This window comes from Choloepus didactylus, chromosome 7 (assembly GCF_015220235.1).
Source record: "Choloepus didactylus isolate mChoDid1 chromosome 7, mChoDid1.pri, whole genome shotgun sequence".
Taxonomy (NCBI): Eukaryota; Metazoa; Chordata; class Mammalia; order Pilosa; family Megalonychidae; genus Choloepus; species Choloepus didactylus.
This window is the reverse complement of record NC_051313.1, coordinates 11,202,262-11,778,977: the sequence shown is the minus strand read 5'-3', so window position 1 is coordinate 11,778,977 and position 576,716 is coordinate 11,202,262. Positions and strand designations below refer to the sequence as shown.

Sequence of the window (576,716 nt, the reverse complement as noted above, 5' to 3'; positions counted from 1 at the left end):
ATACACTGTCATGCAAGTTTGTCCTAAATTTCAGAGGCTTTAAAGGTCCTGTCACCCAGTGTTTCCTTGAATTAAGGACATCAAACTGCCCAGCCCATAATAGGGGCTCAAGAAAGGTTTTTGCTTATTTGCTTTTGGATACATAGATGGACAGGTAGATACGTGAGCAAAAGAAAAATAAAGTATATAAGATTTCGATTTGTCAGACTCAATGTGACTGTCAGGAATTTATGAGTTATCTTTAATAACATATTCTCCATTAAAGGCTTTGACCTCTCCACTCCTAGATTGACAGGTAGGGAAGAGGAGATGCAGAGACAGGGAGTGCTATTTGAGTCACTTCCTTTTTTCTTTTCCTAACATTTGTTGTCACAGAATGGGGAATCATTTAATCTCCATATTATTTTTGGTGGGGGTTCAGGAAAATAAAAAGGAATAAAAGCTAAAATAAAGTTTTAAAATGCTGCTGAGTTTTCAGTGACTGAGATCTCTATAATAACAACCTGATACATGAACTCTGTCGGCCATGTTTTTATAATGTAGCCAGTGAGTATCTTAGAACAAGACACTGTAGCAATGGCGTTATTCAATACTTAGCAAATAAATCCTTGTTAGTTGAATACAAAAAGATTTTCATTTATATGTTTAAGATGTATACATGCTATATTTGATTGTCTTTGGGACATTGGTTTCCTTTGATTTAATGAACACTTTTAATTGGAAGAAACTGGTAGGCTTCAACAATAGGTTGAAATGGCCAAAACAAGGTATTGACTGAACAAGGCAATGGCTAATATGTGCTTTACCTATAGCAGATACTCTACAATTTATTCAGAAAATGTTGATGGCCATGAACAGGCAGGAATGAACAGATTAACTGACGGTGTCAAAATCTGAGCTGCTCCTGGGAGGCTGAGACTCGCTGTCTGGGGAGGAAGAGAGAACAAGTAAAATGGAAGTCATTGTTAGCATAGGTTGTTTGGTCAGAAAGCAGGCTGAAAGGAAGGAGTGGGTAGTTGAAGATAATATTTAAGGACTCAGAGATAAACAGAAGCAAAGTGTTTTCCAGGGTGACACACTTGCCTTGGAGGAAGAAAAGGATGATAGCTGTTTAAGAAATCTGTGGGAAGTGTTATCTAATAGATCTGATGTTTCACTATCAGATGAGAAAATTAAGCAAACCCAAAGAACTGGCACAGGAAGAAGCAGCATAGAGCAAAGATAAAAGAATTATCTTTTAATCCGATAATTCAGGGCCTTTCACCATCTCTCTCTCCAATTTTCTTTACCTTGTCTTAAAGAGCACCCCGGTGACTAGGGATTTTGGAGTCCACAAGGCCATAAAGATTGTGTATGAAAACGGTAAGTGTAAAATTTTACACTTAGTTTAAGAAACTAATTACTTAAGTGGAAGATAGAGAAGGCAAATTAGTTCACTAGCACTTTGCATGAAAGGAAACTAAAACAAAGCATTGTGTGTTAAATTTTAGATGTAATCATGACTTGGCCATAAATTAACTGTGTGACTTTTGGCACAAAATCTGTTGGAATCTTAATTTCCTCATCTGGGAAATGAGGGTGTTAAGATTGTCTTTGAGATTCTTTCTGGCTCTAATTTTAGAGTTCTATGGCTAGAAGGTTTTTGTTAAGTACAAATTCAATAGGGAACTATGCTGCAACGTACGCTGCCAAAAATCTAATGGATCCTCAGATGTCTTTAAGAGAAATACAGAGACTAGATCAACCCACTATGATAGCACTTACCAGGTCATCTGGCTGGATCATCACATCCTAGCCACCATACATTATGAGGGATATTGGAATAAACAGTAGCACATGGGGTGGAAGGTGTAACTGAGGTAGTTATTATTTTGGAAACAATATCATTGAAGAAATAGTGGGAGGAAATATGGTTCTTCAGCGCAGGACAGAGAAGAAGGAGGTTCCCAGTAACTTTCTTCCAAAATTTCTTCTGGAAGTAGGATTGCATAGCTTTGGGCAAAAGTTATAGGAAGACTTTCCTATAAGCAACATAAAAATAAATAAAAAGAAGGACTTTTTAATGATGAAAGTAACAAACTGGATTGCTGTATTAGTCAGGGTTCTCCAGAGAAACAGAACCAATAGAATGTGTGTGTGTGTATTTTTTAAAAGAGGTTTTGTTTATGTTTTTTTGTTTTGTTTTGTTTTAAGGAATTGGCCCACATGATTGTGGGGACTGGCAAGTCTGAATTCTGTAGGGCAGGCCAACAGGATGGAAATTCCAGTAAGAGTGAAGATGCTGTCTTGATTCTGAAATCTGTAGGGTCAGCGTGGAGCCTGGGGATTCTGAGAGGGGTAAATGGTGTAGACTTGGGGCAGAATTTCTTCTCCTTCTGGAGACCATTGTTCTTGCTCTTGACTGTATGAGACCCAACCACATTATTGAGGGTAATCTCCTTTACTTAAAGTCAATTTATTATAGAGGCTAATTCCATTGACACACTCCCTCCACAGTGACATCTAGGTCAGTATTTGACCAAACACCTGGACACCATAGCCAAGCCAAGTTGACCCATGAAATTAACCATCCCACTTGCTTTGTGATAAAAGTATTGCCCTTAGAGGGTGATGGTGGGGAAAAGCTAAATGACCATCTCTGGGTGGGAAGCTGGATTTGGTGACCTTGAGGGTCCCAGGATCTCAAAGTGGCTTCCACCTGTGTCATTTCTCAGTGCTGTTAGTTTTGAAATTAAAATAAAAAAAAAATTCACATACTAATGTCATGGATGACTAAGTTTCATGGCAAACTACATAGCTATTTTTTTTATTAATAATAGCAATATGATTATGATAGTATTATAAAATATTAAAGTTCTTGAAAATCAAATGATTTCACTCATTTATAAGTAAGAGAAGCATAAGAGACCACAGAAAGGTCTGGGGACTCACTGCCTCCTCCACTCCTTTGCCCCTCATCCATCACAGGCATTTCCCTTGGAACGTCTCTTTCATGTCTAATCCTGTCTTGGTATCAGCTTCTTTGAGGATCTAAACCAGCACAATAATAAACATGTAATAAATATTAGCTATTGTATCTACTCTTTCCTTTATGGCTTCAGATTTGTTTGTTTTCTCTGTGAATAGTTTTTTTCTGTTGGAGGATATAGCATTCAAGTGAGTTATAATGTTACCTTTTTTTTCTAGTTGAAGAATCAAAATGTTCATACCATAACATACAAAATGACTTCTTATTTTAGGTGGCTAGTCATGATTTAGAACTGAAGAAACTTAAGAAGAAATGAATATATTAAGTGAAAAGAATGTCTTGTCTCTAAATGAACTGATAAAATTTCTACTGATTGGGTACATGATCACTATTCATGTGTAGACACAACTTAGAAGAGGAAAAGTTAAGTGAGAAATTTAGAAAGTCAAACACCTGAGCAGGCAGAAGTCATTCCACTGTCTGGATTTGGTGTCACCTCCCCCTCCATCTTCTCTGCTACCATTTCCAGCCAGTGTATTCCTGATTATCCCAAAGCTAGGCATTTCCTGCAAGGAAACCCCATGTGCTTCCTGGTTGGGGAGGTGACATGGCACTGCAAAGCAGCCAGCAAAAGCAAACACCCAAAGTGGGAAGGGATTCAGTGATCTCATCCACAGAGTTTTGCTTTTCAAGCAGAATGATACAAGCAGTTGTTAAATTTCGGTCTGGGCTCAGTAACTCCTGGACACGCAGTCCCTGCAAAAGCTTTGCTTTCAGGGGATCCAATTTAATAAGGGAGACAGGACAAGCAACAAGTCCTTATGGTGAAAAAACACAAAGATTCCCCCAGCTTTGGCAGTATGAGAGCAAAACAGTGCCCTCAGGGGTGATAAGCAGATGTGTTTTGCCGGAGTCAGGTAAAGCTCTCCAGGAAGCACTTCTTTGAGAAGAGCCTTGAGGAGAGTTGAGGAGAAAAGGCACCAAGGTGTGTTTTTGATTGAGAAAGGGGGGCAGTCATCCCAACTAACTACCCTTGGTGTCTCTCTGAGGCAGAGAAAATTATTTGAGGCTTTTAAACTGGTATAAAACTCCATATTTCAAGAAGTGATGTGCGCCTAGAGGGGAAAGGTATATATTTTAATCATTGAAAGTCAAGTCTCTCCCAGGGCAAGGGAAGAGGGCCACAACTACTGTGGCCTCCAGAGACTGCCTGCCACTTCTCCTGGTGCTAGCGGCTAAGGCTTTGAAAACAGGAAGGAGCTTTATCCCCAAGTGGGATATCGTCTCATACAGAGGTTAAAGGCTGGGCCGGGGAGGTTGGATTTGGATGCATTGTGGCTGTGAATCAGTTCCACCACAGGTCTAGCACATGGGAAAGTTACTTAATGATTCTGAGCGTTAGTGTCCTCATGTGTTAATGGAGTAAGTGAGAATACCTATCAGCAATATGGTTGAGAGGACTAAATGAGACGGGGCCAGTATGGGATTTAGCACAAGTACGCAGAATATTTTGTGGGAGTACAAAGTCAACTGGAAAGTTTACTGAAGCATCTCAGCCCAGTGCCTGTGTTTATGATTAAATTACTTGCAAAAATGGGCACATATAACTTTTTAATTTTTTTAATTAGTAATTTATGATGGCCTTAACAAAATGCATGACTGGTGTAATCCTCTTTTATCACATAATGATGTTTCTATTTTCAACAGGAAGGTCAAAAGGACAAGGAGATTTTCTGTAGTCTGGGCCTTTTATAATCTGCTAAAAAACTTTTATGATTAAGCAGCAGAGACAATGAAATATTTTTATTTGATGGGGTTCAGCAAATAATTTAAAAATGATTAAATTCATCCATTTATTAAAAACATATTTTAAATAGTGATAATCACTATAAAGAATATAAAATAGGGTGATGTGAGAGAGAGTAAGTGGGCTATGGGGACAGGGGGTCTGCAATTTAGATGGAGGTCTAGTCCTGAGGTCTAAATTCCTAAATTCCTTGAAAATTGCAACTTCTACTAAGTATGTCTAACTTAAAAATTGCCAGGTATTTAATAGTATTCAATTTTTTGTTGTTGTTGAATTTTATTTTGAAATAAATTCAAATTTACAGGAACAGTTGCAAAAACAATAAAAACCCCATACACAGAACTTCAGCATACCCCAACCCCAGATCCACCAATTTTAACATCCTGTTGCTCTACCATTTCTTTCTTTCCTTCCCTCCCTCTCTCCGTATCTCTCATCCATCATCTATTGCTCAGTCTTCTGAACATATGAGAGCAAGCTGCACACATCCTTGAACAAACAATATAATTCACATATACATTTCCCATGAACAAGAACATTCATTTATGCAATCACATTAAGCACAGCTAAGAAGTTCAAGAAATTCAACATTGATACAAAGCTTACATTCTATATTTCATTTTTTTTCTTATGTCCCAACTGTGTCCCTTTGAGCCTCCTCTCCTCCATCCTCAAATCCCATCCAGGATCATCCTTGGCATTTAATTGTCATTATCTATTTAGACTGTCTTTTTTTTTTTTTTTTTTCCAATTGTGGAAACATATATACAGCCTAAATCTTCCCATTCCAGCCCCTCCCAAGCATTCCACCAGTGGGATTAATCACAGTCACAATGCTGCAATGCCGTCACCTTCCCACCATCCATTAATAGTATTCAAATTTAATTTAACATTTCCTGATAGAAATTCAAATTTTATTTTAGGATTCATGGATTTTTTTCTGATGTTTTACTTTCCCTCCATTTGAAAATTAAATTGGGAAGAAACAAAGTTCTTTCAATAAATGAAGGTAAAACCTTACCTGTAGATTTTCCCCAATTTGTCTAATGTTTCATTGACCTCAACAATGCTGGCATTTCTAGAATTCCAGTGATTATTCTGGACTCTTTCCAGTTGATTATCAATTGAAGCTATCAGGAACTGTTAAGAAATCATTTGATCATTGTAGGTATATGTTTTTGTGTTGTACAATAGTTAATTTGCAATCATATGGTGTTTTGTTGGGTATGTGAAGTTGACTTGCTGTCAATGTATTTTTCTACAGTCCATTTCCAAGATAGAGTAGAATATATGCTTGAATTCTCAGGCTCATCCACTCATTTCATGAGCATTTATCAAATGCTTATCATGTGCCATGAGCTTGTGATATTAGGTTGAACCACATACCACTGCTGTTATTCCATGGTTTTTAGCCTGAGAAAACAGACATTTTATGTAGTTCAACCTATTCAAAAGCTCCCCATTAAAAGGCCTTCAATCTAGTACAATGTTTTAGGTACATAAACAAATGAATGCTTTTAAATGTTTTATTTATACTTAATATAGAAATTTCATGGCTAGAGAAATCTAAAATTCTACAGGTCAAAAATATTTCTGCATAATGAAGCTATTTCCTTGACACATAGTCTAATAGAAAGGAATTTGTTTTCTATATTAAGTATCCCAGAGCAATAAATGTTTTCATAACATTATACTGTACCATAGAGAATTACTTGCTTTTCTACTTTGTTGTGGTTTTTGAAGCTAATTTAGTATCAAAATTAAAGTGAGGAGTTGAACAGTCGCCCAGTTTTTGTACCAGTTTGAAAAAAGTAATTAATCTTTAACTTCTCATATCCCCAACTACCCTCTTTCACAATCAGGCTAATCTCCCTTATCAGAAACCTCCTAAATCCCAAAGCATTCACAACATATGCTGATATGATGCAGGAAATTCGAAGGTACTAGAATAGGGGTGGGAGCGAGTGACCTGTATGTGCTTGAATTCAGCGCTTTTTTCTCTCTCTCTTCTGACTTATTGCTTGATAAAAGCAGTGGTATATGTGTTCTGTTCTGATTCAAAGTCTGATTGCGGTTGTGATTCCTGGTACTATGTTCACCTTTACAGAGATCCATAAAGAGCTTTGAATTGTGGACCCTTCTTAAAAACCTTGGAAGACCTCCTTGTTCTTGGTGGCTTGTGGGCAGGGGGAACCATGGGGTAGAGCACTGGGAGGGGGTAAGGAGAGAAAGCAGGGAGAGAGACATGGAGATTATAAAATGCTATTATTTTAAACATGAAAGCTTTGGTTTAATTTACACTTGAGGTGGTGTAATATAATGGAGAAAGCATAGAATTAAAAAGACGGGGTTCCAGTCAGACTAAACCCAATGTTCCTTCCCCATTACAAGCCTATCTGCCTCTGCACCCTTGTTTCCTCCTTCTCCCATTGCAATAGAGGAGGTGACCTGCCTTGCCTCAGGGCTGGTCCCTTTACTTCTGCTTGGGATCGCATCCCCGTCTCACTCCTTTCTTCATTATCCTCTTTTCCTGTCTACTGGATCCTTCCCATTGGCATTTAAACATTTATAAGTCTTTTCATTTAAAAAGTAATCCACTTCCCCAATTATCTTCCTAAAGTTCTCTTTATTTGTGCACAGGAAATATCTCAGAAAGAAAATAGCTTTCTTTACTCAATGGCTCTATTTCCCTAGCTCTCATTCACTAATTAATCCTCCTCTGAAAGGACTAAACCAAAGTCATCAATCATCTCCTTGATGCTAGGTCCAATACACATTATTAAGATTTCATATCACTTGACCTCCATCAAAGTGCAACAAAATTAATCAGTCCATCCTATTTGAAACCTCTACTGCCTTGGTGTCCATTATACTAGATCCTCTTGGATTTTTTGTTAACTCTCCTGTTGCTCCTTCTCCTTCTTCTTTACTAGCCGGTCCTCTTCCATCTGATCTATAAACATTGGACTTCTTCAGCTTTAATCCTAAGCCCTCTTTTCTCTTCTCTAGATCAGCCTTTCTCAATAGTTTTTAGGTATTAGGGAATCCCTGCATAAAAATTATTTCTACAGTTCCCAATATGCTAGCATGATCAGTTAGTTGTAGATACAATAAACCAATAACAATGTTAATGCTCTTTTGAGGAGAGAACAATAGTTTACTGCAGATCTCTGTATTTTGGCCATCTTATCATTAGTCTACTAACATCAGCTCTGATGCAAGTTAGTAGCATGGGTATAGGAAACTTTAGTTTTTCCTTTTAAAAAGATTTCCTACTGATTTTTTTTTTCAGCTTAACTCATCAAATTAGATATGAAAGTCCTACCATAAATCTCTACTATACAAGATTCTGACAAGGGATGCAATGAGGTGTACAGTGTAAGGCAAGGGTGTTTTTTTTCTTTCTTATTTAAAACTGAGTTTTTAGCAAATGTCTCCTAAAAAAAGGTAATTAAGCTTAGCTTACCTTTTCAGAAATAAATTATTAATTTAATTTTCATAAATTTTAAAAATTCAAAAGACAAACATAAAAATTTTTTGTTAAATAACTGCCTTAAGTCAAAATGAGATTTACTTCCAAAAGGCAGACTAAATAGGCTTAATTTAAATAAAGTTTTTAAATTGATTTTACTCAATATTCTTTATAACATGAGACTTACTGTCAATGCTGAATAGTAAACCTACTAGAATCATAAGCCAAAGCCATGTAAATAAAAGTATATAGTACTTTGACAAAGTATTTGTGGTAGGTTGAATTATGTACCCCAAGTTAGATAAGTTCTTAGTCTTAATTTTTGTCCCTGTGGACAAAATAGGATCATTTTAAGATGTTATTTTTAGTTAAGGTGTGGTCAACTGAACCAGGATTGGTCCTAATCCAGACTAATGGAGGCCGTATAAAAAGAAGGTTATTGGGGAAGAGCCAGAGTTCAGAATGTGGAAGAGAAAGGGGAGGACATCACCTTGTGACAAGAAAATCAAGGAACCCAAGGATTGCCATTGAATCAGAATGCTATGGGCCCTGGGAGGAAGTGAGCCTTCTAGCTTCTGAAACCATGAGACAATAAATTTCCATTCTTTAAGCCAGCCTATTGTGTGCTATTTGTTATAGCGTCTGGCAAACTAAGCCAGTCTTTTCTTACTGAGTAACATGATTAGGCTCAAATGCATGCCTGGCAGTTACAAAATTATCATGCACATATATTTGCTTCTTTATTTCTTTTATAAGTCTTTACGTGGATGAAGTATTATTTAAATAAAAAACGAAATAAGAAAATACCTATTTCATGTAAAACCTATGCTTGCTTTTTTGCTGTAAAAATACTTATGTCTGACTCAAATATGAGGTTAGTATATGTTGGGGATTGAATCATCTATGCTATAAAAGACATGTTCCAATCTTAATATTTCTATGAGTATGAAACCATTTGTAAATAGGACCTTATGAAGATGTTACTACTGAAGTATGACAAAATTGAATCAGAGTGGGTCTTCATCCATAAGACTGGAATACTTGTAAAAAAAAGGAAATTCAGACACAGAAGTCAGTGGAAGCCAGAAAGGAGAGAGAAATCATCATGCGATGGAGGATCACCATCATCAGAATGCTACCAACCCCAGAAGAAAGCAAGGCCTTGCTAACATCTTGATTTTAGATGTCTAGCCTTCATAACTGTGCTTTTTGTTTAAACCAATCCAATGTGTGGTATTCGTCATTACACCTTTGACAAACTAAGATAGCATACATGTCTTCCATTTTCAAATGTAAGCAGATCATTTCTGTCCTTGTTCCTGACACTTCTGAACACAGGAAAACACCCTCTCATACATCAAAGAAACTGAGAACCACAGCAAAATGTCCACTGCTTCCCTGGAATTGGCACAATACTCTTCTTTCACAGAATTCTAGAAATTGCCTAGGAGCAGAGCACTAATTGCCATCTTTAGTATTTGCAGACTTCAGCTCACAAAGTTCTCTCAAAGTCAAGTTCTCATGCAGAGTGGAAGATTCAGAGAAGGCTCCCTCACCCAGTCACATGCTTGGATTGAAAGAAAAAGAATATACTCCTCAGTGTTGTTCTGAAGTTCCCCACATCATTTTCAATATGCGTTAAGACTTGCTTATATCCTCCCTCCCTCTCAAGCCCAAGCAGCAGTTGAAACATTGCAAAATTTCCTTTTGAAACATGTTTTTTTCTAAATATTTGATTTATTTTAAATCCAAGAATCTTGTCACTTGAAATAAAAGCATTTTCATGGGTCTTACAAAGATTTGTTCAAAACTGGATAATGTGTTGAATGTCTGCTAATTAGGCTAGTTTCTGCAACCATTCTTCATCTTCAAATCACTCAGTGAAATCTGGCTTACTAATTTCTTGAAAATGTTCCTATAATTCCCTTTCAGCTAAAATACCCTGTGGAGAACTCTCTGTTAAGCCACTGGATTTCTGTATGTAGAAGAAGGTGTATGTCCTTTCTTTCCAGATTTTTGTAATGTTTTGAAACTATCTTTGGTGAACTGGTATTTCTTTAGTAAAGCAAATCATCTTTGTAGCATCACCTAGAATTTTTTTCATTTCACATTGAAGACTTTTTGACACCAGCAGCTCTCTTAAAAAAAAATGAGTATGTTTTGACATGAGTGTGGATTTTCTTGGAGCACCATCAACACAGATACCAGTTTAGGTCCTCCAAGACAGATCTTCTGTTTCCAGATAGGAAGTTTGACATTAAATATATCTTGTCCTTTACTTGTTTGGGGCAGTGCTTGCAGTAGAACAAATTTTCTTGAATTTCACCATCATTGAAAAATCTTACAAATGCTAAAGAATTACATTCATTTAGTGTTGAAATTTGTTCCTTCATCAAGCTGGATAGAGAAGCTGTTGCTTTCCAGTTTATTACACAAATCTTGTCAGCATCAGACGACATGTTATCTGTCAAGGTTATAAGTGGAACCTTTCCCATTTCTCATATAGAATCTTGCTCTAGCATTTTACTTAGTATAATTTTACCTGCCATCATTGCTAGGTTCTCACCAACTGTGCAGCTTTTCTCTTTCTAGGCTATAAATTCTGCTCCTCAGAACTCTTAAATAACTTGCTTCCTGAGCCTTTTTACTGAATGTTACTTTTGTGTGTTTTTTTTTTTTACAAAAATCTTTATCCTGTTTCTTTTGAGATTCAAATAGCTGTTTAAAATAATCAGCATCTTTACTTTTCAAATGGCTGTGATTTGTAGTTAAGTGTCTTTTCAATTTTGCTAGTGTTATTGCTGCATTTTTAGTTGTTAGCTACAGACTTTGAACAATGGAATAGGACAACTGGGATATAAAACTGGTTAAGTAGGTTTAATTGTAAAGGTGAACTTCTTTTGTGTCCCTTGCTGCACTGGTGAAGTGAAATGACTCAGAAGACTGCAACTCCTCATCATGAACCTTATCGGAGCTATTCCTAGTCCTCAGCCTGGCATCCTTTTCTTTCTCCTACGCTTCTTCAGGAATCACTACACTGGCAGTCAGACATGTTTGTAAAATGCCAATGTTAATGAAATATAAAACAGAAAGCCATGATAAATGACTAATGAGAAAAATCTCAAGAAATACCCAAGGGGGAACTTTCAGCAGAGTAGGGAGCTCCAGGACTCACTCCTCCTCCAGAATGGCTAATGGACAGGCAGAAACTGTCTGCAGCAGCTGTTCTGGGGCTATGGAAGCCAGGGGAGCACTGTACAGCACCCAGGGATGAGTGGGAGGAAGAGGCTGAGAAACTGCAGTAAAGAGCTGTGAGTAGTTCACTCTGTGGCAGCTGCTGGCACCCATCCATCCTCTTGAAGGAGACCCCCTTGGGGTCTGGACTCTGGCTGGCTGCTGTGGACAGACAGGGAGGTGGAAGTCCTCTTTCCCAAGAATGAAGGGAGTTGGGGAGTGGACATGGTTGAGCACTAATCATGGATTTTGACTGGTGAATTTGGATTGCTGGGTCCCAGCTCTGAGCTGCCGTTTTAGCCCACCCAGGACAGGCATGACCATTGTTTCAACCTTGCTTCCAATAGTGGGGGAGGCAGTGGAGGTTTAAATACACAGTGCCTCCACAGGGCTGCGGAGAACAGTTTGATGAAGGGAGCCATATGCTGGGCAGGCCAGGAAAGTGCAGTTTCAGGGACACATCAAAGGCTTTTGTTGTCTTTCCTGATCCTTTCCCCAAGGTGCTTTGGAGTTGGTATGCCTCCCCACCCTGGCCCCCGCCCCACATGGGTCCCTGGCCATGTTTTGGCTAGGAAATACTGAATTGGGGAAGTCGTCTCTGGGGTGAACCTCCTTGCAGAATTTGCCCTCCAAGCAAAAGCAGTTAGAGGCAATCAAAGAAGTGTAAAAAAAATCTGTAAAGGCAAAACAAACACAAACAGAAAAGATCAAGATTCCTGGAGAAGGAACAGGGGAAAGGAAGCTTTCTTCTGGGGGTGAAACAATTGCAAAAACAGTGCAATCTTTAAAAATTTAATGCATATCCAGGGCAAGAATCAAATGGAGAAGAGATGAAAAATCTGATCAGTTAAACATGTGCAATTGAACCAAGTGTCAAAATAGTGTCGTAACACAAAGCCAATCAACAAGAAAACAAATCTCCTAAATCAATTCAAGGAGATGAAGGAACATACGACTAAAGAGATAAGCAATATTAAGAAGATGCTGTGTGAGCATAAAGAAGAATTTGAAGGTATAAAAAGAAACCTAACAGAAATTGTAGGAGTGAAAGGCAAATTATAAGAGGTTAAAAATACATTAGAGACATACAACAGCAGATTTGAACAGGAAGAAGAAAGAAATAGTGAACTAGAAGACAGGACAATCAAAATCGTACAGTCAGAGGAACAGATCAATAGAAGAATAGAAAAAAAAAAATGACCAGTGTCTCAGGGATTTGAATGACAGGTGAAGAGCACAAACATATGTCTCATTGGAATTTCAGAAGGAGAAGAGAAGGGACAAGGGACAAAAAGAATATTTGAGGAAGTGTTGGCCAAAAATTTCCCAACTCTTATGAAAGACATAAATATACATGTTCAGGAGGCGCAATGTGCCGGTTTGGATGTATCATGTCTCCCAAAATGCCATGTTCTTTGATGCAGTCTTGTGAGGCCAGTTGTATTAGTGTTGATTAGGTTGGAACCCTTGGATTAGGTTCTTCCCATGGAGATGTGACCCACTCAACTGTAGGTGATAACTCTGATTAGATAATTTCCATGGAGATGTGGCCCCCCCATTCAGTGTGGGCCTTGATTAGTTTACTAGACCCTATAAAAGCTCAGGCAGAAGGAGCTTGCTGCTGCAGCTTACAGAGACATTTTTGAGATAGCCTTTGAAAGCAGACTTTTGCTCCAGAGAAGCTAAGAGAGGACAAACGCCCCAAGAGCAACATTTTGAAGAATGCATGGGAGCAGAGAGGAGCTGGAACACAACCCAGGATCAGCAAACACCAGCCATGTGCCTTCCCAGCTAACTGAGGTTTTTCAGATGCCAATGGCCTTTCTCCAGTGAAGGCACCCTATCATTGATGCCTTACCTTTGACACTTTATGGCCTTAAGACTGTAACTTTGTAACCAAATAAACCCCCTTTATAAAAGCCAATCCATTTCTAGTGTTTTGCAAAATGGTAGCATTAGCAAACTGGAACATGCCTGTACTCCAAACAAAATAAATCCTAATAGACCTATTCAGAGAGGCATATTAACGAGAATACCAAATGCAAAAGATAAAGAGAGAATCCTGAAATCAACAAGAGAAAAGCAATTTGTCACATACAAGTGATTCTCAATAAGATTAAATTCCAATGTCTCATCAGAAACTGTGGAGGTGAGAAGGCAGTGGTATGTATATGTAAAATACTGAAAGAGAAAAACTGCCAGCCAAGTATTCTTTATCTGGAAAAACAGTCCTTCAAAAATGAGGGAAAGTTTGTAAGTATTTACATATAAGCAGAAACTGAGAGAGTTCTTCAACAAGAGACCTAGCCCTACAAGAAATACTAAAGTGAGTTCTGCACGCTGAAAGGAAAAGAGAGGAGAAAGAGAGGCTTGGAGTAGAATGTAAAGGTGAAGATTATGTGTGAGAGTAACTAAAAGGGAAAACAGAAAGGCAAAAATAAGATATGACATATAACAGTCAAAGGATAAAATGGTTGAAGGGAGTAGTGCCTTTACAATAATAACATTGACTGATCATGGATTAATCTCCCTAATCCAAAGACACAGATTGGCAGAATGTATGATCCAACTATATGCTGTCTACAAGAGACTCACTTTAGACCCAAAGACACAAATAGGTGGAAACTGAAATGTTGGAAGAAGATATTCCAGGTAAACAGTAACAAAAAAGAGCTTCAGCAGCTATACTAATGTTGGGAAAAAAATGACTTTATTTTTTAATTAAAAATTTTTTAATCAATTTTATTGTTGTTAAGACAGACATCAAGTGCAAAACTGTTATAAGAGACAAAGAAGAACACTACATATTAATAAAAGGGGCAATTCAGCAAGAAGAAATAACAATCATATATATTTATGTACCTAACCATGGTGCTCCAAAATTCATGTTGCAAACACTGGCAAAACTGAAGGGAGAAATAGACTTCTCTACAATAATACTTGGAGATCGCAATACAACACTCTCATCAATAGATAGAACATCTAGACAGAAGATCAGTAAGGAAACAGAGAACATGAATAATGTAATAAATGTACTAGACCTAAGACACATATTCAGAACACTGCACCCCAAAACATCAGGATATACATTCTTCTCAAGTGCTCATGGAACATTCTCCAGGATAGACCACATGTTGGATCACAAAACAAGTTTCAATAAATTTAAAAAGATTAAAATTATACAACGCACTACCTCTGACCAAAATGGAATGAAGTTGGAAATAACAGGTAGAAAACTGGAAAATTAAAAAATATTTGGAAGTTAAACAACACAGTCTTAAACAATCAGTGGGTCAAAGACAAAATTGCAAGTGAAATCAATAAATATCTGGAGATGAATGAAAATGAGAACACAACATATGAAAACTTGTGGGATGCAGCAAAGGAATTTCTGAGAGGGAAATTTATAGCCATGAAAGTTTACATTAAAAAAATCAAAGAACTATAATCAAACACCTAACTGCACACCTGGAGGAATTAGAAAAACAAACAAACAAAACAAAACAAAACAACAACAACAAAAAAAAGCAAACTAATACCAAAGCAAGTAGAAAGAAAGAAATAACTAAATTAGACCAGAATTAAATAAAATCAATAAAAACCCAATAGAGAGAATGAACAAATGAAAAGTTGGTTCTTTGGGAAGATCAATAAAATGGACAAAACTTTAGCTAGACTGACAAACAAAGAGAGAAGATACAAATAAATAAAATCAGAAATGAGAGGAGGGACTTTATTACCGACTCCACAAAATAAAAAGGATCAAAGAGGATACTATGAACACCTCTTTGCCATCAAATCAGAGAACTTAGAAGAAATGGACAAATTCCTAGAAACACATGAACAACCTACACTGACTCTAGAGGAAATAGAAGACCAATTAAAATAAAGAGATTGAATCAGTCATCAAAAACCACTGAACACAAGAAAAGCTCAGAAGCAGATGGCATCACAAAGGAATTCTACCAATCATTCCAAGAATTAATACCAATCCTACTCAAACTCTTTCAAAAAATTTAAGAGGATGGAACACTATTTAACTCATTCTGTGAGGCCAGCATCACTTTAATAGCTAAGCCAGATAAAGATATTACAAGGAAAGAAAATTATAGACCAATTTTTCTAATGAATAAAAACGCAAGAATCCTCAACAGCACATTAAAAGAATTATACACCACGATCAGGTGGGTTTTATCCCAGGTAAGCAAGGGTTTCAACATAAGAAAATCAATCAACATAATACACCACAATAACTAGTGAAGAGGAAAAAACAAATATTCATAGTGGTTGATGCAGAAAAGACATTTGATAAAATCCAGCATCCTTTCTTGATAAAAATACTTAGAAAGGTAGGAATAGAAGGAAACGTCTTCAACATGATAAAGGGCATATATGGAAAACCCACAACTAACATCATACTAAATGGTGAATGACTGAAAGCTTTCCCTCTAAGATCTGGAACAAGAGAAGGATGCCCACTGTCGCCACTCTTATTCAACATTGTGCTAGAAGTTCTAGGTAGAGCAGACAGGCAAGAGAAAGAAACAAAAGCCATCCAAATTGGAAAGGAAGAAGTGAAACTTTCACTATTTGCAGTTGGCAAGATCCTATAAAAAGTTCTGAAAAATCAACAACAAAGCTACCAGAGCTAATAAAAAAGTTCAGCAAATTGGCAGGATTCAAGATCAACATACATAAATCAGTAGTGTTTCTAGACACTGGTAATTAGCAATTTGAGGAGGAAATCAAGAAAAAAATTCCATTTACAATAGCAAATGAAAGAATCAAATACCTGGGAATAAATCTAACCAAAGATGTAAAGGACTTGTACACAGAAAACTGTAAAACATTGCTCCAAGAAATTAGAGAAGACCTAAATAATTGGGAGGATTATTCCATGTTCAATGGAAGACAAATGCCATTAAGATGTCTTCAGTTCTACCCAGATTGATTTAAATTTTCAATGCAATTTCAATCAACATCCGAACAGTCTACTTTGCAGAAGTGGAAAAGCCAATTACCAAATTTATTTGGAAGAGAAAGGGACCCCAAATAGCCAAAGACATCTTGAAAAAGAAGAAAGAAGTTGGAGAACTCACACTTCCTGACTTTAAAGCATATTATGAAGCTACAGTGGTCAAAATAGCATGGTACTGGCATAAAGATAGATATATTGACCAATGGAATCAAATTGAGAGTACAAAAATAGACCCTTACATCTATGGTCAATTGATTTTTGACAAGGCTGCCATGTCCACTCAACTGGGACAGAACCATCTCTTCAACAAATGGTGCTGGGAGAACTGGATATCCATATCCAAAAGAATGAAGAGGATCCCTATCTCATACCACATACAAAACTAATTCAAAATGGATCAAAGACCTAAATATAAGAGCCAGGACCGTAAAACTCGTAGAAGAAAATGTAGGATCTTCAAGATCTCATAGTAGGCAATGTTTCTTAGACTTTATACCCAAAGCACAAGCAATGAAAGAAAGAAAAGATAAGTGGTCCTTCCTCAAAATTAAATACTTTTGTGCTTCAAAGGACTTTGCCAAGAAAGTTTAAGGGCAGCCTACTCAATGGGAGAAAATATTGGAAACCACATATTCAATAGGGTTTAATATCCAGAATATATAAAGAAATTCTACAACTCAATGATAAAAAAACAAACAATGCAATTAAAAAGTGAACAAAAGACTTGAGTAGATATTTTTCAAAGAGGAAATGCAAATGGCTGAAAAGCACATGGAAACATGCTCAACATCACTGATACTAGGAAAATGCAAATCAAAACCACAATGAGATTTCATTTCACACCTACTAGAATGTCCACTATTAAAAAAACAGAAAACTACAAATGTTGGAGAGGTTGTGGAGAAACAGGAACACTCATTCACTGCTGATGGGAATGTAAAATGGTACAGCTGTTGTGGAAGACAGTTTGGGGGTTCCTCAGAAAGCTAAGTTTAGAATTACTGTATGACTTGATAATCCTTCTACTAGGTATATACCCAGAAGAACTGAAAACAGGGAGTTGAACAGATATTTGCACACCAATATTCATAACAGTGTTATCTGCAGTTTCCAAAAGATGGAAGCAAACCAAGTGTCCATTGACCAATGAATGGATAATCAAAATGTGGTATGTACATATGATGTAATATTATTTATCTCTAAAAAGGAATGAAGTCCTGAAGCATGCAACAACATGGATGAAACTTGAGAACATTATGCCGAGTGAAATAAGTCAGACACAAAAGGACAAATATTGTATGATCTCACTAATATGAACCAATTATAATATGCAAACTCATAGAGTTGGACTCTAGAGTATAGGTTACCGGGTGATAGAATGGGGTAGAGAATGGGGAGTTGATGCTTAAATTATACAGAATTTCTATTTGGGTTGATTGTAAAGGTTGGGAAATGGATGCTGGTGATGGTAGCACATTATTGTGAATGTGATTAATAGCATTGAATTATGTATGTGAATGTGGTTAAAAGGTGGAAGTTTGGGGTCATGTATGTTACTAGAATGAAAGTTAGAAGCTAAAACATGGGACTGTGTGATACAGTGAACCCAGCTGTGGCTGATGGACTGTTGTTAATAGTACAAATATAAGAATGTACTTTCATGAATTATAACAAATGTATGTCACTATTACAAGTTGTTAATAGGGTGGTATATGGCAAAAAAAATCCACTTAATGTAAGCTGTGGACTATAGTTAACAGTAATATTTTAATATTCTTTCTTCAATTGTAACAAAGGTACTACACTAATGCAAAGTGTCAGCAATAGAGGGGTGTATGGGAACGTATTTTTTACATGACTTTTCTCTAAACATACAACTTCTGTAATTTAAAAAATAATAATAATTTAAAAAATTATGCTATGTGAAAGAAACCAGACACAAATGACCACAAATGGAATTGCACCATTCTGTTTATATAAAATGTAAATATAAATAAATTTATAGAGATAGAATTAGACTAGTGGTTATGGAGCGCTGAGGAAGGGTAGAGGGATTGAGAGGTGACTGCTAAGGGATCTGGGGGTTTCCTTTTTAGAGTAATGAACATGTTCTAAAATTGATTGTGTTGATGAATGCACAATACCGTGAATGTACTAAAAGCCATTGATTGTACACTTTGTATGGATTGTCAATAAAACTGCTTAAAAAAAAAAAGAAATACCCAAACCTCACAATAAGTTTACCTTTAACCTGCATAGTCTTTCTTTTGCGGCATTTACTACAACAGCAAGCGTCAGGGGAGCAACTGGGCCTTGGCATGTAAGAGTTTCTGATTTGGAAGGAAAATTTCCCTCTGATTTTCTATTACGTAAGTAGAGCTTACTTGCTTCCTCAATTCAGTTGGCTGTGCATAAAGGGAGGTGGAGGAGGTAATTTGGGAGGGAGAAGTTGACATCGTTTGCATAGCTTTCTCATCTTTGTGCAACACAGCACTCATCAGTTATCAAAGGCCTTCCTTATCTGGCATCAAAATTTGAGAATGGACTCAAACAGATGCATATCACCCTGGTACATACTGCTGTTTGGGGCTGAAAATCCTCTCACTGTGAGTGCTAGCATCATGCAGCACCAAGGTTCAAAAACGGATGTTTAATAGTCTTGGTGATCTTCTTTCACACAGAAGCTGTGGAGACATCTCAAAGACCCCAGGATTCTGCAGAACTTTTGCCCTAAACAATCTCAGCCACTCTAATGAGTTAATTTATCCTCTTTTAGTTTATGTGTCCTCTTAGTTCCAGCCACATAAAATTCATTACTCATGATCTCCATCTGGATGTTTCATCAGGACGTCAAACTCAATGTGACAAAATCCAAATTGTTTATCGTATCTCCATTCCCTGCCCCATACTTAAAAAAGAAGATTGCAAGCCACTTCCAATGTTTCCCATCTCGCAAAGCATACTAGTATATACTAATAGAACAAACCAGAAACTTAGATGTCATTTTTTTACTCCACTTCCTTACCTTTCCGTATTTAATCTGTCTCTGATTCCTATTGATTCTGCTTCCTTAATATCAATAAATTGCATTTTTCTCTTACTCTTTATCCCAACCATTCCTAGTTAAACTACTTCCTTTCCAGAATGGCCTCCTAAGTCTCCTCATCTACTAATCTCTTCTCCTAAATCTGCTCTGCTAATCTACTCATCTCCTAAGTCTCCTCATCTGCTTTTAAGCTGTTCAATCATTTCTCTGCCTATTGCCAACTGGATGTTTTTAAAAATGCAAAATCTTATCATGTCCCCCTGCTTGAAGTTCTTCAATGACTATCAATGGATTGCTCTTAAGATGAAGACCGGAATCCCTAACAAGACATACAATGATGGGTGTGATTGGACCCTGCCTACCTCACAAGCCTCATCTCCAACATCTCCCTTCCTTTCGCTCATTCCTTCCATGCAGACCTGCAAATCCCCCGTTCTAAGACTTCTCCTCTCTGTCGCTCATGCAGTCTGCCTTCTTCCTGCAATTCCTCCCACACCTTGCGTCTTAGTATTACTCAGATCCTGCAGATCTGAGTTGAAATGTCATTTCCCCACACGAGGTGGAGGTTCCTTGGTCCTATGTATTTCTGCCTAATTTCACTTACAACAATTCTAATTACACAATCAATTGCACAATTAGTTGGTTACTGTCTGTCCCTGACGTTCTGCTGATTGCTCTTGGAGGGCAGGGAAGATACGTGTTGCACTAACTGCTTTATTTTTGACATTAGCACATGCTAAGAACAATTAGGGGAATAAATGATTAAATTAAGGAATGCTTAAATTTACTATTCTGCTTCTTTCCTGATACAGCTACAGATAGAGTGACTCATAATCATTCCAAAAAAGAAACATGATTTTCTATTTTAGCTTTTATTTAATGACTTGTTACTGTAAGCATATTGCTTAGCATTTGAAGCACCTTTTTTTTTTTTAAATGCTGCCTATCCCACCATCTCATGTGTGTTGCTTTACATGATAAAACACAATTGTGATGCATGGCAAAGTCAGAAAAATGTGAAATTATAAGTTCTAAAAATAATTAGCTGTGGCTTGGATTTATTGGAATGAAAAATGATCCATTTATTTGTAAGAGCAAATAAAAATATTGCTTTGAGATCAGCAATGCAGCTGTTGAGTATTTCAGTCCCTTGAACTACTGGAGGGTGTGGTTTTTAAAATGTATAAAGGACATTTTATAGTTTTTTCTTACTATTATTTAGAAAAAATGACATTTTGAACTCAGCATTTCTTATAAATAAAAATACTTAAATATAAAATTTTAATAAATTTATTTGCTAAAATTATTATTTTCTTTTTGGTTTGGACACAAACCAGCATACACAGGAATTTAGCTCTTTTCTCCTGGGATACAAAAACACGGCATTCAAATTCAACCAGAACCACCAGATGTAAATGAACTGTTCATCCAAAGTTCACTGGATGTTCATTTTGACATCAATCCTTCCAGACTGGATCCATATAAAAACTTCTTTTTTTAATTAGTGAGCTGTTCCGGTAAAATTAAAGACTATTTTATTTCAGCTTGAACACCTTATATTGACTAGTTATCTCAACACAAAAGTTGTTAACATTCAATCAATAATTATTCAAAGCATAAAGATTAAAAATTAAATTCTTGATGTGGTCTGTGACGTGTTTTTCCCCCACTGTATTTTAGGGGAAAAAAAAAACAGTCTAGGTATTTATCACAGAGGAATCCAAAATCGGAAGTGGAAGGGACACAGATTTTAAGGGCTTCACTACCCTTATTTCACATCCCCTTTCTTTCCACATGTCACAGCCCAGGCTGCCACTGAGGGCTGCTGAGGCTGCTTGCCTGCTGATTGCCTGGGCATGGCGGCTGCACTGTTGGATATTTTGAGACCTCCCAGCGTGGTCATCGTAACTGTAATGCTTAGCTCTCCCCTGCTCAAGGAATGAACACACGGCGAATAACCCAAGCAGACAAAATCCCAACAAGAATGTCAGGTATGCAAATTATTTATTTAAATTATTTGGCTGACCTCTGATTTTCACGATGGTCATACAAGATATCACATAGCTATTTAGGGTCTTATCTTTACCAAGACGGCAATTTGTTTTCCAGAAGCTGGCAAGCATCAAGATTTAAGGCAATTGTAGCCTGGGGTTCTTACAAGGTTGATTGAGCACAGGATTCTCTTCCCTCTAGTAGAAGCTAGTAGAATCTCTTACCTCTAGTTTTTATAAAGCCTGTGAACCAGAAAATCTTCTGCATTAGGTTCTTTTTAATACATCTGGACTTGTGCAATGTGTTTCCTAGAAGAATTCTAGCTACTTCTTATGCAAGAGTAACTGTGGAAAAATTGTTAGCTACTTATAATATACAACTTTTAGAGTAGTGTCAGTAAGAAGGCAGAGTAGGAGGCTCCTAGCAAACAGAATCCCACAGAAATGGAGAAAAACAAGCAAAACCTGTCAGAATCAAGTTTCTCAGGAATCTGGGAAACAGTCAAGAGTCAACAGCAACCAAGTGAATGCTGAATGAGGAAAAAGGAAACCTAAACACAGTAGGAAAGCTGAGGGATGTTTTCTCTCTCCTGCCTGGGTCCCATGTCTCCCTGGCAGGTTGGCAGTCTGTGGGAATGGCAGTGGCCCCTGTTCCTACTGGGCAGTTTGTGTCCCAGTGCAGTTTCCTGGTTCTGGTTTTTAGCATACTTCAGATGCAAATCTAGTGTGTTTGTGCATCTGCTCCAACCCGTTCCCTAAAAGAATAATTCAGGCGCTCACCTGCCTTGTCTAACCCAGAATTCACTTAGGGTGGAGGAATGGTATGGAAAATTGGCATGGATGCAAGCAAACTGCAGCTGCCTGGGGTGACATATTGTGGTTGAGACATAAAATACAGCACCTGGGGCTCAGGTGGAGAAGATGGGGAGTAAGTTTCCTCTCCTGAAGTCTAAACTAGAATACCTAGAAATGTTTGCACATATTGGGGACTTTTAGAAAGCTAACACACTTGCCCAGAGCAAGACACATACTCAGAAACACCCAAGAAGAACATAACTGTTAAACACAGTGTGACCTATAAGTACAGTATAAACTGGGCTAAGCATTGAAGGAAAGCCTCAACACGGCGAAAAGAAGAACAGTATTGGAGGACTTACCTTCCCTGATTTCAAAACTTACTACAAAGCCACAGAAATCAAAATAGTGTGGTACTGGAATAAAGATACTTATAGAACAATGAAGTAGAATTGAACGTTCAGAAATAGACCCAATATCTGTGGTCAATTGATTTTTCAACAAGGGTGCCAAGTACATGCATGAGGAAAGAACAGTTTCTTCAACAAATAGTGCTTGGAAAATTGGATATCCACAAGCAAAAGAATGAAGATGAACTTGTACCTCATACCACTTACAAAAATTAATTCAAAATGTATCAAAGACCTAAATGTAAGAGCTAAAACCACAGAACTCTTTGAAGATAAGGTAGGGACAAATCTTCATGACCTTGGATTTGGCAATGAATCCTTAGATTTAGTACCAAAATACAAGCAACAAAAGAAACAGTAGATCAATTCAGTTTTATCAAAATTAATAACATTTGTACATCAAAAAACATTATCAAGAAAGTGAAAAGAAGACAATCTACGAAATGGGAGAAAATATTTTCGGTTCATATATCTGATAAGGGCTTAATATCCAGAATATATAAAAGACTCTTACAACTCAACAACAAAAAGACAACCCAATTTAAAAATGGGTGAATGACTCGAACAGACATTTCTTCAAAGAAGGTACACAAATGGCCAATAAGCACATGAAAAATGCTCAACATCTTCAGACCATTAGGAAATGCTAATCAAAACCAAGGAGTTACCACTTCTCATTTATAAGAATGTCTGTTAAAAAAAATGGGAGTGACATCATCAACATGGTGCCATACACATCCCTTGAAAAAGCCTCCCCAGAGATTTAGAGAATAAAATTACAAATTCCACTTGCTTTGAACTCTGGAAGATGGTAGAGACTGGAGAACAACTCCACAAATGCTGAATCGAGGAAACAAAAATGTCAGTTAGGAGAAGGAGATTTGGTACCGACGATCGGCTCACGTTGCCCCTGCCCTCACTCAGTCCTGCGTGGCGTGGGAGCCACAGGAAGGCAGCAAGGCCTGGGTCCCTGTCACTGCACACGGAGACTGTAGACAGAGTCACGGCAGCGAGTTAGAGCTCAGTACAAATCCAGGCACAGGGACCTAAATCCGCAGAGACCCAGGGCGGAAGATGAGATGCTGAAAGCTGAGGAGGGCGCTGGAGGGGGTAAAGGCAGAGACTACCGTAGAAGGCTGGTAAGAACTGTTGTGACTAATCCAGTTTAAGTCAACTGGGCCACCTAATGGCAAACAAACTTTCTGGAGTGACCTGTCTCTCTAGACTGACACCACTGGCTCCCTGAAGCGGGATACCCTAACGGGGAAGAAACTGGAGGTAGGAAAGCCTCACAGAGAAAAAAAGGGGAGGGAAGTTAAACTGAACTGCTATAAGATAGGCTGGGTCCCAGAACTAGAAAAGAAAACGGGGCACTGAGTGAGGGAGAGAATTTAAGCAACCTATAGGAGCTTGGAGGAACATTTGCACAAAAACAAACAGAACAGATCAAGATTCCAAGAGAAGGAACAGAGGAAAGGAAGCTTTTTCCTGAAGGTGAAACAATTGCATGAAAAGTGCAATCTTAAAAATTGTATTTTATATCCAGGGCAAGAATCAGATGAATAAGAGATGAAAAAAATTCTGAAATCTTTGGGCTTCCTGGGCTTTCCTGTCACATGGCAACGCACATGGATATGTCTTCTCCTTTCTCCTCTGGGTTCTGTCGACTTCTGACTTCTGGCTGCTCCCTGTGGCTTCTTTCTCCATCTGACTCACTCGGCTTATAAAGGACTCTAGTAATCCAGATTAAAGCCCAGCCTGACTCAGCTGGACCTCACCTTAACTGAAGTAACATCTTGAAGATATCTTATTTACAAAGGGTCCACAGCCCCCAGAATTCTGAACAAAACTAGAACATGCCCAAACTGGGGTATACAATTCAATCCACCATAAATGCCTCATAAAATTTCTTCATTCATTCAAGTATTCAGAGCAAACATATCTGAATCTCACCCATATATGTTTCTTATGCACGAGTTTGACATTGGCTTTCACTTAAAAATAAGCTGAATCTATATGAGATTGTATGACCCAATATGTATTGAACAATATGGAAAAACCTTTTAGTGTATATTGAATTTTGTATTTTAAGGGTGAAAATACAGTCTTTTGACACCAAAAGTTTTTAAAATTTTTGATATGTATATAAAAATTATCAGCTATATCTAGGAAAGTGTCTATTTAAAACTGCAGGCATTATTTTATTTTATGAATAAGAATCAATAGTTGTAGTTCAACTAAGTTACAAATTAAACGAGGACTAGATTTACAGTGGCTTTGTTCTATGTAATGAATGCAGGTATAAAGCATGTCATCTGAATTGTCGAAGGAAGACAGAGATATTGGCACAAATTTAGTCTGTCTGGTTTTGACCCAGGTAGGAAATGTGAAAACCGTGTTGGCAATTAGTGGATGTATGTTGTTTCATAAGGAATGAGTATTCTCTGCTTGTTTCAGTGAATATATCAGCCAAAAAGCCAGTGCAACTATTATCAATCTGGGCATATGGTTGACGTTCAATATATATCTCTTGTTTCCTAAGACTCACTTAATGGTCAAAATGTTGGAAGTATTTGGTGAATAAAAGATTCTTGAATTCTCTGAGAGTTACCACGTAATAGAAGACCTTCCCTCAAAACAGAAATGATCTAGTGGTGGAGTCAGAGAAAAACCTGAAAACATACATGAAAAGATGCAGAATGAGAGCTCAGGTCAAGCAGGAATAATGGTCTAGAGCGTTAAATGTGGACTGTTCAGATCAGACCAGGAGAGCGTTGACCCTGCTTACAGAGGGGGGTCAGATGATAAGCACCAAATGATTCTGGAGCTGAGAAACAGAGAGGCAGTACCCAAAGAAGGTCGCTGGGAAAAGAAAGAAGCAAAACAATTGCATGCGTAGCTGAGGTTACAGCTAGAAGAAGTAGAATGTGTCCTAAGTCTAAGGAGGAGGGTTAAGGGGAGGATGTGGCAAGGGGAGGGGAAGAGGCAGGAAGCTAGGCCTGTTGTCAGGAAATGAAAAACAGAATGAGGGGAAAGGCACTGAAAAAGCTGGTGATTTAGGAAGTTAATTCTGTGAATAAAGAGAATGTACTGGGTCCCTTCCTTCATGCAGGAACAGGGAATCTCTCAGCCTCTACAAGGCACTGCTTTACCAGGCCAGACTCTGAGCTCAATGTAATTGAGCTGTTCTCTTTCTTTGTTTATTCTGTGTAGTGACTATTCCTCGAGAGCTCAGCTTGGTTCTATTCTTGAATTTGCAGTGTTGTTTTTTGTTTTGTTTTGTTTTCTCCGGCATCTTAGCATGTTGTCCCAGAATCTCTTGATGATTTTTAATATTTGGCTTGCAAACACAGTATCCTTCCTATCCTCCCTACCACTCACCAAAAATCAATATGCCAAGATTTAGCCTTCCCAAAGTCAAGGAAAGTAACAGTTGTCCCCCAATAAAATTAGGACAACAGTCCACAAATGACAACTCTCTTATTCAGACCACATATCTTATATTCTTGAGCTCATTCAACAAATATTTATCGAGTATCCTCATATGCTTTCTGTTTTATAGGCACATGTCTTGTTTAATATCTGTAAGTATTTCTCTGGTGTATGGCCCTATTCTATGATCTTTGAATTACCAATTCAGGCTAACTCCCCAAAGGATGTGCTGCAGGTGTAGGGTGATATAGTTTAATGTCCATTACCCACTTGTGACTTGTGATCCTCTAGTTTTCATTAATGGGAATATTTTCATTGAAGTATAGTATTCTTGAAATGATTTTTATGGCTCTACTATTGTTCAGACCCAACTGAGTTTGTGCAAAGCACGAGCTGGTGCTGCCGTGAGATGAAAAAACATACCAGGCACAGAAGTAGACATAAATTTATTAGGATTATGAACAGGAGACATTCTCTGGTGGCAGCAGTCTGGAGGGATAGTCCTCCGCAAAGAGGACAGGGACAGCAAGGGAAAATGTGTATATGATTTTAGAACAAAGACATTCCATATAGTATGAGGACATCAGGCCTCTAGTATAATCATTAAAGCAGCTTAAGACCTGATGTTTTACTAAGATTAATGTTTAAGGCTAAGATGCAGTCAGTGCCTTTTGATATCCGTGGTTACATTCTCCCCCCTCTGGGAAGATTGTGTATTTTCTTGACCTTTGTCTTTTGCTAAAGAAGAACTGCTATGTGCTGTTTAGGAGAGGGCCTGGGCCCTGGGCCACCACAACTATAAAGTTCTTTTTGCTTGATATCAGAAGTTGTGTTGTTTTTTTTTTTTGCAACTGACCTTGAAGTTCTTGCTTTACTCCCCTTTTGTCTCATGAATATGAACATGGGATCATTACTAGATGTTAAGCCAAGGTTACCTTATCTTCAGGATGAACAATGCCCCCCTACAGAGACTATTTTCTTCTTTGCTTAGTTATCCAAAGACATTTAGACTACATTTCACTATGGTAGAGAATTATTTCTTTAGAACAGCTGAACTGACTTTTCAATGTGCTGAGTATATGTATTCATGGAAATTAGCTCAAGAGCAGTACTTTAGGCTTGAATGTGCATGTGAATCATTTGTGAATTTGTGAATCTTGTGCAAATGCAGACTGTATTCAATAGGTCATTTAATTTCACTGGGTCTGTGCAATGCCAGAAGTCCCTTCTTGGACCCTGAACCCATGGACCATCAGCATTGGTTAGGAGTTCATTAGAAATGCAGAATCTTGGGTCCCACTTCAGATGTGCTGAATCAGTATCCACATTTTAATAGGATCCCAGGTAATCTGTTGTACATTAAAACTTGTGAGGCAGTGTCCTGAAAATCACACAGAATCAGTAATGTGATGGCAGAAGCAAAAGCCCAATTACTACGTCCTCTGTGATTGGATGTTTACTGTGTCCTTCTCTGATTATTCCCTGAGTTTGCAGCTGCATATGAGGCCATGCAGGTCCGGAGAAGCAGCCCGCCCAAACCACCGCCCCTTGGGTATTGAACGCTGAGAAACGATGTCATTCCTAGCACATGGAAATCTGTATACAAGTGGCCACAAACTGGAAGTTGAGGACTGCATATAGACTGAAGATAGGTTTGATTGGTCATTTTCTTTGTTCTGCACATGATTAGAAAACAATGCTTCTGGGTAGATGTAAGCATATTAATATCTATTTCCTTACACAAGTCTACATCATCCAGAGGTACCATACGTGGCACCTCTAGGCATTTGAGTTTGGGATCCTTATCGAGCAATAATTCTCAATGTAAATTCCGTGAAGCATTAGTTTGGAAAGTCTAAACTTGCATTATTTTTAAAAAATGTTTCTATGATCCATTAGGTTTGATAAACTTAGTGAAATAAACAAACAAAGAAACTTCTTTGTAGGCTATCTCAGAGGCTTTGAATGACAAGGTACAGTTCGAATCTCCACTGCAGTGATCCCCAAGCTTATTTGGTCATGGAAACCTTTGTCACAGAGGTTCTGAAAGGATTAGAGTTCTATAAGAACTAGTTTGAACCAGGGGTTGGCAAATTACAGTCTACAGACCAAATTCAACCCACCACCTCTGTTTGAACTGCTCATGAGGAAAGAATGGTTTTTACATATTTAAATGCTTAAAAACCTTGAGAAAGATAATATGTCATGACATGTGAAATTGATACGAAGTTCAAATTTCAGTGTTCATGAGTAACATTTTATTGGAGCACAGCCAGGCTCGTTTATTTAAGCATTGCCTATGACTGTTTTTGTGCTACAGTGGCAGAGCTGAGCAGTTGAGACAGAGCTCCTATGGTCAGAAAAGCCAAGGACATTTATTATCTAGCCCTCTACACAAAAAGTTTGCCAACATCTGCTTTCAATGATACTGCTAAAAAGGCCTTCCCTTTTTTTGATGCGTTCCTGGTGTGCTACAAAGAATAGCATTCTATAGCAAATCAATACTTTCTCTTTTAAACACTTTAAAAAATATAGATACTTTAAATATCCATTTTAATACATTATAATAGGAATTTCTTTCTGAGGATTACCACATTTTTCAGACTTAAAAAATATATAGTTTAGGTCTGCTGGCAAACTAGTACAATAACCAGTTATTATAATTTTTCCTGACCAAACTTTTGGTCTCAGGAGCCATTCATACTCTTAAAAATTACTGAGCACCTCAAAGAGCTTTTGTTTATGTGGATTATATCCTTCAATATTGATCAAATTAGGAATTAATAAATGAGATAGTTAAAATATATATTTATTACTCATTTAAAATAATAATAAACCCATTTCAAGTTAACACAAATAACACATATTTTTTAAAAAATACTATATTTTCCAAAGAATGGCTTTATTTGACTTTTTTTTGCAAGTCTTTTTAATGTCTAGCTTTATAGTAGACAACTAGATTCTTTTATCTGTTTCTGCATTCAAACCAATATGATATATCCATCCTGTAAAAAATCACTGATCAGGACGGTGAGAAGAAAAGTTCCTAAAGTCTTGGGGCACTCAGCAGGGGTTGCAATTTGTATTTGCAGGAGTTGGCTGTATATAAATTGGTTCCACATTTTTTCTGCATTTATGTACAACTCTATAATTGTACATCTATATGTGTGTAGTAGTAAATAGCTAATCAATATGCTATATATTTCTGCTTCTATGGTTATCAAAAATTCTCATGTTATTATGTGGCTAATTAGGAATTATGAGTAATTGTATGTTCAGAGACCCCAATATCATATTGGTATAAACTGTGTACTGAAGAATTAGAATGAAGGATTTTAATACGTAGGTACATATGGCTGAGTAGGAGTAAACTAAATTGCGAAGCTCACGAAATGAATTTCCATGTCAATGTCTAATCAAAGGTGTCCAGGGTATCCTGATACTTTGTTCTTCTTCCCCTCCCCACAACCACTGAGGCCTCCCTCCTCTTTAACTAGCCTTCCTCACCCCCAGCTAGGCATGCATCATGCTCTGGAAAACATGCTTGTTTTCTTTCTGACCCTCAACGTGGGGCTCACCATGCTGATTTTATTGACAGGAAAGCTGAGACTCTGAGGTTAAAGAAGGTGTCCGCCGTCTCAGTTAGAAAGTGGTAGAGCTGAGCCCTCTGCCATGGGAGACACCCCTCCATTAAATATCTTGGTAACTGAGCAAGTCTTTATTTATTAATTCTCCAAGTATATATTGACAGGCACTGTTCTGGACACCAAGGACAGTGAACAAAATGTCCCAGTGGAGGGGTTGGAAAACAAATAGGTACACTGTCACCTGGCAATGACACAGGGAAGGGAAATGCAGCAGGGGAAAGCGAGAAAGCTGGGACAAGGGCTCTTATAATGAGGGTGGTTGGGGACAGCACTTCTGAGGTTACACTTGAGCAGAGACAGTGATGGGGCCAGGAGGTATGCCGGGGTGGGGGCATACGGGAGGGAAGTGCCTCCCAGATGGAGAACACGAAGAGCAAAGACACAGAGGAGGCGGGAGTGGGATGTTCTTGACACGTTTGCAGGGAACCAATTTTGGGTGGGAGTGGTAGGGGATTAGGCCAGAGAGATGACCAAGGGACATTTTATCCAGAAAGATCAGCAAGATGGCAACTATTCAACTATGTGTTCTTGTTTCTGAAATTAAAAAAAAAAAATCACATTGATCATTTTAAGGTGTTTACCTTGAGAAGGGGAAATGTCATCATTTCTACCACCTATAAATGAGAATTCAAATTCACATGTTCGATCTCTTACTCATTCATCCTTTCAGTTAACATTTATTAGGACTGCACTGTACTATATGATGTTTATTAGGTCCCCTAGATCCTGGGCCACATGTGGAGCTGCAGAAAAGAAGTTATGGAGTTTCTTGTCCTCCAGGATCAGTTGTGAGTATGTCGTCTACACTGGGAGGATGAGCAGGTTGAAGGGAAAGGCATCTCACATTGCTATGCACAATTTCCCCTGCCAAAGGTGGCCTGCCGTTTGCTGGCATGTTGCTACAAATGTTTAAATTAAATGTCTTACTAGGAATGGAATTGGTGTGGTAATGGGTCTGTCTTACTCCTTGTGGTGGTTTGAAGCTGTATGTACCCCAGGAAAACATGCTCTTAAATTTAATCCACTCCTGTGGGTGTAAGCCCATTGTAAGTAGGACTTTTTCATGAGGCTACTTTAGTTAGGTGTCACCTCAGTCAGGATGGATGTTATTCCTATTATGGAGTCCTTTATGAATGGAATGAATTCAAACTGTGAACAAGAGAAAGCCACAGAAGCAAGAGGCTGCAGAAGAGAAAGGAGAGACCAGCAGATGCCACCTTGTGCCTTGCCCTGTGACAGAGGAGCTGAGGATCACTGGCAGCCAGTCTTCGGGAAGAAAACATCGCCCTGATAATAACTTATTTGGACATTTTCCTGACCTCAAAACCACGAGTGAATAAGTTCCCATTGTTTAATCAACCCATTTCACGGTATTTGCTTTGAGTAGCCTAGGAAACTAAAACACTACTGTTTCAGAAGGGTTTGAAAGCATTTAATTTCCAAATCACTTCTGTTTAAAAATGCATGATGACATGTGCTCTGGGGAGCAATCCGTTACATAATTTGCAGCAGACTAATAAAACATAACTCAAAAGGCAAATGAAGATGACCTGTAGCAGTATACACATGTCCATCATGAACCTTCCTGGGATTGTCCCGGAAAAGAGAGCTTAATGGAAACAAGTCCGAGAAAGAAGCCACTTTAGATTTTCCCCAGAAAGAGAGCAGTGGGAATCAGGATGAAATAAAGCTACCACGGTATGCAGAGTGTTGTTAGTATCGGTTTCTTCTTACTGGAATGAGGGAAACAGAGCAGAAGGAAGGCCAAGTGAGGGGGCTGCGGAATGAGCTGTGGGAAGAGAGAGGATGCAGATTGGTGGAGCAGCGTGGACACCACAGCCAGAACTGCTCGGCCAGCTGGCACCACCCTGTCCCAAGCTGCTTCATGCTTAGCCTTCAGAACCAGAAATGAAACCTGCTGAGATGCTCTCTGTCAAATATCTTTCCTTCCACCAAACTTGCTTACATGTGGTCTCCCATATCTCACATGGGTGATGAAAGTTGGTGATATATTATGGCTAAGAGTGCTATGCTACATGTTCAAGGATAGAAAAAGGCTGAACACTGATCTGCCAAATCAAATCCTTGCAAAATGGTGCAAGCTAGTGAGAAGGTTTGTAAATTACAGTTAAATGGGTGAGATGGGGCCTGCAAATGGAGTTACCAAGGGTCTCTGGCTTTTTCATTGTTATTTATTTTTTTGTGTGTGGTCATAGTTGAAGCATCTGGAAATGTAAGCATTTATATAGTAATGTGTTAAGAATTCCTCTGAATCTCGAGCTGAAACTAGGTTAGGTGTGATTTAAGCTAAGAGGCCCATGACAATGTTTTGTGCTCTGCATGCTCAATAAATAATCATTTAATGAATGAATGTATATCTACAAAGCAGAAGAATAAATTGCAGAAGTACAGACAACTTTGCCAATTTGAATCTAGCTCCTGCTTCCCATCCCCATCCTCAGAAAGGAATTCCATTAAATTTAGAATTTTCCACACATTCTGACCAATTAATAAAGCATATATTTTAATTTTAACTAGTCCTTACCCTGTGAGTGTCAGCTGACCCTTTGACTGATTAAAAGATATCAACTAATTTTAATTTCTAAATTGGTCTTTTCCCTCTTTCTGCAGTTCTGGAGATTTTGTTTAGTCTGTATTTGCTTCAAAGTCAAACTACCTACAGGATTTTTAATGTCATAGTTCTTTCACCTTTGGACTGTTTCAAACCCAAAGCCTTTAATTCCAGAGACTTTCCCATTTTGCAGTTGAAAGCAAGTGATTTAAGGATCCCTACAAAGGAACTCACAAGGAGAGCTCCATCAGAAAATTGAATCAGAGGGAGAACAGATTTCTTTGTTATAGCCCCATAATGGGTTGTTCGGAAATAAGGCAGTTAAAAATTAATCAATTTCTTATAATTTGCACAGTATATATTTTGTGCATATTCATTAGAAAGCATAAAATACTTTTGATGGATCAAAATTTGATGAAGTTAATTTATTTTACTAAACTAAATCATGTCTTTAGTAAAGACAGCCACAATGGCAAAGAGAACAGAAAGACAGTCAAGTTAAAATAAAGGAAATATTATTCCACATTACCAAACCAAAAATATTGTTATAAAAGTTGCAAATGTATTCATTTTAGATATAGGTAATTGCAACTGCTTGGGCTTTGCCCACATACCAGTAGCAAATTATAGTCAGATGTTAAAATAGGACTTTAACTTCATCTCTCTTTTCCTTCAGGTCCCTTTCTTCTATATAATTATGTAAAAAGAATAATCTAAATGTATGTGGAGTTAATCCTGTGGTATCTGCAAGAAGCATATTCCCTGTTTTCAATAAATTGAGTTAAGAAGAAAAGCAATCACCCTGTTCTGCTATTTTGTAAAATGCAGCTAGTAAAAGCTTTAGTGTTGGTTTGGGGCTTAATTCATTGTTTGGTGGGGCAGTTGCTTGGATGGTGTTCATTCCAATGCACTTTGTGTGCCTGAGAGTGAGTGGTCTTGGTTTTCTGCAGCTGCCTCAACAAATTGCCACAAACCAGGGGGCTTAAAACAACAGAAATGTATTCTCTCTCCGTTCTGGAGGCTAGAAGTCCCTCTTCAGTCTTGTGCCAGTTTGAATATATTGTGTCCCCCAAATGCCATTATCTTTGATGTCATCTTGTGTGGGCAGACATTATCAGTGTTGATTAGAATGTAATTCTTTGAGTGTTTCTGTGGAGATGTGCCCCACCCAACTGTGGGTGATGACTCCAACTGGATAATTTCCATGGAGTGTTGGCTTACCCATTGGGTGAGCCTTGATCAGTGGAGCCATATAAATGAGCTGACGGGCAGAGGGAACTCAGTGCAGCTGTGAGTGATGTTTTGAAGAGGAGCTACAGCCAAGAGGGACACTTTGAAGAAAGCACAGGAGCTGCACATGAGAGACACTTTGAAGACGGCCGTTGAAAGCAGACTCTTGCTCCGGAGAAGCTGAGAGAAGACAGATATCCCAAGTGCAACTAAGAGTGACATTTTTGAGGAACTTCAGCCTAGAGAGGAGCGTCCTGGGAGAAAGCCATTTTGAAACCAGAACTTTGGAGCAGACACCAACCACGTGCCTTCCCAGCTAACAGAGGTTTTCCAGACACCACTGGCCATCCTCCAGTGAAGGTACCCGAATGCTGATGTGTAACCTTGGACACTTTATGGCCTTAAGACTGTAACTGTGTAACCAAATAAACCCCCTTTTATAAAAGCCGATCCGTCTCTGGTGTTTTGCATTCCGGCAGCATTAGCAAACTAGAACAAGCCTCTAAGGGGGGACCCGTCCTTGTCTCCTGCAGCCCCTGGTAGCCCAAGGCATTCCCTGCTTTGTGGAGTCAACCTTCAATCTCTGCCTCCACTTCCCTCCGCCTCTCGGTCCCTGTGTGTCCTCATCTGACAAGGACACCGTTTGCTGGATCGGGCCACCCTCATCCAGCATGGCCTCGTCTGAACCTAATTATATCTGCAAAGACCCTCTTTCCAAATAATAGGTACCAGGGGTTAGGACTTCAACATATCTTTTTGGGGCAACAGAATTCAATCCACAACAGATGGAATAGGCCAAAAGACTAAGTAATGGGGAATGAATGGGACCAGAAAAAAAAGCAACAAAAGCTTTCTGCTTCTGTGCCGTGTGCCACGCAGCTCAGAACCGAATTTGTGGACTAGTGCATGGTGGGATTACCTCTGCCTCTTGCAGCCAGGAATGTCATCCACAGAGAAACTGCATAAAATGCCATCTCAGACGAGTCCTGATGAGGGACAGGAGCTTGCCAAGCAGGTGAAGGTTAAAGACATAGAGAATATTACATGCGGGGAGTGACCCTCTTCAAGACTCAGAAGTGGGTGAGTGGAATCACCCTGTGTGGTGCAGGAGGCTAGATTTGGAGAGCATGCAGGGAACAGGTTGAGGGCTGTTGCAAGATGAGGCAGGCTGCAGCTGACTGTTACATGATCTTTGTAGACCATGCCAGAGATGCTGGAATGTACGACGTAGGGGCCATGAGTGGTCACTGATGAGTTTTGTGAAGGACATGGGGGTGAGGTGTTTGTGACCCCCAAAGATCACTCCTGAGGTTGCCTGGAGGATAAAAAAGCAGGGCTGTCTTGGAGATGAGACCAACTGGTGAGTATTTTAGCCAGCACAAATTTTTGACCCTGGCTTAGCACAGCAAAAGGGCCTTTCTTATGCTTTCCATATGCCCTACACATGTCGCTGGGGGCTCTGCTCCATGATGCCACTCAAGGACTCAGGCTCCATCATCTTTTGGCTGCACCATCTAGAACACATGGCCTTTTTGGTAGCCATGGCAGGGAAAGAGACAACTACAGGGTTGTGCACTGGCTCTTTTTATCATTTGGGATGGAAGTGACATATGTCATTTCTTCCTGCAGTCAGAACCAGTTACATGACACTGCCTAGCCACAGAAGGTTGGGAGATGGAGGGAAGGAGCTGGACTATTTGATGAGAACCCACAGTTTCTGCACAGCAAGTCCAGGAAACCAGACAAAAGTCAGGATGGGGCTGGAGAGGAAGCAGTCAGCATACCTGGTCACAAGGTGGTGGAAGGACAGACCTGTGGACAGGGGTGATATGGGTGGAGGAGGGTGAGGGGAGAGTGGGAGTGGTACAGGATGACCATTCAGTAAGTGCTAAGTGAGTAACGCTGGAAGAGGGTTAGGTGTATGGGAGGGAAAGATGAGGTTCATTTTGGCCTGTGTAGCTGTCTGTGGAGTGTGCAAGTCAGGAGCTCAAACTTAGAGCTATACTATAAAGTAAGGGATAGCTATTGATATATGACTGAGCTTTGGCTCAGCGGTGGCCTCCTAGGGTCTGCAGTTGGATGTAAGGAAGCAAAGTCCATGGAAAATGTGTTCTAGCTATTTGTATTTGGACATGATTATGCAGTTATAGGTGGCAACTGAAAACTTGTGAATGGATGAGTCTTCCGAAAGAGAGGACATAGGATGAGCAGAGATGAATCTAAAAGAGAACTGTTCATGTGGTCAGTGTCATCACGTCCAGATTGATTCAGGACCTAGAGGGTCAGAATGCCAGCCCACATGCAACTGAGATTAGCTGGTGTTTGACGGATGGCTGCAGAGGCTAGAGATGCACAGAGGGATTTATCGAGTGCAATATTTATTTGACACCTAATGAAATCAACAAGCCTTCCTATTAACTCTTGCAGAGATTTACTTTAGACTATGAGATCCTAGAAGAGTTTATTAAGTAAACTCTTTGGGTGGAAACACTAAATCTACTTCTTAAATACGTCCCTGGTCTGGTGATTTTCAGAGGGGTTGTGGGAGCTGCAGAGCGGGACGAGGTTGGGCAGAACCTGCCCGGTTGAACCCTTCCCTCCCATCTCAGAGCAGCTCTGCCAACAACTGCCCAGAGTTAATGCAGATGCCACAGGTTCGGTGCACAGACCTCGCCAAGATCAGCTGGAAGCTTGGAGCTTCCCAAGGCCACCTTCCCTTCTGACCAAATAACTACAAATTTCAGGGCTTCTGCCACCTCTTCAGGTTCAACAGTTCACTAGAACAACAGGCACCAAAAGAAGAGACATGTGGCGAGGTCTGGGACGGTCCTTAAACTCAGAGCTTCTGATGTCTTCTGCCCACGGAGTCGGACTCATCACCCTCCTGCCACGTGGATGTTGTTACTGACCAGGGAATTGCACCTGAGCTTTGGTGTCCAGAGTTTTCGTGGAGTTCCATTTTGTAGTCATGATTGGTGGAGCAAATACCCACTGACTGAACTCCATCTCCAGCCCCCTCGCATCCTGAGAGTCAGGCTGGGTCCAAAGCCCCAACCCCCTGATCACATGATTGTTCTCCGCTGTGGTCAGTCCTCTCCCGGACCGAGTGTGGCTGCCCCACCTCGAGCATCTCCTTAGCATAAACTTTCAGATGTGGTCCAAGTCTTTAGTTGAGTCTCTCATCTATGAATAACAAAGACACTCTAGTCACTAGGGAAATTCCAGGCGTTTAGAGTTTACCCTCCCACCCCCAACCAAGCTAGACCTCTTGCATGTCTATTGAAAGTCTCTCACAATACACAGACATTAGAGCTTCTAACAAATCTTAACTTCTCTTTTCTATCCCCCATCTCTTTATCTCTCCACCATGCTGCAGAGATGTTCCCTTCTACTAATTCATCTGCAATTATGACTTGTCTTCAGTATAATCTACTTACTGAAATTATTTAAAAAATTAATGATTATACTTTTACTTGGCTTTTTTAGAGCTGTATATTCTTGTTTCAGAACTTCCTGTTTTTACTGATGCAAGTCCTTCCTTTATATATTTTAAGCACTCTAAACATACTTCTTGTACTATCCCTTTCACATTGATCTATTATTGCTAGTTCCTCATATCCTGTGAGCTGTCTTTCATGATGTGCCCTATTTTTAAATACAATTTTATTTTTTGTTGTGTTAACTCCAGAGGGTGTTATCTTTTCTGCAGATCGAGAAAATCACCGAGGATGGTTTCCACTGGTGTGTCTGTCAAGACCTTAGAAACTCACTGATTCTGAACTCAATTTTTGTGCCAGTTTTTCAGGCAGGGATTCTCAGAGTGCATTGGTTCTGAGAATTCAGGGCCCACTCCACAGGCAGCTCAGCCTTGCGGCTCCAGTCTTCCAACAGCTACCTTGGGTCTGTGGGCAGAGCAATTTCAGTGCTTCCTGCAGTTCTCCTGACTTCACAAGGGGACCCAGTTCTGTCCTGCTGTGAGCACTGTTCTCCTGGGGCCACATTCTGGTTTTGAATGGCCGCAACAACTCCAGTCTTTGAGACCTGTAATCTCTGCCAGTTCCTGAGTCATTATTATGTGTTGCCTCGAGGTTGACAGCATATGGAGATTTCCTTTCTTGCTTATGAGTTCTGCTATATATTTAATTCATAAGAGCACTTAAAAAATCCCTGCTTCTATATGTTTGGAAATGCTGGAGTGATTCTGCATGTGTTCAATTGCTTCTTATCTGGAAAACTGCTTACTGTTTCTTTTTTTTTTTTTTTCACTTTCATTCCTATGTATATTTTTTCCTACAATTTTATAGAGTTATATTCACATGCCATACATTTATCCACAGTGTACAGTCAGTCGTTCATGGTATCATCATAAAATTGTACATTTATCACCACAATCAGCACTTGAACATATTGATTACTACAAAAAAAATTGTTTTTTTTAAGTGAATAATAAAAAAGATGACAAAAAGAAAAATAACATCATACAATACAATATAATAGTAAGGACAGAAAACAACACCACTACCAAGAATCCCATATTCCTCCCCTCTATCCCCCTCTCATACACACTTAGCATTGGCATATTGCCTTTGTCACATTTAATGGAAGCATATTACTGTTACTGTGGACCATAGACTCCAGTTTGCTTTGATCATGTTTTTTCCCAAATACCATCCCTTTTTCAAATTTCTACATGGTTGACATTCATTTGCTCTCCCACATGCAAAAACATTTTTATATTTGTACATTTAGTAACAGTCATTGGCCGCTCCAGTTTTTGCCAAGTTATACAGTCCCAGTCTTTATCATCTATCTTTACCTCTGGTGTCATACATTCCCCTATCCCACCTCTTTCAGCTTTACTCACAGACATCATTGTTCCATGTACTTACAATATTGTGCTACCATCACACAGTATTATGCTATCTATTTTTGGATCTATACAATCAATCCTGCTAAACATTCTGTAGTCCTTCAGCATCAAATGCCCGATCTCTACCCTCTTTCTATCTCCTGGTAGCCTGTGTTGTCAGCTTTTAACTCCCAAAGTTTGTTCATTAATGTTTGTTCATATTAGTGAGACCATACAGAATCTGTCTTTTTGTTTCTGGCTAACTTCACTCAACATAATGTCATCAAGGTTCATCCACATTATTATATGATCCATGTTTTTGTTCTGTCTTACAGCTGCATAATATTCCATCACGTGTCTATACCACAGTTTGTTTATCCACTTGTCTATTGATGGAGATTTGGGCTGTTTCCATCTCTTGGCAATCGTGAATAATGCCTCAATAAACATCAGTTTACAAATGTCTGTTTGTGTCTTAAGTTTCAGTTCCTCTGAGTATATACCTAGCAAAGGAATAGCTGGATCATATGGCAAATCTACACTTAGCTTCCTGAGGAACCTCTACACTGTCTTCCAGAGTGGTTGCACCATTCCACATTTCCACCAGCAATAAATAAGTGTGCCTCTTTCTCCACATCCTCTCCAGCACTTGTCATTTTCTGTTTTTTTGGATAATGGCCATTCTGGTAGGTGTGAGATGTTATCCTATTGTGGTTTTGATTTGCATTTTGCTAAATAGCCAGTGAAGTTGAGCATTTTTTCATATGTTTTTTAGCCATTTGTATTTCCTCTTCAGAAAAGTGTCTGCCATGTCTTTTGCCTATTTTTTTAATTGGATTGTTTGTCTTTCTGTTATTGAGTTGTAGGAGTTATATATTTGGGATATTAAACCCTTATCTGATATGTGGTTTCCAAATATCATCTCCCATTGTGTAGGTTGCCTTTTTACTTTTCTGACAAAGTCTTTTGATGTACAAAAGTGTTTAATTTTGAGGAGATCCCATTTGTCTATTTGTTCTTTGGTTGTTCACGCCTTGAGTGTGAGGTCTAAGAAACCACCTCCTATCACAAGATCTTTAAGATATTGCCCTACATTTTTTTTCTGAGAGTCTTATGGTCTTGGTGCTAATGTTTAGGTCTTTCATCCATTTTGAGTTAATTTTTGCATAAGGTGTGAGATGGGTGTCCTCTTTAATTCTCTTGGAAATGGATATCCAGTTCTGCAAACACCATTTACTGAAGAGGCTGCTCTGTCCCAGTTGCTTTGGCTTGACTACCTTATCAAAAATCAATTGTCCACAGATGTGAAGGTCTACTTCTGAACACTCAATTCGATTCCATTGGTCAGTATATCTGTCCTTATGCCAGTACCATGCTGTTTTGAGCACTGTAGCTTTGTAATATGTTTCAAAGTCAGGTAGTGTGAGATCTCCCACTTTGTTCCTCTTTCTCAAGATATTTTTGGCTATTTGGGGCACCTTGCCTTCCAAATAAATTTGGTTATTGGCTTTTCTATTTCAGTAAAGTAAGTTGTTGGGATTTTAATTGGTATTGCATTGAATCTATAAATCAGTTTAGGTAAAATTGCCATCTTAACTATATTTAGTCTTCCAATCCATGAACATGGTATGTTCTTCAATTTTTTTATGTCCTGTCCAATATCTTTTAGCAGTTTCTTATAGTTTTCTGTGCAAAGATCTTTTGTGTCCTTGGTTAAGTTTATTCCTAAATACTTGATTCTTTTGGTTGCTATTGTAAATGGGATTTTTTTCTTGATTTCCTCCTCTTGTTGCACCTTACTTGTGTATAGGAACAGTATAGATTTTTGTGTTGATCTTGTAGCCGACCATTTTGCTGTATTCGTTGACCAGTTCCAGCAGCTTTGCTGTAGATTTTTCTGGATTTTCTACATATGGAATCATGTCATCTGCAAATAGTGAAAGTTTTACTTCTTCCTCTGCAATTTGGATGCCCTTTATTTCTTTTTCTTGCCTAATTGCTCTAGCTAGAACTTCCAGCACAATGTTGAATAACAATGGTGACAGTGGGCATCCCTGTCTTGTTTTTGATCTTAGAGGGAAAAATTTCAGTCTCTCCCCATTGAGTTTGATGTTAACTGTGGGTTTTTCATGTATCACCTTTATCATATTGAAAAAGTTCCCTTCTATTCCTATCCTTTGAAGTGTTTCATCAGGAAAGGATGTTGAATTTTGTCAAATGCCTTTTCTGCATCAATCAAGATGATCATGTGTTTCTTCTGCTTTGATTTATTGATGTGGTGTAGTACATTAATTGATTTTCTTGTGTTGAACCAGCCTTGCATACCCAGAATAAATCCCACCTGGTCGTGGTGTATAATTCTTTTAATGTGCTGCTGGATTCAATTTGCAAGTATTTTGTTAAGGATTTTTGCATCTATATTCATTAAAGTGATTGGTCTATAATTTTCTTTTTTTGTAGTATCTTTGTTGCTTACTGTTTCTTAACTGTCTAAATATGTAGTCCCTGGTTTTCCTTGTTCTCTCTGCTTTGAATAGTCTCTCAAATGATCTCTGCCTGTTGAAATGCTACTCATCTTTCAAGGAATCATTAAAAGTTGCTCCTTCATCCTTTTCTAACCTCCAGGAACCACATTAGCCCCTAATCAATTCCTTCTCTGAACTCCTTTGGCTTCCATTTGACACTTAGTCATATTCTGTTGTAGCTGCTTTGTGCTCATTGTTTGTCTCCTTGTGAGATTATAAGATCTTTGAAATTTGTGGCCATTCCTAAACTTCTTGGATTTATTCACAGTGATTTTTCAGAACTTAGCATGAAATAGATGCTCACTAAATGCTTCCTACACTAAAAATGACTGAAATAAAAGACCTACTCTAGAACAACAATAATTTTAGTGATTTACATTTAATTTAAAAGAACCCCAGCACCCAGAAAAACAAGATTTGATGCCCTTTGTATTTTGCTTAATCATTTTATTCTGGATTCATGAATTTATAAGGCCTGGGAAATTCATACCAGGTTCTAAATTACTGACAGAATTAAAAGGTTTTACTTCAAGTAGTCTAGAGTTACCATGAGAGATAATATTTTAAGGGATGTATTTGTGCCAACAAGAGTGGGGAAAATTAGCTATTTTTTGTAGATGTCCTCTTAGACTTTGTCCCAAGTAACTGAACAAACCAACAGCTGATTCTCAGAGCTCCTTTTGCAGAGCAAGGTTTCTGAGTTCCAGTTGGAAGGAGCTCAGGAAGGTAAGGCATGCATGGAAGGCAAACTGCATTCCAATGCTGAACCAGCCAATCACTCTTGGGCACTTTTGAGGTCTATGGCTTTGTCTGTGAACATGGGAACCCTCAAGGGCACCTTCAAATTAAAAATAACCACACTGTTCCCAAGAGTCCTGGATGTGTAATTTGGTAGAAATTTAAAGGATGTCTTTTTATAGTAACAGAGTCTACAAAGAAATTAAAATTCAGGTATGGTTAAGTCCTTTCCAGTCATAATGAATTCAAATGAACTTGAACTCTAAATTCAAATACTTAACCACTCTGTGGGTGAACCACATTGCACAATTTTTTAGCTCTAACTAGATTTTTTTTTTATTACATTCAGTTTTATTGAAGTACATTCACACACCATACAATCATCCATGATATACAATCCACTGTCCACAGTATGATAACATAGTTATGCATTCATCACCACAATCTATCTCTGAACATTTTCCTTACATCAGAAAGAACCAGAACAAGAATAAAAAATAAAAGTGAAAAAAGAACACCCAAATCATCCCCCCATCCCACCCCATTTGTCCTTTAGTTTTTATCCCTATTCCTCCATTCATCCATACACTAGATAAAGGGGGTGTGATCCACAAGGTCTTCACAATCACACTGTCACCCCTTGTAATCTACATTATTATATAATTGTCTTCAGGAGTCCAGACTGCTGGGTTGGAGTTTGGTAGTTTCAGGTATTTACTTCTAGCTATTCCAATACATTAAAACCTAAGAGGTGTTATCTATATAGTACATAAGAATGTCCACCAGAGTGACCTCCCGACTCCATTTGAAATCTCTCAGCCACTGAAACCATTTCGTCTCATTTTGCATCCCCCTTTTGGTCAAGAAGTCCCACGATGCTGGGTTCACATTCATCCCCGGGAGCCATATTCTGCATTGCCAGGGAGATTTACACCCCTGGGAGTCGGGTCCCATGTAGGGGGGAGAGCAGCGAGTTCACCTGTTGAGATGGCTCAGTTACAGAGAGCGAGGGCCACATCTGAGGAACAAAGAGGTACTCAGGGGGAGACTCTTAGGCACAATTACATGCAAGTTTAGACTCTCCTTTGCAGTAACGAGCTTCATAAGGGCAAGTCCGATGATCGAGGGCTCAGCACATCAAACCGCTAGTCCCAATGCTTGTGACAACATCAACACCAGTCCAGGTGAGGATGTCCAACATATCTGCACCTTCCTCCAGATCCTTGGGGCTGGGGAGGGGGAGGCTGTAAATATATTTTTTATTATCTGCCCAAATTACTCTGGGATGTGTCACTATTTCACTCCAGCCTATACCAACCTACCATATGTCACTTCCTATTCAAAGGCTCTAACTAGATTTTAAAACTCTGTTGGATGATCTTATTAATAAAAATAACAGCTCAGCATTTATCATATGATTGTTATGTGCCAAGCATGTTTTTGTACATTATGAATCTCTCCTTTACTACCCAAAAATAAACCCATGAGGGTGGTACAATTATTATCTCCCATTTGCAGATGGGGAAAACTGAGATACAGAGAGGCTAATTAACTTACCCAAGTCACACAGTAATTCTAAACTACTGTGAAATTCCTACTGGCCTTGCATTCATGTACCTACTTGAGACAATATATGCATTTATATGTCCAGGGTCCTCTTAGAGGACTTTTATTGCGATCAGAGGGAGAAACTGCAGTGTCAGTTAACTACATCACCTCATTTCAGTCGAAACTCAACCCCCTCCTATTGTGTCATCAGTTTCCTCTAAGCTTCTTTTTCTCGAAACTCCGTTATCACCACAAATCTTAGATTTAAAAGATGGGTGCCTGCTCCAATCTGAAAGTTGACACATCTGATATGGATTAAATGTAAACTTAAAACCCACCATTAGCTGACCCATCAAACCAGTATACTTTTATGCTCTCTGCACAATCGAACCCAACTCATCATCATGAAAGCATGGTGCCTCTTGTTGGGGATCTGGAGACATGTAACACATTATCATGTGAGCCTGGAACCCCCTTTTTGCAATGACTACTTTTTCTGTTTTCTTATAGTGTTGGATCTAGACTGCTAAAGGAATGAAGTTTGACACCACGACTTCCAAAATTGTTACTTTCATACTTAAAGCAGATTTGTTAAAGGAAAAGATGTAGTCTATGCTTTCTTCCCTGCTTTTAATAAAGGCCAAGATGTTGGGTTTGTATTTATTTAAAACAACATTTAAAACCCAGAGAATTTTGGATAAGAAAATAAAAAAAGAACAAGGTTAATATATGTAAACTTTTAACTACAGAATATATTACTGGGAAAGGTTTTGAAAACCTCTCTAGAGACCCTTAAAAATGGTGAAACTTCTCACCTGTAGTCCTGAAAATATGGGAGGTGGAGGGTGAAGTTATTGCCATTTTAAGATTCCTTCTAAATTTCTGTGGCTATTAATTTTTGAAGCTCTTCTAAATGGAAAGTGTAGGCCTTTCTAATGTGTATGTGAAAAATGGAGCAAATTTATGATCCCTATGAATAAAAATATTCTGTGTTGATGGAAAAATTAAGGTCATTGGCACCATGAGTGCTCTATTCAAATTTTTAGACAATGAAATAAATTGGGCACTAAATTATAACAAGATCTCTCAACCTTTGGTAAACTAGACTCATCTGTGTTGCTTATGAAACTACTCATTTCTGGTAACTCTCCCCCCTTTAGTCCCTCTCTCTACCCCAAGATTCTGAATTTAACTGGTTTGGGTGAGCCTGGCGCAATAATTTTTATTCACTATATAATATATATTGATTTCATATAGTATAATACAATATAATATAATATTAATATAATTGTAACAGATTATGATACAATATAATAAATATGACATAATATAAACATATTTATTTATTTATCTACTTACTTATTCAAACAGAGATTGAAGACAGCATTCTCAGAGGCCATTCATTTGGTCATTGCTTGGCAATAGGCAGGCAAACAAACGCACGAAAAAAAAATGGTTGGACAGGAGGGAAGGGAAAATGAGAACTGATTAGTGCCTTCATAAATTCCATCATTTTACAAAAATCATAAATCACTAAAGTTAAGTCATTTTGCTCAAATTTGCAATTGAGTTTAAGAAATCTTTTGTCTGAATTTCCTTTTTCTGAGTGAAACTGAATATGCAAACGGGCAATGGCCAGACCACACACGTGGAAAAGAGAACTCGGGCCCTCAGTTTCTGCAGCCACCAGCCTGGGAAGCTGAGCCAGGACCTCTGCAGCCATCAGCCCAGCACTGTCAGGCCTCAGTCGGTGACTGCCAGCTCCCCTCATTTTTGTCCCCACTTCCAACTCAGGACCAACCAGAGAAAGCCAAGTATACTCCCCAAACAAGCACATAGGATGCCTGCTTCTCATTGGCCCACCTTTAGCCTCCCCGTGCCAACACCTCCAGTCGGGGCACACCCAAAGCCTTCCTTTTTTTCCCACTAAAAAGCACCCCCACTCCTCGGCCTGCTGAGTCTCTGCCAAATGCAGGTGATGGTGGCCGATGCTCTTGCTATGGCAAACTCCCAATAAATGGTCTCTACTCGTACTCATCTGAGTGTTCTTTATTTCCATATAAGAAACAAAAATAGGGAAAAATCAATTATCCTTTCACACACATGGAAGATAATTTCTATCAATTTATATGATTTTAGAAAGTGAGAGAAACTAGATAGTCACTAAGGCCAGTGTTCTAAAGAACAGCCATCACAAGATGTTTCCTGAGCACTTTTTTTTCCTTAGCAAATCCATTTAAAGAGAGAGCGCTTGGAGGGCCTGGCACTGTCCTGGGAACGGGGGAGTCCCTGCTCTGGGCCCCGGCTTCTCCCCTGCACTTGCCTAAGGTCCCTTGAACCAGGAATCTGGAGTAGGAGCCTGGAGGCGGGAAGGGGAGGAGCCAGGGAGGAGCGGTGGGGACCTTTGCAAGGCTGTGTTTCTGAGAATCAGAGAGTTTCATCTGCAACAGTGAAGTTGAGAGGAGGGCCGTGGAGAATGTGCTAAACTTGATTCCAAGTGTGCATTCTTGGTATCACTCAAATAAGGTGACTTTCAATATTCACGATGCACTGACAAGGCACGGCCCGTCTCTACAACCATGGACCAGCTGTGCTGGTATTTCAGTCGTACGTAGAGAAAGGTTCTAAGGCAATTCTAAGACCATTATGGAGCACCTATTATGTGCAAATCACTGTGCTTGGAAACAAAGGAGAGAGAAGCAGAAACTCCTTTTTCTCTCCAGTTCTTCAAATGAGGGGGTTTCTATTATTAGGTAACAAGATCCACTGCTAACTGTGCCAATTCAGTGGTCATATGAATTTGCATTATGGTGTCATAAAAGGAGTCATGAAACTCTCCCAATTCTTAATTTACCTTTTCTCTGTAATTTTATATGCACTACATATGCAAATTAATTTCAAATAAATAACCTCTTCCTTTATAAAAATCATGCATGAGTGGCTACTTCTCCCAGGGGTGTAAATCTCCCTGGCAATGCAGGACATGACTCCCAGGGATGAGCCTGGACCCAGCATCGTGGGATTGAGAAAGCTTCTGGACCAAAAGGGGGAAGAGAAATGAAACAAAATAAAGTTTCAGTGGCTGAGTTCAAATGCAGTCGAGAGGTCATTCCGGAGGTTATTCTTATGCTTTATATAGGATCCCTTTTCAGTTTTTAGTGTATTGGAATAACTAGAAGGAAATACCTGAAACTGTTGGACTGCAACCGAGTAGCCTTGATTCTTGAAGACAATTGTGTAACTATATAGCTTACCTGATATGACCATGTGATTGTGAAAACCTTGTGGCTCCCACTCCCTTTATCCAGTGTATGGAAAGATGAGTGCAAAAATGGGGACAAAAATGAAATGAACAATAGGAGGGGATCGGGGATGGGATGTTTTGGGTGTTCTTGTTTACTTTTATTTTTATTCTTATTTTCATTTTTTTTGGAGTAATGAAAATGTTTACTGTGGTGATGAATGCGCAAGTATATGATGGTACTGTGAACAACTGATTTTACATTTTGGATGACTGTATGGTATGTGAATATAACTCAATAAAATTGGACAAAAATTATTTAAAAAAATTAAAAAAATATTTTTTAAAAAAGTTCTTTGTTTCTCAAATTCTAATATGCAAGCAAATCACCAGGGGTTGTTGTTAAAATGCAAAAATCTGATTTGGAAAGCCTGCAGTAAGGTGCTAGATTCTGGGTTTCTAAGAAACTCCCAAGTGATGCCCATAGTGTTTACAGGAACCACACTTTTTTTTTTTAATTGTGGTAACATCCATACAACTCAAAATTTCCCATTTTAACCAATGTTAAGTTGTCAACATGATGTCACTGAGAGCTGAGACGGGAAGAGATGTGCACATGGGCAGACAATTGTTTCTCCCAAGCAGGGACAAGCAGCTTCCAAACACACCTGGATCCACAAGGCTGCAAGTTGTGCCCTGTTTCAAGATTCCAAATAGCAAATGAGGCTGTTCCACGCTGTGAAGAAGTTTAGTAAGGCTAGGGAGACAAAGAGTGGTGTGGTAGATTAAATTATGTGCCCCAATTTAGACAGGTTCTTAATCTTAATCCACATCCCCGTGGTGTGAACCCTTTGTGAGTAGGACCTCATGGAGATGTTATTTTTGATTAAGGTGTGGCCTACTCAATGAGGGTGGGTCTCCATCCAGATTATTGGAGGCGTTATAAAGAGGACCTGGAAATCACAGGAGCAAAGAAAGGAGAGCACATTGTCATGTGACTCAAGGCCAAGATTCAAGCCAAGGGAGCCCAAGCACTGCCAGCAGCCAGCACCAGAATGTTACAGACTTTGGGGAGAAGGCATCACATTGAATTTGGACTTCTAGCCTCCAACTAGGAGAAGCCAATACACTCTGGTTGTTTAAGTCAACCCTTTGTGTGGTATGTGTCGTAGCAGCCTGGCAGACTAAGACTAAAGGAAAGGAAAAATGACTAGGGATTAGTTACAAAGCATTGGGTATAAGTGCAAAGTAATGTAGCTCCAAGGTTATAGACTCAGGAGAGGCTGTGGTTAGTTAAGGAGCTTTTGGGGAAGGTTGGAACCATGTGTAGGAGGTGATGGCTGCGAGTGAGTAGGAAAGCAGAACATTCACCCAAAGGAAGTGAAATAAGAACTAGCAAAAGCGTGGTGCACTCTCTTGGGTATTCATTTCCAAGATGACAAAGAAAAGAAGGAACCGCAGTTGTACCAGAAAGGGCCATGGCCACGTGCAGCCTAGTTGCTGCATGATCTGCACCCACTGTGTGCTAAGGATAAGACCATTAAGAGTTCATCATTCAAAACATAGCAGAGGCCGCAGCTGCCGGGGCATTTCTGAAGCAAGTGTCTTCCCCGCCTGGGTGCTCCCTAAGCTGTATGTGAGGCTCCATTACCACGTGCCCTGTGTCATGCACAGCACATTGGTCAGGGACTGTTTTTGTGAAGCCCAGAGGACTCAACATCCCCACCCCAATTTGGACCTGTCTGTACTGCCCCGTGACCTCTGCCAAAGTCCATGTGGGGAGCTGGGTCCTTAAAGATTGAAGAAACACCTGTCTCTGGAAAAAAAATAAAATGGAAATTAAATTAAAAAAAAAAAAAGTCTGGTGTCAAATAAGTATGTGTGTTGGGGGGGGGGTGGGAGGCCTGACCTCAGATTGGCCGAGCCATGGGTTGTAGGGCAGCTGGTCCAGAGACAGAATGCAGATTCCCTGGCATGATTGGAGAATAACATATCCAGATTAATCAAACACTCAAGTTAATAGAGAGTTGGCGCAGGTATCATAAAGAGATAGCAGTGTTTAAAGTCATTGAATACGTTGAAGTGTGCAGAGCCTAATTTCTTTATTCTTTGATGGAGAAGGTAGCTCTGCCCCTCTTCTGGTAGGTTTCCTGATGGAGCCTGCTTGGTTCTCTTCGTGGTGTACTGTTGGAAGATGAGCATGCTCTCAAGCCTTTCCCCAGGGCTGCACTGGGAGAGCATCCTAGGAGACCCCATTCCATGGAGAGAATTTCAAACAGGCAGAAACGCCTTCCCACACAATACGGTGAGTCCTTAAGCTCCTGAGCTCAGTTTCCTCCTGGGTCAGATGGAGTTAGCCACATCTATCTCATACGGGCTTTGCACAGATTACATGGAGCACAGTCAAATGCTAAGCTTGGTAAATATGGGTTTCCACCTTCCCAATACATTCTTGAGAGAATCTGTGATCAGCTACGAGTCAGGTTTGGATGCCCAGGGACCACCTGCTCCCATGGTGGAGGGCTTCCCCAGACCTTTGGGTGCCTCCTTTGATCAGCCAACCAGATGCAAGTTCCTTCTTACATTTCTGAGAGCTGAGTACAGGTTTCTTTTCCAAGAACTTATCTTTTTTATTCTTGTCTTTTGGAATAAATTGCTGTTTCATTTTCTTCATTTTATATTCATAAAATTTGTTTATCTTATTTATTTAATTTCCATTTTCTTAATTTTTCTTAATTTAGATGCTAAGAACCAGAAAAAGGAACTTAAGGTCAATCAGTCTCTTCAGGTTGAGCAACACAAAGCTATAAGTTTCAGAATCTTGTCTTTGTCCCTGATTCCAAATGGGCTTGTGGGGAAAGTGATATAAGCATGAGATCACGATGTTCTTTTAGATGATTTCCTGTCTCCTGTACACTTAAATACACAGGGAATAATCCTGCTATTAAAATGAGACCCTGCATGTGTGTATGGGCAGAAGTTCAATGAAAAAGGAAGAAAAATACGTTTGCTGAATAGCAGGTGTAGAATGCATCAGTGCAGTCAGAACGAGTGGGGGATAGCTTTATGGCTGACCTGCCAGAAACCAAGGGGTGAGATGTCAGATAGGCATGTGTCAGACAGATTTATTTAAATCGTCTGCTTCCTCAGCAAAATAGAAGTTTGAGAGAGTACTATTTCCTTCTGTGGCTGGAAATTACAGTTGTGGGCCTCAGAGGTCCTGTTTGATTGAGGGCTGTCAAGCAAAGGAGTTACACTGCCCGATTCTGGCTCTCGGCAGGCAGAACTTGCCCAGGCCCTTGGCCTGAGTCCCTAACCAGGTCCTGTTTGTACCTCTGGTGTCTTGTCTCAGAAGCTAAATGCAGCACAGCTGATCACTGCTCTGTGCCACCCCCTGCTTGTTCTAGTTAAAAACTTGGTTGCATCTGAACCTGAAGGTGCTTTCCTCTGGGACGGGGCTGCAGGTGGGGCTACCACAGATCAGGAGCAGTTAGCTCAGTGGGCTGGGAGACTCGAAACTCTTCCTTCCCTTCCTCATCTTTGCCCTGTCCATGATTCATCCAGTGTTTATGGACCTGGAGACAGTCAGGTCCTGTTAGAAACAAACAAACTTGATTTTAAGACTAGAAACCAGTGTGCTTAGTGATGGCACCCAGGCTAATTTGTCATGAGAGAGAAAACGGGAGGCCAGTTATTTCCAGGTATGACTTCCTGACAGGTAAGTCCTGCAGGAGACCCAGTGATGGCTTCATGGGTTGGTTTTTGAGTATTAACCTGTTCCTTTAAGTTATGGTAGCTCCATAAAGTGTTTTCTTCAGCATAGGTCTGTTAAAAAATATCCTGTTTAATATATTATTTCCATTTGGTCTCCACTCACTACAGGAAAAAGAAAAAATGGGCTTTGCAGTCAAACAGACCTGGGTCCAAATTATTCCAATCCCATAGCTTCCTGCTGAGTGAAATTCAGTGTGTTACCATGTTTCTATGCACCTCAGTTTCCCTGTCTTCTTGCTGAGAATGTAAATATAAAACGCCTTTATTTGGAACCTAGCATAGTGTCTAGCACTTTGGGAAACCACAACAAATTCTTACTCCTCACTTTTCATTCATTCATGGACCCATCCTTTCATTAAATGTCTACAAAGCACCTTGCATGCTCCAGCCCCTGTTTTGGTTTGAAGAGCTACAAACCAGAGCGAGGTGGGGGCTGCAACCTTAAGAAACTGTCTAACTGTCTCAGTGGGAGATGGGTGTGTATAAAATGGCACACTTGATGGAGACAATCCAAGTGTCCTTCAACAGATGAGTCGATAGGCAAAATGTGGTATAGACATATGATGGAATACTGTGCAGCAGTAAGAAGCAACAAGGTCCTGAATCATAAGGCAACATGGATGAACCTTGAAGATATAATGTTGAGTGAAATAAATCAGACACATAAGGAGAGATATTGTATGTTACCACTTCTATGAACTCCCTGAACAATGTAAAATCATTGTCTTACAATGTAGAATATTGGGAACCTAGTGATAGACAGAAGCTAGTAGGGGAATGATAATCTACTATGTTCAGAAATGTTAATGAGGGTGAATTCAAAGGTATGGGAATGGATAGGGATGATGTTTATTTATAGGTTTATAAGTATCAGAGCTGTATTGAAGGCGAATAGGATTCAAAGGGGTTGCTTAAAGGCATGTTTCCCACAGCACCACAAATATAGATAGGTGCTTGCATGATATACTTCTAAGTTATGACACTGGTACAGAGAGTTGACAACAGAATGATATATGGGAAAAATCTACCTATTGCATACTAGGGACCATAATTAATAGGAACACCTTACTAGTACCACACAAATGCTAGGGTCAAATAATTAAGGGCTGAAAAGAACTATAGGGTGTTTTGGGTCATAAGAATTGTATAAAATGGAGAGTGATGAGGATTGTACAACTGAGTGATGATAATGTGAGATATGGATGCATTATCATGGACAGAACATACGCTGTGTGAACTTATGAACCCTCTACTTTATAAGTCAAGCCCTTGATCTTGAGGCTTTCTCTTATGAAACTTATGGTTGTAAATGGGAAGCTAAGCCCACCTATAATTATGCCTGGGAGTCATCTCCAGAGAACCTCTTATGTTGCTCAAATGTGGACTTTATCTCTCTAAGCCCAACTCTGCAAATAAATTCAGTACCCTCCCCCTGATGTGGGACAGGACCCCCAGATGAATGAGCCTTCCTGGCAATGTGGGATATGGATTCCAGGAATGAGCCTGACCCTGGCATTGAGGGGTTAAGAATGTATTTTTGACCAAAAGGGAGAAAAGAAAGGTAACAAAATAAGGTTTCGGTGGCTAAGAGACTTCAAATAGAGTTGAGGTTACTCCTATGCAAGCTTCACCTAGATGTGCCAAATGGCCACAGTATGCTAAGCCCAAGCCAACAGTAGTCCCCCAAACCCTAAAGAATATCCAGATCCCCATCTGAGACTCTATAAAAGTTTCACTCACAAAATTTATTCTTTAGAAACTTAAATCCTCCAGAGAGCTCCTATGCCAGCTAAGTCCCCAAACCCAGAGGCAACAGCTTCTTCAAGAACATCAACCAGATGTGTCCCCTTTTTCCATAATATCAACATGCCTTTTCAACATGATCAAGTTAGGGTGGTCACTCTCTAGACATCCCTGAAGATTGGGAAAGTAATTAAACTAGAGGAAGGGGTAGCAACAGTCAGGATGGAATTTAACAAAGAATTATGAATACCGAATCTCTATATGATTTTCTTTTTCTTACTTGCTGGGGTATTGGAATAGCTAGAAGGAAAGAACTGAAATGGTGGAAATGTAACCCATAGCATTCTTTGAAATTTGCTCTATAGCTATTTGTTAAATTGTAATTTAAAAGTTATCACCTTTCTGTATATATGTTATGTCTCCCAATAAGGAAATAACTGAAACTATGGCACTGTAACTCATAACATTTTTGGAAATTTCCTGTATAACTACTTGTCAAATTGTACTTTGAAATTTATTACCTTTTTGTGTATATGTTATATTTCACAAAAAGGAAATAACTGAAACTTTGGAACTGCAACCCATAATATTCTTTGAAATTTGCTCTCTAACTACTTGTTAAATTTCACTTGGAAAGTTATCACTTCTATGTATATATATTGCACAATTAAAAAAAAGTTATTGTTTAAAAAAGGCACACTTGTGATAGGAAGGAAGGAGCTTCAACCCATTCTGGTTGGGATCGTCTTGGCCAAGGAAGTGACTCATGAGTGATTCAAGGAGTGAGAGTTCCTCAGCCAAATGAAGTGGTGGGTGGCAGGGGTGGTGATGGTGGTGAGGATGGGCATCCCAGAAAAAAATTCTAGAGCCCACAATGGCTGAGAGAGAGAAGTGTGTCATCTTTAACGAATTGTACGAAGTTCTGTGTGTAGGAGCACAGGGCCTGGGGGTCAGGTGTGTGGATGGTGAGAAAGAGGAGTGGAAGCAGTGGAGGCCTTGGGGGACACCCAGAGGCCAATGCTCCTTGGCTTGTGGGCAACGGCGAGCTGTGGAAGCTTTAGAAGTGGACCTGTGCTGATCGCCTTCCTTCTGATATGCCATTACTACCTCAGAAATGCTGATTAACTAGATATTTGTAATTTTTTTTGTTCCTCCTATTGATATTTGGAAACCTACTGAATCTGAGAAACATTGAATTAACCAATTCACATGCAGACATGCTTTGGCCCCTCCCTAACATTTTTTGGGGGGTGGTGGTGGGGGCTTACATTGTCCTAGGTGCTTATGTCACCATGCAGCAATTTTGTTTAAAGAGAATATGCACAATCCTTATTTTGTTTTATTCTCCTCTTCTTACTCAGTTTCCAAAACCTCTTTTTGCAGCAAAACTTCCTGAGAAGGGGTGCATATTTTCTTGCTGTGACGATAGGGAACACCGATGAAGTATTTGTGCCCCAGCCCTGCTTGGAAGGGTCACTAGAGTCAGTCTGGGTTTGGGAGAATCTGGACTTCATGGGAGTGGTCTGGGGTACAAAGAGTGCTAGACGCTCAGTCACATGAGCCACCGGAGATGGGGAGGAGGGGGGTAGAGAAACCCAGATTTGGGGGTTCCAAAGCTGGGAAACCTGGATTTCCAGCAGAGCCTGGGCCTCTGCTGGGTCACAGGGCAAAGCAGTATGTCCAAGGAGTGTCATGAGCATCAGTACTGGGAGCAGCTGGGCAGGATGGGGATGTTGAGGGAGAGAATGGCTGATACGCAACAACTGGTCCTTTGGGTTTATGGAGTCGGAGGCCCCCAACATGCCTGTATGGGCTCCAGGCAAGGGTGGTGGTCCTGGTTGTGAAATCGTGTGTCAGATCCAGAAATTGGGCCGGCGCCCATAGTAGGTGGATGACAGGGAGTGGCAGCTTGGCGGCCAGGTGTGTGCAGCCCACCTCTGGAACTCTGGACACGAGTTCTGTTGGCAGGAAGATGTGACGTCAAACTTCACTAGGTGCTAGGAATCAGACTGCTGTTTCCATCCTGCCCCAGGTACAATCCAAGTGGGCCAAGGGACTGGCTCTGGTGTGTGAGTCTCAGCAGAAACCTTGCCTGGCCTCTGTTATTTTTCTAGAGTAAGCAAAAGGGAACAATAGCATAGAAGCATGCATGTCACAGGGGAGGCTTTCAGAGTTCCACTCTGTCATCCATGGTTAAGAATGGTTTTCTAAGGTCCTTAGCAGTGTAAATGGATTCCTTTCAGTTTTGATCTTTTGGAACGACTTCTGTGAGCTTTCTAAAGTGTGCAGCTCCATTGAGAGATGCAAATGTGTTCATAAGCAATACTACCACATCATGGAGTGGGGTGGCGGGTATAGACGGGGAAGAGAGAGAGAGAGATTGTGAGGGAAAAAACAGGAAATATGCAGGCAATAAAATAGAAGGTAAGGTGTTGAATACTAGACCCTGTTGATTGTACATCCCAGAATGTGTGTGGTGAAACTTACCTGAACAAAATTTACATATTTATTGGAAGAATGCCAGTTAGGCCCACATCTTATTTCTTGTTGATGTTGCATAGTTATCTAAGTACTGTATCCTCCCATGCTTTTAGCTCTTATTGAAAATGGTGGCCAGAATCGGCAAAAAAACACAGCTGGATGTGGTTAACTCAACAGGTTCTGAGAAAGGGCATTGCTCCGGTTTGCTAGTGCTGCCCGTTATGCAAAATACCAGAAATGGATTAGCTTTTGTAAAGGGGGGTTATTTGGTTACAAAGTTACAGTCTTAAGGACATAAAAGTGTCTAAGCTAAGGCATCAAAAGTAAACCTTCACAGAAGGAAGGACAGTGGCATCCGGAAAACGTCTGTTAGCTGGGAAGGCTCATGGCTGGTTGTGTTCCAGCTCCTCTCTTAGCTCCAGTGCGTTCTCCAAAGTGTCCCTCTTGGCTGTAGCTTTTCTCCAAAATGTTACTCACAGCTGCTCTGTGTCTGGGCCTGTGTGGCTCTTTTTAAAGTACTCTAGTGATCCAATCAAGACCCATGCTGAATGGGCAGGGCCACACCTCCATGGAAATAGTCTAATCAAAGGCATTACCCATAGTTGGGTAGGTCACATCTCCATGGATACAACCTTATCCAAAGATTCCAACCTAATCAACACTAATCCGTCTGCCCACACAAGATTGCATCAAAGAACATGGCGTTTTGGGGGACATAATACATCCAAACCGGCACAGTTGTTAGCTAGTATTTTTGGAATTGTGCAGGAATGTTCTGACATGTTTCTCTCATTTTTCCTCCATCTTCTGCTGTCATCTGCAGGTTTGATGGGAGCTGGAGGTGCAGCTGCCAAGATAGCTCACTTTTGTGGCTTTTGGCGAGAGGTCTTGGCTTCTCGGACTATGGAACCAGCTTTCCCCAGAGTGAATTTCCCAGGAAAGAGAATCTGCAAAGTCTTGGAAGTGACCTATAGTCACTTCCCCCATATTCTATTCATTAGAAACAAGTCACTAAGACCAGTCCACACCCAAGGTGAGGGGAAGTAAGCGCCACCTCTTGAGAGAAAGGATAGCAAAGAATTTGTGGGGCTATGGAAAAGACTATGTATAGGGCAGCTGCACAAGGTGTGGAGGTGGGACAGGGACAGAGCTGTGGATCATACTTCATTCCTCAAACGGTAGTCTCAGGTCCAGAGAACATCAGCGCCAACTGAAAGAGGGCTTGTTGGTGGCGATTTACCAAGGATGTCACCTCACTTGTCCGTTTATTCTAGCACCCAGGACAACAGTCACAAATTACTTGTCCTACACAATTCAGGCATTTCTCCTCAATAACAACAGAACACATTTTATTAAATTTTTGGAATAGTTAATGATACACATGGTACAAAAGGTAAAAGGTACAAAAGTTTGTGTTTAAAAGGACTTCCTCCTTTTTCTGTTCTCCTGACTCCTGGAATTTACTAGTTTCTTGAGTGGCATTTGAAAGATATTCTGTATATTTACAAAATACATGTATTCACAACATACGTTACATTTTTTTCTCCCACAAGTAATAAAATGCTATATGTATTGTTCTTTAGTTTTCTTTTTTTAGTTATCAGTGTACCTTAGCGCATGTAGTCCTGCTCTATTTTGACGTGGCTATCTAGTATTACACAACATTTTTTAAGCCATCTCCTAATGTTAGACATTTTGTTTCCAGTCTTTTTTACTAGATGCAAAGCTGCAATGAACACCTGGGCATGTTCATCATCTCTCACCTAGGAGTAGAATTGTTGTGTATTTGTGCTATTGATAGATTTACCAATTTACTCCCACTAGAAAAATGTAAGAGTGCCTGCTTCTCCAATCCCTTGGCAACCGGATATGTTATTCCACTCTTGATATTTGCCGATTTTGTATGAAAAAATAGCCTACAGTTATAGTTTAATTTTTTTATTTCTCATTATTGATGAAGTTGAGTTTATTTTTATTTGTTTAAAAATCATTTGCATTTCCTTTATTTGATCTTAATCACTGTTCATGTTTATTTTGGGTTGGCCTTTTAATTATCATTATTATTATCATTATTATTGCTGTTGTTTAGTGGGAGTTCTTTAGAGATTAAAGGAATTAGTCCTTTGTCTGCAATGTGAGTAGCAAATGTTTTCTCCCAGTGTGTCATTTGTTTCTCTTTTTTTTGTCCTTCTACTCTGAGGTTATTATAAATTCTCCTATGGTTTCTTTTAATACTACCATAGTTTCATTTTTACATTTAAATTTTGATCCAATGGGTTCTTTTAATGCTTTATACTTTATTAAAGTTGAAATATTTCATGAAAAACTAAATTTGTCTCTGTTTCTGGTTTAGATTTTTCTACTTTATTCTCTATTTTCTCATTTGTGAAACAAGGGTAATAAGTACTTGTGCGTACCATCCACATCTTTTGGTGGGAAAAGACCATCTTCCAGAATGATAATGGAACCAGAATTTTCTTCCTCATTGCTTAGAAGCCTTCACTAGTGATTACATTCTGTGCCCCAGAGTGAATTTCCCAGGAAAGAAAATCTGCAAAGTCTTGGAAGTGACCTATAGTCACTTCCCCCATATTTTATTCTGGGGAATATTCTATTCCTGGGTGCTAGAATAAAAATTGAAGGACTGTGTGCTGCTTGTCCTAGCCAACCTGGAAAACTAAGACAGGAATCTAGCTTGGGGAGGCTTGGGGAGGGAGGTGGGAACTGAGACACACGAACAAGGCAAAAACCCGGTTATCAGGGCTGAAGTCTAAGGCTGCCTGGGAGCGAAGTGCTGCTTAGCCCCAAGCTGCTGGGTTGGAGGTAATTAAATGCCTAATGTCTGAGGTCAGGAAGAGTCTTGGAAACTGGGACAAAGCAGAGGTGGCAGGTGAGAAGGAAGCTGGCCTGCCCATGGGGCAAGGAGGGAACAGAGACGGGGAAGAAAGAAGTTGCCAGCCCCGAGCAGCTGAGTGTCTGTGAGTTGGGGAAAGTCCCGGCACCGCTGCATTTTGGGTCTAGTATAAGACAAATTTCTGCTCAGGATCATGTAATGATTTTGTTCATGAAGGGGAGAAAGGCATAGGCTCATTATATTTCTCAGTGACATTATGAATGTCATAAATGTTATGACAATTATGAAAGGTTGACTAATAGATTTGTAAATAGAATTCATGGTGAGCCAGATCTATTAGAAAACCAGCCAGTCTAAAAGAGAGCAACGTTCACTTCTGGCAAAAACCAACAAGGAGAGTTTGGAATAAAAGTCAAATTCTGTTCGACTTGACCTTTTGATTCATCGTGCACTCTAGCTACAGTTTTTGTTCCTCTTTTCCTCCGTTTTCCGGCTTTTTTACTGCTCGTTATCACCTCCACTAGAAAGCTGGCAGGGTGAGTAAATAAATATACAAATTGAACTTCAGTCAAGAACTTAATACTTTTAAGCATAAGGATGATATAAATATCTCAACTGTAAAAATTTATGATGCTGGTTAATATATGGTATTTTGAATATGTGCAAAATAAGGAGGATTGGAGTATATTTCATACAAAGAACAAAAAGAACAAGTTTGCAGAATATTTTCAGTGGAAAGGATCCTGTAGATAAACTGCAGGAGCATCTGTCCGCACAGGTAAGGACTGCAGAAAGTTTCATTTTAATAAAGTGAATTAGCAAGTACTATGACCTAATGAAGACTTAGCCACATTCCAGGAAGCAAATTGAAAAACTTGACCTAAATATGGAAAAGCTGAGCTCACTAGCTGGTGTCAGGGAAGGCATCTACAATGGAAAATTTTCTTTTTTAAAGAAAGTTATTTCAACAACCTTTTCATAAAGGAGCATGGAGATGGAAGTACATGAAACCAGATGTTTATAATTAGAAAATAATTTTAAAGAAGAATTTTATTGTTTCATTCCCATTTCCTCATCTGACCCCATCACCAGTGGGGTTTGTTCTGTGAGTTTTGTTAGTCACTCATTTCCCAGTGGGATGGAGACAGGGATCAAGATTAGAAATTTCCATTATGCAAGTGATTTTAATGATCAAGAGTATGAAGTTTAGCCCTAATATGGTCATGTGCACATGCTGATTAGATTTATCAGACAGCTTCCAAGTAAGAAGGACTTTTAAATTTAGACACTGTGTGAACCAACTTATAGGAAATTCAGTGACTCAAAAGATCATATTTTCTTAAAGATGTGACAAGATAACTGGACCCAATTAATTTACAGCTATAGGAAAAAAACAATAACCACCGCAAAATATTAATGACTTGTTCTAGAAATTGCCTATACTCAGTCTCAAATTGGATATATATATATATCATATGTATAACATGTATCAATATATACATCATGTAAGCATGTTAAGCAAAAGGTAATTGAAGATTACACTCATGTATTGGTGAATTGCTCTGAATTACAAGGAAATTAGAGATTTCAAAAAATTTCAGTTTCATCTGGTGCAAATGAAACCAATGTTCAGAGTAATTTCACAGATTCTTTTGTTAGGATAAATAATACATTTTTACACATATTTTTGTGGTACAGACCTAAAGAAGTGTCTGAATCATCTGCCTAAACATGTAACTTATTTCAAAATGAGTTGATTGACTCAAAAACACAAAATTTCTGAGGTTTTCAAGATTTGTTGTCTGAAACCAACCTGAAATTTCTGCCTGTAATGCTGAATCTTGGCAAATGTTGGTAACCCCCATGAAAATGCACAGTTGTTTATGAATATGCTAAACTTTATGCTGAGATCCAACATGATGAGTAATGCAGAAAAAAACTAAATTCAGAACTGTTTCCTCCATATACTCCAGAACTCATCAAAGTAGTCTATCTAATCTGTTAAATATAAAACTTCTCATTGAAATGCCCAAAAGGGATCAGTAGTTAGCATTAAAGCCATATATGTTGATTAAACAGCTCTTTTATTTGCTTTTATAACACTCTTAATAATATATCCATGTTCTTTTCTATTGGATTATATTCTACCATGTTTATCAACAAAAATCCATGTGTATTACACACATAGTGATTTCTGAAAATGAAGTTAATATAAGTGAAGTGATTTTTTTTGAGAATACAGATTCCAGATGTTCATAATCATATGCAACCAGTGGTCATTCTACCAAACCATGCTGCTTCTCTCCATTAACTACCAGAAGGATCTTTGAAGGAAATTGACAGGAGCTGAAAGTACTGCCATTTATATTCAAGAGAAGGTAAAAGTAAGACTTTTTCAAAAATAACTTTTACTTTATAAAGGATTGATTGCCAAAAGGTTAAAAGATAAGAATAAGTAGGTTTGTATGCCACTTTACAACTTATTAACTAAATATCATTGTCCAGATTGTCTACTTTTTGGGTTTTTTTAATTTGTAAAATGGGGATAGTAATTGTGCCTGTATCACAGGATTGTAGTGATGACTGATACAATAATGTAAAAGGCTTGGGACAGAGCTTAGCACATAGTAAGTGCTTAAGGAGTATTAGATATTATTACCATTATGTACCAAGTATTAGGCTGTGACATTAACGTACATGACATTACTGTAGGATAAGTATTATTATTATTTCTATATGGCAGATGAGAGAAGTTTGGTAAATGGACACATTTGCATGGCTAATGGATTAAGAGTCAAGATTCAAACCCAGGTCTGTGTAACTCTGTAACAGGGGTCTATGTTCCCTCCGCTTGAATCTGGGAAGTCTAGAACAGGGGTTAGAAAACTAAGAATGGCTTCCACATTTTTCAAAGGTTGCATTTTTCATTGGTTGCAGAGACCTTATGTGGACCACAAAGCCTAAAATATTTACTATCTGGTATTTCAGAGAACTTGTTTGCTGACCTCTGCTCTAAAGCAATTTTGCTTTCTATAATACTGGACTATACTTCCTCCCAAGAGACAGGTAGGGTTTAGACCATAAAGAGTTTAATTGATAGAGTCATTAAATTTTAATTTATTCAACTGAAATTTGTTGAGCACCTGGTATGCAAAGTACCTGTGTGCGTACCAGGGATAGAAAAATAAATGAGACAAGGACACCGTAAGAAATTTACAGACCTATAAGGAAGTTAAAGAGAAAATTGATATTTAGGGGACAGTGTGAAAGGTATTCTCGTCCAATATCACGTGGCTCTGTGGAAACACAAAGGTGGAATCCTGAATGAAGCATTCAGGGGTCAGACAGGCCTGGGGGTGGAGTTGGGGGCATCAAGACGTAGCAAAAAGGACTGGATTTACCTCCCACCCTAAACAACTATAAAAAATATATAAAAGCACCTATTTTCAAACACTGGACAACAGGCAGCACAGGGCTGTGAATCCTGAGAGAAGGGAAATAAATAAAGTGAGCCCTACAATTGCCTGGGATTTCTGGCTGGAGCCGCGTTCCTGATTGCCGAGGAAAGGAAAGGATTCCAAACAAAATACGGCAGTCTCACATAATTGAGGAGGCGGAGTTTGAAGGTTAGGAAGTCTGAAGTGTTTGTAAATGGTGGGGCAAAATTCTTCACAGGAGGAAACTACACAGAAAATAGTTCCAGAAATATACATAAGGGCCTCATGAGTTTTTGAAAAATATGAAGACATGCATGCATAGGGTGAAACGCTATAAGGTTGTGTGCACAAAGAACAACTAGGAACTCATAATGCAGTTTAAAAATAGTGGCCAGAAAATTCTTTGCTACTCCTCCCATTGAGAGGAGAGGTCTATGTTCCCTCCCCTTGAATCCGGGAAGTCTTGTGACTGCTTTGACCACAGAATAGAGTGGAATTCAGGTTAGATCATATAAAGCCATGTGGCCTCTGTCTTGTTTGTTGGGATACTTGCACGTGGAACCCTGAGCCCCAGCTACCTTGAGACCATCATGCCCTAACGAAGTCAAGCCATATGGAATGACCACATGTACACTCTTTGTTGGGCTGTCCTGCTCTTTGGCTTATCATAGCCCTAGTGGCAGATGTGAGAATGAATTTGCCTCCAGGTGAATCCAGTCCATAGCCGTTGAGTCATCACTAAGCTTTCAGTCTCTACAGCTGTATATTTGCCCTGTCTGAGTTCCTGATTCACAGAATCCATAAGCACATCAAAATGGTAATTGTTTGGGGTAATTTGCTATGCAGCACTGGTAACTGAAACACATTTCCCAGGGAGTAAGAGCTCTGCGCTTGGCTTAGAAAAATCAGTACCCACCCCCCTCCCCAAATGTACACTGGTTTCCATTATTGGAAAGGAGGAGTAGAAGGGTGGGATGGATGTTAAGGAGAAAATCACGATTTCCATTCTATCTTTGAAACACATAAACATGGTTTTCTGGTCTCTGTGGTTTCTTTACAAAGTTTCTGGCATTTTCCATTTTGATATATGTCACGAGCGAGGGTGAGCTCAGTGTTGGAGAATATGGGTGGGAGGGTTGACCAAGTTTTCACTGGAGACAGAAGGCAGGGAATGGGGATATGCCGAATCCATATGAATTTTTAATCTTTTCTTTCCTTTTCAAAATATGTAAAATATTTATATGGTTCAAATATTAGAAGTATATAAAAATATAATAAGAGAAGTCTTGTTTCCATCAGTATATCCCTATCCTCACCACAGTCTGCTCTGTACCCAGAATTAACCATTATTATCACTTCTGGGTTTATAATACACCTACATATTCTCATGATCCTTTCTTACACAAAAGGTACTATGTCATATACACTTGTTTGTTCCTTGTTTTTTTCACTTAACCATATATTTTGGAACTCACCCCATATTGCTCATGGAAATCTTCCTCACTTTTTTTTTTATACACAGCTGTATAACACTCTATTGTGTGGATGTACCATTTATTCAACTAGCTCTCTATTGATAGTCATTTGGATTGTTCCTAATATTTTTATATTAGAAATAATGCCATAGAGAATAATCTTATCAACCATAATTTTGTGAATGTTTAATTTCAGGATAAAGTCCTAGAAGTGGTATTTCTGGATCATTGGAATTTTATTACAACTGACAAATCCCCCCCGGGGGGATGGCTCCATTTTGTACTTCCATTGCTTTGTATGAAAGTGACCATTTCCCCACATCCTCATCAACAGAGGATGTTGTCAAACCTGAAATTTTGACAATCTGATATGTAAGACATGGTATCTCAATGTAGTTTTATTTTGTGTTTCTCTTAATATGAATGAGGGTGAGTGCAGGTTAGTTCATTACACTGAAGATCAGGAGTCGCGGGGGAAATTAGGAGCAAGTGCTGGACTCACACCAGGGGCTGGAGGGGTCTTGATTGGTTATGAAGTGAAACCTGTGGTGGGTAGACAGTTAACAAAATCCAGTAAGACATCAGCCACAAGTCAGTGATGACAGGTGACAGGTGACAGGCTCTGGCTAGGCAATAAATGATAAAGTGATTCAATCTTCATTCTAAAAGCAGTAATCAAACCCTCCCAGGAACATCTGAGAAGGCTTTATACTTAGCTGTATCTTGAAGCCTAAGGCAAAGGGACTAGGAAAAGAAATTCCCATCAGAGATTACAACACTTACAATGGAACAAGCAGGTGGGTGTGTGGTGTGTTCACGGATCAGTGATCTTTCAGAGAAGTTGAGCACAACAAGATGGCGGCAGAAGGTGAGCCTGGAGGGGAAGGTTGGAACCAATGTGTAATGGACGTTGGATACCATCCTAAGATTTAATCTTAGGAATTCCAGGGGAGACAAGAATGCTTTAAACCAAATAATTATATTAGACTTGTGCTTTAGAAAAGATCATTCTTGTGACAGTGGAAAATATACATGGAGTGTGGCAGGATATTGGAAGGTTACACCCAAGCCAGGATGGTATTTAACAAATCAGAGGAAACAGTGGTGAGGGCCTTCTCCTGAGCAGAGGCCGTGGGGGTGCAGCAGAGAGACAGGGCACCCTGGGCACAGAGTGAGTGCTCGATGAATATCTGTCATGTTTTGAGTAAGTGGAATATTTAGGAAGTGGAATGAATTGGGCTTAACGTCTGATTGGATATTATAGTACAAGGTCAGGGAACAGTCAAGAACTATCAAAGTTTTTAGCTTTGGTGCCTGATTACTGGCAGTGGGCCCAATTGTGTGCCATGGACTAGAGTAACAAAAAGAGGGGATTTGGTTTTCTGCATATGAAAACTAGCTCCTATTGTGAAGATAATTGTGCCAGTTTGAATGCATTGTGTCCCCCAAATGCCATTATCTTTGATGCAATCTTGTGTGGGCAGACGTTATCAGTGTTGATTAGATTGTAATTCTTTGACCATTTCTGTGGATATGCTCCCCACCCAGCTGTGGGTGATGACTCTGATTGGATAATTTCCATGGAGGTGTTGCTCCACCCATTCGGGGTGGGTCTAAGTTGAGTCACTGGAGCCATATAAATGAGCTGACAGACAGGGGAAACTCAGTGCAGCTGAGAGTGAACTTTTGAAGAGGAGCTACAGCCAAGAGGGACACTTTGAAGAAAGCACAGGAGCTGCAGATGAGAGACAGTTTGAAGATGGCCGTTGAAATCAGACTCTTGCTCCAGAGAAGCTGAGAGAGGACAAATATGCCAAGTGCAACTAAGAGTGACATTTTTGAGGAACTGCAGCCTAGAGAGGAACGTCCTGGGAGAAAGCCATTTTGAAACCAGAACTTTGGAGCAGACGCCAGCCATGTGCCTTCCCAGCTAACAGAGGTTTTCCGGACACCATTGGCCATCCTCCAGTGAAGATGCCCAATTGCTGATGTGTTACCTTGGACACTTTACGGCCTTAAGACTGTAACTGTGTAACCAAAAAAACCCCCTTTTATAAAAGCCGATCCATCTCTGGTGTTTTGCATTCCAGCAGCATTAGCAAACTAGAACAATAATCATGTAGACAATTGTTTTTTCTCTTAGCTCTTCCTTAATTAAGAAAAAAAGATGGTCTTCTGCTTCACTAAAGTCAGTATTGTTTTTCCTAGGGAAGAGTTTTGGAAAACAATCAAAATAACATTGTATTGTGTCTTCTTCAGTTAAATATGCTTATCTTTATCCAAAATTACTCTGAAGATTATCACCTATTATGACACTCCTAGGTTATATGTATTTATTATGTACCTACCATGTGTCAGTTACTTTGCTTGGCACCAGAATTCAAAGATAAATAAGACTGCTTCTCCTGAGAAATGCATTCAATCACCCATTCACTCAATTAAATCTTCTTTAGCACCTACTAAATGGCAGGTGTTTATCTTGGTGGTAGAAAGCCCACAGAGACTCAGAACTTTTGAAGGGTATGGTTGGGGATTGAATTATGCTCCCCACAAAGACATGTTCAATACATAATCCCAGGTGTTGTGAGCGTGAACCCATTTATAAGTAGGACCTTTGAATATCTTATTATTAGTCAAAGTGTGGGCTCATTTGTGAATGGCATCTTTAAAGATCCTATTTGGATGAGGCCAAGTTGAGTCATGGTGGGCCTTAATCCATGTGACTGGAGTCCTTACAGGCAGAGGAAATTGGACACATAACTAGAAGCCAGAAGTCAGTGGAAATTAGAGGAGCAGACACAAGGAGAGAGAGCTGGCGATGCGACGGAGGATGGCCAGATTCTACAGGCTCTGGGAGAAAGCCAGCCCTGCCAATGCTTGATATTGGACTCCCAGCCTCCAAAACCATGAGACAATAAATTCCTATTGTAGAAGCCAACTCATTGTGTGGTATTTGTCATAGTAGCCCTGGCAAACTGAGACAGTTACATTTAAGTGGAGGGAGAGAGGCAAGAAAACTATAAACTAGTCAAGAGGGAAGGCACATTTAGATGGTGCTTAATGGAGAAGAAAAAACAGAAATAACAGGTAGAGAGGATGGGAGAGTTTGGATGGCTAGGCAAGAACTCTTCAAGGGGGCATGACAGTAATGAGTTAAAATAATTATCATAAACCAAAACTATTTAACAGTTGAGCACAAAGGAAATTAAAGACATCCCCAAAACAGCCCAGTGGGGGAAAAGAACTATAAGCGCTTTAGAAATAAGCTAACTTGGAAGGAAACATTAGTCATTTTAGAGATTTAATACATTCCCATCTCTCACTTTATTCTCATCTTGAACTTGTGGTGAAATTTAAGATAGAAAAAAATATCAAGTTTCTTATATTATACAAGTGTTCACTTTGAGTAAACACTGTGATCACAAATTAACCTCAGAAATATTGGCAACAATTTCTACGTAAGCGTTTTGTGTCAGTAAACCACCAGTCAAACATCTCTTGTATGTTTAAAGTCAAAGCTGAGAGTTTAAATTTTTTAATTATTCAACAAGCACATAGTAATCAAAGGTGGTACTTAAAGTCATAGGATTTTGGAACTGGAGGGGCCATCTTGGTTTAAGCCACCCTTAGTTTGCAGATGGTATAGCGAAGGCCAAGAGAGAAATAACACAAAGTGAAAAAATAATTGGCAGAGTAAGAACAAAACTTTTGTATCATCAAGCCAGTGATTGGGGTCTTGCCAATTTTCTCATCAATTCAATAAATTAATGCTTTCTACATTCCAGGCAATGTATTAGGTTCTGAGTGCCAAGATGAGCAAAAAGTTCTCTTTTTGTAAGAAATCACCTGTTAAAGCCTAGACTTTGTAGACTTCTAAACAATGCCTCAATTAAGAAATTATGATCCATAAACTATCAAAATACAATGCACATTACAGGAAATGTCATCTTTACATATAAGAATACATTCTTGAACATGCTTGCTTTTTATCCTTTTGCATTGAGATGTTTTGAGGGCATTTTACTGCAGAAGGCTTTGGGAACCAAATATTTTGAACTTAAATCTAGATTCTGAGACTTACTAATTTATGGGAAAAGTTGCTGAACTTCAGTTTCTACTGGCAAATTGTGACAATTGTGACCAGCCCAATGCTGGAAACATATAGCAGCTGATCAGTGAATGTTTACTTTTTATTTTGCCTTGTAAGTTCAGTATTTATTAAAGAAGAGAATATGCTTGTAGAAGTGTTTGCAAGATGGAACTGTAGGATCTGATCTTTTGAGGTATGTAATGATTTTTACTGCATATTAAACTTAACCTGATGTTTTATATTTTGCAAACATTATGATTCGGTTATTTGAGTTAATATATCCTTCTATATTTGCAAACTGTGTGTGCTGGTTTATATATATTATGTCCCCCAGAAAAAGCCATATTCTTTAATGCATTCTTATAGGGGCAGACATATTAGTGTTGATTAAGTTGGAACCTTAAGATTAGGTTGTGTCCCTGGAGATGTGACCCACCCAACTGTAGGTGATAACTCTGGATAATTTCCATAGAGGCTTGGCCCCGCCCATTCAGCATGGGCCTTGTTTAGTTTACTGGAGCACTATATAAGCTCAGACAGAAGGAGCACATAGCCAGCTGTAGCTGAGACAGACATTTTGAAGACAGCTGTTAGAAGGTGATGCAGACATTTTGGAGAACACCATTTTGAAACACAACCCAGGAGCAAGCAGATGCCACCCCCATGCTTTCCCAGCTAAGAGAGGTTTTCCGGACGCCATTGGCCATACTTCAGTGAAGGCAGCATTAGCAAACTGGAACAGTGTGTTATTATGAGAATTTGTCTGAATCGCTAAGCCTTTTTAAGCTTTTCTGTACCAAACTCAGATCAATACTTATTACTTGTATTTCATCATTACTATGGTTATAAAGGTCAAATTAATGCAGATTGAAAATTAACTTCATTTATTTATTTCTTTTTCATTATTTTTCCTGTAGTTGAAGAACATAAAAATGTGTAGAACAAATTATCATCACCAACTATGAAACATCAGCCAGCCATCGCCATAGGAAGCAGTCTAAATGACTTTTTTTTTAAACTCAGTTTCATTGAGATATATTCACATGCCATACAATCATCTATGGTGTACACTCAACTGTTCAGCGTGCCATCATATAATTTTGCATTCATCACCCCAGTCTAGTTTTGAACATTTTCCTTATACCAGAAAGAATCAGAGTGAGAATAAAAAATAAAAAGAAAAAAGAACACCCAAATCATCCCCACCCCGTTCCACCCTGTTTTTCATTTAGTTTTTGTCTCCATTTTTCTACTCAGCCATTCATACACTGGGTAAAGGAAGTGCGATCCACAAGGTTTTCACAATCACACTGTCACCCCTTGTAATCTACATTGTTATACAATCATCTTCAAGAGTCAAGGCTACTGGGTTGGAGTTTGGAAGTTTCAGGTATTCACTTCTGGCTATTACAATTTACATTAAAACCTAAAAAGTGTTATCTATATAGTGCGTAAGAATGTCCACCAGAGTGACCTCTCGACTCCATTTTAAATCTCTCAGCCACTGAAGCTTTATTTCGTTTCATTTCACGTCCTCCTTTTGGTCAAGAAGATGTTCTCGATCCCACGATTCTGGGTCCATATTCATCCCTGGGAGTCATATCATGTGTTGCCAGGGAGATTTACACCCCTGCAAGTCAGGTCCCATGTAGAGGGGAGGGCAGTGAGATCACCTGCCAAAGTGGCTTAGTTAGAGAGAGAGAGGGCCTCATCTGAGCAACAAAGAGGCACTCAGGGGGAGACTCTTAGGCACAGTTAGAAGTAGGTTATCCTCTCCTTTGCAGTAACAAGCTTCATAGGGCAAGCTCCAAGACAGAGGGCTCAGTATGTCGTCAGTCCCCAAAGTTTGTGAGAACATCAGCAACAATCCTGGTGAGGAAGTCCAACACCTCCACATCCTCCCCCAACTCCTCAGGGGGAGCCCGAATATATATTTTTATTCTCCGCCCAAATTACTTTGGGATGTGTTGCTGTTTCACTCTAACCTCTACAGACCTACCGTATCTCACTACTATTCAAAGTTCTGTGTAATTGTGGTGTTTAAACAGACTGACTGTCCAAATGACGTTTAATCTCAACCCTTTCACTTACTAGCTGGATGGTTTTAGATAGAGTAGCTATATCTCTAAGCTTCAGTAGCCTGACCTAGAACATGCAGGTAATACTAACTACATAGTATTATTAGGAGGATTACATAAAACAATATTGGTTAAGTTCTTAATAACTGGAAGAGAAAATGTGTTCAATAAGTAGGGATTGTTTCTATCTCATTCAATATTCAGGAATTAACTGTTGCTTTGTGTTGATGTAGTTAACTTTGTGCTGACTAGTCTCACTTAAAATTCAGGCACTGCTCCTGGTCAATGTTCCTCACCTTTCTCCTTAATCTTACATTTCCTCCTCATCCTTACCCTCAGCTGATGGCCTTCCTTCTCTTGCCACTGTGATATCAATCATAAGAGAACTTTCATATTTACCCAATTAAAAAGAAACTCTCCCATTTCCCCTCTCCAGCTACCTTCTCATTATCTGTTCCTCTTTACAGGAAAATATCCTAAAATCAATGTTCTATACTCTTTCTTTCACCCATTCTTTCCTCTCATTCTCTTCAGAATCCTCTCCAAACAGACTTTGACCCTATGCTTATACTAAAATTGCTCTTGTAAAGGTCACCTATGACTCCCATGTTTCTAAATCTAATTATACACCCTCAGTTCTCATCTTACTTGACTTATTGGCAACATTTTAGAAGGTTGATCACTTCCTGCATTTTGTTTTTGTTTTTTGGTTTTTTTTGAAGCAATTTTATTGAGATAATATTCACACCCCATATAAACCATCCAAAATTTACAATCACTAGGTCACAGATGATATCATCACATAGTTGTACATGCATCCCCATGATCAATTTTAGAACATTTTCATTAATTCAGAAAAGAAATAAAATTAAAAAAGAAAACCCAATACCTCCCATAGCCCTTATACCCCCCTATTATTGACCCATAGTACTGGTGTAGTGCATTTGTTACTGTTGATGAAAGAATAGTAAAATACTATTGTTAACTAAAGGTAAATTTTTCCCATATGACCCTCTATTATTAACTCCTTGTAATAGTATTGTACATTTGTTCTAGTTCATGAAAAAACTTTTTTATATTTGTACAGTTAATCACAGACAATGTCCACCAGAAGATTCACTGTGTGGGAATATACTCCCAAGTTTTAACATCCAACTTTTCTTCTGGTGACATACATGACTCTAAGCTTCCCCTTGCCCCCACATTCACACACCATTCAGCACTGTTAGTTATTCTCACAATAATGTGCTACCATTACCTCTATCATTTCCAAATGTTTATGTTCAACCTAGTTAAGCATTCTGCACATAATAAACAGCTGCTCCCCATTCTTTAGCCTCATTCTATATCCCGGTAGCCTGTAACTACCTGCTTTTTAAAACACTTTCTTTGACTTGCCTTCCAGGACACCACTACTATTGGGTTTCTCCCATACTGCTGGCCACTTCTACTCAGCCTCCTTTGCTTGCTCCCCCTCACCTCCTAACCTCTGGATACTGTAATGTCCCAGTGCTCAGCCTTTATAGTGTTCTTTTATTTTTTCCTATCTATACTTACCCTTGTTGATCTTATCCAGCTTCTTGGTTTTTAAATGGCATCTATAAACTAATTCCCATATTCCAACCCAGACCTTACCTGGAACTCCCAACACATATATCCAGCTACCTACTTAACATCTCCACTCAACTGTCCGGTAGGCTTTTCAAAGCTGATTTCTTTCACCACACCTCATCCTCTTGTAGACTTTCCCAACTCACTAAGTGGCAACTCTATTTTTGCAGTTGCTTTGGTTAAAACTTAACCCTTGGTTTCTCTTTTTCTCATACCTGACATTCAATCTATCTTAAAGTCTTATTGTTCGTATCTTCAAAACACATTTTAATCTATTTTTACCACCTCCACTGCTACCACTGTTGTCCCAGCCACCATCATCTCATGCCCAGATGATGTCATAGTCCCTTAATCAGCCTCCCGAGTCTGTGCTCGCCCTCTTACTGTCTCACTCTAAAGGCGGCCAGAGCAATCATGGTGAAATGGAAGTTAGACCATGTGTTTCTTGTCTGCCCTAGCGACATTCACTAGGAGTGAATGTCAAAGCCCTTATACTTGGCTAAAATGTTTTATGGGGTGTGGCCCCTATTAACTCTCTGATTTTCTTATTCTCCTACTCTGTCTCCCTACCTCCACCACACTGGCCAAGTTGATATTTTTCAAACATACCAGGCAAGTTCTTGTCTCAGGGTTTTTATACTAGATGCTGTTTCTGCCCCAAATGGTTTTCCTTCAGAGAGCTGCCACACTCGCTTCATTCCCACTTCCAGAGTGAGGATTTCTCTGCTACCTATCTGAAATTGCAAAGTTCCCTCCAACTCCCAGCACTATCTAATTCTCCTTGCAAATTTATTATTCTACATGTCCTATCTGTGTATCTCTATCTATCTGTATATCATCATCATCAACATCATCATCATTATCTATATATCTATTATTTTTATTTCCTGACTAGAAAGAGAGCAGGTAATTTCTTTATTGATGTATCATCATTGCCTAGAACTAAGTCCCTGATACATACTAGACACTCTGTAAATATTTGTTTGGTGAAAAAATGTTGTTATCTATAGTAGTTATACAATATATTTTTCTTTCATTCTTTTATTTCTAAATTAAGATGTTATGTTCCTTTCTAAGTTTATTTCTCTTTAATCAATTTTAATTCTTTAGATAATAGGGAGTTTGGGGTTAGGAATGGAATGGAAAACTATATTAAAACTGCATGTTGCACTCTAAAAACAGAAAAATCATAGAAAATCACTTTTTCAAATGCTGAAAACAAACACTCCTGGTATCATAGAGAAGAAGGAAATTCCCAGAGGGTAGAGAAGAGAAAGAAAGAGTGAAGGTAAAGCTGCATGTCTGGTGGCAAGCCAGGACCACATAAGAACCAAAGGGGCAGTGGTCTCAGTGTCTGCTTGGTGGGGTAGCTCAGTGTGCTGGCCAAGTTTGGTGGACATTTAGTTTCATTGCAGTACTTGTCGGGGGGAAAAAAAGCAAATATGGGAGACAAATGTTATTAATTTTCAATTCTTGGTGTAAACATGGGTATTTGTCTATTATTCTATGTACTTTTTTTGTAATAAATTTGGTAATTATTTGAAATGGAATAATTGGAAAAGGAAGTGAAACTTTCCTAGTCCTTCTCTGATGTTTCTACAGGCTTAGGTCTATTTCCTACGTACTTCATTGGGTAACATCAAGAGTGGTTTTTAAAAAGGACTACATGTCAGTTATATCATTTGCTTATTTATTGTAAATTATTGTGCATATTAATCTGTTAAAAGGTAATATCTTGGGATAAAAGTAAAAAAAAAAAAAATCTAGTGGCATCATCAACATGGCAAAGTAAGAAATCCTTTGAGAAAGCTTCCCCAGAGATTTAGCAAAAAAAACAATAGGGATTAACAAAACCAGAAGTTGGTTTTTTGAAAAGTTTAATAAAATTGACAAAACTTTAGCTAGACTGACAAGTAAAAAAAGAGATAAGGCACAAATAAATGAAATCAGAAATGGGGAGGGTTACATTACTACTGACTCCACAAAAATAAATAGGATCATAAGAGAATACTGTAAACAACTGTATGACAACAAATTAGACTAACTAGATGAAATGGGAAAATTCCCAGAAAAAGATGAGCAAACTACACTGACTCTACAAGAAATAGAAGACCCCAACAAGCAAAGATATTTAATCAGTCATCAAAAACCTTCAACAAAGAAAAGCCCAGGACCAGATGGTTTACCAGGTGGATTCTACAACATATTCCAAGAAGAATTAATACTAATTCTGCTCAAACTCTTCCAGAAATTTGAAGAGGAAGGAACACTGCTTAACTCATTCTATGAGGCCAAAATCACCATAATATCAATGCCAGATAAAGATACAAGAGAAGAAAATTACAAATTTCTCTTATGAATATGCATGCAAAAATCTTAAAAAAATACTTTCAAATCAAATCCAACAGAACATCAAAAGAAGTATACCCCATGATCAAGTGGGTTTTATCCCAGGTGTGCAAGGCTGGATCAACATAAGAAAATCAATTAATGTCAGGCATCCCATCAACAAAACAAAGGGAAAAAATACATGATCATTGCAATTGATGCAAAAAAGGCATTAGGCAAAATTTAGATAAAAACAGTTAGAAAAAGAGGAATAGAAGGAAACTTCCTGAACATGATAAAGGGCATATATGAAAAACCCAAGCTAACATCCTACTCAATGGTGAAAAACTGAAAGCTTTCCCTCTAAGATCTGGAACAAGACAAGGATGCCCATTGTCACCAGTTATACAACATTGTACTGAAAGTTCTATCCAGAGAAGTTAGGCACAAAAGGAGATAAAAGCATCCAAATTGGAAAGGAAGAAGTAAAATTTTCACTATTTGTAGATGACATAATTCTATATATTGACAGTCCAGAAAAAGTCAATAAAAAAGCTACCACAGCAAATAAACAAATTCTGTGAAGTGGTGGGGTATGAGATCAACATGCAAAAGTCAGTAGTGTTTCTACACACTAGGAATTTGCAAGCTGAGGAGGAAATCAAGAAAAAAATACAATTTACAAATAGCAACTAAAACAATCAAATACCTAAGAATAAACTTAATGACAGATATGAAGGACTTGCGCACAGAAAACTACAAAATATTGCTAAAAGTATTCAAAGAAGACCTAAATCAATGGAAGGACATTCAGTGTTCATGGATTGGATGACTAAATATCCTCAGGATGTCAATTATACCTAAATTGATATACAGATTCAACAGAATACCAAACAGAATTCCAACAGCCTTCTTTGCAGAAATGGAAAAGCCAATTATCAAATTGATTTAGAAGGATGGGGCTCTGAATAGCCAAAAACATCTTGAAAAAGAAGAACCAAATCAGAGGACTCACACTTCCTGACTTTAAAGCTATTACAAAACTACAGTGGTCAAAACAGTATGGTACTGGCACAGGAGCAGATATATTGAATTGAGAGTTCAGAAACAGACCCTCACAATTATGGCCAATTGATTTTTAACAAGGCTGCCAAGTCCACTCAATTGGTAAAGAATAGTCCCTTCAACAAATGGTACTGGGAGAACTGGATAGCCGTATGCAAAGGAATGAAAGAGGACTCCTAACTCACACCATATACAAAAATTAACTCAAAGTGGATCAAAGACCTAAATGTAAGAGCCAGCACTATAAAATTCATAGAATAAAATGTAGGGATGCATCTTCAATATCTTGTGTTAGGCAATACTTTCTTAGACTATAAACCCAAAACACAAGCAACAAAAGAAAAATAGTTAAACAGGGCCTCCACAAAATTAAAAACCTTTGTGCATCAAGGCACATTTTCACGAAAGTGATGAGACAGCCTACTCAATGGTAGAAAATATTTGGAAACCACATATTCAGGAAGGGCTTAATATCCAGACTATATAAGGAAATCCTACAACTCAACAATAAAAAGAAAACAACCCAAATTAAAAATAGGCAAAAGACTTGAATAGACATTTCTCCAAAGAATATATGCAGATGGCTAAAAAAGCACAACATCACTAGCTAGTAGGGAAATGCAATCCAAACCACAATGAGAGATCATTTCACACCCACTGGAAGGGCCACTATAATAAAAACAGAAAACTACAATTGTTGGAGAGGAAGTTTACAAAAAGGAACACTCATCACTCATTGCTGGTGGGAATGTAAAACGGTGCAGCTGCTATGGAAAACAGTTTGGTGGTTCCTCAGGAAGCCAAATATAGAATTACCATTTTCTCTGGCAAGCCTGCTAGTAGGTATCGCCTGATCACCTACAGTATATCAGGCACTTTCATCATTGGTGAAAGCACACAGAAATCCCTGCCATCCCAGAGCTCAAAGGAGGGAAGCATAGAGAAAGAGAAGAAGGTCACTTGCAGAATAGGATGTTTCCAAAATGGGAGAATAAAGAGCCAGTCCAAGGAGAAGGAGAGTGTGATGAACAGCAAAACAAGGAGACTGAAATGCCACAGGGAGCAATGGCGGGTTCCAAGATGGAAGTCAGCATCAAGAACATCCAGTAATTTAGAGATACTAAGTAGTATAAAACCTGAGAAGAAATGATTGGATTTGGCAATTCAGGGACCATTAATGGCATTTCAGAGTAGTTTTCCTACAGTGATTGGAAAGGAAGCCAGTTTGCAAGGGGATAAAGTAGATAGTATGGAAATGGGGGGAATGGGATCGCTGTATTAGTCTTTTGAAGAAAAGAATAAGGATAGTTTAGGGACTTAGAGTAATAGGATGAGATCAAGAGAGAGGACCAGTGTTAAAGGAGGTTTTTTTCCCCCCAATTAAAACCTAAATACCTAGGACTATATTTAACAAAAAACTTAAAAACTATTAAGTCTTTTTGGAGTAAATTATACAATTTACAGATGGGCAAAAAAGACCTGAATAAATGGAGAGGTTACCATGGCATGGATGAGAAGACTCACACAGTCTCCTCCTAACTAATCCATGAATCAGTGAAATTTCAAACAAAAATTGCAACAAGATTTTTCATGGAACTTTACAAGGCTATACCAAAAGTCACACAGATAAATGTTTTTCAAGAAAAGGCAAGAATTTAAAAAAATGGGGGTACTTATTCCACCAGATATCAAAATATATAACAAAACTATAGTAACAGTGTAGTATTTGTGCAATTAGATAATTGGACAGTAAAACAGAATAGAACCATGCATATATGGGGTGTTGATACAGGAGAGAGGTAGTGTTTTAAATAAATACTAAAGTATGGATGATTTATATGGATAAAATTAAAATTAAAATCCTATTTTATATTATGCAGAAAAGTCAATGTCATAAACTTAAATAGAACACAAACACTATCAAAACCTTTAAAGTCATCAAAAGAGGATCTGGAATTATCAGTTCATGACCTCAGGGTAAGGAAGACCTTATTAAATAGGATACAAAAGCCAAAATTATGGTGTAAAGATATGGATAACCTTGTGTTCCAGTTTGCTAATGCTGCTATTATGCAAAATACTAGAAATGGATTGGCTTTTATAAAGGGGGCTTATTTGGTTACATAGTCACAGTCTTAAGGCCATAAAAGTGTCCAAGCTAAGGCATCAACAACAGGGTACCTTCGCAGAAGAATGGCCAATGGCATCTGGAACACCTCCATTGTCTGGGAAGGCACATGGCTGGTATCCCATTCCTTTCTTTCTAGGTTGTGTTTCAAAATGGCTTTCTCCCAGGATGTTTCTCTCTAGGTGTCTGGGGGTATTCTCTTAGTTTCTCGCAGGCAAACTCTGGAGTAGCAAAAGTCTACTTTCAACAGCCATCTTCAAAATGTCTCTCTTGGCTGCAGCAGTGAGCTCCTTGTGTCTGAGCACTTACAGGGCTCCAGTTATTTAATTAAGACCTGTGCTGAATGGGCAGGGCCACACCTCCATGGAAATAATCAATCAAAGAAATTACCTGCACTTGGGTGGGCCACATCTCCATGGAAACAACCTAATCCAAAGATTCTAACCTAATCAACACTAATACATCTGCCCCCATAAGATTTCATTAAAAAACACGGCGTTTGGGGGACATAATACATCCAAACTGGCATACCTTGATAATAATAAAATGAAAAATTTTCATATGAAAAATACACCAAAAATATAGTTGAAATACAATTTATAGACTGTAGGAAAATAATATTTGCATTACGTAATAACTGATAAAGAATTAGTATTCGGAATATTTAAAAATTCCTATCAATCACTGAAAAAAGACACTCAGAAAGAAATGACAACCATAGTCAATTCACACAAAAGAAGGGAAAATATCCAATAACCATGATAAACATATTCATACACAATAGTAATGATGGAAAAAATAATAGTATAACAATTGAAAAAGTGAGATATTTTATACTCAATAGGTTGCCCAAAATTTGAAAGACTGATAATACCAAGAATTAATGAGGTAGAATTTGAACTTAGGATTCTGATTCTAAAATCCCTATTCTTAACCACTTATCTCTTAATGGAACACAAATCCTGTTATTGAACAAGAATAATGGCTCCCAAAGTGTGATTTTTGGACCAGCAGCATCAGCATCACCTAGAACTTATTAGAGATGCAAATTCTCAGACCTACAAAATAGGAGACTGGGGTTCTGCCCCAGTTCTGTATTTCCATGAGTTTCTAATGTGTGCTAAAGTTTGAGAGACACTGACCTAGAGAGCAGGCTAGCCAATGGGTCAGGAGAAGTGAGGAAAATGAATGGAGCAGAAAAACCAGACTTGGGGGGAGGAAAAAAGGAAGAAATGCTAGAATGTGTAATAGTTGTGATAAGGAAATTTTGAAAGATGATGAGATTTGAGTCATGATCCTAACCAAAGTGGCTACATTAGAATGAAGATGGAAATTGTGGTTTTTGAAGAGGTCATAGGGGTAAGGCCAACAAAGGGGGAAGAATAACCAAGAACAGCCTCCTATTTTGTCAAGAAGGATGGAGAACAGGCGTGTGCTTTGGTACTGAAACTGCAGAGTGACAGTGGAGGGTCCCACGCTGGACATCAGCTGACTGTAACCGTGAAGGACAGGCACTGATTGTCTCATTAGACAGAATTGCCTAGTGGTAGGATGGGGCAAAGTATTAACAAAGAGCGTGAAAACCTCACCTCCCCAGGAGGGAGAGGAGGCTTTCACTGGAAAGGTTTTTGCAAGATGCCTGTTAACATTTTATTTTGAACATTATAATATCTTGTATTCATTGAACATCAATCAGTAGTTGTGAACTGTTATTTAATATACATTTAACAGACATGGTAAACTACACATATGATCTCCCATACATTCCTTATCATGCCCTGAGTCTTGGTATTTTCAATAGTTATTTAAAAGTCAAAAAGCTGAACAATTTCTCCTCTTAAGATGATACTGACAAACACTAACAAAATTACAAGAGGCATCTTGAAGACAACTTCTTCCTTATGTTGTCAGATCGTTGGTTTCTTTTTCTCTATTCCTGTGGCAGGGGCCTAATCAGAATTCTCTGATTATAATAAGGTGTATTAGTCAGGGTTCTCTATGGAAACAGAATCAACAGGAGTTATCTGTAAATATGAGGTTTTATAAAAGTGTCTCACACAACTATGGGGATGCACGAGTCCAAATTCTGTAGGGCAGGCTGCAAGGTGGCAACTCCGATGAAGATCTTTGATGAACTCCCCAGGAGATGCTGGCTGGCTGAAGGAGAAATGGAAGTTCTTTCCTCTCCCTTAAAAATCTTCAACTGCTTGGATTAAATCCAGCTGGTTGGATTCTCCCATTGCAGAAGACACTCCCTTAGTTGATTGTAGAGGTAATCAGCCACAGATGCAATCAACTGATGATTTAATAAACCAGCTTTCTGGTTTATTAACCAGCCACAAATGTCTTTGCAGTAATGGTTAGGCCAGTGCTTGCTTGACCAGATACCTGGGCACCATCACCTGGCCAAGTTGACACATGAATCCAACCATCACATAACATTAATGTTCCTCCTACACTTCCACTTCTTAGAAAGACACCACTGTAACAGTGTTCTTTACCCTCAAAGGCTGAAGAGTCATAGTGAAAATTTCAATCGTGGAATGGGCAGTCCTGCTCAATGGCCCAAAAGAAGGAATAGGTGAGTGTACCACAGCCAGGTAAAACCAGCCTCTCCTATCACTGGGTTAGCAAATGGGACATGGCAATGACCCACAAAATGTCACTGTTTGAGGGAAAATTCATCAAAATCCAAGAAACACCGTATGCCTTCTTTCCCCCCAAAGAATATGGAGGCAAGCTTCCAACGTTTACCATGATACAGTGTGTGTAAAGACTGCAAGGTCTACCCTGGAATTAAAAAGCAAATAAACCAAACATTTTATGGGGTCAAACTCAAAAGGGCTGTACTGTTCTCTGGATATAAATGAGGCTGCAGGCTGGTATTTCAAATAAGCCACAAATTCTGTACCTGTCCCAAGTGGGAAATAATAATTTTATTGAATAATAAATTAAAAATGAATCCACTTCTTTCTACTTATAACTTAGTAACTACTTATCATGTGGTCTTTGTAACTAGAGTGTAATTCTTTAGTTAATGAATGAAAGAAGCTTGTGTGAGCCTGTGTGCACTATTATCCAAAATGAAAGTGTGAGAACAAAATGAAAAACATGTTTCAAGAAACTTAATTTATGAATTAAAAACAAACCGATGTCCTTCAGGGTTGCAAATATGCTAGTGGTATTGGCACTGCCCCATAAGATTTTAGGCTCAGTGAACAGAGAAGCACAGGGTCATTTTTAGTTCCTTTTTAATCTTGTTGCAAGAGGAAAATATAAAGACATTTTTAAAGGTCGGTTTAAGATTTTATTGATTTTTTTAAAATTTTAAAACTTTTTATTTTGAAATAATTTCAAACTTACAGGAGAGTTACAAAAATAATACAAACCCCATACAGAGAAATCCAACATATCCTTGGCTCCCCAGATACCTCAATCTACCAATTTTAACATTTAGCCACCCTTGCCATATCATTCAGTCTACCTACCTACCTATCCATCCATCTGTCCATCCATCCATCCATCCATCCATCCATCCATCATCTATGTATGTATGTATCTATGTATCTATCTATCTATCTATATATCTAATCATCTTCTAAACATTTGAAAGCAGATTGAACACTGTGCTCGTTTGAAGCTATTATGTACACCAGAAAACACATGTTCTCCCCCACACCCCACCCCAGGAGGGCTTGATTTATTGAGTAGTGGGTTCCTAATTTCACTTAATATATATATTCTATCCTAAGATAAAGATCAGGATTTTATTGCTTTTGACCAAAGGCCATTTCAAGACAGTGTTGGACCAAAAAATGCTCCCCCCATCCCAAAATATATCCCTGTCAAATCCCTTGGAGCAAAGCATTATGCTATTTAACTGTAATGTGGAAATTTGAGTTCTTATTTTGAAGGACGTCAGAGTATATTATAGAATTTGATAATAAGATACATTCCTTATCAAATAATAGACAGCTTACATTTTCTACCGCTTAGAATGGATACTAATTTTATTTATTCCCATGAATATTTTGGCTATATTCCAAAAGAACATAAAAGACCAAATGTCCTGTGAATGGCTCACCAGCCCATATGCAGTGTCTTTGCAATGGGGAGTTGGGTAACACCTACTTTGTATCATCACCATAAGCAGGATTTAGATGCAGGTTGCTGGAAAGTAGTTTTCCTGAGGTCTTGGGCCCACAGACCACTTCAAAAATTTGGAGAAAGATATGAATCCTTTTCCATGAAAAATGTATATGCAAACACACACAGTATTGTACATAGCATTTCACAGGGTTCACAGGTTTTTTGACAACTGTTCATGGACCCTCTATGAACCCAAGTTCTCAGGTTAAGAATGCCTGATGGCTTATCTGAGTTTTAAAGTGTCAGATTGTCCAGGCAGGGCTGAAATAAATGCTCATTGCCATAAATTTGGGAAATAGTAAAAAGTGCAAATAAAATGAAATCAACATGATCCCATCACCCACAGACTAAGTCTTTTAACATGTGGGTGTATATTTTTCCAGTCTCTTTTCCAAGTATAAATGTATTTTTTCCACAAATGGTATCACATTGCAGACAGTGCTTTATAACAACTTTTTAAAAACATTTTTCTTTTTTTATGCAATTTTATTACAATATAGTCACACACCTTATAATCCATCCAAAGTATACAATCAATGGCTCACAGTGTCATCATATGGTTGTGTATTCATCACCACAATTTCAGAACATTTTCATTACTTCCAAAAAAAAAAGATAAAAATAAAAATAAAAAAGAACACCCAAAACTTCACATACCCCTTACCCCCCACCCTGTTATTTGTATATTTTTGTCTTTATTTTATTACTCATCTGCCCATACACTGGATAAAGAGAGTGTCAGTCACAATGTTTTCACAATCACATAGTCACACAATAAAAGCTATATAGTTACACAACCATCATCAAGAATCAGGGCTACTGCATTACAATTCAACAGTCTCAGGTACCTCCTTCTAGCTATTCTCATACACAAGACACTAAAAAGGAATATCTGTATATTGCATAAGAATAATCTCCAGAATGAACTCTTGACTCCATTTGAAATCTCTTAGCAATTAAAACTTCATTTTGTTACATTTCTTTTCCCCCTTTTGGTCAAGAAGTCATTCTCAATCCCATAATGCTGGGGAGACTTACACCCCTGGGAGTCATGTCCCATGTAGAGGGGAGGATAATGAGTTAATTTGCAGAGTTGGCTTAGAAATACAGGCCACATCTGAGCAACAAAAAGGTTTTTCTAGGGATGACTCAGGCATAGTCATAAGTAGGCTTAGTTTCACCATTGGAAAGATAAGTTACATAAAGGCAAGACTCCAGGGCAAGAACTTGGCCTACTAATTGGAGATCCCATTGCTTAAGAGAATAGCAGGAATTCCACAGGTGGGGAAGTTTAATAGTTCCACATTTTTCCCTTTTCCCTCAAGGGTATGTTGGAAATGCTTTTTTATCTTCTGCCCCAAATATTCTGGTGTATATTGGGATATTACATTAGCCTGTACAGAATAACAAGAACTCATTCTTTATTCTAGCTTCCATGAAATTAGGATGTTTAAATAAACTTACCAGACATGTTAAATTAGATAGTGCACTACAGAAAGTATAAATTTTGTACCAACTAAATTTTTTTCCTTTGGTCTCACACAGAAGTTGGAGTTTTTTGTTGTTGTTGTTGTTTTTGCTGTTTTATGCAATTTTATTGAGATATGTTCACATGTCATACAATCATCCAAAGTGTACAATCAGTTGTTCACAGTACCATCATATAGTTGTGCATTCATCATCTCAATCAATTTTTTGTACATTTTCATTGCTCCAAAAAATAAAAATAAAGATAAGAATAAAATTAAAAGTAAAAAGGAACACCCAAAACATCTCATAATCCTCCCCACCCCCATTATTTGTTTACTTCCACCCCCCTTTTTTCTACTCATCTGTCCATACACTGGATAGAGGGAGTGTGAAACACAATGTTTTCACAATCACACAGTCACATCATATAAGCTGTATAGTTATATGATCATAGAAGTTGGAGTTTTGAAATTCAGTCAATATTATCCTTTACCCAGTATTCTAATTTACCTTATTCTTAACCAAGTCTGTTGCATTCATATCTCTAATTGCAGTCTGATCTCTTTTTTAACTTCTTTAAGAGTTGCTGTATGGAGTAATGCTGACTTACAGAGCTGCTGAACTATAACTCTGAGTCTCAGGTGTCACACAGATACCCAAATTTCCAGGAAACTACCAGGTCACACACAAAGAGCAGAGCATCTCAGAATTAAGAGATAACAGTTATAACTCAGGAATAGATGTGACTGCTATAAGAGTTTATGGTTTAGGAACCTTTACATAAGCCTTATTGAACATTCTGTATTCCTTAATCATTGATTGCCCAACCTCTGCCCCCATTCTATCCCCGGATAATCTATGCTCTTGAATTAAATTCTCAGTGTTTGCTCATTATAGTTAGTTTATATTAATGAGGACTTACAAAATTTATCCCTTTGTTTTTGGCTTATTTCACTCAATATAATGTCCTCATGATTCATTCACCGAGTTGCATGTCTCACAACTTCAGTCGTTTTTGCAGCTGCTCAATATTCTGTTGTATGTCTATGTAAGAGTTCACCCCTATGTTCATCTGTCATTGTACCCTTACGCCACATCCATCCGTTGCAAATTGTGAATAGTGCTGCCATAAACATCACAAATGTCCATTTGTGTCCCTGCTTTCAGTTCTTCCAAGTATACACCCAGCCTCCTGTGGAACCACCACACTGTCCTCCAGAGGGGCTGCATCATTCTACTTCCCTACCAGCAGTGAATAGCTGTATCTCTCTCTCCACATCTTCTCCAGCACTTGTTTCTTTCTGTTTATTTTTTAAACAGTTTTATTCATATACCATACAATGCATCCTAGGTGAACCGTCAGTGTCTCCCAGTATAATTATGCATTCATCACCACAGACTATATGAGAACATTTCCATTTCTGATATTTATCTCTGTCTTCAATTTGGCATTTATAGGGATCTTCTCCAATCTATATTTTCCTCCAAAGTTCTGATCAATTCAGAATTGTCCTTTTAAATTCATTGATTTTCTGGGGAGAGATTTTTAGCAGCTATTTACGCCACCATGTTGATGACATCATCCCCCCATAACAACTTTTTAATTCAAATATTGGACTCATATTTCCATGCTAACAAACATTCAGTGACATCATTGTATTGGGTTGAAATGTAGTATTTTATTTAATCAAGATTTCATTATAAAACATTTCTATTCTTTCTAGTTTTTCACTTCTAATGTTCTTACTGTTGTAGAGATTAATTTTTGTAAGATCAATGCTTATTTTCTATTATCATTTTAAAATTATCTTGCATCTTCTAAAATCAGCTGTCCCTTGTCCTAAGCAGCCAGCTGATTGAACATTAGGTTTTAATTGAAATATTTGTTACATGCTCATGAAATATCATGTAAATGCGGGAAAGAAAGATAATTCAATTTGACCATAGTACTTTCAACCCAAGGCCTGACTAATCAAGAGTCAGATGTAGTATAAATTGGACAGGTAATTCTTATGGGATTTTGGTGGGGGTGGGGGTAGGATGTTTTGTTCGTTGGTTTGATTTGGTTTGATTTGGTTCTCAGTGGTGTGGTTTGGGTTTTAAATTCTGACATCGCTGGAGTCTAAACTCTATACAAATTCCAATACCCGTGATGCTGGGAAATAGATGCCGAAGGGTGTTTTTTTCCTTAGCACTTTGCAGGGTTTCCATATTTCCAGCCTGATTTATCTTCCCTGACCCCTACTTTCCTTCGTCGTCTCTTAAGGCAGCAAGAAGTAGCATTTAGGACAATAGACAGGGAGACAGAAGAGCTGGAGTGAGCCTCAGAGGAATTCTATGTGCCCTCTTGGCTGTAAAAATATTTTATTCTATATAAAAGGATGAACAGATATGAATATGCCAAAAGATCAACACTAGTTGGTTCTGGTTGGGGGTGAGCATGTATGATATTTTCTGCCATTTGACATTTTTACATTCTTTCTACATGGGCTTGTATTAAAATGATATTCAGTAAAATGTAAGAAAAATACTTAAAAGCATTCTACAATCCTGCTTTACCAATGCCAGTGTCTTCTTCATTATGTCTTTCCAACCTAATGTCCCCCAGTCATCTGCCACACTAAACAACTAAACAATAAAGTTATTCTCCAGAGAACCAATGTCTGAGACTCGTACAAATAAACAGAGATATCTACCCTCTGGCTTAAAAAATCTCCAAGAAGCTCTGCCCAAGCCACAGGTGTAGCAACTGAGAACCATTTAGTAAGAACCATGTTCAGCTCTGTCTTCATTCTGTGCACATTTTAGTTCTGAATGAAGACGTAGGAGATGTAAGTTACAAAACTGAAGCTCATGAACAAGAAATTAAAGATTTCATTTTATACAAGTGGCTGATTCTGGAGTTGATGATCCTGGGATTCAAAGCAGGCACATCACTATTTTAGTTCATTGATTCCTTTACTCGGCAAGCCTTTATTTGGGGCTGCTAAGTGCCAGCTCGTGTGCTAGATGCATGGTGCCAAGCAGGGGGCCTACTTGGCATGGTCCCTGCCATCATGGAGTTAAACTACTAAAAGAAAAAATGTGCCCATAAACATAAATTTATAAATTCTTCTTATAATAATGGCTTATAAATGATTTTGTGTGATATTTCCAACTCCCCTAAGAGGGAAAGCGGAGGCTTCAAGAGCCCAGTACTTTGCCCAAAGTCACAGAGCAAACAGCTGGTATGACATGGCTTGGGTGTTGGAGTTCAACTTCCAAACCAGTGCTGTGGAGGGAAAAACTAGGGTGCTGGAAAAGCGAAGGGGAAATAAAGAGGCTCTTCTGAAGAAACGGCATTCAGGTGAGGCCTGGGTACGAGCAGGAGTCCAGGAGATGGCTGAGCTATTCACTCATGCAGCAGTCAGAGAGTCCCAGACTTCAATTTCACAAAAATTAAATACTTATAAAGCACTGATATGCTTCATAATGCAGGTCTGAGATGTATTAACCAAACAAGTGAAGAGGTCTTAGCTTTGGCACATTCTTTGATTCACCTGTAGCTGTACTTTAAAATTAGCACACTCTACAGGGGTGTCTGCTTCCCCTTACCCTGAGCCCCCAACTCTCACCAACTTGGTCCTGGGGCACCGGGTCACCAGCCTTCCCTTGCTTTCACGAATAGTCCAATTCTGCCAGCCTAATGCTCCAGAGCAGGGCCAGCACATGCTTATCCCCATTATACAACCAGACCTAATAAATATCTGGGCTCAGGGAGGTGGGCGGGGATGAGATGGGATGAGGATGACAATGATCTGGAGGAAAATAAACAAATACCTTAAGTATTCATATGTGTTGAGTATTCTGATATTAAAGAATGTACTAATGTCTTCATAGTGTCTTATAAAAATAAATGAGTTGATGGATGGTTAGAGACATGGAACAAATATTGAATAGAAGAGAATCTGTAATCTTTCACATGCAACATCCCCAAATGAAAACTTCCTATAAATCATAGGCCATTGAGGTCCATCACAAGTGGCCAAATATCAAAGACTCAAATGTTACATTTTTAAATACTGAGGGTGTATACTCTATAATGCACATGTATTTTGCTCTTGTTTTCACTGAATGTCCCGGCTCGCGGGATGATCAACGGAGGCTCTGACTCCTGCGAGGGAAGAATGGTATGGGACAAGAGACACGAAGAACTACAGCAAGACAGGTTTCTGATCAAGCTGCAAAATTTTATTGAAGAGGCAGGGTATATATACTCTAAGGGTGGAGGGAGTGGCTAGAAAGGACGGGTGGCGATCTAGGATTGGCTGCTGCTGTTGCTAGGGTGGAAGGCAGATGTAGGGGGATTGGCGGTTGCTGTTGCTGGGGGTCTGGGATTGGTGGTAACTGTTGCTGGGGTGGATGGCCAATGGGCGGCTACTGTTTAGGCGCGAACTAGCTACTGCTTGGGCAGGAACTACTGTTACTTCCTAGAAGAAGGCTAATTATAGCTTAGGCTGTTCTTGCATCAGCCCTGGCGGCCATGTTGCATGTTACCGGTATCGCTGAAGGTGAATATTACATATGCTACCTTAATTGTCCCCAACAACTGAATACTATTTGTAAGTATTTTCCTGCATCGTTAAATATTAACATAAAAATTCCATCAGGTTTTTTCCTAATTTGCTTCTCCATTATTCTATTATTGAACACAATGATTTATTCCTAATTTTCATTTATGAATAAAATTAAAATAGGATCTTATGTACACTAGATTTTTTGTTTCTGTACACTAGATTCATAGTGGGTCAAAATGTATGACATTTTGCTTTCCAGAAGTGATGTATGAATTTCCATTTTTTGCAGCTTTGTAAGAGATAAACATATTACTTTACCCTTGCCTATATTAAGTGTTATCACATTTATAAATATTTCTTATATGATAGAAGAAAATAGTATTTTCTGTATATTTTTTTCTTAGGCTCTGTTTTTGTTTTTGTTTTTTTTTTAATTCTTTTTTCTTTCTGCTCCTCAGCCTGAATCTTTTCAATTGATTTGCTTTTTAGTTCACTGATTCTTTCTTCTTCCGGCTTGAATCTGCTGTTGAAACCCTCAAGGGAATTTTTCATTTCAGTTATTGTGGTCTTGAACTCTAGTATTTGTTTGGTTCCTTTTTAAAATTTCTGATTCTTTACTGAGATTCTCATATCATTCATTATTTTCCAGATATCCTTTAGTTCTTTCTCTGTGTTTTCCTTTATCTTCTTCAGCATATTGCAGATCTTTTCTTTAAGTCTTGGTCTGGTATGTCTAAAGTCTAGTCTACTTCATTGGTGGTTTCTGGATTTTTATTTGTTCCTTTGGATGGGCCATCATTTCCTGTTTCTTTGTTTGTCTTGTAATCTTTTGTTGCACACTATGCATTTTAATATTTTAATGTGTTAACTCTGGGATTTAATCCCTGAACTGTCTGTTTGTTACATTTGTATTAAGCTAGTGATATGACAGATTTTCGTGAGTGCCAGGAGCTAACAAAAACAAACAAATCAACACAAAAAACACCTTTCACAGTCTTTGCAAATTGTCTCTGCTTTAGAGGTTAGCCACTTATCAAGAAGATCAACCTGAGATGAATGCAAAGTGCAGGATCTTCTCCAACTTTTTGAGCTTTTGCTTTGTCCTGGCCTTGTGCTTGCTTGTGACCTTACGAATTCCCCCATTTACAGGAATTTGAATGCCCTCTCTACTACCTATGAAACAGATTTTGTCCCCATCCCAGATACTCTATTGTATGACTTAAAGCAGACAATCCTTTGCCCTAGGCCATTTTAAATTAATTGTTTCTTTCCTGCTTTAGCTGTCCACAAGCTGCTTCTCCCCACAGGACAGTTCCAAGAGGGAGAGCCCAACATCTGTTTCTTAGTTGAGTCTTTCATGCTGCCTGATATATGGCATAGGGGTTACTCTGATCCCACCAGAACAGGGCCAGGGACCCACAGTGGGAGCGTGGGCTGGCTCCACACCTATCTGTGCCAGGGAAGGGGCCAGGGAAAGGCCAGTAAGCATGCCCCAAGCTTCTCCTACTGATTTTAAGCTATGTCATCTTGATTTTGCACTTGCACAGTTACTGCAAACCTTCAACTGTTTTCTGGAGTTTTGTGGAAGATGGTTCTGCCAGTTTTTGCTAGTTGTTCAAAGATTCTGTGGGGAAACAGCACCCTAGACATCTATGCCACTATCTTGGTCAACCAGAAGCAAAACAACAACCAGGTTTTAGCACTGGAAATTCTACTGCTTCCCTCTGTATTTTAAGTTCTGCTTTCTATCTATTTTTTCCTTTGTCCTCTCTTCCCTTAACTTTTGCTTATTTTTTGTATTCCCTGAATAAAATTTTCAGTTCATCTATATTGATTCTTTATTGCTTAATAATAAAACAAAGCTGGTGAGTTTTTTAAAATTACAACTTGGATGTATTCTATGAATTTTTGTGTTCCCAAATAAATTATTTTCTGAAAAGCCAAAAAAAATAGTTTTTAGTTCATCTTTGAACAATATTTATTTAGAAGAGTGTTTTTTTAAAAAAATTCTTAAACTATTTTATTTAAACATTTGTGATTAATTTCTAGATTTATTGTGTTATGGTCAGAAAATATCTGTACAACTTTGACTTTTGAAATTTATTGATATTTCACTTGTGGAGTTAATGGTTTTAATACCCTGTATGTCTTGCCTATTATTATTATTTATTCTTTGTTCTTTTGAGACTGTCAAAGGCTGGGATCAATTTGTTAAAATGTCCTAAACAATTTTGTTTCTTTCAGTTTTCATTTGTTTGTGTAATAGTTTGATGCTATGTTACTGTTCATAATTTCCATCATTCTGAATCATAACAATACATTTTTATTGTGAAATTTGACATATACAGAACAGTGAAAACTTTTAAAGGATGATTCAAAAGGTTGCTGGAGAGAAAGTTGCAAAGAATATTATGGGTAACAGTTCCACAGTTTCAGTTATTTCTTTATTGTGTGAATGATAACTTTTGATACTATAAAATTATCCTTTTTGCCTCATTTTAGTGCTGTTCACTGTAAGTTTAATGTCTGAAATTATTATTGTTATTCCTGCTTCCTGTTCAAATTTTCCAGGTAATTCTCTTGCAAGCCTTCCAGTTTAGCCAAGCAGGGCATAAAGGGGAGAGCTGCAGCAGGGGCAGTCCCTGCGGGGCACAAAGCATTGTGACCATTTCCATGTTCTGGCTCTGCCACTTACCATCTGAGTGGCAGAGGGCACTTATTTAGCTTACATGCTCCTCAAATTTAAATTCTATTAAATGGATGGAAATGAGACTTTTTATGAAGAAAGCTCTTGGTAACTTAAAGAATAGAAGGGGACTCCTTAGCCTAGTAAAATCCAATAAGTGTACCTAAAATTGAAGTGTTAGCAAGAGTAACATGGGTGTTCTAGTTTGCTAATGCTGCCAGAATGCAAAACACCAGAAATGGACTGGCTTTTGTAAAGGGGGTTTATTTGGTTACACATTTACAGTCTTAAGGCCATAAAATGCCCAAGGTAATGCATCAACAATCAGGTACCTTCACTGGAAGATGGCCAATGGCGCCGGAAAACCTCTGTTAGCTGGGAAGGCATGTAGCTGGCATCTGCTCTGGAGTCCTGGCTTCAAAATGGCTTTCTCCCAGGATGTTCCTCTCTAGGTTTCAGCTTCTCTCCAAAATGTCACTCTCAGTTGCTCTTGGGGCATCTGTCCTCTCTTAGCTTCTCCAGAGCAAAAGTCTGCTTTCAAAGGCCGTCTCCAAAATGTCTCTGTAAGCTGAAGCTCCTCTCTCAGTTCTAGTGCGTTCTTCAAAGTGTCCCTCTTGGCTGTAGCTCCTCTTCAAAATGTCACTCACGGCTGCACTGAGTTCCTTCTGTTTGTCAGCCCATTTTTATGGCTCCAGTGATTTAACTTAGACCCACCCTCAATGGGTGGGGTAACACCTCCATGGAAATTATCCAATCAGAGTCATCACCCACAGTTGGGTAGGGCACATTTCCATGCAAACAACCTAATCCAAACATTCCAACTTAATCCCCACTAATACGTCTGCCCCACAATATTGCATCAAAGAATATTGCTTTTTCTGGGGGACACAATATATACAAACCAGTAAAATGGGGATTTCCTCTATCACTGCTTAAACATTTAGCTGGAAGTACCAGGCAACCCAGTAGGAATAAAATAAAAAGTAAAGTGTATAAGATTGTAAAGAAACAACTGTTTCTGAAGACGATATATTTATTCTGTAGAAAACCCAAGAGAATCTACAAAAGAATTATTAGATTATTATTATTAGAGAGTTCAGTAAGGTGGCTGGATATAAATCAGTATAGAAATCCATTGCATCAGTAGAAATTGAATACAACAATAATGACATATTAAATTTTATAGACAATATCATTTACCCTAACTAGGTATAAGGTACTTAGGAGTAAATCTAACAAAAATGAACATGATATTTATGTAAATTATAAAACTTTATTGAAAGTCATTAAGAAGACTGAGATAAATGGATGTCATTGTGAGAATTAAATAAAACACTACTGTTAGAAAGTTTAGCGAGATTCAGGCCTGTGGAGGCACTCTATGTGGTAGCTATTATCTTTATTACAAGATGATGGTTCTAATTTTTATTAAATAGTTAAAGGCCTTTTGTTTTAGGTGCACTCCTTGTAAGCAGCAAATGGTTATCACTTTGTTTTTTGGTTTTCCTAAATATGTGAATTACCTTTGCAGCTGTATCTACTATTTCATAATGAAACTTTCAATTCAAAAGGGATTGGCTAGGTAGAGGGTGGGGCAAGATGGCAGAGTGGTGAGATGTGGGTTTTAGTTACTCCTCTGGGGCAGTTGGTAGAAAGCCAGGAACTGCATGGACTGGACCCTGCAGAGCAATTTGACTTTGGATATACTTCATACAACACTCACTAACACATGGAACAGCTGAGATCAGTGAAATCTCTGAGTTCTTATGGGCAGGGGGCCCACACCCCTCACTGCCAGGCACAGTTCCAAGGGAGGAGGGGATGTCAGTACTGGAAACCAGGAGGGAGAACTACAGTTGCAGCTCTGATTGAAAAGCTCAGACTCTTGAACAAAAACTCCAACCATAGATAGACTTCCCTCCCTAGGGAGCTGCAGGCTGGCAAGCAACACCTGCTGGACAGCATAGGAGAAGCACAGAGTCTAAAGGCCTCACAGGATGGCCTCATTTTCAAGGAAACTCCATACACCCCTCCTGAGACCTGGGCCTCTCTGGACTGGGAAAACCTGACTGGGGTTGACCATATCTGAGGAGACCATCACACAAAAAAGCTACATAGAGGCAGGCAAGAAACAGAAAAATAAGAGGTAAAAAACTCTGATCAACTAAACAGAATCTAAGTTAAAGGTCTAGAATAAGCTGAAATGAACACCAAAGTTTAGAGAACAAAGCCAACCACAAGAAAACCCTAATCAAGAAAGTCAGATGCCTAGACAGCTTAAGATAATGAGCCATACTGAGAAGCATGAAAGTATGGACCAGCCAAAAGAACAAACTGATAGTTCAACTGAGATACAAGAGTTGAAGCAATAATTGCTAAATCAATTCAATGAACTGAAGGAAGAGCCAATTTGGGGACGTTCAAATAAAGCTAAATCAATTAAAAAATCAAGTCAATGAACTGAGGGACGACATAGCAAAAGAGATGAAGGATATATGGAGGACACTGGATGATCATAAGAAAGAATTCATAAATTTGAAAAAACAAATGGCAGAACTTATGGGAATGAAGGGCATAATGAAGGAGATGAAAAAGACAATGAAGTGATACAATAGTAGATTTGAACAGGCAGAAGAAAGGATCAGTGAATTGGAAGACCAGACACCTGAAATCACACACACAAAAGAAGAAATGGTGAAAAGAATAGGAAAATGTGAGCAGGGTCTTAGGGACCTGAGTGACAACATGAAATGCACAAATATACATGTTATAAGTGTCCAGAGGGAGAAGAGGGAGGAAAGGGGGCAGAAAGAATAATAGAAGAAATAATCACTGAAAATTTCCCAACTCATATGAAAAAGACAGAAAATTAGAGATTCAAGAAGTACAGTGCACCCCAAACAGAATAGACCCCAATAGACCTACTCCAAGACACTTACTGATCAGATTTTCCAATGTCAAAGACAAAGAGAGAATTCTGAAAGCAGCAAGAGAAAAGCAATCCATCACATACAAGGGAAGCTCGATAAGACTATGTACAGATTTCTCCACAGAAACCATGGAGTCAAGAAGACAGTGGTATGATATATTTAAGATACTGAAAGAGAAGAACTGCCAACCCTGAATTCTATACCTGGCAAAACAGTCCTTCAAAAATGAGGAAGAGATTAAAATATTTTCAGACAAACAGACACAGAGAGTTTGTGACTAAGAGACAGATGCTACAAGAAATACTAAAGGGAGTGCTACAGGCTGATAGGAAAAGACAGGAGAAAGAGGTTTGGAGAAGAGTGTAAAAATGAAGATTATCAGGAAGGGTAAAAAGAGAGAGAGTCAAAAATAATACATGACATATAAAATCCAGAAGACAAAATGACAGAAGGAAGTACTGCCCTTACAGTAATAACACTAAATGTTAATGGATTAAACTCCCCAATAAAGACACAGACTGGCAGAATGGATTTAAAAAAAAAGAAACAGGACCTATCTATATGCTGTCTACAAGAAACTCACTTTAGTCAAAAGGACAAAAATAGGCTGAAAGTGAAAGGTTGGAAAAAGATATTTCATGCAAACAGCAACCAGAAAAAAAGCACAAGTAGCTATATTAATATCAGACAAAGTAGACTTCAAAAGTAAAACAATTAAGAGACAAAGAAGGACATTATATATTAATAAAAGGGTCAATTCATCAAGAAAATATAACAATCATAAATATTTATGCACCAAGCCAGAGGGCCTCAAAATTCATGAGGCAAACACTGAGACCACTGAAAGGAGAAGTAGGTAGTTCTACAGTAATAGCTAGAGACTTAAATACACTGCTCTCACCAATGGATAGAACATCTAGACAGAGGATCAACAAGGAAATGGAGATATTGACTTGTATGATAAATGAACTATACTTGACAGACATTTATAGAACACTACACCCCACAACAACAGAATACACATTTTTCTCAAGTGTTCATGGAACATTCTCTAGGATAGACCACATACTGGGTCACAAAGCAAGTCTCAATAAATTAAAAAATGTTGATATTATAAAAGCACTATCTCGGATCATAACAGAATGAAATTGGAAATAAATAACAGGCAGAAGATGGTAAAATTCACAAATATAAATTCAATTTGCAAAATACTCGCAAATTGAATCCAGCAGCACATTAAAAGAATTATACATGATGACCAAGTGGGGCTTATTCCAGGTATGCAAGGCTGGTTCAACACAAGAAAATCAATTAATGTAATACGCCACATCAATAAATCAAAGCAAAAGAACCACATGATCATCTCAATCGATGCAGAAAAGCTGTTTGACAAAATTAAACAACACACTCCTAGAAAACCAGGGGTAAAAGAAGAAAATACAAGAGAAATTAGTAAATACCTCAAGGCAAATGACAATGAAAACACAACATATCAAAACTTACAGGATGAAGCAAAGATGGTGCTGAGAGGGAAATTTATTGCCCTAAATGCCAACATTAAAAGAGAAGAGAGAGCAAAAATTGAGGAATTAACTGTTCACCTGGAGGAATTAGAGAAAGAACAGCAAACTAACCCCAAAGCAAACAGAAGGAAAGAAATACCAAAGATTAGAGCAGAAATAAATGAAACTGAGAACAGGAAAACAATAGGGAGAATCAACAAAACCAGAAGCTGGTTCTTCGAGAAAATCAACAAAATTGATGGACTGCTGGCTAGGCTAACAAAAAAAAAGAGAGAGCAGATGCAAATAAATGCAATCAGAAATGGGAAAGAAAACATAACTACTGACCCTGCAGAAATAAAGGAAATAATGAGAAGATACTGTGAGCAACTATATGCTAATAAAATGGACAACTTACACGAAATGGACAACTTCTTAGAAAAGCATAAACAACCAACATTGACCAGAGAAGAAACAGAAGACCTCAACAAACCAATCACAAGCAAAGAGATTGAGTCAGTCATCAAAAAGCTCCCCCAAAAGAAAAGCCCAGGACCAGATGGCTTCACAAGTGAATTCTACCAAGCGTTCAAGAAAGAATTAATACCAATGCTGCTCAAACTCTTCAAAAAAATTGAAGAGGAAGGAAAGCTACCCAACTCATTCTATAAAGGCAACATCACCCTATTACCAAAATCAGACAAAGGTACTACAAAAATGAAAATTATAGTCCAATCTCTTTAATGAATATAGATGCAAAAATCCTCAACAAAATACTCGCAAATTGAATCCAGCAGCACATTAAAAGAATTATACATGATGACCAAGTGGGGTTTATTCCAGGTATTCAAGGCTGGTTCAACACAAGAAAATCAATTAATGTGATACACCACATCAATAAATCAAAGCAAAAGAACCACACGATCATCTCAATCAATCCAGAAAAGGTGTTTTACAAAATTCAACATCCTTTTCTGATGAAAACACTTCAAAGGATAGGAATAGAAGGGAATTTTCTCAATATGATAAAGGCAATATATGAAAAACCCACAGCTAGCATTGTACTCAATGGGGAGAGACTGAAAGCTTTCCCTCTAAGATCAGGAACAAGACAGGGATGCCCACTGTCACCATTGTTATTCAACATTGTGCTGGAAGTTCTAGCTAGAGCAATTAGGCAAGAAAAAGAAATAGAAGGCATCCAAACTGGAGAGGAAGAAGTAAAACTTTCACTGTTTGCAGATGACATGATTCTATATGTAGAAAATCCAGAAAAATCTACAGCAAAGCTATTAGTGCTAATCAATGAACATAGCAAAGTGGCAGGCTACAAGATCAACACACAAAAATCTGTAGTGTTCTTATACACAAGTAATGTGCAACAAGAGGAAGAAACAAACTAACAAAGAAATCCGTTTACAGTAGCAACCAAAAGAATCAAGTATTTAGGAATAAACTTAACAAAGGACACAAAAGAATGATTGAAAGAAAACTATAAGAAACTGCTAAAAGAAATCGGACAGGACCTAAAAAAAAAAAATGGAAGAACATATTATGTTCATGGATTGGAAGACGAAATTTAATTAAGATGTCAACTCTACCTAAACTGATTTATAGATTCAATGCAATACCAATTAAAGTCCTAACAACATACTTTGCAGAAATAGAAAAGCTAATAATCAAATTTATTTGGAAGGGCAAGGTGCCCTGAATAGCCAAAAATATCTTGAGAAAGAGGAATGAAGTGGGAGGTCTCACACTACTTGACTTTGGAGCATATTACAAAGCTACAGTGCTCAAAACAGCATAGTACTGGCATAAGGACAGGGATACCGACCAACAGAATAGAATTGAGTGTTCACAAACAGACGCTTGCATCTACGGACAACTGATTTTTGATAAGGCAGTCAGTCAAGCCAAATCAATAGGGACAGAGCAGCCTCTTCAGTAAATGGTGTTTGGAGAACTGGATATCCATTTCCAAAAGAGTGAAAGAGGACTCTGACCTTACACCTTATACAAAAATTAACTCCAAGTGCATCAAAGACCTAAACATAAGGGCTAAGACCATAAGACTCTCAGAAGAAAATGTAGGGCAGTATCTTAAAGATCTTGTGGTAGGAGGTGGTTTCCAAGACCTTACACCCAAAGTGTGAGCAACCACAGAACAAATAGACAAATGGGATCTCCTTAAAATCAAACACTTTTGTACATCAAAGGACTTTGTTAGAAAAGTAAAAAGGTAGCCTACAGAATGGGAGACAAAATTTGGAAACCACATATCAGATAAGTGTTTAATATCCCAAATATATAAAGCAATCCTACAACTCAACAACAGAAAGACAAACAACCCAATTAAAATATGGTCAAAAGACATGGACAGATACTTTTCTGAAGAGGAAATACAAATGGCTCAAAAACATGAAAAAATGCTCAACTTCACTGGCTATTAGGGAAATGCAAACCAAAACCACACCTACCAGAATGGGCAATATCCAAAAAACAGGAAATTACAAGTGCTGGAGAGGATGTGGAGAAAGAGGCACACTTATTCATTGCTGGTGGGAATGTAGAATGGTGCAACCACTCTGGAAGACAGTGTGGAGGCTCCTCAGGAAGCTAAGTATAGATGTGCCATATGACCCAGCTATTCCATTGCTAGGTATATACTCAAAGGAATTGAAGGTTAAGACACAAACGGACATTTGTAAACTGATGTTTATTTTGGCATTATTCACGATTGCCAAGAGATGGAAACAGCCCAAATGTCCATCAACAGACAAGTGGATAAACGAACTGTGGTATATACACATGATGGAATATTATGCAGCTGTAAGACAGACAAAAACATGGAACATATAATAAGGTGGATGAACCTTGAGGACATTATGTTGAGTGAAGTTAGCCAGAAACAAAAGGACAAATACTCTATGGTGTCACTAATATGAACTAACATTAAGGATCAAACTTTGAGAGTTAAAAGTTGATAACACAGGCTACCAGGAGATAGAAAGAGGGTAAAGATTGGGCATTTTATGCTGAAGGACTACAGAATGTTCAGCAGGATTGATTGTCTAGATTCAGAAATAGATAGCATAATATTGTGTGAAGGTAGGAAATATTGTAAGTACACTGAACAGAGATGTCTGTGATTAAAGCTGAAAGGGGTGGAATGGGGGAATGTATGACACCAGAGGTAAAGATAGATGATGAAGACTGGGACTGTATAACTTGGCAAAAATTGGAGTGGTCAATGACTGTTGCTAAAGTACAAACATAAAAATGTTTTTACATGTGGGAGAACAAATGAATGTCAACCATGCAGAGTGTTGAAAAAGGGATGGTATTTGGGAAAAAACATAACCAAAGCAAACTGGAGTCTATGGTCAACAGTAACATTGCAATATGCTTCCATTAAATGTAACAAAGGCAGTATACCAAAGTTAAGTGTGTATGAGAGGGTGATATAAGGGAAGGATATGGGATTCTTGGTAGTGGTGTTGTTTTCTGTCCTTACTATTATATAGTGTTATATGACATTTTATTTTTCTTTTTATTATCTTTTCATTATCTTTTTCATTATTTGCCAAAAAAAACTTTTTCATAGTAATCAATATGTTCAAGTGCTGACTGTAGTGATAAATGTACAACTATATGATGATACCATGAACAACTGACTGTACACTGTGGATAATTGTATGGTATGTGAATATATCTCTATAAAATTGTAGGAAAAAATATAATAATGGGTAAAAGTGCTAGAGAAAAGATGGAGAGAGGGATGTACCCATTTACTGTTGATGAGGGGGAAGAAAGGTATAGCCTTTCTGGAGGTCACTGTGGTGGTTCCACAAGAAGCTAAGTATGTGGCGGCCTTAAGGTCCTGCAACCTCATTATGGAGTATGTACTTGGAAGATCTGAGAGCAGAGATATGAATGGACATTTGCACACTGGTGTTTAAGGAGGCAGTATGCGTGATTTGTAATGGGTGGAAGTGGCCTAAGGGTACACCAGCTGAGGAACAGAATGGTGAGCTGTGGTGTATGCATACAATGGAATACTGAGCGACTATGGGGAGTGAAGCTGTGAGATAGGCCACGAGGTGAATGGATCCTATAGACAGTATTTTGAGTGAAGTACGCCAGAAACCAAGGTAAACATTATAATGCCTCTCCAACACGGACTAACTGCAATGTGGAAACTCAAAGTTGAATCTTAGAGCACAGCCTGACAGGGAAATGCTTATAATTGTGCCTAACAATCTCCCCCTGAGTGTCTCTCTGTTGCTCAGATGTGGCCCTCTCTCTCTAGCTAAGCCACCTAGGTGGGTGATCTTGCTGCCCTCCCCCCTACGTGGGACCTGACTCCCAGGAGTGTAAATCTCCCTGGCAATGCGGGATATAACCCGCAGGGGTGAATCTGGACCCGGTATCATGGGATTGAGAACATCTTCTTGACCAAAAGGGGGATGTGAAATGAAATGAAATAAAGCTTCAGTGGCTGAGAGATTTCAATTGGAGTTGAGAGGTCACTCTGGTGGATACTCTTACGCACTATATAGATAACCATTTTTAGGTTCTAATGTATTGAAATAGCTAGAAGTAAATATCCAAAATTGTCAAACTCCAACCCAGTAGCCTTGACTCTTGAAGACAATTGTATAACAGTGTAGCTTACAAGCGGTGACAGTGTGATTGTGAAAACCTTGTGGATTGTACTCCCTTTATCCTGTGTATGGATGGATGAGTAGAAGAATGGGGACAAAGACTGAATGGAAAATAGGGTGGGATGGGGGGATGATTTGGATGTTCTTTTTTTACTTTTATTTCTTATTCTTATTCTGATTCCTTCTGATGTAAGGAAAGGGGTCAAAAGTAGATTGAGGTGTTGAAGGCATAACTATATGATGGTACTGTGAGCAGTTAACTATACACCATAGACGATTGTATGGTATGTGAATATATCTCAATAAAATTGAATTTACTTTAAAAAATTAAATGGAGATACGTTAAAAGATCACAGAATTGTGTCTTATAGTTTAGTTGGACTTCTATTTAAAAAGAAAATTAAAAGCAATTATACCCCCCCCAAAAAAAGGGATTGGCTATATCCCACAAAATTTATATAAAATTCTAAAACATGCCAATATTTTCTATTGCCTAAGAATACAATATAGACATGTAGTAAAAGTGGAAATAAATTCAGGTGAGAGTCTGAGGAGGCAATTAAGAAAAAAATTCCATTTACAATAGCAACTAAAAGAATTAAGTATCTAGGAATAAACTTAACTAAGGTATAAAGGACTTGTACACAGACAACTACAACACATTGCTAAAAGAAATCAAAGAAGACAATTTAATGGAAGGACATGTGTGTTCATGGATTGGAGGGCTAAATATCATTAAGATGTCAGTTCTACCCAAACTGATCTACAGATTCAATGCAATACCAACCAAAATTCCAACAGCCTACTTTACAGAACTGGAAAAGCTAATTATCAAATTTATTTGAAGGGGCAAAGGGGCTCGAATAGCCAAAAACATCTTGAAAAAAAAGAATGAAGTGGGAGCACTCATGTTTCCTGATTTTCAAGCATATTATAAAGCCGCAGTGGTGAAAATAGCAGAGCTGTGGCATAAAGATAGATATATTGATCAATGGAATCAAATTGAGAGTCCAGAAAGACACCCTCAGATCTATGATCAATTGATTTTTTGACAAGGCTCCCAAATCTGCCTAACTGGGACAGAATAGTCTCTTCAATAAATGGTGCTGGGAGAACTGGATACGCTTATGCAAAAGAATGAGAGAGGACCCCTATCTCACACCCTATACAAAAATTAATTCAAAATGGATCAAAGACCTGAATATAAGAGCCAGTACCATAAAACTTCCAGAAAGTATACATTTCATTATCTTTTTTGCTGTTTTGTATATCAATATATTTCACAATATGTTAATTGGAAAGAGACCAGATAAAGAATTCAAGGTATTTTAAAAAGACTGAGAATTTCTTTGAACTATAAGCTCATTATGAGTCATCAGTGGTTTATAATTTTACAAAACTAGGGCAATTTTAGGCAGCAAAAAGAAAAAGACAGTCTTATTCCAGGATGATACTAGGGTCTCTATGTTTTTTAAAGAGAATCATCTATCTCCTCCCTCCTAGAATATACACTCATCAGGGCAGAAACTTTTCCTATTTGTTCTCTGATGCATCTCAAGTTGTTATATTGGTGCTTGGCACATACTAGGTATTCAAAAATGTTAAAATATTTAGGTGTTGAATGAATGACTGTATAATACAACTGTATTTTTGTTGGATTCAATTTGCTAATATTTTTTAGGATTTCTCCATCTACTTCATAAATCATATTTTTCCTTCCTCATACTGCTTTCATCCTGTGTTGCTACTGAGGTTATTTTAGCCTCCCAAAATATGTTGGGGGGAATGCTTCTCTTTTTCTATTCTCTGGAAGAATTTGTGCAAGATTAGAATTATGCACCTCTTGAATGTTTGATAGAAATTGTCAGTGTAATTATCTGGGATGCATGTGTTGGGCTATAGGGAGGTTTTTAATAACAACTGTTACAAATAATCACCAAATTTTAATGGCATGCCACACAGAAGGTTTGTTTTTTTTCCTCATTCGTCACTCATGTAGCAGTAGGAAATTTATCAGCACCTTTTCTGGATGGCTCTCTTCCAGCTTTTTCTATTGTTTGGCTTCACTGTCTAAGATTTCTTGACCGTAAGCTGCAAGTGAAAGCAAGCCAAGTATCCAAAGATAGATGTGTGTGTCTGGGGAGAGGGGGGGCAGACTTGTAAGCAGTGTACTCATTCCTGCCCTCACTTCCGTGGCTAGCACCAGAGTTGTGTCTTCAGCCTAACTGCCAGGCAGGAGTACTTCCCAGAAAAGAAATGGCAGCTAATTTCAGCCATAACGACTGATTCTGTTTCCAAATTACTTAAAATTTTGTTTAGGTTTTCTATTTCTTTGTGTCTATTTTGTGAGCTGTATCTTTCCGGGAATTTTTTTTCCTAATATATTTCTGTAAAGTTGTTTTTAGCATTACATTATAAAAGAGTAAACCTTTGTTGTTTCTATAGTTATGTCTCACTTTTTATTTTAAATATTCTCTGTGTATTATTTTCTTTTTTTCCTTTCCTTAAGTTTATTCTAGAATCTGTTTATTACTCTTCTCAATAAAACAGCTTTGACTTTGTTTTTCTCTCCTTTGTTGCATATTGAATTAATTTCTTTCTCACCTTTATTAATTTCTTCAATATCTCTTGGGTTTATTTGGTTATTCATTTTAAAATTTCTTAGTTTGGATACTGATCTTATTAATATTCAGCCTTTCCTCTTTTTTAATGCAAGCATTTAAAGCTCTAGCCCTAACAAATTTCAATATTGAATATATTTAACAATGTACAGTTTTAAGTGTTTCTTCAGATCCATTGTGATTTCTTCTTTTGACTCATAAATTGCATAGGAAATATTAATTTCCAAACGAATAGGTTTGTTATCTTTTTGTTACTAATTTTATTATAAATTAATTTAAATAAAAATGTATTTGGATTCAACAGGTAATCACATCTGTATAAAGAAATTTTATATTCATTAAGAATTACATATTAATATAAATGCTAACATTTTATAAACATCTCATGTGTTGTTGAAAATAATATACCTTCTCTTAGTTTGACTTACTATCTTTTCTATTTGTCCATTTGTCATGTAAAAAATACTATGCTCCCATATACCTTCCTATTGTTGACACCTTGCATTAATGTTGTAGCTTTGTTGTAATTGAGAAAGGATATTAAAATAGTACTATTAGCTATAGTCCATATTTTATGTTAGGTGTATTTTTTCCAATACCACCCTATTATTAACACCTTGTATCAGTGTCATAAATTTGTTATAATTCATGAAAGAACATTTTTTTCCTTGTGCTAGAATGTACTGTGTTATACAGTACCATGATTCATCTTCTGACTTTCATACTAGTAAATACATGACCCAAAACTTCTTTCAACCACATTCTCAAACATAATCCAGCTGTTCTAGTTTGCTACTGCTGCAGAATGCAAAACACCAGAGACGGATTGGCTTTTATAAAAAGGGAGTTTATTTGGCTACACAGTTACAGTCTTAAGACCATGAAGTGTCCAAGGTAACACATCAGCAATCGGGTACCTTCCCTGGAAGAAGAAGCCAATGGCGTCCGGAAAACCTCTGTTAGCTGGGAAGGCGCGTGGCTGGTGTCTGCTCCAAAGTTCTGGTTTCAAAATGGCTTTCTCCCAGGACGTTCCTCTCTAGCAAGCTTGCTCCTCTTCAAAATGTCACTCACAGCTGCACTGAGTTCCTTCTCTTTTGAGTCAGCTCATTTATATGGCTCCACTGATCAAGGCCCACCCTGAATTGGTGGGGCCATGCCTCCATGGGAATATCTCATCAGAGTCATCACCCACAGCTGGGTGGGGCATATTTCAAAGAGACACTCAAAGAAATCTAATCAAAACTGATTACATCTGCCCACAGAAGATTACATCAAAGATAAAGGCATTTAGGGGACACAATACATTCAAATAGGCACACCAGCCTTGTTAATTATACCTGCAAAATGTGCTCTCATCGCCACCATCCATTTCCAAACCTTTACAATCAACCTAGATAGAAATTCTGTACAGATTAAGCATCAGTTCCCCATTCTCCACCCCAGTGTATCCCTGGTAACCTATATTCTAGATTCTGACTCTGTGAGTGTGCTTATTTAATTAGTCCATATCAATGAGACCATACAGTATTTGTAATTTTGTGTCTGGTTTATTTCACTTGGCAAAATGTTCTCAAGGTTTATCCATATTGTCACATGCATCAGGACTTCATTCCTTTTTAGAGATGAATCATATTCCGTCATACGTATATACCACATTTTGATTATCCATTCATCAGGTGATAGACAATTGGGTTGCTTTCATCTTTTGACAATTGTGGATAAAGCAGCTGTGAACATTGGTGAGCAAATATCTGTTCAAGTTCCTGCTTCCAGTTCTTCTGGGTATATACCTAGTAGTAGCATCACCAAATCAAATGGTAATTCTATATGTAGCTTCCTGAGGAACCACCAAACTGTTTTCCACAGCAGCTGCACCATTTTACATTCCCACCAACAATGAACGAGTGTTCCTATTTCTGCACCTCCTCTCCAACAACTGTAATTTTTTTTTAAATGGTAGTCATTCTAATGGTTGTGAAATGATATCTCATTGTGGTTTGGATTTGCATTTCCCCAACAGCTAGTGATGTTGAGCATCTTTTCATGTGTTTTCAGTCATTCATATATCTTCTTTGGAGAAATGTCTATTCAAGTCTTTTACCCATTTTTTTTTCTTTTTAATTTTTATTGGGATTGTTCAGATACCATACAATTATCCAAAGATCCAAAGTGTACAATCAGTTGCCCCTGGTACCCTCATACAGCTGTGCATCCAACACCACACTTCATTTTTGTTCAATTTTTAGAAACTTTTCATTACTCCAGACAAGAAATAAAGTGAAAGATGAAAAAAGAAAAAAAGAAAAGGAAACTCGAATCCCCCCCATGCCTAACCAACCCCCCTCAATTGTTGACTCGTAGTGTTGATATAGTACATTTGTTATTGTTTATGAAAAAATGTTGAAATAATACTAACTGTAGTGTATAGTTTGCAATAGGTATATATTTCTTCCCTATATGCCCCTCTATTATTAACTTCTAATTGTATTGTCATACATTTGTTCTGGTTCATGGAAGTGATTTCTAGTATTTGTAAAGTTGATCATGGACATTGCCCACCATAGGATTTAGTTTTATACAATCGCATCTTTTGACCTCCAACTTTCCTTCCAGTGACATATATGACTCTGAGCTTCCCCTTTCCACTTCATTCACACACCATTCGGCACTGTTAGTTATTCTCACATCTTGCTACTGACATGTCTGTTCATTTCCAAACATTTAAGTTCATCCTAGTTGAACATTCTGCTCATACTAAGCAACCGCTCCCCATTCTTAAGCCTCGTCCTATATCTTGGTACCTTATATTTAGTTCCTGTCAGTGAGACCCTGCAATAATTGTCCTTATGTGTCTGGCTTATTTCACTCAGTATATTGCCCTCGAGGTTTTGTCATCAACCCATTTTTTTTCATATGGTTTTGTTCACTCACCATACATTCCATCCTAAATAATCGATGGTTCTGTGTATGGTCATATATTTATGTGTTCACCACCTTCACCACTATCTATATAAGGGCATCTACATTTCTTCCACGAGGCAGGAGGGAGAGTCAAAGAAGGTAGAGAGGCAAAAGAAAGAGGAAAAAAAAATGACAGCTAGGAAGCAGCAAAAGGAAAAATAACTTTAAATCAAAGTAGAGTAAAGAATCAGACAATACCACCAATGTCAAGTGTCTAATATGCCTCCCCTATCCCCCCCTCTTATCTGCATTTACCTTGGTATATCACCTCTGTTACATTAAAGGAAGCATAATACGATGATTGTATTAGTTACAGTCTCTAGTTTATGTTGATTGTATCCCTCCCCCAATGCCTTCCCATTTTTAACACCTTGCAAGATTGACATTTGCTTGTTCTCCCTCGTAAAAGAACATATTTGTACATTTTATCACAATTGTTGAACATTCTAGATTTCACCAAGTTACACAGTCCCAGTCTTTATCTTTCCTCCTTTCTTGTGGTGTCTCACATGCTCCCCACCTTCCTCTCTCAACCGTATTCATAGTTATCTTTGTTCAGTGTACTTACATTGTTGTGTTACCATCTCCCAAAATTGTGTTCCAAACCACGCACTCCTGTCTTCTCTCATTCTGAAGTGCTCCCTTTAGTATTTCCTGTAGGGTGGGTGTCTTGTTCACAAAGTCCCTCATTGTCTGTTTGTCAGAAAATATTTTGAGCTCTCCCTCATATTTGAAGGACAGCTTTGCTGGATATAGGATTCTTGGCGGTTTTTCTCTTTCAGTATCTTAATTATATCACACCACTTCCTTCTTGCCTCCATGGTTTCTGCTGAGAGATCCGCACATAGTCTTACTAAGCTTCCTTTGTATGTAATGGATCGCTTTTCTCTTGCTGCTTTCAGGATTCTCTCTTTGTCTTTGACATTTGATAATCTGATTATTAAGTGTCTTGGCGTAGGCCGATTCAGATCTCTTCTGTTTGGAGTATGCTGCGCTTCTTGGATCTGTAATTTTATGTCTTTCATAGATGGGAAATTTTCATTAATTATTTCCTCTATTATTGCTTCTGCCCCTTTTCCCTTCTCTTTTCCTTCTGGGACACCAATGATATGTATATTATTGTACTTTGTTTCATCCTTAAGTTCCCAGAGCTGTTGCTCATATTTTTTCATTCTTTTCTCCATCTGCTCCTTTGCATGTAGGCTTTCAGGTGTTTTGTTCTCCAGTTCCTGAGTGTTTTCTTCTGCCTCTTGAGATCTGCTTTGTATGTTTCCATTGTGTCTTTCATCTCTTGTGTTGTGCCTTTCATTTCCATAGATTCTACTAGTTGTTTTTTTGAAGTTTCAATTTCTGCCTTATGTATGCCCAGTGTTTCCTTTACAGCCTCTATCTCTTTTGCAATATCTTCTCTAAACTTTTTGAACTGATTTAGCATTAGTTGTTTAAATTCCTGTATCTCAGTTGAAGTGTATGTTTGTTCCTTTGACTGGGCCATAACTTTGTTTTTCTTAGTGTAGGTTGTAATTTTCTGTTGTCTAGGTATGGTTTCCTTGTTTATCCAAATCAGGTTTTCCCAGACCAGAACAGGCTCAGGTCCCAGAGGGAAGAAATACTCAGTATCTGGTTTCCCTGAGGGTGTGTCTTAGAAAATTGCTCCACCCTGTGATGCCTCAGGTCACTGTTCTTTTCTGCCCAGCAGGTGACACCTGTTAGCCTATAATTCTTGACTGGTGTGAGGAGGTATGGCCGTGTTCCCCCAGGCTCCAGGGTCTGGTTCTGGATGGAAAGGGCCCCACCCCTTTCCTCCTAGAGAAGACAGACCCCCCAGGTGGAGGTCATTAGCATTTCAATGGTCTCTCTCTCTCTCTGCTTGTGGTGTCTCCACCCTTCTCTGAGTTACAGCCCTGGAAACTGAAAATGACTGGGGCTTTCTCCACTGAGCTAAAAAGAAACAGATAGTCCCCTTCAGACCCAGTCCAAGGCGACCCTCCAGCTCTCCAAGGTCAGTCGTCACCCAAAGCCTCTGTCTGTTTTTTGGGGATTTGTACCTGTAGTGAGCAGTTCACACTCACTACTTAAAACCCCAGTTGGAGCTCAGCTGAGCTATATTTGCTTGCTGGGAGAGAGCTTCTCTCTGGCACCATGAGGCTTTGCAGTTTGGGCTATGGGGAAGGGGTCTCATGACTTGGATATGCAGGTTTTACTTACAGATTTTATACTGTGATCTTGGGCATTCCTCCCAATTCAGGTTGGTGTATGATGAGTGGACGGTCTCGTTTGTCCCCCCGCAGTTATTCTGGATTATTCACTAGTTGTTTCCGGTTTTTTTTAGTTGTTCCAGGGGGACTACTTAGCTTCCACCCCTCTCTATGCCACCATCTTGCCCTCCCTGATATTTTACCCATTTTTTAATTGGGTTGTTTGTCTTTTTTTTTTTGTTGGGTAGTAGGATTTCTTTACATATTCTGGATATTAAACCCTTATTGGATATGTGGTTTCCAAATATTTTCTCCCATTGAGTAGGTTTTCTCTTCACCTTTTTGAAAAGTTCCTTTGATGCACAAAAGTTTTTAATTTTGTGTCAGTCCCATTATCTATTTTTCTTTCATTGCCTGTGTTTGGGTTTAAAGTCTAAGAAACCATTGCCTAACATAAGATACTGAAGATGCCTCCCTACATTGTCTTCTAGGAGTTTTATAGCCCTGAATCTTATATTTAGGTCTTTGAACCATTTGAGTTAATTTTTGTATATGGTGTGAGATAGGAGTCTCTTTCATTCTTTTGTATATGGATAGCCAGTTGTCCCAACATCATTTGTTGAAAAGACTAATCTTTACCAATTGAGTGGACTTGGCAGCCTTGTCAAAAATCAATTGGCTGTAGGTGTGAGGGGCTATTTCTGAACTCAATTCAATTCCTGTGATGGATATATCTATCCTTGTGCCATTATCATGCTGTTTTGACCACTGTAGCTTTGTAATATGCTTTAAAGTCCGGAAGTGTTAGTCCTCCAACTTGATTCTTCTTTTTCAAGATGTTTTTGGTTATTCAGGGCCCCATATCCTAAATCAATTTGATAATTGGCTTTTCCATTTCTGCAAAGAAAGCTGTCGGAATTTTGATTGGAATTGCATTGAATCTGTAAATCATTTTGGGCATAATTAACATCTTGAAATTTAGTCTTCCAAGCCACGGACACAAAATATCCTTCCATTTATTTAGGTTTTCGTTGCTTTCTTGTAGCAATGCTTTGTAGCTTTCTGTGTACAAGTCCTTTACATCCTTGGTTAAATTTATTCCTAGATATTTGATTCTTTTAGTTGTTATGGGGAACCAAATTTTTTTCTTGATTTCCTCCTCAGCTTGCAAATTCCTAGGTGTGTTTTTTGCATGTTGATCTTGTACCCTGTCACTTTGCTGAACTTGTTTGTTACCTCTAGTAGCTTTGTTGTGAATTTTGGGGGACTTCCTATATATGAAATCATGTCATGTGCACATAGGGAAAGTTATTTCTTCTTTTCCAATTTGGAGGCCTTTGATTTCCTTTGCCTAATTATTCTGGCTAGGACTTCTAGTACAATGTTGAATACAGTGGTGACAGTGGCATTCTTGCCTTGTTCCAGATCTTAGGTGGGAAAACTTTAAATCTTTCTCCATTGAGGAGGATGTTAGCTGTGGGTTTTTCATATGTGCCCCTTTTCATATTGAGGAATTTTCTTTCTATTCCTATTTTTCTAAGTGTTTTTAACAGAAAAGGTGATGAATTTTGTCTAATGCCTTTTCTACATCAGTTGTGATGATCATGTGTTTTTTCCCCTTTGTTTTGTTGATATCATGTATGACACTGATTTTCTAATGTTGATCCACCCTTGCATACCTGGGATAAAACCCACTTGATCATGGTGTATACTTCTTTTGATGTGCAGTTGGATTTGAGTTAAAAGTATTTTGTTGAGGATTTCTGCATCTATATTTATAGGAGAAATTGTTCTGTAATTTTCTTTTCTTGTAGTGTCTTTATCTGACTTTAATATTAAGGTGATATTGGCCTTGTAGAATGAGTTACGTGGTGTTCCCTCCTCTTCAATTTTTTTGGAAGAGTTTGAGCAGGATTGGTATTAATTCTTCTTGGAATGATTGGTAGAATTCATCTGTGAAGCCATCTCATCCTGGGTTTTTCTTTTTGGGTGACTTTGGTGACTGATTCAATCCCTTGGCTTGTCATTGTTCTGCTGAGGTATTCTAGTTCTCATAGCATCAGTGTAGGTTGTTTATGCATTTCTAGTAATTTGTGCATTTCAACTAGTTTGTCTACTTTATTGGCATGCAGTTGTTTGTAGTATCCTCTTAGGATTCTTTTTATTTCAGTGGGGTCAGTGGTAATGTCCCCCTTCTCATTTCTGATTTTATTTTTCTCTTTGTCAGTCTAGATAGATGTTTGCTAATTTTATTGATCTTTTAAAAAACCAACTTTTGGTTTTGTTAATTCTCTCCATTGTTTTTGTAATTTTCAATTTCAGTTATTTGCTCTATTCTTTATTTCTTTCCTTCTGCTTGCTTTGTCATTAGATTGCTTTTCTTTTTCTAGTTCTTCCAGGTCTGCAGTTAGGTTCTCTGATTTTTGCTCTTTCTTCTTTTTTAATGTAAGAATTTAGGGCCATAAATTTCCCTCTCAGCACTGCCTTTGCTGCATCCCATAAGTTTTGATATGTTCTGTTCTCATTTTCCCCCATTTCAAGATAATTACTGATACCCTAGCAGTTTCTTTTTTGACCCATGATTGTTTAAGAGAGTGTTACTTAACTTCCATATGTTTGTGGATTTTCTAGTTCTCTACCTGGAATTTATTTCCAGCTCTGTTCCATTATTGTCAGAGAAGATGCTTTGTATGATTTCAATCTTTCTAAATTTATTGAGACTTGTTTTGTGACCCAACATGTGGTCTATTCTGGAGAAAGATCCATGTGCACTGAGAAGACTGTATAGCCTGCTGTTTGGGGGTGAAATGTTCTGTATATGTCTATTTGGTATAGGTCATTTATCATAGTGTTCAAGTTCTCTGTTTGCTTATTGATTTTCTTCTTGATATTATACCTATTGATTAGAGTGGTGTATTGAAATCTCCAACTATTATTTTATAGGTGTCTATTTCGTCCTTCAGTTTTGCCATTGTTTGCCTCATGTATTTTGGGGCACTGTGGCTAGATGCATAAATATTTATGATTGTTATTTCTTCTTGGTGGACTGTCCCTTTTATTAATACATAGTGTCCTTCTTTGTCTCTTTAACAGCTTTTCATTTAAAGTCTACTTTGATATTAGTACAGCTACCCAGCTCTTTTTATGTTATTATTTGAGTGGAATATCTTTTTCCATTCTTTCACTTTCAACCTGTTTGTGTCTTTTGGTCTAAGGTGAGTCTTTTGCAAAAAAACACAAAGTTGGATTATGCATTTTTATCCATTCCGCCAACCTGTGTCTTTTCATTGGGGTGTTTAATCCATTAACATTCAGTGTTATTACTGTAAAGGCTGTACTCACTCTGGCCATTTTGTCTTTTGGGTTTTACATGTCATATCTTTTTATTTATTTATTTGTCTCTGTTCCTTTTTTACAACCTCCTTTTCTGTATAATCGATCTTTTGTGATAGATTTGACTGATTTCTTTCCCATTTCTGTTTTTGTATATTTTTAAAATACTTTCTTTGTGGTTGCCCAGGAGTTTATATCACCCACTTATATCTATAACCTACTAATTTGGAAAGATACCACTTAGCTTCAATAGCATACATGTTCTTTGCTCCCATAGCCCTCTGTTTCCCTCTTTATGTTGTTTTCTTTCCCCACTTTACTACTTTATATTTTACATATCTGTTTCCAGGAAATATGCCTTTTTCTTGTTCAATTGTATTCTGATTCTTATATGAATTAAAGAGTAGAGTTGTATATGGAAGATACAGTAGTATGGGTTTTGCATTTTCCCTTTTAGTTACCCTTACTGATGATCTTCATTTCTTCACTCCACTCCAAGTCATGCTCTTCTGTATTCTCCTTTCAAACTTCAGAACTCCCTTTGGTAATTTTTGTAGAGTAGGGCTCTTTTTTGAAGAACTCCTTCAGTTTCTGTTTATCTGTGAATATTTTAAACACTCTGTTATTTCTAAAGGACAGTTTTTTGCTGGATAAAGAACTTTTGGATGGCAGTTTCTCTCTTTCAGTATGTTAAATATATCATACCAATGCCTTTTTGCCTCCATGGTTTCTGATGAGAATTTGGAACTTAGTCTTGTTGAGGATCCCTTGTGTGCAATGAATTACTTTTCTCTTGCCACTTTCAGAATTTTCTGTCTTTGGAATTTGATATTCTGATTATTATGTGTCTCAGAGTAGATCTTAGGATTTATTTTGTTTGGGGTAGGCTGGGCTTCTTGGGCATGTATATCTATGTCTTTCATAAGAGTTGGGAAGTTTGGGGTCATCATTTCCTCAACTATTCTTTCGGTCCTTTTTATCTTTTCCTTCTGGGACACCTATCAAACATATGTTTGTGTGCTCTGTGTTGTCACTCAAATCTCTGAGACCCTGGTCAAGCTTTTCTATTCTTTTCTTTATCTGTTATTCTCACTGTATGATTTTGATTGTCTTCCTTGTAGTTCACTATTCCTTTCTTTTGCCTGTTCAAATATGCTGTTGTATGGCTCTACTGTACCTGTAATCTCTACTATTGTGCCTGTCACATAATTTATGTTATGTTTCCTTGCTTACTTTTAAATTCTTTATGCTTTCATAGTATCTTCTTAATATGCTTTAACTCTTTAGCATATTTTCCTTCATCTTTTTTAATTTATTTAGGAGATTTGTTTGAACATTTTGAACATCTTTGATTAGTTGTTCCAACTTCTGAGTCTCCTCTGAAGTTTTAATTTGTTCCCTTGACTAAGCCATATCTTCCTGTTTCTTAGTATGGCTTTTAATTTTTTGCTTATGTCTGGGCATCTGATTATCTTGATGAGTTAATTCTGAAGGTCAATTTCTCCCTCTTGTCTAGGATTTTATTTATGGCTTTTTGTTAGGGGTCTTCTTTGATGCCTGCTCCAACCTATTCTGGATCTTTAGAATAGCCTCTGCTTAACTGTTCAGACTTTCTCAGCTCTTCTTAATTTGATTATTGCCCTGGATATGTGGTGCAATTTTAAAGATTTCACTTTTTGTGCATTTCACCTCCAGGAAACAGCTTCCTTTCCTCTGCACCTTCTCCAGCAATCTGATCTGTTCTGTTTGTTTCTGTTCAGGCTATTTTTCCCCAGTTCCTATAATTTGTTTGAATTCTCTCCTTCACACTACCCCAGTTTCCTTACACTTTTCAGTTCTAGGACCTGTCCTGTCTTAGAGCAGTTCAGTTTAACCTTCCTCCCTCCCTTTTTTTTTCCTTTGAGGCTCTTCTGCTTCTGGTTTCTTCCTCATTAGGGCATTCCCCCAACCCCACCCCCCAGGGAGCCAGTTGTGGTCAATCCAGAAAAGTGAGTCACTGCAGAAAAGTCCATTTTGCCTTTAAGTGTCCAGCCAGCTGAGACTGGAATGAGTAAGGCACACGGGTGCTTGCTTGCTCACCCCTCAGCCCTCACCAGAGGGCCTTTGTATGCAGCACCGCTCAGCAGTGTGTCTTCTGCCTGGGTCCCAGGATGGACTTCTCCTACCTGATATTTTTCTGTTTCTTCAATTAAGCATTTATGGACTCCTTCTTGAGTCTCCACCATCCTCCAGAGTTCTAAGCAAGTGGGATTTGTCCTTTTATCCACTCAATCTCTGGAGAGGGTTTTCCAGGGATGTCTTATGTTGCCATGTGGATAACGTCACTGAATCATAATGGTTTTAGGTCAGCAAATTTTGGGCTATATTCATATAACAGAAGACAATAAAGCCAAAATCATCTCATAAAATATTTATTTACTTGGGAAAATATTCACAACATGATTTAAAACAAAAACCCACAGGACACAAAACATTTTTTTTCCTGTATAAATACCATTGTTTCATAGGAAAATGAATATGTTTAGAAAACAATCAAAAGGCACATACCAAAATGGTAGTAGGGGTTTTGTGGGATTGCCATTGGTATGATTTTTTTTAATGTTGCACTTTTCTAATGTTTTCCAAATTTTCTTGTGCATGTGTTATATTTTCAGGAAAACTGATGTTAACATTACTATGGACTGTGTGGCAAGCCACCCAGATCCTACCCTCTCTCACATATATCAGGACCAAAGCTCTCTTTCCCCTGATGCTGGTATTGAAGACTGACCTCTCCAATTGGGACTCCCCCACACATACCTACCCCACCACCACAGCAATGTCACTCTTCTCTGAAGAGAGCTGCCTCTTTCAAGCCCACGCTCCCTTCCAAGGGGCGGTCTTCATCCAATCACCATAGATATAGGCTCTAAAAGCCTGGCTCCTTGCTCCAATTAGAGAGAACTCTACAGGTTATCTCAGTTCCAGAGTTCCCTGTGCAGTCAGCTGAGACCTTGGTTGAAACCTCTCTGCAGCCCTTCTACCACTGCCTAATCCTGCTTCGTTCACTCTCCACAGCTATCAATCCTGAGCACTCACCTTAATAAACTCCCTACATGGAAATCTCCATTGCAGAGTTCACTTTCCAGGGAAAGCAGCATCCACTGTTTGCCAGGCATTTTGCATGTATAACTTCCAAAAAGTCCTGCAATAAGATTTTAAGGCAGTTATCATTATCCCTGTTTTGCAGGAGAGGAAAACTATGTTCAAAAAGTTTGCATATTTTGCACTAAGACACACTATTAACAGATATATCAGGGCAGGCTTGAGAGCAGGTGCATTTGGGTATAAAGACCATATTTTTTCCATTAAGCCAAATAGCTCTCTCCAGTCAGCCTCATGCATCATTGTTTTTGCGCTTTTCTTGTTCTCCCCAGTAAAGAGTAAATTCATTGGCTACAGGAATTTTGTCTTTTCTAAATCTCTGAACCCCTCCAGGGTATTGCATGGTACCTTGCACAGAATAAGTGATCCATGTTAGTGGAATTGACTTGAACTAGTCAAACCTTAACACCTAGTTCTACTACTGTTCCATAAGAAATGGATTTCCTATGAGGAAAGAAAATCAGGTGTAGCAATTGTAATTTGGTTTATGTTTTATGAAATCATTTCCTATAAATGATCATAATTTTTTTTCTCCATCAACGTTTGATAGAAGAATGGTATTTTCCAGAATTTTGCCTTTAATTACTAAAGTAAGCTAATCAGAAGGTCTAATAAACTTATATTGAACTTTGATGACAAAATACCATGATTTTTACCTATATGCCAGATTCAGGCTTCTGTGAAATCTAAGATATTGGGGAAGAGAATCTACTAAGAGTATAAAATATATGAAGGATCTGGGTTTGTTTCTAACACAAGAATTGAAAGTATACTAACAAAATTGAAATTTTTGTGGCAGCAGAGAGAAATGCCTGAAATTAAGTTTCTAATGTCCATTTGGAATTTGCAATTGCAAGTTGAATTTTCCTTAATGAGAGTATTTGTCAGTTATCATTTCACTGTTTTTTGTTTGTTTGTTTTGAAATACAAGGACCTTGAATCTACAGAGGCATAAGGCATAATCTATAGAGTACATAATCTATAGAGTACATAATAACATACTGTGAGTTATTCACCCACAGTATGTTATTAAAGTGATCAGTACAATAGTCCGGGTATTTCCCCCAGAGATCAAATACACAACCACCTAGATGGGGTGGTTACAGATATAAAAGTGTCAAACAACATGAGTCCTAAAATTCCATCATTAGGAATTTACCACATCGGGTGATTACTTTGGCTCATATTAAAACTACGTATTTCCCTGAGAAGACACACATTGATTCCTTAATATAAATGTGTCGTTTATTGGAGAGAAGCACAGAAATCGAGGCCTGAGGCATGCAGTAATGGCTTTACAAATTTAATTGAATAGACCATAATTATAGTTACAGATGATTATGATTAACGTTGAACCTTAAGCCTGAGGCCTAAAAACAGTCTAGCCCTCACTTAACTTATGTTAGCTTTTCTCATCATATTATTTCCTTTTTTGTATTCGGCCTTGATCTAGATGCTCTCTAAACGTTTCCCTGTAAAACAGGAACAGGCCTAGAAGATCAGTTACGTTGATCATATTTTTCCCTGGACCCTACTTTTCCCTTTTGAGTAGAAATAGATTGTTCATATCCCCTTATCCATTTCCCCTCCATTATAAAGTAGCAACAGAAGGGACTTCCTGAGGGCACAGGCATTTATGTTCAAGTTAGATTCAGCCATCATTTGTTTACAAAGTCCATATGCTTTCAAAGGACCACTATTGCCTTGCCCCCCTTCTGTCCCAGTCCCACCTTAACAGAAGATTTCTTTCCAGTTCCAAAATGAGATGATGCCATCTTGAAAACACTTGGACATTTTGAAATTTTCTATTTTTGTACACTGGTTGAAATTTCTCAAACTAGAGAACCATTTAGATTAAAAGCGTCTTCTAAACATGAAAATACTTTCAGCAATATCAAATCTTTTAAGTCATTTGTAACATAGTACACATTTTAAGTGTTGGTTTCTGTCTAGTTCCTACCTGAGATCATCTATGGAAAGAATGAGTCTTATTGTGAAGGAAAAGAGGAATCTGCAGAATAGGGTGGTAAAAAGATGCTGCCATGGAGGACTTAGAGTGGCATAAACAATTGGGAAGTCTAGAAAATGACAGGGGATAGTGCCAGGCCAACTTTGTTTGCTTCAAAATTTTGCCTTATATGAGTTTTGATTGAAGTGTGTGTGTGTGTGTGTGTGTGTGTGTGTGTGTGTGTAAGACAGAGAGAGAAACATTTCAAATTTATTTCTTTTTGCTCTTTGCTTTCTACTTCATCTCTCCCTTCTTCTTTCTGCCAAGAGGGGACTTGAGCTAAGGCTGGTCTCATCAGAACTACATTTGAACTACTTTTTGGGTTTAATTTATTTTTGTGGGCTGACCTGGCATTTATGGTGCCCACTTTTGAGAAAAGATGTCTTTACAAATCTGGATAATCAACACATTGGTGGCAGTTTGCAGCCAATTGATTTATAAATCATGCACACAGTTACAGACGCCGTTTTAGCTCGAGAAAGTCAAAGAAGTCAGCTCTCCATCAGAGAATTTTAAATAGCTGTTGCTATTGAGCACGTAGAAAAGAAAGGAGACCTCATTCATTTTACAGTCAGAGCATCCCCACATGGGATGGTGGGCCAGCTAAAGAGAGAAATGTGAGGCTGGTAAATATTTAGTAATTAGTATTAAAAAAAAAAAAAAGCTTTAGCTATGAAAATATTACCTCCATTTAGAATTAGAGATATATTTTACAGGAGTCGCAATAGTGCATAAGCATTTTAGGATAATTGCACAAAATACACATACATAAAATAAAATATAACAATAAAAACATTGCTTACCTCACTCGGAAAGGCTACTTGGCAATATTCTTTGAACTTTTAAATATATGTTTTGCTCATGGAGGCTTTGGCTCCTTTTCTGGGTGCCCTTGGTGCTTACCCCCGAAAAGGGCCCCTCTTTCTTTCCTTTCCCTTTCTTTCCTCACCCCGGTGTCTTTCTAGGGAGTTAAGGGTAGTGATTTTTCTGTTCATATCGTTAACACTTAGAAACGCACCAGCTTCGGTCAGTCCTTCCCTTCCTGGGAACTCAGCCCTTCTCGAGGTTCTGTTTGCAGGCGAAGGTTACGGTTGGTTCAGAGGAGGTTAGAGTGTTAGCCATGACATCAGGGAGCATATGGGAGCTGAAGCGTCCAAAGGAAACTTTCCACTTCAGTTTTTGGCCAAAAAAAAAAAAAAAAAAAAAAAAAAAAAACAGAAAAGAAAAGAAAAAGCTAGAACTGAGGAGAGAAGGAATTAGATCACGACACATTTTCCTCGGGAGTTGGGGAAAGCGGAATGAAGAGGGCCCAGGGGACAAAATGCTGGAGTCGCTTTCACACCTAGGAGCCGCCCTTTCCTTGCTACTCGCCTCTAAGCTGATTTTGATCGTCCCGACTGCCTGTCTGTTCCTCAGTACTTCGTATTTAATGAAGCACATGTTGAAGATCTTTTCGTTATTTATTTTTTTAGGGACTTCTGGCTCCAATTTCAGAGTTCTCTCTGATATTCTTCTGGTTATTGAGTCCCCTTTGATTTTTAAGAACTTGACTATGTTCCTGGAGTGATACATTTTCTAGTTTTCAGCTGGTCTTAATTTTCGGATTATACAGAATAGGGAATATTTTGTTTCCTCTTTGGTGCTTTTTTCAAAGTTTAAATAAAAAAATACCTTAAAAACACAAAAACCAGTGTTATACTTTATTGGCTAAGTAAATCTGGCAACAAGAAGGGAAACATAAAAACCTAAACGTTAGTATTTTATTTCTGAATGAAATTACATTTTCAAAAGAGTGAAAAATTGTATTCCAATTATAAGACCAAGAACATAGGAGGGCTGGTGTGTGCTAATATTTTAGGGAAATTGAGAAACAGGAATTTGAGTATGCTTTTTTGTTTCCCTTTTATTATAGAAGAAAATAATTTTGTAATGCACTGAAAACTTTCTACTGGAATCAAATTTGACACCATAGTGCATAAAGTGCAGACAGAGATTAGTTTAACATTTAATTAAAAGAACGTTCATAAAATTACAGGATAAAAAACCATAGCCAGTAAAACTATAGAATTCTTAAAAGTCCAGAAAATTACCTTTACATTATATAAATGGTTTTGAAATTCAGCAACCAAGTATATGTAAAATAAAAGAGGAGCAGAACTGCATATTGGCAAAGACTTCTATAAACAGTAAAATAAGGAAAATTATTTTGATAATCTTGGGTTAAATTATATTTTCATAAGATATTTAGCTTTTTCGTATAATACAGATATCTGCTTACATTGCTAATAGCATATTCTTTAGCCTGAAGAACATCATTATTAGATTCTCTTGTTGTTTAGATTGCCATTTACCATTTCATCATGATTTTATTCTAAATATTCATGTGGAAAGAGTATTAATTCATTATTATGATATGACACCTTTTGGGCAGGTACCTTAAAGTACTGTCAGTTCTCATTATTCATGGTAGCGATGTTCTAGAAAGTTGCTGAAAACACTAAAGTAGCAAATACTGTGGAAATACAGGGTTATATTCTTGCAAGTCTCTGGTCAGAGTATTTTCATCAACCAGTCAATATATAACTTTGTTTTATGTGTGTTTCTGTTTAAAGACAAACTTATTTAATCTACATTGCTGATTCATAAACACTGAATTCATGGCCAAGAGCCTGTAACTCCTACCTGAATGAAACTGATCCAACACACACACATCATCTCAGCCTTATCGTGCTTAGGAGCACTAGACAAGACTTCAGCACCACACTTGGGGGCCACTGAAACAGTAAAATTACAACAAAACAAAATCACACAAAAATGAGAGAAACATGGCACTAAATATACCACATAAATGACATGTATTTACAGTATGAGAACTGAAACGAGGCAGAGTGTTGCCTGGTGTGACCTCTGCTGGGGATGTGAGCATCGGGCAATTAGAATTTTTTGCCACTCCACACTTGTCTGCAAATGACCCTAAAACTGAGAGTATTGATTTGGGGGGTTACAAATAAATATTAGTAAGTAGGTGAATTCACAGATGAGGAACTTGAGAAAAATGAGGATTTATTTTATCTTTTAAAAGGAAAGAGCTATGTACATATAGCAAGGTATACAATGGTGGAAGAGAATATCCGCTGCTCACCAAACTCCATTTGCTCTTCTTTATGGGCACACAGTTAGACTGTATTTCCCAGGCTCCCTTGCAGTTAGGTGCAGCCATGTGACTGTTCTAGCCAATAGAATGTGAGCAGGTGAGACATGCCATTTCCAGACAAAGCTCATAAAATCCACCCTCCATGTCCTCTTCCATGTTCTTGTTCTTTGCAGCTGACTGAGGTGGAGATGAGGTTGAAAAATTTGGAAGCCATTTGTTGATGGCAGAGCATTCATGAGAGAAAGAAATATTCTTCTGTAATGTATAAGCTATTATACATTTTAGAGTCTATTTGTTTTATCAACTTAGCCTACTTTATTAATAAAACTACCTCAAAATGAATACCAAAATGCAACAGATATCCAGTTTTATATGATAGGAAACCCTTCCATGAATACATTCTCTTTATAAATACAATTAGGTAACTTTTCTTTACTTAATTGCAGTATATTTTTGTTTTACCACTAGATCCATGTATCATTAGATTTCTCTTATAGTCTATAAGATTTTCTTCCAAAATACAGCAGTGGTTTAAATAGAATTGTCTTTACTATATTGGTGTAATTAAGCAATAAGTTAGATAAGCATTTGGTAATAGGAAAGCCAGATGTAGTGATGCTGAAGCCCTTAGTGAACATATGAAACTTAACAGTCTCATATGCATTTTATTATTTGTTCAGTATAAAATTCTACAGGTGGGAAAAATGGAAATGGAAACCCAAGTATCATCTGACTTTCCCAGTGTCACAGTTAGAAAGTAAATAAACCCAGTTGTATCTTGGATGTTCTTTTGAGAATTATGCCATGGGACCAGGTCGAAGCAGATAACTGTGTGCTGAGAAAAGTTCCTGGAGAAAGTCCATGGAGAAAGCCTATATTAATTACTCTATTTATGCTGGGTTTGGATAAGAAAATTTGATAAAGAAGTAATTGACAAGAGCCACAAAGAACTTGTCAATAGTACTATGCTAATTCTTTGATCTTCCTGCATACAATTGAGAATTTGAAATGTAAGAAACTTTGGTGGCATGTATTTCAATATGTGTCTCAAAACAAGAACTCTAATTTCATCTCTGATAAGATGTAATTCTTCACATTGTCCATCCTGCACTTGAACATTTATAGAGACAAGTTTCTCATGTACTAAAAAGATAGTCCATTCCATGTTTAAGCTATTCTAATTGTTACACATTCTAACCCTCTGTTAATTGAAATCTACCTCCCTGGAACTTGAAATCCTCTAAAGCAATCAGACTTTCCCTTACTGGAGCTTCAATTCTGTTGTGTTTCAAATACCCTCTGACTGCGTTTGTCCTACCCTTTTCAATTTGAAGATCTATTTCCTTAAAAGAGAAGAAAGAAGTAAAGTCAATGTCAAGTACTTTTCTGTGAGCAGCCACCTTCCGGATTTGGCCTAGTTGTTAAGCTGCAGCCTGCCCTTGAGTTCCCCCCGCCCATCGAGTGGTGTCAAGATGGCGCCCACATCCTGCTTCCGCCTTTCGATGTATGTAACCACCCGCTGTATTCACCAATCATGCTTGTGTGCGTGGCGTTAGCCCATTGGATATACGTAAGGTTTATAAGAAAGTTCCCGGGCAGAGCTCGGGGAGACAGCCCACAAGGAGCCGTACCTGACGGCCGCATCGAGGTTGTTCTCCCCCGAGGTGTCTCGCCCCGGGTGGAACCTGTAAAGATGATGATTGCCTAGTCCCATTAAAAGTTTATCTGCTTTACCACCGCGAGTCCTGAGTGATCACAAGTGCTCCGGGTAAGACGTTGTCCGCACCCTCTCTCCCCTTATTTCTCTGGTCCCCATCGCCGGCCGACCGAGGACTCGAGGCGGGGCGGAGAAAGCGCCGGACAAGTGGTGGCCCGTACGGGGAACCTCATTCGCGTTCCCCTCGACCCGACGGAGACGTGCTCCCGGGATCCGTGGCTTGACTTCCGCGACTGATCACCGCGAGAAGGTAAGCACCCCCTTTTTTTTTCGTGCGAGGACTAGGGCCCGTGGGCGTTCAGGTAGCCCCGGGGACTCGGAAGAGCTCTCCGAGTGATTAAGAGATAGTGCCGACTGCAAGCATGGGGCAGTCTGGGAGTTCACCCCTATTGACCCCCTTAAAGACCCTTTTGAAACAGCGGGGTATCTCAGTTAAGAGAAGTTCTCTCCAGCGATTTCTTGATGATGTGGCCACTTTTGCCCCCTGGTTTCCTTGTTCTGGCAGCCTTAATCTGCCCTCTTGGATGAAACTTGGTCGTGATATAGACCGAGCGCGCCAAACGGGTGTCTGTTTGGACCCGATTCTAGTCCTTATATGGGAGACTGTTCGTGCAGTACTTGAGTTAGAATCAGCCACAGGCCTAACTACGCCTACCGCCTTGTTGCAGGCGCGACATGCACTCCAAGAGGCTCAGTCTGTTTCATCTGCGGAGGGCTCCCATAAGGGCAAGCCGCCGGAGTCGAGTGCTAGTTCTGATAATTCTGACTCAGAATCTGAAAGTGAGGCAGATGAAGGGCCGGAAGCGCCTCCGCTGATTGACCTAGAGGGGCCTCCTGTCTCACCCACGCGGCCCTCCGCCCCACCAGCAACGGCTGCTGCGCCTCAGAGAATGCACCTGCATCCGGTGGACGGTTTCAGCGGTTCCGTAAAGGGCCCTTATAGAGGGCTCCCTCTGGCGGACATGCCGAGTACATACCCTAACCTTCCCGCGCAATGCCCAGAATCCCCACCCGACTACGCGGACCCTCCGCACCCTTCACCCAATAGGAGGCATTTTTGGAGGTGGAGCCCTTTTATCACATTCAGACCTTTTGGCGTTCTTGGCGGCTACCAACCGCTCGAACCCGAACCAGCCTCCGAGATGTTCCCAGTCATCATCAATCACCAAGCTCGTCATCATGAATCCTATGATTACAAGCTCTTGAAGGAGCTAAGGCAAGCCGTCCATCAGTACGGCCCTAACGCCCCTTACACATTGAATATGGTTGAAAACCTCTCCGCCCTAAATCATACACCTGCGGATATCCTTCAGCTGGCTCGCTCTTGCTTGCCACCTGGCAGGTTTATCGATTGGAAGGCGTGGTTTGAGGAGTTAGCTGAGGATCAAGCCGCGAGAAACGCTGCGGGAAGGCACGACGGGTGGAATGTGGATATGCTTTTAGGGAAAGGTGCTCACGCCCAGAATCAGACTGGGTACCCCCAGGAGGTTTATGCCCAAATTTTCCGCTGTTTCATAGGGGCTTGGAAAAAATTGACAGGAGAAGGAGAGGCGCAGGCTTCGCTCAGCGGCATACACCAGGGTCCCACAGAACCTTTCATAGATTTTGTGGCGAAAATGCAGACCGCGGCTGAAAGGATCTTCTCAGATACAGGGGTTGCAGAAACTGTAGTTAAGCAGATGATTTTTGAGCAATGCAATAAGGAGTGCAAGGTTATCCTGGCACAAAATAGGGGAAAGAGCTTGACAGAGTGGGTTCGGCTTTGCAGGGACGCTGGCAGCCCGTTAACTAATGCAGGGCTAGCTGCTATGTTAGCCAGCTCCTTGCAAGTAACTGCAAAAGACCCCGGAGCCTTGGGGGTACAGCCAAAAAGATGCTATGGCTGTGGCCAGTCTGGGCATTTTAAGAGAGACTGCCCCAATAGAAATCAACCGCCTGCCGCTCAGCACCTCCGCGGGCCACGTGCAGCCGTTAAGCTGTGCGGCCGCTGCCACAAGGGACCTCACCGCGCAGAGGACTGTAAGTCAGTCTTCAGCGCGCAAGGAGCTCGCCTTTCTGGTCGTCCTGAACAGGATTCAAAAAACGGGCAGAGGGGGTCCACCCTTGCGGTGGGCCCCCAAACACACCAGCGGGCGATGCGGCTCCCATCCAGACCCGCGCATCTCCCGGATCAGCAGGATTGGACCTCTGTGCCACCTCCAGGCTCGTACTAACCCCAGCCATGGGAGTCCAGCTAGTGGGGACCTCCTTCAAGGGGCCCTTCCCAGCAGGAACTGTGGGACTCATAATAGGGAGAGCATCCACAGCACTAAGAGGGTTAACAGTTATACCAGGTGTTGTGGACTCAGATTTCACGGGCAATATCCAGATTATGGTACAGTCTCTGCAGGGTACTCTGGTCATTGCAGAGGGTGATAAGTTAGCACAGCTTCTGCTCTTGCCCAGCCTGCATTCAGTCTTTCCAAGCAAGCCAGGACAGAGGGGGAATAAAGGATTTGGATCCTCCGGAGAGGTTTTTGAGGGTCTTCAAATGTCCCTGGAGTCTCGACCCATGCTGACTCTTAAAGTGCAAGGCCGAGCCTTCCTAGGTCTGTTAGATACCGGAGCAGATAGGTCGATTATAAGACAGCAAGATTGGCCCCCCGCTTGGCCAACGAACCAAGCGGAAGACACTCTCAGAGGGATCGGCCAAATCTCAACGCCCATGATGAGTGCCGTTACCCTCCACTGGGCGGATGAGGAAGGACACCAAGGCAGTTTCCAGCCTTATGTGCTGGCCCTGCCTGTTTCATTATGGGGAAGAGATATTCTAGCTCAGATGGACGTGACCTTAACCACTGGCTACTCTCCAACTTCTAAACAGTTGCTGAACAAAATGGGATATGTCCCGGGCAGGGGGCTGGGGGCCTCCTTGCAAGGGCGCGTGAAGCCCATTCAGGCTGACTCTAACCCCGGTAGACAAGGCCTGGGTTTTTCCTAGGGGCCACTGAGGGTGCATACCCGCCTACACCTATAAAGTTAACATGGAAAGTTAAGGCTCCAGTCTGGGTACCTCAGTGGCCCTTACCTCAGGAAAAACTTTCAGCATTGCATGCTTTGGTGTCAGATCAGTTGGAGAGGGGGCACATCGTCCCTTCCACGTCACCCTGGAACACCCCTATCTTCGTCATCAAAAAGAAATCAGGTGCGTGGAGGCTTTTACATGATTTGAGGGCCATAAATAGTTGCATGGAGCCTCTAGGACCTGTCCAGATGGGATTGCCCCTTCTCTCAACTCTGCCGGAGCGGTGGCCTGTTGTCATCATAGACATTAGAGATTGCTTCTTTTCTGTCCCACTTCACCCCGAGGATACCTCAAAATTTGCTTTCACAGTGCCCTCCCTAAATCAGGGGGAACCCTGCCGTCGTTATGAATGGACAGTTCTGCCTCAGGGCATGGCTAATAGCCCTACCATGTGTCAGCTGTACGTGGCCAAAATATTAGTTCGCACCCGCCAGCTTTTTCCCCAAGTGAGGATCCTCCATTACATGGATGACATTCTGTTGACCCATGGACAAGTAGACCTCCTCAAAACCACATTAATGCATTTAGTTCTAACACTCCGAGAGGCCAACTTACAAGTGGCCCCGGAAAAAATACAAATGACCGAGATTGTCACCTTTTTGGGAGCAAGGCTCACGCCCACCCACATCTCACCCCAGAAAGTTACACTCAGATTAGACAATATACACACACTAAATGACTTGCAAAGACTTATGGGGGACATAAACTGGATCCGCCCATACTTGAAGATACCCGATGCAGATCTATTGCCCTTATTCGAGTTGCTGAAAGGGGACCCGGATCTAGCTTCACCTCGACATCTCACCCCTGCGGCTAAGCAGTCGCTGTACCAAGTAGAGCGGGCGCTCAGCAATGCTGCATTAAAGAGAGTGAACCCCAGTGAGCCTTTTGATGTTTGCCTTCTACCGACAGAAGCACAACCCACCGCGGTGCTGTGGCAACAAGGACCATTACTCTGGGTCCACCCCGGAATTTCCCCAAAAAGGATCTTAGAACATTATCCCACTGCAGTCGCTGATCTGGCCCTACAGGCCATCAAACGGGCAATACAACATTTTGGCCTGCAGCCCAAAAACCTCAGGGTGCCTTATTCTTCTCAGCAACTTGAGGTGCTTACTGGATGTGTAGATCAATGGGCCGTTCTCCGATGCACCTTTTCGGGATGCATTGACAATCAGTACCCCAAAGACCCCCTTTTACAGTTTGTCACCCGACACCCAGTGATTTTTCCCAGGGTCACATCGCCTGGACCGATAAAGGGCGCCCTCACTGTATACACGGATGGTTCCAGCTCCGGTACAGGAGCATATTGTGTGGAAGGAGATGCCCCCAAAACTGTTTTCTTTCAACCACTCAAACCTCAGTGGGTTGAACTGCAAGTCATCATCACAGTCTTGAAAGAGTTTTCAGACCCTCTGAATATTATCTCTGATTCCATCTACGTTGTTAACTCTCTGCGAATTTTGGAAGCTGTGGGCATTATAAAGGGTTCCTCCACAGTGAGCACCCTCTTTCACGAGCTTCAAACGGTGATTCTCGCGAGACGGCATCCCTTTCATATAGTTCATGTTAGGGCTCATACGGGCTTACCTGGCCCCATGGCACGCGGTAACCATTTAACGGACATGGCTACTCGGCAGCCGCATGTCTTTCCCGTGCTGACACCATACCAACAAGCCCGAGATTTCCATAACAGATTCCACGTTAATGCGGGTACCCTAGCTAGGCGATTCGGCATACCTCGAGCAATAGCTAGGGACATAGTCCGCGCCTGTGGAAGTTGTGCTACTCAAAAGGCTATCCCCTCAGTAGGAGTAAACCCTAAAGGTCTCGTCCCGGGAGACATTTGGCAGATGGATGTCACTCATTTTGCCGAGTTCGGTAGGGTCAAGTATTTGCATGTGTCAATTGATACCTGTTCTCAGGTGATGTTTGCCTCTGCCGAGACAGGGGAAAAGGTCCATCAGGTTATTGCGCATTGCCTTGCAGCTTGGGCAACGTGGGGCAAGCCAAAAACCTTGAAAACAGACAATGGACCGGCTTACGTCAGCAAGGCTTTCCAAAAATTTTGTGATGTTATGGAAGTTCACCTAAAACATGGCATCCCATACAACCCTCAGGGGCAGGGTATCATCGAGAGAGCGCATAGAACCATTAAAGAACTATTACAAAAGCAAAAGGGGGGAATAGGTCATGGTCTGTCCCCCAGGGCCCAATTGTCTGCCGCCCTATTTACATACAATTATTTAAATGAAAACGCATCAACCATGACGCCTGCCCTACAACATACCACCCCAGGTCCTCCGCATAGAGGCCTGGTCCGTTGGAGGGATGTTCTGTCGGGGCAATGGAAAGGTCCTGACCCAGTGCTCAGCTGGGCCAGAGGCTCTGTTTGTGTCTTTCCCCAGGAACCAGGACGCCAACCAGTGTGGGTACCGGAGAGATTGGTGAGAACCGTGCAGTCGCCTGAGAACACCAAAGAACTGCAGCCTGACGGGTCGTTAAACCCCCAACGTGACCTGTTGGATCCAGTCCTCAACTCGCGTGATGAGCGGTCAAATGATGTCGACGGTGTCGACCACTCCCCAGCAGACCGGAAAGAGAGCCAGGAATATTCCCTCCTGGTTCTCTTGGCCTAATCTGACCAACTGGGTTCTTCTTGCTGTGGGGTTATTAGTAGGTTTGATCATTGTTAAGAGTTTGCTGGAGCGTTTGTTTCAAAGACAACAGCAATTACGTGTTACCGCCATGATGGCCATGTCCTCTGCCTGTAACCCTCCTGATGACTATAGTCCCTCTGCCCAGCACCCATCCCAACCACTCGAAGCTGGGCATTCGGGGGTAAGGTTCGCAGCTAAGTATATGAAAAAATCTCGTATATAAACATTCGGTACCAGTGGCCCTAATTTTTGTCTCAGGTGGACCTCTTACGCAGAGTCCTAGTTGTGGCCAGACGGGACCCTTGGCGTTTGCACAGAGGCTCCTAGTGACGCCCTCGGCACTGGCTACCTTCTCCTAATCCTCCTGTCCCCCAGTTGCGAGACTGAGTACTGCAAGGAGAGCCACGTGGTTTCCGGCTCACGGGCTCTCCGGTCTCTATATGAAGTGAGCATTCTGGTCGGTGCCAGAGGTCCCACCTCAGTATGGCCGGGACCTAGTCCAGACTCCCCAAAGCACCAAAAAATACGTTGTGGGCCATCTTGGTCCACGGGAGCACATTCATCACTGGAGACACTGGGGCATAAAAAACAAAAAAGGGGGAGATGTGAGCAGCCACCTTCCAGATTTGGCCTAGTTGTTAAGCTGCAGCTTGCCCTTGAGTTCCCCCCGCCCATCGAGTGGTGTCAAGATGGCGCCCACATCCTGCTTCCGCCTTTCGATGTATGTAACCACCCGCTGTATTCACCAATCATGCTTGTGTGCGTGGCGTTAGCCCATTGGATATACGTAAGGTTTATAAGAAAGTTCCCGGGCAGAGCTCGGGGAGACAGCCCACAAGGAGCCGTACCTGACGGCCGCATCGAGGTTGTTCTCCCCCGAGGTGTCTCGCCCCGGGTGGAACCTGTAAAGATGATGATTGCCTAGTCCCATTAAAAGTTTATCTGCTTTACCACCGCGAGTCCTGAGTGATCACAAGTGCTCCGGGTAAGACGTTGTCCGCACCCTCTCTCCCCTTATTTCTCTGGTCCCCATCGCCGGCCGACCGAGGACTCGAGGCGGGGCGGAGAAAGCGCCGGACACTTTTCTTTCTTTTCGTCTTTGAATAACATCTCCTTCAAGAATGAGGACTATTCTTTCCTTGTTAATAATCCTTATTTGCACAGTTCTATAAAAAGTTTGCTGTTTCTAGTACTCTCAGGTAAGTCAAGGAGTCTCCAAATACTTAAGCAAGTCATGCAGAGCCATTATTTTGGATTCTTATATGACTCCTCTTTCACTAGTTTCAAGTGATAGGGTCAGTCTCTCAATTGCAGCAATAATTAACACACAGCTCTTGATTCTCTAAATTGCATAAAGCTATAACATGGTCTATACCAGATATTTTAATAACTTCAAATTACTGTCTTAGAATGAACACTGCAAATGGGTTGGCAGACTTATTTTTTTTTCTGTGAGGCAGTAAAATTCACCACATGCCGAGGTCTGGGTCTGATTCTGGCCCCTGTGCTATCTGTCTTAGTGACCTTCACATTCATATTCGTGTCTCTTGAAGCCAGTGATCATTAGGCATTTCATATGTATTCTATGGCTTGTTATTGTTGCTTTAAATTTTTCCTTCTTTTTTATATAATGGAGATTTTCATATGTTGGAAGACTGTAAATATAGCGTTTTCCTTTGATTAACTAGGTCTCAAATTACATTCACTTTACGAACCCAAGAACCCATCCATCATAATTCAGCCCTTGCACCATTTATTTCAAAAGTGCATTTAGCCATATCTGACATAATTTTCAGCTCTAAGTAAATTTAATTACTGTATGAAGCTATGTTCTCATGGCACATACAGCTTGGAATTGTTCAGAACAAATAGCTAATGATGTGATATGAATTCCCGTATGTTCTAGTTTGCTAAGTTGCCAAAAGCAGACACCATAAAATGAGCTGGCTTTAACTATGGGAATTTATTAGCTTATAAGCTTACAGTTTTGAAGCTGTGAAAATGTCCAAATCAAGGCATCATCAAGGTGATGCTTTCTCCCTGAAGACCAGCTCCCGATAATCCTGGACTCCTCTGCCACGTGGCAAGGCACATAGCAGCATCTGCTAGTCTCTCCCTTCTGTTCCGGGTTTCGGGTTTCATTGCTTTCAGCTGCTTGCTTCTGTGGTTTTCTCACTATTTGTGGGGATTTCATTCTCTTATAAGGGAGAAGTAAGAGGATGTTCTTGTTTGCTAATGCTGCTGGAATGCAAAACACCAGAGACGGATTGGCTTTTATAAAAAGGGGGTTTATTTGGCTACACAGTTACAGTCTTAAGGCCACAAAGTGTCCAAGGTAGCACATCAGTAATCGGGTACCTTCACTGGAGGATGGCGAATGGTGTCCAGAAAACCTCTGTTAGCTGGGAAGGCACATGGCTGACATCTGCTCCAAAGTTCTGGTTTCAAAATGGCTTTCTCCTAGGATGTTCCTCTCCAACAAGCTTGCTCCTCTTCAAAATGTCACTCACAGCTGCACTTGGGATATTTGTCCTCTCTCAGCTTCTCCAGAGCAAGAATCTGCTTTCAATGGCCATCTTCAAACTGTCTCTCATCTGCAGCTCCTGTGCTTTCTTCAAAGTATCCCCCTTGGCTGTAGCTCCTTGTCAAAACATCACTCACAGCTGCACTGAGTTCCTTCTGTTATGTCAGCTCATTTATATGGCTCCACTGATCAACTTAAACCCACCCTGGATGGGTGGAGCAACACCTCCATGGAAACCATCCAACCAGAGTCATCACCCACAGCTGGGTGGGGTGCATTCCAAAGAAACACTCAGAGAGTTATAATCTGATCAACCCTGATAACACCTGCCCATACAAGATTACATCAAAGATAATGGCGTTTGGGGGACATAATACATTCAAACTGGCACAGAGGAGTAGACCTACCCTGAATGAGATGGGTCACGTCTTGATTTAGGATCCTACTCATCAAAAGATCCTGCTCACAATGGGTCCAACCCAAGGGAATGGATTAACTTTAAGAACATACCTTTCTGTTGTACATACAGCTTCAAACAATCACACCATATTTCTCTTTATGACTATTTTGTTTTGTATTTAACATGGGGAAAATCACCATGAAAAATTGAATTTGTATTACAGTTCACAGTATAAAATTTATTTTCACATACACATAATCCTTTCCAAACCCTGTGATATAAGCCAGGCTGGTATTGCTCACCCACATGTTTAGAAAGATAAAGTGAATGAAGTAGGACTATCCACGAATCTTCTTGAAATATTCCCTTCGATTATAATAGTAGCTAGCACTGAAATGATACTGTGACCTAAGGGCTGCTTAAGTACTTTACATATGTTAACTCTTTTAATCTCACAACAATCTATGAAGTAGGTACAATTAGCGTCATTCCCATTTTACAAATAAAGAAACTGGGGCACAAAGTCACACTGCTATGAAGTGGCAACACTGGGTTTTGAACTCAGGTAGGCTCTCTGCAGAGCCCATGGCCTTATCTCTCAAATGTTCACCCCAGCAAATATTCATCAAGAATATGATACACACAAAATGATGTATTATGGACACTGAGAGCTAAGGAGTTAGCAAAGTATTGAAGAAATAAACATGACCATAACTAATGAAAATGAAGGTGGTATGCAAATGTTACTGAAACCTTAAGTTTCCCATTGTTATGCAGTAGGAAGAAAAGGATTGTCATCTGAAGCAGGTAAGATTCCAATTGCTCTTTGAAGTCTGAGAAGGACTTTCTCAAGTGAAGACACGAGGAAGAACTTTCAAACAGGACAGCAGACACACAGGCCTGGAGAATAAGGCTGCGTAGCCGTGAAAGGTGAGATTTCCCTTGTGGCTGAAGCTGAGGGTGTAGGAGGAAGCAGAGTTTATTAAGGGGCAAATTTAGAAACATAGCCTGGAGCCAGATTGTGGAAATACTTGACTGTTAACCTGAGAAGTTTTCGGTTAATTCTAGACCTAGTGAAGGTTTTCAAGGACATGAGTTACATAACCAGATAAATTTTACAATGATATCTCTGGTGGCAAAGTATAGGATTAATTAGAGAGTTTACTACAGGAAGGAGGAAAATGAGTTAGGATTAAATGCAATTGTCCAGGCAAGAAAGAAGCAATTAAGTTCCTGAACTAAATTAGTGAAAACATGATTGGGGAGCATTTTACCAAAGAGAAATTATCTCCGAAATTGGGTCAACAAGATTTGGCAAGTAATTTATTGTGGGAAAAAAATGAGAAGGAAAACCAAGAGTTAGCCTCATGGTTTGTAGCCTGAACAGTGGAGAAGATCCCCTAATAGTGAGAGGGGACATGGGAGAAGAGAAGAGATGAAAGGAAAGATATGCTCAGTTTTAAGATTTTGGTGAAAAAGTTCAGCCCATAATAATCTTCCCTAGTTCTGAATTCAAATTACCAGCTTTGCACAGCTTGGCACCCTGCTTTGTATTTACTTGCAATATTATATTTGTATATCTCCCATATTGTATATACGTATTGGAGCTTTGACTGCCTGGTTAACCTGTGATCTGCCCATCACTGTATTAGAAATCCATGACAGTCCTGGTCATCATTTATTATTTTCATTGGTCATGGTATATGTCTTAGTTCTCCAACTGCTAAAACAAATACCACACTATGTGTTGGCTTAACCATAGGAATTTATCAGATCATGGCTTTGAGGCTGAAAGTCCAAAATCAAGGCATCAGCAAGGTGATGCTTTCTCCCCAAGACTGTGGCAAACTGTGGCTGGCTGCTGGTGATTCTTGACTTTTCTGTTGCCTTCCAACTTCTTGCTTCTCCAGTGGCTTCTTTCTCTGGCCTTCTCTGCAAAGCCTCCAGTACTAGGGTTAGGACCCACCCTGATTCAGTTGGCCACACCTTAGCTAAAAATAACCTCATCAGAAGGTCCTATTTACAATGGGTTCACACCCACAGGAATGGATTAAGATTAAGAACATGCTTTTTGGGAGGTACCTAACTCCAAGCCACCATAATATGTATACTGGGCTCTATAGTGCTGAACCCACCCCCCAAATCTGTGTCCTTCCGAGAATCTCATAATATGACCTTACTTGGAAATAGGGTCATTGCAGATGTGACTGGTTATGATGAGTAAACTGAGCCCTTAATCCAACATGACTGTTGTCCTTATAAGGAGAGGAGGACAGACACAGAGAGATGGATATACAGTGTGAACGCCGTGTGATGATGGAGGGAGAGATTGTAGTAAGGCATGTACAAGCTAAGGAACACTGAGGATTGCCAGCAACATCAGAAAAGAAAGGCATGGAACAGATTCTCCTCCAGAATCTTGGATTTGGACTGCTGCCCTCTGGAACTGCAAGAGATCAAATTTCTGTTGGTTTTATTCCACCCTGTTGTTGGTAATTTGTTATCGCAGCCTCTAGAAAGCTAATACACTATCGTTCCTAAAACACAAGTAAATATTCTGTCAAATATTAAAATAAATTTGAACATGGCAAGTAGGATTAATTGTTGGGTGACTTTGCAGTAGGGTAGCATTCTATTGAAAGGAAGGTATTCATAGATGTAACAATCATGATTTTTTTTTTCTGATTTTTACACTATTCTTATGGAGGATTTTGTAATAATTTTCTATGTGTCATACATTATGTTATGTCTAAATTTTGCCAACTTGGGATTTAGTACTTTCTCACAAATAGTTCTTTTGATTATACTAGCAACATTCTATTCAGATATTTCAGTGGATAATATTTCTATACTTCTGTCTGTGTGTTTTTGTACTCTTAACCACATTTAAACCAGTATTAATGTCAGAAGTTTCCAAGACTTGGCCCAGTATTTTTTACCTCTTTTAAAGAAGTGGCACACCCTTCGCATGGTATATTTTTCACTGTTTAAAACTGCTATACAATATTTAAGATATTTTGAAAGTTTATTTTATTTCTTCCTATCATGTAGCTAATCATATCACTTTTTTTGCCAATTCATCTTCAGTAAGTTATTCAGTATAGAAGCTTAATAATTTCAAATATAAAAGCTTAATAGTCATTTTCAAGTTTTTAAGATGCTATTGACTTTCATACAACAAACTCACCAAAATTGGGCCCAAGCAAAGGAACATATCCCAGGAAGTTAGTCAGAATTTCCAAGCAATTATTTTAGCAATTTTATTATTATTAAAACAATATGCTGCTTTCTCCTACTGGGTCTTTTCCCATTCTGTCCCTTCTCTGAGACTGAAAATTATACTTCCTGCTCCAATGACTTCAGGCTTTGGCCAGTGGAATGTTTGTGGCAGTAACACGTTGCATTTCCAAACAGAATCTTTAAGATTCTTTGCCTGATTCCCCCAACTTTTTTGTCATCTCTTCCTTCATCTCTTCATCATCACATATGGGGATGCCACTTTTGCCTTTGTCTCAAAATAAGGGACACTTGGGACAGAACTTCTGTAACATGTGAGTGAAATATAAAGGTTTGTTTGTGTGAGCTATTGAGATTTGTGAATTGTTTGTTAGTGCACCATATTTAGCTTAAACTGACTAATACAAATCACTTTCTATATTCCTTATTCTTGTCATCTCTTATTTTTTAAATTTTTTATATTTTTTATTGTAGAATATAACATATATACATAGAAGTGATAACTTTCCAAGTGAAATTTAACAAGTAGTTAGAGAACAAATCTCAAAGAATATTATAGGTCATAGTTCCACAGTTTCAGTTATTTCCTTATTGTGAAATATAACATATATACAAAAAAGGTAATATCCTTCAAAGTATGCTTTAACAATCAGTTATATAGGAAATTTCCAAAGTTGTTATGAGTTACAGTACCATAGTATCAGCCATTTCCCTATTGTGAAATACAACATACATACAAAAAGATGATATCTTTCAAATTACAATTTGTCATCTCTTCTTAATTTTGGTGTAGCTCATTAAATTTTTCCTGCATATTTTCTATTTAAATAGTAGTGTATTTTAGTATTTAAAGTACCATAAAATAATTGTTGTAAACTTAAAAATTATTTGTTCTCTTAATAGCATATTGTGAACATTAAACTAGCTAAATTTATAACTGTATCTTTAATGGTTGAATAGTGTTCTCTTTATGAAAGGTAGTATAGTCAAGCAATTAAGGATACAGTCTCTGGAACTAGATTTCTGCATAACAAATCACTCCTCTGCTACTTACTAGTTTTGTGACCATAATTAAGATATTAAATTTATTTGGGACCTTAAATAAGACCTTACTTGTCCCATGATATAGTAAACCAATCCCTTATTATTAATTTTTTTCCTATTATAAAGACCTTACTCTATATTACCCAGTTAATCAGTCAAACACTAATCTAGGTGCTGTTCTGAAGGTATTTTGTAGATGTGGTTAGCGTCTACAATAAGTTGACTTTACGTAAAGGAGATTACCCTTGATAATGTAGGTGCAGATGATGTTGTTCGGCCTCATCTGATAATTTGGAGGCATTACAAGCAAAAACTAAAGTTCCCTGAAGAAGAAATTTTGCCTCATGAATGCAACATAAAATCTCTCCTGAGTTTCCAGCCTGCTGTCTTGGCCTACAAATTTCAGACTCAACATTGTAATATCAACTCCTGCCTGAGTTTCCAGCCTGCTGGACTGCCTTATGGATATTAAACTTTTCAGCCTCCACAATCATGTCAGCCAATTCCTTAAAATAAATATTTATAAAAAATCCCAAATGGCTGATTCTGTGTCTCTGGAGAACCCGGACACTATCTTATGTATCTTATAAAAGTGACATAATTCTGATGCCAAAATCTGGCATAGAAGGCAAAGGAAGGACACTCTGATGCCTGTGAGGTTATTCAGAACTTCTTCTATGTGTGTTTAGTTTGAACAAGTCCTTTCATACAGGAGATCCATGTATATCCCTACAATAAATGTGTTCCCCACTTGTGATCACTATTTTAGAAAATCTAACCACACATTCAAAAATCCATGAAATTCAACAACATTTTACAAATTCTGCTTCCCGACAAGATAGAATAGCAGACAATGGATTTACCCCTCTACTGAAGCAATTGATAAAACAGACAAATATAAAACAATGGTTTTCAAGATACTCAACATTATCCAATGAAGGGATGTGATCCCTGAGAGTTGGGAAATAAACAAGAAGAGTCCTGTGATTGCCCAAGATTACTGCCTGAAGAGAGTTTCTAGGCCATGGAGCAGGAAGAGGAAACCTAACTGGAGTTCAGTGTTCTCCCTGAGTCAAGGAGCTGGAGCTGGAAGTCTTAGTAGGCCAAGGTGGCTAGAATTTACAAGACAGAGTACTGGGGATGAGAGAGCAGAAAAAGATGAGTACTGCTCCCAGCAATAAAAAAAGAACTCCAGAGATCTAAGATGGTCTCCTTTGAGTTTTCAGTTGAGTACTGATCAAAGCATGGGTGTGAGGAAAGTACCAAGGCCATAGATAGAATTATTCTAAAGGACAAGAATAAACAATCCTTGAAGGTCACATATGGTCAGGGATAGTTCCCAATCTCACCTGCCAGAGTAGACTGCATCTCTAATTCACAGGACAGTGGTTAAAGTACTTAGAAGTGTTTTGCCTCAGTAGTGGGGAAAGATTATTCTTAGACTAAACCCTGTTTTGATCTTACCTAACAATGCTTTAAAACAAAACTTAAGCAGCTCAAACTATTTCCAGGTAGCATATTTGCTTTGTAGAATAAACTCAAGAATATTTATAGGAATACAAAAACTATACAGGCTCAACAAAATAAAAATTGACAATATCTGGCATCTAATAAAAATTATCATGTATGCAAAAAAGCAGGAAAATGTGACCCAGAATGAAGAGAAAACTCAATCAGCTAAAACTGACCTAGACTGACAAAGATGATAAGATAGTTACCACAACCAAAGTTCATTTGTTTAAGAAATAAGAGGTGAGTTAGAGCATGTTAGGTGGATACTTGGAAAATAAAAGAAGGACTAAATTGAATGTCTAGAGGAAAGCTACATTTATGAATGAAAAATAAACTGTGGGATTAATGGCGGATTATTCATTATAGAAGAAAAGATTATTGAAATAAACTACAGCAATAGAAAATATCCAAATTTAAGCACAGAGAGAAAAATACCAAAACCTTTGAAGAACTAATAATCCCAAATTCTACAATTTTGACAAAAACTATATTCCTACACATACAAGACACTCAAAGAACCACAGCATGAAAAGCATGGAGAGAACTATATCAAGTGCACCATAATCAAATTGCTGAAAACAAGTGATAAAAAGCAAACCTTAAAAGCAGCAAGAGAAAAAGTCACATTATGTATAGGGGAACATAGATAAGGATGATAGCAGATTCCTCATCAGGAGAAATGCAAGCAAGAAGAGTGGAGTAACATAAGAATTGAAGAAAAAACCTGTCAACCTAAAATTTTATACTCAGCAAAAATATGTTTCAGAAATAAAGACATGGTCAGACATTGAAAGCTAAAAGAAATCATTATCATTAAACCTGCATGTGATGGTTAGGTTCATGTGTCAACTTGGTCAGGTGATGGTGTTCAGGTATCTGGTCAAGCAAGCACTGGCTTAACTGTTACTGCAAGGATATTTGTGGCTGGTTAATAAACCAGAAGGCTGGTTTATTGGCTGCAGCTGTGACTGATTACATCAATGAAGGGTGTGCCTTTCACAATGAGAGACTTCAATCAGCTGTATTTAATCCAATCAGTTGAAGACTTTTAAGTGAAACAGATAGAGGACCTGCACTTCTTCTTTGGCTAACCAGCGAAGCATTTCCTGAGTTCATCGAAGTTGCCAGTTTGTTTCCTGAAGAGTTCGTCAAACGTCTTCATTGGAGTTGCCAGTTTGCTGCCTGCCCTATGGAATTTGGACTCGTGCATACTCACAGTTGTGTGAGACAGTTTTACAAAATCTTATATTTATAGGTATCTCTTGTAGATTCTGTTTCCCTAGAGGACCCTAATACACTGCACTACAAGAAAATTTAAAGGAAGTCTTTCAGGTAGATGGAAAATATTACCAGTGGAAAACTGAATTTCAGCAAAAGATTGAAGAACACTGGAAATGGTAACTAAATAGATAAATATAAAAGATTCTTCCTTATGATTTAAATATCTTTAAAATATAGACAATCTTTAAAACAAAAATAGTAACAACATATCACATGATTTATAATATATATGTAAAAGTAAAATGTATGACAACTATAGCATGATATTTCAGCACTTCTCCCTCAATAATTTAAGGAATAAATAGACAGAAAATTTGTAAGGATATAGCAGATTCAAACACTACCAAACAATTTGAACTGACTGGCATTTATAGAGCACTATACCTGTCAATAGCAGAATACATATTATTTTCAAGTGCACATGCACATTTAAAATGATAGAACATATTCTGGGAAATAAAACAAGTCTCATTTAATTTAAAGGGATTTGATTGATACATAAAATATTCTCTGAGTATAACAGAATTGAATTAGCAATCATTTACAGAAAAATACCTTGAAAATTCATAAATATTTGTAAATTAAGAAAATATACTTCTAAATGACACAAGGGTCAAAGAAGAAATCAAAAGGGAAATTAAACTGTATTGTGAACATAATGAAAATAAAACACAATACATGAATATTTGTGTGATTCAATTAAGCAGTATTTAAAGGATGATTTACAACACTAAACACCAACATTAGTAAAGAACAAAGTTACAGACCAAGAACTCTCCTTCTACCTTAAGAAACAAGGGAAAGAAGAACTAGTTAAAACCAAGCTGAAAAAAGGAAAAAATAATAATCCAAGCAGAAATCAGTGAAAATAACAATAGAGAAAATCAATGAAACCAAAGGCTGTTTCTTTAAGGAAATCAATAAAATTGATAAAACTCTATTGACAATGGTCAAGAATAAAAGAGAGGAAACATAAATTACCAGTAGCAGGAATGAGAAAGGTGATATTTCTAGAGTTTTTACACATTTCAAAGTATAATAAAGGATTATTATAAGCAACTTAAAGCCAATAGTTTCAATAGCTTAGATGAAGTGGGAAAATTCCTCAAAAGATATAAACTACTAAAGTTAACTCAAGCAGAATTTGAATAACTTTATACTATTTATGAAATTCTCCTTGTAGTGAAAATAAAACTTCCCCCAAAGAAAACTCCAGATCCAGATGGCATCACTGGTGAATTCTACTAACCATTTAAAGAAGAAATAATACCAATTTCACAAAAAGCTCCCCTGAAAATGAGGAGGAAAGAATATATCACATCATTCTATGAGGCTAGCATTACTCTAATACCAAAACCAGACAAAGACATTATAAGAAAACTGCAAAGCAATATCCTTTGTGAACACAGTTTTAAAAATTCTTAACAAAATTTTAGCAAATCAAATCCAAAAATATATAAAAGGGTAATACTTTATGACCAAATTGGGTTTATCCCAGGAAAGCAAGGATGGTTTAACATTTGAAAATCAATCAATGTAATTCACTCTATTAACAGTCTAGGAAAGAAAAAATATATATCATCTCAATAGGAATAAAATGGAGAAAAAAAAAAAAAAAAAAAGCTTTTGCCCCCCCAGAAGGAGGAGAGAGTGTATGCCAAATATGATGGTAAGGTTTTGGGAAAAAGCTTTTACACTACAATTCTTCTAAAAAATGAAGGTTTATGGCCACTTACACATTATGAATTTATAGGATCAGAGAACATCATAAATGGCCATCAAATCCCCAAATGACTTGCAGCATGTATCCAGTAATTCTACAGATTTCCTCTCTGGCTTCTTTAGATATTCTTGATTTGTCTTTGAATCTGCTAGACTCCACATGGGAAGGGAGCTGTACTGGACATCTTTACATTTTCCTTGTCCTGGCTCACATCCTCCCACATCCTCGTGACCTATCTTTGGCTTAGTCTGGCAAGTGCAAAACCTAAGGGTAGTGAAGTCACCACCCTGAGGGGTGGGTCACCCTTTGCCAGTACTGAGGATCCAGAAGAAGGATTTCAGCATCCAGATGATTAATATAAAATTTCACGCTCCTTCCAAGCAGGGTTACAGTATGCTTCTCTTGGGCTGTGGGCAGTCTGTCCTAAAAAGTAATAACTACCTGAGGACCTTGAGTCTGGATTCTCCTTTGGAACATCCCCATAAGTGCCCTAGAGCTGCTGCATCCAAGGGGACCTGGCACACCGGAGCAACAACTCTGGGATCTGCTTTGCCTGGGGGGTTAGTCCAACCACCAATGATTATCCAAGGAGACTCTCCTCTCCACCAGCCCTCTGGTGTGGCCCAGGTGCTCCTCACTGCAGTGATAGGGTCAGGTCCCCCAAAGATGTCCATCTGCAAACCCTGATACCTGTCGACATTACTTTATGTGGCAAAAGTATTTCGCAGCTGTGATTAAGGATCTTGAAATGGGGAGACCATCTTGGATTATCCAGGAAGGCCCGATGGAATCACAAGGGCCCTTATAAGAGGGAGGCAGTAATGGGTGATGTGACGATGGAAGCAAGTGATTGGTCAAAAACAAGGAAGGGGCAATGAACCCAGGAAAGCAGGTGGCCTAAGAAGCAAGGAGACAGATTCTCTCTTAGAGCCTCCAAAAGGAACCAGCCCTGCCCATGCTTGACTTTAGCCCTGTAAAATTCATTTCAGACTTCTGACCTCCAAAACTATGAGAATAAGTCTGCCTTGCTTTAAGCCACGAAGTTTGTGATGGTTTGTTATAGCAGCAAGAGGCAACTAATACAGCAACCTGGCCCCAGTGCCCAAATAACAACACTCAGCTAATGTACGGTAGGATTCCAGGTGGTATTTGATATTTATTAGTGTTGGGAAAGGCATGTGTTTTTCTTCACCATTCTCTTCTCCCCATACCTAATCTGCTTTCTTCAACTAAGAAATTATGCATTATTTCATTATGCTAATAATGAAAAAAAGTTTGAAACACTTAAAATTTCCAGACAGACTCAAAAATATGAATGTAAAATCAATTCCAATGGAAAGGTTTTGAAGATACACACATACACACACACATATATGCACACAAACATATATATTCCATTATGGGTAACACATATTAAAGAATATAAATATATGTATATGTGTGCTTTGATATATATATATATATATATATATATATATATATATATATAATGTATATATGCATGTATGCGTGTGTGTGTATTAAGCCAAGAGGAAAAACTCCAAACCAAAACAACCACCAGCTTCCATATACATGCTATGTTTTCAATGCTTATTTAAAAAACAGTATTTCTAGAGGCCAGTTTGTGTATGTGTATCAAATATGAAAATATTTCCATGTTCTGGCCTAGCAATTCGATGATTAGAAATACATTTTAAAGAAATACTTTTAAAAATGTATTAAGATACCTTGTAATATTGCTCATTACAGCACATTGTCTTGCGAGAATAAATTGAAAACATCTGTCATTATTTAAGTAGATTATGGTTTATTTCACTAAGAGAGAAATTAGGATATACTGGCATATAGCATGTCCATGATATAGTGTTGAATGAAAACAGGCAAATCTTGGATTAAAATACATATGAGCCATAAAAAAATACATACATTTAGAAGTTCTGTAAGAATTTTCTCAGGACCATGAATTACTTGAGTATTTTTAGAAACATTTTTAAAAACATTAAGAAATATTGCTGCATTCAAGAGCAGAAGAAGAGAGATTTTTAGGCTAATGGATTTTAATTTCTATCTCCAGATTTAAAGTCATGCAAATATTCTGCTATGACTATTTTCTTAAAGGTCTAAAGGAAATGGATCCTCTTTTGGGGGGAGTTTAGGAAAATATTAATCACTGAGTAAAACTTTGAAGATTTTAGTCTGTTGACCTTATCAGTAGTCACAAATTAATACTCTATTTTTGATATAAGTTTTGTTCTCTATTTTTGAGCTTGAAATTTAAAAACAGGATCAAATTGTCTTTTGGGGTGTGTGTGAGAGTGTAAGGATGCATAGTTTGTAAGAACTTTTACTAAATAGACGGTATTTCTTTTTCCATGAATTTTATAGGTGAGTTACTTCCTTATACAAGCCTATAAAAATAGGTTTTTTAAAGGCTGTTTAAGGGAAACAAGATAAATACAAATTTGGAATGCATTTTTCTATCAAGGAAGAGTAAATGTGAATGGAGGGATGCTATGTGATAGTCTTTGTCCTAGCAGTTGTAAAATATCTCATTTAATGCTCCCTACCTCCTGTCTAGGCTGGTCATTATCCCATGGGATCCTCCAAGCCCAGTGTCACCTTACCACACATTCAGGTGCAGAATCCACCAGTTTCCCTGAACCACAGGATGTATGGACATACAAAACCATACCCTATGGTTTTATGCAGCCTATCAGTGAAAAAGCTGTTGAATCTCCTATTTGGTAAACTGAGCCTTTGTCTTGGAGAAATTTTGTACAAACACAAAGTCCAGCCATTTAAAAGATATAAGATGATAACTGTGAAATTTTAGAGATTCTGGATTCTGTTATTTTTCTCTGAAGAGTGTTGATTAGTACTGTAAAACGTAATTCAGTTATTTTGAACTCATGTAGGGCTGGTTTAATTGTAAGCCTCACGTGATCCTGCCTGGTGCTTATACAGCTAAGCCCTCACTCCTGGACTTGCAGGGGGGCCCACAATGGCTTCTGGGACCCTCTCTCTGGAGAGCTCCTCCTTCTCCAATGCCATGCTCCACTGATACCAGATGCTAAAACCGCCCCACACTCTGGTCTCTGCCTCCTTAGGTCAGTGGATCTCCTTAGGTGCTCACCCCTTCTCTGTGTAGCAATCAGGAGATTCTCATTAAGCAGGTATCCAGGGAAATAATGGCACTAGTTTTGTAAGTTGTTCTTCTCCAGGGGCCTCAGTCCTTTCTTTCCCATTGTCCACTGTCCATAAGCAGTCAACTCATTATCTCGTCCAGTTTTATGGATGTTTATCACAGTGGCTCTGTGCTAACTACTCCGTTTATGGCTAGAAGCAAAAGCTCCTCTACCCTATCATCATCTTTATTATATGTCATATGCTACCTTCTAACATGTTAGATAGTTTAGTTATCTCATTGATTATTGTCTTTCTCCTCCCACCACCCTGCCAGAGTTTAGGTTCCATATGAATAGAGACATTCATCTGTTTTGTTCACCAAAGTACCTCAAGCATCTAGAACACTGCTTACCACATAGTTGGCACATAATAACCATTTGTTAAGTGAATGACTATATTATCAGAGCCATTTTATAGAAATGGAGATGGAATCAATGTTTGAATATATATATATATATATATATATATATGTAATCTAAAATTCTCACTGAGCTAGCAAGTGACAAAGTGCGTTCCTGCAGTGGTTTTCAAACTTCTGACTCAAAAGTCTGTGCTGTTGGATACCGAGGTGGAGAATGAGTGAAAAAGAGGGGTTGACCCTAGCGCTGGACTGACCTTGCATCCAACAGGGAGGAACGAAAGGGATCTCATATTTGTTGAGCATCTTCTATGTCCCAGACACAATGCAGATGCCTCGAAAACTTGATGAAATTTGAGGCAACTGAGTGATCAGACTACGTCATCACTCTGTGAGGGGCGGGGCTTACGTGATAACCCAGACAGACTCCTTGGCCGGCCAAGCCCATCTGGTCATGTGAAACCAGGCTCCAGCCCAGTCAGCTTTCACTGCTGCCCTCTAGTGTGAAATGGAGGATAGCATCAAAATGGAAGAAAATGCTAACGGAGTCTGAATAACTAGACTTACTAAAATGACCTTCTTTTATGTTTAGGTAAAATTACTACTTTAAGTAACTAAGTTTGCTGACATGGAACCTAAAATACTTGGGAATAGTGTCATAAGAATTATTCCTTATACTATTCCTCCTATAAACTTACTTATCAGATTCTTTGTTTAGTTATAAAAGTAAACATCATCCTTTGCTCATAGGGGACTGGTGGTTTAATGTGCCGAACCGTCTATCACGGGACTTGCTCTTGCGAAGCCTGTTGCGGCGGAGAGGCGAGGCCTGCTTATAATTGTGCCTAAGAGTCTCCCCGAGTGCCTCTTTGTTGCTCAGATGTGGCCCTCTCTCTCTCTCTAGCTGAGCCAACTTGGCAGGTGAACTCACTGCCCTACCCCCTAGGTGGGATCTGACACCCAGGGATGTAAATCTCCCTGGCAACATGGAATATGACTACCGGGGAGGAATCCAGGCCCAGCATTGTGGGATGGAGAACATCTTCTTGACCAAAAGGGGGATGTGAAAGGAAATGCAATAAAGTTTCAGTGGCTGAGAGATTCCAAAAGGAGCTGAGAGCTCACTCTGGCGGGCATTCTTATGCACTATATAGATAACACCTGTTAGGTTTTAATGGATTGGAATAGCTAGAAGTAAATACCTGAACCTATCAAACTACAATCCAGTAACCTTGACTCTTGAAGATGATTGTATAACATTGGAGCTCACAAGGAGTGACAATCTGACTGTTAAAGCCATGTGGATCACACTCCCCTTTATCCAGTGTATGGATGGTTGAGTAGAAAAGCAGGGGCAAAAAAAAAAAACTAAAGGAAAAATAGGGTGGGGGGAACAATTTGGACATTCTGTTTTTACTCTTAACTTTTTATTCTTTCACTTTTTTTCTGGTACAAGGAAAATGTTGAAAAAAATTAGATTGGGGTGATGAATGAACAACTATATGATGGCAATGTGATCAATGGATTATATACTTTGGATGATTGTATGGTATGTGAATAAATCTTAATTTAAAAAAAAGTAAACATCATCCTTGTTTGAAAAGGAAAAGCCTATGCTCCTAACATAGCACCATGTTGCTTCGCCATTGTCCTGTGCTTTTTAAGCTTCTAAAATAAGACAGAGGGAGACGGAGAGAAGAAGAAAAAGATTTGGGATGCAAAATGTACAACTATATCTCCATTAACCTCCTAAGAATATGTAAGCTATTGATTTACTCATTCAATAAAATTTATTATGCCCTGTGTGTAAAGCTCTGTACAAAATGAATAAGTTATGTTACCCTGAGTAAGGAAGGATGTGAGTGAATCTGGTTTTAGATTTGTGGTTTTATAGTATCAATTACTTGTGCTATATTTTTTTAACCAAGTGATGCTTCTTTGAATAAGAAATTGAGTTCTAGCCATGGTTCTGCTATCTGCTAGCTATGAAACTGTGGGCAAAGAATAATCTTAACATAGCCCAGCTTTCTTTTTCTTCCAAAATGGTCCTAGTAATACTTGCTTTCCCACCAATCAAGTTTGAAATGTAGATCAAACCAGACAATTATTTTTAAATGCTTTGAACATTATAAACCTTTATACAAATATTAGATATTATTTAAGCTATTTTTAACTTGAAGTTATTAAGTCTATATAATGAGTATGAAATGAAGATTACCATTAAAATGATTCATAAATAGAGCAGCAGTATCAAAGGAAATACATCTATTTTGTGCTAAATTGTACTCTGCAGTAGGTCCCAATAAATTAAATCAAAACCAGAAAACAAAAATTACTGACTTATTTGTTCAAAAGAAGGTCATGATAAAGATTTACATCAAATTTCTTCAAACTTTTCCAATTGAGCTTTTTTTGGGATATAATTGAAGATTTTACCAATATAAAAATAAGATACATGGATATAATTTTAATAAAAATAAAGAGTTATTTCAGAGTACAATTGCAAAAAATAATTTAAGGGTTTGGATCACATTTCCATTTGGGGCTCCTTCAAAGAACTGGGGAAAATAGTGTAGTTTTGCTTTCAGTTACAAATTAGGATGATATAAATAAAGTAAAAATTACATGAAATTAAAACCTTTTGTTTGTCCAAGAGGAAACACGTCTTTCTTTCCATATAAACACACTCTTATTAATTTTCTTTTTTATATGGATACTTGTTCTGCTTGATTTAGAAGCTCTTGGATAATTCAGTTGTATTCCTCTTCCTTTGGCAATGCAATGAAGAACTGGTTATATGCACATTTTGTAAAGAAAATGTGGTATCTTAAATGGAAATTATATTTGCAATCAGTAGTTTGTGAGTTAGCAGTATCCATTACAGAGAAAACCTATTATATAATTCTGGTTTTAGCTTAATATTTCTCTAAATGTTCAAGATCCTGTACTAAAGTGTTAAGATTGAATCTCTTGTTGGAGATGCTGAAGTGAAGATAATTAAAAAGATAAGGGGATAAATGGAAAAAGGAAGAACAAAGAAAGTTAGTAAGTAAAATATAAATAACTTGGCCAAAATAAAAATCATTTAGGAGGAGGAAGATTTAATATTTACCTACTATGATAACTGAGAACTAGGTAAGCTACTATCTAAGAGGTCCTTGCAGAAACTGCATGCACTGGGATGGGTAAAATGTGGTTAATTACAAATAAGTTATGGGCAAGTAGATATCTGTTCCTAAACTACTCAGAGGTGCATCAGTTAGTTTGGTTTAAATAACTTGAAAATCCATTTAAGCATCCTTTAAAATACTATTTGCCCAATGCCTTTTTTTGTTTGTGTTTTGAAAGCTCTGATTCCAAACAAATGTAAAGGTATGGGCATCGTCTTTGTTCTTGATGTTTGAAGTTAAGTATCAGTAGAAATATGATAAATAACATTCCTCTTAGGGGGGCTAAATTAGGATAGACTCCTTCCGTGGGGTAAGGATAAGGGGACCTCTGAGATTGCATCCAAATATAGCAGTGTATCTACTCCAGACCTCAAGATTTTAAACATCCATCATGAGAGTAATCAAAAGAGTTATATCTTTATAGTGCACTGCAAGGTGTGGGGCTCAGAATATAACAGCACATCTGTAGCACATACTTCTAGCTTTATTTTCAACAGTCATTCCCCTTTTCTTCTTTGCTAAAGAACCTTAGCTTTATACAGGTTCCACCCATATCTCTGGTTATTTAGGAGCGAAGACACCATCTTCACCTCAGGGCTGAATCTTCATCGGGCCGAGTCAGCTGTGGTAGTTTCAACTCCCTGCAACTGACCAGTTTGATGGTGGGTAGTACCCATTTCTGGTCAATGTCACCTATGGGGAGTAGGGTTTTGTTGTTTTGGGAAAGTTTCCATTATTTTTAAGAAGAAGATGCCTGGAGTAAGAGAGTCTTTTTTGCTTCAGCGTCTGGATATGGCACGTAGAACTGCTGAAACTGTCCTGCAACCTGGAAGAGGGGTCAATAGAAAGAATCTGGGTTCAGGATGTGACAGATAAACTCTTTCTATGGTGCAAGAAAATTAGGTCAGGGATTTCTGTTACTTGAAATTGAAGACATCTCTCCTGAATCTAAGACCTACGGAGAAAATGGGAAAACCATTCACGTCAACCCTGTTTCCAGAATGTGGAATCCCACTAGTTACTGTATAATGGCGAAAGAAAGTATGGAATCTCTTCCCATTGAAGAAGTAGTCACATATATCTAAGGGCATTTGGAAGTGGCAACAAATCCCCCTTTTATAGCATTCCCGAAGAAAAGACTGGTTTTTTTGTTTGTTTGTTTGTTTGTTTGTTTTGACCTAAAGGCAATTCTTTGAATTTTCAGTCAGTCCCAGACAGGGACATACAAATTTGTAGTGTGCCAATGGAAGGAAGGAGTTTCAAATTTTGAAATGTTATTTAGTTCATTTTATGTGCTTTTTCCCTATGATAATATTTAAAATGTGAATGTTAACATTCAGGCTTTTTCTGAACGGTTGGATAGCTAGCAACCAGGTTCTGAATATTCTGAGAAGAAATAGGTTCTATTTACTAGTAAGTGGCTTAATGAAAAAGGAACATCCTGCATTTGTTTAGTTCTTACACAAAACACATTTCCTTGCACATTATTGTAGTGAATCAGTACAGGGTGGCATTTTGTAGACCTATTTTGCATACCAAAACTTAGCAAGGTTAAATTGCCCATGATTAAATGAATAGGAAGGGCTGGAGACAGAAATCACAGGCAGATTTTCTGACTCCAATGGGTAGAAATTCCAATTTGTAAAGAAAACAAACAAAAACAAAACAGAAAAGCATAAATGCCTACCATAAGCAAGTTCTTTAAGATTCTTCTATCAAGTGGTGGGCATTTTGGCCAAGTGAGCAAAAAATGAATATGGAGAAATTTCATTTGGCTATGAGAGAGACGAAAGATATAAAAAAGAATCATATGGAACTTCTAGAGCTAAATTACAAAAACCAGAATAAAAATTCTCTGGATGGGCTATATCAAGGTAAGTTTCATCCATTTTTTTAAAATCTTAAAAAACAGAAGGCAAAAAGAAGACTTACTACATTCAGTGGTATAAAAATAAGAATCATCACTGAATTGATAGCGAAGGCTATGGAATGACATCTTTACTGTAATGAAAGAAGAAAGAAAATTGCCAACCTGGAATTCTATATCCAATGAAAATATCCTTATATAGGTGAAATAAAGACATTTTCAATACGAATGAAACCTGAGAGAATTTGTCACTCTTCTTCAGGATGAAGGAAATGGCACCAGATGGAAATTTGGATATTCACAAAGAGGAGTCCCAGAAATGGAAAATATATGGGTGTGGGTGTATATATATACATATATATATATATATATATATATGTATATATGTGTGTGTGTATGTATATTTTATTGAGATTGTTCACATACCATACAACTATTCAAAGATCCAAAGTATACAGTCAATTGCCCATGGTACCATCATACAGCTGTGCATCCATCAACACAGTTAATTTTTTTTCAATTTTTAGAACATTTTCATTACTCCAGAAAAGAAACAAAGACAAAAAAAGGAAACTCAAATCCTCCCATACCCCTAACCACATCCCCCTCCATTATTGATTCACAGTTTTGGTATAGTACATTTGTTACTGTTGATGAAAGAATATTAAAATATTACTAACTGTAGTATATAGTTTGCTATAGATACATATTTTTTCCTTTATGCCTTTCTATTATTAACTTCTAGTTATAGTGTCATACATTTGTTCTAGTTCATGAAAGGGCTTTCTAATATTTGTACAGTTAATCACGGACATTGTCCACCACGATTCACTGTTTCATACATTCCCATCTTTTAACCTCCAACTTTCCTTCTGGTGACATATGTGACTCAGCTTACCCTTTCCACCACCTTACCACACCATTCATCACTCTTAGTTATTCTCACAGCATGCTACCATCACCTCTGTCCATTCCCAAATGTTTAAGTTCACCCTAGTTGAACATTCTGCTCATAATAAGCAACCACTCTCCATTCTTTAGTCTCGTTCTATATCCTGGTAACTTATATTTCATGTCTATGAGTTTACATATTATAATTAGTTCATATCAGTTGAGACCCTGCAATATTTGTCTTTATGTGTCTGTCTTATTTCACTCAATATAGTGCCCTCAAGTTTTCTTCATCAAGCCATTTTTTTAAGATGCTTTTGTTCACACACGATACATTCCATCCTAAGTAAACAATCATTGGTTCCCTGTACAGTCACATATTTATGTATTCAGCACCATCGCCATTATCTATATGAGGTCATCTCCATTTCTTCCACAAAGAAGGAGGAAGAGTCAAAGAAGGCAGAGAGACAAAAGAAAAAGAAAAGAGAGAGAGAGAGAAAAAAAGATAAACAAACAAAACAAAACAAAAAAACAAAACAAAACATGACAGCTAGAAAGCAACAAAAGAAAAGACAGCATTAACCTAAAGTAGAATAGAGAGTCAGACAACATCACCAATGTCAGGAGTCCCATACCCTTCCCCTATCCGCCCCGCCCCCCCATATGCATTTAGCTTTGGTATATTGCCTTTGTTACATTAAAGGAAGCATAATAAAATGTTTCTGTTAATTATAGTCTCTAGTTTGCATTGATTGTATTTTTCCCCCAATACCAACCTATTTTTAACACCTTACAATGTTGACATTCATTTGTTCTACCTCATGTAAAAACATATTTGTACCTTTTATTACAATCATGAGCGCTATAGGTTTCCCTGAGTTACACAGTCCCAGTCTTTATCCTTAGTCTTTTGTTCTGGTGTTCCACATGGTTCCAACCTTCCTCTTTCAACCATACTCACAGTCATATTTGTTCAGTGTAGTTACATTGCTGTGCTACTATCTCGCAAAATTGTTTTCCAAACCTCTCACTCCTGTCTTTTTCTTTCTGTCTGCAGTGCTCCCTTTAGCGTTTCCTATAGAGCAGGTATCTTATTCACAAACTCTGTCATTGTCTGTTTGTCTGAGAATATTTTAAGGTCTGCCTCATATTTGAAGGACAGTTTTGCTGGATACAGGATTCTTGGTCAGTGGTTTTTCTCTTTCAGTATCTTAAATATTATCACCCCACTTCCTTCTTGCCTCCATGGTTTCAATTGAGAAATCCACACATAGTCTTATGAAGCTTCCTTTGTATGTGATGGATCGCCTTTCTCTTGCTGCTTTCAGGATTCCCTCTTTATCTTTGATGTTTGATAATCTGATTAAGTGTCTTGGTGTAGACCTATTCAGATCTATTCTGTTTGGGGTATGCTGTGCTTCTTGGATCCATAGTTTTATGTCTTTCATAAGACATGGGAAATTTTCATTGATTATTTCCTCTATTATTGCTTCTGCCCCTTTTCCCTTCTCTTCTCCTTCTGGGACACCAATGACACATACATTCTTGCTTTTCATTTTTTCCTGAAGTTCCTGGAGATGCTGCTCATATTTTTCCATTCTTTTCTCTATCTGTTCTTTTGTGTGTAGGCTTTCAGGTGCCTTGTTTTCCAGTTCCTGAGTGTTTTTTTTCTGCCTCTTGAGATCTGCTGTTGTATGCTTCCATTGTGTCTTTCATCTCTTGTGTTGTGCCTTTCATTTCCATAGATTCTGCCAGTTGGTTTTTCGAACTTTCAGTTTCTACTTTATGTACGCCCGGTGTTTTCATTATATGGTTCAGCTCTTTCACCATATCTTCCCTAAACTTTTTGAATTGACTTATTATTAGTTGTTTCAATTCATGTTTGTCCCCCCGCAGTTATTCCAGATTATTTACTTGTTGTTCTTGGTTGTTTATTAGTTGTTCCAGGGGGACTAACTAGCTTCCATGCCTCTCTATGCCGCCATCTTATATCCTCCTAAATATATATTTCTAAAAGTCTCTTCTTGTTTTTTGGTTTCTTTTGAAATAAGATTGACTTATTAGATAAAAAATAACAACACTGTAGTATAGGGTAAAATGTATGAAAAAAATGCCACCTAACAGAGGAGGAGGGGGATAGAAATATCTTGTTGTAAGGTTCTTACGTTATACATGGAGTAGTACAATATTTGATGGTAGGCTGTGAAAAGTTAGATGAATATTGAATTGTTTGGGTGGCCACCTAAAAAACATAAAACAAAGAGGTACAGCTAGTAAGCCAAAAGTAGATAAAATAAAATGAAATACTAAAAACAATTAATTGAAAAGAAGGAAAAGAGGAAAGATTTCACAAAGAACAAATGGGACAGATGGCCAAAAGCACACTAAAAGATGCTTGGCATCCTTCATCATAGAGAATCCAAATTAGTACCACAATGACATACCACTACATACTCACTAGACTGAAATCAAAATAAAAATTTCCCACAGTTGGAGAGTTGGGGAACACCTGGAACTCTCATTCATTGCTAGCAGAAGTGTAATTTTTACAATGACTTTGGAGACAATTTCTCAGAAAGTTTAATGTTCACCCACTCTCTGACCCAGCAATTCCACTCCAAGGTATTCACCCACAACAAATGTCTACAAAATGACTTATGCAAGAATATTGACAGCAGCTTTATTCATAAAAGCCAAGCTGGAAACAACCCAAATGTCCCTCAGTAGGTGAATGGATAAACAATTTCCAGTATATTTGTACAATGGAATAATACTCAGCAATAAATACAACTATTGATGCATGCAGCCATAGGGATGGATTTCAAAGATATTACAAGGAGTCAAAGAAGCTTGATGCAAGTAAGAATGTCTACATTCCATGATTCCTCTTGAGTGTAATTCTGGAACAAGCAAAATAATCTACAGTGACAGAAAACATATCAATGATTGCCTGGGGTTGGGAAGGGGATAGGGTGGAATTGATTATAAAGGGGCATGGAAATGTTCTCTATCTTGATTTGGTCAGTGGTTACACAAATGCTTACCTTTGTGCAAAACTCATTACACTGCACACATAAAATGGGTTCATTTCATTGACATATATTATACCTGAAATTGATTTTTTAAAAAGAAAATGGAAGACAATATAGAAGACTAAGTTTAATAATTAACATATATATATATATATACTCTAATGTATTGTGCCCCAGTTATTCTATCCTCTAATTACTTGACCTAGTTATTCTATCCTCGTTATTTGACCTACAAATTGCAGTCTGGAAGAATCCGACAGGTTTGTCTGAAGTCGTCCCTTTAACTACCTCTTCCTCCAGTACACCACCACCAAAATACTGTACCAATTTATAAGTATCTTTTGAAGTTTAATGTGAGTTTTAAGTAAAGTCATAAATTTCCCTGGATTTCTCAAATAGTGGGGGTTACCTATATGCGTGTGGTAGGAAGAAGTTTTAATGATAACTGCTCAACTTGAAGGAAGCCAAGGCTTCTTAGACCATTTATGATGCCTGGAAGGATGAATATGAAATTGGCTGAAATTTCACTTCTTCGGATGTCTGATTGGACCTCGTGGTACAGAAGTGTTGTATGTGATTGGCAGATAAATTTGAAAGAAGAAAGATGTCATGAATCAGTCAGGTATTAAGAGGTGGCCCAATTCCAGTTTGAAAGTAAAATGAAAAAAAAAAGATGCAGTCATCATTTGTTCTGCAAGTGACTCTGTAGCATCAAACGTTGTTGTTACTGGCAACAGAAAAATAGCAAGGGACTATTTATCTGCAAGTATTTCTTATTTCTGCCCTCTGGTTTTGGTTGTTTATTATAAGCCCCTGAGTTGAGACTTCCACTTCACTGGGCTCTCCTGCACCAAGAAGAAACGAGGAAAGTAAAGAAATAAGAAAAGTAAAGAAATGAGGAGACTAAAGAAGTGATTGAATTCAAGGCCCAAAATAAGAAAGTTTACCACCAAACAAACAAGCTATCACCCTTGTAATAAACATGTTATTACAGAGGAAAACTTAATTATTAGAAGTTTATATTTCCCCTTTCACAGGTACTAAGTAAGAGGTACCAAAGAACCAGTCAATTCAACTAAAATCTGCTTTTTCCTTTCTCAGCTGATGGTCAGATCTCAAAACCAGGTGGTTGAATTTAATCATGAAGGACTCTTTCAGTTACAAAATTCTTGGACTATATGAAATGGTGACATAGAGTAGAAGAAAAGTAATATTGAGACTAACACCTCCTTGCAGAGCACCCAAAACTATTTTCTAATGTGCATGTTTGATGCAAATTTACTCAAAGAATTTTTTACATTATGTAAACAAATGACATTCAGACATAGAAATACATGTATAAAACAATTTTAATATTTGAAATGTGAGCCATGACATTGGAATCATTTTCTTGTATTGAAGTAGACATTAAATAAATTGATGCTGGTTACATTTTAGGAAAAAGTTACCATATAATTAAGCTATAATTTCCATTAATACCACTGAATCATGTAAGGCTGTAAAAATACATGTATGCAAAGAGGAGGCGGGGCAAGATGGCAGACTGGTGAGCTGTAGGTTTTAGTTACTCCTCCAGGAAAGTGGGTAAAAAGCCAGGAACTGCATGGACTGGACACCACAGAGCAATCTGTCTTTGGGCATACTTCATACAACACTCATGAAAATGTCGAACTGCTGAGATCAGCGAAATCTGTAAGTTTTTGCGGCCAGGGGACCCGTGCCCCTCCCTGCCAGGCTCGGTCCCGTGGGAGGAGGGGCTGTCAGCTCCGGGAAGGAGAAGGGAGAACTGCAGTGGCTGCTCTTATTGGAAACTCATTCTACTGATCCAGATTCCAACCATAGATAGACTGAGACCAGACACCGGAGAATCTGAGAGCTGCCAGCCCAGCAGAGAGGAGACAGGCATAGAAAAAAAAAAATAAAAATAACACGAAAAACTCCAAAATAAAAGCAGAGGATTTTTGGAGTTCTGGTGAACACAGAAAGGGGAAGGGCGGAGCTCAGGCCTTGAGGCGCATATGCAAATCCCAAAGAAAAGCTGATCTCTCTGCCCTGTGGACCTTTCCTTAATGGCCCTGGTTGCTGTGTCTATTAGCATTTCAATAACCCATTAGATCTCTGAGGAGGGCCCTTTTTTTTTTTTTTTTTTTTAATCCTTTTTTCTTTTTCTAAAACAATTACTCTAAGAAGCCCAATACAGAAAGATTCAAAGAATTGCAATTTGGGCACGTCAAGTCAAGAGCAGAACTAAGAGAGCTCTGAGACAAAAGGTAATAATCCAGTGGCTGGGAAAATTCACTAAACACCACAACTTCCCAAGAAAAGGGGGGTGTCCGCTCACAGCCACCATCCTGGTGGACAGGAAACACTCCTGCCCATCGCCAGCCCCATAGCCCAGAGCTGCCCCAGACAACCCAGTGTGACGGAAGTGCTTCAAATAACAGGCACACACCACAATACTGGGCGTGGACATTAGCCTTCCCTGCAACCTCAGCTGATTGTCCCAGAGCTGGGAAGGTGGAGCAGTGTGAATTAACAAAGCCCCATTCAGCCATCATTTGAGCAGACTGGGAGCCTCCCTACACAGCCCAGCAGCCCAGAACTGCCCTGGGGGGACGGCACTCACCTGTGACATAGCACAGTCATCCCTCAACAGAGGACCCGGGGTGCACAGCCTGGAAGAGGGGCCCACTTGCAAGTCTCAGGAGCCATACGCCAATACCAAAGACTTGTGGGTCAGTGGCAGAGACAAACTGTGGCAGGACTGAACTGAAGGATTAGATTATTGCAGCAGCATTAAAACTCTAGGATCATCAGGGAGATTTGATTGTTAGGGCTACCCCCCCTCCCTGACTGCCCAGAAACACGCCCCACATACCGGGCAGGCAACACCAACTACACACGCAAGCTTGGTACACCAATTGGGCCCCACAAGACTCACTCCCCCACTCACCAAAAAGGCTAAGCAGGGGAGAACTGGCTTGTGGAGAACAGGTGGCTCGTGGACGCCACCTGCTGGTTAGTTAGAGAAAGTGTACTCCACGAAGCTGTAGATCTGATAAATTAGAGGTAAGGACTTCAATAGGTCTACAAACCCTAAAAGAACCCTATCAAGTTCAGCAAATGCCACGAGGCCAAAAACAACAGAAAATTATAAAGCATATGAAAAAACCAGACGATATGGATAACCCAAGCCCAAGCACCCAAATCAAAAGACCAGAAGAGACACAGCACATAGAGCAGCTACTCAAAGAACTAAAGATGAACAATGAGACCATAGTACAGGATATGAAGGAAATCAAGAAGACTCTAGAAGAGCATAAAGAAGACATTGCAAGACTAAATAAAAAAATGGATGATCTTATGGAAATTAAAGAAACTGTTGACCAAATTAAAAAGATTCTGGACACTCATAGTACAAGACTAGAGGAAGTTGAACAACGAATCAGTGACCTGGAAGATGACAGAATGGAAAATGAAAGCATAAAAGAAAGAATGGGGAAAAAAATTGAAAAAATCGAAATGGACCTCAGGGTTATGATAGATAATATGAAACGTCCAAATATAAGACTCATTGGTGTCCCAGAAGGGGAAGAAAAGGGTAAAGGTCTAGGAAGAGTATTCAAAGAAATTGTTGGGGAAAACTTCCCAAATCTTCTAAACAACATAAATACACAAATCATAAATGCTCAGCGAACTCCAAATAGAATAAATCCAAATAAACCCACTCCGAGACATATACTGATCACACTGTCAAACACAGAAGAGAAGGAGCAAGTTCTGAAAGCAACAAGAGAAAAGCAATTCACCACATACAAAGGAAACAGCATAAGACTAAGTAGTGACTACTCAGCAGCCACCATGGAGGCAAGAAGGCAGTGGCACGATATATTTAAAATTCTGAGTGAGAAAAATTTCCAGCCAAGAATACTTTATCCAGCAAAGCTCTCCTTCAAATTTGAGGTAGAGCTTAAATTTTTCACAGACAAACAAATGCTGAGAGAATTTGCTAACAAGAGACATGCCCTACTGGAGATACTAAAGGGAGCCCTACAGACAGAGAAACAAAGACAGGACAGAGAGACTTGGAGAAAGGTTCAGTACTAAAGAGATTCGGTATGGGTACAATAAAGGATATTAATAGAGAGAGGGAAAAATATGGCAACCATAAACCAAAGGATAAGATGGCCGATTCAAGAAATGCCTTCACGGTTTTAACGTTGAATGTAAATGGATTAAACTCCCCAATTAAAACATATAGATTCGCAGAATGGATCAAAAAAAATGAACCATCAATATGTTGCATACAAGAGACTCATCTTAGACACAGGGACACAAAGAAACTGAAAGTGAAAGGATGGAAAAAAATATTTCATGCAAGCTACAGCCAAAAGAAAGCAGGTGTAGCAGTATTACTCTCAGATGAAATAGACTTCAAATGCAGGGATGTTTCGAGAGACAAAGAAGGCCACTACATACTAATAAAAGGGGCAATTCAGCAAGAAGAAATAACAATCGTAAATGTCTATGCACCCAATCAAGGTGCCACAAAATACATGAGAGAAACACTGGCAAAACTAAAGGAAGCAATTGATGTTTCCACAATAATTGTGGGAGACTTCAACACATCACTCTCTCCTATAGATAGATCAACCAGACAGAAGACCAATAAGGAAATTGAAAACCTAAACAATCTGATAAATGAATTAGATTTAACAGACATATACAGGACATTACATCCCAAATCACCAGGATACACATACTTTTCTAGTGCTCATGGAACTTTCTCCAGAATAGATCATATGCTGGGACATAAAACAAGCCTCAATAAATTTAAAAAGATTGAAATTATTCAAAGCACATTCTCTGACCACAATGGAATACAATTAGAAGTCAATAACCATCAGAGACTTAGAAAATTCACAAATACCTGGAGGTTAAACAACACACTCCTAAACAATCAGTGGGTCAAAGAAGAAATAGCAAGAGAAATTGCTAAATATATAGAGACGAATGAAAATGAGAACACAACATACCAAAACCTATGGGATGCAGCAAAAGCAGTGCTAAGGGGGAAATTTATAGCACTAAACGCATATATTAAAAAGGAAGAAAGAGCCAAAATCAAAGAACTAATGGATCAACTGAAGAAGCTAGAAAATGAACAGCAAACCAATCCTAAACCAAGTAGAAGAAAAGAAATAACAAGGATTAAAGCAGAAATAAATGACATAGAGAACAAAAAAACAATAGAGAGGATAAATATCACCAAAAGTTGGTTCTTTGAGAAGATCAACAAGATTGACAAGCCCCTAGCTAGACTGACAAAATCAAAAAGAGAGAAGACCCATATAAACAAAATAATGAATGAAAAAGGTGACATAACTGCAGATCCTGAAGAAATTAAAAAAATTATAAGAGGATATTATGAACAACTGTATGGCAACAAACTGGATAATGTAGAAGAAATGGACAATTTCCTGGAAACATATGAACAACCTAGACTGACCAGAGAAGAAATAGAAGACCTCAACCAACCCATCACAAGCAAAGAGATCCAATCAGTCATCAAAAATCTTCCCACAAATAAATGCCCAGGGCCAGATGGCTTCACAGGGGAATTCTACCAAACTTTCCAGAAAGAACTGACACCAATCTTACTCAAACTCTTTCAAAACATTGAAAAAAATGGAACACTACCTAACTCATTTTATGAAGCTAACATCAATCTAATACCAAAACCAGGCAAAGATGCTACAAAAAAGGAAAACTACAGGCCAATCTCCCTAATGAATATAGATGCAAAAATCCTCAACAAAATACTTGCAAATCGAATCCAAAGACACATTAAAAAAATCATACACCATGACCAAGTGGGGTTCATTCCAGGCATGCAAGGATGGTTCAACATAAGAAAAACAATCAATGTATTACAACACATTAAAAACTCGAAAGGGAAAAATCAATTGATCATCTCAATAGATGCTGAAAAAGCATTTGACAAAATCCAACATCCGTTTTTGATAAAAACACTTCAAAAGGTAGGAATTGAAGGAAACTTCCTCAACATGATAAAGAGCATATATGAAAAACCCACAGCCAGCATAGTACTCAATGGTGAGAGACTGAAAGCCTTCCCTCTAAGATCAGGAACAAGACAAGGATGCCCGCTGTCACCACTGTTATTCAACATTGTGCTGGAAGTGCTAGCCAGGGCAATCCGGCAAGACAAAGAAATAAAAGGCATCCAAATTGGAAAAGAAGAAGTAAAACTGTCATTGTTTGCAGATGATATGATCTTATATCTAGAAAACCCTGAGAAATCAACGATACAGCTACTAGAGCTAATAAACAAATTTAGCAAAGTAGCGGGATACAAGATTAATGCACATAAGTCAGTAATGTTCCTATATGCTAGAAATGAACAAACTGAAGAGACACTCAAGAAAAAGATACCATTTTCAATAGCAACTAAAAAAATCAAGTACCTAGGAATCAACTTAACCAAAGATGTAAAAGACCTATACAAAGAAAACTACATAACTCTACTAAAAGAAATAGAAGGGGACCTTAAAAGATGGAAAAATATTCCATGTTCATGGATAGGAAGGCTAAATGTCATTAAGATGTCAATTCTACCCAAACTCATCTACAGATTCAATGCAATCCCAATCAAAATTCCAACAACCTACTTTGCAGACTTGGAAAAGCTAGTTATCAAATTTATTTGGAAAGGGAAGATGCCTCGAATTGCTAAAGACACCCTAAAAAAGAAAAACGAAGTGGGAGGACTTACACTCCCTGACTTTGAAGCTTATTATAAAGCCACAGTTGCCAAAACAGCATGGTACTGGCACAAAGATAGACATATAGATCAATGGAATCGAATTGAGAATTCAGAGATAGACCCTCAGATCTATGGCCGACTGATCTTTGATAAGGCCCCCAAAGTCACTGAACTGAGCCATAATGGTCTTTTCAACAAATGGGGCTGGGAGAGTTGGATATCCATATCCAAAAGAATGAAAGAGGACCCCTACCTCACCCCCTACACAAAAATTAACTCAAAATGGACCAAAGATCTCAATATAAAAGAAAGTACCATAAAACTCCTAGAAGATAATGTAGGAAAACATCTTCAAGACCTTGTATTAGGCGGCCACTTCCTAGACTTTACACCAAAAGCACAAGCAACAAAAGAGAAAATAGATAAATGGGAACTCCTCAAGCTTAGAAGTTTCTGCACCTCAAAGGAATTTCTCAAAAAGGTAAAGAGGCAGCCAACTCAATGGGAAAAAATTTTTGGAAACCATGTATCTGACAAAAGACTGATATCTTGCATATACAAAGAAATCCTACAACTCAATGACAATAGTACAGACAGCCCAATTATAAAATGGGCAAAAGATATGAAAAGACAGTTCTCTGAAGAGGAAATACAAATGGCCAAGAAACACATGAAAAAATGTTCAGCTTCACTAGCTATTAGAGAGATGCAAATTAAGACCACAATGAGATACCATCTAACACCGGTTAGAATGGCTGCCATTAAACAAACAGGAAACTACAAATGCTGGAGGGGATGTGGAGAAATTGGAACTCTTATTCATTGTTGGTGGGACTGTATAATGGTTCAGCCACTCTGGAAGTCAGTCTGGCAGTTCCTTACAAAACTAGATATAGAGCTACCATTCGATCCAGCGATTGCACTTCTCGGTATATACCCGGAAGATCGGAAAGCAGTGACACGAACAGATATCTGCACGCCAATGTTCATAGCAGCATTATTCACAATTGCCAAGAGATGGAAACAACCCAATTGTCCTTCAACAGATGAGTGGATAAATAAAATGTGGTATATACACACGATGGAATACTACGCGGCAGTAAGAAGGAACGATCTGGTGAAACATATGACAACATGGATGAACCTTGAAGACATAATGCTGAGCGAAATAAGCCAGGCACAAAAAGAGAAATATTATATGCTACCACTAATGTGAACTTTGAAAAATGTAAAACAAATGGTTTATAATGTAGAATGTAGGGGAACTAGCAGTAGAGAGCAATTAAGGAAGGGGGAACAATAATCCAAGAAGAACAGATAAGCTATTTAACGCGCTGGGGATGCCCAGAAATGACTATGGTCTGTTAATTTCTGATGGATATAGTAGGAACAAGTTCACAGAAATGTTGCTATATTATGTAACTTTCTTGGGGTAAAGTAGGAACATGTTGGAAGTTAAGCAGTTATCTTAGGTTAGTTGTCTTTTTCTTACTCCCTTGTTATGGTCTCTTTGAAATGTTCTTTTATTGTATGTTTGTTTTCTTTTTAACTTTTTTTTTTCATACAGTTGATTTAAAAAAAGAAGGGAAAGTTAAAAAAAAAAAAAAAAAGAAAAACAAGGAAAAAAAAAAAAGATGTAGTGCCCCCTTGAGGAGCCTGTGGAGAATGCAGGGGTATTTGCCTACCCCACCTCCATGGTTGCTAACATGACCACAGACATAGGGGACTGGTGGTTTGATGGGTTGAGCCCTCTACCATAAGTTTTACCCTTGGGAAGACGGTTGCTGCAAAGGAGAGGCTAGGCCTCCCTGTATTTGTGCCTAAGAGTCTCCTTCTGAATGCCTCTTTGTTGCTCAGATGTGGCCCTCTCTCTCTGACTAAGCCAACTTGAAAGGTGACATCACTGCCCTCCCCCCTACGTGGGATCAGACACCCAGGGGAGTGAATCTCCCTGGCAACGTAGAATATGACTCCCGGGGAGGAATGTAGACCCGGCATCGTGGGACGGAGAACATCTTCTTGACCAAAAGGGGGATGTGAAAGGAAATGAAATAAGCTTCAGTGGCAGAGAGATTCCAAAACGAGCCGAGAGATCACTCTGGTGGGCACTCTTACGCACACTTTAGACAACCCTTTTTAGGTTCTAAAGAATTGGGGTGGCTGGTGGTGGATACCTGAAACTATCAAACTACAACCCAGAACCCATGAATCTCGAAGACAGTTGTATAAAAATGTAGCTTATGAGGGGTGACAATGGGATTGGGAAAGCCAAAAGGACCAAACTCCACTTTGTCTAGTTTATGGATGGATGTGTAGAAAAGTAGGGGAAGGAAACAAACAGACAAAGGTACCCAGTGTTCTTTTTTACTTCAATTGCTCTTTTTCACTCTAATTATTATTCTTGTTATTTTTGTGTGTGTGCTAATGAAGGTGTCAGGAATTGATTTAGGTGATGAATGTACAACTATGTAATGGTACTGTAAACAATCGAAAGTACAATTTGTTTTGTATAAAAAAAAAATACATGTATGCATATTACTTTGTTTTCATTTCAGAAGACATTTCTATACCAATGAGTAAATAATAATCTTATGTTTCTTTTTGGTGATCAGAAAAAAAAATGCAGATTATTCTTTTATTTATGCTGCTTTAATTGCCATATTTACATAGTTTTTGCTTTTTGATTGGCTTATACATCTGTTCTTACTGTTTCTATGAAAATTATATTAAAGCCACCGAGTTAAGATTTTGATGAGTAGTTCAGAAGCAACCCAAATATGATATAAATGTTAGAACATAATGCTTCTTATGGCTGGTGATGAGGCGGGGCCGTTTCCCACGGAGGCAAAGATTGAGAGGGAGTATTCTGAAGTAGCTCTGAGTAACACAGCTGCAGAGCCGAAGAAGCCAAAAATTTAAGATAAGTCAGCCCCCAAGTTTTATACAGCTAAATGATTCCAAATGTGCAACTTTGTCTAAAGCTATTTTGATTTTTATTCCACTCCTATCTTAGTAATACAGTCTTTCAATGTTAGATTTGTGCTTCTCTATGAAACTTACAGCTCTTGATACTAAATGAGACCAAATCCAGTTTCAAATCCTCTTTAAAGCTTTGGGGTATTAGCGACCTCCTTGCATGTGAGGAAAGGGTAAATATGAAGACAGATTTAATGAATTGTTTGATGAACATATAATGAACAACGTGTTGGTATCTGAGTAAATATGTGCTTTAATTTGCTTTGAATCTAGACTGATTTATATTGTAACTTATCAAGAGAACAAGTAAGCTTAAGAAGTTGAGTAAGACATGAATCAAATTATAGATGGTGCTGATTGTTTAATGCTGGAAACAAGAAAAAGCGTTTTTTGTTTTTCTTTTTGCAGTGGTTCAAATGCTTGTCTCGAATGGAACGTTGCAGTGCTGTCTTTTCACCTCTTTGGCCTTCATCTTCACATCATTAATAGGTGGTGACTTGAGTAGTCAGGTACAACTGACTCAAGTGTTATTACTCTATTTCCCCAAGACATGCAATTAAACAAAATATGGAATAATGAGCTACATGAAATCTCAGTATCACTTTCAATGATAAGATCTTTGAGCACTGTTTGGTGTGTTTCTGTTCCAATATTAAGACAAACATCACAATAATACAAGCACCAAATAGACAGGAAATGTCATAGTCACTAAGGATGGCTCTCACGCCTTAGTTATCATTCTTCCAGGGGAAAAAAGTTAAGAAAGAAAAGATAAAAGGGGGAAAGAAAGGATTTATTATTTTTTTTTTGGTTCAGATTCCTTATCCTTTCTTATTTAATATGAACAGTATTAAATAATAGGAAATTTAACAAATACCTAAAAAGGGATGTGGTTGTATGAATTGGTTATACCAGTTTTGAGAATACATCTCCAAATGATTTGAGCAACAACAGCAAAAACAAGTCACAGTGAGATATGCCTTTATTATACCATTTTTGATGCTTTAAAAACAATCCAAACCATGTTATATCTCCTCTTCCGTATACATACAAATATAAGAATAAAAACATGCATCAGAATAGTGTTACCATCTGGCAAAGGAGGAAACAGAAAATCATCCAGAGAGAGAAGTAGAGTTATCCAAGTGTATTAGTAATGCTTTATTAGTTTATATCAAGTGGTAGGTCTATGGGTGTTCATTACAGTATTGTCTTACCTTTTGGCATTTCAGAAATATTCCATAAAAAGAAATTTTAAAGAAAGCAGAATTCTTCGACTTGATGCTCAAAAGATGATTTAGTTTTTATCTGAAGCATGGGACCAACTGTCTTCTGCCTCCATAAGTAGAGCTGGACATTTAGGTTAAATATAAGATTCACTTTACCTATTTAATGTGTTCTTAAATATTGCCATAGGTTGCAAAGAAAAGTTCTATCACTCACTCTGAACCTCTTAACAATGAGGCTGGATTCTTATCTGTCTTAAGAAGCTTGGGTGGCCCTGCTGAAAGTGCACTAGCTTACCTCCCACTTCTCTCTGGCTTTTAAATTCTTCTTGTAAGATGATAACAGTTTAATATGAGGAAGGAGAAGAGGGAGGAAAGAACATTTATGAGTAAAAATATCAGAGATTAAAGTCTACAAAGCAGGCCAAATTATGAACAACATAAAGAAATGATCTCTTCTTTCCTCTGTCCTTTATGACTACAAACAACATCTTAGTACACCAGATACAATTTCAGTGTCTCATTCAATGTTTTAAATCAAGTTTTTTTATTTGTACCTTGGAAATACCCCCAAATACTCTGCCAAATGATGGAGTCAATTGGAAAGACCCTGATCTTTCACTTTTCTGTTTCTAGGCCCAATTGAGGGTGCTGTTAACAGCACGTGTTCATTATCTTTTATTGAGCCAAGATTTTAACCTGACCCAACATCTGGAAATGGGACTCAGACAGACCTTCCACCTTCTGGTATCTCTGAATGAGGGATCACATTCACAGACTCCATTCTTTTAAATATGAGAAGAGCAATAGTTTATTCTATAATATTTATCAGTTGTTAGTGTTTAAATTTATATTTTGGTGTGGCATTCCTGAAATGCTGCCATTTCTGTTGCATACATATCTAGGAATCATTCTGCATGTTTATGTGACGGACTGAAATTTGATTTATCTCTTTCTTCCTGCATCTATGCTTACTGCGCAGCAGGGGGTCCTGCCTGTTGGAGAAAGTAGTAATCGTGACTCTAAGGCTTTTCTGACATTGATTCCTTATGTTAACCCACTGTTCAAGCAATCACTTTTGCCAACTTTGACCAGGAAAACACACAAGCTCCACAACAGCTGGGATTTTTGTCTGTTTTGCTCATTGCTGTTTCTGGTGCCGAGAACACAGTCCAGCACATAGCTGGTGTTCAAAATGCATTTGTGACTAAATGAATGGCTTACAATTGGATTCATGCATATGTTCTTTCTAAAGATTTCAAAAGATTTCCTTATTTCTATAAATGTTAGGATTTCAATGGGCCTTTCTGATTCTCACTAAATGTAAACAAAAGTAGTTTTGACCTCTCGATAATAAATGTTTGTAGAATGAATGCTTAATCTAAATGTTACATGGTAAAATCATTGTTTTTAGGTTGGTGGAATTTGGAAAATCCAGGATTGCCTTTCATATCATCCCAGTAATTGCTACAGCAGAAGCAAACACACACAGACACATGTAATATCTGCTAGGAAGGAAAATAACATGTGGTGTGGACCTGATTATTTCAATAACAATCTGAAATATGTTTGACTCCTTCCTTATGCTAAATCTTCCAAAATATTGGCTGTCTATATATAGCTTCCTGATATTATTCACTTCTGGTATATTTCTAGATGGTTTGACTTAATCTACCATATCTATCAGTACAGCGGAGTGATAAAGATATTTGAAGGCTTTTTCTAGGTTTCTTCCTCAAACAGTAAGATTTCAGGGCATCCGTGAGCCCATCTGTCTGTGTGTCCAGAACGGTGCCTGGGGGATGAGGCTCGAGAACACACAGGGAAGAATCTAAGGAAGAACCGGAGAGAGGAAGCACAAGCGTCAGATCTCACTTGACTGGGGAAGCGGCTGCACCATGCATTGAACCCTGGAAGATCTGAGGTTTATTCCTGGATTTGCCATGGGATAGCTGTATATCATGGAATTTGCTTTCCTTCGAGGTTTGCTCTGTTTTGCCTGTATGATAAGGAGTTTGTGACAAATCATCTGAGGTTGCAAGCTTTCAAATCCTATGAGCCTATTTCTCCTCCAATTTAGTGAAGGGATTATAAGAATTACCAGAAGAAAACATTGGCCCTTTTGCAAATGACTTTTTCTTATTTTTAGAAATGAGCCCCTCTTGATGAAGTCCTGAAGCATGCAACAACATGGATGAATCTTGAGGACATTATGTTGAGTGGAATAAGTCAGACACAAGAGGACAAATATTGTATGAACTCACCAATATGAGCTAATTATAATAAGTAAACTCAGAGTTAAAATCTAGAATATAAGTTACCAGGAAATAGAATGTGGGTAGAGAATGGGAGAATTTTTAACTAGGTTGAATTTAAATGTTTGGAACTAGGTAGAGGTGATGATAGCACAATATGGTAAGTGTAATTTACAGGACTGAATTATGTGTGTGATTGTGGTTGAAAGAGGAGGTTTAGAGTAGAATATATCACTAGAAGGAAAGCTAGAGGATAAAACAGGGGACTGTGTAACACAGTGAATCCTGTGGTTAATAGTACAAATATAAAAATGTTCTTTCATGAACTAGAACAATTGTATGTCACTATTACAAGGAATTAATAATAGAGTGTTGTATGGGGAAAATGCACCTACTGTACACTATGGACTAAAGTAAACAGTAATGTTTTAATATTCTTTCATCAACAGTAACAAATGTACCACACCAATGCTAGAGGTCAATAATAGGGAGGAAGAAATGGTATGGGGTGTGTTGGGGTTTTTTTGAGTAATGAAAATGTTCTAAAATGGATTGTGGTGAGGAATGCACAACTCTGATGGTACTATGAACCACTGCTTTTACACTTTGGATAGATGGTACGATATGTGAATATATCTCAACAAAACTGACAGGAAAAAAATGAGCTCTCCCTTATCCTCTTTCAAATGTCACCTTGTCTTTTAGTTTTAGTGAAAATCGAAACCTAATTTCCACGTTTCAAGAAATTCTTAGCTGTCAGAATCACAAATCAGAAATTCCTAAGATTCTTTAGTTTGAGTCTTACTTTTCTACAACCCACAATTTTAAAAATTAAATTGTGGAATTCCTTGATATGTTCAGCACAACATCAATTGTTTAAAATGAAGCTGCCATTCATTTCAGTCAGTAAAACAGAAATATCTTTATTCTGGAAGAACAATGTTTCCAAAGCAATCAGCAATGGAGCATTTATCAACATTAGTATGTTTGATGAAGAAGTTATCTTGTAGCACAGGAGTCTTGACAAACAGTGGTCTTTCTTTGAGCTGCAAGAGCTGTGTGGCATGTCCCCCTGTGACAGCATCCTCTAGCCTCTCCTCCAGCGGTTGCCATCTACATTTTGACACTTGGTTTTGTTCTAATCCCCCAGCAGACTGAGATCCTCACCTACTCGGAAGTTCTTCTTTATTATGAAAATAGAATGGACTAAGAAAGAAATGCCTCTTGGAATGTAATTACTTTGGAGTAAACTTTATATCATTATGAATCAATTCACCTTCCTCAGCAAAACACAACTTCCTTCAAAATAAAAACAATTGACAGTTTCTAATAATTTTTTCATCCTAAAACAAGTCTTACCTCTGCTTACTATAATGCTCAAACTAAGTAATACCATTCTTTGCTAACTTATTAAAGAAATAACATGTCCAGCACATGTCAGAGTCACACAGAATCCGTAGATGGTTTAGGAAACAGCACAATGAAGCTGTTCTCCATCATACACTTGACACAGAGCTGAAAGTCCTAAAAGTATTTGCATTCACTCCTAAATACGAATTTACAAGGACCGTGTGTCTTCTGGAATAACATTCGAAAACTGAAAGTACTGATTTACACTTGCTATACATGTATATCTCCAGTGTTGTGAAATATTTTTCTTTTGAAAGTAATTCCAAATTTTGGGGACTATAAAACCATTCAGAAATAAATACAGTGAAGAATATGAATTCTATATGTGGGTAACATTTTTTGTTTGTTTGTTTTTAATAATCTGAACTGGTTCTGATTTGGGGATGTGGCTCAAAAATTAGCCTTAAGTCCTAGAGAGTTTTTAAACAGGTTTTATGATATAACATAAAAATCTTTGGATTTTATGTTGAATGTCAAAATGTGACAAATTAGAAGGTAAATACACTTTGTTTTGTTTAATTTAAAAAATCTATTCAATTAATTTAACCTTACTTCCTTTTGCTCTTTTTAATGTCAGTGTACAATTTAAATAAAATTACTCATGGCAAAATGCCAATTGCCCAACCGGAACCACAAGTCCATCACAGAAGAAATGCTAGCTGAACACAAGCTTCCTCATCCCTCACACATAATATAAAATTCGAAGCAGCTCTGCCTCGGCCCAACCTGCTGGAGAGGTGGTATAATGGAGACTAGGAGCCAGAAGATGTGATCTGTGGTTCTCCCTTTCCACTGAGAAATCACGAGCAAGATGCTTCACCTTCCAGAGGCTGGGTTTAGGCTAATGATATCTATCCTGGTCCACTCCAGTGTCTCTGGTGAGAATCAAATGCAATTCCATATTTTACAACTCTTTGAAAAATATCAAATGCCAAACAAATGCTGGGCACTGCAGTTCATGGTCTTTACATAATTTCATGAGGGAAAAATCCCGAATGGGGGCATTTCAAAGATGAGTGCACTTTTAAAATGAAAATGGGAAGCAGAAAAGTTCAAGCTCAGTTTTTGTAGTTTGCTTGCTTTGTGTCATCACTAGTGTAAAGAGTTGGCCTGTTAGAGCTGTGATTAAAGAAATAGGAAGCTTGGTGTCTTGACCATACTTTTTTTGAATCTAGTAAAATGCAGAACTTATTCAGGCTATCAGAGCAATTAATTCCACAGGCTGAAATAATGATCTCCACTAATTGCTTATGTCAGTGTTGAGAAAAATTGTATCTGCTCTGAAGCATATTCAAGGAGGATTATCCATTTTATAAACAAATAGGGATTTCTCCACAGTGTGTTGTCAATCACAAAGCAATTAGATTTATGGTTACCCTGCTTCTCAATATTTTGCCTGGCTCACTAAGTCGTACGCCATAATATTTGTCTCTACTTCTGGTTAGAAAACACAGACATAATAATTACATTCAGTAACACTGGAACTTAGTCTAACCTATGGTAATTTTTTTTCAACACACACACATAAATATGTATTTGCAGGACAGTTGTCAAAATAATGAATTTTATAAACTGGTATTTTGCTTTTTAAATATCAGCTTTGAAACCAGAAGGTTGGATTTTGAGTACTTGTTATGAATTATAGTAGACAGAATCATAATAAAATTTTAGCATGTTTTCACCTATTTATTTACCCCTCGAAATAATGTATTTTGGAGAACAACTATCACACTGTCAGCTATTGCTCAATTGTTTGTTAATAAAAAATTCCATATAACTTGAATTTTTATATTTATGTTTTAACACAATAAGCTTTCATTGCATAATAACTCAGATTATGAAATCGCACCAAATATTCTCATTAATGTAACCTCATATTTTGAAGGCAACAAAAATAGTGAATTCTAAGATTATCCCAGGTGTGGTAAATCTTTGTTGAGCATGTAGAGCAAGGCCTGGGAGGTACAGGCCTGGGGGCAAGCATAAAGACAAGAGAAATTTGCTTCAGAGAAATTCATCTTCTATTTGTTTATTCAACCAGAAACATGAGTATAGTAGCAAGACAAAGATTTTTTTTTGTATCTCGTGATTTAATTTCATTTTTACAGCTTCAGCAGCATACGGAACAATTTTCCTTTAAATGAACATAAATTAGCAAATGCACGAACATCTCTTTACTTGCTTTGTATTTTTTCTTTCAGGACAGTGTTTCACATCAGTTGAGCACTTGGAATTGTAAAAAAGTATATCATTCTTTTAAAAACAGTAAAAAAGATTGTGTTTACAAAAACGATTCTTCTAAACCTATTAAAAATAAAGCATTACCTTTTTCTCAGAACTAATGAGCAGCAGATAAATCTAGCCAAGATTACAATTACTGGATATAAAAATTCTAATCTTAGAGGATTTGAAGGCAAACATTTTCCCAAAAGCGTAAGAATAAGCATATCCATATGTTTTCCTTCCAACAGAGAAGAATGAAACGAAGCTACATTCTGCAAACATGAGTACACGATGTGTCAGCTAAAGCATTGGTGTGCATTCAGAAAATAATATTGACATCAGTTTTATTATTATTTAGAAACACTTCCCATGAGTTAAATTTATTGATATCTTTTTATTTGTTTATTAAAAGCAGAAAGACTTCACATTAGCATCACCATAAACATTTAGCCAAGAATGCCAGCTGCTGATTATAGGCCTTGGAAAGAAAATTTGGCATATTTCCAATCAGATGCTTCTACTGTATCCAAAACATGGCCTTTTGAAATACAGTGCTTCAGCTGAAGGAAGTTAAATCCCCCAAAGTGCATAGCTGAGAGAATACAGTCTAGGTATAATAGCAAAGCCATTAGAACTGGGCGGAAACACACACAGCTAGAAGGCAAGGACATCTGCTCGCGACGCACATCATTACAGACCAAAAAGGCATGTGTCACGTACTCTCACGTTCAGAACAGCAATAGTAACATTTTTGAGTACTTACTCTGTCTGGGTACCAAGCTAAGTCATTTCAATAGATTAGCTCACTCAATCTTTGCAACTGCCTATGAAGCTGGAACTATTGTCATCGCCATTTTAGAGATGAAAAATGTCAGGCCCATTAGATGGCGTGTTACTTGTCTAAGGTCCCCAAGACATTTTGGCTTCTGAGCCACACTTGAAGCTGCTCTGTCGTGCAGTGCCAGCTCACACACAGGCTTCCCTGACGTAGGGAACAAAGCCACCTGTCAGGGCATCACAACCGCAGGTCAGCATCTGTTACTCGGACCAGGGACAGCTGGTTGATGGCCTCCATCACGCAAAGCCTACTGTCCTTTGCTTAAACCTCACTGTGCCTGGAGTTCACCTTTATCACAAGGCTGTCTTTAACTATATGAAAATGCCATCTTTATCAATAAATAGAAAACCACAAACTTCTTAGCTGGTTCCAGCAAGCAAATATCTAAGCAAGAACCAGAAGGCTGCCCGCAGTCCCTGGCTGCCTCCCCAGGCTGCCTTCCCCTTGGGGTTCTGGCTGTGGGGTGCTGCTCCCTCTTCCATGGCCTCTGGCAGGGGCTGCTGAGCTTTCACGGGCCAAGTGTGCATTGGGGGGGACTCACAGCCTGCACCCTAACAGCCACCATTTATGACGCACTTCTTGACTGATCTGTGTTCATACCAGCCATTTGACACACATTGCCTCCTCTAAGCCGCACAAAATTCTGAAGGAGGGTTATTATTTTCATTTCTCGGGTGAGAAAAATGAGGTCTATGAAGATTGACTGAGTTGTCCAAGGTTACTCAGCTATGAAGTGGTAGAACTGGGTTCGAGCCAGATTTATTTTAATTCAATGTCTGTCTCCTTAATTATTACACTTAAACTTCCTCTCTCCAACCTGCCCAAGGAATTATACTTTGAAACAAATTTACTCAGAATTGTATTCTAAAATGTTCTATGTTCCAAGTTTTGTACTAGAGCTATGAAGATATGAGCATCACTCCCTAAGGAGTTTAGAGTCTACCTGGAAGAAGCTCATGAATAAGTCATTAAAAATGTCAAATAGTGGGCAGGGTTGGGGCTGGATGGTAGAATGGCAAAAAGTGGGAGACATGCTTCAGAGCAGGGAGAGCTGGCAGATGATGTGATCAGCCGGGAAGGGTGGAGGAGGCTGGCAGCAGGGGGAGAGGAGTATGAGAGCAGAGGACCTTAGAGAGACCAGGATGTCTTCAAGGAGCTGAAGAATGTTCAAAGCTGCATAATGGAATGGGAAGAATAGTAGAGCAAGAAAAGTCTAGTAGTTGAGCAGAGGCCAGATCTTGCAAACCTTGTAAGTCATGATGAGTAGTTCCTTAAAAAAAAAAAAAATTGAAAATCACCCATTTGTCAACCTCCTGAAGTGATGCACTGAGAAGGTTGCTTTTGTAGTTTTCCTGCCAAAAATGCATAACCTGAATCTAATCATGAGGAAACATCAGACAAACCCAAACAGAGGGTCATTCTAAAAAAAAGGAAATGACCCAAATGCTTCAAAAATATCAAGGTCACAGAACACAGAAAGAACTGAGGAACTGCACCAGATTAAAGGAGACTAAAGACATGTAAGAACCAAATGCAAAATGGGATCCAGCCTTGGATCCTGGGCCAGGAATAAAAGATGTTTTAATCTTTTTCTATAAAGGACATTTAAATAAGTTCTGTAGAATAGATAATAATACTGTATCAATGTTAATTTCCTGGTTTTGATAATTATATTGTGGTTATATCAAAGAATATACCTCTTTTTAAGAAATAGCTCTAAAGTATTTAGGGGTATAGGGTCATTATGTCTGCAACTTATTCCTGAACAAAGCAGAAAAATCACCCACATATGCATATACACACCCTGTGCCAGTTTGGATATACTGTATCCTCCAGAAAAAGCCATGTTCTTTAACACAGTCTTGTGGGCGAAAATGTATTAGTGTTGATTAGGTTGGAATCTTTGAATTAAGTTGTTTCCATGGAGATGTGACCCACCCAACTGTAGGTGATAACTCTGGATAATTTCCATGGAGGTGTGGCCCCACCCATGCAGCGTGGGCCTTGATTGGTTTATGAGAGCCGTATATAAGAGCTCACAAACAGAGGGACCTCAGAGCAACTGAGAGTGACATTTTGAAGAGAAGCTGCCGCTAAGAGAGGACAAAATGCCCCCCAAGAGCAACATTTTGGAGAACACCATTCTGAAATGCAAGCTGGGAGCAAGTAGAGGCCAGCCATGTGCCTTCCCAGCTAACAGAGGTTTTCCAGACTCCACTTGTCATCCTTCAGTGAAGGTATCCTATTGCTGATGCCTTCCCTTGGACACTTCAAGGCCTTAAGACTGTAACTTTGTAACCAGATAAATCCCCTTTATAAAAGCCAATCCATTTCCTGGTATTTTGCAAACGACAGCATGAGCAAACTGGAACACACCCAAAAAGCAAATCTGATAAAATGCTAATTTAGAGAATCTGCATGAAGGGTTAGGAAAATTCTTAGTACTATTCTTGCAACTTTCCTGGAAGCCTAAAACTATTTTGAAATAAAAGTAATTTTGAAAAACTGAAAAAAATAATTAACTGCTGTTTATCAAATTAAAAAGAATTTATTGATAGAAACAGAAAAACAAATGCTAAGAATATAAATATATATATATATATTTCAAAAGGAATGTGCAAGATAAAATGTCTTAATTATTTTGAAGTTCAAATCCTTGACATATATCCTCTTACATATATGTCTTAAACCCACATTTGTGAAGTTATCTTTTGGACACACATATTTTTTGCAATCTAGGCTGGAAGAGAAGTTAAGATATAGATTATATTTTCCTGTCTATCTAGGGCTTAGTATCTCAGTTCTAGTTTTTTTCTCTGTGGATTTTTTTCTCTAGATCCTCTACATGCAAAATGACTTCACCCCACCTCCTTTCCACAGGGACTGACTTGTCCTTGAAAGCTTCCACAGGATAACAAGTCAGAACGCAATAAAATAACCCCAAATCCATGAAGGAAATACAATAGAATCACATTTTACATTGGCATTAAAATTGCATTTCAGAACATTAGGTTCTAAGACAGTCAAAGCTAACTGCGAACAACTTTTAAATACCCATAAAGCGGAGGATCATTAATTTGTATAGTAATCCTTATGCATGGTAAATTTTGACTACCTGTGAGCTGAACAAAAGGAAGAAAATAAAACTTTACATGCAAATGCCTGAGTCCTCCAATGACGCTGCCTTGAGATAACAAATCCTGAGCAGGATGGGCTAGGGAGGGCGATGACGGAGAATTTTCAGTGTGTCTGCCTGCTGCCGAGTTTATTCCATTTGGTTCCATGTCAAGTCTCTAAAAACATAATCCATGTAAATAGATTTGTTTCTTGTCAGGATTAAACAAGAGTAGAGCAAACAAGTTCTGCATCCAGGCATGATGGAGGAGCTGTTACCCCGGTAGACCTTCTGCCATAAGCAACTACAAATTTGGACAAAGGAAATGAAATCACTGCTTTTAGACACAACAAAAGGGAGTGGGTAGCTGTGAACCCTGAAGGAAGGGCAGAAAATGAGGCAAGTCCTCCAACTGTAGCAGCTTTCTGCCTGGATCACCTCTCTTGACGTGGCTTAGGGAGGGGGAGCCCAAACGGAGCACAGAAGCCTCAGCAATTTCCCTGAGCAGAGAGATGGATTCTATTCAGGGCCGTAGAGGTGGCTGGCATTTGTACCGCAGGGTTCCTCAGGGAAGTGAGCGGTGCAGAAGAGTTGCAGAAATCTGCATAAGATTTCCCTTGATGCTTTGGCTGAATACTAAGCTGTGTACATGCATGTTGAGCATCTCTGAGTCTCAACTACCAGGGAAAGAACAAATACCTGAGAGCTGCAAACTGAATAACTATCAGTGCTAGACAAGGCAGGGAGACATTTGTGTTTTGATCTGCTAGAGTGACAGGACCCTATTGAACACTGAATTAAGGACAAACTCCAGCAAGGACACACCTCAGGAGCAGGGCTAATCTAGTCCTAGAGAAAAGGAAAATCTTGATCTGAACGGGGGTTGAAAGAATCAAGTTCACCTGCAAGTAAATTAGCTGCCTATGGGAACAAAACTCAATACTCTGTTAAAGAAGACAATAAAATCCAGTCAACAATGAACATCTATAATGTCCAATGTATACTAAAAAATTACTAGACATGCAAAGAAGCAGAAAATATTGCTATAGCCAATATAAAAGCAGGTCAATAGAAATAGACCCTGAAATGACACAGATGATGAAATTAGTAGAAAAGGTCTTTAAAAGAACTGTTATTAAAATATTCAAAGATTTAAAGGAAAAAATAAGAAGGTAAGGAGGGGAAATAGGAGCTCTCAATAGGGAAATGGAAACTATTAAAAAAAGATCCAAAAGGAAATTTTACAAACAAAAAAAACACAATACAAAAATTTTAAATGAGCAGAACGGTCTTATCAGCAGATTAGGTACTGCAGAAAAAAAACTATCAGTGAACTTGAAGCAGAGCAACTGAAACTATCCAAGCTGATAATAGAAAAAAACAGCTGGAAAAAAAAAATGATAAAAGGTTCAATGACCGATGGTACACTCCCAAGCCAAGCCAAGAAGCTCAACAAAACTCAAGCAGGACAAAGATAAAGAAAACCATGCCAAGACATACTAGTTAGGGTTATGTCAGGTAAGCAGAACTACTATAAGGGGTATATAATAAAGGATTTAGTTTTAGATTTAGAGCTGACACAATTGTAGAAGCTGGTTAAGCAGTCTATATAAGGATCTTAGCTCCATGCCGACATTAGTCCTGAAGTCAGCAAAGAAATATGTACATGAAGGGGAGGAGCAAGGATGAATTGGAACCTGTGGAGAAAAATTGGAATGTGTGAGGAAAAACTAGAATTCATTAAAAAAATTTGTGCCCCAAATTTTGGAAGTGCTTAAAGAATGATGGGATATGTCTAAAGAGCACAGAAGCCAATTTGAAGGGGCTTCCCCTCTCAAGTGTGGGACAATTTATGCTTGAAAATTTTTAAAAAAAGATGGTAACGGATTATGGCTTTTTGAGTAAAACAGGAATCCATTATATGAATAAACTGATAATAAATGAATAAAGAATAAATAAGTAAATAAATAAATAAAGTAAAATTAGTAAAAGGGGAGAAGCTCTCCCTTATAATAGAATGCCAACTAATAAATCTAAAAGAAATGAGAGAATTAGGAAATCACTGTAGAGCGACCAGCATAGTGATAATCAATTTAGGTAAGAATCATAAACAGAAGCTAAAATATGGAGGACAAAATCTGATGAGGAATGAAATGTTTATATAGTCTTAATGTTTCTGCTTGCAGGACAGTTGTTATTTATGAATTAATAACTTCATCAGACTTATTAATTGAGCATCCAGCAGAGAACCCTGACAGGCATAATCTCAACCAAGTGATAAAAAAATAAAGTTAGCATCCCCAACAATGGCACATACCCCAAAATTTGCCTCCTGATAATGATGCACTGAGAAGGACACAGCCTTCCTTCTGGGAGATTCCTGCCAAAAATGCATTGCCTGAATCAAATTATGAGGAAACATCAGATAAATATAAAATAGGGGATGTGATACAAAATAACAGGCCTGCATGCTTCAAAAGTGCCAAGTTCAGGACAGACAAGGAAAGACAAGGAACTCTTCCAGAATGGAAGAGATGGAAGAGGTAGGACCACAAAATGTAATGCGTGGCCCCGGATTGGATCCTGACCTATAAAAGATGTTGTTGGGACAGTCAGTGAAATTTGGATACGATCTGAGGATTTGATGGTGTAAATGTATCAATGTTCATGTCCTCAGTTTGATGGCTGAGCTTTGTATGTAAGAGCTTGTCCTTGTACATGAGACATACTGAAATATTAAGGGGTGATCAAGTTTCATGTCTGCAGTTTCTCAGCCCAGCTGCTACCAACTGATTGGAGCTAAATATTCTAGAACTGCATTGTCTTCAAAGTCTCTCCACCTCCATTTTTACATTGTGATGAACAAATTTTCCAGTGTTAATGAATATGCTAATTAGAGAGCTGGAATTAAATATGACTTTCCCAATATCAAAGATTGATGTGGGGATGCTCTAATATAGAAATAAGTGAGGAGGGATAGTGAAAAAATTAGGAGGAATAGAAAGAATCCATAAGAACAAAATTACCAGGTTTCTCAATTTCAAAATGCCCCCTGCCTGTAATTGATATTCTTGCCTCAGCCACAGGTCTGAATCATAAATGAGTCCAGTTGGTTGAGAGGAAAGTAATCTTTGTGCAGTGTGAGCTCCTGAACAATGACGATGGTCCAAAAAATTTTTTCAGTCTCAAAATTCTCCTTCAGAAGAAAATTCCCATCACTTCCTAGACAACATAATTTGGCAGAAATAAGAAAGTTGAGATCAATGGGCCTGAGCTCCAAGCCCAGCTGCCCACTTCTGAGCTGTAAGACCTGGGACAAGTGACTTCATCTCGTTGAGGAGGACTCCCTCATCTAGAAAGCAGGGTCAGTACAGTTGACCTCAGAAGATGAGTTATGCGACTCAAGTTCAGCAACACATGCAGAGTGCCCAGCACATGCTAAACGCTTAGTAAATTATACCTATGTTACTTGTTCAATTATTATGGTACATTGTTGTTTTTCCAAGATCTTTGGGGAAGAGAGAATATTTAAGATGTGTAGTTTTTCACTCGCTCTTTTACATTGGTTTACAGATATCAGTGAGACAAGATTTTTTTAAAAGTATTCTGAATAAAATGAATATCAATGCAGTTTTGTCGTGCTGCTCACAGAACTGGCCCTGTTCCTTCTTGTTTTTTTCTTTATTATATGAATGATGCATTCATTTGACATCAAATAAATGCCCAGCAGAATCGCTGCTCTTATTTTGGGCAGACCTACCAAGGACCATTATATTATGCATTTACTTGTATCTGCACAGTGTATCCTTGGAAGGTACACAAGGATCGGATAATTGTGGTTGTCTCTGGGGACAGAACCTGGGTGTCTGGGAACAGGGTGGGGAGGAAGACTTACTCTGTACTCTGTACTCTTCTGTAACTTTGGAATTTGTACCTTATGAATTGCATACCTTTTCAAAAAGTAAATAAAATTAATTTTAAAGGAAAAAGATTATTTGTAATTAAGCACACAAATATCTTCATATAAAAATAAAAAATACATACTCATAAATATTATGGTCTTCATTTCTGCAACTAATCACACAGCTGCAGTTAATATTTGTAACTTCATTCCTTCACTAGTCACCATTTTCCCTTTGCTTTCAGCAAGCATCTCGACGGGTCATAGTGCTTTGTCTGGTGGGATAAACCAAACTTTCATTCCTGAAGGGTATGAACCATGAGCAGTTTTCCCACAGTGTTTCATTGATTTTTATTACCCATCATGATGTGTTCCAAGGGGTTTCCTGGGGTATAGACATATAGACCCTCATAGTTCAGTAGAAACCATTTCCTTTTGATAGAACAAATCACGCAACCAGGATAAAAGACCTCTTCTTTCTCCTGTGATTCACTGTCACGAGGATCCCTATGTGGTCAGAGGACACTGTCAAATTCCATTTAATGAAAACATTGCTGTGTCCCCTTGTGGAAGCAGTACCTTCTTGAGAACTAAGACCTCTAGATCAGTAGAGTCCAAAATTATGGAGATGGGAAACAATAATTTCATTAATGACTCATTAGGGTGAATGGTGAGATGAATCATTCCATTTCCACTTCTTGACTCCCAGACCTGTGAAAGCTGGTTATGGGAGAAAAAGCACCATATATTGGATGCTGATTTAGTGCATATACCCCAGCCTGGATGCCATTAATCCAGCCTTGCAAGGTGTTAGCATCCATCTGGAGCTATAACTGATCTTCAAAAGGTCATTCTATCAGGCCAGCTGCTTCAGAGTGATGGAGAATATGATAATCCATGTGAATTCCATGACCACAGACCCACTGCTGGCCTCTATTCGCTGTAAAATGAGCTCCCTGGTTAGAAGTGATACTGTGTACAGTATCATGGGGGTGAGTAAGTCCACCAATGGCAATTTCAGCAGAAGCATCGCAGGTAGGAAAGGTAAACCCATGTCCAAAGTGAGTTTCTACTCCATTAGGAGCAAGGTATTCCCCTTCCATGGTAGAAAGCATTGATACACTCAGCTTGTTACCAGGAAGCTGGCTGAACGGTGTCATACTGGGGCTCAGTGTTGCTCCTGATAGCAGATTGGGCACTCAGCACTGGATGCAGTCAGATCAGCCTTGATGAGCAGAAGTGTACATTGTTTAGCCACACAGCCTCCTGCCCTTTGTTTTTGAGCCCATTGGACAAAGACAAAGGTAGCTGCAGAAACAGGTTTACTCATATCCACAGAATGGGTCTTTATGTCCACTTCTGCTGCGGGGGCTCTTGAGGGACACAAATATCTTGATGATCGGTGCCAAGGCCTGTCCACATACCTCTTCTCAGACTTCACTGCCACCAATTTTCCAGTGATGTTCCTTTTAATTGATAATCATCCAACCGAACCATTAGCTACAGCCAATGGTTTATATATATGGCTGTTTTGTCTCCCAGGGAAAAAAAAAAAAAAAAACAAGGATTAGGAGCAAAGCAAAAATGTTTCTTTCACCCTTCTTTAGACATTCTACTAAGGTAGGCTATAAGGGCAAGAAAGGGAAATAAAAGGCATAAATATTGGATAGAAGAAGTAAAACTATCTTTATTCATAGATAACATGATCATGTATTTAGAAACTCCTAAATAATAATTTTAAAAATGCTACTGGAGCTCATAAATGATTTTAGCAATGTCACAGATACAAGGTCCATAAAAAATATCAATTGCATTTCTATATACTAGCAAACAACAAATGGAAAGTGAAATAAAAATTACAATCCCATTTACAATAGGATCAAATTTCATAAAACACTTTAGTATAACTTAGGTAAAATATGTATAAGATCTGCACACTGAACCTACAAAACATTGCTGAGAGAAATTAAAAAGATCTAAATAAATCTAAACAAATCTATATAAATATATACCATCTTCATGGATTGAAAACTCAGTATTAATAAGGTGAGAATTCTGTCTAAATTAATCAATAGAATCAAAGCATTCCCAGATACAATCTAAGAAGGCCTTCTGAAATAGAAATTAACAAGACTATTCTAGAATTTATATGGAAATACAAACAACCTAAAATAACCACAACAATCTTGGAATATAAGAATAATTTGGAGTATTTATATTACCTGATTTCAAAACTTACTTTAATCAAAATGGTGTGGTGTTGCATACAGACTTGTATATTGATGGAAACAAATATTGAGTCCATAAACAGATCCACATTTGTACAGTCATTAGATTTTTTTAATTAAAGTACCAGTATAATTTAATATAGGAAGGAAAGTCTTTTTAACAAATGGTACTACAAAAAAGAAAGACCATCTACATGAAAAAAATAGTTCCTTAAACCATAACCATCCATAAAAATTAATTAAAGATAGAACAACTACCTAAATGTAAAATATAAAATTCTAAAACTCCAAGAAAACAGAGAGGATTATTTTTGCAACATTTTGATAGATAAATATTTCTTAAATAGGACACAAAATGTACTAACCGCAAAGGAAATGAATTGACAAAATGGATATCATCAAAATTAAAAACTTCTGTTTGTCAAAGCACTATTAAGAAAATAAATATGAAAGCCACAGATTGGGGTAAATATTAGCAATATTTATAGCTGACAAAGGATTATAATCCATAACATATAAATAACTCCTAATGTCAATAATAATAAGTCACAACAACCCAATAAAAATGGGTAAATGACTTGATCAGGCACTTCACTATATATTGAAATAGAAATGGACAAGACTCTTCCAAAATTTACAGGGAGATACAAACTACTCATATACATGTGAAATAATAAGCATGTGAAAAAGTGCTCAATCTCATCAATCATCAGTGAAATACAAATTTAAACTACAATGAGATATCAATGCACACATACTAAAATGGCTAAAATTAAAGATTGAACACACCAAATGTTGGGGAAGATACAGTGCAACTGAAATTTTCATACATTCCTGGTAGGACTTTAAGATGGTATAACCACTTTGGAAATGGTCTAGCAGTTTCTCGTAGAGCTAATTATATACCTCCCCTTATAACTCAGTAATTCTACATTTCAGTATTTATCCAGGAGAAATGTATGTACATAAAAAGACATACAAAAATATGCCACACAGCTTTACTTATAAATAACTAAAAATTCCAAATAATTCAAATATCCATTTATAGGAAAATGGGTAAAGGAACTGTGGTATATTCACACAATGGACTACTATTCATCAATACAAAAGAACCAACTATTGAAACATGTGACAATACGGATAAACCTCGAAAAACTATGCTGAAAAATTATTGCCAGACACAAAAGAGTACTGTGTGATTCTGCTGATCTGTGGCTGTCTCTGGTTGAGGGGTTTGTGGATTGACAAGGAAAGGACACAAGGGAAACTTCTGGTGTTATAACAATGTTCTGTACCTCAGTGGGATGTGAGTTTCATGGGTGTAAGCAATTGTCAAACTCATCACAATGAAGAGGTCCTTCACTTACAATCTGTCATTTCGCTGTGATTGTCTTTCCAGAGAGGGGAGGCTTATTGCATAATAGGTGCTTGAATGTTTGCTTAATTTGAAACTAAATTATTATTTTTTTAGCATACTATCACTTCTTTTTTAAAGTTGTAAATGATTTTTAAGTCAATTTTCCTGTCCAGGCCCTCTGGAGCAGTTACTGTTCCCATGCTCCTGGACATTTGTTTCCAGACCTCTTGCAGCTACTGCTGAGCTCTCCTGACTGGCTGTGCATTCCAGAATTAGGGACTTGTGCTAGAGTGAGTCATGTCCCCACAAAGACATGTTCAAGTCCTCCCCCCAGGTCCTGTGGGTGTCACCTCATTTATGACTAGGATATTCGAAGATCCCATTTGGATGAGGCCAACCTGAATTGCAATGGCCCTTAATCCATATGACTGAAGTCCTTATAAGCAGAGGGAATTTGGAAGGAGCCAGAGCTGGAAGCCCGAGGAGAAGACAGATATCACCACATATTGGAGACAGAGATGAAGTCAGCACCAGGACACTGCCAACCCTGCGAGGAAGCATGGCCTGGCAAGCAAAGATGGGAAACTACTAAGATGGGAACCGTCAAAGCAGGCCGTAGGATGCACACGCACAATTACTGCTCAAGTTCCCCTGCATGCCAGGCTGCATAGTCTCCTGCCAGGATGAATCCCAACTTGGCAAAAAACGACATCCCTTGCAAAAAAAACAAGCAAAGCTGAGGGAATCACCCATTGGTGGGCAGCTTTATGCACAGCAAGATTCCTTGCCAGGTGGCTGTACGTCCGATGCCAAAGAGACTCAGAGCTGAGCTGCATGTGTGGCTTCATCAGCTATAAACAACACCCACTGATCTGCGAGGGGCAACAGTGTTGTCAGGCCCCAGCACGTTGGTCCAGCTCACAAGTTCCTGTGTCTGCTGAATGATTTTTCCATTCCTGTTCTACCAGTGAATGAAATCAACTCCTGGATCAGCAAACAGAAACCGCAATGTTTCCTCCATTACCAGATGTATTTGAATAGTTACACTGAATTTTTCTTAAAAACACATGACTCTGTTATTCACACTGAGAAATAATTTAAGCCTGTAGAATACACTTCCGAGGTCTGGCTCCTTTCATTCAGAAAATTTGCTCAATAACACATATCTGTTTTGCAAACAATCAAATTCATTAATAAACTGATGAGTAACAGTATATGCAAATCATCACTTCATTTCCTCTTGTAAGCCTTGCAGTAAGCCATACTTTTTGGTGGGTACAAGTGAGAATTTTCAAAAATTCCTGGTTTATCCATTTAATTTTGTTTGGAATATTAGTATATACTATAGCCACTCTATGCAGTACTGTGGGAAATATGCTTACAAAATGCCTCCTGACTTAACTTGTTCTGAACTAGGTATTTACTATTGGATTAAAAAAATTAGGTTCTGTTTGCTAGATGAGAAGTCTCAATTAGAAAATAGGGTGAATCCTTTCATGGAGCTCCCCATGTTTTTTCACTTTTTAAACTAAAATAGACCCCAAAATGTGGTCTTTCTCTTTTTTTTTGTCTGTCACTCCCACAGCTTGGCCTGGTCCTGCTGCATTCCTTTACACCTTTCTGTTTAACTGTAATATCTAAGTGAATTGTTTTTTGGCTTAAATTTCACAGATAGCAACTCAACAGTTTGCATGTATTCAGAATTCAGTTTTCTCTAAAGAAGCATTTGTTATCTATGGCATGACTCATTTATGGTAAATACTTGAATAACCCTGAACTACAGATGTTCATACCTTCCACTTCCATTGGTTCATTAATCAAGTATATAGTCACCAAGTGCTTACTGTCGTAGCTACTTGGGGCACAACTGTCAACAAGACGAATGTCTAGTGAAGCTTCAAGTAATTATAGAGATGGTTATTTGATTTGCAAATGTGACAAATGCCAGGAAGGAAATGCACAAGTATGTCCTAGAGTGTATTATGCTACATGTTAACCTAATGGAGGATGGAAATGCTTTCTTCAAGGTCTATTTTAGAGCCAGAGACTAACTTGACTCTTGCAGATACAATATTTCCAGGTCTAGTTATGTTGTGACAGCATTTTTTCAGTCATGTAAGTGCTAGTCCATTCTGCTGGTTTAGAACAAGTACTACATTGATTTGATATTGTTACCCAATTTGGAAATGTTCCAGTTTTTTTTAAATTTATATTATAAAATTTTCATCTATCATCAATTCCAACAATTAAATATGAAATCAATCCTTATTTTCTGAAAGAAAAAATGTCTAAAAATACATAATTATTAAATGTTAATTAATCCATGAAAGATAGTATCGTTTGACTTCATGAAAATTATGTTTATTCATTCCTTGTGAGGGGGAAAATGGAAAAATAAGTTCTTTATTGTGTAAGAGGCTAGAAATTGATAGAGCTCTGAATTTTATGACAAATAATTTATATTTGTTTCTTTATCAAATGGAAAGTTATTCTTGCAAGTTTTTGTTTATATCTTCTATAGTTAGGATGCAAATTATATCACAATGTAATTGTTACTTAATTTGCTTAACTCTATCAACCTAACCATATGACCAAATTGCTTGAATATATAACTGTAACCATGGTTAATATGGCTTACCTATAAAACAACAACAAAAGCAACATTCCATTTTAAAAACTGCCTAAAATTCATGCATATTTTTCCTCACTTTCAGTTTATGAGCAATTTCTGTAAGTCTATATATGACAATGAACTGTCTTGCTGCACCTTGCCTAGAAATATAAAACTATCACAAGCTTAAATTTCATTGCAGTGATATGCTTAGATTAAGTTTTAAATTGCTTTTAGTCAAATTTCAACAATCGTGCTTATTTTGCTGTGGTATTTCAGCGAAAAATCTGTGACATAAAGTGACCAGAATTTTGAAATAGCCCAATATAGAAATTTATTTTGGAAAATGCAAGATTTTCCACAATGCACACATCTTTATTTTTTGCATTGCCTAATTCAAGAATAACTAGCTAAATCTTTTCAGGAAAACAGGCTAGCCTTAAAATGTCAATTTGGTTGAACTCCAAAATCAATAATGTGTTGCTTTGCACAACAAGAATTAATCAAACTCTGATCTCAAAGCTTGAGATTCTCATCACCAACCTAGTCCATTGGGAAAAACAGAAATAATTACATGGCAGAGATGTTATCTAAATATGATACTAACTGAATATCAGAGAAGTCTATCAACAGAGCTTGTTTGGTTAACTGTACTTATAAAAGATATTTTTGGTGCCTTCTTTGCAATCCCCAATATATTAGTGGCTGTTATTAAAGGAGTTACAATATGATAGCACTAAGTCTTATTGCAATATTTTACTCACTGTTTTGCAGTAAGAGCAAAATTTTTTTTTGCAAGTTTTACTCTTACTGTTCTGCAGTAAGAGGAAAAATAGTAGAACTGTATAAAAAAAAATTAGTTTCCAAAATGAAGTAATGATTGGAAGCTAGTGATTGGAAGCAAGTTTATAGACATATCAAAAGAAAACTTTTTAAAAGGTAAAATAATAGTTGGGGGCCATAATTATTTTGGCTTTTACTTTAGCTACAGAGTCCTGGCATAGCAACCCACAGGACACAATGCCAAGGAAATGCAGCCTCAAAAAGTGAGAACTCGGACGGCCAGACATGGAAGACAAAAGTCTGAAAACTAATGCCCTGGGAGAAGGTAGAACTATAAAGAATTGCTTTCCAAAGTTAAAATATCTGTGGTAGAATAGGCCTCTCAATCTCATGAAAATGACAACTTCTTCAATGTATTAAAAAAAAAAAAAGGCAATGGAAAACAGCTGGATTTCTGTCCGATTTTTGATTCAAAAGTCCTGATGTTTTCCACCCAAACACCAGTTACCATTAAGTTCCTTGGAGGAAGGACTCCTCGGCTCTGGAAGTCTTCTCACCCATTTGTGTGTGCGCACATTCTGTGGACAGCTGTCTCTGTAACAGAGATTGACAGAGAGTCACAGAACTCTCCAGAAAAGTAAAACAAGAAAGACGAGAACACTGCCTGACCAGGAGAATGCTAGTCAAGGCACGGTGCAATAGGATTTAACTGAACGTTGTTGACACAAAAACGAATCAATGAGGTGGATTATTTATGTATCAAAGGGATGTCAAACATGAGAATAAAGTGGTCAAAGTCATGTTGAAGAAATGAGGTATTTGCTCTGCTCATGAAAGCATTTTCAATAGGCAAGAGGACATTAAGACGTCTTTACTGCAACCCATTAAAAGGTGTTTCCACGACTTGAATTCCCAGCCTGATAAAACCTTTAGTGCAAGAGCTGTGCATGGGTTTTTTGCTTGTTTTGTAGCCAGAGCTTCAGTTATGGAGATCTGGAGCAATGGGGGCTGCAGAAAAGTCATTAGGGATTTGATCTATCATGCAAATATCAGTTCTTGAAACAAAAAGCAAGTGCTAAAACCATAGTTATTTTCCAAATGTCATATTTGAAAAAGGGTCTCATGCTTCCTGACAAACAAGTCATAAAAATGAATGAATCCAATAAAATAGAATCTTGAAAAAAGTTCACTGGTATAACTAGCATGCCTTTTAACATAAATTATCCAAAATTTTAGATAGTTAGCCTGAACATAGGAATGTTGCAAAGTTTATAAGGAACCAAACAGGAAAGATGAAACTTGTAAAGGAAGGCAGATGTCTTGCAGCCACCTAGACCATGCTTCCTGTCACATAATAGTTTCCCTATAAAGATTTGTTGACACATTAACTGCTTGGTGTAAAAGCCGTAATAGTGCAGCATAAAATTCTTTATGAGGTGCTTTCTAAATATCTTACATTTATCTTCCAAATGTAATTTCTGCTATGTTCTGGGACTAGCACTCTCATTGTGTTATGACTGTCAGACACAACCTTGAGTTATTGGCTTAGCTTTGCCTTTCCTTCTCTATTTTCTCTTAAATCTTTAAGAGGAAGGGCATGGGAACTTTAAGTTTTACATCCAAGGTTGCCTCTAAGCCAATCCTAGGTTACAAAAGGGTAGACGAAGAGCAGTTTCAAGGGAAACTTCTTGAAGTCTGTCTTCAGCACATGGCCAGAATCTGCTTCAGGGTTTTGCTGGGGATGAGAGGAAGGTCAAAATGCAGGAGGAAACGAGACCAAGAAATGATTCACAGAGCCATATCAGGAAAACCACAAACCTTTGAGCTCTGGAGGCAGAAGACTTGGGTTAGGGTCCTGGGTCTACCATTTACCCATATGAGCCTCAGTTCTTTAATTTATAAAGTGGGACTGATGGTGATTATGAAAATTAGAGGTCATACCATTAGGCTCAAGAATATAGTAGATGTTCAATAAATGTAGCTATGATTTTTCCAAGAATATTTTGGTAATGTGAAAGCATAATGTTCAAAATCATCCAGGAGATATAGAGGATTCTGGATAAATGGTCTAAACACCACTTCAAAGCCAGTCTATGAGTAGATGGCATTGAAGCAAAGGAAATCTGGGAACAAATGAGATGTGGGGCTCAGGGAGCTGTGGAGAGCTCTTATCACACAGGACCTGGGCACCAGAGACCAGTGTGCAGAACCCCATGCAAGGATCAGAAGACACTGGATCCTGGAAAGAATTTGGCCTGAAGAGACCTGGGAATTCTTGGGGAAAGTCACTGTTGGCCCCAGGCGAGTGTGCCTGGGGTTCCTGGTCCCAAGGAGGCCAGAAAGAGATTGAAAGCACAGCCTGAGTCCTCCATGTCCCTAAAGCTGGGAGCCCTTGTAGACCTGGGATGCAGGTACCTGGTGCAGCACCACAACCCCCAGGAGTTGAGATCACTTGACTTCTAACACTCCTTGTGACCGTGGCCACTTGGGGGATTACAACAACCAGATTAGTTGGCAAAGAAAAATAGCAACTCTTCCTAAGTGCCCAGCAGCCAAACAAGGAAGAAGAAATGTAGTGCATGGCCAGTGAAACAGAATTCCTGAAGGAGAAAACAACAACTTGAAATGCCCCAAAAATGACAGCAATTAAGGAGATTTAAGTTTGGCCTCCAAGAGATTTCCTGAAACAAAAAGCATTTACCAACTAAATAATTCAAGAAATAAATTTTAAGGATAGGATGGTCACAGATACCCGAATTGGTGGTCTGGAAGATTAATGAAAGAAATATCTTAAAATACAGAGAAAAAGTACCATGAGGTGAAAATTGTAAGGGAAAAGATAAACAAAATCAGATAGAAAAAGGAAATCTCATTTTTGAATAACCAGAGACTCAGAAGGAGAAAAAGGAATGTATGGAGGAGAGGTGGTACTTAAATAATAGAATAAAATTTCCATGAGCTGGAGAAAGTTCTGAGCCTTAAAGAACTCAACAAATTATAGGCAGTATCAATGAGAAAAGATACCCTCATAGGCATATTCTTAATATTTGCTTGACATAACAGAGTAGGAACTAAGGACCAATCTTTCAAGAAGTGTCTCTCATAACTAGCATACAGTTCAAGTTTTTAAAAATCTAGTCTAATAATCTTTGTCTTTTAATTGGTTTATTTTGTTTGTTTATGCTTAATGTAATTACTGATATATTTGAGTTTAAGCTACTACCATACTGTTTTTTTTCTATTTGTTCCTTTTCCTCTACTTTCTTGTCTTTTGTGAATAATTCAGGTGTTTTTACTCATTGTGCTTTCTCCTCTATTAGCTTGCTAGTTATACATTCATTACTCATCTTTTAATGGTTACACTAAATTACAACATGCATTCTTGATTTATTAGAGTCTAAAATAAACAAGAGCTTCTACAATTTCCTGGACAATGCAAGGGCTTTAGCATGCTCGATCCCAATCCCTTCCAAGCTTTTGTGCTATTGTTGTCATATATTTTACTTCTTCATATATTCCAGTCCCACAGGACATTACTTGTATTGTTTTATACAAACAATACTCATTTAGATTTAAACACATTTACCTGTTTTGTTGCTCTCCTTTTCTTCTACCTCTGAGATAATTTTCCTTCAGTATAAAGAATTCTCTTTAATGTTTCTTTTAGCGCAAGTCTCCTTGAAATACAGTCTCTCAGTTTTGGTTTCTCAGAAAACATTTTTACTTCACCTTCATTGTTAAATATATTTTTGCTATAAAAAATTATATGAGAAGGTAGGAAAAAATTGCTTTCAAAAAAGACTACAGACTTTGTCATTAATGCCTGTGAATCACTTAGCAAAAATATCAACACCCCAGAGCATAAATGATCAGAGTAAATGAACAAATTATTTTTTGTCTAATGAATGCTAATAAGTAAATGTAAATCTGCTCAACCTCAAGGGTAATCAAGGAAATGTGAATGAAAATAGGAACACATTTCTAAGCATCATTAGAAAAAGTATTAATTTCTAAGGTTTAAGATAAGTTGAGAGCAAAGGAGCACAGATGCCATCTTTTACAAATGGACTTTAAAGTCTTTAAGTGGCCTCCTCCCTTCCCAACTGTTTCAGTTTGCTAAAGCTGCTGGAAAGCAATATACCAGAAATGGGTTGGCTTTTACAATGGGGATTCATTAAATTACAATTTACATTTCTCAGGCCATGAAATGTCCCAATTATGGCATCAACAGGATGATATCTTTGCTGAAGAAAGGCCGCTGGCATCGGGACGCCTCTTTCACGTGGGAAGGCATGTGGCTGGCATCTGCTGGTCCTTCATTCCCTGGTTCTGCTGCTTTCAGCTTCTGGTTTCTGTGGCTTCCTCTCTGAGCTTGTGTGGGCCCTCTCTCAGCTCCTCTGGGGCTTTTCTCTCTCAGCTCTCTGTCCAGGATTTTCTCTCTGAGCTCCCTAGGCCCTTTCTGTCTTTTATCCTCATAAAGGTCCCCAGTAAAGGATTAAGGACCACCTTGAATTAGGTGGGTCACATCTCAACTGAAACAACCTAATCAAAATGTCCCACCCGCAATAGGTCTGCACTCAGGAATGGATTAAAAGAACATGGCATATTCTGGGGTACATAACAGCTCCAAACCAGCACACCAACCTACGTGCTTGGTCCCAGAAAATCCACCACTGAAACATCTAAACATTTATGCCTTTGGCTTAAACTTGGCCTTCTCCGGACATTCTCTTATGAAATGCATATATCCCTGGATTATTGGATATTTACCCTTATCGTGGGTTAGTTTATTGAATAGATCTTTTTTTCTTGGCAGTAGAGGCCCAGATACCCAACAGGAAGGGAAGGGTGAGGATATGGAAGCTTGATAGACAGTGCCAGCTACAATCTTTCCAACTGCAATCCAAAACTTCGATGTTGCTCAGGAGCAAGTCTTTAAAAAGTTTAACTTATAGCTCTGCCTTCCACCAGATCCCTGGCGGGTTGATAGGTTGATGCATGTTTATGACCTCATATTATAAATTAATCTCTCTCACTTTCTTTCTTTCTCTTTCTCTCCATATGTGTGTGCATGTGTGTATGTAAACAATGAATGAAAGCAAAATTTTTCTTTTTTTTGAGACCATATACTTCATCAGCATTGACTGCTGTCACCTCAGCCTTAATTGCCCAATTTAAGAAAATGAATACAAAATTATGAATGCAACATCAGGTACGAAAGTGCATATTTGTTTAGAATGTGGAAAGAAATCAAAACAAATTATGGAATTTTTAAAAACAACAAATCCCACAATCTTCACAAAATCATAAAACACAAGCAACATATTTTTATTAACTGCTTATCACACTTTTATACCCTTTTCTACATGTTCTTGATGCACACCATTTGATCATGTCTTCATATGATGACAGTTTCACAAAATTCTGTAGAGAAAATGGAAAAATATCTGCTCAAAATTAGTTCTTTTATTTTTATTTTTGGTTGGATTGCATAATACATGTGACTTCACACACAGGCAAACTTGCCTCTTACAATACTGCTGCAGATTTGTGCCCTATAAATTGGGAACTTTGATAAATTCAATTTTGGAGAATTTCCACTAAAAAAGACAGAAATAAGGGGTGCATTTATAATTATATACTGTGCATCATCAAGTGCATTCCTGATAGGAAACAGGTTTCATCTTGACTGAACATCTTTGAGAACCAAATTTTCCATCTGTAATTTTACATGGCTGTTGATGGACAGGATTTTGCTCAGACAAGCTCTGACTTCTGACATTTTAAACCTTGTTTCCCCACTACCTAGTAATCTCAGGACAGTGTTCTACATGGCTGAGCCTCTCATCCTCACTTCTTTTCAGGATGCTGCTGGGTGGGTTCCAGGGGTGAGGACCCCCTTGGCTGATGTCCCTACACAGTGCCTGCAAATATCACAAAATATGCCATCTAACCAGATCACTGTATCTCACACTCCACTTCCCCTTGGCCAAAGCCAAAAAATTCCATGAACACTCCAGTAATACACAATGCAAGAGGAAGTGTGAGAGAGAGTTGAAGTGCAAAGTGGCATTGACAAATTTTACGAAAACATGGCCATGTAAGACCGTGTTGACCCCCTTGGTCAACATGAGCTGACCCCCTTGGTCCTTCCCCATATCAGGCTTTGAGGCCTAAGTTTCATCCATACCAAGATCAGCTGACTTCTCTCTGCTGCCCTAAGGCCAGTGAGTACAGGTCAGGCCCTAGAGTTTTCTCCCAGAACCTCCTTTCATAGTTGGGCCAGCTCATCTGTCTAGGCCCCGGTCTTGGTTCCCAGATGTGCATTCCATTTCCCTCCCCAGGAAGAGTCCTGACACTCCCCTGCCTCACTTGGCAGATTCTGACACTCTGAGATAGATCTTGCTGGACTTTTTCTCCCACCCTCAGTTTCCCGGGCTGTGGCCCAGATCTAAGCTGGATGGATCTCCACACCTGTGACACCAGCACCTGCCAAACTCCACATCTCACCATGATTTTGCAAACCCCCTTCCCATACTTCAGCACCTGAGTTGATAACAATTCAGACCCCTTTGGACATGGTGATTTGTACTTCCCGGTTCTAGTCTTTTCTCATCTCCCCATTTTCCAAATATGTACTCAAACATCGGTTTATTAATGGACAGAGTGAGCGTGCTGACACTCTAGAAACTCTCTGTAAGTGAAGGCAAGAAAGGGAGCATAGAATCAAAAATGAAAATGTTAGCTATCCTTAACTGAATTCTTATCATGTATCTACCTCTGTGCTGAGAAGCTTACGCACATTGTTTATTCACTGCCCACAACAACCCTATCAGAGAGGTGCTACCATTATTTCCATATTATAGGGAGGAGGTTCTTGGAGAAGTTGAGTAACCTGCTTAAGGTCATGAAGCCAGAAGTGGCAAAGCCAGCATTAGACCCCTTGACTATCCCCTCGAGCATCCAAGAATCTGTACTCTTACCACTGTTGATATGTTCAATCACGGATTCTAAATACATTTGAAAAGAAATCTTACAACTGGGAGGACACTTGCAAAAAACTCTGATATTCTCTTTCATATAATGGCTTTATTTATTGCTATCATTTACCTATCAAATAAGAATGTTGCTGTGGTTTTATTTATGACTCATGTGATCCAAAGTCTGTTATTACAGATAAATGCATTGCAACCTGGATATAACATATTTCCCATGAGAGAGAATTTGGTATGGCTTCACAAAACCTTAAACACCATTGTGATGGTTAAGTTCATGCAACAAGTTGGCTGGGTTATGGTGCCCAGCTGTTTGGTCAAGCAAGAACTGGCTTGATCGATACTGTGAGGATATTCTGTGCATTTAAATCACCGGTCAGTTGATTGCATCTTTGGATGATTACATCTATAATCCACAAAGGAGATTTCCTTCAGCAATGAGATAAGTCTCATCCAAGCAGTTGAAGGCCTTAAAGGGAGAACTGATGATTGCAGCAGTCAGAAAGAAGAATCATTATCTCTACTTCAGCCAGGCAGCTTCTCCAGGGGAATTCATCAAAGTCTTCATTGGAGTTCCCAATCTGCAGCCTGCCCTATGGAATTTGGACTTAAGAAACCCCACAGTCACATGAGCCAATTCCTGTGATAAATATATGTTGGTTCTGTTTCTCTGGAGAACACTGACTAATATGCCCATTCAGCAATTTATTTTTTTAACCCAGATATCAACACAAGGTAGTTTCAAGGCATAAACCCACAAACAGAATATCATTATATTATGGCATGCCCCATAAAGAGGTCTGACTGCATAAAACAATTATCATGTGCCCAGTTAAAGAGAGGAGAGGTTTTCAAAAAGGCTCTGTCAATCAGAAATGGGAGCACGTAGAAGTCGGTAGTTTAAAGACACCAACTCAAAAGTACCCTGACTGATATTCTTGGTTCAGGTGAATGATTTTCATCTTATCATTAATTCACTCTTCATTGAAAAACATACACAAGGGAATTGTCAGGAGAGTAGACCTCACATTTAATTTATTCCCAACTGCCTTCTCTAGTTTCAAACACATTTTTCAACTCTGGCTTTCCGGCTTGCCATGACTTTGGAAGAACAGCAACTACAGGCTGACAGACATCCGAAGTGGCACTTACTCAGAGGAGTCTTTGAAAGCTGCAATGGTTACACGAAGAAATGTCCCTGGGAGGGAGGAATGAGGCTTTTGCCCTGAATCTGCAGCTGTGAAAAGTCAGTTACTAGGAAGGGGGACTGCAGAGACTAGAAAAAGAGAATGGGGATTGTTACGGATTGAATCCTGTTCCTCACCTCCTCCCATGTTCAAACTCTAATCCCAAATCCTGGGAATGTGAACATATTTGTAAATAGGATCTTTGAAGATGTTGTTAGTTAAGAGGAGGCCAAATTGGAGTGGGGTTGGGACTTAATCGAATATGACTAGTGTCATTAGAAAGAGAAGAAATTTAGACACAGTAAGAAGAGCAGAGAGAGACAGAGGTGGCCCTGGGAGCGGGGGAGAGATGGAGTTATGCTGCCGCAAGCCAAGGAGTGCAATGGATTGCTGGTAAGCCCAGCAGCCAGGGGAGAGGCACGGAAGGGATTCCCCCCTTAAGTGGAAGTGTTGATTTCAGGCTTCTAGTCTCCAGAACCAGCAAACTAAGACAGGAGTCAAGGTAGAAATAATTAACAATGGTGAGTGCACAGCTATAATAGTATACAGGGTAGATATTCAAGTCTTTGTGCATAGCAAGTACAAATCTCAATCCACAGAATAAAGTGAAGATGAAATGTATTTTTATTTTTCTATAAAGCATCTTAATTTCTATTATGAGTTTTCATTCCACCAAGGTGTAGAAAGTTAATAATTTCTGAGTTCCACCTCTTTTCTTGAGAAACTGCCCCCCAGCCATGCCATGGGGCTCCAGGCTTCAGCCTCCGTGGTCACCACTACCTGTGTCTCCTTACTTTCCCAGATGCCCCCCAATACCTTTCCCTCTTCTCTGTGACAGCGGGGCCCGTCTGGGGCACATGGGGACAAAGCCCCTGCTCTTGGGCTAGTCACTGAGCTGACAAGACTGCATGGGAATCTCTTCACACCGCTGGGGGGTGCTCGGGCTCCCTCATCTCACCGTTCTGTGCCACAAGGCAGACCACAGCACCACCCCAGCTCTGGAGAGCGTGCCTCCTTCCCAGGCTCTCCTTAGAAACATGCCAAAGGATTTTCTTGGGAAGTAGGTAGAGCACAGACACCTCAACAGCACCCCTTCCCAGGACAAAATTTTGGCTTCTTCTTTGACATTCCTCTCTCCTCCAGTCAAGAAATGTTTTCTCAGTCCTCTCAGCCAGAAGTCTTGCCCTTACACCCTCTTGCATTCTTCCAATCTTTTATTTCCAAGCCTAATAGTTAGGCTTTTGAAACTCAAGAAAAAAAAGAAAAAGGCTTCACAGTTTTCCCTTTCTGTTAGGTTCATGCTTTCCTGGAGGCAATGAATGCCTCTGTCCTAAAGGGTCATGGGAGGAAGCCAGTTGTCATCACCCCATGTTATATCACATCATATCACAACCTAGATCTCGTTGCATGGTGTTATGTCACATAGTGTCATGTCAGGTCACATCACATCACACCACTCTGCATTATGTCTTATCGTATCACATGACATCGTGTCACATCACATGATATCATATCGTATCCTATGTCCTATCCTGTCACATATCATATCACATCATCTTACATCCCATCAAATCATAGCATACCATATGTATCATATCATATCACACCATATCATTTCATCATATATCATGCCCTGCCATCATATTGTAGATCTTATAATGTCAAATCATGTAATAGTGCATCTTATAATATCACGTCATACCACATCATATCATAGCACATCTCATATCATATATCTTATCATACCATATCATGTACTATCATGACATTATATCACATCATATCATATCACTTCATATATCATAGCCATGACCTCAAATCATATCACATTATATCACCTCATGTCATATTATATGTGACAGAAGAAAGAGTAGAGGTTGACACATCCTTTTGCTCTCAGAAATTATCTCTGTGTATGGAGATGGCATTTAAATCACTCTTAAATAAATATGAATATATATGTGCATGTGTTTATATATTCATAAATATATATGCATCAATTAATTTTTTTATCTTCATTTTATTGAGATATATTCACATACCACGCAGTCATACAAAACAAATCGTACTTTCTATTGTTTACAGTACCATTACATAGTTGTACATTCATCACCTAAATCAATCCCTGACACCTTCATTAGCACACACACAAAAATAACAAGAATAATAATTAGAGTGAAAAAGAGCAATTGAAGTAAAAAAGAACACTGGGTACCTTTTTCTGTTTGTTTCCTTCCCCTATTTTTCTACTCATCCATCCATAAACTAGACAAAGTGGAGTGTGGTCCTTATGGTTTTCCCAATCCCATTGTCACCCCTCATAAGCTACATTTTTATACAACTGTCTTCGAGATTCATTGGTTCTGGGTTGTAGTTTGATAGTTTCAGGTATCCACCACCAGCTACCCCAGTTGCATCAATTAATTTTGAAAATAGCTTTAAATCTTGTTTTTCATTTTTATCTCAATATTTTTCTTCTGAAACTACCTAGGTTATTCACTTTGAGAAAAGTCTATTGAACACCTACTTTCATAATTGGCTTTTATTGCGTGCTTAGTATCTTCAATCACTTTACTTAGATTATCTAATATCACAGCAACCCTAAGAGACAGGTGCTATTACCATCCTCACTTTACAATGAGAAAACCACGAAGTTAAGTGAGTTTCCATGGCCACACGGCTGGCAGTTGGAGAGCCAGGGTTTCGCTCCCACAGTTCAAGTCTAGAGGCCCACCCCTTACTCAGTGCACTGTACTGTCTCTGTAAGGCGCCAGGCCTTTCACTGGGCACTGGGGAGTGGAGGCATAAACCAGGACTTGGTTGCATCCATTGTGAGGCTTACACTCCCATGGCAGGAAACAAATGCATTGACTGGGTTTTGATTCCCTCCAATAATTGCTATAACATGGGGTGAGAAGGGGCCGAGGAAGTGTCGAGAAAGAGCACTTCACCCAGTTGATAGGAGGGCAAGGAAAGCTTGCCAGGGAAGATGGCTTAAAACTTGAGGCGTGTGCAGGAATTCTGTAGAAGGGGGTGGGCATATTCCAGGCAGAACGAACTACAGAATGCCCCCCAGTATGATTTTGGGAAGTATAAAGTTTCATAGAGGGAGTGGTGGAAAGAGAGGCCACTGAGCTCAGCCAGGACAGTGCCCGGAGAGGCTTTGGAGCCATCCCAAAGAACTGGGGCATTACCCTCCAGGAGATGGGAGCACCGAACCTAATGAGGAAACTGATGCAGAAGCACAGCCAGAGGCCTATGTAAAAGGGTCTGAGCTTGAGGGATGTCCAGGCCAAGGTGACTTGCAGGGGTGAGGGGGTTATTGCCACTAACTGCTGACGTCACGCTCCCTGGTCATCAGTGTTTCACTCATGACTCCACTCATGGGTTTGAAGGGTTTCTTTTTGTTTGCTTGTTTTGGTTTTGGTTTTACATTTAATGCTTTGTAATTTGTTAACACCCTCTTAAAAATGATGTTCAAATAAGGGAAAAAAACAGCTAAAGGAACTGGATTCATTTGAAAGGCAGAGTCTACGGCCTTTTTTTTGTTTTTTTGCCAATCTTCTTTGCACTTTCAGTGAAAAAACTGCACAATTGTGATCCTTTCTGTTTTTAGAGCAGCAGCTGTAAAAGTCATTCATGGCTAGAGAAACTCCAGCACATCCTGCAGAAGTCCAGTCTGTGTTCCACAGGAGCTGGGGTCCCGAGGCAGCCGCCTCTGCCTCTTGCTTGCTTGTAGACCCCTGGAGAAGATGCTGGGAACACAGGATGCAAGCCCCAACTGGGAACCCGCTGCATCACACCCTGGTTCATCAAAGCCACTGTCACTGAGGCCAAAAACCTTGTCACATTATTTGCGATGATGACTTTGGTGCATGATGTACACACAGGTTGGGTTTCTGTTGGTTTGCTTCTTTAATCACTGAAAGTTGACAGTGGTAACACTGAACTTTCTTTTCTAATTTGCCAAGAAGTGAGAATAGTCACAAAGCTGTTAAAAGGATGAGAATCTCCCTTATTCTTTTCTTTTCTTTTTCAGCTCTCTTTCTTCTTTTTACCTCTCTACCTTCCTTCCAAATACATTTGTGCAGCAAAAAAAAATCTCTGCAATTAGATAAGTTCAGGTGTAATTAGGAAACTTGACAAATGTACCATGTGCGTAGTTAGTGAGGCCGAAGTGGGACTGAAACCAGATGAGCTGGTCCCAGGCCTAGCAAGGCTCCTGCTGCCCGTTAGGGGGATGAATGGCCTGACTCTCTGGATTCTGCCTTCTGACCTGTAAAACACAGATAACACCTCCTGCTGGTCCTTTAGTGAGAGTGAATGTGACAGCACTTTGTAAATCATGACGTTCCATGCAAACATAAGGAATGATGGTGTCTTCGTTTTCTAGGGCTGCTACAGCAGCACACCACAAACTGGGGCTTAAAGCACCAGCAGTGTGTTCCCTCAGTCCTGGGGGACAGAAGTCTGAGGTCAAGGGGCAGGTGGGGCCATGCTCCCTCCTGGCCTCTTCCGGCTTCTGGAGGCCCCAGCACTCCTTGGCTTGTGGCGGCATCACTCCAACCTCAGCCTCCGTCTGCACATGGCTGTCTGTCCTCTGTCTCTGTGTGTCATTTCCCCTCTCTCTGCTGTTGTGAATGCACTGCTCATACTGGATAAGCACCCACCCTCATCCAGTGTGACCTCCTCTTAATTTAACTAATTACATCTGCAAATGCCTATTTCTAAATAAGGCCACATTGTCAGATCCTGGGTGGACATGAATCTGGGGGGCGGGTGGGAGGCCACTCTTCCACCTAGTACAGATGATGCTGTTGGTTTTAACAGAAAGCAATTGATTCCTCTGTTCCTTCTCATTGACTCTCCTGAAGACATGGAGGCCCCAGAGTGGTGCCGTGGTTTCCCTAGTGGCCTGGGCGAACATGCATTTGCCATCTCTGGAGGGGAACGCTGAGTCTGCACCCCCTGCCATGTGTGCCTGGTGCTGGGCCATCCTGCCTCCCGGGAGCCCCCCAGGCAGGCTCACTTCCTCTAGGGGTGGCCTCACTGCTGCTCCTCCAAAGGGCTCAGCAATGTGGTGTTGGGTTGTTGCAGCCCCACCCTTGGGAGAATGCCCAGGGGAGGCCTCCACCCTCAGCAGCCCACAGGGAGCTGGATCAGAAAGTGCAGTGTCACTGCGAGCCTGAGACAGGGCACGGACCTCTCCACCACCCACGCTTCCAGGGGGCTCCATTGCAAATATCCACTATTTGACATTTGAGAAAGTCAGGAAAATGTTTTGCTAGTCCTTTAATCACCATTATGAGGAGGTAAGATAACATATATCTAATTGGTATTGGATACAATTGGTGGGAATTATGACCAGACTATATATCCAAGACCTAAAATTATTTTGACTGTGGTAAGAACATTGTAAGTTGAAAATAGCATTCAAGATGATAGCAAAGGTTCATTTTAGGTTTTCTTATTTTTGTACTCTTTTACCCTCATTTAAGAATGGGGAAAATTAGACAAGAATTCTGTAAAAGCTGTAAAAATGCATCTGCTAGGCTGATGAATAACAGTATTAATTTCACAAAACTCTTTTAATTTTTATAGCATCTCTAAAACAGCATTTCTCAACTCTTGGTCTTGGGATCCCTTTACACTCATAAATTATTTAGGACCCCAAAGGGTTCTGTTTTTGTGGATTAGACCAATAAATATGTACTGTGTTAACACTAGTGCAAGATGTTAATAATAGGGGGGTACATGGGAACTCTGTATTTTATGCAGGATTTTTCAGAAACCTATACCTTCTCTAATAAAAATATATATTTACTGTGTTCAAAGTTAAAAGTTAAACCTGTGAAGTTTAAAAAGCATTTATTAACTAATTCAAACTGGACAATTACAAATCCATTACCTGTTAACATCAGAGCAATGATCTATCACACCTCATGTAGCTACTGGAAAACTCCACTGTACACTTATGAGGGAGTGGGAATGAAAAAGGCACATAACTTAGTACATGCTTCTTGTGAACCTCCACTTTAAACTATTTTTAACTCGGTCATGGTTTAAAGCCATATGTATCCCAGAAAAGTATGTTCTTAAAGTTAATCCATTCCTGTGGGTGTGGCCCCATTTGTAAGTAGGATCTTTGGTGAATAGGATCTTAAGATGTGACCCAACTCATTCAGGGTGGATCTCAATCCTTTCACTGGGATCCTTTATAAGAGAATGAAATTCAGACAAAGAGAAAGCAGGGAAACCCAGACCAGAAGGGAATGATGAGCAGACACCACCATGTCCCTTGCCATGTGACAGTGGAGTCCAGGATCGCCAGCCACTGGTCTTTGGGGAGAAAGCATCACCTGATGATGCCTCGATTTGGACATTTTTCTCAGCCTCAAAACTGTAAGCTTGTAAGCTAATAAATTCCCATAGTTAAAGCCAATGCAGTTTATGGTCTCACTTTTAGCAGATTAGTAAACTAGGACAAATTCCACAAAAATGTGTCAAATTAAAATGGGTACTATAATTTATCGTGCTGAAGTTTTTTAAGTTAGTTTCCTTGATCTGAAAAATGTATATTTGGACTAAGACTGTAAATAGAGTTCTGGATCTCCACCCTGCCACTTAGAAATTGAAGGATGAGCTATCTAAACTTCCTGGCCTCAGTGTCCTTAACTGTAGGACACTGAGTTGTGTGAATAAATGACTTAACACATACAAATCACTCTAAACCACATCTAGCATACACAAATTCTCAACAAATGTTAGTATGTGTGCCAGTTTGAATGTATTGTGTCCCCAAACGCCATTATCTTTGATGTAGTCTTGTGGGGCAGATGTTTTGGTGCTGATTAGATTTCCTTGGAATGTGCCCCACCCAGCTGTGGGTGATGACTCTGATGAGATATTCCCATGGAGGCATGGCCCCACCCATTCAGGGTGAGCCTTGATCAGTGGAGCCATATAAATGAGCTGACTCAAAGAGAAGGAACTGAGTGCAGCTGTGAGTGACGTTTTGAAGAGGAGCAAGCTTGCTAGAGAGGAATGTCCTGGGAGAAAGCCATTTTGAAACCAGAACTTTGGAGCAGATGCCAGCCATGTGCCTTCCCAGCTAACAGAAGTTTTCTGGATGCCATTGGCCATCCTCCAGTGAAGGTACCCGATTACTGATGTGTTACCTTGGACACTTTATGGCCTTAAGACTGTAACTGTGTAGCCAAATAAACCCCCTTTTTATAAAAGCCAATCCATCTCTGGTGTTTTGCATTCTGCAACATTAGCAAACTAGAACAGTATGCATTGTTAGTATTGTATTAATTGTTTTGTTAGTTTTTATGTATTCTTGCATGAAATGTCAAGTAATATATAAAGCATAATTTTATTTTTGTAACGATATATGCATCTTTATAAATATGTTTATATGTATATGTATGTGTATATATCTATCTGTATATGTATATAACTAACCAGGAAAGAATAATTTTTAAAATTCTGGAAAAGAGTAATAAAGGGAACTTGGCTTTTTATACATAATATTTAAAATGTTTTATTAGTGTATAAAGGGATTTAGACAAATCAATGGAAAAAAAAACTTATGTAGCCTAGAAACAAATCTTAATGAATATAGTAATATAATACAATAAAATTGGCATTACAAATCAATTATTCAGTAAACAGTGTTGAAAAAGTTGATTAACTATTTGGTTTTTTAAAAAATCACTTTATAACCTCACTTTACTCCAAGTACAAAATAAATCCCAACTGGATTTAAGAGTAAATGCTAGAAGCAGGGCAAGATAGTGGCATAGAGAGGTGTGGAATTTAGTTAGTCCTCTAAAGCAACTAGTAAATAACCAGGAACAACTTATAAATGGTAAATAGTCTGGAACAGCTATCATACACCTGTTAGGAATGGGTGGAAAGGCTGAGATCACAGCATAAAAACTGTAAGTTAAACTGCAGAGCCAGTGCCCCTCCCCCACTGGCACTGCAGGCTAAGTTGCAAAACTTCACTATGGGAGAAAGGAGCAGTCCCTGCTGGGAACAGGGGAAAGTAGCTCAACCAAACTCCAATTGCAGTTTTAATTTAACAAATTTGGACTATTGAATACAAGCTACAAGAACAGATTAGCCCTGAGCAAGCAAGAATTTGAGGTTTCTCCCTAGAAAGAGGAGGCAGGGCTGAAGAAAAAGAATATATATATATAACTAAATAAAAACAGAGGCTTTTGGAGATGGCTAAGTTCAGAATACCAGAAAACAGCTGTGTCTCAAGAAAAGGGGCACAGAGAACTAGGTACAAACACTGATCAACTGGCAAAACTCAAAACGGAGGGGTTGTGGACTGTCTCTGAAAAGGGGCTTTTGCTCTTTTTCCTTTTTTTCTCTCACTGTAAGCAACTCATTAGAGAAAGGCTCTGGCATTTTTAATTGCCAACACTGACCCAGGCAAGGGTGGAGTTAAGAGAGAGAGACAAAGGAGGAATTCAAGTGTAGAAGATAACTCCTGGGGGGGGGGCATATCTTCCCTAAGCAAAGGGTGGCAGAGCCCAGCTCAAGTGGCAGTCCTCCCTCAGAGAACTCAGACCCCAGGGCCTGGGGGGAAAAATAAGTGAGGGCATAGGAATCCTGCAATTTCACCCAGCTGGGTCAGACAAAGACTCTGGGGATGATCGAGCTGCCAAACAGCACCATCTTCTGGATAGTCTACACACCCTGAATGCAATCCCAGTCCCGTTTTGGCTGACAAATAGGGAAGACCCAACTGTTAAAGCAGGGCCTCAAAACAAACCCAGGTCTTGCTAGTCAGTAGAAAATAGAGCACCAATGGAAGTCAGCATATTTGTATTACCACACATAGTGAACTTCCTGGGGTGCCCAATGCCTGCTTCCCATCCCTGTGGCAAGCCACAGTGGACAACTGATTTGGGGAATAAGATGGGGAGGGGCAGAGCCAATCTGACAACTGGCCAGGGAGAGAAAAAAGAAAAGATAGAGACCAAAGTCAACCAAGAAAACCTTAGGCAAAAAAGAGAAAACAACCTCCAGAATAAACCAATCAAGAAAGTCAGATGCCAAGACACTGCAAAAAAATCACAAAGCATATTAGGAAACAGGAAGGTATGGCCCAGTCACAGAAAGAAACTAACATTTCAACTGAGATTCAGGAGTTGAAACAACTAATTATAGATGCTCAAACAAATCTTTTAAATCAAATCAAAGAGGTGAGAGAAAATGTGACAAAAGAGATGAAGGATATAAAGAAGACACTGGGTGATCATAAAGAAGAATTCCTAGGCTTGAAAAAGCAAATGGCAGAACTTATGAGAATGAAAAGCACAATAAAAGAGATGAAAAACACAATGGAGACATACAACAGCAGACTTAGAGAGGCAGAAGAAAGGATCAGTGAGATGGAGGACAGGACATCTGAAATCCTGCATGCAAAGGAATAGATAAGGAAAAGAATGGAAAAGTATGAGCAGGGTCTCAGGGAACTGAAGCACAACATGAAGAGCATGAATATATGTGTCATAGGTGTCCCAGAAGGAGAATAAAAGGGAAAAGCAGCAGAAGGCATAATAGAGGAAATAATCAACGAATATTTCCCAACTCTCATGAAAGATGTAAAATTACAGGTCCAAGAAGCACAAAGTACCCCAAAGAGAATTGATCCAAATAGACCTGCTCCAAGACACTTACTAATCTGATTTTCAAATGTCAAAGACAAAGAGAGAATTCTGAAAGAATTCCAAAAGCAGCAGGAGAAGAGCAATCCATCACACACAAGGGAAGTTCGATAAGACTAAGTGCAGATCTTTCAGCAGAAACCATGGAGGCAAGAAGACAGTGGTACAACATATTCAAGATACTGAAAGAGAAAAACTGTTAACCAAGAATCCCATATCCAGCAAAACTGCTCTTCAAAAATGAGGGAGAGTTTATAAACAGACACACTGAGAGTTCATGAACAGGAGACCTCCTCTACAGGAAATACTAAAGGGAGTGCTACAGACATATAGGAAAAGACAGGAGAGAGAGGTTTGGAGAAGAGTGTAGAAATGAAGATCTCAGGAGATAGAAAGAGGGTAGAGATTGGGCATTTGATGTTGAAGGAGTATAGAATGTCTAGCGGATTGATTGTGTAGATATAGAAATGGATAGCTCAATACTGTGTGACGGTAGCACAATATTGTAAGCACACTGAAAAAAGATAACTGGGAAAATGTTTGAAAGAGGAATGCTAGGAGTCTACATGACACCAGAAGGAAAGATAGAAGATAAAGACTGGGACTGTATAACTTAGTGAAAACCAGAGTGGTCAATGAAGGATTAAATACACAAATATAAGAATGTTTTTGCATGAGGGAGCAGCAGGAAGGAATGAAGTTGTGAGGTATGCAATGAAGTGAATGGACCTTGAGGGTGGTGGATTGAGTGAAATAAGCCAGAAATGAAAAGACAAACATTATAATGCTTCACTAATATGAACTAATAATTGTGTGTAAACTCTGAGAATTGAATCTGGGAGCATGGGTTATCAGGGGAAGGCTTATGTGGCAGTTCCTAGATTGTAAGCCCTTACAGCAGTCACATTTATTCATGAGTTGTAACAGTGATTTCTAGGTTTTGAGATTCTGAACTGTTTGTTGTGTGATGTGGTAGGTCCGTGAAGCTTCAGGTGTCTCTGCGGCACCTGGGACTCGGAGCCAGAGTTTGGCAGCTGTGAGTGTTGGCATCACCCCATGAATCAACTATTAAAGAGGCTGAAAAGGAGATCAGACTTTGATTCAACATATGAACGAAAAGGACTTCATTGAGATTGGGGTGGATCAGACTGAAGGGTAGAGGATGATATTAACCATGTTTTAAAGCTTTGGCTTTTGTAGGAGACCAAAGGAAGAGATGGTTATATGGTGCAAGGTCTGTGTTTTCTGTAGCATATATGGTTTAACTTGTATGGTCAGTTTACTCAAATGCCATAATTACATGAAACCATGACTACAGAGTGAGATCTTTTTGGTTTGCACAGGTTAGCATGAAGCCCCAATATATCCCAGAGTAATTTTGGCAGAGAATAAAAAGTATTTGCAAAGCACCCATGAGGGACTGTGGAAAATGTGGAAATATTAAAATTCCCCACCTGGGGAATTCCTGATATTCTCACAAGCATTGGGAACCAACAGCTTACTAAGTCAAGCCCTCAATCTTGGGACTTGCCCTTATGAAGCTTGTTACTGCAAAGCAGAGGCTAAGCCTATTCATAACTGTGTCCAAGAGTCACCCCCAAAGAACCTCTTCTATTGCTCAGATGTGGCCTCTCTCTCTAAACCAACTCGGCAGGTAAATTCCACTGCCCTCCCCCTATGTGGTACATGACTCCCAGGGGTCTAAATCTCCCTGGCAGTGTGGAACATGACTCCCAAGGATGAGCCTGGACCCTGCATTGTGTGATTGAGAAAGCTTTCTGAACCAAAAGGGAGAAGAGAATTGAAACAAAAAAAGTTTCAGTGGCCAAGAGATTTCAAATGAAGCCGAGAGGTCATGGGTTACATAGCTATCCCTTTTTATTTTCTAGTTTATTAGAATAGTTACAAGTAAATATCTGAAACTGTTGCACTGCAATCCAGTATCCTTGATTCTTGAAGGCGACTGTATAACTATATAGCTTAAATGGTGTGACCATATGAATGTGAGAACCATATGGCTCACACTCCCTTTACCCAGTGTATGGACAAACGAGTAGAAAAATGGGGACAAAAAGTAAATTAATAATATGGAGGAGCAGGATATGAGACATTTTGGGTGTTCTTTTACTTTTATTTTTATTCTCATTTTTATTTTTTGGAATAATGAAAATGTTCAAAATTGTGGTGATAAATGCACAACTATATGATGATACTGTGAACAAATGTTTTACACTTTGGATGATTGTATGGTATGTGAATTTCAATTAAAAAAGAAGAAAAATGAATGAGGGGAGGAAGGGTATCGGATGTTTGAGTGTTCTCTTTTACTTTTATTTTTATTCTTATTTTCATTTTTATTTTTTGGAGTAATAAAAATGCTCAAAGATTGTGGTATTGAATGTACAACTATAAGATTGAAACGGTGAACAATTGCTGTACACTTTAGATGATTGGTATGTGAATATATTTCAATAAAATTACATAAAATAGCAAAAAAAAAAAAAAAGAGAAGAAAAGCTAAAAAATCATACTCCCAAAATAGAGGATATAATATAAATAAATATTTAGCTTGTTTCTGGGTAGGTAGGATTACCCAGAAATCATTGAAGAAATTACAAAATATCAATATATTGATTACTTTAAAATCACAAATGGTAAAGACAACTAATTGAGAAAGAATATACACAACAATTATAGCTTACAATGGTTAGTATATTTAAAATACTATGAGTGTGTGTAAGGGCAATCTACGACCCCAGTAGAAAACAGTGGCAAAGGTTTCCTACTGATCTTGTCAGCCTTCTCAGAGTCACAGAATGAAAAGAAGTACAGATGACTTGTAGTAATGGAGGATTCCTGGGAATGTGAAGTTGAATGAGACATCGCCCCTCAAGCAGCTCAGTCATCTTGGATCCCACAGTCACCTGACTCTGGGCTTTGTGAAAACTGCTTAGATTCAGAAGAAAATCTTTGTTTACTCTGAATTTGTGCTTCACAGATTCAGTTTAATTAGATTGTCTGATAGCATTGGATGCATTGAAGAAGTTGATTTATGGGGATATATTTTGGAGTCGATTTGTAACATCCACACAAAAAAGTAGATGTCTTCTAGAATTTTTATTGGTTTAACTTACATGCAATGGCTTGTTAAAGATGGCTCAGCCCTAAGTCTCCCTCCTCCTGCACTGTGTGAGGTTCCATGGTCCTACCTACCATGTTCCTTTCAAGGACTGTGACCCCACGGCTCCCTCATGAGTGAGCCCCCCACTCCCATGTTCTCAACCCCATGTAGAAGAAACATCGCCTTGAAGGACTCATTGCTCCTTTTCAAAAGCAGTTTGAAGAGGGCCGCCAGGTTCCCCGGGTTCCCTGGGTTCCTTCCCTACCACGCCCAGAAGAGGCCCACAGGCCAGCTTCTTTCCGGCTGCCCAGACCAGGACAGAAGTTCTGGCTCGACGCCTGGGGGCAAAGGAGCCAAACCCTGATTCTGACTCTTGCACAAGGGCTTTTTGTGTGGTCTCAGGGAGAGAAAGAACACTGGGCTGGGAGTCAGGAAATCTGAGAGCTGCTCATGGTCCAGCAGAGAGTGAACCAGGGCTGTGGCAGGGCCACTTTGCTGAACAAAAAAGCCCCAAAAGTGGGGCTTTGGTGCCTTCGGCCTTCGGGTTTCAGCTCTCCTTTGAAAAGGCAGGGCCTTTGGGTTCTCGGGTCTCTTGGTTTGAATCTCTAGCACACATGAGCTTCAACAATTAGATTTACCTCTTGGAATCTCAAGTTCCTCATTTTTAAAACAGAAACCATCTACATTGTGCCTTTTGGTGAGAGCTAAATGAAATAACATACATAGCGTAGTGCTATGCACATGTAACATTGTGCCTGGCCTGTAATCATCTTAATAAATGAACTGCTCTACCCTTCCCTTTCGAGCTTATTTCACCACCTTGTTTGCTACCAAACTGCTTTTGATTAATTTTCTGGGTGGAAAAATTTACATATATAAATTCAGCTCATGTGTTATTGGCTAATAAGGCATAATAAATCTTCTTCCTAGGTATATTGGCATTTTAATATGGAAAACTGAGAAATTATGCTGAAATATCATACTTGAGACAGTGAAGAGAAGCCAGTTGATCTGTGCCTAACATTCAGGAAAAATTAGCCAGGAATTCTCCACATCATAGCGTTTCAATTCAGTCTTTTGGTTTAGACACTTTAAAACTTAAACGGTCAAAAACCTTGGAAGAGACAGCAAATCATGATCATTATCATCACATAAATCTTAGAATAAGTAGCTTTTCAGAACTCTTTTGGAAGGTAAATTTTAATCTGCATGTGTTGAGGGCAGTAGGATATAGTTCAAATAACCTGGATATTTAAAGAGTGAAGGAGGAGGGGAAGGTGGAAAATAGGAAATCAATCAGATCTTCACATAGCTCACACTTGTACCCAGGATTGCAAAAATCAAATCAAATCATTGGTTTAAATAAGTGCTTTTGCATAAAATGATTTAAGATGTTAAGGTATGACTTATTTTTGCATTTTTCTGTTCAAAAGCACTTTTCAAATATCCTTAATCATCATTATAATCCTCCCACTTATGTGGAAATTCCCACAGAAGTTCACGTGGAAAAAGTAACCATTGCTGCCATCCCTTTTTATTTAAATAGTAAATGCTCACAAAAGTTAAAACAAAACAAAACAAAACAAATCAATACTGTCACCCACAGAATGGACATGATTGGAAAGTCCAAGATGACCTGCAAAATAACTATTGCTCTACAAATCATATTAGTGTTTTCTTAGGATGTTACTGCTTAAAGTTCTATTGCAGTATTTGTGGTAAACTCTATTGCATATGATAACACATGACAACAATTCATAGTGCCTAAAAGCTAGTATGACCAGCCATTCTGTGGTCAGTGAAAGGAAATTATACAATGGTAGTTGCCAACATGCTGTTAAGGGAAAAGTCTTCACATTTCTCCAGGCTGACCCCTGCCTCTGTCACTTGCCACTAATAGTAGGTTTTGCAAGTATGTTGGGGGTAAATGGACCCTAGAGTACTATTCTCTGTACCCCCAAACCATGCCCAGCTCTTCTGCTTGTTTATTTCAAATCAGCAGTGGACAAGTTTTGGTGTATTTAACTCCCCCACAACTTTACTCTGTACTCTCAGAAACTATGTGCATCTAATACTAGCTATCTTTGTACTTAGTACTTTTTTCACTATGACTTTATTTTGCAGGTCATCTTGGACTTTCCAATCATGTCCATTCTGTGGGTGACAATATTGGTTTGTTTTGTTTTAACTTTTGTGAGCATTTACTATTTAAATAAAAAGGGATGGCAGCAATGGATACTTTTTCCACATCCCTTTGCCCTCTCCATGTCACATCAGCTGCTACTTTTATGAGTAATTGGCTTTCAAGTCAAATCTCCACTAATCTTCCCCAAAGAGGGAAGCTGCCCATCCAGGGAGCCGAGGCCCAGCTCCCCCACCACTGGTGGTTGCCAGGGGCTTGCCCTGACCCCATGTCTGGATTGTGTTGCTCATGATTACAGCTCTTGCTGACAGCTCGGTGGCCCACAGGACAATGGGTCAGAACGCAGGAGAAGAATTTTGAATTATAGGGGGAGATGATGCTTAAAAAAAGCAAGAGCTTACTATTTTTTTTTCAGTCTAAGTTACTTTCATACAGTTTGTTCTTTGTTCAATCAAGTATGGTTGGTTGCCCTCCTTAAGGAATCTTATTTCAACATCATGGGTCTTGACAAAATAATCCAAGGAGACACTACTGAAAAAATATTATGTATCACAATTTTCTTCACAGAACATGTGACAGAATAGATCCTCAAGTCATTAATTTTTTCAACTTTTTTAAACTGTAAAAAATAATATGCTTAGTTTGAATTTATTAAGCATATCATGTTACACCTTTTGTTCATATTAATCAGTCTTTTAACTTCATGGTATGTGCTCCTGAGAGCAGTGAATCTCTTTATGCACTGGACTCTGTGTTTGGAAGGTTGTAGAGACCTTTAAAAAAAAAAGGTTAATGGTGATAAAATAAGTATGCCCTTTTTTTTTTAATCACTACTCAGTTTTTTAAAAAACTGCCAATACTTTTGTACGGTACTGAATTGTAATTACTGAATTTCATTTTTTTTTCCAGTAATAAACAGCTTAAATTAGGAATTCTCTCTTTGTTCTCCTTCAGATTAATTCCTAATTACCTTCCTGCCCCTCAACCCTCGTTTTATCCATGGTGGTCCGTTTCCTTGTGTGCGCCCCTTACCCTATTAGGCTTTACCGAGTGAGACCCACACACCTGAAATGAACCCCAGTTCTTTGGCAGCTCTGAAATCATTCAGGAATGTGCACTTAGAAGCAAGCAGTTAAAGCAGGTTCTGCAGGCCAGGGAGGCGTGTAGCATTTACACTGGGCCAGGGGAGATATTTTTTCATTCTTTCCCCTTGCCCCAGATATCTTCTCTCATCATAGACGCTATGCTTTATTCTCCCAGGGGTATATGTTACCTTTTCCTTCTTCACTGCCTTAATGGAAATAGGGAGCTAATAAATGACAACAAGAAATCATAATTGCTAGTTGTAATTGACCATTGCTTGTGTAATTTTGTATGCAATTCCTTCTGGGGATGCTATTGGCTTTGAATTCAGTGACTTTAGATCCTGTGTTCTCCTGTCCCTTTCTTCCTTTTAGACTTTATGTTCACTATTTTTTCTCTTTCTCCTTCTCCTCCTCTTTCTTCTCCTTCTCATTCTCCAGCAATTTTATTGAAATACATTCATATACCATACAGTCCATCCAATGTGTATAATCAATGGTTTTTAGTATATTCCCACCACCACATTCATCACCACAATAAATTTTAGAACATTTTTATTATTGTAAAAAGAAAAATCACATACCCCTTAGCAGTCACCTCTCAATCCCTCTGTCATTCCCCAGTCCTGCATAACTTCTAATCTATTTCTGTCTCTATAGATTTATGCCTCTATAGATTTACATTTTATATAAATGGAATCATACCATATTTAGTACCTTGTGTCTGGCTTCTTTCACTTAGCATAATGTGTTTTTTAATTATTTTTTAATTATTATTATTTCTTTTAATGAGAAAAGTTGTGGTTTACCAAAAAGTCATGTAAAAAATACAATGTTCCAATGTATCCCCTTATTGTTGACACTTTGCATTAGTGTGGTACCCTTGTTACAACTGATGAAAGAATATTAAAATAGCACTATTACAGTTGAAAGAGGAAGGCAAGTGGCATGTATGGCACCAGAAAGAAAGATAGAAGAAAAAGACTTGGACTGTAAAACTTAGTGAAAAGTAGAGTGGTCAATGATGATAATTAAATGTACAAATGTAAGAATGTTTTTACATAAGGGAGAACAAATGAATGTCAACTTTGCAAGGTGTTGAAAATGGATGGTTTTGGGGGAAAAATACAATCAATGCAAACTAGAGTCTATAGTTAACGGTAACATGGTAAGATGCTTCCATTAATTGTAACAAAGGCATATACCAAAGCTAAATGTCTATAAGAGGGGGATATAAGGGAGAGATATGGGATTCTTGATGGTGGTGTTGTCTGACCTTTTAATTGTATTTTATTTTATTTTTTCTTTTTTTATTCATTTTTTTTTCTTTTTCTTGGCTTTTTTATTTTTTTATCTTCTTCCTCTTTCTTTGCAGAAGAAATGGAAATGTCCAAATATTGTGGTAGTGAATGCATAACTATGTGATTATACTGGGAACCACTGATTGCTTACTTAAGAGGGAATGCATGGTGTGTGAATAAAACTGATTGAAAAATAAACAGAGGGATACAAGTGCTGGAGAAAATGTGGAAAGAGGGATGTACCTAATCACTGCTGGTGGGGAAGTAGAATGGTACAGCCCATCTGGAGTGCAGTGTGGTGGTTTCACAGGAAGCTAAGTATGGAGTTGCTATATGGTTATTGGGTATATACTTGGTAGAACTGAAAGCAGGGACAGGAATTGACATTTGCACAGTGGTGTTTATGGCAACAGTATTTACAGTTCACAATGGATGGAGACGGCCTAAGGGTACATCGACTGATGAATGGAATGGTGAACAGCGGGGTAAACATACAATGGAATATTGAACATCGGCCAAAAGGAATGAGGTTTTGAGGTTTGCAACTAGGTGAATGGATCTTGAGGACAGTATGTTGAAGGAAATAAGCCAGAAATGAAAAGACAAATATTATAACACCTCACTAATATGGACTAACTATAACGTGCAAACTCTGAGAATTGAATCTGAGAGCATAGATTATCAGGAGAAGCCTTATGGTAGAGGTTCCTAGATTGTAAGCCCTTATAGCAGTTACTTCTATTCCTGAGTTGTAATGGGTATTTCTAAATTCTGAGATGATGAGCTGTTTGTGTATAACCTGGTCAGTCCCTGGAACTTCGGGTATCTGTGTGACACCTCAGACTCAGAGCCAGAGTCCAGCAGCTATGAATGTCAATATTACCCCCATACAGCAAATGTTAAAGAAGCTGAAAACGAGATCAGACTTCAATTAGAGATGTGAACAAAATGGACTTGGTTAGGAATAAGTTAAATCAGACTAAAGGGTAAAGGATTATATTGACAGCATTTTAAAACTTCAACTTCTATGTCAGACCAAAGGAAAGATGTTTATTTGATGCAGGATCTATATTTTCTGTAGCACACTAAATAATTTAACTTGTATGGTCAGTTTATTCAAACACCATAATTACTTGGAATTTTTATTAGGGAGTGAGATCCGGTTCATTTGTACAGGTTAATGTGATGCCCCAATACATCTCAGAGTAATTTGGGAGGAGAATAAAAATGTATTGGCAAAGCCCCCTTGAGGGACTGGAGGAAAATGTGGAAATATTAAACCTCCCCACCTGGGGAATTCCTGATATTCTCACAAGCATTGGGGACTACCAATTTAGAAAGCCGAGCCCTCGATCTTGGGGCTTGCCCTTATGAAGCTTGTTACAGCAAAGGAGAGGCTAAGCATATTTACAATTATGTCTAAGAGCCACCCCCAGAGAACCTCTTCTGTTGCTCAGATGTGGCCTCTCTCTCTAAGCCCACTCAGCAGGTGAGCTCACTGCCCTCCCCCTACGAGGACAATGACTCCCAAGGGTGTAAATATCCCTGGCAACATGGGAGGTGACTCACAGGGATGACCGTGGCCCTGGCATTGTGGGATTGAGAAAGCCTTCTTGGACCAAAAGAGGGAGGCAAAATGGGGCAAAATAAACTTTCATTGGCTGAGAGATCTCAAATGGAGTCGAGAGGTCATTCTGGAGGTTATCCTTATGCATTATATAGATAACACTTTTTCGTTTCTAGTATATTGGAGTAGCTACAAGGAAATACCTGAAGCTATTGAACTGCAACCTAGTAGCCTTGATTCTTGAATACGATTGTATAACTATACACACTACACACAGTGTGACTGTGTGATTGTGAAAACCCTGTGGCTCATACTCCCTTTACCAGTGTATGGACAGATGAGTAGAAAAATGGGGACAAAAATTAAATGAATAATAGGAGGGGTGGTGGCAGGGATGGGATATTTTAGGTGTTCATTTTTACTTTTATTTTTATTCTTATTTTTATTTTTTTGGAGCAATAAAAAGGTTCAAAAATTGATTGTGGTGATAAATGCACAACTATATGATGATACTGTGAACCATTGATTGTACACTTTGGATGATTGCGTTGTATGTGAATATATCTAAATAAAATTAAAGAAAACAAGAAAAAGAGAGAACAGACTAAAAAAATAGTACTATGAACTATAGTCCATAGTTTACATTAGGTGTGTTTTTCTCCCACATATCATCCTAACATTGACGTCTAGTATGAGTGTCATATTCATTATAATTCATGAAAGAACATTCTTATGCTTGTACTATTAACCCCCTGCATCATCCACAACAGGGTTTGCTGTGTTTTATCCTCTGACTTTCATTATAGTAACATACATGGCCCAAAATTTCCCCTTTCAATCACATTCAGTGTTTGATCAGATTTCTTCAGCTCTTCTCTACCGGATTCCTGCCCTAGATATGTGGTACAGTTTTCAAGATTGCACTATTTGTGCAATTGTTTCACCTCCAGGAGAAAGCTTTCTTTCCTCTGCTCTTACACCAGGAATCTTGATCTGTTCTGTTTGTTTTTGTTTTGCCTCTATAGTTTTTTTGTTTTTGTTGTTGTTGTTTGTTTTTACACTCCTTTCATTGTCCCTAGCTACTTTTGCCTGGAGGGCGATTTCTGGGAGGAGGGTCACTCTGGAAAGCATGTTCCCAAGTAAGAATTTACCAGCCAAAACAGGGCCAGGGACCAATGAAGGGGACACAGACCAGCTCCAAAGCAGCCAGGAAAGATGCCCCAAAGCCCTTTTTGAAGGCTTCCTGAAGCTGTGCTTTCCCGGCCTGCCCAGCAGATGGCACCCTTCAGCAAACTGTCCCTGCAGCCCTGAGGAGGCCCTGTGTCTTTAAATGTCCATGGCCTCCCCTGGAGGGGGAGGAGTCCAAACAGTGGCTGCTACTGCTTTTGGGGGGTGTGGGTTGGGTGTTGAAACAGTAGCTCAGAGGCAGGATCCAGAGATCCAAATTCTCTAATCAAAAGCCATGATCAGCGCTTGGCTGTGCCACCCCCACCCCTATTCCATTCTGGGGGGAAACCCAGATGTCCCTTTCTGACAGCAGCAGCCATCCAGGGGCAGGATCTCAAGGTGGTCTGCCCCGAGAGTAGGGGTTGGACCCCGGCATCCCTGAGAGAGGGGGCTGGGCCCCGGCATCCCAGAAGTGGGGGATGGGCCCCGGCAGCCTCTGCATGGAGAGAGCTACCCACAGCTCCTTACCGCAGTTTATCTCCCTCTTCCCCCCGCTCTTCCCTGGGTCCTGTCCACTGTTTCTCTGTCCTCCTGAGCCCCAGAACAGTTGTGTTGGACAGTTCGTGCCTGTCCACTAGCTGTCATGGAGGGAGGAGTGGGTCCTGGAAGTCCCTACTTTGCCATCTCCCCTGGAAGTTCCTCTCCTGGTATTTCTTCTTTCTATTATCTTTCTCTGAGGCTTTTGCAGTGTTTATCAAAATGTGGTCTTTATCAAAATATCTGCAAAAGAATTACTTGTGTGCTTTGCTTGTTCAAAATGTTCCTGGTCCCTCAAACTCCTTACCCCTTTTTCTGCCACCCTCACCCCCCCACCAACAGATCATTTTCTCTGGAAGTAGGACCTAGGAATCTGCATTTTGAATAAGTACCTCCTACCCCCACCCCCACCGATGAGTCTCATGCATGTGAAAGTTAGAAAAACATTGAGGAAATTAGACTTCTTACCATCACTTGCAGTACAATAGCCTTGCATCATGTCTTTTTTTCTGCACTTTCTCCCTTCTCTGGAACCAACTCCTCCATTTTTAAGAGGATTTGTGAGCCAGTGAAAAACCGTATTTCTTGACTACACCCACCAAATATCCAGCTAACCTGAGATACTACTAGTATCAGGAATCACCCGATAGAAAGAGCCAGAACTGTTCCACAGTCCTAAACCCCAGAAATTGTCCTTAGTCATTCAACACAGCCTTAAAGAGAGAGAGGAGAGCCACTGTTGCATGGCTAATACAAGACTCTTGGGTCAAATCATCCCTTGGACTCATGAAAGTCAAAATCATGTTGTGAGACTAAGTTGAATGTACCTGAAAGAACAACAACAATAAAAAGTCATACTTGCTGAGTTTCTCCTTTTCACATCTGACAATTTCAAAAAGCCTTAAGTCCTCTAAGTTTTCCAGGTTCTATGATAGGCCTCCTTCCTGCTAAGGCTCTCCAACTCCTGCTTCACTTCACCCTGTGGTTCTTTTTCCCATGGCAGTGTTTCTAGAACATAGTAAGCACTTAAATACATTATTGTTATTATTAGCCTTCTTGTTATACTACTTATGCCTTGGGAAACACTTAAAACCGTGTCTTGCACACAAGTTATCTATAACCCAAAACTGTTAGCTATTACCATTATTAAGCTACACTTAAGTTGGATCTCGGATAATAGAGCATATCACAGATGAACCCAAAACCCACTTAATTGACTTACCAAAATGCTGGTAGGTATCCAAAGGGAATTTGGGGGTTTACTTCATTTTAAAGTGCATGCCTATTGTTATTAAGTACTAACTCAAATAATCAACAAAATATCATCAAATTAGCTCTCCCTATTCTGGTATAACTTCAACTCAGAAGACTCTGTCCTACTTTAGTGCATAACCAGATTATAAAGGGTAGCATCATCTTTACATCTGGGTATTTTGTGACTCTAACATTTAATGGAAAAAATTTCAAAATATATATTTTACTATTAGATGCTTCCTTTGATTCTGGGCAATTTACACCACCTACCCTATAACTGTGATTTGAGCTGACCCATTTTATACCTGACTAGCTCTTATTTCCCCTTTTGATCTCATATGAGAAAACTTCCTTGACCACCAAAACCTCGTTTGAGTGGCCCGCCTAATGCTCCCACCGCATCTTGCTCTTACCCCACCCCAGAGAGCATTTATGACTCTATATTGTAATTCCATTTATCCATCTACTTTGGTAGCCTGTAAGTCTAGACTGTTTCATACAGTAACTTCATTACCAAGTCAAAGACCTGGAACATAGATTGATCAGTAAATCAATGCAGCCTGTGTCTGCCAAGGCAAGCCTGGTATAGTTTGGCACCATATGTGGGATAAAACCTTCCTCACTTTACTCTGATTTCACTTGTCTCAGTTTTACCTGGCTCCTGCCCTTTGGAGCTGACTGCCATTTTCAGCACCACTTCTCCATGAGCTTATCAGCTAATTTCAGTATTCCTGGTCTTATTTTGTGGAGCTCTCTGAGGACTCAGGTTCAGTCTCAAATGTCCAGATCTTCTCAGTCTTCACAGTTTTAGGAGGAGCCCCAATTTTGCTCCTGCCTCTTAACCCAAACTCTTAGGTCCCTTTGAGAGAGAGCGCTAAACATTGTGGGTCTTTTTTACTTGTGGGTGTTTTTGCTCTAGTGTCGTAACTTCCTTGAGATCATGACAACACACTTCTCTTGGATTCATTTTATCTAAGTCTATTGGACAGTTCCAGAAATGGGTTTGTTGATAATAGTCATGAACATATCTCCTTTTAAACTTCTTTCAAACTCTTATACTTTTATGAAAAGCATTTTGTGGCTTCAGAAAAAGAAATTTTTGCATATTATCATGAAATGTTAAAACCTGAAGGACTCTAGACAACCTCTTTTGTTGCTCAGATGTGGCCTCTCTCTCTAAACTCACTGCCCTCCCCGCTACATGGGACATGACACCCAGAAGTGTAAATGTCCCTGGCAATGTGGGACATGACTCCTGGGATGAGTCTGGACCTGACATTGTGGGATTGAGAAAGCCTTCTTGACCAAAACGGGGGAGAAATATTAAACAAAATAAAGTTTCAGTGGCTGAAAGATTTGAAATGGAGTCAAGAGGTCATTCTGTAGGTTATTCTTATGTTTTATTTAGATATCCCTTTTTAGTTTTTAGTGCATTGGAATAGCTAGAAAGAAATACCTGAAACTGTTGAACTGCAACCCAGTAGCCTTGATTCTTGAAGATGATTGTATAGTTATATAGCTTACACAGTGTGACCGTGTGATTGTGAAAACTTTGTGGCTTACACTCCCTTTACCAGTGTATGGACAGATGAGTAGAAAAATAGGGTCAAAAAATAAATGAATAATGTGGGAGAAGGGTAATGGACGTTTTGGTGTTCTTTTTTATTTTTACTTTTATTCTTACTTTTTTATTTTGAAGTAATGAAATTTTCAAAAATTGATTTTGGTGATGAATGCACAACTATATGATGGCATTGTGAACAATTGATTATACACTGTGGATGATTATATGGTATGTGAATATATTTCAATAAAACTGAATTTAAATAAGAAACTTTAAGGACTAATGGATGAGGTTGATTTTGAAGGGCTTACTGAGGCATAGCTGTGTGGAAAAACTCTTTGTTAGAGTCAACAAAAATGCTTTCACCACCTGTACTAGCTTTTGTAATGACATAGGTTTATATTTCCATATTTTCACTCCCAAGTCAATAAAGTTTCAAGATTTTCCATAGGAGCTACCCTGTTATACAATTCTGCTCCTTCTTTTACCCCAAGGTGGGAGACCATGTCCTCCTCTGGTATAAGAAAGACCCTCTCCCATGTCAGAAGCTGTGAGATATGAATTTGGAAGCTACCAGAAGCCATAGTTCCCACCATGCTTGGAAAACAGATCTAAGGTGAGAAAGAATGAGGTGACACACAGAGAAGAGGAGAGCCAGGACATGGAGGGGCAGCCCTGTCCATCTTCAAACCTTTGGTACCACTTATGTCTCTGGATCACTGTCCATCCTGAGATCTGCTCATTCAACACTTCCTAGGGTTTCATGAGCTGACAAATATCCCCTTGTCCGAAGCTGGTATTGCTTGAGTTTTGGGTCATTCAAAACCCAGAGTTCTATTCAGAACAGTTGGAAAAGTCCTTGGTATAAACATGGAAGGAAATCCTGGAAAAGATTATTTCAAGGAGCAGTAATTAAAAATATTAATCCATAGTGTCATCTGCTCGTGGCATGAGGTATAGACAGGCTATGTACCACTGACCACAACTCATAGTGGTTTTCAAATATATTGGAAATTATTTGACATTCTTCTTTCTCCTCAAAAGGTGGAATCTAATTCTTCCTCTGTCCGGCGCTCTCTCCGCCTCGCCTCGAGTCCTCGGTCGGCCGGCGATGGGGACCGCAAATGAGGTTGCGGGTTCGAAGTTCCCCGTACGGGCCACCACTTGTCCGGCGCTTCTCCGCCGCTCCGCCTGGGCCGGCGATGGGGAACAGAGAGACAGGGGGAGAGAGGGCACGGACAGTATCTTACCCGGAGCACTTGTGATCACTCGGGACCCACAGTGGTGAAGCAGATAAACTTTTATTGGAACTAGGCAATCATCATCTTTACAGGTTCCACCCGGGACGAGGCGCCTCGGGGGAGAACAACCTCGATGCGGCCGTCAGGTACGGCTCCTTGTGGGCTGTCTCCCCGAGCTTTGCCCGGGAACTTTCTTATAAACCCTGCGTGTATCCAATGGGCTAACGCTACGCACACAAGCATAATTGGTAAATACAGTGGGTGGTTGCATACATCAGAAGGCGGAAGCAGGATGTGGGCGCCATCTTGGCACCACTCGATGGGCGGGGGGAACTCAAGGGCAGGCTGCAGCTTGTCTACTAGGCCAATCCCGGAAGGTGGCTGCTCACATTCCTCCCCTTGAATGTGGACCTGACTTAGTAACTTGCTTCTAACACTTAAAATATGGCAGATGAGATGATATGTGAATTCAAAGACTAGGTCTTAAAACAATTTCCACCTGGCTGTTTCTCTCTCATGAATAACTTGCTTGGGGAGAAGCCAGCCTCTGTGTTACGCAGACAGTCAAGCAACCCTAGAGAGGCCCACGTGGGCAGGAACTGAGGCCTCCTGCCCACAGCCAGCACAACTTGCCGGCCATGTGTGTGAGCCACCCTGAAGGTCCATCCTCCAATCCCAGTTAATTAAGCCTGCAGCTGACTGCAGCCCTGGACCACAACTTGACTGCAACCTCATGAGAGACCCTGAGCCACAGCCACCCAGCCAAGCTGTCCTGAGTTCCCGGTCCACAGATACAACAAAATTTTATTGTTGTTTCAAGCCATTACATTTTTGGAAGATTTGTTTTGCAGCAATAGAAAACAAATGCATCACTCTATGTCCAAGATTGAAGGAAATCATTCTGAAGCGTTTAGCCAATCATCTTCAGTAGTAAGCAATGGCTGGAGATCCCAACGGGTAACCCAGTCCTAGAAAAACTGGAGTTGATGAGTGAGAATCTTGGTCCCCTTGAACTAGGGATACAGGTAGAAAACAGTAGTGAAGACCTGAAAACAGACCAGGTAGGATTAGAATCACCAGTATAAAAAATGGGAGCTAGACTAATATAGTGGTTGAAACTCAGTGTGTTGAAGTCAAACATATTTGGCTCCACTACTTTCTGTCTGAATTTATTGCTTGTCATTTTTGGGGGGAGTTTATTTTGGGATATTTTCTGACTTACAAAATGTTATAAAAATCACTGGAAGAGTTCCCATTGTACCCTTCACCCAGCTTCCCCAAATGGTAACATCTTGCATAAGAAAAACAAAACAAAGCAAAACCAAACAAAAACAGAGAATCCTAATAACAAATTCATGAATAATTTTTCCCAGAAACAACTGGAATCTCAATTTGTATTCATAAAAAGCACACTCATGTCACCATCTCCTGTTTCCTTTTCCTCTTTCTCTTGGTCCTACTTTTTCCAGGACACCTGTGACGCCCTTTTCACCCTGCTGAGTTAGATTGCTATGACCCATTGCAAATTCCTGGATCCAAACTCATTTGTCTCCAGAAGAGGCAGCCATGTGCTAAGAAGCCAGTGTAAAATTTCTCAATCTTAGCTACTCAATTTTACGGCAACCAGATTTTATAAAACGAATGATCCTTCTCCACTGCTACCCCATATCAAGAAAATTTGAGGAATTGATAATGAATTTCTCAGAAAAATGGTAATTTAAGAAATTTGCAAAATAGATCAAACAACAAAAATATACATCCTTTAAAGAAAAAAAAAACATGCCTTCTTTTGCCTCATGATAGAAAGGAATTAAAAAAAAAAAAAAGCTTGGAAGGAAAAACTCTACAGAGCAGAAAAATGAATGAACCACACTTAAGTCACAGACAATGCGAGCCATATGTGTGTGCTGGTTGCTCAAGTGTCAGCCCCTTGAGTGCGAGCTCTCTGCTGTATTCATTTCTGAGTCCTTTGCATCTAGTACAGTTCCCACTGAGAAGGGGCATAAGGTGTGCTGATTGACTTGAATATGTTAGGGAGGTTTTCCTAAGTATTATACTTTTTCAGTAATTGATCCAAAGGTTGAATACACATTCTCCAAGACATCTAGCTAGATGTCAGCCAGGAGAGACATCTCAAGAGGCACTGGTGGAAAGACGTTTTACTCACAGGCACTGGTGGAGAGATGTTTTACTCACACGGAGAAGAGACAGAGCCAAGCCATCTTCACTAGTGGGTGTCAGTTCCCCACAGTCTGCAAGTCTCAACCTGTGGCCGTGCAGGAAGATGCTCCACATGTAGCACCTCTCTCCCACGTGAGGATCCCCACTCCCTCCCCAGCTGGGACCACCAGGGTGTGAACGGGAGGTTATAAAACACACCCACCAGAGTCACACTGTCTCCAGTGAATGTTTACATGTGCTCAGGACAATAGGGGAAGGAATGTTCCGGGGGTCCCCTCCCTCCTAGGGGACAGTGTTTTATTCCAACAGGCTGACACACCTGGTGCTGAGACCAGGACATATTTGGGGGTCCTGGGGAAAGGCGGCCGGCCAGGCTACGACTACCGCCTACCCACTAAACAATGAAAAACGCATTATAAACGGTCACTTTGAATACTCAGAAGTAAGGCCCAACTGTGAGGTAGAGACCTTTTAACCAAATGCCCATGGGGACCACTTCTTGGCCCCAGCCAGGTCCCCATAACCTCTTATGCTTCAGCGCTGCAGGACCTCTCTGAGCTCCCTGGACACAGGCTGCTCCTTGGTAGCTTTGTCTCCACAGCTGGCTGCAAAACGGACCTTGGTTTATCCAGCTCCCCTGCCTTGCTGCACAGAAGGCATGAGCTCCCTTTTTAATTGAAACAATTTTTTTTAATGTTTTTTAAATGTCAACTACTGAGGAAAAAGAAAAAGGAAACAACAGACACATAAGCATAGTGACACGTTAAAGCCAAGAAATCTCACATGGCACTTACAATCATGGCCCCAATGATTTATTTTCCGAATTTGTGATCGAGAAGGAGCCCGCTGCACTTGGTGAGCCTCTGTTTCTACACTGGGCTGCAGCTGGTCCATTTCCACATGGAGTGACCTGGAATCGAGCGTGTCATGGGGAGTCTCCTTCACCGTGGACAGGGCACTAGGCAGTTTCCACAAGAAGTAAGGGCTCGATGACCAGGTGCTGAATTAGTAAATGAACGACCTGCTTGGCTCGTTTTTTGCTGATTCTGATGGTTGGGGAGAGGGGTGCCATAAAAACATTGCCAAAGTGAAGGGGTTAAGCCAGGGGTGGGCAGCTGGGGGAACAGATGTGGGTGGAAGGTAGAAGAGGAGGGGTACAGGGTACGGTCCAATGACTTATGTTGTAAATGCAGCCTTCCCAGTGAAGCCTGACTCTCTAACATAGTAATTACGGGTCATATTGTGTACATTGTCTATTACTTATTTCTCAAAACATTTTTGTGGGTGCAGTTCTGCCACGGCTAATTTCATAAGGCACGTTCCACATAAATGACCAGGAGCAGCCAGATGCAAAGTCCACTAAGGCCTGCTTTACTTTTGTCCTCTCTTTTCTAATGTATATAAGATGTAAGATAACTGAACTAGTACTTTTCCTCCTTGGAATAGGATTTTTGTATGAAATCTTCAGCTAGCTTACAAGTGATCGGCCTTGATTTCAACGGAGTCAAAAGCAGCAGAACTGCTCTATTTAGTACTCGTGTGGTTACCGCTCTGTTGGCACACCGTAAGGATATTTTTGACTCTCTCTTTGCTGACATGAGCTACAGAGCCCTGTTGAGAAAACCCGCTCAGTGAAAACAAACAAAAACCCACCAGAACAAATTAGGGACAGGAGAACTTGGAAGCAGCACAAGAGTTGTGAAACCATCAGAATATTAGGATTTAGGTGCTCCAATAAAGTACTTCAGAATTCCGGAGAGCACTCCTTGGGAAGAGTCGCTTTCATGGAAAAGGGGTTCAGTCCCTGGTAAGCATGTGACTACTAGAGACTGAGGAGATATATGTAGCCATAGCTTATCCGGTAGCAAATGTCTGAATATTGAACTTTCACAGCTTTGACAGAATATGAAAAAAAGTCTTATCTTTGTCTATTTTATAAAAAGCAAAGATAATTTAAGAAAATTGAAACTTTCATTTCCTCCAAGGAAAATAATGGGTTTTGTAGAATTCTGAAATATATCAGCATATGACTTATTTCTGATTATCATTTCAGTAAGACTATGCTGCTGGACAGAAGTGTAGCTGACATTTATTTGCTCATTCATTCAACAAAGTTTGACTGAACCCTCAGGAAGTGGTAGGCACTGATCCCTTGCTAGGTGTACAGACTTAAAGAGGATAGCCATGGCCCATTTAATAAAGAGACAGGTAAGTTTTCAAGCAACCGTAGTAGAGAAACATAACAAAGCCGCTCCAATTCTAATTCCACCATCAATTTGCATCTAGGAGAACAAGCAGGATGTACTTGTGTATATCAGTTAGGTAAAGGTAACTTGGATATCAGCCATTTAGGATATGAAATTGGACCTCGAGAAGATTACAAAGATTTTGAAGTAATAGACTGAAACAATCAGATGGGGGAAAGAGCATAGATCTCATCTTTCTGTATTTACTGCATTTCAATGCTCATGAGGTGAGATCTCATCTTTCTGTATTTGCTGCATTTCAATGCTCATGAGGTGAAACTTTAGAGGAAAAGGAAATAAAGAAAGAATTTCAGCCATCAGATTCCATGAAGAACAGGCATCAGCAGATCTAAGTGGTCCCAGCTAGTCGGGGCTGGCAAGCCCTTAGATAACCAAGCGTGGCTTTATTGGGACACTGCCACCATACCGAAGGGGACCTACCAGAACAAGCCCCCCTGCTGTTGCAGAGCCTCACCCCCAGCTTGAACTTTCCTGTCCCTCCTTTGGAAGGTAAGAGCTGCAGCCTGCTGGCAAAGGGTTTTAGAGCCAGCCAGGCCTGGTTCAACACGTAGCAGACTTGTGTGAATGACATCATCTCCCCAGGAGCCTCCACCTCCAAGTCACGAAATGGGCACACCAATGCTCACTGCACAGAGTGGAATGAGTTTCAATAAAGTACTGAGCACAGAGTCCAGCAGATGGCAAGGATTCAATTCCTGCTGGCTTATATCCCCTGCAGGGACACCAGGACCATGTCTTTTTAATCAAAGTGACCCAGCTGTCATCATAGGTCAGAAATCCCTCAGCAACAGGTTGGCACAAATGACAAAGCCTTTTAAAAGGAGCATGATCAGTGTACAGATAGACAGTGACTCAAGACTCCCTCCACTTTCAAACATTGCATCATGATGGTGTGTTCAGAGCAGTAACTGCAAAACAAAAGAGACACAGAAAAGAACAAATCTGAGTGGTGTTCCAGAAAAAGAAGCATTTTGGGAACTGAATAGTGAAAGGGGAAAAACACACGAAAAAGTACATTATTATTTTTAAATGGTTTAAAATTGTTTTTAAAGCTAAGTTCCATGGTGTTTTTTTGCTGAGTGATGGTCAGGGTTTACTCTTCTTATCTCATCCCCAGAGACCCCAGAACCTGCGGGTCTGGTATTAAAGTTCATGGGGCTCCCATCCATTACATCCGTTCTATCATTTTAAAAAGATCTCTGTTTCTTTGAAATAAACTTACATAAAGAACAGATAAAAACATCTTGAATACTGAGTCTTTATATATATTATTATTTATATGTATTATATATTATGTATTACTATTATATAATATATTATATATTTTATATATATAAAAATAATTTTTTAGATGCTAGGGTATTAGAATAGCCAGAAGGAAATAACTGAAATGGTGGAACTGTAACCCATGACATTCTTTGAAATTTGCTCTGTGGCTACTCGTTAAATTGTACTTTGAAAGTTACCATCTTTCTGTATATATCTTATTTAAAAAAACATCTTATAATCTAAGATAATTTGATAGAAATTCAGGATGAACACAAAGGACAGGACCTCATCCTCCCTCAGGCTGTCAGCACACTAAACTTCTCTCCAGCCTGATGCTGATCACAGCTCAGCAGACTTCTCAGGCTGCTGCTGCTCTCGGCCAGCGTGTGTAAGGAGTAGTCCTTGCTGGCTGTAGCCATTTCCTCCACTTCTGTTCTCTTCTCAACCTTCTGCCACTCCCTTGAATTGGCTCTCTCTGCCCAGCTGGACAAGGAGACTTGGCTGCAGAGGGGTGCAAAGCTTCTCACAGCCCTTCCAGGGGTTTTGTTCTCCTGGGCTGATACTAGAGCATCCCCTTGCCATCCTGAGCATGGCCACACTGAGACTGAAGCAGGATGAGCTGGGCTGAGGGATGGGAGGTGAGCAGATATCATCAGAAAGACAGAGGACACATAGCTGGGAGTCACATGTACTTTCACCACTCCTGGAAAGGAACACTATCCGTTTTAACCAAAGCCAGGGCTCATTCTCTAAGAGTTCATTTGGGTTTTGCATGGCCTGGATCTCAACTCATCTGCGTTTCTTAAAGTTACCATGATCCTAATTCATTTAATTTCAATGAATAGATAAATGTGTTTGCTTTATAGTGGTGCTTAGTTTTCATTTGAAAAATTTAGAGGAAGAGCTCCTCTGTCTTTAATTAGCTTCCCGATTACACTAATTTATTTGACTGATGTATTAGGCTCTGCGGGAAAGTGAAGCAGGGGAAAAGAGGCCACAATACAATCTCTTATTCTCAGCTTCAGCCTGCACAGGAAATCCTCAATTAAATTGTACTGCTTCCCTCAGCACACAGCAAAACACATGCATTGCTTTTAACATCTTTAAACTCATTTATAATCATGGTTTTGTGTGAAAAAGTGACGTTAATGGATTCCTTCCAGACTTTCTTTTCATAATTATTCCAACATAACGCATGCTTTTTGTGAAAAAACAAAAATTCAGAAGAATAAACTGTGTAAACTACTGTTCCCCCTTTTCTCCCTTGCTGACACACTTCCCTATAACAGCCTCCCCCTGTTTGGAGAAGTAGACAGGAAGATGCCCCCTCGCACACAGTCAGGGAACTGTGTCTTTAACGTCATGCTGGCACCTTTTCTAGAAAGGACTGAGAGGGTCAGAAGATCCCCCAGACCCAGGGGAGGACACACACGCAGCAGTAAGGCATCTCAGACAAGAGGCAAATACTGGGGCTACCGTATTTTTTTCTTCCGAGGCCGGGTCTGCCTTGGAACGGGGCCCGCCCTGTGCGCGCCCCGACGGGCAGGGCTGGGGCGCCCCTGACAGTGAGGAGCTCAGCACGTGGTCTCCGGGGCTGGCTCTGCCTCCCCCTCGGCTCCGCAGCGCGCCCGGGCCCCACCCAGGGCTGCGGGGAGCTGGGGCCGGGCCCTTTCCTCCCAGGCGCCTCCCTCCGCCGCGACCCGGGCTGAGTGCGCTGCGCCCGGAAGCCGGGTGGGATCCCAGCGGGCTGTCCATTTTCCTCGTGGTGGGCTTCCGAGAAGGCCAAACCCTGCACCCTGGGAAAGGGGGAGCCCCCGGGCCAGCCCTACTCGCGTCCTCCCAGACGGGGCTCGGGGCTCGCGCTCCCCCCAGAGCCCTGAGGGTCAGTGACCCCCGTGCGCCCCGATGACAGTGGATCTCAAAGCCTCGGGTCCGGGCACCAGCTGAGCGTGGCGCGCAGGCGTAGCCGCCGGGCAGCCTGCACTGAGCGCGTGCCCCTCCAGGGACAGGCGGGGGATTGTCGGAGAGCCTGGGGGCAGAAAAGCGGAGAGAATCCCAGCAAAACTCTTCCCGGAAGTGGCGCGAATGTGGCTGAGCATTGCAGCTCTCGGAATGACAGATCAGGCCCGGGAAGGGTAGGATTCCGGACAAATCCCCCTCCTTCCTACATCGTCAAAACCTGCTTGGAAACTGTGTTGGAAGAAATCCCTCTGATTCTGCGACTCCACATTTCCATGGCTAACCCTGTAGTAGAAATGCAACAAATGGCCAACAGGACAACACTTCCCCCTTCCCCCCAAATTCCGCTGTTGCTGACTGTGTTAGTAATCTATCAAAAGTAAGTATTCTAAGCAAGTATGAAGGAGGGCCCCTGCGTACCGCCGGTGATCCAGCAAGACTTTCAGATGTCTAACTTCTGTTCTCAAAAAATTCATTGGAATGACATTTTTAGCTTCAGAAGTTTATTTGGTTGTAATATTACCTAAATGATTGCTATGCTTATAAATATATTATTTTAGCATTAAATATAATTTATACTGAAAGAGATATATTAGTCTCAGGATAGATTATTTTTTATTGCTTTAAAAGATGTTTGAGGTTCTTTAATCATCTTATCATTTCTTTTACACTCAAAATTTTGTATTATCCAGATAAGTGACATCAGGCCTAAGCTACCCATTGTAAGAAGTGATAGAAATTTATCTTTATTTTATGCCTTTGTATTCCAAGTGTCGATCACAGTGTCCTGCATACAGTGAGAGCTCAATAAATAATTAATATATTGATAAGGGTCACATGAAGTGCCGAGGGGTTTAAATAGTCTTAGCACTTGACTCGTTAGTGATTGAACCTTTATGCTTTGTTTTTGTGTTTAAAGAGGAAATGGAGAAAAGGACATACTGTTTGGAGAAAGTAACATGAGTTTAAACCCTAGCTCTTGCCCATATGATATTGGACAAATAAATAATCTCTTCGAGACTCTATCTGCTCATCTGTCAAAGGTAGATAAAAGTGCTATCTCATAGGGTTACTATGAAGATTGACTTTGGTAACATTTGTGAAAACACCAGCACAGTACACATTCTAAGTATGTAACAAACGCCATTCCATTCCTTTCACCTTTACATGGTCCAGTGGACCTGGCGTCTGCAGGCTTAACGAAAAAATTGTGATAAATATTGATGCACTATGTTTTTTTCTCATATGTAATGCTAGAAGGATGACATATATATCCAGTCATCCATGCATTGTTCAGCCCATCCATTCAGCCTCTTAACAAACACTTTCTGGGTACCTAAATCTGCAAAGCAACTGGGGTTTACAAGGAAATGTAAGACATGATCCCTCCTTCAAAGAACTTATCAAGTCCACCGTGGTCAGAAAGGGAAGGGACACCAAACAGTTGCAGAAAAAAATGTAAGAACAAATAGACACATCTATGTCCGTTATATTCTTGAAAGCCTGTGGTATGACACTGAGGAACTTCTGGGGAAAACTAGTAATAGAGCAAATTATGCCATGCCTGGTGTACCAGGGAAAGTTGTGGAAACACCTTCTGTTTGTAGGAGTCAAAGCCAAGTTAAGTTACCCTTCGGTTAGTGGAAGATACTCTGAAGTTCTCACTGAAGTCAGTAATATTTTGCTATTTGTCCCAGTCTGTTTTTCTGAGTGTCTCTTTGAATTGTCCTTGTCTGAGTTGACAGATATTTTCCAGAATTTCATTGCTTTAAAACATTCAACTTATAAACTCTTCCTTTCCAAAATCAACAATTTTCATTTTTTGCCTGACTTGAAAAGAAGGGGAAAGAGGCACTCATTAGATTTGCTTCCGGATGTAGAAGAGGCTGGCATATCCCGGGAACGCCTCTCTGTCCGTCTGCAACCCATCCTGAAGCACGAGGGAACTGGATTCTGACAGCTGTCTGCAGGGAGGAATTTTTAGCTAGCTCACCTGTGGCTCTCTGTCACTGTTAGCAGCATGATTTTTGAATATGGAGATGGGTTCTTTTTAATGGGGAAAAATCCTTTACATCCCAAGCTTAGCATGTATTTTAGTGGGAGAAAAGAGGAAGTTTTGGTGAGTAGACTTTTGCTGGCATTGGGTGCTGTCCTCGGCTGTAGGACCACCAAACCCCTCTAAAAAGTACTCAGTCCCCAGCAGGCTACCCCTCCTTTCTGGAAAGATGCTCGAGACTTGCCGGGAGGTCTCGGCTGACCTCACTGGGAGAACCAGTGGGGCCGAGGAGTAGCCTTTGCACCTTGCTCACACTCATGACCGTGAGCAGCTCCAGAGGCCTCCGGGGAGCATGCCCTTCCCTGCCATCTTTAGTTTTAGTCTTTTGGGAATCCATGCCCCTGCACCCCCTGGCTTGGCATGGGTTCTTTGAGCAAGGACCATCCTCTCTGATCCCTCACTTAATGAATGATCTGTCTGCTTTCTCTCCTTACGTTTAGAACAAAGAGCCAGGAGGGAACTATATCAGCCTATCAGAAATTAACTTTAGTGTGTCGATTGCTTCTAGAGCAAGTTTAGGCATTAAAACACACAAATCAATAAAAAACTAGACAAAGCATCAAGTAGGACAGATGCTCAACTTTTTTTTAAAATCATCAAGGATCCTTTACTTTCCTTTTTGTTAATGGATACTACAATTTTGAAAAGTTGCATCTGCAAAAAAGACTGCATGTTTCATCTGAAAAACAGAAATTATACTTCGTAACTGTTTCCCTTCAGATCACACAAATATATCCCCCTTTACAATAGTAATAAATTTATTTTCTGCTTTTATTATTTAATGACATGAGTAAGAGTCCATCTTCTAAACAGCGTAAGTGGTAAACAGGGATTTGCCAGCTGATTTAATAATGTTCCAACCAAAAATGAGGAACTTGGGCAATTTCATTGGCCAGTGAACCCTTGTTATCTCAATTTAGCTTTTCAAAGATGGAAAAAATTGCCCCCAATTACTGTTCTCACTGAACACCAGGTTTCTGGAGTCCTCAAACTTGGAATCCCTGGTTGGAGCCTGTCAAAAAAAAAAAAAAAAAAAGCAGGTCTCTGTGGTGGTTTGGAGCTGTTATATACCCCAGAAAAGGCCTTGTTCTTTTTAAGTCCATTCCTCTGGGTGTAGACCTATTGTGAGTGAGACCCTTTGATTAGGTTATTTCAATTGAGATGTGACCCTCCTCATTCAGAGTGGTTCTTGATCCTTTTGCTGAAGTCCTTCATAAGAGATGAAATTATGAGAAGTTTATAGAAAGCAGCCCTGGAGAAGCTAAGAGAGAGCCCACAGAAGCTCAGAGAGGAGCCACTGGAGCCAGAAGCTGAAAGCAATGAAACCCAGGAGAGAAGGACCAGCACACACTGGCCATATGCCTTCCCATGTGACAGAGGTGTCTCAGATACCAGCAGCCTGTCTTCAGAGTCCAGGTATCGTCCTGTTGATGCCTTGAGTTGGACATTTTCATGGCCTAAGAACTGTAAATTTTAAGTAAATAAATCCCCATTATAAAAGCCAACCCATTTCGGCTTTAGCAAACTGAAACAGCTTCTATCTTGCCATTTCCCCCATAACTGTTTCAGTTTCCACAGTTTGATGATCATAAAGAACTCAAAAAGATATGAACATGAGGTCTTGTGATTCCAATAACAAGAGTTTGCTACTGCATCAAGCTTGCTAAGATTTTTGCCATGCATAGCCTGGGATGGAAAATGTAGGAGGGAAAGGGTCAGGAAGCAAAGGACCTGAATTGAAAGAATGAAGAAAATCAGCTTCCCTCTGTAGATTTTTTCACTCTGAGTGCCATTCACAGAAATTTGGTATCCATGGAGACGAGCACAGTACATGTTCAGGTTACATATTTCTCTGCAGATACAAAAGGCTGTCTCCCAATCTGACACTACAGCTCGGAGTAGCAGAGGGAAGGTGTTTGAGCAATGTATTGAATAATTAATTGAGCAACTATCATGTACAAGGAACCATGATTTGCACAATGAAGGAAACAAAACATACAAGGGAGGATGGGAACATTTATTTCCATGTAGGAAACTTGGCTATGTTTTTTGCATTCTGGCTTTAATTAAATTCGTATTGCTACCTTAGAAAACATGAAGAAATATCCCTGCCATAAATTGACTGGGTTTTTTCCCCCTGTTTTGGTGGCATGCTATCAAATATAAAATGGAATTTCCTGATGTTTATTTTATGATTGAGTGGCAAACAAGAGAGCAAGGATTCCCAGAACTTGCACAGAAGATTGTCACAGCCTTGCAGATGAGAGGCAAAGCTGGGAGAAATGACTGAGAACGAGTGTTTGACTGGATGATGATTTTACTCAGAGGTGAAAGAGCTGCCGCCGGCAGGAAAGGGAGAGAGTGGGCTCACAATGAAGAGAGAGAAAGGAATGGCCTGGACGCAAGAACCCACTCGGGGAAGTTGACACAGGGTATGAGCAGGAAAGGGAAATTTCTGGCAATTTCTGTGAGATTCAGGGGAGAAGCAGCCCTTGGGATGAGAGTAAGTTACTGGGCTGCAATTCTGCCTGAATTCAAGGGCCAATCAGAGAGAGACCAACGACTTTACTTTCTTAATAACCTGCGGAATTAACCGGATGAGAGAATTCTGCAGAGTCTCAGGGAATAAGCTTTGCTGTCCAGAAAATGATTTAAAAATGAAAGAATTAAAAGCATAACATCAACCTTAAATGCACCTTACTAAGTGAAAGAAGCCAGTCTGAAAGGGCTACATCTTCTAAGATACCAACTCTTTGACCTTCTGGAAAAGAAAAAAGATCAGGGGTTGCCAGAGGTTCAGGAAGAGAGCAGGAGGGTTGAAAAGGTGGAGCCCAGAGCATTTTTAGCTCAGCGAAACCATTCCACAAGATACTGCAACAGTGGATACATGGCCTTACACATCTGTCAAAACCCCTAGAACTATATACACGTCACGTGAACCGTAATGTAAACTATGGACTTCAGTTACTAATAAGGTATCATTATTGGCTCGTCAATTGTAACAAAAGTACCAGGCTAATGCTAGCTGGTAATAATGGTGGAAATTGTGTGTGCATGTGTATGTCAGGGGGAGTGCATAATTTGTGAACAGTCTGTACTTTCTGCTCAATTTTTCTGTAAACCTAAAACTGCCCTAGAAAATAAAATCTATTAATTCCTTAAAAAAAAAAAAAAAGTTTAACATCAAATTGGACTTCAGCAATGATGTATTTGGATCAATTTTCTAGCTTCGTAAGAGCTAGAGCTGCTGCTTCATTGGTCAGCCCATGGGTATGATTTTGCTCATTCGGTCTCTTGCAGACGTGGAGACGGTGGCCCAGTCAGTGCTGATTTTACATCACGTGGCATGGAAAATGTGGGGTGGCTTGTGTTGTGGCAACAGCAGGCAGGGGAGGTAATTGGGGGAAAATTCAAAGACTCTCAGAGAAAAATGCACCTGTGTTTTCAATCTCTTGCTGAAACATGTCCCTGGTTATTCTTTAGTCTGAGAATCAAGAACATTTCCTGTTGCCAAATATCTACCTCAATAAATAAGGTAGAAGTGTCATCCTACACATTTAAATGCTGTGTGTGTATTTGTGTATGTTTACACACTAAACATTTGGAATTGTTTTCATATTACAAAATTAATTTTACATGGGTCTCATTTAACACAATTTAACTTAAGTGTTTTAAAAGATATTCTTACAAACGCATCAGTTATAGCCAACAAGGAAGATCCACGTGATTCCCAGGCATCTCCACTTTCTATGATTCTTGCTGTCTGACATCTCCATTCGTGAACCTAAGCAGCTGAGCATTGCCGGAGAAAGGAAACACACAACAGAATTGGATGTTTTCATGATCACAAAACTCAAATGCATACCAAATATTTCCTAAAATCTCTCTGTGTTTTTCTAGTTGAATCTCTTTGCCATTCCATTCTGGCAACTCCTGCCATCTAGCTTTGGGCCAATATCATTTTAATTCAGAAGACAGAGCAAGCACCAACCCACAATGCACCTCTCTGCTCCTTCTCACCTCCTGTTAAGCAGAAAATGTCTCTCCTATCAAAGCCATTTCCACCAGGTGAATTCTGGAACCTATCTCCTTTTACCTTTTCAAGGCACAAGTTCATTACATCGTCCCATCTTTTTTTTGCATCTCAATCTCTCCTTCTCTGCTGGATCACTCCCATAAGCACACCATCAGGTTATAATATCTCCACTAAGGAAAAAGAAAAGGTTTCCCTAAAGACCTTCCCACATGCCAAACCAGCTTCCATCTCATCTTGGCCCCCAGGTGCTGTCTTTATTTCCATCCCATCCTCTTCAATTCAGTCCAAAGTGGATCTGTCACAGCTACTCTACCGAAAGGGTAACTCAGCAATATCCAATGTTGTTAGACCTGAAAGGCACTTTTTGTCTTCCTCTTCCTCAAACAGTTGTCATAACTTGAAAGAACTGAACAGTTCTTCCTTCTGGAAACCTTCACTCTCCTGACTTCTAAGATCCCACACTTCCTTAATATTCCTTTTCTGTGTTCGCATCTGCCTGAACTCTAAGTGTGAGACCATTGCAGAACTTGGTCCTGGCCTTTCTCTCTCCACTACGTGGTCTTTGTGGGTAATTTCCCCGAAACTCGTAATACCACCTCCACCCTAAAATCTCACATATTGTACTCTTGTTCCTCCCTCCGACAAAAAATAATAAAAGAAACAAAGCAAAACAAAACAAAACATGGTTCTTGCCCCCAGTCTTCCTCATTTCAGCAAGTGACACCACCATCCATCCAGCTGTTCAAATCAGAAATCTATACATTTTCACTGATTCCAAACAACCCGTCAATTTTGTTGATTCCATCTGAAAAACGTATCTTTAAAAAATCCACTTCTCTCCATCTCCTCCACCTTGCCCTCGTTCAGGACTTGAACCCTTTCATCAAGGCTGGCTGTATCCCTCCTTTCTTGCTTCTGGCTCTGTGTTCTACTGCCCCTCCGCACCAAAATCCTTGGTGCAAAACAAGAGCCTCTTGCCTAGATCACCAGTAAAGTGGTGAATTTCTTTACCCTGGGCTCACGTAATCTGAGCACTTCTGGGTGACAAGGTGTGCTGTTTTAAGAGCCTCCTTTTAGTCTCTTTGAATGGTATTGTTTGACTTACGCATAACTTCTGCACCCATCCCCATTTGTTCATAAAGTCAGTCATTAGACAACTACATATTTATCACTTACTAAATGCTAGGCACTGTCATAGATGCCGGGAACCCATTACACAACTAGTTAGATTTGCTCCTGGGACCACATAAAACTTACTGTCTAATGTTGGTATATTACTGACTACTGAAGACAGCTATGTTTGTGCCTTCCTAAAATAGAGGTAAAGTGTTTTCCTACTGGCTAGAAGACTCTTAAAAAATAACTTGTAAATTGAACTTCTATTAAATGGAATCCAGATTTTAAATACCCTCAAGTAGTTTGCTATGTTAGGGAAGACTGTTAAAGTTAATAATAAAACTCTAACTTTTAATATAAATTTGAACTTTTGCACTGATAATTTTCTTAATATTGATCAATTTTTTAATAGCTCAAAATATTCAAGCACTTCAAAATATGCATAGAAAGTAAAGCTTTTAAATGGAATCTCTATTTTAAATGCACTTAGGGAAATTGCTATTTAAAAGAATCCTGATATAATTCTTTGTAAAGAGAGTAATTAACCATTAACTTGTTTTCAATAAATATTGACTTTTAAATTATAATTTCTATGTTGCAGAAAGCAAAACTTTTAGCAATACAAAATTTGAATTGGTAAGAAAAAACAAAATGCAAATTATGGGAAAATTCATGTTGTCATAATGAAAAGAAACTCAAAAGCAGTCCAACACAAAATACCTTTTACCTCTTGTGTTGTGAAGAAGCAACTTTCCCCAAAGTGTTTGCCTTAGGACCTATGTTCTGACATGTCTGTAGATTAGAAAATTCCAGCTTGGAAGTAAATAGCCACAGGAGTCATGGCACAATAGCCCTGTTTTTCTCTCCTATTAAAACTTCAGTGTGGATTCGGTTATCAGATGACTGCTGTGTTCAGAATAGGCACTTTTCAAACATCTGGTGATGATACAACTGTTCCTGCCTTGGACAGCAGAGAGCAAAGGAATGGGAAATGGACCCAGAAAATGGGTAGGAAATGAGTGGAAGAATGGGCATAGAAAACAACTGCAAAGGGCCCTCGACAAGGTGTTCTCAGGTAGCAAGGCTGGGGTTGTGGCACGAGGGGCAGCGTGCAGAGAAGGGCTCCTGGTTTCTTGCAGCCTGGGATGGGATGGGGGAGCCCAGTTACAAATGAGTGAGTGGGTAACCAAAGCTAAGTTGTAATTTACAGGTTTGTCCTGATGGAGAATGGTTGATGATATGCAATAAATGGTAGAATTTAGAAGAAGAAGTTGGGTTTTTTTTTTCTTTTCTTTTTTTTTTTGCCTTCTTGCTTTCCAATTTTCCTTTCTATTTGATCTTTTGTCTAAATTAGTACCTTGTAGGCATGGTCCTAAGATAGTCTTTTAATTTGAGAAACTGTTTTAGTCAAAGATTAGTAAGCAGCAGAAGGAAAAGAAAAAAACAATTTGTAATACAAAGTGTTTTTAATGTAATTTTATAGAAATATATTCATATATCACACAATATCCAGAGTGTGCAACAGTTGTTCACAGTTTCATTGTATAGCTGTGCATTCATCACCACAAGCTATTTTTGAACATTTTCATCACTCCAAAATATAAAAATGAAAATAAGAGACAATAAAAGTAAAAGAGAACATTCAAAGCATCCCATACCCCTGGCTCCCCCCCTCATTTATTTTTTTAATTGAAATATATTCACATACAGTCATCCAAAATATAAAACAACTGTTCACAGCATCGTCATATAGTTTCCTGTAGGCGACTTTACCAACCTTCTCTGTGGCCTTTGCTTGTGCATCTTTTTTTTAGGAAGGCTTTCTCTACTCCGAGATAATTTATATATTTGATCATAACAATTTCATAGTTTCAGTTTTCATGTTTAAGTATTTTATCTCCTGGGAGTTTATATTTGTAAGTCAATTTTGGAATGAATCTATGTTCATCTTGTTTGGATGTTGCAATCTGCAAATGACTAGGTTTGTTCCAATATCATTTATTAAGCTCCTTTACTTCACCACTCATTTAAAATACCATCTTTATCCTGTACAGGTACTAAGTTTCGGTGTAAACATTGGTCCACTTTTAGGCTTTATTCTGTTCCATTGATTTATTTTTCTGTTTCTTTATTACTATGTCAATCCACATTATTTTAATTTATATAGCTTTTTAATTGATTTCAAAATAAAGTAGGATAAACCCAACATGCACATTTATTTTTCCATAAATTTTAGAATCAGCTCATTAAGTGCCATGAAAAGTCCTTTTGCTACTCTAATTTGCTCTATTCTTAAATTTGGGAGGAAATGATTTGGGAAGAATTTAAGTCTTGATGATATTGAGACATTCCATCCATGGCCATGGTCTCACTTCCCATTTATTCTGGTGTTCTTCTATTGCCCTCTCAGCAGATTTCATGTTGTTGACTATGTTTTTTTTTTTTTTAATTCAGTTTTATTGAGATATATTCACATACCATACAGTCACCCATGGTGTACAATCAACTGTTCACACTACCATCATATAGTTGTGCATTCATCACCACAATCAATCTCTAAACATTTTCACTGCTCCAAAAAAAAGACAAAAATAAGAATAAAAATAAAAGTATAAAAGAACACCCAAAACATTTCATCCCCCCATTCCACCCTATTTCTCATTTAATTTTTGTCCACATTTTTCCACTCCTCTCTCCACACATTGGATAAACGGAGTGTGAGCCACAAGGTTTTCACAATCACACAGTTGCACCTAGTAAGCTACATAGTTATACAGTCATCTTTAAGAATCAAGGCTACTGGGTTGCAGTTTGATAGTTTCAAGTATTTCCTTCTAGCTATTCCAATATACTAATAAGTAAAAAGGGATACCTATATAAAGCATAAGAATAACCTCCAGAATGACCTCTTGACTCTGTTTGAGATATCTCAGCCACTGAAACTTTATTTTGTTTCATTTCTCTTCCCTCTTATGGTCCAGAAGGCTTTCTCAACCCCACAGTGCCAGGTCCAGGCTCATCCCTGGGAGTCATGTCCCTCATTGCCAGGGAGATTTACACCCCTGGGAGTCAAGTCCCACGTAGGGGGAAAGGCAGTGAGTTTACCTGCCATGTTGGTTAGAGAGAGAGGCCATATCTAAGCAATGAAAGAGGTTCTCTCGCGGTGACTCTCAGGCACAATTATAAGTAGGCTTAGCATCTCCTTTGCAGCAACAAGCTTCATAAGGGCACACCCCAAGATTGAGGGTTCGGACTACTAAATTGTTAGTCCTCAGTGCTTGCAAGAACATCACTAATAACCCAGGTGGGGAAGTTTAATATTTCTGCATTTTTCCCCAGTTCCTCATGAGGGCCTGCAAATACACTTTTATTCTCTGCCCAAAGAACTTTGGGATGTATCATGATTTCACACTAACATGTAGGAACTAACCAGATCTCCCTCCCTATTCCAAGTTCCATGTAATTATGGTGTTTGAATAAACTGGCTGTACAAGTTAAATTATTTAGTGTGCTACAGAAAATATAGATCTTGCACCAAATAAACATCTCTTCCCTTGGTCTCACACAGAAGTTGAAGTTTTATAACACGTTGACTATGTTTTACATCTTGAAACACAATTTTCCTTCAATTCTGTCACACTGCATACTTCTTTTATCCTCTGATCTTGCCATTCTCTCTCCATATTTTTGTGAGATTCTCTTCCTTTCCATTTCTTAAATGTACATGTTCCTTTTGCTTTTTACAGAGATACTCTTCTCTTCCCATTTGGGAGAAAAAGGAGCTTTATATGGATGGTCAGAAGCAGCAAAGACAAATGATACCAGAGATGTATGAAAGGAAAGGTTTATAAATATTTACATGTCCCAGAACAGACAGGAGCTTCACATTTCATAGGGCCACCCAGGTGTCCCCTCAACCAACCAGGTGGGGAGCAATGGTTATGGTGGACCTGGGGTCTATGCCTTTCAAACATTGCATGGGTAGACCTGTTGGGGTTGGTCAAGCAAAAGTGGGGATTGGGGAGTTTGACCTTCATGTGGGCATGAACTCAGGTAGGAGGTAGGGAGGAGAGAGAGAGGCTGGTTTTCCTGGTTAAGCAGATGTCAGAGGTGGTCACTGAGGGACCTCATGATGGGGTTCGAAATGCTGAGACATCATGACAGTGCAAAGCCCCTATGTTATGTTAATCCATTACGCCAGTCTATGTTCTCTTCCATTGTCCCCAGGCCCTCTTGCCTTCTCCATGCTCATCTCCTCTGTGATTCCATATTGATTATTTCACCATTATGATGGTACTCAAGACTATTTTTCTAGCCTAGGTTTTTCTGCCGACTTTCATGCTAATATACCCACCCCCACCTTGATGTTACATTCAAAACTGAATTTATCATCTTCCCTACCCTACCTAATTCTACACATGGCACCCGTTTGGCATGCCTGAAACTTGGGTGTCAACCTTGGCTGCCTTCTCATCCTTCCCTCTTATCCCTCACAGTAAATCCCTTATCTTTCGCCTTCAATCCATCACCAAATCCCATTGCTTACTTTCCCTAAACAACCCTTAAATCTGCTTATGTCTGGCTTGCACATTGCTGCCACCCTGTCCAAGCCACCATCTTTCTCCCCTGAACCACTCCAACAGCCTCGTAACTGGCATCCCTGTCTCCAGCCTTGCCCTCCTCTGATCCTCACACAGCTACCAGAGGAGTGTTTCAAAGTACTAGTTTTGTCGTGTTTAATATGATTAAGAGACTTCACTCTTACCTCTCCAGCCACACTGAGCTTGCTTTGGTCCCTGGAATGCTGGAATGAACCACGTCCATCTGCACATCTCCGCCTTTGTCAGTGCCATCATCTCATCTTGTGACAATAGTTCATCCCCTGTTTTTATCAGGTTGTCTCTGTTCATATCAGCCATCTCCCCTTTTTACCAGAGTATCTCCTATGTATCCCTTATGCCTCATCTCAGAAGTCACTTTCTTCAGTGAGATGCCTCTGTTGAGCTCAAAGTCTGGTTCAGATTCCTCTCCTATATGCTCCAAAACACCCTGAACTTTCACTATCACATTACTCATTCCAGGGTATTATAATCACGTTTAATTGTCTGTACCCAGCACTAGTCCATTTTGCTACTAGGAATACACTATTGCTATTTCACTTCCCTACATGCAAATCTTTAAAAATCACTCACTCCCTAATGAATAAAGTTCAAATTACAAATTTAACTTTCTATTATTTTGCACTAGCCTGCCATTTTGGGGTCACAAAATATTCTTTTCCCATATCTTATATTCCCATTATACTGAACCTACTGGTCAGGCCCTCAACTTAACATGCGTCTTCCTGGTTCAACCAGGACAAATGAAATCTTCTATAATATACAGTCTTCCCAAATTTCCCCAGGTAGAAGTAATCTGCCCTTTCTCTGAATTTCCATTGCTTTTTTTCCATCTTTGGTGCCCTTTTTACATCTTTCTTCTTATCACTACTATCAGAACATGTGTCTTATATTGTTGTGGACGATAAATCTTTTAAAGATGGAGACCACATCCTATCCATCTGGGTCAATCCCAATAGTATGTTGAGCAGATACCACTGGGTTCTTCCAATAGTAGACTCAACAAGTATTTTTTGAATGAATTTATTATCTGTAAGATCTTTGAGAGATTTTTCATTCTAGAGATGTAGCAAAAAAGAATCATATTTTCTATTCCATTAATACAGAAAATAGCTGAATTTTAAAGGAAAGAAAATGACTAAGGGTGGTCATTTCTATGAGTCATGGGCTATTTATGAAGAGAATCTGGGAAGAAAATGAAGAGGCTGAAATAAGGATTCTCCTTTTAGAGTATTTTTTACAACTAATCATTGTAGAAAGTATGATCATTTCAAATGCTGTGCTTCAGATAACACTCCCAACTATGTCACTCTATATTAGCTTTCTATCACCAGTAAAACAAACTGCCACAAACTTACTAGCTCTTGGCTCTCTAGTACAGCTCACCTAGGCACTCGCCTTAGAGCTTCGTGAGGCTGCAATCAAGGTGTTGGTGGGGCTGGACTCCCAGCTGGAGACACTGGGCAAGAATCTGCTTCCAGGCTCATTCAGACGGTTGTTGGAATCCTGTTCCTTGCAGTAGGCGGACTGAGGGGCCTGTTCCGTTGCTGACTGTGAGCTGGTGGCTGCCCTTACCTCCTAGAGGGGGGCCTCTCTCTCTGGCCCTTGTACCTGGGCCCTACGTCTCGAAGCCAGCAGCTGTGCATCAAACCTTCTCATACTTGGAATCTCTCTGACTTCTCCTGCTGCTGCATCTCTCTTTTGCTTCTCCAGAAAAAAAGTTCCCTGCTTCTAAGGGCTCATATGATTACACTGGGCTCACCTGGATAATCAAGGAAAATCTTCCTATTTTAAGGTCCCATTGCCTCAGTTATATCTACTAAGTCCCTTTTGCCATGCAATGTAACCTATTTGTAGGTTCCAGGGATTAGGATTTGGGTATCTTTAGGGGGCTGTCCTGCCTACCACACAGCCCAGTGGTGTTCCTGTGAGTTCCCCACTCCTCTGTATCACAATTATTCCTCTCTACTGGATGTTTTCCCTCAGCATACAAAATGCTGATATTTCTGCCATGTTAAAAAAAAATCCCCCATTGACTCCACTTTCTCTTTCACTGACTGTCCCATTTCTCTGCTTTCTGTAGAGAAAAACACCTCTACTCCATCTCCAATGCCTCTCCTCCCTTTCTTTCTTGAGTCTCACCCTTTCTACTGCTCTGAACCTGTTTTTTTTCAAGGGCACAAATGACCACACATTCTAAATTCATGGGTCAATTCTCAGTCTTCGTCTAACATGTACTTTACATAGCTGATCACTGACATAGTTCACTTGACTTCCAAGATGCCATACTCTTTTCTCCTGTCACCTGGATGGTCCTTCTCAGTGTCCTTTGCTGGTTCCTCCTTATCTTTCTGGCTACTTAAGATTGGGATTCCTGGTACATTTCCATATAAACTCATTCCCTTGGTATTGCCATCTGGTTTCACGGCTTTAAATGTCATACATATGTAATGACTTCCAATTTATAACTACAGCCTGGGTGTGTCCCTTGGACTCCAGGCTTGTGTATTCAACTACCTACTCAATATCTCCAGGTCTTATAGGTGAAGTTAACACAGTCAGTATTAAACCCTTCATCATCTCCATAAGACCTAAGCCTTCTGTGATCTCTTGGTCTTTGCCAACTCCATTCTTCCATTTGATGGGACCCAAAATTTTGGAGATGTCATTGACTACTCTTACTCCTCTCCCTCCCTTGCACCCAACACATCCAATCCTTATTGTCTCTAATGTCAAAATATAATCAGAAGCCACCCCTTCTTCACCACTGCCACCAAAACCATCCTGACAAAGACCTGGGTTCTTTTATTGCAGTGTATCCTTAATTAGTCCCCCTTCCTCCAACCTGATTTCCACACAGCTGCCAGAGTGATTTCGCTAAAATGTAAACCAGATCACCTCTGCTTAAACCCCCACTTTGTTCAGAGTAAAAGCCAACGTCCTTACAATTTTCTAGAAGGCCCTTATTGATCTGGTCCCTCTTCAACCACTGCCAACTCCTACTGCTGAGTGGCCATGGTTCCAGCTCAGCCTGTGCTCGTGCTCTCTCTGCCTGTGAACCCCTTTCCCTGCCTTTTCCTCAGTGCACTCAGGTTTCTGCTCTGTACTGAGTTGAATAATGTCTCCCCCAAATCCAGGTCCACTTGGAACCTCAGAATGTGACCTTATTTGGAAATAGGGTCTTTGCAGATGCAATTAGCTAAGATGAGGTCCTACTGGATTAGGGTGTGTCCTTATAAGAAGAGGGAAATTTGGACACAGACACACAAACAGAGAGAGGAGAGAAGACCCTGTGAAGATGGAAACACACACGGAGAAGACAGACAATTGAATGCAGAGACAGAGATTGGAGTGGAGATGTTTCTACGATGGCCAAGGAACACTGTGGCCACACTAGAGGTTTCAGAGGGAACGTGGTCCTGCCTACACTTGATTTCAGGCTTCTGGCTTCCAGAACTCTGAGAGACTAAGTTTTGTTGTTTACAGCCACCTAGTTTGTGGGATGTTGTTAACGACAGCACCAGGAGACAAATACATGCCCAAAGGTTCCCTTTGCAGCAAGACCTTCCCTTGACACTCTATTTAAAAATGCAAGTCTCGGGTGGTATTCAGGAAAAAACATAATCAAAGCAAACTGGAGTCTATGGTCAACAGTAACATTGTAATATACCTCCATTAAATGTAACAAAGGCAATACGCCAATGCTAAATGTATATGAGAAGGGGATATAGGGGAGTAATATGGGATTCTTGGTAGTGGTGTTATTTGCTGTCCTTAGTAGTATATTGTATTGTATGACATGTTATTTTTCTTTTTATCATTTTTTCTTATTGCTAAAAAAAAAAACAAAACAAACAAACAAAAAAATGCAAGTCTCTAGCTGACCCATAACCCTTTCCTGCCTGTTATTTTTCTCCTTGATGTTATCAGCTTGCAATATGCTGTATAAGTTTTTAATTTAATTAATTTACTTATTTTTTATTTTTTTATTTTTTGGTCTGTGTCTGTTCAGAAGAATGTAAGTTTCATGAGGGCAGGGGATTTTGTCTGCTTTATCTCCAGCACCTAGAACAGTGCCTGGTACAGAGTGAACAATCAATGAGTTTGTTGTTGTTGGATAAAGGTCCAGAACTACTCTTTATGTCACCCCCAAACCAGGTTCTTTCCCCGGTCTTTCCCATCTCAACAAGTGGCACCTCTGTTCTAGTCAGCTCTAGCCAAGGAGCCTTGGAATTTTTCTCAACTCCTCTTTTCTCTCATCCTCCCATCTTCAAGCCCTGCTAGTCTGTCTAGAACCCACATGCCTACCTCCAGATTCTGGCCCTCCCGCCACCTCCCTGCTCCGGCTGCCCCAGCCGTTGTGGGCTCTCCCTTCAGCATTGCACTTGCCTCCTTGTTGTTCTCCCTGCTTCTACCCTTGCTCCCCTAAAGGGGATTTTCCACCCAAAAGTCCAAAAGATCCCTTTACAATTTGACTCAGAGCACAGGCATTCTCAGCTTGAAACCACCCTGACAGGTTTCCCACCCTGGAAGAGAATTCAAACTTTACAGGGTGTAGACACTTCCTGTCTGGTCCCACCCACCTCCCTGAACCCAATTCTTCCCTTTGCTCACTCCTGCAGCCACCCTTTCCCCTTTTTGTTCCTTGAACACACCAGGTGCTCACCTGTCTTGGGGCCTTTATACTGTTTCCTCAGCTGGAATGCAGCGAGTCACGTGACCTACTTCTTAGGCTTCACCCAGGTCACGCTCAAAGATGCTTTATCTGAGTGCTTCCCTGACCATCCCACCTAAAATAGCATGTGCATGCACACACACCCGCTCAAACACATGCTCACACACTCAGTGGCACACACACACACCTAACACAACTGTACACACTGAAACACATGCTCACATACCCAGACCCAGACTCTCCAATGCACACATGCACACACACTCAAACACATAAGGCACACATGCTCAAACATACTTGTACACACACACACATTGCTTTGTCCCTTTAACCTTCTTTATTTCTAAGTGTTTGCTACCTCCTGGCATTATGTAGTTACTTATTTTCATTGTCTGTCAAAACTCCATGAAGTAGACACTGTGTTTGTTCACTGCTTTATCGTCCACACCAAAGATGGGGGCTTCCTTCATCCCTAGCACCCAGAATCTTAAAGAGATATAACACTTTCTTTCTCAAAGAATAAATATTAATCCTTGACAATGGACTCTGACCTTTGTTGAGTATTGTGTCTACCCCTAAACTATTTGCTGGAGTCAGAGCAATGGAGAAATCTGATTGGCCAGTTGGGTCACATGCCCCTTCTGGGAGGGAAGGGAAGGGCAGCGCAATCCATAGAGAGAGGAAGGAAAGTTCCCAAAAGAAAAAAAAAAGCCATCTTGTTAGCAGAATGCTGGGTTGGGGAGGGTACGGGGGAGGCAGAAACAACAGATGGTCACCCCCGAGATTTTCCAGAGTGGGCAGAGAAAACCAAGGAGGAGTCGGGCCCCTGGTGGAGGAAGCACCCCTAAATAACCCGAGCGCCCCGTGCTTTGGAGGTGGACGCGCTGGCCCCGCAGCATGCCTGCCGGGCTCCACTGATCCCCGCTTCTTGAATGAAGCCCTGTGGGCCGCTGCAGGAGGGACCTCCCTAGCAGGAAGAGCCCCGGGGCTGCAGGAGAAGCAGGAGGAAAGACAGGAAAGCGGGGAGCAGCTGCACAAAATGACACATAGCTTTCTATTTCCCACCGCACGTAATGTGCTCACCAGCTCATTCGCACAGGTCTGCATCCACGGCTAGAAAGATCAATTAACAACTTATTTTAGTTATGGTAAAATGAATTCTGTTCAAAAATAAGCCACAGCTGTGGTGTGGGCAGCACACACGGAAAGGCTCTATAACTTGCTGCTATTATTTTAGTTCCTCGATGTTTATTTGTTCATCGGATACACTTAGCCGCCAGCTAGTGAACAATCTGCAAGTGTATTCCTGAATGTAGGAGAGTGGGGTGCCCAGGCTAAGCACAAGCCCCTTTTCCTCATGGTCCAGGACTTTAAAATTAATAGCACATGCAGAGGAAAAACTAAACCCTTTGACGTCACTCTGGAAATGAGGAAACATAAACAGAAAAGGCTCCGCTCCAGTGAGCGGCCGGGGTGGAAGCCGATTGGTCTCTGCTTTCCCTTGCCTGTGGCGACTGACAGCGCCTCCCCGCCCGGCGGCCGTCCGGGCTCCGCGGCAGGCTCGGCTGGGACCCAGCGCCGTCCGGGGAAAGTGGTGTCCTCGCCCACAGGGACCCGCGCCTCCACCTTCCTTGCCTTCGGGCTCTCGGGGCGCACTTGTGTTTCCTTTCTTTCTTTCTTTTTTTTTTTTTCTTTCTTTTTTTTTTTTTTTTTTGACTTAATTATATTCCTAATCCTGGATGAAGTTGCTGGATTCTGCAGCACAAGTCTTCATGAACAAGCAGCACGGCTCAGAGATTTCACGGCATTCAGAGGTCACAGAACTGCCGCTATGGTTAAATGTCTTGTTTAATGGTTGAGGTATGTACAACAAATCTAAGTGGCCAGCTAATTTCTCCTGAGACGGCAGAGTCACAGAGAGAGGGGCAGGATTTATGTATGTATGTATATATATATATATATATATATATATACACACACACACACACACACACACACACATATATATTGTCTGTGATTGTTACAATAGCAACCAGTTTTAGAACTGACTAAATATTATCACTTACCTTGAATTAACCATTTGAAAGCAACAGGGTTGCATTCCAACCAGTTAATGAGAAACTCTGGCCATTCTTTCTGTACTTTGGCTTTTTGCTTGTTTGTTTGTTTTGTTTTGTCTTAATGACTGCAATATTTCTTCTCCAACGTAAATCTTACAGTTGGGTCATTTTTATTTTCGATGGGACAGGATAGGAAAATGTTGGTAAAGGAATTGGTGGGGATTGTGGAGGAGGAAAGAAGAAAATAAAGTCTTGAGTTTGTCTTGTTGGTTGTAATCAGACTAGAAGGAATTAGTAGAAAGAGGGGCAGGAACTGGTAATGGGACTGAAGACAGACAAGCCTGTAGAAGGTGTGTCAGAAAAATGAATTCTGAGGGAAAATTCACTTTTTCACCTTGATTGTACTTAAGAAAAAAGTGTTGGAATTCATAATCAACAGGGAGATGCAAATACTGAGGTGGATGGCCTGTGATTTCTATCTTAATTTTTATGAAGGAAAATAAAAACTTTATTACTGCGGCAAATTTGCTAATTATCTTTTCCTACAATAGTTGAATGCAGAGTAAGATATTTAATTAGGGAGTTAAGTGAGCAAGCCTGGGGGCTAATTAATGATCTGTAGATTCTGTTCTTCACGTGTTCTGGCCACAGTGACGATTGCAATGTCAGAGTAAATCTCTCTGCTCAGGAAGGAAAGCTGATGCATTCATATACAGTAAGCAGGCTAAATGCTACCAGAAGCAGGACACTTTGATGAAGCGCTAGCATCCTGAGTGGCTCATTATTATTATGTGTTGAGGAGGACCCCTGCTAAAAATCTTTCCAATTCAAAGAGCCAGTTTTTGTAAAAGCAATTCAGTAATATATAATGGCCATGACTTTTCTTATTACCCTTCTCAAAGTTATGCAATTGCAAACAAGACAGGATTACTCTGTTTCCAGAATTTCTTACTTGATTTTTATTTAAGTTTCTATTCTCAACATTGAGAACCAGAAATCTTTAAAACTGGGTCATGTTAGCAGTGGTATTAAGCAAGGTTTCAAACACAGAGTGCATTTCAAGAAGTGAACAAAATGAACTGCCTGAGACTGTGATGTACCAAGTTAAAAAATGCAAAAATATTAGCTCTCAAATGCAGAGGATGTGCTGTGAATGCACAATCGCTTTTCTGCAGTGCCTGGTGGGAAAACAAGGACTTTATGTGTTGCAAATGCATAACTGCAGCTCCTCCATTTCCTCTGTTTTATCTTTTTTTTTTTTTTTTTTTTTCCCCACTGGCTGGTGAAACAAAGACGGGTGTCAGTATTTATGTCTTGATTGGCATCTTCTTTAATAAAATGAAGTCACTGTTTGTCTCAAGTAAATGACCAAAGTTAAGTTTTTCTAGTTGCAACTCCAAACCTGTATCCTCTTTTAAGAAGATGTTTACAAGAGACTGTATTCTGTCTGATTTCAGAATGTACTCATTCCTTTGAAAAACAGGAGACAAAATCATTGGTGACTAATGTCAGCAAATTCACTGGGAGAAACATTTTTTTAAATCAAGTTACTTAGGGCAAGGGTGAAAAAAACCCAAGCTATGACAGAGGCAGACATCAACTTAAGGAAAATTATTACACCAAGTGCATCTTTTAATGCCCCACACAAAGCGACCCATTGTTGGTTCTCAATAAATACCTAATTAAAATGTTTGATAGAATTTGCTACACTTCCTGTATTGTAAATGTTAATAATTTTCATACACATCATTCAACTGTCTTTGAAAAATATTTTAGGTGTTAGTCCAGCCTAAAATATATTCAAGAAATCAATACATTAATGTACAGAGGAAGACAGTCCAAATTTTCACTTGTGTTATTTCAGTTAAAGGATGTCTTATCCCAAACAGATGCGAAAGTAAAATGAGCAAGCGTCCTCAGAGTGGGAACATACCTCTTGGAAAATACCTCTGCCTAGTAATGAATCTTTCAAAGTCTAATTTGCTGTTAGTCAGGCTCAAATCACAGGGGGAGCTGCTTGTTGACTCATAGCACATAGTGTTGGAAGGAATTTATTAAGTGGTAAGCTAATCCAAGCAAGGCTAAAAGTATTCGTTATGTTAAAAAGAACTGTCCAAATTCAGCATCAGAATAAAATTCAGGACATAAATGTAGATGCTAAAAGGTCTTCTAAGTGGTTCAACTTGCATTGCTGAAGTTTGAGTTACTTAGTGTGGAACCCTCTAGGTGTAGAAATTTCTTTCCCAAAGAGGCTGCCATCCTGTGGACTTAGTTGATGTTTCTCAAGAGAAGTCCATGGACAAGTGGGAGACTCCCTCTACAGGCATGTCTCTCTGGGGAAGAAGGGATCTTGCATTGGGGGATTACAGGTCCCCCACACAGGGATGAGATGTCCTCCTTCTGCGCCTCCTCCTGGCAGTTTTCTTTTTCTCCTCAGAATGCACCTTGGAGCACACCCATGGCCCATATGGGAGTGGCCTTGGGGTCAGGATCATTGGCTTCTCCAGGCATCCCAGATGGGTTTGTCAACATCCTCACTTCGATCTGTGAGATGATACCTACTTGGTACATTGGCAGTATTAAAAGTTGTTGATGTGGAAATTTTGGGGGGAAGGGGAAAGAAGAGATGTAGAAACCAAAATGGATCCAATAGCTTCTCTGTACCTTGCATTGTTAGAGATTTGAATCCAGAAGGCGAAAATATGTCAAAGTTCTAGTGTATCATCAAGGCATTTTTATGTTCCTACTTTCCCAAGAATTGTTGAGATATCCAGGTGTGTTCATTTGTATGTATAGATTGATTGTGGAGAGTGTACTAAATGGGAGCAGATGGAGATGGGGCTCTGGAGTGTGTGTCCTCATTCTGACTCTAACTAACTGGGGGATTCTGAGCCACTTTCCCACTCTTGACCTCAGCTTCCTCCTCTGTGAAAGGAGCTGCTGGTACTGGGTTATTTCTAACCACCTTTTTAGATCACACTTTTTTATAGTATTCTTACTCTCAATTGGGATGGGTTTCAGTTTCCTGGCTGCTAAAACAAATACAACAAAATGGGTTGGCTTAAACAACAGGAATTTATTGGCTCATGTTTCAGAGACTAGAAGGATTGCTTTCTCTGGGGTCAGTAACTTCTGGCTGGCTGGCAGTCTTTGGGGGTTTTTTCGCATCACATGGCAATGCACACGGTGGCATCTTCTTTCTCCTGCGGGTTCCATTGACTTCCAGGTTCTGGCTGCTCCCTGTGGCTTCTCTCCCTCTGTCTGACTTTACTCTGCTAATAAAGGAATCCAATAATCCAGATTAAAGCCCAACCTGATTCCACTGGGCCACTCCTTAACTGGAGTGACATCTTGAAGAGCTCTTGTGTACAGTGGTCCACACCCACCAGATTGGGGACCAAGACCAAGAACATATCCAAACTGGGGAGCACAACCCAGTCCACCACAGGGCATGTTTGTTTTTTAACTCCCTTTAGACACAAAAGTGAAAGTGTTAAACCTTTAGCCATAAAACATTACTGCATGTTTTCTCCATGTCGAGCGCCATGCTTGTGGAGGTGAAGTGAATGAAAAGATGGGTAAGCTAAGACTCCCACCTTTACCAGCTTATATTCCAGTTAAACATAGAAACGAGCAAGTGGAGTCTGGGTGGAGAAATGGAGGAACGAGAGGAGGGGAGGTTTGGGAGGCAGCTGGTGATGAGAGAAGACAGCCTAAAAGAGGTGACCTATGCAGTTTGGAATTCAAAGGAAAAAACACTATTTTAGTCTTTATAGATGTTTACTTTTTATTATTGTTCTCTTTAATATGATCAATTCAAGACATTGTCATTCTTTTCAAATAATATATTTGTATTGGTATTCTTTAGAAATATAGTGTTAAAGAGAGTCAGTGTATTCCCATGAGTTAACTTGCCGTACATGCCTGAGATGGTGAACCGAAGCAGTGCGTTGGCATCTTCACCATTGCTTGAGTCTAGAACCCCGAGGAATTATGGAAAGCCAAGTCCTCAGGGAGCTCTGACAGCAGCCCGTGGTCCCAGATGCCATTTGGTTTAAGCAAGAACTGCTCGTGAGCCGTGAAGGGCTGAAGCACCAGCACCATATGGCATCATGGGAAGTGGCTGGCGGGCAGGAGACCCCTGATGGTAGGTCACAACATCCACACAGCTCCGGTGTGACTTCAGGCAAATTTCTTGAATGCTGCAGTCTCAGTTTCGTCCTATTTAAAGTGAGACTATTGGAATACTTCTAGGTGGCCCTTTCCCCTTTCCACAGCCTGTGATTTACCCTGAGATTAATACTGAATCACCAGCATGCATTTCTTTTCATTCTCCCCCTGCCCCCCAGTCCTTATTTCCACCACTTCCCTCTATAGCTTGCCTTTACAGGGCTACCCAGATTCACATATTTTCACCCCTCTTGGGTGAACAGAAAGAAACCAACAAATACAAAACAAGGCTAGGGATTTTGGAGAATTGCCCCCCAGAGAATTATCACTCCCCTGGGATGCTCACCCACCCTGGCCCCATTTCTCTTAGATGATTGATGTGCCACCCCTGGCTGTGCAGTGCCTGAGACAACGAACGAAGCATTTTGTGTCTGTTGTTGCGGTGGCCTCTGTGCTACTGCACAAGGGCCCACCAGTGCCCTAGATTTTCTATGTTATGTCGTTTAATAGCTCTTCAGCTGTAATTCTTCTTTCTCTAAGAGAACAAGTGAAAATGTGTTGGTAACTAAGTGGGGGGTCCTTAGAAGAAGCTGGCTTTAGGAAAGGTGGTTATCCGTGGGTAGCACAGGCTGCCTGCCCCACCCTGGAGGTGGGGTTTGATGTAGTTCTCTGATCCAGGAGCATGTGGCTGGTCCCACGTGGCCCAGGGCGTCCTGCTGCCTTCTCCAGTGAGGGTTCACCATTCACAGCTCAAGCACAGGGAATCGGGAGCAGGAGTTAAGAGTCTCAAATAAGCCTAAAAAATAACATGACCCCAAACACACAAAATCTATTAAGCAATAAATATTGCTCAAGACTACTGTATAATACCTCAATATTTTGAAATTTTAAATCCTTTCATGGATGCTTTATATATCTATTTGCATACCATATAAAGCATGAAAATAATAGCCTTAAGACAATATACCAGTAAAGAAACTTTATATGTCATACATTTAAAGTTTCCCTTCCTTCCTTTCTTCCTTCCTTCCTTGCTTCCTTCCTTCCTTCTCTTTCTTTTTGATATATGTAATTGGTAGGTTTTGATGGGTTCTACTGTATTAAAGATAGGACAAGATTTGTTTTAGTTTTTGCTTTCTAGTGGTTGGTGAATTCATGTGCAATTTTTCATTAAAATTCTGGCTCAGATTTTTTTCTTATTAATACTCTCTCTTTTACATCATCCAAATAACAGATATGTTTATAAATATAGAATTATCCTTTCTGAATGATTATCAGTACTACCCCTCTGCTCCACACACATAACCAAAGGATTCTGTTAAAGAATGTCATTTATACATGACTTGAATACACTGAAGTTTATGTAAGAGTTTTGAGCTCTAAGAACCCTATTCTTTTCCTCTGGGATTGGAGGTGGGGTCCAGGATTAGCCTGCTGTGGGAAGTATATTTCCATGGCTCCAGGTGTAGACATGAGGAGGCTACTGTGTGCCTGAGTTGGTCAAAACTTGATATCTAAAGACACCAAATAGTCAATGTTTTACATAATCTTTGACACTAGAAATTCTAGGCTAAGAACATATGTGATTATGTTTATTTTGGCATTGTTAGTAATATATTAAAAATCAGAAGCTACCTAAATCCATCAGTAGGTGAACTGTTGAACACATTTTTTTAAATACATACAATACAATATCATGTCATCATTTAAAAGAATGAGGTAGATCTACATGCATAAATCTGGAAGGATGTTCAGGAAATACTAAGCGAAAAAATTGTTCTGCATTACCATTTGTGTAAATGCACATAAACATGCACACACACTTATAGATAATTTCTGAAAGTTCACACACAAAAAACTTAACATTGGGTGCCTCTGGGTGGAGAACTCAACAGAAGAGATAGGAATAAGTTTTACTTCGCATGTATACACTTCAGAATGGTTCAAGTTTTCCCTGTATAAATTCATTACATTACAATGCAAGAAAGTACTGACATTGATTTATTACCTAGTGAAATTTTTAAGTTGTGGGAAAATTCAGAAGGTAAAAGAAGAAAGTTCTCATTGGTTTTGTTCATTCCTGCCTTGCTCCTTGTTCCTTCGAACCTTATCGAGTTTCTCCCGTGTGCCATTCACACACCTGGGGAGCACAGAGGGTGTGGAAGTAAGAGGCCCAGAGGGAAGAGACAGATGCTCCATCACTCTGGCTTGAGTGGCTTTGGGCCACCCATCCCTCCAAGCACCAGTATCCTCTTGTATTAGCTGAGTTGAAGCCAAAGTTCCTTCCAGCTGTGATTCGTGTCTAAGAAAGCTTCCTGACAGGTGCCTGACACCCATCTGCAAACCTTCTCACCAACTGAACATACCTTTTTTACAGCTTTGAACATTTTGACTCAATTTTCAATCTGGTCTAATTGTTCAAATTAATTAAATATGCAAAATATATTTATCTGAACAGTGTTTAGGAAAACCACACATCATGGAGAAAATTGTAAATTAAAAGTACACTGTAATGTCATTTAGTCACAGGACAGTAGAAAACACAACTTAAATTAAGATGTTCAGTTCATACAGTAATACAAGAAACTCATGTTTCTTCCATTGGAATATGATTTCTACATTTCTGGGTTTTCCAGAAGGGAAAAAAAAAAAAGAAAACCTTCATTTCCTTTTCTCATTATGCCACTTGCCAGCTGTGTCTGGTCAGATGAAAGGCCTCAGTCATTCACACAAGTGTGGACAGGGTTCTCGTAAAAGGGGATGCCACAGCAGGACAGAAGTCTGAAGAATGCCTTCATTTAGAAAAGGTCATTAAATCCATGAAAAAAGATTTTACTATGCAATAGAATTATAGTACATTTCCATGTCTTTAAGACTTGGGTTCTTACTTTTTCAATTAAAAACTTCATTTTAATTTTGTTTTTTGTTTTACTTGGAAATTGCAAGTGTTAGTCATTTTAATTATTCAGTCGTTTTTACTTCCCACTTTTCTAGACCTGTATTACTGGATTGGAGTAAAGAATACTTTTTTAAGTTAAAACAAAACAAAAGAGATGAGTGTAAAAAACAGGCATTTGTCTTATCTACCAGTTTTGAATGCCCAGAAACAATATTCTGAAATTTTCTCTGGAAATCTCTTTGAATGATTTAAAGATTCATTAAATATTATCAAAATAATTCAATGACTTTTAAGTAAAATAGTTGAGAAATATTGTCTCCTTTTTCTTTGAATGTATTGCCCTCAAGTGTCCGAGGATGGATGTGTGAGAGAGAGTGTGGGCAAAACCCTCCTCAAATTTGTGGACACATCAAAGTTGGTAACAGTATTTGTGTCAACAAGCAGTGAGTTGGAAAGCACAGCCCATTTAAAAATATATTGTCTCCATTAATTGTGGATCATTAAAAGTGAAATAAATTGAATGCATTTTTGAATTAAATGGCAATAATACATAATTTTTAAAAATTCAGTTTGAGTATTTTAAGTGAAGGGGGAGAACGGAAGGCAGAAAGATACAAAATTAGGATCAAACTTTCTTCAAAGAGCACTGAACTTGTAACCTAAAGCCTCAAGTTCAAGTTCCAGGTGCTAGTCTTACTAAAAGTAATTTAACACTTTTTGCCTTTCAAGTCTCTAAAATGTAAATTTAAAGTGAGGTACCTTAGGTTTTAAAATTTTGAGAATTTACTTAGCTCGCAAAGGGACTGGCTTTTAAATCTAACTATGTAGCTTAGTTATTTCATAAGACAAATATCATGTCACTTCTTTCTCAGAATATTCCTGTTAGCTAAGAATTGGTTACACCCATTTTAAAGACAGAGAAATTACAGCTAATAGAATTGGGATTCAATATCAGCTTTTCAGATGACAATTATTAATTGCTTTTGTAAGTTTAAAATGTGTTATGTTTAAAAATACATCTTCAATCATCCTAAGTATGAGTCAGAGAAATTTTTAAAAATATTCATACAAAATGAAATAATCTGTTTAAAAAGGTAAAAGCAACCTTCTCAGTATATTTATTTTCAGGAGGTTAAAAGTATATAAGAGGATCAATATTATTTCCTTTTAAATGTGTTCACAATGGATGGATATGGCACTTCAACCTTTAGAAGTTTTGCTCTGAGAAGCAGTATAAAGTAATGGTCCACATCGCAGAATTTGGTATCTTTCTATATTGTTCCCTTACTAGCTTCCTGGATAACTTAGTTTTTCTGGGTCTACCCCTATTGATTATTTATAAGATGGTAGTGTTTAAACTATTTGCTTCATAAGATGGTTGAGAAGATAGAATGAGTTTTATTTGTAAAGTGTATGAAAGATACTAAGGTTCATACAAGTTTAGATGTTTTAACAATAATTTCATGGAATTAAACTATTTTGCATACAGCATTAAGCATTTCAGAGGAATATAATTTTTAATTTTCTTTTTAAACTTTCTGAATTGAACTATAGCACAGATACAGAAAAATACCTAACGTAAAATGTACATCAGTGAGCCTCTGCGTAACCATTACCCAAGTCAAGAAATAGAACATTAAACCATTGTCGGCACCTTGGAAACCCCATGCTGCCCCCCTCCATTCTGTTGCTCAAAATTATACATTGAGATTCATTAGATTGTTGCATATAGGTGTGTTTTGTTCGTTTTCATTGTTGCATAGTGTTTCATTACATGAATATACAAAACTTACTTATCCGTTCCACTGTGGAAGAGCATTTGGGTCGCAGCCAGTTCTTAGTGATATGAATAATGCTAGCCTGAATAATCTCATACCTATCTTTTTTTGCACATGTACCTATATTTCTGTTGATATATATCTGGGAATAAAGCTGTTGGGCGCAAGAAGTGTTCATGTCCCACTTTAGTAGAAAATTCAAAATTGCTAAGAATGGTTGAAATAATTTACACTCTTACCACCAGTGTATTGCAGTTCAGTGGTCAATTGCTCTACTTCCTCACTAACAATTCTGGTAGATGAGTAGTTGTAGCTTATTATGGTTTTAATTTGCATTTCCCTGATTACTAATGAGTTTGAGTATCTTTTCACATGTATATTGGCCATGTAAATATCCCCTCTCTGGGAAGTGTCTCTTTGTATATTAATTGGTAGAACTGATCTTTTTCCACTTACTTAGAAAAATTTGTGTTGTGGTAAAATGTATATAACAAACTTTTTCATTTTAAGTATTTCTAAGAATGCAATTCAGTGGCATTAGTTACATTCACAATGTTGTGCAGTCATAATCACACTGTATTTCCAAAACTTTTTTGTCAACCCCAAACAGAAACTACGCATTCATTAGGCAATAACTCCCCATTCCATATCCACCCATACTTTCAGTCTCTATGAATTTGTCTGTTATAGATATTTCATGAAATTATATAGTATTTGTCCTTCATTTTTTTAAATTAACTTCATCAAATAAAAAAACATTTCCAAACAAAACAAGGCAAAGCAATAGGATAAAAAAATATCCTGAAATAACTTCATTCCTTCCAATATGCTCCTGCCATACCAAAAGAAAATTAAAGAACCAGAGTCACGCCTGAGCATTCCCATATCATTAAGATCACCCTCAATAACTTGTCTGTTCCTATTAGATTATCGTTCTTCCTTCACTAGCTGCTGTCCATCTCTAGGTCCCCCATATTCTACATCATAAGACACTTATTTTACATTTTTTACGGAGTTCACATTAGTGGTAACATACAATGTCTCTCCTTTTGTGTCTGCCTTATTTCACTCAGTATTATGTCTTCAGGGTTCATCCATGTTGTCATATGTTTCATGACCTCGTTCCTTCTTACTGCTGCATAGTATTCCATCGTGTGTATATACCACATTTTGTTTATTCATTCATCTGATGAAGGACATTTAAGTTGTTTCCATCTCTTGGCGATTATGAACAATGCCTCTATGAACATCAGTGTACAAATATCCTTTCACATCAACACTTTCAGATCCTCTGGGTAAATTCCGAGAAGTGAAATTGCTGGATCGTAGGGTAACTCAATATCTAGTTTTCCAAGGAACTGCCAAACTGTCTTCCACAATGGTTGAACCATTGTACAGTCCCACTAGCAATGAATAAGAGTTCCAATTGCTTCACATCCTTTCCAGCATTTGTAGTTTAATGGCAGCCATTCTTATTGGTGTGAGATGATACCTCATTGTTGTCTTGATTTGCATCTCCCTAATAGCTAGCAAAGGTGAACATTTTTTAATGTTTTTTTTTTTTTTTGCCATTTGAATTTCCTCTTCAGAGAAATGTCTTTTCATATCTTTATCCCATTTTATATTTGGGCTGTTTGTAGTATTGTCATTGAGTTGTAAGATTTCTTTATATATACAAGGTATCAGTCTCTTATCAGATACATGGTTTCCAAATGTTTTCTCCCATTAAGTTGGCTGCCTCTTTACCTTTCTGACAAATTCCTTTGAGGTACAGAAGACTTTATTTCTGAGGAGTTGACATTTATCTATTTTTTCTTTTGTTGATTGAGCTTTAGGTGTAAGGTCTAAGAAGTGACCTCCTAATATTAGATCTTGAAGATGTTTTCCTACATTATCTTCTAGGAGTTTTATGGTGCTATCTCTTTTATTCAGATCTTTGATCCATGTTGAGTTAATTTTTGTATAGGGTGTGAGGTAGGCCCCATTTGTTGAAAAGGCTGTTATGTCCCAGTTCAGTGGATTTTGGCACCTTATCAAAAATCCATCAACCATAGATCTGGGGGTCTATTTCCAAATTCTCAATTCAACTCCATTGATCAATACGTCTATCTTCGTGCCAATACCATGCTGTCTTGATTTCTGTGTTTTATAGTAGGCTTCAAAATCAGGCAATTTAAGTCCTCCCACTTTGTTCTTCTTTTATAGAATGTTTTCAGCAATTTGAGGCATCTTTCCCTTCCAAGTAAATTTGATGACAAGCTTTTCCAAGTCTGCAAAGTAGATTGTTGAAATTTTGATGGGATTTGCATTGAATCTGTAGATCAGTGTGGGTGGGATTGATATCTTAATGACATTTAGCCTTCCTATCCATGAACATGGACTATTTCTCCATCTCTTTAGGTCCCCTTTTATTTCTTTTACTAGAGTTATGTAATTTTCTGGGTAGAGGTCTTGTGCATCCTTGGTTAAGTTTATTCCTAGGTACTTAATTTTTTTAGGTGCTACTGAGAATGGAATCTTTTTCTTGAGTGTCTCTTCAGTTATGTCATTTCTACTGTATAGGAATGTTACTGACTTTTATGCATTAATCTTATATCCCACCACATAGCTGAGTTTCTTCATTAGCTCAAGTAGGTGTGCAATCAATTTCTCAGGGTTTTCCAAATATATGATCGTATCATCTGCAAATAATGAGAATTTTGCTTCTTCCTTTCCAATATGGATGCCTTTTATTTCTTTGTCTTGCTGAACTGCTCTGGCTAGAACTTCTGGCACAATGTTGAGTAACAGTGGTGACAACGGGCATCCTTGTCTTGTTCCTGATCTTAGAGGGAAGGCTTTCAGTCTCTCACCATTGAGTACGATGCTGGCTGTGGGTTTTTCATAGATGGCCTTTTTCATATCAAGGAAATTTCCTTCAATTCCTAGATTTTGAAGTGTTTTTTATCAAAAAAGGAGGCTGGATTTTGTTGAATGCTTTTTTAGCATCTATTGAGATGATCATTTGATTTTTCCCTTCTGTTTTGTTAATGTGTTATATTAAGTTGATTGATTTTCTTCTGTTGAACCACCCTTGCATGCCTGGGATGAGCCCTACTTGGTTAGAGTGTATAATATTTTAATGTGTCTTTGAATTTGATTTGCAAGTATTTTTTTGACAATTTTTGCATCTATATTCATTAGGGAGATTGGCCTATAGTTTTCCTTTCTTGTAGCATCTTGATCTGGTTTTAGTATTAGAGTGATGTTGGCTTCATAAAATGAACTAGGTAGTGTTCCATTTTCTTCAATTTTTTGAAATAGTTTAAGTAGGAATGGTGTCAGTTCTTTTTGGAAAATTTGGTAGAATTCCCCTGTGAAGTCATCTGGACCAGGGATTTTATTTGTAGAAAGCCTTCTAATAACTGATTGGATCTCTTTACTTGTGATTGGTTTGTTGAGGTCTTCTATTTCTTCTCTATTCAGTCTAGGTGTTATTAGTTCTTTGGTGTCTAGTTTATCACATACCGTAATGTTCTCAGAGTCCATCTATTGTAGCCTGTATCAGAACTTTATGATGGAATAAAATTCCAATGTGTATATATACCAGACTTTGTTTATCCCATTATCTGTTGATGGACACTTGGGTAGTTTCCACCTTTTGGCTGTTTTGAATAATGCTGCTATGAACACTGATGTACAAGTATCTGAGTTCATATTTTCAATTCTTGAGGGTATATACAAAGGAGTGGAATTGCTGAGTCATATGTTAATCCTATGTTTAACTTATTGAGGAGCTGCCAAACTGTTTTCCACAGCAGCTGCACCACCTTACATTCCCCTCAGCAATGCCTGAGAGTTCCAATTTTTCAACATCCTTGCCAATATTTGTTATTTTCCCTTTTAAAAAAAAATAGCCATCCTGGGGGGTGTGAAGTGGTATTTTATTGAGGTTTTGATTTGCATTTAAATAATGAATAATAATGTTGAGCATCTTTTCATGTACTTATTGTACCTCTCCTTTGGAGAAATGTCTATTCAAGTCCTTTGCCTATTTTTTAATTGCTATGTTTGTATTTTAGTTCTTGAACTTTAGAGGTTCCTTATATATTCTCAGTGTTAAACTGGAATTTATTTATTTTTGATACTATTGATTGTTATATATGTTATAAATATTGTCTCCCATTGCTAAAATCTCCAGCTTTTTTCTTCTTCTCCAAGATTGTTTTGGCCATTCTTGATTCTCTGCATCTCCATATAAACTTTACAATCAACTTAAGATTTCCCACTAAAAAAACAAAAAAACTGCTGGGATACAGATCAATTTGGGAAAATTGACATCATTTCCTGACTGTTTCATTCCATGAACATGGTATATCCCTTCTTTTATTTAGGTCTTCATTAATTTCACTCAATAATATCTTCTAGCTTGCTGCGTACTCATTTTCCGTATTTCTGGCTATGTTTATGAGTAGGCATTTAGTATGTTGATGCTATTTTAAATGGTGTCTCTTCAATTTCAATTTTCACTTTTTGCTACTGATACATAGAAAAAAAATTAATTTTTCTATATCAAATTCATTATCAGTCTTGCTAAACTGACTTATGAATTCTAATTTATCTATAAATGTGTTTCATTTTCTAGGTAGGTAATCATAACATCCAAGAATATTGGCAGTTATATATCTCCTTTTCAATACTGATAACTTTTTTGTCTTATTGCGCTGGGTAGGATTTTCAGTAAAATGTTGAAAGGGAGATACTGTGCAACACTGTCTTATTTCCAATCTCAGAGGAAAAGGTTTCAGCATTCCACCATTCATTAAGATATTCCCTATGATATTTGGATGTTTCCTTGTATTCTTAGTTTGTTAAGATTGTCTATCCTGAATAAATATTTAATTTATCAAATGTGCTTTTTGATATTTATCGTGTGATTTTTCTCTATTATTCTATTAATATGTGGTTGATTTTGGAGTGTCAAATCAAAATTGAATCCTAGAATAGATCCAACTTGGTTGTGATATAGTATGCTTTCTTTTTTAGCATGTGTTATTGCTAATATTTTTTAGGATTTTGAAACTATGTTGATAAAAATGATTGTCCTAAAATTATCCTACCTGGTAAAGTCCTTACAATGGTTCTGCTGGCCCCATAAAATTTTTTGGTAAATCTTACCCTATTTTACATTTTTGTGGAAGCGTTTGCATAATTCATGTTATTTCTTCCTTAAGAGTGTGTTAGAGGTTGCAAATAAATCCATCTGGGCCTATAATATTTTGTGAGCAAGTGTTTAATTACAGTTTTAATTCATTATTTTTTAGAAACTATTCAGATTTTCCACTTTTTTGGTTCATTTTTGGTAAGTTGTGTTTTTCTAGGTTTTATCTATTTTATCTAAATGTTATAATTTATTAGCATGAAGTTGTTCATAATATCCTGTTATAATATCTTTAGTATTTGTATTGCTTTTTCTTCTTGGTATTAGGTATTTGTGCCATTTCTCCTTTTTTCTCCATTAGTTTTGCCAAAGGAGTTATCAATTTTATTAGACTTTTTAAATAAACAATTTTTGCCTTTTTAAATCCATTCTATTATATAAGCATATTTGTTATCCATTTTTATTGTTTAGTCCTTAATTTTTTTCTTTCTCCTTTTGTTTTGGCTGAAGTTTTATTTTTCTAATTTCTTAAAAGATTTGTTTGGCTAATTAATTTTCAGCCTTTCTTCCTTCTGAAAATATACATTTAAAGCTATAAATTTTCCTCTAACACAGTTTCAGTTGCATCCTATAAATTTTATGATTTAATGTTTTCATTGTCACTTAGTTTAAAATAACTTCAATTGCAATTTCTTTTTGGACTGAGATTACTTAGAAGAGCATTTATTCATTTGTGAACATATGTGGGATTTTCTAGTTATCTATTTGTCATTGTTTCCTAATATAACTCTACTGTGGTCATAAATCATATTCTATATGATTTAGGTCTTCGAAATTTGTTAAAGTTTGTTCATGACCCAACATACAGTCAACTTTTATAAGCAGGCTACATGCCCTTGAAATGAACATATATTATTCAGTTGGTAAATATAGCTCTCTCTATTTATGTCAATCAGAAAATCCATTAGTCATGTTCAAATTTGTATCATTTTTTTTTTCTGTTTCTATCAATTACTGAAAGAGATATATTAAAAATCCTACAGGTTCTCCTTTGAGTGTTGTCATCTTTTGCTTCATTATTGTGTTAAGCAATGTGAAATTGCTATTTTCATAGGTCAAAATGTTTGAACATCAGCAGTTTCATTTAGTTCAAGTTAATATATTTGGTGCCATGCTGTTAGACCATGTATTCACAATGGTGACAGGAATTGGTTTTTAGGAGGTACATATATATGGTGTGTGGCCCTCCAAAGAGTCCTAGTATATAAACAGGTATACAGTTCCAGTACATAAACAGATATACAGTGGATCTATGGTATTAACATTTCATGGTGGTGGGGGGGGGGAGTATTTAGGGGGAAAAATGTCAAAAAAGGCTCCTCAGGGTGGCAGGATTAAACAAAAGTTGAAAATTACTGAGTTAAACACAAATTTAGATATATTATATCTTTATGGTGCATTGAAACTTTAATCATAATTAAACATGTATTTTTTAATTAATGTTTTTTGCCTTTAATTCTACTTTGACTGATACTAACATCTTTACAACTCTCTCCATTGGTTAATGTTTGCATGGGTCATCATTTTTCATCATTTTAACTTTTAATTTTCTATATGTTTATACTTTGGATGTATCTCTTTACAAGCAGAAGATAGGTAAATTTTATTTTATTGTTCAGTCTGATTATATTTGTCATTTCAGTGGAATATTTAGTTCTTTTTAAGTTTCATGTAATTATTGATGTATTTGGGTTTAAATATGCCAACTTACTATGTATATTCTATTTGTCCTGCCTGTTCTACATTTCTTGTTTTCTTTGCTTGCTTTCTTTTGGATTGAGTATTTTTGTAATTGTATTGCCCCATTCCCTTTAGTTTGTTAATTTTTCATTCTTTTACATTGTTTTACTGGTTACTATTGAGGTTACAGCCTGCATTTTGGCCTAATCAAAATATACTACAAATTAGTACTTTTATATCTTTGTGGAAAATTTGAAGACCTTAGAATACTTTAACAGATTTTATACCCATCCTCAATTATATGGTGTTGTTAGGTATTTAATCTTATGACATTCAGATTCCACAAACTTTTTTATTATTTTTTGGTTTTTATAATCCTATATACTCTTCATTCCTTCCTACTTCTCTTTGATAACATATAGGTTTTCCTTAAATGCAGTGATGATTTGGTTCTTTTTTATTATTTTTTTTTTCTGAAATGTCTTTATTTCACCTTTATTTTTTAAGTGTACTTTATCTGGGAACAAATTCCAGATTTGGTAGATTTTCCCTCCAATTTAAGATATTCTATTTCCCTTAACTTCCATTGTTTCTGTTAAGATGTCAGCCAACAGTCTTTTTAAAAGCAATTTGTCCTTTTTCTCTGAATGTAATATTTTCTCTCCATCTTTGATTTCCAAGAGTGTTAGGTGTGGTTTCTTTGCATTTATCCCACTTGGATTTTTGTGGCTTCTTAAGTGTATGCCTTGATGTCTTTCAAAAATTTTGGAAAATTCCCATTTATTTTCTTTTTTAATAATGCTTCTGTCCCATTCTCTTCTACCTTTCTTAATGAGATTCCAAATAAATATATGTTAGAGCTTTTACCATTCCTATCCTCATTAACACTCATTGCTTTCTATCCCTTGGTCTCTTGGTTCGTCATTTCAGGTATGTTCTTTTGACCAATATTTTATTTTCCTAATGCTCTCTGTGCTATACCTAATCTATCATTTAATGTAGTAATTGGTTTCTTAATTTCAGTCATGGCATTTTTCAGTTCTAGAATTTCTTGAGATTTATTTTGATAGTTTCTAGGTGTCTGTCAAAATGCTCCATCTGGTTTTTCATATCCTTGAACATATTATGCATTTATTTTTAAGTCTTTTTAACTGTATTATTTGCATCTCTAGAGTGTCTATTTCTAGTGCCCGGTGGTGGTCCTGATTGGATCAAATTGTCTTGCCTCTCGTACATCCAATTACTTTGAGAGAGTGCCAGATATTGTACATAAAACATTGTAGAGGTAACTTGAGGCCTAGTGTGATGTTGTCATTCTCCAGACAGGATTTACATTTGCTTATGGGAAGTTACCAGAAGCACCAACAAACCCTATTACCTTTTTCAAGTAATTACCTCATTTCAGCTTAAATGAAATTTACATATATTATGGTGCTTAAATCAGTGGCTGGCACATAATAAGCACAATTTAACCATTCCTTCTTTTTCCCTTCATTTGCTTTCTCTAAAGGATGTAGAAAGAGAGAATGGGAAGAAAGTTTTATGAATATCCTATATGGTATTAAAAGACTCCAATATATTCTATAAGTAGATTCTTCAATGCTTTTCCCTTTTCTTGTCTTTTCTTTTATATCTGAAATAAATTTTAAAATGAGAAGTTGTATTCATCAAAATCATGTAGTTACAAATTAATAAGTATGTGTTCACCTTCCATATTTCACTGTGGCCATTATAGCCGTTAAGTAAAAAAAAAATTTTTTAATAAATAAGGAATTACAGTCTCAGCAAGGTAGTTATTTTATAATTATTAACTTGGCAGAAGTACTTTGAAAAACATTATCATTTTTGAAATTGCTAATATCCTAGACACATCTTGGGTCCAAGAACTATTTATAATGGACTCTGTCCTTCATCTCCACCTCACATATCCAATCAAGGTTGCGTACCAAAATGTTTCATTTAATTCCTGATTTATTGACTTGAGCATGGAAGTTAATGCCATCTTATATGGTAACTGATACAAATTAGTCACAATAAGCTGAAAGCAACTTTCTTATTATCCAGTTTATTTCCCAGTTTGCATGTTCCTTATAAGGAAATCTTAAGTCTCTAAATAAAATGATAGCTCATATGTGTTGTAACCATGCAAAAAGACATGAATTTGCAGTACACTCACCATGCTTTGTGGAATTTGCAAATTAATAGCTTGAAACAAAATAAACCCTGCAACTACTCACAGTCAAATTCTGGTCTCATTGTGCAAAACCAGATATTTGGTGCTCTGTATTTATCTATTGCCTTTGGCAGTTTGTTGACTTTTCTTGGGTATTTGTGTTTTCCTAGTACTTTATAAAGGTTTTCCCAGTGCTGGAATATCTTTGGAGCACAGGTGAACATGAAGTTAACAACTAAAATGTGCAAAATATGCTAAATTCTTAACCTAGAATCTGGTCATTAATTATTTATGAGCAAATTACAAATTGCTTGAAAACGTATATGTTTGAAGGAGAAATAAACAGTTAAGAAAATTGTGCTTGATATATCCTGCTCTATTAATTTTTTAAAAACACATGTACATTTCTAGTTTTTAAGATTATGTGGTCTTTTTCTCATGAAAAAAGAAATTAGAAAAATGGGATTTTAATAAGGATCAATGTTCAATAATTGTAAAACATTAATAAGTATATATAAAATAAATTCAAATATATAACAAGTAGTATATTTTATGAAATATTACTATTTTCAATTGATAATAATCATGCTTTGCAGGTAACACTACAAACTAACTAAGGAAAATTGGTTAATATTTATCCAAAGGTCTAACCAAATCTTAATGTGTTTTTCCATTAATTTTTAAACTTAAATGCATTGTTCCATGAATTTTTAAACTTAAAAGACAATTTTAACAAATTATAGAGTAATAACAAAAAGTTATTAAAAACTATTGAATAACTAAATAGCAGTTATTTATGGTTTTTAATTTTACTTTCTCAAATTCTTATGAAAGGACACATGAGCTGTTTGTTCTGTTTTTAATGCAACAAACATTTATGGTGCTCCTTCCTTAAAGAAATGCCAAAAGGTAACTTAAGCAATCCATAAATGAATTTTCATATCTAATTTTAGGTGTTAAATTTTACTTAAATAAACAACTATTTAATCTGGTAATTTTGACTTGCATTTAGATTATCCAGGCAGTCTTGAATAAGCAGGATGACTTCAATTATTTTCTAAATGTGAAGTTGGCCTAAAATTATGTCATTTATTCCCAAAGAGGTCTGAGCTCATAGCTTTTCGTTGTTGTTAATTATGGTTTCAGGCTAGAAGCGTTTCAGTGTGGCCGATGATTTTGGAAGTCCACGTAGCAGGCAATTCTCTGAGTCCTTGGCTCTCATCCCTGCCTTCATCATTGCTCCACTGGTAGACGGCAGGATGGTCTTGCCAAGCATTTGCCTCTGGCCATGCTAGTGGTTAAATATTTTGACTTTCATCCCTTCCAGTTCCCATATTTAAAAAAAAAAAAAAAGATCAAGGGAATGGTCAGCCAAAGCCATATGTACAGACAGTTTTAAAAGGATGGTAGCTTTAGACTCCCTCCATTGTAACCTGTCATATGGCAGCGTTGGATGGCATTCAATATTCAATCCAAGTGAATCCTTACACAAGCTTAATTGAAATGGCACTTTGGGCCCAATAGGTTACCTTTTCCTTGTGCATATTTAGCATATTTCCTAGATGCCACTCAAACTATATAGACAGGGAAGAAACAGCAACTGATCTATGCTTTGAAATGACCACTGTGATTCCTGTGTGGAGAATGGATTGTGTGGCCTAGGATATGGAAGTCCTCAACAGCAGCTGATGGTGGTCACAGGCCAGAGGAGAGAAGAGGATGGCTGGGATTCAGGCTGAGGCAGTGGAGTGGTGGACAGTGGTTGGATCTGGCATATTTGACAGTAGAAGAGATCAGACTTGCTGATGCGTTGCATGTGAAGGAGAGACAGCACTAGTCAGTGGTTAGGATCCCAGACACTGGCACCTGGTGCCCTGGGTTCATATATTGGCTCTGCCACTTACTAGCTTTGTAACTTTGGACAAGTAACCCAGCCACTCTGTCCTCAGTTTCCTCATTTGTGAAACCATAGGAAGATGCTAATAGTCCCTGTCTTCCAGGGTTGCTGTAAGGATTAAATATGTAGATACACACTTAGGGCTAGGTTCAGTAGTAAGCACGATGTGTCATATATACATGTCATCTAAAGTCAATTTGAGGGCAACTGATGACTTCTAGATTTTTGGCTTGCATTGCTGGGAAGTACCATTTAGTAAAGTGAGGAAGATGGAGGAAAGATCCAGCTGGAGCAGGAGGGAAGCAAGAAAGAAGTTAAGAGTCGTGTTTTATACACTTTAGGTTTGAGATGCCTATTTGTGAAACAGCTGAAGAAGTCTAGCTTTCAGGGGAGAGCTCAGAACTGAACTTAGATTTATCAATATATATACTATTGAAAGCCTTGGAACCAGACGAGATCACCTAGGAAGACCATGTCAGTGGGAAGAGGGTGTAGGGCAGAGACTTCCACCAGCACGAAGAGGTCAGGAGACAAGGAGGAGCAGGAAATGATTCAAGTGCATGATCATCTGCTCTGCACATGGCACTGCCAGAACTCAGGCTTCAGGAGACCGTGGACATAAAGCCTCTTTGTACATGCCTGGTGGTGAGGGGCTGACGCTTCCGGCTCGCACCACGACGGCAGGAGTTTTCCATTTATATCTGAGACTAGCATAAAGAGACTGTGGTCGTGGTATGTTTCCCTGTGTTTGCGCCTAAACTTTTTATTACAAGTATAGTTATATGTGGCCCCTGAAAATAGCTCAGTTCCTTGAAATTGTGTTATTATTATATATTTTCCTCTCCATGCAAGTAGGGGCCTCACCAGTTTACAAAGAGGTTTTGCTACTAAAGTCTAGATCCTAGAAGGAGCCATTCCATAGTGTTAGTGTGACAGCTGGATTTCCAGTCAGTGCACAAAATCCTATGGAACCCACAAGAACATGAGATCAAAGTGAAAACGGTACATGGACCCTAAACGTGGGCCACATGGTTTCTGGAAATATTTGTTTAGAGTTTTTAAGATACCAGGAAGACACTTTTCTTCTTTCGTTTGGGTCTACTTGGGCCTCACAAAAGGCAGGGCAGAGAGTTGCCTGTTGGGAGGGAGTGAGCAGGAGGCACAGTCACTTACATTTAAGGTAGCTGGTGATTGTAGAAAATACAGGTGTATGCATTAAAAAAAATCCTGGGACAAAGACCAGAAACTCAAAGTCTAGTCTTGGCTTTGACACTTTCCTATGCTGTGACCTCAAGAAGTCACTTAATGGTTCTGCAGTTCAGTTTCCTTTATTATAATATTGGCTGTAATAACCCCTCATTTCATATTGACTATAATAATCCTTCACATGTTATAAGGATAAATTCATATGTATATGAATATATATAAAATATTATTCCTTCACACGTGACAGTGTGGATGGTGGAAAGATCTATGGAGCCATTAGCTACTGTTCATCATTATTATTATCTCGTGGCCCATGTCATCTCTTTGTTTCTTATTTAAATTAACGATCCTTAGGAAAACATCAATGGCAAGATTTTAATAATGTGGAGAAATAATAGCATAAATTAGATTTAAAAGAAAACAATGAAGTTAAGCCATTCAGAGGAAGATTTATTCAGAATCACATTGTGATTAGGTCACCTAGTTTCTCATTAGCTTTTTCAATTTTTCCTAACAGATGCCTCAGTGAGTTGTCAAAAATGATCTAATTCCAACTTTCTTAAGGAATTGAGTGTGTGCAGAGAATGGTTCAGTTGCCTTAGCAAGTTCTTATCTTATTCAAATATAATCAGCAGCATCCTTATAATTTGCCTCCAGAAAGCAATTTAGGATTTCATTACAAATTGTTATTTACTATTTTACTGCTTTTCCATGTGCTAACCCAGAAGAGATTCCTGTTTGAGAATTCATAATTTGATCAATGACTTCCCAGCAACGACACTGCTTAAATTTTTCTCGTGCAGTACCATCCACAGCACACAAGCACTGCTATTGTCTATTTAAAAATAGTTTCAATTTTCCATAAGATACTGCAAAACAAAAATCATGCAAAAAAAAAAAGTATTTATACCACACAATTTGTATAGCTTCTCTGAGGAATGCAATATGCCAAATGCAAGGGTTAATAATATATTTTAAAAATGTCTCAAAGTCAAAAATTTCCTTTTTATTCTGTCTGATTAATGCTCTTTGCTCCAAGATAGCACAGGATGGAAAACCCAGCCTTGCGGCTCTTCCTTACCCAACCAAGTCTTGCAGCCAAATTCATTCCAGGCCTAAGGTGGCTCTCTCAGATGAATACTATCAGGCCATCAGGAACTCCGTATACATATTAACAGAAGCCTACTACAGCGGTTTCTCTTGTAACCTCATTTTTCTGCCCATTTAATCAAAACCTTTGTGGTGAACAAATCATCAGTTCATTCATAATAAAATTCATTTGGCATGCATGTGAACTTTGGAAAATATAACCTGAGCTAACCCTGCACATTTACACATTAGTATTAAGTGAATGTGCCGTATTTCCCGTTTCCCCATACCCAAAACTTTCACTTAAATTCTGTTTTTGAAAACTTCATTATTGGCAGATTAAAATTTTCTTGGAATTAGTGAGGGTTGTTCTCAACTTATGTTTCATTCTATAAATAAGTATATATGTAAAGTTCTACTGTAGAAAGGATTTTATATAACAACAATTTTTGTGTCTTGGTACATTAGTGTTTTGATTATCTGATTTCAATTCTCTGAAACTACTATTGGATTAATGAATTCACTTTACAAGAAAAAAAAGTTTACTTAGGCTACAGTCCACACAGCAGTCACTCCCTATAACAAAGAACCTGATATTTGCACTTACATTGAAGATGGGAGAAAGCTGTGAGCAGGACTGTTGTAGTGATCTATTGATAAGTAACAATTATCGTTTAACTTCCCTCATTCCTCTCTACCACAGACTTCCAAATTTCCTCTATCAGAAAGCACATTTGAATTCTTAAGCCATACACAAATGCAAAGTGACGTGATAGATTAAAATATTTAAAAGTGGGAGTATAGATGTCTTGCCAATGTCTTCCAGTATCCTTTTGTCACCAAGTTTTGCAGACTTGATATTTGAATCCAAGATATTCTCAAAATTCTTCCTCACTTAAATAACACAGTGTCCTGTGAGTATTTTTATTATTGAGGTGTTTTTTCTTTTTGCCTGCATTGTTTTTTGAAAGATTCTTGAACAATCTTTTATATAGCTCTTCAATATAGTTTGATACAGTTCTGATAATTTCCCTAATTCTTCAAAAGAATGAAGGCTTTAAGATGATAATAGAATTAACTGAAGGTATGAGCTAGAATTTATGATTTATTTGAGTGGGCACTCTATCTTTGTTGTGATTGCAAAAACAATATAAACATGTGGTAACTAATTGGACAAATATGAAAACATAAATATCGATAATCATTGCTAAAACTTTGGTTTATATTCATAGACATAGATACTTTTATTTTTTAAAGTTTACATTTTTAATTACAAAATATAGCAAATGTGTAGAAAATTATAGCCAATTATATGACAAACATCTTGTACTCACTACCTTGCTAGTGTAACACCACATTCATTCATTCATTCAACAAATGTTTATTGAGACCTACTAAGGCAAAGGTTGCTCCAGGCACCTGGAGAAATAGAGGTGAGAAAATAGATAATGGAGGGACACACAATAAAGTAAATGTATGTGTAAACGATGATAGTTGGTGATCATTGCTATAGGTAAAACAGGGAAGATGGTTAGGGGCTGAAGCATGTAGCGGGGATGCAGGGTGGTGTGAAATTTTAAACAGGGTGCATGGCAGGCCTCGCTGAGCAGGTGACATTTGAGAACAGACTGAGGCAGTTGAGAGGGGCACCGTGCAGGTGACTGAGAAAAAGGTGTTCTGGGCAAAAGACATAGCCAGTCTAATCATGAAGTGTGGGTGTGTATGAAGTGTTAATTCTATTACCTCTTTTTTCTGTTTAATTAATTTCTCTCCTTAATTTAAGGTGTTCTTTCTTCTACAGACTTCTTGTTCACTCTGTTGCTGAGTTTTAATTTCTCTTCCTTCCTAACTTATATATTTTAAGCTGTAAATTTCCTTCCATGAACCTTATTAGTTGAATATCATAATCTTTGAATTATGGTGTGTTAACTGGGGTTCATTGCTAAGTAGTTTGTCATTTCCTTGATTTTTCAATTCAGTAACTATTTGGAAGTAGTTATTTTAAATTTCTAAGTGTGGGAGGTAGAAGAGGTTGCTGTGTTCTATTACTGATTTCTAACAGTAATGCATTGCTTCCACGTATGTGGCTTATGTGAAATGATTAGGTGTTTTTTGAGACGTGCTTTGTAGCTTAAGAAGTCACTAATTTTTATAAAAAGAAAAAATCCATGTGAGAAAGAAAAGCATATATTTTCTTTAATTGTTGGAAACGGTGTTATATACAGTTACCAGATCAAGCTTGTTAGCTGCATTGTCAAGTCATTTATTCTGTTATTAGTTTTTTGACTGCTTCATCAATGGCTGAGATAGATAAAAAATATCCTGCTGTAAGTATGGATTAGTGAATTTCTCTTTGTGACTTCATCAATTTTTGCTTTATACCCTTCAAGTCTTGCCTGGTAGATGAATACAGATTTGTGATAATTCTCTCTTCCTGGTAATTGTTTCTTTTGTCATTATCCCCCAACTTACTTCTGCTACAAGGTATATTCCATCTAATGTTAAAAGTTCCTATTCTTTCATTATTGTTTTATTGGCTTATTTCTTTCTGTATTGTTACTTTCAACATTTCTGTGAGTGTACATCATCTCTGGTATGTCTTCTTTAAACAACATAAAACTGAATTTTTCTTTTTTAAATGCAATCAGAGACCCACTCTGTCTTCTAACTGCCAAGCTAAATCCATATATACATTGATTTGTTTATTTATTCAAGTTTAATTTTGGTTTTCTGTTCATCATGGCTTTCCATTACTTATTTATTCTTTCTGCTTTCTACTTGAGGGATTGAGGTGTTAATTCTCCACTTTCCCTCTATTGGTTTGTGGTCATGTCTTTTCTGGTTGCTTTTAAGGTCCCCCTCAGTGGAGGTTCAGGTTCTCTGCAAAGCTCCTGCCAAGGCAAAATCAGAAAAATAAAGAGACCTCTTGGGGGAAATGCCTGTGAAGGTTAAGGGGAGAAGGGGCAGAAATAGTGGGAAAACCTTCAGACCGCAAGGCAGGTGTGGCACCTGTGAAAGGAGAGAGGGAAACAAGGCTTTGGGGTGGTAAGAGGGTCTGCTTCAGTGCAGCTCTGAGAGCTCAGCCAGGGAGGGATCCTCTAAGTCCAAGTGGCTGTTTGGAGCGTTTGGCAGTGGGCAGGGACGGCTCGGCTGTAGTCCCCTCACCATGCTCGGAAGCAGTTGGGAGCTGTCTAGTGAAAGAGTGGCCTCCATGCAGGGTGCAGTGGATCCAGCAGGTACCCGGCTGGACGTTGTCAGCCATCCGCACTCCTTGCAGGTCCATGAAAATACCTAGATTTACCTTTATTTATCCTGCTTTGTAATCTTATATTTCTTCTATCTTATGTGTCATGTATTTCATCAAATGTGGTCACGTTTCAGCCTCTCTTTGAAAACTGTGTCTTCTACATTTTCTCCCTCTCTTGAACTTCTCTTAGATCTTTGGTCAATGTTCCCATTCTATCCTCCAGCTTTCTGAACCATGCTTTCAGGTTGAATGTATCTTTATTTCTCTGTGTTTCATTATGGAAAATTTCCTCAGAATTCTCTTCCAATTCAGTAATCTTTGGAGCCATGTCTAAAAAGCTTGTAAGACATATTTGTGCTTTCATCTTCAATTGTCATATTTCTCATTTCTAGAAGGTATATTTTTCTTTAAAAACACTGCCTGTTTCTATTTCAGTGTCTTACTCTTTCCCTAGAATTTTTATATTCACTAGTTTGTAACCCACTTTTTTGTGGATTCTGTATTTTCTATTAACTTGTAGTTTTATTCTCCTGTCTGCTAACTCCTTCCTGATGAATTACTTTCTTTTCTGTATTGCCTTTTTTAAATTCAATTTTATTGAGATATATTCACATACCATACAATCATCCAAAGTGTACAATCAGTTGTTCACAGTACCGTGATATAGTTGTGAATTCATCACCCCAATCTATTTTTTGAACATTTTCCTTGTACCAGAAAAAGTAAAAATAAGAATAAAAAAAAAAAATTAAAAAATCATCCCCCACCTCCCACCCTATTTTTCATTTAGTTCTTTTGTCCCCATTTTTCTACTCATCCATCCATACACTGAATAAAGGGAGTGTGATCCACAGGCTTTCACAATCATACTGTTAACCCTTGTAAGCTACATTGCTATACAATTGAGGAAGGACTGTTTTTAAAAACAAAGCTTTGGTTAACTTTTCAAGGGATAACTTCTTTTATTTATTTACTATCTTTTTGTGCTTTGTGGAAACAACTGTTTTTTTTTTTTTTTTCTGTATTGCTTTTTAAAAAAATTGTTTAGTTTATTCTCAAAAGAGATGGACTTTCTTCCTGTCTTACATATGTAAGGCTTTCTTATATGACTTACATGTTTGCTTCCAAACAATGTCCCAGGAATTTTGCCATTCTACAACTAGTTTTCACTTTCATTTTTAGACTTACTCCTGTACCAGGTAGATGCCAGCCTCAAATCTTTGTTTTCATTTTCTTGTGTAAGTCTTTTTCCACCCTAGACAATAGAGAGATGCTGAATGGACCCCTTTTATCTCTCCTTTCCCTAAGAGGCAGCCCAAGCTTACACTAACATGAGGCTTTTGGGTCCAGCTTTCAGTTCAATGTGGACCCAATGCTGTGTCTTCAGTTTTGTTTCTGAATGTGCATTCAATCTTGAGTCTTGTCCCCTAGGTCTTATAAGTCATTAACAATCTTTCTTGGTTTGGGTTCCCCCAAGAAGCAGATCTTGAGTCAAAGACTCAAGGACAGAGAATCTCTGGGAGATATACAGAACCCCAATAAGACAGTGAGGAAGTGAGGCAGGGGGCAAAGGAAACCAATAGAGGGGATATTGTAAACCAGTTACATCACTGGGCAATTAAAGTGAAAGACTGGGAACTCACTGAGGGGTGAGGGAGCTGGGATATGTATACCCCACTTCTGAGGAATTGCTCGTTGCTGGTGTTAGCCAGGAGGACATTTCCAACTTGCCAGGTGCAGTCAGAGTTCTGGGTTAAGAAAGCCGCAAGCTACAGAGATGCAAGAGGTGACACCTAGAAGTCACAGGAGCACCCCAAAAGGCTCACCACCTCTGCAACAATTTCCTACTAGCTGCCACAGTTCTCTCATGACCCGGACACTGCATTTAGGGTCCCCCTTCACTTCTGGTTCTCAGGGACTTTCTTTTACTTGTTTTAGGTTAAACAAGATAACTACTTTTTCGTTACGTGTTTTATCTAGCTTTTTTTGTTTGTGTGTGTGCTTATAGTTGTAAAGAGTTCTGCCTAAATCAGTGCTTCATGGTAATGGAACTGAAATTCCAAGATGTTTTAATGTATATTTTTACTTTATAAAATGAGATCATAACTAAATATGCCATCCACAGTTTGCCTTTGTTCCTCCATAACAATATGCACTTTTTTTTTTCATTTATTTCTCCAAAGTCCATAGGTATATATCGGTTAACAGGACGTCACAATTAAAAAGACTGTATCAAATACAGTTTCATCAAATTCTTGCATACTTATGTTAGCATTTCTGTGGAATAAATTCCCAGTTCTAGAATTTATGGGTCAGAGTTGTTTTTTTTTTTTTTAGCACATTTAAATTTTAAAGATATTACCAAATTATTTTTACCGTTTTTTGCTATTTCCTATAGCAAGTCACACTTTTTTCCTTACTCTCACCAAAAATGCATATCAATCATTTGATTGTTTTTTAACTATGAGTGTAGATAAGCCATTTTCTATGATTCTGGAGATAGGTATCTTCAGCCTGTGAACTACTTGTATGACTTTTGTTCATATTTTTATTGACCTGCTCATTTTTTATTCATAAGAGTTTTTTTAATATTATGAACACTAGCCCTTTGTCATAGATTTCAAATATATTTTTTGAAGTTTATATTTCATCTTTTCAATTTGTTTATTGTGTTTTATTACCCATGTAAAATTTTATGTAACTGATTCCATCCGTTTATGACTTTGCAGTTTCTCTTTTTCATATCGTGCTTTTAAAAAGCCTTCTATAATCTTTAATTATAAAAACCATTTAAGCAGTTATTGAATGCTTGCTGTGAACTGGCTATACCATGGCATGAGGGAAGAAGGACAAAGATGAATAAGGAGCCTTCTATTGCTTCAAAGAGTATCATATTAAATATAAAATAGTTTGTTCTGTAGGAGGAATGAAGTAAATAGACCTTTTCCCCTCTACAAACAAACAAGGGAACAGATAACAATTCTGCAAATTTGTGTATCTTTTTGAAAAGAAAAACTTAAACCAGTCAAAACATCAACAAGTATAGTAAATAATAATATTTAGACCTGATCAGCAAGAAAGCCAGGCCTAGAACTCAAGGCCTGTTGACATACTGACACTGTAAGACTGCCAAGCACTGCCACTTCTTTACTAGCTGAAGCAAATCCTGAAGGAGTTACAAAAAGGGTTTTTTCAAAAATATTCTTTTATGTTTAACCAAGACTCATCTCAGTAGCATTTTTAGATACCTACACTTTTTTTTTTTAATTCTAATAATATATTTTCTTTAACCCAATATGCAAAATGGTGTGGGACAGACCCCGTATGTCTGCATACCAATAGAGCTTATGAAAAGTAAACTCAGTGTCACTGGGAAGATCAACAAATATTCATACTAACTCAACACAGAGATTCCTTAAGTTATAATCGTATAGGTTATGTTGACATTTGCTGACATAAAGGACTCTTCAACAGTGGGTTAGATATAAATAGAAATAAAATTTCTATATGTGTACAATTATGTAAAGATATAAAAATATACCAATAGCCTAAAGAAAGAAGGACAATCCACCAGTGTTGATTTTCTGTGTTCCTGTAATTAGAGCTGAACAGTGAACAAGTCACAAAGGCAAATGCTGTAGAAGAATCACTTATCTTTGTTTTCATACACACCGTGAAACATCACCCAGCAAATCACACAGTGACAGTACTGACGCTCCCCTGTGCCTGACATGTTTGGCCTGACCCTCTTTGGCTGCTAATCCATGGAACAGGATTTGGAGAGTAAATCAAAGGGGGAAAACAGTGGCTTGAAACTGACAATCTACCCATGGGGACTCTGCTCTCAGCCCCGGACTTTGGAAGCACAAATGCTTGTGTGTAATTTAAGGTCTCATGAATTTATTCATCCAACAAACACTTATCAAATACCTACTATGAGCCCAACACTGCATGTTTAGATGGATGAAGTAAAGAGTCACTTTTTAAGCAGTAAGGGAAGGAAAATCTCAGGTAAGAAGTCTGAGAAATGGTAAGTTGGATTTCAGGGAGCATCACAAAGTCTGACAACTAAGAGGATGCTTCAAATTAGACATGGGAAAATTAAAAGTAAAACAGGGTTGGAAGCAGGGCTTGGGAGCAACATGACGAATGTGAAGAGGTTAATTTTTTAATTTTATTTTAATAAATAAATAATTAATAAGTAAATAATAAATAAATAATTTTAATTTAATTGTCTTTATTTCCCTGTCCTGGGACTCAAGAAGAGAGAATATGGAGCTGATCGAACTTTGGGCCCTAAAGTTAAGGGAGGCAGAGAAAGTTAAACCCAAGATCCCTACATAAAAGAAATCCTTCTGCAAAAGGGATTTCAAAGTGCTTTGCTGAATTATTTTCACTTGGGGCTGGCAGTAACAGGTTGTAGCCTTCAGGGGAGGAAGAGGGCAGTTGCATAGATGCTTTCTTTGCGATCTAGATAATACCAGAGCTCAGCAAATGAATAAACAAATTATAAGCTTGCTAATTGTTCCAATCCCAGAAATGCTGAAGAGGATTTTTTTTTTTTTCTTTTCTGGGCAAGAGTCATTTCAGGGTAAATGTTTGTGCATTCCCCCTGTAGTGTATTGCAGAGCCTGGGAAGTACAGAGGCCCCATGGGGAGTGTGTGTATCGTTGCATGTTTTAGAGCCTGCAAGGGGCCTGTGCTGTTATATCGGGCTGCATGAGACATACCATCAGGACAGTCTGTATTGTAATCCTAGGGAGATATGAAAGAAGTGGAGGGGACGGTGTTGGCATCTGCAGGTAATAGCCAGGGCCTGCAATAGGTTTTTAGTAACAAACGCCAACTCGATGACCTGTTAATCTAGAGCAGCCCCAGGTCTTTAGGTCCTTAAGGAGCTGCAAGCTAATAAAGTAAAGCCAGAGATTACGGTCAATAAAGCAACTGGTGCAGCCACACCAGAATTGAATCTGTTTGTAAGTCACTAGCATCTCTCTTTCTCCACATTATATGAGATTTTACCTTAGAGAAACTCAAAATGCTCTAGAAGAATGCTATTGAAATTATTACATTCTGTCATTGAAATAATTAAACAATTTTATCGGTTACAGTTTATAAAAAATTCTACTTTAACCATTGTAAAAAAAAAACGCAAGTGTGAAAATTTGTTGAAAATAAACTGGAGGAAGACTTGTCTCACCTAAACCTCTCCTACCCTCCTACATACTTTTTATTTTTGGGAGAGATGTAGAATAAGGGTAGCTTTATAGAGAGAGGTAGAGTTCTTTTGCTATATTTTTAATAATGAGCTTTGGACCTGTTCTTCAAGTTGGACTTAAATTTGCAAGATGTGATTAGATTCCAGATGAGAAGAGAGGCCTGGTGCGTGGAGGGGAGTACTCAAAGCCTCTTCGGTGCAGGATTTGTGGCTCCTGGATATCCACCACACGCCAAGGGCTTGTTTATGAGCAGGCAGCATGACCACCTGGGAACCAAGACTTTTGTTAAATTATTTCCTGCTTCCCTGAGTTGCTCTTCATGCTGACTGAAATGTTCTGTGTATCTCATACAAAAAAATGTCTACAACTGAGTAAATATTGTTTTCAACTTCCTGGCCCTTGTGTTCCTCCTGTTTTCTGGCCCTGCATTATCAAATCATATTCCACTCTGTTTCTTTCAGTTTGAGCATTTTCAGTTTCCCCCTTTCCATTCATCAATCCTGCCACCTTTCCCTGAAATACTTCCTCAATTTAAACCTTATTCAATAAATGAATTCACCTCACAAACTGAACAGATGGATTACAGGACTTTTTCCCCTGAGATTTCCATGGAGAGCCATTTTTACTTCTCAAACAAAATGATGTTGATAATGAAAGTGTTCAATCCTTGTAGAATACCTATGCCAATTCTTAAAAGTGATTTTTGCTCCTTGTGAGCCATGCAACTTCAGAAGGTGAGCTCTTCAATGCATTTGATTTGTCATTTGTATTTTGCTAGCTAGATCTTTCTATGGTGATTATGACAGATTGTCATCTAGCCCTGTTTGAACATTTCCAAGGACCAATGGAGAACACAATACTTCACTAGGTGGCAGGTAGTTGGGCATTACCAGTGACTATAAAGTTTTCCACTGTACGGAGCTGGAATCCACGTCTACCTTTCACCGTTAGCACAACGGAGAACATGCGTGCTCTCTCTTTCACAAAGAGACATGGAAACTTGAGAAGACAAATCTCTTCTTCAGATTAACCTTCCTCAATTACTCTGGGCATTCCTCAAATGCCAGGGTTTCCAGGATACATGTATTCACATTTCCTTTTTCTGATACATCCCAGTTTGTCAATTCCCTCTTTTGATCTTATTGTTGATCGTGGGGAATGGATAGACCATACACAGTTTATGACCACCCCTAAACTATTACTAGGATTCTAATACATGGGGAAATTCCCCAAGCCCTGTTAAACATATGTCCCAAGGAGACAGGTCACTGGCAGCTAAGGAGCTGCTGTATCATTTGTACACCCAGGCAGCATCCTGATGGCCCTGCCAGCCGACACTCAGCCTTCACCTGAGGCCCACACATGCTTACATTTCCCACTGCTCAGATAAAAATCATTTGGCAAAACTAAGTGAAAAAGAATCTCTCTCTCTCTCTCTCTATGTATAATCTCTGTTAATAAACTATACTAATTCCCCTACATCATCAAATCCTAGGAAAGCAAAATAAATTTCTCTGAAAAGGGATTCCTAATTAGGTCTGCAAAATCTGGTGATGTTCATTGCTTGAAATATGAGCCTGTAATAGACATAGTCAATGGAGCAATTACATTAAGGAGTTTTATCAATGAGATCAATGGGAAATCTGCTTTTATTCAAGGGATTTTCATCAGGGGTTCACACGCAGCAGACACCGTGCTCAGCTGTATTCTCAGACTTGGTCCCTAGACTCTTTTTGGAGTTTCAGTATTCATAAGCCAGGAGGGACCACAGGGTCACCACGTCCTCCACTGACACCCAGAGCATTTGTTTGGGGGCCATGCTGACCTTTCTGAGGTCCTCTCCTATTGGGGTCCTGCACTCTGAGGTACTCAGATCACCCATGAAGGAAGCTGGTTTCTCAGCAGCTCTGCCCGCCCCAGCTAGATTGAGTGGATGTGACGAAATCTGGATGGCTGATTCCCCATCAGCCAAGTTGTTTGGTTTTCTGCTTTGGTTTTGTTTTGGGTAGGAAGAACTCAGTTAATACACAGAATATTACTTTTTATTTTTGCATAATCGCTGAACCTCACTTTATATAAATTATGTCCATTTCGGATCTTAGCAGCTCATATCCTACACAGTCGTAGAGTTTGAATGCCAATACTGTCAATATGGAATAAATACATAAATATCTTTATATATTTCATGGATCCTTGCAGGCCTAATGTTTTGCTTAAAGAATAGATGTGATTTATGTGTTCCAATTTTACTAGTGAATTCAGATCTTGCTAGTAACCATTTAGCATTTATTGATGTTTCAGGATTTTCAGAATTTTCCTGTTTCTGGGTATCACAGAAATGCTCCCTACATTTCCTGGGCCCTCCACACCCAAATTGAACCCCGACATGCCATTCCTGAGCCCTGACTCTTAACTTTTTTGTCCTTAATATCTGTACTCTCATCCCTGTACTTTCTCAAGTTTGTCAGCATCCTACACACCAAGTCTGGAAGCCCTTTCTGGGTTTTATTCTCTTTTCCTTGCTGTGGCATTAAACACTATTGACACCCAGCAGCACTTCTGGGGTCTTCTCTTCCCTTGTTGTCGGAGACACTCTAGTCTCTAATCTTGATTAGTCAACAGGTATTGATTGAACTGTGAGATCACAGTCACTGCGTATCTCCCTTATTGTCTCAATTTTGTTTGCTGCTAGTTTGCAGCCTTGCCTTCCATCAGACTTCTGCCATATTTTACAGAATATGCAAGAATTTGGTTTCAATCAAGGCAGCAGCTCTAGTCAGATTCTGCGCTAAATGGTGACCAAGTAAATAATAATGGGATAATGGTGAGTGCTTTTGAGCACATGTGAGGTATCACTGTGTTGCAGTAGTAACTAAAACTTTCCTGAATGGAGCATTGTTATCAATCAATAATACCTTTATTGCACAGGGGCATGGGAACCTGAGTAGCTCTGGAGGACAGTAATAAGGAATAACAAATAACACTTTTGAGCTATTAAGAAATATGTCCTTCCTTCCTTTTTTTTTTTTTTTTTCCCTTTCCTTCATTCCTACCTACTTTCCCTTAATAAATATTTGCAAATATCTGCTGGGCATTAATTCTGGGCAATGCCCCCTGCTAAGGGCCGAGGAGATATCAATAGGTCTTGCCTTTGAGTGCTTTACAATTTCTCTGCAGATTAACTGCATAGACTTAAGAGAAAATAATTCTACCCAAGCTGTGATCCCACCAGGAAAAATAAAAGAACATGGAAGGATCTGCTTTGATCAGAAAAGAGAATATTCTGGGTAGATTAAGTAATGATGACTAACAGAATAATTACACAGCAAAGATAAATATACACTTGGGTGTTGGTATTTAATTGTATGTACTATATTTGGCTTTCAAAAATTGTTACGCAGTCTTTTACTTAGTAGTCAATATTTAGAGAGAATATTTTGGTTAGTTAAGGACTTTGTTTCATTGCAAAGGCTTAAGGGGCCCTGCAAATTGATGCCCCCCCCCCATTGTCCAAGTGGGGGAGAGTTTCGTCAGTTGGTCTAAATGAGTGTAACTCACGCAGCTACCCCAGTGTAGACAATGCTAAGCCTGTAAGCTAAAATCCTCTCACCCCCCTGTCTCAGCGGCTGTTAGTTTCCTGGCCCACGTCGGGTCTTTCGGCCCTTTCGGCCTGATGCTGAGGCTCCTCCGGGACCAGGTCACAGTCTGTGTCAGTTTCCTGTGGCTGTGGGCAAAGGACCAGCCTGGGGCGCTCAAATTAGGAAGGTACCGACCCTCGGTCCTGGAGGCCGGAAGGCCGAGGGGAGGCGCCGGCGGCCGCGCCCTGTGCGAGCCAGGGAGGAGCCTTCCCACCAATTTTCCTGCCGCCGGGCCCGGGGGGCCTCAACGGGCCTTGGAGTCGGGCCGCGCCCCGTCTCTGTCTCCATTGTCTCTCGGGTGTCTTCTCTGGGTCTGTCTGCCTGTCTCTGTGTCCAAATATCCCCTACTCCAGCTTGTCCTCATCTCAACTAATCACATCTCCAAAAACTCTCTTTCCAAAGAAGGTCATATGCGTGAGACTGGGGTTAGGACCTGGACGTGTTTTCTGGAGGACGCAATTCAACCATGACACTACCTGGCGACAGTCTACCTCCCAGTCCCCCCGTCCCTGTTCGTCACTGTGCTTACTGTACCCCTGGACAGATCTTTATGTTTATTCATATCAAGTCTTCTGCTAAAATGTCACCTCTAAATTCTCTCCATCCATAGGACTGTTGACATTTATTAAATTCTTACCCTGTGTCAACTACTACGTTAAGTGCTTTATGTGTATTATCTTATGTAATTGTTATAGAATAATCCCATTGTAAAGAACAAAATCCCCAATGTAAAGATACGCTAAATAAGCAGCCCAAGTTCACATAATTACTAAGTGACAAAACCGAACCTGAACCCAGATCTGTCTAAATGCAAAGCCTATGCATTGACTTCTAACCTTTATATTCTGCTCCTTTCAGGGGCTTACAGCTCTGCATCTGGGTAATTATCTTTGTGACCTTAGATAAATTATCAACATCTCTGAGCCCCAGTAAAGCTGAAAGGATATAGACACTACCTTAGAATAGGTTCTTGCAATTTCATTTATGGTTATTACAGGTAGAAAGTCAATGCCACTTGCCTGAATTATTTAGAACTTGAGATCAAGAAGAAAAACTGTCAACAATGAAGTACAGTAGTTTTGTTTTCCAGTGTTTGTAAATCTGTTTTCCAGAAAAAAATTGTGGTTAAGATGATCTACTCCAAAGTACATACACTTACGGAAAACAAACATAAATATTATAAATATATCTAAAGTTGCGTGATTTCAGAAAATTAAAAAGCAAAGTTTAGATAAATGTCCAGTCCACATGCTTTTTCCAGTTATTCATCTGTTTTGGTTGGAGAAAATATGTCTGGCAATAGTCTTGGTATTCTTGAAGAGAACCCAAAAGCATTAGTCCACTTACTACATCTAGGCCAAAAAATATATATATTCATGAGTGCCTGTTTTGAGGTACCTCCTGTGCTAGCCTCTAGAGGTACAATGGTGAAAAGACAGGGAAGTTCTTGTTTTCATGGAGCCTAGAATCTGAGGAATAAGTGTAGTAAATAGTCACAAAAATAGCTATGTGATTACAACTGGGGAAGGGCTATGGGGAGAAGTACATGTTGTTATTGGAGTGTTCAGTGGGGGACACAGACTGGGTAAATCCAAAAAGCTTTCTTGATGAAGAGACATTTCAGAAGGATCTGAGGGATGTGTAGAAGTTGGTCAGAGGAAGCAAGTGTGGCAGAATCACCACTGACAGAGGAAAGAGCCCACACTCAGCCTCAGAGAAAGAAGAGAAGGCCATATGGCTGAACTCCAGAAAAGAGGACGGGGAAGGGTCTAGAGTGGTTCTAGAAAAGGCTTGAAAAGGATGGCCTTGTAGGCTTTGCTACCGATTTCATATCTTAGTCTGAAAAAAATGGGAGGCAATTAAGGGATTTTTATTTGTACATGTTGGGGGGTTGGGGGCAGGCAGAGGGTGTACAGTGTCTGTTTGAGTTCCTGCTTCCAGTTCTTGGGTGTATGCACCTAAGGGTGGTATTCCTGGGTCATACACTAACTCTGTGTTTAACTCTTGGAGGAATCAGTTCTACTTGCTCTTGAGCCTAACTTCAGTTTTGAGCAGAACTTCAGCTCTGGAGGAGTTTACCTGAGAATGTAGAGGAATCTCTTCACTCAGCAGTTTGATCTTCCACAGGTCAGGGCTAATCTAGATTCTCAAGAATATCTTTAGGGTCTCTTCAGGAAGCTGGTTCATTCTGGAAGAGGCCCGAGGTTTCGAGATTGTGATCTCCCAATAGATTCCCAGGCCTACATCAGAGTGTAGGTCCACATTGATTCAGGCACTTGCTGAACCACCGTCCACCCCCACCTGGGAGGACCCCAAATTTGAGCCCACCCTGTCCAGCTAACTCCGTCCAGAATATCTTGCTTTGTTTTTCATTGCTAACTCAGACTGTAAATAGGACAGGGACTGGAGGGTACCAGTTGTCTGGCTTATATAATTCTTTTTACTTTTGTATGATACATGATTCACAGTAATTTACAAACATGCTCTGCTAAAACAATGACATTTTCATAAATGAAATTCCATCATCAGAGATTTCTGAAGAAATGTAATGTTGGGATATGGTGGGCAAATCAAGAGTTTCCTTAGAATCCTGTTCTTTATTCTCTGGTTTATTACCAGTGAGGTTTATTAGGCAGGTTCTAGGCCTACCCTATGGTGATTTGAGTTGAGGATCCTTTGTGCATTCAGATGGGTCAAAGTAGTGGGTCAGCGTGCCGTTATTGTTTTAATTCGTTCTGCTGAGTGTAAATGATTCACGTCCAGCTGCACTTGCCCTACTAGAGGTAAAGCAGATGGAATAAAATGTGCACAGCTTCAGAGGAGCAGCTGGCCTCTGCTGGGAGCCCAGCATGTCAAACAGAATAACTGGCATTTTTTAAGTGTGTATCAGATTTCTCCAAGGAGTCAGTACCATCTTTCCTGTGATCATTATAGACCCACAAAAATGAGTAGAAGGAGGAGAATGTGGAGAAGGATCAAAAAAGAGGCAGCAACTACCACTCACAAGACAAGTTGCACTAACTCCAGGGGAGCAAAAATATGTCCAAAGAAGGAAACACAGAAAGTGCTAAGGGAAAAATGGCTGTGGTGAACTTAAGTGCTGTGACATTTGGGTGTTTCTGCTCTACTCGCTCCACCTGACCCATGAGCAACCTATTCTTCTAGAAACTACTAAAAGTTGAAGTGGTAATTCACATTTCATAAATAATAATCAGTAGTATTAAAAAAAGGCATATCTTCCTTTCCTGCAACCATAAGTCATATGCCAACAGAGCTTTTAGTATTCAGAGGGTTTCCACTGTGAGCAGGCTTGGGCTGCACATCTTTGCAGAGTCTCATGTATCTGGACTTTCATAAGATGTGTTCCACAGGTGCTGCATCTCCTGTCTCTACAAGTGCTGCATCTACTGGCTCCACAAGTGCTGCATCTACTGGTTCCACAGGTGTTGCATCTACTGATGCAATACATTTTCTCCCAGCACAAGCTAAAGAGCAGACATTCCTTAATCCCTCTGACAAGAACTTCCCTGTATAATATTATGCAGTATTTGGAAAATCAGACTTCAAAGCAGAAGCACTAATTTCAATTTCAAGATGAGCCCCAAAGGATAATAAAAATGATCAATGAAGAGAATTTGAAGAGAGACACATTGAAATGAGAATCTCTGTGGGGATGTGTGCACATAACATCCTAGATCATTAAGACCAGCAGCAGAATGGGTATTCCAGGCATTGGAATGGCCAGTTAGCTTTACATTTTCCTACCATTTGTTAGGAATTCCATCCGTATTTCTCATTAAGTATTCTAGGAAAAGCAAGACAACTTTGGGGTGCATTAAGGAAATTATGGATGCATTATAATGCCATCACCAAAAATGGAGGAAAGCAATTCAAAGTCCTTCTAGACCAGGAGTTCTCAAACAGAGGTCCATGCCAGAATCATATGGAGAGAGAGAGTTTACCAGAATGTCCACGCCTGAACTCCACTCCCAGTCATTTCATTTTCATTCACTTAGATCTGGGATGGAACCCAAACAGAAGGGATTTTGAGAAGTCTTGCCAAGTGGTTCTGATGACAACCTGGTTAAAAGGGGGAAGCATTTTCCCTGTAGTTATATACCTGTCACCTTCCCCACTAGGGTGCAAACTCTCTTGAAAGGAGTCTGTCCCGTTGACCTGGGTAATTTTCAATGCTCGGCACAGTTAGACTGGAAGCTCCAAGAGGGAAGGGGTGTGCTTGTTCTGTTCATAAGTGTAAATGTAACCCCCCTGTCCCCCAGCTAGAAGAGTTTCTGGTCTGTGGTTGTTGCCCAAGAAATTAGATTACTAAATGAATACTGGGCAGTTAATCATAAACACATGGTTGTCTTCTTTTCTGTTGTTATTATTATCTACCAAGTGGGTTCTCAAATATTTGTTGAATAAACCCATGGAGCTTTGAAGGATAAACAGGAATTATTTTAAGGGGCTTTTGAGTGGTATTTTTAGAAATCAGCCTCTACTTTCTATTTGTACCCTATGTTGGGGCATCTGTAAAAAGTACCTTTGGTTTGCATCGAACTTGGTAAGAAATTGTTTTCAGAAAATTGGGAATCAAATAAACTGATCTGAAGTAACAAAACCAGCAGGTAAAGCTGATGATATGCCTTCAAGTACCTTCTCAAATCGTTAATGGATCTCGCCTCATGGGACCAGTGTAACAGACTATTTTTATAACTGATATATTGGAAAGCAATTCAATCTATATGACTTCTAAGGTCCCATACTTCTGTACCATTATGAGGAGATACTTCTTATATTTTCTATTGAAGTACATGGAAGAAAATAAAAGCATTCCATCACTAAACAATTACTGCAATTGATGCCGGCATAGTATCAGGTAAGAGGATATACATATAATAGCACACCTCTTACATGTTATTAGAATACCATTCACTGATAAGGGGAAATAACCAGGAATGCTGAAATTAATGGGGTATCAAATGTGGATAGTTACTTCTTATAGGCTATCACCCAAGCTTGTACATAGAAGATATGATTTGAAATGTTCAGCTTGCTCTCCCCATCTGAATTTAGTTATACTTAACATTTCTCAATGTCCTTATTAAAGATATCTGTGCTTTTGGAACAGTGTATCTGCAGTGGACCAAGCTGAAGATGTACAGACTGGATACGTGCTTGTTTCCAGCTTCATAGTTGAACTCATAGTTTCATAAAGTCTTTCCTAATTTTCCTCTACCCACGATCTTGCCTTGCTTTGAACCCATGTGACATTGATTTTGTAGCTAGCTCGTGCGCTTCTCTTCTTCTGCCTCCTTTTGAAACCACATGACATCGCTTTTGTAGCTAGCTCGTGGGCTTCTCTTGTCCTGCCTCCTTTTAGACTCTCCACCAAATTCTAAACACCTGTAGGGATGGACAGTCTCTATCTCACCCTGTCTCCGTCTATGACAGGTGCAGAGAAGGTACACAATTATAGACCTGTTGAGCTGACAATTTTTATCCAGAAATTAATAATGACAATGTATTTTTAATCCCAAGAATAATTACACCATTGTCACTGAAGTAAAAAGAGAACACTTAACTTCAAATTTTGAAGTCTTTTAAAAATAGACTTTAGAAGCGAATTTAAAAGCCTATTTTAGGCTGTCACCAAAGGCATTTATGCAAGTTAAAAACCTGATACATTTATATATTCATGTATAATTTATGTCCCACCTACTTCCAAAAATTAATTGAAGGTGCCATTAAGATGATACCAAGTATGGGAACTACTAAATTATAAGTAATAAAACCAGTCACAAAAAGGCTTATTCCCCAACTCATCTCAGTATTTTTAAATGTTTATTGGTAAAAATATTGAGCACAACTATCTCCACACCAAACAGAATTTTGAGATGTTTGTTAAATATTTTTAACTAGACATTAGTATATGTGATTCTATTTGAAACGTAGCATTTTATATTATTTTTCTTTTAATTTGCACCATTAATTTAAACAGTTTACTTTAGATGTAATGAACTATTCAGTGTATTTAGGTATGTATTTACCTTATATTAATTCCAAAGTGAAAAAAAGCCTTAACTGTTAGTTTCAAATGAGTTTAAAAGTGGAGAATTCCAAAGAGTTGGGAAATCATCCAAACACTTTAAGGTCTCAGCAAAACCACAATAACAAGAATTATAACCTGTTCCTATTTGCCTTAGAAGGTGATTTGGGGTGAGGACTCCAACGAAACAAGAGTGTTCTGTTCTAGGAGAGAAACACAGGCAAATGGAGACAAAAGGAGAGAGGAGACTCCAGGGAAAAAAGCCCCCACATTCCTTCCATCGAAAGTGCACTTACCAGATGTCATGATTCCATTTGGCCCTGTACAATTAACCCTCCCAAGGGGTTGTGTGACAGACGCCTTTCCACCCAGCTCTGCTGAAATGTGCAGTGCATCCTGAGCATCTCATTTAAATTGACAATGAAACACTTGGACACAACAGTCTGGGATGGACCCCGGTAAACAAGGCACCATGTCTACCCAGGGTGGGTTCAATCACAGCTTCCACTCTGTGAATTCAAATTTCCATCTAGCTTGCAAAACTAAAACATGGTGTCAGTGCTTCCTTTAAGGAGAATTTTTCTCACAAAAAGAATTATAGTTCAAATTTAAATACTGGATAATTTAATTCCTTTATGAAGTGCTGAAAAGGATTTGAGATGAGATTTCAATAAACATTTATTAATGAATTTGCATTAAAATTATGTACAAGCAGTCAAATGATATAAAGCAGGCAAATCTTGTTTATCCAAATAAAGTCAATCATGGGATGAAATACAAATAAAGGAATTTAGATGCACGTTTTTTGAGATTTAGGCACTGAATTGATGGTAAGCTGAAGGTTGCCTCTCAGCCTTTAAAAGGCACTCATGCAATAAAAGGACTTGATAGCACCCCAAAACAAATCCATAAATGATTAGAAACCCATTAATAAGGAGTGTGAACAAGAAAAGTTAAGGACCTAATGCTCAAAGTAGATGCTGTTTAATCAAATCCTGGAAAATAAACTCATGTTTACTTCTAATGCACCAGATGAATTTGTTGCCAAATGTGACAGACCAGCATGCCTGGGACAGGGAGAAAAAGATCTGCCCTACACCGCAGAGAGAACTGGTGCCCTCTGACTTCTCCCCAAGAGCTGCCAACTCCACCTGGCCTACGGGTAATTCTGTAAACCAGAATGCCTACTCTTGACCCAGAACAAAGCCCTTATCCTGTGCGCCTCCTGTTCAGTGCTGGTCTGCTCTGAGAAGTTGAACAAAGATCAGAATTCAGTGCAGTTGCAGTCTCCTACAGGGCAGCTATCCATGAGAGCAGTTTGGAAATATTGGCTAAAAAGTAGACTCATTGTAGCCTGGGGAATGGAAATAAGCTCTCATGAAATCACTTAAAACATCAGAACCAGGCACAGTTTCTTCTTATAAATCAGGGCTCCCGTTGGGCACTGATCGCACTTGCTAAGCCATTACTTTAGTGTTCTTGGAAGGACCGAGGGAAAAACGCAGAAAGGGGAAAGAATAGAGAGGGAGTGGGGGCGGGGGTGAGGGGGACCCAGCTTTGTCTTTAGTATTTTTGCTTCAACTGTTCTCCTTCAACAGTGCTCATCCATCGCCTTCCAAATCTCCCCCCAGGATCTCTGGCGACGGCCCCAAATGCCCCTTCTTTGGTAGAGTTATCTGTCTTCTAACTGAAAATGCATCTTGACAATTTCTCCCCCTTTCCCCTTGTCTTTCTCTGAGTCTGGTACACTTCTGTGTGACCAGCTCCCAAAACTCGATGCCACCGATAGGAAGTTTAATTGCTCAGCAAGTAGAGAGGCTGGGCCAGATCAATGCTCTGCTCGCCTAACCTCATGCCCCCCAACAATTCCTCCTCGAGCCTCCAGGATCCCGCTGCGCCTGCGTTCCAGGTCCATGTCTTGCGCTCCTCACCTTCTGCTCAGGGCTACAGCGAGTCCGTGCGCTCCACCCTCCATCCTCCGCAGTGCTTTTATTCCTGCTCCTTCCTCGGCCTGAGATACCGCTCTCCACTCTAGCTTAGTGCCGACTCATCTTTGAAGCGACGGGGTCCCTCAGGAAGGACCCCCTGTGTACATCCCCTTCACAGCACTTTCCATATTCTGCTGCCAGAATGGTGGGTTTGGGGGTGTCCCCACCTGCACAGGGAGCAGGGGTGAGCACTATGTCCTTGTCACCATCGCATCTCCAGTGTCCAGCTCTGCACTTGGAGCAGGCAGAAACTCTGAATGGACCTCATTGGAAGTGAGCTTCCCTGTTGGCATGAGTGTGTGTTTGTGTGTGTGTGTGAAAGAGAGAGAGAGAGAGAGAGAGAGAGACAGTCTTCCCAACTAGATGCCACGTTTTCTGAGGCAGGGAAGTATCTTCCATTGTGTTGGAGTGCTCTCTCAAAAACCTTTGCCAGTGCTCACTGTCACATTCACTCATGAAGGGGAACTATACAGAAAGAAAGGGAGGGTTGGGGGATGAGGGGCGCATGGCAATAGAGAAGGGTGTGTGTTTGTTTGGCATGTGCATTTAACCAACTTGCTAAAAGATTTAAGATTCTAAAAATTAAACAATACAAAGCAAGGCAATTAATAAATATTGAACTGAGACAACAAAGTGAATCGTAAAATGTACTTGATATGAACTACTTACTTCTGCTAGACACTAAATTTAGCAATGCTTCCTGGCAACTAAAACAAAATCAAAAACCATTCAATTCCCTTGTTTGTCAGTATTCATTTGGCTACAAACAATAGAAAATAAGATTTCCAGTGGTTTAAACATTTAAGGGTTTATTCTTCCCACAGAAGTCTGAAGGAGGTGACTGCCAGTGGGAGGCCTGGATTACGTCAGGGCCAGTGTCTCTGCAAGTCTCTTGATCTTTCCCTCAAGCTTCTCACCTATTGGTTGCAAGATTCTTGCTGCTGCTCCAGACATCACATCCAGGCTTAAGGCATGAGTAAGGGAGAGAGGCTGAATCAGCTATATCTCTTTCTTTTATCAGGAAAGCAAAAGCTTATACACATTCCTATTTATGTTTCATTGATCAGGACTATGTCAAATGGTCACCCCTAGCTGAAGAGTTTTAAAAGCACATATCCCACTTGTGGCGTAGCACATTGCTTCCCAGATCAAAATTGGCAGCTGTTAGCAAGAAAGAAGGTAATGTGCATTGGACAGGCAACTCACAGTGCTTACAGATTGTAGTTTTCATTGTCTGCCAATAACAATTATGTAAACCCCAAAAGAAAGTCATCACATGTTTCAGAAATTATCTAAGGAATTAATAAACACATATTTGGTCCCCTAACTAACTGTATGAAAAAAAACTCCACAAATTTTATGTTTCTACGTATAAAAGTAATTGTGGAAAATTTATAAAATATATAAAATTGTAAAATATAAGATAATAGTGATCCATAATCATGTCCCACAGTAATAGAGTAGTTTATTTAAAATGAGACTTTCCTAATCACAAAATTGTAGTTGCATACATTACTGTAGAACACTAAGAAATTAGCATGTAGCAAATAACATCTCCCATAATTCTGTCATCCAAAGAACATAGATAAATTGTTGTCATTTTGATGAGTGTGTGTGTGTGTTCGTGTATAACTTTTTCAGAAAATTGAAATCATGCTATACCTCCCTTTTATGGATTGTAAAAGATGACAATCTAAAAATTCCTATAAAACATTATTTGCCATGGTCAAAACTTTGGGTACAGAAATTTATTTAATTAATCTCCTATTGTTGAACATTTAGGTTCTTTCCATTATATATAATCCTATGATTAACATTATTGTAGATAAATTTGAGGACAGATATTATTCTTCCCTAGGGATAAAATCCTGGAAGGCAAACTTTGTGACAAATGTTATAAACATTTTCAAGATTTTTGACACATACTGCCAAATTACACTTGAGAAGGGTTATACAATTTACAGATCACCAGAAGTAAATAAGAATGCCCTTTTCCCTGCACCTTTGTCAATATTTTACACACACACACACATATATCCATGTATAAACATGAATATATATATACACATATGTATATATGCCTATTTTACTTTGCAATTGAATAATTAAAAAATGCATTTAAATGTTTGCTTTTATTAGTTTTGCTTAAGATGACTGATGAGATTAAACATTTCTAAAAAGGCTTATTGGCTTATTCCAAATGTGTGTGCCATGTTTTCTATATTGCCTGTTTATATTCCTCATCTGCTTTCTATTTCTTATTAATCTATAAAAGTTTTTTCTATATTATAAATAGTAGTTTATAGTTATGAAATGTTTTAATTGCTCATTTTTAGACTTTTCAATTTGCTTATAGTGGTCTTTGATTCCTCCCTCTTTCATTTTAAATATAGGCCTTTATGGACGTTTTTAAAGAAATATCCATGGACGGTATATTTTCAAAACCATTGTGCATCTGTTGTCTTTACATGCACCCATGGGTGACAGCTATCTTGGTATATGATTCTTTGTTAATATCCTTTTAACCTCAAAACTACTTATTTCTGTATGTGATTTCTGAAATTTTATATTGCATTCAATTCTTTGTTAATTCCCCTTAAGCCTTGAAATTCTAGCTATTTCCCTATTTGACTTTGAAAAGTCAATGCTGTAGACAAGCTGTCTAAAGCTGTTCTAAAATTGTTCCTTTGTAAATAATTTTCCTCCTCATCTCCTGGTTTTTATAAAAACATTTTCTCTGTCTTTTAATAAGAGAAAACATCTGCCAAGTAGTTTGTTTGCATGAATGCTTCTCTTTCTTACTTTTTAAATTTAATGAATTTTAGGGCATTCTGAGCACATTTAATCCCAATATATGGGTCATTTTTAGCACAAAATATTCCTTTTGCTATGTTTTGATTGTTGCACCATTTTGCTTCTTGTGTAGGAACACCAGTAGAACTTAGGTTGGATTTTTATTTATTGTCCTTCATAGCTATCATATTTGCTGTCTGTTTTCAACTTGATTTGTTCCTAAATCTACATTCTTAAGGAATCTCCTCAATTTTCTCCCTCTGATTCAATTGTCTGCAGTATTAATTCTGTTCTTTATTCTTTCTAATGAGAATTCAGGTGTTTCTATTGCATCAACAGTTTTCTTTCAATTCTACCCTATTTTATTCAGTTCTCTTAATTCAGCTTGTTCTTGCTTCTCATTCTGATGATTTTTGCCTTTGCTGTCTTTTTCACATTTTTCTGCTCCTCTTTCATGGAAGGCACGTCTGCTTGTTGACTACGTCAGGAGCCAAATTCGTAAATATTTTATTTCAGCTATAACACTAATTACTTTTTCCTGTGTATCATCATGATGATTTCCTCATTCTGCAATCTTTTTCAAAGACTTCGTTTATGGGCTAGCCTGCCACACTCAGTGTTTCCAGTTGGTAAGCATTTGGTTGACCTTCTCATGGTTTTGGTGTTGATCGTGGTAGGTTCTCCCAGCCCCATTTTCCAGGGTCTAGGTAATATTCATCTGCAGTGTTGATGCTAGATTGATGCAATATCTTCTATCTCCAATATCTGGTTCTTTGACACCGTGACTCTAAATGCCATCAGCTCTTCTAAAAGCCTTACCAAGCCAGGGTCCATGTATCGCCGATGGCTCGAGTTGGGGAAATGACCTTGGACCTCCACATATAGGAATCCTGGGGGTTTGGCCATTGCAGACATTTATCAAGGAAATTAAAGTGGCAGCCACTTCCAGTGTCTTCAGCCAGCTACAGGGGCATGACCTCCTGTCAATGAAGAACGATTCTCTCTAGGAAGAAACAGAATGAAGCAAAGCAGAAAGGGGAAAACTCTACATTCATACATAGTTTCTCCTATAGGTTTAAATTTGCAAGGCTCACTAAATAATAGGGAATAATCTATATTGGGGCATATAATAAATCTTTAAATTCTCCTGTGTGGGTGAAACGAATGATGACTGAAATTCACTACAGTCTATATGGGGTCTTTTATTGGGGGAGGCATAAATAGTGACTATACATCTTTCTGAAGTGGCCTATTGAAGTTTGAATTTGAAAATATTTGCAGTAGGTAGAGGCCTGCAACTTGGCTCAAAGTCAGTGTTCAATAACTATTTTTTAATGAATGAATGAGTAGAGAGCATATCTCTGCAAGAGTAAACCTGAAAGAGGTGGAGAACTGAGGTGGGAATGGGGTGCCTTCTTCTTCCTGTCCCCAAGAGGTGGCCTCTCTGAGCTCTAGGAAGTACAATGCATGGAGCTGAGGAGGCTCCAGGTGGAACCATCAACCTCCAAGTTGATACCCAGCTGCAGGGAGCAGGTGGGCCCAGCAGAAATCTGTCATCTCTTCCATTTCAGCAGGCAATGCTCAGCTTGTTGTATCTACAGCAACCAGTGACTTTAGAGGTACAGAAAGCCCCTAGTTTTCATGGATGCTCACCCTGGTGCTTGGGATTTATATGTCAAGAGATAAGTGTGGAACTACACTTATTATTACTCACCTTAGTGTTCTTTTTTTTTTTCCAAACAATAGAATAACTTTATTTCCAATACTTAGCCTTTTACATAACGATTTACAGGAATAAGAAACACTGTGTTGCTTTTTTTCCATTGCTCTACTCAGACCCTCTCTTCACTCTTTTTTTTTTTTTTTTTTTTTTTGCCTACTTGGGCTCCCCTGCCAGTGACATCTGGTTAGATTTTTCAAAGGGAAGTATCAGCAATTTGGTGCCACAAACCTGGTCATGATGCTATCTCCTGCTAGGTGACCCTTTCTCCATGACACAGCTCTCAGTGGGCTTGGATAACACTGAGGGTTCTGAACTGAGCAAGGAGGCAGAAAGCAGAATGTCTGAGGACCAACCCTGGCTTTGGCACTGCCTGACCTTGCAAAAGTTTCTGGATCTCTCTGGGTTGCAGGTTCCACTGCTGAGAAACAGTGAAATTGAACCAGATCACCTCTAAAGACACAGCCCATGACAGATTCCCTTTGCAGATAGACAGATCCCCTTTTCCCCTAACCAGACGCTGAGAAGGTCCATTCTGCAAATTGTCTCTCCAAGCTCTGCAAGTTTCTGTGTTTAGATGTAAACAGGAAAATTCCTCACGATGCCCGCGTCCTTACTGTAGTTCAAGATGAAAAGGGTGCATTTTTCCCAATATGTTCAGCTTTCACAGGCTTGCCGGAGGAAATCAGCCAATTTCTGCCCACACAACTTCCAAGTGACGTCAATGCGAGCCAAGCTCACAGATCGCTAGGCAAGTTTGGGCTCATTATGGGAGGGTTTATTTTTTTCTTTTTCTTTTAAAGAACAACTGCAAGAATGATTCCTCTCAACTCAAATTACACAATTTATTCTTCTTTGTTCCCTGAGTCAGCAATAGACATAATGTGGAAAATAAAGCAAGATCTCTTTTCACACATCAAGTAAAAGAGGACATAGTTATATGGAACACTGAACATTTGAAATTCTTGAGCAGTCGCTAAGCAATATTCCTCTTGCCTCCTCCTAATTTCAAAGCAGAAGAAGATTGATAAATGATCATCTGATGGATAACTGAAAACACTAAACCTAGTTGTTCTTATTTGATTGGAACCTAGGCTTGATCCCCAATCCTGCTACTGAAGTTGTATATCTTGGACTTGAAGCATTCTCCTGGCAAGAAAAACAATCACTGCATTTTGACCTCGGCTCTGTTTTCTGCATTGAACTCAAAAAGCTCCATGAGTTGTTTCCTACCCAATAGAAATATAACTAGAAGGAGAACTGTTTTTATCCGTTAGGTTGTTTTTCACATACGATAGGCATAGGCTGGCTCAGTGAATAACCAATGTGGTTATGATCCTGACTTTACCAATTGGAAAATGGAGGCTCAGAGAGGTTAAGTAATTTGCTCCAAGTCACACAGCTGAGCAAGTGGCATTTGTATTCTGGCATCTAAATCTGTATTCCTGACCCCTAGATAGCAGCAGTTTACCCACTCAAAAGCACTTACCCATGCCTAACTCTTCCAGTCTCTGGGTAGAATCAGTTACTGTGGAAGGTTGGATAATGACATAGAAGCAAAGTGAGTAGACAAGGGAGGGAACTCAGATTTATGGTGCCCTTTCAGTGAGTCAGATGCGTACCAGACAACTCATATCCATTTAATTCTCACAGAAGCTGTAGGAGATGGCAGATCTCTGGGAGAGTTTACCAATGGAGAAACTGGGTTTTAGGGAAATTGTCAGTTGCCAAAAAATGGCACATCTGGTAAAGTGGCTAGGCTAGAATTCTAACCCGGGTCTGTGTGTCTCCACCCCTGTCCCATCTTTGTTACATCTTTGTTACGCTGCCTCCAAAGAGTGTTCATAAGCAAAATGTGGAGCATGTAGGGTCCTCTCTGGACCAGGAATGTACCAAGTATTGAGATATACAAAGTGCTGTCAGAGTTTGGAGCCAGGAGGGGCCCTGCTGCCTCAAAGAGTCAGGAAAGCTTCACAGAGGGGTCAGCAACCCCTACCTAGCATGTGGTAAGTGCTCAGTAAATGCTTGGCAAATAAAGACTGGCCCTTTTGTCTCATAAAAGATTGCTATTTCCTTCAAATGGATCAAATACCAGTAACATAACTCAGTTAACCCAAGAAAATCTCCTTTGTTATTAATAAGTTCTAGCCACACGAATTAAAACACATCCTTGCTGAAATACAAAATGATTTTTTTTCTCATCTAAAATTTTGAAGTTGAGGAAGTTTCAGTCCAGAGAAAATCACATTATTTGGTAGTACCAACTATTTCTAGGCTACTGTTGTCCATTTCTATTAAATATCACAAACACGCAATCAAAGGAGTAGGGGGCAACATTTAGGGATCTATGAGAAGGTGTTAGAGGCACCCCCAATCTTTGGGAATCTCTTAGAATATTGTAACGTTGATGATGATCAAGGGGAATTTTGAGATCTGAGAAGTTCTACTATTATACGCCATAGTACTCAGTACAGCTCAAACGATATTGGGATTGGGAAGCCTCCATTCAATTCTAGGCCCCAAAAAGTACCTGAACAAATTGGAACACAATTTTAATTAAGAGTGCATATTTGAACTAAAGCAGTATCAAAATGTCAGATTCCTTTTCAAGGCAACTATTACCGAATTCAGTGTTTTATGCATAAACTCTGGTATTTGTAGAGACATTAATAAAATCTGAGTGAAATTGCAAATGTTACATGAGTTTGTGCAGAAATGAAGATGAGTGTCCTGTATAGAATGTCCTAGAAGGACCATTCTGTAAATAATAAATGGGGAAACATGAGAAATTTGTAAGAAGATACATTATGTTTTTCAAAATCAAGGTGTAATATAAACATAAAGACATTTTATTATTGCCCTTTTTATTTTAAAAGAACACTTTTCCTCAGAAATATGACAATTTAAATAAGAGGCAGTTTGGGTTTAAACTGTCCCCATTTTAGAATTTTTTTTTTCATATCACACCAAATGTCTTATTTATATTCAAATACCACAGGGAATGGGCAAGAAATTGTATGTTTAAACTGGACTTTTTCAAAACTTTTAAGGCCAGCATCTTTGCTTTGCCAAAGACTAAATTATTGCAAAGTGGAGCAAGCACCTGATCTTGTGGTGAGTCAGAATAAGTAAATATCTCCACCTGGAAATGGAAATGAGCACTCCCAAGACCCCGGGCACCATTTATTAGCCTGGTGACAGCTGTTTGCTCTTTGGTGGTGGGCCCAGAACCCCTACTGGAGTGGGGATCACCCACTGATTCTCAATCCCTCTCATCACTTATGTCTTCACTCTTACAAATGTCATCACCTTCTAGCTCACCCACAAGCCATTGAAAACCCAGAAATGCTTATAGAAAACAGATTGTCTTACCCAAACTTTCCCCCTTGCTTAAACGGAAATTCTAAGAGAACATTTCTGACCAATTTTCATCCAAAAGGGTCTCAATAAACTTTCTTCCCAGCCATGTCATGCTCTTCTGGTCACATGGTATTAGCTGTGTTTTAGTACTACATCAAATATTATGTCAAGTAACTTTGACATGAGATGGGACATATTACTTAAAATCGCAGCACCAATGCAACTTGAATGGATTGTTTTAACTTCTCCTCCCTTCGTGGGGTATGCAGGGATCCCTGAAGAAGTCCATGTACACCTAATGTCAGTACAACTCACTGCTCTTCATTAAACTCAAAGAGTTAATTTACCTTCAGTGGCTGCAACATTTACTTGCATTTTGTAAATCTGGGTTCCAGAACTGTGAGGCTTCCTGAAAGTGACATTCAGGGCTGGCTTCTGGGTGTACAACTAATGATTAGAAGGGCCAACCATTGGTTTAGTGCTCTGCTGTCACCACCTTGAAATCCTCCATAATTTTTGAACAAGTAGCTCTGCCAATTATTTTGTATTGGTCTCTGCAAATTATGTAGCCAGTATTGGTCACATTGTAATGTTAATGTAGCAAATATGAAGGTGATTTAAAGAACTAAAAGAAAAATTCACCAAACTACCACTAACACATTTGAGAGCTTTTTCTAAATAAGAAGTCCCATTTAGTAAATACCCCTGAATTTTTTTTTTTTTGTAAAATAATCCTGTTTTTTAAACAGATCCAAATCTCTTACATATTATGTAATACCTGTGTATATGCATATGTAGGCATAAATACAAGCTTTGGGCAATGAATACTTTTTTTAATGGTTGATAAGTAAATTGAGCTGGAGGGAAGTGAAAAAAAGGGAAAGGCCAACTAGATCCCCAAAGCTGTCAATTTAGTTGTGGCTAGACACTTAAAACCTTCAATACTGTCTCCTTTCACTGTAATAATTAAATTGCCTCCTTGTCTTTTAGAGAATTCATAATCCTCTCTTATTTACTTTCGGTTTATTATAGTTTATAAAAATATTGCAGATGTGCAAAATATCACCCAAGTTGAGATTGAGCATGGCCTGCAGTTGGAAGCCTGGGCCCTGGCTGCCCTCCTCACAGGCGGTGAGCATGACCCACCAGCCTTGCCATGTTTCTCTTTCTTTCCATGTGTGGGTGCATGGGCACAGGGAGTGGCCAACCGGACGCTCAAGGCACTGCGTGGACAGAAAGGACCGATTGTGTGGCAGGCAGCTGGAATGCGTGCCCGTCACTCGGGAGTGGTGGTAGCAGGCATCATTTTGCTGGATTGTTCAAGGAGAAGCAGAGCAAGGACACAAGGGAAGTCTCTGGCCCTGTCCTCCTGTGGCCCTGTGATTTTCCTCCTCTTCTTTGTTCAAATTATAAAGAAGAACCTGGTACATTCAGAATTTTTCAAACTTGTTTTCTTAATTGGATTCTGTTGTTCAAAAAGTCCCCTCCCTTCCATCTGCCTGGAAGTAGGCTGTTCAGTAAGTGCACCCAGCATGACCTGAGTTAGGGGATCCTGCAAAATAGGCCTGGGGGAAGCGGAGGGGGGGGCGGTTTGAGGACTTGTGGGGTCAGGTCCACAGATAAGGAGTGTGGTGGAACAGTCATAAGCTTGTAGCAAACTGCACTTTAGAGAACTTCTTGTGTAGAAAGGTAAGAGGAAAAAGCCAGAATGACTTTGTTTTGTGATATCTTAAAGTTTATCCAAGTAATTTTCAAAATTCTTTACAAAACGACCACCAAAACCTTTACCCATTGGGCCGTTTTACAAAATTGGAGAGTCCCCAAGCTCTGCCTTTGCCCCTCTGTCATCCAGTGCCTCTGTGCCCCATCAGCCCACCCCCCACCACAACTTACAGCCCCTGCCCGCCCGATCTCCTCTTCTGTGCTTAGACATTATTGACAAAACCTTACAAGACAAAGCGGTTTCAAATAGCTTCCTGATTTTGCTATCTTTATGGGATTTTATTCTTCAAGTTAAAACTAGAGATATTGGAGTTCTGGATTCTGTAATTTTCTCTCTGTGAGCATATATTGAAATAAATGGTATGAATATACTTGCATTGTGAATCACACAAATATTTTTAATAGCATGAATATTCACATTTTTTTGATTCAGATATTAATGAGGCTTTTTTTTTTTTTTTTTTTTCCAAATCCGCTAGGCTTTTCTCAGGACCTCATTGTGGAAGGTGGTTAATGGGATGCCCCTCGAGTCTGCATATATTGTACTTTCGCTAGTACAGCTGGAAACTATAGTAGTATAGTATAGAGACTACTCAGTACAGGGTAACGGTACTGAATCAGTTGAGTTGATTCCTAACTGTCTGCCCTACTTATCCTCCCTAGCTCATGAAAAGCTCTAGAATGTCTTGATAAGATCACAGGAAAGCAACTGATGCAGATTCTATTTGGTGAACTGTGAACCTTGTCTCCTCAGCACCAGGAAATCTCTGCTGAGCTCTCACTCAGCCTCCTGGCTGCTGCTTTCTGGTGCTTTCTACAGGGTTCTTGGAGACCCTCCCTGCACGTGCTCACTTTGGGAGTCAACCTACAGTGAAGGGGAACTTCGAGATTTTAGGGCTTCTCCCACATGATGTTTCCCAGTTGAGGGTTTAACCCTCTATTTCCAGCTCTTCTGGCAGCTCCAAACTGGCTTCTATCTCCTTAGGCTAGTACAATTGTGACTTTCTACTTCCCTGGTCCTCCCCTCCCCCCACCCGAGAAACCTGGATCTCGCCTTTCTTTCAGACGTAAATCCCTCTCCAGTTTCTGTCTGCATGGGCTGCTCTGCAGTGCTTTCCTCCAATCATTTGTCTATATTTTATCCAGCTTCTACAGCCGTTATCAGGAGGAAGGTTAGTCCATACAGGCTACTCTGCCATGCTCAGGCACCCTCTCAAATTGCTACAATTAGTAAGAGTAGATTAGCGGGGTGATAATTCAATATTCAAAATCAACTGCATTTCCATACACCTGGAAATGTGATTTTAAATGTGATTTTAAACCAGAATATCCTTTAGAAACACTTTTGAAACATTTTAATGAATACTTTAATAAACAGGGATGTATCATGTTCTTGGATGGAAAGAATCAATATGAAAAAGATACTAATTCTTACCATGGAGGAAAATGGGAAAAAGATTAAAAAGGCATGTCACAGCAAAGGAAATACAAAGTGGACCCTAAACATTTGAAAAGATGCTCAATCTCATTGGAAATCTGGGAAATGCAAAAATAAACTCTGAGGGGATATTATTTTACACTTACCAACTTGGCAAAAAATTTAAAAGCTGACAGTATCAGGTATGGAGAAACAGGATGGCGCAATTGCTGCTGGTAGGAGTGTAAATTGGTTCATTTGTCTTTAGAAAATATCAAGTCATTATCTATGTTGCATCTGGCAATTTTACTCCTAGATATTTAACTAGAGAAACTCTTACACACATTTGTACAAAAACATGCATAAAAGTATCATTACTGGTATTAAAAAGTCTAAAAGCAACCCAAATGTCTATCAACCCAGGAAAGGACGAATACATTGTAATATATCATCCAGTAGAGTACCACACCACAGTAAAAATGAATAAAGTACAGCTACATCCATCCACCTAGGGAAATCTGAAGAATATATGTTTGAACAAAAGAAGCACAAGTATCCAGTTTGTTTTGATTTACATCAAGTTCAAAACCAGGCAACAGGAAATAACATATTGTTTCAGGGAAATATTATAGGTGGGTTTGGTGATAAAGGAAGAGAAGAGGACTTAAAATTCAAAATTATCTTTTCCTCTGGGGAGATGGAGGGGGCTGAGTGCAGAGGGAAACAGAAGTTATCTCTAAAACCCAGGGTTGTAAATTTCCGTTTCTTATACTGGTGCTTTATTACCATTCTTTAACTTGTATATAAATGTCTTATCACTCTTTTCTATGTATGATATTTCACAATAGCGTATATATTATTTTTGTTTTTTATTGTATATGTAGAGCTGTGATTTTTTAACTGCTTTCTGGAGTTTCTGCAGGGAGATGAAGTATCTGGGCATCTGGCGCTGGTGACAGGAGGTCCAGAATCTGCAGCTGGTGGGGACAAATGTGCAAGTTGCAGCATCCAAAGGGGGACGGCCACAGCATTGGATCCCCCAAAAAACATTCGGGGTGGTCTTGAGAGTGGCTCTAGGCTGAAGAGTCCAAATCTAGTTCTTCTTTCTTCCAGCAAATCTCTGATACCCACAATTCTTATAATCCTCTGCTGCTTAAATAAGCCAGAGCAGATTTCTGTTGCTTGCAACCCAAACCCATAACTGGCATATTGCTTTTGAGGTGTCTATGGGAACAGGAGAGGCTGTTCAATAAGGCCATCAGAAATACGAGTTTGAAATTTAGGGATGACGTCTGGGCTTGAGCTCCAGATGTTACCAATAGACATCTGAAACTATGAGTGCAGATGAGTTCACAGGCTCCAGAGGGGGTCTACTACTACATCCCCTGGGGCTCCAACTTCTCACCTGTCAATACCTGGTGTGAGATGACCTTGGAGAAAAACTGGGAAAAAAACAAATTCACACTCACTACTTAGAAACGCAGCAAACACTTCTGGGTACACTGGAATACTCCCTAACTAGCTATTTAACTTTCTTTGATTACATTATCTCCTAACAATCAGGGATATCATTTCATGACATGAAGAAAATTTCCCCAAGAGGGACTCCACGCCCCTAGAAATATATCAGACCCTCTTCTGGTGTCAGAAGCATGACTAAGAAGGAGTCAAAAACAGGTGTGGGAAGCAGTAATTATGTAGTTGATAGCACAAAACTCCACCCTGCATATATAAATCTTTCACAGGAGGAAAAATATTTGAAATGTTACAGTGCAAGGGAAAAATGAAAACATTTGGCTCTGAGAAAGGATGTGGCAACTACAGTGACATCTCATTTAGCAAAATCTTTATTTGCAAGAGGCTAGAGAACCCTAATTAAATCATAAGTTGTCCCTCTGAATAATTAACTATGGGAGGAAAATTCAAGGCAGTCCATTAAATCTCCACACCCACAGCTGTTCAGGGGAAAGTATAAGCAAAGCAGATACTTGTCCTGATTTCTGATGGTGAATTTTCTCCAGGGGCAACTGGATGACCTTGTCCACCACAGGTTGGGTAAATCAAGTCAGAGGGGAGACATATTTCCTTTCTCCAGAGGAAAGTGAAGTCTCTGCTCCGGTTTGCTGAACTGCCGTTATGCAAAATACCAGAAATGGCTTGGCTTTTATAAAGGGGATTTTTTTTAGGTTACAGATTTACAGTTCTAAGGCCATAAAAGTGTCCAAACTAAGGCATCAACAAAAGGGCACCTTCACTGAAGAAAGGCTGATGGCATCCAGAACACCTCCGTCAGCTAGCAAATCATATGGCTGGCATCTGCTGGTCCTTTGCTCCCAGGTTCTGGTTTCAAAATGGCTTACTCCAAAATGTCTCTAGGCCTCTGTTTCTCTTAGCTTCTCTCAGCTCTCTTCTTGGTTCTCCTGAGGCATTTCTCTCTAAGCATCTGGAGGTCCTCTCTTAGCTTCTCCAGAGCAAACTCTTGGCTTCGTCTCCTAGCATCTCCAAACGTCCTTCTGTCTGCATCTCCCAGTGTCTCCAAACATCTGGATCTTAGCTTCCTTTAAGGACTCCAGTGATCTAATTAAGATCCACCCAGAATGGGTGGGGTCCATATCTCCATGGAAATGATATAATCAAAAGGTCTCACCTACAGTTGGGTGAGTCACATCTCCATGGAAACACTCAATCAAAAGTTTCCACCCTAAGTCTGTCCTCACAAGATTGCATTAAAGAACTTGGTTTCTGTAGGGGACATAATATATCCAAACTGACACAGTCTCTTTTTCTGTCAACAAGAACGGGATTTTCTCAACCCTCAACAAGTATGAGGTGACTCTGGTATACTGCTCTCATATGTAGAGGATGAGCTGTTTGTGTCATAATACTGTAAATTCCTGGATGACAGTGACTGTGGCCCCCTTTTTCCCATAACCTATACATTATTGGCTCCAGAAGTGTAGAATTAAAGGGCTCTAGTGTTAGTCAGAGATCCCCTTGGCCCAGGGTTAAGACCAGAAGATTCTTTGTTTGATTTTCTTATTGCCTCTGATTTTAAACCTTGTCACTTCTTCCTTCTCCTTCCTCAACCTTCCATAGATGGATTTCTAAGCAGTGTTGGTAAATAGTCACCACTTCAGACGAAAATTGATAGTGGATATTCAAATTACTCATCTGTTTTTATGGAGGTATGATTTGCATATGGTAAAATACCCCATTTTAAAGTTCAATGAGTCTTGGCAAATGTATACAACTGCATACAGAACACAATCAAAATATTTCCATCTCTCCAAAAAATGCGATGATACAATGTGCTTCTCTGTCGCCAACCCCCACTCCTACCTCTAGCCCCTGGCACCAGTGATCTGCTTTCTGTCTCCATAGTGTTGCCTTTTCAAGAAATGCAATCGTTCAGCCCTTTGGACTGGGTTCTCTCACTTTGAAAAATGCTTTTTATGATTCATCCATGTTGTTGCATATCAGCATTCGTTCCTTTTTGTCATTGATTATTATTCCAATGTATGGATATACCAATATTTGATTAGTCATCCTCAGTTGATGGATATTTGGCATTTGTCTATTATGAATAAAGCTGCTACAAACAGCATACAGGTCCTTGTGAGGGTGTATGTGTTCATTTCCCTTGGATAAGTCCCCAGGAGTGACCTTGCCAGCTTATATGGTAGGTATAGGTTGATCTTTGTAAGAAACTGCCAAACTGCTTTCAAACATGTATGAATAGCATTTTACATTCTCTCCAGCAATATATGAGAGTTCCAATGCTACACATGTTTACCACTACTTAGTATTGCCAGTCTTTTAAATTTCAGCTGTTCTTGTAGGTGTGTCTAGTAGGAGTATATCCTTGTGGTTTTAATTTGCATTTCCCTGGAAGTTTATATTATATTACATACACACACACATAATTTACATACACTGCACCAATCTTTGTTAGAGTTGGGGGAGTTTTGACCAATGCACACCCTTGTGTAAACCACATTACACCATAATAGAGAACATTTCTAATCCTCCAGAAGCCCCCCACACTGCTGTCCAGTCAATCTGCCCCTGCCCTGAATGATCACTGTTACGATCTTTTCCACCATAGACTAGCTTTGCCTGTTGTAGAAACTCATACATATAGAACCATACTGAAAGTGCTTTTTGTGCATGGCTTCTTTTTGCCCAGCCGGATGTATCTGGAAAGCTGCCCAAGTTGCAGCCATGTATCTATTGTGCATTCCTTTTCATCACTGAGGAGCATTCCTCATGCGGAGAAGGCACAGTCTGTTTATCCATTCTCCCACTGATGGACGTGTCACTTCTTCCCAGTTTTTTGTCTGTTATGAATAAAGCTCCTGTAAACATTTTTGTACAAGTATTTTTGTGGAGAAATGTTTTTATTTCTCTTGAGTAAATGCCTAGCAGTGGACTAGCTAGGTCTTGGAGTAGTAGGTATATTTTAACTTTGTAAGAAGTTGCCAAACACGTTTCCAAAGTAGCTTTCTCATTTTGCATTTCTACCTGCAATGTATAAGCTTTTTGCGACTTTAATTTGCATTTTCCTGATGACTAATCATGTGCTTGTTGCCCATTTGTATATCATCCTTTGTGATGTGTCTAAGTATTTACCCATTTTTTATTGGGTTGTCTATTTTTGTTTTGGTAGTCAACTGAGTTGTAGGTGTTTTTTTTTTTTAATATTCTGTATTCTATTCTTTGACAGATATGTACTGTGAATATTGTTTCTCTGTGTGTGGCTTAGGAGAAGTAGAATAGAATAGAATAGAATAGGTAATATATTTAATATAATACATAATATTTTGTAAAACACAAATATATTTTTGATGAGCAAATGTATTTAATTTGATGAAGTTTATCAATTTTTTAATAGTTGGTGCCACTATATAAGAAATCTGTGCTTACTCTCAGGTATTCTATGCCTTCATCCAAAAACTTTGTAGTTTTTACTATACATTTAGGTCTGAGACTTGTATCAAATTATTATCATGTGTAAGACATGGTAATACTACCCTATCATAATTACTATAACTTTGTAGTAAGTCTTAAAATCAAGTTGTCCTCCTACATTTTTGGGGTGTTTTTCATAAGATTGTTTTGGCTCTTCTAGGTCCTTTGCATTTCATTATATGTTTTAGAATTACTTGTGGATTTTTACAAAAAAGACAGCAGGAATTTTTTTCAGCCACTTTTCTTTCTGTGTTTTAGTTTGTATAGTTTTATTTTTCAGTTTCCAGTGTCACTTATTATTTTGTTCTGCAGTGTCTGATCTGATGTTCAGCCCCATCTAATGAACTTTTAATTTAGAAATTGTATTTTTCAGTTCTAAAGGTTTCATCTTGTTGTCTTTTATAGTTTCCAGTTTTCCTTCACCTGTTTACTCATTACAATGATCCTTTCTCTTTGAATCCTTAAACATGTGTATTATAGCTATTTTAGAGGCCTTGTTTGCTCCCAATATTATTTGTCATCTCCATTCTTCTTCTAACGACTTTTTTTGTGTGTTATGGGTAACATTTATTTTGTCCTTTGCATATCTAGTAAACTGTTGCCATGTGATGGGAATCCCAAGTCGCTGAGAGTCTGGATTTTGTTGTGTTCCTTTAACAATTGATAAATTTTGTTCTCACACAAAATTAATTTTTTTAATGAATCAAATGATCTTTTCAAAGCTTATTACTAAGCTTTGTTAGTGCAGGTTTAGTGTAGCCCTTATTCTAGGACTAAAGTAGTCATCCTCCTAAAGTGTAGTGTTTTTTTGTTGTGATGGTTTTATTTTGCTTAAACTCCTCCTCCCCCCCCCCCAGCCCCCATTCCCTGGTAACCTCTAATATACTTTCTCCCACTGCAAATTCTCTATTTCTGATCATCTAAGTGACATCATATAATATTTGTCCATATGTGCCTTGCTTGTATCACTGAGCATGTTTTCAAGGTTTTTCCATGTTGCAGCGTATCTCAGTACCTCATTCCTTCTTATGGCCAAATAATACTCCATTGTGTGTATGTACCACATTTTGTTTATCCACTCATTTGCTGATGTACATTTGAGTTGTTTCCACCTTTTGACTATTGTGAATAATGCTGCTATGAACATTGGTGTAAAAGCATCTGTTTGAGACCCAGTTTTCACTTATACTCCCATGCCCAGAGTGTAGTGAGGCCTCTCCAAACCCCAGTTGATCGGAACTTCTGTGTCTGCCAGCCCCGTGAGCCCCAGGCATCTTTGTTCGGCTCACAGCTCTCCCGTAGCTCTGCTCTTCTCTACCTCGTGGAGTCTTACCTTGAGCATGCATGGCTTAGTATTTGGCCAAAGTCTGAAAAGGACCCTTACGCAGAGGTCTGGGGTTTCTTCTCTGTGCAGTTCCAGTTCTTTCCTCTCTGGATACCCACTCCAAGGTCCTAGCCACTCCAGCAGCTCCAGACTCCCACAGCTCAGCCTGCTTCCCCAGCCCAACAAGACCACAGTAGACCACTCTGGCCATGTCTAGACCATGTGGTCAGGCAGAGATGGGGCAGGGGAGAACGCTTGTCATCTGATTTCCTTCTCCCAGGGACCATGGTTCCGAGCTGAGTGTTTTCCACCATCTGAAAATAGTCTCTTCAAACATTTTTTCAATTGTTTATGGCTGGATGGGCTTCTCAGTACTGGTTACCTCATCATAGCTGGGCGTGGAAGCTGCCCATATCACTTTTTATGAACCTGAAAAAAAAAGCATATTAGCAAATTAAGCCTTGGATATTTTCTTCATCTTTCACATTTGGTGACATCTCTGAATCCAGAATTCCCAATTTCGTTTTTTGACTGCTTATTAATATATGTGTAGCTATGAAGCCAACTGAAAGTATTCACAAAGAACCAAATATGTGTTGTTGAAGTATTATATTCCAGAAAGAAGCAATTCCATGTTAGGATGCATTTTATGGGGGAGCTTAGAAAAATATTGGAATTTCACTTTTATTTAAAGCAAGTTTACTTTATATCATGAACAGACATTGTCTGTGTACAACCTGTAGAGATGCCACCAAGTTGTTTAAGTTGGAAATATACTATCTATGGCATTTTAAGGCGCTCCATTTCTGCTTAGGCAGGAGAAAGTACAGATGCTTATCACATTTGAAATATCAGCATGTCCATTTTTTAATGAAAAAATGTCCTCAATCAGATTATTTCTGTCAGTCTGCTGGTATGTTTTAACACGGGGATTGTTTTGTGTTGTGTTTATTTCCTCTGTGGTCTTCTGGGAATTTTTTAAAGCTAATTGCCTGGTGTATTAATTTAAAACACTCCCCAAATTATTTTTCCTAATGGGGGAAATATGAAAGCATCAAGATATCATATCACTTTTTCGGGTCAGCTGCATATGGGAGTCATTCTCCAGGGTAAATGTGTGTGCAGCTTGTGGAAAGAATCACAAATGTCTTCTCAAAATAAAAGAAGTCCTCTGGCTATAATATGAGGACACCAACCTGAGCCAGGCTTTCCTCTTGTGTTACTGAACTCCTCCTTTTTGAAAGCCTCTTACTTTAGTGTCAATTGAAAATTAAGGCGGCAGATAATAAAAGCTTTGTTCATTTTGACTTAACAAGGAGACTTTTAGGGAGCTCCCTACAGATCCAGTCTTCCAGATGTTAATGTTCATAACTTGGTGAGTCATATTGACTTCCTGAACTTAGCTGAGAAAAAAAAAATATTTAAGAGAAAGCCACCTTATAAGATGTTATTAAGAGTTATGTAATTCATATACCTGTCATCTTCATTTCCTTGCCATGAATTGCTCTCTCTCTCCCTACAAAACCACATATGGGATTTATATTTTCTCAGCATGACAGTAGTGCATCCCTATTGTGATTGCATAATAAATCCCACTCGTTTAGCAAGGTTGTGTTTATTACGTAGGGGGTCGTTAGGCAAAACAGGCTGTATTTTGTTTTTCCTAATATTTCTATATGCGCTTGACAGTAACAAACGACTTTAGAAACAGAAGACCTTAGTTTTAATTCTTCTTCCACCTCTTACAAGCTAAATGACCTTGAGTAAATCCCTTAATCTTTCAATGCTTCACTTTACATGATAAACGGCTGTTGGGACACTACCTGCTACATAAGGGACATTGTGAAAAATCAAGGAGTCAGTGCACACTGTGGGCACTCAGTAAGCATTACCTGTTGTTATCATTACTAGTATTAAGATCAGTTAGCTCATTTAGTCTTCACAACAAATCTTCTATGTAAATATTGTTATCCCCATTTTATAAATACAGAAGCCAACCTTAAATCCAGAGCTTTCCAAAACTCCAAAAGGCTGTTTTTTTGTCTCAGTTTTCCTAGGTAACACTGAAATATGCAGACGATTTTAATGTTGATGATGAACCTTTGCTTACCTTAGCTTTGTCATATTTTTAAATTAAAGATATTTTTAATATCATCCAAAAAATTTCTTGGCAAGGGTGTTCAATTAGATAATGTATTTCTACTAATAGAAAAATATGCCTGTATCTGTTCAGTCCCTATGATATCCTTTCTGATTAGAATGCAGAGCTGTTTACTACTATAGATGAGAAAAAATGTTAAATGTTTAGTACTGGGACTGGCGCACAGCATACCAATTCTCCTCCCTTCCCCTTTTCTCTCCAAATAAATGTGTCTTACATTTATGATCTCTTGATCTTTTGAGAAGTTATTGCTTCGATCCCAGTTTTCAACTACCAAGTATACATGATCTCCTCTACCAATGTGGCCAATATGCTTTTCAAATCATTTTCAGCTCAGCCTTCTGAAAAACCAAGCTATGTCTGGGAAACATTTTTGTGTATTATCCATATAATAGACTCCTTGACATTGTTTACATTTCCGTAGCAAGGCTCTCTGGTCTAATGATGTTTCAGTCTAATGATACTCACCTGAATATCAGTGATTAGAGTCAACTTACCAGCACATAGAGAAATAACCACAGCTCATGAAGTTCTTCTGGAATCCTTTTAAGTACCAATTTAGCCTGCGTCTGTGATTTAGGTTACTTTCCACTTTTTTTTTAAGAGCTAAGTACAACCTAGTAAAGGAAAGGTCTTTGAAGTGAGAGCTGGTTGGCCGTTTCATGTGCAGAGCATCCAATCCGGTTGGAAACGTCTTGGAAATGTCTCAAGCTCCATCAGCAAGTGCTGGGAGATGACGTCACTGTGGGATTTCTACCGAACTTTATGTTCTGATAAACAATGCGGTGTTGGTGGCTGCCACTGGTGAATTCTTTCACTCTTGGGAGGTGTCCGCAAACTTCCTAACTCATTTTCATGCTCTGTTTAAAGAGCAAGAGAGGGTAAGACAGAAAGAGCTTGGGAGTGGTCAGATGGTCATCTGTATACGTGACCACCCAAGGAGGAAATAAAATCAGCAGAAGCTGAGAAGAACGTCTGGGCTTTGTTCAACTCCTCTTTGAGCATTGCAGAGGGAAATAATTGGAGTTTCTTGGAAAATAAGCTATTTCCAACTAACCACCTCTTGTCTCCTGTTTCAGTCTCCATCCTACTAGAGAATTCAACAGCAGTCTGTGGTAGAATCCAGAAGGCAGGGTTTGATGCTTTCCTTAGGTGAATGCTTAAGCTTGGGAGGCCACAGTGTGGCCCAGAGGGGGGGGGGATGTCCCTCCCCAGGCAACAAACAGCCTCAGTCAGAGGACCAACAGGTGGCTTTGCAAGCTCCACCCCTGAATGAAGGCCAAGAGAACATATTGCTTGTCATCAAACTAGGAACAAAAATAATGCTGTCATGTTTACCAAAATGAACCCCTGCAAATGCCCTGCTTATTAAGCTGTTGCCATTATGATATGTTTTCTTGTATTAAAACTTTCATAGTAGAAAGCAGCTGGGCATTCTGAGGGTTGCCCCTTTCCCCCCGCCCCCCGCGCCCACCAGGGAAAATTACTTAAGCAATTGTTGCACGTAGAAAGGGATTTTCATTTTCTACAAGAAACAAGGCTAACAGGCCAATGCAAAGAGAATATGACATACCCCACAATTCTATTCTAATGCTTTCAGAGAAAGTTAAACCAGTTTCCAAAAGCCATATTAGGTTGCATGGGTTTCAGAACTTGGAGGAATATTACTGCATGGCAAATAACAACAACAATCTCTTTCTGATCTATTCTCCACATCCCTTCCTACTACCAAAAGAAGCCTCTAATTTTAATATTAATATTTTAATATTCACCCCCCTCCTACCCTTCCCCAAAACATCCCCCAAACAACAAAAATAAAATTTACTTAGATTGGGAATATCCAGTTTACAGCTTTCACCCTTCTACAATTTTACAAATGTGAAATGAGCACTGGTGATAGAACTCAACTCAGTAGCCATGCGAGGGTTGGTTCACCATCGTTTATATAAGGTAGACCTTGCAGCCAAGTTTTGACACCTTCTGCTCAATCTCCTAGATCCCTTCACTCGCCTGCAGTTAGCCACTCTCAAGACTTCTCAAACCAAAAGTCTTTATTTCTCATGCACGGCCCTGGGTAATGTAGAAAAGGGGACATGAGCCCAGAGGGATGCAGTGTAAGTTGTTAGGGGCTCCTGAGTCGCGGACGGCACGGGGCCAGGGAATAATTTGGAGTTGCAAGGTTCAATAGAGAAACTCTATAGCTTTCTTGGCCCTGACAAAACCAGGTCACAGCTGCCCGGCTTCCTAATTTGGTTTGATGTACTGTGAATTCCCAGGGGCATGACTCACTCTCTTTTTTCACATGGAAGTACAGGAACCATTCCAAACCAAAAACGAGTCTGGGTTTATCTGTGACTTTAAATGCCCTCTACCACCCCACTGGGCAGATAATCTGGAGTTGACTCCCAGTAATTGTTTACCGTATCTGAAAGTAAGTATATGGCACTTTTCATCTTTTGGGGTTTGTGACTTCATTATTGTGTATATTCACTAAAATAATATCCCCAGGGGATTTATTTTTCTGCTTTAGGAATGTTGCACCAAAGATGGTTATCTGTTGTAAAACCCTGAACCCCAAACCAATGATGTACAGAAAAAAATAAAGCAGAAAAATTAATTACAAAATGTCCAAAGGAAGAGTGTCCCATGTCAAGTTATGTAACAGTGTTATTATCCATTTCTCTTGTTACTTATTAAGCTCATGAGGACATTATAAATCACCTTGTTTTATAAGATTTGATGAGGCAGAATGACTTTCCCTGTTGGTCATCAAATTAAGACACAGTATGATTTTACACTTTGTTCCAGCTCAGAATTTGGCTGTGTTCTATCTGTTGGTGATTTCCCAGAGCCAACCGCTTCGGGGCGTTTGGGTTTCTGCCAGTGGCCATGGCACAGATGCTTTCAGTAAAGGATGCAACCACCTTCTGAGAAATCTCCTGGCTTTACTAGAACTTGCAAGAGATAGCAATCCTGTTTTATTAGCATTTATTAAAAAAAGAGAGAACAAAAAAAACTGAGTAGCCACTGCAGCCTATGCTGTCTGCTTTATGTCCCCTTTTTTTTTCTTGCACAAAAATGTATTATTTCTCATGAAAAAGGTTCAGTGGGTACTAGGTACCAAACCCTGCCCTGGGCCGTGTAGATGCCAAGGAGCTGCATTCCCTGCCCTGGAGGAGTGACATGGGTGCAGTATCACTGACTTTATACCAAACCAATCAAATAATCAAAATTAATCCATAAAATGTGTGAAGATATTTGTATAATATCAGATTTGATAACTATTTAAAAGCATATAAAATTGAGGCTAAAATATTTTATTATGTATGGAATAGCTTAATATAGAATAAAGCTTCCCAAACTTGGAAACGTCACTCCGTCTATTGGTGGCAATCTAAAATCAAATTCAGGTCTTCTCGTAGCAGCACCAGGGTAGTTTCCCCACATTATGGTTGCTTAGAACAGTGGTTTCAAGTTCTTTTTGCGTGGCAGAATTTTATCCAAAATTCCCAATAAATGAAAGAGATAAATTTTAAATTTTTTTAATTTTTAAATTTTAAGTTTTTTAAATTTCTGAAATATACTTCTTACTTATAAAGTCAACCAGTGAGAAAAATGAGCATGTTTTAATAAAAATTCGAAGGCTGGGTGATGGATGATATGTGCAGTCTTGTATCAAACCGAGAATAAAATGTATTTCTGTATTTTGTTTTTTCTTTAGTATGAAGGCAATCTTATTTCACATGGAAAACTAACTTCAAATGACAACTGTTTTAATAATTGGCATGATACTCTTAGGATATTATTTAATTAAACTGAACCAGATGCTAAAAGAAAAGGAGAAAGTTTTCTGCTTTATAAATAAATTGTTTAAAATATCTAACAAAATAATATTCCTTTAATAAGGAATTAAATTTCCAGGAGTTCAACTTGGAGAGAGCCAATGACAGGATTCTCAACCAGTTTAGGTCTTTGTTTCTGGAATGGAACCTTTGCAAATTTATCTCGTACACTTCTGATGCCGTTTAAAAGCTCTCAAATTATCCAGCTAGTGGACACCTCACTTTCTGACTCAGTTATACATTCATGACTTTTCAATCAAGTTTATTTCATTGCTGACTCTTTACAGTTCTCAGCCTGTCTAAATTACTATTTTTTTGCTTTGCTAAATGGAGCAAGTTTACTATAAAAAATCAGCAAGACATCCAAACGAGTGAAACCAATTTTCTGAGAGATATTTCAGAGGAAGAAATGGAACAAAAATGAATTCCTACCAGTATATCCTTCCATAAAACAGCCAAGTAAATTCAGTATGAAAAAAATAAATTATGCAACTAATGCTGCACATACTGTTAAAATAGCTCTTTTTCAAAAATCCACAATTTAAAGAAAGTGCTTTAACAACATTTACAGTTAGGATGATCTTAAAGCATTGCTTTGAAAGATCTCAGCAGCTTGTGCCCTCCTAGTTCTCATAAACAGCTTTCCAGAACTACCTTCTATGCAAGGCACTAACTAGCCTTACTGTTTTTAACCCTGACGCTCATTTTTTACCACTTGAGCAGCTTTTGTTTTTTACTGTTTTTGCCATTTTGTTTGTTGGTGTAATAAAAACCCATCTAATGACTCAATTTAACCACTTCTGTGTGACAGTGTTTAATAAATGTTTCTCATATTTTCCTTCATAAACCTAATAACAAAGGTTAAGGAAAATCAGCTGTAGTGTTGCTCTCAAAATGTTTAACTTATAAGCATTTTATATTAACCTTTGAACTAACATTACTTCTGTTGAATTCATACTCTTAGATTATTCTCCAAGTTACATGATAATATGGTGGCTCTAATTGTTTTTTTTTTTTTTTTCAATAGCAGCCTAATCACATAACTTACTTGTTAGCGTACAGTTTAAGGAGCATCTTTTCTTTTTGAGAAAAATACATGTCTTCCTAACATAAAATATAGTAAATTTGTTGACCGTTCCATTTTTTCTTTAACATTTATGTTAAATCTATCTGAGAACCTTATTTTTATGCTCACGATGTTTTGTTTTGAAATGACTTTGTAAGTTTGCTGAAAGTATTGAGCTACTTCACAAAATTTCATTGCCTCACATGCTATGAGGACTTCGGTGATTTTTATCACTGTAAAAAGTGAATCCTTTAACTGGCTACACTCAAGGCAATTTTCAGGCTCCTCTGGGGGCGATTCTACTGCTTCTTGCTTTCGTTTCCTCACTAGTGGTGTCATCTCACAAGTGGAGGAACCCACTGATGCTAATGTATGAAATCATTGTTTTATCCGTATTCTGTTATCCAATCTATCATCAAGTTTGCTTTCCAAACTTCTGATTTCAAAAGGTGGCGTACTTCCAATGTAAGAATTTTGCTACATCATATTTTTTAAATTATAAATATAAAAGTTAATTCCAGTGTACTTAAACTTACAATAAGCTTATAGTAAATACAAAAAGCAGACCAAGATGCACCTAGTATTTCATGTGAGAGTAATATCTGTAACTGCTCTGAACGCATGTGGTTATTGAGCACTTAAAATGTAGCTAACTGAGATTTACTGCAAGTCTAAAATCTACACTGGATTTCAAAGACTTCATACAAAAAAAAATGTAAAATATCTCATCCTTAATTTAATGTTGAAATGAGACTATTTTAGATACATTGGATTAAATGAAATGTATTATTAAATTAACTCCACCTCTCTCCTTTTCCTTGTTTGTTTCTGTTTTGTTTTTGTTTTTTTCTCTTTCCTTTTCCTTTTTGAATGTGATGACTAGAATATTTTCAATTACCTATGTGGCTTGCATTACATTTCTGAAGGACAGCATTGTTCTGCTAAACCGTATCAATATTCAGTTACTGGTTTCTGCCATGCCCAGAACATGTGTTGAGCAAATGGGCCTGAATTTACGTGGCATTTTAATTGAGTGGGGTGCACAGATGGTGTCGTAAGGGACCTGCTGGATGAATTTCATATGTGTGCACAAGCAAAGGCCTGCAGAAATCTAAGCTCTGCTGTCAGCTACATGTTCATGAGAAGTTCAAACGCCAAGGCCGGAGATGGCCTCCTGACCTCAGAAACAGCTCTCCAGTGGTCTACAGACGTTCAGTTAGAATTTGTTAAAGAACCATGTAATTGTGCATGGTATTTTTATTGCATTCTTTCATGATTTAAAAATACCTTAACTGAAATTCTAATCAAATGTTTGTACTCTCCCTGAAAATCCATGAGGTTCAATAAGACCTGTTTGAAAATTCCTGCTTTTAGAAGAATGTCCCATACATGCTGTGGCTTGGTTGATTAGTCAAACTATATTTATCAGCCTGACTTTGGCTTTGTCTGTTCCCTCTTTGGTTTAGATCAATGGTTCTCAACCTTGCCCATGTACGAGGGTGACCTGGGTCACTTATGACTAGTGCCATCTTGGCTACCACCAGAGACTGGGACTCAGCGTGTCTATGGGGCCTGGGACCCGGGTTTTTAATAAGCTCCCACCCTGATGATGGCGGGCCTCCCCCACCCACCCTTTGAGAAGCCCCAGGAAGGGCAGCATTGCTGGTCATTATCGAGGCCAAATGCTGCTTCCTCTTAAACACCTGTTGAAATACCACCTTTGAGGTCATTGGGCTGGACCCTGAGAGAGACTGAGGAGTCTGAGAAATGATGGCCATTGATTCTTACAAAAAGGTGAGAAGATCAATAGACATTCCATTTGTTGCTGTTCAGAGTAAAGTATTTAGGTTTTTAAAATTATTTGTGAATTTAGGAAATGAGCGCACAAATCATAAATCCTAGTGCAGGGGCTAAGCTACGTCAGGTCATTTGTTGTGAGTTAACGCATGAGAAGCATCTGGACTGTGCCTGGTGAATGTACTGCCCCCACTTTTTTTCCCCATGTGTGTGTTTGCTGGTTTGAATCTATTATGTACCCCAGGAAAGCCATGTTCTTTTAATCCAATCTTGTGGGTGCAGACCCATTGTGGGTGGGACATTTTGATTAGGTTGTTTCCATGGAGATGTGACCCACCCAATTGTGGATAGGACCCTTGATTAGATTATTTCCATGGAGATGTGACCCCATCCATTCAAAGTGGGTCTTGATCATTACTGGAGTCCTTAAGAGAGCTCAGGGGCTGACACAGATCCAGATGCTGGGAGATGCAGACAGAAAGACATTTGGAAATGCTAAGCTAAGAGATGAAGGCCAGAGTTTGCCCTGGAGAAGCTGAGAGAGGACCCTCAGATGCTTAGAGAGAAAATGCCCAGAGACATTTTGGAGAAAGCAGTGGAAACCAGAAGCCAACCCCAGGAGAGGCCCAGCAGACTCCGGCCATGTGCCTTCCCATGTGACAGAGAAACCCCAGATGCCATCGGCCTTTCTTCAGAGAAGGCATCATCCTGTTAATGTCTTAACTGGGACATTTTCACAGCCTTAGAACTGTAAATTTGTGAACTAATAAACCCCCATTGCAAAAGCCTACCCATTTCTGGTATTTTGCATTCTGGCAGCTTTGGCAAACCAGAACAGTGTGTTCATATGTGTGTGTGTGCATGTGAGTGTTCACAAAGGGGATTCTTTGTCAATAGAGCTGTTCTGCCAGGTGTAGAGAGAAACGAGGAAGTTGTTTAATAAGGCACATATAGTATAACAATTTTAAAATCTCCTTTTTGTCTTTCTTTGGCTTCCAAATTCTGTCACTCCTTGCCATTTAACCGGTATTAATGACTAAACCCAAGGTGCCAAAAGGAGCAAGTTTATATTTGTAAGAAGAAAGCTACTAGTAAGATGTTTTTGAAATAGTGAATTGAATGTCAACACTGGGTATTTCTTAACAGACTATCAGAAAAGTCCCCAAAGGGCAGTGAAATACCACATGAAACATGAAAAAATATAAACCAAAACCAATATTTTGTTATCATTCCACTGGATTGTATTACATCCAGATGGAAAGTCTGGCCTTACTTAGACTTTTCTAGACTTCAGTGGTTTGTGTGTGTCCATCAATTTTAAATAGAATATACTTTTGAAAAGTTCCTATCTTGCTAAGGTAGAATGAGGTTTCAGTTCTAGGCTATTTCTCTAAAGCCACAATCTACAATACAGAGGGCTATTATGAATCATGTTATATTTTTAAACCACTCTTTTCAGTGCATTTAGAAAAGGGCAGTAGGTCTTGTGGTCCATAAGATTAGATGTGTTTGTTTTTACTGATCAGAGAGGAGGAAATCTAGTTGATAGTATATTTTGACTATTTTTCTGAAATGTAAAAGCTGGCAAGATGAGTAATGCTTCACAAATTTTTTGAGAAACCTCTTTTTTGTTACATTTCCAGCAACTGTTCACATTATAAAACTGGTCACTCTACTGAACATTCAAATTCATTTTCCTAACTAATTTCAGTCATTTTTCTTAAAGAGTCAGAAAAGGAAGTTGCTCAAATGAGGCAAGCAAGAACTATCAGAATAAAATCAAACAATTTCAGAGATCGAAGGGCTGTGAGTGTTAAGAAACGGGGCTGGGGTCATACAACTAACTGGATCCAGACTCAGGTTCCTAACCCCTGGGGTGGCACCGAGGTCAGCTGTTGGCTCAGTGCTAATCGTGCTCCAAAGAAAAGCATGAAATTGGAAATGAGTTTTTTAGGACCTGAGGGAGCTGAGAAATATCTACTCCAACTCTCTCATTTCACCAAAGAGGAAGCTGAGGGTCACAAAGGCTGAGAAATGTGCCTAAATCAGATAAGTCATTATTCACAGAGCCGATGCTAGAACCCAGATCTCCTCATTCACAGTAAATGTGTTTTCCGTCTCCCAGCACTTCCCAAGGTAGCATCAGAGGACCAGGGGAGCTTCTTAGATGTTTACATTCCTGGGTCTTGTCCTTTTCCTTTCTCATCACAGAACCCTGGAGTACCCTCTTAACAACACTTTGGCTCACTTTTATGCCAACTAAAGTTTGAGAGTCAATGCATCTTGCACCTTGCATTTTAAAAGAGAAATGAAACCATTATATGAAATAAATATATAAAGTAAAATATATGTAGAAGCAGGCAATTTGGAAAACTGATCCTAATCCAGGGAAATGAATTAAGAGAACCTTTTGGAGAAAAGCAGATGAACCAGTGAAGTGTGAGTTCCTCATACATTAGCGAGGTTAGACGAGGCAAGAGGTCCTTCTGGATGACAGCGTGGAAGTGGAAACGAACAAGATATATATATGTGTGTGTGTGTGTGTGTGTGTGTGTGTGTAATATTACACCAGTGGGACATAGGGATCATTCTGGGAAGTGACAGAAAATTAAGATGGCATGGAAAAGGATTCCCATAGGTTTATCATTGCTATGTAACTAAAATTTTCATTCTACTAGAAGCTTTGGAATTTTACAAGCTTTATTGGTAATAAAATGAAAAACACAATAGCCAATTCAAGTGCATGAATGTTATTTCTCAAGGATTTAATTCAACAATTTCTTGGTCATGGGGATCCAAAAGGAGAAATATTTCCAACCTTTAAAGACCTGAAAATCTAAATAGGGGGAAGGAACCCTAACATAAATACACTGCTTACAAAGATGAATATGCATATCATAAGAAAGATGCAAATTGCTGTGAAGATTTGGGAAGAGAAAATTCACAGTTTGTTCTTAGAAAATAGTTCAGTTCAAAAAATGTAAGCATAAAACCATTAAATGAACTTGAGAGTTATTAGTTTAAAAAATTACAAATGGCTGGATCCTGCCTTGCATATAAATATTTTAAATTGCTCTTACAATTTTTAAGCTGGGTATTCACCATCTATAATATCTGTCCTATAGCATATTAGTGTACTTTGATTCAGGGAAAGAAAGAATTTAGTCTTGATAATTATGATTGTGAGGTTTTTCTTTTAATAAATTTAAACTTCAAAATGTGACCTGACCATGTAACTTATTTCTCTGTATTTATGTGATAAACAGAGGCCCAAGACTTAAAAACAAAGCTTCTATGTTGGATTCTGCTCTTTCCCCATGATACATTTGGGTGCTAAGAACAAAAACTAAGCTGGTAATGCATCTAGCTTCCTTTACTCTCTGTTACAGTTTGCTAATGCTGCTGTTTTGCAAAATACCAGAAATGGATTGGCTTTTACAAAGGGGGTTTATTTGGTTACAAAGTTACAGTCTTAAGGCCATCAAGTATCCAAGGTAAGGTATCAACAATAGGGTACCTTCACTGAAGAAAGGCCATTGGCATCCAAAAAACCTCTGTTAACTCGGAAGGTACATGTTCTAGTTTGCTAATGCTGCAGAATGCAAAACACCAGAGATGGATAGGCTTTTATAAAAAGGGGGTTTATTTTGGCTACACAGTTACAGTCTTAAGGCCACAAAGCATCCAAGGTAATACATCAGCAATCAGGTACCTCCACCAGAGGATGGCCAATGGCGTCTGGAAAACCTCTGCTAGCTAGGAAGGCAGCTGGCGTCTGCTCCAAAGCTCTGGCCTCAAAACTGCTTTCTCCCAGGACGTTCCTCTCTAGCAAGCTTGCTCCTCTTCAAAACATCACTCCCAGCTGCACTCAGTTTCCTCCCCCTGAGTCAGCTCATTTATATAGCTCCACTGATCAAGGCCCACCCTGAATGGGCGGTGCCATGCCTCCATGGGAACAGCTCATCAGAATCATCACCCACAGCTGGGTGTGGCACATTCCAAGCAAATCCAACCAGCACAAAAACTTCTGCCCCACAAAACCACAAAGATAATGGCATTTAGGGGGCACAATACATTCAAACCGGCACAGTACATGACTGGCATCCGCTTGCTCCCAGGTTGTGTTTCAAAATGGCATTCTCTAAATGTTGCTCTTGGGGCATTTTGTCCTCTTTTAGCTGCATCTCTTCCAAAATGTCACTCTCGGTTGCTCTGAGGGCCCTCTGTTTGTGAGCTCTTTTTATAGGACTCCAGTGAACTAATCAAGACCCACACTGAATGGGTGGGGCCACGCCTCCTTGGAGATTATCTAATCAGTTATCACCTACCTTTGGGTGGGTCACATCTCCATGGAAACAACCTAATCCAAAGGTTCCTACTTAATCAACAGTAATACATCTGCCACCACAAGATTGCATCAGAGAATATGGCTTTTTCTGAGGGACATAATATATCCAAACCAGCACACTTTACACCACAAAAGTCTCTGTGCTACAACAAGACAGAAACTGGTATCAACACAGTCGTCAGAGTTGTCATTATTTGTTTGTTGGTTGGTTCAAATCCAAGTTTTCTCATACCCCGGAGCCAGCACTGTTCTGACGGACCCCTGGATGACTGGGGACTTTTGAGGATGTGCTTCTACTCTTCTATTAGTATCACAAGTTCTTCTACCCCTGCTTCCTTCCTTCATTCAACAAGTATTTACTAAGCACCTATTAACTATGAGACACTGTGGAAGCCATCAGGAAAGTGACTGAAAAGAAACTAGGCGCCTTCCCCGATCTCTTTCTAGGAGAATGCACCAGTGTGATCAGTGCTTCAGTCCTGGGTGCTGAGAAGGCAGTCCATGCTGGGTGCTGAGAAGGCGATCAGGAGAGGCACCTAGAGATTCAGGAGAGCTCCAGAGGGGGAGCTGGTGGTGGCAAAGCTGTAAGTGGGAGGGTATCGAGTTGCTCAGGGGCCTAGAGGTGAGAGCGAAACTGGACCTTAGAAAGGCAGCTCTGCAAGCCTGGGGCAGTGCGAGTCTGGGCCGCAGGAGCCAGAAGGTCCTCGCATGCCAGGACAAGAATTCTGGGTTGTTTTAAGGGGAAGGGGGAGCCATTGAAGGCTTCTGAGCAGGGAAAGGACCAACTCAGACAGTACAGACCACTCTGGCCACCATGGACACAGAATGGAGAGTAGCAAGACCAGGAAAAAATGGCCCATTAGGCGGCAGGACAGTAACCCCAGGGTGGGACGAGAGTGCTGCAGGGCCCAGCCACTGGCAGTGGAACAGAGACAGGGACTTCAGAAGACAAGCAAGAGGACATGAATATTCATTACGTTGCTTTGAAGCTGAAGGGAGGCAGGAGTGCCACTCAGGGAGAGAAAGGGAAAAATCAAGTAAGACACCGAGGATTCTGGCTTGTGCAACGGAGCTAAAACTTGGGAAAATCAAGAATGTTATAAAAATCGTCTTCAAGCTAGCCAGTTTCCAGCTACCCAATGGGGCGTGGCTGACCAAGACTGGAATATACATTTATTATTCACCATAATAAAATTTCTGAGGTCACTTGGAGGTATATTTGTAATTGAAAGTTTGTGTTACATTTCATTTTTTAAAGCGTCATCTGCCAGAAGTCTTTGACTTTATTATTCTGATCATCGAAATAGTTTCCTTATGAGGAGGCATGCTTGCCAACTCACCTAACCGCATATTTGAAACATTGGTTGTTAATAGGTTGGCTGATATTTTATCTTGTTAAAATTGGCCTTTTCTTTTTGGGGGAAGTACAAGCCACATGCATATCCAAAGTTTGGAAATAAAGACCAGTAATTATTTCACATAACTAGCACATAGGCCCAACGAGTTGTGAATGTGAAGATATACAAAATGAATCAAGCTCCATAATTTTACTCCTTTATTCAGCAACTTTAAGTATTCTCTTTAAATTAATATCCTTTGATTATCTGATGTGGGTTAGAAGGCGTGATAGCATCTCATGACATTTGCATGGATGACATTGATAATATCCAATACCAGGATCATTAGTTTTGATAACAAAAAAAGAATTATGCTTGGGATTTAGATGAAGAAATGTTTCACTAGCAAAGGACTCTGAAAGAATTTTGGCATCAGTGAGAGTGAAAGGGATGAATGGCGCAGGCCAAGAACACAACTGAGTATTACTTCCTTCATGCCAAAATTTAATATTTTCATTTGTAATAAATAAGTAACAGTGATCACAATTTTTCCTGGAATAATAATAATAAAATATATGACAGGAAGTGTTGTTAAAAGGGAATGTCTCCTCCCTTCATAACTTCAAAATCAATAGACGTTTTTCATCATGAAGAACATAATTCTACAATGATTTCAGCGCTGTGTCCTTACACATTATTTTTTGGACCATTTAGAGGTTTTAATTTAAGGCTTCAGACTAGGATAACACCATTTAGGATGCATTTGTGTGTTGCTGTGTTTATTCAGGATGGAAGGGTGATCTGGGTATAAACATGTGCATATGAACATAAATAGAAATGTATACCTACCTCAAAATACTTGTAGACTAAGGCAGAGTACAAACAAGATTTTAAAAAACAGAGGGCTGTCAAATATTTTTTGTGACCATACACATAAATACACACACACACATATGTGCACACAAACACATACTGGTATTTACGTTTTTTTTTCCCAAGGATGAATAGGATGTATAAATGAAGTAGATCTGGATTCAAGCTGTAAGGAACTCATGGTCTAATTGAAAGGGTAATGAATGTGTGAAGTACAAAGTGGAAAGTAACTAAAAGAATTACAGGAAATTCAGAGAAGGAAAAGGTTAATTGAGGTTCAAGGAAAAGGTTAACTTAGGATCAAAAAATCAAGAAAACTCCTTAAAGGATTGCCATTGAATGATAGAGATAATTTGAAGATAAAGGAGAAGGGAAGTTAGACATTGAAAGTAAAATATATAGAGAGAAAGAGAGATGAATGCATGGATACAAACATACAATAACACTATTGTGCTGGTTTGGATGTATTATGTCCCTCAAAATGCCATGTTCTTTAATGCAATCTCGTGGGGGCAGATGTATTAGTGTTGATTAGGTTGGAACCTATTGACTGTTTCCATGGAGATGTGACTCAATGAACTGTAGGCAAGACCTTGGGTTGGATAATTTCCCGGGAGGTGTTACACCATCCATTCAGGGTGGGTCTTAATTAAATCACTGGAGCCATACAAAAGAGCTGACAAACAGAAGGAACTGAGTGCAGCTGCATTTTAGAGAGACATTTTGAAGATGGCCACTGTAAGCTGACACTGACATTTCAGAGAATGCCATTTTGAAATGCAACCTGGGAGCATGCAGATGTCAACCACATGCCTTCCCAGATAACAGAGTTTTTCCAGAAGCCAATGGCCTTTCTCCAGTGAAGGTACCCTATTGTTGATGCCTTACCTTGGACACTTTATGGCCTTAAGGCTGTAACTTTGTAACTAAATAACCCCCCTTTAACAGTCATCGATGGCATATATTGTATATTTCCCATGTGCCTGGCCCTGTGCTAAGAATGTCATTTAATCTCATCACAGCACATTGTCTCAGGTTTATAGGCTTGAGGAAACAAAGCCTGAGAGAGAAAGAAAGTCATTGTTTTTAGACTCCAGGAAAGAGCCTAGGCTCTTAACTACCAAACTACAGTGCACCAGAATGCAGCTATTGGATAGACATAAAGTGTGTGTGTGTGTGTGTGTGTGTGTGTGCATGTTTATGGATAAATATGGATGGGTGTGTGTATATACACATATGCAAATATACACACACAAACACACTTCACATCAACCAGTGATTTCCAGAGATGACTGTGCTGACATTTCTGAGTTTAATAGAATATATTTATCTGATGATTGCTTTTCCTCAGTATGTGATCTTTTCTTCATTCATTCATTCATTACAGAGCACTTATTGTGCACACACTTTATGCCAAACATTCTGCTAGATACCAGATTTGAAAGCAGAGACACAACCCCTGCCCTTGAGTAGCCCAGTCTTGAAACTTAAGACTGATAAACAGTAAAGTAGTAAAGTAAGTCTATATGTAATGCTTTATTTCCAAGGTATTTGCTATTATTGTTTTTAATTTCTTTCTTACTTTGCTAAGAATACGTAGAGAAACTAGTTTTAAATCATTAGGTAAAAAAGAAACCTAGACAGGAATAAGATGGTGGCTTAGAGAGGAGTGGAAGTTACTTAGTCCCCCTGGAACAACTAATAAACAACCAGGAACAACTAGTAAATAATCTTGAATAACTGCTGGGGGACAAACGTGACTGTCCATACATCATACACCAACCTGGATTAGGAGGAATGCCCAAGATCGCAGCATAGAATCTGTAAGTAAAAACTGCAGACCCGCACTGAGAGCCCCTCCCTAATGGGAGCCCAAACTGCAAAGCCTTGCTGTACTAGAGAGCAGCACTCTCTGAACAAGTGAATATACCTCAGCCCAGCTCCAATTCTGAGGTTTTAATTAACAAATGTTGACTGCTCAATACAAGCTACGAATCCCCAACAAGCAGACAGAGGCTTTTGGTGATGACTGATCTTGGAGAGCCAGAGAACCTCTCTGGAAGGGAGGGGGAGCCCAGAGAATAAGGTGCTTTCTCTGGCTGAAAGGTGAAACTGAGGAAGGCCATGGACTGGCCCTGAGGGGGCTTTCTGTTCCTTTTTCGGCTCAGTGGAGAAAGCCTCAGTCATTTTCAGTTCCCAGTGCTCAGACCCAGACAAGGGTGGAGACAGCACAGGCAGGGAGTCTATTCAAATGCTAATGACCTTTCCCTAGTGTGTATATCTTCCCTAAGAGGAAAGAGGTGGAGCCCAGCTCTACTACCGCCTTTCATTCAAAACCAGACCCCAGAGCCTGGGGGAAAACAGCCACAGGCCACACCTCCTTATACCAGTCTGGAGTAACAGGCTTACAGGTGCCATGTGCTAGGCAGAAAAGCACAGTGGCTTGAGGCCTCAAAGGGTGTATCAATCTTCTAAGACACACCTTCAGGGAGACCTGATACTATTGCATCCTTCTGAAACCTGAGCATGTTCTGGTCTGGGAAAACCTGATTGGGGTAACCAATGAAACTAGATGCCTAGACAACAGAAAACTACAACCTATACTAAGAAAAACAAAGTTATGGCCCAGTCAAAGGAACAAACTTGCACTTCAAATGAGATACAGGAATTTAAACAAATAACGCTAAATGAATTCAAAAAATTTAGGGAAGATGTGGCAAAAGAAATGAAGCATATAATGAAAACACTGGGCATTCATAAGGTAAAAATCAAAAGTTCAAAAAAACAACTGGCAGAATCTATGGAAATGAAAGGCACAACACGAGAGATAAAAGACACAATGGAGACATACAACAGCAGATCTCAAGAGGCAGAGGAAAATACTCAGGAATTGGAGAACAAGACACCTGAAATCCTACACACAAAAGAACAGATAGAGAAAAGAATGGAAAAATATGAGCAGTGTCTCCAGGAATTGAATGGAATGCAGGGATGTACGTGTCATGGGTGTCCCAGAGGGAGAAGAGAAGAGAAAAGGGGCAGAAGCAATAATAGAGGAAATAATCAATGAAAATTTCCCATCTCTTATGAAAGACATAAGATTATGGATCCAAGTAGTGCAGCATACCCCAAACAGAATAGATCTGAATAGGCTTACACCAAGACACTTAATAATCATATTATCAAATGTCAGAGACAAAGAGAGAATCCTGAAAGCAGCAAGAGAAAAGCGATCCATCACATACAAAGGAAGCTTGATAAGACTATGTGCAGATTTCTCAATAGAAACCATGGAGGCAAGAAGGAAGTGGTGTGATATATTTAAGATACTGAAAGAGAAAAACCATTAACCAAGAATCTTATACCCAGCAAAACTATCCTTCAAATATGAGAGAGAGCTTAAAATACTCTCTGACAAACAGACAATGAGTGTTTGTGAACAAGATACTTGCTCTACAGGAAGCACTAAAGGGAGCACTACAGATAGATAGGAAAAGACAGGAGTGAGAATTTTGGAACACAATTTGGGGAGATAGTAGCACAGTGATAAAAGTACACTGAACAAAGATGACTGTGAGTATGGTTGAAAGAGGAAGGTTAGGAGCATGTGGGACACCAGAAGGAAGGAGGAAAGACTGGGACTGTATAACTCAGTGAAACCTAGGGTGCTCAATGATTCTGATCAAAGGTACAAATATGTTTTTACATGAGGTAGAACAAATGAATGTCAACATTGCAAGGTGTTAAAAATAGGGTGGGATTGGGAGGAAAATGCAATCAATGCAAACTAGAGACAATAATTAACAGAAACATTGTATTATGCTTCCTTTAATGTAACAAAGGCAATATACCAACACTAAATGCCTATAAGAGGGGGCCATCAGGGAGGGGTATGGGTATGGGACTCTTGGCATTGGTGATGTTGTCTGACTATTCTTCTTTGGTTTAATGCTACCTTTCCTTTTGTCACTTCCTAACTGCCTTTTTTTTCTTTTTCTTTTGTCTCTCTACTTTCTTTGATTCTTCCTCCCTTTTTATGTAAGAAGTGGAGATGTCCTTATATAGACAGTGGTGATGGTGGTGAATACATAAATATGTGACTATACAGACAGCCGTCAATTGTTTACTTAGGACAGAATATATGGTGTGTGAACAAAACCGTCTTTAAAAAAATGGGTTGATGAAGAAATCTTGAGGGCACTATATTGAGTGAAATAAGACAGACACACAAGGACAAATATTGCAGGGTCTCACTAATATGAACTAGTTATAATATGTAAACTCATAGACATGAAATATAAATTACCAGGATATAGAATAAGGCTAAACACTGGGGAGCAGTTGCTTATTATGAGCAGAATGTTCAACTAGGGTGAACTTAAATGTCTGGAAATGGACAGAGGTGATGGTAGCACATTGTGAGAATAATTAGCAGTGCTGAATGGCGCATCTATGTAGTGGAAAGGGGAAGCTCAGAGTTACATATGTCACCAGAAGGAAAGTTGGAGGTTAAAAGATGGTGTGCCAGTTTGAATGTATTCTGTCCCCCATTGTCTTTGTGGTCTTGTGGGGCAGACATTTGGTGCTGGTTAGATTTGCTTGGAATGTGCTCCACCCAGCTGTGGGTAATGATGCTGATGAGATGTTCCCATGGAGGTGTGGCCCCGCCCATTCAGGGTGGGCCTTGATCAGTGGAGCTATATAAATGAGCTGACTCAAAGAGAGGAAGGAGTGCAGCTGTGAGTGATGTTTTGAAGAGGAGCAAGCTTGCTAGAGAGGAACGTCCTGGGAGAAAGCCGTTTTGGGGCCAGAGCTTTGGAGCAGACGCCAGCTGCCTTCCTAGCTAGCAGAGGTTTTCTGGACGGCATTGGCCATCCTCCGGTGAAGGTACCCGATTGCTGATGTATTACCTTGGATGCTTTGTGGCCTTAAGACTGTAACTGTGTAGCGAAATAAACCCCTGTTTTATAAAAGCCTATCCATCTCTGGTGTTTCGCATTCTGCAGCATTAGCAAACTAGAACAGATTTTGGTACCAGAGAAGTGGGGTGCTTTTGCTGCTGAGTTTGCAAATACCAAACATGTTGGAATGGCTTTTTAAATGGATAAGGGGAAGATTCTGGAAGAATTGTGAGGAGCTTGATAGAAAAGGCCAAAACTGCTTTAAAGAGACTGTTTATGGAAATATGGAGTCTAAAGATACTTCTGATGAGGACTTGAGCAGAAATGATGAATGTGTTGTTGTAAACTGGAAGAAAGGTGATCCTTGTTTTAAAGTGGCACAGAATTTGGCAAAATTGAGTCCTGGTGTCAGATGGAAGGAAGAATTAGAAAGCAACAACCTGGAATACTTAGCTGAGGAGATCTCCAGACTACACGTGGAGGAGGTACCCTGGCTTCTCCTTGCAGTTTATAGTAAAATGCGAGCAGAAAGAGATAAACTTAGAACTGAACTCTTGGGTTCAAAGAGACCAGAAGCTGATTGCTTGAAAATTACAAGCTTCCAGGGGGTGGAATCCCAGAAGCTACAGCCCAACATGAGGATGTAACCAAACACGGAACCCAGCCGCCATTTCAGTACAAGCCAAGATTGGAGATGGAATTATCCAGAAAGGATTTGTGGACAGTCCTATTGTCTAATGTCTTTGACCCCTGTGTGCTTCATGCAAAGCCAACAGAATTTTTGCAAGATCTTTATAGACAGAGCCATTGCCTGTCTGGACTGGAGGAGACAGACAAAGAAAAAATTAAAGGAAAAATTTCTTCAAAGACAGAGCCATGGGGGTTGAGGTCTGGAGTCAAGAGGTCTCGGGCTGGGAGAGCGGAGCAGCCCACATACATGGAAAGGGTGAGTTTGCCCTGGAGGTCGAGGGCGGGCTTTCCACCTCGATGCTCTGGAAGAGTTTTGCCATCTGAGGTTCCAAAGAGGGCGGAGCACATTCCCAGGGAATTGGGGAGAGCCTGGCTGCCACCACACTGTTCTGAAGGGGTTGAGCGTGTGCCCTGGAGATGGAAGGGAATCCGGGAGCTGCCCCGATGTTTGAGGAGGGTGGGGCCAAGAAGGTGGTCTCCCCAATGTGTGGATATGTTGGAGCACTCACCCAAGCATTTGGGGAGGAAACAGCTGCCAAAAAGGCCCTTGGGAAGGGTTAGGCTCCCGCTCTCTGAAGCCCCAAGGATGCAACTTTGTTCTGTAAATGCCTCTCAGTCTTTGAAATCTAATGGAGTTTGTCCTGCAGGTTTTAGGAACTGTTTTGGTCCTGTTAACCCTGTTTTCCTTACTGTTTCTCCTTATGGCAATGGGAATGTTTATCCTATAAATGTCCCTCCTTTGTATATTGGGAGCACATAACTTGTTCTAAGTTCACAGATCCACAGCTAAAGAAAAATTATGCCTTAGGACTGGCCATGCCTATAATTGATTTTGATGGGATCTTGTGCTTAACTTTTGTTACTGAAATGATTTAAGTTTTTGTGATATTGTGATGGAATGAATGTATTTTGTATTTGGAAAGATAATATCATTTTGGGGTCCAGGGGGTGGAATGTGCCAGTTTGAATGTATTGTGTCCCCCAAATGCCATTATCTTTGTGGTCTTGTGGATCAGAGGTTTGGTACTGGTTAGATTTGCTTGGAATGTGCCCCACCCAGCTGTGGGTAATGATTCTGATGAGCTATTCCCATGGAGGCATGGCCCCACCCATTCAGGGTGGGCCTTGATCAGTGGAGCTATATAAATGAGCTGACTCAAAGAGAGGAAGGAGTGCAGCTGTGAGTGATGTTTTGAAGAGGAGCAAGCTTGCTAGAGAGGAACGTCCTGGGAGAAAGCCGTTTTGGGGCCAGAGCTTTGGAGCAGACGCCAGCTGCCTTCCTAGCTAGCAGAGGTTTTCCGGACGGCATTGGCCATCCTCCGGTGAAGGTACCCGATTGCTAATGTATTACCTTGGATGCTTTGTGGCCTTAAGACTGTAACTGTGTAGCCAAATAAACCCCCTCCAGTGAAGGTACCCGATTGCTAATGTATTACCTTGGATGCTTTGTGGCCTTAAGACTGTAACTGTGTAGCCAAATAAACCCCCTTTTTATAAAAGCCTATCCATCTCTGGTGTTTTGCATTCTGCAGCATTAGCAAACTAGAACAGATGGGAATGTATAAAACAGTGAATCTTGTGGTGGGCAATGTCCATGATTAACTGTACAAATATCAGAAATCTCTCTCATGAACTGGAGCAAATGTATGACACTATAACTAGAAGTTAATAATAGAGAGGCATATAGGAAAAAATATATAACTATTGCAAACTATATACTACAGTTGGTAGTATTTCAACATTCTTTCATCAACAGTAACAAATGTACTATACCACTACTATGAATCAATAATGGAGGGGGTGGTTAGGGGCATGGGAATATTTGAGTTTCCTTTTTTTGTCTCTATTTCTTTTCTAGACTAATGGAAATGTTCTAAAAAATTGAAAAAAATTAATCATGGTTATGGATGCACAGCTATATGACAGTATTGACTGTTCGCATTGGATCTTTGGATAATTGTATGGTTTGTGAGCAATCTCAGTAAAAAAAAAGAAACCTAATGCTAGTTTACTACATGTTAGTTAAATAATGAGCATTGTTACTTGAGGAATATATGTCATATTACAATTTCAGTTTCACAGGTAGTCTTACTGGTAAGCCAATTAAGCATGATCTTCAGAATTCCTCAATTTCACTGACACATTTCAAGGATCTATTCTTCATCTTGTGGCCATCGATTTGTACTTCATTTTCTTAAAGAGCCTTCCTCTAAATTTCATAAAGTTTAGGCTGCAAAAGAGTCAAATCCACCCCCGGTGAGTATTAATAATTTAACGACTAATCAATAATTTGGAAGTTGGACTACACAGTCCACATAAAAGAAGGAACTATTTCTTTCTGATCTCTCTTGGTACTTACCTCTTTGGGATACTTACACTTTAATGCTTTGTTACTGCTAATACTAGAGCATGAGAACTAATAAGAATTAAAACTCAGACCAGTGAGCACATCTACTTTTAAGAAGGCTTTGCACCTCTACTGCAGCACCTACTCCCACAGGTAATTGCCAGGTGACCTTTATACAATATTTCTCCTCAGACACTTGAAACACTTTTCTGGTTTATCCCTTGAAGACTACTAATGAGACAGAATGCAGCCTCACCTGCATTCCCCAAGAAGTTTTGAAACCAGTTTTGTTTTATGCTGGTAATATTTGTCAGTGAAAAGAACTGATGGCGGAAGAAATATTTATTATTCTTGCTTTCCAGTGAAATTACTTTTCAGAAGTAAAATACCTGGAGAAACCTTTGCCTTAGAGTCGAGGCTCCACTTAAGGCACTCATAGTAGATTCACTGCACAATTCCATGAGCTCACTTCTTAATGGAGTAATGGCATTAAAACTTGCTAATTTCAGCTTATTTAATTTTTAAGTATAATTTCATCCATGTATTTCTCTCTCTTGATGTGATTTTTCAGTGTCTCACAGATTTTTCTCCTTATCTGCTGTGGAGTGATGAATGGATTTGGTATATTTTCTGTCCCAAATTATTCACTCATTGTTTCAACCAATGTTTATTGAGAGCTGATGATGTGACAGGTGCTGATCTAGGGGATGAGGAAAAGATGAACTAGACAGAAAGTCTCTGCTGTGAAGGGAGCCCCTATCAGGATAGAATATCCAAGAGGCAGTGACGTTCGAATATTGCTCTGTCCAAGTGTGTCATAGGGCTTAGTAAGCTATACCAAAGCAGAATGTAGCTATTGGCAAAATATACACTTATTTTCATTGTCACTTTCAGCTTATAAAAGCTGTCAGCCATGTCTCCAAGATATTGGATTTCCCAGCTCTAGCTTGGGTTGGCCATTGATTAGCAGTAGAATTTATAGCAATCTCCTTGCTGAGGCCAAATCCACATGGAGATGGCCAATACTCTTTGACCAGTAATAGTTTCTTGATCATCTAATGGGAACATCTGGATCTTTGACCTCATGGCTAGTTACACAACAAGTTCTTATCCCTGCAGAAAAGTGTGTTCCTTTGTGGGACAGAGACCCTGTGTTTGCACGTTGGGCTCCATGCTCTGGAAGTCATTTTCTCTAGCACGGGGTTATTTAGTTCCACGAACTGGCTTGAATTTCTTTTAAAACTATAAGTGTATAGGATTACATTTAGTTGTTGGTTTATGTACAGGAGCATTACTGCTCTGAGACACAGGAAGCTCAGCATAAATGCTCCTTTGTGTTGAGTAAATATTAATTCAGTTATAGGCTGGATGAGGCCCCAGGCATCTGAATCGTGATGTCTGTACAAAGATTTGGAGATGTTGCTGATAGGATCTATTAAGTTTCTGCCATCTGTTGGGTCTTATAAAGTACCCTAAAAATTGCAGGGTAAACCGAGAAAATCAATGTCTAAAAGTTGGATACTTCAACCAGTTGGCTGGAGTTTAGCAACTGTGAGTATTTATCTGTTGACCACACACAGGTCAGACAAAAAGACAGTTGTTTCCAGTGGTCACTGTGAGCCAGCCTTCCAGGGGCCGGAGCAGAGACTGTGACACTGATGCCCGTTATGTAGAGCTGAAGAGCACAGAGTCCCATTTTGGCTCACATTTCCTTCTGAGGGTAACATCATGTGAATGTAGGATTGACTTGAAGTGCAGCTACTCCAGTAGTTTCCGAGGAGCAGGGCAGGATGCCTGTTCCAAGTCTCTAGCTCCCCCATCTTTTGGTTCCAGGGACTTGACTGCTAATCTCCCTTTTCAGGGCACAGTCGGCCTTCACTGTGTGCATGATTTGCAAGGCCATGGTCTTCAGAATACTTTCAGGTTAGACTTGGAAATTTGACAAATAGCATTCTCCTTTTTCCAGTCCACCCTTTCTAATGGTCACATAGATTACCTTAATCGCAAGATATCTGAGAACACCCTATGGGAGATAATACCGGTGAGGAGACAGAGAAGTGAGCAGTTCTGCTGGTGTTCCCCGTCTTCGCTGATTGCCAGATAATAAGGATAATTTCATTAAACACTCGATGATAAGTTGGTGTTTCACTTAGCATGGAGTTCTTTTCCCAGCTAAGGATACTCTGAAGTGTGATAAGGAACATAATCAGTCAGTAAACATGGCTGCTGTACAGTACTTTTTAGATGTTTGAACACCTTTGGGAGCTCTCTGCTACCTTGGGAAGATTGCTGGTGGCTGGTGACCTGCAGTGACTTTGCTCAGGTCCATGGCTTAAGAATCCAAGCTTGTGTCCAGTCTTAAGATGGAGTCCTATAGGGCTCAGTGATCTAGTCCCTGCAGAATTACCTAGTCGCATGTCTCTCCACTCCCCTATTGCCCTGATGACCAGAACCCCATCTGCCTCCAGCCATTCTTAACTTCCTCCATTTCCTCAATCCCTTTCAGGCTTTTGCACCTCCAGTTTGTGGTACATAAAGCAGACATCCTCCACTTTATCTTGTGTCTTCTACCTCAACTCAGGACTTGTTTAATATTAGTTCCTCTCTGCCCTACCCAGTCAGAAAACATCATTCAGAAACTCTTCCACACCCATCAGGATGTGGTCAGTGTGCCCGACACCTAAGAGGACCCCCCTCTTTCCCACAACCATTTGGGTTATTCCCCCTTCCTCAATGCTCAGGATAAGGATGCATCAAAATCCAGGCAGTCTTAGGGGTCCCCAGGCATCGGTGCAGTGCACAGATGGTCTACGGGAGCCTCCCAGGGTCAACATTTCCATAGCATGCAAAGTCTGCTTAATCCTTCTTAATTGGGACCTTAAGCATATAAGAATTATTTAAGAATAATGTACTCAAAATGAATTCAGTATAAGGAGCTAATTATAGATCTGTCAGATCTTAACACATGAAGAGTCCTCGGTGAAGGTCTGATGAGTGAATATTTTGAATGAAATAGTCTATACAAATGAGATTTTCCTTTAGACCGTGAATCCCTTCTCTTTCAGGAATTGGAAGTAGTTGTATAATCAGGATTTGTCCAGTTTCCAACCTGTCTTTCGCCCTCTAATTTCCCATCCAGTCATTATGCAGCTATGGGTTGGACACTCCCATCTGGCAGGCTCTGCAGACCTCCCTCCCTCCCACTTTGTGTGCTGCAGGGGCTTGTGGTCCTCGAGGCAAATGGCACAACATCATCTTCAAGAGCCAACACAGCATAACACCAGATGGCAGTTGAAAAAAGCCCCAGGTTTCCTGGCTTCTCTGCTACCAAATAAATGTATATTCTTAGAAATAGTAACAGCCAAAATTTATTGGTACCCACCACTATTCTGGTGTCTTACATATATTAACTCATTCAATTCTCATGGGAACCCATGAAGTAGGTAATAGTATCATCTCCATTTTGCATAAGGGGAAATTGATGCAAAGAATTATGGAGTAACTTGCTAGGGTGACACACTGGCAAATATTGCAGTATTGGTTTGAACTCAGGCAGGCTGGCTCAAGAGCTCCTACTCTGAGCATCCTAAGACCCTGGAATGGAAAGTCACTCAGCCCTCGGGAACTTGTTTGTTTGCTGCATCTATAAAACTACTCAACTGGCCACAGTGGTCTCTAAGAGCCCTTCAAGATAGCACTGTGCATTTCTGGTATTGAAGATGCCTATACATGCTATAAATCCTCACCCGTACCCTCTTCCTTCTCCTGCATTTTTTCTGATCTGTGCTTTGTACTACATTCTGCTGCTTTTGCCCATCTCTCAGCTGCTAATATACCCAGCCCTGAGCTAATCCACCCTACCCAACCCTCCCAGGCCCATCTCTCTGCCCTAGACCTTAACCTTGCAGGTCATCCTCTAAAGACCAGGTATTCCGATTTGTTAATGCTGCCATTGTGCAAAATAACAAAAATGGATTGACTTTTATAAAGGGGATTTACTAGGTCACAGATTTACAGTTCTGAAGTCATAAAAGTGTACAAACTAAGGCATCTACAAGAGGATACCTTGATTGAAAAAAGGCTGATGTCATCTGGAACACCTCTGTCAGCTGGGAAAGCACGTGGCTGGCATCTGATGTCCTTTCCTCCCATGTTGCATTTCAAAATGGCTTTCTCCAAAATGTCTCTGGGCTTGCATCTCTTAGCTTCTCTCTCTCAACTCCTGTGCATCTAAGCATCAGGGTCCTCTCTTAGCTTCTCTGGAACAAACTCTGGGCTAGCATGTCCAAACGTCTCCAAGCATTTCAAAGCATTAGCAAGCGTCTCTCCAAAAGTCTCTCTCAGCTGCTCTCTGCTCCTTCTGTCTGTGAGCTCTCTTAGAGGACCCCAGTAACTTAATTAAGACCCACCCTGAATGGGTGGGGTCAACAGCTCCAGGGAAATAATTTAATCAAGCGTTTCCACCCTAATCAAAGTTAATCAGTCTGTCCCCCCTCCTCCTGCCAAGATTGCATTAAAGAATATGGCTTTTGGGGGGACATAAAATATCCAAACCAGCACAACAGGGCTATCCATCCTGGGAGGAGCTAACTTTCTTCCCTCATAAAACCTCATGATATATGTGGGTTTTGTAGTTCATACACAGCACTGCAAATGGCCTTCTCCTATTTCTACTTCCTGCCTTCCATAAAACAACAATCCCACCACGGGCTTGATGACGGGCTTTAGGATATACAATAAAATACATTATTTCAGTAGGAATGAAAATTCTTACTCCCTCTTTTCTACAATAAGGTTCAAAAAGATATGTGTCCACCAGTGTTTATGGCAGCACTATTCACGATTTTCAATGGATGGAGGTGGCCTAAGGGTACATCCACTGATGAATGGAATGGTGAATGGTGGGGTAAACGTACAATGGAATATTAACGTTGGCAAAAAGGAATGAAGTTGTGAGGTTTGCAACTAGGTGAATGGAACTTGAGGACAGTACGTTGAAGGAAATAAGCTGGAATCAAAAAGACAAACATTATAACACCTCACTAATATGGACTAACTCTAATGTGCAGACTCTGAGAATTGAATCTGAGAGCATAGGTTATCAGGGGAAGGCTTATGGTAAAGGTTCCTAGATTGTAAGCTCTTAACAGCAGTCACATACACTCACGAGTTGTAATGGTTATTTCTAAATTCCGAGATGCCGAGCTGTTTGTGTATAACCTAGTCAGTCCCTGTAACTTCGGGTATGTGTGTGACACCTCAGACTCAGAGCCAGAGTCCAGCAGCTATGAATGTCAGCATTACCCCTACAGCAAATGTTTAAAAAGCTGAAAAAGAGATCAGACTTCATTTAGAGATATGAACGAAATGGGCTTGGTTGGGACTATGGTAAATGAGACTAAAGGGTAAAGGACGATATTGACTGTGTTTTAAAACTTCAATTTCTATGTGAGACCAAAGGAAGAGATGTTTATTTGGCACAAAATCTATATTTTCTGTAGCACACTATATAAAAAAGAAAAAAAATATGTGTCCAAAATCACACAGCTAGTAAGGGATAGAGTCTGGATTTGAACCCAGATATTCTAAATTCTTTCCATTATATGTCCCAATCTGTCTTCTTTCTGTACTGCTTCCTGCTTTCTCTACCATGAAGTGGTGATGGACTTATGTGTAGATTCAATGCGTACGATTTTAGTTATTTGCTTTCAGAGAAATGTCTTTGTCTCTGGAAACCTAGCTGTGGTAGCTGTTAACATTTGGGGCTATAAACAAAAGACAAAATTGTATTGTGAATTTTGGACTAATTTTGGCTCTGTTTATCCGGATTTGGGGTACATGTATGTATTTTTGTCTGGTATAGGGGGATTCTCTGCATCTACGCCAGAATGATTCCCAAGTGCCCTGGACTGAGATGCCTACTCAGTTCTCATAACTGGGTGCATTAGAAAGATACCCTGTTGTATTCCACACACCATCATCACGGGTACTGATTCTGCTGAAATTGTGCTATAAATCGATTAGTCATTATTTTGCACAATGAAAAGTGTGGTTTTCAGTGTGTGCAATGGAAGACTAAAATGGTGCATGGTTAGAAGTTGCATGAGCTGAGGAGTGGAACAGAAGATCCATGGCTCCAACCTGCCACCCTCTGACTCCAGATCTCCCCAAGGCACCAAGCCAAGGTGAAAGTCATTGCCTTTCTAGTGCCCCCTGCTGGCAAGAGCCAAAAGGACAGAAAACACAATTCTGCATCTGGATATTTGCTCAATGACTTAAAAAAAAGACTCTTGGGTTGAAACCAGGTTTTCCAAGTTTTGGTTCATAATAAGTAGTTTTCAAACATTTAAAAATAGGGCTATGTAATAAAATGCTGAGCGACTCTCTGGAGATTGCCACTGCTGGCATCTCTCTAATAGAAAGCATACGCCATTGAGCTAACATTTTGTTCTTTGACTAAAGAAGAAAACAAAGCTGTTAAAAGCTGGTAGAATCGTTTTCCAATAGCAATAGCATTAATAGCTTTCAAGTCACTGCTAACCATAGCTAATTAGAGGTTTATGAGGGATGGCCCTTCCGGAAGGGTCACCTCAGGTTATGTAGCCCACAGATTTGCTGTTGACTGCTGGCAACAAAGGATTTGTTAAGAATTTCTGTTCGGCTCGGGGTGATTATCTTTTTTTTTTTTCTCCTTTTGCTGGTGTGTCTCTTATTTTGTCTGGCTGAGGTTGGGTTGGATGAGAAGGCCCCGATTAAAAACCATTGCCAGGTTGTTGCTGGAGACCTACACTGACAGATTGTTGAAAACTTATTAGCTTGACGTTTTAACAGCCTGCAATGGGAGGGAAATACTCTCTTTTGCTGGAAAAACTCAGGAAGGAAAACATGAGCTTGAACTGAGATCAGCCGCCTTTCCAAATCTGCTGTCCTCTGGTGACAGAGTGCCAAGAGCTGCCACAGTGTTCAGAGATTAAGGCCTGGCTGTGCCACCCACAGAGCAGACAGGACTGCAGAAAACAACATGGCCTTGGACCACTGTAAAGTAGGAGACCCTGAAAGGCGTCCTCCAGGAGCTGGGGAAATGTGGTGTGCTCAGCACGAGGTGCTAATGGCTTGAACAGCAGCAGAAATCTGTCTCACATGAGGTTTCAGCTGGAAGGTTAATGGGAATTCTTTTGACCATAGTCATTCTGTGAAAATAATCTAAGAAAAAGGAATAAGCAACATCTTAGGCATGATGCCTTCTTTAAATCAGAAACAGGCAAAAAGATGGCTGCCAATACTATTGGTGAAAGATAGCGGGTGCCATTTGCCTTGTAATTATTTGTTACAATGCTAAAAGAATTCATTAAGCAGCCCAGCTCTTCAAAAGCAAGCCCAGCTTTCTGGTACAGCCCAGAAATAATTTCTTTTAATCACTACCTGGCCCCTACTTTCCTCCCATCTCATCTGTGCCCACCCCTTTGATTAAGCTCTCAACGCTGACCCACCCTAGCAGCCCAGTTTTGCTCCCATTGATGGAGGCTACTTTCAGGATCCCAACAAGACTTCACAGAGGCAGCTGCCCTGGCCTTGAGGGGCCTCTCTTTTTTTCCTAGCCAGCTCCATTCTGTCCTGAGTCTGGTCATCTCTCTTCAGAAGTCTTCTCTGATAGCCCTAGACAAGGGTGGGTGTCCACCATTGAGGGTGTCCCATAGTCTCCTATATTTCTGACTCTAGACTCAGCTATCAACTTTCTGAGGACAATACCTTGCCTGAATCTCATTTGATTTTGTATCCAAACTCATGGTACAGTGTCAACAGAGAGTAGACTCTCAATAATAATGACTTGAATTGGATTCATTCATTCATTCAATAGATATTAATGAAGATTCAAACTTCTGGGCCCTGGCACACTTTAAGGTGTTCAGTCTCTTAACAGATAGCTTCTACAGACCTAAAACATTTCCTCTCCAGGGCTATTATCTAGGGTTTTCTAGGATCTGCCTTTGATTAGTATCAGACAGGTCTCTCTTGGGGGGGAAATTGAGATTGGAAGTGACGCAGATGTTTCTAAATGTCTTCTCACTGTAAGGTTTCCCCCTTCATTACCCCATTTCAGTTCCAAGTCATGGGGCTGCATTTGTGACAGCACTTACTGGTGTGTATACATAAATGTACAGAAATGCAGTCTCTTCCCAAGCTACCTCAGGGAATTGCTAATTCACTTCAAAACTGGTGTGTATACATAAATGCCCAGAAGAAATATCTTCTCTCCTGCTACTCCAGATACTCTCAGATTTCAAGTATATCCCACAAAACTGCAGTAAAGAATTATCATTCATTCATTCATTTAATTAGCATTTTGAGTGCCCATTGCACACTAGCCATTAGCCCCTTAGATATCCAGGGGTGAGCAAATAAAACAGATGTGATCCCAACTTGTACATCAGCATACAGGCATTTGCCTTGCTGATTAGAAACCTCACTTGAGGAATTCATGTACTGTGTTGCAAACTTTCATAACTGAAGTTCTTTGAGATGGGATGAGGGAGGGCAAGAAGGCAGCCTTGGCTAAAGCGTTGCCCACTCTAGATCGCCTTTGTTGCTTCTGGCACAGATTAGCTGCACTTCAACTTCCATCAAACTCCAGCAACTGCTCAAAGGTCTGACCATGCTTATCACTTTTTCAAGCTCAGAAAATTCAGTTTTCATATTTTTTTTCCAAGCTTGAGTCATGTGTCAGTTTTGTTTCATTTTTTTTGTGAGCTGTCAAGAACAGTCATGAATATGGGCTTTTCTGCATTTCTGCAGCTGCTTTCCAATATCCAGTAGCTTTCTACTCCCTGGATCACTGTCATGGCGTGTGCTCTTCAAATCAGAATCCCATTAGTGCCTTATGGGTCTCCACCTTCCTGACGCCGGGGAAGTTGCCGGTGGGCCAATTTTGCAGTGTTGTGCTGAGCGTCATTCCTGGAATCCCAGACTAGAGCCTGCAATGTCGATTATTTTGTACTTACCTTTATAATTCCCTTTTTAAAAAAAGCTATAAGTGTTGGAAGGAAATAATTTTAAAATCAGTCTTTCAATTATTTTCTGAAAACATTTAACATTACTTACTTATGGCAGACCTTGAAGCAACAAGGATTTCTGTCTCAGGCTTCATTTATTTGCTGATGTTTCCTCTCATTCAAAGATATCAAGACAGCTGCCCTTTAAAACTTAGCTGCTGGAGGCCTGCTGAGAGGCTAATTAATTCAAGGGATAGCAAGAATTCAGAAAAATACAAAGATGTGTGAAAGCTTATTTGAAGGAAGAAAAACATTAATTGGTTTAAGAAAGCTGCAAGTGTTGCCAATTGGATAACGGGAACAAAATAGGAGCTTTTGACTGTTTGTGTTGCCTTCTTTTTTTTTTTTTTTTTAACTCATGAATAATTTTATTTATTACTCAACATTGAAATAACAGAAAAGGCTTTATGTGAAAATGGTGCATATTTATTAACAGAGCAGTATAAAAGAAGATGAGGTAATTCTATTGAAACTAATATGCATTCAACTGTAGTCATATACACTTTTCCCATTAATTTACATTTGTCACAACCAATTCTGGGTACAAAAAAAATCTATATGATTTCAAATTATTTTCCTTCCTTCCTTCCAAACTAACAAATCAAGCATTGTCCTATTTTCAACACTTTCTTCATCATAGTCAAATAATTAAAGGGAGCAAGTACAGGAGAAAAATCTCAAACAGGTTTAATAGCTTACTCAAAGATAAAATTTATTCAGGGATTATACACAGTCTGACTTTCTGCTTTCAGTTGCTAAAGACAGTATGCGTACCTTAGCTTCTTTTTTTTATCTTCATTTTATTGAGATATATTCACATACCACACAGTCATACAAAACAAATCGTACATTTGATTGTTCACAGTACCATTACATAGTTGTACATTCATCACCTAAATCAATCCCTGACACCTTCATTAGCGCACACACAAAAATAACAAGAATAATAATTAAAGTGAAAAAGAGCAATTGAAGTAAAAAAGAACACTGGATACATTTGTCTGTTTGTTTGTTTGTTTCCTTTCCCTATTTTTCTACTCATCCATACATAAACTAGACAAAGGGGAGTGTGGTCCTTATGGCTTTCCCAATCCCATTGTCACCCCTCATAAGCTACATTTTTATACAATTGTCTTCGAGATTCTTGGGTTCTGGGTTGTAGTTTGATAGTTTCAGGTATCCACCACCAGCTACCCCAATTCTTTAGAACCTAAAAAGGGTTGTCTAAATTGTGCATAACAGTGCCCACCAGAGTGACCTCTTGGCTCCTTTTGGAATCTCTCTGCCACTGAAGCTTATTTCATTTCCTTTCACATCCCCCTTTTGGTCAAGAAGATGTTCTCCGTCCCATGATGCCAGGTCTACATTCCTCCCCGGGAGTCATATTCCACGTTGCCAGGGAGATTCACTCCCCTGGGTGTCTGATCCCACATAACGGGGAGGGCAGTGATTTCACCTGCCAATTTGGCTTAGCTAGAGAGAGAGGGCCACATCTGAGCAACAAAGAGGCATTCAGGAGGAGGCTCTTAGGCACAATTATAGGGAGGTCTAGCCTCTCCTCTGCAGCAAACGTCTTCCAAGGGTAAAACCTATGGTAGAGTATAACATGGCGCTCTTATTAATATTCTAATAATATTATCTAATATTATTGTCATATAAGATAAAATTGTCATATAAGATAAAATTGTCCTTTAAGGAAAAGATGTTTGCGGAATACTTAAGTGCAGTTTTTAAAATTACACATATCAATTTTTCCCAACTAATTTTTTGCTGAAAGTAATGTAAAAATATAATTTACTTAAGATAAATATGTTATTGCACATTTTACTGAAATAAATATGAGTTAGCAACCGACTTGTGAAAATTCTGACTTTTTAAATTAGAATTATTCCTTCATTTGTAGTCCTAAATAATAAGGAAATTCTGATAGAATTTAGGTTTATGAGTTAGATTTATTAATTCTTATTTTTGTATTACAGTCTCAGGCACAGTAATTTAAATCCATGCATTCTTGTCCATAATGAATTCAAAACTAAATTTGCAATGATACTATGAGGTAGATATTATTACCCTGTTTTACAGGAGAGAAAGCAGGTTTGACTTTCTCTCCTGTAAATAAGTTGTCCATGATGGTACAGTAGGTAAGTAGAAGCAGCAACAGGACTTGAACTGAGTTCGGGCTGATTCTTAATGGTGGCAACTCTTATAAAAAGCCAGAGGCTAGTGTGTGAAAGAAGGGTGTAGTGAAACATATGATGAGATACTCCACTTGACCAAGGCAATGCCAAAAAGCCAAGAGTAATCAATATTTGGGGATCTATGGGTAGCAGTCAAGCATCGGGTAAGCTAACAGCATTGATTCTCTCACCCATTTGGAGGGGCGTGTGCTGCAGCGAATGCAACTCTCTGTGCCTCAATGTTCTCCTCTTTTAAAGAGGTAAAGTGAGAGTTTGACGTGATAGATGTACAATATTTGGAACAATGCTTAGCATATGTTGTGTGTTCAATAAATGTTACCATTATTACCTACTCTACAAATATTTGTTGAGGTGTGTGTGAGACACGAGGGTTACGGTGATAAGTGTTAGGGACACCGAATGGATTCACATGCAGCATGTCCTACATCTATGGAAGGAGCGCGTGCCAGGAGGATCTGTTTACTGTAGGGCCAGCCCCTGGATGGAGATTTGAAGAACCATGTCCTAGTACTTTGGGGTCAATGCTGCCAGGGAGAGATGGGCAAGGACAAGGCATATTTTCCCCAATAGATCAGGCACAGGCAACAACAACAACAACAACAACAAAAAAACAAGCACATAGGGTCCCTAAGGAGAGACAGGATCCCAAGAACTGGGCAGAAGCCTGGTGGTCAGAACCAGCCACAAAGTGAGGGTCGCCCAGCAGTGGGGCATCTGGACAGGGAGTCCCAGCATGCATGTCCAGCTAGAGCTGGGTCTGCAGCAGGGCTCTATGGCTTCAGCAGAGAAGGAGGAGGGCTACAATGCCTGAGAACCTAGCAGGGCCCCCAGACCTCCCCCATGGCAGATCCTGCAGCTTCCTGAGACTTGGACCCCATGGCTTAGCACAATGACTCTCCTAATCTATGGCATCACCTTGGACTGCCCAGCAAGCAGGAGCCCGGCAATGAAGGCCCCGTGAACACTGGGCATCTGTGGGGGGAAGCACTGGAGAGAGGCTGGTTCTTTCAAGTCCGGAGAATGATCAGATTCCCTTCTGGGCATTGCTTTACAATCTGTTGCCATCCCCAGGTCACTTTACAAAGCAGAGCAGTTGAAGAACTACGTAGAGGTGCCCAGGCTACTTCCCAGGCTCCCAGGGAGACAGGCCAGGGCAAGGTCTGCACCCTCTTCCTGAAAGGTCCCTCGCACCTGCCCCTGCTTCTCCACCAGTAATTTGTCTGGTCAGCAAGTCCCAGAAGCAAGACTGGTAAGAAGGCATGCTTCACAGGGGGTTCTGAAATTGCTCCTGGATATGTTCATGGCCGGGAATGAGAGTGTGATCCGCACAACAGCAATTCTACCCACATGCTGGCCTGTTGAGGGGCACACAGAAATCTGCCCTTTGGGCAGCCGTGGAAGGCCGTGCTGGCCAGCCCTGGAAGCCCTTTCAACAGAAGAAGGAGAGCTCTTCCCCAGACCATCTGTAGGCTTTGTCTGTAATAAAGGACAAGGGAGAACTTTGGAGTTAGAACAGCGGAGTTATCAAGTATAAGACAGGACGCTCTATTGGCCAAGGCAATGAGAAGGCCAAGAGTAGCCAAGGTTTGTGAATTTGTGGATATTGATCAGGATCAGCAGGACCCAGAATATGGGATGGTAGAGCCTCCTAGAGATGAAAGCATCTCAGAAACTTCTGGTCTTTCATTTAAAAGTAATTATTAACTCTTTGGGGTCATCAGAATACCACATTGAAAAGCAGGCAATGCCACAAATGGATCCTAGCAATTGGACAGGGCCTAACCTCTGTCCAAACACAAGCAGAACAAGAATAGACAGTAGGATCAGGCTCCACAGGTCGGTAACCCTCACATTTGCTCTCTGATTTGATTTCGTGGTATATGTTAACATCCCCATGTTAGTCACGAAGAAATAAAGCATGAAGTGTTTAAGTGCCAGGATGAAATATCACGCTAGGTGAGCAGCATAACTGGAGAAAGAAAAGAGTCATGATACAGACTCTCCATCTCATATCCAGTGCTCGCTTGCCAACCTTCAGGTTCACCCACCCTCCCAGACTCTCCAAAGCAATATTCTTCCTCCGTATGTACCTGGGCTACTTGTCCATATCCTTGTGAATAGTATAGGTTTCAAAAACAAAGGTTGATTTGAATGAAACTGAGTCATCCTTAACTTGCCCCTCTTTGTCCCAGGGGATTTATAACTAGGTGTGAAGTACCTATCCAGGAATTATTTTCCCCAGAAATTACTATGCCTTATAGGGCATTAAATGTAGGTGCAATAAGATTGGCTGGGGTGGAATTAACCAAACTGGGAACAAAGGAAGAAAGAAGAAACTGAGCGGAACTCGCATGTCCTCGGTTTCCCTAGGGGCAGAGGAGGTAAGGGGTGGGGACACGTCGTGGGGGCAGCAGGCCCCCACAAGCTCTAGGAGGTGGATGGGGAGAAGCCATGTGCAAGCAGACATTTTCATTTTCAGAGTGTTCCATGAGGGAGTTATTCTTTTGTATTATGAAATATTTCAAGCCTAAAAAATCATTTGAAAATAATTTAAGGAATAAACCATCATAGAAAAAACTGATACTCCCTGTGTACCCACCAACTTCTTATTACTCTGACTCTTCCTCCTACTTTGAATTTGATGTTCATTATCCCACTGTTTTTTATGCTTTTGCTATATAAATTAATGTATCCCTAAACAATATGATCTACATTTAGTCATTTTCAACTTCATAAAAAATGGTAGCATATTGGAGACTTGGATTTTTGTTACTTAATATTATGTTTTTACATATTTAAACAGTATTTACTTTGTGTATGACTTAAACATTCTATTTATTTTGTACGATTTGAGGTATATGGTTATGCATAATTTGAGTATATATTTTATATGTGCGTATTAAATATACTATGATGTTTATACAGTATATGTAGCTCTAATCCATTCATTTTAACTACTGTGTAGTGATCCAATGAATGAAAAATGAACTGTTTCGTACCTAACATTATAAAGTTGTATGTGAGAATTTCTCTAGTTCTAAATCTAGACAGTGTCTTGCTATGTCTTAGGGTATGCACATACCAACTCTACTAGATTTGCGAATTTTTCTCCAAAATAGTTGTGTCATTTTACACCCCAAATCAAAGGGTGTGAGAATATCCATTCCTCCACATATCCAATAACAGTTGGTATTGCCAGAACTCTAAATTTTGCCAAACCCATGACTGCAAAAGAGACCTCATTTTATTTTTACTTTGCTGGTTCCTACTCATTAGTGAGGTTGAACATATTTCCTTATTTACTGACCATTTGGATTATCTAGTCCATGAATTACTTGATCATGTTCTTTAACTACTTTTCTATTGGATTATAAATTATCATCTAATTGATTTGGAGGATATACACATATATATATACATATACATAGAGACATATCAAGTACTAACCATTTGGTCAATTATACATCACAGAAATATGGCCAATTCTTAAATAAACAATTGTGATCTCTGGAGTTTGCTTTGCATAAAACTTAACCAGCAAGTTGAAATTAAGATATAGATAAGTGAGCTGATATCTCCATGAGTCTGCATGTTCAGGAAAAGCATTAGAAGTGTTATGTTTTCATCATTTCTTTATTTCTCTTTTTCTCCTAAGTTCAGTGAGTTAAGTATATAGGCCACCTAGCTTTGTGGTAATTTCTGAGCTTGAGTGCAGAGTAGGTGGTTTAGAATAATTTAGGTGCCAAATAAGGATCAATTTTGAGAGTACTCACCTCAGAGTGTTGGGTCTAATAGGTTGAAATAGAAACTGCTAGAAACAGTGCCTCCCAGGCTGCCTCGTGGAAGCATAGAATTGGCTCTGGGCAGGGTGAGACACTTGGAACCGATGTCTCCCAGCTTTCCTCTCAAATATTTTACTTACCAGGAAAGTCTCTGCTCATGATATAAGTCCCCAGGTGTGCCGGTTTGAATGTATTGTGTCCCCCAAATGCCATTATCTTTGTGGTCTTGTGGGTCAGAGGTTTGGTGCTGGTTAGATTTGCTTGGAATGTGCCCCACCCAGCTGTGGGTGATGACTGTGATGAGCTGTTCCCATGAAGGCGTGGCCCCGCCCATTCGGGTGGGCCTTGATCAGTGGAGCTATATAAATGAGCTGACTCAAGGAGAGGGAACGGAGTGCAGCTGTGAATGATGTTTTGAAGAGGAGCAAGCTTGCTAGAGAGGAACGTCCTGGGAGAAAGCCATTTTGAGGCCAGAGCTTTGGAGCAGATGCCAGCTGCCTTCCTAGCTAGCAGAGGTTTTCCGGACGCCATTGGCCATCTGCCAGTGAAGGTACCCAATTGCTGATGTGTTACTTGGATGCTTTGTGGCCTTAAGACTGTAACTGTGTAGCGAAATTAACCCCCGTTTTATAAAAGCCTATCCATCTCTGATGTTTTGCATTCTGCAGCATTAGCAAACTAGAACACCAGGTTCAGGTGACCAAAGAAAACATAAGGAGTAATATAATGCTATGGTAATCAGGCTGCACCGACATATTGCATTGGGAATTCTGATATGAAATGTTAAAGTAACTGTGGCTTTCTCTCTCTTACAGAGGTGTGGCGAAATCTTGTTTGAGAACACTGAGCAGAATGCCAAATGTGTTTGCATGCTAGGTAAGAGAACTTCTCACTTCAAATACGTGAAGCGTGCTGATGTCGTGTGGGAGTCCTGCTGGGTTGCTTCGCTGATGGCCTCCTGTTCCATTCTGCAGAGGTTTATAGGCTGCTATAAAGGAAAGCTGTCTGTAACACGTTTACATGTGGAACACAATGAAAAAAGGGTTTGATTTTAAAAACTGTCAATAGGTCAGGAACCATGCTTTCGGAGTCTTTTCAAGTTTTTCTTGGGCCGTTGCTATAAAATAGATATGGGTGCTTTTCAGCCATCAGAAAGGTAAGGATCACATTGTAATTCCTAAAGCAGATCTAATAAGGTAGGTAATTAAACTATTAGGGATTTCTAAGCCCTTGCTGTAATGCCTGGGAGAAATATATACCTGAGTTAATCTGCTCTTTTCTGAAATTAGCACAATTACCCACACTGAATCGATAATCAAATATTAACATTGTAATGAACAATTATTTGTTCCTGTGCAATGTTATATCATCAATGCCTTTTGCAAGCTCTTTAATATATAATATTCTTTTAGGAAATGAGTTGATATTGTTTTACTCATTTTAGAGGCTAGAAAACTAGTACAGAAAATGATGCACCTTAACTCAGAGTGAAAATTTTTAAATTGCAATATTTTAAGTCTAATGTTTAGATCTTATTTAAGCCACTAAACTAGGTACACTGAACTGTAAACTAATTATACTCGTGGAACAAAAGCATGGATAAATAAGAAAAATGCTTAAATTTAATTTTCACCAAATTCACCTTCATCCATTCTAACATTGATCCAAACTCATAAGCAGAGAATAAAATGATTCATTTTAGCTCCTTCATTTTCTCTGGTCACCTTATTTTCTGGCAACTTAGGTTATTGGTGACATGACCCAAAAGCAGACAGCAAGGTAAATAGACGTAGTTCTTTATAATCCATAGTTCAAGATAATCATGTACTGAATAATCAAAATTCTTTGTGACTTAAAAAAAAAAACAAAAAACAATCAGACAAAAGAAGGACACCATATTTTCCTAGCTTTCTTTTTTATTTTCTTGTACTCTTGTTTCAAGTCTCTGTGTTGCAGTTTTCAGATGATGTTTATTTTCATTTAAATTGTGGTTGTAGAGTGACACATCTGTCCCTTAGCCATGGAAATGCCCCAGAAATGCTAATATTTCAGGGTACATACTAGAGGGATGATGAGGATGATAGATACATACATACATACATACATAAATGATAAATAACTATAGAAATAGATTAGATGTAGTTGTAGACGTAGACGTAGATGTAGACATAGACATAGACGTAGACATAGGATAAAGTTGGAAGCAGGAACATATTCCTTTTCTCTGACCATATGCCTTGGCTTTGGGACACCCTCTCACCACCGTTTTCATCACTTACTGAGCATGTAGCACATGCCAGTCGTGCCCTCAGATGTATTCATCCTTTGACCCATTTTATGTTCACAAGAACAAGATGAGGTCGAGAGCCCTCATGAAGACCAACCTGAGACGTCCCTCAGCTTCCAACTGACAGGCTTCTGGCTTGCTCCTGTGAGACCCCACCTCTGCCCACCCACACCCAGGGGTGCATTCGGGGATCTTGGTGTGCTTTTGGTTCCAGCACAGTTGAGATGGAATCTGGAAGAGGCTCCCTGGTCAAGGACATCATTTATAGTTTTCTTCTCTCCCAGTGGGGAGTCCTCATTCATTCTGGAAAATGCTGATTTTATGCCTTCCATCATCCACCTCACTGCCTCCATTCTCACCAACAGTCATGCTTCTGGCTCATTCCCTTAAGCCTGACATAAGTGTGAGATTCACCTGAGTTACTCTGAAGTCCTGAATTCAGTGCAGTTTTAAGTGGAAACAAACTAATGGCGTGGGTATGGGTCTCTTGGGGAATCATTTCTGGGTTCAGGGGAAGCGTTTGTGTTGGGTGTGAAAGCCAATGCAGCGTGTTGCAGAGCTGGCTGCAAAGAACAGTAACTATTTATTCCTTAAAATTGTTCAGAGAGAGCAAACGTGAGCAATCAAGTGAAGCACCAAATTGTGATAAACGTTGCTTGCTTCCTTCCTTCAGGCATGGGGCATGTATTCGGAACTTTATTCCCTTCCCCTTTTTGGAAATTTACCCTCAAGATTTCTCTCAATCTCAAATTGGCCTCAGAAGTTTATATAATGCTATCAGAGGGCGTACAACTGTAGAGCAAGACTTGTAGTTTAATTAGGTGTAATAAACTGCGACTGAAGGAAAAGACAAGCAGAAGAGAAATGATCTCTCATTGAATTAATATGGCAAGTTATTAAAAGGATTTTACTTTCAAAATATAAAGAAAAGCATTCAGTCACATTTAACATTTAAAGAAATTACCTAAAATGAATGTTGATTTGCTTCTCAGTTTTATTTGCTAACTAATTTGCTAGCATTATGCAATGATAAATCCCTGGAAAAGAAACTTTCAGAAATGAATTTCAGATCAGATTTGGTGCCTCTTGCTACTCCTTCTCTCCCCTTCTTGTTGGGGAAGGGTTCTTTATCTAGCTTTTCTTTTTTTTTCCAACTCGAAAATTTCAGTGGCCCTTTTTAAGTTTTTCTCATAATTCATTTCATGCTGATTGGGGTTGTTACCATTTGAATGTACAGTAAGCATTTCCTCACCTTTCATGGCCTGGAACAGCTGTTCATATTAGTCAGCTTTCTAGTTGAAGTTTAGTATGAATTATTTATTTGGATTGCCAGTTTTCTAAGCAACAGAAATACTGAACAATCAATATTTTATTAATGCTCAACATAAGCATAGAGGAACTTGGTTTCTACTCCTAGCTTTGAAAAGTTGACTGTGTACTCGGAGAAGTTGCTTAGTCTCCCTAGGCTTCAATTTATAGTTTTTCTGCAAAGTGGAAAGAAAAACATCTGCCCTTCCTAGCCCAAAGTGTTGCTCTGGTGATAGAAAGAGATGCTCTGTGAGGAGACGCAACCTGCTAAGATGCCCTACAGGTTGTTTATGGATCTGTGTGTTGATAAATCCATTATAAACAATTGAAAATAAATTGCTACTACACAAAAATAGAGAAACTAATAAATAATCAGTTGCTGATGGATGGTGTTGAAAGCAGTTAGGAAAGCAGTTAAAAGCTGAAACATTGTGCAAATATAAGGGCAACTTTAAAATATAACTAAATAGTTTCTTCAAAGTTGTGTCTGCCTCCAGGGTAACACTAGGCACTCAGCCAATACTTATTCAACAGCTATGCATTGAGCACTTACCGTATGCAACCAGGCACCGGTCCTGCCCTCAGAGGGTTAACAGTCTAGCAAGGGACTCAAGACTTGAACCCCAATATCGGCAACACCATCTAAAGAGTGACAAGTGATGCAAAAGAGGGAAAGATAAAGTGTGTTAGGACTTCACAGGATGGAGAGAGAACATACGGCCGGTGTTCTGGGCTGTTGTGCTGAAGTCCCAGCTCCCAGGACCTCAGAATGTGGCCTCATCTGGAAACAGGGTCGTCACAGATGGAATTAGTTAAGTGAGGTCCTACTGGAGTAGGGGGTCCCTATTCCAAATGGCAGGTGACCCAATAAGAAGAGGAAAAGAGACCCAGAGACACAGGCCCACAGGGAGAAGGTCACATGCAGGCAGAGGCAGAGATGGAAGTGCTGCAGCCACAAGCCAAGGGACACCAAGGACTGCTAGCAACCCACGAGAAGCCAGGGAGAGGCGAGGAGGGGACTTCCCTACAGCTTTCAGAGGGAGCCGGCCCTGCGGACACCTCCATTTCAGACATCTGGCCTCCAAAACTGTGAGGCAACAAATTTCCATTGTTTTAAGCCCCCCGGTGTGTGTCCTTTGTTTTGGCAGCCCCAGGAAACAAAGGGAGCTGGGTTGTGAAGACACCTGGGTCTAGCATGGAAAGGCAGCATTCTGGGAGGATGCAACATCACACTTGTTTTAGTTTGCAAAAGTTGCCAAAATGCAATATACCAGGAAGGGATTGGCTTTGACAATGGGGATTTAATAACCGACAAGTTTACAGTTCTGAGGCTGTGAAAATGGCCTGATCAAGCCATCAACAGGCAATGCTTTCTTCCTGAAGACCTGCCACCGGGATCTTGGGCTCCTCTGTCACGCAGCCAGCACATGCTCGCCTGGGTCTCTCCCTCCTCTCCAGGGTTTCTTTGCTTTCAGCTTCCAGCTGCTCCATCTGTGGGTTTCTTTCTGAGCTTCTGTGTAAGTCTTCTCTTGGCTTCTCTTCTTTCTCTCTTGGATTCTTTTTCTTTCTATTTCTTGCTCTTATAAAGGGCTCCAGTAAGAGGATTAACACCAACCTGGAGCACAGCTCAACTGAAATAACCTAATCAAAAGGTCCTACCCACAATAGGTCTACACCCACAGGAATGGATTAAATTTAAAAACATGATCCTTTCTGAGGTCCATAAAACCTCCAAGCCATCACAACACCCAAAAGAGTGGAAGGGGCAGCAAGTGTCTCAGGCCAAGAGAAGGCTGGCAGGATAAATTAGAATGGAATTTGGGACCTTGTGTGAAAGGCTTAACTCCCATCATTGGCTCTGAAAAAGACAGATAAAAGGGAGCTCTGGTCTACAGGACATTCTATAAACTAGTTTCTAAGCAATATTAAGGACAATCCTTCTCCAGATACTTGTGAAATGAAATAATTTAATCTATTGTATAAATGAACCTATAATCAGAATTCTAGATTTGATTTTTTTAAAATATATGTTAATTTTATCTCCCCCACTTTGATGTCAAATATCATTGTATTTTATTTAACACATAAGATAGTATTGACTTTTTACAGTGGAGCAAACTGTTATTTTTTCACTTTGTGGAACTTTGATATTTATGAAAATTGAGAGATTTTTAAAAGTTAGCATTTTTGCTTTTGTCATTAGCATTAGCCTGTGATTTTTTGCATATGGATAGAAGTCTACAAATTGTTTCTTAATAATTAATACGGAATCTTTCTTAAGGGAAAATAAGATCTGGTATCAACAAAGCCACTTTGTTTGGAAAGAAAGAACAGGGCATTGAAAGGCCTGTGTGACCACAGAGAAGTTTCCTAAGGGATTTAGACTTAATTTTATTCTTTTCTACAATGGAATAACCAGCTAATAATACCAATATCAATACCCATCTTATTGGGCTTTTACGAGTCCCACAAATATATGTATTACTTTATTAATGCTAATAACTAATTTATTCTAAGTCTTTGCATTTTATTTCATATTAATAGTATTTTTCATATGAACTGGCAGCTGTGATATGTTTTGAATGTTAACCTATCTCAGTTTGGTCCCCATGAATAGATATTTTCAAGCATGTTTGCTATTTAGAAATAAGCATGTTGTCCTCATAAGTTATTAAAGAAAAGACCATTGCATGTGCACTTGACTTTAAAAGTGAAGGTCTATGTTTAAAGACAAAAATTTTAAAGTGGCTTAACTTTGATTTCTCCAAGTTGAAATGCCTCAAGAGTTTGAATTCATTTTCACTTACACTTACAAAGCACTTCATTCATCACGCATGGATGCATCGATTCATGGTTTCGATACGCGTGATAAAATAAAATCTCTGGGCGGTAATTCCCCAGGGAGGTTGATGGAGCATAATCCCCATCCCTCTCTGCCCCAGGGCCCTGCCTTATTTTATTTTTCGTGGCACGTATCACCCAATGCTGTACGTTGTATTTGTTCATCGCTGGTCCCTGCCTCCCCCACCACACACCCAGACACACAGAATGAGAAGATCACCAAACCAGGGACTTCGTTTTATTCACTGCTGAGTGTCCAGCCCCAAGGACACCCTCCAGCCCTGGACCCTGATAAGAAGTCACTGTTTGCTGAATAGACACATCCTGATGTGTTTGGGGAGCACCAGCATCAAAGGCTGGTTGATACAGTGTTTCAACCATCTGCTCACTCGGGCAAGGCCATGGTCAGTATCCACTTGAGCTAATTCGCAGTTTCCCAAGCATAGTATTCTAGGATACAGAATGAGAAATACGCAATTCTCTACAAGCAAGCAATTAGGATTTATCCTGGGACTCATGCGATTCACAAAACATTTGTTGAACACCACTGTATGCCCACGTCTTTGCTAGGGGTATGTGAAAGGTGATGTAACAACCAGCAAGGTGGAATCCATCCCCACCGACAGAGCTTAGCCTCCTGCAGATGGAACACGATGCCCAGAAAACAGCAGGGGGCCCATTATTTTGTCTTCTATATGCTTATAAGAACGTATAGAAAATTGTTCCACTCTTGGGTTTATGATTCAAAAGGCTTTCTACATTATCCTACCCATTTGAAAATTGTATATTGGAAAGTCAATCTTGCCTTGCAAAAGGAAAACAAGTTTCCTAGTTTTGTAGCTGCTTTCAGTGGAATGTTACAGCATTCCCACAGCAACAGAGCACCGCACTTTTGAATGCAGCCGGCAGCCGGGGCTCAGGCGAGAGCTAGAGGCAGACTGACAACACAAGCAAAGACCAAAGAGTGAGAGTGAAGATGTCAAACCCCAAAGAGATAGCAGGCTCAGTCCGGTTTAGTATTCATTCTGCTTTCTGTCCAAAGGTGGATAAAAGGACTTTCGATGATACCTGACATCCTTCATACAAGGCTTCACTTTGGAGGACTTTTCAATCAAATATTTGTGGGTACCTATGTGTGCCTGGTTAGGGATTCTGAAGTCCTGGCCCCTGCCCTCAAGCTCCCAATCTAGAGGGACATTGACAACTACACAATGACGATGTAGCATGGCAAAGCATACTAAGAAGTGGTGCAGGGGTCAGCTCATGCAAGAGGTGATAAAAAGAGCAGGACCCAGCCCCATGAGACTGGGCAGGGGCAGCCCATTGGGGAAGGTGTTGGCATTTCCAGGCAGAAGGAGCAGCAGGTAAAGCTCAGGTTTGAGAGAACCTTTGAGAGAACGTGACCAGTTAGAGAAACTTTGAAGCTCATTATGCCTGAAGAATAGAATGAGAGGAAAGAAATAATAAGACCATCTGTGTGGGAAAGAAACAGGGGCAGATATGAAGGGCCTTGTAACAAGGTGAAGAACCACCAAAGGATGCTGAAGCAGAGGAGCTACCACGTCAGATGTGACAGATCACCGGGTCACAGAGGACAGAAGGACTGGAGGAGAGAGACCTGCCTGGGAAACTGTAGCAGTTATCAGGAGAGAAACTATGAGTCCTGCCTGCACTGAGACAGTGACGGGAGGAAAGGAGGCAGAAGATCCTGAGAGAAGTGGCAGAGCCTCACAGCGGACCATGTGTAGGAAATGTGGTTAATAGATAGAGGTGCTGTCTCTCCCACCCCCAAGAGAGAGTCCAAGGGAATCCAGATTTGCACCTGGGAGGAAATGAGGAGTTACATTTTAGACATAGTAAATGTGAGGGGTCCAAGGAACACTGACATGTAGCTGGGAGTCTGGAACTCAGGAGAAGGATCCAGAAGGAGTGTTCATGTCAACACAGCAGCGGATGGGCTCGCCCAGGGGAAGGTGAGGGGCGAGATGGATGCACCATGGAAGGCTTGAAAGCTTCCCCCTGAAGGGCTGGGTGGCTTCAAGAGGAGTCCAAAGAAACCTGATTTGGTAGGAGACCAGGAATGAGTGAAAAGAGAGAAGCAAAACAAGGAGAGATAGTATCACCTGAGACAAGAAGGGAGGGGTTCAAAAGGAAGGGCACATGAAACTGTGAAATACTGCAGGGGTCCAATGAGATCAAGCCTCAAAGGCTTTCATTGCATTTGGTAAATTGAAGGTGACATCAGCAAAAGCATAATTGGTGAAGAGGCCGTGAGGGGAAGGCATTGGTGGAGATAAACAGCAGAGAACCCAGGGAGCCTGTCAGTTAATTGGTCTGAGAAAGGAAGGCAGGTGACACGACTGCACCTGTCAAAGCTGGGGTGAGAAGGATTTCTTAAGAGTGGGAAAGATTTGAGCCTGTCCTGATGCTGAGGAGAAAGAGTGAGGAGAGGAATTGGCTGAAGTATGCTGGAGAGAAGAGGATGGATGGAGGGCAGAGGAGAGAAGAGCCAGAGAGCAAGTGTGAGCCCTTAAACTCCCTCTGCGTGGGGAGAAGATGGTCTCTGTGGACAAGGCAGAGCGGGGTGGAGATGCCTCCGTCAGGTGGGGTGGAGAGAAGCGGGGAGGACCTCCAGCTGACCACTTCTCTTGCTTGCTAGAAGACAGCATGATATTCCCACAAGGGTAAGGAAAGGAGTAGTGGACACGAGCATAAAGGAACACGGAAGGGTTTGAAACTAGCATTGTAGGAGCTAAGAAAGAACTGACTAGAGGGACATAAAAGCCATCGTAAAGCACTTCGGAGAGCCCAGCTGGGGTTAGGAATTGTGAACCCAAATATCAATGCCCCTGCTTAAAAACAAAATCATACCAAAGCCCGCAACATCCTTGCTCCACAGACACGTATCAGAGCCGTGACTGCTCCTTTCCATGAAGACACACACATCCCATCTTTGCTTTAGCTGCCTTCTCCTCATCCTCCAGTGGCCAGCCAAAGGAACCTGCTCCAAACAGAAGCCTTCCTAGACCCTAAGTGACAACCCCACCCCCACACTGGAACTACTGAATTGCTTCTCCATGTCCCCATCTAGCCCATACATCCCAAGGGAATAGATCTCTCTTGTATTTATCTTTGTATCCCCAGCACCCAGCCTGTACCTAGGATTTTAAAGGACACAATAACTCCTAATGAAGGTGTAAGACAAGTGTGAACTATGGACATGCCTCTAACTCTCTCCCCACTCCATGTGCCTCAAAGCTGTGCCTCCCTTGCCTGTCTTAGCCCACAAGAGGATGTCTTCATGTCCATCTTCCAACTGTCCATCCTTCACTTCCACCACGGAGCTCCAGAAGGGACAGAGTCTCTAAGTGGGACCCAAACCTGGACAAACCATGTCTCCATCACCTCTTGCTCTTCAGCCACCCCTGCTGCCGCCGATTCATTTTTCCCTTATAGATTTCACTCAAAGGCGTTTTGTTCTCAGGGTGAGCTCTCCTAGAGATCTTGGTCCACATCAACCTGCATTTTTTATAATCTGGTCCCAGAGACATTGTCTTTTTCAAAGTTTTGACCACAAAACAATGTTGGGCTTTTTATTTGAAGGAATTCAGATTACAATTGTATAATTGTATTTCACTGTAAATTTATATCTTTTGAACAGACAAATTATTCATGTAGGTTTGCTACTCAGGATCACGTAAGGGGTGCCCATTCAAACCATTTGCTTTGCCAGCTAAAAATATGCAATATTTTCTAATGTGTATAGATTATAAACATTTATAATGTACAGAAATTTCTTAAAAATGAGACAAAATTATGTATGAAAGATACACACAAAAAATGTTTAAGTATTGAAATAATAAATAAATACCTGTTCCCATTACAGCAATTGCTGTCTTTGAATGATAACATTTCATTATCATATATAAATGCAAAAAGATATTTTATTCACTTGCCAGGCAATCAGTTCCAAATCTGGTGGAATAGACAGTTCAGTTTCCATAGCCCAAAATTTTAATAACTAACTTAAAATTTATTAAAATTTTCAACTTTTTTGAACCTAATATGGACACAGTCAAAATTACTGTTTACATTTTACTGCAAAAATCTTAAAGTCAGGTCTCAAAGTCTGTTTATATATAATGATAAGCTAATGCAAAGAATTTGTTTTTGCCTACTTTTAGTCAAATACATATGAGTTTATTACATTTGATTTGCAGTCAACATTTTAAAAATTTTATGATTTATGATTTGTAATTTAACAGGATAGTTAACATTATGATATCGTGCATATTCCCATTTACTCTTTACCTAAATTCTGGATAATGGAGGCTCTAGCTCTGTGTGGCCCAGTAGAAAATATGGTTGTTTCACATTCTGAAATATAAGAAAATAATGCCAGGAATCTTAGTAGGACAGAGCACAAGGTCAGCAAACATCAGTATCCTCACTGTCCAGTGATAATCTTTTGCCATGTGGGTCCTAAATCTATAAAAAGAGTTACCATATCGAGCTGCTTCCTAAAATTTATATTTCAGTGTCCAGAACATGAATTTTAATATTCTTCTTTTAGAAAATCAAACACTTGGAAAAAGTAATTGGAAATTTTGGAAGTACACATTGAATTTGAAAATACATTTTCCACATTTCTCAGGGAAAAATTAAACATCTTATTCCTGAATTGCTACCTTATTTGTAGAATTGGGTTTGTTAATAATTAATTCCACCAAACGGTCTGTGTGAAAGATACCTTATTCTTTCTGGTATTTTATTTTGAGTATCAGGCAAAGTCTTCCTTCATGTTTACAAGGTGGTTGACTAATTCGGAGATCCAGTAGGAAAAGCAGATGAATAACCATTTGCTTGTCTCTAATCGTTTAGACATTGGGAACTTGTTCTTAACAGAGTCTTAAGTAAATGACTCAATATTGGAAGGAACTCCTTTCTTTCAGATGTCCCTCTGATGGGACTTTAATGTTGAAACAGATTTGAGGGACAAATAGGAAAAGAAGACAGTAAGTTCTTCCTCTAGCCTGGTTGCCAGCCTGGAGTCCTAGGTTCCAGGGACACGCGGAGTTATGTGGGTTTCTAGGCCATTACAACAAATAAAGAACTTTTCTCCTGCGGCAAATGTACTGTTGATACTGGAGAGGTATACAATTTTAAAAAGAGAAAGAAAAAAAGTGTGATTCTCTGTTTGCTTTTATTTTCCTATCAGGAAATGTCCTTGAAAGATTGGTTGCAAATGTTAACTTCTTTAAGACAGTAAGTTTTCAATTAGGGTATTTAACATTAGTAAATATGAACTAATGATATGAGTACATGTGTCCTAGTCTTTATTTAAATAATAATCAATAACCTACAATTTAATTTGCAGCTTTTACATTTCTTAACACTTAACAATTCTTCTGCTGTTGGCTTATTTATCTATTGGTTTATTCATAGAGAAAATGTTTTCTTTTACCTCTTTATTGAAATATAACTTAAATACTGAGAAATATCTAATGCATAAGTGTACAGCTCAACAAATTTTTACAAAGTTACTATATGCATGTAAACACCAGCAGATCAGTATATACATTTTTGTAGGACTCCTCCCAGACGTTACCTTCCAAAGATTCCACGCTGACTCTGCTGGCTTCTATCCACATTCTCTAATTTTGAAATTTATATAAATGGAATCAAAGAGTTCATTCTTTTCCTTGTCTGCCCTTTCACTTAACTATGTGATTCATCCCTGCTGTTGCATGTAGCTGTAGTGTTTTGCATTTCTTTGGTTTTCTCCCCTATGGAGCAACAGTCAGCAAATTGCAGCCCATGGCCCTACTCTAGCCCATCACTTGTTTTTGTAAACAAAGTTTTATTAAAATACAGCCACAGGGAATTATAATCTAATATGTACAGATATGATAATGAGGGTGATCTTAATGGTATGGGAATGGTCAGGTGTGACAATGGTTCGTTAATGGGATATAAGTATCAGTCATGCATTGAAGGCGAACATGTTTGTAAATGGTTGTTTAAAGGCACGCAACCCACAGAGAAGCACCACAAACCTAAATAAGTGTTAGCATGATATACTTATAGGTATGACACTGGTGCCAAGGGTTAACAACAGAGTGGTATGGAAAAACTACCCATTACCTATTAAAGACTCTATTTAATAGGAATATCTTACCGACTCTACACTAATACCAGGGATGAATAATTAGCAGCTGATAAGAGATCTGGGTTGTATTATGTCACGATAATTGTTTAAAGTTGAGAGTGATGATGATTGTACAACAAACTGAAGATAATGTAAAAAACTGACCGTTTATCTTGGGATAGAGCATAGATTAAGTGAAGTTAGGAACACACTGCTTAATAGCTCAAGCCCTAGACTTGAGGCTTGCTCTTGTGAAACTTAGGGTTGTAAATGGGAGGCTGAGCCCTCCTATAATTATGCCTAAGAGGCACCTCCAGGGAACCTCTCATGTTGCTCAGATGTGGCCTTTCTCTCTCTAAGCCCAGCTCGGCAAATAACCTCCCCCAACGAGGGACATGACTCCCAGGGGAATGAATCTCCCTGGCAACATGGGAAGTGACTCCCAGGAGTGAGCCTGGCCCTGGCAGCATGAGATTTAAATGCCTACTTGGCCAAAATCGGGGAAAAAAGAAAGGTAACAAGCTGAGGTCACAGAGGCTGAGAGATCCCAAATGGACTCGAGAGGCTATCCTGGAGGTTTCTTTTATGCAAGCTCCAGCTAGAATCCCAAACGGCCACAGTATGCCATGCCCTTACCAAAAGTAGTCCCCAAATACCTAGGTCCTTACCTGAGATTCTATAAAAATTCACTCACTAAGTTTTATCTTTCATAAACTTAAATCCACCAGAGTGTTCCTATACCAGACAAGTCCTAAAACCCAGAGGCAACAACCTTTTTAAGATCAACAATCAGGTGCAGCTCCCTTCCCCATACTGTCAACACCCCCTTTAATATCAACTGCCTACACCCCTAAAGATGGAGGAAGAGATTAAATGGGAGAAAGGGCTAGCCACAAACAAGATAAGATTTAACAAAGGTCCATGAATAGTGAAACTTTATGTAATTATATATACACATTTTGGATGCTGGGGTGTTGGAATGGCTGGAAGGAGGTAAAGGGCATGGTGGAACTGAGCCTATAGCATCCTTTGGGATTTGCTCCACAGCTGCTCATTGAATTGCACCTTGAAGGTCTTTACCTTTCTGTATATACTTTGTATTGCATAATAGGGAAGAGAATGAGACAGTGGAACTATAACCCATAACAATTTTTGAAATTACCTACATAATTGCTCATTAAGCTGTACATCGAGAGTTGACACCTTCCTGTGTGTACGTTATATTTTACAAGAATGAAAATGGCTGAAGTTGTGGAACTGTGACCCATGGCATTCTTTGAAATTTTCTCTCTAACAACTTGTAAAATTGTACTTTGAAAGTTATCACTGATATGTATATATGTTATATAAAGTTCACAATAAAAAAATTTAAAAAAATAACCCACAGCCATACTCATTCATTTATAGATTGTTTATGGTTTTGGACTCTATCAGCAGAGTCAAGTAGTTACAACAGAGACCAATATGGCTCACAGAGCCTAAAGTGTTTGCTATGCAGATCTTTGCAGAAAAAGATTGCTGACTCCTGCTATACAATATTCCTTGTGTGTGTGTGTGTGTGTGTGTGTGTGTGTGACAATATGTTTATTAATTCTAGCAGTAGTGAATTACATTTGGACTGCTATAAATAAAACTGCTATAATATTCTTGTGCATATCTTTTGGTGCCCATAATTATTCATTTCTCTCCGGTATCTTCCTAGAAGTAAACTGTGGGGTTATAGAACATATGTTTGTCTTCAACTGATTCTGCCAAATAGTTTTCCAAAGTGGCTGTACCAATTCACCCTCCCACGAGCTGTGCATGAAAGTTCCATAAATAATTTAGCATCCAGTAATTATCTTTAAATACAAGTTAGACTATATAATTAATCATTTATCTCAACACAATGTTTTAATATGTAATCACCTCTAATGAGGATCATGATTATCATTTATGTAAATAAAATCATCAGGTTCATAATGGTGGTAATAAAACAGGCATATTTTATTTGTTGATTATCAGTGGACATTAAATGGTTAGTAGAGTGTCACATAAACCAAACTATTAATTACTTTGTTGAACATGTGCAAAATAATGTCCCATAAGTGATCCTAATAAGTGCTCACCCATCCACAGTGAAATAAAACCCTGGTTCATAAATAAACACAAATAAGCTCTGTTGAGCTCATTAATTTCCTTTTTCACTACAAAACAAATGACTATTTTTGTACAGATAGGAAGTTATGATATATAAATTATAGTCAAGCCATCTGTTGCAGCCCAAGAGGGCTAAATGTTTAACCTATTGCCTTTCTAAGCCAGTCCAGAGGCCAAAGAAGACAACAAGCATTCTCTGATACATGAACTTTTATTCAGGGCTTATTACAGGGTGAGAAGTCGTGGAGAGATCATGACGGCTCTCTCAGGCCTGGCAGGCATCACGTTCACAGGCAAGATGACCGAGCGATGCAAAAAGGACAGAAAGCCTTTCATAAGGGTTTAAGACAAAGGCCTTCCTAAGGGTGAGGGGAGCATAGATGCAGGAATAGATCATTCTGACCTGGGGGTGGTGCAGGAAGGACTAGAATAACACTTGAACAATTACATTTTGCTCTTTTTGTGAGACTAAGCCTCTCACTTCCTGCCTGCTTGCATAAAATTACATTTTAAGGTCAATTTACCCTTTTTTTTCCTTTACTGGCTTAGAAAGACAATAGGTTAAACATTTAGCTGCCTAGGTCATGCAGACTGCTGTGCACCAAGGATGTGCAGGCCTGTTTTGCTCAGGCCACGGGTTGCCACAATCCACCCCTGCACAACAGTTTGCATTGACCATAGGACAGACGTTACATCTATAATTAACAACAATAATACAATAAACAACATAGTAATAATACACTGGTACAGAGAGATAATAAACCTATTAGGAAGTGGTGCTATGGCCAGGTTAATGAGTTCTACCATTTAGCACAAGTACTGCCTGGGCTAAAATAGCGAAAGGGTAACACTACCAGGCATTCTGCTTTATTCTGTATCTAGTTTTTACTGCTTTCTCAACCTTGACCACAGAAACAAAGTTCCCCTTCCACCAACTTTCTGCAGCTTTTCACAACTATTTAGGTTTTGTTCCATATCCCCTATTTTTTTATTCTGATACAACCATTTAGGAAAAAACGACTTCCTTTTCCTTCAATAATAAAAAGAAAAAGACATCCCTTATACCTTCTACATTCAAGTCATCAAAATAATTCTGGAAATTGTTTTTAAGCATTTCACAACATATTATTACTAATAACATTATACTTGTTAGAAGGCTAAATACTGAAAACATTTTAGTCAATGCATTATTGAAATAGTAACACATTGTTTTTAAAAAGAATTAATGACACATGTAAGCATTAAATTGGACAGTTGAGTGGTTTAACAATATATATATATAAACTGAGTCTTCATAGTAGATAGAAGGGTTTCAGAGGTGAGGTGGTTTTAAATACCATGTTTCCTCCCTCTACAGGGAGCCCCTCAGTGTTAGATCTACAGTTAGTTTCCTATGTAATTCTACTATCCATGGGCTTAGGATTCTCAACCAGCATGGCTGCATGGGCCAGAACCAGAGCCAATTGACCTTATTTTCCCCAATTTCTAGTGTTTGTGGCACAGGCAAGAGAGAGTTATTATCATTGCCCCGTTGTGGCTTGAAGGCAGCCAGCCCCTTTATCTGGAGTTAATGCTGATACAGTCCTCGAGTCCATCATTTCCATAATCCTTTAAGTGTTTAGCTGTATCCACAGCGGTGAAGGCATATTTTGTCCCTTTGGACAGAGTAAAGGGGCCAATGTAGTTTACTTGCCACCAGGTGACAGGAATCTGGTGTTCTCGGTGCCCAGTCTTCTGGCCCAGCCATTCAGCCACTTCATGCGTCATTGGTGTTAGGCTGTGGAATTTCGCTAGGGCATCCGCTTCTATGTTACCTGGTAATGAATTGGTGTTATGGGCAGAGACATGAAAAATGGTTACCTTATATTTGTGGCAGGCAGTCCAGATGTTTTCCCACCAGATGGTGTCAGTACTGGGCTGGACAGTCACAGCTAGATAGTCACGGCTGTCCAGGTAGCAGATTACCCATGTGCCAATTCATGCAGAGTTGGGTGTATTTCCTTGTCTGTTAACAGTGGGCATGGGAGGAGCCACCTCGGGAAACAGGGCATGCTCTCTTTCACATAGGAGGCCAGTCCTAAAATTTCATGCATCTCTGTTTTTAAAGAGCCGTTAAAGATGCCACATCGTAGGAGGTAGACTTTCCATTTTGTCAGTGTGCTCACGTGAGCACTCCCCAGATGGGGCTTATTTATAGTGTCCCGTATTGGCATATCTATATGGGTATGGTCTTCTGTAAGGTTACTGGGCACCTGAGTTAGACCTTCAACACTCACAACACAGGATTACAAACTGCACACAATTGCTCTTTTAAAGGGCCATATCTGAGTTCATAGTTGGGACCAGAATCCAACAGGTACACATTTAGCTTGTTGCCTTTACCACAAACCCCACCCAAAGCCAATATTGGCACTGGCCACATCCAAATCACAGGGCATATCGGGGTCCACCCCCCGTAAAGTCTTTGCTTGCATAATAGTTCACTTAGTCTTTTTAAACACAGCCCTCTGTGGAAAATCCCATTCCCACACTTTTCCTTTTCTAATTAGGGTATACAAAGGTGTTAAAATTTGTACTATATAGAGTATAAACACTTCCCAATAACTTAACAAACCAAGAAAAGCCATCAACTGTTCAGAAGTAGGCAATGTGGGATAACTTTGCATTTTAACAACAACAGCTGAAGGAATAGCCTCAGTTTTACCCAACCAGACAATACCCAAGAACTTGATAGAGTAGTCAGGCTCTTCTGGAGGTTTCCACATTTGAAGGTATCCTTGCGGAAGCACAGCAAATGTCCATTGTTGTTTTCCCCATGTGAATCCTAACACAGATTAACTGGAAAAAATCTAATAATATTCTAAATAACATATTAGCAAGGTTTAACACAAAGTTTAACAGGAGCAACCAGTTCGCTAATGGCTCCCTAGGCTTTTGTCAATATTAATTACTAACATCTCCTAATTCCCCTGGGGAAAACTCCCAGGATGAAATGAACACCCTCCGATCAGAAGCTTCTGCCACTGCCCCATCTTCCTCCCTCCGTGGGGGATCAGGGTGCTGAACTTCCTCTGCTTTAACCCTTTGTTGGAACAGAGGTCGAGTACACCTACTTTCCTTAGTATCAATTTCCCAGACAGGAGCTCATCATCTTTTGATGAGGAATCAACAGGGTCTCACACTTTTCGGTTCCAGGCAGGGGAAGCCAGGATACACCTAACTTGCTCTCTGGGCAGCTTATGCCCTCTTACTCTAGTGGGCTGGTGTGCCAATATTTCTAAACATTTATCCAGAGCATCTTTCAATTCTGCTTATGTTAGCCTCATATCTTTTTCTAGCTTTAATTTACCTCCCAGGTGGCTTACGGCCACCTTAGCTGCTAAAGCTTCCTCAGTAGCGGAGCATTCAGCCTCTAACAATGGCCAGCCCACTGCAGCCACAGTCTGGTGGCCCTTTTTTTCTTTCTGAATCTCCAGTGGTCCTGTGGCCTGATACAGAACAGCTATTTGTCCAGCCAGAGAGTTATAAACATTTCCCTACTCTCTCAGCAGATGCCACTCATCTAGGAGGGTAGCCACCCCTCCCCACACAGACATCCATTCCACTGGGAGGGTGGGCAGCCCTTCCCACATAGACGTCGCAGACCTCCCCGGTATCCCGCCCAGGGCCTTCTCCTTTCCCCTCCCCATCATCATCAGTGCCCGGGATCTCCTTAGTCTCCAGCTGGTGACTGTTTAATTCTCCTGGCTGGCTTGCCAATTGTCACAGCCCAAGAGGGCCATGACAGTCCAGAGGCCAAAGAAGACAATGAGCATTTTCTGATACATGAACTTTTATTCAGGGCTTACTTACAGGGTGAGAAGTCATGGAGAGATCATGACGACTCTCTCAGGCCAGGCAGGCATCGCATTCACAGGGAAGACGACCGAGCGAGGCAAAATGGACAGAGAGCCTTTTATAAGGGTTTAAGACAAAGGCCTTCCTAAGGGTGGGGGGAGCATAGATGCAGGAATAGATCATTCTGAACTGGGGGATGGTGCAGGAAGGACTAGAATAACACTTGAACAATTGCATTTTGCTCTTTTTGTGAGACTAAGAGCTTCTCACTTCCTGCCTGCTTGCATAAAGTTACATTTTAAGGTCAATTTACCCTTTTTTTTTTTACTGGCTTAGAAAGACAATAGGTTAAACACTTAGCTGCCTAGGTCATGCAGACTGCTGTGCACCAAGGATTTGCAGCCTGTTTTGCTCAGGCCACGGGTTGCCACAGCATCTAACTGAAAAATTAACATGTTACTCCCTTCCTATCAAATCATGTGGCACAATATTTCTAAATTTAACCCCCACATGGGCTTTATACACATTTGCTCTGGGAATGATGCAGCAAAGTGTTTTCATTTTGTCTTTTTATCCCTTTCTCTCAGTATTTGGCATGTGCAGGTGGGGATAGGAGGGTCTTCTTTAGCCATTATGAGATTGGAGTCAAGTGAGAGAATTGTAACTGTCCAATACTCAAGAAGTCTTTTGGTTTCCTGGGTGGAGGGATTTTAAATGCATGATTTTAATTTTCCTTCTTTTCATCTTTTCATGTTTTTCCAAGAGTTCCACAAAGAGTAATTATTAGTTTTATAATAAAAAAAAGATTTCAGGTTTTTTATGCTGTTTTTCTCATTTTTAAGGGTACAAAGATCGCTTATTATTGTTTGTTTGCGTTACAATAACCTACACCCAACAAGTGTCAAAGCTTCCTAACTCGCTCCAGGGCAAAACGGACACAAAAGGAGGGTGGTTCTCCAGTAGCTGTGTTTTGGGGTAACCTCTATGCCAGTTGCTGCATCTTGGAAATGAGTCAGGACTTTGATGGGACACGACACGAGATCATCTTCCCCCAACAAAGGGACTTTCTGAGACAGGCCGTTCTCCTTGTCGAGTGCATTTGATCCCAGCCATTCTGTGTCTTGTGTCGGAGGCTGAAAGAAGTGCTTCCCACTGACACGGCCCATGAAGTAACACAGACGTTTCAAAACAATATGAAAGTCAAGGAGCTGGGGATTGCGGCTCCCTGGCCAGTGGAAGCCTTCCAGAACAAGCACTGAGAGTCACTGCCCCAGGGACTGTGAGGGCTCATTGCACAAATGGTGTCAACAACATGGAACAAAACATTGCGGAACCTCCTTGTGTTCTCACGATTTTAACATCACACACTCACACACACCCGTACTCTCTCAGACACTCTCACACACTTACACACACATTCTCACACATGTCACAACTTCATATACTCACATTTGCACACTCACATACACAGAATCACACACATGCACACTTACACACAAACTCTTAGGCACTCATATACACATTCACACACATGCTCTCACACACATTCTCACATTGATATGCACACTCACACACTCACACTTACACACTCACACAAAACCTGCTTCTACTTCCAGACACCCCCTCAAGAGGTGACCATGAGGTGTTTCAGTGGTGCCAGGAGTCAGACAAAAGATAATTGCCCATTTTCAAGTACAAGATCTCTATTCTGTTCCTTTCTTCGCAACTGAGATCCAAAAAACACAGGGAAGGGAATCAAGGTGTGTATGTGGTTATTTTGCACAGTCAGTCTGCTTTCAAATTCTGAGAAGAAACAGGGAGAAATGTCGAACGGTTCTGTGTGTCCTCAAGTCTGTCTCAAATAAAGGGAGCTCGTCCTGAAATAAAACTATACAAAACCACAAAGATACTGTGCTTCCCCAAATATATGGTTGTATGTTTGCGTATGTGTATATAATTTCCAAGGGTCAGAAAAGAATTAATTTTATTTGATTTGTCATATATTTTTGCATTTTGCAGCTTTCCTACCAGATGCATGTATTCCTCTTATAATAAAAAAAAAAAAAGATAGAAAAAAGAAAGGAGCTGCTGGTAACTTAAAAACAAAACATAAAAGGGGGATAAAAAGAAATGGGGGAATAAGCTGAAAGCAGCATTGTGGCCATGGTCCTGTGAACACCAGAGAGGCTCGAAAGGTTTGCCATGGACAGGACACTGACATGCAACTTTCCTGAGAACTACAAGGCCAGCGAGCCTTTGTTCAGGCTCTATCATCGATCTTGTGATTTTCTCACAGGAAAATTAAAATGGGCTGTGACCCCTTTAGCCATCCATCTGTTTTTCAAATAAAAAGTTTTTCTGAGCCCATTTTTTTTTCCAAGTCAACCATTGTACTGAAGGGAAAGGCAGTAGCTTCCTAAAAATAAAGATTTCTAAATTGCACCTGTAACCATTGTGATTCCAAAGAGCAGTTCTGTATGGCAGTAATACACTATAATCTCATATTGTAATAAGTGGACCTCTAATTAGAACTCAAATTATGAATTAGCCCAAGGGAAGGAAAATACTGTTTTGTGTAACATTTTGCTTATAACCTGAGCCTGGTTAGTCCTGAGCTCACATCAAATAATATTCTAAAGCTCCATGAGCTGATAATGCTTGATCTGTCCAACAAAAATAGGTGTTGAGAACCTACCAAATACAGTCACTCTTCCAGTCACTGAGAAAACAGCAGCAAATACAATAGACCAAATTCCTGCCCTCGTGGAGCTTAGATTTCAGTGGCAGGTGGGGTGGAGAGATGGACAGTAAACAATGTAAATGAGTAAATCCACACACACCATTATTCTAGAGGGTGACAAGTGCTTCGGCAACAAACAAGGCAGGGCACCGATGAGGGAAGGGGCCGTGGAGGTGGTGTGGGGGGAGTGGTGGTACAAATTTAAATAGAAGAGCCAAAGAAATTTTCCCTGAGAAAGTGAGCGGGAGCCAGGCTCTGAGGAGAAGGAACAGCTGGTGAGAAAGTCCCCACACAGCTGGGAACCTTGAGGACCCCAGGGACAGAAAGAGACAGTTATGGCTGGATCCAGGAATGGGCAGAAAGCTCCGGGAGGTGGTGGAGCCAGTTCAAGGTGTAGGGCCTCGTTCTTCAGGTGAGCCCAGCAGCCCCCTAACTCACTCCAACTTCAACCCCATTGCTTATGATTTGGAACTTAAGGTCTGGAGTATGAATACGCTCTTGGGGGGAGATGTTGTCTAGGCCACTGTAGGAGAATGAAGAGTGTGGTTGTTCTCTGTCTAGATGCCACAGCCCTTGCGTGAGTTGGCTTTGCTTGCATTTGCGTTTGGTGAAGGACAGCTAATTCTTCAGAATGGCTGTCCCCAGACTTCCAACTTTCACAGGGCTAAGACATCATCACTGTGAGGGAGACAGGCCTGCAAGCTGTGGCCCTTGGTCAGATGTAACCTCTTGTCTGCTTCCAGGCATCAACGGCAGACTTGCCCAGCAAAATATCCCTCAAATAAACTTCCTGGTTAACTTTTTAGAGTCTGTTTTCCATAATTACCTTTTTTAAAATCAGCAATGTTTAATTTTGTGTTCGATCAAATGGTCTGGCTTATCTGCTTTCCCCAAAATACACGCTGGCCCTGCAGGAGACCTTGTGGTAGAATGAAGTGGGGCTAAAGAGGAGATGACAAGAGGTCATGAGAGAAAAGAAAGGAAAGATAACTCAAAGGGAGCCCATGCCCCTTGGCCAGCCCTGAATGCCCACTGAGAAGGTACCTTCCACAGCTAACATGCTGAGAGCAGAGAAATTCAATGACTCCTAAGGAAGCATGCTCTTCGGAAGGCTTGGCAAGAACACTGTTGCTTTTGAAGAAAGGCCTGCTTTGAGGCAGATTTAAGTTCACCTTGAATCAAATGACTCAAGAATCTCTATTTAAAGTAGCTTTTTAAAATATATATAATGTATATGTTAAAATATGCATTCTCCTAAGGATATCTCAGAAGAGGAATTTCTCAATAATGAAGGAATAATGAGAGCTCATCAGCACATAATCCTATTTCAGGGTCTTCCTTGGCCCCGTAGAGAGCAAGAGGGTCTCCCAGATGGATCAGGCTTGTAAGCAAAGCTGCAAATGTTGCCTCCATCTGTACGACTTTACTGCCAAGATTTTAGAGTAAGGCTGTTGTTATGAGACTTTTTTTCCTTTGATTTCATCAACTGTAAGTCCAGAGGCTCCAGCCAGTACCTTCCATACAATAAAATCTTTATAAAGTCTGTATTATTTCGTGTTGCTTTGGAAAATTTAGTAGGAACTGCCAGCTCCATCTTGCCCCCAGCCATTCTGAATGTGCTGTACAATGGAAAAGATCCCCACAGCTGTTCCAGGGGAAGAAGGAGGGAGGTGGGATGAGAGGGGAAGGAAAAATAACCCAGGTGGGAAAACGATGAAGATGGTGATGAATTAGTAAAACGCCATGCTAAACTCAATAGCAGCCTAAAAGTATTTTTCTAGAGAAAATAATTAAGTGAATCAGCATTTAAAAAAATGACCTCTCATGCCAAAAGTCCAGATATTTATTGTTTCAGCAAATATTTCTGGAGTGTCTCCTTTGCGCCAGCCATTCTTTAAGCCTGAGGAGAACTAGAAATGAACACAAAAGACAAGACCTCTGATCTCATGAATTTTACATTTAAGTGGTGGAGATCAATTAAAACCAGTTCTACACATGGTTGCATAATTTCATAGAGTGATAAAGACTATGCAGGAAAACAAAGCAGGATAAGGGCATAGAGAGACATGAAGGTGTGCAGGGGGAGTAGATTTTTTAGCTGGGGGTCTCTAAGAGGACATATCTGCAGAAAGAACAAGTTATGGGAACAAGAAGTCCAGAGAATGGGATGGGATGAACAAAAGTAAGAGTGACAGGAAGGGGCTGGCTGCAAAGAGGCAGTGGGGCAAAAATCACGTAGGGTCCCCTAGGTCATTACTTCTCAAACTTTAAAATGCACACAGATCCCCTGGGGATTTTGTTAAGATGCATATTTTGACTCAGTAGGTCTGAGGAGGGGTCCAAGACTCTACAGATCTAACAAGCTCCCATGTGATGCTGATTCTGCTGGTCCGCAGATCCACTTTGAGAAAGAGTTCAGATTTTATTCTAAATGCAATGTTTTGAACAGGGATTGGCACGACAGGACATGACATAATTTGTATTTTAAAGGGATCACCCTCGCTTCTGTGTGGAAAAAAGATTCTACACAGGCACTGGGAAAGGAACCGTGACGTCAGCCCAAGCATGAGGTCCGTGGATTGGACTGGGACAGCTGTAATGGGGGTAGTAAGAAGTTGGATTCAGATAATGTTTTGAAGATGGCGCTGATGAAATCTTGCTGTTGAGCTGGGTGTAGTAAACACAGAAAAGATCACAGATGTTTGGTCTAAGCAATGGGTGACTGGTGATGCCGTTAACTGTGACACAGAGCTGGAAGGAGAATGAGGGCAGAGAGGGTCGGAGAAGGGCATCGTGTGGTGGCAGGATGGGGAAGGGTATCCTCCTGGGCAGGGTGGTCAAGGAAGCCCTCTCTGAGGAGCTGATTTTAATGGTCTAGAGAAGGAGCATTCCAGGAAAAGAGAAGAGTGTCGGGCGGAGCCCTGAGATGGGAACAGATGTTATAGAAATCAACAATTTATTTTGAGCCCCCAAAGTAGTGACATTATTGAGTTGGAGTATTAGGGCTCCAACTAAAGATCACTAGTCTAGAATTCAAAAGGCATTCATCTCAGTTCAGCATGATGTTGTGCAAGACCCTGAAACTCTCTGAGTTTTGGTTTCTCATCATGAATGGAAACACCAGGACCGTCACACCTACCCTACTAGGCTGCTGGGGGGTCCCAATAAAATAAGAATGCAAATTCAAGTTCTTTGCAAAGTATAAAAGGCTATGTAGATGTCAGTTGTGGCAGTTGTTCTGTTGCTGTTGCTGCTGTTGTTGTTTCAGCCAAAATAAATAATGTACTGTAAAGCTGTAGCAAATGGACACAGACACACCCCAGACACGCAACTCAAGGTCCATGTGCCTTGGGTGTAGAGTCTCTTTTGGCAAGCATCACATCCTCACATCATCCATTTATTTTTTAGGAGCTAAAAAAAAAATCAAAGTTCATGTGATTTTAATTATAACCATATTTTCATTTAAAGTGGAAAGCAATGGAAGACTGCGGGAGCATAAATCACAAGTCATCTAATCTCATTTAGATTAGATGAAAACAAGATGGGAACCTTTGAAGTGAGCGTGTTTATTTGCTAACCCTCCCCCCCACCCCAAATCACATTATATTTCTCAGAACTGTTTGGAAGGAAAATATTATTTGTAGGAACTTTTATTAAAACTAATAGGAAGTTCCATCCCTCTGCTATAAATCAGCAGTCAGCTGGTATAAAGAGGACCATCCGAAATGCCATTGTGACATCAAATTGTGCAACTCAATGAAATAAACCAAGAGGTTCCCTGATCTTTGGTGATGGACTAAGTAGAAAGGGAGACCCAAGGCTGATAGATGATGCAACCAAGTTCTTGACACAGCTAAGTGGGATGGGTGGGGACAGGCAGAGGGAGGTACAAAAATTGTCTTTAAAACCATCCTCCATACTCCAAAAGCCTGTGGGGCTTATGTTAATCCATTTAATGTGGTCCTTTATTATCTTAAAGAAATTGGGTTTTATTGTCATTTTGGGGTCCAGGGGGTGGAATGTGCTGGTTTATATGTATTATGTCCCTGAAAACAACATGTTCTTTAATGCAGTCTTGTGGGGGCCAACGTATTAGTGTTGATTGAGTTGGAATCCTTTGATTGAGCGTTTCCGTGGAGATGTGACTCAATCAACTGTGGGTGAGACCTTTGATTGGATAATTTTCATGGAGGTGTTACCCCACCCATTCAGGGTGGGTCTTAATTGGATCACTGGAGTCCTATAAAATAGTTCACAGACAGAAGGAGGTGCTGCAGCCAAGAGGGACACTTTGGAGGATGCACAGGGGCTGAGACAGGAGCTGGAACACAACCTAGGATCAGCAGACACCAGCCACGTGCCTTCCCAGCTAACAGACGTTTTCCAGATGCCATTGGCCTTCCTTCAGTGAAGGTATACTTGTGTTGATGCCTTCATTTGGACATTTTTGTGGCTTTCAGACTGTAACTTTGTAACCAAATAAACCCCCTTTATAAAAGCCAATCCATTTCTGGTGTTTTGCAAATGGCAGCATTAGCAAACCAGAACAGATGTCCATTAGAATCGTGACAGTCTTAGTTGCCTAGTACAGAGCAATTGCCAAAGTGAGTCACTGTCAGTCATCCTGCTGTCCTGGCTCTTTGCGTCTGGATGCTGGGGGCAGGAAGAAGCTTCTGCCTCCACGTCCACCTGTCCCCAGACCCTCTGCTGAGACTCAGAAATTCCATGCTTGATGGTGACTCTCATCAGTGAACAAGATTAAATCATGCCTAACATCCATACTAGTGTACAAAATTATGTTCTTTTCAGATGCCTCGAGTAAGGTTAATCATCTGCTACACATTAACTATTAATTGATTATCTATAATGAGAGCTAACATTTACTGGACATTCGGTTGCCAGACTGCTATGGCATTTTACATGCATTATTTTCTGGAATCCTCAAAACAACCCTGTGAAATTTTAAATGCTAGCAATATCCTCTCATTCCAATTAAGCAAACATATATATGTTTTACTTCATCCTCTTTCTCTTCGACATACTAGACTTCTCTTATTTTCACTTGATTCCCTAAGACGCTGATCCTGAGATACCAGGCAATTACAGGTGAAATTTTTGATGATTTATCTTCAAAGATTGAAATGTTAAGGTGAAAGAGAAAGAAGTAAACCGTTTCTCCCCACATGGCTGAAACTGAACAAACTTGGCAATAGTAAGGGTTATATATTCTCCAGCTCTTGTTTCCGACTGGGTGATTGTTAAGCATGTGCATTTCTTAGCAGCATGCCTGATAAAATAGCAAGGCACTTCAATCCCAGAAAGGGTATTCTCAATGTTTTGGGAACATGTGGCAGACACTTCTGGTATGGGGACTAAATTGAGACTGACAGCTCTTTACAGCTGTTCAATCATGTAAGCTTAGAGTCTTCCTAATCATTTATGTCCAAAAATACAAAATCATCTCAATTCACCAAGCATGCATCAAGTGCTTATTGTTTTCAAGCTATGGTTCTCCTGGACTTCCAAACCTGCTGATGTTCCTCTCAGGCTTCTCTGGAAGGCCACATACTCAAACCCTCCAGGAGCAAGTTGGGCGGGTGATTTGCATCGGAGACAGGGGTGCAAGGGATGCCGGGGGAATGTGGGCCCCTAGACAGCAGGTGACTGCTGCTCAACTCCAGTCACACGAACCATGAGGGAGCACAGGCCCCAGGAGGCCAACTGCACCATTTTTTTTTTTTCAAGAAGATCTGGAAATTCAGATATTTGTGCAAAATGCCCTGATTTGCAAATGTTGAAAGCTAAAATAAGTTTTCTTTCTTTTAAATACAATGCAGCCAAGTCCACTGGGCCTCCGTTTTGCAACCTCTGCTTTAGGAGTTCTCAGTGGGGAGGAGAGACATTCCAGAATGCTCTCTCCTGCTCCCTCAGCAGCTTTCCTCTGCTCTCTCACACCCAGGGGAACATCAAAACAGCACCTCCCTCCACTGGGAGATTTTGAAGAAAGTGAAAAGGAGAGCAGCCCTTCAAAGAAAAGCTTGGACTCACACATCCTGCCCCTTCCTTCCAGCCTTTGTACAGAACCACATGTAACACCATTGAGCACAAAGCACGTGCAAGTTTAAATTTCTCCAAGGAAGGCAAGCCTTACAGTGTGTGTAGTAGATTGAATCATGGCTCCCACAAAGAAGTGTTCGTCCTATCTCCCAGTCCTGTGGGTGAGAATTTGTTCTAAATAAGATCTTCAAAGATCCTATTAAGATGAGGCCACATGGAATTGGGACCTTAATCCAGTATGGCTGGAATCCTTATAAGGAAAGGAAATTTGGATGCAAAGTGCAAGCCACAGGAGGAGAGAGATGACCATGGGATGGAGGCAGAGACAGACGGCCACGGGACAGTGCCAGCAAGCCACCCCCACACACTACTTCAGAGAAGGCAAGGCCTGCCGATACCTTGCTTTCCAACTTACAGCCTCCAAACTGTGAGCCAATAAATTTCTTTGGTTTGAGCCAACCAGTGTGTGGTATTTTGTTATAGCATCCCTGGCAAACTAAGACAGTGTGTGTACATCCTTATGGATTCTGTGGGGCCTCTGATGGACAGGGACGTTGGGAGGTGGAAGGTGAGGTCTCTATTTTCAATGTATTGAGCATAAGGGAACAGAAAGACATCCAAATTAAAACATCTTAAGAGATTTAGGGTAGATAGTAAATGAGATGCAAGATCTCAGAACTATGATAAGAGAGAAAACAAGTAAAATCATGAGAACTAATGTAATCCCCAGTGGGGATACCTTAGGTGCTGTATTTGGTGCCATGGCCAGGACTGGGAGGGCTAAGAAATGAACTTGGAGTACAGGGAATGTCTCCAGCCAAGTGGGAGAGCGAATGTCCCCAGAAAGCAGAGCTCAGTAGCCTTGGGGACCCCAACATGAAGGTTCCTTACAGTAAAATAAAGCCTAGCCTCAGGGAACCTGGAAATGATGATTTACCAACATTCGTGCTTGCAGCAGGCATCAGAGAAATCTATTTATAGTGGCCCCTAAACACAGCCCCTTAGCTGGATCCTAGGTAATCAAGCTAGTTAAAAATGACTTTGGCATACTCACAGAAGGCAGGGAACTATGTAATCCCTTAGAACGACTTTTATCAAGAATAAGTAAACATTTGAAATGAATTCCTTCTGAACTTCTACTCTTTGTTTCTCAAGTATTATTTTCTACAGTTTAACTTCTGCTCTCCTGGGCCTCTTGGGGGAGCAGGGGCAGCAGAGGGAGCATGGGGGTCCTCTGGTCGTCACAGGAGGCTCCCAGCTCTCATCAAGGTCCTCGGGGACCAATTGTTCTGTTTCCCTGATGATGGCACCTGGGAGGTAGCTCAACACCTCCGACTGGGGAAACGTTGCCTGAGAAGATGCCCGTTAACAGGGCAGAGAGGAAGCAAATAAAACCGAATCAAGGATTAAGGACAGCTTTCCATTCCCTTTTTTCTGGTCACTGGAATTCATTTGTTACACCTATTTATCTAGATCATTCTGTGCAAAGGTAGCTAGAGAACTTAAGTAATCTCCTAACCCATGTTTCAAAAGCATCAAACACCAAGGGCCCCTGAGAGCCCAGGTGACCCGGTTACCGGACATTGCCTCCAGGACTATTTTGCCTAATTGTTTTGGTTTGGCTTTGGTTTTGGCTTTGGTTTTGGCTTTGGTTTGGCTTTGATTTTGGTTTTGGTTTTGTTTTTTTGCCATGGCAGTCAAATTTCTGGTAATCCCCCCAGAAGTCTGTGATCTCCAAATCGTATACTAATGACTTTGGGGGTGTCCAGGTTTTCCTGGCTATCTCACTCCCTATTTAAATGACACACTTTCTACCGTTTACCTAGAGTTTCCCACATAAACAGAATGGGCAGTGGTGCATGTGCCTAGCATTGGACGTCCATGAGTACGTCCAGATATGGGGGGAAGGAAAATCAATCCTCTGAATCCTGTGTATTCTGAGAGGGCTCAAGATCGATTTGCCACAACTACCAATATTATAATCTACACATTAAAAAAAAAAAGTGGATTGAGACCAGCCAAGGCAGGAGTGGCCTCTTGGAGCAAGAAGCCAATGGTCTATGTGACCTGGTCCGAGGAGCAGTGCCAGCCTGTTTCGGGGTGAGCCAGCAGCAGGAGCCGACACGCTGGAGCAGAGGCACAGGCTGGAGTATGGGAGAGGGATGTCTGCGGGATCACAGACCTGGGGGTCCAGCCTGGATCGTGTAAGAATGGGCAGATGTGTGGTCCAGCCCCAGAGAAGGAGCTTGAAGGAATCTGATAGGGGCCAGGATCCTTTTGCCATCTGCTGGGATCCAGTTTAGGCTCAAGCTGCACCCAGAAAACTTCAATATTCAGGGGCCCAAAGGCCTGAGAGGCAAACCGGTCCAACAGGCTGGTCCTGCTGGCAGGAGAACATCACCTCCCAGCCATCCAGGCCCTGGAGGTTGTGTCCCCCCAGCCTCACCAAAGACAGGGAAGCAGCAGAGTGGATTTCAGACCTTGGTCAAAGGTGGGGACAGGCCTGGCTCTAAGGGGGCCAATGTGGGGACCGAAACCAAATTCTTTTAACCTCCAGCTGTCAGGCCCGGAGCAGGAACAGTGAGTGGGGTGAGGTGGGAAAGGAGGGTAGAGACAGGGAGGAGGCGGCTGGTGTCAAAAGCCAGCTCAGATGACCCTCTGCATAGTGCCCCTGACTTGAGGTGTGACTGTGTGAGAATAGCGCCAAATGCACCCCAACAGATGGAGAACAAGCCCTCGATCTGTTGGTTAAGGAGGCCTATTGAGCATTCACCAAAATGAGGGTGTTCTCTCTGTGTCTGTCTCGGCTGAAGCAGACACCCTGAGGTTATACTGTGGCCCCTTCCTGCCTCCCCTTTCTAGACCTGACTCAGACTCTCACCACCTATATTTAGTAGGACTCTTGGCTCCAAGTATCCAACATAAAGCCAAACTGGCAAAAGCACTGACGAGGCATTTATGACAAGGATCCAGCAGCGCTTTGTGGAACTCTGGTTTAATAAAATAAAACTCTCGCTGACTCGGGAAGGAACTGGAAGTGGAGAACAGAAAGCCTTGTCTCTGCTTCGCTGAACATTGGCTTCATTTTTGACTTTCTGTAGAAAGAAGTCCCCTGACTGTGGTCCCTAAGGAAAAATAGGTTACATGTTAGCACTTTACATTCTCGTGCTCTCCCCCTCCCCCTCTCCCTGTCTCCCTCCTCTCTGTCACAATTTAGCAATTCAGGGAGAGACTCTCAGTGGCCCACCTCGGAGCTGGTGTGCATCCTTCATCCAACCACAAATGGCTGGAGGGATCCAATCTCAGACATCAAATTTAATACACACACAAACCAGCTGGTCATCCTATTAAAATGTAAATTCTGACTGTCTAGGATAGGGCCTGAGATTCTGCATTTTTAACATTTTTAACACTGCCAATGGTCTGTGGATTACATGTAGCAAAGTTATCAAAGATAGGTTGGGGTGATCCCCAACACAGGAAGGCCATTTTTTCTAGAAAATGCAATAAATACCCTTTCAGGTCCTTCCGCTGGCCCCTAGAAGTCCGCGGCCCTGCGTTGTGGTGTGAGGTTCATTCAGATGTGTCTGTCCTCTCTGAGCAGTCCTGCAGGCCTTGTAAACATCTTCTCTTCACACTCCTCTCACAAGTATCCTCAGCAGGACTCCCAATCCCTAAGCATTTTGTTTTTATCTGGTTTTCTGGCAGCAAAGTGGCCCAATGAACAAAATCATACCATTAATAGTAGCTCAATCAGCAAATAATAATCCGATAAAAAATTTTATGGAATATTTGAATATTTGACTTTATCTTTAAGAAAGTATATTGTATCTCCAAAGGAATGAATATCTAATGGAGAATTCAATCTCTGTGATAAGTAGATAAAGAAAAATTCTAGATACGAACAGTCTATTCCATTGTCTGGAACCATTATAGATAAAAGTGCACAGATTTCAGTTGCGGGTCTAAAGAAGCTGTGGATTCTAGTTGCACGCTGGCCCGTGGTCGGCTTAGCAAGACTTATGGTGGACTGAACTGACTTTAGAACTAAGGGTGATGGCCAAAGAGGCCTGGCTATGTCCCAGCTAAAAACATTCAGCTCATGCATGCTAAGTCAATTCTCTGCATTCAAAATTACATCCTGGTGAGCATAATGTCAGTTGAGCATCTCTTAAGGAAAACTACCTACACAGCACAAACACTCAGCCAGCTAAAGAATGAGGAGGGGCAATGCTGGGCCCCCGAATTCCTCGTTGATGCCGACTTTAGGAATGGCCCTAAATGATTATTGAATTTGCCATAAGACCTAAAAAAAGAAAAAAAATTAGTCCCATTTACGTCAAGTTGGTCTTGGCTATAAAGATTTCTACATAGGAACTGCCTTTTCCTGTCTCAGTGTGAGCATTTTAATGAAAATACTTCCAAATATTCTGCAGGCATTTCTCTAAGCCATCCCAGCTAGTGATTCTCTGCAGACTGAACAGACTTTCATTGATTCCTAAAGATAATAATGTATCGATCTTCTATAGAAGCATTCAGAACCCACTTCAAAATGCTATAGGATTGTGTTGCCTCCTGCAACCCAGCAAACCTCGGGATGCGTCAGTGGTTGCCAGCAAGGCGCTGAGTTTGCACAGGTCTCTTCATTTCCCCTGTGTGCAGCCTGTGCACCAGGGCAGGAGCGGTCCTTGCCATCATTAGCCTCCTCTTGCAAAATAGGCTCTCCCGGTGTCCTGCAAATTCTCAAGGAATAAGGAACGAAGCAAGCAGGCTGGGTGCATTTTTCTTCCAAAACAAGTGTTCCTGCAGTGTGGATTTGGTGTTTCTCTCACCCACCCATTAGACTAGCTGAAGTGGGGGAAAGAGAGAAGCAGGGAGATTTTTCATCCGCTGGGGCTCTTGCTAAACCCGATGGCTTGAGGAAAGGGTTGGCGCATCTTGGGGACCCTGCTTAAGATGGCAAGGTTCATCAGAGGACATGGAAGTAATCTAGCCTCCCGATTTTTTAAAAGAAGGTTAAAATCATTCAGAGGATAACATGCACTCAAGGATGATAATTTCCTGCTGCTGCTAACTTAGAACCTCCCAGACCACATTTCAATTCACCTTTCAAAGCATTTTCATCTGATCTGAGAAATACAGACATCTTCGGTTTGAGCATTTAATTCTTTTCATTACAGAAAGTGGTGGGCAGATACTGATGTTCATTTGCCAATTAAAGGGGCCATTTGGATGACCAGTGATGGCCACAAGGCCGGTGGCATCTCTCATTCAATCCCAGGCTATTCCAGGCAAAAGACATTCTGGATTTAATGTGAGAAAAATGAGAATACAGATGATTTAGGTTCCAATGCTGATCTTGAACTCTGACGAGAAAATTCCCTTGTTTGTTTTGGGCTTTGTTCCTCACCTGCAACACAGAGCTCATCGCTGTGAGGGACCCTGAGTTCACACAGGCAATGGGGAGAGTTCAGAACCTCTCAAGCTGTCCTTATACTTCTCGTCCCGGCCACCCAGCTCCACCCAAAATCCACCAGTCCCAAGGAGAAGAGAACAGAAATGAGTAGATGCAAAGGCTACATGGGAGGGAGGATGGGAGGATCCTTGGAGAACTTTCTGGAACTGTTGCCATCCCCTTGGAAATAATGGGATGAAATGAAAGCCTTCCATGTGGGAACAGGACACCATGCCCCCTCACCTGTCCTTTGGCTTCCAGGCTAGTCCTGCTTTAGCACCAGACTTGACAGTTTGATTATGTTTGCTTTTCTCTCCCTGTGACTGTCCTCAAAAGGAAAGGGAGTGTCACATTGCTGTATTTTCCACAGATTTGGAGGAAAACCCCACTGGGAAAAGAACAAAACCTTCCAAATGGTTCCATCCACCCTATTTGGCCACAAGCATCTTGAAGTGACATCTGGTCTCACAGCTGAGCTGAGCAGAGCCACTGGGAGCCCTGAAGAGCTGGGGGCTGCAGCCTTCTGAGGAGATTTGGTGGATGAGGTGATCCTCCCGGAAATCTTGCTTTCCTGGGGGCCCAAGATTTTGTACCGGTTTTTCCTACTGAGGTGGATAAATGAAAATGGAGGTCATAGAGAGCTGGGAAAGAGCAAGATAAATCCATTGGTTTTCCTTCTTGTGTTTAAAGGGAAGGATTTCTTTGGACATAGATTCCCCTTTGGCAAAGTTGCTGCATCAAAATCCTGCACTGTGGACAACTTCAGTTCACCTAGCCACACTTCTTGCACACACACAAAAGACAAGACAGATACCCACAGTTTGGAATATTCAAAAGAATTTCTCTCCCTCGGAAGGAATTGGAGTGTAGGAAAAATAGTGCTATCTGTTAGCTCACTCAAGCCTGGCTTAATTCCAAGGAATCATATATTCAGAGCAACTGGAATCTTTCTTGACACATGCGCAAAGTTACAGCTCAGAGAAGCACTGGCTGTGAGGGTCCTGCTAGGGTGGCAGCTTACAAGGGCCACTAGGCCCTTGAGAATGCTTTTTCCATCTCCAGAACCCATAGAGCAGGTGTTATGCCAGACTCGTTGCCATGGCACCAGGTGACGCATTCCGTTCCCCTCCATTCCCACAGCTCATATGACTCCAGGGATCCAATTATCCTGCGGCTACTTCTCTAGCAGAGACGTCAGCCCTGCTTTAGGAAAAGTCCCCATCCTGTTCACCAGAGGCCCTAGAATCCAAGCTCTGTTCGTGCCTGCTCCTCTTAGCTGCTGCCATATTACTGAATCTGCAGAGAACACAGACCTGGAGTTTTTTTTTTTTAATTGTGAAATAACATCTATACAGAAAAGTGATAAATTTCACAGTTTAACAGGTAGTTATAGAGCAAATTTCAAAGCATGGTATGGGTTACAGTTCCACAATGTCGGGAATTTCCTTCTAGCTGTTCTAATACTTGAGAGACTAACAAGAAATATCAATATAATGATTCAGTAGTCGCGATCATTTGTTAAATCCTATCTTCTCTGTTACAACTCTTCCCTCTCATTTGATCCTTCTCCCAATCTTCAGGGATATGTGGGCAATGACTACTCTAACTTCTTCATGTTTAAAAGGGGTGTGGACATTATGGGGTTGGGGAATGCAACTGGTTAATGTTCTCAGAAAGACTGGCGCATCTGGGTTTCAGGGTTTTTCTGGTGTAGGAACAATCTGGAGGTTTTAAGTTTCTGAAAAATAAACTTAATAAGTGAAACTTTTATAGAGCCTCAGATAGAGCCCTAGGTATTCTTTAGGATTTAAAGAAATACTGTTGTTTGGGGCTTGACATACCCGGCAATTTGCAATATCTAGCTGAAGCTTGCATAAGAGTAACCTCCAGAATAGCCTCTCAACTCTATTTGAAATCTCTTAGCCACTGATACCTTATTTTTTTACATTTCTTTTCCACCTTTTGATCAGGAAGACATTGTTGAGCCCACGTTGCCAGGGAGACATACACCCCTGAAGTCATGTCCCACTTTGAGGGGAGGGTAATGAGTTTACTTGCAGAGTTAGAATTGGCCTTTTTTGAGTGTATGTGAGTAAGACTGGTTGATGGCGACATGAGCTGCCTTAACTTATTTACCAAGATGTCTTTGATGAGAGTAATTTCAGCAGCTGATGTGACGACACTTCCTTGAAGCCCTCTCCTCTGAGTGCACTGTGTGAAAATGTCTAAATAAACAAGTGCTCTTCCTGGACATTGCAAAATGGTGGGCTTCAGAGCAGCATGTTAATATTGGTTATTTAAAGGAAAACATTTATGAGAGTATGACAGCAACCCAGTTAAGCAAGCATTTTATAAAGTAAATACTAAGGAAACTCAATCTGCCTTTGCGCTCAGAACTAGAACAGGATAGTGGTCAGGACATTAAAATATGGCTGTTTGCAGTTTAGGCATGCTAACTGGGTGGCTCGTGGGAAGTGACACAAGTACTCTTTCCATACTCTGATACTAAATTTCTCCTGGGCAGCTCCAAAGAACTCAACAGTAAGAAATTAGAAAGAAGCTATCACAATTCTTCAGTAAGGAAATTTTCGGAATCTCCTTTATGTGGTGAACCTGTGTTAGTGTCACTTCCTTCAAGAAGTTTCATTCAGAAAGGATATTATAAAAGAAACAAGTTTTGAATTTTGATGTTTCAGTAAAATATAACTTGCCAAGACCAAAGTTTTAATCATTACAACAATCAGTTTTTCTCATCCCAAATCTCCAATGTATTCCAGATCAATAGTCTGGTGAGGCTGATCCCACTGTTTCGGGGAAGAGATTAAAATATTTCCATTATACGATCAACCCATCTTAAGCACAGCCTTGTCACAAATGAAGCAGGGAGAGCAAGAAGAGGAGATGGAGATCATTTTTGTACATTGACTAAATACTCTTGAGACCTCTCTAAGTGAAAGAGCTACGACAATCCTGTAAACTTTCTGCTCTACATTATTAAGGAGAGTATGAGTAGAGCTGAAGTCTTTAAAGTAACACCTTCATGCAGAATATTTTATCTTTACAACATAACAAAGTTATACCCAATGATTCTTAATCTTGTAACAGAGCTTGCTTTAATGGATCACACCTCTAGAAAAGCAGACAGTCACGATCAAAATTCAGCCCTTTCTTAAAGACTCGGAATCATAGGCCTGGCTTGGATGGGAGCTGGGAGTGCTTTGGGGTGACGGCAAGAATAAGGCAATGCCAGTTCATGGGAATTTGGGGCACAGATGCTCTGGGGTTCATGAAGTGTGAGTGCTCCTTTTTCCAAGGCCCCGCAGTCTGCTGGTAAGGGCAGGGCTGTGGCCGCCAGGATTGATCCTGCAGGATTTCCCTGCTTGGAAATCTTAGCCTGGAAGCAGAGTGTGCATGTGGTTCCAGTGGTGAATGTGGTGTATAAAACGGAGGACCCCAGACCTGAGCCTCCTTTTCTTGATGGCCCCTTAGTTAATAGTAGTTAACTTGCATGAAACACATGCTCCTTATGGCCGTAGATGTTTTATCTGGTGCAGAGACGTGGGGTGTGCTCCTGATCACACGAGTAAGAATGAGTTCCCTGGCTGCAGAAACAACCCCAGCTCCTTTCTTCCAAAGAAGAAGGAATGAGACACTTCTAGTTTCATTTCTTCCAATAGTGCGGCTTCTCTGTCTGCTTGGATTCACTAATACATACATAAGAAGGTGAGCATTTGCTGAGCAGGAAGCAAATGCACCAAACAATAAACATTGATCTATATAAATGTATATATGAATATCTATGTGTTTCTATTATAGAAATGATGAAAGAGGGAACACTCTATTTCAAAACTGTCTGTTTTTACACATTCATAAAATGTCTTGTTTCTTAAGACATTAGTTGATTTATTTACGTAAAGTTCCATGTTCACTCTTATAACTTTAAAAATATGAGAATTATAACCATAAAGCAAGAAGATATGAAAGGTATTTGTGTATTTTCAAAAGCCAAATATCTGTTAAATAAATCATAGGAATTTTGCAAAACATACATTATATATTTCCCCTTTTTTTAACTTCACAGAACACATATCTAGCACCTTTGCGAATGTCACAAAGCCTCAAGGGCTGCTATTTCCTGTAACATCATGTCCAGTGGGAGCACTACATATATAGCAGGTGGGAAAATGAAAAGCAGAACTGTATCCAGAGTAAAACAATCAACCAGCCCAAGGTCTAGAAACCATATCTACCTTATCATAGAGGAATTGAAGTTGAGGGAATCAGAGCTCTTTATCCTTGAGAAGGAAAACCTGAGGGGACACAACCCACAAATGTCACTTGCAGCTATTTGAAGAATTGCATGTTGAAGAAGGATTTGACTTCTTTGGAGTTACAGACATCTGAAAGAACTGAAAGCGGAAGTTAGAAGGAGGTAGATTTTGGAAATATAGAAGGAAGAATCTCCAAATAAAGAGAGCTGCCCCCCGAAAGGTAAAGCCACAGTCCCTTCAGCACTTCAGTCTTTCAGGCAAACAGGCTCCTTCAGGGAGCTGGCAGTGCGAATGTTTGAGTGAGACAGAAGTTGGGACTGTATCACTCCACAATGCAGGGTTTTATAGCGGCATTATTCACAATTGTCAATAGATGGAAACAGCCCAAATGTCCATCAACTGATGAGTGGCTAGACAAACTGTGGTATACACATACGAGGGAATAATTTGCAGCTGTAAGAAGGAATGGTGCATGCAACAGTGTGGATGAACCTTGAGGACATTATGTTGAGTGAAATAAGCCAGAAACAGAAAGGCAAATACTGTATGGTCTCACTAATATGAACTAACTATAATGAGCAAACTCTAAGAATTAAAGGTAAGAACACAGGCTATGAGGAGATAGAAAAAGGGTAGAAATTGGGCAATCGATGCTTAAGGAGTACAGGTTGTTTAATAAGAGTGATTGTAAAGGTTTGGAAAGGAATAGCACAATACTGTGTGATGACAGCACAAAACTGTAAGTGTACTTAACAAAGCAGAGTGTGATTATGGTTGAAAGAGGAGGGCTAGGGTCATGTATATCACCAGAAGGAAAGCTAGAGAATAAAAACTGAGACTGTATAACTTAGCAAAACCTAGAGTGGACAATGATGGTGGTTAATTATACAAATATAAGAAAGTTCTTACATGAACTAGAACAAATGTATGTCACTATTATAAGGTATTAATAATAGGATGGTATATGGGAAAAAATACCATTAATGCAAACTAAGGTCTATAGTTAACAGTGACATCGTAATATTCTTTTGGCAATTGTAACAAAGGCAATCTTCCAAATCTAAATGTCAATAATAGGGGGATCTAAGGGGTATGGGACTTTTTTTTTTTCAGAAGAAATGGGAATGTTCCCATATTGATTGTGGTGGTGAATGCATAACTATGTTATTATACCAGGAGCCATTGATTGTACACTAAGGATAGATTGTATGGTGTGTGAATAAAACTTTTTTTTTTTAAATAGAGCCTGCACGTCTAATAACACCTAATCTTTAAATGGCTCCTGTATGACTAGGAGAAAGAATTTAAGGACCAAAGTAATCCACAATATTATTTTTGGGTTAAATGAAGGGTAGCAAGTGGTATCCAAAATGTATTCTTCTCTAGGAAAACACTTAGGATGACACATTCAAAGGAAATATAATCGTTCTTATCAAGTAGGTAAAAAGAATTATAAACCTAAGAATTAGCTGACAAACAGGAAAATCTCATCTTGCTGTCATTGTTCTGTTTTGTTTGCTTTGTTGGGAGGTGTGTATTTCATTTATTGCATGACCTGTATGTTTCTTACGGAAAAGACACACCGAAGGATGCTTAAGTTCTAATAAATATTTGGCAAACTTGTTGCAGAAAATATTAACCTAGTAAATCTAAAATAAGATTGTTCTTTCCTGTCAGTTGCCTGCTATTTCTAAGGAAATGTATTTTTTTAATAATCTTGCCTACTTTTATTTAATCAGAGTTTCTGGAATGCAACCCACTGTCTCTTATTTTCTATGTTGGAAATATATAAGAATTCACTTTCTTCTAACAACGATACATGTTCCAAATTAATTTGCTCTCTCTTCTGGAAAATCAAATCCCGTTTTAACCAACAGAGAATCCAACCTAATGGAAATCAATTAAAAGGACTTGGTAAAATGCTTATAGATCCAACAATTGACTAAACTTACTAGAATCTGAGATCTTAAGGGCAGGACTATATCTATTTTATCCATCAGTGTATTCCTTCTTGACCCTCATGGTGCCTGACACCAGAGGCTTTCAGTAAAATTGTATTGAATGAATGAATAAATTATTTGCAGTGTGCTGATGAGTCAGTCACATTGCTTCAATTACAATGGTCCGTGTCAGTTTTTCAGGAACCATCTAACCCCTTTGTGCATCATCCAGGGTCTCCGGCCCCTTTACGTTCTCCTCTCCAGTTTCCTATTTGTTACTGCATGGGCAATGGATGTATAAAAAGATGTAAAACTCAGAAGATTTGAATGTTGGTTATGCCTTTTCTGAAAAGTTCACTTAGTGAGGTTTTAGATTTGCAGATAAAGTTAGTAGCAGATGCCATTAATAGAAAGTTTGTTACAATGAAATGCGTAAGGGTCAGAAACAGAAGTTGTCTAAAGCAAAGTTGTGGCTAATATGGAGTACACAGGGAGTGAATTGTTGCAGACTGTGGACACAGTATGAAAAATAATTGAAACCAAAAATCAATATGTATTTGGGGGTCTCAGGGTGGGAGAATGGAAGGCACAGTTACATTATGTAAAGGTAGAGGATTCAGCCAGAAATAAACACTGGCCTGGGAGTCAGGAAGCCTTGGTTTTCATTTGGGTCCTTAGTGCCATGAAGCAGCCTTGGTCCCAGTTAACTCTGGTACAGTGGAGGGTAGAACTTAGTCACGGAAGGTGGGTCTAGGGCAGTGGTTTTCTAAACATGTTCCTTCACCATCACTTGAGAATTTGTTGGAAATGCAAATCCTCTGGCCTGATCCAGGAACTACTGAATCAGAAACTCTGGGGGCAGGGACCAGCACACTGTTTTGACAAGCCCTCCATGTGATTCTCATGCATGTGCAAGTTTGAGAAACGTGGGCTTTGGGTTCTCTTGGAAACCAGTGAGGGTGAGGGCCTTAGAGGCTCCTTGCCCCCTCTAGTCCCAGCAGCTCTGGAGACAGGGCTTCGTGTAACCTGGGCAGTGGCATCCTGCTGGCCAGGAGTTGAGGTTGGACATGAAGAAATTGAGGGTCATTCTTTTACTCTTCGCTGCTTCTAGTCCCTACTCTCTGTTCCCCACATTCACAAACAACCTGCTCACTGATGCATGAAATTCCTTCAGTTGGGAGAAAAGCCTTTCAGTCCACAATGAGATTAATATTCACCCTTTGGTTGAAGTAATATTTTATTTGAGTGCTTTTTAATCATGCATCATAAATCACTTTGTAATGAAAGACAAGAGAATACTAGCTACCTCAAGGCAGAAGGAGAGGAGCCCCGGTGATGGGAGTGGTCAGAGAGCTATGAAAAGAAACAGGATTCTGTGCACTTTCAGATTTTATGGCTGTGTCTGGAGTTACCTCCAACTTGTGTATTCATTTACAATCAGGATAAATGATAGTAAATGAAGATAGATTGCTTTTTCCTGTAGCTACGAAATCAAACTTCTTGGCCTTGCATGGCTCTTGAAGATTTTTGGTCTGTTTTGATTTTTGTTGTTTAATCCACAGAAGAGCTTCCAAAGAAGCTCCGAAGAAATTGTTAATCAAAGTCTCACTATAATCCATAGTTTATCCATTTTTGTCACCACGATGACAAATCAAAACAATGGTTGAAGGTCACTGCCTCTCTATTCCTTTCAACAAATGTTAATCTAGAAGCTTTCACCAAAGCAATGTCATAGAACAATTCCACTTCATAAGTACACTGTTTTGGGTGACAATTTTGGGGTTCATTTTAAGTTTCAGCTATATATCTTTTATTTGCATTTATATTATTTTTAGCATATAATCTCCTACATTTCAGACCAAGCCTGTACTGTACGATGTCTAACTCATAATCACAGACAGTAAACATTTTTAAAATTTGTGATGATGCTTTGGGTTTTCTCTGCAATATCTCTGATATTTTGGTTCCTGATAAAATGAACCAGCTTTCCTTTATACTTAATTGTTCCCTGTAGCTAGAGTTTGTGGATGGTTTACAATCAGGATAAATAATAATAAATGAAGGGAAGTATGACTCAAAATGTGAACTATGTGTCTAAAACTCATGTTTCATCTACAGATATTAAAATATTATTTTCCAGCATTAGGTTCATGGAAAGAACACACCAAAGAAACTTTCAGAATAACTCTGTGTGCCAGTTTGAATGTATTATGTCCCCCAAACGCCATTATCTTTGATGTAATCTTGTGTGGGCAGACGTTATCAGTGTTGATTAGATTGTAATTCTCTGAGTGTTTCTGTGGTGATGTGCCCCACCCAGCTGTGGGTGATGACTCTGGTTGGATGGTTTCCATGGAGGTGTTGCTCCGCCCATTTGGGGTGGGTCTAAGTTGATCAATGGAGCCATATAAATGAGCTGACATAACAGAAGGAACTCAGTGCAGCTGTGAGTGATGTTTGAAGAGGAGCTACAGCCAAGGGGGATGCTTTGAAGAAAGCACAGGAGCTGCAGATGAGAGACAGTTTGAAAACGGACATTGAAAGTGGACTCTTGCTCTGGAGAAGCTAAGAGAGGACAAATACCCCAAGTGCAGCTGTGAGTGACGTTTTGAAGAGGAGCAAGCTTGCTAGAGAGGAACATCCTGGGAGAAAGCCGTTTTCAAACCAGAACTTTGGAGCAGACGCCAGCCACGTGCCTTCCCAGCTAACAGAGGTTTTCCAGATGCCTTTGGCCATCCTCCAGTGAAGGTACCCGATTACTGATGTGTTACCTTGGACACTTTATGCCCTTAAGACTGTAACTGTGTAGCCAAATAAACCCCCTTTTTATAAAAGCCAATCCATCTCTGGTGTTTTGCATTCTGCAGCATTAGCAAACTAGAACACTCTGTTACACGAATAGGAGTAGTAATTTCTATGCAGTGCAAAACTTTACAGTTTACGAGGTGTACACAACCTCATGTCACTCGCCCAACAGTCCTGTGAGTTAGGCATGGGATTATTTCCCCTATTTATTGGGTGGAAAAAGCATCTAGGGGTTCAAATGACTTACTCAACGTCATGTAGTGAGTGGTGAACCCAACTCTTGGCCCAGATGTTCCTGTCACATCCCCCATCCTGCCCATGAGCCAAGCATCTGCTCTCTCTGGAGTTTGGTCAACCTCCGGCACTTTGTGCCAGGCCACTTTTCAGTAGGTGCATAAAAGGAAAGGAGAGAACTCTTTGATAGGTGGGATCTTGGTTGGAGGGAAGAAGAGGCTCTCCTGTAGCTGCCTACAAGTAGGCATAAAAAATTATGTCTTAGTCACCGTCTCAGCAAGCCACAGGAGAGTTGAAAACATCAACTATGTCATTATCACACAGAGGAGAGTATCTTCTTGGTCCTAAGCTCAGTGATTTTCAATCCTAGCTAAGCATGAGAATCACCTAGGAAAGATTTTTAAAAACTCAGATTCTCTGGCCTCACCCACAGTGAATCTGGAGCGGGGCTCAAGGACTGGTGTTTTTGAAAGCTCCCCAGCTGACTGATGGGCAGCCAAGGTTTGAGATCCACCGATAGAGCTGAAATGGAAGCAAGGCTGCTATAAACTGGCTGAGAAGCAGCCTTTTTGCCTCCTCAAACTAGGTAAAAAGAGTATGTTTGTTGACAGCCCCAACCTTGGAGGCCTTGTATAATTTCCAAACAAACCAGAAAGTTGTGTCTACCAGGGAATTCCTGTGGGCTATTATTAAAGGGTTTATGGTTAACTGATGGGCTGAATTAATGATGAGCATTAAGGCAGACTGAACCTCAAAATTCAGGCAGATTAACAAAGTGACCAACGGGGAGGTACAGATTTCAAATTTAACTTTGAGTTTCCTATCTCTCACAAGAAGAACACTGGTGGTAATAAAAAGGTTGCTTTCTTTCCTTTACTGATCAAGTGTGCATTGACCAGCTCTTGTAAAACCTTGGCTCTATCCCGATAGACATAGGAGGAGAAGTATAATTAACTTGAGTAAGCAAAGGAATAAATGGCAGTCTGAAAAACAACTTCTAGCAATCTAAGAGGCAACCAGGGCCTGTCCTTAAACTACCCCTTCCTTTAAGAGGAGACTAGCACATGCAAACCCTGAGAAAATGTATCAATAGCTAAAGTTGCCTCTCCTTGTATTGTATCAAATTGTGTGTGTGTGTGTGTGTGTGTTTTGTGAAGAGGGAGGGTAGGAGAAGAGGGGACACTGGCCTATCTGCCCTGTGAGTCCTATTGAGGAAACACTTAACAGTAAATAAATTCCTTAAATGGATGGGTTAGGAAGAAATAATACATTTCATAAGAAAATGAGGAGATAGACGTATCACAGTGCTCTCCAACAGGGTGGAGATACACACAATTTATCTGAAGTTTCTCTTTCACCAAATAGATTCATTAGACCCCACACTACATGGAGCAAGGAGATAACTAATCATCCATTAGTTGGCTATTTGCCCCTAAGCACATGTAAAAATAGGATCATAATCAGAAAGCCACTAAGTCACTCAAAGCCAAATGAAATATCTCCACAATTCATAGAAGTCAGAGGGACAAATGAATATACTATACACCAAAAGAAAAGAAAAAATAACACCAATAGGAAGATACTTTTTAGGTCGGGAACTTGCCTTTATTACGTTAGAAAAATCTCATTTATTCAATTATATTCAACAAGCCCTTACTGCAAATCTATTGGCACTGTAGAGAGTAAAACCTAATTTAGTATCGCCTCATAATAACTACAATACACATATTAAATGATTAGAGAATTCAAAGAATTATGTCAGACAGCAGATATTAAAGCTGTCATTTAAATATATGCTATTACCAAAACACACACACACACACACAAAATGGGAAAGAGCAGTTGAGGACTGTCAGCAGATGGAAAGATATAAACCAAAGTCCAATAGAGTCTTAGAGCTCAGTTTCCATGTTTCCTCACTCTAGCACATCTTCCTGAAATGGCACTGTCGTCAGTAGCAAATATTGGCTCCCCATTGCAACCAAAGCAAGCCTAACTCCCTCACCCCAGAATCAAAGATAATTCAGAATTAGACCCACCCACACTGATGTTTCACGCCCCTTCCCGCCCTCCACCTCAGGGTCCGGTGTCAGCCAGGTCACTGCCTTCACTCTGCTTCATCAGCCTCCTGCCTGGCCTGCTGTCCCTCTGATCCCTCACGTCCCAAGGCCCCCTGGCCACCCCACTCCACTTCCCAAACTTTACCCCACCCCCACCCCACATATGCACTCACACACACAACCACACACACACGCACAATGCAAACCACACCAACTCAGCTCCTCCCTGGCCATCAAAATCCAGCCAGAGATGTGAAACTTTCCCTGACAAATCCAGGGAATGGAAGCACAGTTTGTATCTCCACAGAGGTGTCAGGATCCCACTATCTTGAAAACCTAAAAGGTCATTTTTTAAAGGCTCACTTCTGAAAGAGAAATGAATAGTACTTTGGGTCGGAACTTATCTCTAACTCTTGCTGCTGCTGGGTGAGCCGGCTGGGCGAGAGGGTGGCGACACTGGACACGGAAAACCTCTGTGTGCATTTGGAGATTCTCCCTTCTCTCAGGAGAGAAAATTCTTCCCTACTGCTAGAAAAAGTGGAGCTCTTAAAGACGACCCAAGAGTTCTCTGCTCAAACCACACAGGGAGAAGGTTACCTGCTGCCCCCCTGTCCCCATTACCTTCTTAGTCTGAGAAAGACAATCTCACCTATCCAGGATGCTCGTTCAAAGACTTGGCCACATCCATCCCTTTTAAGGACTTTTTAATATAGGCAAGTAGAGTGAGTTATAAAGAAATATCCTGTTAGCATATTTGTCAGGGAAATAATTTGTAATACATTAAAGTAAAAATTAGTAAAAAGGGAACTAAAATAAACTGAAGAGCTTGTTTTCCATGAAGAATGTTCTATATAGGGACTTTTGAAAACTTTGATTGTTAAATAACCCTGTTAATTTCTCAGCTTTCTTTTTTTTTAAATAAAGGGATACACAACCCACACATACATGGAAAGAGAAAGAGAAATGTAAAAATATGCTCTTCCAAGTTAAATCAAACCTCATTTAAAGTTCACCCTTGAATGAAAAAAAAAAAAACACCTCTGCTTGATGGCAATATTTACAGGAATCTTATCGAGAGGACTTAGATTCCTGAATGCCGAAAATGCAAACCTAAATAAATCTGTGAAAATAACAGCATAGAATTTTTTAATTTCAAAATCACAACCTTACATTTTGGCTCAATTATTGACCCGATCTTAAACAAACATCTTTCAAAGCAATTTTTCTAGGGGAATGATATCACAAAGATTCAAATACGTCGAGAAATGAGACTTGCACTTATTTAGGTCATAAATATTTTGAGCAAATAAATAAAGTCATTCAGAAACCCATTGGTTTACCAAATGACTCAGTAACCAACTATTTTATATGATATATTTAGATTTCTTTTAATTAACATATTATATAGAGTCTCAAAAACAAAGAAAGTACTATCATACTAGTTTTCTACACTACAAAGGGCAGGAAAATGTCAGAGCCAGAAGTGCAGATTCTTATCGATATAGGCCAAAGAGGAGTGTTTCATATTTCTGTTCTCTGTCGATTAACCCATTCAGACAATCTGGCTTTGCTGTTGAGAGAAGCGTCCTCTCCTCTTTTTAACACACACTCTGTCCCGGCACTGTGGAATGTGCAACTGTAGAAATATGCCCCTTTGACCCAAAAGATAGTCTTTTATCCCGGCCCAGTTGTTTTGATCCAGGACTGAGAAGAAAAATCCAACCAGTTGCCCTAATTCTTTTCGAGTGTGTGCAGAAGTTTGGTGAATACTGTGAGAGGGCTGGGCTGGAGGCCGGTAACTATGTTGCCTGGTGTTTCCTCGCTGAGAACCAACCCGAATCAGGGCCCGGGGACACTGCGAGCCCTGCAGAGGCTGGAAGCCACCGTCCATCTCAAGTCTCGGACTGCATTTCCAAGGCAGTATACACATATTTTTACTGATAAGTAGCCATAAGAAGGAGTTCTTGTGATGAAGAGGACATATACACAATTGTACTTTTTCTGTAATCTACTAAGAATCTATCTGAAGAAAATCATCTAAAATACAGAAAAAAAGTCTCTTTATGCAGCATTATTTATAAGAACTAAAAATTAGAAACAATCTGCATGCCTAAGAATGGGGAAGACATGAATTTAATTATCACAGAAGCATATGTCACAACATCATGCAGCCATTAAACACTGTTTACGAAGAATTCGAATGGCAAGGAGAACCGTTTTTCTTACAATGTTAAATGAATAAAAGAAGAACACAAAGTTGTGTAAATGATACAACATCAGTGATGTACTCTGGGACAAGTCTAGAAGGATAATAGGAAATGTTAACAGTGACTTCAGTGGGTGGGGGATATGTGTGATAATTTTCTTCTTAATAACTGTTTTTCATATTTTTCTCCACTTACAACAAAGACCCTTAGAACATTATGAAAGAAAGAAAGACAAAGAGAGAGAAGGAATGGAGGGAGGGAGGGAGGCAGGAAGGAGGAAGGGGAAAAAAGGAAGGAAAAAACCACACTAGGAGTGGAAGCAGAGACTTATTTTCAAATCTATTCTGCCACTATAAATTTTATGACTTAAGCAAGTCTGTAACCCATAGTTCATCCATTTATAATATGGCAATTCTACCCACATTGTGCTAGAATTAACTAATAAATAAAATTTGAAACCACTTTTTGGTAGGAAATGCCCCGTATAATGACATCACAGTATTACTGGCAGTGCGGAGGACCGTTTCCCCGGGTCAGCCTGCAAAGCCAGGATGGGGCTGTGCCCGGAGGCTTTCTGCTACCTACCGAAATCCGCTCCACCACCGAGGCAGCTGCACAGGCTGTGAAACAGCCCTTTGCTCTTCCTGGTTCCTGGAGACAGAGAAAACAAACATATCTTGTAAATTATCTCTCAACAAACATGATGTCTCAGTTTATCGAACTGATGTAATATGTATTCTGCAATATTTTTCAACCTTGCTTTAAAATTGTCAGCCATAATTTTAAAGCAATACCAGGCCACACCAGTTCTCATTCCTTTGCACTCACTCGCCCAAATGGTGAAAGCAAGCTGGAGAGACAGGAGAGAGCGGGAGAGAGAGGGGGAGAGGGGGAGAGGGAGAGATGGGGCTGGGGCAGCAACTGCATTTGCAAACGTCAAGACCCACGCAGAAGTGAGACTTGACCCCATATGCTCCATCACCTGGACCTGTTCTGTCTCCCAAAACAGGAACCCAAAAGAAGTTTCAGGATGCCTCACACCTGGCTTCATTCCAGAGGCAGAAATAACCTCCTTCATACACTGCGCTCAGGCTGGTGGGCTCAGGGACAAACCCACCAATTAAAGGAGAGAAGGAGGGTCAAATGCAGTTGGGTTCAGGAGCCAGCCTGGCTGGATCCACCATTTGGGTTCATGCACATGGGTTATTATCCCCTGGAAGTCTGTGTTTCCTCATTTAAAACAAGTATTTTCATTTTAGTGTTTATTTCCAGAGGGTAGATGTAAAGGTTAAATGAGATCATCTGCATGAAGTATTTAGGACAACATCTGACCACAAATGAGCTCAATAAATGTCTTCATTATTGTTGAGGGATTCTTTCAGAATAAGTCACATTCTGCTGCAGTCACTAAGAAGCCCTGAAATCTCAGTAGCTTCACGCAATGTAGGTTTATTTCCTTCTCACATCACAGTCCAGGGTAGCTCTCCATTCGGGAACAGTTCGTCTCTATGGTACCTTGGGGGTGGGAGGAGAGAGCTGGAGGATGGCAGGATGTTTTTAAGGGCCAGGCTCTGAAGCAGCTGTATCATTTTCCACTGGACAGAACTCAGAAATATGGCTCCCAGTTTTACTGTGAGGGATGTTGGGAAATAATGTTCTATATACTAAGTGTATTAGTCAGTGTTCTCCAGAGAAACACAACCAGCAGGATATGTGTATGTGTGTATGTGTGTGTGTGTTTGTAAATATTATGAGATTTCTCATAGAAATTGGCTCACATGACCATGGGGATTGGCAAGTCCAAATTCTGTAGAGCAGACCACAAGCTGGGAATTCCGATGAAGGTTCCAATGAATTCCCCAGGAGAAGCTGAGTGGCTGAAGTAGAGACGGAAATTCTTTGTGACTGCTGAAATCCTCATTTCTCCCCTTAAGGCCTCCAACTGATTAGATGAGTCTTCTCTCATGCTGAAAGCAGTCTCCTTGGTTGATTGTAGATGAAATCAGCCATAGATGAAATCAACTGACTAATGATTTAAAACACTCATGGTAACAATCAGGCCAGTGCTTGCTTGACCAAACAACTGGACACCAGAACCCAGCCAGACTGACACATGAACTTAACCATCACACTGAGCAAGAGGAAACAGAATGGTGAACTTATCACCTTGTTGCTACCACAGATTCCTAGCTCAAGAGGGAAGTAATGACTCATCAGGCCTAGAGTTATCAGAAGACTTAGTCCAATAAGTTGTTCATGGTTTGGTCTAGCATGAGAAGGGCAGAGATATTATACATCCTGAGCTATATTTCTGGAAACTCTCACAAACAAATGATGTAAAATATCATAGGTTTCACCAACTAGAGAATCTTTGATTGCCTTTTAAGGCCAACGCTTCTTTTGTTGGTGGGTTGGTTGGTTTCTTCTGAATGTCTGATAAGAGTTAGTGTCATTTTGAAAATCATTATCAGTTCCCACTAATTTCACGTATTATTCTCTTTTTTTTATGATGGACTTCTTGTCTGAAGAATCACTTAAAGCAGTTTTTTCACTGAAATAATGTGTGTATCTAGTTTAATTTGTTGTATGAAGGGTTAGTGCTAAATTCTCTGCAGTGTAACTTTGTTGCACTTGGCCAGCCCTTTTGAACAGTTGATTCCAGGGCTTAGGGACGTTTAACCAGCAGGAGCAGGGCTAGCCGATGGACCTAATTCCTGTTCCTAGACCCTGCCCTTCTTTAATTCACATTTTAGCTTTTGTTCTTACCTCCTGAAAGCAACAGTTTAGGTTTGGCAGGTACTTTGACCAAGTTAATGAGACTTAGAGTCAGTTTCCCATTTGTGAACTGAATCCAACAGAGCACGAAGCTGTACGTGGAGAGTCAGGTGAGGAACTCAGGGACAAGGATCAGCTTCCCTAACTGCGGTCACAGAAGCAGAAGGTTAGGGTTAGGAGATTAGGGGAAAGCAGTCGCAGTCCTGGTCCCAGGGCTAGAACAAGGTCAGGCCAGAGAAATAAATCCGACGGGCAGGCCTCTGCTGGCCGCTCACCTGTCCACTCACCCAGGTTGCTCGCCCACGGGCCGTGCTGCTCAGCCTGCTTCCCCCCTTCACATGTTGACATTACAAATCCCTCAGCCTTGGAGATGCACCTCAGACCTAATCACAAGCTGGGGTTTATGTATTTGTTTACTCTCTTGGTTGATTGATGGAGAAACAGACCCATTCTAATAGTCCAATAGCTCTGAGAACCCTCAAGATTTTCTTTTCTGTTTTCCTTTCCTTTACAGCAGAAACGTGTATAGAATTTGCCCTGGAGAAACAGGTCACTCTGTTTGCAGATGGCAATACTTAGTGGTCCCAGTACTTAGTCACCTCTCTTCTCAGGTGAACATTAAACACGGAGTCTGTCTGCTCAGAGTAAATCGGACTTCAGTTCACCGTGGGTCCGTGGATCATGCCTTTAAAATATTATAGGAGCTATTGAATCCTACAGTCAAAGCAGTGAGAAATATAATTTCCATTTCATAATAGGTCTTTGATTATTAAGAGTCACTTGCCCTGCCTGGCCTTGGAATCTTTTCTTTGCATGACTGCAGAATCCCTGGGTTCAAATGTGGATTTTGGCCTTTTGCATAATGTTCTCCTTCTTTGCACTGACTTGCCTGTCTTGGCTAACCTTGCTGGGGTCTGGAGAAGGGCAGCCCTAAAATGTGTGTGCATTTCTAAGTGCCTGAACGAACATGAGACAGGCTTTGTGGATAGTGGCTAACTTGAAACAGCCTCAAGTAGGTCCTCATCTCTGACATTAGCCAAGTGGTGGGGACAGGGACCGCAGAAGGAGCCAGCATCTCTTGTCAGCCTTTCACTTTAAAAGAAAAAAGTAGTTGAAGAATGTAGGTTTCAGTAGACCCCCCGTGGGGCAGAAGGGACCAGCCCAGCCCTAGCTGAACCCCTGACCCACAAAATTGTGAGAAACAATAAAATGGAGCTTGGTTCAAGCTACTTTAAAAAAAGGAATGTAGGCTTTATTGGTGATTGAAGTTCTTGGGAAGTGATCATGATTTCGTATATGGTTTAGGTGTCTCCCCTGGAGGAAACTTTAGGGTCTTTGTTTTGGGTTTGCTGATCTTAAGAGGTAGAAGATGCAATTCAAAGGTAAGAATTCATTTGTAACAATTTACGAAGGAGAAAATAAACAAAAAGCATTTGAGCAACTGCACCCCCACCTCCACCTCCCCTGTTTTATCAGCCTTGACTTAACATATGCCGCTCTCCACCTCTCTCAACCCTCCACGCCCACCCCCAAAGTGCCCCCTTCCCAGCCTACAGGTAACCTTCCCTCTGCCATCAAAACGAGGCATTTGGGCTCACTTTTTCCTAGGGCTCCCTTCACTGAGGGGCTCCTGCTTTTTTCAAGCTCTCTCGATCTGCTCATGGCCCCCCACTGTCAACCAAAGACCCTCCCCATTCTAGGCATGTCTTGGTAATGGGAGAAATCAAGATGCATTTGGAGATAGCCACATCTGCTTACCTGGAGCGATGGGGGCCCACTGGTTTAAGTAACTGTTCCCTTTGTCCTAACTTACTCATTTTATTAACACATCTGGTCGCACATCATTTCAGAGTTATGATATGAAAAGTTAGGGAATGAGGAATGTGTGCTTAGGGTCCTTTTTCCATTTTCTTGTGAGTGCTTTTGGAGTCGCCATTCAACAATACCAGGAATTTCAGCAGTTCAATCTTTCTAGCTGGGAATTGAAGAAGGGAAGTATTCAAACATACATGTAGGTAGAGGTAGTTATGCATATTTAAAAAAAGGAGGGTAGAATTCCTTTGGTTAAATAAAGATTGGCTAAATAAATATTGTACTCTGATGATATATGGAAGTAATTTTTCCTACTCTAATAGCAAGCTAACATTTCTATTACAACATGGATTTTTTTTTCCAGCATTATCTATCACTATGGAAAGAAGATGTAGCCCCATTCTAGAGTTAGAAAAAACAGAGCCAAACATTCCAGGATATCATCCAGTATAAGAAAAGAGCCAGGCAAATGCTAATGGCCTACAGATGTAGGATATTTTTCAAAGAAGCACAAATCATGTAATCTTTGATGTAACGTGTAGAGCTAACACAAATGTTTGCTTCTGAGACTTACAATAGTCAGAGGAAAAAAAATCTTTTTCATCTTTTTTATTTAAAAATTCCTACATGTATGTAGTCACTTCTCTCAGACCAGGCCAAGGTTTTTTTGTTTTTTTTTTTTTTATGAATAACAAATTTGACTAAAGAAATTATGTAACAAGCTAAATTAAAATTGCCTTGTAATAAATCTTCAAGGCTTCCTCCTCTTTTCGTCAGTTCTTTTAGGGGAGAAAAATACTAATGTAGGCATGACAACAATGACCAAAATCTTCCTCTTTCTTCTCAAACCCAGTGGATGGGAATAGTTGTTGAGCTGGCAGGAATCACAGCTGACCTGATCTGCTGAGTCACACTTCCTGGGTGCCAAGCAAAAAGGTCCTGCTCTCGAGTGGCTTGCAGACCAAAGGTGGTGGACAAGACAAGACCGCTGTCAGGAGTAAACACAGGAGGCCACCGGAAAACATGGAAGAACATCCAACTTGATCTTGGGGCCAGATTAGGATCCCTGAAAAATGCCTAGGAATTAGCCTAGTGGAAGAGTGTGGGTGTTCTAGTTTGCTAATGGTGCCAAAATGTAAAACACCCCAGAAATGGATCAGCTGTTATAAAGGGGGTTTATTTGGTTGCACAGTTACAGTCTTAAGACCATAAAATGTCCAAGGTAATGCATCAACAAACGGGTACCTTCACTGGAGGAGGGCCAATGACGTCCAGAAAATCTCTGTTAGCTGGGAAGGCATGTGGCTGGCGTCTGCTCCAGAGTTCTGTTTTCAAAATGGCTTTCTCCCAGGATGTTCCTCTCTAGGCTTCAGCTTCTCTCCAGAATGCACTCTCAGTTGCTCTTGGGGCGTTTGTCCTCTCTTAGTTTCTCAGGAGCAAAATCTGCTTTCAAAGTCCATCTCCAAAATGCTTCTGTAAACTGCAGTTCCTCTCTCAGCTCCTGTGCATTCTTCAAAGTGTCCCTCTTGGCTGTAGCAAGCTCGCTCCTTCTGTCTGATCTTATGTAGCGCTCCAGTAAACTAATCAGGGCCCATGCTGAATGGGTGGGGCCACACCTCCACGGAAACTATCCAATCAGAGTCATCACCCACAGTTGGGTGGGGTGCATCTCCGTGGAAACACTCAAAGAATTACAATCTAATCAACACTGATAGGTCTCCCCACACAAGATTACATTAAAGATAATGGCATTTTGGGGGACATAAGACATTCAAATCAGCACAGTGGGTAATTTCCAGAAAGGGGAAACAGGACAGGAGAAAGCCTGGAGGTGCACACGCTCTCAGCATATTAGAGGAACTCAAAGACTGCAGGGTGAAGCGGTGGTGAGGAGCAAGGGATCACTTCCCCATTGGAATCTTCCTTTTGCACTTTTTTGAATACACTGAGTATGGGGCTAGTGCAAATAGGTAAGATTAGATCTCACTGCTGACACACCCTACAAACTTGAGGATAAATAGAAAGCCTTGGCAAGGGCTAATAGATAAGATTAGATCTCACTGCTGACACACCCTACAAAGTTGAGGATAAATAGAAAGCCTTGGCAAGGGCTCTGGCTACTTTCTTTGAATGGTAGGTTTACTCTGAAGTGTTCTTTCAATTGTAAACTGGGTTCAAACCAGTGTAAGGTACTATAGGCTGGGCACTAAATTTGACCAACTCATTTATTTCATTCATTACTGACCCTAAACTCCATCCTCTAGAGTTCAAAGAATTTGTTTTTTTTTTTAAGTTAGGGCATTTGCATTCTACCTGAGTAATTTCCCATTTATCCAGGTGGTTTTATTTTTTTTTAAATTTTTTAACCTTATTGTGCCAGTTTGAATATATTGTGTCCCCCAAATGCCATTATCTTTGATGCAATCTTGTGTGGGCAGATGTTATCAGTGTTGATTAGATTGTAGTTCTTTGAGTGTTTCTTTGGAATGTGCCCCATCCAGCTGTGGGTGATGACTCTGATTGGATAATTTCCATGGAGGTGTTGCTCCGCCCATTCAGGGTGGGTCTAAGTTGATCAATGGAGCCATTTAAATGAGCTGACATAACAGAGGGAACTCAGTGCAGCTAAGAGTGATATTTTGAAGAGGAGCTACAGCCAAGAGGGACACTTTGAAGAAAGCACAGGAGCTGCAGATGAGACACATTTTGAAGATGGCTGTTGAAAGCAGACTCTTGCTCTGGAGAAGCTAAGAGAGGACAAATACCCCAAGTGCAACTAAGAGTGACATTTTTGAGGAACTTCAGCCTAGAGAGGAACGTCCTGGGAGAAAGCCATTTTGAACCCAGAACTTTGGAGCAGATGCCAGCCATGTGCCTTCCCAGCTAACAGAGGTTTTCCAGACACCATTGGCCATCCTCCAGTGAAGGTACCTGATTGCTGATGTGTTACCTTGGACACTTTATGGCCTTAAGACTGTAACTGTGTAACCAAATAACCCCCCTTTTATAAAAGCCAATTCATTACTGGTGTTTTGCATTCTGGCAGCATTAGCAAACTAGAACACTTATTTATCAAAAAATTAAAAAATAAACAATAAAAAAAAATTTCAAACAAAACCAAAATTAAGGGATAAGAAAAACCAATAACCTAAAATAACTACGTTGTTTCCAACATGTCCAGGTGTTTTTTAAAGACATTTATTGAGATTATTTTCCTGATTTTGGAATGACTACATAGTCATTTTAGGAAATTTGGAAAACATAAGAAAGCTGTATAGAAGAAAATAAAATCATCCATCATCCCACCAAAAGTGGCAGCTATTGTCTGTATTAACTTGTGTTGAGTATTCATGATATTATTTTCTGATCTTTTCTATGAAAACATTTCATAATAAATTTTAAAATATCTTGGGTGTATTTGTTCCTTTTGTTTACACATATACACTTGATATTTATTCCATTCATTTTAAAGTTAATTTTAATTACATAATTGCACAGTCATATTTTGCAAGTTTTTATAGAACTGTATCTAGTATGTAACTTTTACTTCTGTTAAAAATAATTTGTAAACTATAAGCCTGTTGTATTTCAAAGAGCTCAGGGCTCATACAGTCCTCTCTTCATCAGCTTGAAAACACCACAGTAAAATGAGGGAAGTGGCAAGTATAATTAACCCTTCATTCCACTTGGGGCATGCAAAGCAGACAGCAGTGGCATAACCCAAGCAGGGCTAGAAACGGAACTGGAGTTATTTTGAAAGTAGGTGAAATTAAATATTGGTGATTTGTATCTCTGTTCCAAAGCCTCATCTCTTTGAAATACTAATGCATAAAACATATTGGCTTTCTGTTATTTTTCCATGAATTAAAACCAAATCTGACCTTGGCGAGTTCAAATAGATATCCATGGAAAGTGAAGCCAGTTGCCTGGGAGCAGTGGCTGCCGGAATTTTGCCTGATAGCCTAAATGACGCTGTTTTAGAGCTGCAAGGAATTCTAAAAGACTAAGTTGGACAGGGAAGTTGAAGTTAAAACGCACGTATCTGCACACACAGGCACATACTCACACACTCACACAGAATTTTAAGACAAAAAGGAACACCAGGGCCAATTCCACGATATTTTCATTAGTAATCCTTGCTTGGGCACAATTTCCCTGGAAGCTGGTGGGATTCTTTTTCCTGAGTCAAATCTGCAGGCTCAAGCCTGCTGGGAGCCAGCAAACCACAGCAGACGTCAGCGGGTCTCTCATACTTCAGGTCACTGCAGGGGTCAGGGAAGATGTTTTCTTAGCTTGCGTAGGTTTGCACAATTGAAGGCGGATATAACCCTTCCCTTTCTTTGAAGTGTGAGTTATCAAAAACTAAATAAAGTAGATAAAGCAGTTTTCTGACTCAAGGGGACAGAGCAGACCAATGCCCGTATGATATTTCCTTTTAAAGATGGAAATAGAATTACACATTTGCTACATCTAATTTGCACCTTCCTTTGAAAAGGTGGAGTCCAAAGAGAAATTTTTCCCAAGTGCCTTTTCTTCCTGAGAATAAGTCATAAAACTGAAAACAAGAGAAAGGAAGATTGACTACTCAAGACGGGAAGTTAGCAAGAGAATGAGGGGGGGCTTGTCAAGGAAGAAAGAAAAATGGCAAATGCTGAATCCGTGGCTTTCCTGCAACCCCTGTTCTCCTTGTGACCAGATAAATATACATCCTTGATTCCCGGATTCCTTCCATTCTTGGTGCAATACTTGAAAAATTTTTTGACCAGGTTTTTGGCATTTTCATCTTTTCTGGGAATACTTCTAAATGACCTAGGGGAAATTTTCTAAACCAAAGAACAGTTTTGGCAGCAATAGCAAGCCTCAGCATGTATTATGACTGAAACAAAGTAATTTAGCCTTTTACTCATGCAAGGATCTATGAAAGTATCTGTGTTAAGCAGAATAAAATGAATTTGATGCACCTATTTTTAATGTGTGGATAAAAGATGTTTTTTACTTTATTATTTGAACAGTATAAAAGAAAAACTTGATGATTTGCTAATAAACAAGAAGGGCTCACTTAGGTTATCAGTGTCAATGTTATAATTTACCCTGACAGATTTCAGTTCTCAGCTGCTACATCTGTGCTAGTTCTCTTGCTGCTTTCTCAGATATCACATAGAAATGTATAAAACAACCTTGCTGTGCCTTTATCTTTCTCATCTGTACAATAGGGATAAGATCGTTATTTATTTCAAAGGGTGGAGATGATACACATAAAATGTCAAACTCAGTGCCTTTACAGGGTAGATTCTTTCTGGCTCAATCCCTTCTGCCTTCTTTTACTTTCTATGGCATTTGGAAAAAGTGATGTTGAAGTCTTTTGTTAGAGTCTGTGGGGGGGTCAGGGAGGAGAGGAGGACACGGTCACCAGGCGGAATTCCTTCGCCTCCTGAAAACCCCAGTTCTCCTTTCTTTGATCTCCAACTGATTAGATGAGGCCAATCCACATTGCTAAGGGCAATTGCCTCTTAACTCTTCCACTTAAAGTCAACTGATCATAGAAGCTAATCCCACCTACAAACCACTCTGCCACTGTTTGACCAAACAACTGGACACCGTAACCTAGACAAGTTGATAAATTTACCTAGCCAAGTTGATAAATAAAATTAACCATCACACCTACTTATCTGCAAGAGTTGATGCACCTCAAGGACACTGTTGACCACCTTGTTTTTCTGGTTTCATAGCCTCTAGAAGATTCTAGGCAGAAGGACTGAAGGTAGGGACAGGTTGCTACAGTCAATAGTCTTGAAACAAAAGAAGTAACTTCTGATAACCTGTTGAAAGCTCGCGGGAAAGTTTAAAAACAGTAGTAGCCTGGAGTGATTTAGAATACAAACAAACAGGCTGAACCACCCAAACAGTCCTTTAAGTGTAATAATTGATATTCATCATTCATCACAGTCATTTAAATTGTTAAATGGTTAAAACAGAATAGAAGTATAATGCACATTTCATGTAAAAAACTAATTTCATCCAAGTACTTTTTTTAGCTCCGTGTCTTAAATAGGAAGTATGAGTGATGAAACAAAAATCAAAACAGAACTACACACACACAAAAAACACCTCCTCTGTGGATAGTACTTGTCAAACGGTTACAGTACAATTAATTTTCTCATTAAACCTGACAACTTAACCACATAAACTTTCACCTTTGGCTTTGCTGGACTTTTTTCTGTCATACATGACTTTTGAATTGGATGATCAAAGTTGTACCAAAGGCAGATCTTACTTTAGGCAGAATTCAAACATCACCGATTACTAGGAGCAGTATGTTCTAGCTGGCTTCAGAAGGAGTTGGCAACTTCTAATTTTACCCCTAAAATTAGGACCCATCATTTCATCAAGAAATCATCTTGCTTCATCAAGAAGAAAATTAAATACATTTTATGGAAACACACAAATACCCCTAAACATTCTTACCTTACACGGTTTTGATTGAACATGTTATACTTCAGTATATATTCACTGCCTTCATTTCATAGCCCTGGAAAGTCAGGGACCATGGTGGGAGTGGAGGAGGCAGCCAGGGAAAACTTTAACAGTATTAAACGGTGACCTGGGATTTTGTAAAGCATAGCTGTCATCTGATTTTCATCTCTCAAATTTTCATGCTTCTTGGGGCAAATCATTGGATTCCCGTGGAAATACAGCTTCTGACCGCAGCCTGGTTGGAGGATGCAAATGATGGAGCAGAGCCTATTCAGTCCCCAGTTTGCAGATTACTGGATCCAACAAAAGTCAGACAGATGCAGCCCCTCAGCCCATAAAACAAGGGCCAGACACAACTGTGCCTGAGAGAGGGGCTGGTATCCCTTCTACCTGTTTCTTCATTGGGAGCATTACTCCATCACCTTCCCTGTTATCCTCATTCCATGAAAGCTCCATGTGGATTCAATCAGTACATGCTTGTTCTTCACCTCAAGACTCTTGGGGCTGCTCCTGAGGTGACTTGGACGAACATGGAAATACTGTGGCATGAACTGAGCCCACAAGATTGTGACCGAGCTGACTAAGCAGGACACCTCTCCTCCGCCTCCAGAAAGAGGAGGCCGGCACGGGGCTCTATGTGGATGGTCACGCCATTCTGAGTCTGTGCTGGTTTGAATGTATTATGTCCCCCAGAAAAAGCTATATTCTTTGACGCAATCTTGTGGGGCAGACATATTGGTGGGGATTAAGTTGGAACGTTTGGATTAGGTTGTTTGCATGGAAATGTGCCACACCCAACTGTAGATGATAACTCTGGTGAGATATTTCCATGGAGGTGTGTCCCCATCCATTCAGGGTGGGCCTTGGTCAGTGGAGCCATATAAATGAGCTGACGGGCAGAGGGAATTCAGTGCAGCTGTGAGTGACATCTTGAAGAGGAGCTACAGCCAAGAGGGACACTTTGAAGAAGGCACTGTAACTGAGAGAGGAGCTTCAGCTTACAGAGACATTTTGGAGATGGCCTTTGAAAGCCAACTTTTGCTCTGGAGAAGCTAAGAGAGAACAAATGCCTCGAGCAACTGAGAGTGACATTTTGGAGAGAAGCTGCAGCCTAGAGAGGAATGTCCTGGGAGAAAGCCATTTTGAAACTAGAATGCTGGAGCAGATGCCAGCCACGTGCCTTCCCAGCTAACAGAGGTTTTCCGGATACTATTGGCCATCCTCCAGTGAAGGTATCCGATTGCTGATGTGTTACCTTGGACACTTTATGGCCTTAAGACTGTAACAGTGTAACCAAATAAACCCCCTTTTATAAAAGCCAATCCATTTCTGGTATTTTGCATTCCAGCAGCATTAGCAAACTAGAACAGAGTCCCAGCAGTGAAAAGAACATGGAGCTTCCTCACCATCAGCAATTGAAGACAGAGACTAAACTAAACTTTAATAATGGCAAAGAAGCCCAACAACATTTGATGTTTCTTAAAACAGTTAAGCCCATGCTTTAAATATATATGCATGTATCAAAAATAAATACTTACATAAAAAATCTTGGTGACCTTGCTTCATTTTTTCTCTAAATATGAGTTTTGCCTGTGTATTGGCTGATTTCTGTGGCCAAGCAGTGTGTGACTGGTTTTCCTTCCGCCTTCCTCTCCTAGACCCAGAGTGTCTCATGGGCACCCACCCAGCCACCTTAGTCCCACTTCACAGAAATGTAGTCCCAGCTCATATCTTCTTCATGGAATTAGTGGGTATACTACTAAGTAGATTCCTTAGAATCCTGGGAGTAAAAATTATAGACACACAAAGAACTGTTATTAAAATTGATCTGCTCCTGAGATTGATATATAACTCCCTGGGAATAAATGGTTCAACCAAATATGATAAGTAAATTTAAGAAATGTTCGAGGACTAATAAAGGACAGGACTATTTAGCCAATTTTCTCCTAGTAAATTTTATTTCATCTGATTAAGAAATTAATTCCCAGAAAACTTTTTTTTTTAATTTTACAGGTAGCAAACTAAGTAATAAAGAAGTTGAACCACTAGTACAACTAAGGAAGAAAAAAGAAAAAACTGTTGACTATAGAAGTATACCCATTAGGGCTGAAAACTACATTGCAGATCATCCAGACCCCAGATTCACAAAACTTATACTACCAGCTCATGCTTTTTATCAATTTTCCCCCAATGTACTCAATGGTTTGAAATATTTTGTCTATGAAACTGCATTAGAATGGCAATAGTTATTGCTTTTCATTTTTCTTCTTTATTAACCACAATCATTTAGAGCTTCTGCTTAATAAGGCTTAACCATATTACTCTGCTGAGGTGATATAATTAAAGTCAAAACAAAGACATTTGACTTTTTTGGTAATTTATCAAGGCTAAATATTTAATTTCTAGTAACCTTTTATATATATGTATATATTTTTATATTTATAAATATTTTATATATACGTATTAAACCACTTAATATATTGAAAAATATATAGTAATATTTGTAGCCTTTTAATATACTGAAAATCTGACTTTGGGACCTTGATTCCTTATCTTACCATCTCACTGAGTCAGAGACTGCTGATCATATTCAAGCTTTTCTTTTTGTAGAGGAGAATGTTGAGTCCCAGAGTAATTGTGAGCTTGCCCAAGACCATATAGCCATTACAAATGTAATTTTCCTTTGCCCGTATAGCTCTTCTGCAGCTGATGCCTCCTGCATGCTCTGGTCTCTGAGGAGCAGCCATATTTAGAGCAAAGGACTCACCAGAAAATTGATCCTATCAAATGACTGTCTGCCAGGTTATCTCTGGTCTCAGCTGTCCCCGACCTGTCCAAACTCAATCATTTGTTCCATAAAATAATTACCTCCATTTTACCATTTGTGTTATGACCACAGAATTTTGGTCGGCCCCTGTCTCCAGCAATAGCTCCAAGAGGGCAGGGGCTGTGTCTTTCTGATCTGTTTATCCTCAGCACCTATGTTTCCCAAAGTGCTGCTCTGGGGTTGATGTGATACTCTTGAACTGGACACATGTTTTATTTTGTTTAAATAATTTCTGTATGCTAATAATTGCCAAATTAATATCTAAGGCCCTGCTTTTCCCCTCTACTCCAGACTCAGACTGCCTACTTGACATCTACTTGGGTATCTCACAGATGTCCCAAACTTAAAATAAGCAACAGGATGCTTGATTAGCTCCCATGTCCAAATACATTTCTCCCCATCCCAGCAAATGGCACTAGACACCTTGTTGTGCTCTTTTCTCATATGCCAATCCCTGGGCTTGTACTGGAGCACCTACCACTGAAATATTTTCCTGAAATCATATTTTTTTTCTTCCATCTCACTGTTATCTTCCTAGCCAAGCCATCATCCTTACTTTCTTGTATCTTATTAGGCTCTTAGCTAATCTCCACTTCTACTCTTGCTCCTTTCCAACCCCTTCTCCACAGAGCTACTAGTGTGGTCTCATGAAAACCACATTAGATCATCTGTCTCCTCTTCTGGAAACCTAATGGCTTATCAGCACACTTGGAGTGACATCCAAAACCATCCTTGAGTCTGTAAAGCCCATCACTCTCACCCCAGAATCTCGCCTCACACCACTCTCCCTTTCTCACCAAGTCCCCGTCATTCTGCCCCTTTTCATTTCTCAGACATAACGGGCTTGTTCTTGCTTTAAAAGGGCCTTTCCGCCCAGTTGTTCCTTCTGCCTAAAGTCCTCTTCTCCTAGATCTCTGCCTGGCTGGCTGCTTCTTATCAATATTTTTCAGCTCAAACATCACTTACTTCAAGAGACCTCTCCTGGCCACACAACTAAAGTAACCCCTTAGCCACCAGTTTGTTTACTATAGCACCTACAACCACTGAGTATTTTCTTACTGATGTATTTATTTGTGTATGTATTAACTTTCTGGTTCTCCTCACATTCTGGAATGTAAAATATGACTTGTTCAAAGCTTTGCTTCATGCCTGGAGTTGAGCCTGCCCTGTGGCAGGGGCTTAATAAAAGTTTGTTGCTTAAGGTTGTTAAGTTCACTTCCCCTGCCTTGACAAATGTCTTGGAGTCAACCTGATAGAGATTTGTCATCTGGGGTCAAGAAACCTCATCGTTTCTCCCTTCTAAAGGTGTAGTTTCATCTTCAGCTCTTGCTCATTGTTTCTGGAAGACCAGTGGTTACTGTGGAGGAAGCCTTGCCCCCAGCAGTTCCATCCTTGGGGCCCTGATGTTGATTTTTCTCATCTTGCCACCTGAAGAGCCAGAGTGACACCCTTTGTTCCACGGCCCTGACCATGTGCGGTCATATCCGCGGTGCCAGTGAAGGAAGCCACCACCCCTCAGACGTCAGAGGGCAGCCTGCCTGCCCTGAGCACGCTGCAGCGGGGGCTGCAGGTGCCGTCTGCACCCAAGATGGCACCCTTCACCCAGAGTTGCCCAAAGGCCCTGGGAGGGCAGGGACTGAGCTCCTTCTGGGATTTACTTGTCCCACCAAGAAGTACAGGCTGAGAGGGTGGGAGAAACCGCAAAGCACCATTTCCATTAAGTGTCAGAGTTTAGAGATGGAAACTGGAAAGAGGGAGAAAAGGAGCAAGAAACAGGATGGTCTCAGTAAAACTGCATCTCCCTTGCCCACCTCCTCCTCTGCCAGGAGACTCCAAAACCAGCTTTCTTCCCAACCAGCTGCTTCTGGAGCAGCTCCACTCAGGCAGGGTCTCCTGCAGGCCCCAATGACACTCTTGTTTGTTTCCCAAGTGCGGGGCTGTTTGAGATGCCCATGAACACCTTGGGTGCATGGACCCCATGCGCCACGCAGGCACCTGCTGCACCTGCTGAGCACCTGCTCTGGTGGTGGAGGGCGAAGTGATGTCACTCTTGGTCCAGGCTGGTCTCTCAGCAAGAAAGATCCCCAGACAAGCCGGGCATTGCCAGGTTATGACACGCTCAGAGGCATTCCACAACTCCAAACTGGAATCTCGCCTGTAAGAACTGGGAAGGACCCTAAGGAGAAGTTGGTGCTTAAGGCCACATTGTCTAAACCCTAGATGTAGGACAGACACTGCCAAACCTCGGCGTTTTCCCACAGTAATGCCCCACAGTAACCTTCCCATTCCCCTTCTGCCTCTCCACAAAGGGGACAGATAGGGGCGGCTCCACAATAACCAGCACCTCACCGTCCTGATCGGCTTTCGGGAGGGCAGCGTGCTCTCACCATGAAAGCACTTTCTTTTGACACAGTCAGCTTTTACGAACTCCTCCAGTACAAAAATCAGCTAGCGCTCTCCTAAGACACTTCTGAACTCTCTCATTCCAAGAGCCAGCCCGTGGCAAAAATAAAGACGACTTTTTGGAGTTGCTCTACTTTTTTCAAGTCACAAGGACGTCATTTAGAAAATTGATACTAATAGCCTAAATGATGTTCTGAAGGCCCAGAGAGAGATAATGGAGTTTCCCACCGAGCTTTAGTTGTCAGCCAGGAGCAAGCCCCTTGCAATACCCTGAAGGGATTGACTTAGAGGTGTCAATGCCTTACCAAGAAAGCCTTTGATAATTCAGTAACTACATCTTGTGATGGAGAGCTGGGAAAGAATGACATTTTTAAAAAAAATTCTCCTCTAGGAATAATTATATTATAATGGGTTTCTAGAGATTTAAAGAGATATTCACTCAATAATCAGTGTCTTTATATGTCTACTTAGCTCACACTAGAAAAAATAATTTACCCATGTTCTATAAAATTAAATGTGGAGAACCTTCCTGGTGATCTGAAATACATGTTAGAATTAGAACATGGGGAGAAGGTGGAAACTAGGAAAAGAGAGGGCTCAGTAGTCTCGGCTTCCAGGGTCTTGGAGTAAACTTTAGGGCCATCAGTAGTGCTAATCTGTACTTTTTCCCCCCTTTCCTCTCTAGTTTCATTTATCTTTGTCTGCTTTTCCTCCCATACCCTCACCACTCCACAGCAAATGCACGCCCTTTATTTTTCCTTATTTTTACCTTTACTATCTTTTCCCTTTTATATATCTGCCCTTGTCTCTGGCCTGCCAGCTCTACTGATGGTACCCAGAGCTAAGGGGGTGGTTGGCACCAACTCTGTAGAGAAGAGAGCAGGAGATTTGGAGTAGGCAACAATAGCTGGCTTTAACCAAATACCAACTTCACACGTGTGCTCCCACTTAATACTCTCAACTCTTAAGGAATCAGTCTAATTTGATCCAAGACTCTAGTTCTGTTGGAGAAAAAAGGCAGTGTTTTGTTTAGTTTTGTTTGTTTTGTTTCTTCAAACCTATCTCCAAAGGTTCTAGAGGACTAGCCCCCCAAAATCAATTTGAAGAAAATAAATATAAATAGTGCCTTTGACAAATCGGTTCGAGACAAGAAAAATGCAACTACTGGGTAAATCCCAAGCAAAACCTCAAGTCAATTTCTAGGACCAATCTCTTTTATTTGCACGTTTGTTCTCTTAGTGGAAAACGTGACTTTACCAACCATTTTAATGGGGGGAAAGTTCTAACCCTTCAATAATTTCAAGAAAACCAGAATATGGTTTAGGTCAAAGAGAGGACTTGATTTTGCAACATCAAGTATCCTTCTGAGGTTTCCCAAAAAAATTCTGTGGCTATCCCACACAGAACTCTCTCCATATTTTTTAACCACAGAAACAATAGTGCTAATTCAGCATACATTGTAATCTAGACCACTTTGGGAGATATGCTAAGGAAGATATCAAAGAAACTAGTACCTGCACTCATAATTTAATATCATAAAAATTAAATAAAGAATTTACAGTATTTCCATGCATGATGGACACAGAAACAAGTGCTGACTTAACAAAAAGACATCCATTATAATGTATTTACTATGTGTATAGGGACAAATGGAATAATTAGACTTACTTCAGCTTAGTCAAGCAAAGATTTAGAGTATTTACTGTTATTTCAAAGGGCATGATTTTATTATCAAATTAATATGGGGGACAAGAACAGGGAAATACAAAAAGTCATTAAGGATCCTGAGTTTTGAAATGAATTCCCCAGGGTTTGTCCTTTCCCCTTCCCGTTGGGACATTACTTAAGAGCCAGTCCCTTGTATCTCTGCACCACCTTTAAGAAGAAGATGCTGTATCAGTGTGGAATGTGGAATCAATAGATTTGTATTTTCCTAGTGAAAAGACTGTACACATAAATCACTAGGTAACCAATTTACAAGTTGGAAGTAAAGCCAAAGCAACTGATGGAAAAAAACAAACCAAACCAGAAGTTGCTCAGTCCACTGGAAACATGGTTGTCTTCAGCCTTCTCTCTGCCTCTACTACCCCAGGATAGAGATCAGTTGGAGGCCAGATCTGAATTTCCCACATGTACTGTTGGCCATGAAAAGGTGACCAAAGTCATTTCCTTAACCCTCAGAAACACTTAAGGCTTGTCTCTCTTTTTTTCCCCCATTTCTGTGTCAACTTGTGTAGAAAGCACAGATGCAGCTGGCTCCAGGAAATCGTAAGAAGTCTTGCTAAATGGCTCCAAGAAGGGAATTTCAGTGCAAAGTCTTGGGTAAATCCAGTGGACCCATTCGCCAATCCCACATCATCTTTCCCTGGTTCTTCACGTCCAAGAAGTGAGGTCAGAGGCAGTAGAGCTGCTGCTGTGATCACATTGAAATAGAGTAAAGACCCTCCTGATAATCCTCCATCACTTCATAGTTCCAGCATATGGCAGTAGGAATCACAAATAGTGGTTGGGTCAATCAAGTCACTTTTAGTAAGGAATAGAGAGATACTTTAAGAGTTCAGGGTCTGGTTGGAAGAAGCCTCCCCATTACTTGAAAGTAGACCAGATGTCCATCCAGCTCTACTAGCATCTTCCTATGTACGCTGTTCTTTTGCTCTGGTAATGCTGAAAGATGATGGTTCTTGAGCACCTTCTCAATGAGGGCAGTGACGAGGACTTAAAGGCCCCCTGATGGTGACCTGATGGTGACAATGCAACTGGCTCCAGACACTTCCTGGCAATCCTCCTATGAAGAACAGTATCGAAAGAGGCACTGAGGTGTCATCAATCTTCTTTCTTCTCCCCACTTAAATATTAGATAAAGTGAGGCTCTAAATCAAGCCATGATCCAACCACTTCATTTGCCATACTGACCACACAGGCATTGTGCTCTGGGTCCCACTCGCCCCTCTAAAGCTTGCAAGTTACTTTCACGAGAAGTCACAATTGTGCCTACTTCGTAGGGTTCTGGTGCGAATTAAATAAGGCAGTGCATGTAACATGCTTAGGACTACATCTGACAAATACGCGCTCAAAGGAAACACTTGAGCTCAGATGTGTGGGAATCCCAAAACTTATGCTGTCTGGATAATGCTTCATTATCCACAAAACTAGAAAGTTATCTAACTGAAATACAACATTACGCTCACATTGTATGATTCCGCTTTCTCTTTGTTCTTTTGGAATAAGAACTTTTCCTAGGCTACCAGTGTGCTAGGAACACAACATCAACTCACCTGAGAAAGGCAATGAGAATGTTCTTGAAGTTTTAAAATCATCACCAGCTAAACTTTAAAAAATTCTATAAAAGAAAGAATCAACAAAAGTACAATAACCACCTATGTTTTTCCAGCTATGCACAAATGCTATATGTTGTAGTTCATAATTTTTTAAGTTTTAAATGGAAATTTCTAAGCCATTGTCTTAGTTGTCAAGGTATGAGAAAAGATTTAACCAAAAAATAGTTTATCATCACTATTAATAATAAATGATAATTGAGACCTATTGTGTCCACATTTATATTACAACACTGCAATTTGCTATGCTTTGTAGTGGTGCAAGTGAAGTTACAGATACATAACTGAGAAGAGGTACGACTGCTTTAATGAAAAAAGAAGACACAACTCTGAGATGGGACAAATGCTTCATGGATTAGACAAAGGGAAAAATATTTCCCAACTAAAAGGGTAATGTGAGCAATAGCATAATGTATTAGTCCTCTATTGCTGCTATGGCAAGTTACCACTAATTTACTGATAATACAAATTTACTGTCTCATGGTTCTGGAGGTCAGAAATCTGACATGGGTCTCACTGGACTCAAATTGAGGGGTCAGTAAGGCTGCATTCCTCCCTGGAGGCTCTAGGGAGAATCCATTTCCTTGCTTTTTCCATCTTTTCAGAGTGTCCACAATTCCTGGGCTGGCAGCCCCTCTGCATCTCCTAAGCCGGAGACAGCCAGTTGAGTCTTTCTCACGTTGCATCACTCTGACATGGACTCTTCCACTTCCCTCTCACACATTTAAGGATGCTTGTGATTATATTGGACCCACCAAAATAATCTCTCTAGTTTAAGATCAGCAGATGAGCAACTGTCTTCGTTTCCCAGCAGCCTTGACAAACACACCCAATGGGTAGACTTTAACAGCAGGAATTTATTGTCTCGGTATCAGAGGCTGGAAGACTTGCTTCCTCCCAGGGTCAGTAGCATTCTGGGCAGGTGGCCATCCTGATGGTTTCATGGCTTTCCCATCACAAGCTCCATTAACTTTCAGCTTCTTGCTCCTCTCTGGAGATTTTTCTTTATAAAGTCTCCAGGAACAGGCTTAACATCCATCTCGACTCAGTTGACCACTTCATAACCAAAAGCATAACATCTTCAAAAAGTCCTGTTTATAATGGGTTCATACCCATAGGAATGGGAATAAGACTAGGAACATGTTTTTTCTAGGGTACCTAGCTCCATCAATCATCGCATCCTTAATTCTGCTTGCTTCCTTATTTCTTCTTTGCCACATAACATAACATATGCACAGGTTCCAGGGATTAGGATATGGATTCTTGGGAGACCATTTCTCTGCCTCCTACATATAAGATCAGAATGCATCTGCCATGTTTGGGCAGTAAGATGACTTCTTATTGCATGAAATTTTGCATGTTAAATGTAAGTTTGAGTGAATTTACAAGGCTAGGTGAGCAAGAGCCTATTCTGACAGAATTGAATGCCCAACAAAGGGATTTGGACTATTTTTGTAAATAATTCTCTTTGTGTCAAATTACTACTAATGTTTGATGTTACTTTTCCATTTGATACATATCTGAAAATTACATGATTATAAGGTATCCACCATATCCCAACTTTTAAAAATGAACAAAAAACCTTGACCAAATTTTTTTAATGATTAATGAAAGACTTGAAAAACATAATTTAATAGTTACCTTTAAACCCTTAGAGCTCAATCAATTGCCTCTTTGAAGTCTGAAAGCGAGCAAGAAAGTAATGGCAGCATTAAAAGGGCATTTATTAAGAATTTCATCTCATGGGGTTCTGGATTGACCCCGATACTCTGATTGAGACACATATACAGACTTAAGAGCAATGAGATACATGAACGTACGCTAGTCAAGGGTAGATATATTTTAAGCTGCACTTAACTAGGCAACAGAAAGTTAATGTCAGAAGCAAATATCGATCAGAAAACAAGGAATGCTAGCAACCTCATCTGCAGACTTGAGAATGGATTCTGGAAGAAAGTCATGGAGGACAGAAAACAGGAGGACCCAGAGTTTCAGATCAGAAAATAGAACAGATCCAGTTAGTATCTATATCCTATAGACAGAAAGATATACAATCAGTTTAGACAATTGACAGAATAGGTGGAGTAAAAGTTAAGTAAGAATCTGAATGTGGGATGGAAAAGAAAGTTTCCAAAAAGAAACTCTTACATAATTTTTTGATGATGAAGGTCTGATACATGCATCTTTTTGGCAAATATTCTACAATGCTAGCTTTTCTTTCCTTGACAATGGTGCTATTATGCTCCTAGAACATTATGTATCAAACAAAAAGAGTTCAGCGGGAATCCCCATACTGTACAGAGAGCATGTTGTATTTATACAACATATTAACTGCCTCATCTTCACCTTTTATCCTGGATTCTCCTGCCACTATAGAGGAAAGCAGCTTTTAAAACTGTATATAATAATAAACATGATATAATATTACGTTTTTTAATTAAGATTTATTCACACACCATACAATCATCCAAAGTATACAATCAATTGTTCACATTACCATCATATAGTTCTTCATTCATCACCCCGATCTATTTTTTGAACATTTTCCTTGTACCAAAAAAAGCAAAAATAAGATTTTAAAAATAAGAGTAAAAAAAGAACACGCAAATCATTGTCCGCCTCCCGCCCTATTTTTCCTTTAGTTTTTTTGCCCCGGTTTTTCTACTCATCCATCCATACGCTGGATAAAGGGAGTGTGATCCACAAGGTTTTCACAATCACATTGTACCTCTTGTAAGCTACACTGTTATACAATCGTCTTCAAGCTTCAAGGCTACTGGGTGGTAGTTTGATAGTTTCGGATATTTACTACTAGCTATTCCAATTCATTTAAACCTAAAAAGAGTTATCTATATTGTGCATGAGAGTGCCCACCAGAGTGATCTCTCGACTCCATTTGGAATCTCTCAGCCACTGAAGCTTTATTTCATTTCCTTTCACATCCCCCTTTCGGTCAAGAAGGTGTTCTCCATCCCACGATGCTGGGTCCAGATTCCTCCCTGAGAGTCATATTCCACGTTGCCAGGGAGATTCACTCCCCTGGGTGTCTGATCCCACGTCGGGGGGAGGGCAGTGAGTTCACCCACCAAGTTGGCTTAGCTAGAGAGAGAGGCCGCATCTGAGCAATAAAGAGGCATTCGGGAGGAGGCTCTTAGGCAAAATTACAAGCAGGCCTAGCCTCTCCTTTGCAGTAACAGGCTTCTTAAGGCAAATCCCATGACAGAGCATTTGGCACATCAAACTGCCAGTCCTCAATGTCTGTGAGCACATCAGCAACCATCCAGGTGGAGAAGCATGACACCTCTACATTTTCCCCCAGCTCTTCAGGGGTGCTCTGCATATTTTTTCATTTTTTTTTAATTAACTTTATCAAAAAATTTAAAAAACAAATAAAAAAATTTTCAAACAAAACCAAAACAATGGAATAAGGAAAAACAAATAGCCTAAAATAACTACATTACTTCGAAGATGTTCCTACTCTACCCCAAGAAAATATACAGACTGTAACCCAGCAAAGGAATAAGAAAAACAGGTAACCTAAGACAACTACATTTCTGTGAACTTGTTCCTACCATATCCATCAGAAATTAACAAACCTTAGTCATTCCTGAGCATTCCCAAAATGTTAAATTTACCCACAATAACTTATCTGTTCTTAGTAGACTAACGTTCCCCTTCACCATTTGCTGTCTATCGCTAGGTCCCTACATTCTACATTGTAAATCACTTATTTTACATTTTTCAGTGTTGACATGAGTGGTAACATATATTTCTCTTTTTGTGCCTGGCTTACTTCACTCAGCATTATATCTTCAAGGTTAATCCATGTTGTCATATGTTTCACGACATCATTCTTTCTTACAGCTGCATAGTATTCCATCGTGTATATATATCACATTTTGTTTATCCATTCATCTGTTGGAGGACATTTGTGTTGTTTCCATCTCTTGACAACTGTGAATAATGCTGCTATGAACATTGGTATGCAGATATCTGTTCGTGTCACTGCTTTCAGATCTTACAAGTACATACCAAGAAGTGCAACTGCTGGATCAAACGGTAACTCTAGATCTAGTCTTTAAGGAACTTCCAGACTGACTTCCAGACTGGCTGAACCATTATACAGGCCCACCAACAATGAATAAGAGTTCCAATTTCTCCACATTCTCTCCAGCATTTGTAGTTACCTGTTTGGTTAATGACAACCATTCTAATTGGTGTGAGATGGTATCTCATTGTGGTCTTAATTTGCATCTCCCTAATAGCTAGTGAGGGTGAACATTTTTTCATGTGTTTTTTGGCCATTTGTATTTCCTCTTCAGAGAAGTGTCTTTTCATGTCTTTTGCCCATTTTATAATTGGGCTGTCTCTGTTATTGTCATTGAGTTGTAGGATTTCTTTATATATGCAAGATATTAGTCTTTTGTCAGATACATGGTTTCCAAAAATTTTTTCCCATTGAGTTGGCTGCCTCTTCACCTTTTGGACAAATTCCTTTGAGGTACATAAACTTCTGAGTTTGAGGATTTCCCATTTATCTATTTTTTCTTTTGATGCTTGTACTTTGGAAGTGAAGTCTAGGAAGTGGCCACCTAATACAAGGTCTTAAAGATGTTTCCCTACATTATCTTCTAGGAGTTTTATGGTACTGTCTCTTATGTTGAGGTCTTGAACCCATTTTGAGTTAATTTTTGTGTAGGGTGTGAGGTGGGAGTCCTCTTTCATTCTTTTGGTTATGGATATCCAACTATATCAGCCCCATTTGTTGAAAAGACTGTTATGTCCCAGTTCAGTGTCTTTGGGGGCCTTATCAAAGATCAGTTGACCATAGATCTGGGGGTCTATCTCCAACATCTCAATTTGATTCCATTGATCAATATGTCTCTTTATGCCAGTACCATGCTGTTCTGACAACTGTGGCTTTATAATAAGCTTCAAAGTCAGGGAGTGTAAGTCCTCCCACTTTGCTTTTCTTTTTTAGAATGTTTTTAGCACTTCAAGGCATCTTCCCTTTTCAAATAAATTTGATAACTAGCTTTTCCAAGTCTGCAAAGTAGGTTGTTGGAATTTTGATAGGGATTGCATTGAATCTGTAGATGAGTTTGGGTAGAATTGACATCTTAATGACATTTAGCCTTCCTATCCATGAAAATGGAATATTTTTCCATCTTTTAAGGTCCCTTTCTATTTCTTTTAGTAAAGTTATGTAGTTTTCTTTGTATAGGTCCTTTACATCTTTGGTTAAGCTTATTCCTAGATATTTGATTTTTTTAGTTGCTATTGAAAATGGAATCTTTTTCTTGAGTGTCTCTTCAGTTAGGTGATTTCGAGTGTACAGGAACATTACTGACTTACGTGCATTAATCTTGTATCCTGCTACTTTGCTAAATTTATTAGCTCTAGTAGCTGTATCGTTGATTTCTCAGGGTTTTCCAGATATAAGATCATATCATATCATCTGCAAATAATGAAAGTTTTACTTCTTCCTTTCCAATTTGGATGCCTTTTATTTCTTCGTCTTGCCAGGTTGCACTGGCTAGCACTTCCAGCACAATGTTGAATAACAGGGGTGACAGTGGGCATCCTTGTCTCATTCCTGATCTAGAGGGAAGGCTTTCAGTCTCTCACCATTTGAGTACTATGCTGGCTGTGGGTTTTTCTTATATGCTCTTTATCATATTGAGGAAGTTTCCTTCAATTCCTACCTTTTGAAGTATTATTATCAAAAAGGGATGTTGGATTTTGTCAAATGCTTTTTCAGCATCTATTGAGATGATCATTTGATTTTTCCCTTTTGATTTGTTAATATATTGTAATACATTGATTGATTTTCTTATGTTGAACCATCCTTGCATGCCTGGGATGAACCCCACTTGGTCTCGGTGTATGATTTTTTTAATGTGTCTTTGGATTCGATTTGCAAGTATTTTGTTAAGAATTTTTGCATCTATATTCATTAGGGAGATAGGCCTATAGTTTTCCTTTTTGTAGCATCTTTGCCTGGTTTTGGTATTAGAGTGATGTTAGCTTCATAAACTGTGTTAGGTAGTGTTCCATTTTCTTCAATGTTTTGAAAGAGTTTGAGTAAGATTGGTGTCAGTTCTTTCTGGAAAGTTTGGTAGAATTCCCCTGTGAAGCCATCTGGCCCTGGGCATTTATTTGTGGGAATATTTTTGATGACTGATTGGATCTCTTTGCTTGTGATGGGTTGGTTGAGGTCTTCTATTTCTTCTCTGCTCAGTCTGGGTTGTTCATGTGTTTCCAGGAAATTGTCCATTTCCTCTACATTATCTAGTTTGTTGGCATACAGTTGTTCACAATATCCTCTTAAATTTTTTTTAATTTCTTCAGAATCCACAGTAATGTTGCATCTCTCATTCATATTTTGTTTATTTGGGTCTTCTTTCTTTTAATTTTGTCAGTCTAGCTAGGGGCTTGTCAATCTTGTTGATCTTCTCAAAGAACCAACTTCTGGTGTTATTTATTCTCTCTTGTTTTTTTTGTTCTCTATGTCATTTATTTCTGCTTTAATCCTTGTTATTTCTTTTCTTCTACTTGGTTTAGGATTAGTTTGCTGTCCATTTTCTAGCTTCTTCAATTGCTCCATTAGTTCTTTGATTTTAGCTCTTTCTTCATTTTTAATGTATGCATTTAGAGCTATAAATTTCCCCCTCAGTACTGCTTTTGCTGCATCCCATAGGTTTTGGTATGTTGTGTTCTCATTTTTGTTCATCTCTCTATATTTAACAATTTCTCTTGCTATTTCTTCTTTAACCCACTGTTTGTTTTGGAGTGTGTTGTTTAACCTCCAGGTATTTGTAAATTTTCTAAGTCTCTGATGGTTATTGACTTCTAATTGTATTCTATTGTGGTCAGAGAATGTGCTTTGAATAATTTCAATGTTTTTAAATTTATTGAGGCTTGTTTTATGTCCCAGCATATGATCTATTCTGGAGAAAGTTCCATGGGCACTAGAGAAGAATGTGTATCCTGGTGATTTGGGATGTAATGTTCTATATATGTCTGTTAATTCAAATTCATTTATCAGATTGTTTAGGTTTTCAATTTCCTTATTGGTCTTCTGTCTGGTTGATCTATCTATAGGAGAGATTGTTGTATTGAAGTCTCCCACAGTTATTATGGAAACATCTATTGCTTCCTTTAGTTTTGCCAGTGTTTCTCTCATGTATTTTGTGGCACCTTGATTGGGTGCATAAACATTTATGATTGTTATTTCTTCTTGTTGAATTGTCCCTTTTATTTGTATGTAGTGGCCTTCTTTGTCTCTCATAATATCCTTGCATTTAAAGTCTATTTTATCTGAGAGTAATACTGCTACTCCTGCTTTCTTTTGGCTGTAGCTTGCATGAAATATTTTTTTCCATCCTTTCACTTTCAATTTCTTTGTGTCCCTGTGTCTAAGATGAGTCTCTTTTATGCAACATATTGATGGTTCATATTTTTTAATCCATTCTGCTAATCTATATCTTTAAATTGGGGAGTTTAATCCATTTACATTCAGTGTTATTACTGTGAAGGGATTTCTTGAATCAGCCATCCTATCATTTGGTTTATGTTTGTCAGATATATTTTTCCCCTCTCTCTCTTAATGTCCTTTAACATACCCTTACCAAGTCTCTTTAGTTCTGAACCTTTCTCCATACCTCTCTCTACTTTCTTTGTTTCTCTGTTGGTAGGGCTCCCTTTAGTATCTCAAATAGGGCAGGTCTCTTGTTAGCAGATTCTCTCAGTATTTGTTTGTCTGTGAAAAATTTAAGTTCTCCCTCAAATTTGAAGGAGAGCTTTGCTGGATAAAGAATTCTTGGTTGGTAATTTTTCTCTTTCAGAATTTTAAATATGTCACACCGCTGTCTTCTTGCCTCCTTGGTGGCTGCTGAGGGGTCACTGCTTAATTTTATGCTGTTTCCCTTGTAAGTGGTGAATTGCTTCTCTCTTGCTGCTTTCAGAACTTGACAATCTGATCAGAATATATCTTGGAGTGGGTTTATTTGGATTTATTCTCTTTGGAGTTCATTGGGCATCTATGATTTGTGTATTTATGTTTTAGAAGGTTTGGGAAGTTTTCCCCAACAATTTTTTTGAATACTCTTCCTAGACCTTTACCCTTCTCGAACACCAATGATTGTTATATTTATTCATTTCATGTTGTCCATCATATCCCTGAGACCCATTTTGATTTTTTCTATTTTTCCCCATTCTTTCTTTTGTTTTTTCACTTTCTGTTCTGTCCTCTTTGAGCTCACTGATTTGCTGCTCAATAATATTAGCTTTAATCCACTATTTTCCAGCTCTCTCTTTCTTGTTTTTCAGTCCCTACCCCACCCCATCCCCCAATGACAGGAATATAGGTATCCATAACTGTAGCAAAGTACTTACTCTTAGAAAGAACAAGGAAAGACAATGGAAAAAAATACAGGAAAGACAACTGAAAAAAATACAGCAAATGGTGTTTCCAATTACCAGCAGCTGCTTTTGTTTATTCAAATGGTTCTTGTTTAGTTAACTGTACAAATTTTTAATCATACAAATGGGGCAGTGTTCCAGCCTCCTGCTCTTGATTATCATTGCTCTCAGGTTTATTCCAGTGCCCCTTGCTTCTGGCACTGCTTTCCCACAAATTCCATGGCCATACCTGTCAAAGAGTGCAGCTTGTTGCAGAGTTTATTTTACTTATAGTTTGTGTTTTGTTTTGTGTTTTGCTGAGGATGTGACAGTGTATGATTTAGAGTACGTTCCTGTGAATCAGCAGCACCCTTGGCCACTTGCTAGAGCACTGTGAATGCCTGCTTGCTTTATTCCATCTTTATTTCTTTGTAGAGTCATCTGGTCACCATACATTCATGCCCAGGATATTCTAGTGAGAAAGACTACCAAGCTTCATCCAGAGACCACTTTACCCAGATCTTTAATGAATCCAATGAAGGAGTATATCTTGGTGAAAGGATTCCTGTGATGGCAATCAGAACTTCAGAACCTTGCCTGTATTCCAACCAACCTGAAAATAGCAGTAGGAGTGCAATAAAATGCCAGAAAGGAGGAGGGATGGCAAAATTGGCTCAACTAAATTTTGCTTGACATTTCGTGAGAACAGACTTTCAGAAATAGCCATTTAGTTATGAAATTCTTTAAGACTCCATCATATATATGAATCATCACAGCAGCTTATTATCAACTTTCAAACTTATCTTTAAAATTAACCCATAAGGGGAAAAAAAATGAATGAAACAAAATTTAAAAGCCAAGCAGTGGCTCAGTGTCATGAACATCCCTGGATCCAGCCCTAGTTCTTACCTGGTGGTTCCAATTGGTTGTTTCCAGTTGAAAATATTTTACCAGAGCCAGTACGGTTGTTCTCAAAGAGTCCAAATATGTATGGCTTTAATATTGGGGCTTTTGCTGCATTTTCTTTCATAAACAATTAATATGTAAGAAGCAGAAAATATCTACCATGTGGTCGTCACCTAGTCTCACAATTCAGATGGAGGTTCACAGACAATCAACCTGCCGTCACCTGAGGGCTTGATAGAAATGCAGAAGCTCAGGTTTCCACCCAGACCTGCCAAATTTAGGGCCCCCAGGTGATCTGAATGCACATTGACATTTAGAAGCATCCCTCTAAACTAGCGTCTGAGGGACACATTTTGGCACAGATGTTCTATGTAATTCATAACCACCAGGAAGTAATAAGCTCAAGAGAGAAAGAGGGAAAAATAAATAATAATTTGAAGAGACAGCAGGATTACACTCCACTTGTAGCAGTTGACATTTCCTTCTTCCAAATTGACTTTGAACCACATAAACATAAACATAAATGGATGCCAAGGGGAAAAAAAAATTGGTCCTAGTGGAAGGCTTAATTCCTCACCATTTTATTATTTGTCGTGTGTTATGTATACTGATAATCTCTCTCTATCTTATTAGTGGCCTGGTTCATTTTTATTACATTAAGAGGGAAAAGACTCCCTCTGGCATTTCTCAGCAGTGCTTTGAGGATGCCTGGATCTTTCTGCCAACCACCTTGAGTTCTTCTCAACCTGCTCTAATTCTTAAGAGCTTCCAGATTTCATGCATTGCACTTGTAGAAAGGTAGAAACATATTTCAGACCTTGCTTAGGCCACTCTTTAAGCTTTATATTTGGTTTTGCACTCTGTACTTCTTTTAAAAAGCATTTAAAAAATAAATGGAGATCAACTAGGAGGAATCAAACTTATAAAAATGTTGGAGGAATGAAGACCCCTGGCAAAAAGTCAAGGCCCACATACGTGCATCTAGGGAAATAAGGGCAGAGAGAAGCCAGGAGACACATGCTCTCTGGCATGTCATACAGGCTTAAACACAAGTCTTGATCATGGGCTGTTATCTCTCAAAAATTCATTTACAATGAATATTTATCCTGTTGAGTCCACCTACAATCACATACTTTGTCCTTCTGCTCTAACTCACACCTCAATCATTCTGACTTCCATATCCCCCCTTTCTGCCATTAAATGTCTTCATCGCTCCCTGTGGACTCTCCGGTATTGTCTTTTCAATACCACTGTCTCTGATTCACTCTATCCCTGCATCCTCATGGGGAATACCAATTTCCAAAGTGAAATCTTCTTCAAGGCAGGTAGGCATTGACTTTTCAGCTTTCCCACTGGAGCCTAGGAAAGTATAGCCAACATTTGGCTTTAGGTAATCTTTGTCAATTATCATTTCTTATAGCTTAAAAATATTATGTTTAATATTCACAGTATGTAATAATTTACAAATAACTTTCACAATTTAGTTTTATTATATTATTCCAAGATCCCAGTGTGAGGGGTAAGGCAGCCACTGTTATCACAGCCATTCACAGGTAAGGCACTAAGTTCAGCTGCGGTTACAGACTGAAACCCAGTTTTTCTAACAAGTAGTCTTTGAGGGCTCCTTTGGAGATTGCATTGTTGGAGCTGTCTTTACAAAGTAGACACACATGCACATGAAATTTTGAGAAGTGTGCTGTACCACCACTTATAGTCTTCACAACCAGAAATAAATTCTGAAATTCTAGAAAGGCTATGGCCAGAAGATGCCAGTGCCATACTCCAAAGCATCAGGTGTTCAATGACGGAAGGGTATAGGAGCTTGGGTTTTCCAACAAGGGAAGGAGCAAGGAGAAAATCAAGTCCACCTGCCATTTTTCTCTCAATCCTTGTGCTATTGGGCCCATTGTTGTGGGAGAACCATCAGAGACTATAAATGTAGTATTAGTTAAGACATCTGAGAGCCAGCATAGAAGTCTGACACCAGCTAGAACCCTGGTTTCTCTCTTCAAATATTAAAAAAAAAAAAAAAGTAATGGAAGAAAGAGATAACTTGCACTGAAAATTAGATTTTAGGTGTGTCCTCAGTGCCTGAAAAGGGACCCACAACTGGCTTCCTGCATAGGGGTTGGCACACGGGGCTTTCCCTCTTCTGGGCTCTCACTGTTAACACATATTTACAAGGTGAATAAGAGAATGACCGAGTATATTTTCGACACCTGTTGTAAAATCAAACTATGCATCTGCCAGCTCAACCCTTGAGTTCCCCCCAACTTGTCTTTCCTTATCTTGCCCCACCCCACTTTCCCCATTTCCCACATGACTGTGGAAGTCAGTGCTACCTTGTATGGCGGTCTGTGGAGCAAGTCCTTTTCCCTACTTGCTGGCATTGTTCCTTGAGATTAGTTAAGGCCAAAGCTATTAAATTTCTATTCCTCCTGAAGGACACTGTAAATTGTTTGAGCTTTTTCTACTTAGACTATATTAAACAAAGTTGAAAGACCTGTTTTCTGTCCACTGTTTTTTTGGAGTTCATTTGAATTGCATTTGTGAAACCAAGGCAGTTGTGTGTGTGTGTGTGTGTGCCTGTATGGGTGTGTGTGTGTGTGTGTGTGTTTACATATCCATATTGGAACTGATGGAGGAAACACCAGGACAAAATGATTAAATTCCTTCAACAGTTTGAAAATTTTCTATAAAGATAGAAGAGAAGTGGGGGTTAGTGATCGTATAAAGTGTCCCCAAAATATCTCTGAGAAGATTTCCAGTAGGATTAAGTTTTGTGAGAATCTACTGATAGACTCAAAGTAAAAGAAAATGGCAATGGGCACGTTTCTAAGTGATTGTAGGTGTTATAGGCCAGGGCTGCTATGACCAATCCAGTGCGATGTGTAGGCTTAAACAACAGGCATGCATTGTCTCGTGGTTTTGGAGGCTGGAAGTCTAACATCAGGGACCAACAGACAATGCTTCCCCACTCTGATTCAGTTTGGCCACATCTAAGTAAAATCTTAGAAGATCCTCTTCGCAAATGAGTCCACACCTGAATCTTCAAAGGGTTCATGCCCACAGGAACGCAGATTAAGATTAAGAACATGTGTTTCCTTGGGGTACATGGCTCAATATATCACACTCGATGGCCAGAACAAAAGGGACATTCTCTGGAATGATTAGAAGTCCTTAATATTGTTAATATTTTATTTTTAAAATCATATATAATAAGGGCTTATGTGCTCAGTGATTTATGCACCCATAATCCTACAAGATTTTTGCATAGCCCCAAAACACTAAAAAGTCTTCAAAATAATCCAGGCCATAAATCCACCATGTCTTTGACTCTTTCTTCTCAGTCATACACTTCTGTTTGGAGGTTATCAATTCTTTCCTTTACAGGGGCACAGCAAAGTAGTTTTGATAGAGAGCATTAGTTCTCACTACTTTTTTTTCACAAAAGAAGAGAACTACTTTTATTCTCTTAATGGAATGCTAGGTTGACTCACAATGACTGAAAAAAAGATGGAGGTTATCTTGAAAGTCTGTCTTAAAACATCCTGTCACGTGTTAATAACATTCGCAAGAATCCTTACAAGTCACATGGGTGAGGAGAGCTCTTTGCTCCAGGACTTCTTGGGTGCAGAACCCATCCCTGATGATCTAAACTTCCAGCTGCAGACACTGTCTCCAGGTGAATGATGTGCACAGAGTAAGAGAAAATTCGGAGGCTGTATTGGTCAGTGTTGTCCAGAGAAACAAGCAACAGAATATGCATATATGCATGCATGCATGTATGTATGTATAAAGAGATTTATTTTAAGGCATCATCTCATGCAATGGTGGGTGCTGGCAAGTCAGAGATCCACAGGCAGGAAATTCCAATAAGGGTGATGCTGCAGCATTCAGTCCAAAATCCATAGGGAGGGCCAGCAAGCTGGAAACTCAAAAGAGTAGTGGATGGTGTAGTCTTGAGGCAGAATTTCTTCTTTTTTCTAGAATCCTTAGTTCTTTTTCCTTAAGAGCCCCTTCTGATTGGATGAGGTTCCCCACATGGTTGAATCAACTGGTTGTAGGTGTTAGAGGCCAGTGTTTGAGCGAACACCTGGACACCATAACCTCTCAAAGTTGACATGTATCATTAACATCACAGAGGCTCACAGGCTCACTCTTCTAAAGTAATCACTAAAAGCACACAAGATCACCGTCTATGAGCTAGCTGCAAAATACAACAGAACCAGCTCTTAGAGAATTCATGCGGTAGAGAGATTTTATTCCAAGTGCCAGCATCTTGTCAGTTTGTACCAATATCTGGGGTCTGCAGTTGAGCCAAAAACCTCGAGCCAAGCTTTCTTGCAAGAATTCCTGGACTTCCTGTTGCTATGGGAACCAGAAATACCCGGAGAACAACCTTCCTTGTGGTATTTTTGCACCTCTACTCTGGGATAAAGATAATCACACACTGGGGTAAAACTTTTTAAATTGGGCAAACACTTCCTAATTTTTAAGCCTTCAGATGAAGTTGATTCCGCCTTGGGAATGAAAATTTGAGATGGCATTTGCTTGGCCCTAACCATTTGCTCACTTCCACTAGGAAGTATTACTGTTCAATGGTCCAACACATGGTAAATCCTCGAAGATATTCTTATAAGGAAATATGCAAAATGATATAAGGAATACAGTGGAAACTTCATATTCATGGATAAAAACAATGTCATTCTTGTTCAAATGCGCAGCCGAGAGTCATATTCTTACTATGTTAGTGTGTATGGCATATTATATCATACATTTGTTTTCTTTGTTCTTAACCCCTTTGTTCCAAGGGTCAGGATATCCTGATGCTAAGTGCTATTGCAAAATAACTGAACAAAAATAAAAATAGTCAAGCACTTAGGAAACTCTACAGTTGTTATATCAAGGAAGTTTGTGACTGTGGAGTGAGTCTAAGACACTATTCAGGAAATATGCTCATCGGGTGCAACAGGCTTCATGTACCTATTAAATAAAATCATCTCAACTCTAGAGTCTTAATGCCCCAGCCTGATGGCAGAGTAAGATAAGAACCGGAAGGGCTGTCCAAAGAGGTGGAAGTAACAAACTGATGCTTCCAACCTATTATCTCTCAACAAAGAGGAGAGAGAAGAAAGGCCCGTCTTTCTCGTAAGCAGATTATTGAGTATTCTCTACTTGGGTTGTATCTGATTGTTATAGAAAGAGCTGTTTGGTCAATATTTAATAATGAAATTCTCAAGAACTGGTGTCTTCTGTCTTTGATTGTTGTTTCATAGCCCCAAAGGACGTTGGCCCTTCATCGCCTATTTGGAAATAGAGTACATTTGCCAGTGTGTTTTTCCATCCTGAGAAAAAGAAAAATCACTTAATCCAGTGTGGGAAACAATGCTTATTAACCATGGATTTAGAGGAATAACAACAAGAAAATAATGGTAGCCTTTGCTTGTTTCAACTTTTTAAAAAACGGAGTAAGAGCAATGAAAATAAAGCTGCCCACTCTACACCAGTCTTGATCCCCCCCCCCCAAGAAACATCAAATGATTCTGTGATAAACCAGCCCCAAAAGGAATGTAGAGCAGGAGATTGTACATCAGCAAAATAAAAGGCCAAGCAAAATAAAAGGCCAAGCAAAATAAAGCACTTTGCAATGCAACGACGTGAGCAGGAGAGAAAGATAGGATTGTTACATCCTCTGCGAAAACAGAGGCTCTCCACGTGAATGTTCAGGTGCAAATTGTTCCTGCGAGCCCAATCTGTTGGCAAAAGTGCCAACTACAATACCTCCCCACTTTCATTTATGCCCAGGGCCTCCACATTCACCGCCCCCTTTTGTTGGACTGGTTCCGATGGTTGGCCTCCATGGAGCTGCCCTCAGCTGGGGGCCGTGGTCGCTAGTGGCCCAGATAGTAAGTCTGGGAAGTGAATCTTCAACACTTCCTCTCTTTCCTCTGCCATGTATGCCCCCACGAGTATCCTTAAACTCTCTCTTCTTACTTCTCTTAGAGAAGGGGTTTCCAACCATCCCCAACCTTGGTCTGAATTGTCACGTATGCATGAGGATTGCGATGCTTCCCTAACTCACTTCTTTTGGAGTTAGCTTTGGAATGTGATTCCATGTTACTTCCCTTCCAACTGAAGGGCAGCTGAGGTTACAGAGGGATTTAACGAATAGGCCAAAACCCAGTTAGGTTTGCTGAGAACCAAATGACAGCAGGGGCAAGGGGTGGGGGGTGTGGAAGGAGGGAGGGGGTGTGAACCGGGGTGCTGAGGCCGGAGCCCAGAGCCTCTGAGTAACCCCGACCGGGGCAGACCGCGGGGGACGGGCGAGGTGGCCCCCAGCCAGGCGTTGCAGAGAGGCAGCAGCTGGGAACTGGCTCTGCCGCTTCCCCTGATTCCCGAGAGCTCCCCGGGGCTGCAGCTCGGGGGCTGGGGGAGCTTCTGGGCTCCCTGCAACCCCCAGGGCCACTCCTCTCCAGATGATACCTGGCCCCTGGGGGGACTCCTCGGAGAGCAGGCGACAGGGGAGCCCCCCTTCTCTGCCTGAAGTCCTTCCAGGCCACGCCAGCCTCTCCACAAACTTCAACCAGCAGGACCAAAACAACTGGGAACAAATAGATCAGAAGGAGGAAGAGGAAAAGCCAAGGCTCAAGCCTCGATGGCTTTTTTTTTCTTTCCCCTGCTGTCGTTCCAGCTGTAGCCTGGGATTAATTAAGTGCTGTGAACTCAGTGCCTGCGAGCGGAGGGGGAAAGAAAATGCATTCTCCCTCTGAGGAAGGGCCACGGTGACAGCTTCCCACCCGCCAGAAACCTTGGGGAGCGAGTCGCTCCGGCCGTCACTGGCTGCGGAGGGGCTGGAGGGACAGGGGGGCCGAGCCAGGCTGGAGGAGCCTCGCCTTCCCGAGGCGGGAGAGGATTTTCCGGGGGCTTGTCTTCCCTTGCCGGCGACGAATTTCCCCTCGGGCAGCGGCGGCCGCGGCGGCAGCAGCAGCAGCAGCAGCAGCGCGACCGCCTCCCGTGCAGCCCGGGGCAGGATGCCGGTGCTGGAGCGCTACTTCCCCGCGGCGGAGCCCGGCAGAAGGCGCCCGGCCCGGGAAGGGCTGCTGCCCCCCTCCCTGGGCAGCCGGCCGGGGTGCCAGCAGGGGCCTTTGCCCTGGGACTGGCCAGAGATGATCCGGATGGTAAAGCTGGTCTGGAAATCCAAAAGTGAGCTGCAGGCGACCAGAGCGAGAGGCCTTCTGGAAAACGAGGATGCTCTCCACGGCTCTCCAGGTAAAGTGGTTGGTGGGGTGCTGAGGGTGACGGGGCCAAGTCTGATTACTTTTCAGCCTCTTCCATGGAGAGCCATAAAAATAGGAAAAGGAAGGAAGACAAGCGGTGTCTTGGGTGTTTGGGTCTATTATAGAAATGCATTGTCAAATTAAGTTTGGTGTGACAGAAGGGCCACTGGACTGGGGGCCCAGGAATTTGGGTTTGGGGCTGGGCTCGCTGCTTGCTTGCCACATTTCCTGAGTTTCAGTCCCCAAGAGGAGGGGGTTGTATTGGATGTTCTTGAATGTCCAAACTGCCTCTAAAAGTTCTTGTGGACCAGTTAGAGATGTCTCTGAGAGAATAGTCTTCTTAGGTTGCTTTTTATAGTCCTTTATGCAAAGTAAAATACGTTTTCCAATCATTAACTCTGGAACTACAGCGTGTGTCACATTCCCAGGGCTGAGTTTGAGCAGGGAAAAGCATGAGACAATTTGGAATGCGAAGCAATTCTTTTTGGGGGGTTTCATCCTATGGACCCCTGTTTCCTATATGGATGATAAGGTTTTATGGGAAAAATTTGGTCTACTTCCTTGCCTCGGTTTCCCCTTGTGAAAAATGGCAATGAAATAAACTCGATTGATATCAGGAAGCATCAACTGCCTCACAGATGTGGAAAGGATGATTCATAGGAACTTCTGCGCATTATAAGAATGTGCTGCGTTCGGGACAGTCGTGCAGAGCTGCTAGTTTCTAACAGTGAGCACTGTCCCCATGGCTGCCTGGGTCCCTGTGAAGGACCCCACGGGTGACAGCGCCACTCTCAGAAGAGTGTTCTCTTCTCTTGGGGAAGAGGGTGGTGGATATTTGGAAAGCGGCAGGTTTGCTTCAGAAGAAAGAACATAAACGTGCGTCTATGCATTTGAAGCTTGGCTCTTCCTGTGCAGTGGAATCCTGGCCTGCCACGGTGGTAAAAGATGCGGGCCTAGAAGAGATACCAAAAAGCACCTCTCTTTCTCCTGGAAAGAGACTGAGAAATGGTTTTAATAACTTAGACCTCAGCTATTTTTAGTTAGGTTGCCTAATAATCTGAAAATAATATTATAAAAAAGTAATGCTCTGAGCAAAGAAAAGATTTGAAATGGAAAAAATAAAAAAGCAACATGTGTCTCTATTGAAGAGTAAGTATTTAGGGAAGAGAAGGGCACCCATGAGGCTGTGGAGTTTCTATGACCGTTGGGACAGGGATGCCCTGGGAAGTGGGCAGTGGGCAGAAGAAACGCGGGACAGTGGAAACCTTTATACGTTCAACATGAGCAGTGCAAGAAGAATGAAAAAACCTACTGGGTAGAAAACTTTTTGACACGTTAACAGTTACCACTCTTGGTTTGTTTCAGTAAATTAAGCAATCAAAATTGATAGTTCAAATTGTGCCTTTGGTAAAACTACCTAATTCAACAGATGTTGGCAGGTCCGTGGGGATACGTGTCTATCATTACTTACATTGTGTTTTAGTGGTGGCCTAGTCCCAATAAAAAAAAGCAATACTAAAAGAAAACACAGGGCTCCTGTATCTTTTTATTACATATTGGACGTAATAAAGGAGAACTAGTTGACCCTAGCCCTGGGGTGTGTCTCAGCAGCCAGTGTGGTTCCCAGGGAGGCTGAGCCCTGGTTTGCTCTCTCCTATGCCATCAAGACCCCCTACACACACACACACACATGCATGCACGCACGCACACACAGACATGCACGTACACACACACGCGCACACACGCACACACGCAGGGTACCTGTTTGCCACCTCTTCTCCCTCCTGCCTTTCCATTCGCAGAGAGAAGAGGGCTCATGTTTTCTGGTAGGGGCATAAAACCTTATCATCGATATAAGAAACAGGGGTCCATAGGATGAAACCCCCAAAAAAGAATTGCTTCGCATTCCAAATTGTCTCATGCTTTTTCCTCACTCGTCTTGATTCTGATGCTTCCTCTCCCGCGAGCACCAGCCATGCTTTGACTGGGCTGTTTTCACCTGGGGCAGGTCAGTGACGGCCTCACACTTGCGGAGCATCTCAAAGCATCTGGCATCTTCTCAGTTTTAGAAAGTGCTGCTTTAACCTGCTTTCAGTTCACGTATGGGGTTGATGGTAGAAAGGGCCTCAAAAAACTCCAGGACACAGGTCTCACTCTCTGGGTCTCTCTCTGAAATCTTGCCTGGGTTCCCTGAAACGATTTATACTCCAACGATATTGAATATGGAGCTTGCTGCTCCTCAGGTGCGTCAATGGTGCCCTGCCCCTGAGCCTTGGCACGTGCTCTCCCTTTCACTTGGAATGTCTTTCTTTGACTCCGTCAATGGAAAAATCTCTTGTCAAATGACAAAAGTCCAGTTCAAACATCCTTTTCTTTGTGATGACTTCCCGGATCCACCCATCAGTTATTTGTTCCTCCTCTTTGCCATCTTTACCTGTAGGCAGTCGACATATTACTTTTATAGCAAACAATAGTGTTGCTATGTTAATAATAAAAACAGGAAAATTAAAAACATAGTATTCTTGTCATATTTTGACTGCTTATGATGACAAATAAATAGGTTTAAAATTTTTTAAAGCATGAAATAGCAGAGATTCCAAATGGAACCCATGGTCACTTCAGGGGACTTCAGTGGCAATGTCACCAGTTCTTAGTAAGTTTAATTTAACCTTAAAAAGCTCCGTCTTTTCTTTTCCTTGGTGAAGAGACATCATTATTTTTACTTGGGCATCTTAGAAAAGACTGGGACTTTTTCTTTTTCACAAGTGAAATAGAAAAATGTTCTGAGATTCTTCTTAGGTGAGAAAGGGAGAGAGTAAAAGAATCTGTGGGACTGTAAGTGCACTTGGGAGAAATTTTAAGACGAAATGCACTGAAGTGTGAGTAGTGGGAGGCAGAGGAAAGCAGTATTCCCTGAAGAGAAAGGGGAAGTGCTAGCAAGGAGGTTATACAGTGAACCCTTTCCTACATCACCAGGTGCATATTTGCTGGAGACTGTTGGGTGACTATTCGAAGCAAGAGGCTGGAGGCAGGTATGGGGGATGACAGGGAGAAGAGGGGCTCGTCAGCTTCACATATCGGGGCACTTGCACCTGGGGAGGCCCCCAGGCTGAGCACTGGCCAATGCACTTGCACCCCAGAGGGGGTCCCTGGAAAGTACTGGTGGGCTGGAGCTCTGGACTCAGTTCGCTGACTTATACCCAATTGTTTTAACGCCCCGTCACTTTCTCTTTATGAGGCAAATGAAGGGTGGTCTAATTACCTAGTTAATGCGTGTAGTTTAGAGATGCAACCAGTAGAGAGATTGAACAGGTTTTCCAGGGTCATAGCATAAAACTGTGTCAGAACCAGACCAGGTCTCTGGTGTCCAAAGCTCACGTGATCAGGGCACTGTGCTAGGTGATTTAAATTTAAACCAAGACGTGGCTTTATTTATTAAGTTGAGATGGGACAAACATGGGAACTCATGATAGGTATAAAGTTCAGTCAAATAAGAACAATATTATCATGCAAAATAATTCAGAGGATTGGGCCTCCTTTCATCTTTTTCTACAACTTTTATGGGTTTTAGTTCTAGATCCAAGCTTCCAGCGGTAGAGAAGTTGCAGGGAAAGAGACCTATCTATTCTCGAAAGTAAGCTGAAAGATGGTAGACAAAAGCAGGGAGGGGGCAGAGGGAGGAAAGATGGAAAATAAATAGGCAGTTTCTCAGATGCTGTGGGATAGCTATTATTCTGATTATGACTAGACACAACCTAGCAGGACTTGTTCTTAGTTGAATAAATAATTTGATTTTGGAATTCAACCAACCAGCTTCAAACTCTGCAGCCTATAGAGCTTATCTTTCATTTTGGTGTCTCTGGTCTAAATTTTACATTACGTTTTACTTATTTATTAAGCTTGTTCCCACTTCAATAGCCTTTGGTTCCAGGAAAATATAAAAACACACGACTCTAGAAAAAACACTCTTTTTTCCCCCACCGCCATAGTAACTTGTTCTGCCTTTTGAGAAGAAATCAAATATTAGAAATTTGCTGTATACTCAGTCCTGAAAATCAAGCAACTTCAGACAAGAAAATCTCCAAAAGAATTCTCTGATTTCAGAACTCTACCATTCAAGTTGACACTTAAAGCACTATTATAATCTCAAGTAGCAAGCATGATATAAATTGAATATGTTGAAGACTGAAGACTTCAGTCATTATCATTCAGGGGGCACTTATTGGATGCTTACTGTATACCAGTGACCATGCTTGGCACCAGGGACTCAGAGATGAGTCAACGGCCCAATGAGAAAAGAACAGATACGAATTTATGAGTCAGATTTCTGTCTACAATTTCCATATGAAAACAAGCATTTGTTAGTTTAAACCCTATGTCAAATCAAAACATAGGCTGTAAAACTGGTAGAATTCAAAAATGCTTATAAAAATTCAAATCACTGTTGAATGTTCGTCAGTACTAATGATTTTATTCAAAGCAGGACAAATTACAATGAGCAAAGAATCAATTAGTCATAACAACAGATAACCTGACACTAATCCATAGCATTTGTCTAGAACTACTGCTATAGACATTTGCCTGCATTCCTTCTGTAGCTATACTGAATACTAATCGTTGACTATTTCATCCTTCCTTTAAATGTGAGTGAAAAATTGAATCAAAACTAGAAAATATCATCTCACCTTGAAACAAACCTGTTCTTTCACCTGACTTCCTTGTGTTCATAAATGACATCACCTCTGCAGAAACCCAGGTTTAAAACCATGTTCTCCAGCTCCCCAATTCCAGTTGGTTCCAAATCCACCAGAGGGATTCTGAGACCCAGAGTGCAGTTGTAGCATTAAGTTTTCAAATCCTGCCTCTCCATTATGGAGCTGGGTGACCCTGGGCAAGTTACTTGACCTCTCTGAGACTTAGTTTCTTCTTCTGTATGAAGAGATTGATGGTAGCACATTCTCAGAAGGTTGTTGTGAGGATTAAATGAGAAAATGCCAAAAGGAAGTGCCTAGAAAAATGCCCAAGCTAACAGTAAATGTTAGCTACCATAATTCTTGGTTTGGGGGGTAGTGTTTTCTCAGCAGCTTCTCTCACCCTCATTTCCTCCTCTCCTCTCAGTTACGTGGTCCTTGGTCCAACTTCATGTTCTCTTCTCTGTAATCTTGTGATGGCCTCCATCTGCAGGTCCTCTCTACCTATGTTCTGTCTACTTGGTTATTTAGATCTATAACATTAAGAGAAAAATCAGATTATGTTTCACCCCTCTTCAAAATCTTTCGGTGATTCTTCTTTGTCTGCAGAGAAAATCCAGACCCCTTGACCCTATGTTCAAAGCCCTCCCCTGTCCAGAAGCACTCACTTTCCCAGTCTTGTCTCTCATCGTTGCCCTCTGGGTACTTATTTTCTGTCCAGGCGGCACGAGCTTTCCCCAACTTCCTACTTGCTTTCTGCCCATTGTTCCCAAAGCCTGCAATGACCTTCCTCCATGTCCCCAATTCCTACCATCCCTGAGGACCCCCTCTATGCTGTGCCCTGCCCAAACTTTCCCTGAGATTACCAAAGAAAAGTACTTCTTCTGCCTCTGACATTTTGCAATACATTCTTTGTATTTATTTCACAGGCAATTCACTTTATTTTATTATAATTAGTGTACATTTTCATCCTCCCCGCCTAGACTTTCAGCTCTTTCAGAATCCAGAAAACATTCCATTTTCTTTTTGTTCTCCCCAGTATCTTTCACATGTCAGTCACTCAATACAATTTGATAAGTGAAAAAAAAAAGGGAAATTATCTGAAGGAATGAAATAGCTTACAAGTTGCCATTAAATGCATGAATGAACATTTTTTTTTCCTAGCCACAGTTTACTCAAGAAACTTCCAGTTCTTCTTTTTATGGAATCATTTTAAAACTTATTTTCTGGCAGAAGATCAGGATTAGTCATTAGAACTTTGAAAAGAAAAGAAAAGAACATACAAGACAATATCACAACAGTTTAAAAGTTATAAAATAAGTGCAAAACTAATAAGAAACAGTTCTCTCTTTTTATAGAGAAGTTGTAATTTACTGATAATTACACAATTTTAGAGCAAATGCATATATATTATGCATGCATTTGTATACTTTTAAAAATAATTGCTTTGTTCATGCATCTTGGAATATTTTATGGAAACTAAAAGTTCGAAGCTGCTGCTTTCACAGATAACAGTTTGTATGCTCATCAACATAATTTCAAAAATAGAGTGTGGAAGATGTGTTTACTCAGACCTACAAATGAGCTTTTGAGGAGATGGAGCTGAATGGAAGATGTTATTCCCACATCCTTTGCTCTTTGCCTGGAAACAGTTTCTTTTTCCTTCTCTCACCTCTCCTCTCCTCTCCTCTCCCCTCTTTTCTCTCTCTTTTTCTATTTTTTTTTTACAAGTCTTCTTTAACTGGACAACAAAGCATTGACTTTTACATCTGAATAATTCCTAAAAGAAAAACATTAGAAGCTTTATTGTAAAAGGACCAAAAGCTTCAAGTTATTTTTTAACTCCTAGAAGTCACTTAAAATGTGTGCTCTTTCAACTATCTGATTTTTTCACTCTTTCTTTATAAATGTACTTCACAGTACATGGAAGTTAATCTGACCACAAGAAAATTGTAAGCAAAGCTCAAAATACTTGTGATTTAATGCAATGCTCTAGTCTAGGCATATACACAGCATGAACTGTCCTGCTCTGCCTTTCCTCTTTAGAATTTACTTCAATCTCTGAAATGCTAAGGAACCACCCAAAGAGATCGTGTTTATATCTTTGCACTTGTCTTAAATTTTCTCAAACTTCAAAATTGCCAGAGACTGTTTCTTCAGAGTCCTTCATGGCCTGTATTTTATATACAAGCCCCTCTCCTAAACATTTTCTGGCTTCCTGGAGCTTCCAGACACGCGCTGAGGGATATGGACAAGGAGCCTCTAGGACTTTTCCTTATCATTAGTAACAAAAGAAAATGTGAGAGTCAGTCTTGTGCACAACTGGAAGGCAGAGCTGCAAAAACAGAGCAGAGTCTGGCCATGGATGCCCTTAAAAGAGAGTCCAAGAGACCAGGCTTACGGCAGAAAATCAAGTCCCTGGAGAAAAAAGAACACATTTCAAGAGAGATTGACTAGCAGCTATTTAAACTAAGGAGATGAGAATGGAAAGGTACAAGGCCCAGAAAATTGTAAAATAAAATCAAGACACAATGGGAAAGAACATTTATCTTTAGTCAAGGTATTGAAAAGGAAATTAAGTAGCCCAGGGTAATAAGAGACAAATGAGGATGAATCCTCGCTGGCCTCCTCCAGCTTCCAATGGCCCCCAGCATTCCTTAGCTTGTGGCACATCACTCCCTTCTCTGCTCCATCCTAACAAGGCTTCTTCCTGTGTGCCTGCGTCGTCACGTGGCATTCTCTCCTTGCGTCTGTGCCTCTTCTCTTCTTATAAAGACACCGGGCCCATTTTAATCCGGCTTGATGTCATCTTAATTTGTTTGCATCTGCAAAGACCTTATTTCCAAATAAGGTTCCATTCCCAGGTGCCAGGGGTTATGACTTCAACATGTCTTTGAGGGAAAACCAGTCAACCCATGACAATGTAGGAGCAAGAACCCATATCCACAGGGCCATCTCTCAGTGGGTTAACAGGAACTAATAAAAGACTGTAGAGAATCCTTTTCTTGCTCCACAAAGACCAGTTCTCAAGCTTATTGTTCTGCTGCAAATGCAAAGGAAACTCTTACTCTGAAAGTCAAAAGATGAATTTTGACCCCCTTTTTCTCTTTTCATTCTTGCTATCACATTCCTAATCATCCCCAAATGGATGCTTCTAGTAGGGGTGGAAAGGGAGGATATACACAAGGGAATGCAGAAGAGAAAAAACATATGCATATATTTTTTAAAGCCACATTCCCTCCCTGTCCTTCTTTCTATAGCTCACTGGAAGTTTAGGTATGTTCATCTTTCTGCCCTTTGAATTTCTCTGACATTTTCATGGTCTCCTTTGACTACTAGTAGTGTCCTAAGTCCCAATCCCATAATGGAACAAAAGAAGAGATTTTCTTGTCAATTTCATTGATGTCATTGACGTATAAAATCAAGAATTGTGAAGTCACCAGATTTTAAACTCTAAAGTAAATTATTTCTACACTCGTTAGTCCTATAGTGCCTTACTGTTTGATTTGGTGATAATTGCTTTATAGAAAATGAGTAGACAAAATTGGATTAAAATAATTTTTTTTGAAAATACCTCAAACCTTCCAAAAACAATTAAAAACATCTTAGAAAGTCACAGAACCAGAAATGGAAAATGGTGTTTTAATATACTACAGACAATTATTTATCTTCTTATACTACATAATAAGTATCAGTTGAATAGGGATTTATTCCCCAATTAGAAACAGAAGAAATTGAGTCCTATGGTTACTGGTTATTTGTTGAAGATATTCAGAAAAGGAGACATAGAGTTCAGATTTCTAGATTTCCTTTCCAAAGCAATTCAATTTAATAGTTAACTTTTGGGTGTCTACTCAGTGCATAGCATTGTGCTAGATATCTGGGGAGAGACAGAAAGGAAGGGGGGTTATGACCTTTTAGAGAAGACAGATACATAAACAACTCACTGACATCGAGACAGAAGGCCCATGTTCTAAGAGCCAGTAGAAATAATACTCTTTTGAAACATACGGGGAGGACTGATGGTGTCTATTCAAACAAGTTTATTTAGTGGCTACCATGTGCCAGACATCCTCCTGAGTATTTAGAAAATAGAAATCCATGAACCAAGAGAGTCAAGATAGATGAATAGAGAGATGATAAAAACAGATAGATGATAGATTAGATAAGGAGAGAGAGACAGGAGAGAGATCTAGAGAGAGTATAGAGAAATAGAGAGAGAGCAAGTCTCTGCCAACACAGAGGGAGTAATTAATTCTGTCTTTATGATGGGTGGTAAAGGAATTTTCAGAGAGAGATTTTTTGAGGTTCATTCAGGGTAAGTTACATTTCCCCAGATGAGGAAGGAAGGAAGGATATTGCAGAAGGAAGAAACAGTACAACCGAATTCAAGGAAAGTTGGGGAATGCCAAGTCTTGGAGTATGTTCCAGTTTGCTAATGCTGCAGTTCTGCAAAACACCAGAAATGGACTGGCTTTTATAAAGGGAGTTTATCTGATTACAAAGTTCCAGTCTTAAGGCCATAAAGTATCCAAGGTAAGTCATCAATAGAGTACCTCCGCTGAAGGATGGCCATTGGCGTCCGGAAAACCTCTGTTGCCTCTGAAGACACGTGGCTGGCATCTGCTTGCTCCTAGGTTGCATTTCAAAATGGCGTTCTCCAAAATGTTGCTCTTGGGGCGTTTTGTCCTCTCTCAGCTGCAGCTCCTCTTCAAAATGTCACTCTCAGTTGCTCTGAGGTCCTTCTGTCTGTGAATTCCTTTATACAACTCCAGTGATCCAATTAACACCCACCCTGAATGGGCGGGGTAACACCTGCATGGAAATTATCCAGTCAGATCTTTCACTCACAGTTGATTGAGTCATATCTCCATGGAAACACTCAAAGGATTCCAATCTAATCAACACTAATACATCTGCTCCCACAAGATCGCATCAACGAATATGGCTTTTGGCGGGACAAAATATATCCAAACTAGCACAGAGGATGAAGTGGGTTGGGGGAGAGCTAGAGATGAGACTGGAGAGGCAGGTTGCCAGGGCATCATCTGCCTTTCTAAGGAGAGTCGCCTCCAGGCAATGAGAAACGAACCAATGATGTTACTGGAGAGTGACATAATAAATATTACATTTTAGAGAGCCCCCTCTAGCAGCAGTGGCTGGTGGAGAGATAGAGTTGGGGTTAGGGTGCTAATGGATTTATAACCATCTGTTGGGGGTCATTGACCGTATGTAGTAGATGTTGAGAATTTTGAGATAATGAATATTTTCTCTTTAATTTACAAACCAACTTGGCCAAGTGCTATATGTTTTACCCAAAACCACAAGAAGCAATCTACAAACATTCAAGCTAGAACCCTTTACTCCTTGACATGACCCTATCCTGAAGGATTTATATTTTCAGTGGTCTTCCTTCCAGACCTCCCGTTCCAGTCATGCCCGTCTCTTCCCTAAATTCAAGAGCAGACACAGTCTACCCTCATGGTCTCAGAACAGTCTGTCCCCTCCCCTTTGTCAAGTCATGTTTCTTCCTCTCTTCAGATTGTCATGATTATTTAAGCAAACAATTCTATGTGCTAGGTGCCACAGGATGGATGGGAAAATGTATAAGAAGCATTTTTTATGAAACATATTATGTAGTGAGTAAGATAATACCATGTACCCAAATACAAACCAAGAGGGATTCAAATTCCGTAAGGACTGCCTATAACTGACCCTCTTTAGGTGACTTGGGAAAGCTTCGTATGATGGTTAAGATCTCAACAAGATGTGAGCAGGTGACACCACTGGTGATACAAAGAACAAGAACGTAGATATAAAGGCAAAAAAGCATAAGAAATGATTGAGACATGGAGATTAGTCGAGTTAGCTGGATACAATATTTGGAGTAAAGAGTAGTGAGAAATAGAGAGGGGGAAAAATCTTGACTTTTGTGGAACCATTGAAAATTTTCAAGTGGAAAAATAGAGAGATATTTGAATTTTATCATAGAAAAGGCCTTTGAGGTCATCTAGTTAAATCACCTAGTGTTTAGATGAAAAAAACTGAGACCCCATGGAGGCCACACAACAGCTTGGGGTCATGGAGCTGGTTAGTGACCGCACAGGGCCCAAGTCAACATCCCTCGGTACCCAACTGAGCCATTAACACGTCCACCCTGTCCGTGGTGGCCAAACCTCAGCCTCTCAACCCCAAAAGGCCTCTCTACCCTATCCTCTCTCAGTCTAATCCTCTGTCCTGTTCACTCTCAAGCACTAAGAAAACCTGACTGCATTATAGAAGTGTGTGATGTTCATTCCCCCTGAGCAAAAATTAGGTGTGTCTGTATGCACGTATTTTTCTTGTTTTCAAATTTGGGTTATAAATTGTCCTGGGCAAGCTCTCTCTTGGAAATTTTCCCAACCTAGAGCACCTGCAGTGTTCTAAAAGGTAGTCATTCGCTAGAAAAGAATTCACCCAGAGAGAATTTGGCCACGATGTTGAGGTTAAAGGAAGCTATATGTACATAAGTAGGTCAAGGTGGTAGCTATTGGTTGCTCCAACCATCATAAATGTTTCTACAATCCTGTTTGAGGGTCCTACTTCTTTCTGCATTGTTGCTTGGAGAGAGGGTTCAGGGGGGTGGCTCAGGTAGGGCTGCCATGTGTGGCTCTTGGAAAGGGGGCCCTACAGCACTAATGCCCAGAGACCCTGAGGTTTAGCTCTTGACTCCACAGGCACTCGCTGCAAACAGAGTGCCGAGTATGTCCCAGGGCCCGTTCTCAAAAAGGAAGTTGAAGATTTAGCAGCTATGTGGCAAGATTTTACAAACTGGACAAGTCCATCCCCAACCACTTTTTTTTTTCTTTCCTGCTTCTATAAGGTGTCCAAAGTCCCAGAGGAAAAGTACAGCCATCAGTGGCCATTTGTCCCCATTTTTCCCCCAGGCAATCTCTCCCTTCTCCCAGAAGCTTCTCTGGTTCCCTGCATGACGTCTTCATAGCCTGCCTGCTTATTACCACCCAGATAAGGTAACAGATGGAAGTACAATTGAGGTGAATTCTTTCTCTTTAATGAGCCGTAGACCTTGTTCCGTTAAAAACAAGACCCTACTCTGAACCATTGCAGAAACTTTTCTTTTCTGTGTTTCAAAAGAAACGTCAGTAGCTGTGAGGAGGTGGGGGCAGGCAGAGCTTTCTGATATTGTTCTTAAAAATTTTTTTCTTCAAGCTGTCTCTACCTCTGCTTCTCGCTGAGGCAGAAGCGGTGACATGCCACAAAATAACCCTCTCGCAAAGTATATTTGGCCTGACAGGAAACAGGAAATACCAGAAAAGATCACAAGAAAAGCTGTAATCATAAGATTTCTAGCCTAATTCTTTTGACGTCAGCAGTTGAGATAAGTCAGATAAGCAATCACAAGCATCGGTGAGCTACGGAGTGCCAATCCAAACACCCAAAGTGCATCTTCAATTCCAACTTCTTGCATTGTTTTGTAGCTCTCCTCCCTTCCCCCCAAGAAGCATATCCTGAAATTTTGAATTATGGATTTACTGTCAACATTAAGGTATTCAAAGACATTACACAGAGCTTCTAAATTGGCCCCATAGCCAATTCAGGTTGCTTGGTGCATTAGGAACCTTGGATGAAGCTGACTGTTTCTAAGACAGAAAAAGATGAAGTCTGGTTCATCTCAAACGGAGTTTGCTTCCCAGAGTTTAACTTTTCCAATATTGGCAACTAAGCTATGGCTGTGTCATGTCTTTGATAATTCACTAAAAGATGCATTCATTTCCCAAAGTGTTCAGTAACTCCAATCATCATTATTATCACCCTTTCTTTCTTCTCCATTTTGCACCAAGGTGAAATGCTTATAGCTTGGTTAGATATGAACATGCGGGGTACCCTCCTCTCCAGAGGTTTTCAGAACTTCTGAACCAGAATGTGGAACTCAACTGTTATGTAATCAGCAGAGCACATGTATGGGCTGTCTAGAGGATGAGGTAAGAGCTTAAATCAAGATTTAAATAGACATTACATTACGTATAAATTAAAAATAAAAAAGGTTGAGGATAAGAACTTATTTCAACACCACCTACCTATTTCCAAAAAAGACGCATACCCTTGTAAGATGCTTACAATAAAATACACTCATAAAAAGATGCAAAACCATTCTGTCAGGATGAAAGACAAAAACCACGCAGTGAAGTGGGAGGGACAGAGACAGTTATGAGAAGCAGCTGAGCCGAACTGAGATCTGAACTTCCCAGCAGACAAGGCAAAGGGGAAACAGAATGGGCTACAGCCCACATCAACTCCAGGAAGATTCGCCAGGAAGAAGGCAGTTTCCTGGCCTGGGCACTGGAGCCATTTCTGATGAGGGCTATTGGATAGGGTCTTGGAGGGCGCCCCCTGGAGGACGTTCAGCAGATAGGCAGAGGTGCGCCTCGCAGAGAGAGTTTTACAGACACGCTCACTGCAGGACCGTTCCACGGGCAGCCGCGGGCTATGGGAAGCCTGAAGCTATCCGACATAATAAGGAGTCAGGATCACGTGGACCATTGTGGGGCCTGAGAATGTAGGCTCCCGAGGGAAATGCAAGCTGCAGCAGAGTTCCGCCCTAAGAAGTTAGGCTGCAGCCACCTGCAACATCTACCTCGTATAGTTCGGCTACTAATCCAACTAAAATCTTTAAAATGGAAAGAGAGAACATTAAGAGGCAAAGGTCTCCTCTCAGACAGTGGAAATGTCTTTGAATTTGCCTTTGGTCTGGGCTCTAATTATATGCACATGGGCAAGGCGATCTAATTAGTTCCTAGGTGAGTCTTGACTCTACCTGGCTCTCTACTTGGGACTCTTGACCCTGAGTACCAGGTAGAGTACTAAGACTAAGTACTTAGTACTAGACTAAGCCCTTTCCCCATTGGTCATCCCTTGGTGTATGAACACACATTAGCATGCAAAAGACACATGTTCATTAGAAATTCAGAGTAAACACTTGAATGTATTTTTCAGATTATTTGAACCCATTTCCCACACTCCACCAAACATTTTGCTCAATGAAACCCCTTTTAATATTTTCCAAGGATTCAGAAAAAATCAGTATTACATTCAGGGAAACACCATATGTATCATGACAGTGGATTTATTCCTATTCAGTTCAAGGTGCCAAGCAGCTGGGCGTGACATTACATGTATCAAGAATGGAGGGCAGCCCAGGCAGTTTGCACGGTTGCATCCAATAAACTTCTGGAGGAGGGTTACTAGGTCGGCTTCAGGTGGGTCTTTCCTAAAGGAAGACGTTAATGGTAGAAAGCAAACAAGGCTCCTGTTTGTCCACGTAAGATATACTGGACACGTGCCTTGCCAGATAAGAAAGGGGAAAGTGGAAGGCGAAACGATGGGAAGAATTACAATTGGGCAGAGTGACTTCTGCTTTCTAACAAGGCCAAGAAGAGAACAGTGGAGATCAAAAAGGGAAAAGGAGGCTGGAGCCAGCTAAAGCCAAAGGTGGCCCTGAAGCTGGTGGGAAGGATAGAAAGAGAAGGGTAGTGCTGAAGTTTCTGTATTTCTTAACTTCTTAGAACTGAATTGCTCTTACCCCCGACAGCTCACCAAGCTTAGGGTGTGCCATTAACTATCAACAGTTGCTGTAATTTAGATCATCAGTCTTTCCCACCCTAACCAAACTTAATAACCTCGCCCTGTAGTTGGAAACCAACCTTGAATTAAGGGCCAACTGAATCGAGACACATGCAGACAAGATGTGCCTGCACCCTTACTGCTGTAAGAATGCTTTGTTGTTGTGTGTTGCCCTGCAAAGCTGAAATGTTGGAGGAAATAAGGAACTTCTGCATTTTTCCAGGAAGCCTTAAATTCTGAATTTCTTTGGAAATAGACTCCTTGTTGACAGGGTTTGGGATTCTGTTTATGTTCTTTTTTTTTTTTTAATCTTATGACAAATTAATAACCTCCTACTCCCTCCCCTTTTGGCCCTATCATTGGAGATATCTCTCTTTAATTCATTATCACAGTTAAAGGTGGGCTCTGGAGCCAGAAGGCCTTGCATTTTTACTATACTCTTTGGACCTCTGTTTTCTCATCCGTAAAATGGGAATAACAATAGTAACTGCATTGTGTGCAGATTCTGTCAGACAATCTGTCTAGGGGGCCTGCCACACTGCTGGGAGCACCCTCCATCAGTGCCGCTGATTATTCCGAATAATCACCCGGAAATATTAAGCTGCATTTTGAGTTTATCCATGAATGGCAGAGGGCACTTGGTCATTTCACATTCCCCCATCCAAGGCTCATTACTTTGAGTCATAAATAAGGTGGGAAGAAAAGTCATAGGACAGAATTTGTTGTCAACTAAATACTCAGTTAAAATAAATTAAAGTATGAGAGGCTTCTGTTCTCTTTTTGAGTGGTCAATTGTGGTATGAATGGCCACTTAAAGTCAAAACCTATTTAATCACAATTTTTTTTTACTTGAATCTAGTCTCTAGATTACTATTTTGTTGGGACAATATCCACTTAAGACTTATTGCAAAAAGCGAATTCATAGCATGCTGCCATTAGAATTGCAGCCACAGCTTTTTAGGAATCAAGATTGATCATTCTTGAGAAAGAGCAGAACTTTCCAAAGCGCCACAGGGGGCAAACTCTTCAGAGACCAGGGAATCTGTAAGGAAATCGACATCAAAGCTCATTTCCTAACAAAACTGTCAGGGATCAATGTCTTCTACTTGGGTTTAAGAAAAACGATTAGATTTCCTCATGAGATTTCAGAGTCTGCATGATCTTCAAATGGAGATGAAGGACACCCTGAAAATATGCAACATCTGCTCACCCAGAAATTTCCAATGAAACCTGAAAGTATTCAGAACTCATCAGCCAGTTAGTTGGATAAAGGCCGTGTCCAGCCCACCTCCAAGGGGCTGCTTCCTGGGAATTCAGCAGCAAGATATAAATAACAACTAAAGGGAATTAAGAAAAGAATATCTGGTTAATTGTTTTTAAGGGAAGAAGACTAGTGAAAATTATCCCAGCTCAGAATGCGCTACTCATTAGCAGCTCTAGATTCTGATATGCCAAAGCTTAGAGCAGAGGCATATTCAGGAAATCAGTATGTGTTGGTGTCCTCCTAAACTGTAAAATACATGGAGATGGGAAAGATGAAAGGAAGAAGAGGGAGACAGGATTTTGTTAGGTGGCTTTATACAGAATTCGGGGAAAACATACTATACCACGTCCATTTACTCTAAGTGGCTACTAGACCAAAAGGAATTGAAAAGGAAACTGATTAGACACAGAGTAATTCATTTAAGGAATAGTTTAATAGGAAGTAAGGCTGTTAGGTTCTGCTATGAAAATATCAGAAATAAGATTGAGAAGTCAGCACCTAAATATCCATAATCCACTTTTTAGACACTTGAATTAAGAATAAGTCCCTCCTGGCACGCACAGGGCCGACAGGTCATGGTGACCTGTGCTTGGGATTGGGTGAGGGTTGAGGATCATCTAGCAGCAGCATCTGTATAGGGTAGGAGTTAAAATGACTCGTTTCTGAGGCAGAGAGAAGCTGGAAGAATGAATGCAAACTTCATCCCCAGCTCCAATTCCACAACATTTCCTTGGTGCAATTACACAGAATTAATCAAATCCCTGGACAGAGACTCAAAAAGCACCTTCCTACTTGCTATGCAGATGTAAACTTTGCTTCTCTCTCTGCACCAAAAGACAGCCAAACTGCAGCCCGTGGAGGGCTGAGCCCATGTGGAGGCTCTCCAGGAAGGCACATTTGCTTGAAACAGACCCCACATTTGACTTAAGCTCCGAATGGCAACTTTGCCAAGGGGCAGGGTGGGGATGGGGGGGTGGTGATTTTGCTTTATTTGAGCAGGAAAAGCCTAGAAGCTTGCCGTAAATTTCTAGGTTTCAATTATGCAAACTTGAGAACATGGTGACTTGAATACTAAACTCAGCTCAATTAATCTCCCCCAAATCAGGTCATTCATTTTCACAGCCATCTCACAGTCAAGATTTTAGCTCTCACCTCCTCACAGTTTAAATAAGTGGACCACCTCATAAATAAAATGTGAATGATCTTGCATCTTAATTAAGAAAATAGCAAGGATGATATCAGGAACTCTGAACACCATTTTACAGAAAGTATTTGCCGTAAATTGATCATTCACCATCCAACCGGTCAACAGCCATGAACTCAGTCCTCTGCCAAGCACGGAGAGGGATACCAAGAAATGCAAATGACAACACACCCCCTGAGGATTTACATAATCCAGTTGGAATTGAAGACTCAAACACAAAACATTAAGTAGCAATTCAAGCCCATAGAATATTAGAAAAACTAATCAGAAACATATATTGGAATCAAAATTGATAATTATTTTAAGCCTACTTGATAAAAACGACTATCACTTTAACCCATCTTCTTCTTGAGCTAATCACTGTCCTGCAGAGCTTGTTTCCTGAATAAGGATTCTTTCCAAATCTGTCATGTTCCCAGACCCAAACCCTGTTCGTGACCTTGAAGAGGGCAAGAGAGGGATATATATATTTTGCCTCCATTTGATTTGTGTCATTTTTCCCCTCCCTGTGTTTTCTTCTCCAGCTCTGTCTCCTCTGCCCCCCCCTTCTTTGCTACCCTCTTAAAGAAAACTCAATATATTAAAATCTGTATTTATAAATAAGTAACCAAATTATGGTAGATAGCGACTCTACAGAAGAAACAGGCAGACAGAAACATAAAATTATTTTATTAGCTGAATAAGAAATGCAATAGATTAGAGAAAAAGCAGAAAATGCAATAGATGCAGGAAAATCTAAATTTTGGTCATATTAACAACACATTTATCAGGAGGAAATCCACAACAGAACAATTTAGAGTGAGCAAAGGACTTTCCCAATCACATTCTCCTTTAATCCTCACCACAACCCAGTGGGTTAGGTACAGAGTTGCTGCTCCACTTTACCAAGGAGGAAAGTGCTTAGGTGGCTTGTTGCAGATCATGCAGCCAGGGAAAGATTAAATGAGATGGCCTTGTGCTGAGTAAGTGCTCAGGAAATCCCAGTTTGTACCACTGTGTGACAGAGTAGAGATTCTAATCTACTGTTATTGATTCCAAGTCTGAATTTCTTTTCACATCATACACATCCTTTGATACATTCCCCTTTTTTAAGAAAAGAAAAGTCCTTTCAGTCTAATCCGAGACTATGAGAAATTCCGTATCAACTAGAGATACGGAACTATCTCTAGATAGTTCAACTATCTATCTAGTTCAACTAGAGAGGCCTGAGGACTAGCCTAGGATCAGGAATTCTAGGCTCTGTTTCCACTGATCTTGGTCCATCAATTTAGCCTTTCATGACTCGTCTGCTCTCTCCCTTCCCTGACAAGAAATAGTGAGTGTGTTACCTGCCAAACAGAAAAGTCAAAGAGATATTGTGACTGGGATAAGAATGCCTCTTGAGGGCTTTCCACAACTGAGCAATACCACACCCAGGCCACGTGAGATGGGGTCACACTCAGCCACCCAGGGTGTAAGACCCACCTACCCCTTGGCCAGGCCATTAGTGAGTAGCTGCGCATGCTGAGCCCTACCAGGCCCTGGGGGTACAAAAGTGACGGACAAGGATGCCACAGGGCAGTGATTGGGAATGCAATCCTCCTCAGTCACTCTCTGTATATGCAATTCCCAGCAAGCCATCTAAGCCCTGGGCCCTCGGTCTTCTTTACAAGTTATCACCGTGCCTGGCACATTGTCAGCATGCAAACATGATGGATATTACCAGGGCTCTACCAGTGCTCAGTGAGCTGACAGTCTGGCAAAAAGATAAACATGGAAACAACGAAAATATGGCACAAAGCTTGCTCTGATTCAGGAATAGGTGAGGGGCTTTGGGAGCACTGTGGACCGGAGGCCTCACCACATCTGCGTCGTGGTTATGAACAGGACCATGCTCTGACATTTTACCAGCAGTCCTCACACAGCCAAATTATTAGCCTGGTTCTCTGGTTAAGGCCAAGATACTAACAGGTAAGGATGGTTGTGTAAGGCCATGCAGCTGGCAGAGGCAGAATCTGAACTCAATCTGCAGCTTCCAGAACCCACGTGATGAGCGGTATGGCACACAGCCTCTTGTCGTGGAGGTTTTCCAGAGGATCAGAGAGTTGCCAAGTAAATGAGAAGGGAGGACACTGTTTCAGGCGGGGAGAAGCACGGCTCTGATGTCCTAAAGTTCCCTTTCCTCCTCCAATGCCCAACATTGGACCTGACCTAAAAGTCCAAATCCCTTTCTAAAATGGATCCAGGTGGTTTCCATGGCCCCTGTTGAACCAAAGGCTGAGGTTGCCCTCAGCAGGCCTAGGATCTACCGGAGATTCTCGGCCACTTGTGATTCTAGCTTATGGGTCAGCAAGGTGAGCAGAGACTTGAGAACACTGAGCTGGGTGTAGATTAGATTGCTGTGGCCATTCTAGAGTCTCAAGACCTTGGTATGGCTTTGATCTCTCAGAATTGAGGTAAATTGAGAGAAAATAAGAAGCAAAAAAAATTGAGAGGAAATAAGAGCAAAAAGAACTTTTAGTATAATGTGTGTTATGACCTTGAGCAGGGTTTCTATAAAATAGGACTAATGTTAATTACCCTCCTACAAAAGCAAGGTTCTATAAAGAACAATACATATTTTATATATACATATATATATGTACAATGTATATGAAAGTGAATTTCAAGTAAACACAGGAAATAATAAGTCAAGAACTTGCAAAATTGGGGCAACTTGTCTGGCAGAGAAGCAGAAGTGACTTGATTTAACAGCACCTGATCAGCCCAGGTACATGGAGAATCTGGCCCCATAGCCAATAGAGCTCATGGATTGTGCTTTAAAACCAGGATTGCATATTTTGAGATCAGAAAATAAACCACAAATACCTCAAAAAACAAAGGGATGTACGTGCCCCCTAAGATGCCTCCAATCCATACCCTCCCTGCCATTTCTCCCACTGGCCCAGGAGTCAGGACCTCCTGATTTGTGCCTTGACCACTGTGATGTTCCCTTTCTGGTATCCTTGCTTCCAACATGTCCTAAAGACAAATCCATCCTAAACACAGGATATTTCTTCCAAGACATAGCTCTCCTTAGGGCATTCTCCCCCAAACCACCATGTGGCACCCCACCAACCTGGTATTTGGGGCCACCAGGGGCTGGCCAAACAGAACAGCTCCTCTTGAACCTGCCCACTATTACCTCCTGCCTTGTCTTTCTGGGACAGTCATGCCCCACCCACCCTTCCTCTGTAATTTCCACATTCCCTCATCATTCAAAACTCAGACCCATCACCACTTTCATGAAGCCTTCCCTAATTTCCCAGAAAGCAAGATTTTTGCCTCCTCCATAACCCAGAGTATCGTATTACTTTACCTTCTAGCTTGCTCTATAGTTATTATTGTATATTTCCTATCTCCCTGACTACATCAATTTTCCTCCAACACCCATTTGCCCATTATGCGGTAGGTACTTACCAAAGTTTGCTTAATTCGTTAACAATGTTTAATGAAGAATATAATCCTCTTTTAATAAAAGGCTGGAATGTCATCTGGTTTAGGATGCTATTAACATAGTGATAAAACCATCAAATGTTCATAACTTCTTAATTGAACAGTTTTTTACACTGGCATTTGTTTTAGCATACAATAGACCATTTGTAGCTAAAATTTTTCTGAAACTGCAGGTGTATTAGCACAGCAGCAGTAAAGGAAAACTTTAAAAGAAGAAAAGCAAATCAATTTGCTTGTAGTTATTTTCTCTCTGTGCAGGAGGGGCCAAAAGTTACCAAACAGTAGGCACACACACACAAACACACACACACAGACACTTTAGGCTTCCATCCCGTGAATACAAAGCTACCCACCTGTTCCCTTTGAGTGGCCAGTTCTTTGAATGCCAGGTTGTGGACCAGCTGCTCAAAAGGAGGAATTGACAACAGGCCATGGAGGCCCATTGCCCTCAAATATTGGGCCTTAATGGAGACCATTCTTCTCAGGTTGAGTCCTTTTTGGTCCCTTTGTTTAGCCCTGACCCCTTTCTCAGGTGCCTCATCTAGCTATCTCCACTTGCATATCTGGAACTGTCATCAAGATCTGTATAATGGACTGTATATAAGACAATCAGCTCCACTCGCACAGCCACGGAGCACTGTTTCCCAGGTGTTCAGCTCAGTCATCACTCTTTCTGGAAGACCCTTTCCGATGCCCCTGATGGGTTAGGCCCCCTCACCGTGCTGCTATTGTACCCCTCATTCTCCTTCATGACACCTGTAGTTATATGTCTAATGTCTGTTTTCCCTAAAAACAACTACAGGAAGAAACAGTGTTTGTCATGGCCTTACACCTGGCACATGGTAGAGACCTGGTGAATATTTGCTGTGAATGAATGAATAGGAAGACGCAAGTAACAGAGAATCCAGAGATTTGTGGGTTGACCAGTGTGAGCAGGAGTTGTGTGTGTGGCGATGTTTCTACTGAGTCATGAAAACCCACCTGGAGCCGACACTTTCACGTGTGCCTGAGGGTCAGTGTGGCACTCACCTGGGGTTGGGGGCATTTGACTGCACTGACCCAGGAGTGCTGCACACACCTGGGCTTGCAGGGTTTTCTCCGTGGCCTTTGGAGATGTGGTCAAATCACACCAACAACCATTTCTCCTACGCTGTTGTTCACATAATGGCTTATCAAATTGAACCTTTGAGTCACAAAACAACATTTAAGGCCCAGTCACAGGGGTAGAGTGGTATGAAAACCTGAAACTGTCATCTTTTTTCTCTCATTTGAGAAAAATGCTTGTGAATATCATGCCAATTGTAAAAGAGACACTGGGCTTCATTTGGTTATTTTAGAAGTTCAGTGCCTCTATTTTAAATGATACTCTAGTGGTCTGAAAGTGTGAGGAGGTTTCTACTCAGAATCATCCAGCCCCTCCCGTGGACCCTGAGGTCACAGGCATTTTGTCTTCCAAAGGACCAAACCAAACCCAAACAGCAAGCAAGAAATCCAGGGTACACAATGTATTACTAAATTGTCTAATACACAGGAGTGGAGGTTAGGTGATGTTTTCATCTAAATGTTTTATTCTAGAAAAAAACTGCAAAGCAGAGCAAGTCTAATTAGGCATAAATTTGAGAAAAATCAGTTTTCTAGAATAGCAGCCGCCATTGAACAGTTAATATTCTGATTTTAAGTACAAAGATACACTCTATTTTTTTTTCAGTCCCTAGTAATAATATGAAAACAGTGATTCTTCCTACAATGTGCAGAGCTCTCACTGGTGGTTTACAATCTGGGGGGGGTCAATTTCACACTTCACTGCCTCGCGGCTGCCTTAAAACTTCTCACCTTCCAGTCGTTTCCATAAAGGCTGCTTTTTCTTATTCCTCTTCTTCTTTTTTTTTTTTTTAATTTTATCCAGGCATGTCCATATGTGGCTCTTTTCCTTATTTTCAGTTAGTCTAACCTAGAAGGAATCCGGAAGGAAGGCCTCTTGTACCTCCTTAGCACAAGGCTGTCCTGGGGCCAGCAAGGCAACACAGCCATCCCCCTGCCCGTCGCAACTCTAACCATTTGCGTTTCTTATTTTCCACTGTCCAATTTCACTACTCTCTCCCCCACCGCTAGACTATAGTTTCCATGAAGAGCTGTACAACCAATACCTCACATAAATATTCTTGATTGCAATGAATGAATGAAAAGAGACTGATGTTTAAATTATAAAACCTGTAACTATATTGGACATCCTAATTAAGACTTGAAGATCAACACTCTTAAAGAGTCTGCCTCTGTCACACACAGTGGGAAAACACCTTAAGTTCAGGTATGCTGTGTGCAGAGAAGTCTTGAAGAGTGTTGCTCTTCAAGTCTTAATTAGGATGTCCAATTTAGTTATATGTTTCATAATCTAAACATCAGTCTCTTTTCATTCATTCGTTGCAATCAAGATTATTTATGCGAGGTATTGGTTGTACAGCTCTTCATGGAAACTAGAGTCTAGCGGTGGGGGAGAGGGTAGTGAAATTGGACAGTGGAAAATAACAAACGCAAATGGTTAGAGTTGCGACTGGGGCAGGGGGATGGCTGTGTTGCCTTGCTGGCCCCAGGACAGCCTTGTGCTGAGGAGGTACAAGAGGCCTTCCTTCCGGATTCCTGCTAGGTCAGACTGGACTTTATCTTGACGTGGGGAAACTTGGCTCCCAAACCTGGCTCGATAAACCCTGAGAGCAAACGTGCATCCTGGATTTCTTGCTCGCCAAATGGGTTTGGTTTGGCCCTTTCAGAAAGCAACAACACTGGCCTCCAATCATGGGGAGGCGGGACGATTCTGCACAAAATCCTGAGCAGAAATGAAACCTGGCTGAGTCGTGTGCTCATTTACAAAGCTGTCGCTTTCTTATTTTAGTATCCATAAAGTATTAGAAATGCAAAGCCCTTAGAGGATATGATACTTTGGAAAATTAATGGAAAGAGCATGGCCCGGGCGACAGAACAAAAATCGGCTGTCTGACCGTGCAGATGTAAACCAGCTGTGGGAACAAGCTCTAAAGCAAAAGGGAATTTTTGAAAAACTGTCAGGTATGCAGGATATTCTGTTACATAAAGTAACATGGTAAATATTCTTAAAAAATTAAAAGCTGCATATCACTTAGCAACCAAAGGAAAAGAGATGGGGAGATAGAGCACAAATCTGAAGCAAGAGAAATATGAATTCTGCCTGCTTCTTTCTCAGTGACCCCAGTGTTTCTTGGGACAATCACTTTGTATCTCTGTAGGGATAGCTCCACATAATGGAAATAATAGGTCTTTCTTCCTCATTCATAGGAACATTCTGAAAAATAAGATGAGGTGTGTATGTAAAATTGCTCAGTGTAAAACATCTTCCTACTCTCATTTTAGCCTTTTTTCCCAGGACTGACTAATCCCAGTTCTAAGTGAGACCTCCTTGTCAAGTTTCTTTCTGTTTCTCAACTCTGACCATTTGCGTTTGTTATTTTCCACTGTCTATGAAGAGCTGTACAACCAATACCTCACATAAATATTTTTGTTTGAAATGAATGAATGAAAAGAGAATGATGTTTGGGTTATAAAACCTATACCAGACATCCTAATTAAGACTTGAAGAGCAACACGTAAAGACTTCGCTGCACAAAGCATACCTAAAATTAAGCTGTTTTCCCTTTCACTGGTTTGGTTTGGTTTTCCATTTCAACTATTGTCGATGTGATTTTGGCCAGCATTTCATGTCGAAAGAGATGTGGCTTTATATCCTAGCAAGGAAGCTAGTTTTCACGTTTTGCTGGAAGTGAGCCAGCAAGGCTTTCCCACACATGGCACCCTGTGTTTTCAACACCTTGTGGATCGCTAATTGGAGTTTGCCTAATCTGCCACCAAATTACAAGCATTCCTTTGAAATGAGTGGAACACACGCTCCCCTTTCATAGTCAAGGAAAAGAGAAGGTCAGAAAGAGGGAAAGCAGCAGACAAGGGTCTCCTGATTCATTTAGAGGCAACTGAATTGCTGGTTCTTCATTTTCTTTAGGGGAACAAAAAATAGAAATGCATCCTGAGAGAAGAGTTTGTGACGAATGATTTAATCTTAAAAGCAGTTTGGTTGTTAGCTGCTCACATTGCATTAATCTACATAGCAATGGAAAAACAATTTTGAAGTGACTTTAAAATGTGCTCTCTGTGAAAACCTTGAAAGCTGAGGACTGGAAAAAGCAGGCAAGCAGGAACAAATCAGGAGAGGGAAAACTCTGCACGCAGCGAATCACCCTGTAAACCACTGAAAGACTGTGTGTGAGTGCACATGTGTGTGTAAATAAGGACCTATGAGGCTGCATCAGTTCCAGTCCATAGCACAATTAGGAAATAATCAGCAGTGAGCAGGACCTCTAACACAAGTTGTGTTTTTTCACAAGACTTGAGTCCTAGAAATAGTACAGTTTAAAACTGTCTCAGAAATGAAAAACCGTTATTTGAAAAGTATTTGATTATATAAATGTGCAGCATTTTGAAGGCAGTCAAGAGTGCAATTAGTAATATATTGTCCATCTTAAATCTTTTAAATTAATATGTAGCCAATTAAAATAAACTGGGCCTTTGAATGAGTCATTTCCAGCATTTTTGAAAACTTGGTTCTATAATGCATAATTATAAAATATAAAAATGATCTTTAATTCTTGTTTTTTTAAATTACTATCTTAAAACTATGATATCTTCATCAGGCAATAACTCAGAGATGAATTGCCTTGGGAAAAATATCACCAAAATGAAAGTTTAAAAAGGTAGATTTAGAATGGTAAATGTAATGCTTACAGATTCCATGAAAGAGGTGGTGTCAAGGTATTGAAAGTAGTTTTAAAAATCTGAGTCATTGTTAAAGAAAATGGGTTACTTATGCAGCAAGTCTGAGCTAAAATGAGCAAAAAAGATTCCAAAATTTAAGAAACATTAAACTGATAAATATCAAAAATTAGAAATCCTCCCATAGGTCAACTTTGCTGAGTGACTTGCAGGCAATTGCATGATCAGTTAAGTACCCTACGTTGTATTTTAAAGAATCAAAGCAGAAGCAAGATTTAAAACCAACTTGAAGAGACAGCTACTTAAAGTCAAAACTAGTTGATAAACCTAAGATTTTGATATGACATTTGAAGAGTTTGATTAGAAGTGGATTTGTCCTTAAATTCCAATTGAACCATAGGAAAAGTCCATCACAATTGAATTCCCTTGGATTAGAATGGATGGATGGATGGTATTAAAGCAAATCATTTACAGTTTCACAATGGGATTCAGGTGGAATACTTATTCTTGCTTTTGGATGTATATTCTTCATATTGTATATGATTATATTAATATGTGATTCTTGAATAATTAATATTAACATAATCAAATTCATGAATGACAATATTGTTCAATGAAAAAAAATTTTAGTATACTCTAACCTACTTTTTTATTTTAAAAGGTCAATAATTGATCCAGCCAGGATCACCTTTTAGATATTTAATTACAAAACACATTGGTTTTTGTATACTTTAAAACACCAAGAAAACACACACTCTGCTTATTTAGAATGACACTCTGACAAATTCTTTTTAAAAGTTCACAACGTATTGACTTGTATATTCTCATCAAACTGAAACACCCAAATGGACTGGTTTTCCTAAAAGATCATATTACTTAATGCTTAAGATTTGAACCAATAAATCTAAAGTCAGTCAAAAACAAGTTATCGGGCTTACACAGGAAGAAAACCAAACTCTTGCCCAAAATGAAGAACTGAAATTCCTTTTGAGGTATAGCAAAGTGGCCACAAACCCCACAAGTGTCCCCCTTTTCATGCAGCTCAGCACTCCCAACCCAGCCGAGGCCATTGTGCTCTGCCATTTCCCAAAGATTCCAAACCCACACCGAGGACCAAGACTCTCCAGGAATCTCAGCAGAAGCCTGACCCCAGGAGGTTTCTACGTAGATTTCCAAGCCAGAGAGGTTTGGAAGAGATGGCCTTGAACCTTCGACCTCATCAGTGTTTCAGTTTCAGCTGATCACCCACAAGCATTGACTCCTCCCCTTGGGCTGCTGAGTTAAAGTGCCATTTGCTTCAGAAATAACTTGGCGGGCGGAAGGGGCAGGGAGCAGTGAGGATGGTTCTGTTTAACAGACTAATAAATATGTGGAAAATAACCAATAAAAACAAAATCATAAAGACTGCCTTGGAGCTCAGCTACCTTCTTCTCTTCAGCCAGTTTGGCCCTCCTGCCTTCACCTCAGCTTTGCTCAAAGTTTAGAGTCATGAAAACATCAAAAAGTTTCCACAAGAGGAAAAGTAAAATAGAAAAGAAAGGGGTGGGGGGGCATATAATCATATAATGAAGTTTGATTTTATTTCCAAAGTATTGGGCCTTTTATTTTCAAGATTCTTGAGGAAGGTACAAAGAAATAGTTTGATTTGTAATAATTACAGAAACACCAAGAAATTATAGAATCTCTCTGTACCTCAGTTTACTCATTGGAGGAATGATGTTGCGAATACATCATTCTAACATTTTAGGATTAAGTGAGATGAACCCATGACAGTGCCTTATATGGAGCACAGTTCAGTAAGAACTAAATATATGTTAGTTTCTTTCGTTAGTTTCCGTTAGCATATTCATTAATTCAGACATTCAACAACTATTTATTAAATATCTATCTATTGAGGCACTATCACTGGTCCTGAATATATATTGGTGTATACAATAAATATAGTTCCTGCCCTCATGGAGACTACAATCTAATGGGGAGAATAGAAAATAAACAAGGAGGGGGGAGGGTCAAAGGGAGGCAGGGAGAGAGATGGAAATTGTCCTAAGTTCTACAAAGGAACTGAGCAGGATTCAGTGACAGGAAACAGCAGGGGGTGGGTGGGAACTGTTAGATAGCTCAGGGCATTAGCTGACCCTTTGAATTTGTTCTTAACTTTTCTATTGATCTTAAGAAAGAAAAAAAATGATGTTCTTCTAGTAACTGTATTTTTTAAGTTCAATTTTATTGAGATATATTCACATACCATACAGTCATCCAAAGTGTACAATCAGTTGTTCACAGTACCATCCTACAGTTGTGCATCTATCACCCCAATCTATTTTTTGAACATTTTCCTTGTAACACAAAAAATGAAAATACGGGTAAAAAATAAAAGCTAAAAAGAACACACAAATCGTCCCACACACACACTCTATTTTTCACTTAGTTTTTGTTCCCATTTTTCTATTCATCTATTCATACACTGGATAAAGGGAGTGAGATCCACAAGCCTTTCACAATCACACTGCCACCTCTTGTAAGCTACATTGCTATACAATCGTCTTCAAGAGTCAAGGCTACTTGGTTGCAGTTTGATAGTTTCAGGTATTTCCTTCTAGCTATTCCAATGCATTAAAAACTGAAAAGGGTTATCTATATAGTGCGTAGAAATGTCCACCAGAGTGACCTCTCAACTCCATTTGGAACCTCTCAGCCACTGAAACTTCATTTCATTTCATTTCGCATCCCTCTTTTGGTCAAGATGTTCTTGATCCCATGATTCTAGTAACTGTGTTTTACGTTAATCAGTTTTAACACAGAGTTTCATAGTTGGGCATTTGCTTTGGGGAAGGTGACCTTCAGGTAGGACCAAGTATTTCAGACAGACAGGTGGCTGTACCACAGACGGCTTTTCTGGATGTAGAATGTCTGGTCAACTTTCATCTTGTCATTACAGTTCCTTTTCTGAGAAAGTTTACAGGAGGGTCTTTGACAGAGTGAGACTACTGATAATTAGAACTCGACTTTCTTGATCCGTTTCGATTGAGCTGTAGGCTAGGATGTGAGGTGGAAACTAGCCTAGTTGCCACAGTGGACAACATCCTGACAACAGACAGGGATCAGGTGTCCATTCTGGTGTTTCAGGCTTGTCAGCAGGTTTTTATTGGCTCATCTGTACATTCCAGTGGGAATAGCTAGGAGCCACTCGGCAGGTCCTGCTATTTTCAGACATGTCCCAGGGAGTAGAGTAGCTGGTGGCTGGCCTGCTCTGAGAACATTGGTTGATTCTTGGGTCTACAGGGGCTACTCTCCTAGTTAAAGTGTGTGGATGGAATATCTGAGGCAGTTGTGTTGACAGGTGTAGCTGCACTTACATCTGCTCCTGTCTTACAGCCCAGAAGTAGGGCCACAGCCGGGATCCACCTTTGACATGGTTTGGGGAGCATGCAAGGTTGAACTCATGTTGTCAAGTGCCTCTATATACCAAGCACTGCAAAATGTCCCAGAGCAACAGATGGTAAAGACATTCCCTTTTTGTGTAAAGAATGTGATCAGGTTAATTACAGGGAAGACTGTTTTTTCCTGAGTCACAAAACTAAGGGCATCTTTACAGCCACATAATGGTAAAAATCTAGAAATATGTCACTCAAGTGTGTTGGAGTACAAGTGGCCATGAATGATTACAATCTGTATCTTTTCAGCTGAAAATCTCAATTTATTTTATAAAAACTTGTTGTGAAAGTCAAATGCAAATAGGAGAGAAATGAAATTAAAGCAGAAGCCCTATGTCTGAATCAAATGAAAACACTGAGATCCAATCTGCTGGCCAAAAGGCCTAATTCCTTAGTGAACTCATTCCTAATCACAGTCCTGGGACAAAAAAAAGAATTTGGGGCAACTGGAATTCTTTCCTCTATACAGGATCTTTCAGTCATTAACTCTACTATGGAAAAAAGTTCTAAAATAGCTTCACAAAATCAAGGACTTTAATCAACATCTGTTTGCTTATGAATAAAATGTTCTCAGACTATGGTGCCTGTCTGTCTGTCTGTCTCTCTGTGTCTCTGACTCTTTTCCTTCTCTCTGAGTGCTTTGCCTTAGCCATTGCCAGAGCATATTTTAGGCTCTTTTGACTTGAATTGTTCAAAGCATTAAAGGGAGGGGATAGGAAAATTCTCTTGTTCTCTGACAGCTGTAATATCATGCAAATTATGACTAATGTGCTATGATTACAAAGTGTTAGGCAAAGGCCCCACTCCCTGCCATTTTTCACAAAAAGAGAAGTGTGTTAGACTGCATTGCTGAGTGCCGTTGATTACTTCTCCTCCTTCAAACATAATAAATGGGGTGTTTTAGAGATGGCACAATAGCTATGACATATTCAAGAACGGCCTGCTCCTCACTCTCCCGCCCGTGAGAACAGCAATCAGTACTGTACCGTCCCTAGCTCAGGTGCATGGGGTTGTGCGTGTTCTAACTTACAGAGGCACCCCTTCCCCATGTGAAGACCTGTTTCTGGGTGAATCATGGTTGTATGTTAGGAGTGCATTCAATATATGTTTTTTGATGCCCATCTTTTCTCCCTAACTGCTCCTTCCCTTTCATTTTTCCCTCCGGATAGAGGGATCTCTGAGAATGGCCCTCACTGTTGAGAAGAATTACCTGGGTCCTTGGCTGGTCAGAGACAAAGAAAGCCAACTCTGGCCCTGACTATGTCACTCACCTACCTAGGATTTTTGAATCTCCTTTTCTGTGTCTCCATTTCTGCTTCTATGAGGTGATGATGTGGTTCATCTTTACAGGGCAGATAAATTGGCAGGTTGGATATCCCTGTTTATCTCCACTCCCTCCCAAAACCCACATAGGAAAGCAATACAAAATAAATAAACACACAAGGACAAAGAGAGTGGAAAACGAGACATCAACAGGCAAGAGACCCATTGGAGGATGGAAAGTGGAGGGGCAGGTGGTGAGTAAGTTCTGTTCACTTCCTTGTAACACTGAGTGCCTGCAGAAGAGAAGCCTGGAAGAAGTAAACTGATTTGTGCCCCCCCACACACACACACACACCCTGCCTCCCAGAGGCACCAGGGAACTATGAAGGTGGGCAGGGCAGGTGGAAGTGCTAAAACTAGGAGAATAGGTTCATGGTCTGTATGACCTCCAGTTAGATCCCCAGATCTCTTCCTACACCCCACACATCCCACCAAACCCTCCTCTCCCACCAAGCTGAGACTGGGGTTTGCTTTCTGAGAAGGTTGAGCCAGAGGGGCTCTGGAAAGGGGGCATGGGAACTGCTGAGGGGGAAGGAGGCACATTCTGAGATCACGGGGATGGAGGAGAAGTGCACGCAGTAAACGGCAGTGGACCAATTCGCTTCTGTAAGGAAAGTGGCCAGGAAAAAAACCTAAAGTTATTCACATGTGGGGGTCACTGGACAAAATGGCAAGGCCTTCTCAATCCACCATCATGAGTGAGAGTAGAATAAACATATATGCAGGGAAGCAAGATGTCAACTTTTTCTTTTTGGGTAGCCTTTGTTGGGAAGCTTCTAGAGGACATGTTGTTCCACCAAAATCAGGTAGTAAGCAGGGCAGGGGAAGGGATACATGGAGGGACAAGAAAAAAAAAATAGAGAAATGGAGTATTCAATATAGGTAAGAGGGAACAACAATGATCAGGAGGATAATGATGAATAGCCACAGGAAGGAAGTCCACACGAAGAATGGCCCTGATAAGAAAAATCCCAAACATGTCATGCTTCACAATATTAATGTTTTTCACCATTGCTTTAGAAGACTAAGCAAATGAAAAACTAAAAAGATGTACAATAAAGAAAAAGTAAACCTTATACCCAATGTGGTTCAGTACTGAGACAATAATTATGAATATGGTTTAACACTATATTGGAATGATTAAGGGAGGAAAAGATTTGGTGTGGGGAAAGGAAGGAAGAAGAGATGGGAAAGAGAACTAATTTCTAATAGTGTCTAGATGAGGTTAATACATAATATCTAAAATCAAAAATCAAAATGTATCAATATAAATGTGTTATTTAGGAATGTGGAGGTAAATATCATAATAAAAATCTGGAGGCATTGCAAGTAATTCCTCATTGGCTGTATGACTGGGAACAGGGTAACTGGGACAGAGAACTGCTTCTTGGTTGTTATAAGCCTTGTGGTATTGGTTGGTTTTTTAAACTATGTACTGCATTACTTAGATAAAAATAAAAATTAAATTTAAAATATAAGATTAGTTCTCCCATATTAAGTTCATATTTCAACATGTATTTTGAAATGAAAAAATATTTTTAATGAACATTAACATTTAAGGATTTGAGACCTTCCAAAAGGCAGAATTTTACAAATGCAACTCTTTAAAATTATAATGGCATTATACATTATTTCTGCAATTTGCTCATTAATGGAGTTCCATCAGTCCTGGATTTTTATCTTTCAAATGCATGACATAGGTTTCTTTTGTTGTTTATTGAAAAGCTGAGCTCCTTGATAATGAGCATGAATGTGTTTGGAGGTCCAGTCTGGCTCACACAGAAGTACGTAGGTTTCCATGATTATTTGGGTTCCTCTGAAATGATCCATGCTAATTCCAACCTGGACAGCTTCCAGATTCATTCAAGGATGAATTGAGATTAGTACTGGATGGAACATTCAGTTCAGTTGAATGAGAATAGACACCAAGCTCCATTTGAGCTGATTGTTCCAGAGTGTCAGGTGATAAATCGAGAAAGAGAGGTAACGTGAAGCTGATCCTAGCATGGACACATGGTCCTCTTCAGCAGGAATACTGAGCAAAGAGTTAGGTCAGATGCAAAGAGGATATGGTTTTGCACTTAAAAAGGCAACGTTAAGTAGAGGGGGTAAGATGGCGGCATAGAGAGGAGTGGAATTTAGTTAGTCCCCTGGAGCAACTAATGAACAACCAGGAACAGCTACTAAATATTATGGAATAACTGCTGGGGGACAACCATAACTGTCCACACATCATATACCAACCTGCATTGGGAGGAATGCCAGAGATTGCAGCATAAAATCTGTAAGTAAAAGCTGTGGAACTGTGCTGGGACCCCTCTCCCCCCATGGCAGACTGAGCTGCAAAACCTCTCTGTGGTAGAAAGCAGCACTCTTTGAGCAAGTGAATGTAGCTCAGCACAGCTCCAACTGGGGTTTTAATTAACAAATGTGAACTGCTGAATACAAGCTACATATCCCTAACAAGCAGACAGAGGTTTTTAGGGACAACTGACCTTAAAGAACCAGAGGATTCATCTGTCCCAGGAGGGGAACCCAGAAGACAGGGTGTTACCTCTGGCTGACGAGTGAAACTGAGGGACCGTGGACTGGCCCTGAAAGGGATCCATCTGTCCCTTTTTCTCTCTCAACCTGAGGGGCTCAGAGGAGAAAACCTCAGCCATTTTCAGTTCACAGCGCTGTGACCCAGACAGGGGTGGAAATAACAGAGTCAGAGAGACAAAGGAGCTATTTAAATGCAGATGAAATCTCCTTATGGGGTGTATCTTCCCTAACAGGAAGGAGGTGGGGCTCAGCTCTACTACCAATCTTCCCTTCAGAACCAGACCCCAGAGCCTGGGATAAAACAGCCAAAACAGAAACTAAAGGGGACACACCTCCTTACACCAGTCAGGGGCAACAGGCTGACAGGTGCCACCTGCTGGGCAGGTAGAAAAGGCACAGCATCTAGAGACCTCACAGGAAAGTCTGTCAATCTCTAAGACACAACTTCATGGAGACTTGAAACTGAATAGAACCCCATTCTGAGATCTGAACCTGTTCTGGTCTGGGAAAATCTGATTGGGGTAACCAAGGAAACCAGATGACTACACAAAAGAAAACTACAATCTATACTGGGAAAAATGAAGATATAGCCCAGTCAAAGGAACAAACTTACACCTCAATCAACATACAGTTGAGATATTGTTTTACTTTAATGAAACAATCTATTAAAGATTTTCAAAGAAATACGCTAAATCAATTCAAAAACCAAATTAGTGAGTTCAGGGAAGATATGGCAAAAGAGATGAAGGATATAAAGAAAACACTGGGCAAACTTAAGGTAGAAATCAGATGTTTTAAAAAAACAACTGGCAGAAACTATGGAAATGAAGGGCACAACATATGAGATGAAAGACACAATGGAACCATACAACAGCAGATCTCAAGACGCAGAAGAGAACACTCAGGAACTGGAGAACAAGACATCCGAAATCTACACACAAAAGAACAGATAGGGAAAAGAATGGAAAAATATGAGCAATGTCTCGGGGAATTGAATGACAACATGAAGCACATGAATGTACATGTCAAGAGTGTCCCAGAAGGAGAAGAGAAGGGAAAAGGGGCAGAAGCAATAAGAGAGGAAATAATCAATGAAAATTTCCCATCTCTTATGAAAGACATAAAATTACAGATCCAAGAAGCACAGCGTACCCCAAACAGAATAGATCTGAATAGACCTAAGCCAAGACTCTTAATAATCAGATTATCAAATGTCAAAGACCAAGGAAGAATCCTGAAAGCAGCAAGAGAAAAGCAATCCATCACATACAAAGGAAGCTTGATAAGACTATGTGCGTATTTCTCAGTAGAAACCATGGAGGCAAAAAGGAAGTTGTGTGATATATTTAAGATACAGAAAGAGAAAATCCCCCAAACAAGAATCCTATATCCAGCAAAACTATCCTTCAAATATGAGGGAGAGTTTAAAATATTCTCTGATAAACAGACAATGAGAGTTTGTGAACAAGCTACCTGCACTACAGGAAATACTAAAGGGACCCCTACAGACAGATAGGAAAAGACAGGAGCGAGAGGTTTGGAACACAATTTTAGGTGATGGTAGCACACCCAAATGTAAGTACACTGAACAAAGATGACTGTGCATATGGTTGAAAGAGGAAGGTTAGGAGCATGTGGGACACCAGAAGGAAAGAGGAGAGATAAAGACTAGGACTGTATAACTCAGTGAAACCTAGAGTGCCCAATAATTGTGATAAAAGTTACAAATATGTTTTTACATGAGGGAGAACAAATGAATGTCACCCTTGCAAGGTGTTAAAAATAGGGTGGTATTGGGGGAAAAAATACAATCAATGCAAACTAGAGACTATAGTTAACAAAAACATTGTATTATGCTTCCTTTAATGTAACAAAGGCAATATACCAAAGCTAAGAGGGGGCAATCAGGGAAGGGTATGGAACTCTTGGCATTGGTGATGTTGTCTGACTCTTTTATTCTACTTTAGTTTAATTCTATCTTTCCTTTTGTTGCTTTTTAGCTGTCATGTTTTTTTTCATCTTTTTTCTTTTTCTTTTCTCTCCCTTCTTTGACTCTTCCTCCTTCTTTGTGGAAGAAATGGAGATGTCCTGATATAGACAATGGTGATGGTGGTGAATACATAAATATGTGACTATACAGGGAGCCATCAGTTGTTTACTTAGGATGGAAAGTATGGTGGGTGAACAAAACCATCTTTAAAAAAAGAAGACGAGTTAATGAAGAAAACTTGAGGGCATTATATTGAATGAAATAAGTCAGACACATAAGGACAAATATTGTATGGTCTCATTGATATGAACTAATTAGAATATGTAAACTCATAGACATGAAATGTAAGTTTGACCAGGATATAGAACAAGGCTAAAGAATGGGGAGTAGTTGCTTATTATAAGCAGAATGTTCAACTAGGTTGAACTTAAGTGTTTGAAAATGGACAGAGGTGACAGTAGCATGTTATTGTGAGGATAACTAACAGTGCTGAATAGTGTGTGAATGTGGTGGAAAGGGGAAGCTCAGAGTCACGTAGGTCACCAGAAGGAAAGTTGGAGGTTAAAAGATGGGACTGTATAAAACAGTGAATCTTGGGGTGGACAATGTCCATGATTAACTGCACAAATGTTAGAAATCTCTTTCATAAACTAGAACAAATGTATGACACTATAACTAGAAGTTAATAACAGAGGGGTATATAGGGAAAAACATACCTATTGCAAACTATATACTCCAGTTAGTAGTATTTTAACATTCTTTCGTCAACAGTAACAAATGTACTATACCAATACTATGAGTCAATAATGGAGGGGGGTGGTTATGGGTATGGCAGTATTTGAGTTTTCTTTTTTTATTTTTCTTTTTTTTTTTTTTTTTTGTCTTTATTTCTTTTCTGGAGTAACGAAAACATTCTAAACATTGAAAAAAATTAATTGTGGTGATGGATGCACTGCTGTATGATGGTATCATGGGCAATTGATTGTGCACTTTGGATCTTTGGATAATTATGTGGTATGTGAACAATCTCAATAAAATTAAATTTTTTTAAAAAAGGAAACATTCAAAGAACCATCCTGTCAAGAGAAAGAGTCCCCACACCAGTGAGGGCTGAATGTGAGCTACACTCATTTCAGGAAAGCTGTCTGATGAATAACTGAATTCATGGAGGGCCTTTCCACTGCTTAGCCAAGACTACTCATCCTTCACATTTCACTTAAGGAAAATGGATGATTGCCTACCTGACAACTTCAACCATCAGACACTGGCTCCCTCCCAGGCCGAGGTCCATCCTGGCCTGTGCCTATTTGATTTCCTGGAAAACCTCCATGATAAAGCAGACTGGACATTTTTATGAGGCCTGGGTATCCGAGCACCCTGATTCCAGATGAGTGATGATACCACAACAGCATCTTAGAATGCCAATGTCATGAAAATTTTAAAATATCCAGGAAAAAAGAGCTAAGTTTAAAGTTATTTCTGGTATCTTAAGGAGACAGAATTTTTAAAATCCCTTTAGATTTTTTGATTGGCAAGTGGTACATGCATCTTTGTCGACAGAAGCCTTTCCCAATTCCCAAACAGCCTTCTTTTGGGCGGTATAGATTATATCATAAGTGGTAGTTGAATTTATGTAAAAATATATATAAGTAATCTAGGCTCATGTAGAGAAATATAAACTATACACTCATAAAAAAGCCCTATAATTTTGAAAATATACATGCTTTTACAAATATTTGAAATAAATCAGAAAAATTCAAAATAAAATGTTCCAAAATCCCATTATCCAGAGAAACTTTATTTTGCTAATACCCTTCTAGACATCTCTGAATGGACACACACATGCACACACACACACACAGATATTCAATTTCAGATAAATGGGGTCATACCCTTCACACTGTTGTATAGCTTAGAGAACTATCTACTCTTTTTGTTTTAATTCCCTTACACCCCCCTATTATTAACACCTTGCATTAGTGTGGTATATTTGTAACAATTGATAAAAACACATTTTAAAAATTGTACTATTAGCTGTAGTTCATGGTTAACTTAGGGTTCACTGTTCGTGTTGTGCAGTTCCGTGGAGTGGAGAACTGCGTACTGTTGAATGAGTAAACGTCATAAACTCTTTGTTCTCCTTTTTTAAAAAAACATCCCTTTGTGTTTTCAATATGTCTGTTCCATATGTTAAGTCTAGATCTTGGAACTGCACTGTCCAAAACAGTCACCACTAACCATGTGGCTATTTAAATTTAAATGTATGAAAATTGAATAAAATGGAAAAATTCATTGTTCCTCACTTGCAGAAGCTGCATTTCAAGGGCCGCACAGCCCCAGGTAGCTACAGCATTGAACAGCACAGAGCAGTTTCCTCACTGCAGAAAGTTTTCTTGGTCAAGGCCAGGATGGAACTAGATATTCTTCAGGGTTTTATTTATACACCCGGAGTTTTCCAACCACACTGATTTCTGACCCTTGCCAACATAATTAGGGTTAAATCCCAACTTTTGCATCCAGAAATCACAACTCAGCGTCCAGCATTTGGATGGAGACGGCAAAGAGGAAGCCTTTCCCACCGTTTCCCATGATTTCTCAAAGAGCGTGGATTCCAGCTTCTCCGGGGACCTGTGCCACACTCTTCCCAACGGCGCGCTCCTCTGGGACCTGCTCTTCTCACTGAGAATGAGTGTGGGAGCTTGAGGGTAGGTCCATCCCGGCAGGCTGGGACACGTTCTAGTGTGGGAAAATCACTCCAAATATCAGAAGATAAATCAAACAAGGACACTTAAGAGCAGCAGAGTCTGAGAACTGGATCCAAACCAACTGCCCACCTGCAGCTCTTATGCTCTGTTACAACAATGAGGGGAAAAAATGGAAAAAAAAATCATGGGTTCAGTGTCTGTTCTCAAGCTGAACAAATAACCCCTCCTCGTTTTTTGGTCCCTCTGTCTCTAGAGACCAAAATACAAAATTAGATTCCAGGCTTCTTCCAATCATTTGAGAAGAAAATGGACTTCCAAAATTCAGAATTTATGTTCATGTAGAATAAGCACCTAAAGTTACAAGCTCCCCAATCCCATCAAGCCCCTCTTAAAACTCTGAAAGCTGAAAGTCTGGCAGTGAGAACAGGCATTCAGGCAGATTTCATATCCTTTTTTTTCCAGTTAAATTTTAACTTCCTCAGAAATGGCCTTTAGTGGGTTCCATTTCAATGCATCTTCCTCCAGTACTCTTGGGCGTATGGGAATATGAGGAGAAGAGGAAATTAACAGCATGAAAATATAGTTTTAATTTCTGTGGGTTCCCAAAATGGTTCAGTTTGAGGTCTGTAGGAAGATGTGGAGTCACTTCTCATTTGATGTGAAAAATGGCTTACAGGCCATTTTTGTTCAGTGGACACCTATTGGTCTTGGAGATCTTTCTCAACTTTGTGTCCTAAGGAACAACCTTTGGAAGGACAATTGTCTCTACTTACTGATTTGTTCATTCCTTTGCTCAATGAACACTTACTGAGCAGCTGCTGTATACTTGGGACAGAGCCTAGGGCCATGTTTACAAATATTAATAAGGAACGGCTCCTCTCCTTAAGGAGCACTAAGGAGAAAGAGAAGCAGCATATGGTGATGAAGGCTAGGAGGGAGTGCTAAGCAGAGGAGAGGCACCCATGGCAAAATGGGAGAGAGGCATGTGGTCCGAGGAAGCTTCCTCCAGGAGGAGATACTTGAACTAGGTCTTGGAAGATAGCATAGGGAAGGGGAAAGATAGCACAGCAAAGTGGCAGACAGTAAGACTAGGGAGTTAGGCAGGATCAGGTCATAGGATGCCCCCTATTTATTCCTAAGGAGATGTAAAGCTGTGGAAGGGTTTTAAGCATGGAGATGACAGGAATGGTTCATACATTTAGAGAGGTCAATGTGCATAATTTTTGGGAATGGACCAACAGGAGACACACATGATGAAAGAGAGAGATGCCAAGTAGTTGGTGGCTATGGTGGCTCCGGGGAGAAAGTAATGCTTAAATAAAGGGCCATCAAAGATCTAGAAAGCACCCAACTGAGAAGTAAAAACTTTAGGATTTGATGGTCAGTTGGATAAGTGAATGGTTTCCAAAGATAACTGAATGATTAAAAAACAAGCTAGTCTTTTAAGATTTCTTTTGGGGGAGGGATGGTTGTTATCAGACACCTACCCTGGCCTCTGAAACAGAAGCCAACATTCTTAAGACAGGAAAATGAAGAAGATTGTCTTTGAGCCTTTCTATTCCCATCACAACCGATTCTAATGATACTGGAAAGTCTTACCTCTCAGATTAGTGTTCTATTTTCTAGACTTCAATATCTCTCTAAAAAAACAAGCAAGCAAAGAAATCAAAGGCAACATTTACTATGTGGAATATTTTTATTTGGGGCATCAAGCTCTAAAATACCATTTCAGACATTCACTGAGAATTATTCTGTGCTAAGCACTGCAGGGAGGAGAAGCGACAAGCCCTACATTCAACCTGCTCATTATCCAGCTTTTATTTGCATATCCATGTACCTATTTGTTTATTCGATTGTCTAATTACCATCATATATTACAGCAGTGGCCCTAAAAACTGTAGCATGAATCAGAATCACCCAGAGAGCTTGTTAAAGCAGTTTCCTGGGTCCCAACCCCAGAGGTTTTGATCCAGTAGGTGGGTCAGGGTAGGGCCCATGAATCTGCATTTCTAAGGAGCTCACAGGTGCCACCATTCTCCTGGTCCAAGCGCCACACTCTGAAAGCCATGGCTTCACGGCACTAAGAGAGCACAAGTCTGATCTGTGAAACAATGGAAGGTCCTTTCCTGTGGTCCCAAAGTGTCCATAACGTGGGATTGGCGTCAGTGGGAATTACACAGGCCGCACCGGTGCCACGCTGAGGCCTGAAGGTTGCAGCACCGGCCCCTCACTCCCCATCGGGGTGCGTATTGTTTAGCTGTATTTCCCACTGGGCATTGCCGTTGCTGCAGTTACGCCTCTCAATGAGCTCAAACAGTCCCAGCTGGAGAGCCCGGACAACGGGGAGCAGACCTTCCCCTGTTGGAACGTCTGTTATTCTATCTGGCCTTAAAAGTCAAAGACTGATAAACTGATCACCTAGTCGCCTGGAGAGGGTGGCGGGATTTGACCCTGGAGAGGCTGTGATGGTCAGCTCAGAGCCAGTCATGCAGCTGATCTGGACCACAGAAAACATAAATGGGTAAGAACTGGCCTCTTGGTCACATCGTGAAGTGAGCGATTTGCCAATCACCTTGGCAATGGATTAGTTTTCTTGTGGATGGTTTCAAATGGGGGATCTTGTCTAGGCTGAGCAGCATTCCCTTCTGTTTGCTTGTAATGTTCAGGCATCCTTCTGGTCTTTGCTTTCAGGTATTTTTCAGTCCCCCATACAGGGAAACCAAACAGGAAATGATTGAGTAATTCAGGTTTCAAATGAAGAGAAAGAAACAGGAGTGGAAATAAGGGACAAATTTAAAGGACACTGTAAAAGCAAATAGAAAAAGTCTTGGGAGCTTTATGAGATGGGAAGAGGTGGCTGAAATTAATGCCCAAGTTTCCAACTCTTTTGAACAGGAGGAGGATAGCATGGGGTTTGTAAATATGGAGATTGAGGAGGGGTTGGTTTAGGTGAAATGCTGAGCTCTGTTTCGGACATCCAGGTGACAGTAGGATGGCCAAGTGAACGTGTCCTGAAACAGTTGGAAATCCGGGACTGGGGGGTGGTGATGACAGCCACTTGGAGGCCTAGCGCTGGGGGGTCTCCACCTGGAGGTGATCACTGAAGCCTCATCGGCGATGGACTCTCTGAGAGAGGGTCCATAAAGGAACAGTCAGAGGACCCAGACTGACCCTAATAGTCCATCTAGAAGTTTCCAAATAAGTTCCTTGCAAATTTGATACCATTACTTACTTTCAGTTTGGTGTTTTGGTTGAAACCTAAGTAGGATTTCCGGAACACAGTAGAGGGCTACAAATGGAAAGACACCCCATGGGCCTGAGGGCGTACACACGTTCATTAACATATGCTCCCATCCTGTGGGGAAAACATGGCAGGTTTCAGTGCTTGAATTTGGGGGCATTTTCAGTTCTCTCAGAAAGGCATAATAAAATAATCTGAAATAGCCATGCTAACTACCATTAAAATCTCTAGAGCTTTTCTCCGTTTTTTTTTTTTTTTTTCCCCATATCATTCATGTCATATGATAGTGAAGTAGGGATACTTTCTATCCACATTTGAAAAGCCTTCTCTGAATTTGCAAACCCAATGGTTTGGAAGAGTTACTTCAAATAGCTCAAAATATACAGTGTAAACAAACTGGCCTTTTAGTATGAAGTGTACTAAATTAAAGAAACCAGATGCTTGGGTTGGCTTTGGAAGCATCCAGGATTTTGACTGGCTCACCTTCACGAATGATTTTCTTTGGAGCCTCCTCACCTCATTTTCTCTCTCTTTCTCTCTCTCTCTCTCTCTTTCTCTCTCTCTCTCTCTTTCCTTCCCCACCTCTCCTGCTCTAGCATTATTTTTCAGAGGCTATAAGCTCATCAGTTACAGGAGACATATCCCCCTAATATCAACAACAAAATGTTTGTGAGGATAGCATTGTTTTAGATTGTTTACCTCAATTCACCAAAATCTGCTTCCTGCTAGCTTAAGGGTCTGAATCATACCTTTTGAGAGTAGATCTAAAATGTGAAGGACTTTTCTATGTAACTACTTTATTTGATTGAAAAATTAAACAATAAATGTTCCTCTTTCAATACTACTAACTGGGACATTATATAGGGTCTCCAGGAAATCATTTCAATCCATAAGTCTCCAAGTTGTTTATCCACAAAAATTAATGAATTTTATGATTCTCAACCCTCCAGAAAGGGGGCCAAACCCAAATATCCCAATTCACTAAAACTTAGATGAAGTTCAATGAAATTGAATGGCTTCCTCTGACTAGATGCTTTTACTGGTGAAATCTATGCTACTGAAATTCAACTAAACTGCTTAAGGGCAAGGGGTTTCCTTTTCCACTGGGGTAATGACAATGTTTTGGAACTATTTAGAGGTGGTGGTTGCACAGATTGTGAATGTACCAAATGCCATTGAATTGTTCACTTTAAAATGGTTAATTTTATGTTATACGAATTTCACCTCAATAATAAAAAACAAGTGAAAAAAAAACAATGAATAACTCGGGAAATTGTCTGGTTAATACAGATAGAAATCTACTTCCACCTGAAATATTTAGAGAACTATGCCAGAAATGTATTTCCAGCTTGAACCCATGGGTTAGGATTCAAGGAAGGGGAGGGAAGGGAAGGATAAAGAAGAGAAATTTCAACAGCCTGACAGCCAACCAACAATATTACCTCAATTAACGTACTATTTTGTTGGGAGTGATTTCATGTCTCTGTGATTTAAAATAAACACTTGTAGTCTCTGCCAGAAGGGTTAATCACAGTTTCACTCATAAAGGTGGCTGTGAAACATTTTATCAGCATAAAGTGTTCTATAAATACTATGTGTAAAAAGCAAGTTACTGAACACTGCCTCACAACTTACATTTCAACTGGAGAAGGGAGTCTTGTGGCAGCCCAGGGCATCTAAAATGTTCAAGTCTTCACGTTCTCCCTTTAGGGAGAAATTTTAATTGTGCTATAGTAAATCAAAGCCCAAGAGTGGAACCGGTTCCAGATAATTTGAGGGGTCATTTAATTTCATTCCATGTGGGTGGGAAAAAAAAACACTCCAGAAATTCTCCACAACCACTTTTTTCCTCCAAATCGCCCACCCACCCACCCCCACCTTTCCTCTCCACCCCTCTTTCCCTCCTGGGTCTCCGCTCCGAGCTTATGGCTCCCGCCTGGTTCTGGCACTTGCACGGGGACCCGGATGGGATGGGCAGGGCACATCCTGGAGATGAAAGTTCCAGAGTTGTTCCCACCCCAATTGTGGCTAACGGTAAATCTTGTCAAAAACGCACTATTGTATTAGACACGCTTTTAAAGGGTCGACAGCAGTAACAGATGCTCCAAAAACGTGGACCTTTGTGTCAGTTAACATTTCATTTCAGAGTCTGACTTCGCTTCCCAGTTCTGGAACAGAGAAAGAAAAATAGTTCTACCACTATTTCCCGCTGCATCACTCATTTCTCAGAAGCTGCTCTCGAGAAAAAAAATTTTTTTTATAGAAACTACATATAGCAACTTCAATTTCCAAAATTCTGTTGAGCAGATATAATATAAATATATTTTTATTAACTAAACCATCTCATTTATTTACACATTGTGGTGGGCTAAAAAATGGCCCTCAGAGATGTCCATGCCCTAATCTCCAGAACCTATGAATGCTGTTTATGTGGAAAAAGGGATTTTGCAGATGGGAATAAATTAAGGACTTTAAATTAAAGGAGAATATCCTAGATTATCCAGGTGAGCCCTAAATGTAATTGTAAGTGTCCTTGTAAGAGGGAGCCTCAGCAAGGTTGACAATAGAAGAGAAGACTATGTGATGATGGAAGGGGAGATTGGAGTGATTCACTCTGAAGATGGAGGAAAGAGCCACAAACCAAGGAAACAGGTAGAAGATGAAAAAGGCAAGATTCTCTCTTCAGAGCCTCCAGAAAGAACCAGCCCTACTGGTACTTTTACTGCTGCCATTGGACTGTAGTCCTGTGAAACTGAGTTAGGATTTCTGACCTTCAGAACTGTAAGAGAATAAATTTGTGTTGTTTTAAGCCACTAAAAAAAAAAAAAAAAAAAAAAACTACATATAGCAAATGAGTCAGGAAATTCTTTATGTCTTGACATTGCAGACTGAGGCCAGACGTGCGGTCCTGGTATGAATCTGTATTGGAATTTATGGGGATTTGTGAAAAGCAGAGACAAAAACTTCTGAGCCCAGTAGCCCTGTTTGTCTTGCTCTTGTAATACGCTGGGAGTTTGGGTGTTCAGAGAAAGAGCTCAGGGCAGGCTGACTTTTGGGCTTATGGAATTAGTTTACAACCCCAGGCAGATACGGAAATCTCGGCTTTCATCGGTAAGATGCTCGCTATCCAGGGACACGGTGCTAAAAGCACAGCGGAGGCAGAGTTGAGGAAAGAAAAGTCAATATTGAAATGTCAGGGGAATTTAAGGAAACTCACCTTTTTCCCAGGACAGCTGCACTTCTAAGACTGGGGAGTGAACATCAGGTGCCCTGTTTACTCGTGTCTTCTGTCTTTGCCCCATTCATCCCTAGCTTCAGGGATTGTCCACTCACATGCAATGTGGGGCTGGCAGAGCACTGCCACCGAGCTGCAGAGCCCACCCACTGTCACCCACACCACCTTTGGGTGCCCTTTAAGCTCTGAGCTCTGTGAGTCTTTTGGATTCCTCATTCTCAAGATGTTTGCCCACCCTTCTCTTCTGGTTTTGCTTTATTGAATGAGTTTTGCAATTTCTTGTAGGGCTGCCATTGCTTCTTTCTTGCATAGATATTTTTAACCTTTGTCCAACAGATATCTATTCTGCAGCACTTTCTAACGGGCACCGCTGAAATGCCTGTTTGTCAGAAGAGAATGTGTCCCCTCACTCTGCTTTCTGGGTTTGGATTGCCTGTCTGGGGAACTGGAGTGATGACTCCTCTGCTGGGCACTCTGCACCACTCCAAAAAGTTCATCCCTTTCTTGTGTATCTGCTCCTATGCTAGTCTCCATTTGCAGTTCTACCAGAAGGTACTGAGAATATCAGGACTCCAGTTCTTTCCTTCATGGCTTTTAAACATTCCCTTAGGCTGTCTGCGTTTTCCTATTGTTCCCCTTCTTTTCTTCCACTCTGATCCCATATTGAAACTTTTCAAAAAGGCGCCCATCACAATATTGGAATATGGGGGGATGTAGTTTCTCTTCTTCCACCAACACATCCATGATAATTTCCAAAAACCCTCAGAGGACACGCCAATCTGACTATGAATGTACATTTCATTCCAGGATGAATTTTAGTTGTACCTCCTTTGACTAAGGATTAAAGATGCAGATACTTGACTCAAAATTTAAAAAGGAAAAGCATAAAAAGGAAAACACTGTTATCAGAGACACTCAGCTACAGCTTGAGAATGTCAGCAAGTCAAGTTGTGTGCAAACAGAGCCAAAGGAGATGGGGCAGCTGCTTGGGAGGAATATGGGACAGCCAGCTGTGATTCCCATTGGCACTGGGAGGTGCCAATCACCACCCAAACTTCAGGGCGTCTGCACCAGACTCTGGGGAAAGGGCACCTTCACGTGCCAACTCGAAAAGAGATTTGTTGTTTCCATGTGTCAAAATTACGCCTGCAATATCCTGTGTGCTGGTTCCACTTAAAGCCGCCCATTCTCTGCTCACAGGTTGGAATGAGAAAGAAAGGATATTAGAGTGGGAAACACCCTTCTCCTTCATTTTACACTGCTACAACAAATAATTTATGGTTTCCATCATGATTACAGTGTGGCCAGGCCTCTTAGGTTGACTAATGTCGCAGACCTAAACAAATGCAAGTGAGCTTATGGGGAGACTACTCTGCCAACCCATACAGATCAGGCAGTTCTCCCAAGCGCTCTATCTGGAAGCCAGGCATTTTGACTAACAAAAATCAGTACTGCAAAATTCCCCTAAGAAACTTGTTTATCTCAAAGCAGAGAGAGGAAGAATATTTTCCCCTCAGCTTGTTTACCATGAAGTAGGAAGGACAAGAGACATTTTACCTCCAAATATAATTCTGACTTGGGATTTAAGTGAATTTCATAAAAAATATGGCCTAGTTAACTTTCACTTTAACTCTCTGTTTACATGTCTTGTAAATAGTTATTGAGATCTGAAAGCTTTAACTTAGAAAAGCAATCAGAAAGCAATAGTTTCATGCTCCTATTCTTCAATATGTGTGAGCAATGCAAAGCTTGCTAATTAAACAGCCTAGTCTTCTCCAAAAGGCAGTTAAAATATGTACATGTAGCTATTTAACAAGCAGGGTTATGTACTACAATTGAAATTGGTAACTCTTTTGCTCCCAAAGCTATCCCATTAATTTAATAAATAAGTTAAGATGCAAGGCAATTATATTTTTCATAGTTTCCATGGGTCGGTACTGGTGGGAGGAAGTCCTCTCTAAGTCCCAAAGGCTGAGGGAATCATCCGTGGTGATTCTGTGGGACAATGCATCAGAGGCCTGAAGTTCAGTATTGCTCTGAATAGTTATCCTACCAGGAACGGTTTCAAGCCACGCAAGTGGGCTGCAGAGGAGCTTTCCTGAAAATTGGCCATGATGAGGATATAGATAGAGATAAAGTCAGATGGAGTTAAGATTTGGTTCAGGAAATGAAGATGTGGGTGGAAACATGTTACAATATTGGGGGAGTGGAGAAGAGCTGCCCCATAAAGTGGGAGAAATGTACAAAGACCTTCTCTGGAGAGATAGAACAGAGCATTTCTCCTGATATCAGGAGGTGGAGAAACAGAAATTAGTTCAAAAATTCACAAACACTAATGGTCAGTATGCTGGCCATTTTAGAGATGAAACCCACATCCCCTGTGTGCTTTCTCCTGACTCAGGAGAAAAGGCAAGGACACAGTGTTTTCAAAGCCCAATGCAAGGCATGACCACAAATGTCATAAGGCAAAGTGGAATTAAAGGCCAAGTGAACAAAAGATTGAAGATTTTATGATTCCATTCATGTCCAGAGTTAGGAAATCTATAGAGACAGCACATAGCTTAGTAGTTGCCTAGGGTTTGGCGAGGTGCGGGGAGAGAGGTGATAGCTTAAGCTGATGTCTTTTTAAATGATGAAAATATTCTAAAATTAAATTTGGTGATGATTGCACATATCTGTGAATATGTAAAAACCTTTGAATTGTACACTTTAAATGGATAAATTGTATGAGATATGAATTATATCTCAAAACTGGATTTTAAAAAGGAGGATGATAAAAATTGGGGGGAAATTTTGAAAAAAAATTAGAAGTCAAGCGAAGGAGCACAAAACACTACAGGAGTGGATCTTCTTCCTCAGCCCCTCACCACCAGCCTGTACTCCTTCCCCCCCCCCAGCCCCCCAGAATGAATGAACCAGAGGGAGACGTGAAATGTGCCTGCTGCCCAGAAAGAGTGAAATACAAGTAAAATTCCTCAGAGAACACAGGCTCTTCATTTCCACCACATCTGAAGCCCACTTAAAAGTGAGGCTCGATGGGTCCCAACTTAGTCTTAGGAGAATTGTGAACTTGTGAACTCTTGCCCAGCTTCTCTTCTAGACAAAAGGGTTTTAGCTCCCCCAAAACCCAAACTTTTGGATAAAAATAGTAGGTATTCAAGCTCTTTGAGGCCCTTTCATAAATAACAAAACAGATTGGCACCAGGTAGTTATTACCAGAGACTAGAGTATTTACAAAGTTCTACTATTTGAATTTATTTCAAGCAGTCAATAAATAAATGGTTTCTTGCTATTAAAAATGGAGAAAAGAAACGACTGCAAACAAGTGCTTCTACCTCCTGCAAGTTGGTCCATATCCCCGGCTCCCTTCTCAGAGAAAGATGCAATTGTTCAGTTGATGACCCTGGTACCCACCATATTTTCTTTGGGGCCATCTTTTGAATATTATTTTTGTATAAAGCCAAGTAAATGAATGGGAACGTTGAAAAACATACTCAAAATGTTATATTGACACCGTTGCAGATTTTCCGAATGCCGAAAAACAAGAAATGAATGGAAACGAGTTTGCCAAAGTGAACATTTTATGCATCTTTATATAGGGCATATTCCCAAGTGAAAAAAATACACTTGGATAAAATAAAATCACTCAATATTTATTGAACATTTTTTATTTATGACATATATTTGTCACATTTAGGCGTAATCCTTCCCCTTAGTGCCTTACTTTACTTCTTTGTGAGTATCCTTCTATCCCTTCCTTATTTACTATGCCTAGCACTAGAGAAGGCATTTTCAGCTATTTGGTAGAAACTACAAATATTTTGTCTGACTATGGAGCCATCCTTCTTTCCCAACTGTCTATCTTAGTGACAGTTATTGCTAGTGATTGTGAAAGCCCTCTGAGATACTGCAAGACACCAAATGAATTGTTTAACTAACCCAGACTCCTGAAGTTAACCTTGAATGACCCAGAACTGACTGTTCATTTTGTACCATCAGAGGTCCATCTGGAATGGTATCATTTGGTACCATTGGGAATCCTCCATCTAAATCATCCCTGTCCTCCTTCCATGGGGTAGGGCAGTACAGGTCTTCTCATGCTATGTGAAAGGCTGAACTGGTGTGGAACATCAGCACTCAGGGAAAGGAGTCATGTTAAAAGTTCTAGAAAAGGCCCAGAAGGAAATCCTCTGTAAAGTTAGGAATCACTTATTGCTAAAGGTGTGCTACCAACCTAAAGGTCCTCATTTAGGAATTTGGAGAATCTGTGCTTTTAGTTGTAGGGGTGGTAGGACCATGAGATGGCTTCATGGATGCTATTATAACAAAGTTGGGCTTTGTATGGTTTCTTATTTATTTTCTTCAGAACCTGAATTGCGACTTCCCTACAGAACATAAGAAGAAATGCAGTGGTATTTTATCACTCTCTTAATCTTGTCAGTAAATTCATGGTAAACATTTTTCATGGGTAGTAAATTTTATTATTTTTGTTTTAGTTTTGCTTTTACTCAGAACACGGAGAGTTGTTGTTGTTGTCAGAGTCCTTCTTCAGCTCTGATTTGGTCAATCCAATTAAAAAAAAATGTGCCAGTTATCCTTCTGAATCTGAACCAGGCTGTATGCAAGTGTCCTGATTTTTACTCAGTAACAGAGCTTCTCATCCCAGGACCAAGATTCTTTATCTTTCCCCACAGGCACCCTAATCTGTCTCCCAATCCTCTGCTCCCTAAATTCTCTTCCCCGTAACAAACCACAACCCTGCCTATTTCCCCATTTGCTGCTTTACCCTGCTTCAGTCCGTTCTGTGCGAAGTTCATTCTTACTCTAAATTTTCCCTACCTTTTCATTTTCAAGTCAGTATGTTCCACAAAGCTTTTCCTGACTCACGAGGCTGATAGTGATCCATTCACCTAGCTGAAGCACCCAAATTCAAACAAGACAAAAGTCATAACTGCCCAAGGATGATGCATGTTACAAATATTTGCTTTTTGTTCTGTTTGCATTTGCCTTTACATCTCATCTGTTTTGTTGGATGACCTAGCTTTGGGGCATTTCCTTTAACATGTGCATTCAGCTAGAATGTGGAATATGACCCAGTAGTTCTCAACAGCGTTTCCTCATGGAAGTCACTGGGGAGACTACAAAACGAAAAACAGTGCCCAGACTCACTCCACACCAGTTAAATCAGAATATCTGACTGAAAACATGGATGACAGATGGTTGTAGAACAGAGTAGATGTTAGTCAAATCTCTTTTTCCTCTCACCCTGGGCTGAAGCGGGAAAATCTTGACCAGTTTGAAACTACAGTGGGAAGAGAATTGAGAGAAAATATGTTGGTTCCTAGTTAACAACTGCTGAATCCTACGACTAGAGTGTTGGAGGTGAGAAAGAGCTTACTTTTCTCCAGGCCACCTCCATGAAAGTCTAGAGAAATGCAGAACGTCTGTTTGTCCTGACCACAGGTTTCTGTGGTCCAAGCCCACCTCACCTGACCCCAGCTGATGAGGAGAGAGATTCTCTGAAGATTGATTCTATGAATCTAGGAAGTGTGTTGCTCTCAAGAAGCTTATATTTTAATAAATCAAAAATAGAATAAGCTATGTTTGAAGATTGTTTCCAAGGTAGTGTTGTCTTCATTGTCTAAGTCAGAATTTCCCAACCAATGTGCTATAAACGGGTCTCCAGTGTGCTGAGAGATTGACATCACCGACCGACATTGAAAGGTCTCAGATATCCAAAGTCCCACGAACAACAAGCTTTACCCCAACTTTACCCCAGCATGGAATCAAATGCTATTTTCTTTGTGTGCTGTGGAGTGAAAAAGCCAAGAAGCCCTGGAGAGATACAGATGGTAGAATATGAGCACTTGAACTGATAAGCAATACAGAGGCCCAAGTTGGTACTCAATGTGAAAGGAATTATATACTGCAAATAGCCCATCCGTCAGTTATGATTAAACAAACAGGAATAAAACCACCACCAGCAGCATATCAGATATGAAAAACTAGGCAATGAGCACCAAAAGGAATTGTCCCCCAATATGACCTGGTAGCATAAAAATCACTATCACCTTACTTTATTGCTCACCTTCATGGTAATCCCTAATGGAATAATACGTGTGTTAATGAACTTTTAATAGCTTGTCATTGAACATTGATTGAGAATGAGCATTGCTCTTTATTTAGTTATCCTTTCTGAAAGTATTATTTCAGGATATTTGGGTGATGTTTTCACTGCCATGTCTCAAATTCAAACAGATTACAGTCAAGCAATTGGGTTTGGACATGAAGAACTACTTCTCTGGGTTTCATTATCATGGAGAGGGAAGCAGTGTGGTGCAATTCACAGGAAAGGGAATTCTGGGCATTGATAGACGAAGAAAGAATATTTCTGAAAGTGAGATCTGCATATGATCCAATCAGAAAAGATTCAAAGAGGCTATAAGGCTTAATAAGGACAGAAATTCTAGAAGAAAAATTTATTATAATGTGTATTTATTCAGTTATTTGGACATTGTTTCCTGGATGGTGGCTAAGAAATCTCTCTCACTGTGGAGTTTGGAGATTAAAAAATATAGAAATGACATTATGTTGAGATCATAAAATACCTCAGTAAGCAAGAGAAGACAGGTTTACCTAGAGAAGCCAAAGAAAGTGTACAGAAAGTTCTCCGATGAGTTTAAATTTATATATATATATATATATATATATATATATATTATATATATATGGCATAAAAGATGGAAGAAGTTTCCTCTAACCAAAGACAATCACAAATGTGTGACACAAACCAGTAAGAAACAGTGTCAAGAAACAGCAAAAACCAAAGGGTTTATTAAAAGGCTCTTTAAAGCAAAATCTGGAGCAAGAACAAGAATGGAAATGGGCTAGCGAGGCCCAGGAAAGTGGCAAAATGTTATCAGCAGAAGACTAAGAGGAGTCGGTGATAGCCCAATGACCTTTATATTTTTCCTTCAGTGACTTCAAACTAGAAACTAGAAAAGATACAACTTTTTGGTGGTTGTTCTGAGATTCAGTGTAGAGGGTTGGAACAGAAGCCCAAAATAGGAAAAATGTTTAAAAAGCTCAAGGCTATTTTGTAAAACTTCTGGATCTAGTGAATTGTAATCCCATCTGTTTGCAGATGCATTTGTTAAAATTCCTGTTAATAATCCAGAAGGGGTTTTGGAGAATGGGCAAAGTGTCAGAAAACTAGAAAAAGGCAAGAACTGTGTAATTTTCAAAGAGGTAGAAATGGCAGTTTCAGTTTAGAAACAAAAAAGACAAAAGAACACATCAAAATGATCTCTGGGGAGACAGAATCTCCACTTCGGTTCAGTTACCAGGGTCTGAGGGCCGTGTAGACGAGGAGCTGTGTGCTAAGGGCGTGAGCCAGCACAGTGGCGTCCTGACTGGGCAAATGATGTATGGTCCAACCCATCCTAGGGCAAGTCAGTAAGGCCCAGTCGCAACAGGGTGGGTGTCAGGCACTGGTTGTGCAGTAAACAGTGTCTCTTGCATTTTATACTTTATCTACTTCCTAAATAGCCGTTATTCCAATATGCTTCAAGGCCTTTATTCCAAGCATGTGCTCTGCAATGTCCAGTTTAATTAATTTTACAGATTGTGATATGTCTAAAATACACGCCCCACCTAAATACCTATATCTATATTATATGCTTATAAAACGGATGGGCGATTATAAAATAGTGTGAATGGAGTCGACACATGACCATGTGTCAGGATCCATTTCCCGCCTTCTCATGTGAGCCCAGGAGATTGTTCCTTGTGTCTCAGCACCCTGTTCTGGAAGAGCCATGCACACACAGACCCCAGGAGTTCTCCTACCCTGCTGAGTGATGAAACCACCTCGGTGGCAGGGAGAGAAAGGGCAGCAGGAATGGGCCTTAGGGACTGACTGGACTGGCCCTAACTGGGAGGGGCAAGGCAGGACGAGACCTGGGTTCTTGGGGAGGCCAACACATCCATTTGGAATATATTAAATGCAAAATGCTCCCCAGCACTATTTTCCCAGCAAGGCAGCGTGCACCAGCCTTTAGAAACATTTGTCAGATCACGTCACTCTCAAGTTCAAATACCTCCCACATCTCCCCGTTTCATGCTGAGTCTCTAAGCCCCCTGCCACTCCCCAAGGCCCCCCTTCCTTGTTCTCTCTCTGCCTCCATCTCTCCCCTCCTGCCTCTCTCTCTGCTTCTGCACACCGGCCCTCTTGCTGTTTCCTCCTGGTCTTGGATTCTCAGTTCCCTCCTCCTGAGAAGCTTCTCCCAGATGGTCTCACAGCTCCCCATCACTCCATTTTCCGAGGCCACTTGCTTGGTGAGGTCTTCCTACATGCTCACCCATTTAAACCGCAGTCCCAACTCCATCCAGCCGGCACTCCCGCACCCCTTCCCCGCCTCACTCCGCCCCTGGCACTCCCAGCTCTTTCCCCCACCAGGCAATCTGCTGATTTTGTCTGTCTGTCCTCCTCTCCTACAGGGTAAGCCCGAGGAGGGCAGGCGGTGTCCTCTGCTTGGTTCACTGCTGTATCCCCAGGGTCTGGAACAGGGCCTGGCAGGTAGCAGGTGCTCAGAAACACTCTGTAATAAGTGAATAAAAATACCCAACTGGTCTGCAGCCCAGAAAAGAAATTGGAAGCAGAGGTGGGGGCTTAGAGAGCTACGGAATGAGTCAGTCCTCGTTATTCATGGATTCTGTGTTTGCAAATTTGCATGCTCCCTAAAAATCGATACTCACGGGGCTTCCGCAGTCATTCAGAGACATGCTCAGAGCAGTAAACAACGGCGGTGTCCAGACCCAGGCATCCCAGCTGAGGGCCAACAGGGCCACGCTGCCTTTGGCTTCAGCCCTCCTGCTGGAAACACACGTGCTTTCCATGGTCTACTTAGGGCCATGGTTTTTGCGTTTTTGTGCACTTTGTGATTTTGCTGTTTATGGACCGCACTCCCCCCCCACCAGCCCCCCCAGCATAAGGCTGAAGGGCTGTCTAGGGTTCATAAGCACAAGAAGGCTGCAAAGTGCCTTAGGAAGAAAATACGTGTGTTAGCTGAGCTGCGTTCAGGCTGGAGTTGTAGGGTTGGGGCTTGGGTTCCATGTAAATGAATCAACCCTGTAGAATACATAAGGTGTCTCTAAACTGAAGCACGCATAAGGCAAGGTTACGGATTGCTCGGTGGAGGCACGCAGGGCCCTAACCTGTATTTCCCCCGGGAGCAGTGGTTCCATCTTCACTAAGTCAGTGTCTCAGAGACTCCAGAACATAACTACCAAGAATAACAAGAATTGGCTGCGTGTGTGTGCACGCACACACACACACACACACACACACAAGCTCTGGGTTGAGCAGTATATACAGTTATTTTTCCCAAAACAGGCACCTTAGAAGATCCTTGAAAAACATGTTTCAAAAACAAATGTGTTTGGGAAATGTGGTAGATATCATCTAATTGGAAACTCTCTGTGCACATGAACAAACTAAAGCATATGAGAAATCCTCAGTTAAAGGAAGTTTAGCTTGGTTATACCTTCATGTTCCAAACACATTTGGCTACAGCACCCTTGAATTCACATGCCTAATTGCATATGAAAGAAGCACGTTCCTTGTAACACACTTTAACACTGACCTAGATTTATAGCAATATCCATAATACCGTTATTTATATACTATATAAAGTATAAATAACCTAGAATTTATATACTATATTATATTTAATATTTATATAGCAATATCAATAAGAATTTTATTAATAATAAACCCTTCTTACAAAGTGATTTATAAAGCACCTTTACTCATGGGATTTCATTTGATTCCTAGCTTCTGTGAGATATCCAGGGCAGATTTTTTTTAATCTCTATTTAACAAAAAAGAAGTTTGAATGAAGCCCAGAATGTTTGACTTCCCAAGGTCACACATGTAGTTTATGGCTTCTCATGCTATTGAGGTCTTCACTTTGTTTTAAAATATTATATAAAACCCGTCTTCCCTTACCAATATATCACAGCTCTCACTTCCAAGCAATGCATATTGGAACTGGGGTTTTAACATATTATTCAAGGTCATGGGCTGTGGGGTAAGTCGCCTTGGTTTCAAGCCTGGCTTCAACACTCACTAACCATGTCATTTTGGAAATATTAGTTAATAGCTCTGCCTCTCGGGGACCTTGCTGGGAAATGGAAGTGATACTAGTGCTTATCAAAGGGAGCTTTGGGGTGGATTAAATGAGTCGGTCATGAAAAGTACTTCAAGCGTTACCTAGCACGATGCAAGCACTCAATAAATGTGAGCTGTTCTTATAGAAATATAATTTACTGTTTTTAACAGCAACATAATGTTCTATAACACGGACATAATATAATCCATTCAACCATTTCCCTGCTGAGTCCAGTTTTTGCCATCTGTTTCCTTCTGAAAAGCAAACAGAAAATGAACAACACTTGTCGCGTAAAAGACTCCCAGGTGTCATGGCGGCTGCAACGCGTGGCAGGAAGAGCTCCTGCTCCTTCCTGGTCCTGAGTGGCTCCTGCAGGGAGTGTGGGGCCTGCTGGCCCTGCTCAGGACAGCAGACTGGCTGTGGAAGTCTCCTAAGAACAGGCCATCTCCTGGGACTTCGAGTATTTCCTGCCCAGGAGCAGCAACCTTTCCTTGCAGTATTTTGGCAGGTTTGTCCTTGTTCCCAGCCAGAATCAGGAAGTTCAGAAGCACATGAAAACAAACAATACATAAAAAATGTGTCTCTCAAATTATTCAGAGTTCAAAAAAAAACAAGAAATTATTCAGTGATATTGGGACTTGGTTGGCATTTTATCCTATCTGATTAATCATATTTACCATCATTGCTGTACCCACCCTTTTCTTCCCAGCTAATACTTTTCCTGGCAGTGATTTCCATTAGACTTTTTTTTTCTCAAATTATACTTAAACATAGAAAGTGGTTGAAAAGTTATCACTATATTTTGTGGAAAAAATAAGTACAGGCATTTTCTCAGGACAATGTTCAAATTATATTTTATTATCAATATTGGTTTTAGGGATTATTATTGTTCTGAAGATCAGCATGATTTTTTCTTAGAAATTCCTTCCCATCATTTCAGTGATCATAGACCAATTGCAAACCAACACTATCCAGTGCTGCTTTTCAAAATTTTACTCATCATTCAAGATCTGTCTAAGACTCAGCTCCTTAGTAAAACTTTCCCAACTCTCCACCTCTATGTGATGCCCAAAGAGCTCTACCCCAATGTCTCATTTCGGTCACTCAACTAAATCCAGGGGTCTTTTTTCAATCATCATGTCAGTTGCATTTTCAGCACAATCTACCTGGGAACCATGTTCTCCCTCTTAGAAGACTCTTTTCCATGACACAGCAAGTTTCTGGTTTTCCTCCTACTTCCACATCTACCTTTCTGTCTCCTTTTTAGACTCCACCTCCAGCAAGACAGGAAAGGCTACACTTCCTCAAGGCTGGATGCTAGGCCCTATTTACTTCTCGTTCTCACATCCTAGCCAACTTCAAGTATGCCCATAGCTTTACTTGATCCACAAATTGATATCTCCAGGCCAGATACTCCCTCTGAGCCCCAGACCCCACATGCAACTGCCTACTTGACATTTTTGCCTAAGCTCAGCAGCACTTAGACTCTGCACAGCCAAGGCTGAGCACGTGAACTTCTCCCCCAAACCTAGTACTCCTAGAATTGCCTTCTTCTGTGGTTAGCACCATCAATCACCCATTTTTGTAAGCCAGAAATCTAGATATTATCCTTGATACTTCCTTCTCCCTCAGCCCTCATATGCAGTCCCTCAGCACATCATGTCAAGTCTACCTACTAAATATCTCCAAGACCTGTTTACCTCTCTCTCCCAGCACCAGTGCCCTAGACCAAGCCACCTCTTTCCTTACCTGCTGGACTATTACAGTGATCTCCCAACTAGTCATTCGTGCCCCCTCCGACCCATTCTTCACATGGCATGCCAAGCTGTTTTTTCCATTCGCAAATCTGATCACATCCTCTTCCCCTAAAACTCATTCCCTGACTTCCTAACTCCCTTAGAATTAGGTCAAACTCCTCGGCCTGCCCAGACACCTCGCCAACCTCATTTTGCTCCATGCCCCACCCATACGCCTCGTTCTCCTTGTGATGTCACCCCCGGCCTTGTGCCACACTCCTGCCCTAGGACCTTTGGACACTCCTTCCCCTTTCCTGCAGTGTTGTGCACGGGCTGACCCTGTAAAGGATGGTTGAAACCAGAATCCTGCAGAGAGTTATAGGGGGCACTGTTTCTAATCACACCAGGTGGGTCAACAGACGTAAATCAGGACACGTGATCCATGTCTGCAAATTTATGTGGGCAAATCGGGGCATCATTCACCTCAAATGAACTCAGATGTCAGATCAGACATCACCTTTGAAGGGATGCTCACAACACCTCCCAGACAAAGCCAAGTCCCTGCCATAACTTTCTTAACGGAGTATATTTCTCTTTTCACCCACCTACCAAAGTTGCCACCCTCCGTTCATGTGTATGATTGTCCGGTCCTGTCCCTCCGCTGCACTGTAAATGCCACAAGGCCATGTCTGTTCCCATCGCTCCTCATAGGTGTCTACGTATCATTTATCCTACTTACCACTCATCAAAGGAAGGACATGGAATAGATCCTCTTCATGAATTCCCTGTCTCTGTGATTGATACAACCGACCGTCCAGTCATGCAAGACAGAAACCCGGGAGCCATCCTTGACCCCAGCCTTGCCCCGCACCCACACACAGGTCCTCTCCACGCCCACTCTCTTTGCGGCCTCTTCTCCTTCCTCCCCTCCTCCTCCTCCTCCTTCTCTCCTTTTGCCCCTTTCCTCACCTCTTGCTCCTCCCACGTCTCCTGCTGTATCATTTCTCTTTCAGAAGCTACACGCTCATCAGAGATGGAAGACATCTCTTCCTACTACAACAACTGGTTTCTGAAAGCAGCTTCATTAATTTAACTCATTTGCCTGCACTCACAGAAATTTGCTTACTGGAGACCTAGGGTAGAGTCGGACTCACACTTTCAACCATAATTTTACAGCTTTTTAAATGTAAAAAATTATACTTGATTTAAAAGTTGAACAATAAATATTTCTCTTTCAATCCTACAAGCTGAAACACTTTACAGGGTCACTAGAAAGCCACTTGAGAAGCAGAAATTTCCAAGGCATTTACCCATATAAAATTATAAAGCCTCACAAAGCTTCTGAAAGCAAATCCAAAACCAAAAACCCCAGGATCAGTAGAAGCTCGACTGTCTGGCTTGTACCAAAGTTGACCTTCACATGGCTCTCTCCTGGACTGTTCGTTATCAGAGTGCCTGGAACGCCCCACGTCTGCCTTTGTAGTTCCCCTCCCCACCTACTGTCCCACACCTTGTGCAGTGTGTTACGTGTGTGTGTGTTGAAATGAACTGAATTTGCCTAGGACTGCCTCTGTGCCTGCTCCAGAACTGGCCCCTTAATTTGCCCATGTGCCTGAGTCTCCTTCTCTCCAGTGGAGCCCACGTCTCCCTGGGGTCTAGCCTGCACCTCCAGAAGCTCATGGGTTCCCGAGCCCACAGTACCCTGTTGCCCTGGCCTAATCATGCTACCATGAAGAAGCACCAGGATGAACTCTGGGCTTGCCTCGGGACATAGTTTTTGTACTCATTTTTACTGACTGGGGCATGCCCAACAGAGCGAGGAGAACCCACAGCCTGGGAGATCAAAGGAAAGTATGAACGGCATCGTGGGTAACCTTGCCTGGTGTCCGGCTTGTAGCATGGAGACACCAGCCAGGTGCAGCAGTGGTTTAAAGAGCACGGGCTCCAGAGGCCCCCTGGGTTCTAATCCCAGGTCAGCCCATACAGGGTCTCTGCTCCTCTGTGTAATGGGGATGCCACACACACCCACTCGGGGGGTTGGTCTCAGGAATAAGGGACTCCTCCATGTACCGTCCTGACCACAGCTACTGCCATGAAGAAAGTCCAATAGAAAAGCTACTGTCGTGGTGGGGTGGATGGGGCATCCAGAAAGAACAGCAAGAAAATAAGAATAATGGCTACTGCTTCTTGAGTGCCTTCCATGAACTAGACACCATGCCAAGCACTATATACATTAATGTATTTATAAAATACAACACACTGTGCTTTAAGAGTATGAACCTAGAAATAAAGTGAATAATTTTCAAGCTCACACTGGGGTTTTCAGGACTTAAGACAGAGTCAAATCACATATCTCCAACTGTGTCTGCTCAGGCCATTCCCCTTCTTCCCAACCTTTGTAGGAAGACAGGTTCTTTGTGTTCTTTCAAGTTCTTTTACAGCTTCTTGGAATTCTCCTTAGGCATACCTACTGCTGCTTGTTCAATATCATTTTTATTAGACTCTGGCATTCCCGGTGATTGAAATCTATTTTTTTTTTTCTCATTTTCCCTCTGAAAAACCATCAGGTGAAAAATATGGACCATTCCTGTTGGCAGTAGTCTGTGGTAAAACCTATCTTCCCTACTTTAGAAAGTAAAGGAACCACTGTGACATATTCACTTTTCCCGCATTCAAGTCCCACAAGGCACATTTGTCACAAAGTCTTTAATAATTGTAAGCTAAAGTTTCAAGGATGGACAGTGCTGTTTGAGAACTCTAGGTTGGTGAAATCTCCCTTCTCTCTTACTTTGATATAAAGATCAATGTTTTAGAAAATAGAAGAAAGAACTTTTTCACATGTTAGGAAATCTTTGTTTTGTTCCTTTTTCCAAAAGTGTGGTTCCAGGACAACCAACTCATGGTTGTCTCTTTCCTTCCTACAATGCCCTCTCCACACCAGCCCAGGGGTTCGTAGCTATTGAACAGACTGATGGACATGAAGCTTCCTGCTCAGCCAGTTTCACACATAGTCCTTAGAACCCGACAGGCCCAGCACACTCCTGAAGGCAAAGCAGAAGATCAGGACTCCAGACAGTAGACGTGGATCCCATGTAGGATCCCATGTAGGATCGCAGACTCAGAGCCATAACCTCTGCCTGAATTATCCAAGCTGGCTACCAGTCCCATCCCATAAATCTGTGGAATGATCAAATGATCAAATTGCACAAACTTCCTCCTGTTTGTCTGGCTAGATAAACATCTTAGGGGAAATCATTCACCTTGGAAGTTCTGGGAAAAGTCTTGGGAAATCTACAAAGCTGCCGGCTGAGGCAGCATAGAACAACTAAAGTCTTAGTCTGGGACCTGGAGATCTGGAGTCTCTCTGTCCTTTCGGCATGCGGTGGCAGTGACATGGATTAGCAATGTGCTGAGGACGCTCAAGGGAATCAATTTCATCTTCTTTTCCACCGCCTATGGGCTTCTCGGTGATTTCTCCGTTCTGATTCTCCACCTTCTCATCTACCTTGTTCATGAGTTCCACCCATTATGAATCTCTACCCCTTGCTTTCTGCAACCTATTTCTATTAAGAATGTCATTATCTTCTCCGTTCATCTCAGAGGCACCTGGAGCACAGCAGCTGCTGCTCTGACCCTTTCTTACCCATTTTCCCCACCCTGAAATGACCTCCATGCCCCAATTGGGGCCAGTTCCTGGTTCTTGTCACGTGACCTGTGTTTCAACCACTGTAAGCCGTCGTGGTAAGCCGTCGTGGCTGTCAGAGCCCTCATGCTCTTTGCCGGTTACATAAGAGGCCCATAAGCACCTGCTCCCAAGCACCAGCTTCCACTAACCAGAGACAGTGCGGGGGGCCGAGTGGGCAGGAGGTGCCTCTGGGAACCAGTCCCTGGGGAGGGTGCAGGCTGGCTCTGGGTCTCAGCTCCCGGGGTGCCTCAGCTCTCTGGCTGTGTTTGCAGCCTGAAATACCTGAGGACAACCTGTTTTGTTTCCAGCCTGCAGAGGCAAAAGAGAAGCAGCCCTTTCAAAATAAGAATTCCCCTGCTGTTTGTTTCATCTGGGAACACAATAAGAACAGACTGAGGACATGACTCCCAGCTGTCAACGCTTCCTACTGCTTCCACAGAACCTTCCATTTGCCAGGAAAAAAAAAAAAAAAAAAGGTTGCTTAAAGTAAACAAGGCCTTAATGAGTAGTCAAAATAATTGTTTAGCTGGGATATAAGGCCCAAGGTAAATAAGTGATGGCCTGAGCCACGGGCCAGGACAAGTCGTTCAGCAGACACGTGTTAGTTCTTCGGACGACAGCCCAGAGCAGGGGCTGCCCTGGTGCTGTTTTTATGAATTATTTCTCTCTCCTCTCCAGCCTGTTGCAGCAATTTAGTATCAGAAGGGGCTCATCCACGCAAGGAGACGAGAACACTCTATATTAGAAATATATACTCAAAACATAAAATAATTTTACTACATTAGAACCGTAATAACTAGAATGCTCAGGATATGGAATGTTTGACTTGTTTTTAGTTAACTTTTCATGTTGAGAAATATCTAACATATTCGTTATTATTAGCCCACTTCCAGTTGTCCCGCCTTGCTACATATAGTCTTTTGTAACATGCCTGAATCCTTTTTCAAACAATAATTTGCTACCCCTAAAGGCCATCATTCTGGTTATGAGCAATCAGCTTCTAAGTCTGTAATTGCAGGTTTCGACAGCACACACATTGAAACGGGATCTTACAGATGGGACTTTGGAGTTGCTTGTTGTCACTGTGGATTTGTTTGGTTCTGTTTGTTTGTTTAGGTCTCCTTGCTTCATTGCGATTTGTCTCCATTTCCCAAATGTGGCGTGCACCATGAAAATGCAGCTTGAGTTTGATTAATGGTACTTTCCATTCCGCGGAATAATGTTTTTAACAATTGCTTTCCTTTTCTTACTTGAAAATAGTAAACACCTTGTTTATTTCCTTCTGTTACTCCTGCACCTCATTTGCACTGGACCTGATGGAGCCTCAGTCATCGGGGTTGGATTCCCCTGGGCTCTGGGTTCCCAGGAATTATGATGACTACATTAGGTTGATCGGCAAATAGCAAATAAGGAATGTATTGAGCAAGAAAAAGTTAATGCAGAGCTGTTCATACATTTTTTTACCCTGTAATAGAGGAGAGTGGTTAAGAGACTGGCGTTTGGAGTCAGATGTGAGTTTGAACACCAGTTCTGTCCTAACTAGCTCTGTGAACTTGGGCATCTCACCTGCTTTCCCCTGGCTCCGGTTTCCTCATCTGCACCTACTCGATAGGGTGGTGGAGCAGACCATGTGAGAGAGTGTGTGTAAAATGCTCAGCACACAGTAACGATTCAACACATGGCGGCTGCCATATTATTTCCACACACCTTACGATTTCCTCACAACCTGTGAGACAGGCCAAACGGCTAGAATTATGCTACTTGACATATTAGAAAACCAGCCCTCAAAGTGATGGCCAGTTTGCTCAAGGTCACATGAGATGGTGAAATCTGAGTCTCTGGGCCACACTGCTTTCCCCTTGACCCCCTCTGCCATGTGGGGTGCCGCTTCAGAGCGTCCCTGAAGCTAAAGTCTCACATGACACGGTCGTCTGCCTTAGACTCTCGGAGGGACAAAAGGAATTGATCCCGCCAGAGGCTGTAAAGCCTGTATTCATCCTATACAGAAGGTTCCAGGGGAAATGCTACCCTCAGAACCACAGATCAGGAGGAACTCTTTGGCACTACCAAGAAGAAAACACCAGGTAGAAGTGAAAGCCTCGGGAGGAGCCCGAGTCAGCAAACCCGCAAGCCCAGCCAGCTTCACCCACCCGCCGAGTGAATATTCTCTCCTGGTCCCATCTATGCACAGTTTCTAATCATATTCAATCTTGCTGCCATTCATAAAACAAAAATTCATGAAAAAGCCGTGGTGAATTTGTTATTTTGTTCTAACATGCTGTATTCCCTCAGTAGATGTTGAAAGTACAACTTCTATCATGTGGGGTCTATGATGTTTCTCACAGATTTTTAAAATCAGGTCTGCACTCTCTGTAAGGTGAGGAAGCGAAGTTCTGAGAAGAGAGCTCTGCCCCTGAGGTCCAAAACCTGGAGTTAAGAGCCAGCCCCGCTAACCATCAGCCTAAAGCACTATAAACAGGCAGCTCAATTAAAGTTAAATGATACTAGTGCGTCAAAGGAGAGTCTAAAGTTGTATGTAATGGTGCCTAAGAGTCTCCCCCTGAGTACCTCTTTGTTGCTCAGATGTGGCCCTCTCTCTCTCTAACTGAGCCATCTCGACAGGTGAACTCGCTGCCCTCCCCCCTACGTGGGACCCGACTCCCAGGGGTGTAAATCTCCCTGGCAACGCAGAGTATGACTCCTGAGGATGAATGTAGACCCGGCATCGTGGGACTGAGAGTATCTTCTTGACCAAAAGGGGGATGCAAAATGAGACGAAATGGTTTCAGTGGCTGAGAGATTCCAAATGGAGTCGAGAGGTCACTCTGGTGGACATTCTTATGCACTATATAGATAACACCTCTTAGGCTTTAATGTATTGGAATAGCTAGAAGTAAATACCTGACACTACCAAACTCCAACCCAGCAGCCTGGACTCCTGAAGACAATTATATAATAATGTAGATTACAAGGGGTGACAGTGTGATTTTGAGGACCTTGTGGATCACACCCCCTTTATCTAGTGTATGGATGAGTGGAGGAATGGGGATAAAAACTAAAGGACAAATGGGGTGGGATGGGGGGATGATTTGGGTGTTTTTTTTTTCACTTTTATTTTTTATTCTTGTTCTGGTTCTTTCTGATGTAAGGAAAATGTTCAGAGATAGATTGTGGTGATGAACGCATAACTATGTTATCATACTGTGGACAGTGGATTGCATATCATGGATGATTGTATGATGTGTGAATGTATTTCAATAAAACTGAATTAAAAAAAAAAAAAAAAAAAATGATACTAGTGCGTGCCTTTGACCGGCCTGACCCCTTAGCTGGCGCTACTGGCGGGAACTGACAGTCCTTCACGGCTGTTCTCCAAGCTATTGTGTGGATGCGATACGAGAAACAAGAAAATCAACGGTGAGGTTTGAGGGAGTGTTTTGTAGACCCTTTAGAGCATTATAAACATAGGGTGTTCAAGATAAGTACTGAGGTAGGAAAACTGTTCAACTCTCCCCAACGATTTCCTTTTACCATTGACCATCCACCCCCGTGGACTGTATCAACCGCAAACTGCATTCCCTCTTTGATGCAGATGTTATTCCCAAATATTTTTTAATGTACTTTTCCATCTTTCTTCTTCCTCCCACTCTGCTTTATCTCTTTTATTCCATACATTGTAACATGCCTTAATATCAATATAGCAATACAATACCAGATTATAGGGAGCATTAATTTTCCCTGTATAAAATTCAAAGGGGAAAATTGCCTAAGGGCTCACGATTTGCCCTTCAAAGCCCCAAGCACCCTCAAGGCCCATTTGGGAGGGACATTTTAAACACATCAAAGGCCATGGGCAGAGCTGGTGGGCCTCAACCAGGCCCTGGTGAGCTCCAGGAGTTAGGAGGGGAGGAGGGAAAGCTGTGCCTCCTCGCCCATCCTGGGCTGGAGCCCACTGTCATCTCAGGTCTGGGGAGAAGTGGTTTCTGGAATCGAATCCTTTCCTCTTGGATTGACACTTTCCCTTCATTCGATTCTTCTGGATATAGGTTGGGTCTACTGCAGCTCTACCTCTCCTCTATCTCCTATATGCAACAAGTGGTGTTTGCATCGATGTTTGTCAACAGAGGATGTTCACTGATAGTCCATGAAGGATCAAACAGCCCACACAGGACTTTAAAAGGAAGTGAAACCAGCATTTACTACCAGGCAGGGAATGTGATTTTAGATACTCCAGAAATGATCCTTTGAAGTTGTTCTTATCCTCATTTTAGAGCAACTAAGGCTCTGAGAAATAAATTTCCCAAGATCACACAGGGAGGTCTCAAGTATCTGAGCCAGGTTTACACAAACTGTACCTGACTCCAAAGCCCACACTCATTTAACCCCATGCAGTGACCTCTCTTGACTGGGAGGATGGCACTGTATCAAGATGGAAAAGGTACACAGACACTAAAGAAAGCCTACCGATAACCAAGTCATGGAAATGCTACAGTCTAATACGCTTACCGGGGAGGGTACGTGTCTGACATACCTGGAGCTTGGCTGGTCGTCTTGGGGTGAAGGAGAGAAGCACATTCTGAACTGATTCTAAAGCAGAGTAAGGCTATCACCTGGAGAACAAGGAAGGTAGACACGAGTCAAAAAGTAACTGTGCTGGAAGCAAGGGAAGTAACCCTGGGGGTCGTTACAATTTCTCCTAGAAGTAAGAGCCTCAATCCCAATTTACCATTTGTCCTTCTAGATTTAGATGCTTTGTCTTAATGACTCTGGGAAGTATAATAAGACTATGAAACCTCATTACATTGCTAGATTTTTCACAGACTCATCTTCCAGGCAAATTTAAGGGAGAGCTCTGTTCCATTTGTTAAAATATTGCCAAGTTCATTGCACTTAGCATTAATTAAATATCCCTTCCCACATAGAGGTCTTTGAAGCAAGGTGGAAGGAAACCATTTTCCCCCTGACATCTGGTATCGGTTCCATTTGACAAACAGGTTTAAAGGATTTACAGAGGAAATGGGAACACACTTGGCAAAGTTTTCAAACATTTGTTTGGATTTTCTGTTTTCTAGGAGATGTGCGTCTAAGAGGTCAGACAGGGGTTACTGCTGAACGCCGTGGCTCTTTCCCATTCATCGACTTCCGCCTACTTAACAGTGAGTAATCAAGTGTACCTGGAAAGGAACACATTTTCTTCAAATAAAAGTCCTCATTTCCCTCTGAACTTCAGAATCTTCTGAGGTCTGCCTTCCTTCCTCCATCCGTCTCCTCCCAATTGGAACCTAACCCTTTGTCTCTCGGTGTCCTCGCCAGTGAAGTGATTCTGGCCCTGCCCTCCCTCTTAGAGCTTTAGCGAGGCTCCAGTGAGATCACGTCAGCTTTCAAAAGGTGAGTCTTAAAAATCCTGTAAAGCCCATGCAAGGAAGCTATGGCGTTCATTGTGCAACACGTGCTCTCCGCCTGCAGCCAGGACTAGACCAGAGGAGATTCGATTTGATTTTTAAAACGCTCAGGAAAAGCTGTCTGCAGCTGCCCTTGGTGTCCCATCCACTGTCTCTCACTTCTTTGTCTAATCTGAAGCTCTAAACCTCTTCATCATCACTAAATCCTTTTAGTCTCCTCGCACTGCTTCCTCCAGCATGACTCTCTCAGAAGTTCATCTTCTCACCTCTTCCCTCCATATATCATTCCTCGTTGGCAGCTTTGCTCAGACTTTTGTTCATAATTCTCTTAATCTCATGTTCCTTTGAAAACCAAAACAGTGATCAATTGCCCCTACAGAACCCGTGTCTCCAAGATATCATAACTCTTGTAAGCGCCCTTCACTTTGGGCCGGGGGAGAGAGCGTGGATATGTTTCACAGTTTGCTCTGAGGTAATCAGAGGTTGGCACCCATATCACTTCCATCTATAGATTTCAAAGTGCTGGCAGCACCAATGAATATTACTTTCCTTCAACATGAACAAGCCCAGCTGGAGAGGTTCATTTGATTTACCTGGACCTCGGAAAATTACTAGGAGAATTTAGAACTTGCTATATCTGATCCTGAGATGCTGGAAAGACCAATCGGAGATGGACATTTGCATATTTCTCCTGGCTTGTTAACCTCCCATATCCATGCACAATATCTATGTTTTTCTGCACTTGCAGAACCACAAACACTTGGAATAACTCTTCCCATACTAGAAACAGCCTCCCCCAGCTAGGCCCCCCAAAATGCTTTGTAGGAGAGGGGATCACATCCCTAGACATATGCAGTCACGATTATAGCCGGCCCTTGGGAGCTCTGAGCAAGTCTCCTCCCCTCTCCCGATGAACCCGAATGGGCTGCTCCAGTGACCCCAGGCAGGTGGACCGGCTCAGCCTCTTTACCATATGAGGCCTTTGCTGCATGAGCGGCTTTCCAGACCCCAGGCACGTGGCCCCCCAGCAGGACAGGGAGGGGCAGGAGGCACAGCTCACAATCTGTTGTAGACCAAGTTTCTCCCATGGCATCACCCACTGGGAGTCAGAGGGTGAAAACGACCAAAAAGCCTCTTTTCAATACTAGATAAGCTCTTACAGCATGGTTTCTAATATAAAGCATGAACAATTAGGGAAATGGGAGAGATTTCTCTTTGTAATTCCAAAGCTCTGAACAATAAAGACTTACTTCTTTTTTTATTCCAATGTTAATAAGCAATGTCAACTGCTAATGGTGATTATCTTTGCAGGTGGAATTGAGGCATTTTTAATTATCTATGTTATAGGTTTCTGTAACACTTAGTTCTCTCACAATCAGTTTGTTTTACTTTTGCAATCAGACAAAAAGCTTTAGAAGTATATAAAAACTTTGAAAGACACTCAATACAGGAAAAAATTTTGCTGATCTTGTTCCCTGCAAAACACATCAGCTACAAGCAGAGGCCATCCTGGTCAGCCCTTGCAGTAAACCCTCCAGGGACTGCCACGGGCACCCTGGCTCTACCCAGCCCCCTTGCCCTGGCCCTGGCAGCTCTCTGCCCCCGCCCCCCACCATCTCCCTCTACCTGTTGCCCGTGTCCCTACAGTTGTTGAGTGACAGTGTTGGCCATCTGTCTTGAAAACCCTTTCTCGCTCCTCTTGCAGCTCCACTCAAGGTAGCTCTCATTCGTGTCTCTATTGGTCATCTGTGCTGCAGCAGCGTTAATTTGCCTTCATTGCCTTTTGCTTTGTAATATTCTCAACTTTGCTTCCCTAGATGAATCAAGTCTATCCCTAAATATGCTACAAGATCATGAAGGACAATCTCTCTATAGTTCCTGACCTCGCAGTAACTTGTTAACATACCAGTGAGATGAAAGATTCCCCTCAAAAAGATGAGGTTGAACCAATAGCAGTGTCAGTCTGCCCCCATATTGAACGCAACACCCCGACAGGGCTGACTGCCTCTGCAATTGCCCCTGGTTTGTGGGACCATCCACCCCTTAGTCGAATGCCCCCTTACACCTCATTAGTGGCCTGAAATGAGAGCCGTTGACTTTACTGTGGTCACCTTCCAGTGTCCCATCTTCATCTGCGGTACAGCAGCTTGTCACCCGGGAGCCGTGGGTGCGTGTCACCCGCAGTTACCTGACATCACATCCATGGCTCAGCTCCCTCTCCAGTCTACTTTATCCTTGTTGTCTCACTCACTGCTATTACTGTGTGCTTTCTGCTTAGAGGGAAACAATTTAAGTATAACTTATAACCATTTAAGAAGAACCCCCTAAGGAACAATTTGGGACTTTTCCCAAAACTTTCATTTGTGCCAGCTGACTCCAGTTCTGCATGAGAAGTGCCAAACTTGTTTAAAGTGATTCTTTGTAGCACTTACCTAGATCCTGAGTGGAAGTTTTCCAAGTGTGTGCACAGACCCAAGCCTTCATTTGCTTCGGGTGCCGGCTGTGTTGCTCTCTCTCCCCCAAGGTGAAATCTAATCTCGGGCTTTGTTTCCATACCATTTCTAGGAAAAATCAAATCACCGTCTCCCTGCACTCCCTTCCAAAATGCCAGCAGGAAACACACAACTGCCATTCCCTCTCCAAAGTGTCCCTGGCTCTTTACCCTCTTCTATCCACCTTAATATATGCCTTGAATGGCCAGTACATGTAATAGCAAAAATGCAAATAAAAGAGTTGGGCCCACTGTGCTTCTCCACCGGCCGATCAGTCTCGGCCCCGACCTGTCCCACCAGGATAGATCTCAGGATTAATATCTGGGATAAACATATCTTATATCAGAACAAAGTTTCTAGATATTAAAACAGATGACTTAGAACAGGGGTCAGCGAGAACAGTGCATGGGCCAAACTGCTCCCCCCACACCTGCTTTTATAAATAAAGTTTTACTGGCACACAGCCATGCCCATTTGTTTACATTTTGTCTGTGGCTTTAGCTACAAAGGCAGTGCCAGCACCAGCCCTGAAGAGTTGGACAGAGGTCACATGGCTCCCAAAGCCAAAAACACTTACTGTATGGCCTTTACAGAAAAAGACTGAAGGCCTCTGACCCAGGAGGTTTTTTAAACAGATTCAAAGGCTTCGTAACGTCTCCATAGGCACATTCAGTCCAGTCTATTTTCCTTTCTTAATGTTATTTTTGTTTCAATTTCCAGTGCTAGCACCTTACTTTTAAGAATGGACTCACATTGACCAAATTTGCATGAGACAGAAGTATAACCAGAAAGGGAACATCTCTTGCTGATCCAGATTTTAAATTCCACAATTTCCATTTCTAATCATACAAACGTTTTTATCTAGAAGAGATGTCCCTTACCCCCAATTTGGGGTTACTACCATGCCCCAGTACCTATTGCCTGTATATAAGGGGACCCTAAATCCTGGCCTCCCTGGCACAGTCCTGGTTTGCACCTCATTCTCGGGCTACTGATTACTGGTGCCATCTTTTACTCCCAAAGTATCCTAGTTTGGAAAATAAATTACATGTTCAACTGCATGCATAGTTGCGCCCACAAAAGAGTACTTCAGTTCAGTGCCTCTCCAGTGTCACAAGCATTACAGAAATAGAGATCAGAAAATCCTCCTAAGAGATCCATCCAGATTAATGGAAACATGTAAGGCAAAGTTACCTGCTAAAAGCCAGTTTCATTTTCCATTTACATATTATACAAATTCAAAGAGAGGCATCTACGCAAATTTCTAGAAACCCCCGTGGACCAGTAGCAGGAAACTGTGGCTTTGGCCCCATTGTGTAGGACACAGCATTCTGACATCCAAAGGAGACAGCCGTCTTTCCACCTAAGCACAGAAGGACAACACAGGGGAGAGAAAAAGGTGGCAATTCTTTCTACTCCAGATGAGGCCCTAAAACAGAGAACTGAAGGAGGGGAGGGATGGGGAATTTAATGTTTCTATTATCCCGCTGCCTGGGCCCCACAGATTTATTTCATTTACTAGCTCTGTGTGGGGGAAAACAAGAAAGAAGAGACCACGGAGAGACGTGTTCAGAGACGCGTCGCCACGGAGGGGAGAGCAGCCGAAGTAATCATGATTTTCTGCAGTGCAGGCGGTGACAGCAGCCCCTTCTGCCTCTCAGTCTCCTGGTTTAATATAATCAGGAGCCTGAGTATATAATGACTAGGTTGAGATGTTCCCGTGGAAACCATTTCAGAGCAACACAACATGATTTCCACACTGGCTCAGCGAAGAAAGTGACATACCAAGAAAACATTCCCGGGGACCCCGGTGCTCGAGGGAGTTATGGAGCTTCTGCCTGGGGTTCAGGGGACCAGATATCAGCTGCCACTACAAGCCTGGAGCTCCAGACCAGCCCCGGGCTTTGCAGGAGTAGGTTCATTGGTTAGTTGGCTTTCCCTGTCTGTTAATTTGTTAGTCTTGACTTTTTAAGCTCTAGTCCTTCAGACTTGCCTCTCTCCAGGTAGGGCCACTTTAGCTACACAGCCATGAGAGTAATTTTAGTAGTGCTACAGAAATATTTTCTTCTGCTTATGATTTCTGAAATAGAGCTAATATATACATACATCTGTATTTTTAAACTTTTTTATGAAGGAGAAGTGACCTAGAGACTCAAAGACCCAGCTTTCTTGAAATCTGTTATCTAAGGCATATTATATCTCACAACCCTCCTTTCTTTGATATATAAAATACAGTCACAGGAAGACTGTCCACCAAAAGCCACCAGCATGTTACAAACCATCTGGTGCCAAGTGGCAGCCCCATCTTAAAGATGGGGGCCAGCTTGCTTGCAAACTCATTTTTCAATGAGAGAATTCCTAGCAGGTGGTGACAGCCTGTCAGCATCTCCTTAAAGAGCCCCGTTAGCATTACCTATGAGAACCACACAAAACGCAAAGAACCGTAAGGAAAGAGAGATCTGAAAGAAGTTGTGCTAAGAGGGGGGCACTCCCGAAGCAGAGAGGGGAGAGGCTGGCTGCTCTCTGGCTCAGGCTCCTCTTGGTGCCCGGGAGTGCCACGAGGACACCCCACAATTTCAAATTCAATATTTACCTTCCTCCGGAGGAAAGGCGAGGCAGTGGCTGTGATCGGGGTGCCAGTGACTCACCTGGGCCGTGTGCCGTGACACGTGTGCCAGATTTCTGGCTGCAGTGTCCCTGCACTTCAGATGCAGAAACACCAACCAGAAGGATGGTTAGCTTGATATTCCCCCACTTTGCAGAAGCCAGAGATGAGGGTATCCTCACCACTTCACCCACTCCCTACCATAATGCAGTCGGTGAACACCCAGCACCTGTTGGATGCCAAGCAAGAAGCCAGGGGCTAGGGATACAAAGGCAAATCAAATTGATATGGTGAAAAATAGGTGAATCAAATTGGATATGGTGTGATACATCTAATAATACAAGCATATATAATAAGAATGCATGCCATATGAGAAATATATACATGTATACAGATTCAAAGGAGGAACTGTTAACTTTGGGGGCGTGAGAGTAGGGGATGACTAACTGGTGGGGAAATTAGGAAAGACTTCCCAGAAGAGTTAAAAACACCAACAGTTATCGCAGCAAGAATGCCGGGAAACCAGGCTGCAGGCGCAGGCCACCTTCTAGAACCATTCTAAATATGCTTCAAGGCCAGAAGAACCAGGGAAGAGTGGTAACAGCTCTACTGGACTAGTTACAAATTTCTCTGCAAGACCAGCCATTCAAGAAAGGGAAGTTGGGGGAGACCATCCCAATATGGTCTGAGGAAAACCATACTGAAAACAAAACAGTTTTCACCTTCGAAAGATAGACCTGATAGCAGCCCTTGCCTTCTGCTAACCTGGCTGATGTCACTTATTGGATTTACTTTTGGTCTGAGTGATGAAAAATAGAAAACTGAATCAGGAAGGTCAATATTTCCTCTGGGTTACCATTCATTCATTCAACAAACAGTGCCCCCACTTAATGCCAAGCAGGACGAGGCCAGCTTGCCCCCCGGTCACAATGACCACCACGAGGCTGAGAGAGCCTTTGACGCAGTGCCCAGCTCCTGTCTTAGTGATGGCACTGAAGTTAGCCAGAGATGCCAGGCTTGAAAATGTGAATTATTTCTTCCCATTCAATAAGGATTCGGGTACACCTGTTATATCCTAACTTGGGGCTGAAGATTCTGAGCACTAGCAAGGGAACTTTCAACCCTCAAACAGCTAGTTATCTCACGGTAAGCCAAGGACCCTGCAAGAGAGTAAATGATTTAGTTCTAAAATAATTGACATAAACAGTAAGTCAGAGACAAGAGAAGGCAGAGATTACTGAAGTTCCCTGAGCAGGAGAAGAGGGCTCAAATGGCCTGCATTGAGTCCTGAAAGAGAAGGTGAAGTGTGGACTTGCTAAGGAACCACCTAGAAGAGGGACCAAGCTGACATATAGGGGATGTTAAGTCACAAAGTAGGAAGATGGTCTGAAAAGTGGTACATAAAGTATATTGGCCAAAGAGAGAACAAAAGGCTTGGAATACCAAGGTAAAGAATTTTAATTTGATTCATCAAGCAAATAGGATTACTAGAAAATTTTGAAAAAATGATTGTCAGAATAAAAGTGTGTTTAAGAAAATTAACTGACAAGGACAGATGCAATGAATCACGAGAAATGTAAGGAGGAGGCAGACTGTGATGGCAGCAGAGCTAAAGTAATAAATCCAGAGACAGTGCAGAAAGGAGACAAGTTTTGTGAGGCTGATTATTGTGAACCCCGGGGGCTGGGTTGGCATCTGAAAATTTGGGGATGAGATCAACAGTGAGGAAAACTGGGGAGCATGTTGGGAGAGAGAAGGCAAGCTCAGTTGGGACAGGGTGAGTGTGTAAAAGGACAGTCAAGTAGAAGTGTTCAGGAAAGAGCTGGAAATAGGGAGTGCAGGCACAAGAGAAGCCTTTTGTGGAAACTCCGCTTGAGAATTATCACCCATGAGCTCTGTGGCCAGGTCTGGCAATCAGGTATCACAAAGTGGGCTGCTCCTATATTCAAGGGCTCCCATAATCTCAGTTGATCATAAAATTGAGTTAGCAAATAACTACAAGACTGTCGATGATAAAGCCCACAAAAAGGTGGTTTTCGCCAGCAATTTCCTTTCCTCTAAGAAATTATCCAGACGACAGGGTTCAGACAACCACCCCCCATTGTGGATTCTCTTCTGTGCCCACGTGGCTACTGGTCTCGGAGACTAGAGGGTTCGCTGTCTCACTTGAGCACCACACGGACGTATGGCCATTTCCCCTGCAGCACGTCCGTGAGCAAATCCTACCCCACCCTGAATATCTCTGGCATGGGGGGGGGGGGGGGGTCTGTGGATCTCTGGAGACACTGACATGTAGAGGGAAGCAGGAGTAAATTAAGTTCCTCAAGACGGAAGTTACTCAGTGGCTAATTGTGTGAGGCCCAGGGTACCAAAAACAAGCTAGAACGGCTTGTTTTTTAAATAAAACTAAATTCAACCCCTACCCGGAACTGGGCCCAGCCTCTCTCTTCTAACTTCATTAATGAACAAAATGAGCGGTTAGTTCCCCTCCTTGCTGCCCCACCCCCAAAGTTTCCAAAGATCTATAAGATCTCAATATGTTCTGTGTGTTTCCAAACTGAGTCCTCAGGGTTAACATCAAGAGCCAGAAGATCTTGTTTTCTTTGTAACTAGCAAACACATCGCCTTGGGGGACCTGTGGAGGGGGGAGGGGGCAGTAGGGCTGTGCCTGGGGAGGGTGGCAGCAGTTACAAAGGAAGAGCCCCCAGGGAGCCGAAGCCACGGAAACTGACAATGGCCCAGGTAGCAGCCATGAGGTGAGAGATGCTTCACCCCAGGGGCAGGATGTGGGGGACCAGCTGGGGCTCCCCATGGGCAAGGCTCCCCCAGGCTGCCAGCAGGATGTGGGGGACCAGCTGGGGCTCCCCGTGGGCAAGGCTCCCCCAGGCTGCCGGCCTCCTGAAGGCCCAGCAGGACAGGAGGGGCCACAAAGAGCCCCTTCACACCCCAAGCGCAGGCTGCCTCCCAGGCCCACCCAGAGCTCTACAAACGCGACCATTGTCAACAGAGGGAGCTAATGGAAAGGGTGAACCCTGAAGTCAGACCCGGGTTCAAATCCACTTCCTTTGTGCCCTGGGGAAAGGTGTGCAACATGCTTATCCTTAATGCCAAGGTATACAAGTATTTGGAAGGAGATTATCATGTCACCCTCACTGGGTTATGGAGAGCTGTAAGTGAGATAAACGTGCCCAGCAGCCTGCTGTGCTCATAGCAATTCCTTCATAAATATAGTTGTGCTTTGGATATACCTGTCCCCGCTGCTGAGCACGCCCCTGCCCACCCACCTTCTCTAGGAAACATCTATCTACCGTGAGCCCTGGCCCCAGCATCATGGCCTTTGTGCAGCCTCCTTAGGATGACAAAAGGACCTTTCCCTCCTCCTTCCTCCCACCCCATCCCCTGAAAGCACTGGCCACACCCCACCACACTTCCACACCTGCTCCTTAGTCCCAAATCTCTGCAGGTGGGGCCCAGTCTATTTCCAGAAATTCCCGAGGTGATCTGACAGAGCAAGCTGGCTCTGGCCTTCGACAGGTGTTTGGAAACCACTGGCATGTGTCAATCATAGCATGCGGCTATTACGTCATACAATAATAACAACAGTGGCTAATTGTGTGAGTCCCAGGGTACCAGATACGGTTTCACATGTTTACTTGGATTAGCTCACTTAATCTTCCCTATGAAGTAAGTACTACTATTTAAGGTGAGGAAACTGAGGCTGAAAAAGAAGAAATCACGTGCCCAAGGTCAGCCAGCTAGTAAGCCAGAATTCGAACCCCAAAACTGCAATTCCAGGGCACAAGCCCCTAGCCGCAATAGAATAGAATATAAATGTTGATGTTCAAAGGCAATAGATGCATGAAATATATTCCTTTCATGCACCATATACCTATAATGACTACTCATGTTTAATATTTTCCTACATTGCAGTAGTCATGTTTATAGTACATTTAGACAATTTCCTTTTTTTTTGTATGAAAGTACTTCAATATTATTGAACAAATATTTCTGTAATTTAATTAGAGAATCTGTGGCAAGAAAACTAGGAACGCGTTCAATTTTGCAACATTTCAACTGTGTTTTTCGCTGTTCCTACTGCTCTGGCCGAGGTGCCAAGTGGCAGATTGCAGATTTCATCTCATCGCCCGATGCTGTGTGCTTTGATAAGAAAGAGAAGGGAGTGGTGGTGAAATTGAGGACAGTTGTCAGCTATCCCTGAAGAAGAGGAAATGGAATCGCTATTGTGACAAATTAAAGTCAGCTTTGCGGCTGCCACTGGTGGCTTTAATTTTTCTCCCCGGGGCGTTGGCTATTTCCTGTCACGCAAACTGTGATTCGTTGAACGAAAGAGTTTCTCCAAATGTTTATAGTATGTTCCACCAAAAAAAGAAGCAGAGTACAAAACTGTACATCTAGCAAGAAGATTTCAGTTATCTTCTAAATATCCTGGAAGTAAATACACCAAAATTTTACCAGGAATTATTTCCAGATGATGATTATTTCCCTCTTTCTAATTTTCTATTTCTTTTCTGTAAGCATGTATTCTTTAATAATCGGGGGGGAGGGGACAAGTTTTATTGAAGAAAAAATAAACTTCAGTGTCCGCCTATTTTCTCTAAATAAAGTAACATCAAGACGCAGAAAAGGAAGTTACAGCCATAGGCCAGAAAACAGTATTTAATAGACTTGGGAAAACTGATTGGAAATAGTAAAGTTAGGTCTTTCTCTAAAGCTGCATATACTTCCTCCCAATGACATCTTATCCTTTAAAGATGGAATTTATTCCAAAGAGGATAAAATCAAAGTTATAATTTATATTTAAGCAGCACTTTGCACTTGACAAAACCTTTAAATTAAGGCACTTAAGTTCCTTGGACCCCGCTTCTCTTTTTACAAGCTGAAAAAAACAGAAAAAAAAACAAGTAACTCATTGCAAGATCATGAAAGGGTTAAGATGCAGGATTCAGCTCTTCTGACAATCCGTCTTTCCACTCAACCACATGGCCTCCCTTATTTAAGCTTTCCATGAAAAATACATAATTAATTCTGCCATATGCAATGAGATAAAAGATAAGACGAGACTTCCCCTGGAAGGCGGTTGACCAGAGCTGCCTGGGTTTGGAGCTGGCTGCAGTGGCCACACAGGCTTTCCTGCCTTTGCTTCTTGGGCTACAAAGGGATTAAAAGAGGACATTTCTCGGGGAGTCTTTGTGAAAGGTACCTCAGTAAACGTGTGGGAGTGCCGGGCCCAGGACCCGATGCAGGGTCCAGTGGCAATAAGCCTGCGCTAATATGCTGTCTGCTTTCCGTGCTCCCATTTGAATCACCACATGCAGACAGGAGCAGAAGCGCACACAATGCAAAATAGCGCAAAGCACTTGACCTGATATTGAATAAGAGCCAGGTTGATTACCCCTTTCCAATTTTCCATTCTTTTACCTGTTCAGTCTTTCAACGAATATTTCCTGAGCTCCCCCTTCAATGCCACATACATCTTCCAGGGACTGGTTGTCAATAAAGCGGTAGAGAGAGATGGGGTAAGAGCTGGAAATGTGGGTTAGGGTGGGCTTTTTGTTTTGGTTTTTGGATTTACTTGCAAGACATTTAAGGCTGCTTAAATTATGACGAGAAGGATCTAGTAGACAGAGAACAATGGAATATATTGGAGAGAAAGTTATCACTAAGAGTAGTGTCCTGAGAAGGGTCCTATAAAAAGTCTTCCCAGGGAAGGAGGAACAAGGGGTGAAGGGTAGGGAGTTGTTTTGGTTTTGCAGCAGAAAGCTAAGGAAATCTCCCATCTAAGGACTTCTCATTTCTCTCTGAAGTAGGAAGCCCAGGGGAGAGCAGAGGAGGCTGGGCAGCCTGGGGCCCGTCTGAGCTGGTTGGCTGTGCATTCAGAGCACTACTTACCTCCATGGTCCAGATGGATGGTTCTGGCTCCACGTGCACCAGCACTCAGTCATCAGCATCATCCTAGCTGTGACACTATGCAAACGGAACTCCAGCAATCTCATGGTGGCCCGGCCATGATAGAGAAGCCCATCCCTGCCCTCCCCCCTGCCCCAATCTCCCCGGCAACACAAAACTGCAAAGCAAGGGAAGTGATAACCTCATGTCTAAGACACCCTACTCTGTCTTGTGCTTACTTGTGCTCTGTGGGTGATCTATCTCTAAGGAATAGGAATGCCCAGCGATGAAAGCAAGTTTAACCCTTGTCTCCCTGAGTCTCTGCCCCTGCACCCCCTCCCCTCCCACCATCACCTCCACCCCACAAGGGTCTTTCATGACAGGAAATCAGCTGTGGCTGCATCCCCAGGCAAGGCTGGGGGTAGTCCCAGTTTCTCTCCTTTCCCCAGTGGGTCTGGATCCTAAGACGATGTGGAGATTTCTTGTCTCTTCTCTCCTAAGAGGCACCAAGAAATCAGCCAAGTAGAATACACTGGACACAGACTACAAGCTCCAGTACCCCCTTCCCCTCTCCCACCCTCCGTTTTCTGACAATCCTTGCTGTGAGGAAGGAGAATCCTCCTCTTCCTCTCCTCTTTCTCGGTCTTTCCTTTTGTGCCCTACTACATCAGGGTTATTTTCTATTTTGGAAACAAATTATTGGTAAAGACCAGACAGCTAAGACTCTATCTAAAACTCTTCTCTTTGGCAAATCTGGAATAAATCATTTTATAAAGGAGAAAGGTAAATGAGAGTAAACAATTCAACACATTTATGGACCAACTGCTGGGTGCCAGTCTGTGAGCTATAGGAGAGAAGTGATGATCAAGGCATTTGGGGAAAAGGCTTTTACAGCTCACCAAAACCTTAGCTAGATTGACACATGCCTGGAGGCTCCAGTGGAAGGAGCACTGGATTTTGCAGGAGGAAGCAACTGCTTGCTATGCAAGACAAAAAAAGGAAAAAAGGTGCTTTTTCTTACTCAAAAAAACCTTCAGTGATGCCCCATTTTGTTACAGTCTGGCATTTTTACAAACAGGCATGTGCATTGGACAATGGTCAGGGATTTGCAGATTTCTTTCTTAAGTGCATTCAAAACAAGCCTAGGGGTGGGGAAATGCTGAGTTCATCCAAGAAGTCGGAGCCTTTGGCTTCTAGCATGAGGGTGTGATGTTGGAGAGGAGAGGAAGTTACATGGCCGGGGAGGGGGGGAGATACATGGAATTGATGTAAAATCAGGCTGAAACTTTTACTAAACGATGAGGATCGGGTAGGATCAGACCAGGGCTGGTCTTGAATGCCTGTTTGTAAAAATACCAGACTGTAACAAAATGGGGGATCACTGAAGGCTTTTTTGAGTAAGAAAAAGCACCTTTTTTCCTCTTTTTGTCTTGCATAGCAAGCAGTTGCTTCCTCTTGCTATTAAACCTAAGTTAGAAAGAAATAACCCATGAATCTCGAAGACAGTTGGATAAAAATGTAGTTTATGAGGGGTGACAACGGGATTGGGAAAGCCATAAGGACCACACTCCACTTTGTCTAGTTTATGGATGGATGAGTAGAAAAATAGGGGAAGGAAACAAACAGACAAAGAAACAGTGTTCTTTTTTACTTCAATTGCTCTTTTTCACTCTAATTATTATTCTTGTTATTTTTGTGTGTGTGCTAATGAAGGTGTCAGGGATTGATTTGGGTGATGAATGTACCACTATGTAATGGTACTGTGAACAATCAAAAGTACGATTTGTTTTGTATGACTGCGTGGTATGTGAATATATCTCAATAAAATGAAGATAAAAAAAAAAGAAAAAAAAAAAAAAGAAAGAAATGGCCAGTTGCCCCTGGGTGCACAGTGGAAATGCAGTCTGCCTCACTTCACCACCCCCCACCCAGCCCAAACTTCAATACCTAAGATTAAGACTTCTTCAGCTTTATGAAAACCACAGACTCATCTCGGTTTTCAATTCTATTTCCAATATCTTGCATAAAAAGTCATAGACCTCAATCTAATGCCAATATCCAATTGTGTATTCTAACTCTAAAATTAGGTGGTATTTGTTGAATGTGTTCTATGTGCTAAGCAATCGCTCATTTAATCCTCTCGACAACGCTATGCTGTAGGCTCCATTAATTATTAATATCCTCATTTGACACAAGAGACAGAGGGTCACAGAGCTGTCTGGGACGCAGTCAAGTTGCAGACAGGGTGGTCGACTCCAGATTCCTTGCTCTGGACCCTTCTAGATGGGCTCCCACCGCCTCTGCGGAGGGTGTGTGTCCCTGGGCAGGCCTGCAGAACCCCTGAGGCTGCTGGGATGCTCTTTTTCATTCATTTATTCGCTCCCCTAGTATTTATTGAGTGCCTACCATTTGTCAGGTGCTGGTCTAATTGCCTGCTTTTAAAGGACGTCTTCCCTTAGCTTACAGCCTGGTACAGTATTTCCTCTTTGCCACTTTGTCCTTCTTGGCTATACCAATAATTATTCCTTAAGAGGCAGTATTAGGTCTCCAAAATGTCAGCCTTATTCTTGATACCACTAGAAGTATTTTAATATTCATATAAATTTCATTTTCATAGGCAAATGAATTATAACCCCAGAAGGAAATGTCTTAAAAGATAAGGGTTGATTAATAGATTGAAAGACAAGTATGTTCTCGTCAAACGTTCTCTTGAGACTCACTGAACACGCACAACCTGTTTTGAAATAATTATAACCCCAAACTCCTAAGACAAAATGGTTATTTGAGGTGTAACTTCGTATTTCTTCAGTGACTCATGGCTTCTCAGAATCTTCGAATGCTTCAGAGTCGATTATTTTAAACAACAATTATTAACTGGAACTTCAAAGCAGTCTTCATGAAGAGTCGGCTTTTTTATTGTTTAAATTTCCATTTGCTGATCCTATAAAGGCCAGCGGTGCTACCTGAGATTTTGAAAACAAGCTGAAGCAGTGGGCTTTTATTTCAGCTGTTTGGAGATGACTAATAGAGTAATTCAATGGATGAATTTCAGCTAACATTAATAGCTGGATAAGAAAGAAACGCCCACGATATGGAAATTAACAGTATGACATGTCACCGTGTTCTTAAGCCAGGAATGATTCTCTGAGAGGATTTTGAACTCTCTATTTAACTGCTCTTACCACCTTAAATCACCCTTTGGTATTTTTTTCAATGTCTTAAATAGAGGAGATTAAGAAAGTGAATACTTACATTCCTTTAAATGATAATTAAGAGGCTCTGGTAACCATTTACCATTTATATTAATGGTATAAATAATAGGAAAAGAGGACTCGAGGTGATTCAAGGACGTTTTAAATTACATACGAGAAAAGAAAACTTAAGCTGACAAATCAGGAAATTCTGATCATGGAGGGGAGTTTTAAATTGAGCTGAGAAATACGTGCAAAACATCAACCAAAGAGTATATTGTCAGAAAAGCTACAGACCAGACAATATTAAAATCACTTTTCCATGTAAAATTCAACGCCAAATGACAGTCTTGTGTACACATCCATCTTTGCCAGGCTTGGGCCAGCTAATTGATTCAGACTTTCATGCTACACGCTCATCTACTACCCTCTTGGGACAAATGGAAATCAATTTTGCTTTTATTTTCATATTACATTAAAGAAATATAAACTCCACAAGAGGAGGACTTCATTTTGTTCACTGTTATATCCTAGTGCCCCAAACAATGCTTGGTACTTAGTAGGACTTGACACGTTTGCCAAATAAACAAACAACTTATTTAAGGTGTTTATTCAACAAGACTCGCAGCTATGGATAGCATATTCTATTTTTACTAAAGTCAAATTGTACATAATATGCTGACAACAATGGATGGAGAGTTTGCCCTATTACTAGAAGTTTTCTCAAAGAGTTTGGCAAACAGTATCTCCATGAAAATCATCAGTATTGTGTAGTATAGTTACTAACTTACATATACTCTGTATGACTTTCAAAGTATTTGTTTCTGTGATAAAATCAAATATTTAAAATGCAATACTGAGGACATATTTTAGTAAAGGGAGAATATGTTCTTTCAAAGCAACTAAGAAATTTAAAGTGCCTGACTAGAAGCCCTGGTAACCTTCTTTGGTTATTTTTTTTTTTAACTTGATTTATCAAAAAATTAAAAAAAAAAAAAGTGTCAAACAAAACAAAACAAAGGAATAAGAAAAACAAATATCCTAAAATAACTGTGTTGCTTCAATATGCTCCTATCATACCCCAAGAAAGTTAACGAACCATAGTCATTCCTGAGCATTCCTGTGTCATTAAGATCACCCTCAATATCTTATCTGTTCTTATTAGATCACCATTCCCCCTTCACTAGCTGTTACCTGTCTCCAGGTCCCATATATTCTACAACATAACACACTTGGTTTACGCTTTTTACAGAGTTCAGATTAGTGGTAATATACAATACCTCTCCTTTTGTATCTGACTTATTTCACTCAGCATTATGTCCTCATATGCTTCATGACCTCATTCCTTCTCATTGCTGCGTAATATTCCATCATATGTATGTACCACAGTTTATCCATTCATCTGATGTAGGACATTTAGATTGCTTCCGTCTCTTGGCAATTGTGAACAATGCCACTATGAAGATCCATGTGCAAATATCTGTTCATGTCACTGCTTTCAGGTCCTCTGGGTAAATACTAATTAGTGAAATTTCTGGATCATAGAGTAACTCAATACCTAGTTTTCTGAGGAACTGCAAAACTGTCTTCCAGAGTGGCTGAACCATTATACAGTCCCATCAATAATGGATAAGAGTTCCAATTTCTCCACATCCTCTCCAGCATTTGTAGTTTTGTGTTTGTTTAAGGGCAACCATTCTTATTGGTGTGAGATGATATCTCATTGTGGTCTTGATTTGTACTCCCTAATAATTAGCGAAGATGAACATTTTTTCATGTGCTTTTTAGCCATTTGTATTTCCTCTTTGGAGATATGTCTTTTCATATCTTTTGCACATTTTATAATTGGGCTATTTGTACTAATGTCGTTGAGTTGTAAGATGTCTTTATATATACAAGATATCAGATAGATAGTCTCTTATCAGATAGACGGTTTCCAAATATTTTCTCACATTGAGTTGGCTGTCTCTTTACCTTTTTGACAAATTCCTTTGAGGTACAGAAGCTTTTAGTTCTGAGGAGTTCCCATTTCTCTGTTTTTTCTTTTGTTGCTTGTGCTTTAGGTATAAGGTCTAAGAAGCAACCTCCTCCTACTAGTTCTTGAAGATGTTTCCCTACATTATCTTCTAAGAGTTTTATGATAGAGTCTCTTATATTGAGATCTTTGATCTATGCTGAATTAATTTCTGTATAGGGTGTGAGGTAGGGGTCCTCTTTCATTCTTTTAGATATAGATATCCAATTCTCCCAGCCCCATTTATTGAAGAGACTTTTATGTACCAATTCAGTGGATTTGGAGGCCTTATCAAAAATCAATCAACCACAGATCTGGGGGTCTATTTCTGAATTCTCAGTTCAATTCCATTGAACGATAATGTCTATCTTTGTGCCAATACCATGATGTTTTGACTACTGTGGCTTTATAGTAGGCTTCAAAGTCAGGCAGTATAAGTCCTCCCACTTAATTTTTCTTTTTTAGAATATTTTTAGCAATTCAAGGCATTTTTCCAAATAAATTTGATGACTAGTTTTTCCAGGTCTACAAAGTAGATTGTTAGAATTTTGATGGGAATTTCATTAAATCTGTAGATCAGTTTGGGTAAAATTGGCATCTTAACTATGTTTAGCCTTCCTATCCATGAACACAGAATATCTCTCCATCTCTTTAGGTTGCCTTCTATTTCTTTTAGTAGAGTTATATAATTTTCTATATAGAGGTCTTTTACATCCTTGGTTAAGTTTATTCCTAGGTACTTAATTTTTGTTGTTGTTGTTGCTATTGAGAATGGAATCTTTTTCTTGAGTGTCTCTTCATTTATGTCATTTCTACTGTATAGAAACATTAATGACTTACGTGCCTTAATCTTACATCCCACCACTTTGCTGAAAGTGGTTTGCAGGTGCATCACTTCTCGATCTGCCTCCCTCCCACACCACCTCCTTCTTTCTGGGTCTGTCCATCTGTCTGTGTCCAAGCTCCCTCTACTTAGGAGGCCTCCAGCCATAGTGAATCAGGGCCTTCCCTACTCCAGTTTGGCCTTGTCATAACTTCTTAACTAGTCACATCTTCAAAGACCCTATTTGCAAATAAGGTCACATTCACAGGACAGGGGTTCAGTCTTGAACGTGTCTTTTTGGGGAACGCTCCTAGCATAGCAGCTACACGTTTATGTTAATGTGCACTGGAGAAGAGGATACTTGAGCCTGGCCGCCGACCCAGGGACATAACTGCACAGTCAGATACTTGCCAACACACATGGAATTCCTGTGACTATGGCTGACCTGCGTGTGCGAGCCCTTGCAGGTGTGTGATGTTGGTAATCCAATCAAACACCACAAGCGGTCTTACCACCGGTGATTTTCCAAAAAGGAGAACAACTCCCGGGAAAGTCTTGTCTTCCCTGCCCACCCTCACCCACCCCCACTGCCAAATTACATTCTTCCTTGATTTGCATAGTAGTTGCATTCCTGAAAAAGGAATATTAAACTTGCAAAAGAATACTCCATGCTTATATATAAAACAAGAAAATAGGGTTGGGATCCAGATTTAGATCACTATAAACAAACTTTTTGCCTATATTAATACCTCATGAGCCACTGAAAAGTCGAACAGGTTGCAGGAAATTCTTTGTTGCATGAAACTGTCCTACACGTCTCAGGACATCCGACATCCCTGGCTCCTGTCCACGAAATTTCATCCAGGCCCTTTCAATCATTTCAACAAGCAAAAATGACCCCCAATATTTCCCAAAGACCCCCTAAGGAATAACACCTCCCACATTGACCTCATAAATCCCTTTAGCTCTCTTGGGCTTGTTTGCTTTTTAAGTTACTCATTACTAAGTAGCATGTAGTTATTAATCTACCATGGGCTTTTGATTCATCAGTGATGGCTTTTGGTTCTAAACTGTCTTAAAGTAAAAGATTAGTTCTAAGGCTACTAAAGCTATTATAATAATATTATATTTTCTTATTATTATTGAACTGCTTTATTATTTTTGCTTTGTTAACCATAAAGTTTCTCTTTTGGCTTAAAGCTGGTAAAGAACAAGCATTCTTAAAGTAAATTTCAGAAATTTTGGTTTCTTTTAAGAAAGCCATTTCAGATTTGGGTCTCCTGAAGGAATCTGAAATTCAATATAACTGAAAGTATGGGTACTGAAAAATCAGATACTTTTTAAATTATCTAAACCTCCCAGAACTGCACATTTTGACAGCAAAACTTTAAAAACAGATTCTTGGCATGATTTCGAGTGAGTTTTGACCAAGTCATGCTGAGAAACTTGCAACTGAAAGCATTCATTGGGGTGTACAAGTAAGAGAAAAATTGACTACCCTTCCCAGGGTGAAGGACCTTCAAATTAAATGAACTTCTGAACTCCACGCCCTGTTGTGCTTCTCCTGACACTTTGAAAAATCGTTCTGGATGGGCTCCAGAGAGCACACCCCTCTCTTCATTCTTAAACAGAGTGAAATCTGTCCTCCCAAAACCGGGTCATCTGGAGGACAGAGTGCCACTTGTCACTACGGAGACGGCACTTCTCCAGAACACAAGAAGCTGAGCAGTTCTTGCTTTTTACCAAGAGCCGTGGCCTGGCATTTTGAGAAAGAGACTGCTGTCCATTCATTTGGAAAACTGGCTTTGAAGATGTGTGACGCCAATGTGCCCTATAAGATTGGACATCCATCCCCTTCATTCTCATCAGAAAGCTGGTAACTGGAAATAACTAACAGGGCTTATTCACAACAATGAAAAATATAAAACAGTTGCATCAGCTCAAGATAGAAACTGATTTTTTAATTAATTCTGTCTCAACAAACAAACAATATCAGTTAATGAAAGGTGTGGGAAGTTTTCAGTGCCTCCACTTATTTTTACTGAGTTTCTTAACCTTTTGATACTCTTTTTCGCTGCTGTAAACCTTGAATACTAATAGGAATTACTAACTAGGGTTATTTTGTTGTGAGCTCTGAGAGCTCTGGGCAAAATGATCAAGTTGATGCAGTTTTTCTTTGGGTTTTACCCCTTCTGTCACTCCGCTGTTGCCCTTCATTCATTCCATCGTGGTTAGTAGTGGGAAGCAAAAGTAAGAAAGGCAGGGCCCCTGCCCTCAGGGAGCAGTTTAGAGGTTTGGAAGGACCAGAACATCTGATGATTTTATGTGCATTAATAACTGCTCTGCTGAATCTCAGCTGGGAGGTGGGGTTGCTATGAGAGCCAGAACAGAGCACCAGCCATCACCGGGAAGGACCAACAAGGCTTTCATCCAACCACCTCCTCTCTCTGCCTCTCCATCCCACCCTCTAGACCTCCCCAAAGCTGAGCCCCCATGACTTCGTTTCAGAAATAGAACTCCATGTTTTAGACTATTCCTTCTACCCCTTCCATCAGAACCTATCCATCTGGCATGGCCTACCTAACTGCAAGCGACTTCTCGCTAAGATACCCATCGATCTATTGAGTAACTCTTCCCAGATGACATTTGCATTTTGACTTTAAACCTTTTCCCAGTCTTTATGGGGCAAGCACTGTGTGTGACAATTTCAATTCTTATACCCAAAAGACTGGTTATCGGAAGAGCCACTTGAACCTGGGTGATCTCCATCTAGGCCAAGAGCTCTTTTGAATTCCAACTACTCACAGTCTGTAGGCTCTGCCTAGCTGGACAATCCCCCTCGACAGAGGCCCCAAGTAGAGCAGAAGGATGGTGCTAAGCATGGGTCATCCATGTGCAGATGGAAAAACACCAGGGACAGTGTCAGCACAGAAGTGGCACCAGAGCTGCTCCTGGAGATCTGAACCATGAGGACACTGCTTGGTTAGCTAGTCACATGACCTGCCTGCTACAAAGCCAGTGGAGGTTCCAGAAGAGACCAGCTTCCCCTAAATGACCACTGTCATTTAGAATAGGAACAAGCTTCTCCTCTTGATTGGGAGCCCTGAGGACACAGGCTGTGTCTTCAGCATCTTTGCATCCCAATACCCAGCCCAGCATTGGGCCAAAGTCAACCCTCAGTTAATGTTTGGAGAGGGAAAGAAGGGAGGAAAGGGAAGGAAAAGAGAAGGGACGGGGAAGGAAGGGAAGGCAAGGCCAGGCCAGGCCAGGGGTATTATTTTTCTAGAATTTCCATAACAAATTACCACAACCAGGGTGACCTAAAGCTACAGGAATTGCTTCTCTCACCACAGACTAGAAGTCTGAAATCAAGGTGTTGGCAAAACCATGGTCCCTCTGAGACTCATTGGGGAGGATCCTTCCTTGCCTCCTCTAGCTTCTGTGTTTGCTGGCCATCCCCGGCCTTCATCGGTGTATAGACACATCAGTCCAACACAATCAATCCTGTGTGTCTGTGTGTCCAAATGCCCCTCTTCTTACAAGGACACCAGTGACTGGCTGAGGGCCCACCCTAATTCATATGCCTTCCTCTTAACTTGATCAGTTCTGCAAGAGACCCTGTTTCCAAATAAGATCACATTCACAGGTTCTGGGTGGACCTGATCTTGGGGGATACTAGGGAAGGGAAAGGGGAAGGGGAAGGGTGAGTGACCAAGATGACTGAGGACAATCCTTCTCTTTGGCCATTCCACAAACCCTTAGCTGATTTCATTCTGTAGCCATCATGTCTGTCTCTACCCTGACCTTCAGACAGCACCCTGGTGCAAATGGGACAGGATGGGAGAAGAAACCTCAGGGCAAGCCCTCCCTGTGTAACTTCCTTTGTGCTTTAACTCCTTGACATTTGAATCTCCTCAGCTCCTCCTTGAGCGGATCTCTCTACAGCTCCAGCAGGTTATGTGTATGTTTCATACTTGCTTCTCAATATAGGTTTATATAAACTTGTTTTTAGAGCTCTATCGCCTAAAAATAAGAGTATATTTCTGACCGCTCTATCCACGCTGTTCTGCCTCACATCATCAGGAAGAACATGCAAATCCTGTGCATTGTCAGAAAGGACACAGTCTCACCCATGGCAAACCTCAAACCTAAATGAGATTCAGAAAGTAGTGCAAAATTCTCCTTACAGTTCTTCTCAGCTTGGCTTCCATTGGTATGCCCATCTCAGGTGGGTGTTAGGATGTCCCTTCTCTTCAGATCACCTTCCTCATTCTTTTTCCAGGGCTCTGTCATCTCTCCCTCTCCATCTGGCCACATCCCCTATACCAAGCACCATCTTGCCTCCATCCCCAGTAGAAAGACTGGCTTCTGACTCCATCAATGGTGAGGGGAAGTGGGCCATCACTTTCTTGACAGTAAAGCCCACTAGACAAATAAACTTCTTCTTGATCATTCTTTTCACCTTATGGCATAATTCCTAGGCATTTTTATACTAAAATATTCCTAACCCATCACAGCTCAAGTAGAAGCAGAAGCAGTGAAGAGGACAAGAACACCCCCACTGCCCATGACCTTCCTCTGCGTAGCTGAACGCAGAAGCCTTGCCTTGAATATCCTGTATTTTCAAGTTCCACAACATCTTGTGTAGCGTACTTGCTCAATGAACTTTTGTTGGTGGAACCTTCCCAGTATTTCCCACGGTGCTTAGATTCAAGGCACTAAGGGAAACGCAGAAAGAACAAGTAGCTGACTGGCCCACACCTAACCCATTCATTGACAACCACCAAAGAACATTGTATTTTATTATATAACCATTCCCACCTAGAGTATTCTTTTTTATTTTATTTTTTATTATGAAGTTTAACAAAGTACGATTCAACAAATAGTTAGAGAGCAAATTTCAAAGAATGTCATGGGTCACAGTTCCACAACTTCAGCCATTTCCATTATTGTAAAGTATAACATACACACAGGAAGGTGTCAACTCTCGATGCACAGCTCAATGAGCAGTTATGTAGGTAATTTCAAAAATCGTTATGGGTTATAGTTCCACAGTCTCACTCTCTTCCCTATTACGCAATATAAAGTATATACAGAAAGGTGAAGACTTTCAAAGCACAATTCAACAAGCAGCTATAGAGCAAATTTCAAAGGATGCTATAGGTTACAGTTCCGCCACGTCATTTACCTCCTTCCAGCTATTCCAACACCCCAGCATCCAGAAACATATATATAATTATATAAAGTTTCACTATTCATAGACCTGTGCTCAATCATATCTTGTTTGTTGCTACCCCTTCCTCTCGCTTAATCTCCTTCGCCATCTTCAGGGGTGTCTAGGCAGTGAGCACCCTAACTTGTGCATATTGAAAGGAGGTGTCAACAGTGTGGGGAAGGGGCTGCATCTGATTATTGATCTTAAAGAAGCTGTTGCCTCTGGGTTTTAGGACTTCTTTGGCATAGGAACACTCTGGTGTATTTAAGTTTCTGAGAGATAAAACTTAGTAAATTTTTATAGAATCTCAAGTAGGGACCTAGGTATTTGGGGACTACTCTGGGTAAGGGCATGGCATACTGTGGCCATTTGGGATGTCTAGCTGCAGCTTGCATAAGAGAAACCTCCAGGATAGCCTCACAACTCTATTTGGGATCTCTTAGCCACTGTGACTTCAGCTTGTTACCTTTCTTTTTCCCCGTTTTGGTCAAGCAGGCATTTTCAATCCCTCACTGCCAGGGCCAGGCTCATTCCTGGGAGTCATGTCCCACATCACCAAGGAGATTCATTCCCCTGGGAGTCATGTCCCTCATTGGGGGAGGGGGTGGGGGGTTAATGAATTTATCTGCCAAGCTGCACTTAGAGAAAGAAAGGCCACATCTGAGCAACAAAAGAGGGTCCCTGGAGGTGCCTCTTAGGCATAATTGTAGGAGAGTTCAGCCTCCCATTTACAACCCTAAGTTTCACAAGAGTACCCCTCAAGTCAAGGACTTGATTTATTAAGCAGTGGGTTCCTAACTTCACTTAATCTATGTTCTATCCCAAGATAAATGGTCAGTTTCTTACATTATCTTCACTTAGTTGAACAATCATCATCACTCTCAACTTTGAACAATCATCATAATATAATACATCCCAGAGCTCTTATCAGCTGCTAATTATTCAACCCTAGTATTAGTGCAGTGTTGGTAAGATATTCCTATTAAATATAGTCTTTAATATGTAATGGGTAGTATTTCCATACCACTCTGTTGTTAACCCTCTGCACCAGTGTCATACCTATAAGTACATCATGCTAACACTTACTTAGGTTTGTGGTGCTACTCTGAGGGTTACATGCCTTTAAACAACCATTTATAAACATGTTCGCCTTCAATGTGTCACTGATATTTATAATCCATTAATGAACCATAGTCACACCTGACCATTCCCATACCATTAAGATCACCCTCATTATCATATCTGTACATATTAGATTATAACTTAGAGTATTCTTTAACATTGTAAAAGTAATTAGAAATATTTAGAAAACACATAAGAGACATATGTGCTTTCCAAAGGGAAGGAAAGAGAGAGGAAAAAACAAAGAAGGCCCACGTTGTCAAGTAAGATTATGTCCTCAGACCGCATCTCAGTTCCACAGACTTCAAGCAAAATCATTGACGACTTTAAGACTTGGCTCAGAAATGGTTAACCGTGAGGTCTGAGCCTCCTGTCACAGGTTTATTTTGAGCAGCCTGTTTTCCCAAGTAACTCCCACTCTTTCTCCTCCCCAGGAGCTGCCAATGCTGTGTATGCAACAAAACTGTTTGTCATTTCCAAAGCTTGAAGTACCTCCAGTGTCTTCAGGTTTCTTTGTGTAATGGCATAATAATCAAATCACATTAAGTCATTATCAGGACTACATGTGTTTTCAATTCTACAACCCACAAGTGATCTATCACTCACTTCCTAATATTCCATTTGTACATTTAGTAAGAGAAACAGGGACGTTGCCTACATAGAATCACTTCCAAAGTATGCTGTGAAGTGCTCTCTCTGGCTGTTTTCTAATGATTTTGCTGGTTGTTTTTCAATGTTAGCCTTACAGGGTTTCTGACTCTGACACTCCCATTCAGTAACATCAAGTTCAACCTTTACAATGTTACTTTATTGATTTTAAAACACTTCTGTTTGTGAATTAGATTGAAACTTCCTCTTATTGTTTTCCTTTTTTACTACACTTTTTTAAAGGAAGGAGATTTGAGATCCCTCAATTACTGATACCTCATGGAGCTCCCAGAGAAAACAGGGTCAGCCTTGCACATGCCCCCTGTCCAGAGCAGGGCGGCGTGAACAGGGCAGCACCTTCCGGGTCAGGCACACCTGGGTTCGAGTCCCTGCTCTGCCACTTACCTGTCGTGTGACTTTGGTTGTCACTAAACCCTTCTGAACCCATTTCTTCATCTGCCAAATGTACCTGCTGATACCAACACACACCTACTTTTATGAAAATCAAACAGAATGACAAATGCAGAGTACTGAGCAGGTGCCCAATAGCTCTTAGTTCCAGCTTCCCTGTCCCCAACCCCTGTTTCTGTTATGGGTTGACTAAATGGAATGGGAAGCCAGTTGTGTTTGCTCTAGAGTAGGTGCATCACTTATGTATTTGGGGAAGTTCAAGCACCCAGGCAAGTGGACCCTGCATTGGTGGCCTAAAACCATCTTTTTTTCTGTTTTAGCTCAAGGTGAAAATGTGCAGCTTTCCATGGCCTGTTAATGGTGAAGTTCTCAATTAGAGCTTGTTCCTTAAAAGTGACCTTCACCAAGAGTTGTAGATGTGCTTACTCGTAAAGTATCACTCAAGACAGAGAGAGCCTCAGGCCACAGGAGACATAGCTCAACGTCCAGGCAAACGTCACAAATTCTCTGCTAAACGAGGGATGGATATTTATATTAACAAGTTATACTCCCACCACATATAATGCACACTTGGTTCCATCCATCAAATCAGAAGATTTGATTAAATCTAATACAAGCAGCCTTATAACCTATAAAGAAAAAGGAATTAGCTTACAATGCACTGCTTATCCAAAAAATAAAGCACAAAGGTCCTGAAAGTTTAGGAGATACAAGTTCCTATCCAGGTCTCTACCAATGGATAAAGTTAGTTCTAATCTACCACCATTCTAAAGATACCACCTGTCATCATTTCCAAAAAACCAACAAATTCAGAAAAGAAAGAGAAGTTCAAATTCCCCCACACAGGGGATAATACCTGTTACTTGTTGTGCTCGATGAATGAATCTTCCTTGCTCTGGACAGTTGATTCATCTCAACAATTATGTGGTAGAACTTTTCACATCTTAGACTAAGTGTGCTAAGAGCTACAGTGCATAGGACAAATTAAGTTTCCATCTTAATCAATAGTTAGCTCATCCTTTCATTCCTTCACTCACTCAACAAATGTCTTTTAAACCAGGCACGTAAGACTTGGCCCTGCCCTAGCAGAGCTTCCAATGGTGCGTGCACCACCTTCTGCCTAGTTGGGAGCTAAGGACACCGGTTCCCACATACCAAACACAAAGCCTCTGGGGAACTCACAAAAGGGTCAGAATTCATCTGATTGGGAAGTCAGGAGGAAATCTTTGAGGGTGGCTGGAATTTCAATAGGTGGAGATAGGATTCAGTTGAAGAGGAAGATGGGAATAGGTACAGAAACAGAAAATCATGGGGCAACCTGGAAAAAATAAAACAACAAAAGCAGAGACCATTTAGCTGCAGGGGACTTGTGGGAGGTAAAATGGAGAAATAAGTTGGCTTCATATTGTGGAGGGCCATGAATGCCAGAGTAATTAAGTAGACAGTGTGGAGCTGTTGAAGAATTTGGAGCAGAGGACCCCCATGCCATGAACTGGGCTTGAGGAATTAATCTGTCTTGGATGGGGAGGCCGAGGGGCAGTGAAAGAGTTAGACCAGTATCCTGGGGGGGGCTGAAGAACAAACAGCTGGCAGCCGGAAAGTAGAAGAGCCGATGGGCGTTACAACACACCTCCGGAATTTTTTTAGTAAAGTATAACTGTCCAAACACATATCCCCAGATAAAGGACCAGGCTTATTTTAAGTAACTGCTGAGAACTAAGGAGTTAAGGCAGCAGCTTTTACCCTCTGGAGACCTAGAATCAACTAAAAGTTTGGTCACCTCAAGTTGCTCACCGCAAACCGTTGCCCTCGAATCGGGGGGTTTGCTAAACATTTCAGACCCTGAGAAGCAGAGGGTTCAATAAAACCACGTTGTGCCTGGCACGTATTTCTTCTTCAGGACTGGGGAAATTTGATCGGCTTCTTACTAATTCATTTAAATTTCATTCAAAGTGATATTTTGAAAAACGTTTGTAGTGTGCAAAGGAGACTTAAGAGCTGATTTATAAAGCCTTTTGCCTCTTTTCAAAAAGGAAATAATATTTTTTCCAACCATTCCTGAACCCCAGAAGTTAGAGATTCATAATCAATGGAGTTGGAATGGATTTTATGGTGGACAAACAATAGGCTGACAACAGCACATTTTGCCAAAAAAAAAAAACAAAAAACAAAAAACAGTGGATCTTGTGGTTCAAGAGGACAAGTATCTAATCCTCTTTAACACTTCCAGCATGTTCTGTAGCACACATGCAGCAGGTGGGGTATCGTTAGCTGGGGAGGGAGATCAGACCACTCTATGACTCAAATCAGCCCTGTTGGTTTTCTCTTCACTGTCAAGAGCATAAAAAAGAGTAGCAATTGGGGGGGGGGGGGTGTTAAAAAGTAGAACTAGAGAAACAGTTTTAACTTGCCTTAAAGAAGAAACCCTTCCTCCTTCCCCTCCTCCTCCTCCCACTCTGTGGCTGTGTTACACAGAGCTCTTCTGACAGCCACCAAGAAGTCGTGAGGATTTTTCATGCACAGAAGAGCTTATGACGTGCGGCTTTCATGCAGCTCCTTTCAAGCCATGAGCTTGGAGAATTTAAAATAACTTCTTAGCTCCTTTAAACACAAATTGATTTCCCAACTTCAAGTTCAGTTTTAAGGTGATGCTGTGTTTTAGTTTGGGTTTGTTTTCTCTCTCTCTCTTTCTTCCTGGGGATGGGGGATGTTTTCTTTTTGTTGTTGTTGATATTAGTTGTGGGTATTTCTGTTTGTGATTTTTTTGCTATTCACAACTTATTTTTCTATGAAAGATTCAGTCTTGAAAATGCCCTAGATGTTAAGAGATTAAACTTGAACTTTATCTTAATTGAACTACTCGGGATCTCAAAAGTCATTTCTAATGACTTCGTCTTAAAAATTCGTTCACCCATGTGAGAAAAACAAACAAACCTGATGGTGTTACAGGCCAGACAAAACCCCTGGTTGTCATCAAGATTTTACCCACCCTTTTCTGACTGCTGGGAATATATAAAGGAAGAAATAAACAAATACGGCCATTTAATGGCCACTGATGATTTCTGAAAAGCCGGGGTGGGCCTAGTATTTTCTTTTAAAAAGCTTTTTGGCATCTGGTTCTTTTTATGAATAAATGGAGACTTTAATTCCTAGAGAAGCTAAACTATGAAGAAGAAATTTGAGTGTCGAAGTCATCACAGCCAAGTATGGAATGTGAAAATTTCTAAAAGGGTATGAAAATGAATCAAAATCTTTAATACATTGACATGAACATAAGTCTCATTCAGAGGCCGATATTTTTAGCACCTCATCAGAAATACTAGAAGGCCACGTGGTTTACATTTTGCATACAACTACTTTAAGTTTTTCCTCCATTTTTTTAAAGCAATCTACTATAAAATTATTTCTGCAGGGCAGCTACACCTTAAAATAAGTTATTTCACTCTTAAAATCCTTGTGCATGCTTTCCAGAAAATTACCATCCTAGACAGCTCCACTAATCCTCCATTCTGCAGGGATCCTGAGCCCTGAACTAGTAAAACTCATGTAAGAGAGAAAGAGTTATGCTGTACGTCTGCTATTTGTGCTTCAGGACCTAAATTCAAACTGATTAACCTCTTCTCGTGTTTTTCTAAACGGCCTATTTAAAACTAGAGTTTCAACCTAATTTCTCCAGAATTCAGCTTTCTTAATCTTAGAATCAGAAGCACACACATCGGGAAAGTGATTTAATTCCATCAACATGTACTGAACACCTAGAACTTGCAGGATATTGTGGAAATTCAAAGAAATGAACAGGAAGGTGGCCTTACAGCCTGGTAAGAGAGTCAGCTGTGCAAGTAAGAGCAATCTTTGCACTCCACAATGTACCGTTGTCTGCTGCAGTGGCGGTCACTCAAAGCAACGGTGTCCTAGTTTGCTAATGCTGCAGAATGCAAAACACCAGAGATGGACAGGCTTTTATAAAACGGGGGTTTATTTCACTACACAGTTACAGTCTTAAGGCCACAAAGCATCCAAGGTAACACCTCAGCAATCGGGTACCCTCACCGGAGGATGGCCAATGGCCTCCGGAAAACCTCTGCTAGCTAGGAAGGCAGCTGGCATCTGCTCCAAAGCTCCGGCCTCAAAACGGCTTTCTCCCAGGAAGTTCCTCTCTAGCAAGCTTGCTCCTCTTCAAAACATCACTCCCAGCTGCACTCTCTTTTCCCTCTTTGAGTCAGCTCATTTATATAGCTCCACCAATCAAGGCCCACCCCAAATGGGTGGGGCCACGCCTCCATGGGAACATCTCATCAAAATTATCTCCCACAGCTGGGTGGGGCACACTCCAAGCAAATCTAACCAACACCGAAACTTCTGCCCCACACAAGACTACAAAGATAATGGCATTTGGGGGACACAATACACTCAAACCGGCACAAACGGTAAGCACAAAGCAACCCTGGGCTCCCATTTGGGGGGTTTAGAAAGTGGTTTTGAAAATTAGCATATATTAGCATCTTGGACTTTATAGATCGGCTGATTATTTAAAAATGTCATCTCATGATGATGTTTCTACAAATTAATTGAATTTATTCCAATTAAATCAACTTTTTTTGTTTGTTTGTTTGTTTTTGTTTTTTTACTGAATTCCCATTATGTGCAAGATTATGCCCTGGATACAGAGGTTACAAAGGTTGATAAGCTGGCTTCTAACCTCAGGGAATAATCAGTTATTTACACAGATAACTCTGTACATGAGACATATTTAAAGTTCTATAGAAGAAGAATGAACAAATCAGATAAGTGGTCATTAATCCTGCAATAAATTTCATTTCAATAATTATTAGAACATTAAGTAGGACATCAGTTAATAACATATTTGTCTTGGTTTTTTCTGGGGCTGCCACAACAAAATACCACAAACCAGGTAGCTTCAAGCAACAGAAGTTTATTCTCCCACAGCACTGGAGGCCAGAGGTCTGAAATCGAGGTGGCAGCAGGGCCACACTCCCCCCGAAACCTGTAAGGGCAGCTCCTTCCTTGGCTCTCCAGTTGTCAGTGTTGGCAGCAATGCTCAGCTCTCCTTGGCTTGTGGACACATCACTCCAGTCTCCAGTCTCTGCCCCCTCTATCTGCCCAGGGCCTCCCCTCTGTGTCAGTCTGTGCCTCTTCTCCCTTCTTATAGAGATACCCACCTGTCATGTTAGAGTAAAGGCCCCAATCCAGGATGACCTCGTTTTAACTTGATTCCATCTGCAAGGACCCTGTTTCCAGATAAGGCCCCATCCACTGGTACCGGGGATCAGGACTTTCACATATCTTTTAGGGGTGCACAATTCAACCCATAGTAACATTATTTTAAGGGTTCAGTTGGATCTATTCTCAAGAAACACTGGTATTAGGTTAACATTGTTGGGTCTCTTTGTTGGCGTCTGGCCAGTTCTGCTCTCTTACAGTAAAGGCTTTCTTTGTACTGAGCATCAGCTGAGCTACTTTTGCACCAGTTACTAACTCTTCACCTTCTGGAAACAGTGACTATAAACTGTGCTCAAGAAACCAGGTACACAGTTGACAGAAATAGCCTCATCCTATGTCCTATGTGTGTGCTTCTGGCTTTTTTATCCCAGCTATTTATTCTAGATTAAAGGTTTCTCCTGGTACTAAAATTTACCAGCCTCCATAAAATGAACATTCCACAGAGAAGGCACTCAAAATGAAAATAATTTTTATTAACAATTTTGCATTAAAGTCAATTGCACCTTGTGAAATTTAAAAATTACCAGACTGGCTGTGCCAATATAAACTTCATAATCCTAAAATTAGTATCTAAGTAGTGCAAAAGGTGTTAATATGTACATATTTGTGATACTCATAAGTGTTCAGAACAAAATGAACAGAAAATGAATCTTCAGTTGAAGTTAATTCTCACATAGATAAGGGGACGTCAGTAATGAAACATTCTGGAACATCTTTTTATAACTATTCCAAATAAGAATTTGGGGATCTGTAGCCCATGGAATAATTAAATCCAAGCCAAAATTGCCAGTGGGATCACTGTGAATGCCTTTAAAGTATGATTTTTTAATTATATAAAGGTACTAATAAACCTAGCTTTACCAGGTTTTTTCCAAACTGCATTTAGCTGAACTATCTGAAAGATTTAGCTAAGTTAGTCACCTAAACTTCTATGCCGAAATGCATAGCAACACACCTCTAATTACCAAAGTAAATATGCCAGCTATTCACTGAAAGTTCTTTCAGAAACAAATGTACCTGGTCTTATTCAATAATTGTATCACACATTTCATTACTTCAAAAAGCACTATCTAGTGCTATCATACAGAATGGTGCTTTATTCACAGATTGTTTCTTATATGGATGTTTTTTACTTTCAGTTCCTTGCATCCTACTTTTTTATCGTCTCCCATAACACCTAGGAGGTACTCCCTATATTAAAGTCATTTGACACGCTATTAATATTTTTTAATTAATTTATTTTTCTTCCATAATACATGTTCCTCCCCCTTTCAGAGCTACCTTGAGGATTTTTTTAGTTTAGCTTCATGTATGTCCTCAGATAAGAAAAGTAAGTTCTATTGTTTTCATAAACAGATAGCCAGCATCACTTCTATATCATTTTCTTGTTGATAAAGAACACCCAGACAGATGTGCTAAGTGGCATAGTCATGGCTTGTCTTGGCATTTTAGAAAATATTGGTCAACAGTTAATCCTGCAACTTGGCAGATATCTATGTACCCATCTCAGACACTAAGTTTGAAAGTGCAAAAATAAAGAATATAAACCATTATAACAAACTTGTGCAAAAACTTTGAACACCCTCCTGGTGAATAACATTATATGCTACATCTTTTCACTTACAGGTTACCATAAGATTTTAAGAATGAGAAGATTGTATTGGCTGGGTTTATTTTAGTATTGAATATTCCTTACATTTTCTGAGCTTATGCACCAAAGACATGAGTCAGGCCTGGGACAAGAGTAAGGCAAGTGAGGCCCTAGCTTCAAGTCCTAAAAAGTCAGTAATCACAATAGATCATATTTTAGTGCAACATGTTTTAAAAACAAAATTAAGGCCAAAAATATCCATGAAAAACAAAATATCAAAATTTTAAGTAATGACAATCACAGAAGAGACCTACATTCTCCCACATTGTCAGACTATTATCTGTTTTACTATGGGGTAAAAAAAAAAAAAAAATAGGAGAGAAAGGAGGGGATCTTATCACTTTCTTATTCAGGTTTAAGGACAAAAATGGATCTCAGTTTAATGTCTCCAGATCATATTACCATTAGATTGGTACTATTTTAGTCAACATGGTACATGTAGCTACATTTAGCATATATAACTTAATTTAAATGCCATTATCTTAACTATGAATCTACACCACTTGGAAAGCTAAATGGAGTTTTAAAAAAGAAATAATACTTAATTTCAGTTTGCTTTGTTTGTAGCATGTGTTTCCATCATTCAGGGTTATCTTGTTTGCTTCCAATTCTATTATGTAAATACAGGCATGCCCAACTACAGAGGGGATTTTCTCTTAGTATTTTGAAATGAGGGGATTTTCACAGAAGACAGAGAAGGAATACAGCATTTTATATATATATATATATATGTTTCCATTTAGATTTATCTTATACATGACAGAGGAATAGTTGATTTTATTTATTTCTTGAAATAATTTATTTCATTCTATATTTCTTTGCTTACCCTATATATCAAAATTCCTTTAAAAAGTTGTCTAGAGTTCCAGTAAACCAAGATGGCGGCATATGTTGCTCCAGGTGCCATTCTCCCATTGAAATACCAAAAACTGGCAGAGCCGGTTTCCTTAGAACTCTGGAAAAGAGTTAAAGGGTTGCAGTGACTGAGTGCGTGCCAATTCAAGAAAACGCAGCTATAAAAAATGATAGAAGAAGCTTGTAGCGCCCTTGCTGGCCCTCCCCCACCCCACCCTGATGCAGAGTGGAGCTACCTATTCCCCCATGATGGGGCCCAGGCCCTGTTCTGGAGGGAGCAGAGTAACCCGTATGCACATACTCGGATGTCTGTATGTCAGTGCTAATCTATCAGGCAGCAGTCTGAAATACCGACCCAGGAAACTCTTCTCTGACTCACCCTCCCAGAATTTACCCTGCAGGGAGAGGCAGCTTGCAGACAGCACAAGCAATATAAGAAACAATTAAATCAAAGCTTCCTGGGGCAAAGGATCTACCTGCTTTAAGATGTAAGATAGAGTAGCAAGTGGGGGAGAGGGTCTATATGATAGGGAGTGGAGAGTGCAACCAAATTCCTGTGGATGGGGGAAATCCTAAGGCCTTGAGGGAACACAAGCCCAGGACAAGATCAGCTCAGAAAACAGAGAGCGGACCCTGCACTTCACTTTCACCTCAAGCTGATCTTCTTGATAAGAGGACTAAGCACTGAAGGAGCGTATCACCCAAGGCAAAGTCCATTTGCAAAGACTGTAAAAGGTGTTTTTTGCATGGATTTGTTTGTTTTTGTCAGCTCCTAGCTCTCAAGGAAATCTCTGTCATCTCACCAGCTGTATGCAATCTTAAGGAACAGGCATCTCAGGACCTGAATCCCAGAGTTAGCAATTTAAAGTATTAAAATGTACAGTGTGCAAAAAAACATCACGGGATGAACAAAGAGACAGGAAATGATGGTCCATCCAAAGGAACAAGACAAAAATCCAGAAGCCGTCAATGAAGAAGACCAGCCTTTGGACATGCCAGACAAAGAATTTTTTAAAATGATTTTCAATGTGCTCAAGGAGTTAAAAAGAACTAAATGATACCAAGAAAACAATAAATAAACAATATGAGAATCTCAATAAAGAGAAATTTTAAAAAGGATCCAAACAGAAATACTGGAACTGAAGACCACAATAACTGTAATGAAGAATTCCCTGGAGGATTTCAAAAGCAGATTGGAACTGGCAGAAGAAATAATTAGTGAACGCAAAGGCAGGACAATTGAAATGATTTGGGCCATGGAACAAAAAGAAAAAGAATGATAAAAAGCAAACAGATGCTGCAAAGGAGAGGCTAGGCCTCCCTATGGTTGTGCCTAAGAGCCTCCTCCCGAATGCCTCTTTGTTGCTCAGATGTGGCCCTGTCTCTCTAGCTAAGCCAACTTGAAAGGTGAAATCACTGCCCTCCCCCCTACGTGGGATCAGACACCCAGGGAGGTGAATCTCCCTGGCAACGTGGAATACGACTCCCGGGGAGGAATGTAGACCTGGCATCGTGGGACGGAGAACATCTTCTTGACCAAAAGGGAGATGTGAAAGGAAATGAAATAAGCTTCAGTGGCAGAGAGATTCCAAAAGGAGCCGAGAGGTCACTCTGGTGGGCACTCTTATGCACACTTTAGACAACCCTTTTTAGGTTCTAAAGAATTGGGGTAGCTGGTGGTGGATACCTGAAACTATCAAACTACAACCCAGAACCCATGAATCTCGAAGACAGTTGTATAAAAATGTAGCTTATGAGGGGTGACAATGGGATTGGGAAAGCCGTAAGGACCACACTCCACTTTGTCTAGTTTATGGATGAATGAGTAGAAAAATAGGGGAAGGAAACAAACAGACAAAGGTACCCAGTGTCCTTTTTTACTTCAATTGCTCTTTTTCACTCTAATTATTATTCTTGTTATTTTTGTGTCTGTGCTAATGAAGGTGCCAGGGATTGATTTGGGTGATGAATGTACCACTATGTAATGGTACTGTAAACAATCGAAAGTATGATTTGTTTTATATGACTGCGTGGTATGTGAATATATCTCAATAAAATGAAGATTAAAAAAAAAGCAAACAGAGCCTAAGATACCGTGGGACACATCAAGAACAGGAACACTTGTTCACTGCTGGTAAGATTATAAAATAGTGTAGCTGCTGTGGAAAACAGTTTGGCAGTTCCTCTGCAGTTAAATATAGAATTACCATGTGACCCAGAAATCCCACCTTCTAGGTATATACCTAAAAGAATTGAAAGCAGGGACTTGAACAGATATTTGGCCACTGATGCTCCTAGAAGCATTATTCACAATGGCCAAAAGATGGAAGCCACCCAAGTATCCATGAACAGACGAATGGATGAACAAAATGTGGTATATGCATACAATGGAATATTATTCAGCCATAATAAAGAATGAAGTTCTGATGCATGCAACAACATGGATGAAACCTGAAGACATCATGTTGCATGAAATAAGCCAGAACCAAAAGGGCAAATATTGCATGATCTCATTGATATGAAATAATTAGAGTAAGCAAATACATAGAGTCAGAAACTAGAATACAGTTTACCAGAGGCCAGGGTGGGGGTAGGGAATGGGAAGTTAATGCTTAATTGGTACAGAGATTCTGTTGGGGGTGAAGGAAAAGATGGTTGTAATGGCAGCACAATGCTGTGAATGCAGTCAACACCACTGAATTATGTATTTGAATGTGAATAAAAGGAGAAATTGTTGGTGTATATATGTTACTATAATAAAAAAAATTTAACCCATGGTACTGTACAACACAAATCATGAATGCTAATATAATCTGTGGACTATAGTTAATATAATAATACTGTCTCATAAATTGTAACAAAGTGTCTCACTTATGGAAATTGTTAGTAATAGGGAAAACTGTGTGTGAGAGAGGGGTATATTGAAACTGTATTTTCTGCATGATTTTTCTGTAAACCTACGACTTCTCTAACAAAAAAATAAATTAAAAAACATTAGCCAACAATGAGGAAAAAACAAATGTGATTGTTTCCAATTTCTTTCTTCCCATTCTCTCTTCTTAGACTCTATTACAAAATAATTTCAAATGTGTATAAAATTTTCAAGAATGAAACAAACACTCATATGCCCTTCACTCAATCATTTTATTTTGTCATGTTTGCATCGCCACTATGTGCTTGGATTTTTCTGGACCACATGAGAACTCATTGTACCCATCGTATCCCTTAATCCCTAAATATTTCACTATGTATTTCCTATAAACAAGGGCATTCTTTTGCATAACCACAATTCAGTTACCAAATTCAAGAAATTTGTTGGTAGAATTCTCTTGTCTCATAGAAGCCCATATCCCAGTTTCACAAATTATCCTAATGATGTCATTTATGGAAATTTTTCCTCTGATCTAAGGATCCAATCAATTCAGGATTTCATTTAGTTGTATTGTCTCTTTGGAATTGATTATTATGAAACAGTACCCCTGGTTATCTTTGTCTTTCATAACACTGGCATTTTTAAAGAGTAGGGGCTGAGAGTTTTGTAGAATTTCCCTCAATTTGGGCTTTTCTCATGTTTCCTCTTTGTTAGGTTCAGACGTGTGTTTGAGGCAGAAACACCACACATACGTGGAGTTGTGTCCTCAGTTTGTTACATCAGGAAGTGCGTATCACTTTCTCCCATTACTGGCGACATTAACTTTGATAAGTAATGCCCCATCTATATTTGTCCACTAGATAGCTACCACTTTTCCCTTTCTGATTCATAAGTAATCTGTGGGATACTTTGATAGTATGTAATTATCCTGTTGCTTTTTAAACTTTCACCTAATAATTTTAGTTTCCATTGATAATCCCTGCCTGAATCAGTTATTACTATGATGGTTGCAAAATGGTGTTTCTCTAACTCTACTATTTATTCCATATATATTAGTTAGCATTTTCTGCAAGGAAGAACTTTCTCTTCTTATTAATTCATTTACTTACTTGCTTACTATCAGTATGGGCTTGTGGATTCTTATTTCAGTCCATATTACAATCAATTCTTCCATTACTCATTTTGATGCTCAAATTTTCCCATATCTGGCTAGAGGGACCCCTTTCAAGTGTCTCTTCTCTCATTTTTAAATGGCACCATCATTTTTTGAGCTCTCACCTTATTTTCTGGCATAACAAGATATTAGAGTTGATCTTGTACTTCTGCAGCAGCTCTAGAATCAGCCATTCTCCATATTGGACTGATTCTTTTTAGCAAGAAATCATATTTAGAAACCAAAATCAGGGTGCAAGATGTGCTCACTGCTACCAGTGTATTGTTGCTTCTAGGCAACAGAACAATTAGCATAAAATTTAGGATTCCCGTATACCCCCCTATTCTTAACACCTTGCATTGCTATGGTACATTTGTTGCAGTTGATGAAATTGTAACAACTATGAAATTTTTATAATTGTATTATTAACTATAGTCCATGGTTTAACTTAGAGGTCACTGTTTGTGTAGTGCACTTTCATGGATCTTTTTTTTTTAAACCCCAGTCAATTCTCAGTCTTCATCGTACTTTACCTTTGATTCTTTCAATGCTGGGAAGCTCACCTTCTCCTTGTCAAACCAGCTTCACCAGGCTTCCAAGAAATGACATTCTCTTGGTTTTCCTCCTACCTCATGAACACTCCTTCCGACCCCTGAGCTTTTTCAACTATTCTTGTTGACACCCTTTCATTGTTGAAGTACTCCAGAACTCAGTTTCTTGCCTGTTACCTGATAACCCTAGGTAATCTTAACTGACAACACCCAAATTTATATCTCTAATCCAGTCTTATTCCCCAAGCTCTGAATTTTATATCCATCTTTTACTGGACATCTTCACCTGCATTTCTAATAGAGAGCCAGATTCAACACATTTAAAGCTGAAAACCACTCTAGACGTCGGTCCACCTATAACCTTGCCCCTCTCAGGTGACAGCATCTCCACTTTCCCAGTTGCTCAGGCCAAAAGAGGTGGAGGCATCCAAAATATATCCACTGCTACCTCCACCTTCTGAGCCACCATCTCTTATCTGGATTATTTCAGTAGCCTCTTAACAGGTGTCACTGCATCAAACCTTGCTCCTACAACCTGTTCTCAATACAGCAGCCAGGATGACCTTCTTAAAATGTTAAGTGTGATCACATCATTCTTCTGCTCAAAACTTTACAGCATGTCACTCAAAGTCAAGCCCACCCCTTCGCAATGGCCCCCTCTCTTCTAAGACCTCATCTCCAGCTCCTTCTCCCCTTTTCTCTCCTCTCCCTTCCACACTGAGCTCCTGCCCTTCTTGGTGCCTGCCAGCACCCCAGGGAGGCTCCCATTAGGGTCCTTCCTCCATATGGGAGATGTTTCCTCAAATAGTTTCTTGGCCAACTCCCTCATTTCCTTCAAGTTTTGAGCAACCTGTACCTTCTAAAGAGGACAACCCTCACCAACCCCAGCACAGTAGTGCTGATTCTCCTTTCTCTGCTTTTCTTTTTTCCTTCCATTGCACTTACACATTTCTAACACATTTTATAGTTTGCTTATTTTTTAGGTCCATTGCTTATTGTCTGTCTCTCTCTGCTAAAATGAGGGCAGGCATCTTTGCTTTGCTGAAGTATCCCAAGCATCTAGAACAGGGCCTGCCCCATAATAGACACTCAATTTATTGTTAGTTTAGGTACATGAATGAACCACTTTATTCTTCTGATGGCAATTAGTGAGAACCAGTGGAATGGAGTTCGTGTATTCCATTTTTAATATTTATGTGTGCCTGACATCCAATTTCAGTATCTGTGCCGTATATCTCTGTAGGCACTTGTTTAACCCCTTCCACACCTGAGATCTAGATCCATTTTAAAATAAAAATAATTTCAGAGAACAGTAGACTTCATTTCCCTGAATTATGCTGTTGTTCGAATAATACAACCTCAGTAACGAACCCACCTTTGTAGCTCTCTGTCACTGAGGAGTGCCACATCTCTTAGGGGGTCTGGCACTCTGTTTCCTTGGCTTCTTACATCAACCATGATCTTGAGTTCCACAGGGGAAAGGGAAGACGTCAGGAGGCATGAAAGAAACCAAAATTCCTTTACCTATAGCTCTACATTTTCCTGCCAGACTATGACATTAACTCCAGATCCAAAGTCGGCAACAAACGTCACTTATGCAGCCCTAGAATGAGTCATAGAATTTCAGCTGAGATAGAACATAATTTGACAAACACCCAAATAATGTACTTAGGGCATTTCTGGACAATAGCCACAATGTCACGTCACGTTTTGAAGTCTACATATGCCAGGAGTACTAAAACATCTCTGCTGACAAGATCAGATGGTTATAGACAGCAGGAAGAGAGAACACACTCTGTTAAAAAGTCAGAATGCTCTCTGCTGCTTCTTAGAGGAATCTAGGTCACTTTTGTGCCAAGATTATTGATTTCTTTGCCACTGATTTCCCAGGGACATGGGGGAAATATTTTCTTCATGTCTAAGCTGGCACATCCTCAACTCTTGCAATTCATAAGAAGCATTTGTTCAGACCAGAGTGGAGGATGAAAACCTGGTCTACATTTGTGAGGCTCGGTTCCAATATAGCAGGAAAAAAAGCATAATTGTTCATTTCAAATGAATGCAGAAGTGTAAGAGTTTCACTTACTAAGCGTACCAGCCTCATCAACACAAAAATGAAACTTTAATTCATGTATTTCGTGTCTTCCAAAATTATATTCAGAGGTACTTGACATTTTAACAAATATAAAGTATAAGAAATGCCATTTTTGTTCTACAGGAATTTCAAATGTAGAGTTAAATAGACTGTAGTTAAGAAAGAATTAAGAGCATCATTGAAATTTCTCTCCATTTTTAGTGCATTACATTCTCACCTAGTGCAGAAGATGGGGTCTTTTTTTAAATATATAAATTTTTGGATTTGATTATTTTCCACAGATACAACACACTCAGGGGAAATTGGCACCAAGAAAAAGGTGAAAAGACTGTTAAGCTTTCAAAGATACTTCCATGCATCGAGGCTGCTTCGTGGAATTATCCCCCAAGCCCCTCTTCACCTGCTGGATGAAGACTACCTTGGGCAAGCAAGGGTGAGCCGTCTATACCTTCTCCTCCCACCAAGCCAGAGCTCTGGGTTCAAATCCTAATTCTGCCCCATAAGGGCTCCAAGCCTGTGGTCTAGTTCCTCAAGGGGTCTAGACTTCTTCCTCAAATGTAAAATGAAGCTAATAGAGATATCCGTCTCATAAGGTTGCTACAAGGATTAAAGTATGTTTACGTGCACATGCTAGCTGTTTCCATTTTTTGTGCAAAATATACAAAACATATTTGCACAGCACCAAGTAAAGTAGAATTTTGGACAGGTAGATCACCCAAAAGTTTATAACTAAATGTGTTTTTATCCATTGAATTATCTCAATTGGACTTGCAACACTGAAATTAACCCAACAATTATCATCTCAATTTCCCTGTTGACTATTAACATAGCGCATTGTCCTTTTTATGAGTTCCAAATAACTTTTTACTATTTCACAATAATTTCTGCTATAAATCTGGCTGAGGTTGGAAATTAATACGTGGCCATCTAAAATAAGTTCTCATGTAATCTCTAGCCCAAACTGCCAAAGGTATAGTATATTTAAACTGCCAAATTTAAATTTCAGGAATAAGCTGCCTCTGTTTAACCAGAAGTCAAAGTATCTTACGTTTACATACTAAGTCATATTATACTCACTATATGCTATCAAGAAATGTGATCTCTTCTGTTAAATATGCTCTTCAGCAGTGAGCAGCAGGTAATGTCAGAAGCACTAGTTTCCAACAATGCATCTACAAGAGGAAAAAAAATCACTGCTCACCACCCAAAGCCTGAGAATGGGTGACTGTTAGCTCGTTTGGGGAAAGGCTGATCTAAGCTCTCCCTACCACTGGGGAGTCGATGGAAAGACCCCCACCAGGAGACCTCCAGGAAAGGGTCCCGTCTCTCCAGAAAGACGATATTGAGGCATAGAAAGGATGCAGAAGTCAGGATGCCAGCAGTTCAGCCGGGCCCTGCCTTCTGCGTTGCCTGACATGGGTAAACACGCCCTGGATCCCTTCACAGATAACCTCACTTCCCTTCATTCTCCTGGTGCAGGTGTGAAGGTCTGTGTGGGCCCGGCCGAGACTGGATTTTGTTGTAGATCACAGGGAAACTATTTGGGAAGAAGACCATGACTTTGTCTTAGCCTGAGTCAGGGGCTGTGGGAAGAGAGGAAGGTACAATAGCAGGAGCTACTGTGAGGACAGGATTGACAACCGAGAGCTAACACCCTCTAATTCTAAGCATGGGGCATTTTTTAAAAGAAAAATAGGATAAGCCCACGTTGAATGGCAGTCTGGAAATTCCCAATATTTTCAATTGCCCACCCTGGGGTTTCCTGACCGGTAGAGTGGTTAATTACGAGTTCAGTCCCTAGTGAGACAAGTAATGTGCCTTGTAGTCATTTGGACTTCATTTTTTTTTTTAATTTGGAGAAAACCTTCTCCCTTGGGCGCGTGGCAGTCTGTGATGGAGACATCACTGAACTGCAGCTTCACAAATACCTAACGTGCTGCTACCCAGCTCTAAAGCTCTGTTCTAAGTACTTTCCCCGTATTACCTTGTTCAATCAACCCTCTGAGGCTGATGATTTGATCAGCCCCATCTTTCAAATAGGGAAACTGAGGTACGGAGAGATGAAGGGGCTTGCCTAAGCTCCCCCAGCTAGTCAGAGGTGGGACTGGCTTTGGACCTGGCAGGCTGACCCCAGAGCCTTTGCCCTGGTTCGTGGCTGCCCTGAGTGAGTAGAAACCAGGCTCTTGCAGAGAGGAGCGTGCTACTATTTTCCACTTTTCAATTGTTTAATTCACTGTGTCTCAAAGTAAATGTTTGCGTCTCTGACATGATTCATTTCCTGTTTGCCTTTCCAGCATATGCTCTCCAAAGTGGGAATGTGGGATTTTGACATTTTCTTGTTTGATCGCTTGACAAATGGTAAGTCACCCCAAAGAGTTCTCACTAAAATACACCAGAAAGTAAGATTCATCTCACGAAAAACAGAGCTTATTTTTAAACCCTCTGTTATTCCCTCTCCCTTCTTTCCCCACTCTCATAAGCCTAAAGCTACTCGAGAAGGAGCACAGTAAGGGAAAGTTGATTCAGATGAAGAATAAGGATTCTGCCTTGGAATCTTAAGGCAGTTTTCTGCTAACCTTGATGACCCCAAAGGAATTTGGAAACCACAGTTGAGATTCTTTCCTTGTGGAATTCTCTGGCCACATCCAAAAGTAGGAAGTTTATCAGTCAGTCAGTGAAACTAGAAATGCAAAAGCACATCTGATCAGTCCTGACACGTACAGTGCAGGGTTTGTGCGGTTTTGTTGAGTGGACTCTGTCTGCCCATTGCCAGTGTCGTTCAGATATGTTTGGCATCACCAAAAAGAAAACGGTCAGCGAGGAGGGAGGGTAAAAGCCTAGGCTGCAGCTGAAGGGAAAAGTAGACTGTCACATAGTTTCACTTTTTAAAATTGTGTGCCTATAAATACCTTACTTAAGAAAATAGTAAATTCCTATTACGTTTTTATCTGCTTCTTAAACAAATGCTACTTTTAGTGAGCCAACAGAAAACATCACATTAAATGCTGACTGCTATTTGTCCACCATCTGTCATATTTGTGCTTTAAGTTATTACTGATGGTTTTCTCATCATTCTGTTTTTCACCAATGTATATTGGGGAGAGACACATCCTAAGAGCATGAACCAGAGCTTGACATAGTAGAAAGCTAACTAGGCCATATCGGTATGCACCCCCTAATCTTGCATTTCACTTTGCTCAAATAAACTAAGAAACAGGTACCTGTAAAGAAAATTAACTGTGAATGAAAGAATGAAAGTAATATTTTGTTAAGAGTATCATCATGACTCTCGTACAAATAGAAAATGAACACGTCAAAGATTTTATTTAACTCAATTAATTAGATATCCAGTAAGATGCTACAGCTAGTTCAACAGAAATGTCAAAGAACCACGCAGATATAATCAATAAGAAACAGCTGCAAAATTTGGAGTAGGGGATGCAATCTATTATATTTCCGTCTGACTAGATTCATTTGCAATGCTCTCAGTTATCCATGATTTAAAGACCTGTGAAAGAACTTAGAGACTTGTGAAACAGCTCAAAGATGATGAAAGTCACAGAGATTGTGAGCAACAGGTAACCTGCAGGAGAGGCTCACCCAGCTCCTGGTTTTCCACTGAAGACGCCCAGGCGTCTTTTCAGTCCATTTCAATCTGTCTCTAAATTCTATAATCCTTTTACAATTCAAAAGTATCATTCTGAAGTAAACTTTTGCTGAATGCTCACAAGTTATTATAGCTTTGATTTTGCATCTCTGCTGGCTTGAGTTAAAAAATATCTCATGGTCAAATCTTGATTTGGGTGATTTTCCACAGGAAGAATAGGCAATGACTATTAAGTAATGTGTTACTTAAATACCCCTGTAAATGTAAGAAACAATTGTAAGTGACTTAAGGCACATTTCAGTTGGCTATTAAGGTATATATATATTTTTAAATACACAAACGCACACACACACACACACACACACACACACACACACATACTCATCCCTGATACCTCAGTAGACAGACTCCTCCCAACTCTGAATGTTTTCATTGCCCTCTATACTGTGCAAATATCTGAACTAATTCTACTTGTAAAATAAGAGAAAATCTAGTAGTACCACATCATAGTAATATCAACTACACTTGAATAATTTCAAATTCAAAAAGGGAAAAAAATGATTCTTTCAGAGAAGCTTCACTAAGAAACGTGGGATCATATTGTCAATGTAGATATTTTAATGGTGATGAAAATGAGTTAACACAGGTGACTTTTCCTGTAGGAAACAGCCTGGTAACACTTCTGTGCCACCTCTTCAACACCCATGGGCTCATTCATCATTTCAAGCTAGACATGGTGACTTTACACAGGTTTTTAGGTAAGTCTTCTCTTCCATCTTCCTATCCCCATCTCATGAATAATAGCAGCCCATAATACTCTTTAATGTAAAGGGACAGGAACCCTAGCATGGTGGTTAAAGACCCCAAATTAATCTTAAGTGAGCTCATCTTAATTTTAAATCTGATTTACCCATCTTAAATCACTGACAAAATGTTTACTTGTTTAATTAAGTTTATTATAACCAAAGGCTATGTATAAAAGAAACCATCAAGATCATAAAGCTGGCAATGAGGGTACTGATCTGCTCACATATTAATAAAACTCCAGCAGGATGTGCCTCAAATAGTTCTAATCTGAACATAAGTTGTTGAAAATCTTCAATAGGTTTTCTCAAGGTCACACAGCCAGTAAGTAGCAGAGACTCAACCCAAACCGGGGTCTGTTGGACTTAAACGCCCACCATCTTTTCACCACCCTCCACCACCACCTCCAGCAAAAAGCAGCCCCAGCTCGTATTTGACTTTGTGTACATTCTTATTCATCTGGCAATGAATTATCCAAAGCACACTTTCAATCACTAAATGGCTTCCCTCTGCCATTTAGGGTGTTTCTGTCTTCTTTAACTTGCCACATGCCTCTGCTTTGAATTTGAAAGTTCAATGCCATCAAGAATGATGATAACAGTGATGATGGTAACATAGCAGCCATTGGCTTCTATGGTGCTTACATATGCTAGGAACTGTTCTAAGGATGCACATATACTAACACATTCAATCCTTACAGCAACCCTATGAACCTGGAGCTATTATTATACCAATTTTATTAAGGAAACTTGTGGTTAGATTAACTTGCCCAATATAGATAACAAGTGATAGAGCCAGGGTTTAAATATAATTGAAAAATGAACTTGCTAAATAAAAGGTCTATGAGGCACAAGAGGAAATATGTAAAACCAGGTGGCAGCACACTCATTTCCAGAAGCATAAATAACCTCAAGCTGATTGTATTTCCATTGAGCAAAGTGATGGCCTCTGTCTTAGTCTGCCAGAGCTGCTATCATAAATGCCACATGGTATGTGGGCTGAAGCAACAGGAATTTATTAGTTCATGGTTTTGAGGCTAGGAGAAATCCAAAATCAAGATATTGTCGAGGCCATGCTATCTCCCGGAGCCTGTGCCATTCTGCTGCTGGCTTGCCATGATCCTTGGGGCCCTTGGCTTGTATTTCTGCCTCCCGTCACATGCAGTGTCCTCTCCTTTCCTGGCTTCCGTGACTTCTGGGCTCTCTTTATAAGGCCTTCAGTAATCCACAGTAAGACCCACTCTCCTTCAGTTGGACACACCTTAACGAAACTAACATCTTCAACAGATCCTATTTACAATTTGTTCTCACCCACAGGGACAGAGATTAAGACTTAGAGCATAATTCAACTTACCACAGTCCACCCTCTGGACCCCAAAACAGCCATATTCTTTCCACATGCAAAACATACTTATTCCATCACAGCATCCCCAAAGCCTTAAGCCACTTAGGTAACAGCTCTAAGTACAAGTCTCCTCAAAATCAGTCATGGGTGTGGAAGGTCCTGTACATAATTCAAGACACAACAGCTGCGAATAGGCTAAAGACAGAGAGGACAGATACTCTGGACACGTGTGTGTACTCAGAGAACATGTAAGGAAGGCCAACATTTGACAGACATAATTGACATCAAAATCCAGAACCAAATGCGTAGCGTTACCGGTGAGAACAATGCCACAAGTGCCGGTCTGAACATTCTGGATACACGTTGAGCATATTGCATCCTAGGCACTGCCACATTGGTGGCTGAACCAGGCCAGTGGCTTCTGTAAACAGCAAACCAATATGCCTTCCCTACGTGTCCTCTTGGTTCCAAGAGTACTCTAGGCCTTGCCATAGATTGGGGGAGCATGAAAGATTTCTACCTGAATAAGGTAGAAATAAATACAAGGTGTCCTCAGTTGAATCAGTGCAGTATTTTGAATTTCTGCCTAAAGAAGCCCCAGATTTGCTCTGGTCAGTGTTTGTCAATCAAGTGCTAAACCTAAGTCTTTGGATATTAGTAGCTGGATGTCACCGGGCCTCTTTGAAAGGAGATCTCACTTATGGCACACTAGCATAAGTGGCAGCAGACTTAAATAATTAAACTATAGTGTGAAATAAAGTTGTCCTTTTTCTACGTATTTATTTTCCTTCTGAATGAGAGCCTTCATGAAGGCCAGAATGGGGTGATTTATGAAGGAGGTAAGGAATCCCAAGGGCCCTGCAAATTCTTTTAGTCTTTCTCCACTCTGCTCTTTCCCTTCCCTCAACTAAAAACAGCCCAGTGGGCCTGCCAGGCTGGCAAACCATGTCCATTTTTAAAGGAGCCCCAGACGGCACATTTTGGAGGCACTGATATTTTTTAAGGGAAAAACACCTTAAAAGCCTGAGGTAGAATGCCCTTCATCTTCTGGTCTTAGCTGACTGAGCTCTCTGTTTACCTCCCAGTCATGGTTCAAGAGGATTACCACAGCCAAAACCCATATCACAATGCTGTTCACGCGGCCGACGTCACCCAGGCCATGCACTGCTATCTGAAGGAGCCAAAGGTAAGGCAAGAACCAGCTGCCCCGCAGCCATCTGGAGAGGCCACGTGCACACCACTGCTGGTGCCCAGCTCACCCATCATATCAGAGTATCAACGCTGTGTGTCATCCATAATGTGGATCCAAGTTATTTAGAGCCAAGTTCATAGTATCAGCTCTGAAAATCTTCTAATTCTCACAAAAGATGATGTAGATTTTTTTAGATGATATCCTTTTGGATTGTGTATATTTCCAGGGCTGCCTTAGGACAAAAACAATCTCTCTATGACAAGCTACATCTCAGATATCTTCAACAGCCCCAAGAACTAGCTGTTGGACTTTCGCCACAAACAGCAGCAGAACTGAACCTTATTGGGAAGTGTTTCCCACCTTGTGGTTGTTGATTGCCAAAGGGAATCAAAATGCCTCAAACTCAAGCTCCATTTACTGCTGGGCCAACTGGATATCTTGATTCAGGGTTCAGGAAAACTTGTGAAGGTCAAAGACCTCTTAGCAAACATGCTGTAATGCAATAAACCATTCCAAGTTAAAAATAAAGAACAATAATAATGCTTATTACTCAAAATCTAGGCCATTCTTAGCTTACAAAACTTGGTTGGTATAACATACAGGATATATTATGGTGTTTGGAAGGGTTCTTGAAAAATGTTTTCCCAGTCCAAGACCCTGTTTAGCTCACTTGGTTCTAACATCGACCAGTAAATGCACCAGGTGCCAAACAGGCAGTCTCAGGACAAAGCTGGGTAGATGGCTCATCCCTCCAAAATTTCCCAATGGAATTAAAAGTCTTGAGTTTTAATCTCTAAGTTGTTGGCAAGTTGTAATATATTGCACAGTTATGTTTTTAAAGTTGGTACTGGATTCCCGTTTTCCTACTTGTTTTCCTAGCTAACCAAATCAGCCCAGATTCTTGTGCACACACACACACACCCCACTATTCTGCCGTTCTGTTTTGTTGCTGTGATGACATTGTTGGTTGTCATGGGGCTGTTGAAGATATCTGAGATGTAGCTTGTCATTGAGGAAATGGGCAAATTTTTATAATTCAGCCCACTTTGGGTGTCCTATACAAAAAAGTGGCAAAGATATTCTGGATAACATAAATACATAAGTGATTTTAAAACATATATGTCTAGTGGTTTGGCTCCCCCCTTTCTCCTTCATTTACAGCTTTCTCTGGGAACAAGGCTGATTTCAGGCTCTGTCTTTTCCCTGTCGTCCATTGTAGCAGGGTTGACAACGAACAATGTCATCACAGCAACAAAACAACACAGAACGGCAGAAGGAAATGGAGGACACCTGAACAATCCACACAATTTGAATTTATGTAATTACTTTCCATACAGTCCTTTTATTTCCCTGTAATTCTAAGTGAGCATCACCACAGAAAATGCTTCAGAGGGTACAAATCTAGCTGGCAAGCCCGAACGACGCCATGGCGATTAATTTGTCTTGATGTAGCCACAACAAATGGGTGCTAACCCTTTTGTGGAAACACATCCATCAATCTCCCATTCTGCTTTTCAACAGCTCGCCAGTTTCCTCACGCCGCTGGACATCATGCTTGGCCTGCTGGCTGCAGCCGCACACGACGTTGACCACCCGGGGGTGAACCAGCCATTTTTGATCAAAACCAACCACCACCTTGCCAACCTGTATCAGGTAAGAGAGCCCAGCGTGGAGTCGGGCTTCGTACAGTAGATGCGGTGGGCCCAGGGCCCAAGCCCAAATCCTGCCTGTGGAGACAAGTCCTCACTCAGCTTCAGCCTCGATGATGGGGACCTCATCCAAAGAGCAAGGGTGTGCGATAGCTCTGGGGGTCCCCAAAGGAGGATCAAGTTGGTTTACAGGGAACTCTTAGGAATTCAATTTGCTCTGAAGCAGGTTTGAAATTGTCCCCAGCCCAACAGGATCCCTGACCGTACCCTCTCCCGGCCTGAGAACACCCCAGTTTCCATGGAGACCACCATGTGTTATCATGGCCAGGAAAAGCCAGTCCTTGAAGGGCTTCTATAGATGAGATTTCCCAGGTGCAATCCTAAACCAGATATGTCTCCGGGGCCATTTCTGAATTTTATTGGCTTCTCTGTCAGAGGTTTGTTATAAAAGAAAATAGGCAAACGTAGTTGTTACAAAATAGTTCAATGGCATGAGTGGGTTGGCTTGAACAACTGTTGTCGACAATGTAGTTTCAGATATTATACATATATCATAAAGGAATTACTCCCAGAATTTTCAAGAGGGTTCTTTGGAGACCTTCAGTTGTCGTTAAGAAAATTATTTCATATAAGGGAGTCACTAATCTCAATATTAGAGGATCTTTAGAAAGAATTCAGTGCTGAAAGTTTTCCTGGCAGATCCCCATAAAACAGCTGCATTATACACGAGTTTGCAGTTTGAGGATACACTTTTTTCCAAGTACAAGTGAACATCAAGGAAAGCCTTTCTCCATCAAGTCAATTAGCTTTTGGCACAGATAGGAACTGGCATTCCAAGGGGAGTGGGCCTCGGACAGGGCTCCCTCAGGCTGTCAATCAGCAGCAGAGCTGGGCTAGATATGGCTGTGTTGGGGGGCAGGATGTCAGAACAAAGAAAGCCTTTTGATGATCAGCTAAAACTTAAAGAGAGAAACATTAACTCTAAAACTAAATTTTCTAAACCATCTCATAAGGTAAATTCATTGCTTGAGGAAAACATAGGCATTTGAATGGAGAAAAAAATAAATCATTGTTCTGAGAAACCTCAAGCAGGTTTTTTCTTCCTGTCAATTTTTAATTTTTCAAATATCTTTTATTAGACAAAGGAAATCAATCAACAAGTTTGGCTATAGGATCTGTTCCCATATAATGTAGATGTTTATATCATTTTAATTTCTCATCATCAAGTAAATTATATCAGTGGAATTTAAGAGAGAACCTACTGGTACTGATTTGTACATAAAAATAAGGGTCATAAACCTTTACTTGACATGTAGTATATAAACAGTGTGTAATGAATTCTCCTTTAGACAGGAGGTCAGAAAGAAATATACCAGTTTTTAATGTAAGGATATAAAAACAAGAAAACAGGTATAGAATTTAATAATAAAGAATTAAGTACTCACTGCTAATTAACAAAAATCAGTTCTTGAAAGAAAGATACCCCAATCTATCTTGTTCAGATACTACATTTTCTCAAAACAAGAAGGATCACTTACTCCAACTTTTGAAATGCACGTATGTTTATAACAATTTTTGTTTTATCATCTTAATTAAAAATAAATATTCCCAGGCAACCAAATTCTACGTTACGTTCAGTCTGGCATATTTTTAATTAGCAACTATTTATTGCATTTATCAGATGATACACTAGGATCCAGGAGTACCAAGAGGAATAAAATACAATCTTTGCCCTCAAAGATTTGTTCAAACTCAGATGCTCAAAATGAACACAATCCAAGCAAACTTAATCTCAATTTGAATGGTGTTTGAGAAGTCAGCTAAATTACATATTAGATACTATAAATTATATGTGTATTTATATATATATATGTATATGTATATATACATAATCGTTGAAGAATAAGTACCTCTGCTGTTATTTGTATCCAAAGACGTTAGCACAATAAAGCAAGCTCCTCTTCTGGCTGTGAACTTACCCAACTGGCCTGATCCTTGGTAGGAAAGAGAAGAGAACTTTTTGATAATGACTAAGGAAAATTTGGGATCCAGGCTCAAAAACAACATTCAAAATACTATCTTTATGAGTCCCCTACTCAACTGGTTTAGGACCTCTTGGAGGATAGGGATCTATGTCTTTATAAGTTTTAGGGACAGCTTTGAACACAAACCAATACCCCATAGTATCATAAAGACTTTCAGTGTCCTTGAGCTGGCTAGTATAAAAGCTGAAACTTTTATCAGGCAAATTGGGACTTTGCATATTAAAAGTAAAAATTGTTCAAAAAGACCTGAAAATAATACATTTCAATTTTACCCCCCAAAATTTGTGATGCCTTTATATTTGATTCTAGACCTTCGTTTAGTGACTTTATGAAGGAACTCTAAGAAGTTAGAGAAAATTCTTTTAAATTCTGTTTGACAAACTGCAAAATGTTTATTCAGCATTTGCTATGTTCCAAGCACTGTGTCAAATGCTTTGAATGAATTACATCATTTAATCTTCACAATAGCCCAGGAAGTAGATACTTTCATCAGCCTATTCTCCAGAGGGAGGAAAACTGATTATTGGGAAATTTAAGTGTTTGCCCTGAAAATTAACAGCTGGTTTATGGCAGAGCTGGGATTAGAACTCAGGTTGTTTGTCTCCAGAACATACACATACTGCCTGGAAAACTCCTATTGATCACCCACTGTGTGCGAGGAGCTAAGACTCCTCCTGCACGCCTTCCTGGAGAGGAAGGTGAGAGGGTAATAACTTAGGAGAGACTTATAGACAGGAGAGGCGTCAGTGAGTTCTCTGAAGCATACGGCTACAAACAAATGGTGGTGGGAAGCAGAGAAGGAAGAGTGCTTGATTCCACAAATGGTTTTTGAGAGAAGAACCTCCTGGAACAGGGACACTGCAAAGTGGACCTGAAGTGTGAGCAGCATTTTGGGTGGCAGAGATGACAGGAGGGCCTTCGAGGCAGTATGAGCTGGTAGCACTCTCGGGGTTAGAACCCACAACTCCAGAACAACTGGAAATGGAATTCCCGTCTGGCTGTGAGCTAAGGAGAGTCCCAACATCAAAGTCCCTGCTTGCTGATGGCATCTCGGGCAGATAAAGTGCATATTCTCTCTTCTGTAGAAACTGCAGATCCGTGATACAGGTTGTGACCTGTATCCCTGGACTACATTCAGTTGTATTCGAGGAACTGGCATATCTCTTCAATTTCAAGGGAAAAATAGTATGTTACATAACTTAAAGCTGAGCCAGGCCATTAGCAACACATGATATTTTTAAATCGTTGGAAATGTAGCCTTTGAGCCTACCAAGAGTCTGTTGGTTGAGAAATGAATGGGCTTTCAGGAAACTGTATGCAGATTTTCAGAAGCTGTGCTATGGGGAAGATCCATAGTGTACTTTCATCAGATTTTAAGATGGGTTATAGATTCAGAAAATGCTAAGAACCATGGTGCTGTGTGAAAAAAAAAAATGTATCTATGCATACACACTAAAATTGCACACGCACACACACACTTGGCCAACAGGAACACGGTAGAGAGGATGCACCCAACCACGTGGCTTTGGGAACATTTGCGTGACTTTGCTACAATCCAGACTTAACTATAAAGGAGATAACATGGAAGAGGGCTTCCTCTCCCTCCTTTTGTTGGCTGTGCTCTTTTAGTTGTAATAAATAATGAGATCGTTGCACAATACCCAGCCTGTGCTTCTGCCCTGAGATAAAGAGGCGTGGGGTGAAGGTCGGGCCAGGGGCTCCCTCCCACTGGCCGTCTGGGCTGGTCTCACGACCTGAACTGCCACCCAAGTTCAGCGTCCAGGCATCGGGGGCACTGCCACCTGAAACTTCCTTCATCACACTGGAAGCGGTCCAGGTGGCTGGGGTGGCCTGCGAGAGAAAGGGCCCTGTGGGAGGCAGAGCGGAGAATGCTTCTCATTTTCCTCCACCCTCCAATCTCCCAGACGCACATCGAATGGCGGACGCAGCTGTTAGGCAGAGTAAGCTTTAAATCAGATACAGTGTTGATTATTCAAGTTGTAAAAGGAATCAATCAGTTCAATTTAAAATTAAATTCCTTTGGATAAAGTCCAACTACATATTAACTGGTGATAGGGCAAACTCTGTGAATAAAATAATTAATCATAAATGGTCCCGGGAAACGTGTTTCTATCTATGACATTCTATGATGACTCGTGGAAGCTTTCCATCATTTTTCTGAGTCATGTATCATAAGCACTGAGAGGAGGTTGGCATTTTGAACCACTTTTCATCCTTAATGACTCCGAACCGTAAGCATGAAGTTCACAGAGCCAGGAAAAAGGGTCCTTTTTCTGGTCCTATAACTTCTACTAAGGCAAGATCTGCAAACGTTATCCAGAACCTCTCAACGTCTTCAGTAGGAAAGGTGTTCGGGGCGAGTCGTGTTAAAATTACAAAAGGGGGCCTCGGATGTGATGTTCTGTTTCCTGAAGTTTCTGCTGCTCCCCAGGAAGTGGCTGGCATGGGGCACTCCCCGGGGCCGCCCCATGGACACCTGTTGCCCTGAGATCAGCCTCCGGGCAGATGCCCATAAGGCCAGAGATGGCAGGCGTCACCAGGCAGATTGAGCTTGGCAGGGCTGGCTTCTCCAAGGGCTCAGGACTTGTGCAGGGATCCAGGGCCCCTGGGCCTGGGAGACCTTCTGGGTGGGGCTGTTGTCGCGTTGCCAAGGAGACCACACCCTCAGCTTGTCAGGGACGAGCCCAGCAGACTTCATCACCTCCCAGAGCCTTGCTTCTCTGTTTCGTGAGCAATTAAAATTGAAAACCCAGGCTGTGCTCCTGCTATTGTTTTGCTTCCTGCATCCTCTGTGTTTAAAAGGTGTAATTTCTCTGTTCTTGCTGTACACCAGACATAGTTTATCAATCTCAGTCTAAAGATTTTAATCAAAGAAAGTGTCCGACAAATAGAAAAAATACTTTAAAGCCTCCTTGTCTTTGACAAACAGACTCTTGATTTAATTTCAACACCTGTGTTGGCAGTTTATTAAATGCCAGAAGTGTTGTGATTCGGGAACAAAGTGTTTGTTTTGTTCTTAGGATGGATAATACTTGATAATTCAGACAAAAAAAGAAACAGAGGTTTGGCCTTAGAGGTTTTAAAGGGTCTTTTTTTTCCAAATTAGAATTCTAATAGGTTTTGTTGCTGCAAAGGTGGATGTTTACTCTCCCAACTTTTAAGTCAAAGACAATTCTTGAAAGTATACATATGAAGCTTTTGAGCCACTAGAATATGTTGCCATAGGAGAATGGGAAGTTGCTGAGCTAATACTTCTTAAAGGTAGACAGATGTGGCACCCAGGGCAATTTTCCAAAATGGAGCAAGGATTTCAACTGATGTTAATATGGCTTCATCTCACCCCGTGTTCTGATTGCCATGACCCTTTCTGACGATTTTCTTCAGGCTTCACTCTCCTTTTGGCTCATATTGGTGGTTGAGCCGCTGTGAAAACCCAGTGGGTCTCCTGTCCTCTCTCAGCCTTGCCTGGCTCCAATCCTTTCTCCCTATGCAGCCAGAAAGAGTTTTCTGAAACTCAAATCTGCCCATGTAGATCCCGGCTTAAAACCCCTTTGCTCTCAGGATTAAATCCAACGTCTTAACATGATAGCTACACTTTCCAGCCTCACTTCTCACCAACACTGTCCTGCTTGTCAAAGAATCATACAACATGAGCTACTTTAGGCTGCCCACACATGTCACTCAGTCCTTTATTCATTCAGCAAATATTTGTTGAGCACTCAATATGTGCCACGTGCTGGGAATACAGAGATGAGCAAAGAATTTTTAAAATCTGCATCCTACTAGGGGTAACAAAAAAATGAGTAAACTATGTAATATGTTAGAAAGCAGTCATTGCTAAAGATAGAGTATGTAACAGGGAAAAGAGGCTACGGAGTGTGCCACTTGCTTAAAGATCTTCACACACATGCTCTCCCTTCCTCCTGGAACAATAATTCCCTCCGCCCCCTTACTCCTTTCTGACTCGCTCCTCCTTTTGATCTCAACCTGGAGAGCTCTTCTTCTTGAAAGCCTTCTTTTTCTCCAGACATCCACCCTGCATGAACTTTGCCTGCAGTTTCACATTCTCTAGACATCCCCGTCCCAGTGCTTATCACTGTAAGTTACCCCTGCCTGTTAGATACCCAGATCCCATAGATTACAAGCTTCTGGCACCTCTCTCATTCACTTTGGATCTCAGTGCCCAGCAGTCCTGGTGTCCAGTGGATGGGTAGGTGGGTGGGTGGAGGGGTGGACAGATGGATGGATGGATGGATGTGGATGGGTGGATGGACAGATGGAAGGATGGACGGATGGACTGATGGATGGATGGATGGATGGATGGATGGATGTGGATGGGTGGATGGACGGATGGATGGATGGATGGATGGATGGGTAGGTGAATGGGTGGATGGGTAGACGGATGGATGGATGGATATGGATGAGTTGACAGACGATGGACAGATGGACAGACAGAAGGACAGATGGATGGATGGACAGATGAATGGATGGGTAGGTGAATGGGTGGATGGATGGATGGACGGACGGATGGACGGACGGACGGATGGATGGATGGATGGATAGGTGGATGGGTGGACAGGTGAATGGATGCACTGGGTGCATGCAGCAAGACAGAACCTGAGATCAGGAACATTGGCAGCAGTGGGGCAGGGGGACAGCAGGGATGCAGACCACATGGAAACCTGACCACACAGGGGCAGCAGCACCCAGGAGAGGGGGACCACTGAGCCAAGGCACAGCCCCACTGCCCACTTACAGCCTCTCCTGCAGATAGTTACATTGTTACTACCCTTCTCAGACAGTGTAACATGGAGAGTGGCAGGCATTGTGTGAAAAATTCTTCTAATGATCTTCTTGTTAGTATCTTGGAATTGATCAGTGCAATCTGATATATTCTATTTCTGGAATCATGTGCCTGGTCCCAGTTATCTGTGAATGAGTTGTGGGAGGGAACCAGTTGCTTTGATCATTTAAAAATCTCTCTGGCTTTTGCCTAAGGATTTCATGATAAAAATCCCAATCTGGCTTCTTACAGATATTGACCACAAGCTCAAACAGGAATCTTCTTTTAACCTTTTGGCTGTTTAAACTTTTGCATTTTTTGAACTTTTGGGTTTGAGAAATTAATGACTCCGTATCTGTTCAACAAATACAGTATTTACTAGTTTGAGTGGCACTGCGCCCACTCGGGGACAGAGAGATGAATGGGATGAGCTGCCCGCTCTTGCAGCAGGCATGGATGTCAGACATTTCCCAGCTAGGCGAGTGAGCCCTTGGGGATGGCACAGGATGGATAGTGTTGACAGAATCCATTTTCCCATCCTCATTATCCACAACTCGTCTTTCCTATCTGATCTTCCTTTGAACATGCTGCAGTGTCCTCTTCCACAATCACCCTGAACCCACTTCCCAGAAGGCACACCTCTCACCCACCCTGAATCACAGTGCCCCATGCCCCAGGGTGCAAAAATAGCAAAGGGACAATTTGAAATATTAAAAGAAGTCTCCCAGAACTGAGGCACCATCTCTCCTCTATCCATCTCATCAACAGATGCATTTCCAAACAAAAAATTTATTTTTGAGCAAAATTATGTTTTCTGAATTTGCAATATCTGTGTGTTTTGATCAACTAATTACTACTAACAATTGTATTATAAACCCACGCTGGAAAAATAGTTAATACCGAAAGCCTGAGGTTAGGAAATTTTGTTAAATTAAAAGTCTAATTTATAGACTTTTCCATTGCATAGAAATATGATAGGGCAACAGCAAAAGATTTTCACACCTAAAAATTTATTAATTAAAATAAAGTTCTTCAGCAAAGTGGAACTTAAATATACATTCCAGGGGGGAAAGAATCCATTAAAAATTTCTGACTTTAAGAAGAAATTATTCATGTGATTTTTTTCAATGGGGGATGGTGAGCATGAAAGGCATTTCCCTTAGGTGCATTTAATACATAAAAGAGTGATATCATGATTTTTACATTAAAATACCAATATTCACAAATTCACAGGACACTACATCTTTTGTAACCATTTAAATTTATGATTTTTAAAATAATTTTAGATGAGAACTTTGAAATTTTTTGCAGGGGTAAGCATAGTTTTTCAAAATTCTTTTCAAGAGTAAATGAGCAAAAACATGTGAAGACCCTAATATGTGAGTGAGAGGGGGGATTGTTATAAGATATTGCAGGTGCTGGGGTTGAAGCTGGGGTGGGGGTAGCGGGGAGAGGCATCACCAGAAGTCAGTTGTGTTTAAGAAACCGAGAAAGGCTTTCCTAGCAGATGCTTTGTCACAGATACAAATGTGTGTGTGTGATTCTGACTCTCTTATGGTGATTTCCCCTTGCTCTTTTTTGTAGTTAAAAAAAAAATCCTTATTATCATTTCTTAAGCAGAAACCAAGTATTGTTATAAATCAAGGCATTGAAAAATGCCTTTTCATTAGCTTTTTCAAGGTAATCTGGAAGACAAAGAACTAACTTTAAATAAACCTGATATATTAATGACAAGACAAGTTTTTCCTATCCTTCATGAAAGAAGTCTGAGAGGTGGCAGTCCAGGGCAGACATAGTGGCTCCACAAATTCAGAGAGACCAACATCCTTCCAGTTCTACAACTGCCATCTCCAGGGTGTGACATTTGTCCTCATTGTTCAGGATGGCTGCTGGAGCTCCAGCCATTCCTGCTGCATTCCAGTGAGAAGGAAGAATGGGGGAAAAGCAGAAGACGCCTTTCCCAGATGAGTCAGTTTCCTCTAAACAACCTTTTATAAACCCCACATAACATTTCTGCTTACATTTAATTGGTCATTTTAGCCAAATGATCCCACTTAATTGCAAAGGAGGCTGGGAAATGGTGACTGTTTCCTGAACAGCCATGGAGCCATCTAAAAACTGAGGCTCTGTGAGTAAGGAGGAAAAGAAAACAGATTTGGAGCAGGCAAAAATAGGAGTTTCTGCCACACCTGATGCTTAATTTTAAATCTGAGATCATGAAAAAGGATCTATCCCACTCATTCCTTCCCTTTAGGGAACATTCTCCCTCTGAACCTTGATTTACTACAATACTTGTGCCACTATTCTGTTTTCCTTCTGTCGTGGTTGTTGCCACTTGCGTCACTTGCAGTCTCCACTGTGATGCTCACTTGTAGACATCTCCAGCTCAATATGCCAGAACTGAACTCCTCTCTGGATTCACCTGCAGCCTTCTCCTCTCAGCTAACGGGCACCCCATCCCTCCAGTTGCTCAGGCCAGAAGCACTGGAGTCACCCTTGCAGATCCAGAATCCAGCCACCTCTCCCCTCCTCCCCTGCTGCCTCCATGTCCCAGCTTACCATCCTCTCTTGCCTGGATGACTGACTCAGCCTCCAAGGGCTTCCACCCCTGCTTCTACTCTTATCCCCACCAAAGTCCATTTTCAGCCTAGCAGCCAAAGTGACCTTTTTCAGATGGCACTCATGTAATGCCATTCCTCTCCAACCCTTGAAGTGGCTCCAAATTTCAACTGAAGTAAAAGCCAGAAGCCTCAGGATGTCCTGAAAGTTCTACAGGATCTGGGTCTCGTTACCTCTCCAACTTCATTTCTTATCTTCTCCCCGTTCTCACCACACATTGACCTCCTGGCTGTTTGCTCCCCCTCGGGGCCTGGTGCTCCAGATGTTTCCCTGTCTGGCACCCTCTGCCCCCAGATGTATCAGCAAGGCCAACTCCCTCTCACCAGCGGTCCCAACTCAGACACACTCAAACCCCCATTATTCAGCTGTATTTCCTTTCTCTCCACGGACTTATCACCTTCTGCATGCTCTACAGTTTCTGGAATTCTAGTATGTATTACATTCATTGCTCACTGTCTCTGCCCACCCCTACCGCCACCTGCTTCCGTCTTTGTTTGCTGATGTGCCCCAAGCACATGTTACAGTGTCTGGAACATAGCAAGTGTGCAATATATCTGTTGAGTGAATTCAATAATTTATTGAGGATTTGTTATTTAGCAAAATTTTTGGAAAGCACTTACTCTGTTTGTGGAGTTGAATGGATACACAAGGAAAGAGGTAGGTTTCCTAAATGTAGTTTATAATCTAGCAAGAAGAAAAGGAAGTGCATATATAACTCTAACCCACGTCACTGTTCAAGGAGGGTCCAGAGGAAGAACCAGCAGAGTTGTGGGAGCCAGAGGAGGGCAGTTTGCCTCTGCCTGGAATGATTCCAGACGTCTCCGAGGATGCAGTATTTGAAGTGAACTTTGAAACTCAGCCAGAAGAAAGAGGTGTTTGAGGATAACAAACCACCTTGGAAGGCATGAAATTGGAAAAAAGGAAGGACACTGTCATATAATTTGGTAATTCCTTCCATAATAAATTATAACCTTATCATCTACTATCATTTATTTGGACTATAAGTGCTCTCCTCAGGAAAGAAAAGTAGAGGCATTCAGTTATCTCAAATATAAAGGCATAAAAAGACAGTCGGGACAATTTTCAGAGCGCAGTGACTGCTGAGCTAGGAATTCAACTTCATTAACACGAGATGGAGCTGTGTGGGCTTTGGGGCAAGGCACGGGGTGGGGGTCAGAACGCATGAACATGCCAAAGCCAGGTGAGCTCCCTGAAGGCAGTAATTTTGTCTTATTCATCTTTGGATCCCCAGCACCCACCATAGAACCTGGCTTATTTGTAGGTGCTCAATAAATATTGATTATGTTTCAACCAATGATTAGAGAGATGATAGACAATTTGGTCAAATAAACAACTCATTTTCTGTATGGAGACAGCTGGATGGAGGCTGGATGGAAGGAAAGGGAGTTCAGGGAGATAAGTGTTGCCTCAATGAAAGGAAGAGACGATACAAACCACACTTTGAGAAGAACCAGCAGGACTCAGGAGGAGGACTGGATGTGAGGGCAGCGAGTGCCGTGAAAGATTATCTAAATCCACTCAACTCGGAGCATTTAATCTATAGGATTTTTAGCAGGGAAACCAAATTTGGAGATAAATGCCAAGGCTCAAATGTGGGTTTGACAACTAATACCTAATTGAAACAATCAACTGTAGAAGATTTTTGGAAAATTAAGTACAATCGCAGGCATTCACGAGCTTACCCATTTCAGGCTTCTGAAGACTTGGCGGTGGCCCCACAGAGGCCAGGGTTGGGAGGCAGCATGGGTGGAAGGCAGGGCTTAGGCCTTGGAGGAGGACACACCCAGGTTTGAGGCCTTTCTCAGCCATTCACTAGCTGTGTGGCCTCTTAGAAACCTGAATGTTCATCATCTATGACTTAGTGGTCAAAATAGCAGACAATAACGTGAGGATTCAACGAGCTCATGGAAAACATCTGCACAGAGTAGGGGGCTTGGTCCACACCAGGAGCCTCCCTGACTGCTATTCTCTTCCTACTCTCTGGACTCCACTGGAGCACCCCTACTTCCAAAGCGGTGCTGGCCAAAGAGTGCTCTTCCACGAGAGGGGTATGTGTGTGATGGTGGATTGTTCTGTGCCAGCTTCCAAGCCCATGCAATTTCTTCCGTGTTCCCGTGGCCCATCTCCGAATATGTTCTCATGGGCACAGCCCCCAAGTTTCCTTTCATTCTGTCTTCAGAAGGTTGGTGATGAAGACATAAGTCAGACTGACATAAATAGCAACACTCGGGGCACTGCACCAGACACTTCTGTCCCACTCAACCAGGCCATGGTGTCGTCTGTCATTAGATCCAGTTACAGTTTTCCAGACCCTTCAAAAACCCTCAGGAGGGCACACAGGGCCATGTCTGTTTGAATTGGTCTTGCAAGTGAACCCATGTGTGACTGAATTAAATGTCATCGCAGGCTGGAACAGCTGCTACCTCACACTGTCCAATCTCTCTCTACTCTCATAAATCTTTGCAGTCAAAACAAATTAGTCTAGTGTGTTATTTCTAATAAACATTCTCTTTTGTCATGTGTGGCTCCTGCCCAAAAGGAGATAATAGAGCAGTTGATCAAAGTAACAAAATTGCATTGCTGGTTCAGACATGGTGAAGAGAGAACTGGGTGGCCATCCATCAGCCTCTACGGAGGGCAGATGCAAAGCTCAACCCTGGAAAGGTGATCACCAAAGTCCTGGAGAGAAATCGTTGTCTGGTTTTAGAACCAAGAAGAGTGGCAGTTTTCCTGAGCTTGTGCTTTCCTGATGGACACTGGGTTGTGTCAATCACAGGGGTCTCTCTTCTCATTTGCTGAGAAAGTTGAACATTATTTGGGGGGCTCAGGTGGGGCACAAGGGGACATCATGATGTGGTGGTTTTTAGTCTCAGCCCCACATCCATATTGTTTTCCTTGCTTCTCTTCCCTTGTTTTTTAGTGACTCCTATCTTCTTGTATTTTTTGTGAGCTTGTAAGCCCTCTTGAAGAAAGATACAAAGTGAATAAACAAGAAAATAAAGCAAAAAGATTTCTTGAGGGTTAGAGGGATTCAGTTCTGTAAGTATGGAGTCAATGGTACTGTATAATGTTTGCTGATTAGAACAAGACATGGATTGTAAAAACTATTCATTATTTAAATGGTTAAATGTTCTGATAACAAGAATATATAGAATAGCAGTAAGATTGAAGAGGAGATTGAATGTAGTTCCACAAAGGAAGAAATATCAAGACAGTTGAACAAGGAAGCAATTCTAGATTCAAACCTGTGGACCTCATGGGCTAATGCTGGTCATGAACACTGGTTTCCATGGCCATGGTTCTCAAAACTTTAGTGTACATAAGAACTGATCAGCACAGACAGACCAAATCAAGGCCACGTGACTGGGACTCAGGGGTCTTTTTGACTGCGGTCAGGTCCCCAGCTGTTCAGATGACCGGGATGCAAGAGGCTCTTATCAGTGTTGGGCTTTGGATGACACCAGAGGTTTCCGTTGTGCTATTGTCCAGCTTAATGGTGTCGTCTTGGATTACGTTGACAGCTATAGCCCCGCAGTGTTCATTACTTCCTATTTGTAGCCACTTCACTGTCTTTCCTCTACATTGAATGTTGCCAGAGGGAGCTACTGAAAACAGAGGCAGAGACAGAAGTGAATGGCTGGGGAAATAAACCCTCATTCAACTATGCAGTGGAGAGTCTGCAAGAATTAGCCAGGGTCCTGCCCTGCCCCGCTCTCATTTTTGCCTTGGGAAGAGGCCTGACAGTTGCTTTGTTTTGTTTCTTTTCTGGTCCATCTCTGTGTCATCGGGTTCGAACTGGCAGTGGCTAGAAGGAAAATGCTGGCCTCCGTAGAACTCTGTCCAGCGTGGAAGATTAGTATCTGGTTCCCCCTCATTTATAGCTTTTACTTTCTTTCTCTCTAGAATATGTCTGTGCTGGAGAATCACCACTGGCGATCTACAATTGGCATGCTTCGAGAATCCAGGCTTCTGGCTCACTTGCCAAAGGAGATGACGTAAGTGCTCTGGAGATGAAGCCGACTGATGGCCACACATGAAGGATAAGCCGCTTTCTCTAGGGCCTGCTAAGACCCCCGGAGTCAATGGCAGGGAGCTGGCGGCCGTGCTTCCTGTCTGCACTTGGTTGTCATCCCTCTGGGGGTGTTGGGAGCGTCAGTTACTCCAACCCAGAAATCAGATTTGGTCTGGGAACTTTGAAACGGCCTTGGACAGTCTAGGATCTGCAGTCAGGAAAGAGGCTAATAAACAGCTCTCAGTTTTCACACTCTTCAGCATCAACACTCCGCTTTGCCAAAATCCTGTCCTTTACATTATCTAGATTGAACTCCCGTGTGGATCCAAATAATAAATATTTGTCAAAAAGGAACACAGTAGCTCTCAAGCTAGATTTAAGACTAGGTCGATAAAGTATGTTTTGTAATTGCCAGTCTTAGCAGAACTAGAAATCAGAAATTCTTTTCTAAAATATATCTTTTGTTACGTAATTGAATTGGCCCCAGCGATTTTTTCGACACTGATTCACCTGTATTTCCCTCATTTTAAATAGACGGGGAAATACTAGTTTCCTCATCCACTTGTTTGTTAGCTCGGGTATTTGGGCCGAGTCCTGCTAAATCCAAGTCCAGAGCCTCCTTGCCCACGTGGCCCCAGCTAGCTGCTCTATCCAAAGCTTTCACTAATTCTTATCTGTTTAACTGAAGTGTGCAGAGCCCAAGGGAGCCGGGCGAGAGTAAACAGGTCGCTGCACCCTTCTTACCTCCAGGCACAGAACTCCGGGTCAAGGGCCGAGGGCATCTCCCCACAGAACAAGCTCATGCTCTGGGCTTGTAGATTTACGCCTGGTCCTCCGGTGCTATCTCAGGCTGTTTCCCAGCCCCGGGAGGAAGGCGAAGTTGGCAGGGAAAACTTCAGATCTGATAACATTTTACTCCCAGAACTAAATGCAACCAGTCCTCATGCATGGAGTAAAAACGTGTGTAACAGAGCAAAACATTGCAAAGATGGAAAGAATTAAATGCAAAGAGAACTAAAAATTAGAGCAAGAAAACAAAGAATAAGGAGAAAGAGGAAGAAGAGGCAAGTGAGAGCAGCAGCTAGAGGAAAAAATGGAAGGAGGAGAAGGATGGAGAGATGGGACAGGAGGAACGATGTGGAAGGGCAAAGAGATGGGAGGACCAAGTCGCCCCCAAAATGCCCACACCTGTCCTTGTCACCCCCTGAGCCCCTGTTTCCCAAGATGCTCCTCCCAGTGACCCCCGTGGGGTCCAATAAAAAGCCCATCTTTACATGTATCTTTGTGGGACACACTTATAAATTGCTCTTTGCTCAAAGAATAATTGTTGTGAAATAAGAGAAAGCACCTTACAGTGAAAGTTATTGTCATAATCACAGTTGTTATTCTTCCTATCCTCATGTAGATGCTTTAAAAGCATTTTTTGAATTTTAAAAGTAAGGCAGGTTTACCATATAACTAAGGAAAATGCAGAAAAGTATTAGTTCAAACCATATGGAGTAGCTATTTTTGAAGGTTAGAAACAGTAGGATTGTGGTTCAATACTTGAACCAATTTCAGTTCATATGGTTCAACCCAATATAAAGAAGAAAACCAAAATTACTGGTAATCCTACCATCCAAATAGAGCTTGTGTTAACTTGGCTGCTATACTTCCTTTTGGCCTTGTTTTGGTACAACCTTATTTTAACAAAATGTGGGACTTATACAGTTTATATCCTGATGTTTTTCACTTACTTTAAATGGCCTTTTTCCATATCGTTAAACCTTCTACTAAAATCAAATCATTTTAATGGCTACATGACATTTCAGTGACAAAGGATATTTAGCCGTGTCTATTGTTTGGAATTTAGATGGTTTCTGAATTTTTGTCATTATAAACACTGCTCAACAAATATTTTTAGGCTTTATTTTTATCCCAAACTCTGATACTCTCTTTCCCCAGAAAATATTAATATATAGGAATTATTGGTCCAAAAGGTGTGGATGTTTAAAGTTCTTGGTGTATATTATCAAACTGCTTTTTCCAAAAAGCTGTGTCTACCTGTGTTCTTGTTGGGGATTAGGAGAAAATCTACATCACCCAAAGTGAGTTTTAGATTTATCTTTTTAAAAATATTTGCATATGGAGAGAGGACGAGACAGAGAGATTCATTGATTTAAAATGTACCATTTAATTACAAATCAGATTGACATATTTTCATGTATATACTAGCCATTATTATTTCTTTAGTGAACAAATTTTGTGTTTCCTGTTTTCCTATGCAGTGTTGTTTATTATTCATTTGTAAGAATCAGATAGAGTAGCTCATTATTATAAGTTGTAAATATTATTTGAAATTCTTTATTTGCCTTTTACTTTGACTTCTGAGAAGTCAAAGTAAGTAGTTATGTTTTCTGATTATAAATTTAATAAATTTTCATAATTAATACAATATTGAGAAGCATTAAAAAAAAGCGAAATCATCCATCATCCCTCTGTGTATCTTTCCAAAGTCTTTTCTATGACTGTAGAAATCATGCCCTACATGCTTTGTAACCTATTTTTTAACATGATAAAACATGACAGTTTCCCATGCCAATAAATAACACATCATCATGTTTAAAAACTGCATAACATGCATGTACCGTGGTTTATTTAACCAATCTCCTACTTACAAATTTTTGTGATTTTTTCTCTCCAAAAGGTTTCATTATTATAAACAATATGATAATCATTAGCATGTATCTTTACTAACAACATCTTCACTAACATGTTAATATGTATTCATAGATGAAACTGCTGGTCAAATTATTATTTGCATCAGATGCTTTTAATAACAAGTTGCTAAATGACTCTCCAGAAATATTGGATTAATTTACTCCCTCACTAACAGGGAATGAGGGCAAAATTTCTCCCATACTATAAACAGCATTAGGTTTTATAATCATTCATTAATTTGGCAAATTATTTAGTACTTACTTTTAATCCTTAATAAAAATGGAGGAAATAGAGAGGAGCTAAGATGACAGCAGAGAGAGGAGTGGAAGACTGTTAGTTCCCCCCCCCCCAGAACAATTCATAAATGACCAAAAAACTAGTAAATAACCTGGAATAACTGCGGGGAGACAAACGTGACTGTCCACTCATCATCCACCAACCTGAATTGGGAGGAATGCCCGAGATCGCAGCATAAAATCTGTTAAGTAAAAACTGTGGACCCGCGGTGAGAGCCAAGAGCTGAGAGCCCCTCCCTCACGGAAGCCTCGTGGTGCTAGAGAGCAGCACTCTCCAAACAAGCGAGTTGACCTCAGCCCAGCCCCAACTGGGGTTTTAATGTTAACTGCTCAATACAGACAGCGAATCCTCAACAAGCAGACAGAGGCTTTTGGTGACATCTGACCTTGGGAGAGTCGGGAGACATATCTGTCTCAGGACGGGGAGCCCAGAGGATCGGGTGCTATCTCTGGCTGATGGGTGAATCTGGGAGCTCTCTGTCCCTTTCTCTCTCTGTGGAGAAAACCTCAGCCATTTTCAGCTCGCAGCACTTTGCAGTAAAGTCAGCCTCAGCCATTTTAAAATCAAAACACTTTGACCAGCAGAGTCAGAGAAACAAAGAACTTATTGATATGCAGCTGACCTCTCTGGAGGGGGCATAGCTTCCCAAGAGGAAAGGGAGGGGCCCAGCTCTACTGTCTGCCTTTCCGGAACCAGACCCCAAAGCCTGGAGGAGGAGAACCACAGGCCACACCCTCTTACACCAGCCAATGACAGGCTGACAGGTGCACCTGCCAGGCAGAAAAGCATAGATGTGTCAGTCCTCTAAGAAAAACCATCAGGGAAACCAGATACTGAAAATTTCCTCCTTCTGTGACCTGAGCCTGTTCTCATCTGGGAAAACCTGATTGGGGTGGCCTGGGAGGTCAGATGCCTAGACAACAGAAAACTACAACCTACACTAAGAAAATTAAGTTATGGCCCAGTCAAAGGAACAAACGTACACTTCAACTGAGACACAGTAATTTAAACAACTAATGCTAAATCAATTAAAAAGTTGAGAGAAGATTTCGCAAAAGAGATAGAGGTTGTAAAGAAAACACTGGGCATACATAAGGCAGAAATCGAAAGTTCAAAAAAACAACTAGTAGAATCTATGGAAATGAAAGGCACAACACAAGAGATGAAAGACACAATAGAAACATACAACAGCAGATCTCAAGAGGCAGAAGAAAACACTCAGGAACTGGAGAACAAAACACCTGAAAGCCTACACGCAAAGGAGCAGATGGAGAAGAGAATGAAAAAATATGAGCAACGTCTCCAGGAACTTAAGGATGAAACAAAGTACAAGAATGTACATATCATTGGTGTCCCAGAAGAAGAAGAGAAGGGAAAGGGGGCAGAAGCACTAACAGAGGAAATAATCAATGAAAATTTCCCATCTCTAATGAAAGACATTTAATTACAGATCCAAGAAGCGCAGCATACTCCAAACAGAAGAGATCTGAATAGGCCTACGCCAAGACAGTTAATAATCAGATTATCAAATGTCAAAGACAAAGAGAGAATCCTGAAAGCAGCAAGAGAAAAGTGATCTATCACATACAAAGGAAGCTTAATAAGATTATGTGTGGATCTCTCAGCAGAAACCATGGAGGCAAGAAGGAAGTGATGTGATATATTTAAGAAACTGAAAAAGAAAAACCGCCAACCAAGAATCCTATATCCAGCAAAGCTGTCCTTCAACTATGAGGGAGAGCTCAAAATATTTTCCAACAAACAGACAATGAGAGACTTTGTGAACAAGACACCTGCCCTACAGGAAATACTAAAGGGAGAACTGCAGAGTGATAGGAGAAGACAGGAGTCCATGGTTTGGAACACAATTTGGGGAGATGGTAGCACAGCAATGTAAGTACACTGAACAAAGATAACTATGAATACGGTTGAGAGAGGAAGGTGGGGAGCATGTGAGACACCACAAGAAAGGAGGAAAGATAAAGACTGGGACTGTGTAATTTGGTGAAATCTAGAATGTTCAACAGTTGTGATAAAATGTACAAATATGTTCTTTTATGAGGGAGAACAAGCAAATGTCAACCTTGCAAGGTGTTAAAAATGGGGAGGCATTGGGGGAGGGATGCAATCAGCATAAACTAGAGACTGTAACTAATAGAATCATTGTAATATGCTTCCTTTAATGTAACAAAGGCAATATACCAAGGTAAATGCAGTAAGAGAGGATAAGGGAGGCATGTTAGACACTTGACATTGGTGATGTTGTCTGACTCTTTACTTCGATTTAAGGTTATTTTTCCTATTGCTGCTTCCCAACTGTCATTTTTTTTTTCCTCTTTCTTTTGCCTCTCTACCTTCTTTGACTCTCCCTCTTGCCTTGTGGAAGAAATGTAGATGCCCTTATATAGATAGTAGTGAAGGTGGTGAACATATAACTATGTGACCATACATGGAACCATTGACTGTTTACTTAGGATGAAATGTATGGTATATGAACAAAACCATCTTAAAAAAAAAAAAAATGGGTTGATGACAAAACTTCGAGGGCAATGTACTGAGTGAAATAAGCCAGACACATACGGACAAATATTGCAGGGTCTCACTGATAGGAACTAATTATAATATGTAAAGTCATAGACATGAAATATAAGGTACCAAGATATAGGATGAGGCTTAAGAATGGGGAGCAGTTGCTTAGTATGAGCAGAGTGTTCAACTAGGATGAACTTAAATGTTTGGAAATGAACAGAGGTGTCGGTAGCAAGATGTGAGAATAACCAACAGTGCCAAATGGTACATGAATGAGGTGGAAAGGGGAAGCTCAGAGTCATATATGTCACCAGAAGGAAAGTTGGAGGTCAAAAGATGGGAATGTATAAAACTGAATCCTATGGTGGGCAATGTCCATGATTAACTGTGCAAATATTAGAAATCTCTTCCATGAACCAGAGCAAATGTATGACAATACAACTAGAAGTTAATAATAGAGGAGCATATAGGGAAGAAATATATACCTATTGCAAACTATATACTGCAGTTAGTAGTATTTCAACATTCTTTCATAAACAGTAACAAATGTACTATACCAACACTACAAGTCAACAATTGAGGGGGTTGGTTAGGGATATGGGAGGATTTGAGTTTCCTTTTCTTATTTTTTTTTTCCTTTTCTTTTTTCATCTTTCACTTTATTTCTTGTCTGGAGTAATGAAAAGGTTCTAAACATTGAACAAAAATTAAGTGTGGTGATGGATGCACAGCTGTATGAGGGTACCAGGAGCAACTGATTGTACATTTTGGATCTTTGGATAATTGAATGGTATCTGAAAAATCCCAATAAAAATTAAAAAGGAAAAAAAAAATGGAGGAAATAACTCACATCGCTGTTTTAATTTGCTTTTTCTTATACTAAGAATATTTAACTTCACTTTATTTGGGGGGACATTTTGTATTTATTTTGTGAATTGCCTGTCTTTATGACAATTTTTAATGTTCAGAAGTGGATTAAAGATGTATATATGTCTTAAAAAACATAAATAGAATTGGTGAAGCTATCAAACTTTTACAATATAATGTAGGAGAATATCTTCATCAGTGGTGAGAAGGATTTCTTAACAGGAGAAAAATAAGTATTCCTAAAAAGGTTGACAGAATAAACAGCATTTAAAAATTGAGCCTTCCTTTCATCAAAAGGCATCACAAAGAGCATGGAATGTCACACCACACAGTAGTAGGAGATACATGCAACACGTAACTGACAAAGGACCATGATTTAGGATATAAAAAGAACTTCTGGAATCAGTAAGAAAAAAGGGAGATAACCCAACGGGATGACAGGCAAAGATGGAAAGACATTTCACAAAACAGGAAACATGATTGACCAATAAACACATAAAAATATGCCAACCTCACTAGAAATTGGGAGAATTCATATTAAAACCACAGCAAGTTGCCATGCCATACCCAACAGATTGACAAAACATGTGAAGGGTGAGTTTGTAGAGCAATGGGAATTTCATCTGCTGCTGGTGGGTATAAATTCATACGACTGCTTTGGAATTAATTGGTAACACTAGTACAGTGACAAAACATACACCCTACAATCCACCAACTTCATTCCTGGATAGAGACCCCAGAGAAACTTTCACACATTGGTAGGTGAAGGCATATAAGGGTTTTATTGAGGCATTGTTGACTCAAAACTAGAAACAACTCAAAAGACCATCAAGAGAACAATGGATACATCTATTGTGGGATATTCCTACAATGGCAGACAATCAAATAATGGAAGTGAAGGAAGTACAGCTCACACATCAACATGGATGAATTTCAAAAACATGTTACACTAAAGAAGCGAGTTAAACTAATGCAAAGCATATAACTTAGGTAAAGTTCAAAAGCAGTTAGAATTAAACCATATTGTTCATTCATGCACACATAGGGGGTAAAGCTATTTAAAATAGCAAGAAAATTATTATAACAAAGGTTAAGAGAATGCTTACTTCAGGTATCGGGAGAGGAGAGATGTGATGGAAGGAGGCAATGGAGACTTTCTGGGGTGCTGGCAGGCAAGGTCCTTGCTCTTGATGGTGGCACAAGATGTTTACCTTATCCATTAAGCTGTACATGCAGTCCCCTTAAATATATTTCAGTTTTAAAGGTGAAATTGTTAAACGGATCTTTATGGATCTTTCTTTCCATTGGGTATTTTCTATTTGTAAGGTGAAATTCTAACTTGCTTTATTTTTCCAAAATATCCCACATTACCCACACTACTTGTTGACCAGTTATCTCTTGCCCACTAGTTGGTGATGGCTTCTCAGTCGCCATTACTTTTTTTAGTCCAGTATCTCTGTCTGGTCTGTTTTTTCCTTTGATGTGTCTTTCCATTTCTGTACCAGTCACTATGAAAGCCTTCATTATCATAACTACTATTATGCCTTCCTGTGATGCAAATATTAATGTTTGAACTGGTGTGGACTCTCCGAAAGCAAACCCAAACACCTATGATTCTGTGAGTCTTCTGTCTCCTCCCTAAAGCATGCATTTCTATTTGGCTTTCAGTCTTTCCACTCCTGTGGGAGCCGGGGGCACAGAAAAATACCCACCACTTCATTCTTCCCAGATTTCAATGACTTTCTGAAATCTGTAGCTCCTGGCCTGCCTCCCGTCCGAGGACAGACTGATGGTGGTGAGAGGAATCGTGGGTGGGCACTGAGGGGTTCTGGGTAATGTGCCTTATCAAAGGCAGAAATGAGAATACAAGACCCTGCTCAAAGGATTTGTTTTGTGTGTGTTTTTCTCTTTCGTTCTTGTGAACACAGGAGGGATATTGAACAGCAGTTGGGCTCCTTGATCTTGGCAACAGACATCAACAGGCAGAATGAATTTTTGGCCAGATTGAAAGCTCACCTCCACAATAAAGATTTAAGACTGGAGGATGCACACGACAGGCACTTTATGCTTCAGGTAAAAAAAAGAAAGGAAAAAAAACTCATTATCCTTGCTGGGTAAAAACAGTTAGGAGCATGATCAATAATTCAGTATATTTGAGAAGGAGGAGAATCTCCCATGGCAAAGGTTTGAGCTATGACTACTTTATTAAAAGCGTTGAGACACATGACATTTTTAAGTAGTTTGCAGGCAAAGTCTGGGTTTCATGTCTGTGAGTCGATAATATCCCATTTCTCCTTGTTTGGTAACTGCTTCGCCACAAATCAGGCCCATTAGGTGGCTGCAGGCGGTAGGTGTCTGCCAGGTTTGGTGACTTGGTGTAGAATTGATGGCTGTGATACCCTTGCAATTCTAAAAGGCTGTTTCACTAACACCAAAGTGTATTGCGTTAACTATAGTCCAAGAAAAATTGAAAAACAGATAGCCTTCCTTCATGCAGAACCGATTTAATCAAACCCTGCTTTACTTCCTAAACTTTTATTTTCTTCTGAGATTCAAACATGTTTGTCTAGCTTTACCAATTTTGGTACCAAAAATAAATTATCTTAATTATCTTAAATTTAATTTAACTGGATCGAGCCCACCTCTTTCTGTTCTGTTCATGAGAACAAGAGAAGGAGTAGATCTTGCAAGTGGGAGTCTGACCACACAACAGAGCCTTCTTGATCTTCCATCTTCTCGTCTTTCTTCCTTTATGTGTGGTGCACAAGGTTGAATAGAAGGACCTGGACTGACGTAGACAGACCAGCTCTAACCAGGGAGATGGGGCTTATGTGGGAGACTGGATTATAGTCTTCTTTGTCCCCTGCCCTCAGGCTGCCCTCAATAGCTGTCCAAGGAGCTCCATCCTTCCTGGGAATTACCCTACCCCCTGCTGCATGCCTCCCTCCCTCTTTCTTCCCAAACTGATCTAATTCCTGAGTGCTACAAACACCAGCCAGGTGTCTGGTTTCAGTGATTCAGGCCAAGGTAGCATGGCGGAAGGATTTGGCCTTTCAAAAGGAAAGGCTGCTGACTCAAATGAATCCCTGAAGGGCAGACCTGGAGGGGATTTTCTGCCCCTTCCCTACACCAAGGCACACTTGTCCCCGCCATTAACCAGGACGTAGATAAACAACCAAATTGGCAACTTAGTATCATCTGAAGCTAGTGGTTCTGGGCTCCCAAGGAACTGGGCCAAAACAAAAGGACATTCCCGGAAGGCAGGGCCCACCAGGAGCCCCTCGGGGTCTCTCGGCAGTGGGTGAGTAAGTGGGAGAGGATTCTTCTCTGGGAATTCAAGATAATCTTCTTGGAGGCGGCATCACTGACCAAAACTGGCATCCAAGACCTAGACCAGTGGAAGGCAAGCCAAGAAGGCCCTAATTTAGCTCTGCAAACAAAACCCCCCAGGTTTGCGATGCCCTAGCTCCCAGGTGGGCGTCTGAGCTCACCGACACACACAAACATGGCCGAGGGAATGCAGACACACACAGTTTCAGGGATACGGAGTCAGTGGATGTGTGGCCCCTGTGAGCGTGAGGCCTCCCTGGAGGTCTTGTGGAGTGGCCAGTCCAGGGCTGTTTCCTGAAGAATCAGGTCAGGGAGGGGCCCTGGGATGTGGCCACACCAAGGACGACCTGCCTCTGACCGGCCCGTCTGCCCTGTCATTTCTCAGATCGCCTTGAAGTGTGCCGACATCTGCAACCCTTGCAGAATCTGGGAGATGAGCAAGCAGTGGAGCGAAAGGGTCTGTGAGGAATTCTACAGACAAGGTTAGTCGTGGTCCGAACAGCTGGGTTTCCCCCACCAGCGTTTTCCTTCCAGCGTTTTCCTGATAAAACCGGAAATGGCTAATCTGCCATGACGTTTGTTCTTTTGTCAACTCTGATTATCCTAACCTTTCTCTTGCAAACCATCCTGCCCTTTGGGGAAAAATAAATAAATACATAATGTTGACTTATTGCAAAAACAGATAGTAATGAATTGCAATAAAAATAAGTAAAAGGGGAATATATATGATATATACATATACATATATATATATATATATATATATATTTTTTTTTTTTTTTTAATGGCTTTCCTCTGTGGATATAAAAATGTAAGGGACAGTTTGGTTTTTTACTCTGACCTTCATTTTAATGAGCTGCTAAATGCCATTTGGGGTCACCGTTTCCCATTCTGACAGGAGGACTTACACTCCTTTTGTATTCCTTCCCCCTGCTTTCTTAAACAACATTAATCATGAAATAGAACCCAGCTGACCAAAAATCCAGCTCCCCCTCTCAAATAGGTTCAACAGTGAGGCAAAAGAATTTTGCTATGAAAAGAAAATGGCCCCCACGTTAAGGTATAATGTTTAAAAGATTCACCTCATTCAGAAATAAAGCAATGAGTTGGCAAGCAGGGTCATGACCTGGGGTGGGATCTCGGCCTTTAAACACAGCCGGTTTCTTTGGGCCCGTTTCTCTGTTCAGGATGTTTGTTCAGGCACAGCAGGGCCGAAGGCAAGTGACAGGATCAGGTTTGAGAGGCCGAGAACAAATAAGGCTTGAAGTGTCCCACATACCAGCTCCGTGGGGAGGCCAGTAGCAACAGAGAGCCTTTTGGAGAAGCCTCCAATGAAAGACGTGTCAGTGGGCTTGTGATGCCCCAAAAACAGAAGACAAAGAAGAATTGATTGAGTTGATGTGGGGCCAGAAGGCTCCACTCACCATCTCAGAGGAAAAGGGTTTGGCTCAGAGGAAAAGGGTTCGTGCAGCAAATACAACTCTGTAATTTCACTTGAATTGAGTGTCAGCAATGCAAAAGGTCAGCTCTTGTTGCCCAAAATATACGATCTCCACTGAGCCAAAACAAAAGGGATTATGATGAAATAGGAACAAGGGGTATTCAGATGAGATTTGATAAATACTTTCTTTCCTGTGTGATATATAAAATACTAAACTCACAGAGTGAGGGGCAAGGATCTCCAGCCTGGGAAATCCACTCTGTCTCACCTTGTTTTGACTTGAGCATGGGGTGCTGTTGGCATTGATTGCAGTTTAATGCTTTCCTTTGTTTACCTTATACTTTATTGGGATTATAAGCAATTTGGGGCAGGGAACCTGTCACTTGGGGGCACGGAATAATGCCCATAGAGTTGGTGAATCAAAGTTGTTAACTAAGTAAAGGAAACGGGATCAACCAAGAAAGGTGAGCTATAAGACTCCTTCCCTAAAACTGGTTGTTTTCCTAATAATATATGCATGGACAGCATTATAAGATGGAAAAACCTAGAACATTTATAACTCAGACCACTGAAGTTCAGATTCCACGTGCCTTGCTCTGGCAGGTCTCCTGGCCGAGGAAGGAGGACAGGGCGGACATGTCAGCTCCTTTTTATTAAATAGTCTTATGTTCTAGCACAAGAAGCCCAGACTCTAATTATCCGAACTGCCTGTCTTCCATACTGGCTTTCAGTTTAGGATTTGGACTCAAATCCTGGCTCACTCCAGCCTCGTCTTTTAGAGCAAGAGTCCATAGGCTGCTAACATCCCTGGTCAATGTATCTTTTCTAAAATCAAGGTTGAGGATAGAGGGGGAAGGAAGATGAGATCCCATGAGTTAGAAAAATGCTGTTAAATCCTCAGAACAGAGATTAGGGTTCCAAACACCGCACAGCCCCCAATCCCAATTGAAAGAAGTACAATTTTGGCTCTTTTATGGCTATAGATGGATATCATCTCAAGTAATCTAGTGTTCCAGAAGTTTGTTTAATGGAAATCTGCTTCCAGCCTTGGTTATTCCTCAGCAAAACTGTGATTTTTTCCTGCTTGGTACAAATCCCCATTGGGGATTTATAGAGGATACAAAGAAGTATAGTGTAAATTCTTGTTTTGTGACCAAAAAATACTAATCAGTAAAACTCCTGGAGGAGAGAAACTATGAATTTTCCTCTTTGTATTTTCTACATTGGATAGCAAAGTATCTGAAACATAACAAGTGCATTATAAATATCTGTTCCATAATTGAATGAATAAATGATCTAATTGGAAGTCCAATACACAATTGAAATGCTAACTAGCAATCAGAATACTTAAGCAACAATGCAAAGCAGCTGTATGGCAGACAGCATATGGATGCCAAGCAAATGGCAGAGGTCACAGGAGAAGACTTAGTGACAGAGGAAGGTCGGTGAGCTGGAGATGAAAGGACATGGAGTGCTCTGCACTTTCCAATATGGTAGCCACAAGTCCCATGTGGCTTATTTAAATTTAAATTAATTAAAATTGAATAAAATTTAAAAGTTACTCTATTTTATAGGTCATATTTCAAGAGGCTGCCATATTGGACAGTGCAGAGAACATTTTTCACTGTTCCGGAAAGTTCTATTGGACAGTGCTGGTTTAGTTATAGGGGAGTGGAAATGAAAATATCCCATGCCTCTTAGACCAGCTCCTTCCCAAAGAAAATAAGAATGAAAAGGTGGGTTTGTGGGGCTCCTGTATGCCAGGGTAAAGCAGAGAAAGTGCCAAAGGGAGTCATATTAGAAAGTAGATTTAAGACAACATATGTAATTGAAGTGGAAGAAAGACCAGAGGAAAAAGACTAGCTAACGATCAAATATAAAGAACAAGTTATTAAGAAACCAGACTAGGGTCAGGCAAGATGAAATACGGGTGGAAAAGTTATTCCGAGAGAAGAAGAAACCAGATTTGGTGCCTCGATATGGAAGGTGAAGGAAAAGGAGAAAGGAAAGACAACTCAGCCAAAGTGTCGAGCCTGACTGAAAAATCATCATCAACAGAAGCAGGCAGGTGAGGAGTGGACCTGGCTTTAGGAGAACTCGTCTCGGAAGGCCGTTACCAGCGGAGGTTGAACACCCAGTATGGGGCCTTCCGTGAGCTCCTCTGGCCGAAGCCGGGGTCATGTCCAGACAGCAGCCTTGAGAACCACCAGGGCACAAGAGACCGCTGGGGAGGGAGGCTCCTGGCTCAGACGTCAGGTGCACATGCTCGAGGAGGGACTTCCTGGGTTGGAATCCAGGCTCGGCTCTTTGTAGCATTGTGACCTGGGGCAAGGTGCTGCCCCAACCTGGGTCTCAGTTTCCTTCTCTGTGAAGTGGGGATAATAATGAGGTAGTCATGAGGATTAAATTAATTAGCACATGGGAAGTGCTTAGAACAGTGTCTGGGAGCTGTAAAAAGGAATGAAGAGACTGGTGAGCTGTATGTTTTAGTTACTCCTCCAGGAAAGTAGGTAAAAAGCCAGGAACTGCGTGGACTGGACACCACAGAGCAATCTGTCTTTGGGCATACTTCATACAACACTCATGAAAACGTGGAACTGCTGAGATCAGCGAAATCTGTAAGTTTTTGCGGCCAGGGGACCCGCGCCCCTCCCTGCCAGGCTCAGTCCCGGGGGAGGAGGGGCTGTCAGCTCCAGGAAGGAGAAGGGAGAATTGCAGTGGCTGCTCTTATCGGAAACTCATTCTACTGATTCAAACTCCAACCATAGATAGACTGAGACCAGACACCAGAGACTCTGAGAGCAGCCAGCCCAGCAGAGAGGAGACAGACATAGAAAAAAAACAACACGAAAAACTCCAAAATAAAAGCAGAGGATTTTTCGAGTTCTGGTGAACACAGAAAGGGGAAGGGCGGAGATCAGGCCTTGAGGCTCATATGCAAATCCCGAAGCAAAGCTGATCTCTCTGCCCTGTGCACCTTTCCTTAATGGCCCTGGTTGCTTTGTCTATTAGCATTTCAATAACCCATTAGATCTCTGAGGAGGGCCGTTTATGTTTTTTTTTTTTTTTTTTTTAAATCCTTTTTGCTTTTTCTAAAACAATTACTCTAAGAAGCTCAATACAGAAAGCTTCAAAGAATTGAAATTTGGGCACGTCAAGTCAAGAGCAGAACTAAGAGAGCTCTGAGACAAAAGGCAATATTCCAGTGGCTGAGAAAATTCACTAAACAACACAACTTCCCAAGAAAAGGGGGGTGTCCGCTCACAGCCACCATCCTGGTGGACAGGAAACACTCCTGCCCATCGCCAGCCCCATAGCCCAGAGCTGCCCCAGACAACCCAGTGTGACGGAAGTGCTTCAAATAACAGGCACACACCACAAAACTGGGCGTGGACATTCGCCTTCCCTGCAACCTCAGCTGAATGTCCCAGAGCTGGGAAGGGGGAGCAGTGTGAATTAACAGAGCCCCATTCAGCCATCATTTGAGCAGACTGGGAGCCTCCCAACACAGCCCAGCAGCCCAGAACTGCCCTGGGGGGACGGCACTCACCTGTGACATAGCACAGTCATCCCTCAACAGAGGACCCGGGGTGCACAGCCTGGAAGAGGGGCCCACTTGCAAGTCTCAGGAGCCATACGCCAATACCAAAGACTTGTGGGTCAGTGGCAGAGACAAACTGTGGCAGGACTGAACTGAAGGATTAGACTATTACAGCAGCTTTAAAACTCTAGGATCATCAGGGAGATTTGATTGTTAGGGCCACCCCCCCTCCCCGACTGCCCAGAAACACGCCCCACATACAGGGCAGGCAACACCAACTACACACGCAAGCTTGGTACACCAATTGGGCCCCACAAGACTCACTCCCCCACTCACCAAAAAGGCTAAGCAGGGGAGATCTGGCTTGTGGAGAACAGGTGGCTCGTGGACGCCACCTGCTGGTTAGTTAGAGAAAGTGTACTCCACGAAGCTGTAGATCTGATAAATTAGAGATAAGGACTTCAACTGGTCTACAAACCCTAAAAGAACCCTATCAAGTTCAGCAAATGCCACGAGGCCAAAAACAACAGAAAATTATAAAGCATATGAAAAAACCAGACGATATGGATAACCCAAGCCCAAGCACCCAAATCAAAAGACCAGAAGAGACACACCACCTAGAGCAGCTACTCAAAGAACTAAAGATGAACAATGAGACCCTAGTACGGGATATGAAGGAAATCAAGAAGACTCTAGAAGAGCATAAAGAAGACATTGCAAGACTAAATAAAAAAATGGATGATCTTATGGAAATTAAAGAAACTGTTGACCAAATTAAAAGATTCTGGACACTCATAGTACAAGACTAGAGGAAGTTGAACAACGAATCAGTGACCTGGAAGATGACAGAATGGAAAATGAAAGCATAAAAGAAAGAATGGGGAAAAAAATTGAAAAACTCGAAATGGACCTCAGGGATATGATAGATAATATGAAACGTCCGAATATAAGACTCATTGGTGTCCCAGAAGGGGAAGAAAAGGGTAAAGGTCTAGGAAGAGTATTCAAAGAAATTGTTGGGGAAAACTTCCCAAATCTTCTAAACAACATAAATACACAAATCATAAATGCTCAGCGAACTCCAAATAGAATAAATCCAAAAAAACCCACTCCGAGACATATACTGATCACACTGTCAAACATAGAAGAGAAGGAGCAAGTTCTGAAAGCAGCAAGAGAAAAGCAATTCACCACATACAAAGGAAACAGCATAAGACTAAGTAGTGACTACTCAGCAGCCACCATGGAGGCAAGAAGGCAGTGGCACGATATATTTAAAATTCTGAGTGAGAGGAATTTCCAGCCAAGAATACTTTATCCAGCAAAGCTCTCCTTCAAATTTGAGGGAGAGCTTAAATTTTTCACAGACAAAGAAATGCTGAGAGAATTTGCTAACAAGAGACCTGCCCTACTGGAGATACTAAAGGGAGCCCTACAGACAGAGAAACAAAGACAGGACAGAGAGACCTGGAGAAAGGTTCAGTACTAAAGAGATTCGGTATGGGTACAATAAAGGATATTAATAGAGAGAGGGAAAAATATGGCAAACATAATCCAAAGGATAAGATGGCCGATTCAAGAAATGCCTTCACGGTTTTAACGTTGAATGTAAATGGATTAAACTCCCCAATTAAAAGATATAGATTCGCAGAATGGATCAAAAAAAATGAACCATCAATATGTTGCATACAAGAGACTCATCTTAGACACAGGGACACAAAGAAACTGAAAGTGAAAGGATGGAAAAAAATATTTCATGCAAGCTACAGCCAAAAGAAAGCAGGTGTAGCAATATTAATCTCAGATAAAATAGACTTCAAATGCAGGGATGTTTTGAGAGACAAAGAAGGCCACTACATACTAATAAAAGGGGCAATTCAGCAAGAAGAAATAACAATCGTAAATGTCTATGCACCCAATCAAGGTGCCACAAAATACATGAGAGAAACATTGGCAAAACTAAAGGAAGCAATTGATGTTTCCACAATAATTGTGGGAGACTTCAACACATCACTCTCTCCTATAGATAGATCAACCAGACAGAAGACCAATAAGGAAACTGAAAACCTAAACAATCTGATAAATGAATTAGATTTAACAGACATCTACAGGACATTACATCCCAAATCACCAGGATACACATACTTTTCTAGTGCTCACGGAACTTTCTCCAGAATAGATCATATGCTGGGACATAAAACAACCCTCAATAAATTTAAAAAGATTGAAATTATTCAAAGCACATTCTCTGACCACAATGGAATACAATTAGAAGTCAATAACCATCAGAGACTTAGAAAATTCACAAATACCTGGAGGTTAAACAACACACTCCTAAACAATCAGTGGGTTAAAGAAGAAATAGCAAGAGAAATTGCTAAATATATAGAGACGAATGAAAATGAGAACACAACATACCAAAACCTATGGGATGCAGCAAAAGCAGTGCTAAGGGGGAAATTTATAGCACTAAACGCATATATTAAAAAGGAAGAAAGAGCCAAAATCAAAGAACTAATGGATCAACTGAAGAAGCTAGAAAATGAACAGCAAACCAATCCTAAACCAAGTACAAGAAAAGAAATAACAAGGATTAAAGCAGAAATAAATGACATAGAGAACAAAAAAACAATAGAAAGGATAAATATCACCAAAAGTTGGTTCTTTGAGAAGATCAACAAGATTGACAAGCCCCTAGCTAGACTGACAAAATCAAAAAGAGAGAAGACCCATATAAACAAAATAATGAATGAAAAGGTAACATAACTGCAGATCCTGAAGAAATTAAAAAAATTATAAGAGGATATTATGAACAACTGTATGGCAACAAACTGGATAATGTAGAAGAAATGGACAATTTCCTGGAAGCATATGAACAACCTAGACTGACCAGAGAAGAAATAGAAGACCTCAACCAACCCATCACAAGCAAAGAGATCCAATCAGTCATCAAAAATCTTCCCACAAATAAATGCCCAGGGCCAGATGGCTTCACAGGGGAATTCTACCAAACTTTCCAGAAAGAACTGACACCAATCTTACTCAAACTCTTTCAAAACATTGAAAAAAATGGAACACTACCTAACTCATTTTATGAAGCTAACATCAATCTAATACCAAAACCAGGCAAAGATGCTACAAAAAAGGAAAACTACCGGCCAATCTCCCTAATGAATATAGATGCAAAAATCCTCAACAAAATACTTGCAAATCGAATCCAAAGACACATTAAAAAAATCATACACCATGACCAAGTGGGGTTCATTCCAGGCATGCAAGGATGGTTCAACATCAGAAAAACAATCAATGTATTACAACACATTAAAAACTCGAAAGGGAAAAATCAATTGATCATCTCAATAGATGCTGAAAAAGCATTTGACAAAATCCAACATCCCTTTTTGATAAAAACACTTCAAAAGGTAGGAATTGAAGGAAACTTCCTCACCATGATAAAGAGCATATATGAAAAACCCACAGCCAGCATAGTACTCAATGGTGAGAGACTGAAAGCCTTCCCTCTAAGATCAGGAACAAGACAAGGATGCCCGCTGTCACCACTGTTATTCAACATTGTGCTGGAAGTGCTAGCCAGGGCAATCCGGCAAGACAAAGAAATAAAAGGCATCCAAATTGGAAAAGAAGAAGTAAAACTGTCATTGTTTGCAGATGATATGATCTTATATCTAGAAAACCCTGAGAAATCGACGATACACCTACTAGAGCTAATAAACAAATTTAGCAAAGTAGCAGGATACAAGATTAATGCACATAAGTCAGTAATGTTTCTATATGCTAGAAATGAACAAACTGAAGAGACACTCAAGAAAAAGATACCATTTTCAATAGCAACTAAAAAAATCAAGTACCTAGGAATAAACTTAACCAAAGATGTAAAAGACCTATACAAAGAAAACTACATAACTCTACTAAAAGAAATAGAAGGGGACCTAAAAAGATGGAAAAATATTCCATGTTCATGGATAGGAAGGCTAAATGTCATTAAGATGTCAATTCTACCCAAACTCATCTACAGATTCAATGCAATCCCAATCAAAATTCCAACAACCTACTTTGCAGACTTGGAAAAGCTAGTTATCAAATTTATTTGGAAAGGGAAGATGCCTCGAATTGCTAAAGACACTCTAAAAAAGAAAAACGAAGTGGGAGGACTTACACTCCCTGACTTTGAAGCTTATTATAAAGCCACAGTTGCCAAAACAGCATGGTACTGGCACAAAGATAGACATATAGATCAATGGAATCGAATTGAGAATTCAGAGATAGACCCTCAGATCTATGGCCGACTGATCTTTGATAAGGCCCCCAAAGTCACCGAACTGAGCCATAACGGTCTTTTCAACAAATGGGGCTGGGAGAGTTGGATATCCATATCCAAAAGAATGAAAGAGGACCCCTACCTCACCCCCTACACAAAATTAACTCAAAATGGACCAAAGATCTCAATATAAAAGAAAGTACCATAAAACTCCTAGAAGATAATGTAGGAAAACATCTTCAAGACCTTGTATTAGGAGGCCACTTCCTAGACTTTACACCCAAAGCACAAGCAACAAAAGAGAAAATAGATAAATGGGAACTCCTCAAGCTTAGAAGTTTCTGCACCTCAAAGGAATTTCTCAAAAAGGTAAAGAGGCAGCCAACTCAATGGGAAAAAATTTTTGGAAACCATGTATCTGACAAAAGACTGATATCTTGCATATACAAAGAAATCCTACAACTCAATGACAATAGTACAGACAGCCCAATTATAAAATGGGCAAAAGATATGAAAAGACAGTTCTCTGAAGAGGAAATACAAATGGCCAAGAAACACATGAAAAAATGTTCAGCTTCACTAGCTATTAGAGAGATGCAAATTAAGACCACAATGAGATACCATCTAACACCGGTTAGAATGGCTGCCATTAAACAAACAGGAAACTACAAATGCTGGAGGGGATGTGGAGAAATTGGAACTCTTATTCATTGTTGGTGGGACTGTATAATGGTTCAGCCACTCTGGAAGTCAGTCTGGCAGTTCCTTAGAAAACTAGATATAGAGCTACCATTCGATCCAGCGATTGCACTTCTCGGTATATACCCGGAAGATCGGAAAGCAGTGACACGAACAGATATCTGCACGCCAATGTTCATAGCAGCATTATTCACAATTGCCAAGAGATGGAAACAACCCAAATGTCCTTCAACAGATGAGTGGATAAATAAAATGTGGTATATACACACGATGGAATACTACGCGGCAGTAAGAAGGAACGATCTGGTGAAACATATGACAACATGGATGAACCTTGAAGACATAATGCTGAGCGAAATAAGCCAGGCACAAAAGAGAAATATTATATGCTACCACTAATGTGAACTTTGAAAAATGTAAAACAAATGGTTTATAATGTAGAATGTAGGGGAACTAGCAGTAGAGAGCAATTAAGGAAGGGGGAACAATAATCCAAGAAGAACAGATAAGCTATTTAACGTTCTGGGGATGCCCAGAAATGACTATGGTCTGTTAATTTCTGATGGATGTAGTAGGAACAAGTTCACTGAAATGTTGCTATATTATGTAACTTTCTTGGGGTAAAGTAGGAACATGTTGGAAGTTAAGCAGTTATCTTAGGTTAGTTGTCTTTTTCTTACTGCCTTGTTATGGTCTCTTTGAAATGTTCTTTTATTGTATGTTTGTTTTCTTTTTAACTTTTTTTTTCATACAGTTGATTTAAAAAAGAAGGGAAAGTTAAAAAAAAAAAAAAAAAAAAGAAATAAGACAAACAAGGACAAAAAAAAAAAAAGATGTAGTGCCCCCTTGAGGAGCCTGTGGAGAATGCAGGGGTATTTGCCTACCCCACCTTCATGGTTGCTAACATGACCACAGACATAGGGGACTGGTGGTTTGATGGGTTGAGCCCTCTACCATAAGTTTTACCCTTGGGAAGACGGTTGCTGCAAAGGAGAGGCTAGGCCTCCCTGTATTTGTGCCTAAGAGTCTCCTCCTGAATGCCTCTTTGTTGCTCAGATGTGGCCCTCTCTCTCTGGCTAAGCCAACTTGAAAGGTGAAATCACTGCCCTCCCCCCTACGTGGGATCAGACACCCAGGGAAGTGAATCTCGCTGGCAACGTGGAATATGACTCCCGGGGAGGAATGTAGACCCGGCATCGTGGGATGGAGAACATCTTCTTGACCAAAAGGGGGATGTGAAAGGAAATGAAATAAGCTTCAGTGGCAGAGAGATTCCAAAACGAGCCGAGAGATCACTCTGGTGGGCACTCTTACGCACACTTTAGACAACCTTTTTTAGGTTCTAAAGAATTGGGGTAGCTGGTGGTGGATACCTGAAACTATTAAACTACAACCCAGAACCCATGAATCTCGAAGACAGTTGTATAAAAATGTAGCTTATGAGGGGTGACAGTGGGATTGGGAATGCCATAAGGACCAAACTCCACTTTGTCTAGTTTATGGATGGATGTGTAGAAAAGTAGGGGAAGCAAACAAACAGACAAAGGTACCCAGTGTTCTTTTTTACTTCAATTGCTCTTTTTCACTCTAATTATTATTCTTGTTATTTTTGTGTGTGTGCTAATGAAGGTGTCAGGGATTGATTTAGGTGATGAATGTACAACTATGTAATGGTACTGTAAACAATCGAAAGTACAATTTGTTTTGTATGACTGCGTGGTATGTGAATATATCTCAATAAAATGATGATTAAAAAAAAAAAAAAAAAAAAAAAGAACAGTGTCTGGCACACAGGAGTTACTATATGAGTTACACTGCTCACTCTTTTGCTTTGGGGGTGCAATTTGCATCTGTGAACTGAGCTAATGTTTCTTCGGACCAGCTTCTCTGCTGATTACCTGGGCTATTGTTCCAACAAAAAAAAAAATACCCACAATTTTTCACGCTTAGGCAGGATTGATAAAGTATTTTGAGCAAAGGAAGGTCTGCTTTGCATGATGTATTTCTCCTTCAGTCTTCTAGCTGACAAAGAAATTAAAAAGAAATATTATTCTGACTTTTATCCTTTTTTTAAGCTGCAGTTACATTCAGTAAAATTCTAAAGAGAAGAATGAAAGACCCCGGACCCTTATGTCTGATTGATTTTATAGCTATGGACTGAGATACTGCTCAAAGGGGATCTTTCTAGTCCTCTCCCCTATTTCCTATTTATTATTCCTTCAGGGGAAAATAGAATAAAATCTGTTTTCTTAACCTGGTACTCAAAGCCAGAACTTCCATTTCATATTAGGAAATTGCCCGTTAGTTATGTTCTTGTTTTTATAGATATTTTTCAAAAATTTGTTCTGGTCCCAGAGCCTACCCACTTACAATGAGCTAATTGTAAATGACCACTGACACTCTGATATTTTATATTTCCACAGAAGCTACCAGAACAAGGCAGAGCAAGTAGCTGCTAAAAGGCAGGGATCAGTAATTCCCAGAATAATTTCTTCCAACTAGGTCATTAAAAACCAGTAGCACTCACTGTTACAAGCCCTACATTACCAATATGTTTTTTCTTCTTTCTTCCTAGGTGACCTCGAACAGAAATTTGAACTGGAAATCAGTCCTCTTTGTAATCAACAGAAAGATTCAATCCCTAGCATACAAATTGGTGAGTTGAATTTGTGTTTAGTTTAATGCTATAGTTTTGGCTCCCATTCCGGCAATCACAAAGAAAAGAAGGTCTACACACATTTTTGAAAGATTCAAACTGGTGGTTTATTCAATGTCCCTTTGAATAACTGAATCCAAATAAACATTCTAGTCTCAACTAATCTAGTTTCGATTAGTAAACTGATTGCCAATTGAGAAACTATGGAAAATAACATAAAGGCTTTGTTATCAAACCTTACCTAAACCATATTAACTTTGTAGTTTAGAATAGAATCAAGACCAAATAGAGTAGAAGAAAAGTAATGAGAACCAACTATTTGCTGATGATCAGCAGATTGGCTGACAGTCTTCAGGGCTTAAAGGGTGGGAAGTTAGTAGAAGTGACTTCAGGACCCGTCTCCGTCTCCAACACTCACTTCCAATTGCACAGGTCCCAGATCCACAAGCCATGCTGTTCCGCTGTGGCCTGGGTCCCACGCTTCCTTACCCTCCACCTCAAAACGTATTTCCTTAGGACTATACTCTCTTTCAAGTATCAATTGCGGTAAGGTATGAAAGTATGATGTTGATGCATCCCAAATAATTATTATTGGGTTATGCCTAAAATCTTGAAGCAAATCAAACTATGGAAATTTCCGCCACTTAAGTGGAAGAAATAGTTGTGATTGGATAAGATTTCCATCACTCCTTAAAACACTCCACCAATCCATGTATATTCAAGGCAAGCCTTTCTTTTCCTTGCAGTGCCCATCCATTGAAACCAAACTCAGAATTGTAGACCCTTTTCCTCATAAACAGTGGCCCTGATGTGTACCACTTCGTGTTTTTGTCCTCTTCCCCCAGACAGACCTCAGACAGCATAATGCAGACACTGTGCTGAGCCTCCTGCAGGACTCAAGGCTTGTTGCCTTGAAGTTGGGAGGGAAGAGAGCATCCTTTTAGGATATGCTGAAATGTAAGAAACCAGAGCAAGTCAGAATGATGTGCTTGCAATCCCTGAGGGCCAAATCTAATCCACTGTCCCACAAAAGAATCATGAAGTCAGAGTCACAAAGTCATCTTAAAGAAATAGGGACAAAATAAATCTAGGTACAGAGATTTGCATGGGATATACAAATCGAATGAAGCTACAGAGTTGCGGATAAGGGGGTGGGAGGGGCCACCCCAGCAGAAACACAGCCCCCCAACCCCTTGAATCCAGGGATCTCCTATCAGGTTGCTTTAGCTGTGGAGGGCCGAAAGGGTCCTGTTGATGGGATTCAAGAGGAATAGGCCCTGGACAAGGTCCTAATCCTGGGACCCAGTTTGATGAGTTCTACCAAGAACAGAATTTGCCAGGCAACTGTTAAAGACATTTTGAAACCGCTGACAAAAGAAGTCACATTGTTAAGCACAGGACCTGGATTTGCAAGACTGGCCTGATTTCAGATCTTCTGTCCTGTTGTCATGAGAACAACAGCTTATTTTGTCTGCTCATATGTCCTGATCTTCAGCTCCGGAAAAGGTGGTTACCATAGATACCTGTCTTAAAAATGGGGTGTGTGTCGAGTGGGTGAGGAAATCCCCTGGGCGCTGCCAAGTGGAACTGGGGCTTCACAGCCTTTCCCCAACTTTTCCTACCAAATTCAACATTTTTGAAAAGAAGTTATTATATTGAGTAAATATCCAAATGGTGGAATCTATAAAAAGATGAGGAGAAAGACGCTTTCTTTCAGTCCTTGTCTACTCTGGGGTCTCTGTTCCTTTCTTCCCCCCACTCTCACCCCTCCATGAGGAACCCCACCCGGTGAAGCTAGCTCAGGGCTTGAGGGGAAGTGGGGGGTTAGCATAACCAGTTGGGAACCGATGGAGCAGCTTCCCAAATCTGATCATGGAGAAGCTCTCCTTTATTTGAAAAGTTCCCTCAAATGTCTGTTCTGATTTTAGATGGCTCTCCTATCTAGGATAAGAAGTCTTTACATCTGACATGTGTAAATACACGTATATAATTCCAGGGTAACTTCAGGAAGAAAGTGAAATGTTGGATTGTTAAATGTTGGATTTGTAACTTTTCAATACTTCTGGTAAACCTGGTAAATATTCACACCTCAAACATTAGAACAGTATAATTTTGCAAACTATCCTTTTAAATATATAATGTCTTTTAAGGTGAAAGATATTAGAGATTATATTTAGGGATTGTGAAGGAGATGAATTAAATTCGAGAACAGCAAGCAAAACGTGAAATCCTTATTTGCTGACTCCCTACATAAGCTTATCAACCTGCAAAATACAGACAGACTCTAACCTTCTGCCTCACGTTCAGGTTATCTAAAATGATCTCATAATATTTAAATCATTAGTTCACCTAAGATGAAATAATACAGGAATGGACAATAGCGTTTTGCATGCTACATCCTTTCCCATCTCTATATTGTCCTCAAAAGTCAAGTGTCTGCTGTTTGTCCAATAAAAACATGATCAAATCAAATTTTATGATTCACATGCCTATAAACACACAGAGTTCACAGTTGGCAGATTTTATTATGCTGAAAAACATTTGCCTTTTCTCCCCACACCCATATTTCAAGGAAATATGATAAAGTGTAAATAAGTCCATGTTTGAGACGGTTCCAGTGATCTAGACAGAAGGTTATTTTTGCTTACCAAACCATGTTTAATATGGAAATCACATTAACAGTGAACCATGATTAGAAAGTAGCAAGTCCAAAATAGCTCACAGAGCTGACATGCAAACAAAGAAGTCTTATATCAAACCATCTAATGTAGCCATTAATGCAGGAATTTCATGCAGGTCAAAATCTATATTAAAATGAACTTTTATTTATCTGAACTATGTTGTTTAGCATGGTTGAAAGTAAGGCAAAACTATAAAACTATGATCTTGATAAAATCACTTATAGGGTCACTGGGTGAATTCTCCAGATAGTCTGAATCAGTGAGCCATCCTGTCCTGATGTCATTTGCCCTCCCCCCAGCCCCTCCTAGTTCCAGCACAGACTTTTTTTTGTACTTTTTTTTTGTTTCTGTTTCTTTCTCCCTCTGCAAATAATATCAGTCGATTCTCATTGAATGTTTGAATGTTTGCCATGTGTCAAGAGTTCTCTAGGCATTTTGCATGGACTAAGTCATTTAATTGCTGCAACAACCTAATGGGTTGGTATTCTTCTTAGCTCCTTTTAGCTAATGAGGAAGTTGAGGCACAGAGAGGTTGAGTGACAGGCCCGAGGTGGCACTGCTGATGTCCCGGACTGCGTGTTGTGAGCACGGCTCTCTTGCCTTCACACCCCTGGGTGGGGCATGCGGAAGGGCCCAGTGGCGACTGTGAGGTGGAAGGGAGGTGGGCACGGCTGTTCTGAGGTGACCAGCTGCCTTGCTGTCTCCTAGGTTTCATGACCTACATCGTGGAGCCGCTCTTCCGGGAATGGGCCCGCTTCACGGGAAACAGCCCCCTGTCTGAGAACATGCTGAGCCACCTAGCACACAACAAGGCCCAGTGGACAAGCCTGTCGCACAAGCAGCCCAGAAGCAGCGGGGGTGGCAGCCCCGACCGCGCAGGCCCAGGGATGGAGAGCAGGGAGCAGACCGCCCCGGAGGCCGAGGCCCTGTAGAGCCGCCCAGCCCGGCCCTGCTCCGAGATGCCAGAGGCCTCGGAGAGGGTGCCGAGAGGGGACCAGCTCCCGGGGTTCCTGCCAATGCCCCTAGCCACTCTCTGAGTTCTGTTCTTGGGCTCTTCTGAATGCCCCTTCCTCCCAATGACCCACGTCCCTCCACTCTCCCAGCATCCAGAAGCCATTTGTCACCTCAGCATGAGCTGCTGAAACAAGCAGCTCCATTCGGCAAAGTGGAAGCGATTCCAGAGGCAGGCTTGCCGCCCCACGGAGAAGACCGGGGAGCAAGAAGGAGGTGCTCTGCCCTGTCCCCCGGGCCCCGAGTCCCGCTGTGCCAGGCACAGCTCCTGAGGCCAGAGCACGTTAGCATCCGCCAGTGGACACTGGGCTGCACGTCTAAACACCAGCAAATTCGGAGCTCCGAGGATATTGGTCTTACACGCAAGAGCACAAACGAGAGCGCGTGAGAAAGAATCTTTTATTTTAATAATAATTATTATAAAAATAATAATACATCTTTTTAACTTTTATATTTTATGCACTAGACAATGGATCTAAAACTTTGGACTAAGCTTACTCAATGCACCCAAACTGAACAAGGGGGAACATTGTTTTATGGACTTTCGGCCACTTTGGGTCAGAGATTTGGCATCTTCTCGATTTAAGAAACTGCGTTTCCCATGCAATCCGAGGAGAAGGTGCTGTAGAGTTCATTCCTTTGCACCCTTAGGCAGTCTGAATTTGATGGATAGCTCAGATTCAGCAACATGTTTATATTTTCACGTGTACATTTTCTGTAAATACCGAGCGCTACTGATTCTCATGCCAAAATACATGAGTGTTATATGGGATTGCTACCTATATAAACGATGGCACTGTGAACAGATTCTTGATAGTTTTCATGCAAGAGAATGCATTTGTAAATATGGTATAGAGTTTATTAATATACTATTGTTCGCTGATAAAGGCCTTAACTTTTCTGAAAGCTGCCCCTCCTGAAGTCCTCACAGGTATCTTTCCAAACTGCCTTCCCACATCCCTCTCTAGGCTTTGCAGCTAAAGTCACAAACCAAAACAGAATAAAGCCCTCGAGGAGATATTCTGGAAACTTCATGTGCCGTCCACCTGAGACCGTGATGTTTAATGTCTGGCACTAAGCAGGTTTCCTCAGCTTAACAAGGCGCTTGAGCAAGCCTAAAGCTGCGTGTCAGTGCGGCCGCGGGGCACGCTCTCTTTTAACAGCCAGCTGAAAAGCGTGTGTTTGTGGCACATGGCGATGTGTCACCCCCCCCAAGAGAGCTTCTCTGACCCTGTCATCCGACCATCAGGGAATTCCCTGCGCCCACCACACACATTTGTCTGTCATGGCTACAGTACCAAAGTACCTTTGGTTTACGGTTGGCGTCCATTTCTTTGGAGTTAATAGTAACTGGGTTTTTATTTTTCCTTAATTTTGTGTGAACAGCTACCCAACTGTTTAGCTGAAGTCTCCATTATTTAAGTAAAGAAAACATTTTGGTTTTCCAAAAGACTTTACCTTCACTGGCAGGTAATTGTGGTTGATTATGGTTCTAGCCAGCCTGGGCACTTTGGAATTCCGTTGCCTTTCTTTTTACATGCCCATAAAACCAATTTGTTGTAGTGTTCTTCTCTAGTCTATTAAGCTCAATGCATTGAACCTTTTCTTTAGAAGTTCCAACATAACTAATGTTAGGTGAAAATTGGCAATACCCCTTTCTCTTGCCCATAAACAATTTAGTCGTGGGAGAATGCTAATTTCTGCCACTATCAAGCAGTTTTTCAAGCCTGATAGAATAACAGCTAAATCTCATTTATTTATTTTTCTCCTAACACTCAAAATGAAATGTTGGAAATGTGACTGGATTGTAATAAGTTCCTGTAGACAGACTAAGCTTAGCCATGTCAAGTTTAAAGGAGAAATTTTGGAGTGTCGGTTGCATTAATTTTCATTGAAGTAGGGGAGGTTATCAGATGTTGCTGAAGTAACTTGTGAAAAGCTGATGAAATGGTTCGATGATAAGTTGAAATTATTGATATGGGTAAGAAGGGAAGTTGCAAAAACTGAACACGAACTTTGTTTTTCTATAATAACTGTAAACTGATAGATATTTCTTTATCACTTTAATACTCTGAAGCTCTCAGTTCAGTGAGGCCCCAAAAGAGAATATGATGGATGGAAACTTGCTTCCAAAACCTCCCCTACCTCGATTTGATGATGCAGAAAGGGCTTTGAGTGGTCTATTTTTAATGTCCATGAGATCAAGTCAAGGGAAGAAATCACTGAGGATGATAAAACGAGGCAATAGAAGACACTCTTTTAGCTAATGGGGCCTCTGGCTTGAGTTTAGGAAATGGACCTCGTTTAAATTATAACGACATTCTAATTTAAATAAATAAGACGGGTATTAGTGCTTCCAAGTCTATAGGGCGAAAGTGTTTATGTTATAATTAGGTCTTGAACTCACACAAAAAAACTATCAGCTATCCAATGGTTAAGCTATGAGTACAATGAAAGTCTGAAGCAAAAGAGACATGATGCACAAAACAGGTTCATCTGTCTCCTTCATTCAGTCATCTTTGGCAGATGAAGAGAAAGGATGTGAAAATGTGAAAACCTCTTTTTTTTTTTTTTTCCCTACTAGTTAGTGGTGCACTTGCAATATTTAGATAGAGGGAGTTGGATTTCTAGTTAAAACACAGCCATTGGATTACCCGTGGACTTTGTCATTACAATTCTTCTCCTAGTCCATGGACCGACAGTTGACTTACCAAATTTGATTTTCATTGCTTGAGAAAAAAGGAATCAAAGGGCTATTGCTTTGGGGAGTGAATGGTAAAGTTAGGATCAAATTAAATGAGAGAAATTATATCACTGCCCAGCCCAATAGCAAAGGCCACTTTTCCTTTCAACAGCAGCAGTGACTAGTGAGAACCTCATCCAAGAAACAGTGGCCTGCCCATAACTCCCTTCTAGGCACTGCCACCATCAGCCTCTTTCCTACCAGCTGACAGCTTCCCACAAAGGGATTTGGAGAGCATCCCATGATACTGTGTTCAAATGCTTCCTGCAAAATCCAGACTCGGTTTTGTAGCCTTTTCTCCCTTTGGATCAGATCTGCTCACTGATTTGGATTTGGTTTATGAACTTGTGTTTCACTATTTCTCATGCTTTGTTCTTTTAAGCAAACCCTTAAAATTGTGTTGTTTTGTGTGCAAACGTGAAGTTTGGGGGAAAAAAAAAAAAAAAAAAAAAAAAAACCTTGTGAGTTTTGCTCAAAATGTGGCCTAAATATTCACTGGCATGTCTAGATGAACAATTAAAAATAAAGATAATTTCCTAAAAATCTCGCAGTATGAAAAGATCCTGATTCTCACCAGGCAGTGTGTTAACAGCCAACCAATTGGTTTCGACCCAGAAGGAGCCACTGCTCAGGAAAGGAAACCTTCGAGAGCAAGGGCAAGAGGCAGACATGGTCCACAGGACTCACTCCACTTTTGGAGATGCAGAAACAACCCATGTCCAAGAAGGCAGCCCCAGGTAGCTGCAGGTTAATGAAACAGGCCCGCCATTCGGCACTACATCCCTCAGGGTCCTGGTAGTGTTCTGACTCCCATTTGTCAAGCTCGAATATGAATGAGAATGAGACGCAATGATTTTGGTGACAATATAGCAGACTCATTTCAAGAATCATTTTTGAAAAGTACAGTCTTGTACTTCAGGATTAAAGGCCACCAGGAATAGTTCTTTCTGGAAATAGAGGAGAAAAGAGCCCAACCCATGTTTCCCATATGCATGCAGATCTCTGTATCTGTATCTTCTCCCATATCCACTTTATGAAACTTTACATGATTCCTCAAGGCCTCCCCATGTTTAAGTGCAAAGTCACTCATTAGTGGCTGCTATATTTCATAAAATAAAAATCAAAGATGAGACTCCAGGGTTATCCAAAGTAAAGGTCATCCAAGGCTTTCAAATGAACAGTGGGAGCCTCTATGAAGCATTACCAAATCGGCCAAGCCTACATGAGCAGTTAAATCTCAAGTCAACAAATATTTACTGATGACCTGCTGTGTGCCCAGTGTGCCAGAAACCTGGGTTTTAAAGACCCCTAGTCCTTCCAAGCATTCGCAGTGATCCCTTCTCAGGGAGTGAACGAGCACATCTGCAATCCCCCAACAGTGGCCGTGCTCCTCCCCAGAACACAACATAATGGAGAGCGCATAAGCTTTGGATGCAAGGAAGTTACTAAAAATCTGCAAATTTATTTCCAGACAATAATACTTTGGATAAGATTGTTAGGACAATTAAAAGAGATTGCATACGAAAAGCACCAAGCTCACTGTCTAGTACATGGTGGGCATTGGATAGATGGAATGGATAGATGGAAGTTTTCTGCTCCTAAATTATAAATAGTTTGGCAAATAGCCATTCGCACACAGGTAAGAAATGGGGAGATTCTAGGGAGGAGAAATGCTGTAAAGAAATGCTGGTGATGGTCATATTAGGATGTTAACTTCATTTTGATATGTTGTTAACAGGTCGGTTTAACAGATGGACTAATTTGTTTGTAACGTTGGGTGAAAAGATCACCCCCTCAAACTATTGCTCCTATGAAAGCGCTGCCTCACCACTGGCTTACTTCTCTGTTTGGGCATCTGTATCCCAGAGCAGGGGACAGTGCATCTTTGTGTCCTTTCTGTGAGAGAAACAGCCCATGAGAACCGATGGGAGGTAGCCATCTCCCTGCCTCGGGGCCGCCAGGGCCCTGATTCCCGCTGCTCCTGGCCGGGTCATCTGCGTCAGGCCCTGAGGAGTCTGGGGCTGGGCAGGCTCCGTGGGTGCGGGCAGGGAGCAGTTGCCTGTCACCCTCAGCCACGTCCAGTCGTGCCCCCGGCCGAGGCTGCCATCCGTCCCAGCGTGAGACCGGAGCAGAGGCACGTCTCAACATCCCACGGGGGAGCAAAGACTCAGACCCGTCTCCACGGCAAGGCCATGTCAGTTCAAAGTCTGATTAATGACCCCAAAAGGAGTTTTAATTTACAAAACAGTCTGTAATCAGCTTTTTTTTTTAATTAAGCCAGAAAGACTATTGGAAAAATATTAAGTTTTAGCTGTTATGGTTTGCAAATATAAGATTGCCTCATAGTTGTCAAGGCAGTCATTTATCAGCGATTCAATTGCCTGAAATGCTCTCAGTTCTAGTATTACAAATGCTGATTCAAGCTTTAGTGTTTTCCCCCTTTTAGGGAAGTTATGTGAAAAGGACTTCGGCTTCAGAGTCAGATGGACCTGAATTCGAATCCCTCACATGGCTTGCTGTTTGGCCCCAGTTAATTTAATGTCTCTTGGTGTCCATTTCCTTATCTACACAGTGACAGTGACACCTGCCCACCAGAGCAGTTATGAGGTCCAAATTAGAT

The 576,716-nt window shown here is 40.2% G+C and overlaps 1 protein-coding gene across 2 annotated transcripts; it reads left to right on the top strand.

Annotated features, from left to right (window-relative positions):
• The first annotated feature begins 239,053 nt into the window (after positions 1-239,053).
• Positions 239,054-574,553, top strand: PDE7B (phosphodiesterase 7B). Of its 2 annotated transcripts, XM_037844473.1 has the most exons (13): positions 239,054-239,191; positions 338,136-338,196; positions 484,050-484,133; positions 523,507-523,658; positions 525,520-525,583; positions 527,495-527,590; positions 530,066-530,166; positions 531,694-531,825; positions 545,214-545,305; positions 553,644-553,788; positions 555,431-555,527; positions 567,581-567,661; positions 571,051-574,553. In XM_037844473.1, the coding sequence occupies exons 1-13, from the start codon at positions 239,171-239,173 to the stop codon at positions 571,272-571,274; spliced, it is 1,350 nt and encodes a 449-aa protein (XP_037700401.1). In that variant the 5' UTR covers positions 239,054-239,170; the 3' UTR covers positions 571,275-574,553. The 2 variants fall into 2 exon arrangements, with proteins under 2 accessions (XP_037700401.1, XP_037700402.1); XM_037844474.1 differs by lacking the exons at positions 239,054-239,191; positions 338,136-338,196 and adding an exon at positions 419,364-419,856.
• Positions 574,554-576,716: the final 2,163 nt, after the last annotated feature.

What these genes read in the sequence shown, in the direction of transcription:
- PDE7B (XM_037844474.1), top strand. Translation starts at nt 419,619, where the DNA reads ATGCCGGTGCTGGAGCGCTACTTCCCCGCGGCGGAGCCCGGCAGAAGG. An exon ending in ACAGGCACTTTATGCTTCAG is followed by an intron (nt 553,789 to 555,430) that starts GTAAAAAAAAGA and finishes GTCATTTCTCAG; the next exon opens with ATCGCCTTGAAGTGTGCCGA. An exon ending in AATCCCTAGCATACAAATTG is followed by an intron (nt 567,662 to 571,050) that starts GTGAGTTGAATT and finishes GCTGTCTCCTAG; the next exon opens with GTTTCATGACCTACATCGTG.